At 48.8% G+C, this 422,639-nt stretch overlaps 145 protein-coding genes across 145 annotated transcripts; 65 read left to right on the forward strand and 80 right to left on the reverse strand.

Moving 5' to 3' along the window:
• Nucleotides 1–420: 420 nt before the first annotated feature.
• Nucleotides 421–615, forward strand: GT037_010004 (zinc finger protein; the record flags this gene model as incomplete). Its single annotated transcript, XM_038935051.1, has 1 exon — nucleotides 421–615. A coding segment is annotated over one exon (195 nt), but the record flags the coding sequence as incomplete, so codon positions are not given.
• Nucleotides 616–6,119: 5,504 nt separating this feature from the next.
• Nucleotides 6,120–15,147, forward strand: GT037_010005 (uncharacterized protein; the record flags this gene model as incomplete). Its single annotated transcript, XM_038935052.1, has 9 exons — nucleotides 6,120–6,448; nucleotides 6,513–7,106; nucleotides 7,163–7,200; nucleotides 7,280–12,313; nucleotides 12,365–12,701; nucleotides 13,683–14,200; nucleotides 14,253–14,335; nucleotides 14,483–15,010; nucleotides 15,076–15,147. The coding sequence occupies 9 exons, from the start codon at nucleotides 6,120–6,122 to the stop codon at nucleotides 15,145–15,147; spliced, it is 7,533 nt and encodes a 2,510-aa protein (XP_038782143.1).
• A 1,027-nt stretch (nucleotides 15,148–16,174) lies between these two features.
• Nucleotides 16,175–17,602, reverse strand: GT037_010006 (uncharacterized protein; the record flags this gene model as incomplete). Its single annotated transcript, XM_038935053.1, has 2 exons — nucleotides 16,175–17,125; nucleotides 17,300–17,602. 2 exons carry the CDS (start codon nucleotides 17,600–17,602, stop codon nucleotides 16,175–16,177), a joined length of 1,254 nt encoding a protein of 417 aa, XP_038782144.1.
• A 479-nt stretch (nucleotides 17,603–18,081) lies between these two features.
• GT037_010007 (uncharacterized protein) lies at nucleotides 18,082–18,267 on the forward strand (the record flags this gene model as incomplete). Its single annotated transcript, XM_038935054.1, has 1 exon — nucleotides 18,082–18,267. The coding sequence occupies one exon, from the start codon at nucleotides 18,082–18,084 to the stop codon at nucleotides 18,265–18,267; it is 186 nt and encodes a 61-aa protein (XP_038782145.1).
• Nucleotides 18,268–20,530: 2,263 nt separating this feature from the next.
• Nucleotides 20,531–20,962, forward strand: GT037_010008 (uncharacterized protein; the record flags this gene model as incomplete). The annotated part of the gene is made up of 1 exon (XM_038935055.1): nucleotides 20,531–20,962. One exon carries the CDS (start codon nucleotides 20,531–20,533, stop codon nucleotides 20,960–20,962), a length of 432 nt encoding a protein of 143 aa, XP_038782146.1.
• Nucleotides 20,963–22,857: 1,895 nt separating this feature from the next.
• GT037_010009 (uncharacterized protein) lies at nucleotides 22,858–23,894 on the forward strand (the record flags this gene model as incomplete). The annotated part of the gene is made up of 2 exons (XM_038935056.1): nucleotides 22,858–23,232; nucleotides 23,289–23,894. 2 exons carry the CDS (start codon nucleotides 22,858–22,860, stop codon nucleotides 23,892–23,894), a joined length of 981 nt encoding a protein of 326 aa, XP_038782147.1.
• Nucleotides 23,895–24,079: 185 nt separating this feature from the next.
• On the reverse strand, nucleotides 24,080–28,730 carry GT037_010010 (uncharacterized protein; the record flags this gene model as incomplete). Its single annotated transcript, XM_038935057.1, has 7 exons — nucleotides 24,080–25,514; nucleotides 26,141–26,437; nucleotides 27,159–27,514; nucleotides 27,576–27,967; nucleotides 28,018–28,209; nucleotides 28,284–28,545; nucleotides 28,596–28,730. Coding segments are annotated over 7 exons (3,069 nt in total), but the record flags the coding sequence as incomplete, so codon positions are not given.
• Nucleotides 28,731–29,098: 368 nt separating this feature from the next.
• Nucleotides 29,099–29,302, forward strand: GT037_010011 (uncharacterized protein; the record flags this gene model as incomplete). Its single annotated transcript, XM_038935058.1, has 1 exon — nucleotides 29,099–29,302. The coding sequence occupies one exon, from the start codon at nucleotides 29,099–29,101 to the stop codon at nucleotides 29,300–29,302; it is 204 nt and encodes a 67-aa protein (XP_038782149.1).
• A 413-nt stretch (nucleotides 29,303–29,715) lies between these two features.
• GT037_010012 (uncharacterized protein) lies at nucleotides 29,716–29,978 on the forward strand (the record flags this gene model as incomplete). The annotated part of the gene is made up of 2 exons (XM_038935059.1): nucleotides 29,716–29,791; nucleotides 29,830–29,978. Coding segments are annotated over 2 exons (225 nt in total), but the record flags the coding sequence as incomplete, so codon positions are not given.
• Nucleotides 29,979–30,379: 401 nt separating this feature from the next.
• On the reverse strand, nucleotides 30,380–30,592 carry GT037_010013 (uncharacterized protein; the record flags this gene model as incomplete). The annotated part of the gene is made up of 1 exon (XM_038935060.1): nucleotides 30,380–30,592. A coding segment is annotated over one exon (213 nt), but the record flags the coding sequence as incomplete, so codon positions are not given.
• Nucleotides 30,593–33,379: 2,787 nt separating this feature from the next.
• GT037_010014 (uncharacterized protein) lies at nucleotides 33,380–33,831 on the forward strand (the record flags this gene model as incomplete). The annotated part of the gene is made up of 5 exons (XM_038935061.1): nucleotides 33,380–33,487; nucleotides 33,537–33,551; nucleotides 33,606–33,701; nucleotides 33,758–33,769; nucleotides 33,826–33,831. The coding sequence occupies 5 exons, from the start codon at nucleotides 33,380–33,382 to the stop codon at nucleotides 33,829–33,831; spliced, it is 237 nt and encodes a 78-aa protein (XP_038782152.1).
• A 46-nt stretch (nucleotides 33,832–33,877) lies between these two features.
• Nucleotides 33,878–36,110, reverse strand: GT037_010015 (uncharacterized protein; the record flags this gene model as incomplete). Its single annotated transcript, XM_038935062.1, has 3 exons — nucleotides 33,878–34,900; nucleotides 34,958–35,682; nucleotides 35,735–36,110. The coding sequence occupies 3 exons, from the start codon at nucleotides 36,108–36,110 to the stop codon at nucleotides 33,878–33,880; spliced, it is 2,124 nt and encodes a 707-aa protein (XP_038782153.1).
• Nucleotides 36,111–37,919: 1,809 nt separating this feature from the next.
• GT037_010016 (uncharacterized protein) lies at nucleotides 37,920–39,450 on the forward strand (the record flags this gene model as incomplete). Its single annotated transcript, XM_038935063.1, has 2 exons — nucleotides 37,920–38,182; nucleotides 38,232–39,450. The coding sequence occupies 2 exons, from the start codon at nucleotides 37,920–37,922 to the stop codon at nucleotides 39,448–39,450; spliced, it is 1,482 nt and encodes a 493-aa protein (XP_038782154.1).
• Nucleotides 39,451–40,773: 1,323 nt separating this feature from the next.
• GT037_010017 (uncharacterized protein) lies at nucleotides 40,774–41,976 on the reverse strand (the record flags this gene model as incomplete). Its single annotated transcript, XM_038935064.1, has 2 exons — nucleotides 40,774–41,549; nucleotides 41,604–41,976. The coding sequence occupies 2 exons, from the start codon at nucleotides 41,974–41,976 to the stop codon at nucleotides 40,774–40,776; spliced, it is 1,149 nt and encodes a 382-aa protein (XP_038782155.1).
• A 2,019-nt stretch (nucleotides 41,977–43,995) lies between these two features.
• Nucleotides 43,996–44,382, reverse strand: GT037_010018 (uncharacterized protein; the record flags this gene model as incomplete). The annotated part of the gene is made up of 2 exons (XM_038935065.1): nucleotides 43,996–44,059; nucleotides 44,114–44,382. Coding segments are annotated over 2 exons (270 nt in total). The 3' UTR covers nucleotides 43,996–44,058.
• Nucleotides 44,383–46,442: 2,060 nt separating this feature from the next.
• On the reverse strand, nucleotides 46,443–46,766 carry GT037_010019 (uncharacterized protein; the record flags this gene model as incomplete). Its single annotated transcript, XM_038935066.1, has 1 exon — nucleotides 46,443–46,766. The coding sequence occupies one exon, from the start codon at nucleotides 46,764–46,766 to the stop codon at nucleotides 46,443–46,445; it is 324 nt and encodes a 107-aa protein (XP_038782157.1).
• A 933-nt stretch (nucleotides 46,767–47,699) lies between these two features.
• Nucleotides 47,700–48,271, forward strand: GT037_010020 (uncharacterized protein; the record flags this gene model as incomplete). Its single annotated transcript, XM_038935067.1, has 2 exons — nucleotides 47,700–47,854; nucleotides 47,917–48,271. 2 exons carry the CDS (start codon nucleotides 47,700–47,702, stop codon nucleotides 48,269–48,271), a joined length of 510 nt encoding a protein of 169 aa, XP_038782158.1.
• A 1,118-nt stretch (nucleotides 48,272–49,389) lies between these two features.
• GT037_010021 (uncharacterized protein) lies at nucleotides 49,390–50,391 on the reverse strand (the record flags this gene model as incomplete). Its single annotated transcript, XM_038935068.1, has 1 exon — nucleotides 49,390–50,391. The coding sequence occupies one exon, from the start codon at nucleotides 50,389–50,391 to the stop codon at nucleotides 49,390–49,392; it is 1,002 nt and encodes a 333-aa protein (XP_038782159.1).
• A 1,498-nt stretch (nucleotides 50,392–51,889) lies between these two features.
• GT037_010022 (uncharacterized protein) lies at nucleotides 51,890–52,842 on the forward strand (the record flags this gene model as incomplete). The annotated part of the gene is made up of 2 exons (XM_038935069.1): nucleotides 51,890–52,251; nucleotides 52,302–52,842. The coding sequence occupies 2 exons, from the start codon at nucleotides 51,890–51,892 to the stop codon at nucleotides 52,840–52,842; spliced, it is 903 nt and encodes a 300-aa protein (XP_038782160.1).
• Nucleotides 52,843–53,373: 531 nt separating this feature from the next.
• On the forward strand, nucleotides 53,374–55,286 carry GT037_010023 (uncharacterized protein; the record flags this gene model as incomplete). The annotated part of the gene is made up of 9 exons (XM_038935070.1): nucleotides 53,374–53,415; nucleotides 53,471–53,563; nucleotides 53,611–53,680; nucleotides 53,732–54,127; nucleotides 54,178–54,349; nucleotides 54,410–54,520; nucleotides 54,575–54,839; nucleotides 54,893–55,053; nucleotides 55,115–55,286. The coding sequence occupies 9 exons, from the start codon at nucleotides 53,374–53,376 to the stop codon at nucleotides 55,284–55,286; spliced, it is 1,482 nt and encodes a 493-aa protein (XP_038782161.1).
• Nucleotides 55,287–56,254: 968 nt separating this feature from the next.
• On the reverse strand, nucleotides 56,255–56,828 carry GT037_010024 (uncharacterized protein; the record flags this gene model as incomplete). The annotated part of the gene is made up of 2 exons (XM_038935071.1): nucleotides 56,255–56,301; nucleotides 56,390–56,828. Coding segments are annotated over 2 exons (486 nt in total), but the record flags the coding sequence as incomplete, so codon positions are not given.
• Nucleotides 56,829–58,376: 1,548 nt separating this feature from the next.
• GT037_010025 (gibberellin 20-oxidase) lies at nucleotides 58,377–59,600 on the forward strand (the record flags this gene model as incomplete). The annotated part of the gene is made up of 4 exons (XM_038935072.1): nucleotides 58,377–58,663; nucleotides 58,735–58,801; nucleotides 58,853–59,421; nucleotides 59,471–59,600. The coding sequence occupies 4 exons, from the start codon at nucleotides 58,377–58,379 to the stop codon at nucleotides 59,598–59,600; spliced, it is 1,053 nt and encodes a 350-aa protein (XP_038782163.1).
• Nucleotides 59,601–59,674: 74 nt separating this feature from the next.
• On the reverse strand, nucleotides 59,675–61,296 carry GT037_010026 (uncharacterized protein; the record flags this gene model as incomplete). The annotated part of the gene is made up of 6 exons (XM_038935073.1): nucleotides 59,675–59,840; nucleotides 59,901–60,061; nucleotides 60,131–60,401; nucleotides 60,447–60,557; nucleotides 60,609–60,789; nucleotides 60,849–61,296. 6 exons carry the CDS (start codon nucleotides 61,294–61,296, stop codon nucleotides 59,675–59,677), a joined length of 1,338 nt encoding a protein of 445 aa, XP_038782164.1.
• A 521-nt stretch (nucleotides 61,297–61,817) lies between these two features.
• Nucleotides 61,818–64,285, forward strand: GT037_010027 (uncharacterized protein; the record flags this gene model as incomplete). Its single annotated transcript, XM_038935074.1, has 6 exons — nucleotides 61,818–61,935; nucleotides 61,991–62,421; nucleotides 62,486–62,641; nucleotides 63,174–63,462; nucleotides 63,523–63,805; nucleotides 63,865–64,285. Coding segments are annotated over 6 exons (1,698 nt in total), but the record flags the coding sequence as incomplete, so codon positions are not given.
• A 288-nt stretch (nucleotides 64,286–64,573) lies between these two features.
• Nucleotides 64,574–66,483, reverse strand: GT037_010028 (o-acetylhomoserine-lyase; the record flags this gene model as incomplete). Its single annotated transcript, XM_038935075.1, has 6 exons — nucleotides 64,574–64,816; nucleotides 64,880–64,973; nucleotides 65,022–65,166; nucleotides 65,228–66,008; nucleotides 66,062–66,145; nucleotides 66,208–66,483. 6 exons carry the CDS (start codon nucleotides 66,481–66,483, stop codon nucleotides 64,574–64,576), a joined length of 1,623 nt encoding a protein of 540 aa, XP_038782166.1.
• A 278-nt stretch (nucleotides 66,484–66,761) lies between these two features.
• Nucleotides 66,762–68,472, forward strand: GT037_010029 (cytochrome p450; the record flags this gene model as incomplete). The annotated part of the gene is made up of 4 exons (XM_038935076.1): nucleotides 66,762–67,022; nucleotides 67,080–67,205; nucleotides 67,265–67,418; nucleotides 67,475–68,472. 4 exons carry the CDS (start codon nucleotides 66,762–66,764, stop codon nucleotides 68,470–68,472), a joined length of 1,539 nt encoding a protein of 512 aa, XP_038782167.1.
• A 941-nt stretch (nucleotides 68,473–69,413) lies between these two features.
• GT037_010030 (uncharacterized protein) lies at nucleotides 69,414–69,793 on the reverse strand (the record flags this gene model as incomplete). Its single annotated transcript, XM_038935077.1, has 2 exons — nucleotides 69,414–69,595; nucleotides 69,646–69,793. The coding sequence occupies 2 exons, from the start codon at nucleotides 69,791–69,793 to the stop codon at nucleotides 69,414–69,416; spliced, it is 330 nt and encodes a 109-aa protein (XP_038782168.1).
• A 2,835-nt stretch (nucleotides 69,794–72,628) lies between these two features.
• Nucleotides 72,629–75,375, forward strand: GT037_010031 (uncharacterized protein; the record flags this gene model as incomplete). The annotated part of the gene is made up of 3 exons (XM_038935078.1): nucleotides 72,629–72,790; nucleotides 72,848–74,639; nucleotides 74,696–75,375. The coding sequence occupies 3 exons, from the start codon at nucleotides 72,629–72,631 to the stop codon at nucleotides 75,373–75,375; spliced, it is 2,634 nt and encodes an 877-aa protein (XP_038782169.1).
• Nucleotides 75,376–75,782: 407 nt separating this feature from the next.
• GT037_010032 (uncharacterized protein) lies at nucleotides 75,783–77,439 on the reverse strand (the record flags this gene model as incomplete). The annotated part of the gene is made up of 3 exons (XM_038935079.1): nucleotides 75,783–75,954; nucleotides 76,005–76,606; nucleotides 76,678–77,439. 3 exons carry the CDS (start codon nucleotides 77,437–77,439, stop codon nucleotides 75,783–75,785), a joined length of 1,536 nt encoding a protein of 511 aa, XP_038782170.1.
• Nucleotides 77,440–78,191: 752 nt separating this feature from the next.
• GT037_010033 (uncharacterized protein) lies at nucleotides 78,192–79,711 on the forward strand (the record flags this gene model as incomplete). Its single annotated transcript, XM_038935080.1, has 9 exons — nucleotides 78,192–78,344; nucleotides 78,391–78,440; nucleotides 78,488–78,589; nucleotides 78,637–78,666; nucleotides 78,729–78,795; nucleotides 78,848–78,888; nucleotides 78,938–79,147; nucleotides 79,208–79,544; nucleotides 79,610–79,711. 9 exons carry the CDS (start codon nucleotides 78,192–78,194, stop codon nucleotides 79,709–79,711), a joined length of 1,092 nt encoding a protein of 363 aa, XP_038782171.1.
• Nucleotides 79,712–80,510: 799 nt separating this feature from the next.
• On the forward strand, nucleotides 80,511–81,340 carry GT037_010034 (uncharacterized protein; the record flags this gene model as incomplete). The annotated part of the gene is made up of 2 exons (XM_038935081.1): nucleotides 80,511–80,816; nucleotides 80,864–81,340. The coding sequence occupies 2 exons, from the start codon at nucleotides 80,511–80,513 to the stop codon at nucleotides 81,338–81,340; spliced, it is 783 nt and encodes a 260-aa protein (XP_038782172.1).
• Nucleotides 81,341–81,342: 2 nt separating this feature from the next.
• GT037_010035 (glucooligosaccharide oxidase) lies at nucleotides 81,343–86,130 on the reverse strand (the record flags this gene model as incomplete). Its single annotated transcript, XM_038935082.1, has 11 exons — nucleotides 81,343–81,376; nucleotides 81,424–81,510; nucleotides 81,686–81,951; nucleotides 82,003–82,727; nucleotides 82,850–83,011; nucleotides 83,069–83,319; nucleotides 83,626–83,707; nucleotides 84,451–84,583; nucleotides 84,647–85,003; nucleotides 85,053–85,691; nucleotides 85,744–86,130. 11 exons carry the CDS (start codon nucleotides 86,128–86,130, stop codon nucleotides 81,343–81,345), a joined length of 3,123 nt encoding a protein of 1,040 aa, XP_038782173.1.
• Nucleotides 86,131–87,025: 895 nt separating this feature from the next.
• On the reverse strand, nucleotides 87,026–88,231 carry GT037_010036 (uncharacterized protein; the record flags this gene model as incomplete). Its single annotated transcript, XM_038935083.1, has 1 exon — nucleotides 87,026–88,231. One exon carries the CDS (start codon nucleotides 88,229–88,231, stop codon nucleotides 87,026–87,028), a length of 1,206 nt encoding a protein of 401 aa, XP_038782174.1.
• Nucleotides 88,232–90,238: 2,007 nt separating this feature from the next.
• On the forward strand, nucleotides 90,239–91,635 carry GT037_010037 (uncharacterized protein; the record flags this gene model as incomplete). Its single annotated transcript, XM_038935084.1, has 2 exons — nucleotides 90,239–90,279; nucleotides 90,330–91,635. 2 exons carry the CDS (start codon nucleotides 90,239–90,241, stop codon nucleotides 91,633–91,635), a joined length of 1,347 nt encoding a protein of 448 aa, XP_038782175.1.
• Nucleotides 91,636–91,776: 141 nt separating this feature from the next.
• Nucleotides 91,777–92,742, reverse strand: GT037_010038 (uncharacterized protein; the record flags this gene model as incomplete). The annotated part of the gene is made up of 1 exon (XM_038935085.1): nucleotides 91,777–92,742. One exon carries the CDS (start codon nucleotides 92,740–92,742, stop codon nucleotides 91,777–91,779), a length of 966 nt encoding a protein of 321 aa, XP_038782176.1.
• A 4,557-nt stretch (nucleotides 92,743–97,299) lies between these two features.
• On the reverse strand, nucleotides 97,300–98,513 carry GT037_010039 (uncharacterized protein; the record flags this gene model as incomplete). The annotated part of the gene is made up of 2 exons (XM_038935086.1): nucleotides 97,300–98,286; nucleotides 98,334–98,513. Coding segments are annotated over 2 exons (1,167 nt in total), but the record flags the coding sequence as incomplete, so codon positions are not given.
• A 1,198-nt stretch (nucleotides 98,514–99,711) lies between these two features.
• On the forward strand, nucleotides 99,712–100,572 carry GT037_010040 (uncharacterized protein; the record flags this gene model as incomplete). The annotated part of the gene is made up of 1 exon (XM_038935087.1): nucleotides 99,712–100,572. One exon carries the CDS (start codon nucleotides 99,712–99,714, stop codon nucleotides 100,570–100,572), a length of 861 nt encoding a protein of 286 aa, XP_038782178.1.
• A 1,818-nt stretch (nucleotides 100,573–102,390) lies between these two features.
• GT037_010041 (uncharacterized protein) lies at nucleotides 102,391–104,697 on the reverse strand (the record flags this gene model as incomplete). Its single annotated transcript, XM_038935088.1, has 1 exon — nucleotides 102,391–104,697. The coding sequence occupies one exon, from the start codon at nucleotides 104,695–104,697 to the stop codon at nucleotides 102,391–102,393; it is 2,307 nt and encodes a 768-aa protein (XP_038782179.1).
• Nucleotides 104,698–105,367: 670 nt separating this feature from the next.
• On the forward strand, nucleotides 105,368–105,952 carry GT037_010042 (glyoxalase bleomycin resistance protein dihydroxybiphenyl dioxygenase; the record flags this gene model as incomplete). Its single annotated transcript, XM_038935089.1, has 1 exon — nucleotides 105,368–105,952. One exon carries the CDS (start codon nucleotides 105,368–105,370, stop codon nucleotides 105,950–105,952), a length of 585 nt encoding a protein of 194 aa, XP_038782180.1.
• Nucleotides 105,953–106,572: 620 nt separating this feature from the next.
• On the reverse strand, nucleotides 106,573–114,799 carry GT037_010043 (alpha-l-rhamnosidase protein; the record flags this gene model as incomplete). Its single annotated transcript, XM_038935090.1, has 4 exons — nucleotides 106,573–108,720; nucleotides 108,782–111,046; nucleotides 111,763–113,666; nucleotides 113,725–114,799. The coding sequence occupies 4 exons, from the start codon at nucleotides 114,797–114,799 to the stop codon at nucleotides 106,573–106,575; spliced, it is 7,392 nt and encodes a 2,463-aa protein (XP_038782181.1).
• A 2,359-nt stretch (nucleotides 114,800–117,158) lies between these two features.
• On the reverse strand, nucleotides 117,159–117,699 carry GT037_010044 (uncharacterized protein; the record flags this gene model as incomplete). The annotated part of the gene is made up of 2 exons (XM_038935091.1): nucleotides 117,159–117,441; nucleotides 117,488–117,699. 2 exons carry the CDS (start codon nucleotides 117,697–117,699, stop codon nucleotides 117,159–117,161), a joined length of 495 nt encoding a protein of 164 aa, XP_038782182.1.
• Nucleotides 117,700–118,143: 444 nt separating this feature from the next.
• On the reverse strand, nucleotides 118,144–118,635 carry GT037_010045 (uncharacterized protein; the record flags this gene model as incomplete). The annotated part of the gene is made up of 1 exon (XM_038935092.1): nucleotides 118,144–118,635. One exon carries the CDS (start codon nucleotides 118,633–118,635, stop codon nucleotides 118,144–118,146), a length of 492 nt encoding a protein of 163 aa, XP_038782183.1.
• A 1,357-nt stretch (nucleotides 118,636–119,992) lies between these two features.
• On the reverse strand, nucleotides 119,993–121,841 carry GT037_010046 (uncharacterized protein; the record flags this gene model as incomplete). The annotated part of the gene is made up of 3 exons (XM_038935093.1): nucleotides 119,993–120,918; nucleotides 121,687–121,746; nucleotides 121,835–121,841. The coding sequence occupies 3 exons, from the start codon at nucleotides 121,839–121,841 to the stop codon at nucleotides 119,993–119,995; spliced, it is 993 nt and encodes a 330-aa protein (XP_038782184.1).
• Nucleotides 121,842–121,995: 154 nt separating this feature from the next.
• On the forward strand, nucleotides 121,996–122,550 carry GT037_010047 (uncharacterized protein; the record flags this gene model as incomplete). The annotated part of the gene is made up of 1 exon (XM_038935094.1): nucleotides 121,996–122,550. The coding sequence occupies one exon, from the start codon at nucleotides 121,996–121,998 to the stop codon at nucleotides 122,548–122,550; it is 555 nt and encodes a 184-aa protein (XP_038782185.1).
• Nucleotides 122,551–123,454: 904 nt separating this feature from the next.
• On the reverse strand, nucleotides 123,455–124,972 carry GT037_010048 (mfs transporter; the record flags this gene model as incomplete). The annotated part of the gene is made up of 1 exon (XM_038935095.1): nucleotides 123,455–124,972. One exon carries the CDS (start codon nucleotides 124,970–124,972, stop codon nucleotides 123,455–123,457), a length of 1,518 nt encoding a protein of 505 aa, XP_038782186.1.
• A 733-nt stretch (nucleotides 124,973–125,705) lies between these two features.
• GT037_010049 (peptide transporter-like protein ptr2) lies at nucleotides 125,706–127,496 on the reverse strand (the record flags this gene model as incomplete). The annotated part of the gene is made up of 1 exon (XM_038935096.1): nucleotides 125,706–127,496. The coding sequence occupies one exon, from the start codon at nucleotides 127,494–127,496 to the stop codon at nucleotides 125,706–125,708; it is 1,791 nt and encodes a 596-aa protein (XP_038782187.1).
• Nucleotides 127,497–128,156: 660 nt separating this feature from the next.
• On the forward strand, nucleotides 128,157–130,838 carry GT037_010050 (dna repair helicase; the record flags this gene model as incomplete). Its single annotated transcript, XM_038935097.1, has 2 exons — nucleotides 128,157–129,179; nucleotides 129,231–130,838. The coding sequence occupies 2 exons, from the start codon at nucleotides 128,157–128,159 to the stop codon at nucleotides 130,836–130,838; spliced, it is 2,631 nt and encodes an 876-aa protein (XP_038782188.1).
• Nucleotides 130,839–130,959: 121 nt separating this feature from the next.
• Nucleotides 130,960–132,089, reverse strand: GT037_010051 (uncharacterized protein; the record flags this gene model as incomplete). The annotated part of the gene is made up of 3 exons (XM_038935098.1): nucleotides 130,960–131,285; nucleotides 131,342–131,777; nucleotides 131,853–132,089. The coding sequence occupies 3 exons, from the start codon at nucleotides 132,087–132,089 to the stop codon at nucleotides 130,960–130,962; spliced, it is 999 nt and encodes a 332-aa protein (XP_038782189.1).
• A 688-nt stretch (nucleotides 132,090–132,777) lies between these two features.
• On the forward strand, nucleotides 132,778–134,251 carry GT037_010052 (uncharacterized protein; the record flags this gene model as incomplete). The annotated part of the gene is made up of 2 exons (XM_038935099.1): nucleotides 132,778–133,130; nucleotides 133,195–134,251. 2 exons carry the CDS (start codon nucleotides 132,778–132,780, stop codon nucleotides 134,249–134,251), a joined length of 1,410 nt encoding a protein of 469 aa, XP_038782190.1.
• A 281-nt stretch (nucleotides 134,252–134,532) lies between these two features.
• On the reverse strand, nucleotides 134,533–134,919 carry GT037_010053 (uncharacterized protein; the record flags this gene model as incomplete). The annotated part of the gene is made up of 1 exon (XM_038935100.1): nucleotides 134,533–134,919. The coding sequence occupies one exon, from the start codon at nucleotides 134,917–134,919 to the stop codon at nucleotides 134,533–134,535; it is 387 nt and encodes a 128-aa protein (XP_038782191.1).
• Nucleotides 134,920–135,579: 660 nt separating this feature from the next.
• Nucleotides 135,580–135,928, forward strand: GT037_010054 (uncharacterized protein; the record flags this gene model as incomplete). The annotated part of the gene is made up of 2 exons (XM_038935101.1): nucleotides 135,580–135,595; nucleotides 135,642–135,928. 2 exons carry the CDS (start codon nucleotides 135,580–135,582, stop codon nucleotides 135,926–135,928), a joined length of 303 nt encoding a protein of 100 aa, XP_038782192.1.
• Nucleotides 135,929–136,936: 1,008 nt separating this feature from the next.
• GT037_010055 (uncharacterized protein) lies at nucleotides 136,937–137,939 on the reverse strand (the record flags this gene model as incomplete). Its single annotated transcript, XM_038935102.1, has 2 exons — nucleotides 136,937–137,617; nucleotides 137,673–137,939. 2 exons carry the CDS (start codon nucleotides 137,937–137,939, stop codon nucleotides 136,937–136,939), a joined length of 948 nt encoding a protein of 315 aa, XP_038782193.1.
• Nucleotides 137,940–140,834: 2,895 nt separating this feature from the next.
• On the reverse strand, nucleotides 140,835–141,763 carry GT037_010056 (uncharacterized protein; the record flags this gene model as incomplete). Its single annotated transcript, XM_038935103.1, has 2 exons — nucleotides 140,835–140,879; nucleotides 141,098–141,763. 2 exons carry the CDS (start codon nucleotides 141,761–141,763, stop codon nucleotides 140,835–140,837), a joined length of 711 nt encoding a protein of 236 aa, XP_038782194.1.
• Nucleotides 141,764–142,819: 1,056 nt separating this feature from the next.
• On the forward strand, nucleotides 142,820–143,692 carry GT037_010057 (uncharacterized protein; the record flags this gene model as incomplete). Its single annotated transcript, XM_038935104.1, has 2 exons — nucleotides 142,820–142,835; nucleotides 143,325–143,692. 2 exons carry the CDS (start codon nucleotides 142,820–142,822, stop codon nucleotides 143,690–143,692), a joined length of 384 nt encoding a protein of 127 aa, XP_038782195.1.
• Nucleotides 143,693–143,981: 289 nt separating this feature from the next.
• On the forward strand, nucleotides 143,982–145,205 carry GT037_010058 (uncharacterized protein; the record flags this gene model as incomplete). Its single annotated transcript, XM_038935105.1, has 2 exons — nucleotides 143,982–144,794; nucleotides 144,849–145,205. The coding sequence occupies 2 exons, from the start codon at nucleotides 143,982–143,984 to the stop codon at nucleotides 145,203–145,205; spliced, it is 1,170 nt and encodes a 389-aa protein (XP_038782196.1).
• A 2,213-nt stretch (nucleotides 145,206–147,418) lies between these two features.
• On the reverse strand, nucleotides 147,419–151,330 carry GT037_010059 (kinase-like protein; the record flags this gene model as incomplete). The annotated part of the gene is made up of 1 exon (XM_038935106.1): nucleotides 147,419–151,330. The coding sequence occupies one exon, from the start codon at nucleotides 151,328–151,330 to the stop codon at nucleotides 147,419–147,421; it is 3,912 nt and encodes a 1,303-aa protein (XP_038782197.1).
• Nucleotides 151,331–152,088: 758 nt separating this feature from the next.
• GT037_010060 (l-amino acid oxidase) lies at nucleotides 152,089–154,219 on the reverse strand (the record flags this gene model as incomplete). Its single annotated transcript, XM_038935107.1, has 2 exons — nucleotides 152,089–153,588; nucleotides 153,644–154,219. The coding sequence occupies 2 exons, from the start codon at nucleotides 154,217–154,219 to the stop codon at nucleotides 152,089–152,091; spliced, it is 2,076 nt and encodes a 691-aa protein (XP_038782198.1).
• An 811-nt stretch (nucleotides 154,220–155,030) lies between these two features.
• On the reverse strand, nucleotides 155,031–159,610 carry GT037_010061 (anion exchange family protein; the record flags this gene model as incomplete). Its single annotated transcript, XM_038935108.1, has 5 exons — nucleotides 155,031–156,923; nucleotides 158,289–158,813; nucleotides 158,864–159,302; nucleotides 159,369–159,439; nucleotides 159,497–159,610. The coding sequence occupies 5 exons, from the start codon at nucleotides 159,608–159,610 to the stop codon at nucleotides 155,031–155,033; spliced, it is 3,042 nt and encodes a 1,013-aa protein (XP_038782199.1).
• A 786-nt stretch (nucleotides 159,611–160,396) lies between these two features.
• GT037_010062 (peroxisomal multifunctional beta-oxidation protein) lies at nucleotides 160,397–162,328 on the reverse strand (the record flags this gene model as incomplete). Its single annotated transcript, XM_038935109.1, has 5 exons — nucleotides 160,397–161,207; nucleotides 161,263–161,635; nucleotides 161,691–161,799; nucleotides 161,853–162,080; nucleotides 162,155–162,328. The coding sequence occupies 5 exons, from the start codon at nucleotides 162,326–162,328 to the stop codon at nucleotides 160,397–160,399; spliced, it is 1,695 nt and encodes a 564-aa protein (XP_038782200.1).
• A 596-nt stretch (nucleotides 162,329–162,924) lies between these two features.
• Nucleotides 162,925–164,025, reverse strand: GT037_010063 (uncharacterized protein; the record flags this gene model as incomplete). Its single annotated transcript, XM_038935110.1, has 1 exon — nucleotides 162,925–164,025. One exon carries the CDS (start codon nucleotides 164,023–164,025, stop codon nucleotides 162,925–162,927), a length of 1,101 nt encoding a protein of 366 aa, XP_038782201.1.
• A 462-nt stretch (nucleotides 164,026–164,487) lies between these two features.
• Nucleotides 164,488–165,981, forward strand: GT037_010064 (uncharacterized protein; the record flags this gene model as incomplete). Its single annotated transcript, XM_038935111.1, has 4 exons — nucleotides 164,488–164,641; nucleotides 164,696–165,364; nucleotides 165,421–165,831; nucleotides 165,890–165,981. The coding sequence occupies 4 exons, from the start codon at nucleotides 164,488–164,490 to the stop codon at nucleotides 165,979–165,981; spliced, it is 1,326 nt and encodes a 441-aa protein (XP_038782202.1).
• A 566-nt stretch (nucleotides 165,982–166,547) lies between these two features.
• GT037_010065 (uncharacterized protein) lies at nucleotides 166,548–167,633 on the forward strand (the record flags this gene model as incomplete). Its single annotated transcript, XM_038935112.1, has 1 exon — nucleotides 166,548–167,633. The coding sequence occupies one exon, from the start codon at nucleotides 166,548–166,550 to the stop codon at nucleotides 167,631–167,633; it is 1,086 nt and encodes a 361-aa protein (XP_038782203.1).
• Nucleotides 167,634–171,460: 3,827 nt separating this feature from the next.
• GT037_010066 (uncharacterized protein) lies at nucleotides 171,461–171,793 on the forward strand (the record flags this gene model as incomplete). Its single annotated transcript, XM_038935113.1, has 1 exon — nucleotides 171,461–171,793. One exon carries the CDS (start codon nucleotides 171,461–171,463, stop codon nucleotides 171,791–171,793), a length of 333 nt encoding a protein of 110 aa, XP_038782204.1.
• Nucleotides 171,794–172,628: 835 nt separating this feature from the next.
• GT037_010067 (uncharacterized protein) lies at nucleotides 172,629–174,624 on the forward strand (the record flags this gene model as incomplete). The annotated part of the gene is made up of 3 exons (XM_038935114.1): nucleotides 172,629–173,194; nucleotides 173,259–173,854; nucleotides 173,906–174,624. 3 exons carry the CDS (start codon nucleotides 172,629–172,631, stop codon nucleotides 174,622–174,624), a joined length of 1,881 nt encoding a protein of 626 aa, XP_038782205.1.
• A 79-nt stretch (nucleotides 174,625–174,703) lies between these two features.
• On the reverse strand, nucleotides 174,704–176,858 carry GT037_010068 (iron-sulfur clusters transporter mitochondrial precursor; the record flags this gene model as incomplete). Its single annotated transcript, XM_038935115.1, has 2 exons — nucleotides 174,704–176,316; nucleotides 176,372–176,858. The coding sequence occupies 2 exons, from the start codon at nucleotides 176,856–176,858 to the stop codon at nucleotides 174,704–174,706; spliced, it is 2,100 nt and encodes a 699-aa protein (XP_038782206.1).
• A 244-nt stretch (nucleotides 176,859–177,102) lies between these two features.
• On the forward strand, nucleotides 177,103–178,441 carry GT037_010069 (mitochondrial protein fmp26 protein; the record flags this gene model as incomplete). The annotated part of the gene is made up of 4 exons (XM_038935116.1): nucleotides 177,103–177,280; nucleotides 177,348–177,828; nucleotides 177,880–178,096; nucleotides 178,154–178,441. 4 exons carry the CDS (start codon nucleotides 177,103–177,105, stop codon nucleotides 178,439–178,441), a joined length of 1,164 nt encoding a protein of 387 aa, XP_038782207.1.
• Nucleotides 178,442–178,530: 89 nt separating this feature from the next.
• Nucleotides 178,531–178,983, reverse strand: GT037_010070 (uncharacterized protein; the record flags this gene model as incomplete). The annotated part of the gene is made up of 1 exon (XM_038935117.1): nucleotides 178,531–178,983. The coding sequence occupies one exon, from the start codon at nucleotides 178,981–178,983 to the stop codon at nucleotides 178,531–178,533; it is 453 nt and encodes a 150-aa protein (XP_038782208.1).
• An 802-nt stretch (nucleotides 178,984–179,785) lies between these two features.
• Nucleotides 179,786–180,635, reverse strand: GT037_010071 (uncharacterized protein; the record flags this gene model as incomplete). The annotated part of the gene is made up of 3 exons (XM_038935118.1): nucleotides 179,786–180,089; nucleotides 180,172–180,226; nucleotides 180,281–180,635. The coding sequence occupies 3 exons, from the start codon at nucleotides 180,633–180,635 to the stop codon at nucleotides 179,786–179,788; spliced, it is 714 nt and encodes a 237-aa protein (XP_038782209.1).
• Nucleotides 180,636–181,126: 491 nt separating this feature from the next.
• GT037_010072 (uncharacterized protein) lies at nucleotides 181,127–181,783 on the forward strand (the record flags this gene model as incomplete). The annotated part of the gene is made up of 3 exons (XM_038935119.1): nucleotides 181,127–181,186; nucleotides 181,257–181,320; nucleotides 181,395–181,783. The coding sequence occupies 3 exons, from the start codon at nucleotides 181,127–181,129 to the stop codon at nucleotides 181,781–181,783; spliced, it is 513 nt and encodes a 170-aa protein (XP_038782210.1).
• A 560-nt stretch (nucleotides 181,784–182,343) lies between these two features.
• On the forward strand, nucleotides 182,344–182,724 carry GT037_010073 (uncharacterized protein; the record flags this gene model as incomplete). The annotated part of the gene is made up of 1 exon (XM_038935120.1): nucleotides 182,344–182,724. One exon carries the CDS (start codon nucleotides 182,344–182,346, stop codon nucleotides 182,722–182,724), a length of 381 nt encoding a protein of 126 aa, XP_038782211.1.
• A 657-nt stretch (nucleotides 182,725–183,381) lies between these two features.
• Nucleotides 183,382–184,818, reverse strand: GT037_010074 (uncharacterized protein; the record flags this gene model as incomplete). Its single annotated transcript, XM_038935121.1, has 1 exon — nucleotides 183,382–184,818. One exon carries the CDS (start codon nucleotides 184,816–184,818, stop codon nucleotides 183,382–183,384), a length of 1,437 nt encoding a protein of 478 aa, XP_038782212.1.
• A 1,881-nt stretch (nucleotides 184,819–186,699) lies between these two features.
• Nucleotides 186,700–187,502, reverse strand: GT037_010075 (gtpase nras precursor; the record flags this gene model as incomplete). The annotated part of the gene is made up of 2 exons (XM_038935122.1): nucleotides 186,700–187,362; nucleotides 187,425–187,502. 2 exons carry the CDS (start codon nucleotides 187,500–187,502, stop codon nucleotides 186,700–186,702), a joined length of 741 nt encoding a protein of 246 aa, XP_038782213.1.
• A 2,513-nt stretch (nucleotides 187,503–190,015) lies between these two features.
• On the reverse strand, nucleotides 190,016–192,166 carry GT037_010076 (acetyl-synthetase-like protein; the record flags this gene model as incomplete). Its single annotated transcript, XM_038935123.1, has 2 exons — nucleotides 190,016–190,461; nucleotides 190,513–192,166. The coding sequence occupies 2 exons, from the start codon at nucleotides 192,164–192,166 to the stop codon at nucleotides 190,016–190,018; spliced, it is 2,100 nt and encodes a 699-aa protein (XP_038782214.1).
• A 700-nt stretch (nucleotides 192,167–192,866) lies between these two features.
• On the forward strand, nucleotides 192,867–193,763 carry GT037_010077 (haloacid dehalogenase; the record flags this gene model as incomplete). Its single annotated transcript, XM_038935124.1, has 1 exon — nucleotides 192,867–193,763. The coding sequence occupies one exon, from the start codon at nucleotides 192,867–192,869 to the stop codon at nucleotides 193,761–193,763; it is 897 nt and encodes a 298-aa protein (XP_038782215.1).
• A 447-nt stretch (nucleotides 193,764–194,210) lies between these two features.
• GT037_010078 (exonuclease v) lies at nucleotides 194,211–196,997 on the reverse strand (the record flags this gene model as incomplete). Its single annotated transcript, XM_038935125.1, has 4 exons — nucleotides 194,211–195,466; nucleotides 195,532–195,939; nucleotides 196,361–196,595; nucleotides 196,656–196,997. 4 exons carry the CDS (start codon nucleotides 196,995–196,997, stop codon nucleotides 194,211–194,213), a joined length of 2,241 nt encoding a protein of 746 aa, XP_038782216.1.
• Nucleotides 196,998–197,497: 500 nt separating this feature from the next.
• On the reverse strand, nucleotides 197,498–197,970 carry GT037_010079 (histone H3; the record flags this gene model as incomplete). The annotated part of the gene is made up of 2 exons (XM_038935126.1): nucleotides 197,498–197,849; nucleotides 197,912–197,970. 2 exons carry the CDS (start codon nucleotides 197,968–197,970, stop codon nucleotides 197,498–197,500), a joined length of 411 nt encoding a protein of 136 aa, XP_038782217.1.
• Nucleotides 197,971–198,501: 531 nt separating this feature from the next.
• GT037_010080 (histone h4) lies at nucleotides 198,502–198,862 on the forward strand (the record flags this gene model as incomplete). The annotated part of the gene is made up of 2 exons (XM_038935127.1): nucleotides 198,502–198,649; nucleotides 198,699–198,862. 2 exons carry the CDS (start codon nucleotides 198,502–198,504, stop codon nucleotides 198,860–198,862), a joined length of 312 nt encoding a protein of 103 aa, XP_038782218.1.
• A 1,418-nt stretch (nucleotides 198,863–200,280) lies between these two features.
• GT037_010081 (glycoside hydrolase family 43 protein) lies at nucleotides 200,281–201,442 on the reverse strand (the record flags this gene model as incomplete). The annotated part of the gene is made up of 2 exons (XM_038935128.1): nucleotides 200,281–201,256; nucleotides 201,312–201,442. 2 exons carry the CDS (start codon nucleotides 201,440–201,442, stop codon nucleotides 200,281–200,283), a joined length of 1,107 nt encoding a protein of 368 aa, XP_038782219.1.
• A 530-nt stretch (nucleotides 201,443–201,972) lies between these two features.
• On the forward strand, nucleotides 201,973–203,743 carry GT037_010082 (uncharacterized protein; the record flags this gene model as incomplete). The annotated part of the gene is made up of 2 exons (XM_038935129.1): nucleotides 201,973–202,109; nucleotides 202,165–203,743. The coding sequence occupies 2 exons, from the start codon at nucleotides 201,973–201,975 to the stop codon at nucleotides 203,741–203,743; spliced, it is 1,716 nt and encodes a 571-aa protein (XP_038782220.1).
• Nucleotides 203,744–204,092: 349 nt separating this feature from the next.
• Nucleotides 204,093–208,774, reverse strand: GT037_010083 (udp-glucose:sterol glycosyltransferase; the record flags this gene model as incomplete). The annotated part of the gene is made up of 4 exons (XM_038935130.1): nucleotides 204,093–204,392; nucleotides 204,475–206,747; nucleotides 206,812–207,301; nucleotides 207,434–208,774. The coding sequence occupies 4 exons, from the start codon at nucleotides 208,772–208,774 to the stop codon at nucleotides 204,093–204,095; spliced, it is 4,404 nt and encodes a 1,467-aa protein (XP_038782221.1).
• Nucleotides 208,775–209,548: 774 nt separating this feature from the next.
• Nucleotides 209,549–210,853, reverse strand: GT037_010084 (vacuolar protease a precursor; the record flags this gene model as incomplete). Its single annotated transcript, XM_038935131.1, has 3 exons — nucleotides 209,549–210,489; nucleotides 210,537–210,708; nucleotides 210,761–210,853. 3 exons carry the CDS (start codon nucleotides 210,851–210,853, stop codon nucleotides 209,549–209,551), a joined length of 1,206 nt encoding a protein of 401 aa, XP_038782222.1.
• Nucleotides 210,854–211,431: 578 nt separating this feature from the next.
• GT037_010085 (uncharacterized protein) lies at nucleotides 211,432–212,453 on the reverse strand (the record flags this gene model as incomplete). The annotated part of the gene is made up of 4 exons (XM_038935132.1): nucleotides 211,432–211,609; nucleotides 211,660–212,006; nucleotides 212,069–212,305; nucleotides 212,355–212,453. The coding sequence occupies 4 exons, from the start codon at nucleotides 212,451–212,453 to the stop codon at nucleotides 211,432–211,434; spliced, it is 861 nt and encodes a 286-aa protein (XP_038782223.1).
• A 401-nt stretch (nucleotides 212,454–212,854) lies between these two features.
• On the forward strand, nucleotides 212,855–214,056 carry GT037_010086 (uncharacterized protein; the record flags this gene model as incomplete). Its single annotated transcript, XM_038935133.1, has 2 exons — nucleotides 212,855–213,421; nucleotides 213,514–214,056. The coding sequence occupies 2 exons, from the start codon at nucleotides 212,855–212,857 to the stop codon at nucleotides 214,054–214,056; spliced, it is 1,110 nt and encodes a 369-aa protein (XP_038782224.1).
• Nucleotides 214,057–214,882: 826 nt separating this feature from the next.
• Nucleotides 214,883–220,687, reverse strand: GT037_010087 (p-loop containing nucleoside triphosphate hydrolase protein; the record flags this gene model as incomplete). Its single annotated transcript, XM_038935134.1, has 2 exons — nucleotides 214,883–217,608; nucleotides 218,380–220,687. The coding sequence occupies 2 exons, from the start codon at nucleotides 220,685–220,687 to the stop codon at nucleotides 214,883–214,885; spliced, it is 5,034 nt and encodes a 1,677-aa protein (XP_038782225.1).
• A 397-nt stretch (nucleotides 220,688–221,084) lies between these two features.
• Nucleotides 221,085–221,824, forward strand: GT037_010088 (ribosomal protein l11; the record flags this gene model as incomplete). The annotated part of the gene is made up of 2 exons (XM_038935135.1): nucleotides 221,085–221,213; nucleotides 221,420–221,824. 2 exons carry the CDS (start codon nucleotides 221,085–221,087, stop codon nucleotides 221,822–221,824), a joined length of 534 nt encoding a protein of 177 aa, XP_038782226.1.
• A 454-nt stretch (nucleotides 221,825–222,278) lies between these two features.
• Nucleotides 222,279–227,493, reverse strand: GT037_010089 (uncharacterized protein; the record flags this gene model as incomplete). The annotated part of the gene is made up of 5 exons (XM_038935136.1): nucleotides 222,279–223,437; nucleotides 223,491–224,311; nucleotides 224,360–224,604; nucleotides 225,813–227,232; nucleotides 227,431–227,493. 5 exons carry the CDS (start codon nucleotides 227,491–227,493, stop codon nucleotides 222,279–222,281), a joined length of 3,708 nt encoding a protein of 1,235 aa, XP_038782227.1.
• A 1,856-nt stretch (nucleotides 227,494–229,349) lies between these two features.
• GT037_010090 (uncharacterized protein) lies at nucleotides 229,350–231,906 on the reverse strand (the record flags this gene model as incomplete). The annotated part of the gene is made up of 3 exons (XM_038935137.1): nucleotides 229,350–230,184; nucleotides 230,233–231,600; nucleotides 231,656–231,906. 3 exons carry the CDS (start codon nucleotides 231,904–231,906, stop codon nucleotides 229,350–229,352), a joined length of 2,454 nt encoding a protein of 817 aa, XP_038782228.1.
• A 989-nt stretch (nucleotides 231,907–232,895) lies between these two features.
• GT037_010091 (uncharacterized protein) lies at nucleotides 232,896–236,613 on the reverse strand (the record flags this gene model as incomplete). Its single annotated transcript, XM_038935138.1, has 3 exons — nucleotides 232,896–233,803; nucleotides 233,964–234,205; nucleotides 236,378–236,613. The coding sequence occupies 3 exons, from the start codon at nucleotides 236,611–236,613 to the stop codon at nucleotides 232,896–232,898; spliced, it is 1,386 nt and encodes a 461-aa protein (XP_038782229.1).
• Nucleotides 236,614–239,175: 2,562 nt separating this feature from the next.
• Nucleotides 239,176–240,316, reverse strand: GT037_010092 (uncharacterized protein; the record flags this gene model as incomplete). Its single annotated transcript, XM_038935139.1, has 3 exons — nucleotides 239,176–239,451; nucleotides 239,516–240,140; nucleotides 240,192–240,316. 3 exons carry the CDS (start codon nucleotides 240,314–240,316, stop codon nucleotides 239,176–239,178), a joined length of 1,026 nt encoding a protein of 341 aa, XP_038782230.1.
• A 603-nt stretch (nucleotides 240,317–240,919) lies between these two features.
• Nucleotides 240,920–241,471, forward strand: GT037_010093 (uncharacterized protein; the record flags this gene model as incomplete). Its single annotated transcript, XM_038935140.1, has 1 exon — nucleotides 240,920–241,471. The coding sequence occupies one exon, from the start codon at nucleotides 240,920–240,922 to the stop codon at nucleotides 241,469–241,471; it is 552 nt and encodes a 183-aa protein (XP_038782231.1).
• Nucleotides 241,472–242,862: 1,391 nt separating this feature from the next.
• Nucleotides 242,863–244,825, forward strand: GT037_010094 (multicopper oxidase; the record flags this gene model as incomplete). Its single annotated transcript, XM_038935141.1, has 2 exons — nucleotides 242,863–244,479; nucleotides 244,592–244,825. 2 exons carry the CDS (start codon nucleotides 242,863–242,865, stop codon nucleotides 244,823–244,825), a joined length of 1,851 nt encoding a protein of 616 aa, XP_038782232.1.
• Nucleotides 244,826–245,726: 901 nt separating this feature from the next.
• GT037_010095 (plasma membrane ammonium transporter) lies at nucleotides 245,727–246,738 on the forward strand (the record flags this gene model as incomplete). Its single annotated transcript, XM_038935142.1, has 4 exons — nucleotides 245,727–245,935; nucleotides 245,987–246,061; nucleotides 246,126–246,522; nucleotides 246,568–246,738. The coding sequence occupies 4 exons, from the start codon at nucleotides 245,727–245,729 to the stop codon at nucleotides 246,736–246,738; spliced, it is 852 nt and encodes a 283-aa protein (XP_038782233.1).
• A 299-nt stretch (nucleotides 246,739–247,037) lies between these two features.
• Nucleotides 247,038–248,212, reverse strand: GT037_010096 (uncharacterized protein; the record flags this gene model as incomplete). The annotated part of the gene is made up of 2 exons (XM_038935143.1): nucleotides 247,038–248,151; nucleotides 248,205–248,212. 2 exons carry the CDS (start codon nucleotides 248,210–248,212, stop codon nucleotides 247,038–247,040), a joined length of 1,122 nt encoding a protein of 373 aa, XP_038782234.1.
• A 570-nt stretch (nucleotides 248,213–248,782) lies between these two features.
• GT037_010097 (pre-mrna-splicing factor prp1) lies at nucleotides 248,783–252,911 on the forward strand (the record flags this gene model as incomplete). Its single annotated transcript, XM_038935144.1, has 4 exons — nucleotides 248,783–249,366; nucleotides 249,414–249,524; nucleotides 249,890–250,375; nucleotides 250,484–252,911. The coding sequence occupies 4 exons, from the start codon at nucleotides 248,783–248,785 to the stop codon at nucleotides 252,909–252,911; spliced, it is 3,609 nt and encodes a 1,202-aa protein (XP_038782235.1).
• Nucleotides 252,912–253,456: 545 nt separating this feature from the next.
• On the reverse strand, nucleotides 253,457–257,739 carry GT037_010098 (uncharacterized protein; the record flags this gene model as incomplete). Its single annotated transcript, XM_038935145.1, has 4 exons — nucleotides 253,457–254,149; nucleotides 254,201–255,552; nucleotides 255,605–255,612; nucleotides 256,088–257,739. The coding sequence occupies 4 exons, from the start codon at nucleotides 257,737–257,739 to the stop codon at nucleotides 253,457–253,459; spliced, it is 3,705 nt and encodes a 1,234-aa protein (XP_038782236.1).
• A 624-nt stretch (nucleotides 257,740–258,363) lies between these two features.
• Nucleotides 258,364–263,418, forward strand: GT037_010099 (mfs general substrate transporter; the record flags this gene model as incomplete). Its single annotated transcript, XM_038935146.1, has 10 exons — nucleotides 258,364–258,510; nucleotides 258,560–258,750; nucleotides 258,802–259,161; nucleotides 259,226–259,716; nucleotides 259,769–260,146; nucleotides 260,556–262,314; nucleotides 262,417–262,534; nucleotides 262,846–262,868; nucleotides 263,275–263,356; nucleotides 263,407–263,418. The coding sequence occupies 10 exons, from the start codon at nucleotides 258,364–258,366 to the stop codon at nucleotides 263,416–263,418; spliced, it is 3,561 nt and encodes a 1,186-aa protein (XP_038782237.1).
• Nucleotides 263,419–264,654: 1,236 nt separating this feature from the next.
• On the reverse strand, nucleotides 264,655–266,688 carry GT037_010100 (uncharacterized protein; the record flags this gene model as incomplete). The annotated part of the gene is made up of 4 exons (XM_038935147.1): nucleotides 264,655–265,376; nucleotides 265,433–265,762; nucleotides 265,821–266,161; nucleotides 266,252–266,688. The coding sequence occupies 4 exons, from the start codon at nucleotides 266,686–266,688 to the stop codon at nucleotides 264,655–264,657; spliced, it is 1,830 nt and encodes a 609-aa protein (XP_038782238.1).
• Nucleotides 266,689–268,695: 2,007 nt separating this feature from the next.
• GT037_010101 (uncharacterized protein) lies at nucleotides 268,696–269,784 on the reverse strand (the record flags this gene model as incomplete). Its single annotated transcript, XM_038935148.1, has 3 exons — nucleotides 268,696–269,094; nucleotides 269,148–269,560; nucleotides 269,640–269,784. The coding sequence occupies 3 exons, from the start codon at nucleotides 269,782–269,784 to the stop codon at nucleotides 268,696–268,698; spliced, it is 957 nt and encodes a 318-aa protein (XP_038782239.1).
• Nucleotides 269,785–271,134: 1,350 nt separating this feature from the next.
• Nucleotides 271,135–272,084, forward strand: GT037_010102 (uncharacterized protein; the record flags this gene model as incomplete). The annotated part of the gene is made up of 2 exons (XM_038935149.1): nucleotides 271,135–271,639; nucleotides 271,732–272,084. 2 exons carry the CDS (start codon nucleotides 271,135–271,137, stop codon nucleotides 272,082–272,084), a joined length of 858 nt encoding a protein of 285 aa, XP_038782240.1.
• A 29,813-nt stretch (nucleotides 272,085–301,897) lies between these two features.
• On the forward strand, nucleotides 301,898–302,494 carry GT037_010103 (uncharacterized protein; the record flags this gene model as incomplete). The annotated part of the gene is made up of 2 exons (XM_038935150.1): nucleotides 301,898–302,177; nucleotides 302,241–302,494. 2 exons carry the CDS (start codon nucleotides 301,898–301,900, stop codon nucleotides 302,492–302,494), a joined length of 534 nt encoding a protein of 177 aa, XP_038782241.1.
• Nucleotides 302,495–302,935: 441 nt separating this feature from the next.
• Nucleotides 302,936–306,515, reverse strand: GT037_010104 (uncharacterized protein; the record flags this gene model as incomplete). Its single annotated transcript, XM_038935151.1, has 8 exons — nucleotides 302,936–303,360; nucleotides 303,420–303,645; nucleotides 303,695–303,771; nucleotides 304,734–305,402; nucleotides 305,453–305,739; nucleotides 305,790–305,860; nucleotides 305,988–306,322; nucleotides 306,398–306,515. The coding sequence occupies 8 exons, from the start codon at nucleotides 306,513–306,515 to the stop codon at nucleotides 302,936–302,938; spliced, it is 2,208 nt and encodes a 735-aa protein (XP_038782242.1).
• A 1,789-nt stretch (nucleotides 306,516–308,304) lies between these two features.
• On the forward strand, nucleotides 308,305–309,322 carry GT037_010105 (uncharacterized protein; the record flags this gene model as incomplete). The annotated part of the gene is made up of 2 exons (XM_038935152.1): nucleotides 308,305–308,378; nucleotides 308,437–309,322. The coding sequence occupies 2 exons, from the start codon at nucleotides 308,305–308,307 to the stop codon at nucleotides 309,320–309,322; spliced, it is 960 nt and encodes a 319-aa protein (XP_038782243.1).
• Nucleotides 309,323–309,600: 278 nt separating this feature from the next.
• On the reverse strand, nucleotides 309,601–310,122 carry GT037_010106 (uncharacterized protein; the record flags this gene model as incomplete). Its single annotated transcript, XM_038935153.1, has 1 exon — nucleotides 309,601–310,122. One exon carries the CDS (start codon nucleotides 310,120–310,122, stop codon nucleotides 309,601–309,603), a length of 522 nt encoding a protein of 173 aa, XP_038782244.1.
• A 51-nt stretch (nucleotides 310,123–310,173) lies between these two features.
• Nucleotides 310,174–314,934, reverse strand: GT037_010107 (uncharacterized protein; the record flags this gene model as incomplete). Its single annotated transcript, XM_038935154.1, has 6 exons — nucleotides 310,174–310,264; nucleotides 311,429–311,604; nucleotides 313,015–314,501; nucleotides 314,552–314,729; nucleotides 314,782–314,870; nucleotides 314,919–314,934. The coding sequence occupies 6 exons, from the start codon at nucleotides 314,932–314,934 to the stop codon at nucleotides 310,174–310,176; spliced, it is 2,037 nt and encodes a 678-aa protein (XP_038782245.1).
• A 745-nt stretch (nucleotides 314,935–315,679) lies between these two features.
• On the forward strand, nucleotides 315,680–317,374 carry GT037_010108 (alpha beta-hydrolase; the record flags this gene model as incomplete). The annotated part of the gene is made up of 3 exons (XM_038935155.1): nucleotides 315,680–315,949; nucleotides 316,491–317,061; nucleotides 317,154–317,374. 3 exons carry the CDS (start codon nucleotides 315,680–315,682, stop codon nucleotides 317,372–317,374), a joined length of 1,062 nt encoding a protein of 353 aa, XP_038782246.1.
• Nucleotides 317,375–317,382: 8 nt separating this feature from the next.
• GT037_010109 (uncharacterized protein) lies at nucleotides 317,383–317,985 on the reverse strand (the record flags this gene model as incomplete). The annotated part of the gene is made up of 1 exon (XM_038935156.1): nucleotides 317,383–317,985. The coding sequence occupies one exon, from the start codon at nucleotides 317,983–317,985 to the stop codon at nucleotides 317,383–317,385; it is 603 nt and encodes a 200-aa protein (XP_038782247.1).
• A 245-nt stretch (nucleotides 317,986–318,230) lies between these two features.
• Nucleotides 318,231–319,621, reverse strand: GT037_010110 (grf zinc finger domain containing protein; the record flags this gene model as incomplete). Its single annotated transcript, XM_038935157.1, has 2 exons — nucleotides 318,231–318,995; nucleotides 319,043–319,621. The coding sequence occupies 2 exons, from the start codon at nucleotides 319,619–319,621 to the stop codon at nucleotides 318,231–318,233; spliced, it is 1,344 nt and encodes a 447-aa protein (XP_038782248.1).
• Nucleotides 319,622–319,654: 33 nt separating this feature from the next.
• Nucleotides 319,655–321,048, forward strand: GT037_010111 (peroxisomal targeting signal 2 receptor; the record flags this gene model as incomplete). Its single annotated transcript, XM_038935158.1, has 2 exons — nucleotides 319,655–320,079; nucleotides 320,148–321,048. Coding segments are annotated over 2 exons (1,326 nt in total), but the record flags the coding sequence as incomplete, so codon positions are not given.
• A 377-nt stretch (nucleotides 321,049–321,425) lies between these two features.
• Nucleotides 321,426–322,863, reverse strand: GT037_010112 (transcriptional co-activator protein; the record flags this gene model as incomplete). The annotated part of the gene is made up of 2 exons (XM_038935159.1): nucleotides 321,426–322,156; nucleotides 322,224–322,863. The coding sequence occupies 2 exons, from the start codon at nucleotides 322,861–322,863 to the stop codon at nucleotides 321,426–321,428; spliced, it is 1,371 nt and encodes a 456-aa protein (XP_038782250.1).
• A 550-nt stretch (nucleotides 322,864–323,413) lies between these two features.
• On the reverse strand, nucleotides 323,414–331,727 carry GT037_010113 (translational activator; the record flags this gene model as incomplete). The annotated part of the gene is made up of 6 exons (XM_038935160.1): nucleotides 323,414–324,192; nucleotides 324,243–328,415; nucleotides 328,465–328,659; nucleotides 328,712–329,390; nucleotides 329,444–331,533; nucleotides 331,595–331,727. The coding sequence occupies 6 exons, from the start codon at nucleotides 331,725–331,727 to the stop codon at nucleotides 323,414–323,416; spliced, it is 8,049 nt and encodes a 2,682-aa protein (XP_038782251.1).
• A 347-nt stretch (nucleotides 331,728–332,074) lies between these two features.
• GT037_010114 (atp-dependent rna helicase a) lies at nucleotides 332,075–336,537 on the forward strand (the record flags this gene model as incomplete). Its single annotated transcript, XM_038935161.1, has 2 exons — nucleotides 332,075–333,504; nucleotides 333,549–336,537. The coding sequence occupies 2 exons, from the start codon at nucleotides 332,075–332,077 to the stop codon at nucleotides 336,535–336,537; spliced, it is 4,419 nt and encodes a 1,472-aa protein (XP_038782252.1).
• Nucleotides 336,538–336,784: 247 nt separating this feature from the next.
• Nucleotides 336,785–342,354, reverse strand: GT037_010115 (uncharacterized protein; the record flags this gene model as incomplete). The annotated part of the gene is made up of 10 exons (XM_038935162.1): nucleotides 336,785–337,962; nucleotides 338,012–338,207; nucleotides 338,253–338,386; nucleotides 338,441–338,747; nucleotides 338,820–339,525; nucleotides 339,572–339,679; nucleotides 340,102–340,444; nucleotides 341,280–341,804; nucleotides 341,862–342,032; nucleotides 342,081–342,354. The coding sequence occupies 10 exons, from the start codon at nucleotides 342,352–342,354 to the stop codon at nucleotides 336,785–336,787; spliced, it is 3,942 nt and encodes a 1,313-aa protein (XP_038782253.1).
• Nucleotides 342,355–343,481: 1,127 nt separating this feature from the next.
• On the forward strand, nucleotides 343,482–343,999 carry GT037_010116 (uncharacterized protein; the record flags this gene model as incomplete). Its single annotated transcript, XM_038935163.1, has 2 exons — nucleotides 343,482–343,699; nucleotides 343,765–343,999. 2 exons carry the CDS (start codon nucleotides 343,482–343,484, stop codon nucleotides 343,997–343,999), a joined length of 453 nt encoding a protein of 150 aa, XP_038782254.1.
• An 891-nt stretch (nucleotides 344,000–344,890) lies between these two features.
• GT037_010117 (uncharacterized protein) lies at nucleotides 344,891–346,687 on the forward strand (the record flags this gene model as incomplete). Its single annotated transcript, XM_038935164.1, has 1 exon — nucleotides 344,891–346,687. One exon carries the CDS (start codon nucleotides 344,891–344,893, stop codon nucleotides 346,685–346,687), a length of 1,797 nt encoding a protein of 598 aa, XP_038782255.1.
• Nucleotides 346,688–346,872: 185 nt separating this feature from the next.
• Nucleotides 346,873–350,396, reverse strand: GT037_010118 (frequency clock protein; the record flags this gene model as incomplete). The annotated part of the gene is made up of 5 exons (XM_038935165.1): nucleotides 346,873–346,948; nucleotides 347,000–347,495; nucleotides 347,551–348,471; nucleotides 348,544–348,716; nucleotides 349,714–350,396. The coding sequence occupies 5 exons, from the start codon at nucleotides 350,394–350,396 to the stop codon at nucleotides 346,873–346,875; spliced, it is 2,349 nt and encodes a 782-aa protein (XP_038782256.1).
• A 670-nt stretch (nucleotides 350,397–351,066) lies between these two features.
• On the reverse strand, nucleotides 351,067–351,724 carry GT037_010119 (uncharacterized protein; the record flags this gene model as incomplete). The annotated part of the gene is made up of 2 exons (XM_038935166.1): nucleotides 351,067–351,194; nucleotides 351,325–351,724. 2 exons carry the CDS (start codon nucleotides 351,722–351,724, stop codon nucleotides 351,067–351,069), a joined length of 528 nt encoding a protein of 175 aa, XP_038782257.1.
• A 1,672-nt stretch (nucleotides 351,725–353,396) lies between these two features.
• Nucleotides 353,397–355,925, reverse strand: GT037_010120 (rho gtpase activation protein; the record flags this gene model as incomplete). Its single annotated transcript, XM_038935167.1, has 5 exons — nucleotides 353,397–354,302; nucleotides 354,351–355,196; nucleotides 355,244–355,492; nucleotides 355,538–355,671; nucleotides 355,721–355,925. The coding sequence occupies 5 exons, from the start codon at nucleotides 355,923–355,925 to the stop codon at nucleotides 353,397–353,399; spliced, it is 2,340 nt and encodes a 779-aa protein (XP_038782258.1).
• A 2,544-nt stretch (nucleotides 355,926–358,469) lies between these two features.
• Nucleotides 358,470–362,135, reverse strand: GT037_010121 (uncharacterized protein; the record flags this gene model as incomplete). Its single annotated transcript, XM_038935168.1, has 3 exons — nucleotides 358,470–358,915; nucleotides 359,003–360,965; nucleotides 362,043–362,135. 3 exons carry the CDS (start codon nucleotides 362,133–362,135, stop codon nucleotides 358,470–358,472), a joined length of 2,502 nt encoding a protein of 833 aa, XP_038782259.1.
• A 168-nt stretch (nucleotides 362,136–362,303) lies between these two features.
• Nucleotides 362,304–363,249, forward strand: GT037_010122 (uncharacterized protein; the record flags this gene model as incomplete). The annotated part of the gene is made up of 2 exons (XM_038935169.1): nucleotides 362,304–362,798; nucleotides 362,851–363,249. 2 exons carry the CDS (start codon nucleotides 362,304–362,306, stop codon nucleotides 363,247–363,249), a joined length of 894 nt encoding a protein of 297 aa, XP_038782260.1.
• Nucleotides 363,250–363,344: 95 nt separating this feature from the next.
• Nucleotides 363,345–365,105, reverse strand: GT037_010123 (sorting nexin-41; the record flags this gene model as incomplete). Its single annotated transcript, XM_038935170.1, has 3 exons — nucleotides 363,345–363,510; nucleotides 364,580–364,692; nucleotides 364,749–365,105. 3 exons carry the CDS (start codon nucleotides 365,103–365,105, stop codon nucleotides 363,345–363,347), a joined length of 636 nt encoding a protein of 211 aa, XP_038782261.1.
• A 1,342-nt stretch (nucleotides 365,106–366,447) lies between these two features.
• GT037_010124 (uncharacterized protein) lies at nucleotides 366,448–367,041 on the forward strand (the record flags this gene model as incomplete). The annotated part of the gene is made up of 1 exon (XM_038935171.1): nucleotides 366,448–367,041. One exon carries the CDS (start codon nucleotides 366,448–366,450, stop codon nucleotides 367,039–367,041), a length of 594 nt encoding a protein of 197 aa, XP_038782262.1.
• Nucleotides 367,042–367,159: 118 nt separating this feature from the next.
• On the forward strand, nucleotides 367,160–367,399 carry GT037_010125 (uncharacterized protein; the record flags this gene model as incomplete). Its single annotated transcript, XM_038935172.1, has 1 exon — nucleotides 367,160–367,399. A coding segment is annotated over one exon (240 nt), but the record flags the coding sequence as incomplete, so codon positions are not given.
• Nucleotides 367,400–368,049: 650 nt separating this feature from the next.
• GT037_010126 (uncharacterized protein) lies at nucleotides 368,050–369,030 on the reverse strand (the record flags this gene model as incomplete). The annotated part of the gene is made up of 3 exons (XM_038935173.1): nucleotides 368,050–368,630; nucleotides 368,696–368,908; nucleotides 369,018–369,030. The coding sequence occupies 3 exons, from the start codon at nucleotides 369,028–369,030 to the stop codon at nucleotides 368,050–368,052; spliced, it is 807 nt and encodes a 268-aa protein (XP_038782264.1).
• Nucleotides 369,031–369,337: 307 nt separating this feature from the next.
• On the reverse strand, nucleotides 369,338–370,080 carry GT037_010127 (bli-3 protein; the record flags this gene model as incomplete). Its single annotated transcript, XM_038935174.1, has 3 exons — nucleotides 369,338–369,504; nucleotides 369,568–369,817; nucleotides 369,883–370,080. The coding sequence occupies 3 exons, from the start codon at nucleotides 370,078–370,080 to the stop codon at nucleotides 369,338–369,340; spliced, it is 615 nt and encodes a 204-aa protein (XP_038782265.1).
• Nucleotides 370,081–370,805: 725 nt separating this feature from the next.
• GT037_010128 (uncharacterized protein) lies at nucleotides 370,806–372,556 on the reverse strand (the record flags this gene model as incomplete). The annotated part of the gene is made up of 3 exons (XM_038935175.1): nucleotides 370,806–371,104; nucleotides 371,129–372,281; nucleotides 372,389–372,556. The coding sequence occupies 3 exons, from the start codon at nucleotides 372,554–372,556 to the stop codon at nucleotides 370,806–370,808; spliced, it is 1,620 nt and encodes a 539-aa protein (XP_038782266.1).
• Nucleotides 372,557–372,830: 274 nt separating this feature from the next.
• Nucleotides 372,831–375,563, forward strand: GT037_010129 (uncharacterized protein; the record flags this gene model as incomplete). The annotated part of the gene is made up of 3 exons (XM_038935176.1): nucleotides 372,831–373,605; nucleotides 374,186–374,981; nucleotides 375,284–375,563. The coding sequence occupies 3 exons, from the start codon at nucleotides 372,831–372,833 to the stop codon at nucleotides 375,561–375,563; spliced, it is 1,851 nt and encodes a 616-aa protein (XP_038782267.1).
• A 2,658-nt stretch (nucleotides 375,564–378,221) lies between these two features.
• GT037_010130 (uncharacterized protein) lies at nucleotides 378,222–379,695 on the reverse strand (the record flags this gene model as incomplete). The annotated part of the gene is made up of 2 exons (XM_038935177.1): nucleotides 378,222–379,540; nucleotides 379,656–379,695. 2 exons carry the CDS (start codon nucleotides 379,693–379,695, stop codon nucleotides 378,222–378,224), a joined length of 1,359 nt encoding a protein of 452 aa, XP_038782268.1.
• A 1,698-nt stretch (nucleotides 379,696–381,393) lies between these two features.
• GT037_010131 (frequency clock protein) lies at nucleotides 381,394–384,474 on the reverse strand (the record flags this gene model as incomplete). Its single annotated transcript, XM_038935178.1, has 2 exons — nucleotides 381,394–384,116; nucleotides 384,174–384,474. The coding sequence occupies 2 exons, from the start codon at nucleotides 384,472–384,474 to the stop codon at nucleotides 381,394–381,396; spliced, it is 3,024 nt and encodes a 1,007-aa protein (XP_038782269.1).
• Nucleotides 384,475–385,917: 1,443 nt separating this feature from the next.
• On the reverse strand, nucleotides 385,918–386,751 carry GT037_010132 (ubiquinone biosynthesis protein mitochondrial precursor; the record flags this gene model as incomplete). Its single annotated transcript, XM_038935179.1, has 2 exons — nucleotides 385,918–386,250; nucleotides 386,302–386,751. 2 exons carry the CDS (start codon nucleotides 386,749–386,751, stop codon nucleotides 385,918–385,920), a joined length of 783 nt encoding a protein of 260 aa, XP_038782270.1.
• Nucleotides 386,752–387,362: 611 nt separating this feature from the next.
• GT037_010133 (wd repeat-containing protein) lies at nucleotides 387,363–388,990 on the forward strand (the record flags this gene model as incomplete). The annotated part of the gene is made up of 2 exons (XM_038935180.1): nucleotides 387,363–388,711; nucleotides 388,771–388,990. 2 exons carry the CDS (start codon nucleotides 387,363–387,365, stop codon nucleotides 388,988–388,990), a joined length of 1,569 nt encoding a protein of 522 aa, XP_038782271.1.
• A 2,410-nt stretch (nucleotides 388,991–391,400) lies between these two features.
• GT037_010134 (uncharacterized protein) lies at nucleotides 391,401–392,054 on the forward strand (the record flags this gene model as incomplete). Its single annotated transcript, XM_038935181.1, has 1 exon — nucleotides 391,401–392,054. One exon carries the CDS (start codon nucleotides 391,401–391,403, stop codon nucleotides 392,052–392,054), a length of 654 nt encoding a protein of 217 aa, XP_038782272.1.
• Nucleotides 392,055–392,193: 139 nt separating this feature from the next.
• On the reverse strand, nucleotides 392,194–392,544 carry GT037_010135 (uncharacterized protein; the record flags this gene model as incomplete). Its single annotated transcript, XM_038935182.1, has 1 exon — nucleotides 392,194–392,544. One exon carries the CDS (start codon nucleotides 392,542–392,544, stop codon nucleotides 392,194–392,196), a length of 351 nt encoding a protein of 116 aa, XP_038782273.1.
• An 840-nt stretch (nucleotides 392,545–393,384) lies between these two features.
• On the forward strand, nucleotides 393,385–395,651 carry GT037_010136 (arginase; the record flags this gene model as incomplete). The annotated part of the gene is made up of 4 exons (XM_038935183.1): nucleotides 393,385–393,471; nucleotides 393,537–394,038; nucleotides 394,097–394,478; nucleotides 395,300–395,651. 4 exons carry the CDS (start codon nucleotides 393,385–393,387, stop codon nucleotides 395,649–395,651), a joined length of 1,323 nt encoding a protein of 440 aa, XP_038782274.1.
• A 1,227-nt stretch (nucleotides 395,652–396,878) lies between these two features.
• Nucleotides 396,879–397,694, forward strand: GT037_010137 (uncharacterized protein; the record flags this gene model as incomplete). Its single annotated transcript, XM_038935184.1, has 1 exon — nucleotides 396,879–397,694. One exon carries the CDS (start codon nucleotides 396,879–396,881, stop codon nucleotides 397,692–397,694), a length of 816 nt encoding a protein of 271 aa, XP_038782275.1.
• A 507-nt stretch (nucleotides 397,695–398,201) lies between these two features.
• Nucleotides 398,202–399,840, forward strand: GT037_010138 (uncharacterized protein; the record flags this gene model as incomplete). The annotated part of the gene is made up of 2 exons (XM_038935185.1): nucleotides 398,202–398,472; nucleotides 398,537–399,840. The coding sequence occupies 2 exons, from the start codon at nucleotides 398,202–398,204 to the stop codon at nucleotides 399,838–399,840; spliced, it is 1,575 nt and encodes a 524-aa protein (XP_038782276.1).
• A 305-nt stretch (nucleotides 399,841–400,145) lies between these two features.
• On the reverse strand, nucleotides 400,146–400,607 carry GT037_010139 (uncharacterized protein; the record flags this gene model as incomplete). The annotated part of the gene is made up of 1 exon (XM_038935186.1): nucleotides 400,146–400,607. The coding sequence occupies one exon, from the start codon at nucleotides 400,605–400,607 to the stop codon at nucleotides 400,146–400,148; it is 462 nt and encodes a 153-aa protein (XP_038782277.1).
• Nucleotides 400,608–400,927: 320 nt separating this feature from the next.
• GT037_010140 (amidase signature enzyme) lies at nucleotides 400,928–403,111 on the reverse strand (the record flags this gene model as incomplete). Its single annotated transcript, XM_038935187.1, has 1 exon — nucleotides 400,928–403,111. The coding sequence occupies one exon, from the start codon at nucleotides 403,109–403,111 to the stop codon at nucleotides 400,928–400,930; it is 2,184 nt and encodes a 727-aa protein (XP_038782278.1).
• Nucleotides 403,112–403,711: 600 nt separating this feature from the next.
• Nucleotides 403,712–405,499, forward strand: GT037_010141 (uncharacterized protein; the record flags this gene model as incomplete). Its single annotated transcript, XM_038935188.1, has 4 exons — nucleotides 403,712–403,802; nucleotides 403,863–404,282; nucleotides 404,335–404,491; nucleotides 404,545–405,499. The coding sequence occupies 4 exons, from the start codon at nucleotides 403,712–403,714 to the stop codon at nucleotides 405,497–405,499; spliced, it is 1,623 nt and encodes a 540-aa protein (XP_038782279.1).
• Nucleotides 405,500–405,939: 440 nt separating this feature from the next.
• GT037_010142 (nitrogen regulatory protein otam) lies at nucleotides 405,940–408,069 on the forward strand (the record flags this gene model as incomplete). The annotated part of the gene is made up of 1 exon (XM_038935189.1): nucleotides 405,940–408,069. The coding sequence occupies one exon, from the start codon at nucleotides 405,940–405,942 to the stop codon at nucleotides 408,067–408,069; it is 2,130 nt and encodes a 709-aa protein (XP_038782280.1).
• Nucleotides 408,070–408,985: 916 nt separating this feature from the next.
• GT037_010143 (uncharacterized protein) lies at nucleotides 408,986–411,109 on the reverse strand (the record flags this gene model as incomplete). The annotated part of the gene is made up of 3 exons (XM_038935190.1): nucleotides 408,986–410,640; nucleotides 410,839–410,961; nucleotides 411,004–411,109. The coding sequence occupies 3 exons, from the start codon at nucleotides 411,107–411,109 to the stop codon at nucleotides 408,986–408,988; spliced, it is 1,884 nt and encodes a 627-aa protein (XP_038782281.1).
• A 1,809-nt stretch (nucleotides 411,110–412,918) lies between these two features.
• On the reverse strand, nucleotides 412,919–413,493 carry GT037_010144 (uncharacterized protein; the record flags this gene model as incomplete). Its single annotated transcript, XM_038935191.1, has 2 exons — nucleotides 412,919–413,407; nucleotides 413,461–413,493. 2 exons carry the CDS (start codon nucleotides 413,491–413,493, stop codon nucleotides 412,919–412,921), a joined length of 522 nt encoding a protein of 173 aa, XP_038782282.1.
• Nucleotides 413,494–415,225: 1,732 nt separating this feature from the next.
• GT037_010145 (uncharacterized protein) lies at nucleotides 415,226–415,834 on the reverse strand (the record flags this gene model as incomplete). The annotated part of the gene is made up of 1 exon (XM_038935192.1): nucleotides 415,226–415,834. The coding sequence occupies one exon, from the start codon at nucleotides 415,832–415,834 to the stop codon at nucleotides 415,226–415,228; it is 609 nt and encodes a 202-aa protein (XP_038782283.1).
• Nucleotides 415,835–417,520: 1,686 nt separating this feature from the next.
• On the forward strand, nucleotides 417,521–418,228 carry GT037_010146 (uncharacterized protein; the record flags this gene model as incomplete). The annotated part of the gene is made up of 1 exon (XM_038935193.1): nucleotides 417,521–418,228. One exon carries the CDS (start codon nucleotides 417,521–417,523, stop codon nucleotides 418,226–418,228), a length of 708 nt encoding a protein of 235 aa, XP_038782284.1.
• Nucleotides 418,229–420,071: 1,843 nt separating this feature from the next.
• On the reverse strand, nucleotides 420,072–421,079 carry GT037_010147 (uncharacterized protein; the record flags this gene model as incomplete). The annotated part of the gene is made up of 2 exons (XM_038935194.1): nucleotides 420,072–420,814; nucleotides 420,866–421,079. 2 exons carry the CDS (start codon nucleotides 421,077–421,079, stop codon nucleotides 420,072–420,074), a joined length of 957 nt encoding a protein of 318 aa, XP_038782285.1.
• Nucleotides 421,080–421,774: 695 nt separating this feature from the next.
• On the forward strand, nucleotides 421,775–422,017 carry GT037_010148 (uncharacterized protein; the record flags this gene model as incomplete). The annotated part of the gene is made up of 1 exon (XM_038935195.1): nucleotides 421,775–422,017. A coding segment is annotated over one exon (243 nt), but the record flags the coding sequence as incomplete, so codon positions are not given.
• Nucleotides 422,018–422,639: the final 622 nt, after the last annotated feature.

A 422,639-nucleotide genomic window follows, 5' to 3' on the forward strand; every position in this document is an offset into this window, starting at 1 on the left:
AACCCTAACCCTAACCCTAACCCTAACCCTAACCCTAACCCTAACCCTAACCCTAACCCTAACCCTAACCCTAACCCTAACCCTAACCCAAATATTAGAATTAGCTGTTAGATTTTGCTATTAAATAGTAGAATTCGCTATTAGATTTTACTATTAGATATTAGAATTAGCTGTTAGAATTAGCTGTTAGATTTTACTATTAAATCTTACTAGCAGATTTTGCTATTAGATGTTAGAATTAGCTGTTAGATTTTACTGTTAGATTCTGCTGTTAGATTCTGCTATTAGATTTTGCTGTTAGATATTAGAATTAGCTATTAAATATTAGAATTAGCTGTCGGAATTGGCTGTCAGATTTCTGACGCATAGGCTAATTTTTCGAGGATTTGACAGCAAAATCCGCGATCCTAATAGGTATAGCATTTGAGCTCGCCGGCCCATAGTGAAAAGCTGTATCACTGCCCGAATAGTGACTGCACTGGTCAGTTCGTCCGTTTAGCATCGCTATTCAATCATCTCGAAAGTGAGAGCTGCAACTTTGTGCGATTCGAAAGGGTCCAGAAGCATGTCCACGATTTTATCACGGGACGCCAGAAGCTCATCGGCTTTGGGTAACTGTATAGTCCTGTGTTTGAGGGGAATCTACATAAGGTTCAGCGTTGGATCAGTACGTCGAAAGCATCGGTACATGAGCAGCATCTGGTACTTCGTAAAATTAGTCTGAGCTTACACATCATGGCTGTCCGTAATTGTTTGTTTCTCTGCAAACTACTCGTTCTTAGTCGACTTATCCTTACCGACTGCTTACAATGTCGGAATTAGGTTACTGATGTTATGGGTTGTGCCGCCGTACATCACTGATCAAGCTAGCCAGCACACACTAGGGTGTAAACTCGGCGGCTGCATTATGGCTTGACAGCAAGTGTGCAATCCCAACTGCGTATATATCCAAGCAAAGAGCTTACGGATGTGAGATCTGATGACCAATGCACTGCGTTAGCCGAACGGTTCTATCCCATCTCTGTGTTGGAGACAGCCTGCGTCGTACATCATGGCGATGCAGAGTAGACTGGTATAATAGAGAGAAACGAATCCGGTGAACCTGTGCGCTAGCCGAAAGAGGTCATTTCCAAATGTACATGTTGTAATGGTCGCATTAGGACTAGTGCGATGAAGCGGCCATGTGACACAGGAGACGCGCTTACATTTTTCGTCACCCTACAGCAGAATGTAAGCACTGTAGAAATGCAGTGCAGATGAGCGAGCTTTGTTGCTCAACTTTGTGTCTTCCGAACGCTGAAGTACCTTGCCAAGAAGTCCGCACTTAAGTGTGCCAGAGGCAACTTCTACTGCGTCCGGTCGCCTCCTCTTTGACGTATGCGCCCAGGCGTCTGCAGCTTCAGAGCGCAACCTACCGCTACTCAGCCCTTATCGCCTCTGACGAAGCGGTGTCAGCCAGTTTGCTCTTACCATTTGAGAAAAGAAGCAGATCGCAAACCATCAAAGTGTGAACAAGCAATCTTCAGTAAGTGTTATAGCATAAGATGCGCCAGCACGTTGCAAATTCATTTGTTGCGAAGAGACGATTACATTGTGACGAAATTCTTAGATTGCAAGCCGTGTATCGACATTCAAGTGAGATTGTGCCAAACCAACATAATCTAACTTCTAGAGATATCGTTGCTTGATGTTGTTCTACTTTTTACTAGTACCCGCCTAGTTTGCATTCTTAGCACCATCACTCTAAGCACGCGTCGCGAAACCGCCAGAAGACATGTCCTTCCCACCGAGAGCCTTAAACCCAGATTAGCATTCAGCGCTAGTCAGAAATCTCACTTGCGGTACTAACCTAAGATGACTAAATCCTAGAAGCACCAGATAAAGTCATTGGGGTAGACTTAGAACCGCTGTTGTCAAAAGCGCCACCAGTATTGAGGTCAGAGGGCGGCATTTTGATGTAAAACATGTCTCAGGTTGCACAGGGTTCTAGGGATTAGCGATGACCAGTCCACTGTTGATATGGTCGTGGCATTTATATGTTCGGTTACAGTCGTAGAACCAGTTGTAGTTAGCTGCTGTGCATCGAACTCAACCCCGCCATGACGAATGCTGTAGCTCCAATTCTTCGTTACCACACTTGATACCCCGCAAATATGGTCTCCGATATATCCTGCGGTCGATCATGCGAACGAATTTGAGCAATACACTTCCAGTCTGTCAAGCCTGTGTTTTCCGTTTAGAGACGGGAACGTATAGCCCACCAAGTGTACAAATTGCATTACCACTGGTGGCGCTGTCATGCTCTAATAAGAGTCTGCCACATTGTCCCCATCCTAGTCGACGTCTTCAACTTACCGTTACAGAACAATGTGTAACGAGCTGCATGCGAATGCGTATTGAGCCTCGATAGTGTGCGCCCGTATGTTTGAAGATGATCGACAGTCCAGCGTAGGCGAGCCGATAGACATAACCTATTCGTTTGCCGCTAGTGACCCACGATGGCGCCACAACGTGAGAGTCCCACGACTGTCTACTAGTGATGCTTAGCAGCCCGGACCGACACGTTCTTCGATCGCGTTGTTATATTTATGATTGTGGGATGATCGTATTTGTGGATAGTTGTCGACGGGCGACTTGGCTTCTCATTGTAGAGAAATACCGGTAGGCGTGATGTTCCCATACTGTATCACCCACCGGTACGCACACAGCCTTGGCAGAACATCGCGTATTTCCTCTTTGCTTATTGCTTCGAAGGATCTTGTCCAAGTCTCTTTTACTCATCGAAGACAAAATTTTCCAGTCGCGTATGAGGAAGCAATGCAATGTGATTGTGTCTTGTTTCAATGTAAATGTCAGTAGTGGGATGAACAAACACGATGCAATAGTAGCACGTGCGAATACTGAGACTTTGCATCACACCATACCCTCAAATCGAGATCTCTTGTGTATCGCCGTACAGTCAAGATGGCCTCAATGTGCGACTGATCTTCGCCATCGAACTTCAACAGTAGTTTCGATGAAGTGTCCATGGCAACGCAAGCTAGGGGTTGCGAACGTTCCTTTCCGCAAGTCACTGCAAAGGGAATAGCGTGTTGGCTACTTGACCTGTCAAGTTACAGATGACAGCTTCAGGCTGCACTACTGGTTGATTCTCCTTTTCGCGTCAGCATCGGCTAGCAAACCCCTTCAACCGTTTGATGTCCTTGTGCCATCATCATTGTATATGTCGATAGTTTCCGAACAAAAAGGATCTCCTCGGGAAAAAAAGTTAATGCGAAGACTGGAAATGCTATAGTGATGATTTTTAATGCGGTGTGGTGCGTCAAATCGAGAGTGTAGTGCGTTGGTGGGGAAATTATGCTTGATGTTGGCACGCAACCCAGGCCAAGCACTGTGCGGGGTCGTTTTCACTTGTCGCAAGCCGCCGTGGGTCCACAGTCCACAATGAAGAATCTGCCAATGAGCCTCACTTCCAGCGCCGAATCTGGGACTGTTATTTTGTTCGCAAAGTCAGGGTCCTCGTCCAATTCTCGTTTATGTTTGACGTCCCCGATGACGCTACTTTTCACATGTGAACACTTGACGCTGTGCTTTCACTCTACAAGCTTTTGTCTTACGAATAAAGCACTTGGAAGCCAGCTGTGCTGGCGACAGCCTTGATGACTGTTGTGATCGAATTGGATCGACATGTTCAAGAGAAAGGGAACCCGCTAGCGACAGCAGTACCCTGCAGCCGCTCCCCTCTAGGCTCGCTTCGTTGTGCGGATCACGTCAAGTGCCGCGCGATCTTTCGCTGGTAGCCGCCGGTACGTAAGGCCGCACGGGCACGCGTCGACATTTCCCGTGACAATGGGAAACCACTAGCGTCTACTTCAAAGCATCACAGCACAACAGAACAGCACCAAGGTGTCAATATGCCAAAGCGCGCGCTCTGAGAACAGCACTGCTCCTATTGATGAGTTGATGAACTGATAAGATTGACTTCAACACTGACTTTGACATCTTTCGCCCGCCTAAGTGCCATACACACTCCACTCCGTCCCGCAGTTTGTCGCTTTCAATGCGTGCTAACTCAACAGTGAAGACTATCATATTCTATTCAAGTTGATTGGAAGTTATCTGCAGCGACAGAATCCAGTCACACGATATCCTGCACTTCAGTATTTTGTCTCTGTGACTCACTCTGTGTGCACAAGAACTCCGTTGTGGAACTGTAATGGCGTAAAAAGGAGAACTCGGAAGTAATCTGGGTCTTCGCACGGGTGTTCCAAGGTAGGTATCATCATAAGATATGTATCGCTTGTCTGTCTACTTCGTCGCTTGCATGCGTCGTGCAGGGCTGTGGGTTTGACAGACGCAAAATTATGGATTCCGTCGCAACAAGGGCAGGAAAATGGAATGACTCAACCATATCAACTGAGTATGTGTGTCGTCTGGATGCTGCTCCGCCTCGGTTTCCGAAATATGGGTAAGTCGGTCCATGACGGCAGGTGTTTCTCCTGTCAGATATATGCGGCGCACTGAGTAGAAGGCCGGCCGCCAGATGTGTACTCAAATAGAGACGTCATGATTCGATCGTCAAACAACGGTTGACTTCAGCACGCTAAAACGCCTTGCAACGGCGGCAACGAACAAGTCACGCAACTCATCGTGTTCTAACGAATGCGCTACATCAGCACACGTTGATCAAAATCATCAGAATTGGGTACAGAGAAAGCGGAAAGCAATGCATCAGCTTTGTCAGGGTATATTCCAAGAGCGACGGTGGAGTGCAAACGCAAAGCCGAGCGATCGGACGTGTGGATGGGAAGCAGGTAGATATGTCTTTGTCATCATCATAGCATCAAAGTCCCATACTAGTCGTCAGGACTATCCGATAATCTTGACATCTCAGCGGATTGTTATACGTGTGTCTCAAGGCACAAATTACACACACAAGCTACATGTTCACATACTTCACTTAGTCGTGTGCTGTTGGGAAAGCAAACTTGTCAATAGATGTACACGGGTATCAGAGCATGTGAGCTATGTTCGGCGAATGACACGGTCTTCCGTACAGATCAAAGGATGCTTTGATCGTAGTGTGAGCAGTGAACACTGCATGCTATCAGGCACAGTGTTTGGGTTGGCTTCCAGCATGGCAGGGTCCAGCGAACAAATCAGCACATCATCGAATCGCGTGTCATTGTGGGTAAGATATCAAGAGCAAGTAGAACTTAAGTTGAGTTGTCCCTCATTGTCGTGGGTGATATTTTTTCAAACTGAGGAGGAAGCTAGCTTGCCTTTGAAGATCATCCTGATCACCATTCGTTGGCGATCGTTGGCTATCTCTCTACGCCTGTGCTTCGGCACGCAGAGTCATGAGGAATTATTAATGAATACCGATATGGAAGATCGTCATACTGCTTTTTTCATGCTGGGCCAGGGAGCATACCATGCGTCTTGTCGAACGGATGCAAGCTTCGCGCCAGATCTGACGGATATCAACATGACGTAAGAGCGCCGATGCAGAGATAGCAATAGCCCACTGTCCCGCAATCACAGTGTCATCTTCTTGACTTGACCGACAAGATCCGCCTTCGCTACCAGATACGTTGATCAGGAAGCCGTAAGTAGGCCCCACGCTCACGCCGAAAGCTGTTTGACGTTGTTTATCGTGATCAAAATGGAGACCAAACTCGTTACGTACCAACTTATCGTGCTGCAAACTTTGTTTTGAGCTACTGAGGCCCCTCTGCATTGTCACTTGCATGCTTGCCTTAACCATTGGCCATTGTCGGCGGGGTAATGGCTATTACGACAACAACGATGCATGCTCATCGCAACACCCAGAAGAGTCACGAATATCACTCATTGTGGCACAACAAGCGGACATCTACTTTTCATCGACTCGATCAAAGGGTTTGACTCTATTGGGCTGCATGGCTTGGCGTGTCGCCGTCTTGCTTACTTTGTATACGCCACGATCACGTAGCAGCGCTAAACCTGCAGTTACTTCCGACTTGGCTTATGTGCTCAACGTATCTAGCTGCTCGTAGGGACTTTCTGTGAAAGTTCCCCCTGCTGTCGACTGAGTTTTGAGTCTTTCGTCTTGGATTCTGAAATTCCCATCTTTCGCCATGTCTGTGTTGAAGGAAGTATTCAACCACCTCGTCCTGCCACCACAGCTTCCTGGCAAACAGGATGCCAACATCGAAAGCACCGGTGATGACATCGTCGTCCGACTCGTTCATGCTACGAATACGCTGAGCCGACTCGCTGGCCACGAACAAACATTTCCCTGGCACGCCATTCGTCAGTATCTTCATCGCTATCAATTTCTTCATATACACGGTCGGCTCGAGAAGCTGTCGCTGACCTCGAAGCTTTGCAACTTTGACCAGGAGCAACCGCTTCTTTTGCATGTCGCAGAACAGAACGCCGCGCTGATCGTTCGTTATCATGCCAGGTATGCCAGCCGCCTATGGTCCCCAATGTGGCATGAAATCTGCAGCTGATCTGCTTTGCAACAGTGCCCAAATCGAAGCTGTTGTGTTCGAAGCTTTCGAGATATCGCCCCCATCTGCCGAGGTCCTGGCTAGCGAAGGCGCCCTTATCTGCGATTTCCCGGACTGCTCGGCGCAGATACCACTCCTTGAGTTTCAGAAGCCGTCGTTCCAGCACGCGCTAGCTAACTTTCTGGAAAAGGGCAGCATAGAGCCCTTGAGATGCTTCCAGGCGTTCGTAACAAAGTCGCAAACTCCGATCGTCGAACCGCGAGATACAGGAAGTCCAAGGCTCATAACGCACCTTCTCATACCCTTGCTCGAGTCCATCGGGTCCTCAGTAGACGAAAATGTTCCTCGCTTGAGGAAACAGGTTCGCGACGATGCCGTTATTAGAGCCGCAGAACTGCCGTGGCGGAGGTTGCCTCTCTGGATAGCAATACGTGTAGGTATCCAGAGACAGCTGCAGCTCTTGCTAAGAAGCGAGGTTGGAAGAGTCTACTACAAGTTCTTGATCATCACTGTGCTTGTCGAGTTTCTGCGCGACTGCCCTGGGGAGCTAGCACCTGAGCTGACGATGATGCTGCAAGCCAAAGTCTGTCGTCGCCTCGCAAAACTTGAGTAACAAAAGAACAAGACATTGGAAGTGCATAGCAAGCTGTCTGACACTACTGCAGCTTTCTTCGAGGAGAGCATCAAGGAAGTCACCCAACTTGTGAGTCTCGCTTGGGAGAAGTTCAAGCGAGACACGACACGACCCGTTCCCCTGCTTCCGGCGCGCGCTGATGGATAAGCCCAATTCCTGTCTCTTCCCAACAGCGAGCCGTACCTCCAGAGTGTTCTGCATTCATATCGCGCGCAGAAGAGAACCTTGCCATCATTGCAGCTTCCATCATTACACGGCACTACGATTGAGCAGGTTGAGCTTTTTACAGACAAGTACCACCAATTGGCTGAATTAGAGGGCAGGATCGAAAGAAAGGAAGAGCCTCAATTGACTGAAGATCTCACTCCCGATTCGTCTTGCGAGAGGCTAGCCCATGCAATACTCGGTCTCGTGGACAGTGTTGGAGCAGCGTACGAGTCCGACCCCGAGCAAATGTCTATCTTCATTTTGAGTCTCTTTAGACTTTGGGTGAGGCTAGACAGGTACATGGCCAAGATCTGCCCTATGATCCGTGACTACCACCCAGCGTTTACTCCTGCACTTTTGGATGCGCTGCATCTGCCAACTGCTGCAGAAATGCGGCGGCTTCGTAATATTCAGCGCTATCTTCGCAGCAGGTGCGAGGAATGCAAGCATCAGACGACAATATTCTCTGTACCTGAGAGGGAAAGCTTTGTGGTGCGATACGTCTCGACCTCTAGATCAATGCAGCGACTGCACCGACGGATAGAATTAGCGTCCGAGGCGTCACGTCAGGCGAAGACGTCAGAGTTGGAGAAATGGTGGTCTGATTTCGACGAACATTCTTTGGGGATCTCTGGAGGTACATGCATCTGCACATTCAAGCAAGATGGGACGCGGGACGTAAGGGATTGCACCAAATGCTGGCACTGGCGAGTTCGAAACCGCATGCAGATCTATGCGCATGAGGACTTCCTCCCAAGCGATCCGATCAAAGCATCAGCAGTCGTCTTTGAGTTGGACATACCAAAGTCTCTCGCCGCGTATCGGAGTGCAACATGGAGAATCATCGTGTTGGCTTATCCGGCCAAACCGCAGTCTGGATCGCCGACTAAACTCTTGAGAGATTACGACCCCCTCGCTTCATATGCATCAAAACACTCCACCAACATCACTATTGCGTCAACATCTAAGTCATTCCGTGGCACGCACTACAGGGTCAGTAAGAAGAGGATGAAGGCATCCGAGTCCGATGTACTCTACCCCAATGGGCTGAACTTTTCCTACTTTGACACCGCTTCGAACACCTGGCTCAAGGACTTCGATAAACCATTGACTTTCCAACATGAGTGCGGAGTACATGTGCCGCCTGGACTTCGCAGCTCCGTGTTACCGAGCTCGCCGCACCCTCCCACAGTGGCAACTGGGCCATCGTCCTACGAAATCGTCGCATCAGAGACAAAATGTCCGTCTAGCCTGTCCGTGCACGAGTTCACGGCTTGTCAGCGACTACTCTCAGGCAATCATCGACGATGGTTGACACTGTTGGTCGAACTAGGCGCATCAAATGTGAACTTCAGCAACGAGAGCACTATGCATATGTTCAATCACCTGGCTACTCAAGCTGGGCCGGCGAAGATTAGCGACGATACACTCGGCGCCATTCACGTGGTATTCAAGGACAGATCGTTCTGTGAATGTCTAGCCGCACAAGTCGAGAAGCGCCTCAGCGACATCGCGTCAAATTGGCGCGAGGTTCACTGCATGGAGGTCATGATCACGCTGGGTCTGCGCCTGTACGACTTGACAGCCCCCATGTTGCGAGCTGATGATCTCTTGGCGCAGGCGCGTCGCATCACCTTGACTTGGATCGCCCGTCTACGAACCGATGTCAGAAATGCCAAAGAAACCTCCGTCGCCGAAACAGCCGCAAGGTACGCTTTCTGGGCTGCGTTGCTCTGCCGCAGGACATTTTCTAACATCAGAAAGTCTGACGCTGCCATGTCAGAGGACGATCTGTCAACGTTTGTTCAAGCGTCATTGGCTCTTCAGGAAAATCTCCTCGTGGATGTGGCCAAGCTACCACCAGCGCTGAAGAGGATGTTGATCCGAGACACCAAGATGACTCACAGAATCAAATCACGTTTGCTGCAATCCATAAGAGCCCACCCCCGAAGTATCGGCACGGCTATCAACGCATCGTGGTCGGAACCGGGAGGTTCAGCTGAGAAATCCTTCCGTAATTGGCAGCAGGTCTCAGCGATACATGATAAGTGGGTAGTGAGTTGGATGCAGACTTCGATGAAGGATCAAGCAAACACGCAAGTAGTTCACTACAACTTCATGGAGGGTCACTTACTGGTCGATGGGAAGCCTCTGGGACGTCTTCCACGCGACCTGCGAGAGTCAGATGAGGTAAGGGAGCTCTTTGGCGACAGGAATCTTCTCACCTTTCCGTCTGCTGCGTTCGGCATGTCGTATGTTCTCGCATCGCGGATACACAACCACGAAATACATTTTGGATCTCGCAACGGGCGCGTCGTCGTCCGCGCTTGGACTCGAGACGAGCTGCTGGAATATATTCCTTCTCGCCATTTCGCTGGGCTCGAGACTGCTGACCTTCCGGCTGCCCTCGTCTCCAGTTGTGCGCACTGGCTGAATCTGAAGACGAGATGTCTTGAGATCCGGCGCAAGCCTGTTCTGTGGAAGACGAGGAAGAGTGACTGGAGGATCGATCTTATCAAACGGCAAGCTTATCGAAACGACCGAACGTTATTGATCGATCCCAATTCTCCCCTCTTTAAGCAAGTTGCAACCCTCTTTCGCCACTTTGAAGACCCGCACAAGATTACCGTTTTCCAGCCTGCCAATTCCAGGGGGAGACTCTCCGTCGAGCTCCGCCACTTGGCACTCTCGTTCTTCGTAAACCGGAAAGGACTTCTCCAGTGTCGAGAATTGGACGAGGAGATAGATCCCGACCAAGATGTCGGCACGTTTTACGGCCTTGAAAGCAAAATCGTACTGCGAGATGTCGTGAACAGCAGGCGCCGTAGCGTGATCATGCCTCTTGGGCCAATATCGTCTATACGTCGTGGTATGCATGTGGTCGTTCGAGCGGCTGGTGGCACTGATTTCGCAAAGTTTGGGATCGATGACGTGCTTGGACGATTGTCCTGTCCTCTCGAGCCGCGGTTGTTGTATGCAAAAGCCCAATTTCATGCATATACATCGTTTGTCATACCAGATCGGTTGACTGGCCGTACTGGCACTGAGGAAGCATTGTACATGCTTCGGTCGGGTCAATGCCAACCATGGGAACCGCTGGGAGGTGCAGCGGTCGCCACTCTCCAAACAATCGCAGACCTAAGCCCAAAGCGAGAATACTATCCGCAACACAAGCAGGCACTGCAAGCGGTTTCCTGGAACACAAGGCTGACCATGACCATTCAACATGATGCATACGAAGGACTTGTCCAGAACATACTCGATAAGTCGGATTGTCTGCGGCTCTTTGTTCAGAATGCAGCGGAGGGTAGCATCAGCGTATACGACCCGTCTCACCTTCGGAAACGGGGTCTTACGCGACGCCGCCTCTATGAGCGCCTTTTCGACGGCACGAATCGAACAGCAGCTTGTGATCGGATGTACGAATCGCGTGGCCAAGAACCTGATTCGGAGCAAGCACGTAATGTTTATCATATTGCGAGCCTCTTCCGGAAGCGACCCTTCCGCATTGACACACGTAGAGAGCTTTCTGCGATACTGCAGGATTGGCAGCTTATCGGCGGCTTCCATGAGGGACGTCAAGCCGACGCTGCGAGTCTGAGCGACCTGGTAGATATGAGTATCGACGAGCAATGGGGGAGACTTGTGAACCTCTGTCGCCACTCCAAACTCGACGAGCCCTATAATCTGATGTTCCGCCTCAGTGTCATGTCGCTCAATCCCAGAACTGATCCGGACGTCATGAAGATCCTGGCAGCGTTTGCATCCCTGCCGAAGTTGAGGAACTCAATTCCCCCATCTTGCCCCTCATTCAGCCAGTTCAAGTTCAACGAATTGCCTGACATACGGTCCATCTTTCGTGTGATCTCTGTTGACCTCCCAGAGAAGCATCAGAAAATGCAGAACAAGGCCGAAGCAAGGCACCGCAAGGCATGTGAAGCTGAGGGGAAACGATTAGCGCAACACTTTCTCAACCAGTGGCCAGATAGGAAGGTTTCCCTGAACAGATTCGATTCGGACCTTCTCGATGTAGGGCTCGCAATGGAACGTGTCGTGCCGGAATGGGAGCGCCTGCATTCGAACCTACTCCTCTCAGCGTATGTCAGTGATGTGCAAGATGTTTTGAAGGATTATGAGGGAGGTAGTGGTACGTCACGTCCTAAGGCTTGGAGATGGGACCAAGAGCCATTCCCTGGGACCTCTTACGATCCTGTCGTGCCGTCGATCTCGAAAGATCTTCTTAGCAGACCGCTGGCAGCATCTTTCGGACATCAGGCATGCGAGCTGCTACTGCCCAAAAACAGCAAACTTGCTTCTCATATAGAGGGGAGCGCAAAACCCCGGATGCCAGCCAAGGAGATCGTTGAGCTACGGCAGATCCTTTCCGATTTGGCACAGTCATCCAACCCTCTCCGCCAACACTATAGGCTAGATCTGAAGATGAGTCTTGACGCCCTCGAAAGAACCAGTAATCAGACTCAAGTTCCCCATGCTACCCCGAATATCTCAGATAACGCGAGGCGCACTCAGGAACTCCATGCGATAGTAGCCACTCATTTGTCTCGGATTCGCGAGGCTCTTGCCAGAGATGACAACTGCTCCTCGTGGCTACGGCTTGGAAACCTCTGGCCTTGCACGACGTCCATCGCACTTTTGGAGCAGCTGCGCTCAAGCTCGTGTTGCAAGTTTGGGAACTTCGTACAAGAGACGATTGTGGCACACGGTATTCTCATCACGAAACTGCAGCGGCTGACACGAATCCACAACGCGCTGTGTCACGATAAAGGCAAGGATCTCCAAGCAGAACTCGGAAACTCTGGCCATGAGAACTGGAGCGCCCTGGAATGGCCGGACTGGCTTCTCCTAGAGATTGATAGCGACATTCTGATCCGGCGGGAGCAGGTCGACGTTGCACACGCGATAATTGCATCTGAATCGGGGAAGAACACAGTACTGCAACTGAACATGGGTAAAGGTAGGTCAAGCATATCGTAGACACAGTACGCTCTCTGATAGTCATCGCTAGGTAAGACATCGTGTATTGTTCCGATGGCTCTAGCGGCGATAGGAGACGGCAAGCAGCTTTCGCGTCTCATCGTACCCAAGCCATTGCTTTTGCCGACTGCGCAGATGATCCAGTCACGACTGGGCGGCTTGGTGGGTCGCGAAATACGACATATTCCCTTCTCTCGTAAGACCAACATCAACCCGCAGATACTTCAGCTATACAGGAACCTCCATCAGGAAATGTTGGACAGTCGGGGTGTTGTGTTGATTGCGCCTGAACACCTTCTCTCGTACAAGCTTAGTGGCCTCCAACATCTTGCTAACTCCAACCTGGAGACTGCACGCGAGGTACTTGAGTATCATACATATTTAAGCTCGATTGCTCGAGATATCTTAGACGAATCGGATGTTTCATTGGCGGTAAAGACCCAACTCATCTACCCAAGCGGCAAGCAGACAACCGTGGATGGACACCCGCACCGCTAGAAAGTAGCGCAATCCATGTTGTCGCTCGTGAAAGATCATCTTCCCAAGCTTAAGCAAGACTTTCCGCGCAATATTGAAGTCTTAAAGCGGGGTCAGGGCTATCCGATGATTTACATACTCCACGCGGATGTCGAAGAGGATCTGCATAGGCGCATAGTCGATGACATCTGTACCGGAAGAACTTCATTTCTTCGCTTCACGGGCTGTGCTTCGGATGGCTGTAGCCCAGAAATACGTAGAGTGCTCCTAGGGAAGACATTGGACATGATGTTGTTGGAGCGCGTGGCTAGACAGTTCACTGACGAGACTATCGCTCGCAAAACCTTGTTGCTTATCCGGGGCCTGCTGCACCATCGGATACTACTTCTTTGTCTCAGAAAGCGCTAGAACGTACAGTATGGGCTGCACCCTACGCGAGACCCGATGGCGGTGCCCTTTAAAGCAAAGGGAATTCCTTCTGAGCAGGCGGAGTTTAGACACCCTAATGCGGCGATCCTCCTTACCTGCTTAGCTTTCTATTACACTGGTCTCAGCCTGGTCCAGTTTCGCGAAGCTCTTCGCCATATCCTTGCGTCACATAACCCTGCTAGCGAGTACGACAGGTAGACCAGCAGCTGCGATTCGCTTCCAGAGGCTTTGCATCATTAGAACGTGATCAACTCCGATAACCAGGATCAGATAGAGGAACTCTGGAAACATCTTCGAACGAACACCATCGCGCTCGATCACTACATGAACCACTTTGTGTTCCCTGCTCACGCCAAACAATTCGACACCAAGTTACAGGCTTCTAGATAGGATCTCCCCTTGTTCCCGCGAACAGACTCCGACAAGACGCTAACACGTGCCAGGACCACTAGCTTCAGCGGCACTAGCGACAACAAAACGATGCTGCCGCTCACCATCCAGCAAAGCGATCTGCCAAGTCTGCATCAAACTAACGCCGAGGTGCTCACCTACCTATTGCAAGAACGAAATCGTGGATACCACACCGTTGCTCATGGAGGAAGGCGGCTATCAGAAACAGAGTTCCTTGGCCAACTGAGAGACAAGAAGATTCGAGTTCTCATCGACGCTGGTGCCTACATACTCGAGATGAGCAACGAAGATCTAGTCAAGACGTGGATGGACATAGATACGCAGCCACAGGCAGCTGTATACTTTGGCACTGATAATCGAGCCTGGGTGCGATATCGTGGCACCAAGGCGCGAGTGCCCTTGCTAGCAACCCCACTTGTCGACCATCTAGACGATTGTCTCGTGTACCTGGATAAAGCGCACACACGGGGCATAGATCTAAAACTGCCTAAAAATACTCGCGGCGCGCTAACGCTTACTCTTGGGCAGACCAAGGATCATACTGTGCAAGGTAAGTAACAACATTTAATCTACAAGGTATCCAATGCTGACGTTACATGCAGCTGCTATGCGCCTTCGGCAGCTTGCGACCACTCAGTCTGTTTGCTTCTTCGCCTTCCCAGAGACTCACCAGTCCATACTCGACGTCTGTAGAAGGAGCAGGGACCACAAAGTTGACTCTTCTAATGTCGTTCGTTGGTTATTAGAACAGACATGTCGTACGAACGAACAACTCCAGAATCTCTACATCTCTCAGGGTACTAACTTTTGCAATCGCGTAAATACAGAGTAGGAGAATGCAGCTTTTCTTTTCAATGCTCAAGACAGGAGTGCATTTGTTAAAGTGCTCCGGCATCCTAAGCAACAAACACTTAAGCAGCTATACAGGAGCCGTACGGAGAATGTCCACAGCACGTTACCTCCTACCACCACGTTTCCCCAGCTCAAAGCTTTCAGGAACAAACTCAATCAGCTACGTCTAAGTATGTCACAGGCGGCAGACAACCTCCACTCCTCCGCGCTAGAAGAGATAGAGCAGGAACGCAAGGTGGAGTTCCAAGTTAAAGAAGTGCGCGAGGTGCAGAAAGCCGTGCACTACGAGGCTCATACGTTTCCTAGACTCTATTCAGCCATTTCTAACTTTATAAGCACTAGTCGTCTGTGTAGAAACGTAGGATACAAAAGCGTGTTGAATGCTGTTTCACGCACGTCTACCAGCAACAGATCTAGCATCAGAGGAACAGAATCTAGCTTATTCGTTTCGGCCGAGTTTATAAGGACAATCAAAACAAAGGAACGTAGCTTAATTAACAATTTTCTAGTAAGTTCATCGTCTTTCGCGTTCTATTAGCATACTAACAGTTTAGCTAGCGTCTAGTTAAATAGATCCTTTACAACCCCATTACCTCTAACACACTCATCATCATCGCCGAGGAAGCAGAGGCTGTAATTCCTTAACTTCGTACTCAATCGTTCCCTTACAAAGTCTACCTCCTTACGTATTCCGCACCTGTTACAAAGAAAATGCTCCTGTTTAGCGGTCTACAGTATTACACTGCGCCAGCACTTCTACGCGAACACACTATCCCGCCAAGCCTTATTATTAAACTCAGCCTCTTTGCGGGTCGACTGTATATAGGGTATAAAGAATGTGTTTCGCTAGTTAAGTACATCAACAATGTCAGCGCGAGTAGTCGATCTAATATAACAATAACAGAAAAGACTAAATTTATCCTAGAGTAGACGTCTCTTCGTCGTAAGGGTCAGGATGTTATGCACACTCCGCTTAGCTACGTGTGCCAGGGTCGCCTGTTAGGTATCGAACATGCGTTCTTCGTGACCCGCCATGCTGCTGATAGCGGTGTGATGAAACCGTACCACACCAGTGAAGCTGTCACCGAGGCACCAGACGATGATGAGGACGAAGGCGAGTATGAGGGGGAAAGGCAGTATGATGGGCAAGAGGGCTAGCCATATGTTCGCTTGAGCTGAATCTACTTCTGTAGGACACCAAACCAAAGCGCTAGCACTGTTATGATTACCCATGCCGAGCGTGATCCATACGTCCATATACATTCTCCGCCACGGTAACAAGGACTAAGAACTGCCCTGTTCTAGGGAGTCTACTACACAAGACGTATGCTTTTTCTAACAAAGTAAATTGGCGCTAGACCTGCATATAAGGCGCGCCTCGTTCAAGAGAAGGAGAATAAGAACTACTCTTCTTTCTGCCTTCGTCTATTATATTAATATGCTAGCTACCTCTGAGTATGCTTAGTAAAGGAAAGCGAGTACTATTGTATACAGTTACGCCTTTGACAATATTCCTAGAAGTCAAGTGCATCGAACGTGTTTTGCAACTTTAGATAGATTAAGCATGATCTAATCTTCTACATAGCATCTCTCTCATACTACTCTCTAACTTAAACTTCTGGCATGTATTGTAAATTATCTGCATACACCTTTTCTCAATTTGAACAGGCGCTTATGCACCGTTGCCGTTGTACAGAAACAGGTTGGGGCTACCGCGAAGGGTGCCAGTAATTTTGTTCGCGACACCGAGCGCCTTAATGCGGTTAGTGATCGTAGCAGGGGTGGATAAGCCCTCAAGAGCCTGGAGGTAGACAACAACACCAGCGACGTGGGGCGCAGCCATGGAGGTACCAGACAGCGAGGCGGTAGCGGTGTTGCTTCCGATGTATGAGGACAAGATACCGACACCGGGGGCGAAGATGTCAACACCGGCACCGTAGTTGGTGAAGGTACCAGGGCGGAACGAGCTGTCTGCTGCAGAAACGGTGATGGCGTTGGGAGCGTTGGCGGGGGATTGGCTAGAGACGGGGAGCGGGTTGCCGAACTCGTCGCCGTTGCCGGCAGCGACGACGGAAAGGACTCCTTGAGTGTAGGCGGCCTGAATGGCGTTGGTCCAGGTGGTGGAGGCTCCGCCGCCGAGGGACAGGTTGACAACAGAGCGAGCGGTGCGGCTCTTGGATGTGATGTCGTTGACCGCCCAGTTGAAGCCAGAGAGAATGTTGGACGTGGTACCAGTTCGGCCCTCGAAGACCTTGACGGAGATCAGGTTGGTACGCTTGGCGACACCGTAGGTTGAACCACCGATGGTGCCGGCAACGTGGGTGCCGTGGCCCAGGGTATCGGTATGAGCGCTACTGAAGACGTTGTAGCCGAGGGTGGCACGGCCACCGAACTGCTGGTGGGCAACGATGATACCGGAGTCGACGACGTAGGCGTAGGTGTCCTGTCCAGCGGTGGTGTCGTAGATGTACTGGGTAGAGGAGCCGGATCGGTGGCTGATGGCACCAAGACCCCAGGGGGCGCTTGACTGGGTAGTCAAGGCCTTCTTCTCGAGCACATTCTCGTGAACCTCCTCGACATCATACCAAAGGTATGCGATTGTGTCGGGCTCGACAAGAGCAACCTGTGGTAGGTCAGTACAGGCGAAGATATATGACGGTTTCTTGATAGCGATTCGTGAAGAACAGAAGTGGGCGACGAAGGAAGGTTAAGCGACTCCAATTCATTGAAGCAATGCTGATGCGGGAACAGTGCCGATGTGCCCATCAGAACTTCAGTGATCCAGAATGCTACTCACTTCAGGGCTGGCCTTGATCTCAGCAATGGTAGCCTCGTCGAACTCGCCAGAGTACGCCTTCCAGTCCTTGATGCCGAACTCCTTCTCAATACCGGCGGTGTCGCGCTTGGCGAAGCTGCGCTTGTGGACATCGGCGGCCCAGTTCAAGTGGGCTTCGGCGGCAGCAGCGTCGACACCAGGCTTGAGAGTGACGATAAACTTCCCGGGGATGATGTCATCCTTCTTGGTGATGGGAGCAGGAGCCGCAAGGACACTGGGGAGCAGGGCTCCGAAGAATACAGCGAGGTTGCGAACGTTGACCATGTTGAAGTCTGCAATGCGTGAGTGTGAAGCTCCAGGATCGTCAGTGAAAAACTTTCTCAGGACAAGACTGAGTGTAGGCTGGCAGAAGAAGGAGATGAGGAACTCAAGGCTGATGCTTGATAGCCTCTATAGAGCGATATTCACTTCATCTTATATACACGACCACAGAGGTATCCAATCGACCGAATAGTCACAATTCTCCGGTCCTATGATGCCATTAGGACTATAGCCATGGTAGAGTAGCAGGGACTATCTTGATGGAGAAGGTCGAAGGACATCACCATTCCTGAGCACAGTATGGCGTGCTATTCACCAACTTACGAATGCCATAGCGCAAACTCCAAGACTGTAGGTGGTCTTCGCACTATGGCTACGCGGTTACTAGCACGCTTTGATGTAGAGTGTGGTGGTTACGAAGACATCCAGCCCAATACCTGCCGTATCCGGCCTGAAGTCAATATTCGATCAACAAGGATATAATGGTGCCAAGCCAAAGTACCGGGACAAGAGCACGAAAAGGAAAGGCAGCGGATCGTTGGTGCGTTCAAGACCGTTGCGCGTTAAAGTGTCGAAAAACTTTCGGGAAGATAACCATGATAGGACATTGGGTATGCAACGGATTGTGTGCTAGAAAGAATAAACGTAAGAGTAGAACTTTTATCTGAATCAGGGGTTACCTGCTCAGTGTTCAGAATGGAGCTTCGGCGGGATCCTAAGTAAAAAAAGTGATATGTAGACGTCCGAGCCATTTACTCTACCATTCGACGCACATGTGGTGAATGCAGCCTCTTACCTCAAGAGAGGTCGGGACGAGGTCGTGATAGACGATTCTCTGGCGGTTCGCGTCACCTGCCTACATTGTTGCCCTAGACTCCCCTCTGACACGTACGATAGACCTGCATTAACAGAAGCTTGTTCTCGTATTCCATAGGCACATTTCCACAGCCTCTAGTCATGTTGTTGATCCTTGAACTATTGTTGCGCTCAAATAGCCTGGATGGTGACGATATCTCGGATGGTGTATAGAAGCAGCAGTGTCATTACTGATTGCACAAATGCTGAGCAGGCTATGCCACTCGGCGTGCCAGTCACGACGGCGGAGCTCTGGAGAAATGTTGAACGAAGGATGGAAATGAGGGCGCGAGACTCTTGGCAATTTGCTTGGCTGCAGGAGCTCCTGCTTCGTTGCGCAAAGCGCGATTGGCGAGCACGACAGCAACGCGCCGGCGAATAGAAAAGAGAATCTGGCGTGCGACTTGCCGGCCCGTACCGATCACGCGCAACGAACACCGAAACTGCTAAGGCTTGAGCTTAGATAGAAAAGGCAGCTTGATCGTGCAAGGTTCCACTCGCGCAAATAGTAATCACGTCTTATCGGCAGATAAAACGAATTTTGGAAACCCACCAGAGATAGACCAGGGTACAATGCAAGAGTAGAGCCAGGTACGAGCTCTAAGCGCTTAAAATCTATCCGAGAGGACGACCGCAATCTGAAATGCAGCACGTGAATTTCCGTAGGGGCGATGAAAAGCGATAAGAAACGACTGAACACCAAATATAGAACACAACTCTCCTCAAGGTTTGCGGAACACGTCTGGGACGAGCATAATTACTCATGCAATATAGCAATCGCCGGCCGGTTGCCGCCCTGCCCTTGCGTGTACGTCGTCAACTATGTCGCGTCGTTCTTCAACCAACAGTTAGCACCATTTTCAATGTTATACGTGACTGGCAGGTCGTCCCCAATGGCTATGCCCTTGCATAGTGCTAAGCCATGCACAGCATCCCACGTGCTACACGCATCAATACATTGCTACAGCGAGTATTCGCTTATGCTAGTAATATCGCCATCCTTGATGTTCCTATCCTCAGTGCAGGTGTTTCTCTTGCTGTCCCAGGCGACTGATAACGGAGGACAGCTCGTGTCGATGCGGACGACGGAGGCTGCGGTCGAAGGAATGTATACTGATGGAGTGGAGCCGCTGGCCGGAGCGGTTTTTGTGAGTGTCACTGCATTTGTGCGCGTCGCTGATATCGTGGGCGTTGCCGGGGCGTGGGTGAAGGTACAAGTCGGATCTATTCAGGTTGCGGCCCGTTGGGTTACCGCGCGGGAAGGGAGGTGCGGACAGGGATCTTTCAGCAAGCTCGCCGCACAACAACTATCTCATCTGCCCAAGGCAGGGCTCACCCCCATCCATATCTGAGCATCTGCGTTGCGTGCCTCAACGACAAATGTTACTCAATCACTGTCGCTTCAGCCACCTCAGATCCTAGAACAAGACCGTATGTCCCTAGTACGAAAAGGAAACGAACACACCTGCAGGCGCGAATATGACCTGTCGTGCAGCCTGCCTGACGCAGTGTTGGAGCCAAAGATCGCTCTAGCAGTAACGGCCATTCTCCATACCAACTCGGCCTATAATGTCGACTCTGAATTGACTATTAACGCATTCCCAGGTCTTGCGATCCTGTCCGCACCGTCATCTGCGTGCTGCAGCTTCGCTAGGAGTAGACAATCATCTCCATATACACAATCGATGTTGCTTGGTGATGACGAATCTCAGCCGCAGCTTACACGACGAGAGTGCAACGGGTTCTGTGGCAGTCCGTTAATAGTCGCTCACGTCAGCATGGAATTGCATCTAGCTAATGGCTGGTAGCAGATGGTTTCTGAGAATCTCCTTCAGCTCAGTGCGGCTGCTCGTATTCCAGAGCCTCTGATCCAACCAACAGCATCAGATTCGATGAGATGAACCTTGTCGACGCACGAGGGGCATCTTAATCATGTTCGTGGCTGGAAGCCAGGAGCTGATCTGTGTGATAAGATGCCCAGCTACAAGTCGCAGAACAGGGTCCTTTTCTATCTCTCTCCCTCATCGAATCTCCCTTCTCCTGTTCCCAATCAGAAGTTAACCAGGAACCGAAACAATGGTAAACAACGTTGACGACCTACTCACCAAAACCGAACCTGAACTTACTGTCCTCTTCGCTAACGCCGAAGCTGGACCCATACCCAACGGTGACGCACAAGGCACCGCGATCATCGCACCCGGCACCACTTTCACGCCCGAGATCGCCAAGTTCATTAACTTCTTCGCCTGGCAGGGCAAGATCTTCGATGCGGAGAAGATGGCACTCGTGAACAAGATAACCGTCTTTGGCCTCGACGCTATCCTCGCCCATATAAGTCGCGAACCGAGCTGGATTGACGGCAAGGAATGTATCGTACTGGACTATTCGAAGACATCGGTGATTGCGCATTGGGTACGAGATGAGATTCGACTGATTTCTCCCGGATTGTATCTTGGAAGGGTGTTTTGGAAGGAGCAGCATCTGATCTTCTTCGCGTTACAGTTTTGATCGTTGATGCGACGTAATGATGTCGTCGCAAAGAGCTGGTAGCGGAGAGCGCGTTTTGTTCCGAAACACCGTTTCATGGAGTTCTGTGACTTCGTCACTGTGCAAAGCTGCAGCGTAGGAGGGCCAGGAAACAGAGGGCGTGTGGCGCATGAGTGACCGCCACTGTAACGAACAAGAGTGATGTGAAGATAGACACATGATCTTTGGTACACCTACCAACTAGCAGTGCAGTTCCCACTGAGAACTCCATGAAAGATGACCAGGCTGCAAGAATCCCCGTGTAGCGCCGAATCACAATGATTTCAGCATCTTCCGTGCGACGGATTGCATTCGATCAACAACGTGGGCGCGGAGCATGCCATGATGAGCGCCGAACACCTGGGGGAACCCGTGCTAAGCGAACCGAAGACGATAGCTTGCTCGGCCGGTCCGGCTCCCGCTCCTGCAGACCCTCTCGTCGCATGTACACACCAGAGATTTAGTTCGCGTACACAATTACTACCAATAGTATCCTCATCCATGCTTCAGAACGCCTAGTCGCGCGGCCTCGATGATAAGGTCACGTTTAATTGCTTCAATGAGGTCGCGACCACGATGGCGGCCCACTCACTCCCGACCGTCCCCGAACTTCGCCCTACCAACGGCATCTCCATGATGGCGAGACCATGTGAGGCTGCGACGTTCCCTTAGACTGCGCGGTCTCGTACAAGTTGAGAGCGGGTATCGCCGGCGTAGCGCGATGAAGCTTTGAGTACTAGAACAAGAAAAGTGTATTAGAATGCTACTACGGGTACGTCGCGCGCGCGCGTTGTCTCTATGGAACAGAACGACTCGATCTAATATTGTAGCTCATGAACATCTCAAGAATCTTGAGTCAAACCGCACGCGCTACCGTCCCGTCCGCTGCCTCTGCCGCCGTCAACACGTTCAAAGCACACGCGTACGATTGAACCTATCCGTGCCAGATTCCCGCCCATATACCCGCGACGATGACGTCTCTGAAGCTTTTTTGGGCACTCTAGATACCTCACAAAAGGCTGCCAGGTGATCGTAAGCCCTGACAGGCGGAGAGCCGGAGCGAAAACTGGACTTTTCATAATGCGATGATCTGCGCTGAATGACTACAACTTGGACCGAGGCTTTTCAGTCACGTTCACGTACATGATCGCACGATCCGGTAGGACACCAGCCTGCCTTTCAACGATGGCAATTATAGGTCAAAAAGTCATAGATGACGGACGACTACAGGGTGAGATACCACGCCATTGTCGCAGGTCATGGCGGGGAATGAAATGGCGCGAGGTCTACATCCAGCACTTCCGGCACTTTCAATGGATGGAACACTCTTTGGTTTGCGCATCAAGTCTCGTCCTCGGCAGCCTCCGGCTTCGCTGTCGCACTCGGGCCAACCTATGTGAACTTGCTCAAGTCCTGGAATGGCCGCCTAGTCTGATATCGTGAGGACGCGTCGGCCCAGCATCTGTCCGACTAGACCGTGTCAACTGATCCGATCATCTACGAGCGTCTCAAGGCAACCCGACATAGCGATGCTTCATTGATCAAGAGCCAAAGAGGTGCGAGCCCACCAATCAGCACTGCGGATCTCTGCCGAGCTCGGTATTTTATATGATCCTTCTGGTATGGCGTTATGTTCATATCTCCGGGCCTTTTGGAGCGAGCTTCCCTCCACGGTCATAGTACGTTATTCCGATTGGTAGATTCGGACTCCATAGGTTGCCATTTCTCTCACGATATTGGCGTCGTCATAAGACATGCTTCCGTAAACAACATCGCCGCAGAGATGGCATCTCACATTCACGTACAAATACAAGTCTGCCTTCGCTGTTCTCAAGTGCAATATCGAATTCCAAAAGCCACTCAAGCCATTACCAAGAATGACTTCAACGGAACCTCATCCCGCTATCGGAGCGCTCGATCAGCTCCAACCTAGCAAATCACACGCCTTCGACCCTTCTGCCGATATCCCCTCACTCAATGGGAAAGTTATTCTGATCACGGGTGCGAACAGCGGCATCGGAAAACAGACTGCCATCGAATTGGCTAAGCACAATCCCGCGCAGATCTGGATCGCCGCTCGAAATGAACAGTCAGGCCTCGAAGCTGTGCAAGACGTCAAGAAAACGGGGTCCAGCGTTGACGTGAGATTTGTGTCCCTGGAATTGACGTCCTTTGAGTCGATCAAGGCGGCGGCCAAGATTGTACTTGCAGAAGCAGCTCAGCTGGATCTTCTGATCTTGAACGCGGGAATCGTGAGTGTCCAACTTTATTTCATCTCGACGATGGAACTGAACTGATATGCTCCTAGATGGGAGGACCTCCAGGCGTTACGGTGGAGGGATACGAGCTAGCATTCGGCACCAACCACGTCGGTCACGCATTGCTATTTGACATGCTGGTTCCACTCCTCACCAAGTCCGCTGAGACGTCCGCGACCAAGCCTCGAGTAGTTTCCGTCAGCTCGCGTGGCCATGCCTTCGAAGTCCCACCGGGAGGCATCGCATTCTCAACCCTGAAATCAACCCAGTCGGATCTCTCAGGGGTGACGCGTTACACGCAGTCGAAGCTCGCCAATGTGGTGTACGCACGAGAGATTGCACGGCATCACCCCTCGATCATCTCTGTGGCTATCCATCCAGAGGACGTAGCTACGCAGTTGTTCGACAAGGGTGTGCAGGGCGGTGGACCAGAGATTGAGTACCTCGCGCGAGAAGTGGCGCCGAGAGTGGGCGTAAGCTTGGAGGAAGGCGTCAAGAATGGGCTTTGGGCCATGACTTCTGACGATGTGCAGAGCGGCAGGTACTACGAACCTGTTGGCGTACTGGGCAAGGGCAGCGCTTTGTCTAGGGATAGGAAGCTTGGAGAGAAGCTGTGGAAATGGACGCAGGAAGAGCTTGAGAATCAGACCGTTTGAGCACAGTATCTCTCCATGCTAGAGTAGACATTGTCCTCACGCTGCAACTTAAGTGCGTGCGTTTGTGTCGACTATCTGGAGAAAATCATATCATGATAGAATGTTATCACTTCGCCATCATCGGTCCATTGCTGACAACGAAGGCTAACTGTATCAGTTAACGTATCCCAAGAACTTATCCGTACGTCATGAATCAGTTTCGAAGACGATTGAGGGAAAGTCTCAACGCCAGCGAAAGTCTGAGTGTCGGTGACATCAAAGCCGTCTTTCAGGAAGCGGGCTGTGAAAGCATCTTGCTCTAATGTCACAATTTCTGCGGCAATCTTGGACATCAACAGGCAACTCCAGCCGCCCTGGCTGAAGGGGATGGTGTTGAGTAGTCTGATGGCTTGTAATCGAATGCGACGGTCGCGGCATTTGAGAGCTGTAAAGAACAACGGAGTAGCTAAGTTGTCGCCAAAACTATTGCTCTCGGTTGCAGACAGTGAAGGCAACAAGTGCCAGATTTCCACCGAATGCTCCAGTATGGCGAGGAACTTTGCAGTATGGTCCTCATACCCAGATTCTGAGGTGCAGCCTATGTGACCCCACATGATGAGTGCCATTTCGTAATGATTGAGCAGTATCGTGTGTCCAACTTGGCGGTCGCGATCTTTCTTCCTCACGCAGAAGTTTGTAGACTTGTACGTTTTCAGCCAGTCCTGGAGTAAGCCCAGCGCCTGATTGTGGATGTCGACCCTCTTCAGTCGATCCTCACGCTCCGCTGCGGTCATTCGGAGGAAACGCCGCGAGATGAGCAGGATAGCGTGAACTAGTTTGTTCAGCGAGTGCCGAGCTTCTTCAATCGATTTGAAGGTGCGTGACGGCACATCTTCAACAGAAGACTGCACGAGGATGTCAATGCCGGGTGAGCTAGTCCCGAGGAATTGCGATTCTAGATGGAGCGATGCGAATCCTTGCATGATCTTGACCTGGTCGATATCCACACTTGTGCTTCTCTTCAGCAAAGTCAATCCATGCATGTTGACACATAGACTTTGGTGAACATCCTTCAACAGCCGCAATCCGCTCTGTAGATGCATCTCGGCCTGCTCAATCCTGCCTCTTACCTGCTCTAGCAAAGTGTACAGCAGACAGGAGACTAATGCGAGACCAGACATCGTCTTTCCACCAAGCCCAATCGCGGACTGGAGGTGTCGCAACGACTCATTGTAATGCCTCATGACAAGAAGCTCACATTTCAGCTGCGTGTAATCCGATGCCAAAACGGCGTTCTTATGCGCTGAGCTCAGCGCAATGGCCGCATGCGCGATGACAGGCTCGTTCAGCAGCGTAGGCATAACCAGCGCCGTCCAGAACCCCTCTGCCAGCCGACCACTCAAGTCGTGCACAAGGCGATGGTGAAACCAGTCCAGATATTCCTGGTCTTCATTGCGCAATTCGAGCTTCGCGGCCGGGAAGTGATGGTGCAGCGACGGGGTACACCTCTTTTTGCTACCATAGCGCTCTGCGTACCCGTTTCCTCCTCCACCCCAGATGCCGTAGCCCTCACATGTGCGACCTGTGGAGAAGCATCGCTTGCATACTGGCTTGAGCTCGTCGCATTTGACTTTCCGGGTTCTGAGGTTCGGTCAGATCTCTCTCATGATTTGCAAAGGCCCTATACCTGCAGGTACCACACCCTGAGCGTACTTTTCTGCGACTTGTCATATTCATCGCGTAGATAAAGTCCAAAGGGCCGACTGTAAAATACAAAAGGATGCAACATACAGAAAAGCGAGGAAACGACAGTATGTTGCTTGTACCGAGACCTGTAAGACGGTCCATCGGCACCTTCGTCATTGGTCAGCTCGCATCTCCTGGGCTTTGATTCGCCGATGCATGTAAGCGTACGAGAGCACCGTCCTCATGTTTGTACGCGCCACAAGAATGTAAAATGTGTCTTTCAGTCTGCTGGAGGCCTGATTTGCATAGAGACCATCATTTGTTCGCGCTGACGAAATCCGTAAACCTCTTTGAGTTTTGTTTCGCTGGAGCCAGGCTTCGTCGGGATAACCGTAATGCCGTGTTTCTCGGAGTAAACCGACGGATTCAGAATACTCCGACAACCACCAATCATATTCCGACAGCTTATCGCAGAGCCTCAATTCGGACCCTGAACCTGTAATCGCTGTAATCTCAAACAGTATAAGATACCCGCGCCCTCATTCCGCATGCGCTATTCAAGTACTGAGGTGCGCACTCACTTTGGATTTCCCCGGTCGTTCCAGAGGGGAGTTGCGAAGTCGGTGTGCGAGACCCACTTCTCCGCTGCTTTATCCTGCGGGAAAGTTGCGGAGAGAGGTTGTAGGGCTGTAGGGCGTGGAGGTGTAACCAGATAAGAAGCCCGTTGCACCCGGAGGCGGAGCATAAGTACTGGGCTCCTACGCATCTGGGATATACTAAGGGTAAGTTGCATTGCTTTCTCCGTGTGTCTCCGTGTACTGTGATTCAGTCTGCTTTCATTACCGTGCAAATTACTAGCCTTTGCGTCGTTACCCATTCTCGCATGCATCAGTTTCCTATAAGTCTTATTTTTTTTTTCCTTACGTCTTCTTCTTCTATTCAGTCTACTGGAGTATGTCGTCAGTTTTGCATCTCTTTTCCTTGACAATCGATGTCTCTATCAAACACAACAACAGCTTTTCTTGACGCCCAAAACGCACCGACCATAACCTGATGCAACCTACTCGTCGATATACAGCCAGACTAGGTAGATTACGACTCAATCTCAACCTGCGACAGCTTGGGTAGATCGTCCGGAAAACTGCTGTTGTTACAGCTACACCAATGCCGATTGATCGACATGAATGCCGACTGCGCCGCGAAAGCGAATATGGCACCTGTCAAAGCCTCGCAGGACGCGCCCAGCAACGAGGTCAGTATGGGCCAGCAGGCACGACATACACCTCGCATTCACCCAGTCTCACGTTCTCCCTCAAGGCAAGAAAGAGCCGTGAAGCTGTCGCCAACCCAATCAGTCGTTCGACATGGCCGTCTCCGCTAAAGCTTCATCACTACTACACTCAAGGATGCAAAATACAACAAATATTTGAACATTGTAAGACATTCGCATTGAAATCATGCATATGCATCGCTAAAAGAACAAGACCAGAGCACCATCAAATCAAGCCTCTTCCTCCAACAGCCACTCTTTAGTGACCACCGCTCGAGTTGGAGTTATCCGCGCACGACCAAGGGCTGGTGCCACCATCCTTGTTGTACGAGTCAATGATGCCGACGATCGAACCATACGTACCACCAATGAGGAGGAACGTGCCGGCGACGATGACGAAGATGGACCATGCGACCATGCCCTTCCACTTCCAGTCGCGGTTGGACCGGTGCCAGTTGTCGTACAGCCACATGCAGCCCATGGGTTGGAAGCTCATGAGGGTGCCCAAAAGTGCGCCCACGAGCGAGACGAGGCCACCGAAGACGGGAATCGCAGACGCAATGATATAAGCAGTCAGGGAGACGGCGCCGGTGAAGCCGAACCAGGTGATCCAGTGCTTAGCGGTGGGGTGGTTGAGATGCTTTGTTCCACGCAGAGTACGGATGAAGAAGTACTTGGCGACGAGCTGTGAGAAATCAGTACATTGTCCGTAAAGAGCGAAGGAGAAGAGAGATGGTGTAACTCACATGAGTGACCAGGATGACGGACGCAAGAAGACCGGGAAGCGCGAGTCCGTAGCAAATCTTCTTCATCAAGACACCGGCGGATCCCAGCGCAGGCGATGCGACGTACGATCCGCAGTAGTAGTACACGACGACACCGATGGCGATGTAGATGGAGGTCATGACGAATTGGCACAGCGACAGGGCCTTGAAGTAGTCCTTGTGGTCTTTCATCTCGGACACGACGTTGAAGTAAGCAGGAATACCGCAGAACGCGAAGACGATACTGGATAGAGCAGCCGCGGCCTCAGCGAAGGTGGGCGACTTGAAGAGCTCAAAGTCAGATTGCCAGGGGCCGAATTGAGGCGCCGCAGAAGGGCGATCCTGGATGCCGACTGAGATGGTAAGGGTAATGACTGTAGTGGTCAGAGCACATTCTTTGGTGCGGAAATACAGGAATACTCACTGGCTGACATGATACCAGCAAGACCAACCCACGCAATCCAAGAGAGCTTTCCCAGTGTCTTGATCGAAGCAAGTGCGAAGCCCACAAAGCAGGCCACAGCCACAAAGACAGCAGTACACGTGCCATGCTCAGACAACGAGTTCAATCCGATGGAGATACCCAGCATACCGGAGCCAGCGACGCACGTCCACACTGTTGTTTGTCAGTCCACATGCTCGACTCTGGGGTGTTCTGGAGAACCATGTTTCCATAAGGTAAGGACCCACACAAAGCGAACGCCAAACCGAGCACCTCGCGGCCGGCGCGCCCAAACAGCTTCTGCCCCACATCCTCGATACCGTACGTTTCAGGATGACGCATCTTGAATGTGCCGACCATGTAGCCAGACCACAGTGTGATCAATCCGATGGCAAGCAGCGAAATGATGCCTGGGATGAGACCTAGGGCATCGAACGCAGCGGGAATGGATAGCACACCGAGACCGATCTGTGTCTTCATCATGATGATGGATGAACCCCACCAGCTGACCTGCTGGGCGTCAATATGCGTTAGGTAAGAATGGCAACATGGAGACATACGCTGCGGTAGTTTGGTCCTCCCTCGACAACCTCACCGAAGACGGCATCAGTCTGGCCTTGCGCGTTGGTTTCCTCTGCCTTGAGTTGGCTGCCGTACTCAATGTCGTCGCCCATCTTGTCGTTGGAGAAGCCCATGTCGTTTTGATGTTCCGATCCGGGGTATCAATAGGAAATGGCACGCGAGGATGAGTATTGCCTCGAAGGACGACAGTACGCGTTATATGCAGAAATCGTCGGGCCGACCGACATCGGCAGGCACAGACCCAGGAAACGATGTGGAGGTCGCCCACGGCGCGCTCATTGTTTCCCCAGGTGCGTAGCGGTCCCTCCGTCGCCGTGGTGGACACTGGTGGTTGATGCTTTTGCGCGGGCGAATGAGCGTGGAGCCGCTAAAAACCGAGACAGGCTGGCTTGGAGCCGCATCGAGCCGCAAAATTTTGGTGCAGGTACAGCGAGGTTTCGCCGGACCAGGCCCAAGACGGTTAGCCAACTCCATTTTTCACATGGTCGGATGTCGCCAGTGTCAAGCGCCCGTGGATTGCAAGTCGAGTGCGTTCGAGAGCACTCTGGGGGAGCATAGGAGCATGTCGCCATGCACCATGTGGCGTGGGCAAGCTTCAACACAAGGCCGCTTCACCACAGCTGCGTGTAACGATAAGCACGAGAGCCAGGACCGGAACAGGGACCAAGCAAGTCGGACCAAGTGAAATAGACGCTTATCTTTTGTGGATTTCTGGGCATACGTTGTGGGACGAGGGTCCGTTCAGCTCCGTTCAACAATGCTTTCTGAGATAGCGAATTAACATGACTACGTCATCCTTGTTATATTTTCAAATGAATTGTGTCAATATTGATGGTATGAGTGGGTGCGCATATAGATAGCAGAGATGGGATGCGCATATATAGGAGGTTGTAGTCGCGTGAGGATGGCGCATGAAGTGATGGTTACAGTAAACCACTTTCAAGTCGCATCAAGTCGCAATGGTATACAAGTCGGCTTCAGAAGGTTGTAGTTCGAAATCAGGGTCTTGAGCGCCTCCATGCGACACGGTATTGCTGTATTGTTGTATTCTGGCTTCAAGATCGTAACTAATTCAAACATCGTCGTGTGGTGATGCAGTACATGATATGGTATGCCGCAATGCCGTTAGTCGTTGTACGGTGGTATACAGCACTAGGAAGTGATTGCGATGGGCGTACAAGACGCGGAGAAATTCACGGAACATGACCATAGGCGTCCGAGCGTATATGCTCGACACGAGAGCTTCGGAGGAAGGATCCCGGAGAGATGCAAGTGGGACATGGATACTCTCCACACGCAATTGCCTCATGAATCGAAGGACGGACAGCTACGCAGTGAACTCCGGGGAGCACGGCTTCTAGAAGGATGGTAAGGCATGACGAAAGCGCGGTTGACGCCTGGGCCGACCCAGTGCTGCGGACGCAACCTGGGGCAGATTTACTGTTATGTAAAGAATCGGAGGATGCGGAGCATCAATCTGGGGACAGGTATTGTCGTTAGGTAAAAGGTGCAAGGTATGCATGGTAGCGCAGAGCCTCAATCTGGGGCAGGTGTTGTCGTTAGGTAAGACGTGTGGTAGCGTGCGAAGCCCCTGTGGGTCGCCCCGACATGGCGAGGGTCCCCAAGGAGCCACTACTGCTCGGCTCTACGTAGCACCTGTCTCCAATGCTCTCACGCATCTTGCCCTTCTGGTTCTCCATCGCGCGCTCCTTGAGCCGGTCGTTGGTCTTACTGACCCCAACGTATTGTACCTGATAGCCCTTCAACCCCAGGGTCGCACGACTCCTACGCGAAGATTGGCGTCGACTTGTACGGAATGTGCAAAGCGGAGACTAGTCTGGGGTCCACGCTTGCGAATGTCGCTGCTGGAAGATCGGGGAAGCTTTGTGGAGTCGAGCAGAATACGGGGCGAGGATGTGGGTTGGGTCGTCTTTGGAGAGGAGGGGCAGTGTGGAGGCGGCTGTGGGCGCTGTGTCTTTCGATGCCAGATGGGTCGCTAATGAGGAGACCGCCGGAGGCCGGGAAGATGTTGGTGCGTCGCTTGCACAAAGTATCGCGGCGCCGTGGTTATGGCTCTGGGCCGGGGTTCTCGTCGTCGCTTGTGTCGTCACCTGAGGGGAGGACGTTGTCTTCACCGTCCAAAGGCCGTCGTCGAGATCGTTTCAGAAGCCGCGCATGCGCCATGATGGGTAAAGGATCCTGTCTTCGTCGCTGATTATGGGAATCGTGTGTGTGCGTACGATGTGCTGTTCAGCGGCCGCGACTGTATGGGGGTCGAGTCGGGAGCGGGGTGACGAAGTTGTCTGCCTTGCGACGCGCACGCTGGATCAGGGTAAGACGACGTTGTAGGTGCGAGCTTCGGTGCCCAGGCCAACCTAGCAGATTGACATCAAGCGCGTGTTCCCGTTTCCAGCAGATGCTGGTGGAATGAACTCGATCCTGGTAGGCTTCCAGCTCACGGCCTGACGCGCGAGCATGTGGGCGTGTGTGCATCACACGTGATCTGCGCTAGTGAGTAACCCGCGCGAGCAACATCAACATTCCCCACGTACCTGGGAATAAATTCATGGGCGCTGTAGAGAGGCGTCGCATGCAGTCGTAGGACGCAACCAAGGATATCCGGGCTGTGCTGGACATAGCAAGTGTCACGCCCACGCAAAGAAGGCCGACACTCCGGGTCGGAGGCCTAAAGAGCAGTAACAACACAGTCGGATCGGATGCATCACTATGTCTGATCGAACGACATGTGAGGAGTTTACAGTTTTCCACCCCTGCAAGCCTTCCACATTCATCATGTGTCTTTGGCTTCATGGGGAACAATGAGGGCATAGCGCTGATCAGGTCTCTAAACGATTGCGGCTATCCTAAGTGCAAGTAGGCTGAGTCTAGATGGCAGTGTGCGACTTGGTCTACTGATATGGGGCCCTTCCACACCTTGTACGAGAGTACGAGTACGTTTGATTGAATCGGTAGGCATCGCAGCGCCGCAGCTGCAGATGTATGAAGGCCATAGCTGTCGTCACTATGATCTTCCTGCTACCTACATTTTCGCCACTCTCTTCGCTATGCCTTTGCTGGAATGGAACGATCTAAAGGTCGCGCAGCCTGGTCATGAACTCTATCGGGATTTCTCTCTACTGGCTACCGCGATAGTGCGTTCAGTGTGGCATACAATGTCATCTGAGCGGAGTGCGTTCGCTGAAGCATGGTAGTTGATAAGGGTGAACAGCGAGCAGACGCGACAGAAGCAGGAACATAAGAACCTATCTACGGAATGGGTCCCAGTTTGATTAGACTTGCCGCGGCGCACACGTATGACTCCGAGACGCGTGGCGTACACAGCTGTGACACAGATGACAGCACTCGTCTGCGGCCGCTTTAATGAACATAATCCTGGGCAGCTCCGAACACACAACCTAACGCGAAAGCACGTGAACACGTGTTCATCACCCGAGAGCCCTACGAACAGCGGAAATGTACTTATCTAGTCGCTGAAGACTCAAGCAAGTCGTAAAACCTGAGAGCTATCTCAGTGTGTGGAACGCATCGCGCTCGATTCATGTCTCGCTGATGCGACGTAATTCATGCGTACTTCGGTATACATCGTAAGTAGCAACTCGCAAGATAAGACGTATTACGATGTTCGTTGCCAAGACTCAAAACGCCGACGTCCGTCTTGGAGTTGTCTAGCTACACCGAAGAAGCCGACATTCCACCATCGCACTGCGGACTGCAGGAAACTGGACATGACTTCAGGTTCTGCGGCGCCAGACGACTTCGCTGTCTCCGACCTAGCCACACTGTCTACCCATGCTGTGCGTGCCAGTCTCTTCGAAACATGTCTTGGGAACATCGTAGCCCCCCTTCCTGGAAGATGACGACGCCTCGCTCGCAGACGATCAGAGCACGCTCGCCGAACGATATGATATGACCTCGCTCACCTCCAAGGCCAGCCTGAACTCGCCCGCGAACCAGTTCATCGCTGAATTTTTGTACTCTCGCGTCGACATGAGATACTCAGTATCAAGCCGCCCGTCATCGCCTCAAGCTCGAGCAACACTCCGTCGCATCCATACCCATACCCTCACTACTTCTCAAAGTCCTACCAAGCTCCCGAGCACGTGCTCGATTATAATTGCTACATGAGGCTCGCGCGCATGTGGGAGGTTCGGCGGTACCTGCCGCGCGTTTCCCGAAGTAAGCCCTTAGTCATGCACTTAGTTGCCCACCCGATCTTGCTGAGCCTCAAGACCTTATGCGTCCCATGGTATCTATCGCGGCGGCCAACGCCCTCTATTTGTTAGAACCCAGGCCGATTCACACATATCGTCGCAACATTTGTGTTCACACATGTAATAGAGAGAAGGTCTTTGGGAACATATGTACGGGTCACTGCCACGCGAGAATGCGATAAGAAATCGGATAGGGGGGCTTTGAGGCTACTCCGACTCCACAAGAGGATGATCTAGGATCATGTCAGTAGCGCATACATTGCGACGCCGCAAGAGCTCACCGCTGTTGTGTTCTTCCATCAAGATAAATTCACGTACGTTGCACCTTTGACTTCGATTAGTATGCAATATAAATCCCGGTCGGCCAGAATCGCTAGCAAGTGACCGCTTCATACTTGTGAAAAGAACCTGTCCGTGCGCATCATCGAGCGTTGTGTATATATATGCGTTGATCTCATCGTAGTGTAAGTACCTCGACGATATACCATTGAAGACTCAAGTACAAACCGCAGCGTCCTTACTAACTAACCATGAAACTCGTTACCTCGATTCTCCTAGCCTTTGCCGTTTCTGCCCAGGCTTCCTGGTGCAATGATGGATGGGGTTTGCCCGCAAACACTGGATGTCCCGACTCCTATGTAAGTAATATGATGACTAGCAGGAAAGCGTCTTACTGACTGCTCGTAGCCCCACTCCTTCTGCGTAGGCTTATAGGTTATCGAAAAGAAAAAGATTCAAGTCCTAACACCCAGACAGTGCGGAGACGGTGACGATGCTAGATTTCCTCGGGAAAGAACTTGCGCACAGCCTATAAGGAATGGACTTTATGTCCAGGACAGTTGCAGCGGCGGTGTAAGTCTCAAGTGCAGCTATCGCAAGAAATGAATGACTAACAGCTATGTGATTAGTTTATCAAATGTGTTCGTATTCCAACACTTGATTTATCTCTGGATCTCTGATATACTAACATGTCTAGTGTTAACTGCACTACGCCTGTTAAGAAAACTACGTCTGCCTTCTGCAACTACCTACAGCAGGGTGATGATTGTTGGACTTGGGTAGTGAGATGCGGTTAGCGACTTATCGCGGTTGAGGTTGAACGGTTCCGGACTCTCGGGCTCGCAATCCTTGCTCGTCGATTCGATGACTCTGTACACCGAAAGTGCTCCCACTCTTCTGTAAATCGATTCAGCGACGTTCACCGGTATGATCGCAATGCCAGTGTGCGGAGTAACCATGACCACTTCACAAGATTCGCACACGTCAATATCGAAGTACACACTCCCATCTGCGAGCCTGTCGTCTGTCATGCGAACCTTACACGCTCTGCTTTCACTTGATTGCTGCGGCGCTATGTCAAATACAGCAGCGACCGGTGCTCTTATCCTTGCAAATCCTTTCGTTAACTCCCCAAGCCGGTTGACTCCCTTGGGCGTGACGTCGCAGTCTAGCAGTTCTGCACACAACCCCACGCCAGGATCATTTTCGAGAAGTGTGTATATCACGACTCCCTCGACGGATGCGAAGGACCAGGTTGGAGCCCTCCAAGGTATAGCTCTCTGTGGTGGCTTTGGGAACAAGACGTACATATCCCATTCGGGTTGTTGCAAGCGCCATAGCAAACCCTGCAAGAACCAGTTCTTCCATATGCCAGCGACACAGATATCTCCAGTGAGCTCTTCCAGTGCCGAGATGACGCCAGAGAGTGCGGGCAGCTTGTCGGATTGGAAAGACATGTTCCGGGATGTGTATTCCTCAATCAAGACGAACCATGCCCTTCGTTCTAGATCAGAAGCCATAACGTCATGGTGACGATGACTCCGTCTCGTCGACTCAATGTGCGGTACGTTCTCCAAGTTCTCGACCAAGCTCTTGAGTCCATGGGCAATGCTTTCCAAAAAGATCTCTCTACGGACTGAATCTTGGAATCCATCTTCGGTATTACTCATCTCCGAGCATTCCCATGTCATCTTGTAGCTAGCGAACTGTATCGTGCGGGACGCTAGTATACGTTCTTGCAGGACCCAGACTCGGCTCAGAAGAGGTTCTTCCTATGTTGCGTCAGCTTCCTGGAGTGCGGGGCGAGCGACTCATAGTTGTGGACGTACTTTTCGCATAGTGATTGACTCATCGACTATCGATTCCATAGCCCCCGGTGACATGGTCAAGTCGTCGTAGTAAAAATACAAGTCAAACGACCCTTCGTCATCTGCGAAGGAGACGACGCGACGTTCTCTAGCCTTACGCGCATGCAAAAAGCCCTCGCCGCAGTGACTCGCACGCGTAGCAGCAAGAGTCAAGTACGCATTACTGTATACACCAGCCATTCGAGAAGCCTCTCTCTCCCAGTCAGCTTTATCGTCTTGAACGATGCACAGACAGTCTGCCCAAAGATAGCGAATGCCTAGATATCTAGTGAGAAATATCGCGTCTCGAAGAGTTTCAGGAAGTTGCATGTATTTGATGCCTCCGTCTTTTGTATGCTTTTTCAGGTTCGTAGAGGTCGTAGTATATGGCAGGGCTTTACCCCAGCAATAGCTCAATGCGATGTATTGGCCTTGACTATCTGGACCATTCTCCACAAGCTTGAGTGTTGCATCCGTAAGCAGGGCACGTGGATCACCTGCGACACCCTCGAAGTCATTTCCTTCCGGTAGTGAATGGAGGTCCAAGAGGCGTGTGGGCAACTGAGCATCGCTATTTGTTGATCGTTGGCATTTTGGATGGTGGTTGTTGCAATCTTCGACCCATGTTGCCATCTTGCCAAGCACGTAGGGGTGCAATGAGTCCTCGATGATCTCGTGCCTGTCAAAGCACTCTGCTACGGAGCTATCTGGAAACCACGTATCAACTGCAGCTCACGTGCCTAGATCAAATGACCGTACCTGGAGTTGTGTTGTACCAGAAGTTTCCACTTAGACGCACTTCTGGCTTTGTGTTTCCCAGGTACACAGTTACGTGTGGGAGTGCTCGGGCCTGTAGCCATAGGCTTCTTATGTCGCCGTCCTTGTAGTTGTTATGATAATGGTAGCTGCTGCTCAGATGGCTGGAGATGACTTGGCAGAAAGCGCAGTTCCTGGCCCCATCCTGTAATCCGGCAAGGCTCTCATGCCATCTAACAAATGGATACTCGTCTTCTCTGTTGGTCACAGCCCATGGCAGTCGAAACCACTGGAACTTGTCGTGTACGGATGTATCGCCCTGAAGAAGCCTCAAGATATTGCGAATCGGCAAGGACTGACATGTATCACAGAAAGTCATCTTTGCCTCGAGAATCGTGCGAGATGCTGTGATGAGCGAGGTACGAACAAGCTTGACCAGGGCACGCAGAGGGATGTGCCCCACCTAACATATCAACACGACTGATAGGCGAAAGTCAGCTTTATCCTACAAGCTAAGGCGAAAGATGCATCGCAACCAGTCATTTTCATGAACTCGATCCGTCGCAAAAGCGCTGCAGAATGAACAACAAGGTGATGGCATGCACCTTGAGGCATAAAGGCAGTGATTTCACGAACCAAGCGCACTCGCGAACAACGCTTGGTTGACATTGCGGTTGCCAGTCATGGCGTGAATCTCAGTGTTGGTGGGAGGTGCGGGTGCGGGTGCGGGGCAAAGGACCCGCGACCCGCGCTGTAAAGATCACCACCTGCGGTTGATACTACGCGCATCAAAAGCCGTCGCGATGGTGGACCTCGCAGCTTGCTCCGTCGCGACAGTCCAGCATGCGATACAACACGAATCCATTGTACGAAGCTCGCACCACACTTCGATAGCCTCCCAGCGTCGCTACCTGTCTTTGAAGACTCTGGGCCGCTCCACGCCGCGCTCGCCATTTCACGACGAAGGCCGCCGCCACTCACGGTTACCGCAAACCGAACAATACACAGGGAGGATGTACAACCAAAAAGTCTAGGTACAGCTATGGGGAGAGTCAGGCGTCCCGACAACACGGGTCCGGTACGGTCGCCTTGCGCGTCGCGCGACGTTCATGGACCATAACCATGTCGGTTTGGTCGAGCGCCAAGTCAGCCATCTTTGCCATTGGAGACTCGCATTTATTGAGGTATCGAATGCTGAATCTTATATTCCGCTCCTGCGAGCGACTTGCACGAAGCCAGTCTGCCCCTGCCAGCCGCAGTTTTGTGGTCGCCAATGTCTACAAGCTTTCGTCACAACAATACCAGGCGGGATGCAGCCGAGCATGACGTACACCGTCGACCATGAGCATACTATAATGAACCTCGAGCCTGTGCTCCGCACCGGTATCTGCACCTCTCAATCTCTGTATATATGTTCTGTAAACGTGCTGGTCCTTCGCAGGCAGTACCGGCGATCGTGTCATGAGGGGGACATGGCCGGCGAACAAACTAATTCAGGGGCACAGCTGAAAGCCTCGAAGTTTTGAAGCCGCACAATGCACACGCTATATTGGCGCAAGCCCATCGAGCCGCCTCGAGCACCAGCCTATCGCCCAGTACGAATGGGTGCTTGAAGCTCAAAGCTGATCATCGCTTCGGGCTAGACCGCAAGGGCTTAACCCCATCGAGAGGACACTATCGATAATTGCCGGTACACGTGTGCGTCGGCGTCCGCCATGCAAGCCACAAATACTGTACGAGGCTGATGGGAAATGACTTCTTCTAGCCAAGTCAGAATCATGTGCATACCGTAGCTTCGATTTGGCCTGCGCTTTCAACACGCTTTGACTACATGCTGTCATTCCTCAGCGCAGGCATCGTTGTCCTAGTCGTCTATGTCAGTGTAGTCGCTCTGCCGTCGCTGTCCCCGCGTTTCCAGACCAACATTTTTGCATTGTTAGCCTCATCTCAGCTGGACAAAATGCGCTTTCAACCGCCATGGCGTACGCATCATGAATTTAGCAATGCTCGTTGCCAGTGCCTACAACCTAGACCAGCAACCACCTCTCGGGCATGGCGAGGCTATCTCGCATCCATGCCAGCACAAAGAGAGGGAAGAAGGTATATAAGTTCCACCAGCACCGGACGGAAGAGAATGTGTACAGCCTGTCCTTTGTATCTCTAAACATCCGGGGTTCTCAAAACCAGAATGCGTTACTCGATAGCCGCCTCCGGCCTTCTTGGCCTTGCCGCCGCCCTTCCTCAAAGAATAAACATTGACGCTGCCTTGGCTGTTCCTACGCCATCGATTCTGGGTCCCAACATTGAGGCTACGAAGCCTGCGGAGACGACTTACAACCCTGTTGCTGCTGCTTCTGCTGTTGCCGCTGTCGTTGAGAGCGAGGGTGTTATCGAGAAGCGTGATAGTCTCACGGTGGGGAAGCGTGATGCTTGTGATACACAACCTCTTGGGTAAGAAACTTATGAAAACATGGACGGCATTCATCTGACTTTTCCAAAGCAATGGCCCTACTATCTCACCTGACACTGCCGCGGCATTCTCCTCGGCTGCTGAGTTGAGTGAGATCGCTCAAAATGCCGGAACTCCGTCTGGTTACCAGCAGTCTTTCGTAGACAAGAGCGGAAGCTCCCAGCAGATCGGCTACTTGACCTACAAGACTTTCCCGACTTACGACGTCCAGGGCTGCGCTGATGCCTGCGACAGCGAGAAGTACTGCCTTGGCTTCAACATCTACTTTGAACGCGACCCGTCGCTCGAGCCTGGACCCAATTGCCCCAACCCCCCTTCCACCACCAATATCAAGTGCTCTCTCTATGGATATCCTGTCGCGGCCAAGGCGGCCACCAATACGGGTCAGTGGCGTCAAGACTTTCAAGTCGTGATCGCTGGTAGCAACGGCTATTCCAAAACCAACAAAGGTCTGCCAAGCGTGAAGGACTTCAAGGCCCCGACAAGTCTACCAGCCGCCATCAATGCACCGCTTGACAATGGTTATGATACCTACAATGGCATGCGACTTTTCAACGATAATCCATTCGACCCTTCGCTATGTGCTGCTGCATGCGAAGCCCAAACGGAATACGATATGGCACATCCCGACTCCGATGGCACTTACAAGCCTTGCAACTTCTTCACTACCTATATCCTCACTCAGAACGGCGTCCCTCTCGGCACTTACTGCGCCTTCTACACACGCTCCTGGGACCCTAGCTACGCCGTCAACACTGGCTACTACGCTGGCGACGATGAGTACAAGGTAATCAACGCTGGCTCGTACGAAATCACTAGTCCCAACCTTTCGCCTTCGCCCTCTCCATCGCCTTCGCCCTCTCCATCACCGTCGCCTTCTCCGTCGCCATCGCCTTCCCCATCGCCATCTGCTGTCGATATCACCCCAACCCCAACCCCGACTCCCACGCCTACGCCGACTCCCACTCCTACCCCCGCTCCGACGCCGTTGAATACTTGCGGAGGCATCAGCCCCAGAAAAAGTGCCACGATACCTCAACGAACCATCATCATGGGCAGCGGCGCCAACTTCGAGCGTTCTCTCTGCAACAGCTTCTGTCGCAGCCTGGGTACCTGCCGTAGCTACGGACTCTCCGGTCCAAAATGCGAATTGTATCCTCTTCCTGTCGCGCAGGTGGCAAGGCTTAGCGATGCTGATGGCGCGGCAACAAGTGTTTCGTATACGTTTTATGATATTGGGTGTGCGTAAAGCGATGGGGAGAATTATCATCCGTTTTGGCCTCGAATGCTATAGCGTAGCCTCGCGTGATTTAGATTCTATCATCGGATTTTCTTCTGCATAGCTCTTTTGCACATGAGCTACCTTCGAGCGATCATATTGTCTTCTTTCAGATTCTACCTTCAACGCGTGTTTTGCCTCTCCGCATTGGCGTAGGCTCTACATTTCCGCTTTTAGCTCCTTGGCCTCTTCATCTCTTCCATATCTGTTCTCTTACGTTTCTTACCTCGTCTTTGTTATTACATTACTTATGTAACACACTTAATTCAATGGGTATCACAAAACTGTCCAACGTAATGATTTCCTCATTTCGTCCAAGCAAGCGAATAGGGAAGAATGAACATTTGAAGTGCTCCAACGTCTTCTTCTTTGTAATTAATGTCGCTGATAACTATCAAGGGATAGGAATACAGATCTCGTTATAGACAAGCTCAGTAGTCGTTATACAGGGATCTTAGTTCGTGCTGAAGAGCTTTGAGATTCAAGGGTGTTGTAAGCGCCTCAACACTACTGTACAGCAGCGTCTGTCGCCGTAGAGCTAAAAGCCCGATTGGGGTGAAACAACGCCCGCACTACCTATCACTTAGCGTCTGGAAGCGCAGCATATTCGCTATACCCTGAACCTCCTTTTGTGCCTACTTGCGGTCCACGTCGTACTCATACAGAGTGAGCCGCACTGTTAAAAAGATGAGAAGGAGGCTGCCTATCATGTATTTGCAAACCGTCACTGATCTGCGTTTTGTTGTAGTTTAGTGGCTTACGTTATTGAGGGCGATTCCAATGGCAGTAAAAAGGGGCTTGAGAATGTCATCACGGTCACGAAAGCAATAGCGATCGCTTCGCACTAGGTATGCCTTCTGTGCTAAAAGTGACACAAGCTTGGCGCCACAAGCTATGTGAATCCTGTTCGATGGAGCTAGAGTCAAGCGCCAGTCTCAAAAGCCGACACGAGCAATCGTATCGTTCTCGGTGCAGGAGCAGCCGAGACAAGGCAGGAAGGCTGCTGGAACTTCACTTCGCTGGAAGCAAGGCAGATGGCGCTATGACTCACTGACGACCGCAAGCACTTTGCAAAATCTTTCGACTGAGCGCGAGACTGTCTCGACAGGAACCGTGCCGCAGTGGCGCGTTTTGTTTGACAGTGAGCAGCTTACGCTTCTCATGGTGGATCTAACGATAGGGCATCGTGCTCGGTATTGCTACTTGCAGATCATGAGAAGATCGAATAGCATAAACCGTACACCAAATACTCAACTCCTTTCCAATTCATTCCCATCTGTCGTACCTTCACTTCTATAGAGGCAGAGACATCGCTCTCCGCTTTTGTGTCGGCTTACCAGCCATGTCCTTTGTATCGTGCAGGCATTTATGACTACACCACCTCTTATCCATCATACTCAACCTGTCCCAAGCCTTGACTACTACCTCGTCAGCGTGTGCCTTGACATCTACTTCTGCCTCGTCTTTCCCCTCGACTAGACGCTCCTTGAACTCCACCAACTTCTCGTTACAATCTTCATTGAAGGCGGCGATATGATCCTCCTTGAGCATAGCAAAATCAAGCCTCGTGTCATCAAGGTGTTCCTCAAATTCAACGCTAGCTGAGTTATGAAGTTCGGAGACTTGCTCGTAGGCTTCATCGAGGGCATCAGTCAAGAATTTTTGAAGGTGGGTCTTGGTAGCAGTGCTTATAACAGTTCGGATGACTGCCGCCGGCGTGGGTTTCTTGTTTAAAGTTCGACGGTGTTGTGCGAGCGTGTCCGCGCTCTGGCTGGACCGTGGTGTCGGCGATAAAGAAGGCGACGGTGAGGGGTCAGCAAGCATGCCTGGAAGAAAGTCTTGCAGAATGCTGGGAAGTTGTTCGCGCAGCATGTCCGGAAGCACTTTCTGGACAGCGGATGTGACAATGTCTTGGAAAATATCCACTTGCACGGTGGCGGTGGACGAAGGTGTGGACTTTGAGCTAGGTGACGATGGGGAAGAGGCGTGTTCTGTTGGCGACGGCACGCATGTGGGATGTTGGAGGAGGCGCTTCGGTGGAGGAGAGTCGGGTGTCAAGCTAGTGCGAGCTAGACGATGCGCGTCAGCAATATGTTGGTGCTGTATCCGACTAGAAGACTTACTATGTCTTGAGCGCTTGTTTGACACTTGCGCATACGAAGGCGGGGCGTCATATATCGCGTCTTCGAAAGGAGGGGCTCCAGCTACCGCGTCCTCAATTGAAGGTACAGCTTTGGACGTCCAGTCTCCAGTGGGACGATGAGGTCCAGATTTGGCACCCTGAATAGAGCTGAAAATTGACCAGTCTGCCTGCCGATACAAACGGGCGAATTGCGGAATGACCGGAACTCCAGTGAGTTGCCGGGAGGCCTCGACAGCACTTCGAAGCCTGGCGAGGTTTTTCTTCCCAAGCCAATTCGTGTCGAACACAATGCGCACATCTGTCGCCCTGGCCAATGTTGAGAGCTTGTGGAAACTAGTTTCAAGGCTGGACATCCCATTGCCAAAACTGTGAGGGCACCATACAGAACAGGGTGTTTTGAGTGTCAGCGACAGCGTTCGCAGCCGGGGTTGCCCATGCCGTGCGATGTCGTGCAACGACCCATCTGGGAGGGAAATATCAACATCTCCAAGTGAGGTCTTGCCAGGCATCAGATTGTCACCTTCATAGCGAAGGGTAAAGAGTTGCTTGTCGTCAAAGCCATGAATTGAATAAGAATGTTCGAGCGACACCACGAAGTGCGCGTCCGAATGCAGGATCTTTAGAGAGCACGGCCACAGCACAGATACATCATTTGCAGAATATGCCAATGCGGCCACGCCTTCCTTGCGAACGAGACTAAGGACCATTGTTCATTAGTTCCCTCTACAGTAGACGTTTACTTAACACTACATGACCCTTTTGCAACGAAGCAGGCGATATGCAGCGGCAAAAGAAACCCTCCCACCCGGGCTTTCGCGTCGGTCGCAAAGAGCAGCCCTAACTCTGTCGCAGCAACACCCGCCAGATCGTGGACCACTAAGCCCGCCTTTCCCGCACTGCCTGTGCCTTGCTTGAGTATCGCCCCGAAGATACGCGCATCGAAAACGCGTAGATCGCGAATTCGACCCGACGTGTCAGAGGCCTTGCTGTGAGGATGGCGTACTGGAGCTAGGCGCCAGGCAGTAAGAGAAGGGCGGTTCAGCGGCTGACGGCCGGCGGCTGGAGGCGATCGCGTGCGCGTGCGCGTATGCGTACAAGATGGTGGAATTTGTGTGACAGGTAGAGATACGAGCGGAGGTCGAAGTTGTGGAGATGGAGACGGATGGATGGAGATAGAGGTGGAAGGGAGGAGGTTGGTGTTCAGCGCTGGGTGGGCCGGCCTTCTAGCCCCGGTTTACGCGGCCTGGGCGCTTGGCGTTGCGCTATGCCTTGTACATCATGCTTCGCGAAATGGTGCGCATCTCGAACAACACGAGTAAAGCACGATCTAAGATTGCGAGCCGCATTACGATTCGTTCAGAGAGCAAAGAGCTTCTCTTCATATCTGCAACAAGAGAGTATCTCAGATCAGAGGAACTACAAGCTGTGCTAACAAGCCTAACCAGTATGACAAGAACGTTCGGGCGCGAATATCTCCTCAAAGGGTATCGCGTTACTTTATCGCGACTGAATGGAACTCGGCATAGGAGATAAGCGAGCTCGCAGCAGTTATTTAGAACACCAGCGTACTACCACAATCCTAAGCATACGCCTTATGTAGAGAAATGACCTTCAACACCCACACCGAAAACGATCTTCGGATTCCGCCACAAGAACACATCGATATTGATTGAAGTCGCGTTGATTGTTGTTGCGGCAATCGTGAGCGGGAGCGTTGGGCGCAGTATAGCGATTGAAAACTCAGTGTCAAAGAACGAGCAAGCCGCACAGCGATCTGCGCCAGCAACGCCCACGATATCAGCGATGCCTACAAATGCAGTAACACTCACAAACTCTATTCTAGCTAGTAGCTTTATCTTAGTAGTATGCATTCTTTTAACTGCGGCCTCTATTATCTGTATCAGCATAAGCTGTCCACTATCATTAGTTGTATAGGATAGTAAGAGATAACCCTAATCGTTAAAAAAAGGATTATAAGTGTAAATACATAGATAGAAGGTAGCTAAGGCGGGTACAGTACAGCATTACCACATTGTGACTTGTTCACACATCAGGATAGGTATGCCCGCGTTGTTCGGCCATTTGTCCTTATACGTGCGGTGCAACTTTCAAAATCTTGATTCTATGTTCCTCGAGCTGTTGTAACACAGACACACCTTGTGTCCTAAGTTGATGCACAGCTTCGTTTCAAACGCGCTACTGGAGAAACAATGCACAGTACAATCACGACCAAGATGTATGGCAAGACATTTCGGACCGGGACTGTATTTGTTTAAACACGGTGTTGAACTGTGTCATCTACAGAGGTAACAAACACAAGTCCATCGCCTTAACTACCACTTCCATTCATGTCGCCTTTCCAATCTCCGCTGTCAAAGATGTTGGCGCTGTGCCACAAGCGCAGTGCCCGCTTTAGTAGTCGCTACATCAAGGCTTCTGTTAGCTAACGGTTCTTTAGGTGTAAAGGAGTTCCGTTAGGTGCAAACTTACCAGCCAATACCCCTGTTGTTCTGGGGCTTGCATGCGATACCGGCAGGGCAGTACCAGTTGCAAGGTCCTCCGCTGATGTTGACCTGGCACCATCCCCAGCAGAGGTGCTTGTCGGCGCGTTCAGCCAGCTTGGTGGTAAAGGACATCTCAGTGTCAAAGGTTGCGGGATCGTAGGTCACGGAATCGATGGGCTCCGCCTCAACGGGCGCGGCGAGAGTGAAGCTCACAGAGCTAATGAGGAGAAGAAGGGCGGTCTTGGAGTACATCATGATGGATGAGAGAGTGGTGATAGCAAGATGGATAAATTGAAGTTGGAAGTGGTGGAGTAGATGTTGGCAAGTAGATCAAAGACTGTTGCGTTTGTGGATGAGGATGTCTCTGTTTGCGCTGGCATCCACCCATATTTATACACAAAGACCGGTACATTCATCAGATCTCAAGATGACAGAGTATGGCATCTTTCACGTAAGAGGCTTTGGTCATGGCCGGTGATCAAGACGAGTCTCTGTCTGTGATGCTCCTCAAGCTGCATAAGGAGATCCTTTTCGCGAGCGCGAGGCTGCATTCCTTGCTACGTTGCTGCCATCCTCGTATACGGCAATGCATGTGAGTCGACCTGTGATCGCTGTGATACTGCAGACGGGACAGCGAGACAACCTATCGATTGCTCCTGATCCAATTCGGCATCCCCGAGATCGACGATCACGACTAGTATACACAGGTCACAGGTTTGGTCACAGTATAGGCAGCCCATTGGCAGTGTTGGTGGCTTTCTGAATTTCTTGTTATTGGCGACGCGCTGTTTCTTTGGTGTTGAAAAATATATTGAGGCTGTTGGTCGGTTGCCGATTGTGCAGCCTCGCGGACACCGCGGGATGTAGTAGGCGGGCGCAGCCGCTAGCGTACGTCGTGGTCTTTTGGCCGTTGCTTAGTGGGCCAGTCGACTCAGCCGGATCAAGGCACACTACGTTGGTGAAGGAGACCAATCAAAGACAACGGCGTGCTACAATAAATCGGCACTGTAATAATATCGCTCACGCAGCTACAGCGATGATGGTTCAGATCGTCGGAAACAGGAATCCATCGTTGTTCACCTCGTATTTAGCCGAAAAGTTAAGCTAATACTCAACCCGCCTTGGTTCACATGACCTTGAGAGGTTCGAATTCTTTCCATTCACCTAGAGTGATGCCGTCAGCTCTGCTCAGTTCCCTTTAAAATGATGTGTAACGCAATTATGCATTTCAGACCTCTTCAAAATCGTTCGGTAGTTACAGGGATACGACTCTCCTGAAGCTTAGGCAGAGCTTGGCGATCTTTCCATAGCCACGGGACGTGATCCAAGATCCCGTTGCCAGGCTAGTTTGATTAGGGTGCCACTTACGGCAAGATGCATGTTGCTGCTAGATTGTAGGATTATTGTAGGATTCCTACGGAACTTGCCGTATGCTCTCGACTTCCACCGGCAATAACAACAGTGATATCAGCCAATGCAGTGTGTCGGGAGAACACTGAATTAGCGGGGGGGTAAAGAACACCGGCAGTAACATCGAGACGCTGTAGGAGCCATGTCCTGCTTCGTCTCGCCCTCGACTCTCTAGGTGTTTGTTCGGATACTTGCACTGTAGGCAGATTCTCGAAGTTTACAAGCCAGTCCAACATATATGTATTCCTGCACCAAGGATCCTGCACATTCGTGCTGTTGTGTCTTGAGTGACACTACCTTCAGGCAATGGCAACAGTGCCAGCACAGTCACATGCTATGTATCCAGGGCTATGCGGGCACATCGAAGACGATGCTGCTCTGTGGTATCATCAGTAAGCGGCAAAGGCTGATACAAACATAGAACTGCTTATTGTCTGGACATCTACGACTAAGGGTGCTTTCAGAGCGAGCGTTCTTAACCCATCAGCTAAGTCTCAGTAGGGATGGTTGATTTTTCGGTTTCTGCAGCAGTAGCAGTGCTTGATCATAAACCGCTTTTTGTTGGTGTCTATCGAGATAGATAAGCTACACCCTTTTAATCATCTCCATCACCCCGATCACCTCCATACGATCCATATCCATGCCCTACTCCGGTACTATGCCAGTGTGATCACTACAGTTATTGCACCAGAAGCGCTCGGTAGCTCATAGGCAGGACTATTATGTAACACTACAAATTGCAACCACATTTCCTCCCCTTCGAGAATGGCATGTTGCAAAGTCCAGCACACGTGTTAATTCTTTCCCATTTGCCATTGACGCAGTGTAGCTACAGATCAATCAGCCAGGTTATCAATTGCATGACAGGTATAAAGTGGCAGTTGAATTGTTACATGGAGCACAAATCAAAGATATCGGGAAGGGTGACTTACAGTATGCTTCAAATTGTTGCTGCATCCGTACCAGCCTTCGTTCGAGCAGGATTCACCTCGATTGCGGCTGTTGCCGACCTCGCAGGGGTATTTGGCAGCAAAAGCAGTTGGAAGCAGAGCGCCGCCAAGCATCAATGTGGCCATGACTGTCGTGAAGAACTGCATCTTGGGAAAAGGGAGGAAGCTCGACGGCAGTTGGTATTGAGAGGTTTGATGTGAACGAGGATTTGTGTAGGTATCGTATATGTGAGAGAGTATGGGCTGTCGGACGATGAAGAAACCGAGGAGCAGCTCCATGGCTCTTATATAGATCACTTAGATGCTCTGACCACGAACAGCTGAGTTCCGTGTTGGACAGCCTAGAGGCTTGGACCTGCACACAGCCTTCTTGCGCTCCTTCGCGCGACAGGAATGAAGCAGCTAGTCTTGACCGAGCGGCGTATGTTTTGCTGTCCCAAACTACCTCTGGGCCGTTCTGATGCATGCAGTCGCTGGATGCCTTGATTAATCTCGAGAGGGTTCGGATTGTCCCCCAGAGTGGGGCATACGATGGGAATTTGCAGGACGTTCAAGTTCTTTCAGGCTAGGTAGAGGCCGACAGTAAGTCGTTGTAACGATGCGAAAGGCTCGTACAATGACCTCATGTCTTCTGAGCACTCCTGCAGTCTCAATGGTGAGGTATGCGGAAACACTCTGTAGTGTATAGTTTACAGACAAGTGATAGACATGGACCGTTTCTAGAAGTCTGATTGCTAGACCCACTACATAGACTCGTAGCAAAGGATCGTGAAGCTTCCCATAGTACCTTCTGCATTAGCTTGTCAGTTCTGCGATCTGCGGACTGGAACGGCACGAGCGGCAGGTTATGGGCTCGATCGATCCCATCCAATTGAAGACGATTACGTCTAACCGCCTCGATCCTTAGCTACATCCTTCGACGTTATGCGAACTTGTGCCAAGGCGAGGCTACCGAGGCGTCCAAGGCGGGCAGCCCAGACATAGCGGTGAGTTCTTCGCATTCGCTACGAAAAGATTACAATGACAACTTCATACAGGGTACAACTGGCAATGAACCCCCTTCTGGTATGGTATGAGTAGTGTGCGTAGCGCTCAAGCCCCCTGCAGGAGGTGCAGTTGCAGCTCATGTTGGCTGTTGGTACAATTGTTGCCAAGGGGCGGCATTCGCATTCGTATTCTCCTCGTACATTGCTAAGCTTTTGTTCTTTTCACATGATTCTCCGTCAAGCCATCAATATCCGGCCAGACTTACGCGCTATCGTCAAGGAGTACATTCGATGGATGCCGACAAATATCATGGTGGCGCCCGATGCAATCATGCAGGACGACAAGTACATTGGACTCAAGATACCAGCTGAAGCGACTGTGTAATCAGTGTCCGATATGTCTATCCTGTTACCCTACTCTTCCAGATCTGATCGATGTAAAGAGGGACTTCATATGATTCTGCTATAAACCCCAACCCAGGAATAATCGACACATCACTATTTGAACACGAACTCCGCTCGGAGTTCGCATGTGCAACTGCACGCGACCCATCGCAGCGAGGCACTTACATCTTCGGTGCTGGGCGTCGCGTGTGTGAGGGCGTGCACATCGCAGCGCGCTCACTATTCCTCACTCTCACACGTCTGCTGCGGACGTTCGACTTCAAGGTACCTGAATCAAGAAACCTGCCAGATGTGGATGATCTGGTAGGTGACTCGACGGTGCAACCCGCCCTATCTGAAGTCAGAACCGTTAGGAGGGGCAAGGAGAAGAAGAGTCTAGTGCAGGAGACGTAAAAAAATGCAGAGGATATACTAATGGATGAGAAATCACAGTTGAGGGATGTACCCAAGGTCATGGCGCTTAGCACGTGAATGCCTGACGTGGAGGAGAGCAAAGGGTAATGTAGCTTCGTGTGCGTGGGGGTCTCATTCCACTGTTTTCCTCAGATGATACTAAAAAGCCAATCGAGTAAATTTCCTGCGCAACTGTTGTAAATGATCGACTCTGTGCTCATTCCATGATAATCAACTTCTTCATAACGTTTCCGACTGGCCAATCTTTCATTTCGAAGTCAACACGCCCTAGACGCGTAGCGATGTTATCACTACAAGTCATACTTAGAGTAACTACCCCAGTGGAGTGACCTTTACCGATGATAACATATTCGCGTTCCTTTCGGGTTGAGTCGGCCACAGTTGGGGCCCAAAAGATGAGCTGATTTTCGTTCAGCGTGACGTCACTGGGTAAATCATCAATGCGGACCGTCCAGTCCGAATCGTCGCGCCAGATGACATACGCTTGCCTGACATCCGATCTCCATAGCGATGTTGTTCCAGGGGTACAGATCTGTTCTAGTTGACCACTTCGCCATCAATATACTGCTAACAGAGTGTGTCGTATCTCAAAGTAGTCGTCCAGATCGATTACGCCCCGCCAGCTCAGCCATGACCAGCTCGGTATCGACAAGCCACAACCCCTCCTCCGATCTGGAATATTCCTCGACGGTATTCCTTGCATTGCCCATGCCAGGAACTGGCAGAATCTAGAGTATGGAATACCCCGGAAGAATTCGTCGTCAATCGCTGCCATGATACCGGCAAAGGCGTTCACGATGTCGGTCTCGAAAGTCAGGTTACGTCTTGTGTATTCTTGAACGAAATACCCGTAGTTATATATGTCAAGCCTGAGCTGCTGCTGAGGAAGAATGTCACCCCGCTTGCAATTGAGATTCAGATGTTCAAGATCGAGCTGTTCAAACCATTCGGTACACCTGCACAGCCACTCCACATGAGTTTCGAGGAAAATCAGACATCGTGCAGATAAGATCATTTCTTGGTATGTCCATGCTCGAGTTGCCCAAATGGTTCCCTGGGCAGACCGCTGACCATGGAATAGATACGACTCTACTATCTTATAGCATCTCATAGCCTGGTCGAAACGAATCAAGTCCAGGTAGTCCATGGTTGGCATCCTCGCCTGCTGCGGCGATGATTGTAAGCATAGCGTTGCCATATACCGACGTCATTGCAGGTATCTGACTTGCTTTGTCTTCTGGATCATTCGAGACGATGCAGAGGCTGTCGACCCATAGATATCTCTTTCCCATCTTCTTCGTCAACGTGACAGCATCTGATATGGTTTTTGGTAGAGTTGGAATCCCGTGAGGCTGACAGTATCCTTCAATGTTTTCTGTTGTCAAGACGAATCTCTTCGGCCCTCCGCCCCAAACATAGCTTAGATCAAGATACTCTATTTCTGCCCTTTCTCGACCGGTGATACTAACCAAACACATGTTCAGAACATCGATCAGTCGCAAAGGCATTGTGGCATTACCTGGCTTTCGACAGCATTGTAGGTGACTGGTGGTACAAATCTGGAGCCATGAATTGAATAGCGCAATATCGCATCGTGCAGGACGATATCTAGCCAGTAAAGTTGGCTCGCTGAGAGAAATCGAAATTGGCGCAGCTAGGAAAGCCACGCGGTTCTCCATTTTGACTTTGAACGAGCAAAAAAAGTCCATGCGATCTATCTCCCAGCCTTCGCCATCTTCGAATTCGTATGGCAAGTTTTGATCTCTATCCTCTATGGTTCCGAAGGCTGACTGACATAGAAAGACCTCGCAGGGGCCCACGTCACCCAAGACAGCTGGCAGGTTCGAGATTTCTCGTTCGTAAGACTCCTTGAACATTGTGGCGACCAGGTGGCAGAGAGAACACACTTTTTGCCGTATGACTATCGCTTGCAGTGGACCAAGGTCAAGTTCGTGCAGATATCCAAATACACCATCAGGAAAGTCTTCATCGGTCAGCGTTCCATCTGGTTCGCGAAAGCAGAACTTGATAGTCCTGTTCTCTCCACCGTAGCAACCAGAGGCATCAGGAAATTCCAGATAAGCGCGTGGCAGGAACATTGATGGGTAGATTTGTTGGCAGTTGTTGCATAATTTTGGCATTGAGGATATGGTCGATGTCGTTATCTTGATATGCTGTTCTCCAACAGCTTAGTGAGCAAACGATTAGACACTCGGAAAGATACTGATAGATGTAGTAGGTATGTTGAGCGGGGGGCAAAGGTAGGTCGGAGGCCGCATGAAACTCGGGTAAAGCTGCATGATGACTGCGTAGAGGGGGCGGTGCAGCAGCCACCAAAGTCCTCCCAAATGCAGGCGTGCTCACGAGAATACGCAGGGCGGCTCAACATGTGACCTCTGCCTCATGAGTTATCGAGTTGCGCGAAAACTATTACTAGCGCGTTGTACTGGTGTAGAGAATGTTTCAGGCTTTATGCGCCGGTCGAACATGCCACTTGAAGAAGAACATGCGGCTCTACAGCCTCGTTGTCGAAGACGGACCTGCACCTGCGCTTACTCATTATCGTAAGGCCGGACGCAATGATCTACCTTCTCTCGCTTCACCGTAAGCATATGTAAGATGTATGTAGCAAGGGAACGATGTCAAAGTAGACTCAATAGCCATGTGGAAGCTGTGACAGGGTCGACGAAATCGAGATCCTGCTCCATGAACCGTGCAGGCACCACTTCCGAAGCGTTCTATTGGCCAGAGTGGCTGCTGGAACGCAAAGGCAATGGCCAAATGCTGATTTCAATATCGCATCCACGTGAATATGCTGAGAGCTAGTTAAGAGTGACAGGAGATGCGCGTTTGCGATTGCTGCTCATGCGATATGTAAGCCGAGCGGGCGAGGCTTTGTTGAGTGCAAGTGCTGTAGTACGGCGGGGAAGTCGCGGGCGGTTGCGGCCGGTCCGAAGTGGGCTTAGAATCTTGGTGCCGAACGCGTCCACTACCCACCCGTGCACCTTCGCCTCATCCCCACACCTGACTTTCATCATCATAACACCATGTCGTCGTTGGGCAAGGCCTATCATGAATAAATGTTCTAGACCTAGAGACAATGGCTCGATCATGTTTGCCCTGATATCTCCAGGTGGAACGAAGCAGACTACTTCGTCACAGATTTCGCTAGCGATCATCATGTCTCTTTCTTTACTCACATAATAGTATCGGCCAACTAGTTATCTTGATATGATAGACTTACAGACAACAATTTAGGGTTCTCTGACGATTCAATACGGCTCTAACCTACTATGGTATCCTATATCCGATCAAGCTCACAACAGATTAGACTTTGCCCGCTACCACAAAGCCATCGCCGCTGCTGTTCCAACCACATACACATTCGTACCCGTCATCGTGAGCTCGAACCTAAGCCACGTCAACGCGAACAGGGTGTAGCATGCACGGATCGGGCGTTTCGCGGTGATATTCGGCATTATTCGTTCCTACATGTCCGAGATGGACATTCGGAAAAAGACCTAATTGGGACATGTAGAATTGTTGGCTACATCTAAAAGAAACGTCGACCAGCTTCAGCACATGAACATGCTGAACATGGCGACTACAACGATTGCAGAACAACAGCTGGAAACTCCGAGCGATACCTGGACTACCTCTCAGCAATCCATGGGAGGTGTCTTGCCTCGGAATGTCCATACCACTTTTAATTATTACAAAGACCCTGGAGACGGTACCGAACATGCCCCAAGCCTCGCCGGGAAAAGAGCTACATTCAATCAACCTTCCGTCGACCTCGAGCATGTGGTGACAGACATTACAGGCAGTGTGGGTAATTATACCCTAGACAGTCACGGTTTTCAGCTATTTGCACATGCAAGTGAAGAGAGAGATTTCCTTGACGATGAGCGAATCAAAGCAATTTACTACCCTGAAGTCGAGAAATTGGTTCATGCTATGTAAAGTTACCCTCCAGATTGAAGTTTCGAGGCTCACGTCAAGCTGTTAGAACTGGGGCCTCGCGTGTCCACATTTTCGATCACACGATCCGTCGACCAAATCCCAATGCTCTCGATCCAGACGATGAACGTCGACCAGTGAAACGAGCACACATTGATCAGTCCGAGAGCGCTGCATTCAACCACATCAAGCGCCACCTCGGTGAAGATGCTGAACGCCTGTCGCGAAGCCGATTTCAAATTCTGAATATCTGGCGTCCTATCAGGACCATTTACCGGGATCCATTTGCTGTCTGCAGCTCCCACTCAGTTCGAGACGAGGATATCCTACCAGTCAAATTAGTGTATCCTGATTGGGTTGGCGAGCCGTGCACGATCCTACCAAATCGAAATCATGCCTGGTACTACAAGTATGCGCAAACACCAGACGAAGTCATGATATTCAAGTGTTATGAATGGAAAAAAGATGGTAGAGCCAGGAGAGTACCACACAGCGCGTTTGTGGATGAAGAGATGGCTAATATGGAGCCACGCCAGAGCATCGAGGTTAGGGCGCTTGTATTTTACGAAGATGACTCGGAACGGGAATAGTAATTCACTAGACTATTTCACAAATCGCATGATATTCTATCAACTCGTGTTAGCCAGTGATGAGTTGATGGCGTGTTCAGTACACCAGTTTTGAGCTGGCAAGATAACCCTCGTTCTTGGTAGCGTACTTTCGCGCGTGACCATGGTCGTCGCGCAACGCTCACCGGGCTTGATATGAGCCACTCAGAGCTTATTGAAGCGCCATACATGGATTGCATCCCTATTGGCAACGTGAACGGCATGTGACTTCAGCGCTAGTTTCTAGCCCCGCTTTCAAACCGGCGCCCGATTAGGCGGGATTTTAGCGCAAAGATTGTTTACCGCACAGGTCCTAGGTCTAAGGGACATACGATCGGTCGTATTCCTATTTTGTACAACATCCGAAGAAGGGATATGGCCCTCTCAGCCCCGTAATCAATGCTTCTGAGAGACCTTTCTAGGCTGGCCTAGTGATATGTGGTTGTGTATTAAGGCTGGGTAATATAGCAATTCGCCATCGTTATCTAGGACTATCACTACCTTGTTGTGGCAATGGAACAGACTTGTGCAGTATCAAGCGCCATTGTCATCTTGGTACAGCAAATCTCTTCTATTCTTCTAATCCTATGCATGCTAACATGCTCGAAAGTTTATAGGGTATATCGTCTCCCAGCTTGTATACAACATTTTCTTCCATCCACTAGCCACATTTCCTGGCCCATTCCTTGCTCGATCAACACTGGTAAGCGTAGCAGTCAGTCTCAAAGCCCACTTGATTGACCTCACTAGCTATGGCGCATGTACCACTCCATGCGCGGTCACTTCCACCTCGTCGTTCAAAAGCAACATGAGCGATACGGTCAGTCTTTTCAAAAACTGCATCATATTGGCTGGGATTAATCTTCATCAGGTAGCGTATTTCGCGTCTCACCCAACGAACTGTCCTTCTCATCCTTCCGGTCGTGGAAGGACATATACGGCCACGCCACTTCCGGGAAACCAATCTTGATCAAGAGCGAGTTTTATGATATGTACGGTGCCGCGTTTGAATCACTCTGCATCGGTAGCGAACGTGATCCCACAAATCATTCGCGAATGAAAAAGTCTTTGTCCGCAGCGTTCTCGACGAAAGCACTAGCGGAACAAGAAAACATCATACAGCGCTGTGTTGATCAGTTTGTATCGCGGATTGAAACAGATGGAGCAAGTAAACAAGGGATAGATATGACGAAATGGTTTGAGATGATCTCTTTTGACATCTTGGGCGAGATGGCATTTGGGGAGAGTTTTGGGTGTGTCGAGAACGGTATGGAGCTTATCCCCACACTACGTTTGAACGAGTCTAACTCAACCAAGGAAGGAGCAGCGCATGGTCAGATATGATTGTTCAGCATCTTTTCTATATTACAGTCCTAGATAATCTCCGAAGGATACCATTGTGCGCAGCGCTAGGCAAGATATTGTTGCCACGGATGACGGTCGAAGTGCGTGATCGTCATGCAAAATATAGCAGAGAAAAGGTAGCGAGGTGAGTGCTCAGATCTCTGTCGGGACGCGTAATGAGCAAAGTATCTAACGGGATATATAGGAGACTGAATAGTGAAAGTGATCGCCATGACTTTCTGACAAACATTTCGGAAAAAGTCAAGGCTGGCGAATTGTCTCAAGAGGAGATGACGGCACATGCATCTACTTTGATGTAAGTGAAGTCATTGTAAAAGCGTTTTCGAATCACTTCTGAAGCGGGTCTCAGAATTGCAGGAGGTGAGACCATTGCCACCTTCTTCGCAGGAGTAACGTACTTTCTACTCAAGAACCCCGAAGCCTATCAAAAACTTCGAGATGAAATCAGGACGAATTTTACATCTCTCGAGAGCATCACTGCTACATTGGCAATGCAACTTCCTTACCTACAAGCCGTGATCTCAGAAGGACTACGAGTCTATCAACCGGGGTCACAGGGCTTCCCAAGGCTTTCTCCAGGGGCGATAATTGATGGTCATTGGGTTCCGAAAGGGGTGAGTTAACTGTTCTGAGATGCTATACCAGATAGCTAATCAAGGAGTGGTAGACGGAAGTATATACAAGCGCATGGACAGTTCTACACGACGAGAAGAACTTTCACGAACCATACACATTCAAACCCGAAAGATGGCTAGATCCTGGCTGTTCGGATAATTTGAGTGCAAGCCAGCCCTTTTCTCTCGGTCCCAGAGCTTGTCTCGGGAAGAAGTAAGTTTGATAGTACCGAGTTCAAAAACGGTCACGGTGCTGTCAAGCTAACAAGGTTTAGCTTTGCATATTTTGAGATGAGTTTGATCCTAGCGAAGATGCACTTCCAATGCGATTTGGAGCTTGTTGATCCTACATTAGATTGGTTAGAAGACAGCTATTTGCATGTTATGTGGTGGAAGCCAGCACTATACATCAGGTTTAAGACGGCAAAGCTGGAATATAGAGTATAGTTCGTGGCCAACGCACCTAACGGCTTCTTTTACAAAGGTCATCGTAGTTGGATGTACAGTGTCGTGTCTTATTAGCAGTTTCCAGCCCACAGCATCTTCGAGCGCACACGCAAGGACTGTACTTGTACTAGAACGCTCATGAATCAAGTATAGGGGCACATAGTGTAAGCAGTACCTCACTCTGGAAGTGGTGAGCTTTCCGAATATTGATCGTATGTAGAGACTTGTCTCTAGTAGTCTCATTCGATATGCAGAATGCCAACCGTCTCGCTTAAGGCTCTATGTAATTCCTGGACCCTCACAACCACAGGCCTCAATTTGGCTTGGTGCTTGTTCCCCTGCGTTGCTTGCGATTTGTCACTCAGAATCTTCGTCAATGCTGCCAATCGCTTGATCTGCAAGATGATCAAAAAGCCGAAGATATCGCATCTCTCTTGCATGGTATCTATTCGATATCCATCTAACAGAAACACATCTTGGTTGTGAGTTTGAGCTTCGTTTCTTCTCGATGAATCCTTCCAAGTCGAGGACGCAGAAAGCAGAGTATCCTCCCAACTTCTTGAGATGTCTTCTAGTATTCCCATCCATTTCTCAAGAAGCAGAATGGAAAAGGTTGTGGCTCTTGAGTCATACCAGCAATTCCTACACTGGAATTTCGATCCGCATTGCGCACAGGTGTTTTTCACAAAATATAACGATTGCTCTGCAGTACTGAGATCGTGCACCCTGTGCTGATTCTGAGCTTGCTCCAGTGCCCCAAGGATAAGATCTATGCATCTACATGGGGTAGATTCTTGGACGTTCAAATTGGGCTTCGTAGTAGCGCTCTTACGACCTCGGTCGCATGGTTGCATCGCTGGGATTGACCCAGGAGATCTTTCTCTCGATGCAGAGAGGACGTGATCTCTACCCTTGGCAGTTTGCGGCGTAGTTTCCACTGGGAAAAGACATCGAGCGGTGACACTGACTGCCTGCTCGCCGAATGTGACAGAACTGACGTTCCAATCTGTTTCATCTGTCTGCAGTCAGTATCGCCTTGATTACTGCTTAAATGCATGACAGAATGACCTAGTGAATACGAAGTAGGATGAGATGGACCTTACCTGCAAATGTCCCAGTGTTCATGCCATCGTCACACTCGGTAGCTCGAGTTCCGGGAGAGTCACTTGGGGACAAAGTGTCATCAGAGAATGAGTCCGCAGTTACATCCAAAGTATCAAGGTCAAGGATTGGATAACCCGAATCGTAGGTTGATATATCTGATATGATTGAGTCCAGGAAGGTGAGATCGGAAGACGTAGGAGGCGTTATAACGGTTACTGTGTTCGAAGGCACGTGAGATCGTACTCTGTAGCCTTCTTGGCCCACTCGATCACCTTCCTGTATCCCCGTATCGGAATCAGGAGGGGTAATTGCGATAGTGTTGCTAGACTTGTCATGCTCCGACGCTGTCTTTGACGTAAAATCCCTCTGGGAAATGATTTCACCGTGATTTTTAGGTACGCCCTCCTGTCTTTGCGGACTGACTTTATCACTCGTCTTTGCTGCGGCAATTGATCGACATAGGGAAACCCTTCTAGTTTTCTGCCGTTGCGCCTGAGGAGAAGCAGAATATGTGCAAGTGACATTGAGATCTCGGCACCGATCACACCCAAATCTGTGGGCGGAGCATTTTAACTGGACCGCCAAAATCAATTATAAGTCATGTCCCCATCGTATTGCCTGTAATTGACAAATCATAGAATTCTCTGGGTCGGCTTACCTTCTTTGCACGACATCTATCGCAAGCAAAGTGGTGGAGTTGACTACCAGACACGGGTGGTAAGCTCGTGTTCGATATGCAAACGATTCCGCCATCTCGTGCTTCTTTTCGGAAAGTGGCAAACATGACCTAGTGACTACGTAGAAGGAATGGTCAAGGGTTTTTCGGGGTGCCCATTTATTTTATGTCATGCGAGTGAAATCGATATTCCAGCAAGGCCATCTTTACATCGCTCATCTCTTGTAAGATGCACGGAGGTTCTGGAAGTTGATAACACACCGCTTTTGATCAGCGGTGTGTTAGCGCAACGCCATCTTGTAAGATCTAAAAAGAGCATTCAGGCGGCTTTGGTCTTGGTATACAGACTAGGGACCCAGACCCTGCTAACCGGGTAGCTAAGGCCCGTGCGGACGGCGCTCGGCGCTACCTTAATTTCCTCACCGGCTCTGTATTCTGCTTCTGTTTCTCTACGCAACGTCTTGTGACCCATTAAATATCGTAAATAGTTACAATTGTCGCTTCTAGTAAGTACTTAAGACGTGCTCGAAGCATCTAGCGACACATATTGTCAACCTATTGCCAATGGTCACTTATGTGTGTTCAATCCCGGGGCTCATGGTGGAATCGGACCGCTGTCACAAACGGGCCTTCCACTGCGTCAGATTTACCTTTCCTATCTTGTGACTACTTCGAGCAATCCTCCATGCATCATCATCCGGCGAAGGGAGATAGCCGTACGTGCTTATGGATAGTATGGGCTCGCTCAGTGCAGTATGCATGTAGCAACATCCTAAGCGGGTACAAACACAGAAAATCGAAAAAGGAAGTTCAATGCTTTTGTCAAGCACGGGTACAAAACGAGAATGCCAGATTTACCCTGGTAACTATGATCAAGCAAATCGTTGCAATAAGCCTCATTTGTGCTAATATCTTCGAAGTCATCTCGCGATGATATGCTTCCGAATACCTGTTGAACCTACTGTCAGACCCCATATTCAACATACTACGTAAACCAAGCTTAAATGCAACTGTACTGGAGAGATCATAAACGTACACTAGCGTTGAAGCCGACGGTAGTAAACTTAAAATGGAATGAGGCGAAGCGGAGGTCTAGACCTCTTTGTAGATCGATGGAAGTTACCGAAATCATACCGGACGAGTCCAATCTCGTGTCGGCGAAATGCTGATCTAGGTAGACGTTTGTAGCGGTCGAATTGCGGCTATGTCAAAAATGGAATTCTTCCGGCTGATGGAGCTTAACAGTAAAGAAGCTCGTGAGCGCAATCGTGGAGTGATCATATCAACGAAGTCGCGAACAAACGACAGATATGGCCAGCCCCGATGTACTGAGCGACGCCACCAAGAAAGATGTGGCGCTTGATGTCATATCCCTACAGTCATTAATAAACGGAGACTCAAGCACGGAAGCCATGTTGTTGAAAGCATGCACTGATTTAGGATTCTTCTATCTTGATTGCGTGGACGGGTGCTCCGGTGAAATCTTGGAGGATGTTCAGGCAATGTATTCCCTGGCTAAGAATTTCTATGACCTGCCACAAGGGGCGAAGTCTGAGTGGCTGGTGGATAGAGATCATGACGAGCATTTGGTCATGGGGTAAGACTAGAGGACTGCGAAGCCCCTGTACAGATGTTCGAGGAGCTGACGTGATGTTTTTGATCAATTAGGTATAAGCCTGCAGGTCACGGGAATGGCCCTATCGAAGGTGTCAAGGACGGTTTCGAGGGGCTAATGGTAATGCCGCGAGAACTGTTGCAGCTTTACATGCTGACGTGAACATCGTAGCTTTTTGAGCATCCCATCTCCAAGATAGATGATCCTGCATCATTTCCAGGTCCTGAGGTCATTGCTCACCAGCTCAATCCACTCAAAAAGGCGATTGCGACCTTCCGTGGTATCAGCGTCTTACTTTTGGAAAAAATCTCTGCAGCGTTAGACTTGGACCCGTCAAAAGCTTTCCAGGGATATCATCGCGAAGGCGCTGTCTGTCCAACAGCTCTTGGACTGCTGAAGTACACGATTGCTGAGGAAGAGCCCAAGAAGATCGGCCAAATTGCCCACACAGATGCCGGTAGCCTTTCAATTGTGTTCACAGAGGTTGCCGGTCTCCAGGTTCTGAAACCAGAGGAAGATGACTGGTTTTACATTGCTCCAAAGCCTGGACACGCTGTTGTGAATGTTGGCGATGCGCTCCGTTTCATATCGGGTGGAGTTCTGGAGTCCAGTCTCCATCGAATTATTCCCCACAAAGACGAAAGATTTCGGCACAAGTACTCAATCGTGTACTTACTGAGACCGGAGATGGATGCAGAGTTCATTGATGGTGAAGGGCGAATGTGGAAAGGCTTAGAATGGTAAGCTGTGCCACTGTTGTACGGATCCAGATTCTGACACGAGATGTAGGACAAACAAAAAGCATGCTGTGTTTCGTGCTCCAGCAGCAGAACAAGCTCAGGGAACTTATCTTACCGGTAGGGATGGGTATGTTGGATACTGGGATCCGGAGAAGGATCAGGAAGATGTGATATCTTAGAAACCTTTTCTATTGGCGAAATATGATTCTGAGATACACCATACAGTACAAAATCTTCGTGAATCCATCGCTATCTAACTCTTGTCGGCACGGGATCTGATTGCAACCCTCATCTCTGGTTTCTGCCATAGTGTATGCATCTCAGATTGGGCATGCCAGTCTAACTGAGGGTCCAGCAACTTCAAATCATACTTGAAGTATAACTTTGCCAGGATTGTTCTGAGTTCCAGCCAAGCAAGACTAGCAATAAGGTTTTAGTGATCGAAAGCAACATGAAGAGTCAGAAAGCTAGCGACGTACCTTCTTCCCAAGCAACTTCGTGTGCCCAGCGAAAATGGCTGGCTTGCTCCCAGAGTATCCTCTCCATCTTTCGTCAACCATCGTTCTGGGTCAAACTTCCACGGATTGAGAAAGTTCTGGGACGACATCGAAGCCGCGAATGGGTTTGTAGAGACGATGGTCTGCGGCACCTTATAGTTAGCAAGAATGCTTAAGAAAATAGCTGCATCTACTACTTCAAGCTCACTTACACCCTCTGGAATGAAATGTCCGTCAACTACATCACCTCCTTGAGGAACAACTCTTGGGAGAGGAAAAGGCAGTGGCGGATATACTCTCATCCCTTCAAGTATGACTGCATTCAAGTATAGCAGGCTTGTTGTCGATGTTCCATTGATCTCCTGGTAAAAGTTGAAAGCCTCACGGACTTCTGTCTGCAACCTCAATCCTATCTCTGGAAACTTTAATAAATGATAGGTTATACAAGCCAAAGCTGTTGCAGTCGTCTCGCTTCCTGCAATACTATTCCTCGTTAGTCTCAATAGACTAAATGGGGATAAGACTTACACAAAGTCTGAGGCATGTGCTGCTAACTGAACATCTGAAATGCCGTCATTGTCGCGACCTTGCAGCATTTTAGTCAAAAAGTCTTTTCGCGTGCTGCTTTGTTCGATCCTCCTGACATGCATAAGCCATGAGACGTGATCAACTTGACTCTGAAACCCTTACCTTCTAATCAGGTCCATTGCATATTGCTCGTGCTTCCGAGTGTCCTTGATGAGCTGCTTTAGCAGTCCCGAGAAGGCTTTCTGGGCAAAGTATCCAAGCCAAGGAAATCGCTTAAAAGTGTCGGCTAATGCACCCAATCTCAGGCTTTTCACAATGATGGATACCCAGAAATGCTCAGATCCTAGAAGCATTTTGGTCAGACACTGTACGATGTCTCAGGGCATTGAGAGGAGAGCTTACCAGAACTGATACCACCGAAAGACTCACCAAATGCTAAGCTTCCAATGATATCGAAAGTGGCAAGATTGAACCACATGACGATATCTACACCGTCGATCGAGGAGCCTTTCTCCCCAATTCGGGTGATAAAATGGTCGATGTTGTCGCTAATGAGACTCTCTTGCTCCCTCAAATATTGGTCTGAGAAGACGTCACGCAGGTAGCTTCTCATTTTGTCATGCTTATGTGGATCACGCTCGCTGACAATGGAATGAGCTTCTGCGGCAAAATTCCCGCCATCATAGAAGTCGCTCTTGATGAATGGCTTATGGCCAACCCGTTTTGCATAAATGTCTTTCCATGACTTGTACGTATTGAAAGACAGCTCGTTTGGGGCGACTCTCACAACTGGGCCGTGTTTTTGGTGGAGCTTATGAATCTCGTATGGTTGTCGTCCGCCCAGAAACATGCGACAATGTGAGAACTACAACTGGTTACACGTGTACTCTGAACACAGCGTGGTTGAAGTACGTTACTAAATTTGGCCGTCCATGGGCCTGGAAATCGGGACAGTGGATGCCTTCGAATCTGGGAAAGCTTCACAAAGAACGCAAAGATACACGTCTAATCACGCATTAGCAATTCGCCTTGCTAGACGTGCCAGACGAAATCTCACTATGGCGATAAGTGAACTGATCTTCAATACGGAGAGGCAAGCATCATTGCAGACATCGAACGATAGAGAGGGCCACGGATTGGTAGATATTGCCGTTGCGTTCATAGTGGAGCAAGGATTATGAAGCGGTCTGGATAGATTTTCTGTCGGAAATGTTGGTGTTAAGTGCTAGAGGATTCGTGTGCAGTTCCAAAAAAGGTAAGACTCCGAGACCAATCGGCCACCTCGCAGGGCTTATGTCAACAATCGGTGTAACAGCGGCAAGATCTATATACGAAACTATAAAGAATAAACAATCAGTTATGAATAGCTAGATTATCATTATTTGCAATAAGATTGTAACCGGAATAACAGAGTGGAAATCAATGACGTCGCTGAAAATCGAAGAAGGAGACATACCGCAGCTTGAGGGAACAGTCGCTATCATCTCAGGTGGGTAATCCCCAGTGACCTTCATAGATGAGTAATTTCTGAGGCTGTTAGGAAGGCGCTTCGAGTGGAATTGGCCTCGCTACGGCAAAACTGCTGGCAACGAAGGGCGCGACAGTCTACAACCTTGATATCGACAAACCGGAAGAGACAACTCCTAGAGTTACATACATAAGATGTGACATATCTAGTTGGGCAGATCTACTTGCTGCATTCGCGACTACAGGACCACCACACATTGCTGTCGCTAATGCAGGCATCGATGAAGATGGGACATATATGACCGATTCTTATGACGATCATGGCAATTTACTCGAACCGTCGTACAAAGTCATTGACGTCAATCTTCGAGGAACCCTCAACTTCACCAAGATATCTCTCCATTTGATGAAAAAGAATGCAATTGCTGGTAGCATTGTCATCACTTCGAGTGCAACTGCCTATCTACCCGAACAGACGTTGCCAGTATACAGTGGAACAAAAGCAGCTGTAAGTAAAGAGAGCATTTGCAAACCCAAAGAAGACATTGAACGCTGAGACATCGGCCCTGTAGTTAATCAACTACATGCGCGCTATGCGATCGCTCCTTCGCGATTCCAACATCACGATCAATGCTGTTGTTCCGGCAGCGACTATTACAAAATTACTACCAATGGACCTAGCCGGCCCGATACTAGCTGCAGGACTACCCGTTAGCACAGCAGAGTTTGTAGCATTAGCAGTCGCATACTCTGCTGTTGCGCAAGAGCCACGTAAAGTGCAAGGTTATGGGAAGGATGAATGTGAATGGATACAGCGATCTGGAAGGTGGAATGGAAGGACAATTCTCACTTTGGGAAACTCTTTTACTGAGCTTGAAGAGAATTTGAGTGACTGTCGAGGTCTTTGGTTCGGACATGAAAATCTGGAGAAGACAAAGATGCAGCAGGCCGCTACAGATTTTCGCGACGTGCTACGGGGATGATTTTAAGTTGGAATTCTTAGTTCAAGGTAGAGCTTTCTGACACCCAAACAATTAAAGTTACCTGACACCGATCAACACATACTCAATAAAGAAATGTGGCGCGTCGATGTACTTTTCTGGGACTTCTTAACACGGCAACGCGCCTCGCAACACTTCCTATTCAGGCTAGCGCATCCCCAAATGAAGGCCCCGATCTCTTCAATACTTATACACCACTTTCATTGCTGTTCGATGCCTGCCTAATTGTAATAGTACAGCCTTATTCTTTTCTCTTTAGCCGAAGATGACCATACATGGCGCCACGATCCCGTCGTCCACCGCGGACTTTGTCAGAAACGAGGTCCCGCAGACAATCTTCCGAGCCCAAATCCACAGAAACGAGCAAGAAGTGACGGCCGAAGTTAATGACTATTTCCTGAAACACTGGCCGTTTGAGAATGAAAAAGCAAGGATGAAGTTCATTGCTGTGGGATTTTCGCGTGTGACATGCTACTACTTTCCGCTGGCATTGGACGATAGGATAGCTCTTGCCTGTCGCTTGATCACCCTGCTGTTCCTTATCGATGGTATGCAGACCTCTATCTTGCACCACGACGTTGCTCAATCAGGAACACTGATATATAGAGTGAATGCAGACCAGCTCGAGTTCATGTCATTAGAAGAAGGGTCCGCGTACAACGAACGTCTGATCGCCATTTCACAAGGAACAACGCGACCAGACCATAGTGTTCCTGTGGAATGGATTACATATGACTTGTGGAACGACATGCGCGCCTGCGATACTGAGCTAGCGGATGATATGAAAGAGCCGGTCTTCACATTCATGAGAGCGCAGGTTGACACGAAGCGCCTATGTGTAAAAGCCTTGGGAGAATATCTGGAATATAGAGAGAGAGACGTGGGTCAAGGGTAAGTCAGTGTTTGCCAATTCAAGGCCTCATTGTCTCGAGCATTACTAATGTTCGCAGGTTGCTCTCTGGTCTGATTCGATTCACAATGAGATTGAGACTTGACCAACAAGATTTGTATTCCATCAAGGAAATAGAAACAAACTGCTCAAAACACATCTCCGTTGTGAACGATATCTACAGTTGGGACAAGGAGCTGAAAGCATCCAAAGTCGGGCATAAAGAAGGTGCTGTGCTCTGCTCCGCCGTTTCTGTGTTGTCGGCAGAGATGGCGCTGAGCATACCGTCAACGAAGAGAATCCTGTGGGTCATGTGCCGGGAATGGGAATTGCAACACAAGCAACTTGTTGTGAACAGGCTGGCCTCTGGTCAATCTTGTAGCTATGACTTGCAGATGTTTATGAAGGGTCTAGAATTTCAAATGAGTGGGAATGAAGTGTGGAGCTCGACGACTTCGAGGTACCATCCTGTACAGATGTAGTCTTTATTAGATTTTGAGCATTTGATAGTACACAATACCATAGAACAATTGACTACTTATTATGCATGTCTCCTACGGTGCCTAACCAATTTCCTAGTTTAAAGCCAGATAGCCATCTAGTGAGAGGATGCAGTCAAGCGTGAGCCCTGAATCGTTACATCACATTACAACAACGGCGCATGACAACAAGCATAGAACCTTGCAGCTTTATTTCAAAAAGCGTCGAACGAAGTACATAGCAAAAACAAATGAGTCTGGCGTTGTGTGATACACATGCTCTGTTCACTATCAACTCTCAACAGCCTGTTGCCGCCCAGGTGGATGATTCGTCTTCGAAACCAGGACATCCGTATCGTTATAATCAGCCAAATCACCAATCAGGACTTCGTCCTTTGCATGAGTTTCCAATTTCTGGATCAACTTCTCATCAAAGGCATTGAGAAGATCTTCAGGGAGTTTTGCCAAAGCTTGATCGAGATCGTCAATGATGTCTTGGACATCTTCAATGCCGACCGAAAAACGAATGAAAGCCTATCAAGAATGTATGGATCAGTTGGTGTCTTTACTGTAGCATATCAAGGAACAGAAACTTACGGGAGTGATTCCAGCTTCGCGTCTATCTTTCTCTGACATGATCACATGGGTCGAATTCCATGGATGGGTTGCCAGCGTTTTAGCATCGCCGACACTGTGTTGTATCAGCGCAGAACCTGGGATCCGACTATCTAGAACTTACTTGGTTTGATGCGAAACGACCTTGACGTAATTCATGAGCATTTTGCTCGCCACTTCACCACCCTTGGGCCCAAACGCCAGTACGCCACCAAAGCCGTTCTTCAGATATCGCTTTGCGTTCTCATGATAGATGTTTCCTTCCAAGCCTAAATAAGATGTAAGTCGATTGTCGTGCCGCGATTAGTCAAAAGTCGGACAATGGCTTACCAGGATAGTTCACCCAAGCAATTCTAGGATGCGCCTGCAAGAACCTTGCAACCTGCATCGTGTTTCTCGCATGTCTCTCGCACCTTATACTCAACGTTTCCATGCCTATCAACAACTGCTGCGCCGATGCTGGGGCCAGCATGGATCCCACCTCCATCAAAATATCGATTCGCATTGCCATGGCGAAACAAATATTGCCAAAAGATTTCCAGTAGGAGAAACTCATCGGCCCGTCTTTGTTTGAGAGGCGAGGAAAGCGATGAATGGCTTTGCCCCAGTCGAATGTACCGCAATCAATGATCACGCCTCCTAATGTGGTTCCATGACCGCCCATCCACTTGGTTGCGGAATGGACAATGACATTCGCGCCGAAGTCGATTGGTCGACACCAAGTTCCGCATGCGCCAAAGGTGTTATCCACTACAAAGGGAACATTGTTCTCATGCGCAAGATCTCCCAAGTCCTGGAGGTCAGGAATGCTACATCGTGGGTTTCCAATGGTTTCGACGAAGATCATCTTCGTCTTGTCGTCGATGTACTGTTCGAACTCTTCTCTTGTCTCGCGCTTCGCCCATTTGACTGTGATGCCGAGTCGTGGTAGCAACGTCTTGAATAGGCTGTAGGTTCCTCCATACAAGTTGATCGAAGCAATAATATTGTCGCCTGCTCCTGCGAGACAAATGATCGTGTTGAAGATTGCTGCTTGACCTGAGGATGTGGCGATGGCCGCTGTGCCACCTTCGAGAGCGGCTGCGCGCTTTTCGAAGACTGCAACTGTTGGCTGTGTGCTAGATTTAGTGTCTGTTTCTACTCTGAATTCATGTCGGCGCTTACGTTGGAGATTCGACTGTAGAAATATCCACCCTCTTCGGTTGAGCAAATTCTCTTAGCATGATTGCTATCAGTGAAAACGAAGGACTTGCATTCGTGTCAGCCTTTCGTATTTCTCAGGGGACCAGAAACCTAAACGCCATACATACCACGCTATTATAAATGGGTACTGCGCGAGCATGCGTCTCCTTATCGGGCCGATGTCCTCCATGAATCTGAAGGGTATCGTATCTCAGGCCGTCGTCAAACTTATCAATCTTGTACGGCTGCAAAGGGTCATGGTTCTCCGGCAGCTGAGACAAGATCATACCGTTTGGGTCGGGTGTCTTGTGGCTGTTGGTTGTACCATTGGTCGATGAGCTATCTGTACGGCTCGTTCCGTTCGTGGCACCAACATTGTTCTCGTCTTCAACAAATGGTGCCATTTTCCATGTAGAAGCAAATGATAGTGAACAAAAGGTCTTGACGAGATGAAAGGGATGCGACAGGTATCACAATAGATGGTGCTGCTAAAGAGGCCAAGACAAAACTAGACCCGGAGTCCTTCCTTATTTGGTAAAAGGGCTGGCTTTAGTCTACTTATGGTATCACCCCGAGCCAACCACTGAGACTCCACAACAAGTACCTGTCAATCACGACTCGAATCGTGATCATACAACACAAAACTACGCCCTCAGATTGACAGAAAAGTCGGCCAAGAATAATGCATTTCGCAACATACGCTGCAAGCCTTCAAGCCAGCATCAAGCTTCACTTGCTTCAACACCACTTAAGTCATGTATTCGCATACTGTTGTTCTCTCATCATATTTGTCTACATTCTGAGAGAATTCTTCAAAGGACCAAGGCAAAAGTTGATCGCAGGCATTCCTGTCGTAGGAGGCAATGATGTCAAAAGTATCCAACTCAACCGTGAGAGATTTCGAACGGAAGCGAAGGAAATGCTATTAGAAGGCTACAAGGAGGTACAAGTGATTTGATAGTCACCATTATGTCGCACCACATTCTAACATCAGTCTTAGACCGGTGGAGGTTTTTTCTACGTCCCGAGCCCACTTGGTGAACGACTCATGATTCCATCGAAATATCTCGAGGAGCTAAAGTCCGCACCAATTAATCACGTAGATTTCGTCGCTACGTTCATCGAAGTACGAGAATCTTTGCATTATCCCTTGCTATGATGCCTGAGACTAAATCTATCCGATAGATGTTTGAAGGCAGATACACCACCATGGGAAGCCGCTCAACTCTTCACCCACGGGTTGTTAAGGCGCAATTGAACCACCATCTCGCGGACGTCATGCCTGCCGTCCAACAGGAAATCTTTGAGTCAGTGAAGGATAACTTTCCTTTGTGTGACGGTAAGTGTACCCATCCGCTGTTTCAACGAACGCTCAAAAAATGACATATGCACCAGACTGGACGCCAATATCTGTCGTCTTAACTCTAACCCAAATCGTTGCGCGCGTCTCCTCTGCCATGTTCGGCGGGACTACACTTTCGCACAACAAGCCTTGGGTTGCCGCAAGCATCGCCTTCGCCATTGACGGCTTCATCGGGGCGCAGAAACTGAAAAAGTACCCCGTGTTTATGAAACCCCTAGTTGCACCTTTTATCCCAGAGCTTAGAAATATAGCCAAGCATTACAAAGCCGCTGAAGAGGCTGCAATACCTCTGATAGAGAGCAGGAGGAAGAGGCAAGACGAAGCGATGGATTTACTATATTGGATGGATGAACAAGCCAAGGGTGAAGAGAAGGATTTGAAGTTCCTTGCGGGAATACTGTTGAAAGTTTCCTTTGCAGCTATCCACACATCTGCTGCAGCTCCAGCACAACTGCTCTTCGATCTATGCGAAAGACCATACATTATCCACGAACTGCGCAAGGAAATCACCAGTGTAATGGACAAAGATGGAATGATATCAAAGGCAGGGTTCCTGAAAATGGTCAAGATGGATAGTTGGATGAAGGAAGCCCAACGCTTCAATCCGCTTCTGCTCATCACTTTTGAACGCGTAGTTCATAGGCCGTTTACACTGTCCTCGGGTCTCATCATTCCCGCACACACTACAATCGGCATCCCGACACAAGCTATCACCATGGACCCAGCTCTCTATCCTGATCCGGAGACATATGATCCATGGCGCTTCTCCAAGCTACGAGAAGAGAGTGTGGAAAACGAGGGCAAGGCACAATATGTAGCGTCGAATCCTGCGAGTATGAGCTTTGGATATGGAAGGCATGCGTGTCCTGGGAGATTCTTTGCAACGCAGGAGATCAAGGCGATCATGGCGCACATCATCATGAGCTACGATGTTAGATTTTCAGAGGGGCAGAAGAGGCCGGATAGTCTTTGTGTTGAGACGCAGTATTTGCCGAGTCCGGAGGCAACAGTAGAGTTTAGGAAAAGGTGAAAACAGATGATTAGTAGTAAGAAGTTATACAACAGAGTTGGAGTTTAAGATGAAGAAAATAGAATTAATTAGATTCTAATATTCCCTGTAAAAGGGATACTTGGATACCCCCTAGAGGAGATGCCTTGGCCTTTTGTACGTTTTCTGCTGAATTTGAAGATTTCTGGACCCTCGTTGGCTGCCTGCTATTAGGACGTTGAATTACCTTGGCCTATGTTCCTACTCTCTTGTGTATCTGGAAGCTATGTACCTGACCAAGGCGAATGCGCGACACGTTGTTACTAGATCGCTCCTCAAGACCACAATCTTTGCGTGTAGTCTTTGTATAGGCTGCATTCATGATGCTGCATTTTTCGCTATTGGTCCTTCTCATGTCATCCTTGCTGATTTTATCTGCTTTCTTCACGCTCCGTACGGATGACCGTGGTATAGATCAGCGCCATGATCGAAGAGCGACTTGGAGACGTCGACCTACCCGTTTGACGGCCTTGAACCCAAATGTGTTCTGTCACTGGTCAATGCTTGGACAAGAGTCGTTTGAGGTCGGTAGAACGTACTAACGCCATGTCGATCGGTTAAATACCTGAAGTGTAGACTTGCATTAAGCTGCGTAAGGTAGAACAAGACTAGAATGGATTGCTGAACCGCTATTTTTTGATACGAAAGCCAAGTAGGGAAATCCCTATGGCAGCGCAGGGTCACAAAGAATGAGAAAGTAAACGCGAATATAGTACTAGAGATAAGGTGAATGGCAAGAGGTAGAGAGGGCCCGCGCAAGATACAATCATGATGTACCGAGTATAATGAACACTGATTGTCTCAACGTTCGCTACTACGATGATCACACCACATTTCGTTGAAGCTTGATCCGTCAAGCAACAAGTCCGCCACCGATGCTGTGCCTCCTACGCGCCAATCTCATCTCTCCATCTCGCCAGCATTCAGTCGCAGTAGTATCCAAAGCTGTGATACTGCTCGAACCCATTCCCATTCCAAAAGCAGTTCGCGCTATCAGTAGGAATTCGGAGCTTGCTGCCATCATTCGGCGACTGGTTGGCGCCCGTGTAAAGCGTAAGGTGACATCCCGCAGATGTTTGCAGGATCTGAATAGCGCCGCGGGGTCCTTGCAAGTTTGTCAGTAAATGTAGTCACACTTTTGGCGTTACGTCTCACCTGGAAAATTTCCCTTCACTGTTGCGGGGTTGAGGTCGTAGTTCTCCTCGAATCCTTGGCAGTTGACGTGGTCGAATGCGTTGAAGCGAATTCGGCCGTTTGCAGCTACGAGGGGGAGCAGGGGAAGGAGGGCGTAGAAGAGCTGCATTGTGCTTGTTGGTAGTAGCTTGGAGCGCGCGTATCTTGAAGGTGATAGTTGGCAGGAAGTAGAAGTGGATTCGGAAAATTTGATACAACTCGACGCGTGGTTTTTGTGAGGGAGAGAGACAGACTTTTATATCGGTGCTGTGTTTACGTGTACGTACCCCGGTAGCTACACCAGCATTCTACCTACATTTCATAGTATGCATTAGCAATGCGACATCAGTTAACGTTTACCACATCTGGTAAAGCAAGGAGCTGGAAATATTGTACTACTCAAGAACCGATGTTGGGTCTTACTGGAAAGACCACAAGACACCAATTACAAGCGAACCTGATAGATTAAATATCAGCATGAGCATCTATTACTCATACCCCGTGTTGTACAGGGCACACGGGAGGAAGCATGGTATGTCCAGATATAGTCCGCGGGTAAGCAATGCGGGATCAGTAAGCCGGCCCGCCCCACAAGACCTAACGCGATGCGACGAAGGATAAAAAGCAGGATGCAGTAAAAGAATCGCATGTGTTCTCGTATATGCAATGGGGAGGTCAGCCTCTAGCGCGCTTTTTCTGGCGCACGAGTGGAGTTCTAGGACCTTCCTTAGAAGCGACGGCCTACACTCACTCGATCACAAAAGCTTGTGCAACAGGAACCCTCACAGCATCTACTTAGCAACCCGGTCTTCGAGCGGCGATTGCGCTGTGAAGCCCATCTAGTTCTGTCTGGGATTATGTCCTTCGCACGGAACCCCTTCCGCCCGCGAAGATGTAACGTCGTCACCGTATACTTCGCCCGACTGGAGCAGGTACTCGCTTGCTCGGTGGTGCATCCCTTACCTCCACTGGCTGCCTGACTGCAACTTCGCTCATGCCAACCCATCCAGCTTATGTCCTCCATGAGCCGTCGCAAAGGTGAACCAGCTGAGCAGAGACCTGTGGGCGTCGAAGCAATCGAACCAATGGGGGAAGCCGAAGGGGTATTGCTGTAGGTGTCGCGGTGAGCCATGAAGAATGCTAGACTCGTATTGCTACTGAGGTCAAGACTTCTGCCAACGCAAGGGTGGATCATGGCCCATTCGCATTCCATGGGCATCGTCCTGGCGCGAATCCCTATACACTGGGATACACTATCGCATCCGTTCCTCGAATTGTATAACCAGACTGCACCCAGACACAACTTTCATCAGCTTGTCTTGTCTGATCGTTGTTGCTTAGACGCGTTGTAGGGCCGTTGGTATGTCGGTGGGGCGTGGGCGCGGTTCATGCGCGTGTCGAAAGGGGCGGGGTGGAGGACGATAGGATGCATAGCTATTCCAGTCGGATAAATGTCCCTATAGAGGTTGGAGGATCAGTATGAAGCGCGCAGCAGGTGTTGAAGCTTGAGGAATACTCACCTCAACGGGCCGAGAATACGTGCAACATCTCGTGCCTGACCGATCACCACTACTCACTCAACAACTGACTGACATTGCCTTCATATGGAGACTCTGCTATTAGCTCTGTGCATAGCGAAACGGTGAAAAGTGCGACGGTGCGTGGCGCTCGCGTGGCTGTCTCGTGGTTCAACGCGTCGCGGGACGCGTCGCGCAATGATGATGATGACGTCGGAACTGACGCGGGCACCGCACTCGCAGTTCGGTGCTAAGCTCGTGATGCCGAATCGATAGCAATGCCATACATGGCGTCTACGATGGAGTGTGTTAGCTGAGATACAGCAACTAGAACACAGAGTACTTACATAAGCTTCGCCATGCAGCCTTGCTGGATTCTCTGCTTCAATAACATCGTCCGAGTGGCTGCACCAAGGGCTCCGACTAGTTGGTTCGGCCCAGAGGCCTGGACCAATGGCTTTGTGGGCTTGTTCAACTGGTTGAAAAGGTCTTGGCATAGTGGGGCGGTTGGCGGAGTGCATAAGATCTCATGATTTTGTTTGTCGCATACGACACGACGAGGTAGCGGATCTGCTGTTCACAAATGGGGAACGATGAAAAAAGCGGGGCTTCGCTACCCTGCTGTCAGGAATGGCTTGATACCATAGCCGAAGCGAGCCACGAATTGGTTTCAACAACGAATTGCTGGAGGTATCCCCTCCAGCAGCTGTTCACGTCAACTCCAATGGGCGGCACGCGCCCATTGGGGAGATCTCATGATCGACTCGCTTAGCTTGAATCTTGTCTGTAGATCCTAGCAACATATCGTCAATGACAGATGCTTCATTTCAACTCAACTGAACTCGCTCGCAACCAGCTTGTTGGGTGGTTATATTCGTACGTGACACTACGTCATAGCATCGTCGTGCGACTCTAGCCGGTCGCCTTACGGAACATCTGCTCTCATGAAAGCAACCGGTTGTTTCCGGGATGGGATCAGCTGAAGTTGATCCAGTTGGGGGACCCCCGGGTGTTCTTCCGCCAGCACTGCGACCACATGGTCCAGCAGCTCCAACGCCTTCTTCAGCTATCCGTCTGCTTGAACTTCAGCTAACGCATGGCTGCCTCGATGCGGTCTTCCTAATGGACGAGAACTTGTCGTGAGTGAGGCAGTGGCTGCACGTAATTATTTTTCTTTTATTGATATGGGTGGGGTTCAGATCAATTGGTCGGCCTTCTCGGTCGCCGTACTCGGTGAGACCTACCTAGTCGCTGAGTGATATTCAGCTCGGACTGGTGAAGGCGGAAAGGGCGAGATTCGTGATCCTTTCCTATGAGCAAGAAAGCCACGTAAGGTGTCACTTGAGTATATATAGTATATCCTCGTCCATCATCGCCGTCTGTCCGCGTTGAAATTTCAAAGCTCAAGTTTTTTTTTGAAAGAGTTGAGAGACGTAGTTCTCACAACTATGGCTCGAGTAACCTTTGGCGGTAGAGATGCCACGGGCTTTCCACTCTATTTCAACCCTAATATCTTTTTCACATCTGACCCATCTGATCCTACTCCTGCTATTCCAACTCGAGATGTGCCTGTCTACATCTTTGCCTCGGTAACTAACATTGGGAAAGAGGTAAGTGCTTGATGAATGTGTTACACCATGGCCAAATACACTTCTGACGCCAGACAGACCACCAACGGGGCTTCCGTCAAATTCTGGATCTGCAGTCCCTCCACAGTCCCTGTAACTGAAACTCCGGCCCCATTTGCAGTCAGTAACGTCTCCCTTAGCCCTGGAGAAACGAAAGAGGTGCTCTGTGTTCGACCCTGGATTCCTGAATGGACCAACAACGGTCATGTTTGCATCGTTTGCGAGGTTTCGGACCTATATGATCCTGCGCCTGCGCATCCTCCTACGAGATGGGATGTGAATGATCGTCACGTGGCACAGCATAATGTGAACGTACGATTCAACGAAGCTAGGAGGTTCGGTATTCTGAGCTCCATGTCTGCCTTCGCTTTGCCGACGAAGGCGAACATCAAGGTTTCGATTCGTCAAGCCCCGAAGGACACGTTCAAGCCTGCGATGGCGAAGTTTGGACTGAAGGGAAGAAAGAACGTGAGTGATTCGACGCAGGCAGGTCTACTGGACCGTTTCGAGCCTGGAGATACACTGCCCAAGGAAGCCCCCCACGATGTGGAGTGGAAAGACTCCAAACCTGGACTACAAAGACCTTTCCATGCCTTCCTCAAATTGCCAGAAGATCACGGGGAAAATAGTGCAGCAATCTACTTTGTCGAACAGCATGACGACAAAGGAAAGCTCGTCGGAGGTGTAGCGGTCATCCTCCTCGGTGGCAAGCAGCCTGATGTTCCACGAATTCAACCAGCAGTTCCTGCAATCCCCGTTGCTATGCCTTATCGCCCCTACGCCACGGATCCAGGAAGCGGCATCATGTTACCAGATGGGCTATTCGTTTCAATCCTCGGCCAGCAGTATATTAATGTCGAGACTCGAAACAACGGTGGTGCCATACTCGACGGTCTTTCACTCTATATCGAGGGAGTCGCAGATCCGGCTATATCGGCGCCCATTCGAATCACATCTCCTCTTGGAGGTCGTGCTCTTGGCGGAGCATCCTTCAAGTCAATCTTCTCTGCTGATTTCACTAATGCAACGCCAGGAGCAACCAGAGTTTCCTTCATTGTACAGCAGAGATCAGGTACAACTACTACCAGCGTTCGAGTTCTGAAAAAGATCTTCGTCGTCGGTGTTGGGCTTGACAAAGCGACCAAGACGTGGCAGATCAAAGTACCTGAAGGGACGTTGCACTACCATGCGAGAACGGTAATTGCACCCAAGGATTTCGACAAGATGGGCTCCACAAGTCCAGGGTGCAAGTGTCCGGACTCTGGTGAAGACAAGGAAATCACCCCGATTCCAATTTTCCCTCTCTCAGGCACACTGTTTTGGGTCCCTTCCACACCTTATGCTGGCACTCACGGACCCCTTCCTTTCGAAGATCCTGTTAACAAAGTCCTAGCAGGTATCGTTGCTGGCATTATAACCTTGATTACTCTCATTGCGTGGCTCAAGAAATTGTTTGATGACGATGACGACGAAGGTGGTGCTGATGGATCATCGGGTGGCGGTGGAGGGGACAGCACGATCGGTGGAGGAGTCAGCGGCACGTTTGACGAAACCACGGGTGAGATCACTTGCTGCACAGGCGTTCAAGTCATTACTGATAACAAATTCCTGGGAGCTATCACAACGCTTGCGATCGCAGCTTGGGTTTTTACCTTTATGCAGGATGGGAAGGACTTGCATGAGTATGGGAGGGATAACACGACGCCAGCCGTGGGAGAGCTGACGATTGGGGAGTTGGTGGAGTTCGATATCGTTCCCACTGATAAGGCGTCTCCTGGGGTAGCTTGGGGTGGAGATATCAAATGGAAATATGAGAGGGCCTTGAACAGCGGTAGGTTGCCCAGTCCGCGACACGTGGACATATCACAAGCTAACGACCGTTGAAAGGCCGCACTTTAACCTACGGCACGACAACCCACTCCGAAAACACTCATCTCCTCAAATCCTACCGCGTCAGCATTGATGGGAAAATCTCGCCAGACAAGCATTATATACACATGCGCAAGAAACCTCTCGTTATAGGGGCTCAATTCGTCAGGCTCGACGGGAGTCTCTTCAAGGGGTCGGACCTCTACGTATTTGCTTGGTTGTGGTCCAACCGCGGGCAGAAAATCAGCGTTGAGTTGAGAGATGACGGATACGGCCAACTAGCAGGATTTGATGAGGACGGCGCCTCCTTATCTGCTGAAGAAGGAAGAGACATTCTCGAGAGAGTCGCTCCGGGCGGTATGCTGCTTAGAAGCAAGGCAACTAAAACCGTTAGGGATTGGGAGAGGGGAGTCATTCCAGTTGACAAGATCGGAGGACTGCGTGCTATTGCCGATGAAGAGGCAATTCCAAACACAGGATCATACGTCGCCGTCGCCAATTCCGTGGAACAGTACTCGGGCCCGACGACATGGTATGTTTTTGTTCTTGCTCAGGACGTCAATACTGTGGCTGAAGGGATGGAGCCAAGAGAGGCTGCGAAGACTGTTGGGGGATTTCTGTTGACTACTGGATATAAGTTAAAGTGGGATGGGAGTCCATGCGAGATGGACTATGATGCTGTCGTTGAGGTTTTTTGAGGTTCTAGCAGAATTCTTACGCAATCTGTGCGCATGAAGTTTATACCTTCGAGGAACACCATACAAAGGTTGAAGCAAGAACAGTCTGAATGAAGATGTGGTCAATCTCAGAGGCATTACTGTGAGATGGCACTGCAGTTCCTAAAGACGCTCAAGACGCTGCAGTTATCATCGCTAGAGAGGGTCTGTGGAATTCATAACGGTCCAACATTCCAGGAATATCTCGCGTCTCAAGCTACGACCTCTCTTGCACTTACGGGCTTCCAACTAGCTTCACCATGGGATGTACTATCACAATCGTACTAAGATGGCACACAACCATGTCTCGCTCTGAGAACCCATATAGCTTATACACCAACTAGCAGGCATCAAATTATCTTCATTCTGTAAGTCCTGTCCCCGTGTCTCTATTCCTTCAAATCCTGCTCAATGATATGAAGCATGACAGCATCCATCGGCCGATGACTAGCAAAAAAATCATCATACAACAGATCGTATTCACTCAATTCATTCCCTTTCAAGTGCTTGAACCTTCGGAAGATGGACCCCAAGGTCACGTACATTTCACAAAGAGCAAGCCTATAGCAATCAGCATTGTTCTCACAGGATCAGTTGCAGCGAAAACTTACGGCATCCCAACACACATCCTGCTCCCCTTTCCAAACGGAACAAACGCCTTCCACATCTTTTGCTTGTCGCTGGTTAGCGCCCATCGCTCAGGAATAAACTCATGTGCATTGGGAAAGTAGTCTTCGTTCCGATGCAGGACCCAAGAGGACATGGAAACAGTGAAGCCGGCGGGAATCATGTAGCCCTCGAAGTTGGCGCCGCCTTCTGGGACGATGCGCGGGAGGCGGGAGATGACTCCGAAGGAGAGGCGGAGGGATTCGTTCACGACGCCAGACAGATAGGGCAGGCGTTCCAAAACGGCAAGTTCCATCTTGGCGCCTGGATCTGGAAATGCGGTTTCTAGTTCTGCCGTGAGCTTCGCGTAGATCTTGGGATTCTTGATCACTTCGTAGACTCCTGTCGTCAACCCATTGCCCGTTGTATCTGCTGCTGCTGCCAAGATACCGTAGGTTTCGTATTTGATCTGATCTGGAGTTGGTGGAACCCAGCCTTCTTCGGGGTTTGGCGTCAACATTTCGTAGAAAATTGTTTTGCTGGTGTCTTTGCTGACTCGGCCGGAGTCGATATCGGCTTTGGTGACGAGGATTTGTTGTTTGGCTTGCTATAATCCCTGTCAGATGATGGATCTTCAGGAGAGATTCGGGGGGAGTGTGGCTTGAGGAAAAGACATACTTCTTGCAGGTCTAGGATGTGCGCAAGAGGCGGGCTCATTTTTCTCAACATCCATTGGGGAAGGCGGTTCATGATGCTCAGCTCCGGCCATTGCTGGAAAACCCATAGCGCAGGGCCAATGCCTCTGACGAGCTCGAAGAAATGGGTGCCTAGATCCGGGGCGTCGAGAAGAGCATAGGACTTGTTGAACATATACTGAGTGATTACATCAACTGACAAAGCGCGGCATCCATGATGGATATCCAGCATTTCCCCAGCCTTTGAATTCCTCGTGATCAGATCACATAGCTTGTCGGCCTTTTCTTTCACGATGTTCTGCAATTCCAGCACCGCGGCCCGCGAAAAGAATTTGTTCAGCGGTCCGCGACGGAGACGATGCAGCTCGTTAGGGCAGGAGGTGAAGGAAGCATATTCCATGCCGAATGCATCATAGTATCTTGGGTCCTTTGAGTATTTCGACCCTACATAGTATATCGCCTCGTAGTTCTCAGGGTTGCTCAAGGAAACTTCGTTGGGGGTGATGCGCACAATAGGACCGTACTTCTCGTGCAGGAGGCCGACCTGCTTGTAGAAGCGACTACCATCTTTGAAGCTATAGTAAGTCTGGTAGAGGAAGGTGAGAGCTGCGAGCTTGGGGCCTGGGATTTGCGCGAGGGGGTGGAAGAAGAGGCGGTAGACGACGATGTAAGCGACGAAGGAAGTGATGAGCCCTGCGGCGTAGATCCCTGTCTCAGGGCCGAGTCCAAGCTCCAGCCCCACCATGGTGATGGACCTCGGGATACTATATGATTGCTTGGGGAACAAGTGCCCGACGCAGTTCCACGGCGCTGGGTCAGCAAACGCGTTTTGGTTGGTGTGTATATGTACAATGGGGGCACGAACACACCCTTTGTAGCTGCCATGTTGCACAAAGCGGCGGAATGACCGGGCGCGGCTTTCCAATCTCTAGGATGCAGCTAAGTCTTATCGCCATGTTGAACGCGGCTCACTCAACCAATCACCGTCAAGCTCGATCACTACTCCGTGTTGAGGTCACAGCTCAGCCCACCACACGTACCAACGCATACTCCTCAGGTCGCCAGGCCGTTCGCGGCAACGACCTCTTTAACCTCGGTTATCTTGATCATCAGCATTGATTCCAAAGTCCAGAAAACAGGAGTACAATTGCCTTAATCTATTATCATACCCTATATACATTTAGCGCTAGAGCCTCAAATGTTGGAAGTGTCAAAATATGGGGGGCCGCGCCGAGCCGTGCTACCGATTTTTGGACATGCCGAAGCAGGTTTCTCCACCATGGCGGGGTAGGCAAGGATAGATGCGGTAAGCTGGTTCACTAGCTCAGCTGTCATGACATCTTCCGCACTCCCCGTCTTTAGCATTCTGGTGGATGTAACTCCACTGCAGCACGAGTAAATCTTTGGTATACGATCGAAGGACGCTGGAAATCGCGATACTGCGGTCCACCATCTCTGGGAACCTGCCGAGGATTTGTATATCCTTCTGATAAAGATATGAGTCTCAACGCCACAGAAGGGCCGTCTCCGACAGCAGAGAGTCCCCCAACGCCGCCTGCAAATATTACCCCGGTAACTGCCGTGGAAGGGATCCCTGCTGCGGCTGAAGAAACTGCCGAGACGGTCTCGGTGGAAGCGACCATCTCTATCGTGAGTATTCATCTGTCAGAAGTGGTCAAGCTTACCAGTGATCAAGGACCCATTGGAAGAAGATACTGATACAGACTCCGCGTATGGAGACGATAAGTAAGGCTAAACACCTTGCGTAATGGACAAGACGTTGATTATCGTAGTGGGAGCACTACGTCCTCGATCGCAAGTAGTATTCGGAGGTACCGTAATTTGCATGGACGGACGTATCATAACTTCAACACGGAAAGCTCCTCGGAGTACTGGTGAGTCAAGTCTGCAATGGACAATACAAGCGACTGAGTCTTATCAGGGGCCCAAATGATGACAAGATGAATGAGCAGTTGGATATTGGGCATGCGCCTTCCCTTCTCCGGAATAAGAAAATGGCTAACGAGCTCGTAGACATCATATGCTAACGCTCATGCTGGACGGGAAGCTCTTCCTTGCACCAATCGGTCCAACTCCACAGGTTAATCTGCGCCGTCAGACAATAGAGGCACGAAAGCTGATAAGTCATTCAGAAAGTATTGGACGTCGGAACAGGAACTGGAATTTGGGCTATGTATCTAGTGTGCTCTCCGCATCGATCAACAGCTACTGACAGTAATCAGTGACTTCGGAGACCAATTCCCATCAGCAGAGGTGATCGGTGTAGATATCTCACCTACACAGCCGACTTTTACCCCTCCAAATGTCAAGTTTGAGCTCGATGACGTTCAGCTTGAGTGGACCTACCAACCAAACAGTTTCGATTACATCCACGTGCGCTGCATGCTTGGTGCAATTCAAGACTGGGCACATCTCTACCGCGAGATCTACAAGTAGGTTTTGCCCTCAAATGAACCACAAACTACCCCTGTGCTCAAGGAAATTGAATCTAGATGCACCAAGCCCGGGGGATATATCGAACATCTCGAAATCTCAATCATGTTCAAATCTGAAGACGGTACGGTGACAGAAGACCACTTTATGGCGCAATGGTCCAAGATACTCCTTGGTGCTGCCGAGAAGATTGGCAAAACCTTTGCCATCTACGACTTCAACCGGGAGATGATCACGCAGGCAGGCTTCGTCGACGTTGTGGAGAAGAAGTTCAAGGTCCCTGTTGGCACATGGCCGAGAGATCCGAAGATGAAGGAGTTGGGCCAGTGGAATCTGCTCTTTTGTCTTGAGGGGCTGGAGAGCTGGAGTTTGTATCTACTGAGTATGATTTTGAAGGTACGTGATGTCCGGAATCTTGGGAGGAAGATGTTATAATGGGACGGTTGACTAACGAAAAGTAGTGGTCGTACGAGGAGATCCAGGTGCATATTGCGACGATGCGCAACCACCTTTTGAATCGGAGGAATCACGCTTATTATGATATGCACGTTCTGTCCTTGTAGCTCTTCCCCTATGCTGCGGACCCGCTAACGTGGAGCAGTAATGTTGTCTATGGACGCAAACCGGGGGAGCCTTAAGATACAATTGACGATTGAAGGCAGATCGTTTTTCATGAACAGTGGCGAGGTGTCGCGCAAAGTGAGCCAGTTGGTGTTTGGGTGTTTGGCGATTGTTGCGCGACTCCGATTCGTTTCCTAGCTACGTTATCGCTTGTGATCATTCAGCATTTTGTAGGCTAGCAATGACAAAGACAAGTGGGCAACCTCCCTGCCCAAAGTGTGATCGCGTTGGAAATAGAAAATAGTATACGTGCTAGCCGAGTAGCAGTCATATCGGCTCCAGCTTTTGGTACAACACGGCATGAGAGGAATTTGCTATCCAGATAAGTGCGACCTCAAAACTAGCTACATCCCTTGCTGAAGATAACCCATCGACACACATGTCGAATCTTTTCTGTAAGGAGATCCTATAAGTACGATAAAGGTCTAGTTTACTACTATTAATATAATAGAATCGCGACTGTCTGCTTGTTCCTGATCCTAGCGGTTAACGACTGGTTACCCGAACCTTGTGAAAAGGGGCGTAGCCAAACATGCATATTCATCGGCGCTACGCTGTTGAGTTTGAAAAACGAGGTTTCGGAGACCTATAATCAATTTCGGATGGATATGCGAGTGATGTAGTGTTTATTAAGTGTGAGGTGGCGCCACTGTGACATAAAGACATCACTACGTGTCCTTCGTTACGACCTCCCGCACATTCGAAAGAAGATATGGCGGTACTTCCTCCCAGAAAGATTACATGGCAGCGTATCGCAAGCCCAGATGCATTCCAATCGCTTTTGCAACCTTTGATGGGTTGCCAAATGATCCCGCATCCCTTTACCTCTCCAACACTTCTCACGACCTGATCATTTACGTTGCGCCAACGCGCGTCGTCAATTTGATCAACATCTCTTACTTAAGCAACGCGCTCTCAAGAAAAGAGAAGGAGGCATCTGCAATGAAAAGCTTCCTCGAGACCGGTACCGCATCCTTAGTATTCTTCGACGCGCGCAAGACAGCGAAGATTCTGTTCGAGGAATGCGACATCAGGCTATCCAACCCAGTTTGTTCAATCTACCGTGACATCAAGACATATGCTAACATCTCTAGCCCGGTACGGAACGAGCCCGCATTCATGAAGTACAGATGATAGAGCTCGCAGTGCGTGAGGGTGACTATGGTCGGGAATGGCTAGCGAGCCTTGACAAGTGTATCGCCCGGCACTCAGGTCTCGATGTTACTGCGCTTATGCCAGACGATTCGATTGGCGTCAATCAGTTCGACAGCAGAATCTTGCATCTACCAGTGTTGTGGAAGAGATACCATGACCAGTTACGTGCAAGCCGTTACGGATTTGGCGGAGGGGGCTTTTGGGTAGCTAAAATCCGGACGGATACCCGACTGCGACTGGCCGTGTCATGTGGTGAAACCCACTATGGGTATAGCGCCGACGGTGCTAAAAGCGGTTGGTACAGGGAACGTGTAGAAGAGGAGACTGATGCCTGGAACGATGATCTTATGGACGACATACGCCATGGCGGCGAGATACTGGGCGACGATCATTGGGCAAATTTTAATCTGTTGTGAGCTTAGCCGTATACAGGATGATATGGCAGGATAGAGCTGAATTCAGTCGTCAGAGAACCTCAATCTACTGTCTACAAACTTACAGGGCTCTTCGAACATCGACAGAAATCACGCGGAACAACGCCGAGGAGACATTGGAGGTAGCCCAGGGGAAAACCAGTGCGAGAGTCCTGCTCCGTATGTGCAAGCAAGATAACAGTGCTCAAGGATTTATTTGAATGGTTTGAAGCTAAGTCTAGTTGCACTACTATCGCGCTACAGATGACGGAAATGGTGTGCATCCGAAGCAAGTTCGGTGCTCGTGTTGATCCCCCGTGACTTGCGGCCTTATATGCTCACTTCTACAAAACAGCGTTTCCGATCGCCTGAGGATTCCAAAAGACAGCCCCTGGATCGACGTCACCCTTGATCTTGACGAGCTTACCATAGGTCGCAGGGCCATAGTAGAGGTCCGCAGCCTCCGCAGGTGTCAGTGCTGGATCGAGGTAGTTCGGATAGGCTAGGAAGTCGCCGTCGGGTTGCGCGTCAGTGAGTGCTGCGTTGAGGCCGTCAACAAAAGTCGTGATTTCTGGCGAGAACGGCGGTAAGCGATCTGCGCTGGAGCCGATATTCTCGAAACATGTTAGCCTCAGTGTCCATACTGAAAGGCGCGCTGTACTTACCTGGAATACCCACAGAGAGTCTCGATGAGAGTAGGCGGCAGAATCGGCCGCAGGCGTATTGATCTGGCTGTCCTTGCCACCATAGAGCGAGATGAAGGTGTTCCAAGGAAAGGCTGCGGTGAACCCCTTGTCGATTATGTACCGGAAATAGCTCGCCAGAGCCACTTTGCTCAATGGCTTGGCCTCCCTTGTCACGACAGACTTGGTGTAGAAGGTCTGGTGATTGTTGTAGCCGGTCAGTGGCTCGCGGAGCGGCTCGCCCTCAGCTATGTTCTCCAGTGCCGTTAGCCAGCCGTACTCCTGGACAGTAGTGTTATCAGGCGTTGGCATTCCGCTAAGCATTGCTGGAAAGACCGTTTGGGTAAAGTGATCTAGATCCCCAAAGTACCATCCGCGGACACTGAACTCGCCAAAAATGCTTGTATAAACCTCGAGTGTAAGATTGCGATTGACGTATGGCGAGGTGGTGACGAAGGTCTGAAGCTTAAAAACGATATCTGCCGCCGCATCGGCTGTCTTCAGAGCTGTCGAGAAGTTGGACGCGTAGCTCACGACTTGAGCCGGCGCCGGCTGCGTCTGGAGATGGAACGTTGTGATGATACCGATGCTGTCTGCAGCACCTCGCAGGGCGTAGTACAAGTCGGGATAGCTTGCTGGCGTGACATGCACAAGACGACCGTCTGCCAAGACGACATCCATGGCTACGATTGTGTCAAGTGCGAGGCCTGTTCGAGCTATTAGTCAGCGATGATGTTACGAGGTCAAGTGTAGCCGACGTTGATTTGCAGTGTGCGCCCAAAATAACGACCGGCTGGGGAGGAAGGGCCAACAAATGCAACATACGTACCCCAACGACGAGATGAATAGCCAAAACCCCCATGGGTGTAATGTCCGCCGATTCCCACGCCTGGGAAAGTTCCGTGTGGGAGCGCTCTTTGGCCCTGGTTGTATATACCCAAGCCAAGATTGCCAAGACGAGCACCTCCTCCGACGGTCACAATGCCAGTCGCTTGGTGATTGTTAGCAATGCTGTGGCAGTGGACATAAAAGAAATATGAGAACTCACAGTTATCGAGAGAAATGGTGTTGAAGTTCCGCAAGTCTACCACCAGACTGCCATTCTTTCCGCCGAGCGAGAAGCTGCCGTACGAATGACCCCCCGATCTTGCCTGCACTTTCACACCGGCTGCTGCAGCACACACAACAATATCAGAAACCTGCTGAGGAGTGGTCGGTAGAGTGACAGCAGTGGGAATGTATTTGAGACGGAGATTGTACGGATCGATCAGCGAGGCCCAGTCAGAAGAGGAGTTCAAGCTAAGCGGGACGCTCTTGCTTGCGAGACAAGCTTGCAGGCTTTGATTTGAGGCAGATATATAGCCATCATGAGTGCTAGAAATTGCTAGCACGGAGGTGACAAGAGCTGAGAAAGTGGTGATAGACAAGATCATGCTTGACAAAAAGATACGGTCCCGACGGTTGTTAAGATACCTGGAAAGATTCTCGCCCAGAGTGCTTATTCACGCTCTATATATGCTAGCTAAAAAAAACCACCTCGGAGCTTTTCGATGTGCTATAACCCTCAACATGCTGCGCATTACGTGTCGCCAACGGTATACGAACCTGGACGCGAAGCGCAGACTGGTGTTAGTGCTGATTGTCCTCATTGAGCTGTGACATAGCTGCGCCGGGAAGACCGACTCCCCTGGTACGGTAATAATTTCGGATCTCTGCTGTTCAGCTATACTGCAACATGCTGGGAATAGAAGAAGGGGCTAACGGCGCGCTGAGGTTCTCGAAGTCCGAGGGAAGCGAGGGGACAACGCTCTCGATCGATCTGCAGGGTTAGGGTATCCGTCCGCGACATTCACTGCGCTGTTTGTGCTCCCCACTGGCTTGCGCCATGTTGAACGCACGAAAGCAAGAACAGAGGAAATCCTCATACATCCCGAGCAGATCTGTAGATGTTCTCCTGGGCATTCGGGCATGCTCACATTGCGCCGATGAGTTTCGCGCCTGGACCGTGCTGCTCGGAAGTCCAAGCTATCCGAGTGCGACACACTACGGCAACTCTGTCCTGCAGGAAACCAGGTATGCCAGCAACGATCTGGAGACTATCGAGCCAAATCTCTCTCGGATCCACTGTGTATCCGCAGTCATGTTCAACGAACGCGGCAGCATGCGTAGGAGGACTGCATGCAGCTTGACTCGGCGCAACTTGAGCACTAGTTCCGACAGATCTCGGTCTTAGAGAGACACAGCGTCCTTGAGACATGGCTTTTCGTCTCGTCCGAGGACGGAACTTCGCGGTGTGTATAAGGACGTGCAGGTATATATTTAACGACTGTGCAGGAATGCAGCCGGGCAGCTACCCCTATATTGCTGCGTAGTTGGCAGCATCTTCCATCGTCACTCGGGTTTCTCCATCATAGATTCGCAACGCCTCACGTGCTTCTCCAGCCTCATCTAATAGCAGATTCTTGATCGCGTCTGAGCGTGGAATAAAGCGCACTTGGAAAGGCTCCGGTCGCATATTCTCGCTGTTGGTGTAGGCGAATATGTCCAATTTGACTTCGTTGTGCTAGCGCAACGCGTAAGCTGCACAGAAGTCGAAGTTCGGGTGCGTATCTCTGACAATACTTACATGCTCGTCAAGACCTGGCAGGATATTAAAGGCCCACATCATTCGCGCGAGGGAGTAGAGAAGGCCTTGTTCGGCAAGCGGCTGGCCGCTACACTGTCTACGTCCCCAACCGAAAGGATTCATACCATACTTGTTCGGGTACGGTTGTTTCGCACTGCCTTCGCCCTCGAGGAATCTCTCTGGTATGAACCTGTCTGGATCGGGAAAGTCGCGTGGATGTCTGTGGATAGCCCACATGTTACCAGTAAAGTTAGTGCCAGCTGGGAAATGGTAGCCTTGGTAATCAAAGTTGACAGTATTAGCATGAGGAATGCCAGCTAATATAGTGACAGTTCTCCATCGAAGCGCCTCTTTGACCTGTCTAGTGTTAGGCATGGAATCGAAATATGTTTCGCCTGCATCATACCACGGCAGTCATGTATGGAAGCGCGTTCGAGTCGATGTCCTCCCAGCTTGGAGAGCGATCAGTTCCAATAACTGCATCAAACTCAGCGTGAACTTTTTTTTGCACTTCTGGAAAGCGTGCCATTGCCAAGATGCACGACATCATGGTGCTGCTGGTTGTATCTACTCCACCACCAATCAGGTTGCCCATGAGGCTTGCAACCTCCACATCCGTAATATCGCTGCCTTGCTGAGAGGCCATGACGTGCTTGCCAAAGTTGTGTTCTTCTGCCTCGGCGCCTTCTTGTGTGAGTAAGTAAAAGTAGCGTGACAAAACGCTAGCACCCAGTCGCATCTGACTTGGCAACGCGTATAACCAAGCAGGCAAGTGCATCAGGAACGGAACAGCTTCCATGAGATAGATGCCAGGGACGACGAAGTTGACGGCTTCCATGAGTTTGAGAGCTTGTTGAGCGACATAGTCGTTCTTGCGGTCGACACGCCGACCCCAGCCTACAATTGAGGTAACGGATACAGAGTACCGCTCGATGGAGAGCTCGAAATCTTGTGGCTCAAGGAGGAAGTCGCGGACTAGGATAGCAGACTCGTGCGCTTGGAAAGTACGATATTTACGTACGGCTTGAGAGCCAACAGCCATGTGCTATGCTATCAGCTCGCGATACTGCGGATGTAAACAAGCCGAAGTGACATACCATGAGCTTTCGATGTTTCCTCCATCGATCACCATATACTAAAGTAGTTTGATTTGTATTAGTAGCGTTGATCGCATCGCCCATAGCGATCAATCTCGGTCTGCTCGAGAAGATATCTGACCTCTTCTCCAGCAAATCGCTCGCGACCCAGGCATCGCTCAATACAATGCGCGGATGCCGTCCGATCCAGAGTGTGATCATAGGTGAGTTGTAGTACTGAGCCCATTTCTCCCACGAAATCCATGGCTTGTGCGAAGGTGTTTGGAAGTGGTTTCCAAAGATAGGTAATGGAAACGGTCCTGGAGGGAGGTATCGGCGCCGCCATAGCATATAGACATAGTCTATGGTCAAAGCAAAGAACGCGAGAACAGCAATAACCTGAAGCATGGTTCTCAATCAGAAACTAATTGCCTGTTGTGCGCGTATTATGTCAACAAAAGTTTCGAATGAATGTGACTTTCAACTGAGAAAGGCAGACGACGCAGTTGGTCGACCCGGCCATGAGTTGCGCAGGGGAGCTGGACACTATCCCAACGAGACCAACAGCCTTGCAGTATCTATGCATAATCTCCAACGCAGGTTGGGAAATCTTGTCTCCATGTAAGGGTGCGGGGTAGCGAGTTTATGGACGTGCGGGGTTGTGGGTACCTAGGTATGTGGAGTCGGACCGACTGGCTTGGAGATAGGCTGTTGGGATACCCAGTGCTCCCCCAACAATAAACATCATTATGCATTCTTCGCATCACGATCGCTGAAAGTTACTTTGTCTGCCTCCTACAGCTCTTCGAGCAATTTCCTTCATACTAAGGTTAACAGTACTCACAGCGAGGATCCAGGGATACTCAGGTAGGTGCACTCTCAGTCATTCGTTGTCGTGCCTCCACGTCGGTCACATCTCGAGCAAAGGCAATATTGTGACAGTTCAAAACAAGAGAACTTTCTATCAATTACTGCTACGTCTACCAGTTCTAAAAAGACCAGATTCACTGCCCTGACGATACATCGTACATTGTCTTTAGCAAAAACTATCGTGTCGTAGCCGAGAGCAAGCGTTATCTCGGGGCGACTTGTTCTAAAAGGCTTGAGCAAGACATTCTCTTGCAGTAAGCTCTGGCCCAACAGATTCGTGTGCGCATCCGTCATTGGTCATATTTCCACGCCGGTGATGATTTAGGTCAGTATGATGGACAATTGCAAAACTTCTCAGCTCGTCCAAAAGAATAAAAAATACGCCGTTGAAGGCCTGAGTATTGCACTAATCGACTGACCTCATCAAGCGTGCTTATGCCCAGCTTCCAAACACTCCAGAGAGACCAGGATCTTTCAACTCGTACATAAACCAGCCGGCGACAGGTTGCAGTGAGTCCAGCCCAGTATCTTCGCCCACTGTTGGTGCTACATCTACAAACTCTGAACGCCCAAGCATCCCTTTCGTCACCCAGGCCTTGTGGCCTTGGCTGGTGTCCAGCTTTTCTCCGCTGCTAGATGCCGCCATACCGACTAGCCCGGCAACCATTCTGGTCTTGTACTCCCGCGCACCATCATCGACCACAACCGGTACAGACATATGAGCGCTAGGTATGTCTTTTATGTCAACCCGATGATACAACGTACCATCAAGGTCACAAGCATCCCTGGTTGCGCGGTGCAGCATTCTACCCTCGCCGTTCCAGAAGCAAAAGGCTGTGATCCATCCCGAGAGATAGGACGGACCTGAGCTATTGCTCTCTTTGTCTGCAATCTTCGTCCAGAAATCTACAACTCTATGATTATCAGGATCCTCAAATGTAGCAATGAAGTAATCGAGTATGGGAGATAGTAGAGCGGCAAATTGTCTGGGTTCCTGGCCGAATTCAGGTAGCTTGTTGAGGCGTTGGCGTAAGTCAACCCAGTCAGCCTTCTCCCCCAAAAGAGTAACAGAAGGGATGCCACATGTCAAACCCATGCGATAACTGAAGTACTTTTGCATCGCACCCATCATGATGATGGCAGCGGTCTCGGTATCTATTCGAGTGGTAGTGGTAAAGCTTGGCATGATCCAATCACGTAGCCCTGGATCAACAAGGTATTGGTCCATTGCTTTGGTAAGCCATATCGCCAGTTTCCCGGCATCAAAAGTTTCGATACTACCAGAGTCAATCACAACAAGTTCTTCTTTACCTGCATGGCTGACGAAGGACGATCGAAGTTCCTGAGCGTGAGCATTGATGTAGAAGGTTATCTGGGTCAGGATGGTGAACCAAACATCTTCAGGTCGGATCTTGAGGTGATGGTGGTGGCTGTAGGCTTCGTACGCCGCCATGACAAGGCCATTGGATGAAGGGATGATGTTCAGACGATTGAAGTCAGTGGTTGGAGGCCGAATCATTCGCTTGCACCGTGCGGCCTCTTTAGGGCAAGACGCCTTGAACAGTACCTCAGCAGAGTTCACGGCTTTGGGAATCAGCCTTCGTGCCGGGTGGCTAGCAGGGCGCACGGTGACTGGCATTGCAATGGCCTCCAAATCAACAAAAAAAGTGGTCGTAAGGGAAGTGTGGTGGTAGCTCGGTACTCTGAGTTCACTGGAAGAGACAGTAGTGATGAAATCAAGATACAAGAAATATGGTACCATCGTAGTCAATATAAATACCCTAGAAAGGCAGCAGCCTCTTCAAGGCAGCCTGCTGGTCGAGGTGGCTGCCTTGCCTCAGGCTATTATGATCGGTGCGGCACTAACAGCCCCTGGATTCTTCTCAGAATTTTAATTGGCGGAAACGGACCAGCTACAGGGGCCAAAAGAATATAAGGCGTCCCATTAGCTTGGCAAAGCTGACTTTAGCTCTTCCACGTTGACTACCGATACCAGAAACAAATCGTAGATCAGGTTGTGAATAAGGCTGAAGTACATAGCCTTCGTCGCCGTGTGGAAATTCTCAGTATCCGCGTATAACGTCGAGGCAGCGAACTACGGTTCCCATGTTTGAGGCTGCAGGTGTCTATCGGGGACCGCGCGCGCCTCACAGCCGACAGTGCTAAAGCTGTTGCGCCAGATGAACGTACACATACGCACATACTGCGGAGGTTGTGTTCGTCTTCATTTAGGCATATTTGTCTAACGCGATGCGCGACTGAACAGAACAGTGCAACTCAATTGTGAGTGGGTGTATTCGTGTGCGAAAGCGAGGCTGGATGGAATGAGTTCGTGTCGGGGAGGGGCAGAGGCAGCTACATACGGTAGAACGGGTCAGTTGTTGACAGTGACATCGCTGATCAGCGTTTCCATTACGCTTATATACAAGTTTCTACTATACAACAAGCTCTTGCTATACAACGAGTTTCTGCTATACAACGAGCTGCTGCGCAGATTTGACGGTCGCATACACATGGAGAGCGCTGCAGCTGTGATTGGGGATATCCCGGATGGTTCCCAAAGCGAAGGCAGCGGCAGAACAGTTTCTGCAGGTATCATGGCAGCCAACAGTCATGTGGCAGCAGCAGCAGGACTTTGAGAATAGTCCTTCGTCGCATCGTGTGAGGTTAGACAATCTTGACAGTTATGACAAGGGATGCGCTCTTCTTCAGTGTTCGCTTGCAGCATTTCGCGACCCTGATCTCAATCGCTTGGCGGCGTTGTATATCCTTCGCGTAACTGCCCATTCGGGATCAACGTGTTTCACATAGAATACGGTACTCTCGATGTGATCCTGTACGGCATGATAGCTGACATTACACAGCCTGCAAGTTTCCAGCTTCTATAACTCCTTCAATCCATGCCATCTTCTAAACATACGTCGCGCCCCGGTTTGCATTAAATCGTTTTGCGATCTCTCCCTTAGTGTACCAAGTCAAACCCACTGCATCGCTATGTGTAACACTGATCCATAGTCAAAGGTGTGCTAGCACACCCCTCGAAAGCGATGATGATGGACAACCGCAAATCTCGATGAGTCAGGACTTCCTCAAATATTGGAAGCTGCAGTTTGTTGCCTCAATCAAGTCATGGAGATCCCCTGAGGAGTGTCGCAAGACTGCGATGCATCAGAGTCGTTGCTTAGCTACTGGCCATGCTTTACTACATCTAATTCCCCTGAGCAGCGCAGTTGCGGTATTGGTACTCAACTGGAGTGAATATTTTGTCGGGCCCTCCTTCACACTGTCTACTACGCTACAATTTATCGCCAAATTACAAGAACTTCTAATGCAGGCATCACTTGCCGAGATCGCCTTAAGCATCGTTCGTTCACAGATGATGGAAGGATATCTGCCCCTAGGTGCCCTGTCAGCATCCACACAGGCAATGCATCTATCTTACCTCTGGTCAATCGATCTGCTGGCTACAGTAACATATCAGTCCTTCCGCGGGCGGCGTAAAGCGCTGTTCGTTTGTCTGGTTCCTTTATCAGTCCTTTTGACAGCTCTGGTTGGGCCGTCGAGCGCTGTTCTAATGATTCCAAGGGCGGAAGTGTCAAGCAGGCCAATTTTTATACATTGGAAATCCGCGAACGATGAAAAGACTATGTTTCCGTCTCGACTAGAGAAAACGCAGGACCTGACATTGTAAGCGAGACACACCGCGGCGCATTATGACCTTCGTTGACAAGGTATAGCAACTTGGATCGGTTCAACACAACTTACGGCTTTGCGGAAGAGCTTCAGACAGAGTTTACTAACACCCAAGTCTATTACAATAGAAACGAAACGATGGTACAGTTGACTTCACGAGCTTTGCACTATATCACGACCGAGAACGAGATATCAAGCCGCTATGGCGATTTCCTGGTTAGCTCCGCAAGCGCTACGATCCCAACTCAGCTCAGTGCACAGGTCCTGTATCAAATTCCTCTTGACATGAGCGGTGGTGCTTGGGACTATGGACACGATTACACAAGATCTGTCAAGTTACCACGTGTTACAGTCACAGCGCATTGCTTGACTGCAGACAACACACGGCACACGACAGTGGACACGCTAGTTACCTACGCTCTCGACGGCGGTACTTCTATTGGCATAGTTTCTGATCTCAAGGCCCTACTTCAGCACCTCCTCGACCACGGTGGCTCTCAAGATACACCGGTCAACGCCATACCGCCTATCTGGATTGCTTCGCCCGAACCTGGCTCCTCTTCATTTACTGGCAGTTTTTTTCAGAGCAACTGCGAAGGCCTCGAGCAATTCACGATTTCGGATCTACTGCTCAACAAATTCAATGAATCTGTGCTGTTGTCAAGTTCTTGTTTGTCTAGAAAGACCTGTACAGTAGCGGCTTTCTGGGAGCCGTCCCAACACGAGCTTGCTACCGACAGCGGCTCATGGGTGGTTCATACGGGCTCGCTTTCGAGCATGAGCAATGGCTTACCCGAGAATACACGGCCAATTTATGCAGATCCCAACAGCATCACTGGCCTAAGCACCCCTACATTTGGTGCCATGTTATCTAAAACTTTACGAGGTGACAGCACCAGGCTAGCCGCCGCGCTAGCTACCGTCTTCGCCGAGGTCCCTTGGAAAGAGCAAATAAAGAGCGCGTCCCGGGAAAAGCAGTATACGGTGATCAAAATTGCCTTGACGCGTTTTGGCTACGGATACGAGACATCTTCCGTATCTGCACGCTTGTCGCTAACAGTCATCATGGCGTACTGCATATTTGCCGTCGGATACATAACATACATGCTCAGTAGCGGCCACACATCTACAGCATGGAGTTCGGCAACCGAGATTATCGTTCTTGCAATGCAGTCCAAGCGCAGTGAGCATCTGCGCCATGTTTCGGCTGGCGTCAACTGTTTAGCAACATATCAGGAGCCTGTTGGGATACGAGTCAGTGGTCGCGATCATTTAGAGCTAGTGTTCGAGCATGATCAAAGTAATCAGTCGCGAAGTCTAAGAAGGGCTAGGCTGAACAGGGCGTATTAATTCGCAAATGCCCTGAACGATGTAGCCAAGGATATTGAACACAATGTTCAGGCTAAAACAACGATGAGCCAAGAACTACCATCGTACTGTTCTGTGAGTCGATTTGCATTGTAATCCAGCTAGATCGTATCTGTTTATCCCCTAACTAAGATGACTCTGAACGAAATGCATGATAAGCTTTCGAGCCTGCTCTCCTTCCCAGTGCGGAAGCAACGGATAGACATGAATCATGTGAGCTTGCTCGACATAAACAAATCGCTCGAGCTGGACGCTCCCAGAGACACACTGATCGCTGCCATGGCCCTGAAACCGAGCATTCAGTCGTCTCGCGTCGGAGTTCAAAATGTCGTCTGTGCCAGAGAGAAGGAGAAGCGGCGGAAGTCGCGCAATATCGACATGTAGCGGACTGACTAGAGGATCTGAGGTAGTTGTGCCAGCTGACCACAGCGGCGTGATGACTTGCAGGCCACCGATGCCGAGCCACGGATCCACGCTGTCTAGCTTCTGAGCCTCTGGATGGCAGAAAGTCACGTCGAGGACAGGTGAAATCAACACAACAGATTGGACCTTGTTCGCGTAATCTGGCGCAACGTCGGACATGTGGTGCATGGTAGCCAACGCCAACGCCCCTCCCGCTGAATCACCGGTTAAATTGACAATATCTTGCTTGATCTGGCGGCAGATGTTCACCAAACCAGGAACCACCTGTTTTGCTGTAGCGGCCGGTCTTGGTATCAGGGGGTATATGGGTACGAAAACGTCCAGTCCAGTTTCACGTGCGACCTGAAAGACGAACTTCCAGTGATTCGGGTCGATCTCGCGATAGAATGCTCCTCCATGGATGTAAAGCATGGCGCGTCGTGGTTCCGATGGATCGTCCTTCCCTAGGATGCGCCGTAATGATACCCGGTACAGTGGCCAGTCATCGACATCGACCCGATTCACGTCGATATCGTGCCCGTGATCTGCAGGTGGGCAGAAGCTTTGAGGGTTGATATAGACATCGTGTATGTTTTTGCGCATGCTCTGTGCATCTCCAAAGATCTGTTTAGAACGTCGTATGTACTTGATGTAAAGTCGAACTGCTAGGGCAGACCAGGAGGCCATGATGAATATGAAAGAGAAGGAAACGTGACGGTGTCGTGATTCCTAGATGTGTAGTCCCACCTTCCCGAGATAGATATATGTACGATTCTTTCAACGACATTGGAGGAATACCGGGATTCATGCTTAAGTATCCGCGTATGCGTGGTCTAAAGACGGCTAGGAAGACTAGTTTCGTCGATCAACACTCGGTTTCACGTGTCAAAGTGGCATTTCAGCCAATTACGTGATGCCTCGGTTTGGCTCATCGTTGGATTCGGGATACAAGCTAAAGTAAGGCTAAAGTAGCGGACGATCAGACTTATGGGATCGACGCGTAGAATTGGTAGCAGCTCAGCCTACGGTATTAGTCCTGAGCACATGAATGCTTGTTGTGTCGGTTACATTGGGAATTTCGGCTGATATGCGATACAAGGACTGACTTTGCACGCCGTTGTCGTCTCAGGTCACAACGTCATGCGACTATCTGGGAATGGTCATCTACTACAAAGCAGTATGGTGTACTTCGGTCAAGGTCCATAGATACTACATGGTTCTTGCCCATAATGCTCGCGTTGGATTATCGCCATGTGGCGTCTAGTATAGGCAGTGTGTATAGCACGACGTGCACCTCGATTACATACTATAGTGGGCGAACAAGCATCTGGTGCCAAAGCGAAGGATAGTGGTGATGCAGAAAACGATGCTGGAGGTCAGGTTGGTCGCAACATATCTGCCCCGGCTGCACTGACCTTACTGGACCGCGTATTGAGCACGTGATAGCGCGTCATGCTCAGCGCGTCATAGCCCGCATCTCAGACTACTACAAGCAATACTGCGAGAGCCTTGCGTCAACGACACTTGGCGACGAAAAAGAGTGCAAACAGAAATGTTGGCAGAGCGCATGATTGTTAGTGTTGGCTAAGGTCATTGTCCTCGAGAGCGATGTGCGCCTGTGCCACTTGTCAAAATACACGCCAAGCAAAACTCCTCGCGGTTCGTTCACGCGGTGCAGAGCCGCACCATCTGCAATATCACTGCCAATCGCCAATGTGCCGCCCTCTCTCGTCCATCTCGCGAGAAGCTTCTCGACAACTCATTGCGCATCAGCCCTCTGGCGACTCCTCCCGAAGCTCCACCAACGAAGCTCGACCTGATTGCTGAAGCGCAGCCCGTGCAAGTCGAGGCACGACGTTTTGGGGCAAGGTGGTGACGAATGGATGTCAAGGCGCAGGCTAAGGGGGTTGAAACTGGTAGCAGCGAGCTAGAGCATCATCCGAAGCTCTTCATCATCCACCAGGGCGACTGACGCGGTTGTCTGGGCAGAACAGAGATGCGGATGCTCCAGCGAGTGATGCAAGTCCACTAACACTACATCCACATCTCCCGGCCCGACTTCCGAGTAGAGTTCTTGCTGGAAGTAACAAAGCCTGATGCGCTTCAGGAGTCAAGCACGGTATCCGTTGTTGGTCTGCTTCAACCACGCGGGAAGCCATCTTGTGGTTCCCGGTCCGCCTCCAATCCGGCTTCGACGACCGGACCATCCTTCTTCATATACACGTTCACGTCTCCTACCTCCTCGACGAAGACACCACCCATGACAGGAGGAGCGACGGGCCCGGATCATACAAGTAGAGACGGGAAGAAACTCGCCTTGGGTTATCGGGTTAGAGAGCAAGTGGCATGCATACAGACGATCAGATGTATAAGGCGATGGCAACAGTCTCTTTACGCTAGGTAGGTGCGGTAGGAGCTAAAGAGCCAGAGGTTGTCAGTCGCGAACGGAGACACCACGGATGCTCGAGCATGCGGTCGTCATGTCCAGCCAGTACCCCATTGGAGTACCTGGCTTGCTTGGTACCTGAGGAGGGAAGATGGTCTTTGGTTGGACGTCTTCGCTATTCGTTGACCTCATCTTGGACCTCACGTCGATGTGCAGTGCCGTTAATCTCTGCTATAGAACGACAACACGAGCACAACTGTGAAAGTGTGAACGGGATAGCATCCTGCGTCTTTCACTATGTGAGGGGTAAGGGAGCGGTCTGGTGGCACTGAGCCCGAGACACTCAAAATGTCATTCACGTAGTACTGCTGCTGGATGTTCCGGTTCGCGACATTGTGAGGTGAAGGCAAACGCCTCTAGAGCCGACTTCTACGTGGCTGACCATTTTATCTCGAGCGTTCTACTCTCACTCTTTGTACCCTTTGCAACCGCGATACCTCCGTCACGCACGACGGCTAAAACGTTTACCGCATCCATTCAATTGTCACTTGGGCCTCTGTTACCCTTTCACCTCTTCGCCACGTACGTATGTCGCCCAACATCCACCCCACCACCTATTCACCAAAGCAGGTAACTTCATGGATTGAAGACAACACTGTCGCCAACTGTAATCCCGCGTTCACGAAGCCAACTGCGACTACCGACATGAAAGAGTGGACAAGACTTCGCTGGTTCGGCTTCGTCACCAAGCTCATGGTTCTGAAGCAGTCGGTCAAGATATGTTTACAGAAGGTCGGGCGTCCTTTACCGAGAAGCAAATCCTGAGGCCTGCATCGGGGAGGGTAACGAATCATTCAGGGCCGTTGCAGGTACCTGAAATGACATGATTGACGCCAAAAACATGGAGATGAATGTAAGAGCACTGCTAACCTTGATGATTGGGTGACTACTAAGACGTGACAGGGCTGCGACATTGCTACCTAGGCGCGCATTTTTGAGAGTGTGGAATCCAGGCGACTGGTGATCCAGACACAGTTTGAGCGACTACGACCCTTAACCTCAGCCCTGAAGAAGAGTATGATAGCTTACCAGGGTTAGGTGTAACCCTGTGGGCTTGACTTTGATCAGGAAGACGTATGATTAGTATATCGATAGAGTGACCTGTTTGTACCTGGTTCTGACAATCTCATGGCATGCGACGGAAAAATGTGAGGACGAAAGCGAAACTATGTTCCAGTGCGCAGACTGCAGTTGGGAAAGAGCGCATTAAATTGAGAAGTATCGGCGATGTGCCGGGGTGTCAAGAATCGCTGCCCTGCACGTCGTCGACAGGATCTGATGTTGCCCGGATCACACCATCAGTATTGACACCAGATGTTAGTGCCACTAATGAAGGTATACTTTGAGGATGCTTCGCAATGCGCCGCCCACATTGTGTCTCCACTTACATCAACGCAAGGTGCCTGAACACCCATTACCCAGTCGGTACACTAGATAAGAGCAGTCAAGCTCAAGCGGGCGCATACCAGGCAGATTCAAGAAACTATGTGGACGCGTCAGCGATTGCTTATAGACGATGTTTCGTTTCATAAAAGCTGCATGCACCTTATTTTATACACAGATATGCATTGCGCTTAGGGTCCTGCGCAGCTAACCGCTAGTAACGCTGTTGCGAATACAGAGACAGAACTCTGCGAGCTGTTTAATACAATAATAGAACTAAGAGGTAATAGAGTACAATGCGCTAAGATGTAGGTATTTAGAGGTTCGCGTAAGTGACATGCTGCTTGGCGAAGTGTGCATCGATTAGTAGAGAACGTAGTAGCGTAGCGTGGTTCAGTTTTTAGGTTTACCGCGAAGCTCGTGAGAGCCAATGTAGCTGTTCAGGCGGCGCAGTTAGCCCCAGCTTGCCCCCCAAACTCCCGCTGGCTTACCGCAACCTCGTTGCTTTCTTCTTGGCCTCGCTGTCGCACTTTGCTTGTGGTCCTTACCTCCTCGTCTCCGCCCTCAACATCACCTTGCGTACGCGCTCTGTGCTCTACCTATCCCTCCGTGTGTTAGCTTATCCCGCCCTACGCTCGTCTCTAATATCATAGCTCCGTTAGACTCGTTGTCATTTCGTCATCTCGTCACTTGTAACCCGTCAAGCCCCTGTCGCCCCAGTTTTCTTCGTCATGCAATCGTAATCGGGCATATCTAAGCGGTAGATAAAGAGGGACACCTCTGGAGACCACCAGTGGTATACAAAGGAACAATTAATAGAGGTGCACAGGCTGCTTTCGCGTTATCTCTTCTTCTAGGTTCCTGCTAAGCTACACATCTACCTTACAGTGTCGAATTTTGGCCTAAAGCGAGCGCCGTGTTTAGAAGAAAAAGAGCAGCCTAACAAGATGTCAAAGACAGGCCGCAGATCACAACTGCTCACAACAGCACGATCACCCATAGTGGCATGCCGAACCCGAATCATGCGGACAATTCCAATGCAAGAACTGCAGAACAGATGCGTATTGTACTTGTCCATAGTGAAGAATACTGTTAGCAATCCGAGGGTCTGGAATAGCAAGCGTCCCGTTACACCGTGCGTCTCGGTATGTATGGATCGACATTAATGACGGGTCTTTGATCTCCATACCACATCCAGATTACATCACGCTTTCACAACAGGGATAAAAGATAAAAGACGTGCAACACTTAGCAGATATTGCAGAAGACACTTTTGCAGCTTTGAAATCATTGTTCGCCTATCAGACGCAGCACGAGTCTACGTGCTGCCTTTCCTTTATGCTACTACAACATCAATTTCCGGCTGGCAAAGAAAGACTCAAAGAGTACCGTTGCATATGGCTGAGGCGCCTCGCTTAGCTCGTGCTTTTTGACTCTTTGAGAAACGGAGACGCTCGAAGAGCATCGGCTTGGATCTTCCAAAGTGGCGTGGCAAGATCGATAAGCTCTGGTCCGAACTCTGCCAGCATCTCGCGAACTCGATCTTCAGATGCGCGGGGACAAGTCGGGAGCGCTTCACCTGATTGACACATTGCATTCTCCCATTGTTCCTTCCATTTAACAACAGCAGACTGCATTTCTTCACTCCGCGTATCCACCTTCCTCGCCACCATATAGAAGGAAGAAGTGATTGCATGCTTCGTTTTCGACTTGAAAAGGCGCACGCTTGAGCACTTTGTGAACGTGCGGATGATCTCGGCAGTATCGAATGATTCTGGCTTATGCATAACTAAGACCAGTGAACCTTGGTTGCGTAAACGCTGAAGTGCGAAGACCAACTGGCTCGTGGCTAATCGTAGCCTCTTGTGCGGCTCATGATGTTCAGCACCAGCACACGCACGTCGAGTCGTTGCGCCCGTCGCGCCACAGAACACAAGGTCGAACATCTCGTCCCCGAACAGTCTTTTTGAAGAAAACGTTGCGGTGTTCGGGTGTCGAGTCGGTATGAATGTTGCCGGCCGTCCCAGTCCCATCTCGTTTACTAGCATCGTGACATCGGCGAATTCTATACGAATCTTCAGGTTGTTCCTCCATCTTGGAAGCATGATTCGCAGACCTCCCATGTCTGATGGCAACGTGATGCCCCGTATCCTGGCGTCACGATGTTTACGTAGCACAGTCTGAGTGAACCCACCCGGGGCCATACCGATATCCAGGACTCTTGGGGACTGACCTCCATCAGCTGCTGCGAATGTAATGACTGATGTGTTCTCATCCATCTCCTGTCCGATCTCACATGTCATCTTGAAGAAGCCTCGCAGTTGCTTCTGTGTCTTATTGGCGTTGTCAGATTGTGCACGACGAGCCTGGAAAAACTGATCGCCCTCAGAGGTATTCCAGCCCTAACGGGATTTTAGTAAAGGCCTTGATGTATTTTACTCCTAAATACCTTCAATCGGAGATCAGTCAGTTCTTTGAAAATCTGACTGTTTTCTGCTAGATACTGTGCGATGATCGCCGACACCGTGGTCTCCTCAGGGGGCAAAGTGCTGCGCATCATCGTCTCTAGGTCTAGGTTCATAGCTGGAGTGTTGCTGAATCGAAGATTGGAAAGCCAAATGGGAAATGTCTAGCTATCGAGGCAAGAGGATTGTTATCGAAGGACAACAAAGGGATGGAAGCGCCTACTTTTCCAGCAATCACACAGTACGTGCGGTGTTGCGCTTCCAACAGGGTTGCCGTAAGGGCCCCGGCTTCATGTGAGGGGGTTCACGTTCAGCTGCGGGGTATGCAGGAGGCTGTACAACGTCAGGATCTCATCCCAAGAGTCCGTGTACAGCGAATGCATGAAGAACATGTCCCTGACCGTAAATAACCTGAGACTAATCAAATAAGCCTGATGCGACTGAAATCGATGCCAGTGCTCTACAAAGGGGAATTGTTAACGGCGAGGAATCCTCTGTGCATATGACGACGAAAAACAGATGAACCTGCAAGTTTTCGCGATAACAAAGGTTGTTGAGTGCCATACTGTATGATCCCTGCGCAGTGGTATGTTTCTCAGAATCCTAGCGGCTAGCGGTTGGCTATCAGGGTGCTACGAAAGGCAAACCAATAGACCATGCATATCTATCAGCCTGTCAGCATGACGAATATCGAGTATGTTTCGCATTGTGCTGCCCCCGTCATGACTGCGTTTCGAAGTTGTTGCCTTACTACGCAACCCTTCGCGGGAATCGGGTCATGTCGCGAAAGTATCACGCTATCATGCCTGATCGCCCATACATATAGCGCTCTCCTCGTCCGAGTCGCTCGTTTTCACGCTCACTTCACAGCTGATATGTCAGCTGAGTCGATTGACGAATAGTCATGTCATTATGTGAGGAGATTTACCTCAAGATCTTCTCTTATCTAACACAGCACCATCTACGTCCAGTGCTGCAATTTACGCGAGATCAAATGGCAGTGCCCTTTGAAGCAAAAGGCATTCCTTCTGAGCAGACAGTTCGGACACCCTGACGCGGGGATCCTGCTCACCTGAATGGCTTTCTACTACGCTTACACAGATCAGCGACGACGATCTTGGTCTGTGCCAAGAATTCACCGTCTGGCATTGGATGTGCCAAGCCTTACAGCCTCGTCAATGTTGCCCTATCGCCTTCTGGGATTGGACCATGAGTGGTGGGTGTCAGTCACGGCTCACCGGTCGGTCACAGTAAGGGGCCAAGATGAGATGTTGGCCACATATATAGCCTGCCTACCAGTCGCTATGGATGACTCTTCCTGCCTCTTTCGTTTCTCCTACTTGCGTATCTCAACGTCTCACAATGCCCCGCTACGACATGAACAGTGGAAGGGTCGACGCTCGAGATCCTCACTGGCTCGCATATCGTGTGGCAGATGCACTTGCAAGTCACACTACGAACATCATATCGAACTTCGAGCACGATGCCGGCGGCTGGGAGGGTTGGCTCCAAGTCGAACTCATGTCTGCCTTCACGGCACTGTGTGACTCGGCAGCGACATGGGCGCGGCGGTCCTCTCTGTTCGAAAGCGTTGAGACCGAGTTCTTACGCGAGGAAGCATACAAGCCAGCGAGCGACGATGATCGCTTGCCCGAACCTTTCCGCAACTTCGTGCCGGTGGACAACTCTTTCATCACCCTCGACGGATCGACCTATCGACAGTGGAAGAAGGTCTCTGAGCCCAAAGCGAAAGTGCAGCGAGCGGACTTTGTGATCCGAGTGGAGGTCGATGGGGAGCTGTCCGAGTCACACTATGTGGAATTGAAGTGCAGGAGCTCCAAAGAGTCCAGCTCAGAATTTGTGAGCCGAGTCAAGGAAGATATCAAGAAAGTCCGACAAACAGACTGGGCCGCATGGCGCACGACTGAGAGCGCACTTTCTGTATGGATTGTGGCGGTCTCCATAGGCAGCACTGACGAAGTCGATCAACGTATGAACGAGGCCGCAAGGGAGGCAGGCTTTCAATGGAATGTGATTCCGCTCGCGAATTTTGCGGATGGTGCAGGCGAGATGAAGATATGGGCTCATGGAGAGCGATATAGGGGCTTTGATACCGAGTTGTTGTTCGGCTATGCGAGCCAACACTCGCTCCAAAAGTATGCGGAGTTTGGCGAAGTAGAGAGACCGGAGCCGTCTTATGATCCAGAGGAGCATTACATGTAGGAAAGGAAGAGGTTACTAATGCTCTGTTGAGGCTTTCAACAGCGTTCGTCTGCTTCTGCACAACTCGGTATCTATCTCAAAGCATGATCTTCTTGGATATTTTGGTTTGTTTGAGGCATGAAAGAAGGTAGCGGAAGTTCTCGTAATGGCGCGGTGCATGGAAGCTGTTGTCGCGCCATGTAGTAGTATTGGGGATGGAATCGCCTCAGGTCGGCCGTACAGGGAATGCACTCGCACATGATCTTCGACTTGAATTTCCCCACATCATTACCAAAGCTTGTTGCAAATTCTCGTAGATGATGCCCCACCAAACAGGATAGTTCTAAATACAAGTAACAATTTCATGAGACGCCCAAAGCCGCTGTATCTTGCGTTTGTAATTTGTACAAGGTGTGGTGTACATTCTCTTTAACTCGGGCAAATAAGACTGCATGCGATCGTTGCCCATCGAGTAGTATCGATAGGTGTGTATGGTGATCATTCATATTCTTGGTAGTACGTTTGAATCTACTTCGACCAATGCCTAGGATAGATGGCGTCTTAGCTACGTCCGCACCACGATGAGCACGTTCATCAACCCGACCTCCAACCACCATCCACAAACCTCAAAGACACCTCCATGTCCTTCGTTCGACGTTCCATGCCTGTGGAATCATCTTGCTCAACAACTACCTCCGTCGTGCAACAAACTCCACATAGGCAATTGTGGCCACGACAAATTTGATTCGAAAAACACCTTCTGTTGTTGGCCACATCATATCACTCCTTCCCCAAAAAGAAGGTTTCCCGGCCATTTCAGATTGGCAAGTGACTGAGTCGTTCATTAAGCAGAAGATGGAAGACGAAGAGCAAGCACAAAGGGATTTGGTATGGCACATGGCGCCAGGCCCGCGAGGTGGAGCGCCAGGATCGGGCGGGTTGTATAGGACTACGATAAGAAAAGACTCCAGGGCAAATTATGAAACGGGTCATAATTGTGCGGTGTTCCGGAGGTCTTGAGTTAGCCAGGATATAGAAGATGCTAGATAACTAAGGGACGTATCGGGTCGTTGTAGAGCTCATACGCGAAAAACGCCAGCCGCATTCTGTAACCATCGGGCTTTTGCTTAGAATCTTCGGCAATTCCGGGCTGGCTACGTCCCAACCAATACACGCATTTCACAAGCCACGAGATTGTTACCTCGTCTGTCTTGTACATCATCGTCTCAAGCTTCATATCACCTCTTGGCGACTAATTAGTGCTCGTATTGAGGCTGCCCTTGACGTCACACAATGTTAGTGTAGCGGGTTTAAGTATTGGTGCGAACTTTGATCAGGAAGCGCGAGGATAATTCGTCAAGCGAACAGCATAGGTACACGTTTGAGTGTTCCTTCGAGTGACCGCCACAGAGGTGAGCACTCGAAAGACAACCACTATCGTCGAGAAGAAGTGTAACGGGATAACAAAGATCGGATATCTACGAAAGCACGTTATTGCTGACCACAAGCTCGTCGGCAGGAACGATCCAGAGCTGGGTGTGTATTTTGTGGTCGGGAAAATCGGCAGATTGTAATTACAAGAAGGCGCACGTCTCGCTCCATAATCTAGACTTTGTCCTTTCTATCTCCGAGAGCGCGAAACTCAAGCCCAATCAACGAACGACTCGCCACAGTACCCCAGTCGCTTCTCACCAACATGACGGATGAGGAGAGTTTTCGTAGAGACGGTATCTGCTTTCGCTTGACCTTCGAGGGTTTTTCGCAGCATTGTATTTCCTAGTATTCTTGCAGTCTCTAGACCGTTTAGTATTAACTCATGATCTAACTTTCTTGAAGCTGTCATTCTATCTCAAATGTAGAGACTCGTTGGTCTCCATGGCTTCGAAAGTTGGTCATGTCTGCGTCGACTACAAACATTCCAGCTCGTCGCCAGGTTCGACCATTCTCACATGACTCCAATACCATCAAGAAAGAGGTGAGGAGCAGGCGACCGACAAATACGAACTGCCATCTTGAGGTCTCTTCGAAGACCTCTGCTAATTCTGCATCGGTTTGGTCGCTACTAGACCACCACAGTCTTGCACCACGCCCAGCTATGCTCCATGGGCGTGACTTTCTTGCAGCCCTACGAGAATGGGGTGATGAACCATGATAGGCATCGGGCGCTAGTGAGACTACTTTCGCCGTGATTACCAATATAGCGTGATTCCTATCTTCGTCCATTTCCTCCAAAGCCAACAACTTATTAGTTGTCGTTCGGAAACGCAAGTCATGCAGTCCACCGACAAATCTAGTTTTGGTTCCACTGCAAGATTCATAAATGATCTTTCCCTCCCAGCCTGCCCAAGTCCATGAGGGGAACAGGTTCCGACGGCGAGCCTTAGTCCGATGCATCCACGTTAGCGAATGGACGAAAAGATCCAAGCTTTCCTTGCAGTCTGAAGGATATGCCAAACCCCAGACGTGATTGATAGCATATTTCTCCTGCGAGAACTGTCTAATGACGCCCTGGAAAGCATTGAGTGAATCTTCGTCGAAGCTAAGCTTTCTGCTGGTATAGTCTTCCACATTGGATAAGTATCGACCAAAGCTTTCGTTCAAGCTCTCCTCATCGCGGACAAGCTTCCCGGGGTTTTGATGCTTGCTATTCCCGAATATCCCAGCGCGGACGGATTCAATAGTCTTGGATCTGTTCTTGGCATGTAGCTTGTCCAGCGCACAGTGATTGCTCTCGAAGCAGTTCATGGTGTTACATTGAAAGTACACTTGATCTTCAGTAAAGACAAGTCTGCGGCGGCTCAGCAGAGCTTCTTGAAACGTCCAGCCACGGGTAGACCAATGAGATAGTGAAATTACTTCATGGGGGTCGATTGGGTTCCAGAATAGTGTCGCGCCGTCAAGCTTAGCGACAAATTGGTGTCGGCGGCCTCTAGCACCGACGCCTGGAAGACCATACGATTCATCTTGGCCAGCAGCGCCAATTATGGTGAGTTCTGAATTCTTGTAAATCGCATCCATCTGTTGTATCTGATCGTGTTTGAGCTTAGCGGCATCTTGGTCTATACAGAATTTGTCGATCCAGAGATATCGATATCCCAGAGTCTTGGTAACCTGAATTGAGTCTCTTATCACTGGTGATAATCGCTGCGGCAGACTCTTTCTTCCTCTAATAGTCTCGACAGGCCCACATGCATCCTTTGACTTGCCCCAAACGTAGCTCAAGCTGACATAAGGTGTGTTCACGTTGTGATCCTCGATCTGTAATGTAGTGCAATCGATGACTTTGACGCCATGTACGGGCAACGGTTCGAAACGGCAGAGTAGTCGATGGTTTTGTGTGCAGTAATTGAGCCATGACATTACGAGGTTGGAATCGAACGAGGGTGAAAAAAGTTGCGGATCGAATAAGTCAGGAACATCGAAGCTACCAAGCATGACCAAAGCACGTTGGAAATTGTGCTGATCCGGGTAGGCTCTAACACCCAGATCTCTCCCCAATGGTACTAAGCAGAGGCACACAGCAACCTTGTTTGACTCGCGGAATACCCTCAAGAGGTGAGACGGGTAGTACCGCGTGACTAAAATCGCATCACCGATATCCTTTACTTCAGTTTCTCCCGTGCTGGAACTTGTCTCAGGAGTTATGCGAGACGCAGCAAGTGCCCGACATAGCGAGCAGGCATTTTGTTGTCGTCGGTATCGAAAGCCGACACTCGCCCGTAGCCGCGAAGTCGCCCGTAGTTCCGAGGCTTCCTCCCATACCCAAGGAGCAGTGTATTGCGCCGAGACAAAGTAAGAATTTGAACCTTGAATTTCTCTGATCAGAGTATCTAGATTAAGGCTGCGGCATTCGTCGCAAATATCGTTGCTTTGTAACGATAAGCTACGCTCTTGTACTAGATTTGACGTACCGCTCGGATGAAAATTTCTTTCAGGACTTCTCTCATCATCGTATTGCTCGTCTGTGCTGTTGTACTTCTGTGCTAGGTTGTGGAACCAGCGCTTGATCCTGGGTTCCTTCCTGCTGGCCTTCATGTGCCGCACATCTGAAAAAATATGATGGTTGTCGTTCCAATCCTGGTTCTCTTCGCGTGCGTGGTTCGTGGAGTTCTGGTCGGGAAAAGGGACAATGTTGATATTGGACATTGCAGATGTAGGCAGGGGTGAAGAGAATGCAAGGCGTCATGGGCAGGATCGTAATTCGTGTGCGAAGTACAGACAGTGGTGAGTTCATGTAGTGGAGGCTCGAGAGGAAAAAGGCTGGACTGTTCTTTCGGTTCGTGGTTAAACCAAACTGCATGCCAGGCTGATCAAGTTCTGTGGAAAGCGGGGAGCGGAGGTCGGATCGCATCGACTGTCTCATCCGCGCGTGCTCATTGGTCAGCCGGAAGCAATTGCTTCCGAGAGGCACAGTGACGACGCAACCCTCCTAGCGATGATCCCACCTCCTACGGACGTGGATAATGAGCGCTTGACTCTGCTGGATGCCTCGTTCATAGGTACGGTACCGATTATTGGTCTATTCTCGTCTTGTAACACTGGCAAAGAGATGCAATGGTAATCACCTACTTACTCAGCTGATGCCTTTGTGCTTCGCGCGAACAGAAGCAGAGTCGGTTGCTTACGCATAAAACCACGGAATATACACCGCGACCGTATATGTCACCTGACTAGCTTTAGTAGGGTTCCCTTCTATATAAGAGTCCTGACCTCCACGTCAAATATCTCAATCAAACACAGCTTATACACGATTCACATCACGATATCCCATCACAGTCTGCCTCTACCTCGCATCCTTTGATTCAATTTCATCATCATGGCCATCAACTTTGACGAGTCCGTTTCTGTTGTCAAATCACCCAGCAAGCTCGCACATGTCGTCCTCCGCACCAATAACTTCCAAAACATGGTGCGTTATTACACCGACTTTCTAGGCGCACGCGTACAGTACGAGAACGAGTTTCTGGCGTTCCTCACCTATGACGACGAGCATCATCGCATCGCCCTTGTTCAGGCTCCCGGCACACAGAACCGAGTCAAGGGTACTTGCGGCCTCGAGCACATTGCCTTTACCTTTGGCTCATTATCTGACCTTCTACTGTCTTATCGGCAACGCAAATCGAAGGGCATCATGCCGCTGTGGCCTGTTAACCACGGACCCACTACGTCGATTTACTACCGCGACCCTGACGGCAACGAGCTTGAGACGCAGGTCGACAACTTCAAAGATGCAGACGAGGCTACTGAATTTATGAAATCCAAAGCTTTCGCCGATAACCCTATAGGTGTGGACTTTGATCCAGAGGAGTTTATCACGCGCTTGCAAAATGGAGAGAAAGAAGAGGTCTTGATGAAGCGTCCGGAAAGCGGGCCGCGTGGTTTGCCAGATCACATGCTATAGATCAACTACGACCATCCCTTTGTACCTTTCTTGTCATGCCTTTCACTCATTACGCGACTATCCGAGATTGGGCCATAAGCTAGAACCGATATTTCGTTTGATGATAATTATCCTACTTCCCTATGACCATCGTGTTTCTCCGCCTCCCAATTTTTCCAATCTCCAACTCTACTCCATTGCCATCCTTCAGCCAAGCATGAATTTTCCTCAAAGCAGCAATGCCGCTCGGTGTACCAGTTATCATACGATAGCTTTACGCCGCTCATCCCACCCTTATCCGCACCTCACATCTACCCACACATCGTTGAACGTGGTGACGACCGGTCCGCTCCATGCGACTACCCCGCGCAATTCACTACACTTCGGGCGGTGCACCAAACGAACCCTTGTTCGAAGGCTCGACTTATTTGGCGATGGGCTGCCACCAATATCAGTCCCCACTACACCGCCGCTGATATCCGAGCAGAACACTATGGATAAGCACAAATATGACGGTGAAGAGTGCTTTGTGCCGCTCACGAGTGCGATGGGGATATATCTGGACGCCAGCAGGTTAGCAGAGTCGTGTCGCAATGAGATATCGCAAGACATACATTCCGGTTCTTGGAATGGCTAAGATGCTATTCGAGGTACTCTGGAGATATTGTGAAAATCCATACCCTCTTGACGTTTGCCATACCGACTGAGTTTTCGGAAAAAACCGAGAATCCCGTCCGGTACTCTGGTGGTAACCACAGAACGTCAATCGAGTTGTAAGTAATCCATTCCCTATCTAGGTTCAGCCCTACACCATTGAATGCTGGGGAATGAGTAATTGAGCCAGCCGAATTTCCTTCCAAGTCCGAAGATTCAGGTATCGCGATACGGCCATAGTCAGTCAGAAGGAACCGCCCACTCTGATCGAATGACACATCTCTGGATAGTACGGCAGTTTTGATAGTATGTAGACACCTGCCGCTACTTATGTCCCAGACTCGGATAGTGCCATTACCCCACGCAGACACTAGCCGTATCGCATCCTTAGAGAAGGTGACAGAGTAATGACCAAAAGGCAGTGAGTACCGTAGCTCCTCATCTGTCTCATCTGTCTCAACCAATGTTTGGACACAGTCACCGCTTCTCGTGTCGAGAATCCTGACGATCTTGTCATCCACGAGCACGGCTAGTTGTGTTGAGTCGCTGGAGAACGCGAGTGAACGGATATGTGCAGCACTGTCATCGCACAAAGCTGGAAGGCTAATGTCATGAATAACGTCCCAAAGCTGGATTGGCCATTTGCCTGTTGTCCTGGTGCCTTTTGTGCGGGCCAGTATCCTTAGATCAGGTGACAGAGCGATTACCGTACCAGACCCTCCCCACTCATATACATGGAGACACTGGCCACTAACCACGTCCCATATTCTGTAGGTATTGTCCCGCGATAATGATCCAACGCGTGCTGGGTGATGGAAGCAGTCCACCCTAATGACACTCTCGCTGTGTCCATGAAGTGTTTGCAAACATCTGCCGTGAAGGTCCCAAATCTTGACAGTCGAGTCGAACGCTCCGGACGCCAAATAATTTGAGTCATTGGACCAAGTCAATGAGTTAATCCAGTCTTGATGGTCATCAAGCCTCTGAGAGACATCTTCGCCAAAGATGTCCCAAATCTTTGTTGTACCTCCGAAAGACATGGAAACGATTCTTCGGGAATCGGATAAGAAGGCTACGAAAATGATTTCATCGTCACTGTTGTCGACTAATGTATGCGGGTTTGAGGTGTCGCTGAGATCCCAGATTCTGATATTTGATAGGCCTGATGGTGTTGCTACTCTCTTCGAATCGTAGGATATGGCCACCGTCTTTTCCCGATCCCAGCCGGGTGGATCTCCAGATTGAAGTATATGTAGTACGTCGCCACTGTCGATGCTGAAAACGATTACCGTGCCATCAGACAATCCCACTGCCAGTAAGGCCGAATCGGAAACCCAAGCGGATGCCACAAAAGTCGAATCGGAGTCTTCGTTACGCGGTGGTAACTCAAATGACTGAATGTGTCTTTTGCTGGTTGCATCCCATATCTTAAGATTTGTCTCGAAGTTGACAAATAAGAATCTTCCCGAAGGAGAGAATGTAGAATTCAACTTGGATCTGCCGTCGCGATGAGGGCTCATGAGAATTGATAACTCTCTGGCCTCAGCCGTATCGAAGATCCTGGCCGAGTCTCCCACGGTAGCTTTTGCAAATACGCGAAGCTCCGTATCGTTGCAAAATGGAACTATTCGGTGCAACGGTCCCTGGTCATACTCCTGGGTGGATAAGCAAGTGCCGGTAGCGACTTCCCAAACCTCAATCATCTCGTGAACGCCCAGAACGGCAACCAACTTTGATGATTCATCGAAGTATCTTACCCGCTCTATATGGGAGTCCGTCTCGTAACTCTTCAGTTCCAGGAGATAGGTGTTGCTGTCTGCGTCCCATGTCTTGATCATACCGTCTTCTAGCCCTAATACCAGCTGATTAAGATCTTGTGAGTATGCCACCACGCTACAGCTGTCCTCGAACGTGTGCAGACAAGAGCCCCATGTTTCACTTATGTCTGGCTCGATCGTGACCCAATTTGATTCTTCGTGTTGGAACGCTGTTCTGATCAAGCTTCCTCTTGGGCTGAAGAGAAGAGCCGAGTGGTACGTCTGAAGTGGGTAAGTCTCTATGACGTCTTTGCTGTGAACAAAAAACCGATGTGCGTCTTTCACAAGGTCGACAAGGTCTTGCGCGTCTAAGGTCTTCTCTTTATGTCAGCTTCTCTATCGAATACGATCAAAAACTCGATAAGTGATTATTCCATACCTCTGCTAGGGAAAATAGAGCTTTCATCGCAAGTACACCTTTCGTTGTACTCTCGCACAAACTCAAACCTTCCAGCCAGTACAGATATCTCTCTTTCATGAATAGCATAATCTCATCGGTAAACAGCGTACTGCCGGCATGGCTGAGCTGGATCGTCGACTGCGAGTTGCAGAGATGATCGATCCAGTATATGCACGAATAACGTAATGATGCTAGTGGGTCCGGGCTTGGTGGTTGAGCAGTATAGATGGAAATACCCGGTGCCTTTAGCTTGTACATATCCCTGTGTAACTGACTAGATAGAACTGCCAGTGACCTCCGGAAGATTCTTTGATGGGAAATGCCGATGCCGTATGGGAATATCTTATCCTTTGCATCTACGAGGAGAAAATCTTGGGCAGATTGGTGAACAAAGTACACCGTATCGTCCTTTATGGTGAGAAAAGATCCACATAGTTTGACAATCTCCCGCACCGTCTCCAGTTCATCAGCGAATCCCTCTAGGGGTTCAATAACCGTAATCAATTCCTGAATTACGATAGGTCGAAACAGAATGGCGGTAGTGGCCAGCACACAAAGACAGATTTCAGCGTCATCTGACTCGCCTATACCATTCAACATCCGCTTGTAAAAAGGTTCTAGCCCAGGTGGGATAGACTTGAGCTTCTTCATCACATGCCGCTTTGCTGTACCCTTGAGATGTTGACATACTAATGCTACCCACAAGAATGTGTCGTTCGCATTCACGCTCAGAAACTCTGACATAGCGATCCGGGTTTGGTCGTCATATGTTTCCTCTTTTGTCAGTTGGGACACCTTCATGTCGATGAACGTCTTGACAGCTGCCGAGACGGACCGCGCGTTAAGCTCGAGGCTGAGAAGCACTTTGTCAGCAGCTGGTTCCAGGCATCTCTCTATCTCGGGCCAATTGCGGCTGGAAGCAATCCATTTGAGACGAGGAGAAGAAGACGACTGCACAGCAATGAAGCGAAGCAGCTTCGACCGATCAGTAGTGCACTCATCAAGCGCATCGATGAGCAAGTAACCCGTGCGCAGACCAGGATCCCGAAGCACGTCTACCCAGATCTCCGTCAACGCAACCCAGGCATTTTGATCCTCGAATAGTCGGATTCCTGCGAGATCATACCTCTTGAATACGTGCGACGAAAGTGATGGTTGCTGCGATATGAGCATGTACAACAGCCCTCGAAGCACGGCTGTAGCGTTGTTGAGATGGGAGATTGTCGCTTGACAAAAGAAGAATGACAGCAAAGTTGTTGTCGGCATCGAGCTGCGTAGCTCGTCGATGACGCCACAGAGCAGCATCGTTTTGCCTTTGCCAGGGTCGCCCTTTACCCATAGAAGTTGGGCTTGCGGATCTCTTTGCCATTGCTGATAAGTATCGTTGTTGAGCACCCAGCGGTATGAGTCTACCAACAACCCGCCCTTGGTCTCCTCGATTCGCTTTTTGTCGTCTCTGGGATCGCCGTGGCGCAAGTCACGCAAACAGTTCCTCAACTTCTGGATCTCTTTATTAAGTCGCCTAAATGCTTCCTCTTCTCCTTCCCCATACAAAGGCGCGATATCGACATCACAAATGCCTGACAGCGAGTACGCCATATCCTCTTTCAACTTAGTTTTCCGGTCACCTCTCCAACGCAAGCGCTCGCTAATGTCGAACTGCGAAAGAGTACCCTCCTGGAGTACGTCCTGTGGTATACCCGTTGTCCTGCTGATCAGCGGTCCGAGTGACGTCTTATCTCCAATTCTTTCCCATTCCTGAGAGAATAGCTCAACCACACTCGGGGCCAGGAGCTCCTGCAGGGTCCAGCCACGCGTGAACCATCGACTTGACCTCAGCGAACGCTCCCAATCAGTTTCACCAAGCATGCCATCAAGTTTCTTCTCCTTCGTTGATACGTCTGAGAGGTATACGTAACACTTCGCCGCGTCTTGATACCAGCGAAACATGGACCGAATAGCTGAGGAGATCTCGGCCTTGTTCGACTTGTCGATACAGCAAGTATCGACCCAGAAATATCGTAATCCATCCCGTCGTGTTTGTTCTCCACAGAGATGAATCTTATTGTATCCAAGTTTGTCCTTGCCATTCCCATTCATGAGATCTGCGAAAGACACCTCTTCTTCGTCGTCTCCCCAAGTGTGTGAAAGTATAGTATAGGCTGGCTGCTCGTAGTCGTCGAACGCAGTGAGAACGAGCTCCCCATCATGATCGTGATGCAGAAGGCGCATTGGTTCGTGGTGCTGTTGATCGGTTTAGCGCGCACGAGCCGAGGCTGCGGTGTTTCACCGTTGCGCACGCTGTTGCTCGCCCGACGTTTGCTTGCGGCTGACGATGAGGATCGGGGTAGAACTGGCACGCGGCGCATGCGTCGCAAAATGAAGATGAGAGAAGGATGGAGATGGTGCTAAAGGGAGAGGAAAGAAATCAAACATCAAACTGTACGAAGATCAGGCTGAGAGCAGCCTTGGTGATGTGCTGTGCAGTCAGCTGCATGTCGCAGCGCATCAAGCCGCCTCCCCGACTGCATCGCCTCCGGGCTGCCAGGTCATTTCGATATTGACATCGACATTTCACGCGCCATTTCACAAGCTGCTGAGTCACTTCAGGATCATTGCGATTTCGCATGAACCTGGGCGCGCCTTCATCCGTGTGAGGGGTGCTTGCGATCTTTGATATTGGTCACCGCGGGCGACGGCTCCGCGGGTGGGGCGAGAAAGCCACCAATCGCAGTTGGCGTGTGATCATCCTTGTGGATCTGCATCACCAGAAGCGTTCAGACCATAATATCATGGACATTCAGATTGGATTACCTAGTCGCCCCACGCTAGACCTCTAGTCTACTATGAAATGTATGTGTGCCAGAAGGCACTGTGAACACCGTAGAGTTATTACCAACACCCTTAGATGCAGCACGCTGCGAAACTTCCACAACAGTGCAGCCAGCCGGCAGACGAACCTCCGCCACCACATTTGCAGGCACTGTGACCGTCAGAGTAAAAGCTCCATCAGTCGTCCTATTCCAAGCACTCCGTGCCTCTCCCCAGATAGTCTGGTAGGTACCTTCTGCCCACTGAACATCGCCAACGAGCTTTGGCTGGAAAACAAGTCCCTCGCCCCATGACTTGCTGACCGTCGTAAGAGCACCGGGTTGTATTCCAGCGATACCAGCGTGGAGCCATTCTTCAATCTGAGCAAGGATCATATGGTTCTTGGAATCCTCACGTGTCCAACGCTCAGGCATGGTCGAGAGACCTTGTGGATTCTCCGTGGTAGATGCCAAGAAGTAGCCGTAGCTAGGCTGATCGGTTTGCTGCAGCGTTTCCCATAGTATGTCATCGCGGCCTCCGGCGGAGAGGGCCCTTACTATTGGCCCCATACCAATCGTTCCACCGCTCAGATGTGGTCCAAGTCCATCCTGCGAAGGATATTCATATGTGAGTTCAACCAGCGCGTCTAGAACTTGCTGTCGATGTTCTTCAGGTACAAGACCAGCATCTAAAGCGAGAGCTTGCGCAGCCTGCGTAGCGTTCACAGTAGAGTTGTTTCCAAGGCTGGTGTAACGACCGGTGGCAGTGTTGTAGAAGGCAGCGTTGAAAGCGTCTCGAATCTCCAAGGCCAGACGCTCATACTGTACAGCATCATCTACATGCCCAGTAAGATTGGCCATGCGTGCCATGGCGTTGATCGTTAGGTAGTACCCCCAGGTACCAGTGATGCGACCTGACGTCCTTGAGTCGTCTTCAACCCAATCGGCAAGCGCAGCATCGACAATGTTATTCCGCACCTTTTCGCGCTGCAAATATCGTACAAAGTCGGTCATCTGCTTGTAGTACATGTTCATGACTGTTGTATCGCCATATAGATCGTACAAGTAGGAAGGTACGAGCACGATGGCATTACCCCAATTGATCTCGTCTCCAAATCGTCCAGAGTAGCCCCAGTCATATACAGGTGCTTTCAAGGCCACATTACCTGCCATGGAGGTGTTTGCGATAGACTGCGCTTCTACCAGATGTCGCATGTTTGTACGCAGGAAGGCGTTGATGTGAACATTCCGATAAATAGCACCCATGGGCATGGTGTAATCGGCTGGGTACGAGAGCTTCTCCCGACCGGGACAATCAGTGAATACTGATATGACATTGCTCGCGATGGAGTAACGCGACATATTGTGGAGCCGATCGAGAAGCGAGCTGGACGAACGGAAAGTGCCAGCAACTGGTACATCAGCTTGCACACGGGCGCCTGTTATGAGTTCGGCACTTGGACGAAATCCGTCAGGCAGGCCGGTCACTTGCACCCATTGCATAGCGAAGTAATTGAAGTCTGGGTGCCAGGTTTCGCCTCCAGCACGACCAGAAGTGGTGTAGGTGTTGAAGACGTCAGTGCCTCGGTTTCCGATACCCAAGGACTCCTGGTTGATAGTGCCATTCGCATTGAGAGACTCAGCAGCCACCATTCTGATGATGATGCCTGCTGGCATTTGCGGAAGCCTAAGTACAGGAAAACCCGCGATGTTTTGGCCAAGATCAAAAACCCAAGTTCCGTTGAAAGGGTTTGATATCGATACAGGCTCGAGATATTCCATGACCCTGACTGGTTCGGCTGCACGAGCGACGAGTCTTGTTGCCAGGTTGGGTGGAGGTGCGATGCCAGCTGAGATCCATTGAGACGAGTTTTGCTGAGACCCGGGACGATCCCAGTCATCTATTATCTTGCGAGCGTCGAAATCGGAGCCAGAGTACCAAGCGTCGGTAACCAATGGACCGAGCGTAGTACGCCAGGACCTATCGGTCACGATGAGGTCTTCGCTGCCATCATCATAAGTGATCTCAAGACGACCTATAAGGCGCGGAGTTACTATAATTAAGTTAGTCAACCCATCGAACACCACTTATGTATTCAGATTAAGGCATACCTGCGGCGCCAGCAGACGGATCACTAGCTGCAACATTGTTGCCCGAACCGGTGACTCTTGCACCCACAGCATGTTCAAGCTCTAGAGGCGGCGAAAAGCTGATAGTCTGTTGAGTAGTATTGATGGCGGTTATGACACGCGACTCAAGCCTGTCACCGCCTCCACCCGCGTCGATATTGATACTGCCTTGCACATGATATCCAGTTGCGTTGTTCAAGCGCACACTGGTGCTTCCTATCGTAGTAGCATCGAGCAGGATTCCGTCGCCCTTAAGCTGGCTCTGCCACCAGGCGTAGGGCGCATTCCGACCAACAGCTGCATTCGTGATGTTCCGACGAACGTAGGCTGGTCCATTGCCCAGTTTTACCCCAATAGCGTTCGCGCCGGTTTGGAGCAGTGGTCTGATATCGTATGTGCGATATTCGCTGGAAAGTTGATAGTTCGAGTAGCCTGGTGCTAGCACTTCGTTGGTGACGGCCTTGCCATTCACAGAGGCAAGATGCATCCCCACCCCTGATAGATATAGACGAGCGCCGACAATGCCTTTGCCGCTGGGTACATCGAAGCGGCGGGTGAATAGCGGGAGGGGTTGGCTTGGGTCACGGTCAGGATACTCAATCCAACGAGCTCCACCCCAGTCTGACTTGTTGAGCAGCCCTACGGACCAAGATGAAGCCTCCGACCAGGCTGAAGGTTGACCGAGGGCGTCCCAGACACGCACACGCCAGAAGAGTGTATCACGCGAACCAAGCTCACAGTCCATATGCACCAACTGACTTGAGCCACTCTGCTTCCCAGAGCCCCATCGTAGCTGGTCCGTACTCAGATCATGTTCGGATGTGGCGACTTGAACTTCGTACGCAGTCTGTCGGTCGCCTGGGCAGACAACTTCGGTGCATTGGGTTGTTTGAACAGTCTGCCAGCTAAGAGTTGGACGGCGGCTCTCAAGATCCAAGGGCTGGTCGTAACGTCCATCCACGCTGAGCCGAACGACTTTGACGGTCGATTTCTGCGCCGCGACAAGATTTGGTAATAGCGTGAAGACGGCGGCGGCCAAGACAGATATTATTTGCATAATGAGTTCTTGGATTTAGACCTGACACCCTTGGCTCTGGCGACTTACTATATCCAACAGAAACAGTCTGGCAGTACGCTTTATACATCTTCAACGCGAACGCGGTCGATGCGGAGGGAGTTTTCCTCGGATATTGATGTCGCGAGCATGCGAACGGTTCGGGCAGATGGCGAGCGACGCCGACCTTTTGTTCGAGCTTTTGCGCCATGGCGGGTGGCGATTGTCAGCAACTTGCATTAACCCCAGATTTTACCCCACAGATTCTTTGTATGGATCATCCTTGGCATGCGAATTATGCATCACACCGCGCAATTCCAAGAGCCACGACTCCAGTTTCGGCAGATCAAGTGAAATTGAGGGGAAAGGGGCAGATAACTCCCGCGGTTCTGCCGGCGCAGATCCGCACAGCGTCTTATCACTGGAGCTTGGCGATGGGGTGTGACTAGAGGCGTCTGAAATTCGATGCATCGATGTCCGCGATGCAATCGGCAACATTCTCAATTGGTATTGCGAGCCATGGTACTGATCATACCTATAGCCGCACTTTGCCCGTCTGACGATCCTTGAGGACCGCATCGCCGCGCGCAACTTGTTGTGCAGTATTCCCGTCATCACATTTTGGCGCGAGGACGCATTGTCGATAATTGCCATGAGTTGCTTCCATGTGCCATCCCTAATCCAGCAATGTGTCGACGAAAGGCGAGCGGCTTACGACTGGCGCTGTGACATTCGATCGTACGTAGTCTAGTGAGGGGTGTAGTCCAGCGCAGGTACTAGGAGCCAGTCTCAGGCTATTTTGCCCAAGTTTTGATCAAGGAGATCAGACATATAGCGTCGTCGTGCATACTCACCGTGCACCATGATGTGACGACGCATAATTGCTGCCTATAGTATATTAGTAAGTTCTATCAATGATAGCTATCGAGCACATCACTTGCCCAGCGATTACAGCCGTGATATGTTCGGACGAGGCGACGCGCTTTTTGGTAAGTGCATCTGGTTGTGATCCATCGCTCAGCACTTGCAAGCTTCCATCGATGAGCAGCGACCAATGCAAGCGTGCTGCTGTTCTCGACAGTGAAGTATATCGGCCTAATCTAGTCCAAAACCAGGAGTCTGGATGAGGCTACAAGATTGCAAAACTAAAGGCCTGTATGCAGATCACGGTTGATGTTGGACGACAGTCCGTGAAAGATGCGGCTGGAAGAAACGCTCTGTCGATGGGGCTCCGATTCGTGCGCCGTTTGGTTCTTAGTACTCTAGTCGCTACATTAGCTAGGCAGAGGCAGGTTGGATACTACCTCCCCTGTGCCGATTCGTAAGACGGATGGCGATATCGAGACACTGAGGAGCTGCAGAGCGCTGTGACCGTCGAGCAGCGCTGTCATCACGATGATCGCGAGTGACGTCACACCTCTCATCAGACCAACTGCGCGTCTTGAAAATTATACTTCAGCATTGGTCATGAAATTCAGTGGCGGCGGATTGATGGCATTATGAGTGGATGAAGGTGTGTTCTTCGCCAGTAGCTTTGTGTCCCTCCCATCTCAGTCCCAACCAACTCAATCGTTCTGCCACCGTGTACCAGCAAGGATATAGACTGGCGATGAAGTCATCATGAACGTATTTCGAGAGTCCCACATGATAGACGTTGCTGTGCGAGCGATGCTTTGATAGAACCGAAAGTCAGAGGTATGCAATGTGTCGAAGGCTCAACCAGACAGGACTGTGCCCGAAGCCAGGAGGGCTTGGCAGGATGCGGGGCTTTCAATGTCAGCCAATAAGATCGCTAGTGCTTCCCAAAGCGCGATGCAAAGAATTGCAACCCCGTCCATCTTTCAGATACGAAGAACAAGGCACTTTTCGGTTCATGTTGATAGTAGAGTCATTCGCACCCCCATAGATGACCGTCACGTCTTTCGGCAGCTAAGTCAAGCCCAGCTTTGACGATGAACGAAGAAGTATCTGTCACACGAATCCTCGCCTCTCTGGTCGTTTCGGGTGTGTGACATGGAGTTGATCGAGATCAACGCGAGTTCCAAGCGCGTCGTGATACTCATAGTCACGTTCCGAGTGAAAGCGAAGCGTAATTGAGCTCGACCAGCGAAGTCCTATCCGAGTATCGTAATCGCATATATACAGCCCGAACGCGACCCGTTTGTCTATCCATGAAAGCGCAGCGCCTGCAATGTTCATCGAGATTGCTGCACGCGTTCGTACATGTGATACATTAGATACACTGGACAATCGATTGGTGGGTTTGTTTGTGTGTCCGCATGCCTGTGTACCTAGGCATATCTCGTCCAGATAAGTATCAGCAATTTGACTATCGACAGGAAAAGGAACGAGTGGCACATGATCAGACCAGCGTAACCGTATATCTGCCCGTTTGATCTGGAACACCGCACACGCTGTCTGGTAGCTTGCCATGTACGAACTGCTTACGGACGAGGTCGCGTACATGGGCGCGGAGGTTGACAAATCGGTCAACGGAAAGCTTGTCGAACATGTAAGGGGATGGCTCGAACTTGACATAGCCCAGGCGACGAAATTGGCATGACTGGCCGAACTCCTCGAGAACCAGGCATTCATAGCTCAGGCCGTCTAGTACAGTGAAATCATGTGATGGCACTCTCGAGACTCTATATGGTATGTTAGCTCAGCAGCAAAAGAGGCGCAGTATCTTACGGTCCGCGACCTTCAATACGCGCGACTGACTTGTCGCACTCTGGATCTCGAGCTCGTCCCAACATCAAGTACACCGTTCTGTTGACAAGCTGATCACCATCGTCATCTGTGCAAATCTCAAAATGCTCTTCCTCGCGCAACGTCGACCCATCGAGATCTATGGAATAACCATAATCAGATCCACCAGTGTATGGGGGGATCATCCGGCGCATGTATCTTCTGTCAAGATGTGTGTAGTCCTCTCTATGTATAGTGCATTGGCAGAGAAACACTTGTAATGCTACCTTGCCAGAAGATACTGGCCCAAATGCAGTCTGAACAGGCGTAGTCGAGGCATGCACGACTTCGGCAGTGGTCAAATCATCATCTTCTCTTTGACCCCAAATCCATCCAGAACAGATCCATGTTTCTGCGCACATGGAGAGCCATGACCAAGATGGCAAATCCGATAATCTCGTATGGTGAGACGCCCAGCAGGGCCCATTTCGTTTCCACATTAAGTCGTGTTCAAGTTGAGGACGCCATATTCCGCATAGATAGTCGCCTTCGGAAAGTCCCAAGAGGCGGCAAAAGATACCAGCCAAACCAGCAATGGCGATTATGCGGTCAGACGTGAACGTCAAAGTCCCACTTGAGTATGCAATCACAAGCTGATATCAGGCGTCGTATAGCACCCGTGCTTTATCTTGCTCCGGTAGATCGTGTCTTAACGACGACTTGAGAATGATGCTATCTGAATCCGGAATAATGTTGAATAGAGTTGGCAAACTTTCTGTAGTACAAAGTTCCATACATTCCCAGTGCACTTCCTCTGCTGCAAAATGAAGTACCCTTGGTGCCAAAAACATCTCTTGAACTGTCCACGCTCGTTTCGAAAGTGGGCTGGATTGGATATCCCGGAACCATCTATCGGTATAGAATACGGATGCGCAGCGCTGTGAGTCTCCTTTCCAGTGGGGCACGATGAAAGACTGACAGGCTATCGGATTACGCCATCGAAAAAGGCCCCCAGCGCCATCACAGGATGCATCTGCAGAGATGTTAAGATAAGAATTGAGATAAATCTCAGTCATCCGAACGGCTTCGTGATTCCAGTCTTCTTCGTCGTCTTGGATGATACAGAGGGCGTCAATCCAGATGTAGTACATCCCGAGCTTCAGCGAAGTGACTATCGCATCTTGGAAAGTCGAGGTTAGATGTTTCCACGGAATCCCCAGTGTGTAATCATCGACCAGGTCAGTCGTCAACCTGGCTTGGAGTGTTTGTCCCCAACAGTGACTTAGGGTTACATATGGAAGGTTTTCGACATTGATGCCAGCAGTGTGCAAGAGTTTGACCATCGGCTGACCATCGCCGTTTGAAAGCTGCAGAAGTCTCGTTGGTCTGGTGTCAATGTTCTGCTGACGCAAGATCGATCCCTTATTACACCATTCATGAGATTCGCAAGAACGTACCCAACTAGCTATCTGCCCAAAGGTCTGGGCCGAGGCTGTTGAGAGACTTGATACCTCATGTGCGTGTAATGCTCTGTGGTCTATGACGAGTGATCAGCGATGATGAGAAGACAAATTGACGATATCTCACCCGCATCATTCTGTATCCACATTGAAAGGATGGTAGCATTATATCCATCCTTCAGCCACTGGGATCGCGCTGCTGCTGCTATGGAATCTGTTCCTGGCCATAGCACATGGAACATGAGTGTTTCACCCTCGTTTGCCAGGAACGTCGCAAGTAACATGATTTGCATCGACTCCATGTCGGATAGATTCTTGGCATCCAACCGGCTTAGAGCAATTTCACAGAGCTTACAACAGCGTGTGGCACATCGTCGGAGCGATGAGATATCGTGCCACCACACATCATTCAGGTTGTCAACTCTTCGAGACGTTAGGACCAGATTCGGATCTTCGTCTTGCTTCTTTTCGCGGCATAAGTTTCGCTCGTGGGCCACGCGCACGACATGGCTGTCAAATAAGTAGCGACAGCGGTTGCAAAGGATACCGTCCCAAGAGATAGTGTTATCACACGATTCCATGGCTCTGCAGCCTCTCCGGAGGAGTGCTCGGGTGACAACAAGAATGCTGTATATATACTGAAGATAGGAGAGATACTGTGAATGCAAGATGGAAGGCCAGCAAGAAGATCATGAGCGGGGTAAGGCGTCCACGTTGTGATAATGCGCTAACCTCAATCGGCTCCTTACGCGCGCATTTACCACGCACATGCAGTTCATCAGGGCCCTGAGCAAAGCTCTAATGCGCGATAAGACGTGCCTATTGTCGGCTTATAGATGATAAAGAAGCCGTTCAAGTGGTGGAGCGTATATTTCTGTTATTACTCCTGTACGCACTTCGGGTCGGAGAATGGAAATCGTACTTGACATGGTCCATATTAATCCTACCAAGTCATGCTTCTATTAACCCGCAAGGCTGATCCGGCCCACTCTACTTCTCATACAATCGTACAACCCTAACCACACTAGTCACCATCAACTCATTCATCCTACAAGATGTCCTCTTCGATGTTGTCGGCAATGACCAAAAAGCTAGAAATTTCCCCGTTTGTTCTCTTCCACTGATCTCTGAACGGCCAATGACCCGACTTTGGCAACGTGACGAGCCTAACTCCGAATTGAAACCAGCCTTGCAGCCCATCAATAGTCTTAGGACTGAAGTAATCATCCTCCTCGCCCCAGAGTACCATGGTGGGAACGCGCTGGGTCCAGGTCTCCTTTGTTATATTCAAGGCAGTAGTGAGGTCCTGACCGTACGTGGGGCCAGGGTAGTTGTTCTTATAGAAGTTGAGCATGCCGTGAATAGGCGAGCGATCGAGATAGTCTGCAATCTTGCGGCGGTAGACGGGATCGCGAATGGTTTTAACAATAGTGGGGATGTTTTTCGGCTGACCGGGGACGTAGCTGTAGTATGGGATTGTGTAGCGGGCGTACTCCTGTGCTTCGGCATCATAGGAAAGTAGAGGTAGGAAGGTGGGCATTATCGGCGCGTTTATGATAATCAGCGCTTTGACTCTGTCAGGGAAAGCCTGTGTGAATCCTTGCACCAAGCCGCCTCCAAAGTCATGGCCGATTAGGTACACGCTTGTGACATTTTCCTGGTTGAGGATAGCGAGCATGTCGGTCGCATAGGCTGTTCCAGTGTAGTCGGATATATCTGGTGGGATATCGCTTGGAGGAAAGCCGCGAAGGGTGGGAGTGATAATGTTGTAGTGGCGGGAAAAGACCGGGATCTGGTAGTCATTCCAGGTTGTTTCCTGGTCGGGAAAGCCGTGTTGAAAGAGAATGTATGGTGCGGACAGACCTCTATGAGCGTACTTTCGGTAGTGGATGGTAACACCAGCGTTATTGATGTATTTCTGCTCCCCAAGGGGTGGCTGATCGGCTGCGGCAGGAGGTTGCGAAGACACTGCGACTCATTGTGATCAGATTTGTCCCGGGGCCAGAGATTCAGCGGACGAACTTACTCGGAACGTTGCAGCTACTATGCTTCTGTCTGTGCAAAGAGGTCAAGTTGATTCAATGTGATGGAGTGGCTTAGTTGATGATGAAGATGAACGGCATGATCGATGGTTCTTATATCGACATTATTCGGCCGCGTTGGCGATGGATTCATCCATCCTGAACTAAGACATTGAACTGAATGAGTCGCACAGGGATGTTGCTTTCGCCCAGAAGTCGGATGATTCATAACAACAATCAGCTGCAGTACTGTCTAGCTTGCAGGCGATAACAGTGTGCTGATCAATTTGGTAATGCACGGTTCGTTGGAACGAATGTTTTAGAAGTACCGAAACCAAAAGAGAAACCAAGCTCTACTGGGACTGTATGTCAGAAGTTTGAATGTATCGACGTGCATCATCCATAATCTTCGAGAAGATAGACCGACTAGATGCGGTGAGTGATTCTTTACACAAGATCAACGCTAGCACGATGATCTTCAACATCTGCCTAAACAAACCAATAGATAGAGGACGGACCATTTCTCCGAGATGACTAAAGTTCACCCGTAAGGGCGGAGATATCTTTGATCGGCCCTTTGGATAACCCGAAACGAACTCGCTAACGCCATTGACTTAGGTAAAGCGGAGGACGGCAATGGACCCTTGTTACGCGCGTAACACACGGTACCACGGCGACCCACATGAGCTACAGCGGAACAAAACCACAGCGATCTAATCACCCCATCCTGAAACGCACATGTCAATAACCATATTGATATCAATCAGGCCTCCTTGTACGTCTAAAGTGTTCGTTAGTATCAAGCAAAGATTGAACGCGCATCAACATCAGAAAGAGCGGCTTCCGCTTCGCACGTATCTACAGCTCACCTGACATTTGATCGTTTGTAATCACGAATCAGAGTTATAATACGCAGGTTATTATCAATCTGACTCCATGTTCGTGCCAAATCGCGTACTATTAAAGCTCACGTCCCACACGCTCTCCTTCTCATATCGCATCATCTCTCACAAGACTACTTACAACTACCATGTCTGTACCAATCACTCCCACTCTTGCCATCCCCCCAGTCAAGCCCCGTGGCTCCTCGGACGTTACAGCTGAAGAACGCAGTTCAGCAATCGATTTCGTCAACCGGAACAATTTCATCATGGAGCAATTCCAAGTCGAAGAGATTCTTTCTCAAGCGGCAGAAGGCGTCGTCCTGAGACACTGGCACGGAACAGTCACTGGCGTCGACGAAATGCGAGCGTTCTTCAACACCACATATCCCTACATCATCCCGGGCGTCAGTCGCCATGCGACCAATCACATTGTCGACCGCGACGAAGAGACAGGTGGTGTGACTGTGCGTTATCATGAACAATGTATAAGATATGCCTGGCCGTCAGTTTTTGAGACGCAGCTCAAAGGAAAAGAAGGATCTTTTATCGAATCAGACGGGGAATTGCCCCAGATCTGGATCTATAACATGCATTATGATCGTCTGGTGATGTCGGAGACGGGATGGAAACTAAGGGAGAGAGTACTTGGTCCGGCTGTTGTAAACCCTCGGATGGATCCTAAGAACGCGCCAAAGCCGTAGCCACAATCGATAGACCCGTTATCCCAAATGATTTGACTCTGTTGCTTCTAGGCACTAGATATCTATCCCATAGCCCATGGCTCTGACATACATGCGTGATTCCAGATTGGTCTGGACAATTCTGTCAGCCAATCAGCTTTGCGGAAGCTTGGCTAGCATGCTATCGGCGTTGTGGATGGCCCCGGCACGAGCCGCACTAGACCAGGTGATATGGTTACGGACGTAACGATATCAACGTTGATGCCGTTCAATGTTGCAGCGGTTGAACTTTAGTGGGCGAACATGCTGGAAATTCGCGCCGATCTGAATCGGAGGCAAGGACTTTGACGCGTGCGCATGTTCCAATACATCAACAAGCCAATCGTCCACCTTCAACCTTCCTCAGCTACAGCGACTCGCTACACTGTACAAAACTCCTCGTGACACGGCGAGCTGATTGCCGCTACCTTGCGCATTGGACATGCCTCCTCAGCCTCCGGGACCACTTCTTCCCAGGTTCAAGAGTTTAAGAAGCTGGATTGTTAGATCTAGCCACTCGGACTCTTTTTAATCTTTTCGCACAAGTACTTGTCTACTTGCGTGGGCTTCTACTGCGACTTTGCACCAACCCTGACCCAACAACAGTAGGTCGCATAAGTATCTTCTTGCTTACCATTCATGGCCGCGGTACGGAGACAATATCGGAATAACATCTGCATGTAGCGTCAGTATAACAACCTTCACCGATGGCTGCCAGAATTGCGACCGTATCCTCGGAGAACCTCCAACCTTGAACTTCGCCACACTAAAGCGCCATATCCGCAGCGATAGCAACATCACCGCAATTCAAGGCACGCAATGACCACAGCTTCGAAATTAGACAATATTTCTATCAATCGTCTACCTACTACCAAGAGAAGTGATCCTACGACTTTGACGCATTCGGCTCTTCGCTTTTAGCAGGAGTAGGCGCAAACTTCGACCGTTCCCTAATCGGCCCACCATACTTGTAAAAAACAAACGGAATAGGCGCAAGCAGACAAGCCACGCCAGCAATGAGCGATCCGCCACCGCCCACACCAAGAGCATCAAACATGTACTGTGTGAAGAGAGGCGCAGCAGCCCCTGCAGCCGAGCGCACAACCGTGTTGGCTGCCAACGCGCTCGCAGCATACATGAGGTACGTGTCTGTGAGATAATTGAGATACGCGACGAAGATGAGCAGGATGGACGTGGAGAGGAAAACACCAGCGAGGGTAGGAACGATCCAGTGCACGCTGTTATATTCGCCAGACCAGGCGAACCAGAACATGGTAACGGGAAACATGACGCCGCCAAGCATAGCCACGGGGAGACGGTCTTCCGGAACGCCCTTGTGGCCCAATTGCGCCTTCTTCTTATCCCTGGCTGTGTTTGCAAAGATGATGGCACCGCCGATGACAGCACCAATGGCAGTCCCAAGGAGCGGCAACTCGCCAACGCCCGAGTTCCAGCCTCTTCGTTGTTGGAAGACGATGGGGTAGATGGTGAAGAGCATGTACAGCAGGGCGTATACGACCGCGAGGTAGACGGCGACGGCGAACGAAATCGGATCGACGAGGATTTTCCAAGGTCGAGTAAGAGAAACACGGAACATGCCTGCAAGGGTCCTGTCTGTAGTCTCTACTGGAGCCTTGACATCTTCATACCCAGAAATCTTCAACGCTCTTATGCGCTTGGCTTTATTGCGCAGCACAATCGTAGGCAATGTCTCAGGAATCGTAAACATCAGCAGCTCGGTGACGCCGCCCAACCAGAGAAGCACGTAGAAGCACCATCGCCAATCCTTCTTCAATTCCAAAAAGCCCGATATAACAGGTCCAAGTGCTGGACCGACAAAGGTCATCATGGAGAAGGCAGCCATCGCATTTCCGCGTTCGAGAGGTCCCCAGATATCTGCCAACACGCCTGGCGCATTGGAGAGAGGAGCACTTGCAAACGTACCCGTCAAGAAGCGGCCTACCAAAAGCCCACCAAAGTTCGGCGTGAAGGCGCAGAGGAAGTTGAAAGCCAGATACAGAGTAAATGTGACGTAGAAGATGTACCTGCGACCGAAGAATTCCGAAAGCGGAGCAAAAACTAGGGGACCGGCACAGTAACCCAGAAGGAATAGAGTGATGACGAGACCGGCAGCCTCGGTGGAGACATGCAGGTCAGTCGAGAGAGACTCCAACGTGCCAGATGGACTGGAGGACGCGAACGTGGCGTTCACAACCAGGATGACCGAGACCACGGTAATGTACCATCTTCGTGCAGTCGACCAGTTCTTGGGGTTCTCGATGTCATTGGGGCCAAACTCAAGAAGGCCTTCGTCATTGAGGTGGATTTCTTCGGAGGCCTCGATGTCGCTCGTCTTGTATGGCTTCGCCGTCGGTCGCGACAAGAAACGTTCAAGCTTCTCCATTGTGGGGACGTTGCCGAGGATGGGGAAAGGGAGTACGAACAGGATCAAGCCGTTTCCGCGACTTGGTCTTGCGTCTCCATACAAGTATTGAAGCTACACCGCTGAGCTAATGATGAAATGGCTTCGGCCGAGCTTGGTTTGTAAGAGCTTGTCGTCCCGAAAAGCAAATCGCGTGCGGAAAGCCGCGAGCGCGACACTAGCACGAACTCACAACGTCATCAAATGTAGGAAGGGGGGTATGACGTAAGGTCTGCGATTGAGCCGGCATGATGCAGAGCTGTAATTTATAAGATATGTACAGCGATATCATGAGCAAATGTACACGAGTAACGATCGAACATAATGTTCGGAATTCGCGGCGCCACGCGACAAGCAATGTGCAGTGTGGAGGATCGGCGTGGTTAATCGATCCCGGGAATAACGGAGCACGACTTCGGCACCCCTTCGATGAGTTGCGGCGCCTCAAATCTTAACCATGCTTGTCCTTTGTCTCCACACACAGCCGAGAGGAATTGCATGGCTTCCATCGACCTTTTCGGCTTACGCACCCTGGTCGGACTCCGTAGCTGGCAGTATAATCGAGATGCTTGCTGAGCACCCCAATGAGCCTACATCGTTTGAGCGATAGCCAAAGATTATGCACGATGAAGCGAACTTCAGCGCTCTGCACCGTTCAGGTACCTCACCGTCCGGAGACGACTCGAGGACAAATCCACTCCTTCGCTGTTATGATTCATGCGCGTTGTGAGCCGCGAACAATGTCAGCATCTTCGCTATAATACCCGTCGTCGTCGGCGCCCGCGTTCCCGGTCAACTCATACTCTCCAGCATCCTCCAACTTCGCAACGGGACTGTCATCAACGTCCTTGAACATGCGATAGAACACTATGCCAGCCATAGCGGCAATAGTTGCTAGGCCAAAGTACAGCCACTGCAAATGCGGATCTTTTGCCAGCGGAGCAATCAAGATACCCAATGCGCTTCCACCGGCGCTCGTGAGCAAGAAGAGACTCATGATGAAGCTCTTCATGTTCTCCGGTGCTTTTGCATATGCTAGCTCCAATCCGGTGATGCTTGCGAGGATCTCACTCAGAGCGATCAAAACATACGCTGGGGCTTGCCAGGCGACGTGAACTTCGTTTGGTTGGAACCTTCCCTCGCTGATCTTTCCCGCGTTGCAATTCGATGGACTAAAGTAACAAGGTGGTGCTGCGTAGATCTTGGATTGGAGAGCGCCAGCATACAACATTGCAAGCGCAGCCATCAGAAAGCCGAGGGAGATGCGCGTAATCGGCATCAACGCAATGTGTAGCCTTGTGCGGACGAATGGGTAGATGAGGCGGTCCATGATCGGAATGAGCACAATGATGGTGACTGGGTCAATATTGGGAAGGATGTCGTTCGGTAGGCCATGCAACTCCATCTGACCAGCCTGTGAAACGAAATTGTTCAGCATTTGCGAGTACGAGAGCCAATAGATCGGGAAGAACAAGAAGACTTTACACGCTACCAACGCAGTCTTCAACTCGTCAATGAACTTATCATCCCACGTCACTTTCGATCTACTTCGGCCGTGACCCTGAGCGGAGGCTTTCGCTTTGTTGAGGTCTCCACCGTTTCTTGCGGCGATATACAAGGCGCGGAAGCAATTAGCAATCACACCGCCCTGTGGTGGTTTGATGATGTACTGCTTCCTTCCCCGGACCAGTATAACATACCCCACGCAGAACATGACCAGTGGTAAGAAATAGGCACTCCAAAAGCCAACGTGTAGCTCAAGCATCGTTGTTGCTATGGCGGATATGGAACCAACGTTGATGCACATGTAAAAGATCATGTATATCCTCTGCACTGTGATCTCTGGATCAACAATAACCCGCTTGCCGCTCGTCAAAGTTTTGACAAAGGGTTTGTTGGATCGTACTTGCTCCGCGATCAGTGGCGATACGTTGCTCTTGATGCCGCCGGTACCAAGACCGATGACCAGCATGGCGACAACGAGTCCGGGGTATGCAGCTCCACCTCTAACGGCCCACGGTAAGCTGGTAACGAAGAGAATGCCGATGCCGACCATGTACACTAAGCTGAACCACTTGATCGTAGCATACTTGCCAAGGTACTGGTCTGCAACAACAGCTCCGAACAAAGGTGTGAGGTAACACCAAAATTGGAAGAAGTTTGTCATCGCCGTCGCACCACTCTGTTTCAGACCGAGAGCGCCAGGTAGACCGTTGGGATCATCGTAGTCATTTGCGATGTAATTCTGGAATGGCCCAGAAAGTCCGTAGTAAGCGAAGCGCTCGCAGAGCTCGACAATCGCTACTAGAAAAGCGCCATGTGGGAGTGTGTCTGCGACACGCGGAAGAAAGAGCATGTCTTCTGCTGTTGGTATGGAACCAATGTGAATGGGAGCTTCGAACGGTACATCTTCTGTGGGGGTAGGGTCGACACCTGCAGCCTCGGTCTGTGCGACAGTCGTGTATGCGCCCAATTCTTCATGGTCCTGTCGCCGAGATGAAAACATCGTAGATTAGATTATTTGTTTGAGATATCAGTGGTGATGGTTGCCGTCGCCTGCTGGCTTATCCTGCTCGCGCCCAGCTGGTACCAGCCTGATGCAGCAATCGAGACCTTTTGCTGCCAGCTTTTGCCCGCGCGTCGCTCACAACATGGTCAACATGTAGGGAGATTGTGTTCTTGCGGACATTGCTAGAGAGGCGGTAGGTTTGAAGTGATAGATGGCATTGGAGATAAAGCCACGCGTTCGGGAAGGTGAGACGGTGCTCGCGTCCGATCTAGGCCTGATTGGTCGCTGAATAGCCCCCACCTTGCACCGCCAGATTTCCCAACCCTCGTTGAAGGGCAGCAACACGCAAGACTTGGACGTGACTTGTGAGTTTGTACGAGCAGCGTGAATAGCCTTCAAATTGCGGCTCTCTATGCCGCATTCTGCGACAGTGGAATGGATTTGGAAAATATGCTTTGTCGACTGGACTGGACATTGAAAACATGTCAACTTATAACTTACGGCACCGGTACATAGGAGGCGATGATTTGCCTTGCAGTAGTATTCAAGATGCGTTCGTGGTGCTTGTGGCGCTAGATACACCACGTGAACACCCGTTCCCATCCACGCGACGCGTCCCAATGTCGCGTCAGCCCACTTGTTCGACACCACGGCACAATGCACAACACCAATGAGCAGCGAGACTTCCACCACCCATACACACCATACGATATCCAAAATGAACTCATGGGTGCTGTCTATACATGCCTGGAAGAAGGCAAAGTCGGTATCTTCGAATCGCCGACAGGAACCGGCAAAACGCTGAGCCTCATCTGCGGCTCGCTGACGTGGCTGCGCGATCACAAAAGACGGACATTTGAGGAAGGATTTACAGTCGATGCGGCAAATAGCGAGGAGCCGTCGTGGATAATCGAACACGCCCAGAAGCAGCGGAAGCAGGAAGCGCTGAGGCGCAAGCAAGATTTGGATGACCGCATTGCGAAGATCAAGGCGAAGGAGAAGCGCGCCAAAGAGCGTTACGAGAGCGGCGAGCCGAAATACAAAAGGCAGAGGATCGCTGTGGCTGAGGATGAAAACGACGGCGATGCACAATTCGCGCTCGACGACTACGAAAGCGATGAAGAGTCGCACAAGCGGGCGAGGGCAGGCGGGTTTGATGAGTCTGGGCTGTCCGCGGAAACCCAAGCATTAATGGCATCACTCGGTTACAGCACTGATGCATCGAAAGACGACGACGGAGAAGCGCCTGACGAGACGAAGATCTTCTTCTGCTCTCGGACGCACTCACAGTTGACGCAGTTCTCCAGCGAGCTAGGTCGCGTCAAGATGCCGCCCGCCATCGCTCCGGACGAAGAGAGAAACGACAGCGAGGTAGACACACTTGTAGAAGACGTAAAGCACCTCACTCTCGGATCAAGGAAGAATCTCTGCATCAACAGCAAAGTCAATAAGCTCGGAAGTGCCACGGCGATCAACGAACGATGCCTCGAACTACAGCAAAACACCAAGACCGAGAGCCGCTGTCCACACATGCCGACTAAGGAGAGCGAGCCGTTGGTCAATGAGTTCCGGGACCATGCGCTTGCGAAGATTAGAGATATCGAGGACTTGGGCGTCCTAGGGAAGAAGCTGGGTGTGTGTCCCTATTATGCTTCGAGACCAGCGACCAAGTACTGCGAGGTGAGTCGACTATCCCGGTTCTACGATAGACTCGTGGACTGACAACAACAGATTGTAACACTACCGTATCCCCTCCTCCTCCAGCGCACTGCTCGCGAAGCCCTCGGTCTCTCCCTCAAAAATCACATCGTCATCATCGATGAAGCACACAACCTGATGGACGCCATCGCTGGCATCTACTCCGTATCCGTGACACTAGAACAGGTGCAACAAGCGCGCGCCCAACTGACAGCCTACCTCCACAAGTTCCGGAACAAGCTCAAGGGAAAGAATCGCGTCTATGTTGCTCAGACAGTCCGCATACTGGACTCCATCATTGCGTACTTGCAGTCAATCGATGGAAACGCGAAGGCGGTGGACGGCCTGGTAGACATGGCTGCGATCATGTCAGGGAAGGGTGTCGATCAAATCAATATCTACAAGCTCAATACATATCTCCAGGAAAGCAGGCTCGCACGCAAAGTCGACGGCTATACCGTCTTCGCTGAGCAAGCCGAGAACGCGAGCGTGCAGACGTCGACAACCAAGTCAATCAAGAGTGGACCCAGAAACACTGTACCAGTCCTGATGCACGTACAGTCCTTCCTCCTCTCTTTGATGAACCCATCCAGCGAAGGCCGCTTCTTCTACTCCAAGGAAGAAGCTTCAGGAACAACGCTCCGATACATGCTCCTCGACCCAACATACCACTTCAAAGACATTGTCGAAGAAGCGAGAGCAATCGTACTAGCCGGCGGCACCATGTCTCCCATGAGCGACTACGAGCAACACCTTCTCTCCTACCTCGCTCCCTCCAAGATCACAACGCTATCCTGCGGGCACGTCATACCGCCATCGAACCTCCTCGCCTTACCCATTATCCGCGGCACAAGCGGTGCAGACTTTGACTTTACCTTTGAGAATCGCAACAAAGAAGCCACGATGCTGGACCTCGGAAATGCCATTTTAACATTCGCACAGCACATTCCCGACGGCGTCGTCGTCTTCTTCCCCAGCTACACTTTCCTCGACGCATGCGTCGCAGCATGGAAGCGCATCAAGCCATGGTCATCACCGTCCTCAACATCACGTACCTTCTGGGACGCATTCACCGCAACAAAACCCACTTTCCTCGAGCAACGCAGCAACAGCAACAGCCAACAGCAACCTTGTTCCACCCAGCAACAGCCGCCACCACAGTCCACCAAAGAAGCAGCCGTAGCCTCCGTCCTTACAGCATACAGCACCGCCATCGCCTCTCCTTCGAACCACCGCCGTGGCGCCCTCCTCTTCGCCGTCATCGGCGGCACACTCTCCGAAGGCATAAACTTCAGCGACGCACTCGGCCGGGGCGTCGTCGTCGTCGGCCTTCCCTTTCCCAATCCCCATTCTGCAGAGTGGAAGAGCAAAATGCAGTATATACAGGCCAAAAGTGGTGGTGGCAAGGCGGCTGCGCGCGAGTTTTACGAGAATGCTTGTATGAGGGCGGTGAATCAGTGTGTGGGGAGGGCGATTAGACATAAAGGGGATTATGCGAGTATATTGATGTTGGATAGGCGGTATGGGAGTAAGCGGATTCAGGATAAGCTGCCCAAGTGGATAAGGGGGAGTTTGACTGGGGGGTTGAGCGTTGGGGATGTTGGGGCGAGGTTGGATGGCTTCTTTGCGACTAAGAAGTAGAGAGAGAAAGAGTAACACTTATCAAAAGAAACCTTTGTGAGCTACTGAAGCTCATCCAAGTTCATTCAATTGTGGGTGTCAAGCATTTACGCACACCACCGGCTTGCATCGTTCACACGCCTCACGTATCCTCGCTCACACTTCGACTCTGCTCCCTCGCCACGAAGGCGTTGGGATCAACGGGATAGGCCTTCAAGTCCACTTTGTGCGTATCTGCCCACGCCCGCACCCTGGCCTTATTGATGACAGCATCGGCACCGCCCTTCTTCTTCTGCTCCAGCACATCCATCGTCTGCAGCGTTGCGATGATATCCTCGGGTACAATGTACGTCTTCTCGCGCAAATCCTGTACCGTGACAGTCTTCTTCGACGGGCAAGTAAGGATCGTGCGCGCAAGGGTCTGCGACCAGTAATGGATGTACGCAATGCGACCGAGGTCCGACAGCGCTGGGGCAAGGAATATTAGCATGATATTTCAACGTGGCACGGATAGATGTACATACGTTTCTCAGGTCCGCCCAGCCTGTCCTCCCGCCTACTCATCTCATAGCTCGCTCCCATTAATATCTGTCCGAGCCCCTGCTTCTGCCACGGCGGAAATACCAATATGCACGCTAGATTATTGTTATCCCAGCTCATCTTCTCCTTGCTGAAGAAGCCGACGACCTGCCCTTGGCCGCCAACTCGACTCGCCTCTGCATCGTCGCCGAAACTGGTATTCGGAATCTCCGGTGTGGGGTTATGTGCGACGAGGAGGTAGTATAGAAAAGTTGTGACATCGTAGAAGACGGATTTGGTATCGAGGAAAAGCTTGGCGAAGAGCGAGAGGTTCTGCGCGTAGAGCTTGTGCTTTTCGCCGTCAATCTCGTAGAGCGAGTAGTTGTCTTTTGTGTAGACGTTGACGCCGGGCGGGGGTGTGTTGCGGAGGGGACATGCTTTCTATTGCTCGGCAGGTCAGCTGTCCGCCACGCCCAGTCAGCGCAGAGGGAGATAGGAATAGGGAAAAAAGCGTACCAAGTGTCCAATGAAGCCCAACAGCTCCTTGCTATACTTGAAGCACCATTGGCATACATACAGCCGCTCGACGCGTCGCCCCACGAGCTCTTCCGGGTAGAAGGACGGGTACCAGGGCTGGATGAGCAGCGAGCCGAAGACGACTTCGAGCACGTTGGGCCCGGAGAGAGGCTTCTGCGAGGGCTTCAAGGCGGGCGTCGAGGGCGTCGAGGTCATGGAGGCTACATCGGGGGCCATTGGGTTGGTGACGACGACGCGCGCAGAGGGGCGCAGAGCTTGTGGGGTTGCGAGCGGAGAGCCTGGACGGAGCTTCTCGCATGGGGATTAGCGCGACGCGAGGACACGTGCGTGGACCGAGGTCTGGGACGAGTGGGTTTGGATGACTGGGTAGCCTCGAAAGACAAGAGTACATGCCCCCCGCAAAGCGAGCATCGTAGTCGGTCCACGGCTACAGTTACCGGCACACATGTCCAGTCTTGGGATTAGTCAACCCAAGAAGGAGGGTGTGTCTCTAGGATTGCTAGAGGCCTGCTTTGTGGTGCAACGGTCATTGGTTCGAGATTACTGAACACCTTGTCGTACGGTCGGATATGCTCCCCATTCATCAGAGCTTGCGAGCATATAATACTAATCTACGCCCTGCCTCTCAGCTGATGCCTGAGCTAACCGGGTCCGCGGGACGCGCCAAGGTTTCAATACGTCGACCTTGTCAGCAAACGTAGACACGACGACCAACAAAGAGTTAGGATTCGATCGTTTGCAGGTATCACCCACAGGATACTGGATAAAATGACACGTCCAGGATCATTACAGGGTAACTTGGCGAGTGGAGAATGACCATAAATACAACGCGCATTCTCTCCCAGGAGTTTCTTTATCCATTCTCATCACACAACCCAAACGAGACAGCTTCCTACCCGGCAACATGAGTACCACGATAAATCCCGATTACCTCGTGATTGGCGCTGGAGCCATGGGCATGGCCTTTGTCGACACCCTGATCACAGACACCAACGCCACAGTAGCGATAGTGGACCGCTACGCTCGACCGGGAGGCCACTGGACGATTGTGTACCCTCACGTTACCCTCCACCAGCCATCAGCCTTCTACGGCGTCAACTCTCAGGAATTTCCGGGCGAGAAGAACATTGACAAGATTGGCTGGAACAAGGGCATGTCCGAGCTGGCAACAGGAGACGGAGTCTGTTCCTATTTCAGCAGAGTCATGCAGCAGACGTTTCTTCCAACTGGACGGGTCGAGTATTATCCTTTGCATGAGTACGTATGATCCCTGTTCGAGATGCATGTAAGACGGATGCTGACTTGGTACACCGATCTTTAGGTACGTGAGCGAGGGCAGATTCCAATCTGTCATCACGAACAAGGCCGTTCAGGTCGGCCCAGAGACGCGTATTGTGGATGCCACATTCATGAAAGTCGAGGTGCCAGCCATGAGGCCACCGCCCTACGAGGTAGCAGAAGACGTGCATGTGATTGCACCAAACGGGTTGGTATCTCTTTCCCGACCGTACGGCCGCTACACCGTAGTGGGGGCCGGAAAGACGGGCATCGACGCCTGTCTCTGGCTACTTTCAAAAGGAATCGATGCCAAAGACATCTCCTGGATCATGCCCCGTGACTCCTGGTGCATAAACCGTAGTACTCTCCAACCCTCATGGTCCCCCGCAAACGATTCCCAGATTTTCGAGGCAGAAGGCGAAGCCATTGTGAATGCCACCTCGCTAGAAGATTTGTTCTACCGGCTCGAGGCCAGCGGGAAGATGATGCGGATTGACAAGAACGTCTGGCCCACCATGTACAAGTGTGCAACCCTTTCCGTCCCTGAACTCGAGCAGATTCAAAGAATCGGAAACATTGTACGTCAAGGACGCGTCGTCCGCCTTACCGCAAACGAGGTCACGCTCGAAGGAGGCAAGTACACACCCGTGCCGGATACACTGTACATCGACTGCAGCGCCAGCGGCCTAGCAAGACTCAAGCCCGTACCCGTCTTCAACGGCAGACACATCACGCTGCAAGCAGTCCGCTTCTGCCAACAAGTCTTCAGCGCCGCCTTCATCGGCCACGTCGAAGCCACGTATGACAACGACGAGGTCAAGAACACGCTCTGCACTGTCGTGCCCCACCCAGACGAAACGCAAGACTTCCTCGGCATGACTCTTGAGACGTATCTCAATGCAGCGAAATGGCATGCAGAGCCCAAAACGCGCGCTTGGCTCGCGCACGCCCGTTTGGACCTGGTGAATGCACAAAAGTCGCCGGATCCGGATGAGGCTGCAAAGGCTGCGGCGAAGAAACCGGCGTATATACAGGCCGTTTGTCAAAACCTCGGACGTCTTCTTGATGTTGAAGCGACGAGGACGAAGAGCAAGATTTAGGGACGAGTATGATTGTATGTGGTTGGTAGGTTGTCAGGCAAAGCGATGATGATTTGACGTCGACGGTGAAACAGCAAAAGCAGAACAAAATAATTGACTCAGGGTGCGACTGGTATGAGAATTACCAGCCTTCAAAAACAAGGAATGGCAATGGTTGTGGCACATGTCTCCATCTGTTTTACTCACACTCTGTTCTTCCTGATCTCTACGATCTTTCTTCTCTCTAGGCAACATGCTTCATCCAGGCCGACTCTGCAGTCTTTCGATACACAACATACCATTCAATCCTCCAAGAGCAACTGTCCTCCCCCTACTTCGCCGTATGGTGTACCGTCCGGTCTGACTCGACCACCTTTGTGATACTGGAAGTATCCTTCAGCCACCCAATAGTAGTGGTCTTGACGATGGTCATCCCATTCCCATTGTACCAGCTGTTCAGAATGTCCCTGTGCGGTTGTAAGCTCTGGCGCGGCCAGATCATGTTCCTTCATGTCCTCCTCGAGTCTCGCAAGAGCACTGTCCAAAGCATTAGTCCCTTCCGAAGCAATGCCTTCCAGCAAAGATGTGATCCTCGTTTTGATTCTTAAATGATATCCGTATTTTTCATCCCGGGGTAGGCCGCTCGATAATATTTTGCCTTGGTGAGGCCGTCTACGATTTTGCTGCATCGAGCATCATGCGTGGTAAAGCCATGTCACAGGGCGCTGCAAAGCCACATGTCCTGATTGGACATATTTGTAGCCTGGTCCTCCGTTCTCTCGATCAGAGTTGCGTATGTCTATGATCTAGGGGTCATGTCGCACGGAGGCAAGATGAAGCAGGCGTTTTTCAACAAGCATCACCACGATGCGTAAACTAGAAGGATGCGTACTCGAAAGGTATTCATACTGGATACACGATGTTTTCTTGATTAGCTTCAAGTCATGTAGTGACCATCAGTTGTATTGAGGCTGAAGGTGTAAACGTCCGAAAATGTTACATCGGTCATCACACTAATACCGAATGGAACACGGAAGCTGCTGTCGTACTTGTGTCATCGAATCAAGCCCTACCACTTTCCTTCTCCAGCCAAGAGTCGGTGCTGCAGTCATCTTGCTACTCCCCTATTCATAACATGAAACTGTGCAGCATTTTGACACAGCGCAATGCCGTCATGTAATCAGCCAGTGCGTACGCGAGCCTCGTGACCACGTACTCGAGCTTCCCGTGCCTATTCATCACATCTGCTGGGAACATCTCTCAGACGCGTCGTGTGGTCGACTAGCCTGCGCATGTCTCAGTCCGATCCGTTCGGCCCTTATTCTTTCGATCCGGACAAATCTAGCCGCATGCTAGTCGCAAATAGTGGGTGATACTTTTGTACGATCGACCTTGTTTTGATTTGACATAGTCTTTAGTCATAATAGCAATCATACAGGTCAGTTGCTGAGCTCCTGGCATCCCGTAGGCCTCAGCAGCGCGGCATTATTCCACCATGTTCTTGCAAACTCTCTCAACTTTCTCGTCCAGAACCGCAACGGCCGTTTTCCCTCGCGGAATGATCATGCAGATCTCACTCGCCGTCAAAGAGCATTTCGTTGTACGATCGAGATGATGAAGGATTCATTGGAACATAAGAGCGATGGAATGATCCGAGCTGTTGTCTCTACGTCGAGTCGTCTTGTACGAAATGAATAAGTCATTCAAGCGACGATGGGTCACTTATATCCCTTCGGCGTTTTTAGGCTGTTTTGGAGACGGGAACTGGGACAGTCATTGAAATGCATTTTCCGAGATCATCGCACTTAGATGCGGTTATGACACAGTTGTCAACGAAAGCCTCAGGATTACTATAACATAGTATTGCTTGAATCGTTCTGGCGCTCTTTGGTGCATTTTAATCCCCAGACTTTCGAACAGCGTCGACGTCATAGGATACTTCGCTCAGGATGTTCCTCCAGTTGTCCCTGTGCCAAGCAAGTGAGAAGATGCCTCAAAGTCTTCTTAGCACCTACCACAACTATCCGGCGCCATATCTCTGTTATGGAAACAAAACCTGACAGGAGGTGTAAATGGGATCTCAACCTTGACGACATTGTTCACTTCATTTCACTAGACCAAGCGTTTGCTGTGAATCAGAAGAAGCCAGCTTTCACAAGCGGGATGTAGATGGACCCAACTGCGTACAGACTGCTGACTATACGACCATTGAGGAATGGCGGCCAGCGCGAACATTTGATGGGAGAAAAGTGTCGACTAGGAACTCTCCTATCCCTTGCCTCATTTTGGAGGGCCTTCGGTCAGAATCCAGTTTGGACATCAGCCATATCTCGCAAGCTTTTTTTTTTCCTTCTGGGAAGCAACCAAGTCGATTCGGGTCAGCTGGGTTTCTTGCTTCTCTGAAGATTGCATTTCGCCGCTACTGAGATGGGAAATCATGGAAAGCGAAGCCATCTCGTCACGATGCTATTTGCTCTACTAGAAAGCATGAGCCTTAAGAAGTGGGATGAGATAATGCGGATCGTGCAAGGGGTGCTATGGGCAGAGGACGATTTCGTGGGGAGTGACCGCCTAATCTGCGATCAAGTCATGCGGGCTATGAATCACAGTTCTATGGCATATAGTTTATCAGAAGCTGGGCCTGCTCTTATTGAGTAACACTAGTATGATACTGCACATCAGCGTTGCCGTACTCCTCTAATCATATCATGCAATAGCCATGTTCTTGATCGTCGTCTCGAATTTCTCCGGTTCCCTACCAAGCAAACGACGCAAATGATCAGTGACCACAGCCCCTTCTCCACGCCTCAGAGCATCGTACGCAGTGGCCCAATGCTTCTTCATATCTCCAGCCAGGTATTTCGAAGCCCCATCAACAGAATTCTGAGACGCCCATTCATCAATGGAGCATTGCTGAATCTTGACGTCTTTTCCAAGAACCCGGCTGATCGACTTTACGCTTTCCGCTATTGAGAGTTCCTGCGGGCCAGACAACAGGAGTGTTTTGTTGATATGCGAGAAAGTTGCAGGACTTTTGATATAATCGGCGAGCAAGTGTGCAGTACCTTCGCCAAGCTCCTCGCGCTTAACCCATGATATCCCAGGGCCTTCTCCGTCGTGCGGGATCTTCAACTCTTTAGGAGGGTTCTTCAAATCGAGGAAAGCAAGGTACAAGCCGTACGATTCAGTGTATAAGCCCTGACGCACTATGGTGTATGTGAAAGACGGACGTTCCGCAGCAAGCTGGGCGAGATACCTCTCAGTATCGAGATGGGCTTGCATGACAAAGGCAAGAGAGTCGGAAGTGTTGCCGGCGAAACCAAGGGAGGAGTAGAAGATGTGTTCTACGCCAGAACGAATGGCTGCATCAATGGCATACTTTTGAACCTATGAGACACACTTAGCAAGGCACTTTATTTTCTTCATAACTATCATTACTTACCTTGGTGCGGTACTCATGTTCGATACTCGCGTAAGAGATAAGATTGAGGTAACGCGCTCCATCGAAAGCATGGTCAAGAGACTCCAGCTTGTCGTAGTCCCCGTATCTGCTGATTGCTCCTGCTTTTGTATACGTCTCGGGAATCTTGGTTGGGCTTCTTGCCACGAGGATAACATTCTTCGCGTCTACAATATCGAGAAGGTGCCGGTACGTGCTGCCGCCAATGCCGCCCGAGGCAGGAAAGATGGCGATTGAGTCGCTGTGCATAGTGCTAGTTGGCGAGTGTGATCGTGTGAAGGGGGTGGATGTCGAGTGTAGGGCGTAGATGGAGCAAGCCAAGTTGTACCTTCTTATACGCAGCTCGGCGTTCTACTTTTACATCTTTCTCTGCATATTGCCTATGAATTTCTGAGCAGAGCCGAACGAGATTATCAATCAATTCTGTCACGAGGAAAGATCTTTTGTTGAAAAGCGCATTTGTCATCTGAGGCTACAGGCCGAAATCTCAAACAGGATCCAAGCAGCACTACAGACATCTAAGATTTTGAACGTATCAGGCACAATCTACATGGTATTAGTGCTATCTGCGGGGCTCAACATGCCCAGAAACACTGCTAACTTGGAGCGTGTTTCAGAAAAAGATTTCGGCAAGCTGATTAAGCACCCGCACCTATATCTTGAGGCTATGGTGTAATGAGCCTGCTTTCATAGTACGCCAAGAATCAATGTGTACATGTCTGTGCACGACATCCGAAGCTTCGATCTCATTCTATTCCGAACAGTGCAACAAGGTTCGATTGCATAAGCGAACAACGGATACAAGAAGACTCAGGGATCGTCGCGTTGACAGCTAGCTGGCTAGCTTTGATGACGTAGTCGCCGTAGCCCAATCGTCGCTTAGAACCAGCACCTTCGGACCCACCGTACACGCTAGCAGTACAGGATTTACTATGAGTTAACAGCTTTTCGGCGCACGGTTCTAATATCATAATTTATAATTGCACGTTCCTCTTAGGCGAGCATGGCCGCTTATCTAGCATCTCTATTCCTTCTTTCCATAGGTGCTTGTTTTGAGAACGACTTTTCGATGCGATTTAGGCTTAGAGACGATGCGTTAGCAGAAGATTCTTCTTATTATACCGCAGACTCGCCTAGCCAGAAGATAGATTCGTGTCGAGTTACAAGGAGAAAACCACTTGGAATTTGCACGCGCAGGGTATCCAGCCTAAAGGATTTGCAAGGTCAAGTGAAGTTAAGAAAAGGCAAAGAACTAGTATACCTTGCCTTACTACCCTTCAAGTATACGTTCTAGTCTATCCTATCTATTTGCTTTCTCTAAATGCTGTCTAAACTGTGATATTTTCCAATCATAGACCTACAGGGAAAGCATATAGTCATCTCAAAATAGAAGAAGATATTATTGCTGCCGCCTGTAGAGACACACAGTCGTTAAGATTATATAATTAATACCAGACGAGTTGCTAGGGCCGTTTTAGCACTGACAACTTAGCGGGGCTGCAACGGATTGTTGCGATGGTGGTTTCCTTCATATATCCAGGATGCTTCGAAGACCGTGATTACGATGATGCAGTAGGCGCGAGTAGCCCATCGTCTGCAAGCCATGGCAGTACTGTGGACATCTGTATGTTTGGAAGTTTACAAACCATGCGTATCTATATCGCTGAGAGTAAGCAACCTTGTGGTATATTCTTGTCTTGAACTAACAAGCGCGCTCGTACATGGACGTTTCTGTGAAACGGCAACTGCAATGTCGTTCAAGGTTGAACATAGTCACGTAATGGTGCAAAGCCGCTTCATGTGCAACGAAGGTGCGTACAGCTGCCAAGTTCGCGTGAGTCTGTAAAAGCCCATAGCATTAGCGTTGAGTATCGAAAAGGCGGTCGAAAGCCAGGGTCCGCCAACGAAGTGGGAATTTGCCTGACTAGATCCACTCCTTCAGACGACAGATTCGTCGTAGCGGATACAAGAGCGCACTCTAGTCTTGTCTTCACTCTCGAGATGTGTCAATGCAATGCTCAGACCTTCGCTTTCGAATCATTATCTAATAAGATTGATTGTACAGAGCATGCGAAATCCAATCATCAGCCGTCTACTTACAGCGATCAGGCTATCAGGTTGCTCCGTAAACACTCTGGTGTTTGCGTAAGCATAGACATCCTCACTCTAAAACTACCAATTACCATATACAGTAATTGATGTGAAACATCCATCCTTCAACGCGCCACTGATACGAAATCCCATTTGTTATTCCATGGACATGACGTTTGATGTCTTCTTGCGGAATAGAGATGAACGGCATACAGCACACGATATAGTACCTTGAATCAAGATGATCCACAGAGTCTAGGTAACTCATTCCAGGGCAAAAGATCGTCACCAGTAAACTAGTCGCCCATTGGTTCACATTGGCAATACCAAGTCCCACAGGACGAACCGAAGTGCTCCCTGCTTGCTGCCCAAAAGTGACACCAGTCCTTTTCCCAAATTCTGTACTCGCAAGCTGCAATACCTTGACAGCCGTTCCTCCACGGTATGCTGATTTCGTCAATCAGGGATGGTATCACTGAGTTGGCTCTGACTGCGAAAATACTTTCGTCCCCGTAGCGATCATCTCAGGGGTGTGTAAGGAGGATACGTAGGCACGTGCACAAACATCACTGGCAGACACACCTTACAAGTCGAATTGGAAGATTGGTAGGATCTTGGCTCATTGATCACTGATTGGGAATGATACTGCGCTGCATGAGGATCTTGTGCCATGCATGGTTTGTCGTGCAGTGTCGACAGGAGGATCGCTTGGTCCAAGAGCAAAGACAACCAAACACGCTCAGTCCTGGAGATATTGCCAAGATAGAGCGATGCGAAGACTTGCCATTAGCGAATAGGCAGGCACGATTGCCTCGGGGTCTATATCTCTGTTTATCACTAGTGATGTGAGAAGGCATAGCGTTGCACACTTTGCGTGCCGCTGACCTCCACTACTACTTAAGTTAGACAAAAGTCCCCCCCTTCGCCGCACAATCCGACAATCCATCTAGCGATAAGTCACAACTCTAATAGCTCCAACCTAACGACCGACTGCACTTCGAAAACGCTTGCTACTCAATCTACCGCCGACCGTATACATCCTTCCTACTACTTCTAGAGCCCAAGCTTTCCCTTGGTGGAGAGGGCGTGAGCGGCTTTCTAGAAGAGGGTGGTCGAGGCTGGCTCCGTAAATTGGTGGGTTGAGCAATCCCATAACCCTTGTTACCCCCACACCGAGCGCGAGTGTGGAGGCGACTACCGCAGCCACTGCATACATGAGGGTAGCGACAACCGCTCAGATCCCAGCAGTTCCCCTCATTCCAAAAGTAACAAGGTCTGATTCGTCTTCCAGTCTTCGTAGCGGAATCGAAACGGACCCGTTTGTCACGGGGGGCGGGAGGTGGCGATTCAGAAGCGTTCCTGCGGCGAGGTATGGACGGTGGGTTTATCGTGGATGGTACGTTATCATGGATCTTGTCGTGAGAAATGGTATTTCTGGTATCCGAACGGGAGCATATGACTGTGCGCTGTGCAGAGATGCCTCGAACATCTTGAAGTCCCGATTCCTGTACGCTCGGAATTTGCTTGCGCTTCTGGTAATCGGCCAACGAGATGTGCGTACGCTTTAGATCATCGGACAACGAGATGCGTTTGGGTTCACTGTCTCCGGTCTCTTGCCTTTCGTCTTTGTCTCTTTCTTCTTCCAGCACTTTCTCCTTGCCTTTGCCTTTGTACACACTTTCGTCGTGATCTTTAGCTGCTGTCGCTTGGTCCTTCTCCTTGCCCTTGTGCTCAATCTCCAACTCGACTTCTGCCTCTTCCTCTATCTCGCCGTCCTCCTTCTCTCCACCCACTTCACGACCTTCCCCCTCTTCAGCGGCGTCGCCATCTCCATCCCCATTCCCAGGTGCTGCTAGGCCTTTCTTGCTTTGGTTGATACACGGAGATTCCGGCGGAACAACTATCTCTCCGGGGTGTACGGCGTCACTTGACGAGGATGCGGCGCTGTGCGCTTCCATCTTACGCTCCGTCGATACCGCCATACTTGCAGGCTGGGTTGGCCGAGCCCATTGCGCCTTGCCGCAGGCAGTGTAGAAATATGTTGAATCATTCTCATCTCTAGCACGGTACCAGCCCTGAGGAAGAATGACTTATGATGCTGGCAAGAGCGAGGGTCGTGATTCGCGAAAGGAGGATGACAATAGCGATATTGGATAGGAAGAACCGAAGGCGATGATCTCTGCGCCACACCCTGGGAGACTAGTCGCGTCTCCCAAGGACGATGTGCCATCTTCACTATGATGTGAAGATGATGCTGGAGGAGCTTGACTTGAAATTTGACTTGAGGGTTTATTCCTACGCTCCTCCGCCCTTCGCGCCGCTCTTGCGTTGTTCTTGGTTGACGCCTTAGAGCACGGTCGTTGTGGCGGCATGATGGTCTTTGCGACATGTGTCGGAGGTCCCATTCGATTAGCTCTTTCCGGTGACGGGCGCAAAGAAACACGAGCTGTGAGATCGTCGGAACGTTCCAAAGCCATGGGCGCTACTTCTGGAGATGAGGAACGGCCGCGATCGTGGAGTAGTGGTGGGGTTAACGGAGAAGATTTGAGGATGCCGGATACTACATGTGGAAAGAGCTGGTCAGTATTGGCAGGTGCGAGCGAAATAACATTCACTCATCTCGGGGCTGCTCAGATGGTGAGAGGTGACGAGCATCATGTCGACCCTCGCCAGTTGTGCACCACTTATGGTTACAATGCATCACGCATTCTTGTAATAGCGGCGAAGTCTATGAAGTCGGTCGAGGTTGGGCTGACTTACAAATCCTGTCTTGGAACATTTTCGATGTATGAGGTCCCATACCGGGGGTATTGAGAGAGGCTCAGAAGTCACATTGACTGATGTTTAACATGGCAACGGTGAGCCTTCGAAGCTGAAGAGAAGAGATGCGTATTTGATAGCCTACGTACTCTTCAACTTGTTCTCCGGGCGAGAGTCTGGATTGAAGCCGTATATCCATGGAGCGCGTGTTTGTTTGCGTTGGTGCATTGACCTTCATGCGATGAGCCGACGTGGCTGCAGTATCGTCCCGTTCGTCAATGCTGCATCGCAAAAGTGAGTCGGCGCAACTATGGAAAGGCGTACTGCGGCCAAAAATAGGCTCGATCCGTTGTTCATGGTTTTCATGGGTGGATCAAGAAGGGAGTCAAAAATGTTGAGTGGTCAAGCTCAATCACGATGCGCCACGTCGTTTTATTGTGCTTACAATGCGAAGTGGGAATATTCTTGCACTACGAGCATGGTTCATGCGAGGGACGCCGGAGTGAGTGTCGTCGTAAGCCTGCCTGATAGAACCCACGCTGGACATCTCGTAGATAGCGCAAGCTCAGTCGTGGTGTCTGTTTTGAGAGCATCAAAGATCGTGTGCTCCCAAACTCACAATAGTTGGATTCAGGTACATCACACATGAAAAAAGGACTGCTAGTTACCGTCATGCGCTCGAGCCAAAGGCACTGCATATGCGTGCGTTACGAGTGACCACAGGGGTGCTTGGAAAAGCGACCACGCATCTTCAAAGTGGCAACGATACTAACATAGCTGAAGACACACCGGATGCAGCGGACCTTCAAGCAGAGCCCTTCGAATCTCTCGAGATAAACCTCGCGGCTGCAAGAGTATATGCTGTTAATGGCAATGCGCCGCTCGTTTTTGCCTCAGTGGGTAGCGCAAGGTTCCTTGATGCACAGGGTCTTGACCTCTCGGTTGTCGAAGCAAAGACGTCGACGGAGGAACAACCGCTGCTATACCACTCTTTCAACACCTCTAGGCTTGCTGAGACCGTACCTTACACAATCGATGGCGAGCAGAGCTGGGGTGTTCTGCAGCAGATCTATGTTAGCTTTCCAAACTACATCCCGAAAGTTGTCGGCACTTTCGTGCAAAGACGTATCAATCCCACCTCGGATCTGTAGTCATCTGATCACGAGTGTGTACTATGATTATAAAAAATACAGCCTTGCAATCTGTCTAAACGTTACCATGAAGTATGTTTAGTTGAGGGCGATCACCTATCACCGTTCACCCTTCGATGCTCACAACACTACTATCCTCATCACGCAACTTACCAGGGGTAGCGTTATTCCGCTCAAGATTGAATTGAAAGCTTACCACTTATTTCTCACATCAAACTCTGCCTGTGAGGTTGATCTCTCACAATATACTACGGCACACCACGATCAATCATCGAAGTCAGACAATACCATGCCTCCCTCAACCAGGGCCTCCACAGAAGACCCGCAACCACTCATTTGGCTTCTTCAATCATTCACATTCGGCAAAGAACAAAAGATTACTGGACCTACGAGCCTGTTCTTGGATCGTGCGAACGCAGAGTTCGGGTTCATCCGGTATAGTGCCCACAATGTCGCGGCGATTCTACGTTTTCCTGACACAGATGAACCCATGTACTTCCAAGCCGAGAGCGTGCGCGCAGCAGCTTGGAGGGAGAAGTGCAAGAAGGTCTGTCTCCTCTTCCAGCATCTGCAGCTTGACCTAGAGTTTGCTTCGCCAGATCTCGCTCGCTCGTTTCTGGACATGTTGGGAGACATTATGATGGCAATAGGCAATCAATTCTACACCTATGAAGTTCCGCCAAAAGTTGCATTTATGAAGGCCGACTTCGACATGGAACAGCAGGGCTTCATCAGCCGCGCTACGGAGCCTTGGATCGCGCTTCAAAAAGAGTCATCCGAGTGGCCTCGTCTCCGCAAAACGGGTGAGTGGTCAGACTTCACCATTTCCGCAGGAGGCAGCCAGTTTCCGGTTCATCGCGTCAAGATTTGCAAAGAATCGAACTACTTCAAAGCGGTATGCAGCGGTGGATTTCGAGAAACCGCACAGCAATCTGTCGTCCTACCCGAATCAGCGCAAGTCATATCGTCTTTGCTCGACGAGATGTATGGCGTCTACAGTCCCACGACCGGCTCAATCTTCACGAACTTCATACCCCGTAAGGCGATTGAAAAAGAGCATATGTTGAACCAACTTCTTGATCTCTTCGTTGCTGCGGACAAAGTGTGTCATACCATATGCTTTCTCTTCTAGCTGCGACGCTAACTGATTGAGCAGTACAACCTCGAAGCTATCAAGCGCAAGGCTGCAGAAGCCATCATCGACCGGCTCCCTTTCGTCAACGATGCGCTCATGATCGTCGACCTCGCCACTTGCGTCTACCATGAGAGATGTCCGGAGAACGATCGCGGTTTACGTAAAGCCATCATTGCGTGTGTTCGGACGAGGATGCCTACTATACTAGGAGACGAGAGCGCGTGGAAGGAATTCTCAGAGAACAAAGATGTACTGAGAGCGTCTCATTTGCATACGTGTGAGATGGACGGTGCTGACGGCAGTAATGGAAATGTAGTTGGGATTGGGGCTGGGATGACGACGCCGCCCGCTTCGCCGAATACGATAGCTGGGCGGTAAAGGTGGATGTGGCGTAAGAGATCTCGCGTGTGGTCAGATTGCATTGGCACAATAGGGTTGAGGCAAGCCGACGTGAGAGTTTACTTTGAGAAGGCCTGATTCATGCCGCATGTAGTGGTAATAACCAGGTTGTCTTGATCTGTCGAATATTTTGATGAGGGCGCAGCATGCTGATGACAATACCTTCGACCTTGAGCATACTCCTGTATGTCGATACAATCTGGTGCTTCACATTCGTGATTCGCGCAATGCTCGCGGAAACCGTCTCGGACGAAGTATTGTCTCCAACTGCGAAAGACTCCAGGGTCGAACCAGTCCCAATGACCGTACTCTTTCCGTGTGTTTGGACAACTCAGATGAATGCAAGTATTGTTGTGGTCGGGACAGAACCTGTCGTTGATGTTTTTGATGGCCGAGCACCCCGACTTAGTACATCGAGCGTGGTTGTGGCATAGATCAGAAGATTCGCGGTGGGGATGAGGACAACCTTGAGCGGCGCAACGATGGTGTAAACACAGGGTGAGCATTTGGTCAGATGTCTCCCCCCTGTTATGCGTAGGCCACAAACAACCGGACGCATTACATGTGTGCGTGATGCAGTAGTAACGACCTTGAGAATAGTCTGCCCCGAACTCGTTACAAGTAGTTGTTGTGATCCTGCAAGTATGATACGCGCAGGCTGTTCGCCCGTCAGACATAGGCTGCGAGCAGCCTGGATTTTGGCAGCCATGGGCTCGGCAATACGGGGTTCCTGCTGCGAAGTTTGATTGCTCTGGACAGTCGAGAATGCGACAGGAATACCAATGATTGGCACAGAACGGTGAGGTTTGTTGATCGCTGTCGGGATGGTGCCGCGGTGTACTACAGCCAGTTTTTAGGCAATTCATAGCTTGTCAGGACCAAAGACAGTGTTCCAAGTTCGAGTATAATTATTGAACCACAAGTACGACGTAGACGTAAGAGTAAACCAAAGGACGGAAGTAGAAGTATAAGTAAACGAAGCTGCTGGAACATTAGGCAGCTATGCATTTGGAGGCTTGATCGCTAAGGTGATATCACCAGCTTCGCGAGTGGGGTGTTGGCCAGCTGTCCAATACGGCGATGTGGGCAACGGTGGCGGCTAGGCGTTTTCATAGTGATAGGAGTTTCATGCTACCAAGAAAGCCTCTACCGTTTATAATGGAGGGTCCGGTCGTGCCTTTAGAGGTCAAGTGTCGGTGCTAGCTTGGGATGTGCTGACCGGTTTTAAGACAGCCTGATCCAATATGCATACGTGACTACATAATTCCCTCTCTTGAGCTACCGCATTGTAGTATCTTTGTGCTAGGTCGTACTTGCTCACCGTTTCTAGGGAAGATATTGAAGCACACTTATCGCAGTGGTAAGCCGACACTGTTGTGAAGTCATGCCTTACAGGCGATCGCTGGTTCGTCGGATTGTTGCGCTCCAATCCCGAACCCCTGCGGAGTGGGCCTCGTCGTCATCATAAGACCTAGGTCTTCCTAAACGTCCTTCGGTATTGGATCGGCACCGAATAGAAGCTTTGTATCGTCTCCTGAGCGTAGCACGTGTGATCCTCGTACTATTGTTGGGGACGCACATACCATGGTACAACCAAGAGATGCACAAGTTTAACGCTAGTCGCAAAGCGTATGACTTTTCTGGCAGCTTGTTGTGCAGCTATCACCTATTATTGTAGAAGTATGACACTGATGCAGTATTCGCTAAACTAATAAAGGGACGGAAAATCAACACAGCTTTCGCACGATCACCTGTGACCTGTATAAAAACGACGCTTCAAGCCGGCAGCGATTCGTTCCTTCACTCTCTTCCAATGAGCCGCGATATGGATAGCCTTATGCTTATCTCAAAACGGTAGTGCCCACCGCTTTCCCCAAGCCGACTTTCTTCCAGTCGTCTTTACGCGTGAATTGTCTCCCACCAACCTCGGTGCTAGATTGCTATCGTCTGCGCTGCTCCGATTTCCTTTTGGCCTTGTTTTGTTCTGTTTCGGAACTCTTTTGAATCCGAAACCACCCTCTTAGACCTGAATCATCTTATCGCGCTTCTTGTGGAGAGGCTTCACTTCCCGCGCATGAACGCTTTCTTGATCTGGCCCACGTCCGTCGGTTGCATGATCCGATTGATACTCATGATCGTTGGTTCGCTGGATGCGATTTGGAAGCATCTTCAGGCGCATATCTGGGAGGGCTTTAGAGACCAGGAGACATTGGCGGCGTGGTGCGGAAATGGTCGTAGGGCATGTAGCCCGGAGGAGGAGTCGGATACTGTGGTGCGTACATGCCGTTGGATGTCGCAGTGCGTATGTGGTGATTGTTTGGGAGCGTATACTCTGGTGATGGTGTAGGTTTATCCCGCGTACGCTTGTACAGTGGGTTGTCGTTTGGTGTTGTTCTGTGTGGATGTGGAGTTGGACGTGAAGGTTGTGCGACCATACTGGCATCAGAATTATCTTCGCTCTGAGTCCCTTCGCTCTGGATCTCCCGCTCGACCCGGAAAGGTATTGAACGTTTCCGTTGGATCTTTGGTTTCTGTGATTTCTGTGGCAGTGCCGTTCGAGATAGAGGAGAAGCTGGCACCGCTCCATACCGGTTAGTTCCTGAACCTAATGGAGCCTGCTCTTGCCGCCAAGGAGAGTTCCTGCGTTGTGGAACGTAAGCAAACGGGTTAACTGACGGATAGGGCTGCCTGACGATCTCTTCGTCCTGTGACTCATACCCGCACGTTGCTGCCGTACTAAACGCTGATTCTGTGTGGGTGTCGTTATGGGTATCGTTCTGAGTATCTGGCGAGTTATCTTCGTCGATATAGTCCCAACTATCATCGCTATCAGCATCACTACTACTTTCAGCATCACTGCTGCTCTTGGCACTATTAACACCTGCCGCTTGTGGAAGCGGATAATGTCCTCGTTTGATAGTAATAGAGCTGTTTTCTTCCTGCCGTTGTGAAGGTATCGCCCCTCTGCTCGCAGGCCCTGATGGTAGTAAAGAACTGTTAGCCTCTCCGAACTCGACGATAAACCCATTATCTCCGACCTTCTTAGCTGAGACCCAAGGATCTCTCAATGTGCGCCTTGGTTTATTAGAAGTTCCTCCCTGTTTTGATGAAGTGGTAGCTCGCCTCGGTCTAGATGAAGCTGACTCTGGCTCGTAGATCGGGACATATTCGGGAGTTCCACGTGGTGGCTGATAATCTTGCCATAGTCTCCGCGGGTCAGATGCTGCGTACAATCCAGCGGCGGATGGCGTCGGTTTGGATGCTGGTGAGATATCAGCTCGCCTCGGCCTCGATGAACGGGGCCCTGGATCATATATAGGAACATATTCAGGTGTTCTACGTTGCGCTTCGATGTTCTTGTGGGAGCGAAGGGGATACCGAATTTCCGCTTCGAGGGATCCGTTGTATTGGACTGACTCGTACATGGGGTCAAGAGGGGTTCTACTTTGCCTGGAATGGTAGTAAGGCAATTGACGTGGGTCTGCCACTGATCGGGTTCCTCCAGTCTTGTCTTCGCTGAGTGACTCTTGGGTTTTCGACCACCTACGTCTCGCTTTGGGCTTTTCATGTTGGGCAGTTGATGTCGTCGCTCCATGGCCTACAACAAATGCAGCATCAGGACACCATGAACAATATTGCTCACCCCGACATCCTAGTCTGTCGACTTGTGCTCTGCAATACCAGTGAACTTCATGAGAACATGACAGCACATTTTCCCTCTCTAACAAGTCCCACTCACGTTCACCCAATGGTCTCTTGCAGATAACACACATGTGTAATCTTGCCCAAAAGGTCGTTGCTTCGGGTAACGACCACAAGCTCCTCTTGAGAAGCGAAGACGGTCGGTCGAGCATGCTGCGCTCGACTGCTTTTAATAGACTTCTCACTTGTATGTACTCCAACGGGATGGTGCGTAGAGGAGATGGACCAGCTCTGAAGATAGGCCATAGGTGATTAGGCTTGCATATATATTGATACTTGGTAGTCTGGTGGATCTTTCCGTCAAATCTGCATACGTGTTCAAGAAGAAGACTTGCGTATGCGCGTCCTTCCTCGCAGAGACGACGGTTGCCAAGATAGATGCCAAGTGGGTTGTAACAATCAGAACAGTCGCGAGCGTGCCGGTCAAAGTCCCACGCAGCCTTTCTTTCTGGCTCAGACATGGGAAATACCGTCGCAGAACAGTTGATTATAATTTTCGCCTCCATTCGCTTGATGGCAACTGGTGAGGAGACTTTTGAATCAACGTCGTGTTCATCGATCGACCGAGCCGAGTTTCGCAAACACAAGATCTGATTGTTAGTTGCTTGGGTCGATTCGAATTGCATACCAGGTAGTGAAACGGAATCGCGAGAAAGGCTTTGATATGGTGGAGCGCTCGCGTAGCTCTCGTCTCCACTCGAAGGGGAACTCTTGGCCGATGATGGTGCTCCGTCGTTGCTCAAATTGATCTCACCGTCACTGATGCTAGGACCAAAGCCTGAAAGCAAACATGGAGTTTGAACGGGCATGTTAATCTTGCCGTTTGCTTGGTCAGATGAGCTACTCGCTTCATTGGCTGCTTCGCAAGCTAGTTCCTTAGCCCCACGTTCAAAGTTCTTGCTCGTGGATGGTAAGCCTTCAGGTTCAGAGCACAACCCAGGTGGACAAGGAGAATCATTAAACCCCTCTGAAGCGTTCGATGCTACGAGATTGGTAAACATATCGCCGACGACTGCTTGATTCGGTTTGAGTTCTGTACAGCTGGACGTGTTTTGAGAACGTGGCAGCGGTGCTATCGAACTCTCAAGATCCTCATCTGACAAACGGCTGTCCTCTGATATCTCGTCTTCCAGTTCAAGGCAGCACAGTCCCTTGAAAGTATGTTGTGTAGACGACTCGAAGCTCGCTTCTCCGATACGATTGTCAAGGGTATGGATGTTCCAGCGCGCTACCGGCTTCTCTTGTAACATGTTCAAGATCCAGTCTACAGGGAGAAGATCACTTGACGGTCCAGGCAGTTGTTGAAGTAATGCAATCCAACTGGCAATAGCTTCGAGGTTGGAGTGATATCCCTCTACCTTTGTGCCTTGGGTCATCATATGGGCCCGCAAGTCCTTGATGGTGCGATGTTTCAGCACAGTCCACATCTCTAGGAAAACACAACCGAAAGACCATATATCAGACGCTGTGTTGCGCTCGATATACGCCATTACCTCAGGAGCACAGTAGCGAGGAGTCGTGGGTGAAGCCGTTTCTGTAACACTGTTGTCACGACCCGACCAATCGAGTGAGGTTCCAAAGTCCGTGAAATAGACCTGGTCATTTTTGATCAAAATATTTGAGGGCTTGATGTCCTTATGACGGATGCGATTGTCGTGGAGGTAAGATAGCGCGGATGTCAAGCAGCCGAAGAAAGGTCGCAAGAAGGACCGGGCTCTCTCTTCGAGGTCTGGTCTCTCCATGAAAGACTGTAGGTTGGTGTCAGCTACAGGAAGCATGATGAGAGCCACGAATCTCTTGTCTGTATAACTTCCAACCAACTCGACAAGATGCTTATGACACAGCCGCTTGAGGTTTGAAAGCTCCTTCGTAAAGTCCCTCAGAACCTGTTTGTTTTGCTTGAATGTTCTTCCTCTTGGCATCAGTTTCCTTGCGTACTCCTGGTGGCTTATAGTGCTAACAACACGATCGACGTATCCATAGCCACCCTTGCCCAGCTCCCCAACTTTCTTGAGAGGCACTTCTGTCGGATCGCTAAAGTGTCCATGACGTGCGCGTCGCTCAAGCCTGAGCGCTTCAGTGTTGTAGACGAGGTGTTGTAGCTCGAGGAATCGCAGTCGTGCCGAATGATCGCAAAGCGCTTCCGGCAATGTATTCTTCGTGAAAGGGAAATAGACGTCTGTGATATCGCTGTCAATGAAAGAATCAATCGTATCTAGCTGCCCAATCTTTCGGAGAATGCTATACAATCTTGGAACGCGGCTCCAGCGTTCGCGTGCACAGCGTGTCAACACGTCTGCGACCTCGCGAATATCGTTCTCAGTGAAGGGCGTCAATGTCTTCTCGGCGTTGGCTGGAAACCATCTCCGTAAGAGGTCCTCCTCGAAGCCTTGCTGCGCCATTTGGCGGATTCATCCGGTGAGCGGTTACTACGCGGGCGAGGTTCGTAAATTGGAGCGTCGCGAAGAGACTCAAAGGCGTTCCAGCGCACATGAACTGCGTATCCCGTCCAGGAGAACAATGGAGGGCGGGATATTCTGGCAATCGTGGTAGGATGAGTGGCAAGACAGGCCAGCGCCCATGTGAGAAGGATGGGAGGGGCAGTCAGCACCGCCCCCAAGCGTGCAGCTCTACTCATGCAGCTACCTGCATCCATCCTCCATCAACAGAGTTGTAGCGACATGCGCCACTATACCCGACTTGACCAACTCCATAGCGCAAACCACTGACCGTTTCCATACAAATCAAACATCCGATAACCGTCCGACCTCTCGATCGTGCTTTGTTAGGAAGGTTGCCGCGCACAACAGACCAAAAGCTGTCGGCATTGCAACTTCCGTAATTCAGTACGTTGTCGCAATCGTCATATCGCATTCATCATACTGCGTAGCGTTGAAAGGAACAAAGAAACAATGTAAGCTGGTGAAATTCAAAAGTGATTGCAGTCCAAGGTCTGTTGTGGGTGGTTAGGCAAGGTGGTGTCTCTCAGTACGAGGGAGCTCTCAACGCCACTTCCCCGTGCCCCCATGCCTTAGTCTGTATTTGGTATAGCGCAGATGCTTCTCAGAAAATATGAGCTCTTTCGTATTAGCACAAAAAATACCAGCTCAAAAAAACATACATACGTAAACTTCATATCGCATAAACCATCTACATACTTCTAAACAGTAATAAACCTCGCCATCCAAGTCTCCGTAATCTGCTTCGCCTCCTCCACAAGCCCCATATCAAGCAAGACCTGCACAGTCCCCCTCGTCGCACTCTCCAACGCACTAAAAATCCACGTATGCGTAAACGTCGCCGCCTCCCCAATAAAAACAGTATTGTACTCTGTCTGGTAAAAAGCCGGAAGATACAAATGCTGCTGTCCAAAAATCTGCATGGTAAAAGCCCCAGCCTGATGCTCATCCTGCTCCCAACACTGTCGCGCATAGTTGCCCGTCCAATTCTCCTCAATCACGTCTTGGCCGTGCATTTCGATAAAGGCGCGTTTGATGTAGGCCATGTGCTCGGCTTCGGGCATGGCACAGGCGACGGTCGCTTCGTAGTCGGAGAGGTAGGAGGCGAGCATGGTGCCGGGGCCTGTGGCGTTGATTTGCCAGGACGGGTAGCAGATTTGTCCGAGTTGGGGTTGGTACAGACGTGTGCACCCGCCGATGATGGGCTGCGGGAGGTGCTCCCAGAAACGTGTTTTGAACTGCACGGCGACTTTGCAGGCGTTGGCGAAGAGGGTGCGGTCGATGGCGCGTTTGAGGAGGCTGGAGTAGCGGGGGAGATGCCAGAATTTCATGAGGTTCAGGGGTACGCTGTTGAGAACGTAGTCGAAGTTTTCAATGTTGTCTGGTGTTGAAAAGGCGTCGGCTCCGGTTGGCTTCCAGGATACGGACATTGTTTTGTTGTTGTCGTTCCAGTGGAGGCCGTTGATCTTGGTACCGTATTGGACTTTGTCCTTGACTAGTGGCTCGAAGGCTGCGGGCATTCTGGAGAGACCGCCTTTGATGGTTACCCATTTGGTGGCAAGGAAGTAGACGGTCTCGTACTCCCACATAGGCCAGTAGATGTGGGATTGACCGACCTCATCGGTGGTGTTGAGATCGAACTTCAGCTTGTTGCGGAGGTAGGCAACTTCGGAGTAGTCGAACATGCCGTCGTCTTTGGCCTGCTTGTATGCTTTGAAGATGTTGGTGGCGTACATCTTGACGCGCTCCTTGTCCAGACCCTTGAACCCGTCAAGGGCAGCAATAGCCTCCTCGGCAGCAGTGGCATTGCCATATGTTGTTGGGTTCTTATATGCGGGATCATTTGCGATCTCAGTCCTGCCCGGAATGGTTCCATCGGGACGACGGAAGGGACTATCAGCGGGAGTGTTTGGAGAAGTTTGGATCCATTCGATAAAGTCAACAAGAAGGTCCTTGTTACCACCATTACGTTCATTGAGAGCTTCGGCCAGCTGGAAGATCATGCGCTGGTCGTTGAAAGGAAACGTCTCGTTGGTCTCGGAATCAGTGATCTCGTACGGGAAACGCATGGGTCCAAGCTCATGATATTGGCCTTCATCCGGAGAAGTGCCGTTGAGATAGACTGTACGAATGCGGCCACCGATACGCTGAGATGACTCGAGGATTTTCCAGTTGTGTATGCCAACAGAGTCTAGTAACAGCTGTTGATAGTTTCATTAGCGTACTGTGAATATTCCTCATATTTTGGGTACCCACAGATGTCATGAGCCCAGATATTCCTCCTCCGAGGATACCGAAGGATTTACTTTTAGCTGAGGCTACAAATACCTCATCTGGCTGCTTCTGCTGCAAGTATGCAACGCCGTCGAACCAGTTACTGTCGACTCCTGCGACATCGACAAAGGACTTTTTCTCGCTGCGGCGAGTGCGACGCTTGCTGACAACAAGCTCTTCTGACTTTCCGATGAGCTCTCCATCAAGGAACGCATGAAGACATCCGCCATCCATTTCGGCTGGGGTTAACCAGACAAACTTGTTCGGCCGCCTCTTCTCGTGTTCTTCATGGCGTTTAGCCAAAGGATGAGCGCCAACATGTGTTCGGCCGATATGTTGCTTTGTAGATGCGATGGAAGCGCCTGCATCACATGCTGCGTATGTGATTGTGAGCTCACCATCGACATCTCCGACATAGTCAACGACAATATTCTGGGCGCTTCCGGGCGTAGCTCCAGTTAAAGGAGCAAAGGTAACTGATGGGTGGCTCAAAGGCTTGGACTCGGAGAGCGAAGCAATGCTTACCAGAAGTGGCAGCAATTTGGTAAAGGGCGGCATGTTGATTGCTGATGTAGGATCAAGCCGCTGGTCAACAACATCTTGCAGTGGTATCTCTCTACGCCTTCTTATGGATCTTCCAGAAGAACTCCTTGGCAAGCCAAGAACCGCTGGTATCTACCTTGATGTCCTCGATATCCACTGTTGAATATCCATCAGTCACCCCGCGATGTTATCGTGCACCGCCTTATGTTTTTCGCCAGGTAAGCTCACCGAAGAGCCGCCGGCAAACCTCCGGGTCATGTTCGCTATACCATTAGCTCAGTGCCTCTGGTAAAGAGAATGACCGGTATTCCTGGATACTTGGGAGCATCTTCATGAATACTGAGCCCCCACTTACGAAGATCTCTGATGGGTTATCGCCTGAAGTTTCGTGTCTCGATCCACCCACGTAGTTCGGTATCCGTATGCTCGGAGTCGGCATATCTGAGTCCGATCCATGATTGGAGCGGGCGATATCCTTGAGTCTTGGCCGATGGAAGTAGACAAGTGTAGGTGATCGTGACGGTCCGTCGGCTGGGCGCTACCATGCCAAGAGCAAAATGGTAAGATGCCAAGTACACCCGAGTACAATCAGGTAGTTTTCCCGCTCCGAACGACGGGTCCATCAACCCAACCATCACCGACGGCATAGATACTGTGATATTCTGCTGTCATCATTTACAAGGTGCCAAGACAGTATCGCGGAATATATAAACTTTCAACGTTAGTGTACTAAGTCTCTGCTTTTTATTTTTTACAACGCCGCACAGGCCTATAGCTTCAGTCGCTACTTTCGCCTTTTGCAAGTCTCTCAAACGACTGCGTTTGATCAATCCGTCCTCTGAAAACTGTTTCTTTCTCTACTGGGTCCTCCGATGACGCCCATCTTCTCTTCGTCAGTACTGCGCCTTTCGCCTCTTTCAGCCTCTTCGCTCTCTTGCAATACCTGGTTGTTTGGGTTTGGTTCTACAACCTGACCGTGATTACCACCCACCGACTCCATAGTGAACGGACTCGCAGTCGGCGCATCAAGAATTCCCAACTCCTCCTGCGTAAAGAAGTTGGGCATTAAGAATGTTCGCATCGGGATATATAACAAGATAAAGACGGGGAAACCAATGGCGGCAATAGTTTGAGTGATCGCGAACGTGGCACCAAAGCCGATGAGTTCGAGGCCAACGAAAGCCCAGATCACCCATCGGCGCTTGATCTGTTTCAACGGGTCGGATCGTGATGTAAGGTGCTTGTCCTTCGCGAGAAAGACGAGCTTCGCCGTAATGCCATTTGCTTCCAGTGCCTGAATTCCCATAACGAAGAACAAGCCTGCTAATACAGCTTGCGGGATAAGATGCAGAACAATGAGAAGAGGTCCGCTCATGGTACCTAGCGTCAGAAGTCCTTGCGCAAGGTTCGATACTCGCTGCTCTACCACGTGGTCGACAACACGCTTGGCATGTCCTTTGTTCTCTTCGTCATCCGAGTCGGACACAGTGCGTGTGACGCAAAGCGACGTGGTATGGAATGGCGCCTGCGGGATGAGGCCGTTAGGGAACGGGATGCCTAGTAGCCCGGCAACTCCAGTTGTTATGCCCAAGAGAAAGATATCCCAGTGAAAGCCTGCCGGTTTGCGTAGCGGAAATTCCGTGCCTTGCGCAATTAAACTGGAAACGTTATGGTCAAACCAGAAAAGAATGGTCAACAGTATGGCGAACGGAATAGCGAGAAAGACATCACCAACGCTTATGTCCCAAAAGTGTATGAACCATCCGCGATCCGTGGTTGGAAAGAAGGCTTTCGACGTAGGTAGCTTGAGCAATTCAATGCCAGCCATCTTGCCAATGTGCACGAAACCAGTGAAGAAGATGACTGTGAGTGGGGTGCCATAGTCTTCGACAAACTTTCGAACGTGCCGCTGAAGCAGCGATGATTGCCCAACGATACCACAAATGTACGCGACCGCGGTGACCAGCAAAGCAATCACGATTGAGAGATATGCCGACGCGTCATTGACAGCCCATTGCCTCGTCAAGACCTGTATCCCCTTTTGCAGATATATGAATGCGACGTAGAAGCCGAAGATGTCGCAGGAAAAGCGCGTGACGTATCGTAAGCCGTTACAGGAATTCGTGAATGCGAGGATCCAATGAAAGACCAAAGACCATATGCCAATCCAGCACATAAATGCGAAATAGTTGGTTCCCCGTGGGGTAATGATATCGTATACGGTGTAGTTGAAGACGGTGATTGGTCCTGTGACTCCCACGATGACCAGCGGCTGCGCTGCTGCGAGTGAGAAAACGACAGAGGCTAGCGCTGAGGCAAGAAGAACCTCATTAACACCAAAACTCTCATTCGTCTTTTCAAACATGTCCAGCGAGAAAGCGAGCGCGGGGAGGATGTTCGCAAAGTACATGTAGACTGTCGCAGGCACCACACGATAGTCCCACGCGTCTTTCCAGTCGCTCCAATAGAACGGTGCTCGTCGCCGCACATCGTTTATCATGCCACTGAAAAGGCGTGTCTTCCACCAAGCAATCTTGCTTGAGGCTACAGTTCCGCGTGATTGGCGCGTGTTCTCCCGATGGAGATGGTGGTTCGACGTGGCATGGCGCTTCGAAGGGCGAAGCATACGCGACTTCCACGACCTGTTCGCGTAATTCGAAGACATTGGTTCGTCCATGGCGAGGCCGTGGTCCTGGGTGGGTACGCTACGGGTATTTTGCTGCAGGCGGAATTACAACGGAGATGTCGTCATGACCGGACAATCTCTGCAGATATGGGCGTTTTCCTGGCGATTGAAGCACGAAGATCAAAGGTCGTCCCAGGGAGTATGTATTTCTGCGAGGCCATGCGAACAGACCAAGAGATTTGCCGCCATGACAGAAGGTCGGCGAGCTTGTATATGTATGGTAAGTGGAGGAAATCATCTTCACACCGCCGTCACCGGCTTTGCGGCGGCAATAATCTTAGCGCGGACAGGCTTGGCAGGTGCCTGATGTCACCAACACTACAATCTAAGCATGCACCGGCTCTGCATAGCCGATACGACCCTTTCATCTCAACAGCTGACTTCGATCGGAAAGTGACTACGAATCGTACATCTCCATCTCGTTTTTCGGTGTTCTCGCCTGAACGCCTTGTTGGCACCGATTGGTCAAGCCGTATCAGCTCCGAGGACGCGGAGGTCTCTCATCGACACCATGATACGGCGTATACGGTGCGACCAAGAGCACGCGCTGGTTGACCAACGACAGTTATTATCGCGCTCGATATCGCCACCGTCAAGCCTCGTAATTCTCTCCAATGCTACATTACTTTGCAAGGACTACTCCAAACGCCTCAATCATGTAATCATCCTACACCGAACTACAGTCGAATAGGCCTTCAGGCTCCAATCATCTCACAAATCCACACCTTATACCAATCCTTACGGAGTCCACTTCGACGCTTAGGCTGATACGCAGCAGTCAGCGTGGCAGCAAGACTGCAATCTAAGCATTCCTTTTCGATGATGAATTCTGTCTCTGTACTGGCCACCAAGAACCACTGTTGCAGAAGGCTGGCCTTAAAGACTGCTACCTCCACCTCTCCGGTTTGACACCGAATCAAGTTTTTGCTTTGTACTTTTTCAACAGCGTTGCTAGCGGTAGTCGTAGGGTCGTTGAAACTGGATTGCAATGCTCGAATCTAGTCTTCCAGATAGATGATCGAATCGCGGATGCAGACATGATCCGATATACCCTACCATCCTTCTGGGACGGATCCTTGAGCTCGAATCGAACCTTTAGCACTGTCGCTGTCTCGCGTACGACTACGTAAATGTCATGGGAATTCAGACACTATGGCAATCTAGATGCGACGGCAATGTCTAATGCTTGCTCTAAGTATCTAGAACTATAACTATTTTCTTTTCTATATGTTTAATGAGCGTATAAAGTTTATTTTCTGTTGACTTCCACAAGCTACTCGGAAGCACAAAGTTAACACCTCTGTAAGAATGCGCTAGAGGTGACGTGATAGATCACCCCACTGTCTCTATATCCTCGCTATTCTCCCTTCATCTGCCGTATCTATCGATTTATCCAACTATCAGTCTAGTGAGTTGCTCGACATGACCCTGCACCTTAACTTGTCGACCATTCCAGTATCCAGACCCTTCTCCGTAAGACTCTGAGATGGTTGTAAACGTATCTCGCTGCTCAGGCAATACTGGCGAGATCTCTGCCTCGCGCACCCATTTCTTAAAAGTGAATGTGGCGTTCTTAGCTGGGAGATCTAAGACAAAGTGGTTGAAATAGCGTCTTCCAGACTCGGTACTTGTAATATCCGAAGCTATGCTGTTCGATCCAACAGGAACGTTCTCGTGAAGACCATTAGGGTGCCAAATCGATGCGAAAGCGATTTCAGAGGTTCCCGTCGCATAATCTGGTTCCATACTCCAGGAGATTAGCACCTCGCCAGTCTCGAGATAAAGCCAGAGGATATAATAGCCCTGACCAACAAAGAAGTCGCCCCACTGTCGTTCGAATAGAGCATAGGACTCCTTAAAGTCAATCTCTTCAACCTGCCCATCTACAGAGATTGTTCCGTTGATACGAGTCGTAGGGTTGGACTTTCACAGATGTCAGCATTCCTCTTCGTTCACTCATCCACTCGACGTACCCAGTACCAAGACCATCCTGGAATAGCTGAAGAATAGTCGGCGATTTCACCCGTGCTGTTTGTCACATTAACCGTCCGAGCAGAGAATTCTGAAGTCCTGCTGAACAGCTGAATACCTCCATTGCCACCGTAGTAGAAGTTATCACCTGTTGGGTACATATTCATGTCGAGTTTGATACCAGATAATTCCATGTTGAACGCTGTTCCTGTCCAGCCGTCTCCACCTTGAGGAGCTCTTATAGATTGATTGGCTGCACGCCAATCTAGGACATTGGCTGCAGAGCCGGGCTGCAAGAGAGAAGACCCGCGTCCGGTTCTGTCTTGCAGATCGTTGAAGGAGAGGAAAGCACCGAGCTGGTCAGATCCGATCATACCAGAGTTGGTGGTAAGATGGTACTTGTTTCCGTTCGTTGTCGTCACCCAGACAAGCAGAAAGATACTGCCGTATAACATGAGTAGCCGTTCATGAATATAGCATGCAAGAGCGGGGGTAGATATCGCTTACTTGTTGATGTTGGTCGGCCTGTCAGTCGTGTACGAAAGGGTCTTGCGCACATCGTATCGATTGAACTTGGTCTTGAGAGTTGTTAGCAATGCGTCTTTTTGTATTTCGAGAATAAAGAGGCAACATACACCATCATTCTCGATAGTTGTAGGTGGATAATCTGGTGGAGCCCAAGGGTAAGGTTCCGATAGGGCCAAAGAGATTGGCAGAGAACAAAGCGTCAGGAGAGTCCAGTATATCATGTCTTTCGGTGATGTTTAGTTGTATCTGCTGTATGACTGATAGACTTCGACCCCGTTCATGGTCTGTCTTTTATAGACCACTCTGTAGAGTAACACCGGATCGAAGCGGAAATATTGTGGCTGCTCACTGTCAAAGCAGGCTTGGCAATGCGCGTCTATGTCGCAAAAAGAGTGCAGAGGATATCTTGGAAGGGTCGGGATGATGCAGTTACCAAAAGCTTGTTCGTCTCTTCCAGCGAGTCAGGCCTACTTACGTGTGCAAACAGTACTCGGAGGGTCGGAAATGTTACCAAGATCCCAAATCGCGACTCAGTTTTGTTTCACAAACCAATTACACAGCCTTGCGATTCCGGTGTAATGTGCCATGGGTCGCAGCGGCCGTATAGACCGTATAGACCGTATAGACCGTATCGACCGTGTTCACTCCTGACTTCCTCCGTATATTCTACATTGCCGAAGTTTTTTCTTGTGCACTAACAGGAATTGCGTGCTGGATTTCGTCCGTAGTCTCCCAAGTTATTCAGACCTGTGACAATTTGCGAAAATACACGTACGTCTGTTTCACATGTAGCCACAGAAAATTGCACTCTAATTGAATCCAAGTTAAGCTCAAATCTTTACCCAGGTGGTCATCGTGGTGGCACGCATACGACATATGCACAATATAGCACAAAGCAAACCAATATCGAATAGAAAACATTGAAGGCCGATATGTTTCTCGTATATATTCTTAAGCCACCAGAAGGGGAATTTAACGCTCTCAATTCGTCTTTGCTTGGATTAAAGTTATTGTTGTGAACTGATGTGTGCCATGATTTTTGCAGACCCTTCGTCATGGTCGACCGGACAATCTGTACGATTATCATCGAAACAAACAACCTGCCCCCACATCTTCAGAAGCGCTTCTGGCGTAGCATGAGATCCTAGTGGAAATTGGAAGCCGCCAGACCGTTGCCAAACGGTCTTGCAAGCTCCAGTTTCATTGATCTCATACACCTGAGCGCAATTCTTGCTGTGGCTGCCATTGGTATCGCAGCTAAGGATCCTCGTGATGCAAGCCAAGATATCACCGTTCGTGTGCGGGCTTCTGACGGCATTCGGGATAACTACACCAACTCTGATGTTGTTCTCAGCACCCTCACAAGCAAGACTGCGTGAAAGTCCTAATAGCGCCCACCTAGCCATAGTGTGTGACAGCTGATCCAATCTTGGTAACACATCACTAGGATGCGTGATGGTAACAATTTTGCCACTCTTCTGCGCATGAAAGTGTGGCCATAGAACCTTCGCAATGTCTTTTAGGCATTGGACATGTTTTAAAGCAGAGTTCAAGTTTGTATCCGCCATTGGATCAGAACCTGGAACAGAACCTAGATCATCTGAGAGAGTGGCGTCATTGATGAGGATGTCAACGCAGCCGTAAGCGTCTAGAGCAGCTTTGACGATGCTTTTTCCGTCCAAAAGGCTGCTCTGAACTCCTATAGCACAGCCACCGAGTCGTTCAATCTCTCTCACGACAGGGATCGGATCGAACAGATCATGAACAACAACTTTGACGCCAAGAGAAGCATAGTAAAGACAGCATTGGCGACCGGTTCTGCTGTCATGTCAGTGGAATCTTCTTGACTAGTCATAAAGATTTGAGTACCCACCTTGTAGCTCCATTGACAACGATTGCGACCTTCCCCTGCAGGTTGACTTGGTCGGTCTTTGACCCAAACGGTCGCACTCCAATGGAAGGTGAATCAGTTCTCGCAACGTTGTTCACTGCGGGTCGGATTTGTGCAAAATGGCCGCCACCCGCCTCAAACAAAGCGCCTGTGACCTCTACGTTGGTCGAGTGCACAAGTACAGCGACCAGAGGCACAATGAGATCCATTTGGAGAGCTTCTAACAGGTTTGGTGGCAGAAAAGGTTCAAGCATCTTGCTTGCCGCAAGAGGAGCGATGGTGTTGACAAGTATGTTGTGCTTGAAACCCTCGTTCGCGAGCGTCTGTGACATGCCAATCTGGGCAGCTTTTGTAGCTAATGTTCATTGTTAGTTATGAAGAGTCTTTGAGTGGCTTTTCAGAGGACTTACCGGCATAGCCGGCCTGATGAGGTATACCAAAGAGGCCCGCAATCGAAGAGGTATTGATGATTCGACCGTATCTCTGCCTGATCATATGGGGCCAGACCGCTCTAGCACACTCGAATACAAGTTAGTGGATGTAGATACGCACTCATAGGGAGCGAAGAATACCTTGAATGATCCATTGAGATTAACGTTCATAACCGCTTCCCAATCTGCCTGGGTCGTTGACTCAAGGCTTCCAACTCTTACAATACCCGCATTATTGATCAAAACATCGACTCGATCGAACGCTCGGAGCGTAGCATCTATGATGTTGTGACCATCTTCGACGCTATCGTAGTTGGCAAGCGCTTTGCCACCGAGCTTTCTGATCTCGTCAACAACCACGTCTGCAGCCTATGGATTCAACCCTGAGTCAGCCACTATTCGATGTCCAGGATAGAACTAACTAAGCTTTTGGGTTGATATACCTTCTCGCATCTCCCAGAAGGTGTCGTGAGCACACCAACGTCGTTGACAATCACGGTAGCGCCCCGTGAAGCGAAAAAATGGGCGTATGCTCGCCCTAAGCCATTTCCTGCTCCTGTGATTACAATTACCTGAGCATCGTAACGCAGTTCTTGTAAAGTTGTTGTATTGTCCATGTTCTGCAACTTGCCGGATGTCGGACGGGATAGTGAATGCAATGTTTTAGTCTTGAATAAAGAGCATGTGCTGCCTGCAGTGCCTCTTATTTAAGAACATCTTCTTATATAAGAAGAGCAAGGTTTATCCAGGTAGCTACTCCTCAACCTTACTACGATTCGTGACATGTAGCGATGACAAGGGATGAGTCTATCAGAATTAGGATATCTCGCATCTGAGACTACGAATGTCGTGCACGAGTGGAGTTGGCCCGCCTCATCGTGACGAAGAATGACTCATTCCTTGGCGTTTGACAGAAGCACCGAGATTGTTCCGACTAGGATGCCAATGGAGATGGTTTGGAAATTTAGACATGTCAAGCGTAAATCTTTCAGAGGCATACGTGTCAAGCGCAGATAGTTGACAAATTCTAGTTTCATTAAGGGCGGTTCTTATCTCGACCAAAGTCAAGCTAAGCCTAGACAACGGACTTAGGGACAATCAAGACATTAGCGATTTTGTATCCCTAATTCAAGGTGGCACAAGCCTTAGCGTAATATAAGACACGCTTAATTAGAAAATAAAACCGCTAGTGCCTTGATTGTTCCTAAATCTGCTAGACAAAACTAGCAAGAGCCGCTCTCTCTTCGCCTTCGTCCCGTTCCCCTCTTACGACCACACTATGTCTTCTAACAATATAGGAGTGAGATGTGACTCCAGTAACGATCCCCATGGTATTGAATACCGACGGGGTATGCCAGCTGCGTAGCTTGTTTCGCACTTCCTCTGTCCCAATACCCAATTGTACCAGTATCTCCATGACCGCTGCGTACAGGATATTGATATTTCCATCCTCTATCTTCACTGCAATGCCGATTCCGCCGGTGGACATACCTAGTCGTTTTGTATACTCTGACTCCCTAATACCTATTCCGTAACACCCATCAGCGCCCAACTTGCCAATCAACAAATCTCCGTACGCGCTCATCAACTCCGTGCAGAATCTTCCCTCGCCAGCGACCATCTCAGGGTGTGTATACATGGCCTCAAAGACACGTTTCATATACCGCGTCCGAGAATCCTGCGCGTTGCCGACAGCATCCGCAAAACGCGCATATAGGGTCGCCATTCCGGTTAATGGCATTGCCGGGGCTGGCAGATTGCAGCCATCGACGGCCCACTCAATATCATTCGTATTCAACCCTGAGATCTCCTCAACTACTTCTTTTACCGCCCTTTGCATCGGATGCCCGGGAAGATGATAGTCAGCAAATCCTGCACCTAGTGCTTTCGCTCCGCCTAGCATTCCTGCATGTTTGCCTGAACAGTTGTTGCACACCGCTCCGGGCGTAAAGCCACGTTTGATCCAGTTGTTGTTCACAGCTTCGCTTAGTGCTGGGTGCCCCCCACAGCGCATGTCGGCTTCTCTTGCACCAACGGCAGCTAAGATATCTGAAGCCTGTGATATGTGTCGCGCCTCTGAGCTGTGGGATGCACTCATGAGGGCAATTTCAGCAGCAGAGAAACTGAAGGTTTCAACACAGGATTCGAGCACGGCGACGGTCTGGGCGGGCTTGCATGTCGAGCGGAGCAACGTTGGTCGGTAGGGATTTCCGACTGAGTACAACAGGGAGCCGGAAGAGTGTACTATGGCTGCGTGAACGAGGTGCGTGGACTCGATAACATTGCCGCGAACTGTCCGGACATGGTCGCACATGATGGTGTAAGGTCGGACGCAATGGTGAAAACGAATGGCCTTGTGAGTAGAAGTGCCTGGAAGTGCTTAGTGTACATATATAGTTCGATCTCCACCATGACTTGTTAGAAGGTTCTAGGGCTCTATTTCATAAGCACAAACATAATAAGCTCCGTCTTTCCCCGTTGTTACTAATACTACAGTAAAGAGCTTCGGAAAAGTCAGGGCGTAGAGGCGGCAAGTGGAGGCATTGACGCTATAACAGGCGAAATAAGGCTCTGTGCGGTCGGCTATCTCACCGGTACGTTCGATTGGACAGACGCGATTGAACCAGTGAGTTCTTCCTTGTTTGCTTCTTTGACGATCTCCATTGCGTGTGACGCATTCTATTTCTAGAGAACATTGTTAGTTTCTGTCCACATCTATCCGCCCCATTTCCTAACTTAACCATTTTTCTCTTCCTAACAACCTGTTCTTTTCATTATGGCTACATCTACTCAGATTCTGTTGAGCCCACAAACAGCAGGTGTTTTCCACACCTCAGGGCTAAGCCCCGCTTCTGCGCAAGCAGTCAGCGAGGTTCTACAGCACGACATGGAGAACCATCATATCTATCTGAACAACATCGAGTTCCACAGTGAGTGGGAAAACTTGTGATATGCCGGTGACCGTATGGGACTGACATGAGCAGATCACATTGTCCATTTTATGCTCACCGTCTGGGCGTTGGGGGCCTCGCCCGAAACAATTCGCGCCCAATATCACCGCGAACACATACGTCAGCGACAAGCGATGCAGAGCCAGCCGGAAAAGGTTCAAGCATTCAAGAATAAACAAGTCATGCTCGAACACATGTACCGAGAGGAAAACTATGCAAGCTTTCTGGTCTTTTTCCAAGGAGAGATTGGAGAAAGGGGAATCAATGCTGTACTGAACGAGTATCTGTTCCAGGGCGATGAGCTTGCCGAATCACTTCTTTCAAGGATGTTCTCCGGTCTTGTTCATCCTATCATTCATCTAGGCTTTGGCATTGAGTTTGACCAGCCAGCTATAGTCGCTCAAGCTCTCGCTCAAGCTTCCGTGCACCAGGACTACCTAGGCCGTGCGTTCTTCTCTCCTGCGGCGAAGAAAGCGGCTACCAGCCAAGCGCCGACAGGATCCGATAGTACCCTCGTCGATATAATGGAGTCCATGGGTGCTGACGATACCATTAGAAACGGCGCGAAATATGGGGACACTGATGTGTTCACTGAGGGGCTTCTCAAAAGAGTACCAAATGAACTCATCGACTATTGTAGTCGTTGGACTGTCGCAGAAGACCAAGTCGACGACAAATACATCGAGATGATCAATACAGCTAGTAAGATGAAACCGTACATGGAAGTGTTGCAGTCCGTATTCGTCTAACTATATTAGTCTACTGGACTGCTACCGCGCAAAACCCCCACAAACAACTCAAATTCGACTTCTTCTTCATTCACGCTGTTAATCTTTGCATCGTTATGAAGTCAATTCTCGATCTCCCAATTCTCTCGGCGGCTAACAGGGCCCGTCTGCTTGAGATGAAAGGTCGAGTCGATCTGCTAATATGGGCTTCTCGCAAAATGCCCACACCTCAGGACACGGATGTCCATACCTACCCTATCCGATTAGGCTGGCCGGAAGTGTTCGAAAGATCATACAATCATCCTACAGACGATGGGCATCTAGCCAAGTTCGTGCGCACACTGGCGTATGCGCAGGAGTTGTGCGTGCCATACGAAGGAGAAGCGAAGCAGAGAGGCCTTAAAGTTACCGGTGATATGTGGCTTAAAATTGGAAATATGGGTAAGACCTACCTTCACTTATCACCGTGCTATCAAGTTATCGTTGACATCTATATTAGCTGTCGATACGGCGGGAAAGAAATTCGAGGACATATGGGTGCGCGGAGCGGGCTTCGACGAGCCGTGGGACAAGTTTGACCGTAGAAACTAGCGAGAAGGATCTTAACATTGTATCATCCCCAGGACAGGATCCTTCCAACAAGGGTGCTCATTAGGGATGATCTTGTTTTAATCACATATTCCTTCGATCGTCTTGTAAATCTTCAGTGAAGTTGGATTCAATCTGAGACTAAATTGTCAACCAAAAAAGTTAGCGTGAATTGAGACTGTAACGTAAAGTCGACCGCACGACTGGGGAGACTTCCACAAGAATGATTGCGGTAACCAAACTTGGCGTGTTCGCGGAAACCCCTATATCCGGGCGCCGAGCGGCTCCTGCACCACCGGCGCTCGGAAGGAAGGATCGGTGTTTATATAAGAGCGAAGCATACTCGTTTTCCTACATCTCAACGTGATACAGCAGCAACTCATCTCCTAATCGACTAAATCCTACATTACTTCCAGCCATGGCAGAGAACACAGATTCCATGCCACTGACAGTGAAACTGAAGCTTTTAGTTTACATACCAATCACGAGTAAGTTTCAGATCCTACAAGTCAGCCCTCGACTGACCATCGAACTACGAAGTCCTTGCTGCTATCAAATACGTCATCACAATGACATTCTCAGCTGGGCCTCGTCGCTCACTCAGACGGACAATTGTAGCAGGACTCAGCCGCGCAAGCGCTCTAATAATAGGCCGCCTCACTTCCAAGTACACTGATACGCAACCCTCTACCGGAGACGCAATCCGAAAATACTGCGAAGCCAACAAGATCGCACTACGCTCTGTCAAAGTCCCGATACTTGGTAGAAACAGCAAAGATATGGGAACAGCACCTCCTCCTCCGCCGCCCGCAATACTACACATGTTGTCAACAACGACCCCGGGGCACCGCGTTGTTCTTTACTTCCACGGCGGCGGCTATACTCAACCAGCGTTCGAGCCCTCGCATATTCCATTCGCTCTCAAGCTGGCAGCGGCTGCTAATGCCTCTACGCTGGGTGTTCTTGAATATGGGCTTGCACCTAAACTACGTTACCCAGGACAACTTGTGCAAGGTATCGAATCGCTCAGATATTTACTAAGCTCTTCGACTGCTGGTGGCGCAGGAATGGCCGCTTCCAGCATTGTTGTCATTGGCGACTCGGCAGGCGCGAATCTCGTTGCAGGTGTTCTTGCTCACATGCACTGTACGAGCCCATATGCCGATCCTCTCAACCTGACGGATAGGATTGGTGCAGCGGTTCTGATAAGTCCCTGGGTCAGTAACGGATTCAATAGCGACAGCTACGTGGCCAACGCTAAGAAGGATACCATCGACGTAAAGGGTATGATAGCAGCGAGGGAGAAATGGAGTCCAAAAACCGAAGAAGTTTGGGCAGATATGTTGGAAGGGAAAATACCAGGCAGTGAGGATCAAGCCAGTTTTTGGACTAATGTTTTCAGCGGTCACGCAAGAGCTGTAGAGAAAGCGGTCGTGACTGTTGGCGAAGATGAGATATTCCTGGACGACATTAGTGCTTTTGCTAAGATGGCTGGAGCGAAGTTAAAATCTTCAGATCTTGGAGAGGATGCAACAGCGACATTGGTCAGATGTCCTGGGGAAACTCACTGCGGGGCGATGCTTGATGCGCTTATAGGGTTGCAGAAGGAGCACTCTATGTTGTCAGAGGTTATGATGTGGCTAGAAGGTTTATAAGACAGGCGTGATACATCGGCGATAATTGATGACTGCTATAGGATGGGCAACATGCGAGCTCCCTACAGCATGCGCGTGAAGTTGAGGACGGATACCTAAAACTGCTTCAGCGAGCGTAGGATGCAGAACACAGAACATGAGACACAGAGCTATACTACATAGAACATTGAGAATTGAGGCGTCGATGAATGATTTGTGCATCACTAGCGACACCGACGATACTAGAACCTCCCTAGAATCGAGGGAGACCATGATACCACAAGTAAGTCGGAAGATTCAAAAGACTTCCACCACCACCCCATCTCCTCCCTCCGCCTCCCACATCCAAACAAAGAAAGGAGTAGAGGTAGATAAGAAGTCTGTGTCGTTATCCAAGCGCGCTGACGTATGTCGAACAAAAGGCACAGAGACCTTGATGTGGCAAAACTCTAGCGGTACCCCTGTATGTGAGTGCTGCTGTGTCAGCGACACGAACAAAGGCCCCCTTCAATCTTCTTGCCATCTTATCACTTAACAAAACTCACACATATACAATCTACTACTCGTAACTTCCCAGATCACACAGCTTTCAAGAACGAATTGAACCCTCCTTGTTTGTATAGGTACCGCATTCTTCTAATATCTTATGTATCTGTGTTTCTCTGAAGCTCTTATCTACAGGTTCCCTCTAGACCCGATTATATTGCTGCTGTCCTACTTGTTGCCCATCTTCCCCCGTGCGAGCGGCGGGAGCGCTTTATATGGCTTCTATCCTCCCATACTACCACTCACAGGCGTATAAGACCTCTGACCCAGACAAGTCGGCGTCGCATTCGTGAACGAACCTTGGTTCGTTGATCTCGAGGCTGGGCAGCCGGCTTGTAGCGTCACTGGTGCTGCTGTCGGCGCGTACTCTTCGTATTATGGCGATGAATTGTTGTTGTAGGTATTGTTGTAAGGGTTTGCGGAGGGTGGGAACTGGTGGCGGTTGTCGACGTGTTCGTCGTAGTGGTCTCGCTGGTCATAGGTTTCTAGGACTTGTCAACCGTAAGGCCCCGGGTCTTGTTGATTGTATTGATACAGTTAGTCTCGCGAGTTGTCGTACGCTTGGGGCTGGCCTGGCGAGCGGTGGCCGTATGGTTGTCTTCATTGCTGCTGCTGCTGCTGCTGCTGGCCGTAGCCTTCACCTACGCCGTAAACGGGCGATTGGTTCTGAGCTGGCGATCTTCTGCGTCACTCGCCCTTCTGTGCATATGGTTGATCGTATCTACTCTGCTTGTTTAACAGGGCTCCTTCGCTTACGAAAGAGTCGTTTTGATAGCCGCTTTAAGGGTAAGAAAGCGCGGGCTGCAGAGCTCGCTGCCGAAAAGGATCTTAAAAAGCAGCAATGCGACGCTGCAACTGCAGAAAGATCTCGCGATAGACCTACTTCTAACAAGCGCAAAGCCTTACGCAGCTCTGCAAAAAAACAAATCCGACAAAGCATCGTTGTGTTGCGGGTGCAGCAAGTCAGGTGGACGCTGCACCTGACGCTCCTCCTCCGCCCACCCAGAGGACGCGTACACGGTTAATACAGCCACGCAAGAATTAGCTGAGTAGCTAGGAAGTTTTGCGTATATCTATATATCAATACACCAAGCAATCTTGCGATAATAGCTTTTGTGGGTGACTACAGCCTCGTTTCTGGAATCGCAGCTTTACGTTGTGGTGGCTCGGATGCCGACATGGCTCGAATGCTGCGCGCTTACTGTACAGTAGCGGTTGGGGTGGAGTGGCATGATGAGGAATGTACGGAACAGTTACTTTCCGTACCCGAAAATCTTCCACATGGCATAGATGTCATCCTACAATTCTCCCTGACCGGCCGTTGATTGATAATTCCGTCCCGTGTCGGAATCTTGTCTTCGCCCGAACGCCTTGTTGTGCACCGATTCGTCAAACCATGCTACTTTGGGGGACGCATAGACCCTTCATCAACGCCACGATACGGTGTATACGGTGCGACTAAAAGCACGCGCTGGTTGACTAACGACAGTGGTCGCTCTAGATAGCAGCAGATAACGCTGTTTTGGAAGAAGTCTCTGGATCTCGGTACCTGCTACAAAAAGCTGATAACCTTACGAAACGGCGCAAAACTCGAAACAGTTTTGTACTAGCGACAGTCTGGATGGTACTACCTTTTGTGATATGATGAACGGAATCACCGGGCGCTCTGAATATCAAGTATGAGAACAGTATCCAGAGCTGTTTACAGTGTAGGACATCAGCAGTGGACCTCTTATCATTCTGCACTCAACAGAATATCGTTCATTCCTGGATAGCGATCCTCTATTTTGCTACGTACAGGCATCGCGCCACGAGGTGGCAGTGCTGGAGGCGTGACCCAGCTCACGCCGCCCTTTCAGCAATCAGATGCTGCCGCTTCTCAGCCTGATCACAAGCCAGCCCTGTCAACAGCGGAATCCTCCTAGGCAACTCTGTACCGACAGGTCTTTTTGACACCCAAGTCATTTGTGCATGCTTCGCTGCTAGGGTAGAGATTCTTTGAATTACTACGACATCGTTTTGTCGTCTCATGAAGAAGCAAGAGAGTACCGCTGACTACACACCAGAAACCCAGCCTGATCGGTTTCTGATCGGCTGTCCCACCCTTGACTCCACCATTTGAAATCCTCCTCCACACTCTCTACGCACCCGCCACTGGAATAAGACTCAATATGCCATATCACAACAACTGCCGTCTCTGTCGCAACACGCGCCGCTTGCCGACACGCTGTACTCGCTGCAATGGCACGGGTAGACGAAGCGCACAGTGCCAGCGATGCCGCGGCACTGGCACACTACGCGCACCAGATGGCATACACGCAGTGCATTGTCGAGTTTGTAGGGGATCGGGCAGTGTGATTGGGATATGCGCAAAATGTACGGGCCGGGGACAGAGCACCAAGCCATGCACTTGTTTGGGTACAGCCTGAATCTGCATGTGAAATCTATAGAGGCGGCGGTGCTGTAACTGCTATTGTAATACTTGAACGGAGAACGTTACTTACGCGAGATATCGTTGTTCTTTACAAACGCCTCCCAGCTAGTCAGCTTGTCATCAGGAGGCTGTGGCTCTTCTCCAATGCTTCAACGTTGAAGTATTCAGGTTAGGCATTGAGCAAGTGGGTCTCTAACATCTCTGATGCCCTGTCTGGAGGCATGCGCTTCTACGAGCCTTGAAACAATACTACATACAGCGCTTCGAGCTACTCTATAGACCCCGGTATGACTGTTCGAGAAATGCAAACACAAGCGAATACGTCACTTCTTGAGGCAAAATGCGCATAGTCGTAAATAGAAACCAGACCACGCATAGGCAAGGGGGCAACTACAGTAACCTTGCGATGACCAGCGCGAGGCTGGCGCAAGAACAATTCCGACGAACATGCGCTGATTCACTGCTCTACTTCAGTGGGGTGATCAACACCAATGAAAGTACTGGATGCACCCAAATGTGCGACGACTGTGCCTCAACTACGCGCCCGGGATGTGCGATGTTCGTCGGCGATCCCTCAAAACTACACCTCTTATCCATTCTCCTTCTAAACACCTTAACCCACACACATCGCAAACGATCCACAAAACCAGCCTTCAACAACATGGCGCACAATCGGGCAGCAGCTCCTTCCATTGTTGGGTCTGAAACGTGAGATATTTGCACACCTTCCGCATCTTCCGAGAATACTACACAGATCGCTTTAGGTATCGAGATGCCACAATCCTCCATCCCATAGCCTGGGCGAACCTTCATCATTCGATCTCGTAGGACTGGGCTAGTTGTTACGTTCTTAGACGGCGAGGTCGTGATGGACAAACCAGGAGGCCTTGGTACTTTTAAGTGGCGATGCGTCGAGGAGAAAGGATGGATGGGGTTCAAGGACCCAGCTTCTGCGCAATACCTTGGTTATCATGAATATGGACTTCTGTTTTGTAGAAGCCCTCATCATCGAAACAACGAATACCTATGCCCCCGAATGCGCCCAGAAGGTGGATTCGTTCTGCTGGTACGTCACGATGACCATCTTCGTCTCTTGGGTGTATTCGCAAACGAATCGGAAAGTGAAATTAGACGGAAGTTTAGAATCATGGACTGGAGCTCTGAGGAGATTGTGTGGGATTTTATTGAGGTACAACATTAGGAATGATGATAGTTACTGAGGCCGACAATTTGAAGGAAACGTACGCTATGCTGGAGAATATTGCGTCAGTACAGCTACCCCTTTGTTGATGATGAAGCAGTCTCATGTTGCTGGGAGCAGGCCAAGGTTCCTCGGCGTATGTGAGTTGTGCCATCCTCGCAAGGACAAAGAATGCCAGTTGACCGGACGAAGGATGGTTGAGGGGATGCGGCGCCTGATCGCAAAGTTTCGGGATAGTTACAATGTTCATGTTACTACAGTTGAGGCAAAACGTAAATGCGAGTCCAAGTACGTCACTAGGAATGTTGGAATGAAGTTCCACCTCACCCTGCAGCTTCCGTCAGAACTTAACCCCGCTCTCCACTAACAACAAAGGCTAGCTAATCAGCACAAACCTCAGCTCTCTTCATGGGCTTGCTCTTATCACATGACGTCCTGCAAGAAGAAGCGATGGCATATTAGCCTACAGTTGGCAGATGCATCGCTCAGCCACGGTTGTAGCCAACCAACCATGTCGCTCAGCAAGCACACGAAACGCGACTTGCAGAATTTATTGACTTGTGTGCGTACCGATGGACAGTCTTCACCGGTTTGTGCGGCTTGGCCACCCCGCCACTGCGTAGGATTGCTTCAGCCACAATAAGGCAACTGCCTAGTCTTGTTTCCAATAGGTCGACGCATTCTCTTATAAAACAGACGAAGCCTGTGCTTCGCTACACCTCTTGTCACTTCTTTTGCTCTCTTTGAGAAATGGTTTTGCTGAGCTAATACGATGATCACTAATAATTCTGAAGCGAGCGGTCGTGTGCATTGCATGATTCGCTATTACAAGAGCATGTCACTCGGGCCGATTCGGCTGCCTCGGCTGCCTGGCTTCAACTACGAACCTCTTCCTGCCAGGTGTATTCGGATACTGGAACTCCAACCCGGTGAGCGTACCGACCCATTCCAAGGCAGTTTCACTATCATATCGATCGATGGCGAAGACAAGTACGATGCTCTCTCATACATGTGGGGTGATGCGTCGCCCGTAGATCACATCGTTGTCGATGGCGCAGCTATACCGGTGGCCTGGAACCTCGCAAGGGCGTTAGAATACCTGCGCGATCAGCAGGGTTCAGAGGTTCGTAGGATCTGGATAGATGCAGTATGTGTCAACCAAGAAGATGAGAAAGAACGTGGGCATCAAGTTGCTATGATGCGTTTAGTATACAGCAAAGCGGACTGTGTTCGGGTCTGGATCAACGCACCCGACCTAGAAGAAGAGAGTGAAGCGGTGGCGGCGCTCAAAAGCTTCGAGCTACGCACAGAAGAATCGAAGTTTCGTCTAGGCGACGACATACAATTCTGGGAGCCTCTAAAGCCAATATTCAAGAACAAATACTGGAATCGACTCTGGATGTAAGTCATAATCAACTCACTCAAAGGCATGCTGTAGCTTATTCTATACGCATCGAACTATCAGACAACAGGAGGTCATGAACGCGCAGCGACTAATTCTGCATTGCATGAATGTCACCGTTCTTGGTACCAGCTTTTGGCAATTCCGAGGAGCTGTAGAGAAACTGGGCAAGGCAGCCGCCGCGAAGGCAGACATTCAAACAGGGATGCAGCTAGAAAGAACACTTGAAATTGGAAATCTCGCCGATAGGGGTTCCCTTATCGATTTACTTGATCAAACCTACTCCATGAAGTCATCCAGGATTCATGATCGACTTTATGCAATCATGCATTTAGCTAATGACTTCCAGAAAAACGACATAGGGGTCGACTATAACAAAACAGTTAATCGGGTTATGCTTGAAGCGGCTGATCACCACATCAGACTGCATCGTAATCTTCGTTTTCTGGATCAAAGCTTTCGGTCAGACTTTGACGAAACCAGATATTCGGAACACAACTCAGAATGCTCATTTCCCACTTGGCTCCCACGCAAATGGATAGGTTATGACCAAGATGGGATCGGCATATGGTCCTCGCAGAAGGATCTTGGACCCGAAATCGCCGTCGGTGAACAGCTAGGCGATGATGAAGATAGTCCCGGCAAGATCTTCTCGAACGGTAAATACGCGCACAATGAAAGATCAGTAAAATTTCTGACCAAATTTGCAGATGAGGAGTTGTTCACAACTTGTGCGCCAGACTCTGTTGATATGACTCATGTGCGATTACGTATCCGCGGAATGAAGGTTGGTGATGTTCGAACAGTATTTTTGTTGCCACTTCAAAGTGATATGGACGGAATGACCGTGGCGCAATTCTGGTCATCCAGTCTTGGTCAGCACATTGGGTCATACTTCTGCCTCGAGGAGCGACAGATATCACTTGGGATGGTCCGCGCCCTGGCTCGTCAGTGGCCAAGGAAGGAGTTCAATTACGAAGACGCCGTACTTGGGTTAAAGTGGTTCTACGACTGTAGTACGAGGCCAGATCTTGCAGATCGCCATATCGGTATTCTCGGATCCTTCATCAACTCCTTGCTAGCACCACTACGTGATCATCCCAACCGCGATGCCGCGGTCGCTGCAATATCCCTCATCGTCGCAGAACTCACCCGCCGAAAGGGCATCCTGACCGACAAAGACCAATTTGGCCTCGTTCCCGAATGCAACATAAGAGCTGGGGACGAGATATGGATGTTACTCGGATATTCCCTACCATGTGTATTAAGAAAACAACCCGACGGAACGTATGAGTACATCTGCAATGTACGTATTCACGTTCTTATGGATGGCATCGTAGGCCACACGGACATTCGACGCTTCTCAACAAAGGCGACCCCTGGCGAACAAATCGGCGAGTGGACGATTGAGGATATCGAGCTCATCTAAAGAGGCTACGCAGATCTGTGAAGCGTAGAAAGATTTCAACTGCAGTTCTACCACCAGCCTTCTAAACCACTACAACCACCTACTTCCTCTCCCCATCCTCCCCCTTCTCCTCACCCTCTCCCCCACCCTCCCCCTCCTTCTCAACAAACATCGTCTCCTGCGCACTCCAAAGCTCACTATACAACCCCCCACAATCAATCAAATCCTGATGCGTCCCACTCTCCGCGACACCCCCCTCCCTCAGCACAATAACAACATCGCTATCATAAATCGTGCGCAACCGATGCGCCACAAAGACACTCGTGCGCCTCTTCTCCCTCACAAGCGAATTAATATGTGCCAGCAAAGCCTGCTCGGTATGTGTATCCAGCGCACTCGTCGCCTCATCAAAGAACAAAAACGGCGGATCCTTCAGCACCAGCCTCGCAATCGCCAATCTCTGCTTCTCACCCCCCGAAATCATCATCCCCCGCTCCCCAACCATGGTCTGGTATCCATCCGGAAACCGCGCAATACTCTCATCGATACGCGCGCGTCTCGCCGCCTCGATGACTTGTTCCTGCGTCGCGCTCAAGTTACCGTAGTGGATATTATGTTGAATCGTATTATTAAACAGCGGCGTATCCTGCGGTACAACACCAATCGCCCTACGCAGACTATCGAGGCTCACATCGCGGATATCCTGACCATCGATCAAGATACGTCCTTCCTGCGCATCGTAGTAGCGGAACAAGAGGCGGAGGATAGTTGATTTTCCGCAGCCGCTAGGCCCAACGATGGCGACCTTCTTGCCCGCAGGAATAGTAAGGTTGAGGTTCTTGAGAATGGGTCTGTCCGGGCGGTATCCAAACGTTACGTTTTCGAATTTGATTTCCCCGGTTTTGAGGGCGAGGGGCTTGGCATCGGGCTTGTCCTTGACGGCTACGTTGACTTTTTGGAGGTTGAACAAGGTCTCCATGTCTAGGAGACTCTGGCGGAGTTCGCGGTACATGGAGCCGAGGAAGTTGAGGGGCACGGAGAGCTGGAAGACGAGCTGGTTGACCATGACGAGGTCACCGACTGTGAGTTGGCCCGTGGCAACGCCGTTGGCGGCGAGGTACATCATAGCAGTGAGAGCGGAAGAGAAGATGATGTTCTGGCCCGAGTTGAGGAAGGCGAGGGAAGTGGCCACCTTGATGGACGCTTTTTCGTAGTCTTTGAGCGCTTTGTCGTAGCGCCCGACTTCGTATTTTTCGTTGTTGAAGTATTTTACGGCCTCGTAGTTGATCATGGAGTCGACGGCGACGGTGGCGGCTTTGTTGTCGGCGGCGTTTGCTTGCTTGCGGAATTTGGTGCGCCATGATGTGGTCATGATGGTGAAGACGGAGTAGGCGGTCATGGTTGTGCCGGTGATGAGAGCAAATTGCCAGCCGTACTGATAGGTCAGGATACCGCATACCAATGAGATCTCCAGTGCCGTGGGAAAGATGTGAAAGACCATGGCAGTCAGCAAGAAGCTGATGCCCTTGGTTCCGCGATCAATGGCCCGTGTCAAGCCTCCGGTTTGTCGTGACAGATGAAAGCTCAAGTCTAGCCGGAGCAAATGCTCATAGACACTGCAAGCGACCTTGCGTATCGCCTTCTGGGCCACACTGGCGAAAACAGCATTGCGGAGTTCTTGGGATACAGTGGCGCCAATACGAGTCATTCCGTCTGGAGGGAGTCTCAGCCAGGGTGGAAGAAAGATGCATTGTTGGGTCTAGCTTACATGCAATGATCATAGAGCCTGCCACTGTCGTCGCCGTGCCGCCAACAGCTGCAAAGTCTATGTTCATGGCGTCTACAATGCTCTTGAAGTAGAAGGGAACTTGGACGTTCAGCAGCTTTGCGCCTACAAGCAAGCCCACGCTGAGGCCGACCCTAAACCTGGTGCCTAGATTGTCCTTTGGCCACAGGTATGCTGACATCTCCTTCATAATAGCCCAGTCGGCCTTGCGCTGCTCCTTGTTGGTCAGGACCTGCTCTTGGAGCAAGGGATCCGTCTTTGCGACTTTGGCAGCAGCGGGGTCGGCGGCAGGTTTGGTAGCTTCGACGGCTGGCTTTGCGCTTGGGTTTGGCCGCTGGCCGTGAGCATCTTTTCTGTGTAGCGGGGAGGAGGTGAAGACGCGGATGCCGTGGTGTAGAGGATGCGGGCGCAAACTGCATGCCCGAAGACCCGGCCGACTGGCGGCGCGGGCAAGTGGTTGGATTAACATGGCGAAGCTCACATGTTAGGAGCCCAACCGCTGCCACAGGACGGAGAGAAGCTTTATATGCTTGGAGTTGGAGATGACAAGAGGTGTTTGCGTGAGTACCTTGAGACATGTCGCCATGCATCCCACGTTGCCTTAGCGCGTTTTCCCCGGCAGGGCTGAAGCGAGTCTTGCATCATCGCTGCTCCGAGCTTGTCCTCAAGGAACACCTCCCACAGCCAACACGCGCCAATTGACCGGCACAGCCATGTTACGACCGGCTGCCTCGCCCTGGAGAAACCTCTCGCGCACATCGGCGGCTGCCATACGGCGGACGCCCATTGCGGCGCGATGCATCAACATATCTGCCACCAACTCGTCGACGGAGCCCGCGCTGCAGCAGGCAGTCAGTGTCGAGGGCACAGCGACGCCCATGCATACTCCAGGTGAGAGAGAAGCCGAGGAATAACAGACAAAAACATGCAAAAAAGACATTGACTCACCACACGTCAGACGCCCGTTTCGAAGTCATAGGCACTCCCTTCTCGCTCCTCTCAGTCTCCCTCTCCGCATCGCAGACGCTCTACACCCGCCGCGGAACACTCGTCGGCCTCAGCGGAAAGTCTGAGAACACACTGTCAACCCTCTCCTTCCTCGAGCCCCTGCAGAGAGCCCCCGTCGGCATCCCATTCCTCTACCAGAAAGTGTCTTCCACGAGCCCCGTCACCGCGCTCGTCTCCACAAAGTCGCCCATATCGAGCATCGTCTCGGTCAACATGGACGGAAGAGACGACTGGATCATCAGCCAGAGGCAGGCATTGCTTGCGTGGACTGGCCATACTCTGAAGTTGAAACCACAGTACAACGTCAAGCTAGGCCTCGCACACTGGGGAAACACATACATCACCGGCAGAGGACTGCTGGCGCTTGCAGGAAGCGGGCAAATCTACCAGGTCCAAGTCAAGGCTGGTGAGAGCTATGTTGCGCATCCCAGGTACGTCGAGACGGCAAGCACACTTGGATGTCTGCACTAACAACCACACAGCAACGTCGTAGCATACACAGCCTCCAACACACCACCAATCCCCTTCCGATTCAAGTCATCAAACCTCCGCTTCCAGGTCCCAGACCTCGGCTTCGGCTCCATGGTTCAAAACACTAAATTCTTCCGCACCATGAGCAAGACAGCCACATGGCGCGCGCTAGCAACTACATACTACACCCTCAAGACATGGCTGCGGAGAACAGTCTGGGGCGACAGAGTAAGTTTCATTATTCCAACACCCGCCCGCCCACAAAACGCTAACAACTGCGCACAGTTATTCCTCCGCTTCGAAGGCCCTACCACCATGCTGGTCCAATCCCGCGCCTCGCGAATCAGCGACGTCCTCACCCTGAGAAACGTCGACGAGATTGCAGATAGCCCACCAGGCGCTGTTGAAGATGCTGCTACGCGCAAGATTAAAGAGGAGATCAAGTCGATAGGAGAGGGCACAAAGGCACCCATACCCAATACTGATGCTTCGGGAACTATAAGGTATGCTACTGTCAAAGATGGCAAGGCCGAGTTTGAGACGCCAAAGGTAGTAGAGGCGCCGAAAGTATAGGATTAGCAAATCTGTTTACCATGTGTAACCATTGTTATGACATGTTTTTTTTTTGGCAACATGCGACTAAAAAAACTTCTCAACATTTACTATCTAGCGTCTGGTGTATGCGACCGCGAGACGCTCGCGCTAGAAAATCCCCATTTGTCCTGGACTTTGGATGTCCCCATGCCCAGCATCGAGCCGTACCAGACATGCTTCTGGTGTTCTGCTGCATGAGGAACCGGCCAAGGATGCGCTGTCAGCTTCTCGCTTTCCTGTTTGTTCTCGCCAGCATGAACGTCTTGTCCCGCGGTTGTTATTGGGCGTTGGTCGTCGTCGTCGTCGTGTGGTGGGACAGGAAGAGGGGGTTGAAGCAGCGGCGGGTCTTGGTCCACCATCTGCGGCACGACGTTGGTGGTGAGAATGGTTGGCTCTGTTGTTGATGTGCAGATAGTTTGGCTTGCGGTGACGAGAGGTGAAGCCTTGTCGGAGCGTGGGCGCGGCTCTGCTAGTAGAGGTAGAAAGGTATGTTTTGTGCTTGACATGTGTGGGAGAGACATGGTTTACTTGATGCTTTGGGTAACAGAGAATGGATTCTGTTGTATATGTCATCAATCACCGGCTTTGGAGGTCTTTATACACGCGCTTTGGTTCGAGCGAGACATGGACATGTGTGATGATGGAGGTGTGCAGCAGATATCAGGTCATCTCGTGATTATGGCGACGTCGTTGCGTTGCGGGCTGACGCAGCAATAAGCTTTCTGAATGGACAATGCAGGGTCTGGTAGGTAATTGGGGCTGTTAGAGTTTGGCGATCCTTGGATTCTCTCACACCACGTTCGTCGGACGTCGTTCGAGAACTAGTCCTTGGTTGTATGCAGGGATTTACTTTGGTAGCGTGTGTGTGCATGCAGGACGAGTGCTTTTGAAAAGCGGGGAAACCTTGTCAGCTAGTCTTCCGAGCCGCGACCTGCTTCAAGTGCGGAGGTCCTTGTCCCAACGTGCCTGCTGGTGGTGGTACGATCTTCTGTTGGTGCGTTCTTCACAAGCGAGCTGGAGTTGGCGGGTAAGAGCGAGTGGCTATGTAGGGTTTGCCAAGGCATTACTGATATTCTACGTTCAACTTCTTAAGCGGTGATGTACATGTTGTCAACAGACTTGTGTGAAACAACAAGTATACACAAAGTTTCGATTCTTGCTAAAATAGTATCTCAGTTTCACTCGTCACAGCATCATGGTATGAGAAGTCCTTTTCAGGTACCAGTTGATAAGCAGCCCGATGATTGAATCCCAAAGATTGTATACGTACACGACCAGACGAACTACATCTGACATAGGCTAGATGTGGTTTGCGTTCCACACTCACCCTTCAAAAGGAATAGAAACAGGCTCTTCAGCCGCCAACCGCTTGACCAACTCGGGGTCTCTAATGTGAAACAGATTGGTCCAGTTCATTTCCCGAGGAGCCTCTTCTGCCCGAAGTCGAAGCTTCGCAGGTGGATCCACGAGCGAGCCATCATCTGCATTGACGCAGACAATCTGTTCATCTTGAGGGATGTCGATATCCCATTGGCAGTATATGCCATCATCCTGGAAGAAACGGAAGCCCGGAAACTCTTTACCGTTACAACCAGTAGCTGGCGTTGCACCTTGGTCGCAATACGCACTGCGTGGTGTTAGCTTGACTACCGTGCAGGGTCAGTGGTTCTACTTGCATTCCGTTGGTGTTGGTAAGAGCCAGGCGAAACTGTTCGCCGTTTCCGTTGAGTGGGCGATACAACTGGCGGAGAACACCACCTTGCGCTGCCAGTACATTAGCACAGTCTCATATAATCTGAACCTCTGCGTTATACTCACAGCGTTGCTCGGCGCCACTGGCACAGATAAGAGTCGCGCCATCACCACCCTCGGCCATGCTTGCAAAGGGGAATTCGTCAGTCTCCATACCCGGTCCTCCATCTACAAGACCTAGACAAGGGCGCTCGCGACTTGACGGATCAGGGGTGACTCCAGAGTCGATGCGTTTCTGGTCGGCATCACCGTTGGGATCGTAGTTGAAGAGATCGTTGCCGGGCTGAACGCAGGTTTGGTAATAACAAATGTTCGTGCAGATGGTCGGCTGTCTGGCGCAATTGTAATTACGCGTAGTCTGGCCGAGAGTACTTGCAACCAAGGTGGAGATGACAAAGATGGGGCCGGCAAGAGAATTCATTCTGCTTATTTTGATAAGTAGCGTAGGATGGTGGAAAGGAGAATTGTCAATCGAGGTTTGTTCACTCAAAGTTATCAGTACATTATTTAGATACCAAAAGGCCTTTTATGTTCGAAGGATCTTGAGTAGGTTGCCGTGGGCGTATCTCGACATAGCTTACATGTTGCTAAGCGTGGGTAATGCTAGGCTACCCATGGATTTGCAAATGTTGCAAGTTCATAGCCCCAAGGTAACACTTACGGAGTTCCAGATTACGCCCTCTCCGCACACTGCTGGATTGATCAAGGTGCCTGTCAGCCGGGGACCATGGCATGCTGGATCAGTGGCACAGAACGTAAGCGAGATACGTCATACTGTCAGCTACCTAGGTACTGTGTAGATCTAACACCAGGGAATATATAATATGGCCCAAGCCCCAACACCGTCGTACGGCATCCAATCTGACACATACTCGACCCACGGCTAAAAGCACAACTTTTGAGAGTGCGAAGATGTCGGAGAAACTCAAGGATGCTATTCCCATCTTCTGTAACACCAGTATCCCGAGACAGGTAAGCTGATGTGTTCTCATGGATGAGCATAACAGGTGTTGAAGGCATTGCGACGCTAACCAGTCACCAGATACTGGAAGAATTCGTCACGCTGAGCCATGGTGTGCCGGATGTAGAGGATGTCGAAGGCCTGGGTATGCAGAACGGAAGAGTCGTCCTTGGGCCATAGACCTGCAACCACGGAACTCTTGACTAACAAATGACATAGCTGTTCTCGTCGATACACAAGACGTATCTCAAATCACCAGCTACATCTCCGCACCCATTTCTGAGGACCTCTCAACGCCGTTCCTAGACTGGAGCGCGGAAGACATTATCAGATGGGCAGCGCAGCACCTGGATCGCCAGAGAGACGGTATCGTCCCCTACGAGCTCGTCATCTTGGATCAGCAGACGTTGAAGGACAAGACCTGCCTCTTGGTAACAACAAAAGATGGTGAACTCTCACGTAATCCCGGGAATCCTGCACGTATCATGGTCAGGTCGGACTTTAAATCTGCGTTGGCCACGCTCAATGTCAAGGTTCAGTTTTGTGGCGGTGACGGCCATTTTGAGACAACGGCATCGGATGGTGTTATCCGACATTATGACGATTAATTCGGCGTGGTTTCGGTCAGCGATAGCATGGTGCGCCTTATTGGGGTCCGTACACAGGCTGGGTACTCTGTCTACTATAAGTTAGGTGGTTATAGTTCAGCATATGCTTGTTCAACTCTGATTTGGGTCCAAGAGACTTGTCACATCCTAGTGTATCCGTCATCTTATACCGGAAAATCAGGACCAGGCGTAATCTGATGCAAGAACACTGAGCTGTAAGATCATCGGCTTCAGTTCTAAGACACCGGGGGAATAGCCTTCCTTGCATGTGGAGGTAGGTCGGCAGATATCAAAATGTCTTACTACAAGTTATGCTACGTTTTGGATGATCCCACGCATCCATCATTAGGTATATAACATACCTCCCACATCTTTCAGGCGACTTCACTTGTTAAAATTCAACATACCCAAGACGAAGCGGTAAGCTAAGATTATCCCGCCCTCATAAGTATGTAGATGACAGCCTCCGAGTACCATTGACTTTTCTGACCGTCTCTCCAGACCAAATTTCTCCTACAAATCTTCGAGTATCCCTAGGTTTTTAAGAAAAGGCTGCCAAGATGCTCACACCGTCAACTCCCATCCTCCTCTCACTCCTCGCCATCTCCTCCGTGGTCACTGCCTCACCTCTAACTGCACGCCAAGACTCGGGAGTAGAGTGGTCCTTCAGCGTCTACCAAAGCACCTCGCGATGCACCGGTGCGACCGACACCTACAACGGCACCTCCTCTCAAGGATGCACCAAAGGCATCCGAAACGGCTCATTTGGGTCCTACATAAGAGGCAACATCAGCTCGGGGTGCTCAGTCTATCTGTACCGCGACGACAGTTGCAGTCTCGAACGAATTGTCGATGTGCTGAGCTCTGATATCGAGTCTGACTGTTCGCAGACGGTAATCGAGCACGCGAATGTTCCGAGTTTTGACGTTGTTTGTGAGTAGAGCGATACATGGTTTCAGCTGTCTTGGATGAGTGAGGGGACAGGTGGATAGGGTTCTGTAGGAAGTTTTTGACAGCGAGAAATGAAGAAGTCGTGACCATCTGCTTGAACACCGGTTCCTTTCACTGTGTTGATTCTCATTTTAAGACATGCTCCAGAATAATACACTCTCTCCATGAGGAGATTGCTTTCCTTGGATCTCCTTGTTTGCCGAATGAATGCGGTAAGAAGTGTTTGAGGTAGGTCGCACTCCCTCAATCTCCTACTTGTCTTCACTGAAAGGTTGGGGTGGCTTTCTCGGCTAACCGGCGTATGACGTAGAAGTACCCGCGTCGTTCACGACAGTGTAGAAGAAGACAACAACCTTGGGCCAGACCCTACGATGACATGAAAACTATGACAGAACGTAAAAATTGTAGGTCGAGACGTCTGTTCGTATAGAATCGTTACCATCAAGTCCAGCAACATTGCAAAGCTAGAGCAGGTTACCAAGTCCAAGCTTCTTAACGAAAAAGGCAACCCTATTACTCCACTGCCTCTATATGGCGAAATGTTTGTCCGGGGAAATTTAATCCCGGATGTTACAGGGGAAAAGGATATGGCGAGGCATGAAGGTATGTCGAGTACGAAAAAGTGTCCCAAACGGGTTCCCTCAAAGTCAACCAATATATCTAGCAAACCTCTTCCACTCCTCGTCCCGCAAAAGGCACTGCAGGTCTTCCTCTCGCAGACACATCGCAACAGCTACACTCCCCTCCCGACTCCTAGGCATCAAATACATAAGCGACTCCACAGGCACAAAGCCCGGCCGTCTAACAGCAGTTGGAGAGCCCAACCTCAACCCAAAGTCCCACTCATAAGCGGGTACTTTTGTCCACGAGCTAAGCGCAATGTCAACGCTCGTATCGAGGGTAGCTGTAAAACTCGTTTTCGTCGCGTTGTCTGGCGATTGGGATAAAAAGGTGATCAGAGAGCGAGTCCGGTATGCAACATCTGACGCTAAGGGATCGACTGCCTGCCTCATCTTGGCGGCGATATGACCCAGCGGAGTGGAAAGTAAGGACTCCTGAGGATAGCTAGTGTATGCCATGTTTTGCAGTACGCCAGGGTAGTCAGGATGTATGTCCAGATAGCGTCTAGCATCAACAGCCCGTGCAAATGTCACCGAGGCATCCGGACGCAGACGGGACTGCCTTGTGCGCAGAACAGAGAGGAAGATGAAAGCGGAGAGAGCATCGTCGGTCGATATGAAGCTGGTGAAATCTTGAGGAAGAGAGGTAGTCGCAAGCCCCTTCAACGACTCCAATGACTCGGCTGAGAAGTCGAAATACGTCCAAGCACACTTGCTAGGTGGTTCTGGACTCTTCCGCTCGACAGGGTTATCCACTTCCTTGTCAACAGTGGGAGGTAAAAGAGGGAACAGCTGATTCTGCAGCTCAGGCCCAGGCGTCCAGCCTTCATCTTCAATGAGCGGGACAATACCTACTCTCGTCATATTACCAATCCCAAGCTCATTTTCAGTAAAATGCTCGCTCCGACACGCCTGGGACAGCCAGCCCAAGACAGCCGCCTGGCCCATCATGTCGCACACATTGTGTTGCATATTAACACAAAGCACCAGCCCACCACGTACATAATTAATCTGCACAAGCATCACTGGAGCAGGCTCATCAGAAGCCCCGGAACCTTTCTTCGGGTCGAATCCCATAGCAGCCAAAGTAGGACACGGCGCCCAAACATGCTCACCCAACACACTCATCGGGAATCCCTTTTGGTGCATCAGATCAAAACTGGGTATCTCGGCATCTCCAGTGTAATCTCGTACGACTAGCTGCGGCACCGGTTCGTACGGCCGAATCTTGTAATGGGGCGCAGCCTCAGTATCAGGGTTTATGTTTACGACTTGACCAGCAACCCAAGGGAAGTTCGCTGCTAGCTCTGCCAATCCAGCAGTCATGGTCGAGGTAACCTGGTGATGTGACGGTTGCCCCTCTTCTGACTCCGACAGCGGAAACATGAAGGCTAGTTGGGTATAAAGCTTGAACAGCGCGGGCTGGGCACCCATCAGGTCGATATCCATATCCAGGGGACTCATGCTCGCAATACGCGATTGGTCCGGTATTGGGAACCTTCAAACCACATGTTAGTTGATTTCCGTGGTTGATTGGGAATAACAGCTGTACAAGTGACATTCTCGGCTTACGTGGTTAAGGCTGGTATGGTAGCGTGTGCTGCTTTCTCAAGACCCCGCAGCGCTTTGCACAGGTTTAAGAGAGAGAAAAAAAGGGACCAGACCCTCTCAAACTTCTGAAACCAGCAACGACGCGTCAAAGCCTGACGACGAAATGACCGCAGTCTCTCCTGTCAAGTTGTTGCCTCAAGCCTGAGTTGCGCAAGATGGTATCATCCCGAGTATGAGCGCTGGCAGTGGCCGACTTGTATAGTCTACTTGTACTCGACCTGACGGAGTGCACATTGGCACAAACGGCGTTAAACTCATAATGACTCATCTCGATGTTATAAGACCATTGCTCAAATCATCCAAAAGAAGATCAAGGCAAGCTCATCTTTTGAAGCCAACAAAACATAGCGACAGTCAAGCTTCTGAACTCCATTTAACAAGCACAACATCTGCCTCTCGGTAAGCATCAGGAAGAATCGCCCGATTATCAGTCGTAACTGCCAGTGCACATTGGGGTGATGGAACGTCGCTAGCCTTGCCGTCTCGGGGGACTTGCAGGGTCTCTTTGATGACCCGCAGTATGCAATGCTGCCCAACTTGACAGGTTGAATGCCAGAAAAGAATGCCCCGACCTCTCCTTTTCCCACCACCAACAGCGTAATGAGCAGAAACCAGCTTTTGATTGCATGCAGGCAGGCTCACGGCGGGTGGCGAATTTTTTTTTTCGTCATGCATATTCTTGGTTGTGTACCTGGAGCTACTGCCCAGCCCGCTTGCGTTCGCCGCGCGTGTACTTTATGTTGCTGGGATGTCTGTCGCCAATACTTTATGCCAATGGATGTTTGCAATTGAACCGTTGTCCCGCTTGCCGCAACGCACGCCCGCACGCACGCAACAGCAGGGGCATGCAAGAAAGAAGGAATAGCCTCTCCGTATTTCACAAAGTCTCCGTCTGCCGCAAATAGTCCAGCTGCGCGTGTGTCATCTTTAATTCATCTGTCGGTTTCGAGGAAGTAGAGCGATTGGCTAGTGAGCCGGCACATTAATTGCAAATACTCCAATCCCCGCTTGCCGCTCGCGTGGAAGAGCACTTTCGGGGGTTCCAGATGTCCTCATTGCCGGAGTCGGGTCGGTTTCTTTGTGGGGAAGGATTTCCTGTGGTGAGGTACCGGAACATCGGGGACTGACTATCCGGGACTAAATGATGAAGATCACTCATGTGAAGGAGAGAGAAGACGAACAAGGCGGGGGGAGGCAAGCTGACTACCAAAAAAAAAAAGATAAGACGTTGAATTCGAAAGGTATCTCGGGAGGGCGTTATAGAAGAATGTAGTACCCAAACTGAACCCATGACTTTTCCGTCCTTATTCCAGGTTTTGAGATTTCCGAATGCCATGCGCTAACAATAAACACATGCTACCACGGTACCGTCTTCCAGATTGTCAAGATATTGTTGCCTCTTTTGCAACCAAACCGCCAGCCCTAGCCCACTAATCAAACCAGCCGTACAGTGTCATGCAAGATCTCAGTGCTGCGCAGATCTCGGTCGTTAAGGAAATAAAAATAGGCTAATGTTCGTAGTACTCCAGATACTCCATGGGTCTCATGCAAAACCAAAGTGAGACCATCGATGCAAACGCCGCTCATATGCCGACGCCTTGTTGAGTGCTTTCTATCAGTGATGTAGGCCAACGACAACGCGATGTGTCGTAGCCTGTTGTTGTGCAGTAAATCCAAATATGTATATCGGAAAGCGTATCGGTCGTTGGACCGAAGGGGTATCAAGCTTGAAGCTCATAGAATCACGCACTTCGGTTTGTCTTTGCCGCGTTTATTGCCTCCAGTCATGCCAGCACCTCGTGTACGACGGTCGCCAGCTCCTCTTGTGCGGTCCTTCTCGTGGTAGCCGGTACGTGCTCGAGTTTCTTTCCTGTCTGTAGGGGAACGTCCACTGCCTTGTCGTTGCCGTCGGAGCTGTCGAACGACGTCAAAGAAGGCCTTCTCGACGTTGACGCAGTTTTTGGCGGATGCCTCGACGAAGTCGCAGCCAAGTTCCTTTGCGAGTGCTTGTCCCTCTTGGGTCGAGACTTCGCGTTCGGTGACACGGTCGCATTTGTTTCCAACCAGCATCACAGGGGCTTGGCCGAACATGGGTGCGGATGCGCTGATGGGCGAGCCGGGGTAGGTGGGCGAACCAGCCATGGCCGTCTCCTTGACGCGCTGTATTTGGCTGTGGAAACGCTGTATGCGAGCAAAGGAAGAACGTGATGAGATGCTGTAAACGAGTACGAAGCCCTCGCCGTCGCGTATCCATTGGTCCCGTAGGGCAATGTACTCTTCTTGGCCAGCCGTGTCGAGGACTTCGAGCATGCAGGACTGGCCGTCAATCTGCACCTGCTTGCGGTACGAGTCTTCGATGGTGGGGTCGTAGGTTTCAACAAAGTGGTTCAAGCACAACTAGCGGCGGTCAGCCATGTCAACAGATCAGGGATAGGGGAGCAAGTTGGGGGAAGGGCTACCTGTATGGTCAGGGCAGTTTTTCCTACACCGCCGTCGCCCAGCACCACCAGCTTGTACAGCGTCATCTTCCCCGCCATGGTGTTGGTAGTAGATTGGAGTCGGCCTCGTCAATGCAGGTCGTGTCTAGTGCGCGGATGCGGCGGACAGGGCACAGATCAAGGGCGGCGTGCTGGTGCAAGTAGAGCTCGCCACGTAGTCGCAGAGAGTCGCGTCGTGTTCTGCAGTAGATTTGCAGCTGACCAGCGGGTTCGCAGCTGAAGATGGGAGCAGTAGTGTCGGTCCAGAAGGGGGTGGGACGAAGAAGGGGGGAGGCGCGGCCAGAATCAGCGTCGATGTCGTGGTTCCTGACGACGGTCCACACTCGCACAGCAGCAACAGGTGCGCGTGTCGACGGTGAGCTGCAGACGCTTCAGAATCGATCGGGGGGGTGGCGTTGGTGGTGAGGGCAATGGTTGCACACGCAGACGTCGAGGCGGAAGCGTGGCCTGTGCAGCAGGGCCGACGCAGAAACGGCGGCAGGAGTGAGCGGGGAGGTGGTGCGGCTGATGGCAAGGAGAGAGAGAGAGAGAGAGGCCGGGCGTGGTCCGAGGGTGGTCGAGTCGAGATGATGATGGAGAGAAAGTTGGGCGAGGTAAGGTGTGGCAGGCTTGCTTGGTCAGGGCTCTCGCTCCAGTGGCTCGTGTCCCCACGTGAAGATGGTCGACTTGGATTTGGCAATGCACAGATGCGGCAAGGGAACTAGAAAGGTGCAAGAGTCTGAGACCGGGGCATCACCTATCAATCAGCATCTACTATCGAGGCTCCGTTGCATGGACGCGGGCGACGTGGGATGAGCAAGCAGCGGCGTGGACGGGGGCAACGATAGCGGCGTGATGGATGAGGGAGGTCAAAAGAAACGCGCGATTAGTCGACATGGGCGGCCGGGGTTTTTACGCTGCGTCGAGGTTGGCACCTTGGGCCTTGGGCGACGGCGCTGCAGCACTGGGGGCTGCCAGACACCAGGATTCGCCTAGTCCTGTCCAGGCCATCCAGACGAGAAACAGCCAAGCGACGCACCGCCAGAAGCACAAAAGACCGCCTCGCCGACCCGGGCCCATGGCTGGCTGCTGTGTATACATATAACCCGACGACGCCGTGGCCCCCGCCCTTCCCAAGTCCTGGAAGCCTGGTCTCTCTGCTGTGTGCGGCCGTCACTTTGTGCCATGTCGCCTGCAAGTCAATGATGCACAACGGCCAGAAGAGCTGCCGTCGTCTCAGTGCGCGCAAGCGCAGGCGGCAGGCCCTAGGACTATACTAGGGCTGCTAACGGGGACCCCCTTGGGGGTGTCATTGGGGGGAGAGGGAGCGCGCAGGCCACTACACATGCACCCTCGACTCTGTAGGAACAAGAAAGACGCCGAGCCATCGATAGCCCACTCTTTAGCAGCAACAACCCCCATCGCTGCAACACTCCAGCCACACAAAGGGACACATAGAGCATGGACCGTGTTGCAACAACATGTAAAGCATGTTTGGACATTGCAGGGCGAGCTATGGGATGGATGGGCAGTTTTGCGCCAGGGTTTCAGTCCTGGTCAGTCCTGGCCTTGAAGGGATGGTGCTTCGGGGAACAGGACCCCAAGCCGCAACAGCGTGTAGCCGATAGTCGCTTGGCTTACTGCTACTGCTTGTTGATATTCTGGCCGAGCCGACGGGATCACTGCACCAACAGACGTCGTCTCCGGCACGTCTCTGGCAAATACGAGCCACCTCCGCGACCGACAGGCGGCGCGGCCTGCTATCTCGTGTAAGACGCCAACGCCTTGCTGCCGTTACCGTATCGATTGGTGACCATGCAACAACTATTCTGCCGGTAAGAAAGCTTGCCGACGCGGCGTGAGGCACAACCTGAGATGACAGGACGAGCCAACGCGACGGTGACGAGGCTCACTCGCCGACCAGATGATGCGACTCAAGGAATGCCTGGATATATGCGCTGATGAAGTGTCAAGCTCCCAGATGGGCGGGAAGGTCGCAGCTCAGCACAGAGCTCCAAGTATGTCAGCCCCGGGAAGTTGCAGGAGCGCAGTCCGGCGGTTGGGCCATCGCCCGCAGCACCATGCGCGCACGTGTTCGGGGTGGGGCCAACAACACGCTGCCGTGACAGAAACGGTATCCTTTTCCCCTGCTTTTCAGCTGGACGTCGCCAGTTGTTTGTTGGTTTGGCCATGATGCGAGATTAACCGCTGGGGCGTTTGGCGTCGAGCGTTGAACGGCCGCTTCGTGTAACACGATTTTCGGGGGACGGGCCGCTGCTCGCCGGTTCCGACTCCACTCATTCATCCGGTAACGAGCCAGCAAATACGAAGTGGCTGCTATGCAAACGGCTTGTACTGATATTGGGGAGAATGCTAATATGCGCCCAGCTGGTGAGAGATGGTGTAGCCTACATGGCTAGGATCCCTAGAAGACTTATAAAAGAGCGAAAGCGCAACAATGATAGATGGTTACTCAACGTGTACATTCAAAGACGCTATAACAGCTAATCGCTAACACGGTTCACATTACCTCTACAACACCAATTCCTTGCTAACAGTCCACATCCCATCTCCTACAACTTCGCCCTTGCCTCCGTGGCCTTGTGCAGATCCTTCCCCTTGACCTTGAAATACTCTCTAACCTTCTCCCTCGCAACATCAACAGCCTGCCTGTCTTCAATCGTACTCGGAACACTGACTTCCTTGTCAAACTCTCCATGCGTAGCGTTCTCCAACAGCTCACGCAGCACTCTCCTCAGCGTCTTGCCGCTCCTAGTCTTAGGTATCATCCCTTTGCCTTGTATGATGCCACCGAGACTTGCAATTGCACCAATCTGCTCACGTACTAGGCGTTGAACTTCGGCGAGGAGTTTGTCGTCTGCCACAGCGGACTCGGAATGTGCGTGAGCGGATAGTGTGATGAAGGCGAAGGGAAGGTGACCTTTCAAAGCGTCGGGGATGCCGACTACAGCTGCTTCGGCGATGGAGGTGTGGGTCGTGATAGCTTGCTCGATGGCGCCTAGTACTTGTCAGTCTATTCCCACAGCCCATCAAGTGAGACGTGATATACCTGTACTGAAGCGGTGTGCCGCAACATTAATCACATCGTCTGCCCTCGCCATGATTGAAATGTATCCCTCCTCATCAATCATACCAGCATCGCCAGTGTCAATCCACTTCCCATCGAACCTCTTCATATAGCCCTTGTAGAAACGTTCTTCGTCTTCCCAGAGCGTAGTAAAAGCCGTTGGAGCAAGTGGTATCGCCATGATGATATTGCCCATCTCGCCTCTCTTCACCTCTTTGCCTGTGTCATCCACAATACGTACATCAAACCCGGGCATAGCCTTTCCAGCTGAGCCAGGCTTAATCGGAAGCGGCGCAGGTCTTTCCTGCGAAGAAAACTCCAGCCCAGCAGAGGCGCTGAGTGCGATGCCCGAGATGGGTGAGCCAGATTCGGAAGACCACCAGTTGTCTACGACCATGGCACCTGGAGCGCAGTGCTTTGTTAGCAGTTTCTGGTACATCTGGATGATGCTCGGTTCACTCCTTTCTCCTGCCAGGAAAAGCGCCCTAAGTGTCTTCAGGGCACCCCTTTGCCCTCTTTCCTCGAAAAATTCATTGTCGCCGTCGTCCCTGCGGATTGCGCGTAGAGCTGTGGGAGCGGTGAACATGGTCGTCACTTTGTAGTCTTCGATGACGCGCCAGAAGGTACTCGCATCGGGGGTTCCGACGGGTTTGCCCTCGAATAAAACAGTAGTAGCACCAGCTAGCAGTGGAGCGTAGACAATGTAAGAGTGCCCAACAACCCAACCGATATCGCTTGCCGTGAACATAACGTCGCCCGGACCATGGACTCCGAACAGGTACTTGATGGAAAAGTTCAGTCCAACAGCGTGACCCCCTGCTGAGCGAACAACACCCTTTGGTAGCCCGGTAGTACCCGATGTGTAAATGATGTACAGTCCGTCGCCGCTTTGAACAGGCACAGCATCTGCCTTCAAACCTCTATTCTTCGCGCTCTTGACCAGTCGTTGCCAGTTTCTCTGGCCCTCCTCTTTGACTATCGGATCCCATCTTAGCTGCTCTCTCTGCCAGACAATCGTCTTGAATGGCTTGAAGCTACTCTTGTGAACGGCGCCTTCAATCATCGATTTGTACTCGGTGGGCTTCTTGGCTCCTTCAATCCCGCAAGAAGCCGTCATGATCGCGACAGGGCGACTTGCCTCGATTCGCTGGGCCAGCGCCGCCGGCGAGAAGCCACCAAACACAACCGCATGTATAGCTCCAAGCCTGGCGATAGCGAGCATAGCAAACAGCGCAGCTGGTATCATCGGCATGTAAATCAAGACGACATCGCCTTTCTTGACTCCCTCTTCCCTCAACACACCTGCCAGTGTCTCTACTTCTTGTAAAAGCTGCTGATATGTGTACTGCTCTTTCTGACCGGTCACTGGACTATCCCAGCAAATCGCGACCCTCTCGCCGTTACCGTTTGCCACATGGCGGTCCACACAGTTGTATGTTGTTGAAATCTCACCATCGGCAAACCATTCCCAGTGCTCATGTGACACATTGCTCTTCTTTAAGTGCTTTGTGCTCCTTTGGAACGCTGTAGACGGCTTCTTATGCCAGTATAGGTTGTTCGCTTGGCGCTGCCAGAACTGCTCAGGGTTGTTGATGGAGGCCGCGTAGACCTGATCCTGGATGTGCTCTTGAGGCATCTTGTTAATCCGGATGGATGATGTTAATTGACTATGTGATGAAAGCACTTTGCTAGATGCAGTGGCGAAGCTAGCACACGCGCGTGGGCGACAAGCTGAAAGACAAGCAAATAGCGGTACGCTGAACTTGGGGATGGTGAATGCAGTGAAGCACGAGTTGCTCTTCGCGAAGAGCATATGGGCGTCATGAGCATTGATCTTTTAGACTTTGCCGATCGGTCCAAGGGGACCGATGATGCTGACCTCGGAAGGAGATGGCTCGGACTACCCCATGCCCTGGAGCTCCCCGCAAAGCGCTAGCGGGGTGCTAACACCTGGGCACGGCTGGGGACGGCATCCCGCCTGGTCGGATGCTGACTGTGAGCGCATCGACTTACGCATGATCTCAAGTGAGTTCTAACTTCTCCTTATTGTAGGTCCCTTCATATGTGACATTCGTGCAGGTTGTGGTAGAGAGCTTGGTGTGAATAATGTCGAGATGCGGAGGTGGCTGGGAGGCTAGACATTAAGCTTTGACGCACGACTGCTTCGTGAAGACTCAACTTTGAAGCTACTCAGATCGCGTGGCTAGATAGATGCATCCTAACTTCGTCCTATTCGATATGAAAAACCGTGAGTGGGTTCCAGACGCCCTCGACTCTGTGAGGTGTATTACGGACATTCTTACTCCGTGTATATTCCCGATGACGTACATAACCCCATGCCTTCAACCATCAGCCAAGTAGACTTCAGCCCGCAAAAACTACTACCTCTAGCCTCTACACAGCAGTTTTTCAGCATAACCATGTCTCTGTCCCCTCCACCACGCGCACTATTCTTCGATGTATTCGGTACCTGCGTCAACTGGCGCGCGACCGTCACTAGTGCGCTTTCCCTCGCAGCCCACAAGTCGCTCAACTCAGCAACCGCATCATTGGCATCTAAACTACGTTTGCGAGCATCGGAAATGACAGATGAACACTGGGGGAAGTTCGCCCAGCAATGGCGAAACACTTACAAGATATTCACAAAACAACTAGCCGCTGACCCTTCAATCCCGTGGAAATCGGTCGACGACCACCACTTGAGCGCATTGAAGCAGCTTATCACGGAATGGGAGCTTGATGGCCTGTGGAATGACGAGGAGATTCTTGCTCTGAGCTTAGTCTGGCACCAATTAGTCCCCTGGGAAGATTCTGCCGCCGGCGTTGAGTTACTCAACAAACGATTTGCAACAGCTATGCTTTCGAATGGGAATGTGAGTCTTCTTACAGATCTCCGTGCGTATAGTGGGATACCTTTTATACACATCTTCTCGGCTGAGATGTTCGGCACTTACAAACCTGCGCCGGAAGTATATCTTGGAGCGGCGGAGAAACTTGGTTTGGAACCTAAGGAGTGTGCTATGGTAGCTGCGCATCTACCTGACCTCAAAGCTGCACATGGCAATGGGCTAAAGACTGTTTACGTGGAGAGGGATGGGGAGGAGGATTGGACTGAAGAGGAGATCAAGGAGGCGAGGGAGGCGGGCTGGGTAGATCTGTGGATTGGATTGGAAGAGGGGAGTAGGGGTTTTGTTAGTGTAGCGGAAAAGTTAGGGATCGCTGATGGAATGTAAGGTGGAGGCTTTGTGGTCGTGTTGAGCTTTTCTCAGTCACATATAGTGTAAGCAACGAGACGTCTACTGAGATATAGTTGGCCGAACTATGTTACATAACCGTCTTCAGATCTCTAGCAAGAGGTAAACACTTCCTAAATTGCAACTGCATCGCACACCAAAGCACTTATCCCACAGCCATTGCTGAGAATCAGCCAGGTGATAGTCAGATCTAAATGCGACATGTTCTTTTCATTCTCAGTCCATACCATCAAAGAAGACCTCCGGCATCCTCTTCTCCACCTCTCCCAATCACCCAGACATGCACAAGGATAGCCTCCAAGTTTATGCAGGACAAGAATTTGCTATATCATCAAGCAATGTCGGTATTCATAAACATCGTCACTACGTTACCATACCATCACAATACCAACACACACACACCCGCCCTACCAAAACCCATCCTCCTCAGACAACAGCTTTCGCCTTCCCCTCCCTCCTAAGCCTACTCTTCTCCACAGCCTCCTCAACCTTCGTCTTCCTCCACGTACACGACTCAGCAAAATCGCATATCCGACATTTAAACGCCTCCTCAATCTCCACTCCCTTGGCCTCCCTCGCACCTTTCCACCAAGCCATCTCACTCCCAACATACGCATCAATAACTTCCGGCTCGTACACCGTAAGCCGACTACCAAGTACATCTCCCGTCTTTGCGTACCGAAACTCCGCCCGTAGTATCGGGCTCAAGCTTCCCCTTGGAAACGTTTCTTGCATCTCTGTGACGAGCAGACTCCATAGTGAGAGAAGATTTGGGTAATTCGTCGCTTCGGACTCCGGGTTCCCATGCGGACCTATAGAAGAGATTTCACCCAGGAAGGTTTGCGTGAAAGGCGCAAGTGGGTCGAGACTGTAGCGCTGCAGGACAGTCTCCGCATCCACGGTGTTTAAAGAGAGGGATTCGAGGAGTTTGCGGTAGAGCATGAGCTGCATCCATGTAGGGCGTAGACTCGCACCGGTTGGGAGAGATTTCGCGGAGCGAGTCTTTACATCTGCAATGTAGATTTGGCGATCTGAGGGATTTGGTGCGGAGGGCAATGGGTCGGATGAAGACGGTTTCCCAGAGGCTTTGGCAAAAGCGTCTGAGATGCTGGGCTGATTCGGTGGCAAAGGAACAATACCACCATCCTTCTCTGCCCTCGCCCTCTCAACCTCTTGTTCGAATTCCGCGTCGGGACAAACATAGCTGATCTCATCGATCACCCCGTTAACAACCTGTCCCTCAATCACACCCCAGACTTCCAGTTCTCTCGTCAAGCCCATCTCTCTCAAACACCTCAGCCCGGAAATCGCATTCCACATCCTCAGCCCAAATCCATCTTCTTTGCTTTCAACCTGCACCGGCACCGTTGTGTGGACTTGGTCTTCGAGCGTTTGGTGGATCTTGCTACCAGTCTTCATAGCCTGTGTTCGTGGCTTCCGTCCGAATTTGCTGAGCGTGTAGAAATACTGTAATTCGCACCAAGCGGGGGAGACGAGATCGGTCACCGAGAGACATTTCTTGGGTTTCGTTCGGAAACGCTCGAGGGGCGGACGGGTGTCGGTTTCAGCGGCTTGGACGGCTTGAGTTGGAGCGAGTGGAGCGGCGGCAGTGGCTTGCGATGCGCTGCGCTTAGGTTGGAATTGCAAAGGTGAAGGTGGAGTGGCTGGTTGTTCGTGAGGAACTAGGCGCTGTTAGTTGTCAGTTCATACGACATTGTCTCCTATTATGGATTCTTGGTCGACGTACCACTCCACGCCCGTCGCGATCTCTCGTCGTACTCGACTTCCAGCGCCTTCCGCTCTCGCACGGGCGAACTCTGTATGTCCCTCTGTGTATCCGCGTCGACACTTCTCTTGCCCTTGGTAACGCGCAGCACCGTGGGTCTGCGTACCTGCACGAAGCCGTCCACATCCTGTTCTTCATCTTCTCGTTCGCCCTCCTCGAACTCAATGCTAGGTAGCACTGCGCTCTTTTGGGTTTGCGCCGCGTTTCTTATCGTGTCGAAAGCGTCTGCAAGTATGGTGTCGTCGTCAATGTCGATATCGGAGCCGTAGTCACTCAGCGTCGCGATAGACTGGATGTCGATATCGGAACCATATTCGCTCGCGTAATTCGACGTCAGCTGTGTGGTTGGTGCCGCCATGATGCCATGATCTGGCCGCGACGTGCTGGTCGTGCGTGTGTGGCGACCCTTTGACGCGCTGAGCGTGCTGGCGCGTTTTCGCGTGTACTCGTGAGGTCATCGGCGGGCAGGCCAATCGAGGGGTGATTAAACACCAAAACGCGAAGAATGGAAAAACGTGTGTACAGGAAATAAAAATATAAAAAGGCAATCTAGTATCTCCACTCTTCTCATTGTTACTAGAAGTATGCGTGATTGCCTACGTTATCGTCCCAAACTCATCGAGCACATTGCACCCAGCATATGGACAGCAGCATCCATTCAATACGCCGCACCTGCACCACACACAACAACATAAATAATAGACAAGTACTCTCATACATCGCCGTAGTTTCTCTATCTCCCATCAACCCTGCATAGCCTCAGCAACACCCGCCTGCTCAAACCTCCCACCTAACACAGCATCAAGGCCCTGCCTGAAATCCGGCATATCATCCGCCCTCTGATCGACCCTCGCCCACTTCACCATCCCCTCTCCGTCTATCGCAAAATTACCCGCCGTCTGCCACCTGCTGCCGCTCTCTGTAGCTCGCACGCTGATGCCCTCTTGTTTGAGTTTCGTCGTCCCGGGTATGCTACCGAGAACGTGCCACAAGGACGATATGCCCAAGCCCCATGCGCCATATGCCTAAAGTGCAACGGGTCAGTGTACCGTCTTGTATAGCTTCTTTGTATGGCCACAATGTACCTCGCGTTCAGCATCAACAATGACGTAGAGGTTGGGTTGGGTGTTCTTCGCAGGCTCAGGTAGTGCCGCCAACCACCTCTCTGTCGCTCCTGGCTCGCTATGGCTCACAGCCACCCAGTCGACATCTCTGTGCGCCGCTGCCATGTCTCTCATATTCAAAAACGTCTTTTCCGCAAAAGGGCAGCCGCAGTGTCTGAGGAAACTGATAATGGTCGGCTTGCCATCTTTTGCAGGTATGTTTAGCTTTGGTGTTGGAGGTGCCTTTTGGCCGACAGTGGGCGTTTCTGCTGTTTGCACGCTGGGTGGCGACAGCCATGAGTTGAGTTCGGTTTGCCAGGTCATGGTGGATTAGTGGTTTGTATTAGATCGAGTAGATGGAGATGCGCGACTGCGCAACGTAATGCAAAGGACATGATAGTAGTCTTTGATGTTAGTGTCGCTCATGAAGGGACCGGTCGTGATGGTCGCATTGCTAGCTGCGATAGGCGTCATACTGCGGGATGGAGACCGGATCGCGACTATTGGCGTAGGCGAATATTCGTCGTATCAAAACACCAGGAAATGGATGTGAGATAAACATGAGAGTCAAAGCAAGACATCACCATCAGTGGAAGCAATGTGAAGTAGAAATCTGTTGATTTCGAGATAATATCGCCAGTGACCATCACTGATTAACCTGGATATACTACATGCTCAGCACCGCTCGTGTGCACTCATAAACCGAGTTGAAGACCGTGAACCATGAAACCCTATAAACGCCTTGATATCCTAACCACTAAAGACCCAATCCAATCACTGACCCGAAGAAGTTGTCATGTCGTGTCGATGTGTTGTTGAGAAGCTTAACCACGCTCACCACGGAGGCGGCGGGCGAGCTGGATGTCCTTGCTCTGGATGGTGACACGCTTGGCGTGGATGGCGCAGAGGTTGGTGTCCTCGAAGAGGGAGACGAGATAGGCCTCAACGGACTCCTGGAGAGCACCGATGGCAGAGGACTGGAAGCGGAGATCGGACTTGAAGTCCTGGGCAATCTCACGGACAAGACGCTGGAAGGGCAGCTTGCGGATGAGGAGCTCAGTCGACTTCTGGTAGCGACGGATCTCACGGAGAGCGACGGTTCCGGGCTTGTAGCGGTGGGGCTTCTTGACACCACCGGTAGATGGCGCACTCTTACGAGCTGCCTTGGATGCGAGCCTTGAAGTGATGTTAGTATGTTGCGATGCGATGAGAAAGGCAGAGCTGAGGGTTAGACTAACTGCTTGCGGGGGGCTTTGCCACCAGTGGACTTGCGGGCGGTCTGCTTAGTGCGGGCCATGTTGTTGGTAGATGGAGAAGTAGTTGTGGTGGGTGATGGAGATGGTTGTTGTTGTGATGGTGAGTGGAGTTGAGTGGATGAGAGATGGAGGAGGGTGGGCGGGCGCAGCTTATATGGTAAATGGGGGGGCGGGCGGCTGCCTGGAAAATCAATCTTTGTTGCGCGCAGTTACGAACACCAAAGTCAACTGCTAACTAGCGACCAGGTAATGCGCGCGCAGCTGGAACTTCAAAACCGCAAAGTCCACAAGTCGCGCGCGCATTCGCCATTGGCTCGCTTACGCACGCGTCCCGATTGGGAAGGGGCACGGTCGTTGATCTGGAAAGCGCGCCCGTGCGTCGGTTTGATCTAGCGGTGGCAGGACGTGTGATCCGGCGCGCTTCTGGGACGCGCCCCGCTGCCTCATAAACACGACCGCCGCCCACTCCATCTTTCTCATCATCCAAGCACATTACCAGCCTCACCAACTCTACAACTCTCTCACTCAACCAACTTTACCTCTTCCCAAAACAACTCCCTCCATCCATCAATATGACTGGTCGCGGCAAAGGTGGCAAGGGTCTCGGAAAGGGTGGTGCCAAGCGCCACCGCAAGATTCTTCGTGACAACATCCAGGGTATCACAAAGCCCGCTATCCGTCGTCTCGCACGTCGTGGTGGTGTCAAGCGTATCTCAGCCAGTATGTCTCCTCGCTCTGCCTTCTCCACTCGCCCTCTAACAAACCCTAGTGATCTACGAGGAGACCCGCGGTGTTCTCAAGACCTTCCTCGAGGGTGTCATTCGTGACGCCGTCACATACACTGAGCACGCCAAGCGCAAGACCGTCACCTCCCTCGACGTTGTCTACGCTCTCAAGCGTCAAGGACGTACTCTGTACGGTTTCGGTGGTTAAGCGCGCTTCTTGCTTTTCATCACGGTTTTCATGTTACGACTTGTTCAGTCTACGGTCGGCTCCTTTCGGTGCTTGGTGGGAATGGTCATAGCCTTTGTATAGTACAGTGAGGCTCGGAGTTCACGGGTTATATCAGTCAGGGTTCTGATTTGCATGGAATGATACCATAATAACTTCATCTATTGTCTTTTGCAACGTGATGTCCCTTCTGCTGCATCATCGCGACGCGTCTGAGTTCTGTGTCTGAACGCGGTGGTCATGGCGGTCATGGCTCCACTTGGTATGATGTGCTGTTCCGCCTTTTGTCGTGCTAGTGTCCAACGTCAATCAGACCGACTTTCATCTCCTTCACAATGAGCATGTCGTTTCTGTAGCTCGCTGTTGCTGCTGCCTAGCTGGAGACGACGTGACTCATCGCTGTTTGCCACTTGAGTGAACTCGGCATTGTGAAAGATGGCAGTTTGGCGCATGACGTCATGCCTTTGCTGTGTCTGACGGCTGCTTAACGCGATGTTCTATTGCTGGGAAATATGTAGTCTTTCGCGTTTAATGAATACACGTGAATATGATATCGATTCCGTCGTGTGGTGCATTAGCAATGCGCGTTGTGTGCTGTTGATCTGAAAGTATGCGTGCTTTGGCTGCACCGGAACGACACTTCCGCAGACCTACACACTCCAAACAACTCCAACGACGTCTGATTGATCTAAAATTCATGCGATATACTCTCATGATATATGACACTTGGTATCTCGAGTTTTGGGGAAATTGAACCTGATGTGGTGGTGTTGGAATTTTTTGAACTTGTTACGTGTTGAGTCCTAATTTGGAAAAATATGTATAGAGATTGTCGACGATATTCACCACATGGCAACCACAGCACGAAATAGGATCTGATAAAATCGCATAATCACGTCGGAATATGTACAGAGATATCAGAAGTTTCTACAGATGCGTTCGTCACGTCGATTCAAGCGATGTGGTGGGTTGCGCATCGCGTCCGGAAAGTACAGCTGGTGGGTGGGAAGACGCGTCGGAAGAGCAACGCGAAATCACGCAAGTCGCAGCATTCGAACAAGTCACATTAAGGAAATACAAAGGTCTAGAACGATGGATTATAGTAAGGCCTTCTTCATGTACTGCGCAAAGGACATATTGCACTGCGCGTGGTCGTCAAAGCTCATCATAATCATTATCATTAAGATGGCGTTACGGTTCCAAGGACATCCAAGTACCTATGCTCTGTATACAAGATAAACATCATGCGAAAGATTATTCATGAGCCTGATCAGCACTACATCCGGTCGCTCCTGCCCAAAAGCTGCAAGACGCGCAGGTTGGGCAGTATCGAAGCGCGCGCCCACCCTAACAGCATGCCTCTTATTCCTGCAGACCCGTTCGCCATATCTCGCATCTATCTACTGCCCACTAGGCACCTCATACGGCCCGTATCCCGGCTTAGGGAAATCCGGACTCCCATCTTCTTTCCAGCCAAACTTCTGCGCCCGAATCGTACGCGCGCTCCACCCATTCGTCGGATCCTCCATACCATGATACACAATCCAGTCCTCAGTGCCGTCCGGAGAAGTAGTAAACGACGCGTGTCCAACACCATACGCCTTTTCACTAGGGTTCTGGTAGAAGACAGGGTAAGGATGTTTGCGCCAGTCACTAGGGTTCATCGGGTCGTCGCCTACAAGCTCCAGCTGGCCGAGACAGTAGTTACGGTTATCAGACCGCGCAGCGCTGTAGATGAGGAAGGTTTGGTTGGTGACTGGATTGATCAACTGCTGGGGCCCTTCGTTTGAAGAGAGCCGATCATTAGAGGCCCGTCCAAAAGGTGTTTTCTCCCACGCGTACTCCGGCACGGAAATGATTTGGCGCTCGGAAAAAGGTGACACGGTGGTTAATGGGTCAGACAGCTTGGTGATGCAGAGGTTCGCGGGCCAGCCGTCGTATTTGCGGTACCAGCATGAGTAGATGTGGTACAATTGGCCGGCGTGTTGGAAGTATGTCCCGTCAATCGCAAACTGGTCGTAAGTTTCGAGTTGGCCGCGGTAGCTGTACTCAGGCGTCCAGGGATCATCAGCTTCGCCCACGGCAACAAACATGCGGTGGTTTACGGCGGGGCAGTTGTATTCACACCACATTTCCGTCTCTGGGGGTGGAGAATCGAAGTTGGGGTCCGCGGTGAAGATTACCCACCAGGCATTGTCGATCTGGTGGATTTCTGGGGCCCAGAGGTCGGTGGAATAGGGCTGATTGGGCGAAGGTTGGAAGATGGTCTTGGACTCTGCGGTTGACCAGTCGGTGAGGGATTTGCTGCGCCAGAGAGTTATGTTGACGTTGTTGGTGTAGGTCATGTAGTAGTAGTCTTCGTGGCGAAACATCCAGCTAGATAGTGTTAGGAGACAAAGGCCCGTGTAGTTACCTGGAGGACTTGACTCACGGGTCTGCTCCAGTGGGCACGATCGGGTTCATAAATGTTGATGAGTTAGTCATGTTGCCGAAAGATGGCGGCGGGCTGTACTGGGAGACGCCCACGGCAGCGAGAGCCGCCGCGATGAGAAGCTTGAACATATTGCCGTCTGAATTGCACAGTGTGTTGGAGAAGATTGGATGCAAGTGAGGGAGATGAATGTATTTATCAGGCGGTTCAAGTACTTGTGCGGGGGGAGACGCGGGGTGGTGGGTACCTAGCCCGGGCGAGTGAAAGAACAAGTCCAAGGTAGCGATCTGGCGTGACTATCACACAGGGAACCGAATACCTAGGTAGTATTCTTCTACAGTAGTCTTCTGATCATGCACAAGGACGATCGCGGTGCAGCCTCACAGCCTCTCCACTAGGGCGGAAGCAGTACGGTGATAAAGTCTACCTAGGAGGACAAGTCCACCCGTCCATCATCGTGCCCGTGGTGACGCAATACCTCTGGTAACAGACGAGGCTGGTGTTGTGCGCTTGCGTCCAAGGTTCCCCGCGTTTGGTCCAGCCACACTGCTCTAGCGCACTTTGTCGCGCGGTGCAGACGCGAACCCAAAGACGCCTGCGAAAGGCTTGGCACGTCTTTTGCGAATTCCGACTTGGTACCAAACTCTCCACTCGGCGCACAATGAACAACTCGCAATTCCGACGACTGCTCGTCGAAACACCAAAGCCTCAAGATGGCGACAAGGGCAAATCGCCCGCGGCTGCAACGCCGAGGGCAGTGCTGGGCGCACGCAAGCACTCCAGCATACCAATGACACCGTAAGTCTCCTCCACATTGTCTCGCGCACGAGGACTGATGCTAACAGTCGCGCAGCCGCCAGGTAGGCAAGGGGTCAGTCCAGTCAGACTTTGCGCGCCAACTCGCCGAACGCAACGCGAAGAACAACCCGCAGAAGAAGGCGAGAAACATAGTACCAAAAGGGACGAAGCTCGCTGCAGGCTACACCGACCGCACCAAGGCATACACCGATGAGGAAGACAACGAGATTGCGAAACGCGTCAAGAACCTCGAAGAGTCTATGAAGAAGGGCGAGATTGACCGTGAGACGTTTGAGAATCTTGTGCAAGAGATTACAGGCGGTGATGTTGGGACCACACACTTGGTCAAGGGCCTGGACAGGAAGCTTCTCGAGCGAGTAAGGCGGGGCGAGGATGTTCTGGGTGGCCAAGACAAGAAGGAGGAAGAGGTGGAAGACGAGCAGGCAGAAGAGGCACCAGAAGTCGAGGACGCGTTCGATGAGCTGGCAGAAGCAGATGTCGGGCCCATTACGCGCGAGAAGGTCGAGAAGAGAGGCGAGAAGATGACATCACCACGGCCTGTTGCTGGCGTCAAGAGGAGCCGAAACGACATCCTGAAGGACCTCAAGAGACAGCGAGAAGAAGCTGCTGCTGCTGCGGCGGCTGAGCACGAGAAAAGGTTTCCTACCTTGGGGCCAGGCTTCCGCAAGATAAATGCACAAGGCGAGACACACCGTATCGAGACAGACGAAAAGGGCCGCGAGGTATTAATCATCACGGGTCCAGACGGCAAGGAGAAACGCAAGGTCAAGAAGCAGAAGGTTGAGGAGCCAGCGCCTGAAGTACGTCATGATCTAGATGACGCGAGCAAACCGATCAACATGCACAACCTCCCTGCGCCGAAGAAGGAAGAGTCGGAAGACGAAGATATATTCCAAGGCGTAGGATCTAATTACAATCCGCTCGCCAACTTTGACGACTCAGAAGACGACGACGAAAATGAACAAGAAGAAGAGAGAGAAACAAAGCCGCAGCCGTCTGCTGTACCCAAGCTCGATACTACAACTGCAGAGTCACGCTCAGAAGGCGAGGTGTCTTCTCCCGAAACAACAGAAGAAGACGCGCCAGCGAAACCCAAAGAGAGCGCGCCCGCTGCACCCACAAAACGAGACTACTTCGCATCCACAGCCCGCAGCACCTCGAGCACAAAAGAACCATCTGACCTCTCCGCCGCCGACGCCACCGTCCGCGCCGCCCTCGCCAAAGTCCGCAACCTCGACGACAACTCCGCACTACTACAAAACCTTGGCTCTGCCGATCCCAACGATCCCGCCTCCAAAGAAGCGCGTCTCAAGAAACGTGCTGCGGAGCTTGCCGCGTCGGACCGCGACATGGAAGACATGGACATGGGCTTCGGAGCATCGCGGTTCGACGATGCCGAGGAAATGGAGAGGGAGGGCGAGAAGGTCAAGTTTAGTCAGTGGAAGGGACTGGGCGCTGAAGGCGACGATGATGAGGATGAGGGTGGTGGTAAGGGAAAGAAGGAGAAGAGGAAGAGGGGAGGGAAGAAGCGAAAGGGAGATAAGAATAATGCGGACGATGTTCTTAATGTCATGGAGAGGCAGAAGGAGAAGAAGACCAAGACGCTTGGTTGAGAGAGAGAGAGAGAGAGAGAGTGAAAGGTAAGAAATGGATCTGTAGCACCGGGTGCTGTATCGTTTCTTCACACGTGAGTTCTACACGCAGAGTGCAAGTAAAGCCATATCATCATTGATTACATTAAAGAATCCATCTACCCATCATGCTAAACATGTACATAAGCATTCGTAACCGCGTGGTATCTTTGCAATCTAATTAACGTCTAGTCCGTCAAACTTCTCTTTAAAGAAAGAAAAAAAAGAAAACGCCTAATACTCCATGCTCATACTCCAAAACGTTGATAAAGAAAAAAAAAAGAGGCGTTCAATCCCTCTAACATGGCAAAATTACTCCCTCTTCACAGACTCAATCACTCGTCCTCCTCATCCCACCCCCACCCTTGAGAACCATACTACCCAGCACCAACGACCCGCCTCCAGTACGCGATGCATCCTGCTGTATACCTCCCATAGCAGCCTGCTCAGCCATATGCTTAGCAACAGCATCCATCTCCTCGCCTTCTTCTACAAGCGTCCAATCAGCCTCGATCTCTTCATCCGTCGCATCGCCCTCATCACCGGGCTGCTTGGCCTGTTTCTTGATGAGCGTCTTCGCACGATCGAGTTCGCGGTAGATTGTTTGAATGGCAGTTTGTGTACCATTATCCTATTGTCCATGTGTTAGTAATTGAACAAAAGTGAAGAAAGAGGGTGGGTGACATGGAAGTGGGAAGAAAAAAAAAACATACCTTCCTAATCTTCTGTCCCAAAACCTTAGCCTTGACAATCATCCTCTGAGAATTCGTAACCTCCCACAGCGCGCGACTAAAAACACTTGTATTGACCTTCTTGAGCCAAACCCCCACCCCCATATCCTCGACCCTCTGTGCAAAGAAGAACTGGTCCCCGAAAAAAGGTTTGATAATGGTAGGAATACCGGCTCGCAGACTGGCACCCGTAGTACCAGACCCTCCATGATGCACCGCTGCATCCATTTGTCGAAACAGCCAATCGTGCGGCGCAGATTGAATCTGGAAAATCTCAACGGGAAGCGGAATCTCGGGTTTCGAAGCATCCTTGGTAGTAGGGTCCATGAGGCGATCGGACCAGCCTTTGCTGAGGACGCAGCGGACATCTGCTTTGAGCACCGAATCCACAACCGTCTTGGTAAGCGCAGCCGGATCGTCAATAACAATGGATCCAAAGCCCACGTAGACCAACTTCTTGCCGTCTCTCCTCGCCTTCTCGATAAACGCCATCAGCTCTTTCGGCGGCTCATACATTTCACTCTCGTCCAAAAACCAGTATCCAGTAACCCTGACCCAATCCGGCCAGTCCAGTGGCGGCGGCACAACGTGCGGACTGAAGTTGTAAAGAAAAGGACGCAGATTGGCCTGCATCTTGTGCTGATTCGTGGCCTGCAGTCCCAACTCTCTCCTTCGCCACTTATTCACCTGATTGGCTATGGCAGTCCAAAACACCTTGTCGAAAACCGTGTACGTGTAATTGTTATACGTCCCACCCATCTTCTTCTCTGTAACAGTAAAGGCATGTGGGTACGCACGTGTCTGCGTCCACGGCATGGTGAAGGCGCGGAAATACGGTATTTCAAGCGCTTCGGCAATGTGAATGCCCGCCATGGTGCTGGGGGACTCGATGAGGACGTCGGCGCCTTGGCACGCGCGCCAGGAGGAGCTGCAGACGTCGTCGAGCCAGCCGCGAAATTTGGCATTGGCTTCCTTCATGAAGCCGTAGGTGAACATGCCGTGTTCAACGCAGATGCGCATCAGCTCTGCAGGATTGCCGTCGACAACTGCAAAGTCGATACCGTGTTTACGGACCCAGGGTTCGAATTCGGCGTGCGTTGCGATGCGTGGTTTGTGACCCTCCTTGAGGAGTTCTTTGCATAGCGCGATGTAGGGCTGGACGTCGCCGCGGGATCCAATGGTGAGGCAGACGATGGTCAGGGGCTCCGAGGGCTTGAAGTCGACGAAGGAGGCGAGCGGGTCGTCGAAAATGAGGGGAATGCGGTCGTGGTCTGCAGCGCGGACGATATCCGACATGTTAGCTGGCTTGTCCGTATCGGTATGTTCGCGAGCTTGTTGTAGCAAATCGTGTTCTGCCTTTGCAGCTTCGTCATCACTATCCACGCCCGAAGACGACGAATCCTCCTCTTGGAGGTACTTTGTGTTCTCCAGAACGCGGAGCACCATGATTGCACACTCATCGCGGTACTCAGCCTTTGAAAACTCAAAGAAGAGCTCTTCGTGGCCCTTGATGGCGACGGTGAGACCATGGTAGCCTAGTCGAAATCCCTTCTCCTTGTTGACATTCTCAATATCCCGCATGGGAAGAATGATCTTAGTCTTGGATATTGGCATCAAGCTGCGGAAACAAAAATATCTCCCACTGATGTAGATTTTGCCATAGTTTGGCACAAGACGCTGGAGTGACGCGAAGAATGATGACTGGAGGACTTCAGTCTCGGGGAAGGCGAAGTGATCCCGAAAGTTCTCCGCAGCCTTCGCGGCATCTTCGTCGTCCTCGAATCCGTGGATTTGGTCGCCAGTTTCTAATCCCTCGGCTGTGTTGTAATGCTTTCGCCCACCTGCAAGCATGCCGGACACCTTTTCGTAATAACCCATAGACTCGCCGCCGGTGAGCAGGTTGCTAATCTTCTTTGAGCGCGTTCTGAGAAAGCCCGCCAAGCCCGAAGCCTTCTGAAGCGGGTAGGAAGCGAGATCTTGTAGAGCGGATGATGAACCTGATAGGCGCGGTTGCGCGCTGTTGTCAGTATCATCTTCGAACTCAGGCGCGCCAGTCGGTGTTTGGGGTCGCTTTGAACGATTGGCAGATTTTGGCTGAGTTGATCGCGCCGTGTCCTGTGAGTGTCTGGCGTGTGTGTCGAGTTTGTGAAGAGGCGTATTGACAGGTCCACGGAAAACGTCGGAGCGGTCTAGAATTTGAGAAGCGGAGGCGCCGCTCTCGTCCATGGATTGGATGGCGACAGACGACTCGGTACCTGTAGAGGTAAAGATACAAAGTCAGTGTATGTCTCATATGGATTTCGTCCAGCCAGAGCTTACCTGGGTCAAAGGCTGATTCCGAGTCCGCTGCCCCGGGCGACTGACGCGACTGACTTCCACCACCCTCCCCACTGCCTCCCCCACTCACTATCCCCGGCGTCCTGTCTCCCTGGCGACCTCTATTACTAAAGCTCCGTCGCACCTCATGACTAGGCCGTCGGACTTCCTGGCTCGTTCGTCGAAAGCCGCGACCCGCGTCCATACTACGTCGCACATCCCAGCTCTTTCTATTCGCATCATTGCTAGACCTCGCAGACACATCGCTTATACTGGTCCGTCCCGCATGAGGTGCCGGCAAAGGTGAAAGCGTAGCCCGAACGTTCTCGTGAATGTGTGGTGTCTCGGTGCTAATAGTCGGTGTTGCTACCGGTGTAGACGCTTCGCCGTCACCACCCTGTTGCTGCAGAGCCTGGTGGTGCTCGTTATCGTTGATCATGATGCGCAGAACATTCAGCGCATCCTGGCCTTTGTTGAAAAAGGAGAAGAAATACTGTCATAATTAGCATGAATGTCGTTCATACGAAGCAACCCGTTTCTATTGTGTTGTAGGGTCCCACAAGATGTCGGACGGACCTTACAACTCAACATAAATAGGCTCCTCTTGTCTGTCAGCTCAACATACCTCATCAATAGCAAACGTCTCATCGTTGTCCACGACCCTCACTCGTACCGTCTGTGCCAAATCCAACATCTTGCTCTCCTCAATCTCAATCACATTGCCAATCGGCAAGCAAATCTTCACACTACCCCCCTCATTATGCGTCCTGAAGATGACTTTTTGGATAGCACGCGTCCATTCCTTGGCACTAGCTGCGGAATCCGCTTTGAACAGGTAGCGCCGCTCATCCGTTGTGATGGCGAAGCTGGTCTCTTCTTCCCCTTTCTTAGTATTGGCGGAGGAGGGATCAGTGACCTCGGCAGAAATTGCGTACTGCAAATTGATCCGGTTCCGGGGATAGTACAATTCGGCGGGGTTGGTGTAGTAACCCAGGACATCCCCCTTCAATACGAACCAATACCGATTAAACTTGCTCCGGCCGCGCTTCGACAGATAGCCCGTCTTGCTGACATCGTGATGTTTCTTAGGGATATAGGCGTAGAAGCATATATGCTTCTGCGTGATGTACATGTACCCCTGCAGCAAGATGCTCTGAAGCAGCCAGCATGCGTATTCGGAAATGACTTCTTCCACTTCTTCGAATTCAAATATCTGCTGTATCCTCTGCGCCAGCGTGACGGGTGTTTTGCTCTTAGCTAGCCCGGCGCTGCTTCCATGTCTGCTCTTGCGACCAGAGGCCTGCGCTTTGTCTACCGCCATGTCCTCGCCGGCGCCGATGTCTTTCTTGTCTTTGTCCTTGGTCCTGGTCTTGGTCGGCATCGCGCTCGACGGCGGTGGACTGGCAAGGTCGTCGGGCGACGGCTTCGGCGGCAAGAACTGGCTGCTTGACATCTGGTTCTGGTCGCTGCGGTTCGACGTCCGCCCTTGCGCTTGTCCCTCTTTCCTGCTCGACAACTTCAACTTGGGCAAGTTGCGCAGGTATTTATTCTCAGAAAGCGTCCGTCTATGCTTTCCCTTGTCCATGTTATCATCTGCATCTTGCTCCGCAGTATGGAAGTCGTTTGCGGAACTCAGTCGACTCAATCGTGCTGCGCCGTCGAGGTTCCTGTATGTTTTCCGCTTCCCACCTCCATCATCGCTGTCCCCCGAGTCAACCTCAGCCATCGTACCCAGGTCTGTTTGTGATTGTTGGCCTGCACGTGCTATCATGGAGAAGAGCGACTGGTTCATCGACATGGTGTTGTTGCGCTTCGGCGCCGTAACGTCTTCTTGTGCATCGTCTCCATCTCGAAAGCGCTCTGGCACGTCGAGCGACATACCGCGTGCTTCTCGCGCCGAGTTTCTTCGCTTGCGGCTCAGACGGCGACTTGTCCTGTCACGGCCTCTGTCTTGTGAGGTTGCCATGGTTGGGCGAGGGGGTGGTGGAGTGCGCGGGCGCTCAACAGTTTATTGGTGAGGTGAGGTTGCGGGCGTCTGTGTTGGCGGATGTACCGCGGCCAAGGCGAGGCAGATTTACACAAAGGTTGGAGTGAGTCCAGACGTGTATTGCGTGTTTCTTGCTGCAAGGCAGTTGACAGGTTCTGTTAACAGTCACATATTGGGGGCGTTCGCGTTTGCCGGAATGACTTGTACGTCTGCGAGCTATGCACGCTCGTCAGCCACGAGATCCACGCTCCGGGGTACCTGCTAGCGTGACACGATAAGGTTACCCACGCACACCTCTAGGCAACAACAGTGACCGGTAGCAGTGGAGTGCAGTGAATTGCGTATGAATTCTAATGTCCTTCTCCAAGCCGTTATCATCCCACATGCTTCTAGGATGCCTGAGCTGCAAGCCATCCGTATCCGTCGCGGCCGTCCCGAAGACGTCATTGGTTGAGCTTATCGATAGGTGCACGTGTAAACGCCTGGGGACCGACCGTAGCCGTCCGTCTAGCGCAGACTATAATAGCTTACGCGTTGACAGCTGGGGGCGCGACAATCAGCCAGGTCCGTGGACTCGACATGTATTCACCACATCACGATGCACGACAGTTTTACTTTATTCTTCGCATTTGCTGTTGTGCTACTGTAGAACCGATACCCAAGTCATTATACCCAACTACAATTTGATCCAAACGCCGTCATAACCATGACGTTCCTAAAGCTGTATCGTATCCACACTCTACAACCACTGTCTTACTTGGATTTGGCAAGTCCGACAGCAGAGTTACCGAGGTCGTATACCGAGTACCACTTCCTGAGGAAAGCATCACCGAGGATAGCAAGAGGTCCTACGGGCTCGGGGAAGTCCATACCCATGAGGGCAGAGATGCAGGATCCCTGAACCTCGAGGATGTAGTCGAAAGCGCTGATGGTGAAGTTGTGGCCGGTAAGAGTGAAGGTGAGGTCGGGCAGACTGTCACGCTTGTCGCACTCAACCGAGTACTGGCCGTTAAAGCCCTTCTTGGCACCAATCTCCTTGTTCAAGAGCTCAGCGAGGGTGGAAGGAAGGGCGATCAGAGATGTACCGGTGTCAAGAATGACACCAGTGTTGTCCAATTCAGCCGTCTCCTTGCCGAAGGTGATGGCATCGAGATCAACCTCCCAGTAGGCCTTGCGCCTGAGGGGAAGCTTGACCATCTTGCCAGTGTAGTGGCTCTCGTCGATGCCACCAAAGGTAGCCTCGGACTCTTGGCCCTCATTGGTGTCGCCAAGGTAGAAGGCGAAGACAGGCTCGTCCAAGAGACCCTGTTCAAGCATGTTGTAAAAGGGAGGGACTATGCCCTTGACACTGATAGTGTCGTAGCCAAGACCCATGATGCCGTCGAACCTACCAAAGGCGAAGGCAAGACCGGGCTCGGACGTCGCCTCAGCGAAGTCCTGGTGCTTGACCTTGAGGTCGCCAATCTGGAAGACGTCCTGAGAGACAAAGCCACTGAGCGAGCCGGATCCGTAGCGGATCTCGAAGTCGGTGCCGTTCTTCTTGTATGTCGACGACGCTGAAGAGTCGTACTTGGTGTGAAGGTAGCAGGCAATCGAGTTGCAGCTCTGCGAGGGGACCCAGAGGTTGGAGCTTCCAGTGTCGAGAACGACCTTGAAGGTCTGGGGAGGAGTGCCGAGCGAGATCTCGGAGAAGTCTGCGTCTGTTAGTCGCCACTCGGGACTGGTAGCTTTTGACACGTACACTGCGCGTTCAAGAAGTTGCTGACGGGCACGGGGTGGGTTCCGTCGGCAATATAGGGTGCCTTCAACGCCGCCTCCATGTGAGACTGAGACTGCGACTTGAGGTCGGTCATGTGCTGTTGAGAGTACTTCTGCTTGAGGCCAGCCATTTGGGTCTCGATGTTGGCAAATTCCTACTTGTCGTTAGATTGCGACCTTGCGCATTTGATTGCGATGATGGCTTACCAGCTGCTCAGACAGAGAGACCTTCTTGAGCGGCGTCTTGTAGACGGCCGCAGAGGCCGAGGTGGCTGCTGCGAGAAGCACCGCCGTCTTCATGATGGCGGACGGTTAATGGATTCGGATGGGTGTAGAGAGGGGAAAGGTTGGATGGATGGACGATGGATGGGGGAGTGGGAGAGATGGAGTGAGTGAGTGAATGTCAGGTGTGTTGGGGACGGAGCTCAAGCTGGAGCTATCTATGGGGCTGGGGAAGGCGCGGCGGGCGAATGACGAATGTGATCAGTGCTGCCTGGCCGCCGTGCGACTAGCGTGACACGTTCCCTGTTCGAGGTCCGTTGGCGCAGGTACCGGATCCGCCGTCACTGTGGGAACCGAGGTCGACCAGCAAGGCAAGACACGACAATATGGTACTGCACCAGCTGACCGAGTCGATTGGGCAATAGACTGACAGTTGACAATTCGCGCCTTTTGCTTTGTCCACACATCGTGGCAACATGCAAATCTTGCAACCATCGCGCGAAACCTTCCCGTGATCACGCGCGTCAAGCTTCAATGACCTCAGCACTCCGATCATCTGGGGACCTGAGCAACAACCTACTAGCTCAAACATTGATGCTATACAGTCTTCCAGTCGGTGAGTTCCGAACAGCTAGATAAGACTATGCGGTGTACTATCATACACCCGCGTCAGGCTCGTCCGTGTACTGCGGCGCTTGCGCCAGGTTCGCCTCCTGCTCCCTCCTCGCCCTCTCCAAGTCCGCCGCCCACAACGCCGAGCTGGCTGGCGCCGTCATGAGAAAGAACATGCTGAGCGGCGGCACGTATTGTAGAACCAAATACACAGTGCCATACCTATTTATGTTAGCCTTGTTCTGATCAACCCATCGAGACGTTTGACCTACCAAGTATACTGCCATCTCCTCTTCCTAATCGCAGCATTCCTCTGCTTCTTGTCGTATCCCAAAAGCTGAAAGTACCGCCAGTGCTGGAACGGGCCTGCGCGATATCCCGTCAACAAAAGAAATACCGGCACTCCGACATAGGGTATAAAGTTCACAGGCAGCAGGATCACAAACTCAGCGATCTGGCGGAACGAAAAGGGCGTATAGACAGATGAGCGTATGGGCTTGCCGAGGCGGCGTACGGGGTCGTTGAGGGAATCTTCGCTGACGGGGCGGTGTTTGCGAACGAGGTCTTCGTAGCCTTTGTAGATGAGGACGGCGTCGAAGACGTCGACTTGGGACTCGTCCTAAGGGCATGAATGTTAGTGCCTGTAGGATATGCGTGTTAGATAGGAGAGCGTGTACGAACCACCAAGAAGGACTCGAAGAGTAATGCGACGACCGCGGCCCCTTCTCCCAAGACGAGGAATACGGCGTTGACCCAGGCACTACCTGCTGTATGGAACAGCTTGAGGAAAAGAACCTGTGGCAGCAATGTCCACACAAAGAGGTCGGTAAGCACGAAGATGCTGAGAAGGACTGCGGGGAGTAACCGCGCCTTGAGCAGAGGGTATAGAAACGGGTGCGCGAGGAAGAAGACGATGCCCTGTTGCCTATTAGCATATGCGCAAGCCCAGCAGAATTCCTTCGAATACCTTGACGAGGTACGTGGACGCTATGACATTATCCACTGTTGGTCGAACCACAACTCTTGGTATGTTCCCCAGCGCTGCATGCACTCCTTGCTGTGACATTGTCGTGGTTTGTCGTCGCAGGTGCTGGAGTATGCTGCGAAACACATGCGCAAAGGCAGCTGCGTAAAGAGCCGCGGGGATGACGTACGCGGGCCGGACCCTGAACAGCTACTTGGTCCCACACCCCCACGATTAACCCTAACCAAGTTGACCAACTTGAGCGTTTCCCGTCGGAAGAGACGCGCATATTATTCGTGATGGCTTGCAGTAATGTACAGAACTTACACCATGTAGACGTCCAACCAGCAATCAGGCTGGGCACGCCCTGCGAACGATTGATGGACTATACATGAAAGGGCTTCTCCAGACAGGTTGGATGGAAGTAATCTTCCAGCCAATATCATTTCAAATATATGCTTGAACACTAAACTCACCATCTCATATTCTTTTCCTCTGCCACCATGTTCCACAACCCATCGGCAGCCTCTTGGGAGTACCCTGGACCCTCTGCAAACCCAGCAGTTGAGCCTTTCCACCGCACCCTCCCAGATTACTCCGTCACTCCCCTCATCCCCTTACCAGACCTAGCCAAACAACTCGGCCTGCGTCATGTCCTCGTAAAAGACGAATCCAACCGTCTCGGTCTTCCAGCTTTCAAGATCCTAGGCGCGTCGTGGGCCATCCACAAGGCTATCGCATCAAAATGCCACCTCCCACTGTCTGCTACCCTGGATGAACTTGGCACTGCAGCAAGAGAAGCGGGTATCGAACTAGTTGCGTGTACAGAAGGGAACTGGGGTAGAGCTGTTTCGCGAATGGCAAAGTATCTGGAGATCAAAGCCGTCGTCTTCGTTCCTGGTTTCATGGACGAAGCGACGCAAGAGAAGATCAGGAGCGAAGGCGCAGAAGTGAGAGTGGTAGACGGAGACTACGACGAATCCATTGCAAAAGCTAGAGAAGAAGCGGAAGGCAAGGGTGCCATGTTAGTCATGGATGTATCTTGGGAAGGATACGAAGAGATACCCCAGGTGCGTGATTACCCAGCTAGCTACGCAACCCACATCACCATGTACCAAAATTTACATGGTTTCGATCAGAACTGCAGACTAACGGGAAGCAGTGGGTAGTAGAAGGCTACACAACCATGCTCACCGAAACAGACGCCCAGCTCAAAGCCATGCACATCCCCTCTGTAACCCACGCCATAGCCGCCTGCGGAGTAGGTTCCTGGGCGCAAGCCGTAACCATGCACTACAAGGCCCCCTCCAACTCCCCACCCGCCTCCGTCATCACAGTCGAGCCCTCCACAGCAGCTAGTCTTCTCGCTTCCCTCTCCGCCGGAAAAATCACACCCATTCGAACTGGCCATACGATATGCAACGGGATGAACTGTGGGACCACATCCACGACGGCATGGGAAGTGCTGAGAAAAGGGGTGGATTTGAGTGTTATGGTAGAGGATATCCATGTTCACAATGATTTGTTGGAGTTGCATGAAACTGGGATCAGGAATGGGCCGTGTGGAGCTGCGACATTGACGGCGTTGAAGAAAATTTGTGGGGATGGGGAGACGAAAAGAGTGCTGGACTTAGGGGAGGAGAGTGTGGTGGTGCTGTTTAGTACGGAGGGGGAGAGGGAGTATGAAGTTCCACTAGGTGTTTGAAAGCGTGTGTTTCAGCGATGGAATAAAGTGTAGTATATATATGGTGGTCAGATTAGGGAGAGTTTTATCATGAAGAGTGATGAATGTAGGATACAGCACAATACCTAGATAGCGACATAGGCAACGGAATATGTGTAATTGTGTGAGACATGTACTGAATCCGCTTTGTTAGTACTGTCGACATGTAGATAATGTCTGCAGTTTCCTGCTATCTTGGTACGCTCTGGCAACTATCAACAGAGCCAAGAAGTGGGAATAGACTCCGATTCATTCGTTTGAAGAATATGGTGTGCGTCGTCATGACGCTTCTCAGGACTCTCTGCACAGGCTGGCGGTATACGATGGGCGTGTATGGCCTTGATCATACGTGCCAATGTAACAGCCTCGAGCCCTTCACAACGCTGAAATTTCGAGCAAAGCTAGCACGAAATACGTGAGTATACACGCCAATGCGATACACCTTGAAATTCAGACTTTTTTTAGGGCTCGACGTTTTCCATTATATCATACTACGCAAAGACTCGAAAACGCCTGATGAAGATAAAACATGAGATCGGGTATCATATCGAACATTGTGACCTTTTTTTTTCCCTTCCAAAACGCCCAACCCTGACTCCTACAAGACGTGAGCTCTGTAAGAACTGCTACAGTATCATTATACCTAACACACACCAAGGGTAGTAGACGTCAGTCTGCCCCAAAACTTATACATGTCGGCCGACGACATAACCTCAGGATTCCTCAACTCCGAGAACAAGGAGAGAGAGAGAGAGAGAGAGAGAGAGAGAGAGAGAGAGAGAGAGAGAGCAAATTCCGCTACCATAACCTACTTCTGGCCCATGGGCATCCCACTCTTGATCGTCGTGTTGTGACCAGCGCTGGTCTTCGACCTCTCCTGCAACGCCTTTGGCATCTTCTTGTTGTCGCCGAGCTTGGAGATTGAGCTCTCGGTGTGCATGTGAGGTGCTACCTCGACCAGCCAATCTGGCTCGATAGGTGCACAGGTCATCATCCACTCTTTTGAGGTTGCCTGCAGAGAAGCGAATATGCACCACTTCGGTCGGCTTTCGTTGAGGGGAGAGGAGGGGTGAATATGGACGGTCAAACCGCTGTTTGCTAGGACACGGTAGGTCTGCCCATCTCTCTGCAGCCTCGCTGCATTTGTGAAGAACGCGGCGGTAAGGCACTTTCGAATGGCGATATGATCGGTACCACATGATGACTCCGGCACCTCGACGCGGTCGGCCAGTCGCTCCAATTGGTCACGAACGTCTCGCACACGTGTAAGAACCCTTCCTTGAAGATAGTTCTCACGTGCCCACCCTGGGTCGTAACCACTTTCAACGAATTCGTTCCAGATGTTGAGATACGTTATGAAGTCACCCCCTTCTAACGATGTGAACCTTTTGCGCGCAGCGTCAGCCGCAACCTTCTTGTCTTTGGGTCGGAGGAACAGGGTCGCAGATTCTCCCGTCATACTGACGATCGAGAGGATTTCCTCTCTACAACCGTACTTTTCGGACTCAATGATAGCCTTCGATAGCTTGATATCCAAAGGTAACTCCGCCATTCTTCGGCCTAATCGAGTTAAAGCTCCTGTGGAGTCCAAAGCTCCCAGGGCGTACAAGTTCTCAAGAGACTTGATCATCGACGTGCTCGAAGGGCTGTCCAGGAACTCAAACTCAAGCAAGTTAGTTATCCCGAGTTGCTTGAGGCTTAACACTACCTCATCGAGGTTTGTACGTTGGATCTCAGGTATGTTCTCAGGCTGTAACTCGTTGTAGTAGGCGGCTCGAGTATACAATCGATAGCACCAGCCAGATGACGTACGACCCGCTCTTCCTTTTCTCTGGTCTGCGTTGGCACGCGAAATTGGTGTTATGACAAGTGATGACAATCCTCGAACACTGTCCCAAGTATTTTCTTTGCTGTAGCCTGTGTCGACAACATGCCTCACGCCTTCGAAGGTCACACTGGTCTCAGCGATGTTGGTAGCTAGAATAACCTTGCGTCCATTGGGAGGGGCTGGCTCGAACGCCTTTTGTTGCAAATCCTGCGGGAGAGCAGAGTAGATAGGGCATACGACGAGCTCTCTAATCCTTGATCCAAGCTTTTTCTTCGTTTCCTCTATGCTCTCCATAGCCGCTTGAATCTCTTCCTCACCTGTCAAGAAGACTAAAATGTCCCCTTTTGGCTCTGCAGAAATATGTACCTGCATCACAGTCGTGATGCTTGCTGCAAGGTAATTTGCTTCTGGCGCTTTAGAATACAAAACCTCCACAGGAAAGGTTCGACCAGGAATTGAGAAGATAGGACAGTTGTGGAAGTACTGTGAGAAGTGCGCAGCGTTGATAGTAGCACTAAGGATGAGGAGTTTGAAGTCTGGTCGAGCATGGCAAACTTCCCTGCAGAGAACCAGTAGCAAGTCGGATTGTAGGGACCGTTCGTGGGCCTCGTCAATCATGATGCAAGAGTAGTTCGAGAGTAGCGGATCGGACTTCGCCTCCTGTAGCAACACACCGTCTGTGGCGAATTTGATCTTTGTCTTCGGCCCAGTCTTGTCCTCGAAACGAATGCTGTAACCCACTTCGTTCCCAAGCTTACAGCCAAACTCTTCTGCTACACGCTTGGCAACACTCATAGCCGCAACTCGTCGTGGTTGTGTGACAGCAATCATACCGCTCGAATCAAGAGCAGAATGGACGTATTGCGGGATTTGAGTCGACTTTCCGGATCCAGTTTCACCGACGACAACGATAACCTGATGTTGATCCACAGCGGCGAGTAGTTCGTCCCGGAACTTATAGACTGGCAAACTTCGTCGAACCTCCTCAATACTAGAAGCCCTTTTCTCTGCTTCATCTAGCTGGCGCTGCAACATCTGCTTGTCCACATCCACACGAGTCGAGGCGTCCACCTGAAACTGTACTTCGTTGGATGTGTCGAAGACATACTCATAGTCCTCCTCTTGAACACGATCCGTCGCCTTGGGCTTAGGCTGACTCTTGATCTTCTTCATCTGCTCCTCTTCCCATAGTTGAACCTCGCTCTTCTCATAAACCTTGTCTTTGTGTCGTTTGGTAAGGGCCTCATGCTTATTCGAATAGTCCGCATCGGGCAGTATGTAGCCTTCTCCCGAATCATCGATAGCATTACGCGCCTCTGCCAACTCCAGAGTTTTCCTGTTATTTCTAAACTCCTGACGTTCCCTTGCCGATAATTTATCCCCCAATCTCTCCTCCTCTTCTGCTTCCTCTGCAACCTGGCGGCGAAGTAGGGCGAGTTGTTGCGCTTCTCGTTCAGCAAGGTATTTCTGGCGCGACGCAAGCCTCAGCGCGCTGATGTCTTGGTCGCCGGTCTTGCGGCGTTTCGAATCCATGCTGTGTGGTGCGCGCGAGGGTTCGGAAGGTATCGTGTCGAGATTATTGGGGTGTGCGAAGTTTGTGGTGTGGAGGTCGTGACGGACGGTGGAGCTGTCTACGAAATGTTGAAGCTCAGACCAAGTGGCGCTAGTGTGCTCGGAATGGTTCATTTGGGACCACCTTTTGGAACCTGAGCTAAGAAGTATTCGCACACGAGAATTCTCAGACTTCCAGCTGCCGAAACCCTTGTAGGTCTCGCGCTCGATAGCGTTCGGATGGATTCTTCATATTTTTGACCTTGGTTTGCGGCAAGATGATGATGACGGCGGAGCTGTTTTTAGTGTTGATATGGGTGCACGTGTGACGGACTGGTAAAGGTAGGTGAGCATGTAACGGAACGGTACCAGTGGTAGTCTAGTTGCTCCGAGTTTTGCGCATGGTGGGAATATGGTACGTATCGGTGTGATAGTCATCTCATATCCTGGAAGTATGACTAACATGGCGGCTCTCATTCTGCCTTGCTTTCGTAACAATGGACCAAACATCTCGGTTGGATGCGAGCAGTGTCTATTTGTTGATACACTGTAGGCTGAGATGATATATCAGCACTCATTCTATAGGTACCAGAGAAAAGCACCATGGTAGCGAACGATAAGACGGCCATGGTACCAAACAGCACCTTCCGCACAAGATGTCAGACCCTTCCAAGCTTAACATAAAGATGTCATATTCATTATCATCAAACACGAAGCAACAACGCCTCTCGCGATGCCACGCTTCCCGAACGCTTAAAAAAAACATTCAGACAAAATGCAAACAACGTCCACCACTCAGTGACTGATATACTGAAACACAGCACTAACATCCTTCAAATCGTTCGCCGTCTCCTGCCTAAGCAACAAATCCTGAATCTTACCCAACGGCCCCGTCTCCCCATCATTAACAAAATGATTCCACGTACTCGTATCACCGTACAACATAGCCGGCGCCTTGATGACCTGCTTTCCATCTTCCTTCCTACACCTCTTGCACTTGAAAGTATCGTGCGTGTCGCTCGTAGTGTTGTCGCGATACTGGAAAAGTTCGCGAAGGGAGTCGAGAGAGAAGTGGCGCTCAACATCCTCCGCAGAATCGACAACACAATTCGATAAAGCCTGTTTATGGGATTGGCGCTGGAAGACTTTTTCTTCAATGGTGCCTGTGGTGATGAAGCGGTATACGAAACAATCCTTCTTTTGGCCGTCACGCCATACACGCGCGAGTGCTTGTTGATCAGCAGCTGGGTTCCAATCTGGGTCGAAGAGGACAAGGCGATTGGCGCCGATGAGATTGAGACCGCATCCACCGGCTTTTGAGGAGAGGAGGAAGACGAATTCGGGGGACTCGGGGTCGTTGAATTTGTCGACGAGCTTTTGCCGTTTAGACACATTCATTGTGCCGTCAAGGCGAAAACAGCCATAACCGCGGGACCGACAGAGCATGGCGAAGATGTCAAGGGTTTGCGTGTAGTTGGAAATCAGCACGATCTTGTCGTTTGTCTCCGCGCGGATGCGAGCCAGCATACGATCCAGGACAGCCATCTTTCCAGAGTACCAGACCTTGACTTCGCGATCTCTGCCTCTCGCATCCTTTTGCACGAAGTCGTCGGGTAGCTTGTCTTCGCAGCCGGGCAAGTCTTCGGGAAGGTTGAGAAGATCGGGGTGGTTGCAGAGTTTCTTGAGCATGCCGATGACCTTGAGTGGCTGTGAACCCTTGCCACGGAGGAGACTCTGGACGTCGGGTGACTTGATGAAGTGGTTGTATAGATCCTTCTGGAAAGGCGCGAGGTTGCAGAATACGACATGCTCATACTTGACTGGCAGGTATTTGGAGAGGATGTCGTTGGTTCGCCGAATGATGAACTTATTGACCAAGCCAAGAAGCTCATTGAGCCGTTCAGTGCCCTTCTTAACATCCTCGTCTGTACCGTTGGCATCGCGACCTTTCAGAATGGGAATTTCGTATTGCTTGCGGAACTCCATACGTGTGCCGAGGTAGTTGGGGTTGGCAAAGTTGAGTAGCGCGAAGTACTCTGATAGATCGTTCTGAATGGGTGTACCCGATAGGATGACTCGCCTCTGCACGTTCAAGTTGTTGAGCGCAGTAAACGTCAAACTGTCACCGTTCTTCAGTCGATGCCCTTCATCACAAAGCATCAAACCGATAGGTGTTTGTCCAAACTCGTCGGCGTAGAGGCGCAGGGTTTCGTATGATACAATGAGGACAGGTCTGACAACTGCGCGTCCTGATGCGATCGACCATTGTCGTATTTGCTGGATAAGCTCCTCTTTCGACGCCTTGCCGTCAATGGCGAAGGGGGTGACAGCGTCCTTTCCAAGCCATTTGACAAGCTCGTTCGCCCAATTCCTCACTAAACTCGACGGACAAGCGATGACGCACTTTTGTATCGTCGACTTGCCAGCATCGGGTGACTGTTTCAGCAGCGTCCACATGAGAGCGATACACTGTAGCGTCTTTCCGAGACCCATCTCGTCTGCCATGATACATCCGTTCGCCTTGGGGTCGATCATACCTGTTGTGGCGCGGTACAGGAACTTTACACCTTCGACTTGATGCGGTCGAAGAACTTTAGCAAGTCTTGGATCTATAACGACTGGTACGCGTGGCCGTTCATTGTCCACCTTCTTCTTCAAACCCAGTATCTCTGCCAAACTCTTGTGCACTAACGGAGCCTCCATCTCCTGCTTCTCTGTCTGGCTCAATTTTGGCTCCGCTTCTTCCTTCTCTACCGGCTTATCGTCGACTGTCGGGTCGTAGAGTACAATCGCAAACTCTCCGCTGGGGTCGTGCAGCGGTCGCGCAACAAAGACGGTTCCTGTTCGCATACCAAGCAGTGGCGCTGGTCGATTCGGATTATAGGCGCCCACATCCTTGTTGACCAGAGGTACGATGAACTTGGTCCTGAATGCGGTATCTTTGTCTTTTGGCTTGAAGACAGGAAATCGGTTTGCATCTCGAGTGGCGAGAGCTAATCGGTCTTCATTCGAATATGGCTTGTCGCTCTCCCCATCTTCACCGCCAGCACCAGAGTAATCGACCTTCCTCCTCTTCCGTGCAGGTTTCGTAGAAACACTGGATACTGTTGCTGATCCGGGACACCGAAAGGGTTTGATGAGACGTTCGGTTGACTGCGGAGTGCCACCATATAGACGCGCCGCAGGCTTCGCAGGGGTGGCCTCGCCGGCTGCGAGGGTTCTCGGACGATGCATAAAGAATTGGCACTTCTGATGTGTCGTCCGAAGTTTTGTTGCCTAGGTTCGGTCGATATGGTGGAAGTTGGGAGGAGAGCGAGTGTAGTGTGGGAATGCTGATCAGTGCTCGCAGGTGGCGGAATTGCGACGCGTCGACTATTAGCCTCATCACGTCGTCACGTGAAATCGCAGGCAGCATCATCATTCTGCCAACATCCGAAAATCCATGTTGACTGGAAAATAGCATCTCCGTTACTAAAATATACGTTCCTTACCCTCCAGATACGTTTGACGCGTCAATTCTTCCTCTGGATTTCAAGTTGAAAACCCTGTGACCGACACCTCCGAGCCCTCTCCGCAAATTCCCCAGCATAGCGCACCCACCCCATCACCAAACCAAACCCCCACTCGCAACATGGCGCGAAAAGCAATAGCAAAAGACCAAATCGTCAAACTGATTGTAGGCGCAGGGCAAGCGTCGCCCTCGCCGCCTGTCGGTCCAGCGCTAGGAAGCAAAGGTGTAAAGAGCATGGATTTCTGCAAAGTACGTTCATCATCTCCAACTGTCGCATGCCCTATGCAGCATGCCTATACCTACAATCTCTGTCTTGTTATTAGTACAAGGTTCTTATGATAAGAATTACTAATTCTCTATGACGCCTCATCCTTGCCTACATGCCATTTCCAATAGCTCACCCTCCATAACCCACCACACCTACACAACATGCATGTCCTAACAGCCCACCCCAGGAGTTCAACGCCCGCACCGCTCACTACACAGTCGGCACCCCGATTCCCGCACGCATAACAGTCCGCCCAGACCGCTCCTTCCACTTTCAATTGCGCACACCACCCACCGCAACCCTGCTCCTCTCCGCTGCCGGCGTCGCGCCCCAAAAGAACAAGATCCGGGGTGCTGGTAACGTGCCCGGACCCATGAACAACCACGATGGGCAGAAGGGCAAGACATCGACGAGTAGTCCCACTGCAGGGAATGCGGTCAAGGGCACAGTGGGCACCGTGTCTCTGAAGCATGTCTATGAGATTGCGAAGATCAAGCATAGCGAGACTAGGCTGAGTGGGCTGAGTTTGGAGGGCGTGGCGAGGAGCGTTGTGGGTCAGGCGGGGAGTATAGGAGTGGTTGTTGTGCCGTAGAATGGGGGTGTAGGGTGCGGATTAATGGATCCGAGGATGTGCTGTGCCGTGGAGAATACCTGCTATCATGAGAAGAAACATTATGAAAAAGGGCAAGAAGTGCAAGAACACATAGGATATCATGAAGGATTGTATGCAATAGGCATTATGCGACGTGGCTTGGGGATGCCGTGCGATTGGAGTATGTGCACACGTCTTGTGGAGGAAGAGCTTGTACAACTACTCTATACCTGTTGAAGACTCATGATGCATAATCAGTTCTGACATTACGTCAATTCGGATGATGTGACTTGCAATTATCTTGTGCAATTGATCGACTGCAATACTAAATGCATACGCTCCCATGCCTAACCCCAATCACGATAACCCACTAATGACCCTCCCAACAAGTATCTTACATAGATTCAGTGCTCTGCGCTGCGACTCCTTCCAACTCTGCTCATACGCCAGTCTGTTACGAAAACCCATAAACGCCCCCTTGTTCCTGAAACCTCAACTGATGGTCCCTCAAGTCCGCCCATAGTCTCAACTCACTCTCTTCGTCCAACGCGCCTCCACCATTCGGCTCACTCCCCTCCGGACTCACCCTCTCCAATTTACTCAATATATCGAGGAACTTGTAAAGGTAGTCTTGGTGCTGCAGTGCAACGCTGCCACGCCGCTCTTTGGGGACTTCCAAGAGGGTACTGGCAATACTGCGTATCTTCTGAGTCTGCGCAGGGAAGAACCGTAAGCTTGCGATCGGACTGATTGTGTTTCTGCGAAAGAAGTCGTGGGTTGACATGGAGAGAATGAACTCATTGTCGTCTGAAGGTTGATACAGGAAATCTGAATTCTGCAAGTAAACGTATAGACTTACAAAGGAGTCGCCGTTTGGCTCCATGTTGACCATGTCAATGCTGCCCAGTACTACCAGGAGGTCTTTGACCACTTGTTCGCGTTCTTCTGACATTGCTTTTTCGAGGACTTCCGCGTCGGTGGTAGTTCCGGATACAAACCTGTCGATTCCTGCCGCGAGAGCGTTGGTGCTGGGTTGTGCAGGAGCCTGGCCTACCGATCTTTCGTACTTGTCTAGTTGGAGAAAGTACTTTTCCACGAGGTGTGAGCGAGTAGACAGGTGGCTGGCGTATATATTTGCTTTCTGAATTTCGTAGCGTCGCATGTCGTGGCTATCTGTCTTTCGATAACTGTCCAAGGTGGGATCTCGCATTCCGGAGTACTCTGGCATGGGTGGGTAGTAGGGTTTTTGTTGTTCGAGACCGCTGTCTTTGCTGGATTTTGGTTGCACTTTGAGGACTTCGGGGAGGCTCTCTAGAATCTGCCGGCAGCGCTGCAAGCTCTGTGCGAAGATTTGTTGTTGTCGGTCCCAGTCGAATATCTCGTCTATGCCGAATGCCATCTCCGCCGTTGCTAGCGATGAGTAGGAGAGGTATATGCGCACGTTGACGTTGAAACCAGTGATCATGGAGACGACTCCTTCGCGCTGTGGTTGAATCTCGTTTGGGAAGATGTGTACGTCGTCGACTTCGCGGGGCAGTGGTGGGAGGGGCTCGGTAGGTGTCGCGGGCGGAATCATCAACTCCCCGAACGAAGCGCCTAGTTGTTGTATGGTTCTGGCCAAAGTCAGCATTGTCGACCCTGAAGAAGAAGTGTTATGAGAACCTACCGCACGCCCACGAACACCGTCCAGAACACACGTCGGCCAATCTCCTCGGTGATATAGTCTACTTTGAACTCTCTCGAGCCATCGTAGTTGGGTCCATTCGAGCCCCACGCATGCGGCATGCCACCAAGATAGGTATAACCCTGAGCCTCGTGTTTATGGAGACCCAATGACCGTATGATAGTTAGGCACTCAGCCAAATAAAGTCGTAGTTGCCGCCACTGGAATACGTAGGCTCCAGTCAAGCCTAGGAAGTAGCTGGTACACGCGTCGTATACATTCAAAGACGGCCGATCAAGATAGCCCGGCCCGCGCGCCCGCGCACACACATCTCTACACTTGTCGACCAAGGAGAGATGGTTTGGGTATTCGCGTCGCGTCTGTGTATTGAGGTGCAGGCGTGGTTTTCGAGGGAAGGAAGCGACCAGGACCGCGATCATGGACGCCAGCAGCGCCAGGAACGAGGAATTCGACAAGTCCTCCCTCTGGCCCCACGCTTCGCGAAACGACGGCTCGTGAGGAAAGGGACATAGTGGGTGTATGTATGTGAAGAAATCGTCGATGAGGGCGTTGAGTGTAGGGAGGGCGCATATCTCTTCGGCAGAGAGCTGGGTCGGATGCGACGACTGCAGCTGGGCCAGCGCATGGGCGGCATTGGTGGGAGACTGCGGATTCGACGAGCCAGAGTCTACATCGCCAATCCTTCGCTTCTTGATCGCTTCGGCATGTCTGTTAGGCGGACCGCGTCGTCGGCTCGGGCGCTCAAAAGTACACGGGATTTCTAGAGCTAGGCAAGCTCTACACGGCGGCCCCGATTCATCGCACTACCGAGGTCAGTGTTGCCGACTACAGTGCTAGAACAAAGCAGTTACCTTGACCTTGCGTATGCTGCATGAATCGCAGGCTTTGCGCAGGCGGTTCGGCTTTGATTGTTGGGGCAGCGGAGGATTCAGGACATGATTCGCTTGGAGAGCCTGCTGCGCCTGGAGCACCTCGTTGATATTCTCGAGCTTCGGGTAGGCGGCTTCTTGCGGGTAACCGATGCGCGGTGGTGCCTGACCGTCCAGAACCTGCCCGTTGGGATACAAGGGCGTGTAATTATGCGGGTCCTGGCCGTCTGGTGGTGCAGCATACTGCGACGCATGCGGAGAAGAAGTCATGGCGTAGCCGCAGTTCTACCGCGACGAGGGAAGGACGTTGGCTGATGTCCCGTTAGCTTCCGGATAAAGAAACGTCTGCAAGGTAGGGTCCAGATGTATTTCATCCGACGAGGCGCATTCCTGCCTGACAGCCAGTGACAGATCTCAGAGTTTCTCGAGTCTAGAGGGCTTACTTGCATATAAGTTTCGCGGTCCGATCACACGCGGCAATTACCGATGCGATCAGATACAGGGCCGGGGGAGATGATCTGAGCCTGGGTAGACGCGTACACGGGTTTCGGTAGCAAGAGAAGGATAACAATTGGCCTGTTAACACTCCAGAGTCGAGTTGACGTTGCTGGACATTGTGTGTGCTCAGTGACATGAAAGTTTGGCAGTTGTTTCAAGCTACAGATGATGTTAGGCAGGAGCGATCCGCCATGGCATCCGCAAGGACGAAAACATTTTCGCCCGTCACTCCGCTCAACGTAGTACTTATTCCTACTTGGATGGAGACGCGGTGCTAGACATTGTCGCGTCCCGATTTATATGTCCATCAATGACGCATCTCGTATGATCTTCTAGCGACGTCGATCTTGTCCAAAGGAGTATACTCCGAGCGGGAACCCGTGTTCCTGGTCTGCTTGAGTCGCATGGGTCTGACAGGCCATGTCGTGGACGTATTCTTCATACCAATTTGGTCGCAAAACTTCATGTTGCAAAGAATGTATTGTAGATGCCAACGCCCGCTGAACTCTTCAAATTGGTATAAAAGCTGATCGCGACCTGTTCAGCCCATTCCAGCCCTCGGTCAATATCACTACGACATACCCCTGTAGGTTGAGAACCGAAGCGCAAGCTGCCAACCAATACCTGCTGATACCTCTTCCATGCCCTACCACTCCAACCGTACCTGTCAGAGATCACTATCATCGCTCCCTGGCTCGCTTCTACTCGGTGGCCTCGAACTCCTACTCAGCGAGAAATCCAAGATATCAGACTTTGATCCTGCATCGATGAATTTGCGCAAACACCATCCGATTTGTACCGCCGTTGAAGTCTCATTGCCTAGGGGATCGATTTGGCGGCCTTTGACAAAGACTACATGAGTGAGATAGGTTAGCAAGAGTCATGTTATGAGGTTGGGGGAAAGGGGAGCGAGGAGAGAAAACAGGTGGATACGTACTGATCTGGTTTTCACTATCCTCCCGATCATAAACCTTATCACTTGACCCAAACGCAATAATGCCCAACTTACTACTCCTGCTCTTCTCCTTCGCATTACTTGCGCTTCTCTCAAACCCCTGCTGTGCCAAACCAGCAAGCAAATGTTCGTAAATCTTGCGTGGCAGCTTAGTTGATGAAGGACTGTTGGTAGGCCAGGTAGTGATGTTCAAAGTTGCTAATTGTGGTAGATCACCCAAACAGTTCTCAAAGTTGACAAAGCTATCGTTTTTACTGCGGATGACGCTGACGCTGGGGAAGGCGACGGAAATTTGTTCGAGGAGAGTGCATTCTTTGCAAATGGAAGAAAACGAGGCGTAGTCGTAGATGAGTTCTTCGTCGCACATGTCTGGGCCGGTGCTCGCGTGGACGTTGAGGCTCTTTAGTGTCTTGCTGTGGCGCACGATACCTGCGGCGGCCGGTAGCGCTTTGACGTACGTGAGGTCGAGGGTGAGGGTCTTGATGCCTGAGACGAGGCAAAGGAATCCGTCGATAGCCCCTAGACCGTCATTCTCGGCGTTATCGTCATGTTTGAACTCGAGGGTTTCTAGCTTATCAGGGAGCTTTGTGCTCTTGCTGAGTTCGGCGAAGAGAGCGTCAGCACCGGAGCAGCCAAAGATGCGGATGCTCTTGATGGACTGGAAGTCAATCAACTTGCAGTACGTCTCTGCTGCGTAGCGCAAATGTAGCTTCTGTAGCGTGATCTCGTTAAGTGCAATTGGAGTGCACTTCGCGAACGGCTGCATGTGGCTGAACATGGTCGAGGTTATGAGTCCAGGCTCATTGACAGTATCATTTAATTCGCGCGTCGTGACAGTCGGATCCATCTCATCGAAGCTCGCATGCAGCGTAATCTTCTCCAGTTTGCGACCAGCCACATTCTTCAGCAAGAAGTGACAAAAGTCTAGCACCTCCCGTGAATCCGGGTACAATCCAAGCTTGCGTACTTCCTTGAAGCACCCCTCAATGTTCGGCAGCTTCTGGAGTTCGGGAAGAACATTGCGGTCGAGCGAGATGCTCTCTAGCCATCGCATGCGTTTCTGTTTCCTGTACAGTAACACCAGGTTGTCACCCGAAAACGGAGACCACGGATGCCACGAAAACTTCTCTAGCTGGTTCTCCGGAAGCAGTTCCAAGATCATGCGGATAGCAAAGTTGGCTTGTTGCTGCTGATTGCATTTATCTAGGACGTCCGCGAGGTAGAGGTCCAGTTTCCGGACATGTTGTAGGCCAATGTTCTTAGGGTTGAGGAAGGCTGCGAGGCGGGTATCGTGGGATGAACCAACATCGAGGGTCACTTCGTAGTAGAGTTGACGAACGGCGATCTCGTGGAGTTGCTTGCAGGTGAGGCAGACGTTCTTGAGGTCGGTTGGGCGGTTGATCTGGAGATTATAGTGTCAGCTGTGCTTCTCTTGCAGCCATGAACCTCGCCCCGGAGATCAATTCAGGACACGTTCGAGTCGTCCGAATGCGCCAAAACACCCATTCAAGAGGTATGCCAGAAGGTCCTCATGCTCATCTACCCCACGGCGCGACCCCTCCCCCAGCCTCGCGAACCGCCCATCAACCCAAACACTTACATGCTGGACAATCAACGTCTTGATATCGACCGAAAGGTCCATGAAGGCCAGTCGCGGTGCCATGCTGTAAACTCCCCTCCGAATCTGGCCTTCTCGTGATATCGCAAGGAGTACTCCGTAGTATGTTCGTGTTGTTGCCTTTATCGATACGTGCGACGGTCCACGTAATCACAATGGCCGTGTTCGCAGCTCTTCCGGATTATTATTCTTCCTTTCTGCTGCCTAATTGCCAACAAAACACACAGCTGCAGTAGTTCCCAAGATGACCGGCAGGCTGACCGGTAGAAGTGGAGTAACGAAGCGTGAACAGCTGGCGGGCAACAAAAAGAAAGTAAGCAAGCCGTTCAGCCTCACTTGTGTCCCGCCAAAGGGGACCCACACATCGTATTAACTCCGCGCAAGCAAGGGTCCACGCGGGACGAAAAAGGGCGCTAATGCAGCCGATAAACTGGGGTAAGCGCCGCCTGAGCTCCAGTGGCGAACCCTACAAGACTATGAAGACGCTCATTATGGATTGTTTACAAAGCGAACTAAAGTACCCCCTATAGGATACACTGTTGCTACGTCTGAGCTCCTGTAAGTGGAACATTGAGTGAATACCTTCTAGGTTAGTTTTCGGGTTCAACCCATAAGAAACGAGCTCCCTCGTACATCTAAACTCAGAAGATTTCGTTATTCCTGCCTTTCATAACATTTATATGAACACCCTACTTCCTCACCCTCTAGCGCCGCAAATTACTCTGTACTCCAGCAATAGCCCAGCGCAGTCAGGTTTGTCACATCTCCCATAGTTGTCTCACCTCCCACTGCACCACACCCAAGACCATCACCCCCTATCATCCAGCTCCATAACCCGTCCCAGCCGCTCCCCCCGCCATTCCATACCCCATTCCACCAGCAGTCCTTCCCGTCTTAGCCATCTCTCTCCCTGCCGCCGCCGCATCGTATTTCCCGTTTTCATCGAGGAAATCAGGCGGCCTGGCTGTGGTCCTGGTATTCTCATTCTTGTTATGAGCTTCTAGGGCAGAAGGGTTCTTGGGGGTAAGTGATGACATGGAGAGGCAGGAACCCATTTTCAGGACCGACTTGGCGAGCTAAGTAGTGTGGTAGTGTCGTGTTGATGATGCACCTGGCGTTCAATTGAAGTTGTCGTGGTTGGTGTAGTTGGTTTACGAAGTAAATGGTCAAAGTTGGAATCAGTTGTTGCAACGATTATGAGGACTTCATCTCTTTTAGACGAGGCACATGCTTTCTTACTGTTAGTCCTTGGGAATAAAGGAAAAGATAGAAGCTTATGTAGCATAGTACGCTTGTAGTCCTCAGTGGTGGTGATGTTGAAGCGATTTACCCGGTAAATCAATCCCGTGGCTGAGCAAGGCGAACATGAGGTCACGAGCACATGGGCAGTGCACACTTGCTATATGTCGATCTCACCATTCTTGAGCAACGAACACACTCACGTCCATCAAGTTGTTAATAACAATGGCTCATCGTTTCCGTATACCGTCTTGATCCTCTGCACTACCAACTGAGGTCCTGCTCAGCCACCGATGTCGCCACCACCACCACCACCACCATCTTTGCCTGAAGAAAAGGTCGGGTAGTCTGTAAGAGTTGCGTCCATTTGGCTACCTGTCGCCAGCACAGCCAGGTAATAGCGCTCAATCACACTGCTGATCCTGAATGCCTAAATAGCCTCATACAATACATCACGCAAACAATACTGAAAAAGGGTATCAAACCTTCCATTTCATAGGAGCTTCGCTCCCTTGTGATAATCTGATCTTGACCCAAACCATGTCCCACGCCTTCAAAAGGCAGAATGTTCCCAAGAATGCCAGTCATGTTGTGAAAAAACGCCAGACAGCCAAACACCTCGCTATGCATGCCTCATACAAAGTCCTTCGGTAACAGAAGTCCTACTCCTCGTCACTGTCCCCAAAACCAGCCAATAGCTCCGCTTCAAGACCATCATCATAGTCGTCTTGGAGATCTGGCGCCGCACCATCCATGCCTTCGACCCCATTTATCTTCTCCTCCGCATCGTTTGCCTCATCTCCCATATCCTCCTCCGGCCCCGTCGTCTCCGGACTAGGCAACCCGGATGACTTGCTCTCTGCAAGAACGACGTTGGTCAGGCTAGTCACCCTCTCCATCGTCCTCTTCTTCCGCCGTTGCAGCCGCGACGTCGTGCTGTTGACACTGCTATCGCTCCTATCGCTTTCCCCATCATTTTCGGCTTCACTTCCTTCCGTCGAATTGGTGCTAGTGCGTTTCCGCTTCTTCTTTCCGCCATTCTGTCTCGACTCGGTTCCTGTAGAGGCAGTGCTATTTTCTGACCGAACGCTATCAGTATCTGATTCGCTGGCCTCTGAATCCGTCGCGTTCATGAAATCAGCCAATTCATCGTCTAGTTGCGCCCAGTCGTCATTTGACATTTCGACAATCGGTGAGTGTGGTACATCGTCTGGTGCTTCGTCACCCGTACCATCAATACTCTCGTCTTCGAGGTCAGCGACGGGTGACCCTGCTGCTTCTGTCTCGATGATATAAGGCGTCTCGTCTACATGCTCCCATCGGGTACAGCACTGGAACATCCATTCCGGATTGACAATCTTTATGTGGGGATACCGGGCTGCGCGCTTTACTTTTGTGGTCTTGCGGTCAGGATTGGCGATGACGTGTGTGGTACGGCGGGTTACGTTCAACGTTACTTCAGCGCCGAAGGAGGAGATCCAGAGGGCGAAATCGGATCTGAGATGGGTCAGCTCTGCTCAAGGGGATTTGAAGTAGGGAACTTACGTTAGGACGTCTACACCAAGCGGTATGATCCCAGAGAAGACGACCACGGCACCGTCGAGCACCTCGTTCTTGATCCGAGGCATTATCTCGGCAACGTCGGGGATGAAGTCTTCCATAGAGCGTTTCTTGGGGCTCTTTTCGCCTTTCAATGCGGCGACGCGACCATCTGCAGGCGCCTTTCCTCTGGCTTTCCTGTATTCGTCGTAAAATGTGCGGTGAACAAGGTTGAGGTTCTGTTCAATGACATCAAGTCCTCTGTCGTCATTGTTGAGGATACTATGTCGTGCCTTTGGATGCTCAATCTGCCGGGAGTCCTCGATGAGCGACTCAGTATCGTCGGCCTCTTCATCCTCTTTATCTTGCATTAGCTGTTGCTGCAACAGAGGCCGCTCGGTTTGTTGCGCAATGATGAGCTTTTCTTGCTCCTTGGCCTGCTCCTCCAGGTCTTCGGTTGCAGCCAAGGATATAAGTTGCTGTCCCAGCTCATTCAGGTCACCATTCGCAGCGTCGATCGGGGTTGTTTCCAGCGGTTTGCCTGCCACAGACACAATGTTCGTAGGCGCAGCTTCAGCCGTAGCCTTTTTGGGCGTCGGGGGTGATTTGTCTTTTGCGAATGTAACCAGCTCCTGCTGCTTAGGCAGGAAGCTCGCGTTGATGTCGCCAGCGCCGGGGAAGAAGTTGAATACGGGTACGCGGACGAGGTGGGGGCTGTATTGCCAGACGTCTGCTCTGTCGTCAATGATGACACACATTGCTGTGTTCTGGTAGAAGAGCCGCGTCAGGCTCTTCAGCTTGTCGGTGTAGTTTTCGTCGCGACTGAGGATGCGGTCGCCAAAGTATTTGCGCTCGGGATCGATGATCTTTGCGACAGCTTGCGCATAGGCTCGGGTGGCCATGGTATAGACGTGCATCTCATAGAGCTTTGAGACGCGATCGAAGAAGTCCTTGAGACCTGGGCGCATCTTGACATAGTACCAGTTTGCGGCCACATTGGAAACATTGTCATCGGCCAATTGGAAACCCTCGACATCTTTGACGGCATCGTGGTTTGGGTTCTCCGGGTCGTTCTTCCAGTCGGCAATGGTGCGCTCGCAGGTAGTGTGGATGACGGTCTGGTCCAAGTCAACAATCAAGGTCAGCTTTCGCGCGCTCAAGAGTCGCTTCTTCGCGTCTTCCTCCGCAGCTACCGCCTCTTTGTGGCTGACGAGGAGCGCAGTGTTGTCGTGCGCCATGTTCACCGTCGCGCGTCCTGTGCCGAGCTCCTTGGTGAGATAGTCAACTTGCGTCATGTCTTTGCCGCAGTCGACGCAGAGGCCACCGAATTGTGTTTCGTGAGTGCAGGGCTCTTCAATTTCAAGAAGTGGTGTTCTGGAGGGTTGTCAGCATGTCGCGCCTGCAGCAGGCGCGCGGTGGATGGGCCTACCCATGTCTCTCAATGATAGTGCCCGGCTTGATGAACCATCGCGTGATCTTTCCCTCGGTGCTCGCAGCAAATGTCTGCCTAAACTTCTTCATGACCGTCTTCTCGCCTCCCCACTTGTCGCCCTCGGTGACGCGACTGTCATAGCTGTAGTTGAACAGCTTCCCAGACCGCTGGACATCTTCATCGCGCTTCTTGAGGAGATCGACGACGGTGACGGGATAGTTCAAATCTCGGGGTGAAAGGACCTTCATTCCGAGTGGAGGCAGCCCATGCGACTGGCGACGTGGTGGTGTTGATGGCGGGCGCGTTGTGCTTGGAATTGGCGCATTCGGGACTTCCGCGGCGATGCAAGGGAACGAGCTCGAGCTAGGCGCCTGCAATGACGTGGGCAATCTTTGGCGGTACGCGCTGAATTGGGGTTGGAGGTGATATTGCTATCGTGGGTGGTTGTGTCGCGCGACTGGGGTTGACGTAGGCGTCGCGGCTCGTTTACCATATTTTGGAGCGAGGGGCGGCTACCTTTATACCTTTCAGCCACCAAAACTAGCGTGCACCGCCAGTACCTCAAACATGGCAGCAACAAAGAGCCCCATGAAGGATACCGCGTCTGTCACGAAGACCTGTTACGAATGCATCCGAGGTTGCCTAATATTGGCATCGTTATAATGCTTTTTTACAATGACTTTACGTGGTAGCTGAGTAGTAGCCTAGACGCGTCGAGCCCCTCGGAGAGTACTGCCAAGACATGACTGTTGCGAACATCAGGCTGCGATAGAGCACAACCTCCATGTCGCATACAACTGATCTTGATTGCTCTGTGGTCTCGTCATTGCGAGGGAGCTCGCTTCTTCTGTTACGCACCGAACTAGAACATACCTTCAAGGCATACGTAATGTATCACGTTAGAAATCCAACGGGACGTCGACAGTGTATAGCTTTAGAGTGAGAAAGAGTGCTCAGGGTACGGGTCACAGGAAACAGGCTTCTTCGTAATGTACTCCTGCTGCTCATACTGGTGCATGCTCTCGAGCTTCAAGTGACTACATAGTCCTAGCACTGCCGAGGCCCGTCACATGACTCTACCAAGACTGGCTAGTGCCATGGTATGTGGGCCTCATCCAATCTTAGCTTAGCTTGGGGGACTCAAATCTACTGCATGTGTACATTCGCTCTAGGGGCACAGCTTCCACAATGAACACCAGCGACAACACATCCTATCACTGTTGGTAGTCCTCCCGAATTAATTCCCCTTGGACAATTCTTTGACCCAATCAAACAATTGCTTCAACACTCGATCCTGCACCTCTTTCACCCCAGCATTCACTTTCCCATTCTTAGTGCTTAAATCAGTCACATGACCACCGCCAGGGACGATCTCGACAGGAACCTGCTTGGTGCTCTGCAGCGGACCTCCAGGCCTCCCTTTCGCCGAAACGCTGATTTCTCGCCATGGGTCGTACTCGCCATTCACATAGATGAGTCGGCTTGTATTAGTGAAATTCCGACCTCCCGAGTACGCATTAACTTGCTCTGCGGTTCTCCCTGCTGCGATGCCGTACGTTTCTCCATTCGGTCCGGGAGGGAAGTATAGTCCGCATTGGCGAACCCAGTAGTCTGTTGTTATGAGGCGGGAAGTGAGCGACGGACGTCCTGGGGGAGCGCCAACTTTCCAGTTTCCAAAAGGTTCATTGCAAGTCATCCAGACCCACTGACGGCTCATGGAATTGCCCAGTTTCGTATCAGTGAAGAGCGGGGAGCTCGCGTTGTAGGTGTCGAAGCAGCCAGTATTGTCCGTGGTGTTGAAATCAGGGTACTCATATGAGGCGCAGTGATTCGGGAGTCTGGTCTCTTTCCACCATTTCGCGTATCCTTCGAGCGCTTTGTCGAGACCAACACCAGCTTCGGACGGAAGGTTGCTGGGGGTAGCGTTCACGGCGTTTTCAATGTAGTCGGAAAAAGTGAAAAAGCCCGTGTTGTAGGAAAACTGATTACCCAGCCAGAGATAAGGCCCATGCGCCAGAGCAGCCATGAAGTCGTCATTATGAGCGACGTCTTGCATGCTAAACTTAGCCTTGAGTGCGTATTGCTCGTCCCGAGAGCCAGTGTTCAGGATGCTATCCATGTGGTCGATAACAAGAGATGTCTTTACTACAGTTCTTCGGCATGCCCTCTTCTGTAGGGAGGAAGTAGGCCGAATAGTCGTCAACAGCTTGAACTGATGCACTTGAGGCGTAGTAGGCGCATATAGTGCCTGGATCGAGGTTTGCAATCCATGCTAACAGTGCACCAAAGTAGCTACCGCCTATACCTATCCATGGAACATCTTTAGCGTTGCTGCTAGCGTTCTCATGGGTAGCAAAAGGCAGTTGAACCTCACGTGCGAAATGTGTTACATCCTTCATGCTGTTCTCGAAAGTAAGGTACTTCAGATTTTCGGTGCTGAGGTTAGAAAAAGGTGTGCTAGTACCCCAGTACCGGTGTTCGAGAAGAATGGCAGCTGCTCCAATCTGCTCAGCCAGAACTCCCGGCGAGCCACTTTTGGTTAAAAAGCTGTAGTACATAGAAGCATTAACTTCTCCAAGGGAAAAGAAGATCACTGGCGACCCGGGGCCTCTCCAGTACGTGGTGTCGTAGTTGAAAATTGATCAAAAGTCCCGAGACTAGGGTTATTGTGATCTATCAATTGTTTGAAAGTGCTGTTCTTGTGGTAATGCGTTTTCGGCGGCTCGCTGTCTGTCATGGAATGGGCACAGCCCTAGCCTTGACAAGACGTTAACAATTGTATTCCAGGCTGTATCAGTGGAAAAGAAAAGCTCACCTCCATAAGGACCGCAGTCATACCAGTCCTCGCCATGGTATTTGTCGACATAGCTGATGTTGTCATGTTGCTTCCGAGCTCGAGTAAAGATATAAAAGGTTGCCAATCTCAACAGGCTCTTCATATTCTCTCAGGGCTAGGTAATCAAGGTACGGGGAACAAGCACGATGTCGTCAAGAGAAGAATGCTGTGCAAATCTTCTTACATACGTTCTAGCTTAAAACCGCTTATCGAAAGCCCCATGATGACTGCACATGTCCGTATCTCTATGGTGTACATCTCACCACGTTGCGGAGTAATCAACCATGTACTCCGGATGTTGTCAGCCCCTGTACCCCATCGTCGCCCTCTACCGCTTCCGCCCAACGCCGCTCGGCCCGTCTCCAAGACGATCTTTGTTTGTCATGCGGATCCGATAATTGTTTTCAACATCCCGCTCAACTCTGCTTACCAGGTAAAGAACAAAGAAAACGGCCCGTTGCTCTAACGTGGGCTTCCTATTCAGTTCTAATGATCCTGAGAAGGGGGTCGATGTGAATCGTTAGAGCCAACAACCTCGGTTACCTAGGTACACTGTTAGGCTTACGTCAGGAGTGGTTACACAGCATTCGGTGATGAGCAATCGATGATCTGCGTAGAAGTTACTAGATATGGTGTTTTCCGTAAGCAGTCGTAGGATCGCAACATCATTTATCCATCCCGAAGTCTAATCGATAAGTGACTACAGCCAATGCCTGTTCCGACGTACACGTCGCTCGAACCCTCTCCTCAAAAAGACCACTTACATATCATTCCGCTCGCATAACACGTGCCTTCTTTTACCCACTACTCTCGCATACTCTAATAACAGTCGTAACCAGTATAACTCCATGTCTGCCTTACGGAGGACTCTGCGGCTCCAGATGGCTGCGCCTACATCAATTGCTTCAGCGTGCCTCTCGTGATTCTCACAACCGTCTGCTCGACAACATCCGCCGATAAAGAAGCAGAGTTTGTGCCAAAGATCAGGAAGACTGCCAAAATCAAACGGAACAAAATGTTTGTACGGTACAAGCCACGATCGATGTCATTCCTCGAAAATAGTGCCCTTCAACACCACGGAGCCCGTCATGAGCAATGCGCGGAAACGAGCTGTGACTGACGTTATACAGCGAATATCATCCATGAGAACAAAAGGACTTACCACTATACGCGTTACCATCAATATCTGGCAAGTACTTGTACGTGGCCATATCAGCCATAGATGTATGCGCTGCAGTTCGAAAGTGGTGATCGAGGTAGCTGCAGGCATCTCCTACGTCCCAACCTTGCTCCGCACACCGCAGCTGTGTGAAGGCACAGTCCAAATGCTCGTTGATCCATCTAGAGTGCCGCGGCTCGAGTGTTGCTAGGTTCCCTAGAGAAGCATTCGTCCAGTCGATTTGACCACTGCTGATAGCCTCAAGAAAAGTGGAATTCATTAGCACTACAAAACGATGGTGATGAGATCTCATCCAGATCAAGGAATTATGCCTACCCCCGGTGTTAGAGCCCCGCCAGATGGCCTTGTTGTGCTTCTCTGATCACGCTACACCCACGGATGAGTTGATCAAGTGTTTGAGTAGGCTGAAAGTGGGTTCCTCCACCCGCTTCCATAAGTCAGGGACTGCTATTTCAGTACTCACGTGTCGTATGTGCGTTGAGGAGAAAATGGGTGAAAGGGTAGATGATGCCGATACCATGTGAGGCGCCAACATCGTGCCGTGGCTACCGGCCAACTCTGGTTGAGCGCACACATCTTGAACGGCAGAATCCGCAGGTGATACGTGATCGGACGATGCGTTTTGTGGGGGGCAGACGATGCCGTGGAAAAGGTATGGAGGAATATCTGCGCGTAGTCCAAACGTCAACCGGAGAAGCTTCACACATGGCCATACTGCAGCTTACCTCGATTCCATCCGTTCACGACATCTTTCTCTCCAGCATGAAGAGCCCTGTTAACGCCCTCGTGAACATGGATCTGGGCGCCTGCTGAGCGTGATACTAATAGGCTATGCTGGCGTGCCTGCTGTCGGGCTTGTGTACTTGCTCGGTAGCTTGACAATGGTTGGCCGAGCCGCGTCCTGGTACTTACGTACGTATTCAACTCGTCGCCACTCATCTTTTCTCACGCTTGCGATCAACGATCGTCCACGTCGCTTCTCATAAGAAAATCCCCGCCTGCTTGATGAGTTCTGCGGAGGTACGTCCTAATTGAGCGTGGCCAAGCTAGATGCTCTGAGAACGTTCCGCTATCGGGGACGGGACGATGCCGCATGCATTTCGTGAGCGCTAATCGCTCTTTGACCAAAGCTTCAGCTAACGTAAATACACTTCAGAAGGGTACACCAGCTTCGCACGTCTCTCCTCCAAGCTAGAGTTGAGCATGAACATTTCACCACAATGTCTGATATGTCCCTCGTCTGATGCTGTCGTAGGCATCACAATGCCTGTGAACTGCTACCGGAACTGCTTTCTCCATGCAAAGACGCAGTGCGCAACATGCTGTTTGTAGGTGAGCCATATGGCTTCTACACCACGACCGCCTTCACGTCTGGGCTACGGACACCGAGGGTATATTGACAGGGTGCAAAGACGTGGCCTCAGCTCTATTCGAGACGGGTGTTGTGAACTACAAGGATCAAAGGAATTCTTTCCATGCAGCATCCGCATACAACAATCATGCGAGCCCAGACGCGATATACGATGAACTAAAGGACAATATAACATACAGAGAGAGCCGAATAACTCCTATGTTTATTAAGAAGGCATACAAGTCTATCCTACCGCGGTTACCAGAAGACTCAGTAACAATGCGAGAGCGCTTTCTCTCAGAGACTAGGTTTGACGAAGACAAAGCGTTGCTTTTGGTATGAGGCCGGGGCTTGAAATGAGACACAGAGTCAGTTGGTCGGATGCTTCGACGATGCAACGAGATGTTGGCAAAGAAAGAGGAAGTCCAGCATCACTGCGATATTCTAAACGTTCTGTATTTATATCCCACATGTACTAATTGCACCCACCTCACTGTAGAAGGAAGGGCGTCATTGTCAAATGTCTGGAAGCTATGCTTTGCGGACGACGCTACTGTTACAGATCAGACGTCGTCGCTAGCGCATTTTAACCAGAACGAACTCTCTTTGTGAAGCCTGCTATCCTGTGACCATCTCTCTGTTACCTCCTCCCTTAAACCGATTCACTCTATAAGAGCATACGCGTCTTCAACTTTTGCCTAGTATTTGGGGTGTTCTGACAGGAATCAGTCGTGTCCTCGACGAGTAGACGATACTAGGTCTATCATTACTCAGCGGAGTACCGTCCGCTCTGCAGTCCACCGTGTTAATGAGAAAAACCAAACTTCCTCTTTAAGAGTACTTCTTCCTACTACAAAAGAGCATAATAAGAGTATATAGGTATAGATTAAAAACTTAGAAGACTACAATACTGTTAACCTTCATAAGTTTTTTAATTAGAAGATAATGTAGGCTGCAAGGTAAAGCTTATCATATCTATACCTGTTTAATTTTTCTCTCGTATACGGCAAGTTCACCATGGAGATGGTGCTGGAAACATGAGATCGAGCAGAGGCCCGTAGTGGACACAATTGTCTTTGATATGCACAACGGGCTTCCTCATCTCTCCTGTTGAGCATTGGTAGATGTAGTGGTACTCCACGTCTCGAGGCCACCTTACTGGGTTAGTTCTTGTAATTTTGCGACATTTTGCGGACACGTTATGCAGTTCTTTTTCTTTTACATTTTCCGATTTTTGTTAACTCTCCGGAACAACCGATAGTGCTATTGTGAATTGTAGCGGAATAGGAACATAGCTTGCTGATTCGTTTTCGTTCACCGTAAGTGCGCATATGCGCGATCGTATCCTCTTTGTTGTAGAATAGCTTCGAAGTTCTGATACAACACCAAGGTCGAGTTGGGCCATCTTTGTGCGCTTTTCTCCCGTGAGATATTGCCTCATCTGGTCCAGCTGCGAGATGTGCGTGGAACATCTGTGACAGCTGAAGTCTGTGTCCGGAGTGCCCGCATACTAGTGTTCTCGCAAAGGTATTCCTAGGACCTATATTCTGGCCGCCGGGTTGGGATTGGATGCCGTATCTGTAAAACTTGAGATATTCTGCAGGTCTCGGCCGGGGTGGTGAGTCTCTTTTTCGTTTCGCCATGCTAACACGTAGAGTAGAAGAGAAGGATAACTTTAAAGAGTAACGCCTTGAGGTGAGTGAGTACCAAGGTATAGCGGGAAGGCGCGATGTATCACCTTGTTGCCGTCTTGAAGAAGGCACAACCGGACCACACACTCACGGTAGGCCAAGCTTGCATTGACATGTCGTATCTGCAGTTCGTTTCTTCAGATCGATTGTGGCAGAGGAAGCACCATAGCAGGCTTAAGCATACACTAAATGAATTCGTATCTGACCCTTCGGCCTCATCCTCCTTCTCTCATATCTTGAACCCGTCATCGGGTATCTGCTCTACGGCAGCGTTCGCATTTGGAAGATCGTCGCCCAAGTCGCTCTCGCTTTCGCTACCGCTCGAGATTGTAATGGTGTTGTCTTGCGCCTTCTACGTAGCCGGATCGCCATGGAACATTCGCATAAACCACTGCAAGAACCTGAAAGCTCAAGAGACCGTTGGGCTGATTGAACCCCTTGTTTTCATAGTGCGAGGTTTCAGTCCAATTTAGCGTGTACCCACGCGCCGCGCAGTAGTAGATTATCCATCTCTTGGGCGACGGTCTCGTTCGAGATCTTGAGCTTTAGATAATGCTGGCTAGTCCGTCGTTCGTCCTCCACCCAGACATTAGTGCCATTCGGATATAGATAGTTGTACCCATTGTTGTTGCCGTACTCGAACCATCTGCCTAGACCCCTGCCTGCATAGACCATGGTCAAAAAGTCCCACGAGTATTCCGATTTGTTATAGGATCCGTACCATTCCCAGGCTGACTACAGTTGTGGAGATGCGAAGTCAGTGTATGTCTCACATGTATTTCGTACAGTCATAACTCACCTTGACCGGATCATTCGGGGGCCCACACACGGTGAAACGTGCGCCTGACGAAACCTCAACGCCCACTTCTGCACCAAGGAATGTCATGGGAACACATTCGGGCCAAGTGTTGACAACATGCGGCGCATTCTGGATAGCAAAGTTGTACTCTTCATCGAGAGATGGCTCTGGTGAGTATCCACCTCCCATAACCACAAGCTCCTTCACTTTTGCTTTCACGAGCTCGTAGCCGCCTAGAGAGGAATATGCATCGCCCGTGCTGTTGAGGAGACCAGACAGCGATCCCATGAACCCAATTGACACGATGGTCACACTGCTGTTCTTCGCCTCCGCCAACGTCTTGCGATATAGCTCTACTGGATCCCAGGTCTTGTTGACCTGTCCGAAGGGCACTGAACCGCCGGAAAACTCAGCAGCTACTTTGCTCGCGTACTCGTTTCCAAATGGTTCGGGAGAGGTTATGTTTGTGAAAGGCCTAGGCAGTCCAATCGGTACGGTGTTGTAGCCATAATGATTTACAATTGCGGACGCAGCAAAAGCTGTGTATGTCGAGTTGACGTTCACGTTCACGGCGAGGAGGTTCGTGTTTGGCAATGTACATGCGAGGAGTAACGCGGCGGTGTCGCTATTGCGGCGTTAGCTAGGTTCCAGGGCTTCATGTGCTACTATTACTCACTCGATCGCCTCGAAAAGATCGGCATCCACAATTAGGTTCTTGGTTTCTGGTTCCGTTGCCGTCTCAACTAGTGTAAAGGCCGACACAATCGCCAGTCCATATGTCAGAGCAAATCGAAAGAACATTGCGTCGCGATTTTCTAATCAGACGATTCCACTGTAGATGAAAGCAGGAGCAATGAAGACCGTCCAGTCAAGCAATGATCGTGAGATGCTGATGTGTGTCGATATAAGATAGATGCAATCCGCTCCCACGATCCACAGGAATGATGTGCTCAGCGTGCTAGATCACTACAGCAAGGCGCTCCGCCATCGGATCTTCATACAAAGAAGCTACGGCGATAAACGGCAATCGATCCCCATTTTGCACTGTGATGAGTGGAGCGAATGATACGCGGAGCTTGTGGTGCACAACATGGGCGCGCGATAAGAGCCCGTGTGAGGATTGTCTTCTTTATCGATCTCGGTCGTATTTCGGAAGTGCGTGCCAGCCCAGCGGGAAGAGACGCTTCCTCTCCAGCTTCATCATCGCCTCGCCATGGATATCCAATGTCGCGGAGCTAGGGTGGTGGGCTATCACAGAGGGTGGGAGTCAATGACGGTGGTGCCCAGAAGCCGGAGGCGATCGCTGAGCGGCAGGACGCGCTTACTTCCTTCACAAGAGAGGCTGTGCGTATCACCCACGAATCACCCCATACTACGACACGACCAACGCAAACATTTGCAAACATGTACAAGCTCGCGTTAACCTGCTTCGCATTGTCGCTTATTGGAGTATCTGCATCTTATCACGAACGCATCGGCGCACAAGACGTCATCGCCAAGCTTGGACTGAAGCCAAATCCTGAAAAGGGCTATTACCGACAAACGTTTGAAGACACTGGAAGCATCGGCAATCGCTCGTACTCAACTGCCATCTACCATCTTCTCGAGGGTCAGGCTGGCCCATCCTACTGGCACCGCGTCACCGATGCCGTCGAAATTTGGCACTACTATGCTGGCGCGCCCATGAGGCTGGAGCTGTCGTGGAATAACGGGACAGCAACCCAACAGCAGACTTTAGGCAGCGACATTTTCAGCAATCAAACTCCACAGGTCATCATAGATAAAGGACAGTGGCAGCGGGCGACTAGTCTCGGATATTGGACGTTGGTGGGCACGACAGTTGCGCCCGGCTTCTCGGAAAATGGATATGAGTTGCCAGCGCCAGGATTCCAGCCAGACGATGGCCATCAAACAAAGAAATTCCACAAAGTCACACGAGAAACCTACCAGGGCTAGAAAGCCTCCAGATTTTTTGCTCTTCTTGCACTGAGAATAGTGCTAGACGTCAAATCTTACGGATCTGTCACGATGCCTGTCGGCGTGCTCTGCGGACTTCGCTTCACCGGTTCAACTGAGACTTCCAATAGCTGGCTCGGATATCTGAAGCCACTATATGCTCTTGTCAGACTATTGAAGTGCTACTACCGTTGCCATATCTGAACGCGAGAACACGATCTGGAAAGGCAACCTGACACGCTTCACAACGCCCGATGGCCAAAACAATCTTGTTGGGCATACTATCTCACAAGAACACGAAGACGTCTCTCCAAATGTCTGTTGCAGATTCCAGTATCAGGGCGGCTGCGATTATCGATGGCACCCCAAACCACGGCGTCCCTCCACTCATAGCAGCCCAACCGTCGCGCGGCAGTCGGGTGGATCACGTAGATGTAAAGTATCAACCTTGCAGTCGATTTATAATAGCGCCAAGCGAACTGCTAGTCGTTCGTAATCAGGCAGCTTCGCCCTCTCATTCTTGCATCTCACCGTCAGCTGAAGCACCTCGATCAGCTTGGATGCCTAAAAATTCTGTATTCCAACTGCTCCAGCAAAGCACATGAGCTTGATCACGTACCCATTCACAGCTCTATCAGTTCACATGGTATGGCTTGACCCGATATCTGCTTTCTGACAACCTTCGTCGTGTGCGCGGTCTTTGCGCGATCTGTGCGGCTCCGCCACACGTCAGACATGATGGGTGCGCCTTTCAATGATGTAAGCCGACTCTCTGGCGAATACACTGCGCGCTACTTGAGGCTGCATAGGTTTCGACCCAAATTGAGATGGGCGGAGTGGCTGCGAAACTCGTGTAAGCCACCTCGCGAACTTCGGACCTGACTTCGCCGAGGCCGTCACCATTCGAAGAGACACTCCCGCTCACGAGGTTGTCTGAGCTGTTCTTTCCTGGAGTCAGACTCGCGACTCGGAGGTCTGGATTGAGCGGTCAAACTCCGTGCTGACTGTATTCATGTAGGATTGGGTGGTCATGCATCTTCATCGCCCTCTGCCCATATCCGTTTTCAAGCGTCAAATTTCTATGAATACGATCTCCGAGCATCAAATCTCCGTTCGCCTTATCCTAAGCCATACTAACATCCTGGTAGTTAGAGAGTCAGAGAGGAACTTCATTGTATTGCGCCATGGCGCCTCCAAAACCTATCGAACGCAGAATGGCCATCTGAGCTGAAGATGCAAGCCACGGACTGTAAGAGCAGATATAAGTACGAGTTTGCTGCTTCATGATTCTCTGGTAGCATATCGAGCAGTCATTTACGCATTATACTATCTTCTCTTTCCTCCAGTCTTCACATCTCCACATTCGTTGATATCCAGCTTATTCAGCAAGGATGAAGTCCTTCTCCATCCTTGGTGCTGCCCTCTTTGGGCTTTTTACTCCAGTCGCCATTGCAGCAGCGATCCCTGCTGAGCTCGCCGAACTTGCCCCATTTACGCCAATACGAGACAGTCTTGATGAACGTCAGTCCCCAGCTTCATGTGTCAATGTTGGCAACACTGCTACTACCAGGCATTGTTGGGCTCCAGGGTTCACTTCCTCCACGGACATGTACACGTCCTGGCCTAATACTGGTGTGGTTCGCTCATACAACCTACGCATCGAGAACACGACTTGCAACCCTGATGGCGCAGGTTCTAGAGTTTGCATGTTGATCAATGGAAGGTACCCTGGTCCCACGATTGTTGCCAACTGGGGCGACACGATCAGAGTAACTGTCCGCAACCTCCTCCAGGCTAATGGTACTTCTATTCACTGGCACGGCTTTCGCATGCTCAACAAGAACATCCAGGACGGTGTTAATGGAATCACCGAGTGTGCATTGGCACCTAACGACGTTAAGACTTATGAGTTCCAAGCGACTGAGTACGGCACGACATGGTACCATTCCCATTTCTCACATCAGTATGGAGACGGAGTCGTTGGAACAGTCATCGTGAATGGCCCTGCTACTGCGAATTACGACGAAGACCTTGGGGTCATGCCAATCACTGACTGGTATTACCAGACCGCGTTTCAAGCAGCCTCCATCGCATTTCAGAATGGCCAAGCTGGGCTGGGCCCACCAGTCGGTGACAACATCTTGATTAACGGGACAGCTAAGAACGCAGCAGGAGGGGGCGCATGGAACAATGTGACGATGCAAGCAGGCAAACGCTATCGTCTTCGACTTGTCAATACCGCGGTTGATACCAACATGGTTGTAAACCTCGATGGCCATCCTTTCCAGGTCATCGCAACGGATTTTGTTCCCATAAATCCCTACAACACTAGTCACCTACAAATTGGTATCGGCCAACGATACGATGTGATCATCACTGCCAATCAAACAGCTGGAAACTACTGGTTCCGTGCTGTCGCAGATGGACTTTGTCAATCGCGGAACTCTCGCGAGGGACGAGCTGTCTTCACGTACCAAGGCCAGACTGTCGCTGATCCTACCTCAAACGCCACAGCTATCCCTTTCACGGAATGTGTGGATCCGGTCACTAGCCCGAAGATCGCAAAGAATGTCCCCAGCACAACCTTTGCGGCCCAAGCCAAGAGCCTTCCTGTTGCTTTCGGTCCGGTGGCAGCCAACGGCAATACAGTACTCTGGACTATCAATGGCACATCGATGATCATCGATCCTGGAAAACCGACTATCAAATACGTCGCGGAAGCCAACAACAGTTTCCCTCAATCATACAACGTCGTGGAGGTACCATCGACTTCCCAGAATACCTGGACTTTTTGGGTTGTGCAACAAGCCGTTGGTGCACCGCCTCTTGCTCACCCTATCCATCTTCATGGTCACGACAGCTACGTTCTCGGTGCAGGCGATGGACAATTCAACGTAAGCACCCACTTCAGTCAGCTACGTTTCACCAATCCTCCGCGTCGCGATGTCACTCAGCTCAAAAAGAACGGTTGGCTTGTTCTTGCGTATCCAACGGATAATCCAGGTGCTGTAAGTAACCATACCCTGTTTCAGTCCTTGAAGAATACTTCTAGGCATCTTACCATGAACGGACCTTCCACCCGTCGCGCTTTTTCGGCAAATGCTGACTGTTTTTCTCTAGTGGCTGATGCACTGCCACATCGCCTTCCACGTGGGCATGGGTCTCAGCGTCCAGTTCCTTGAGCGCAAGCAGTCTATCAATCTACCTGCTGCCGGCTCCGAGTGGTACGGCAACTGCAACAAATGGGCTAGCTACAAGGCTGGCACGACAGACGTTTGGCCTCAAGACGACTCTGGTCTTAAGAAGCGATGGCCTCCTCTCATTGAGGGCGGCTCAACATTCAGATTGGACTAGATTTTTCGTTCGTACACCCTCGTTCACAAAAGATATCGATGGTCAGCAGTGTCGGATGCAACCTACAAGGGCGATGCAACCGTTTCAACTTTTCGCGTCGTATGCTTGGAGATGTTTCCCCTTTCTTGGTTCGCGCGTTATCTTCTAACTCTCCCTAACCCAGTTTTGTGTTTACATCTTCTTTCTGATACATACCTTGTTGTGTTGGCTTAGTTCGTATTCTGATTTGGGAACTGCATGTACATACATCTGACACTACTCATACCTTCAATGTATATATTCCAGCATCAAATCATTTGCAAATTGCAGTTCGATCCTTACCCCATGTCCAGCCACCATTGGTATTCCGGCTATCGCACGGTGGCTTAGGTCTTGCTGACCTCTCCTAAGACCTGGGGCACGCACGGCACGGGAGTACACCCAGCACTGACCAATCACCATGCATCCAGGAATTGCCGGCCAGCTCAACGAGGAAGCGAGCGGGGAAGCTCGACCTCCACCACAGCGTCGAGCATGCTGACCAGTATCATTCATTTGAACAGCAGTCTTTGGCGATGGTGGCTTCTCGGCGCCATTTGATATATATCCAGCCAGTCACAAGGAGTGGCTGAGCTCCATCGGCTTTACTTGACGAATGGAATGTCGCGACTCTAGCATACGGAGTCCGAGACGAGCATACTGTCAAGCATGTCGTGATGTGGGTTGTTGAACTCCAAGACACGGGCGTTCTGTGGATATGTACCCCACCACGCTTGTGCATGTGGAGAAGAGACTTGAGTGACAGGGTGCTCTTGGAGCTGATAAGTGCAGAGCACCCTGAACTCGTGCCACAAGGCTACGGTCGCCATCTGACATTAGGACTTTGGTTTGCCAGCAATACCGAGAGCCCATTGCAGCAGTTATGGCGACGACTACGACAGCGCATCCAGCGCCTGCCATGAGCAGTACAGATTCTGATCGGATTGACAAGGAGCCGCGACTTACTCACACATCGACGAACATCTCCCTCAGTCCGGAGCTATTCGAGAAGTTGTACCTCGCGCCCAAGACACCAAGTGCGAACGATCACGTCGGCCGATATGCTAACGCGACACCATTGGGCTTTTTGGGGTAAGATGATTATCTGCATGTACGAGAGACACAGTACTGAGTACTTAGCAGATTCGTCATCTCAACCTTCACCTTTTCTATGGTTTTGATGGGTTGGGGCGGCGCTTCTGGTCTCCAGGCTGTCGTGTAAGTATTTATTCCCTTCACAGTGTGCACTTCCCATCACGAAACTGTATTAAGCCATTCTTAGTGGTATTTTCTTCTTCACTGGCCCAGTGCTTCTTACCCTGGCAACAATATTCCTCTGGATCCAAGCGCAATTCTTTCCGATGATGGTTTGTGGTCTCTTCTCGGTCTTCTGGTTGTCCTTTGGAATGTTGCAATTACCTACGCTTGGTCTTGCAGCAGCCTACTCGTCCGATGGCGATGCAGCAGCAGGGGCTGTGAGCAAAGAGATGAATGCTGTCATCGCATTGTATCTTCTTGTTTGGGGCTTCGCATTGGGTACATTCTGGCTGTTTACGATCAGAATCAACGTAGTGTTTGCTGGCATTTTCGGGTTCGTGACAATCGGTGCCTGGGTGTTGAGCGGAGCTTACTGGGCGTTGAGCAACGGAGAGTTTGACAAGGCGCTAAGGTTGCAGAAGGTAAGCTGATGAAATGTTTTCCAGAACGTTGCTGATGTTTAGCAGGCTGGTGGGGCGCTTCTATTCATAGTAGGCTTACTGGGATGGTACATGCTCTTCGTTATCATGGCGGCAGAGATGCGATGGTCTGTTTGCCCACCTGTTGGAGATCTGAGTAAATACTGGGCCAAGACAGATGTTGAGATTGGTGCAAACGCAAGTGAAAAGAAGGACTAGACGTCAGCTTAGCACCCTGTCTAAGGTACATTACACATCTGTTGCTATACACATGAGCCCTTGGGTATAATGTAAAAAAACATTTTTGGTTCCCAATACACACTCTTTAGTTCGCCATCTTCGCGTGAAGCGACTGCATGTCTGCGACCAGCCCGACGAATCCTAGAGGGAGTAACCGACAGGTTCACTGTCAGACATACGGTCACAAACAAAGCAGGGTAGAGCATGAGCAAACGGAACATTGGTCGCATGGATGGTCCATTTGGACGTAAGACTATTGGTACCCGATGTCTTCGCTCTCATATGAAAGCCGTCTCAAAATCTTCGGTCCGCTGGTGACGATGGGCGTGACGATCACCAGCGCGCTCCCTACTCTTGCTTTGAGCTCGTCGCTCGCCGCTGCGATGCGAAGACCGATGCTCGTGCCTGTCACGGCTGTGCGTGGAAGTCTTTGGCTCACGCTTGTCACGGCTATGGCTAGGACTTGTGTGGCGATGCTTGTGGCGCGATGACGCACTGTCCTTCTTGGGAGTGCCATGCTCATTGTCTTCCGCGTCTCGCCTCTTCCTCTTAAGATGTCTACTCCGCCTATCCTCGCGTTCCTGAGCCGATCGTAGCTCCATCAATTCGCGACTGCGCTCCTCAGCCCATTGTTTTCTGTCCTGCTTGGACTTCTTCAACTGTGCCTGTGCCTTCTGCATGAAGGCAAAAGGGTCGTTTGTCGATATGCGGGCTTGCTCTCTTTCTTTACGGCGCGGGTCTTCATTTCCCCAAACGTCCTTGTTCACGAAGCCTTCGTAGATTGACAGTTCCTTCTTGTCTCCAGCGCTCTGCTTGGGCGAATGTACGGCAGCGTACCAGGGTCGACTGACGCCGTCCCTTCCTGCCGCACTGGAGAAGCGCATGGTGAACTGAGACTCGATGGCCTTTTCCTTGTTGCGCTTCTCCTGTTCCGCTTCTGCGTTTCTCTCGCGCTTGAGGGCGTCTTTCATGTCTACCGGAAACAAGTCAATGTGGCCGGCATGGTCTTGCAACGGGGCATCACTCGCAGTGCTCCGTAACTTCAGGACTCTGGCGTCCTTGTCGTCATGCTCAGGTCGCGCCGTGAGGGACTTGGCCATGCGTATGTCCAGATCGGTGTCATCCTCCCCAGCGAGCTTCCTCCTTTTCCTGATATGTCCGCGTTCATCTGCGTGTCCTGGGCGCCTAGATTCTGACGTCTTGCCGGCTTGTCTTTCTGGCAAAGGTGGGGGCGTTCGACCTCGGAGGATGGCAGCACGTCGTTCGGCATCGAGCTCTTGCATGCGCTGCTCATCGGCGGCTTCGCGTGCGGCAGCAGCAGCCTCGTCGGCCTTGACGCGCGCTATGTTGTCGGAATTGTATACGTTCCATGACTTCTTGCCGAGCAGGTGTCTACAGTCGTTAGTGACTCCAAGGGTTAGACCTAGGAGAGGAGAGCCACTCACAGAGGCATGATGAGAAGATGTGCCAGGCGGACGAGACCAGAGCGTCTTGTTTGTTGTCATGCGCCATCGGGACGGCCGCCTTCTTAACTCTCACCCCAGCGAGGTCGGGCGCGGAGGCAAGCAGTGGCACCCGTCGACGCGAACGGGAGCGACCTTGCATTAGCGTCGAGCGGGGCCCTATCCAGTTCTCTCCCCACAGTGCCATTGGCATAACCCAAAGAGACAACCCGAGTTCCTGGCTAGATGCATCGCCGTCAATAGTGCCCCTCTGATCTTGCTTCTCCGTGGTAACCGTCGTATCGATTCCCTTGTTGCTTCTTTCCTAGCGTGCATCTGGCCACAAGACGAGCCCTGCCAGCCACGCTGCGGCAATCGTCTAGACCTCTGCATAAGCTCTCAAGACGCGGTCCCGACCTACATAACACAACGTCTGTGACCATGTACGACCTGCAAGCCAAAGTCTGCTAAAGACCTTGTCCCTCACTTTGACCTATCTCTGTGTGTTGCTTTTTTGCATCGACTTTCTTCCACGGCACTCCACCTCCGAAGCGGAGAATTGTTACGAAAAGCACTTCAACATGCCCACCTGGCTCGTTCACGGTTTTCGATGGCCGCGCGCACAGATTCGCATTCACATTATTCTGCAGAACCTCGACGATGCCGCTCCAGAATGGCTCATGGCCCCCGCTACTACGGCCTGTATGATGCAAAACTTCAAGGAGCAATGGCCAGAACAGATAGCCCAGCTGCCTGATCTACGCTTCATCGAGCAATACGATCCCGAAGATCTCACCGTCAAGGATCAGCCGTACGCATATGTGTGCGATATTGTGCACGAGATCAAGCTGGGCGTAGACGTGGAAGAGATGAGGGGGGCTGGGCTGGGAGATGACCAGTGGGCAGCCATTGCAGAATTGCGAGACAAGGTTGCACCAGGAGAAAAATTAGGTTGGTTCGTAGTGGTCAACGGAGATGTCGAGAGGTGGGCACCGCCACTGGAGGAAGACGACGATATAACCCCAGACGCCAGCGCCGTCAGTGCGTCAAGTCACAGGAGTAGCATGGCACAATCCGACACCGCACGCACCAAAGAACCGGAGCGGCCGTCCTCGAGTAGGAGTTTCAAGAAGTGGTTCGGAGGGAAGTTGAGGAAAACGAAGAGGTACGATTGATGACAACACGGATCCAGCATGTGCTAACTTGATGAAGCGGAAGGAATTTGAGAGGTGATACCACGCCAGAAGAGCCAGTTCCTCCATTGCCACCAATCTCACCCCGATATGCTCTTCAATCTTCGCACGGGAAGGCATCTGCGCAGAAGTAAGGACGAAACGGACAGGGATGACATCAGGTACACATACATATATGGCCCGAGTGAAGTCAGCCGCAACATGTCAGCTGTCGAATAGGTCTTTTAGGTAGCCAAGTATCCGCGGCAAGATAACATACGTGAAGTTGTGGATAGCCATTGCCTGCATGAATTCATGTGCCCGTCGCAAACCGACCTTTTGGGTTAGTGCATTTCATACCTCGTTGCACGTGACACGCGATTGCCTAGCTCAAATTATTATCCAAGTCGCGACTGCCCTACCACGCCGCCTCGGTATTAACACCACCCACCACTCTACCGTATTTCACGCCCAACTTTTCCATCGCGGCCGCAATCCAAGTCTGCATACATCCAGCGAAGATACTGGTGCATCGCGTTTAGGTCAATTGTTCCAAAAGCCTGCGCAGCTTGCGGCGCGCTCCAGCCCGAGGCTACGACCAATACCTTCCGTCGTCAACCCCGGAACTACCGCCAAGATGAGTCGACGCGACTTTCTCTCCATGCCTGCGCCCGAGAACTATGTGGCTGGTCTCGGTAGAGGAGCTACGGGCTTTACAACCCGAAGCGATCTGGGTCCCGCCCGTGAGGGTCCATCCGAGGAGCAGATGAAAGAGATGCTAGCAAAGCGCGCAGCTTCGCTAGGTCAGGCAGCCCCCTCGGCCTACGGTGTCACTGAAAAGAAGGAGGAAGAGAGGGACGAAGAGGAGGACCGGTTTCAAGATCCCGATAATGAAGTTGGCCTTTTCTCAAGCGGCATGAACTACGACAAGGACGATGACGAGGCAGACCGCATATACCAAGAAGTCGACGAGAAGATGGACAAGCGCCGTAGAGCAAGAAGGTTAGTCCCCCTGTTTTCCTTTACCTTATGCCCCTCCCCTCTATCTTTGTTATTGAAGTATTCATCGTGTTTTTTTCCACGAACAGATACCGATTGTGTCCGCCCTAGGGAAGCTCGCGAGCAACAAGAACGAGACGAGTACGAACGAAACAACCCCAAGATCCAGCTCCAGTTTGCCGATCTGAAGCGAGCCCTCGGCGGCGTCTCTGAGGAAGAATGGGCAGCGCTGCCTGAGGTTGGAGATATGACCGGCAAAGCCAAGCGCGCTCGTGAAGCTCGACTGGCGAATTCGAGGTCATACGCCGTTCCGGATAGTGTTTTGGCCGCAGCATCCAAGAGTGGCGAGCTCGATACCACGATATCGTCAGGCGACGCAGACGGCATGACAACGAACCTTGCCAGTATTGGAGCTGCGCAGCTATCTGCCTTGACGGTACGACTGGACTCAGCAGCAAGTGCGCCTGGCACGCAAACCACAACAACTTCTGGTACCTCGACGTCCGTGGACCCCAAGGGATACATGACTGCGTTGAGCAAAAAGGAAGCTATGGGCGAGGAAGTTCCAGTTGAGGACATCAACCGCGCGCGTGTGCTGTTAGAATCGGCCGTCAAAACCAACGTCCACAACGGCCCCGGATACGTTGCGCTAGCCCGACTTGAAGAGGTTGCTGGAAAGATTCACACGGCCAAAAAGGTCATTGCACGTGGATGCGAACTATGTCCTCGGTCTGTAGTCGTCTGGGAGGAAGCGATCAGGCTGAACCGCGACAACATTCACAATGCGAAGATCATTGCCGCCAATGGTATCAAGCAGAACACAAAGGCGGTAAAACTATGGCAAGCTGCCATCGATCTGGAACAAACACCAGCGTCTAGGAAAAAGGTTACACGTCAGGCTCTAGACCACAACCCCCAGAGTGTTGAGTTGTGGAAGACCCTGATCAACGACACGGAAGAGTTGGACGCTGTCCGCTTACTGTTCGCCAAAGCTACAGAAACTGTTCCTCTCTCAGAGGAGTTGTGGATCTCATTCGCCAGAGTTTCAAAACCAGAAGACGCGCAGCAGATCCTCAACAAGGCTCGCAAAGCCATCCCCACCAGTTGGGCGATTTGGATTCATGCTTGCAGACTGCAAGAAGAGCTGGGCAAGGTTGACATGTTGGACATGATCATGACTAGAGCAGTCAAGTCCCTGATCAAGGAGAACGCTATGATCAAACGCGAAGAGTGGATCACTCAAGCTGAGATTTGTGAGGAGCAAGGCGACACTGGCACAGCTGCTGCGATCATCAAGGCGACTGTGGGCTGGGGTCTTGACGAAGATGACGAGCGTCGGGACGTTTGGCTAGAAGATGCCAGGAGTGTGTTGAACAGAAACAAGCCGGAAACAGCTAGGGCAATCCTCGGATTTGCTGTCGCCGTCTTCCCGTATAGTACAACAGTCTGGCACGCGTCCACTGACCTCGAAAAGCATCACGGTACAACAGACACCCTACTAAGTGTTCTGGAGCGTGCCGTGAACGCCTGCCCAAACTCGGAGTCCTTGTGGCTTCAATACGCTCGAGAAATGTGGCAGTCAGGGAACCCTGAAGGTGCTCGCCAGGTCCTGGGAAGAAGTTTCGAGGCTCTGCCAGGCAACGAAATGCTGTACACCCGCGCTGTTGATTTTGAAGTTGACGCCGGCAACTACGAGCAGGCCCGTAGCTTCCTCCAGGTAGCACGTGAATCAGCTGCCACCGACCGCATCTACATGAAGTCGGCCGTGCTAGAACGACAACTGGATAACTATGAGACAGCGATCGACATCTGTAACCAGGGTCTGCAGAACTGGCCCGGCAGCTGGAAGTTACATGCTATCAAAGGCCAAGTCTACGAGCAGCTTTCAAAGCTGCCAGAAGCTCATGAGGCATTCAACATCGGTACACGCGCGGCACCGAAAGCTCCAGTCCTGTATATTCTTCTTTCACGACTCCAGGTGAAGCAAGGAGCAATTGTAAAGGCTAGGTCCACCCTGGACCGTGGTCGACAGCAGAACCCCAAGAGCGAAGAGATCCTTCTGGAGCAAGTCCGTCTCGAGCGCCGCCAGAACAACACGAACGCTGCCCAACAGCTGATGGCCGGCGCTCTACAGCAATGTCCCAACTCAGGGCTTTTGTGGGCAGAGAAGATCATGCATCTCGAGGGCCGCACACAACGTAAACCGCGTGCACTCGAAGCCATCAAGAAGGTGGAAAAGGACCCTCTACTATTCGTCGTCGTCGCACGGATCTTCTGGTCGGAGCGACGTCTCGACAAAGCCGCGACGTGGTTCGTCAAGGCTGTCACCCTTGACAGCGATTACGGTGATGCTTGGGTGTGGTACTACAAGTTCCTCGAACAGCATGGCACTGAGGAGAAGAAGGAGGATACGCTTTCAAAGGCTGCCATGGCTGAGCCCAAGCATGGTGAAATATGGCAGTCTGTCGCCAAGGATCCTAAGAATGCGAGGAAGAGTGTAGAGGAGATTTTGAAGATTGCTGCGGCGAAGGCGGAGTAGAGTGCTGCTGTAAATCGGTGTCTGTATTGATAAGGTCGAAGCATAATCGAAACATTTTCCGGCCTTAGTAGCGGGTCTGGCTCACAGCTGCGGTCTACACGGATTGATGTTAGTTCGGCATATTCGAGGATGATAGGTTCCTGTTTCTGGCATTTATTAAATTTATCCAAGTAAGTTGTGTTTTCCAGATCTGAGCCGTGAACCGCTTTTGGGATCTCTAGATTTAAGAGGGATCCCCCACCATCATAGCTTTCTAACTTAGCCTGCAGACTGAATTGAAAAACTGTAAGGTAGAATTGTCAATGGGCTGCAAGTTATTGCTGTCGCCACTCACTGACTCAATTTCATCCGCCTGACCTGCACACGGCATAACCACGTATAAAACTCAGTACGTCTCTATTCATATATACACGACGCACGAATATCCGCGTTAAATACTACTACTGTGGTCTTTTGAAACCGACAAGCTGATTATCATGGCAGAGAATCTGTTTGTCCAATGTGAATGCTCACATGTGGTGTGGCAGGCCATAACACGGCTTACATTACCACCCATTAGCCCCAAGATCAAATGACGAAGTGAACATGCTGCCGTCCTCGAAAGCAATGACACGATCCATGTCTATAAAATCCTGATCAAGCATGGGGTCGGTGTTGAACTCCGGACTCAGCAGGGATAACCCCAGGTCGTCCAATGGCAGAGTCACCCCGACATTTGGCCATGTGCGAAAAGATTGCGACGGCTCACTCCCACGACAATCATCCATATCCTTGGTGTAGTCCATGATGTTTAGTCGAAAGTTTTCATCTTCTGCGCAGCGCTCATGTAATCTCCTTAGCCGACGGTGATACTGGCTGAACAGGTTCTCCTCGCAATGTAATCGACCGGAAAAGGCGATCCATCGCCTTGACATTTCCTCAAGGCTGTGTAAGATGGACCAGAACTCGGCCGCCAGGATCTTCTCACGTGCGTACCGCCAATGAGCTAGAAGCACTCTGGCAGCAACGAACAGGCAGAAAGCATACTGGCATCCAACCGGTGATGTAGGCGACGACTTTGTGAGGTATTTCTCTGTAATGGTTGCAATCTCAGTACCAGCAGTGTAGCAAGCCTCTGCGCTGCAAGTGCTAGGTAATCGGTTTCGAAAGCTCCACTGTGGAGGTGGATAAGCGATGAGCTGATGAAGCAGTATCATCGAAGTGTTATGTGTGACGTGAGCTGTAGTTAAATTCGGGTCCTAACAGATGTTACTTGATGTCTGTAATGCATCAATCGTTCGAATGCTTACCATCAACGGAACCTGTCTTGTTAAGTTAGGATTGGCCTTCCATTTCTGAGGTAGCAGCATCTTCCAATGCACCAAGCGAAGATCTAGCTCTTTAAATCGAGTGAGCCAAGAGCTGATCTCGCCTTGGTTTCGGATACTGACTTTTTGTTGGAGAAAATAGCTCACTACACGACTCATAGACTCGGTCGCTTCGATGTTGTACGCAAAAGCACCGACCGTGGACATATCTGCCGCTCCGTTTTGACCCATGTCGATTGATGGTGTCCCTCTCATCTGGCCATGGGCTGCAGTCTCAGTGGCAGATGACTCATCGATCAGAGATGTAGGCTGTGAGATGAAGCCGATCGGGTTGCCGATGCGACCTTTTGACTTGTCCCAAATGCCGAAGTAAGGCGTCAAGACAGCATTCTGCTTGCGCCACAGGTGACCGTCACAGGGCAGTCTCCGAAAGACATCATCAGAGGTTAGACTCGTACTCCAGCCCATAGTTACCGAGCAGAATCGATCAAGGAGGAAAACATTCCAAAAGACTCTCCGCCGTTCTTCCTCTTCTGTCCAATCGTCGGTATTCTCTAGGCATGCGTATGCTTGGCAAAAAGGGTGAAGCTCACTATCCTCTTGCTCCTGTGCCAAGCCCATGTATTCAACGGTACGCGTCATTGATCCGATGATAGCCCAGGCTTTTGATGCTTGTCCGTTCCCAATATCATCGAAAGCCAGTATAGTCAGCGCTTGGAGGCTCTCAAGTGATAGAGTCTCCATAGCTGTGCAGACAACCCACCTGCGCGCTTGTTCAACGTGACCCCCTTGCGAGCCAGATACAAATTTGGAGGCGGCTAGAATCATAGCTTGGATGACCACTGAGAGCTTTCTGCGCTGCTGCTCTATGCTGAAGCGTTGAAGAAACCTGGCCTGATGGATCATCGGGATCCAAGGATGAACACGGGAAAAGTATGCTGCAACGATAGCTTCCAGCATTTCAGCCTGGGGCAGAGGAGGCACTTCATCTGAGTCCAACGTATGGAGAATAATATTGTCTTTGTCTGCTAGGCGTCTCCTCTTGTTGCTCTCCTCGTTTGTTGCCGGCGTGGCAACTCCTCCATTCGATAAGCCATCAGTCAGCTTGGGCAGTTCCTTGGCCAACAGAGCCAAGATGCTGCAAGCTGCCGACTTGCTTGAACTCTGACGTATATGTCCAGTTTCATGTGGTGAGCTGTGTTTGTACTGTTCAAAACGAGATTCTTGCGCGTTGAAGCGCTGTTCTAACTCGTCAATCCTTCTATGCAGATTGTCAATAGCTCCTGACTTTAAGCCCGGCTTGATACGTTTCGATTCGTATTCGCATTCTTCTCCTGCTGGATTTTAGCAGATGAAATCTGGCTGCGTAACCATGTAATGCCTTACCTGTCTTTCTACAATGTAGGCAACTGGGCCTGTCTCTCGAACAGCGCAGTTTCGCTTTCCGGCACGAATTGCAAGCTAGGCCATACGGCGTGCCAGAGGCTTGCTTCAGCTCACAGTCAGGCTGCTCATTTGACCTGTCCTTAGAAGTTTCATCTGACATGGCATGCGTTTACTGAGAGCTAGGACTAACTACAACCTTATGTAGATGATCCATCCGAACACCGGTGGAGATGCCCCGAACCACCGAGAGGGCAGCCAGGTTCTCCGCATTGGCGCGACCCAATCAGTATATAGTCTAGCGCCTTAAGATATACAGTGACACTAATGATGAACCGAGCTAGTACCCATCAGACGTTCTCCATCCCTTAAGTGATCCCAGTCTTCTACACCAGAGATGTCTTGATCCAGACATGACAATGCACATTTGCCTATTTGCGCTGGCCGAAGTCTCACCTGGCTTATACTAGGCCCATTCGTAACAACCTATTTCCAAATTCGACCAGATAGTAGTCTCCATAAACTAGGCCATGATTGGCGTAACGATTACGCGCATTCGCATTGTTGTTCGCAGTTCCAAACTTCAACATCCCATCGTAACGACGTTCTGGCGACATCTCCTCCGCACGAATCTGATGATATGAACCACTGACAAGCCGAGCCTTCTCTGGTGCCAGCGCAAAGCTGAGTGTGTCTTGAACTATGCGCAACGCTGTATTCCGAAATCTCAGTGACAACTGAGTCTGCCCGATACCCGCTAATGCTTGCGATAGCAATAGCATTCCGTTAGCGGCGATGGTGCCTGCAGAAGAGTCGCGCAACGGTTCATTTTCGTTCTCGATTGGTGCATCAAAGTCCCACAAAGGCACGTAACGCGCGCAGGATACACAGACAGGTGATGTCTCCAGACGATACACGAAATATTCTGCGAGTCCACAGGCTGCCTCTAGAAACCTGGAATCTCTTGTCCACATGTACGTCTCAGCATATCCGAGTATACCCCATGCCTGGCCACGACTCCACGTCGAATCGTGCTCGTATCCTTGTGCCGTCATTCGTTGCTTCAGTTCTCCTGTTCTTGGATCAATGTTTGCGACGTGGCAAGTCGAATACCATTGACCTCTGTAGGCGTCTTTCGATGCGGATAGCATAAACTCGGGTCGCAAATGGCTGTGCAAAAGTGTGGCAGCGTGGGTAGTGGCAATTTCCGCAAGTTTGGAGTCTTGCGCATGATGTGCCGCATAATACAGCAGATCGAGATTGCACATGCTGTCGATGATAACGATCATGTTCTGATCTTGGTCGATGATCTCTATATTCTTCTTCTTCAGCAAGTCCCAGCTTCGGATAGCACCAGCTGTAGGAACATATCGCGTCGCCAGACTATGCGCAGCCTTGACGATAGAATCCAGACTCTGCTGGTTTCCGAACAGTTCCCAGTCAGCGCGGAGTGCTGGCATGACAATGAAACCGATATCATGGGTATCGGTTCGCTCGTCCATACCTCGAACGGGCTCGACCCAGGTGCGACATAAGACAGTGAGTTGATTTCGAAGATGTTTCAGATCAACCGAACTAGAGAGATGCATACGCTGAGGGTACTTGATGAGCCTCTCCAACATGTTGTACATAGTCCCGGGGAAGAAGCCACAAGTCCAAAAGTCAGCTTCACGTAAGCTATAACTACCATCGTGGTTGTCCTGCTGTGGGACAATCTCTGGAAATGCGGTAGGAAGGAAGGGCAAAGCAGCCTGTGCGGTCCGAAGGACTTTGGCCATGATGTTTTCAGTGAACAGCTCCGGTACGAGATCGGCTATCGCAGTGCTTGAGGCGAAGTGATGGGTTGCGCAGTCCAAGTTCCCGCTTTCTGATGGCGGTGCACTGCTGCTGGGTGTCGTCGTGTCATGCTCAGATGAGTCTTCCTCAATGCTGCTTCCTAAGGACCGTACGCTCGCTGCTGGGATAGCTTCCTCCGTGAGAGCGGAGCCAAGATTCTCGGAAACATCGTATTGAGTTCGTTCTGGTGCTGGCTTAAGTACCAAGAGATCGTCTTCTGGCTTCACGTCTCCCGCTGGTTTGGAAGGCGCTTGCGATGAATCGTCTTGTGGTTCGACGAGGTTCGTCACGAGTGGATCCATGTGATCGGTTTAACGTAGCGTGATTTCTTCGTTGCTGGCACTCCAAAGTCAGGGAGGATGCTGAATTCTCGCAATAGGGATGGCGTTTGCTACGCGCGGTCGTCTGTAACGGGAGAGAATCGAATTGAAGTTAGAACGATCATCCCATGAAAGGGATGCGGCTGCTATGTACATAGCCATGGCGGAATTCAGGTGATGTGGTTTCGGGGTATGGGAACGCGAACTGCCAATGCTCCGAGATGTGTGTCTTGTGTGAGATGGAACGATTCTAATGTTCGCGATAGCCCGAAGCCCGCTGCCAAGGATGCGAAACGACGCCAACAACAGCCCCACACGCTCGTGATTGGGTTTCCACCGAATGCGTACTGCGGCCCTTACCCCATGGGAAAGCGCCACAACCCGCGGGGTATGCAGCAGCAAGGAACTTTGACCGACACGACTGGTAAAGGATAGGAAATCAGAATGGCGAGGACTTGGTATCCGCTCAGTGTTCATGGCAGAGCTCATAATACTTAAACTCGGGTGGAGAATACTTTGTTGTGAAGAACCTCCAACCAAGCAGCACTTCTGGCGCTTGCATCATACCACCGCACCAAAGTTCTTTCTTGAAGACAGAGTACGACAATGCAGCCTTCTCAAGATGATATCAAGGTCATGACGCCCGACGGCGAACGCAACGTCGTCATGGTCAATGGCAAAGAAGTTGTCGTAAGCTCCGCCACCGAGAAGCCCAACCGCTCTTTCTGGGTTGCTTGGATGTACATCTTCGATGTGAGTTTTGTAGGCGTACATGGTTATGGCACTTACTCATAGTGGATAGTGGTATCCGAGTCATTACTCTCCCGAAGAAAAACGACTAGTACGCAAGCTCGACTGCGTCTTGCTTACTTTGTGCTGCCTTTGCTTCTACATAAAGTGGCTGGATCAAAACGCACTCAATACTGCGTATTGGTCTGGCATGCGGGAAGAGTTGGCGATAAAGGGCAATGAGTATTCGCTCTTCGGAACTTTGTGAGCATCACCAAAAAGCCTTACCATGAAACAATGTCTCATATCTCCCAGCTACAATATCGGTTACATGATCTTCGAAATACCGAGCATGATGATCATCTCACGTCCAAAGCTGGCTCGGTATTACGTCCCGACAATGGAATGCGCCTGGTCTATCTTGACTTTCACGCAGTCCCGCTTGAGTAGCGTACCGCAGATTTACGGGCTTCGCTTCCTTCTTGGTGTCCTAGAAACTCCTGCTTCGACTGGCTCGATCTATCTTCTCACATCCTGGTACCGCGCTGATGAGGTGTTCAAGCGTGCCGGCGTTTGGTATGTTTCAAGTAATGCTGGCGCTATGTTCAGCGGCTATCTACAAGCCGCTGCCCACAAGAACCTCGACGGAATCCATGGGATGTCGGGATGGCGCTGGTAAGTTATGGCTGAACGCAATGCATGCGAAACATACACTGACTTCATATGTTCACATCTGTAGGTTGTTTATTATCGATGGATCCATCTCTTTGCCCATTGGTCTCGCCGGCTTCTTCCTATACCCTGGACTTCCCACTAGTCCAAAGGTTTGGTGGCTGACAGAAGACGAGAGAAAACTCGCCGTCGCGCGCATGCAGAGCCAGGGTACAAAGCAGAGCGGCAAGATCGGCAAACGTATGCTCAAACGCGTATTTACTCACTGGCACTTCTATGTCGCGGTCTTGACATACGTCTTCTTCCAATGTACGAGCTACGTTGGTGGTCAGATGCAAGCTTGGCTCAAGAAGGAAGCCGATCTGAACGGTACCTACACCATCGAAGAGATCAACCTCATCCCCACCGGAGTTCAAGGCCTGGCCATCGTTTGTGGCATTTTAATCACTAGTTTGGTGATGATTTATCCGATGTGGATCGTTTTTTCCGTAGTCACGGCAATTTTGCTTTTCGCAAACGTGTGCTTGCGAGTGTGGTACATCCCACTTGGCCTTCATTGTGAGTAACGTCATTTCCAACGCGTACGAAGATCCAGCTAACATCCCTGCAGTTACTTGCTATTACCTGCTTGGCCTGACGTCTTGCGTCACCCCCATCCTGTTTCCGTGGGTAAATATGATAATGAAGGATGACAACGAAGCACGAAGTTTCACCACTGGTGCAATGATGACCATCGGCTGGGCCTTCTTCTCCTTCTATCCGATTACTGTATTTCCCATCCTGGAAGCGCCGCAATGGACTAAGGGCTATACTGTCAACATCGTATTCATCATTTGCTACTGGATTCTCTTTATGGTTGGACAATACCTCTGGCGCCGTGAAGAGAAGACTAAGAAGTTTGACATCAACAGGCAAGAGGACGAAGATGTTCTTAATAAACCAGAAGCAGTTCACATCGAGGTTGCAGATGACAAGACCATGAAGGAAGGTAGACCTTGAGTTCCGGAGGATATCAACATTCACACTATTATGGATATATGGATCATCGGAATGATCATGTTTGTCTCGGGGTTAAAATTTCGGTTGATACATTCTGAACGGCTTGGCGATCTCGGGCTATCTTCGCGATATGTCTGTCCGAAGCGAGGAGCTGCTGGATGATAAAGCACCTCGACGCCTCTTAGAAAGAAATCATGAAATTCTGTTCCTGTGATCATTAAATGCCCGCAACCTGGCCCTACGCAGTCATTGCAACAATATGCCGCCTCTTCCTGGCTTCTCTGATAATCAATTTCGCACGAGAGACGACTTCATACGTGCAGCTTCCGCACTCATCAGCCCTTTAGGCCAATACAGGTCACCCGGTCACGCACGAATAAGAATCGCGACATGCACAGGTGCTGGATTCAGCGAGACGGCAGCTCAGCTAGAGGGCTTCGCGCGGCCGCTTTGGGCTGTTGCCATCCTATTCCAGCTCAAGCAACAAGGCAACCAGAGCACGAGCGATCCCTTAGAAGGTGCATTAGAACCCTGGGTGACTGGCATCCGAGCTGGAACCGACCCGCAGAGTCCGGAATACTGGGGCGATTTATCTGACTTTGACCAGCGCATGGTGGAGATGGAGTCCATCGCTTTTGCCCTGCTTGCAAATCCCACTGTGTTCTCTTTCGACAGTGAGCCAACCACTCAAGCCAATCTCATTTCATGGCTTCGGCAGATCAATGAGCATAAGATGCCTGAAACAAATTGGCTGTGGTTTCGGGTATTGGTTAATATTGCGCTAGTGAAGACGCTTAATGTCCCCTTGCTTGAGGTGCAAGCGCACATCGATAAGAGCTTGGAAAAGCTGGACACATTCGATATCGGCGAGGGGTGGTCTTCGGATGGTCTCTGGTGCGAACAAAGAAAACAAGCCGATTACTACAGCGGGAGCTTTGCGATACAGTTTGCGCAACTCCTCTACATTCGTTTTGCCCCGGAATACGATCCAGCTCGTACTTTCAAGTACATAGAGCAAGCGCGTGAGTTTGGGAAGGAATATTGGAGGTACTTCGACCCCCAAGGTGCAGCAATCCCGTTTGGGCGAAGTCTAACGTATCGCTTCGCGTTCGCTGCCTTCTGGGCAGCCGTCGTATTCGCTGGCGTTGAGCTACCAGCTCCAATTGAGGAGATGGGATCGGTGAAAGGCCTGTTGCTCAGGCACTTGCGGTGGTGGGCGAAACAGCCACACATTTTCAACACTGATGGGACGCCTAATATCGGATTTGCGTATCCGAACATGTACCTTGCTGAAGATTACAACTCGCCGCAATCAGTGTATTGGTGTCTGAAAAGCTTCTTGGTTCTCGGCCTGAATGACACGGATGCATTCTGGCAGGCAGAAGAACTTGGTCATCCAAGGATTAGGGAAGAAATTATGCGACTCGACAATGAAGTTGGAGATGTCAAAGTTCTCTGGCCTCCACGCCAAATACTGTGCAACACCCAAGAGCACACATTTTTGCTTTCTTCGGAGCAGTCGACCACTAAACGGTTCAAGGCTCGCGAAGCCAAGTATGGTAAACTTGCTTACTCTTCTGCTTTTGGCTTCAGCGTACCATGCGGTCCGTCACTAGAGCAGGTAGCACCAGATTCGACGTTGCTAGTTTCACTGGGGCTCGAGGAAGACGACTGGAAGGTAAGGTGGAGCCCTTACGATGTCGAAACTGGAGAGGTGTACATGAAAGAGTGCGGCGAGACGGTACCGATCATGATGAGTCGCTGGAAGCCATGGATAAGGCTTGATGTGGTCATCGAAACACTTCTCATGCCGCCCATGCGAAGATGGCCCGGGTGGAGTGTGAGGGTGCACCACGTGAAGTGCACGACGCACCTCTCGATGAGGGAAAGGCTGCAAATCGTGGAAGGGGGCTTCGCAGCAAGTGCGCAAGCGGCCGATAGTGTTTCTATTTTCGAAGAGCCGTGTGCACCCTTGCCTACTAGAGCCGAGCACATTGAGAAGACGTTCGGGTGGTGGAGTAACCGTGATAGCGCTTTCATACTCTCAGAGTCTGGCGCGAGCGGTATTGTCAATTTGACGGATCCTAGTTTGCGCGACGCATCAGCGAACGTGCTTGTTTCCAGTAGGGCGACTGTTATTCGTGCAGACCCTAACACGTAAGTCTTGCTTCTCTTTCAGGTGGACCCAGGTGATACGGAGGCCTCCCCGCAGCAGATGCATTGAGTCGTATCGCGATAGCTGACTCCACATCCGCACAGGAATCTCATCGCGCAACGCACCCTTATACCAATTGTGCAACACGAAGTGAGCGCAGAAGGAGAACACTTTCAGTCTGATTTTGTCACAGGTGTATTCGCGATTGACGCGGCGGCGAATGTAAGCGTGCAAGATGTGTGGCGGATGTGGCAAGACCGACCCTCTCGTGAGGTTGTCCAATGGTGCGAACCGAAGTGGAAAGACTATAGAGGCGTCCGACAAACTACCTAGGTAGTATTCGACTTTTGAAAAATGTGCATGTAAGCGACGTTTGCGTCCAGATAGAAAGAAATGAAGTTGAGAGATCGATCGCCCAGGGACGAGGAGGAGTGTGTGACATTTCCTTAATCATGTAAGCGCTTCCAGAGAACGTTCTATAGACGGAAACGCAGTAGCAAAAACCTTTCAGGATCATTGCCTCAACTGTACAGATAAACTGGGGTACCAAGTCTATGTAAGCAAAGTTAGCTCGTCAAGTATCATGTCTCAAGGTAGCTACAAAGTTGTGATCTTGAGTCGTAGAGTTGGTAAGAGTCCTCTATCTGGCCACCAAGGTATTAATTATGTTAGGATGCCGTAGACAGCGAGACTACGCACGTTGAATGGAGAAAGGTCAACCATTACAGCTATGCTTCACTCGTAGCAGCTCTTAGTGGAATCGATAGCTTACTGTCTTTTGTAGCAACCGCTTACAAGAAGGCGGCTTTCGAGTTGAAAACAGTACTGATTCAAGCAGCTATCGAAGCGGGCGTATGAAGATTTGCCACGAAGATTTGCCCCGTCTGAATGGTCGTCGTGAGTTTTGCTCTATATCAAGCTGAGATCTTACAATACCTAAGTACTAACATACCATCGCGAAGGCGCTCAGAAAGTGGCATTGCTCACTACGCATACAAGGATGAAACGCCCAAGTACTTCGAAGCCATAAAAAAAGAGAAAGATGTAGGCAGCTAATATGGGTGTTTGTGACGTGTGGAAAGCTGACGATATAGCAAATTGAGTAATCCCTCTTCCAACCCGGCTTCTTCACTGGATACTTTGCAGTACCAAACGCAACAGGCGGGCACCTTCAGAGCTTCAAGATGCTTGCTGACTTTGAGTATCGCCGGGCCATCATAGTGAAGGGATCGGAGGGTTCACCACTCACACTCACGACGGTCGGAGATATGGCTAAGGTCGTGGCTCTTGCACTGGATTACAAGGGCAGGTCTCCCACAACTGGAGGTATGCGGGGAACACAGACAACAATCTCCGGATTTTTGAGCCTTGCCGAAGGCATTCGAGGTAAATCGCTACTGAGCCTTTTGTTGGTAATGCTAAAAGACCATCAGGTCCCTGCCAGATTGAATGACTGGTCCCAGAAGACGTGAATAAGGGGGAGCTGAAGGCGTCATGGTATCCCATTATTGGACATGAAGCCCTTCCAGATCAGTACAAGGAGCTCTTCTCGAAAAATGTAACGATGGAGTATGTCAAATCTCTGGCCGCTGGTGGTTGGTCTACCAGCCAAGAATGGAATAGTTTGCTGCCTGATCACAAATTTATCTCGGCAGAGGAATATTTGAGCAAAGTTTTGAAAGCCACTTGAAATCATATAAATACAGTTCGCTTCTCTGCACAATGATTCGGGTGATTGAGACGTGACTGGGGCTAGCCCCAAAACTCTGTAGGAATTACGATTCTGAGACGCCATCAAGATGTCTTCTGATACCACACCTATTATCTTCCCCGTCTATGGTATCAGTCCGCAAAGCTTTTCTGTCATCACAAACCTCTTTCCTAACATCATTGCAAGGTCCTCGCAAGCGGTGTCGCTTCCGCTCGCGCAATAAAACTTGCTACCCTCCTCATCGTCTCTTTCATATAGGGCACATTCACAAATAAGAGTATGCTGGGGGTTAGCTATTCCGGATGTGATGATGCTTGCGATTACATCGCTACCTTGAATAGTGACGAGAAAGTAGAAAGGCAATAAGCTGTGCGCTAATGTAAGCTCGCTTCAGAGAGCGGCCTGGGCATCAAGCGGTAACGCATGGTATACCCTCGCGAAAAGCACACTGAGCAATAGGCATTTTCTCTGCTGTCAGAACCAACTTATCTCGTTTAAGTTTCTGGGGTACAGCACCACATACAAAGGTACAGGGAAATATGCGTCAAAGGTAGCATGCGCTGGTCATACTTAGATATTCTCGAAGAACTAGTCATAAGCGGCCATCCGCTCAAAGTATTCTTGAACAGAGTTAGAAGCCCTGATCAGGTTGAAACCCATGATTTTGCATCGACCCCGGCGCCTCCAGTGGTCCATCTAGAGCCTTCGCCTCCCACGAATCAACACCATACTCCTTATCCAAGCCCCCTATGAACTTCTTCGCTGTGTCGCCTACCAGGCACGACCGCTCAATATTCTGCATACCACCAATCCTGGACTCCGGGATCCGCACGCTGCCTTTCACCCACTCGTAGCTCACGCCATCCGCGCTCTCCTTCTGTTTGCGCTCGAAACCCTTGAGGGGTACGGGCTGATAATCATTGCCTAGTTGCCGCATTCTGTACCACACAGCGGGATGGATCTCCTCTTCCGTTTCTCCTGTCACGCCTCGAGGAGCGTTCTTGTCGCGGTATTCGCCAGGTGTACGGTACTTTGAGCCGGCTTTCTTCATATTTTCGAATTCGTCGACGAAAGGTCCCGTCGCCCAGTCTTGCAGAGCTTCGGTCGCGAGCACTTTGAAACGCGTCTTATTGCCGTCGTTCCACGGGTCATTTTTGTCTTTGGCAAGCATGTTGTTGACCTTTTTGACCAGCCAGTTGTTTTTGTACTTAGCGTGATCGTCAAGGTGACTCTGGATGAAGGGTTGCAAAAGGAGGAAGCGATCTTGGTTCCAGAGGTTCATGGCGTTCAATTCGAAGGCGAGATGCTCTTTGAGTTGTTCGACCATCCAAGCGAGCGTGATCGTGGAGATTTCTATGTGGCAGTTGATGAGTCCCCTGATATAATAGAAGGTACTTGGTTCAACTCACGCTCAAAGTCACTTAGTTTGTCTTTGAAGAGATCATTACTTCCCCCACCAATATTGATGTGGTGGCCAGGGAACCAGACTTGCTTAAGCTTTGAATTGCTGCCTTTGAGCTCTTCGTGCATCTCAGCGTCAACGAGGTTCTCCCAAGCTGTCTGAATCTCGAATTCAGGAGTGCCATCCGTGTCGCGAAGCTGGTTTAGTTTCTCTTTCAGCTCAAATACTGGCTTATGAGTTCTTGCTGTGCCGTCACCTGGATAGAGATGCCACATTGTGGTATCGAAGGGCTTCCTGTGCTCGTCCAGGGCCATCGCATGGTACGCGTGTTTGATGTCTGCGAACTGAAATCAGTATACTCAATCTCTGCAAGTCAATGTATGTATAGAACTTACAAGGGCTGAGCGCGACATTGTGGAAGCCGAACTCCTCGGCGGGAATTTTGTGAGCCAGGAAATTAATAGTATACCTGAACAAGCCTTCTACGTCCGGGACACCGAGAGAGCCAACGGTATCGAAGACACCAACGGCTTCAACCCACCGAGTTGACTCTGGTGCTGCACCATGAGGTCGTTTCTTCCAAAGGTATGGCGATTGTCTAAATCCTTCGGGAAGGTCTTTCTGAGCTGTGTCGAAGAGGCGCGCGCCGCTGACCCACTCGCGCCATGCCTTTGACTTCCTGAACATGTTACTGTCCTTGTACTGCTGATAGGTGCGGTACAGTTCCGGAAAGTCCCTACACCCAATGGTAAGTCGGTGAGCACTCTCTTGTACGACGAAACATGAGGGACAGAGAGTAAAAAACCCAAATGAGCGATGAACGTACTGCATATCTCTCGGCTTCACAATACCAATGTCTGTGACTAACCCAGCAACAGCACGCGCCGTATAGGCGCCACGTGAGAAGCCGAAGCAGAAAATCTGATCACCGGGATTGTAGTTCAATACAATGAAGTTGTACGCCTCAATGACATTGCCCACAAAGCCAGAGCCCGTCATGCCTTCTCGAGCGGCTTCCATGAAGCTTGCACCAGTACCAATGCCGGCATCGTAGTAAACAAGCTGCTGCCATTGCTCACCCTTGGTATCTTTGCCAACCTTAAGGAGGTATCGTGCGATCCGGGTTATATTTGACGGAACATTGTCGACGTTGGTAACGGACGATTGCCATGTGCCATCGCAGCAAATGACAATGCGTTTTGGAGCAGGTTTCAAGGTCGTGTCTTGGAAGCCATTCGGCCTGAAATCTTGATCAAAACTCATGCTGTAAACAAGATCTAGGTGAGGAATGTCGAAATCTACGAATTGTTTCCTCGACCTATTACTTATACTTCTGAGAGCTGCATTCACCTAGGCCCTTCGCTCACTTTATCTGAAATGGGAATCTGTGGCGCTCGTAAAGAGATACAGTAGCATCTTCTCACCGCTTTGATGCTAGCCAATTAGCGACGCCTCTATCGAACGCTAGACCATTTGAATGGTTCAGCCAGCCATACAAAGGCAGATGACAGCGGTATTGGGCCAGAGCAAATAGGCTGATGCATTGTTTTTCAGCTGAGCTTTGATGCGCCCTGCAAGGGACGATTCTAGACGGGCCGCCGATCTACGGCTGCAGTGCGGCAGTGCCCGTGCACTACGGGGTGGGTGCGCGTAACGAACTAGTTCACGTAGCGAGCCGCGTTAGCAAGTAGAAAGCTATGTGTCTAAGGTTCGTACGTTAGTAAGAAAGAAAAGAAGAATATAACGTAACGTATAATTAATTAAGTAGAAAGAGAACTTAATAAAAAGTATACTAAGTAAAACTCTTAAGCTTTATTATATAGTAAATTTTATACTTATTTAGAGTCTAAAAGCTATAAAAGTTAATAAACTTACTAGTAGTAAGATATAGATAGAACGCTACTTAGTTATAGTATAGTATACTAAAGTAGAAGTATATTTTTAGAAACTCTTTTAAGCTTCTTATATATACTAATATAAATATAATATTATATTCTTTTTAAATAAAAGCTTTTTATTAAATTTATTTACTTTTTTAAAGTAGCTCTTTAAGCTTATATAATACTTATAGCTTTTACTATAATTAATAAAGCTTTTTTAAAGTAAAGATATAGCTATATATAGTAAACTTAAGTATCTAAAAATCTACTTATACTAAAAATAATATATAAATAGTAAAAGTTATATATATAAATACTAGTATACTTCTATCTTATAAGTAGATATTTATACTAGTTATAATAAAGCTACTACCTTTTAATTATAAAAAGTATAAAATATATTAATATTTATAAGTTATATATATTTTATAAAAAAAATATACTTTTTAAGCTTTAGTAGTAGAGATTAGAGCTCTTTTATAGTATAATATACTATAGTATAATATTATTAAATAAAATTTTATTATAGTATTAATAGAAAGTTAAAAAGCTAAAATTAAATACTCTTATAAAAAGTATAGTAGTATACTAAGTAATAAGTATTTTCTCTACTATTAGAATTCTAGCTATACCTTATATTAGATAATAGTAAGGGTTTATAGACTTTAAACGCGTAAGTAGTTATATTAGAATATTATAACTATAACTACTAATATCTTAAGAAGGAATAGAGGCTAAAGCCTTTAGTGCGTCGTTACGTAGCTACAGTAATATCTAGGCCCTTGGCTGTTATGTAACTTTTCTAGTAGTCTGTAAGAATAATAAAACTCTCTTTTTATTTTCGTATAAGAGATAACTAGAGCATTGAGTGATCTGCAAAAATCTGCGCAATTTGTGGGCGGTGCCTCTTCTCATGGCAAGCTCATTCGGAGGACATACTGCGAAGTATCTGATCAGGCAACATCGTGACGGTGGACGAGCCAAGTGGCATGTGTTTGCATACAAGCATAAGCTTTTCCTCATCACGGGCAAAAACCAATCTCGTAACCCGGATATATGCAAGCTAAGCAGCCTCCACGTCAGTGGCTCTTACCGCACTTTCTTCCACCTCCATCATACTCCGTCTCGCAAGATATACTCACGCTGATTATCTAGTGCAGTCTGGTAAGAAAAGTAGAGACAAGGCAATAATAGTGCACGAAAGATTTATAATTAAGGTTTTGTATTACTGATATAGGGTGGTGGTATCTCCTGCATAATGTTGTGTCATGCAGAAGTGTTCACTACCATCTACGGCTGCGCCGGTGTTGAACCGACTGAAGCCATCTTATGTACCAACTGTACTAGAAAGATGAAGTCCAACAGCCTGATCCGTACCGTGCATGTTCGCTTAACCAGTGCACTGGTAGTCGAAGTTCATGCGCGAAGCCTCCGTGTCCTTAGGAACCCAAATAGTAACCCGACGTCCGTCTGACTCGAGAGTACCTTCATACTGGTCGAAGAAGGGGCGCCAGTAGACCTGACCGGTTCTACCGCCGCAGTCAATGTTGATAGTAACAGAGGTGCTGCTGGTCTGGGATGTCGAATAGCCAGCAGAAACGCCAATCTCGGCGCTGACTGCATCCCATGCACTTGCACCTAGGCTAGCACTTGCCGAGATGGAAAACGTCTGTGTCTTCGACTCGGAGACGGTGTATGAGCCACCTCCGGGGACTTGGGCTACGAAGACCGCGCTTCCTGGCTTGTATACGTTGTAGGACGTGATGACGTCTGAGAACCTGTCCGCTTGCTGCATAGTATACTTAGCTTTTGGAGAACCCGTAAGGGAGCTGTTGTACATACCCGGTTCTTCAATCCGTTGGCTTCAGACACCGCGGCGGGGCTATCGATCTCCGCCATCAGAGTTTGAAGCTCAGCCTTGTTCTCTTCGACAGTGATCTCTTTGTAGCTGGTTGCTGTGGCTGTAGACATGAGGCGCCAATTTGTGTTCAGCCTAATGGCGACCTCAGTCCAATCTGCGGGTGGAGCTGGCGACTGGTAACCGCCCGTGGACTCGTCGCAGCCGTCTTCAATGGCTCGGGCCCTGGATCCCCAGCTGGAAGCAGAATCACAGACTTCGTAATTCTCATTGTTGCAGAATGAGATACGGCAGTTTCCCTGTGTCCAGATACGGCATTCTCTTGGGATGACACAGACACTCATATCCGGGTTGCTGCCCTCGCCGAAATAGGCGTTGCCATTCATGATATTGCGACCTATTTATCGGAGAAGAAAACTTCAGTCTTGCTTGACAATGGTAAAGAGGTTGGAAGCAAGAGATGTCGGAGAACTCACAGTCACCCCAGTTGGGCATCAGTCTTTTTTCGCAAAAGATGCCACCGGTTTGAGTCCCGTCCCAGTCCTCTTGACGAGGAACAAGAGGGGAGGAAGCTCCCATAGCCGCAAGCATCGGTAAGAGAGTGAAAACGTAGTGCATCATGTCGATGATGGAATTTGGAGCTCGAGGATGAACCAGGTGATCTGAGAAGATGATGTTTGGCTGTGATGATGGAAACGAGAGCAGAAGCACACCTCTTTATACGTCTTTGCTCTCCCTTTTCCTCATGGTTTCCGTGTATCCAGCGTCATGGTTGGCCTTACTATGCACGATATCTACTATCGAACATGGGATATGGTATGCCTTGAACGAGAACCGCAGTTCTGAGCTCTACCGGTTGGTCCCCTCGCACACTGTTGTTGATGTGCATACCTCTGGGGGCCAGAAGTTATGCGCTACCGAGAGTATACGATACTTGGCTGCTGTCATCCAGTGTCTTAGAATGATTCTCTAAGATTAGTAGAGCTCCTTGCCAGGCAAAAGCATCCGAGTCTCCCGGTGCTGATAGAGTTGGAGGAGTGGAGAAGGGGCTGAAATGACGATCTCAGGTGTTAGGATCGCAGAACGATATCACGGTCCCAGTGACGTCTCGTGGTGCCTTGCTCTTCTAGGACTTCAATGCCTTCCATGTGTACGTCTTGCGAACTTGTGAGAGAAAACAGACGTAACCACTCTAATGCTTCACATCATTTCATGTGGTCTCAGAAAGGTCTTGACAAGACTCAGACAACTTCCTGTTTCAGCTTCACCACACGCTCGTCGAGACAACAGGCGATAGGGACATGCATCGGCTAACACGGCGCGGGAGTAAAATCCTCACGTTTCTCTTCCTAATGCTTTTTCTGGTCGAATGGTTCGTGAAGGAAACGGCATGTCCGACGTACGTGCGTAGGCAAGGTTTCGAGCCTCGAGGCGAAGAAGAGGTACCAAGACGACCGCCAAGCGCCAAGCATTCCGATCACCCCACTGCAACCACGACTGTACATTCCTTCTGAGTTGTTTCCCCACAGTATCTTGCTGAATGTAACATGATGACATGCGATTGTAGTCAATACGATGCAACCTGTTCCCGTTAGTTTGACAGTATTTACGCCCTGCAGGTGCGACGGAGGCGAATTACTACTGCATCTGCTCTAGCCCATACTGACTTGGATATCGGAGTATGAAAACTATCCGATTATCCGTCTTGACAGACAAGGCAACCTCTCACCTATCCCCAAAGCATTCTCAACAGCTATTCTGGCGGGGGGCCTGTCTGCGGTGCGAGCCGCACACCCGTCATTGCAGGTACCTTGATGTCCTCCGCGCTTGGCAAACTCCGCTGAAGGATTACTACGTCATGGCAGACCCACTGTGAGGCTGACTTATACAACAGTGTAGAGGCAGCTTGAACCTACATCAGAATACACTTGGTGCTTGACACTCGCACCCATTCCGGTCATGCTGAACATGATGGCCAATCTTGTCCTGCTACTTGCAGCGCTCCTTCTCACCTCGTGTTACGCGCAAAGCCTGAACGACACATCTTTGGAAGGCTGCCAGGGTCCCATCACCACTATCGCCAGGGGCAGCCAGTACTTCAACTCGACTGGGACCGTCCGCCTAGCCTCAAACCCCACACACGATGATGACTGGTATGTCAGCGTCACTATAACCGATAGACGCAATCCCCGTCAGATCTATGGCCCTAGCATGCCCTGGCAAGAGAGAGAAGCATTTCTTAGTGTTCCTGATTCTCTCGTTGGAAGTCAGGAAGGCAATCAGTCGGAGTACTGCGTCTACGAACTCCCGGGACAAGACGCCTCCTCGCAAGAAGAAGCTGGGAACTGCAGCGGCGTGCTGAGCGACGACTGCATTGACGCCTTGATGAAGAACACGCCGATCATGTCAGATGGCCAATGTCATAAGCCAGAGAATGTCGAAGACGCCTGTGGGATGGTTGCGTCGCAGCCAGTAGGTCAGTTTACCCCAATCTTACTTAGCAGCGACAGCATCTTTATGACCTTCTGGCCTGTTCATGCGTCGAACTTGTACTGATGTCGTGGAAAGGTACACCATCAAACTTCAACAGTACCGAGTGTAGTTTGTCCGGAATGCCGCATATCGATCTACCGGATAATTACCGCACCTACTACGCCCACCATGTGCCTGTATCAGAAGGCGGAGGTGGTTACGAGAATTTTGACCTTTATGATAGGCATGTTCGCGAAGCAGTGCCCATGGTATTCACCATCAAGTCTCCAGGTGGCACCATCGCCCACAAGGCCATTTGTGTAGTACCCAACAAGGTCGTAGAGGGAAGCCGTGTTCCAGAATCTGCTGCTACTCAACTAGCCTCCGGAAACTCACTGGCAGCAACATTGGTTGTCATGGCACTTGTATCTGTTTTCTCCATAGCCTGATAGAGGTTTGTGTTTCCGTGTCGTTTAATTGCGACTCACAATCTAGACATTCACACCCGGTGACTTGTACAATTAGCGCTGTCGTAGTAGTGCCCACAGAAATGTCATCTTAGCTAAGCATTTAGCATTAATCGAAAGTATGATGGGGTGACTTGTAATGTGTAAACGCGACGAAGCTTGGAATGACATGTTCACATGAGACGTGCGAGATTACGGCTAGGGTGGTACCTCAAGAAAAGGCAAAATGATAGACCTTCCGTTGCATCCCAAATACTAGACATAGCGACTGAAGATGGGACCCGCGTCTCGCTACACCCGATGGTAGTCTGTATATTAGAAGGAATACGCGATAACGATCGTCAAATCAGCAGAAGCAAAAGCTAAGATTATGTTATAAGAGTTTAAGCTAGAAGACACTTAAAAAGTATTAAAAATATTATAATAGAAGTTAATAGAAGTACTAATACTATTATAATTTAATTTAACTAAGCTAGTAATAATACTAACTAATACAACTAACTTTACTATAGTATTTATTTTTATTAAACTTAGGAATATTAATATTTTAAAAGATAAAACTAAAAAATAGTACTTTTCTAGAGTAAGAGCTTTACTAGCTTATTACTATAGTAGTATACTAATATTATATAAAGTTAAGCTATACTTCTTTTAACTTAGTCTATAGTAAAGTAAAGTAAACTAATATAGTAGTTTATAGAGTATTGTTATATAGAGTTAAGCTATACTTCTCTAGGCTTAGTCTGTACTAAGGCGAGGTAAATTTAAGCAGTAGTCTGTAAAGTATTATATAGAAGATTAAGTAGAAAAGAGTTATTATTATTAACTAAAAGGTAATAATACTAATTCTATAATTAATAGAATAACTAGTTAATAATCTATATAAGAGATAAACTATTTAAGTTAACTATAATAAGTATAATAATAAAATTTATTTATTTTATATACTTATTAAAATCTATTTCTACTATTTTAGCTATTTTAAGTATAAAAGATATTTATAATAGCTTTACTATTTTAAGTAGTTCTACTATTCTAAATAGTTAGCTTTAGTAAGATATTAGTTTTATAATTAGTACTTTATATTAATTATTACTTTTTAACGTAGACGTTAGTTAGCGCTCTTTACTAATTCCTTTATTAAGAGTAGAGTTCTTTTTATTACTTATAATATTATCTTCTCTTTTAGGCGTATTATCTTAATACTCTAGATTATTATTTTCTTATACTATATTTTAGTAAGTAGGTTATATATAAGGCTTTTATAAGTCTATTATATTATAACTATTTTTTTTTTACTTTACCTTCTTAACTATATCTAAGGTTCTATCTTTTTACTATTCTTATCTTTAGAGTTTAACTTTTAAATATTACGCCTATACTAATTATATAAAAAAGTAAAGTTTAGAAATAATTTTTTATTATAAACGCTATAAAGAGAAAAACTTTTATTACTTTATAAATACTATAATAAGTTACTATACTAGCTATATTTTAGTAAAGACTAAATATAGTCTATTTATATTTAAAGAAGAGTAAAAAAAAGTTTAGTAGAAAAAATAAAAGAAACGTCTTAAAGTTACGTATTTAAAAGCTTAGCTAGTCTAGAGTAAACTTAAGCTTCTAAAGGCTAAAGCGTAAAAGTAGTTATTTACTAATTAAGATCTTACTATTTTAAATTTTTAGAATTATATAAAAAAGTAAGCTAAAGAGAATTCTACTCTAAGTATAAACTTTCTAGTAACTAAACTATTACTACTTAGATTATTAACTAACTTAGGCTAGTTATAAGCTAACGCTTCTTTTAATCTTTTTTTAATTATTTTTTTTCTTTTAAGAACTTAGTCTTTACTTTTTTAAATATTTCTAGTAGTACTTAAGTATCTATAACTTATAGTTTATTAAATTTTCTTTTAGTTTTTAAGTATTCTAGCTTTTTAGCTATTTTTACTACTTAACTAAGTATTTCTACTAATAACTAATTTTTTATAGATTCTTAATTTCTTTAACTTTATACTTATTATCTTTAAGCTCTATATTTATTACTAGCTTAGTCTTTAGAAGTACTAGTTCTAGAAGTTTCTTATAAAAGATAGAGTAGATATATATATCTAGTAGTAGTTAGAGTTTATAGTTTACTATACTTATTTCTTCTAGAATTTTAAAAGGTCTTACTTAGAAGTTATCTAGTTTCTTATATAGTTATTTAGTTTTTAAGTTCTATTATAATAAAAAAACTTTATCTTCTCTCTTAAAAGTTAGTCTTTTAATTTTTTACTTATTTACTACTTTAGCTAATATAAGGTTCTTATAAGTAATATTTTTTCTTAATTCTTTATATAGCTCTTATATTAAGTAAGCTTTATTATTTATATTTACTATAATACTTTCTATATTCTTTAGATCTTAATAAGTAGTTAGCTTATATCTATAGGTTGCGTAGTATAATAAGTACTTTATTATTACTAACTTAGTACTGTTATAAGCTAATTATACTATTAATAAGAGTTTAACCTAGTTATCTTATAGCTTATTAGCGTATATCTTTAGATACTATTTTAGTATCTAGTTTATTCTTTCTATCTAGCTGTCTATTTTAGGGTAAAAGCTAGTTAATAGCTTCTTTTTTATACTTAATTTTACTAGAAATATATTTTAATATTTAGATATAAATAGCTTATTATAATTAGTAATAAATTCTTTAAGTATTCTATACTTTAATATTAAAGCTTTACTAACCTTATATATATATTTTTCTATAGTAATAGTCTCTTCTATAGATATAAATTTTACTTCTTTTATATATTAGTATATAATAATAAGAATTATATTATATAATCTTCTAAATTCTAGTTCTAATAATTTTAAGAGCTTTACTATAAAGTCTATTATTACGCTACTCTATAGTCTTATTAGTAGCTATAAGAGTTATAATAGGCTATAAAGTTTATATCTCTTTAGCTTATTTTAATAATATACTAAATAGTTACTTAAAATATTCTATACCTTTACTTATAGGTATAGTATTATAAATACTTTAGCTAGTTATCTAACTATTTCTTTAATTACTATATACCTAAACTTTAGAAATTTATATAGTTCTTAGATAAGACTTAATTTTATATATAAAAGTATATATATTTAATTCTCTTAAATTATATTTTAGTATTTTTACTTATTCTATAATAGTTTATTAAAGCTACTTTCTTTAGGCTTAAACTTCTAGCTAGCTACCTTCTACTACTATTATTATTATAGTAATTCTACTTACTTCGCTACTTTAGCTACTCTAGCTAGTTTTAGCTAGTTATATTATAATATACTATTAAGTACTTTCTTAAATATAGCTTTATATAGTTCTTTATAACCTTCTTTACGTAAGTTAGACTTTTTATTTAGTATATCTACTACTTTATTAAGCGTTTTAGCTTAATAAGTAATTTTAAAGTTAAACTAAGCTAATATCTTAGCCTATTAAGTTTACTATTTATTAAGTTTTTTAGTTATTATAAATATTACTAAGTTCTAATAATTAGAAAAAACTCTAATTTAGTATAGTAGTCTTAATAAGTAAACTTCCTATTATTTAAAAGTATTAACTATTTCTATTAGTTCCTTATTATAAATATTATAATTAAGTTCTACTCTAGAGAACTTTCTTAAATAGTAAAATACTAGTCTTTATTTCTTATCTAGGTATTACTATAATAATATAGCTCTTAGTGCGTAATCTAATATATTAGTCTTAATTTATATTTCTTATTTTAGGTTATATATTTTTAGTATAAGTACTTTAAGAAATATCTACTTAATTTAATTAAAAGCTTTCTAATATTTCTTATTCTATCTAAATCTTATCTTCTTTTTTATAATCTCTAAGAGAGGTATTATAATCTTTAAGTAATCTTTAATAAACTTCTAATAGTAGTTAGTAAATTTTAAAAAAAATTATATATCTTTAACTATTTTAGGTATTAGCTACTCTTATATAATTAAGATCTTTTTTAAGTTTATCTTAACTTTTTTTATAGATACTATAAAGCCTAAGAATTCTATCTCTTTAATATAGAATTTGCACTTCTTTAGCTATAAGTATAACTTATATTTTTTAAGCTTTCTAAGTACTTTCTTAATATACTTAATATATTCTTTAAGTGTTCTACTAGAGTATACTAGTATATTATCTAAGTACGCTGTAATAAAGATTCTAAAATATTTATAGAGTGCGTTATTAATAACTAATTAAAAAGTTACTAGCGCGTTTATTAACTTAAATAGTATAACTATAAATTTAAATAGCTTATATTTTATTTTAAACGCTATTATTTACTTATAACTTTTTTTAATCTTAATTTAGTAAAATCTTTCTTAAATATTAAACTTTATAAACTACTTAGTTCTTTAGAGCTAATCTATAAGCTCTATAATAAGTAGTAAGAGATATTAGTTCTTTTATATTATACTATTTAGCTTTCTAAAGTTAATATATAATTACTACTTTTTATTTACTTTTTTTATTAATAGAATAAGTAAAGCTATTAAGCCTAATCTTAGTTAGATAAATTTCTTTTTTAAATTCTTCTAGATATAATTCTTTAGCTTAGTATTATACTTAGACGCTATTAAGTATATTAGTTCTAAGCTAAGCTTTACTTTTTTTTCTAAGATAATTTTATAATTCTATTCTTAATAGTCTACTAAGTCTATAGCTTTATTTTTCTTAAAGAGTTCTTTAAACTTATTAGTCTAATACTCTCTTAGTATTTTTAGTAGTAAGAGTTCTTTTTTTATAGTTATAACTTATTTTATTTATATAACTCTTACTTTTTAAAAGTTTTTTTTATAGATTCTTCTAATCTTATAAAGTAAGATCTTACTAAACCTTCTATTTTAGATTAAGCTCTAGTTTATTAGGCTTACTCTATATACTCTAGTAACTTTATATATAGATTCTCTTCTAAGTATTATTCTTAGTTACTAATTAATAGTAGGGTTATAGGCGTTTAGCTAATTATAACTAATTAGTATATCTAGTTCTTCTAGATCTATAATATTAATCTTTATTTAGCACTCTATACTTACTATCTTTAGCTTAGTTAGTTTAGTTTCTAACCTTATTATACTATTTCTATATTCTATAGACTTTTTATTAGCTAGTACTACTAGTACTAAATTATTCTTAATTCTATAAAGTATTCTATATTTTTCTACTACTTAGGGTAAGATAATTATTTATATAGCTTTACTATTTATAAGCGCCTTAATTTCTTAACTTTATATAGATATAGTTATAAGTAACTACTTCTCTTAACTAATAGTATTTTATACTTTCTTTAGAGTTATTATAAGTGCGCCTTTACTAGTAAGACTCTATCTCTAGTAGCGTTCTAGCTTTTTAACTACTTCTTTCTTTTATACTTTAGAAAGTAGCCTATATTATTTTTAGAACTATAGTATATTAAATACTTATTATTAAAATAAAAGGTCTAATAGAGATTTATATATAGTATCTCTTTCTAATAAATTACTTTTCTTATTCTTACTTTTTTAGCTTAATAAATTAAGTAATCTATAACCTTATAGATATTTAATAATAGAGTATAATAGTAGTAATTATCTACTTAGCGTGCTTCCTTAAATTACTTTTAATAAAATTTATATCTATTTCTATATTATATCTATAAGAGTTTATTATAAATATCTTTATCTCTTAGGTTATAGATATAGTAATTATCTACTTAATATTTATTTTCTTTTAGACTAAAGTAATAGCACTAATTCTAGTCTATCTTATATTTTTCTTTATCTTTTTTATAGAATATATACTTAATCTTATAGTTATACTAATATAGTTTCTTATATTCTTTAGTATTTTTCTCTTTAGAGGTATTTTAGTCTAAAACTTTAGCTTCTTTATTATTAAAGTAAAGTTATTAGCTTATAGCTTTTTAGCTAATTTTCTTAGCGTCTTTACTAATAATTATAATTTATCTCTAAAATATATAGTTATTAGTATAGTATATAGTATCTCTATAAATCTAATACTACTAATTAGCTAGTTATACTTTTATAACTCTACTTTTAATTTTCTAGTCTATAGTTTTTAGTTCTACTAAAACTATAATCTTAGGTTATAATACTATTATAAACTCTTCTTTAGTTTCTAAGCACGCTTCTTTATATAAGTCTATATTACTTAGGTTATTATCTAGCTCTATCTAAGTTAAGTAAAGCGTACTCTACCTAATTATTCTAATCTTAATAGCTGCTTATTTTACTTATTCTTCTTTATAGTCTTAAGTAGAGTATCTAACTTTACTATAATATAGATATACTTTATTATTATAACGCTTTTAGCGTTCTTCTTTAGAGAGACTATTTTATCTCTATCTTTTAGACTTCTTATTCTTAGCCTTATCTTATATCTTACTAGTTATAATAGCGTCTCTATCTTTATTATATTTGCTATATTACTTCTTTATATTAGCTAAGTTAAGTCTAAAGTATTTCTTTTAGTTATTTTATTCTTAGAGCTTATTATTAATACGTATTACTAACTCTATTAAAGTATATAGTAACTTAGACCTATTATAGTATATAAGGCTGTCTTTAATATTTTTTTTAAGGCCTACTTTAAATATAGTTTAAAGTACTATATTATCTTAATTAATTTATACTTATAGTTACTTAAACTCTATAGTATATACTAATACTAACGTAGTTTATCTTAAGTAAGTAATCTTCTTCTTTACTTAGTTTTTAGCGTCTACTTCTTTAAAGATACGTCTTATTTTATTCTTAAATTCTATCTAACTAGTAAATAAAGCTTATATTTTAGCCTTAGTTCTTCTATACTCTACGTCTAGTAGGTAATTATTTATATAGAGTTATATCTAGTTAAAGGCCCTATTCTTTATATATATACTAGCTATAAAAATCTTTTCTTAATTATTAGGTATTTTATTATCTTTATAGTATAAGTTAATATTAGTAAAAAAGACTTATAATTTATCTCTTTCTCCTCTATACTTCTTAAGTAATACTATTTTAATTTTTCTAGTAGCTATAGGTTATTTATTAGAGATTATCTTTAGTTACTCTATAAGCTAATTAATTATTACTTATATCTTAGTAATTTACTAAGCTTACGCGTTTATATATTACCTAAGATTCTAAAGCTTAGTAATATTAAGATTCTCTTTCTTATTATTAGATACCTTAAGTATCTTATTATTCTCTAGAGTAGAGCGTACTAGCGTTAAAAGTCTTTAGCCCTAAGCTATATTACTTTAAGCATTTCCCTAATAAGCTATTACTAAATCTTAATTAAGTAATCTATTAGTTAAAATATATACTAATTTTTAAGGTAGTTAAAGTATTATATAAGATTAGGCTATACTTCTCTAAGCTTAGTCTATACTAAAGTAAGGTAGGTTTAAGTAGTAGTCTATAAAGTATTATATAAAAGATTAGGTAGAAAAGAGTTATTATTATTAACTAAAAAGTAATAATACTAATTCTATAATTAATAGAATAACTAGTTAATAATCTACGTAAGAGATAAACTATTTAAGTTAACTATAATAAGTATAATAATAAAATCTATCTATTCTATATACTTATTAAAATCTATCTCTACTATTCTAGCTATTTTAAGTATAAGAGATATTTATAATAGCTTTACTATCTTAAGTAGTTCTACTATTCTAAATAGTTAGCTTTAGTAAGATATTAGTTACGTAATTAGTACTTTACGTTAATTATTACCTTCTAACGTAGACGTTAGTTAGCGCTCCTCGCTAATTTCTTTATTAAGGGTAGAGTTCCTTTTATTACTTATAACAAGTATTATATAGAAACAATTTAGTAGAAAAAGGTTACTAATACTAACTAAGAAGTAGATAATACTAGTTTTATAAGTAATAAAATTACTAAATTATAATCTATATAAAAAATAAACTATTTAAGTTAACTATAAATAGTATATAAATTAGATTTATTTATATTATATACTTATTAAAATTATTTCTTACTTTTATAAGTTTTGCTTACTACTTCTTAGGCCTTATAGATAGAGCTAATAGTATTTCTATATTATATAGTATTATATAGTATTATATTAATATATTGTTATACAGTATTATATTAATATATTATTATATAGTATTATAGTACTATTAGAGAAATCTTAAGTAGCTAAGTATAGCCTATACGTCTCTTTTTACTAATACTAAAACACTAATTATTTATACTTATATAATACATTACCTTATATATTAGTAGTATAGACTTATTATAATATTTATTTCTAACACTACTTAGAGATTAAGTAATATTAGAAATACTACAGGTATTACTTTGTAATAAAAGTATATACTAGTACTATTATATCTAAAATTACTATTATAATTACTATTTATTATTGCTTTATCACTACTAATTTCTTTATAGAAGAATAATAACAATACTAAGTATAGCGTTAAGAGCTTAGGCCTTCTATATTATACTACTAAAATTATATATAATACTATATTACTTTATTACTAGTATAGCTATATCTATATCTATATTAATATCGTAAGTACTAGCTATCTCTTTTAGCTAACATGCCTTACTAAATAACTAAACTACACTAATAAATATTACTAAATCTACTCTTCTACTATCTACTTAGTTATATCTAACTTACTTATATTTATTTACTATTTCTAAAGTCTTCTTAATTTATCTATATATACGTAATTAGTTAATTTAATTAGTTCTTTTAAGAAGAGGAGAAGTAACTTAAAAATAAAAAAAAGCTATAATAATAATTATAGACTTTCGTAATTTAATTCTAAAGAGCTAAGAGATATACATATATATATATATATATATATATAGTTAGCTATAGAAATATAATATCTCTTACTTAAAAGAAATAAGTTCTTTTACTTTCCTTATTAAAAAATTATATTATTATATAGTAGTTTAAACTTTTTATTAATTAATATTTTAAAGTATAATACTAAGTTTAATTACTAGTATTAAGTATATATAGATCTAGTATATAGTAAATATAAACTTAAGGCTTATTCTAAACTTCTAAGTAAATAGCTACTTAATAAAGCTCTAGTATAAGCTAGTAGATATCTTCTTCTTTAATATACTAAAAGTAATAGATATTAGTTAGATAATTAGTTTTTTAGATAGCAGCTTACATAGGTTATAATAGTTAGATAAAATTGTAGATATAATTATAAATAATATTATAAATTTAATAATAAATATAGTTTGAGATATAATAGTAAATATGATACTAATATCTAGCGCTAAGAGTTATATAGGTATAGCTAAGTTATATTCTTTTAGGAATTTACTTAGTAAGTTTTGAGTTTTAAAGTTTTATAAGCTCTTAATAAGTATACTATAGTTTATACCTCTAATATAACCTAATACTAATTATATTATACTACTATAGTCTAATAAGAACTCTTCTCTTAATATTAATAAGTATACTAGAATTTACCTAAAAGTCTTATAGAGTCTTCGTCTAGACAGCTACAATAATAACTAATAATAAGATAATAAATATTAACACTCTACTACTTAAATATAAGATTACATATATATTATCTTATATTATGCTAATTATCTTTAAAATACTGTGTCCTATACTATTAGCTTAGGTACAATAGGTAGCTATACTATAAGTAATATAGCTAATTAAAATTAGTTAACAGTCTTTCTAAGTGTTTCCTACTTTATACTAGAATATTTCTTTATAATTAGAATCTAAATATAACTTTTGATATAAAATAGTACTATAAGATTTTAAAAGATATAATATAGTAGTTAAGTATAAATTACTATAACTATGTTCTACTAAAACAGAAAATAAAAAACTACTTTATAGTATTAATTTACTATTAATTATAAGTATAGAGTAAAGTGCTTAAGATAGCTAATATATTACAGTATTATAATAAAATATCAGTATACTTACAAAGGTAGCAGCCTCTAGACCTATAATAAAAGAAGAAAATATTACTATTACTAATATTAATATTATTACTGTTAGAACTACTAGTAAAAGATTCTAGACTGCTATACTTGTATTTAAACATTATTATTACTATTAAAGCATTAATCTCCTAATTTCTTTAGATATCCTATTAGTAATTATACTATTATTACGCTTCTATTAATACTGTTTTTGGGTTTTCTACTATTTAGCTCTAATAGCATTATTATTACTAAGACTCTATAATTAATCTCTTATCGTTCTATATTATAGTTAGAAGCTAGTAATTATATTTACATATCTTTCTGTTACAGGGTTTTATATATTAGCATTACTAAGCTATTTTCTCTATAACTTATAATCTATAATTAATAGAAACTTTAATGTAGTAATATTTTCTTTTCTAGTAGGATTTAAGTATAGTAATCTAGATAGAAGCTCTTAATATTATTTTTAACTCTATTGATAGCGTAAGCGCTATATTTAGAAGACTTTATCTAAGTATAAGATAGAGGATTTTTGGAAAAAGTCTTAAACCTATACTAATTAGTTAAATTATATATAGTATACTAAATATTATATAGTCAAATAATTATATCTAACCTAAGCTCTCTTTATGCTCTAGAGACAGGGTATACATTATTTCTACATTATATACAATTACGCTGTTATATTACTAGATTATTATTATACTAGGTTAGGCTTATATTTCCCTAGGCTTAGTCTATATTAAGGTAAAGTAGACTTAAGTAGTAGTCTACAAGATATTATAAAGAAATAATTAAGCAGAAAAGAGATACTAATATTAACAAGTAGGTAAATAATACTAATTCTATAAATAGTAGAATAAATAGCTTATATTTTATATAAGAGATAAGCTATTTAGGCTTACTTTAATAAGTATAATAATAAGATCTACCTATCTTCTATACTTATTATAATCTATCTCTATTATTATAGATTTAACTTACTATTACTAGTAGCTGTCTCTACCTCTAAAAGCTGCCTTTATACATAGGTCCTGCTACTACTAACAGCACTAGCTTAGTGTAATAGCACGTTACGTAACCTTAGCTCTACCTTAGGTTAGTAACCTATTATTCTTATTATTTTAATAGTCTCTCTTCTTGCGACCTGCATAATAAAAGGAAATAACTCCTTATTACCTTGTAATAATTATTGTATATTATAATAATTAAGAAACTCTTATTAGCTACTCCTTAACTTAGTATACTTAACTATTCTTTTTTATTAGCGCTTATAGACTAACATCTTATACTTATACTTAAAGTTCCTTATTAGAGTAATACAATATACGTTTTATTAAAGCTATTACTAAAATTACTTAAAGACTTTATAGTATTAATATATATACTTATTTAGATAGTTTCTAACTATAACTATAGTTTTAGAACCTTTATAGTTTTAGAGAGCTACTATAGAGCTCTTAGCTCTAAATATTTAAAATAAAGGTTAACGTAAGGCGAAGAGGATGTTTTAAAACTTTACAACATTATTAGATAAGTTAATTATTAGTACTTCTATTATAGAGAGATGTTAACAACTATAGTTAATACCAGGCAACTAGGGTTCTAAATTATAGATAATATTTTCTATAGTTTAAACTTTAGAATTAAGAAGCTTATATTACTTACTATTAAATATAGTTACTTCTAGTAAGATTAGACTTCTTTGCTAGTATAAAGCTTTATAGTAAGTACTTAGTGCTAAGTAGAAAGCTTTTTAGTAGCTCGCTAAAACTATCTAAATTCTTTAGCTTTACTTATTATTAATAAAACTTCTAAGATTATATATGTTTAGCTGTCTATAATATAGCTAAGTCTTAATAAGTATACATTAAGTATAAGATCAAAGAGTAGAACTTAAGAGTATTATGCGAACGTGTTTTTACTAGTACGTTAAATAGTTTATTATCTAAACTAAGACTATAATATCTAGTAGACTAAGCTTTTATATAAAAATTAGATCTTAATTCTCTATTAAGTAAGATAGTAAAGAGATTAGATTTTAGAATTTATTATTACCTATATTACTAGCTATATAGAGATAGTTATAAGAAGATTTACTTATTTCTTAATAGTTTAATTTTAAAGTATAGTTACTTCTCTAGGGTTTAGAGACAGAGCTTATAGTATTTATATCTTAGGTACATTAATATTATTACGTTATTAATAACTTATTAATTTACCCTGCTAGGAATAAAACGCAGGTATAATAGTATTAACTTATCCTAGATTATATTACAGGAGAAGTATACTTGTACATCTTTACTTAGCTTAAATTAATATAGCTAGATAAATCTATATCTAGAAACTTTATAAATTATAAATAAAACTATATTTCTTAGATAGTTTTTAAAAGCTACTATAAAGCTCTTAGCTTTAAGTAGTCACTCTAAAGCTTAATACTAAAGGAACAGTATAGGTTTATTAGAGAATGTTATAATTAATTACAAGTAACTTAAGTTAAGAGTATTGAACTTAAATTTTGAATATATTTTAATATACACTTAAATAATATTATATTATATTTTTAATTCTACTATTATCTTTAGTATACTTTAAGTTAATGTCTTTTAATTATATACTTAAAGTACTTATATAAAACTATATTAAAGAGATAGAGCGCTTAGTTATTCAAACAACAGACAGAATAATAATAAAATATAGATATAATACTATTTTAGTATACTATATTATATTATAGTTTAAGTATGTTTCTAAATAGATACTCAGCTTTACTAAATATAGCTATATATATATTTATTTAGAGGTTTTATAATTATAACCGCAGCTATAGATTATAACTCTACAGAGCTATTAAAGAGCTTAATAATAATAAAAAAAGAAGACTTTAACCTTAAAATACTTTATATTAATAAGTTAAAGCTTACTTATTTAACTATTAGTAATGTTAAAACTATATCTAATTATAATTAATTATAGTTTTAGATACTAAGCTTTTAATTTTAAAAATATATCTTAATAAGATCTTTAATATTTTACTTTTAGCTCTTATACTTTAAAAGTTAAAAACTTATTATAGTAAGACTTATTTTTAAACAAAGTAAATTCTTATATAAAATAGAATTATTCTTATTAAGCGTCTACTTATAAGAGATTTATTAATACTAATAACTTTTACTATAAATATAGATAAAGGTAGAAATAATTCTAGAAATCCCTTAGTTATTACTACTATAGAAAGCTTTAGGAGTAACTAAGAGTACTAATTCTAGAATTATATATACTCTTTTAGTTCTTTCTAAGTTTATACTAATAGTAAGTTTAATAGGAAATTTAGGAACTATAAACTTCTTTTTAATCTGTTTTTATTAGTACTTCTATTAATATAGCTAGTAAAGATATAAGTATAGTAGATAAGTCGTTTACTTGTAAATAGAAATATTAATTATAGTAGCTATATAACGTATGCTTAAGTTATATAATACTAACTAATAAATAGTGCAAAAACCTAAAGCTAATAAGTAACTAAAATTTTATAGCTAGCTAGATAATCTTATAAGGACTATCTAAGTGCTGTTATAAGTATATATAATAGAGTACTAGATAAATAGTTTTATAACTTAGCTAGCTTAGAATAGTATATAGAAGAGGGTAAGCGCGTAACTAATATATCTACTCTAGATAATAGAACTGCTACTAAGCTATAAGTACTAGTAGCTACTTAGTAGTAGTAGTAATTATAATTATAATAGTACTAGTGCTATATACATTTATAACAAGCTTAAAGCTACAATATATATTATACTTAAGTTCTAAGCTATATTAGTAAGAAATATTATAATAGATATATTCTGTTAAAGTTTAGTATAGTAGCTTACTAAGTAGGAGTAAAAGTTAATATTTAAGCAGTTATTAAAAGGGACGTTTAAGTACGCTAGATTTAGGCTTAGGTACTTAAAGCGTTTTAAATTATACTCTAGTATAATATAAAAACGTAATAACATAATAATACGTAGTATAGAAATACTATAGGCTCTATGTCTAAAGTATGAAAAGAAATACTTATATCTATAATAGTACTTATACTTTTTTATGTAGTAATTACTATTATAGACATACTACTACTACTACTACTACTACTACTACTACTACTACTACTACTACTACTTAATCCCTAAGTAGTACTAGTTATAAATATAATAATAATTATATACTTTTAAAGTCTAAAGTAGCTTACCAAGTAGAAGTAGATTGTAAGTTTTTTAACACTAGTAAAAAGAGATATAAAAGTTACGCTTAGCTACCTAAAATTTCATTACTATAGTATTATATATTAAAGTAATAACGTATTAACACGTAATATACAACTACTGTAGGCTCTGTGCTAAGAACCTAAGAAAAAATACTACTTTTCTATTAGAGTCCTATTATATATTAGCTTTATAGATACTTTTAGTTTATACTTATAAAATATAATTAATAAGTACTATAAATTAGTTCCTAATTATAAAACATAGTACTAAAAATAGACTAAACCTTTAATTTTTATTATTCTTATAAAGCGTTTAGAGACTTTTACTCTTATAAGTAGACTTCTATTCTATTATAATTCTATAATATATTATACTAGTGCAGAAAGTAATTAGTTAGTTTAGAGGAGTATATCCTTTAAGCTAAATACGCATCTGCAGAACATATCTAGATATTACTAATAATAAACACAATAGTTATTATTACTAATACACTTTATGTAATCTTTACTTCTAGACTTTAACTTATATACTAGTAGCTACTCTAAGATACTACTATACTTATTTAGCTTTTAAATACTACAGTATAACACCTATACTTCTTTCTTCTTCTTAGCTACGTAGTAAGAATACTTCTTTATTCTTATAATAGTGTCTTTATACACTCTAAAACCAATACAATATTAGCTATACTAAGTATATTCCTTAATAGTAATAACATATAAAAGATTAATAGTAGAAAACTTGTTCTTTTATAGTCTTTTAGTAGAACGTAGTTAGAGTATAATAACCTTAACATCTATACTATGTTTTTTCTAAATCTTTAAGTACTGTATTATATTCTAAGCTAGTAGCGCGTAAACACTATACGCAAAGAAGTCCTTTTAATAGTACTTATAATATTATATAAACGTTAACCTGTTAGAAAGATTAACTTACTTTAATTAGCTATATTATATATACTATAGTTATCTATTGTACCTAAGCTAGTAGAACTAAAGCTTTATATAGAGTAGCTTGCTTAACTTTAAAATAAAATACTAAACGCTAAAGCTCAAAGCACTAAGAGTTAAGTTTAATCTATTATCTCTCTTATATAAGAGTAGTATATTATGTTAGGATTTTGTTCCAAAAAAGAGTATCTTACTATATTACATAATAAGCTACTTTTATATAGGCTGTAGAACTAGAGCAGAGGGTATATTCTATTATATATTACTAGGTTATTACGTAATTCTCTAATACTCTAGTATAAGTTCTGTAAGTAGGTAAGCTTATCTTTAATATTTCCCTTACTACTACTATAATACAAAAAGAAATTAGGTAAGTAGGGTAATTACTATATATTCTCTTATATATAGGATATAGCATATAAAAGTAGATAAGCCTATAATAGAGATTTTTTTCTTTATTATTTATTATAAGTCTCTAAGCTAATACTCTTATAAATATATTACTATTTAGCTATTTTTCTATAGTATCTTAGCTATAGTTAGTACTTTGCTTTATACCTATAATTAATAGAATATTAATACTATAAAGTATCTTTATAAATAATATAATTATATAAAATTGCTTAATTAAGCTAGTAATAAGTCTTTAAATAGATAGTAAACTGTTATTATCTCTAAACTTATAATGTAATAAGACTTAAGTTTACTAATTAAACTAATCATTTATGAAGATAGAAAAAGAAGATTACTATCTATTTATAAAGATTATCTTTAGATAACCTAAGAGTTAGTTCTTAGAGATAAGTAAGTGTAAAAGACAGAGTTAGTGTACTAGTATAATTAGCAGATTAATATAATATTATAAGAAGTTATATAAGAATAAAGTAAAATTCTTATATTAGATACTAGAGTCTTGTATAAAGTTAAGCATACTAAGCTCTAAGAGTTTAGTATCTTAGCTATATACTAATAAGTATAGATATTACTTAGTATTACTTAGTTATGCTAAGACTACTAAGCACTAAGCAGCTCTACAGTGTAACTAGTGTTACTTAGTAGTAGTTCTTCTACCTAGCACTAAGCAGTTATATAACTAGTTACGTAGTACTTACTACTATTAATTTAGCGTTTTAAACTTAAAAATATAGTAAGTCTCTAATTCCTAAGTTCTCGCGGTTCTAGTTATAACACTATTCTTATATATTTATATATCTAGAACTTATAGTAAAGTACATACTATTACTAAGTCTAGTAAACAATTCTAGAGTAGTATTATATTTATAAAACTAGAATAATGTTTATATAAACTAAGCTGTTTTTGATTTAATACATATAAACAGTAGCTATAGTATAATTATAACACGGTGGTAACTTAGAAGGTAGTATAGTACTATAAGATTAAGAGATATAATACAAAGTTTAAGTTTTTATAACTATAACTATATTCTACTAGAAGAGAAAGAGAAACTACTCTATAGTATTACTTTATTATAAGTTACAAGTCTATAGTAAAGTACATAGTATAGCTAATATATTATAGAATTATAATAGAATAGTAATATAATTATAAAGGTAGAAGCCCCTAAATACTTAAAAGGAAAATCTTATTTTAAGAGTATTATGTTGTAGACTTAAAATATAAAATATAGATTAAGATTATTAAGTAAGTATATATTATAGAATAAGTAAAAGTAATATTATTTCTACTAAGTTTAAAAGTACTTTATAGTTTTAACTTATTATATACTATAAGTACAGAGTAAGGTGCTTACTATAGCTAATATATTATAGAACTATAATAGAATAGTAAAGTACTTTAGAGAGTATTAGCTTTTTAACTCTAAATAAAAAAGAAAAAATGTTAATACTAAATATAAATCTAAGTATAGTAGCTTACTATTTTTTTTGTTAATAAAAGATAAAGAGACAATTTTATTATTTTGACTTCATAATTTAAAATAATAATATTACTCTTCTAAGTCTTACTTAAGTACTAGACTATTAATTAATATTCGTTTATAAGTTTATTACTTATAGAACTAGATCTACTTTTAAATTATTAAGAAAAATCTAAGAATAAAGATTACATAATCATATATAAACTCTTAGAGCAGCTAAGCTTATATACCTTAACAGGTTTGCAAGGATTACTTAGTATAGTAGTTTAAATATAGCTATTAAAATTCAGATTATAGAAGTATTTAATTTCTAAAACAAAACATAGCTTATAGGTTAACTAGATATTCTAAACTTAATTATAATAATCTTTATATACTCTTTTAGCTAATAGTATAGATTTACTAACAATAAACTTAATATTACTGTAATTCCTAATTTTTTATTTCATAATCTTATTAGGAGACTTATCTCTATCTACTAAGATATATTATTAATTGCTAAATATCTTAAATTACAGCTTTAAAATCTACTTATTCATATATATAGATCTTTATTCTAAGTACTACTATATAAAGCCTAGATTCCCTTTAATTATAGTTTTAGGAGTTAAAGCCTAAACCCTATTATTATAAATAGGTATACTATTAATTCATATAGATAACGTGCTAGTAAGAACACAGAGATACAACGCTGTTAAGTTATACTATATTATATTATAGTAGAAGTGTACCTATAGATACTTACTTAACTTTACTATATATAGCTATAGTAATACTTATTAAGAACTTTAATAAATTATAACTAAAGCTTTAAATCCTATATAGCTCTAGAAAGGTACTAGAGAGCTAAATATTAGAAAGAAGAGTATTATCAAACCTTATAATATAATTAGATAGAGTAATAATTATTAGTCTTATTAGAGAGAGATATTAATAACTATACATAATAGTAGATAACTAGAGTTTAAAACTAGAATATTTAAATCTTAGAGAATATTTAGACTAGAACTTAGATAGTCTTTTTCTAACTTCTAAATTCTAATATTTAAAGCTTTTTATTATACTCAAGCTTACTATCTTTAATATAGAGTAAGTTATAGTATGTAATAAAACTAAACATATTAAGTATCTAGTCTTAAGAGATCAAGTAAGAACTATAAATATAATATAACTATAGAAGAAGCTAAGAATTTATATAGTAATTACTTAGTTATTACTAATCTAGATAGCTCTAAGAGTAACTAGAAGTACTAGTTCTTACGTTGTATACGCTATTTTAGTTTTCTATGTAAACTTATTAACAAACGGATTAACGAAAAGCTTAGAAACTATTAATTTATTATAAATCTTCTTCTTATTCGTACCCTTATTAAGATAGCTAGTAAGGATATAAGTATACTTAATAGATTACTTACTCTTAAACAGAACTATTAGGTATAGTAGTTATATAATAGATACCTAAGTTATATTATACTATTAAACAAGTAGTATAAATCCTTTAAGTTAATTATTAACTAAAAACTCAAGAGCAGACTGAATTATTATACTAAGGTTATTTAACTGCTATTGTAGGTGTAGGCATTAGATTAGTATATAAGAAGATAGCAGATACTTAATCTAATAATAAGATAGCTTATTTACTTACATAAAAGAGCGTAGGCGCGTAACTAATATAATTACCTTAGATAATAGACCTGCTAAGCTATAGGTATTTATAGCTGCTTAGTAGCAACAGTAGTTATAACTATATTTACACTAGTACTTACGTTTCTATCAAAGTAGTAGATATAATATATATAATAATCCTACTTAAATACTAGCTAGTGTGAGCGAAAGCTATATTAGTAATAATATTCTATTATAGTATAAACATAGTAGCTTACTAAGTAGAAGTAAAAAGTTAGTGTTTTAGTTTCAATAGAAAGAGACGTCTAAGTACGCTAGGTTTTAGGTCTAGCTATATAAACTTTCTTTAATAACACTATAATCTTATATAATAACGCGATAGCGTAATAATACGTAATATAGAAACGATTTAGGCCCTGTCCTTAAGGCCTAGGGAGAAGAAGTATACTATAATTTAACTATAATATAATTATAATTATTTGCTATAAATAGCGAGTTTAGCTTTACTAGACTTATTTCAATTTCAAAGTCTATAAATATCGGATACTTAGGAGATTTTCTTAGATTATTTACTAAGTTTGTAAAAGTATTATTATAAATTAAGTTTTTGCTATTATTAAGTAGCTTAACTCTACTTAAAGAAGAGTTTATTTATATATAGTTAGCCCTAGCATAAAGAATAAAGTTTTTAGCCACTCTTATAGCACTCGTTTTTAATTAAGTATCTCGCATCTTTTCCCCTTATTAGTATACTGCTATTGTATTAGAATTTTATAGTATTTTAGCTCTTTTAGGTATCCTACTCTATACTTATAATCTATAATAAATCTTTACTCTACGATACTTCTTTTTCCTCTTTAGTAGAGTATAGTTATAGTAATTAAAGTTAAAGCTCTATATTATTTCTTTTAGATATTATTGTACTATATTACGTTATAGAATACTAGCTCGTTACAATTGTACTACAGCCGCTATAAGTAGATATAGAGATAGTAGGTACTTAATAGATACTATAAAATAGTACTTACAATATTATTAGTATAATAACATAGACGTTAACTCCTTAAAAAAGCTTTAACTTAGGTAAGTCCTACTACATTACGTATAGTTATTTACTTATCCTACGTATCTTAATACTACAAGGCTCTTTATTATATTATTTATATCTTGTAGTACTTTATTATATAATAAGTAACTTGCGCGTATTATCTATACCTAAACTTGTACTTAGAATAGTATCCTATTAGGCTCTAATAATAGAGTATGTACTATCTCTATATTATATATTATCGCGTTATTATAATATATCTACGATTATAGTATAGAAATACTAAGAAGCTTAAACTAACTTCTTAGGGCCTTAAGATAGAGCTTATATTACTTCTATATTATATATAATTATAATTTTTTATAATATTATAGTATTGTTAAGGAGATTTTAAGTAGCTAAGCTTAAGCCTAGTATACTTATACGTCTCTGTTTATTAACGCTAATATACTAACTTTCTACTTCTACTTGTTTAGCTACTGTAGTTATAGTTTAAGACAATATACTTACTGTTATATATATTTACAACACTACTAAGAGATTAAGTAGTATTATATATATTTTAGCTAAGAATTTGTTATAAAGTATAGATTAGTACTATTATTATTATAATTATAATTACTAAAATGATTGCTATTTCTACTAAGTAGCTATAAATACTTATAGATTAGTTGTTTTATTATTTAAGGTAACTATATTAGTTACGCGTATACGCTCTGCTATATTATAATCTAAGTAATCTAAGTTATAATATTAATTATGTACTATAGAATTAGTATTTATAACTACTTCTTATCTTACAGAATCTAGTTCTTAGATAATTATATAGATAAAGTTTAGCTAGCTATAAAGTAGACTATTAATAAGAATATTCTTAAATACATTATTCTATTTATAAGTTAGTACTTTATAAGGTATAACTTTTTAGTATAACTCTATACTCTTATATTCTAGATATAAGTTAGAGCATTTTCTTCTAAACCTATTTCTATTATAGTGAGTATAAGAGTAGTACTACTAAAGAGAAGTTTAACTCTAAAGAGTTTTTTACTAAATTAACATTAAAGCTCTACTAAGCTCTATTTTAATAAGCTTACTAGCTCTTTATAAGCTTATAGTAGTTTATTAGAATTATTTCTAGAGAAGTATATTCTAAAACTAATTTTATTCTAACTATATTCATAAGTAGCTAGTATATAATAAGGTAATAAAGAAATTACTTCGTTTTAATATAAGTTGTATAAGGAAAGACTGTTAGGCGGATATAATAAATAGATAGAGATCTAGAGTAGGGTCTAGACTACGTTATAGAAATAGTAGACTACTAAGACCTAGCTTCTAGGAGGCTAGTAAGAAGTAGACAGCTATAGCCTTTTAGCTCTTCCTCTTAGAAAAGGAAATAAAATAGATGAAAATAAATAGTGATAGATATAGAATATAGATAGATTTTATTATTATATCTACTATAGTTTACTTTAATAGTTAATCTCTTTTGTAAATTATATCTAGTTACTCTATTATTTACTAAATCTATATAATCTTCTTTTTAGTTAATATTAATTATACTTTTCTACTTATCTATTTTAAGATAATATGTAATAAGCTACTACGTTAGTCTTCTTTGCCTTATTATAGACTAAGCTTAGAAGAGTAAAGCTTTACTTTATATAATGTAGTTGCGTAAGTCTATTATTGTTATTATTATAAAGAAGACATTAGGACCCTCTATAACTAAGCGCTCTATACAAATAATATATTTATATGTGATAGTTTAAGGTATATTACTATCTCTATTTACTTAAGGTAATTTAAGAATAATACTATAGTATAGGAGTAAACAGAAGAGTATCTTAGTATATATTAAAATACTTTTTTAGATTTATATTCTATAGTCTAGATCTCTACTTACTTACTTTCTGCTATAGTTCCTAATATCTATCTATAATAGAGCTAATAATAATTAATTTATTTAAATATATTATATGCTTTCAAAATACTATCTTATTCTCTAATTGTAAGCTTTATAGGAGATACTTATAGCAAAGAGCTCTTATTAGCTTACTTAGACCTTTTAAGATTTAAAGTCTTATTATAATTATAAAACTTCTATATAAGTATATATATAGCTATTTATAGTTAAGCTAAGTAAGTATATAAAGATACACTACTCTTATAATATAATATAGTATAACTTAAGAGTGTTATATATAAGTCTTATTACTCGAACGTTTTTTGTTTTAAGAAATATAACGTAAAGTACTTAATATAAAGCTTAGTAGTTAGACACTAAGCTTTAATTATAACTTTCTTACTTAAGAATTTAGAACCCTCTACTTCTATAGATAATGTCTTATTATAATAAAAATCCTTTTAATAGTAGCTATATTAAAGAGTTTACCTTATACTTATATACTTTAATATATTAATTCTATATATAGGTTATTATATAACAAGGAAGTAAAGCTACTATAGATAAATAAAAAACTCAAAAAGCTCGGCCTTGCACTTTACTAATATAAAAGCTTAATATAATTAGCTTACACTAAAGCAACCTATAAAATAATCTAAATAATAACTTACTAGAAAGATATCTCTAGTAGCTATCTATAATAACTCTAATAGGCGTTAAGGCGCCTGTTAAAGAATCTAAATTATAACTAAAGTTATAATCTAGTATACTTAGGTAGTAAGTAGTATTACTATACTATAAGCTTAGCTAAGTACGAAATACTAGGTTTAGAGCGTACATTCTATACTCTATACTATATTACTAAAACCTTATATAAGTACTCTTTCTTATCTTATTCTAGCTACTAACTCTAAAGCTTTCCTGCTAATATCCGCTTATATTAACGTTGCTAACAAAGCTATAGCTCTTAAGGCAGCTCCTTTAGCTCTAAATATAATCTAGCTTAGAGGTGCAATACTGTAATAAAAAGGTTAGCAAGATACATATACTCTACTTTAATCTAGATACCTTAAAGCAATTTTATAAATATAAAGTAGAATTTACTCTTAGTAGTTTAAGCTAAAGCTTTAGATAAGCTCTACTATATTCTATAGTATATTAAATATTTTAAGCTACTAGCGGGTTATCTTAATAAATATAAAAGATATATAAGTAAGTAATATCTTATAATACCTACGCTACTAATAGATTTAATAGATGTAAAATAGAGCTTAAGTTTTAATCGCTGTGCATACGTTCTACTAAAAGAAAGGAAAGAACTGCTTTGTAGCATTAATTTATACTAGACTATAAGTCTAGAGTGAAGTGCTTAATATAGCTAGAATATTATAGAATTATAATAGAATAGTAATATACTTATAAAAAGCATAAGCTTTTAGACTCTTAATAATAATAAAAAAAAAAGTAAGTAATAGCTATTAAGATGTTATTATATAAAGAAGAGCTAGTAACAATAAATAAGCTAATAGTATAGTGTAGCGTGATAATATATTATGTATATTCAAATAATAGGTAGCAAGATAGTTATATAGAATATAAGAAGGAAATGTTATTATATTACTGTTATATAGAGATAAGCTATAGTATCTTAATATATTCTTAAGAAAACTATAGCTAAAGAGATTAGAATATTCTTATTAACTTAATTACTTAATATTAGAATTTAATATTTCTAGATTATCTCTAATCCAAACTATATAACTAAGAATTAATAATAATTTAATGTACTTTTCTACTAATTCTACTTATAACTATATTAGAAGATAATAAGAATAAGAACTATTAATTTAATTAACGTGCTAGTAATAAGACACAGGCACAACGCTATTAAGTTATACTATATTATATTGCAGTTAAAGTATATTTCTAAATACTTACTTAGCTTTACTATATATAGCTATATATATTTTTATTTAGAACTTTTATTAATTGCTACTAAAGCTATAAATCTTATATAGTTTTAGAGAGCTACTATAGAGCTCTTAGCTCTAAATAGTTATTATAAAGCTTAACGTTAAAAGAAGAGTATAGTTTTATTAGAGAGAACTATAGTTAATAGTAAGTAACTAGAGTTTTAAACTATAGAATCTAAATCTTAAAAAAAATATTTAGATATAAACTTAAATATTCTTTTCTTAACTTCTATATCTTAATATCTTAAGCCTTATTATTATACTTAAGCTTACTATCTTTAATATATTACTATAAACTATTATATATAGCTGTATTATAGGTATAGAGTACCTAGTTATAGAGAGTTTTATAGTTCTTTTTAAAATAATAATAATATCTATAAATACTACGCTAATAGTAAATTATTAATATAGTAAAGATTAAGTTATCTTTAAAATATCCTATTTTAAGAGTAACTTTAATTACTAGATATAAGCTTATATATAGCTAGTTAGTTTATCTAACTTAAGTATAGAAAAGGTTAAGAGTAGGTTTAATAAAAAACTATTTAGAATTAAACTTCTTCTTATTAGTATTATTCTTATACTAGCTAAGAAAGATATAAGTTTATAAGATAAAGCCTTTACTTATACTTAGAATATAAGGTTATAGTAGTTATATAATATAGTTATAGCTAAGAGTATAAGAACTAATAAGTAGAATAAATACCTTTAAGATATTTATAAGAGTTAATTTAAAGGCTAGCTAAACTTTATCTATATTATTATCTATAAACTAGAATAGGTATAATATAGTAGATAATTAATTTAGTAACTTAGATAGCTTAGAAGGTAATAATAAAGAAATTCTAGGCGCGTAACTAATATAGTTACCTTAGATAATAGAACTGCTACTAAGCTATAAGTATTTGTAGCTGCTTAGTAGTAATTATAATTATAATAGCACTAGTACTTACTCTTATAATAAAGTAGTTGCTATAATACGCTTAAACATACTACTACTTAGTCTCTAGGTAGTGTTAGCAATAGCTATAATAATAAGTACATCCTATTATAGTGTAACTGTATAGCACCTTATTATATAGGAGTAAAAAGTTAGTATTTTAACACTAGCTTTAGGCTTAGCTGCTTAAAATTTTCTTAATACTACTATAATATTATGCGATAACGCGATAACGCGATAACGCGATAACACGTAATATAGAAACACTATAAGCTCTGTCCCTAAGGCCTAGGGGGGACTACTATTAGAATTATATATAATATAATATTACTTAATTACTAATATATCTAGATTTATATTATTAGTAGCACAGCTATCTCTTCTACTCTTTAACTTAACTATACTAGCTTATAACTACTTTTATTTTTATATCTATATCTTTTTTTTTAACTATTAATTAATTAGATTTAACTTACCTATATTTATAAGGCCTTTTTAAGCAACATACGCACGTAACTAGTTAGCTAATTTAATTAGTTACTTAATTATAAAGATTATAAACGCAAATCTAGAAAAAACTTATAATAGTAGAGTAGCTTTAGTATAGATTATAAAAGACGTACTAAGATCATTTCTATATAAATATAGAATACTAAAATTATAAGCTATTATTCTTAGCTATAGAAGTAATTTTATATAGCTAATAAGAGTTAGTTAATACTTTTTCTAAGAGGCTAATATCTATATAATACTATAAATAAAGTTATAGCTACTAGTTTACGTATAATTATAACGCGCTAGTAATTTCTAATATAATATAGTACTATAAGATCTTAAAGATAAAATATAAGGCTTAGGTTTAAACTACTATAACTACTTTCTACTAACAAAGAAAATAAAACTATATTATAGTATTAGTCTCTAATAGACTATAAGTATAGATGGAAGTACCTTTTATAGCTAATATATTATTTAATAAAAATAAAATTATAGTATGCTTATCAAGGTAGAACCCTCTAGACGCTGCAAAAATTTAGATAGTATTTTTAGGAGATTAAATCTTTTATAAGTATTAATAATAAGTATTAAACTCTATAAAATAATAGCTTAGTAACTTTTTTAGTACACTACTATATTTATACTACTTAGTATCTAATAAGATATAATTGTTTTATAGCTATAGCTAGCAGTAATAATAAAGAAGCTTATAGGCTAAGAGTTTTAATAGAATTATAAGTATTAAGCTTTTCTTTCTTATATCTAGAGTATAGTAAATATAGATATAAAGTATTTTCTTAGTATCCTATATTTCTTAGTATATAAAGTATTAGTAAAGTATTATTACTATATTAGATCTAGTATCAGAGTAGAAATTACTTAAGATAATAGCAGTTTCTAAAAAAGTAGACCTAAGTATAATAACTAATTTTTTTTTTATTTAGCGTCTAAAAGCTTCTACTTTTGTAAGTATACTGCTATCCTGTTATAACTCTATAATCTTAGCTGTATTAAGTAATCTACTATATACTTATAAGCTATAATAAATTAATACTATAAAGTGTTTTTTTTCTTCTAGTAGAATATAGTTACAGCTATTTAAACTTAAGCTCTATATTATATCTTTTAAATCTATTAGTAGCGTAGATATTATAATTATAAAACGTTATTTTAGTATATAGTAAGAAATACCTAAAAAAAACTATTAACCTACTCTAATTAGCTATATTACGTATAGTTTAGTTGCCTATCTTATTTAGGCTAATACTATAGAACTAGGTAGTTTAAAAATAATATTTACGTAATTCTATAGTTAAGTAGTAGAGAGTCTTTATATTTCTTAACCTATTATTAGTTACTATTATAGCTATCTAGAAAAGGACTTTAGAAGGCCTTTGAGTAACTCTTAGCTTTAAGAAGAAAGAGCTTATTAGTTTATAGTTATAATATTATTATTATTAGATTATATTAAAAAGATAGACTATAGCACTTAGAGAGACCTTAGAAGACCTTATAATATAAAAGTTAATAAGTAGACTCTTAAAAGTATATAACTTACTTATTCCTCTAGTAATATAACTCTAAATATTATAACTATATCTATAATTATGTCTATAAATATGTCTATAAATATATCTGTAAATATATCTATAAATATACTTATAACTATCTCTTCTATCTACTTCTAAGTTAAGCTTTTTAAGTAAACTACTTTCTATAGTAAGTTCTATAAAGACGCTATCTATAATATAGTACTAGAAACTTACTACTAGTTTATAAAGAATAGGATATAGACTACTTTTTAAGTTTATATTAATCTAATTCTAAAGCTATAGAGAAACGCGCTGCTAGTAATTACTACTAGTATTACTTATTATAAGCTTACTTATAGTTTACTATAAGCTAAGTCTAATAAAGAAGGCTATAGTTTATTACTTAAAGAGATAGTAGATAGTTATATTCTATAGAAAGATTTATTACGTCTCTATATAATAAAGTTGTAGGCTAACAACTTATAGCTATAAAAGATAGCGTATCTTATAGACGCCTATATAGCTAAGATTAATAGTACCTAGTTTTAGGCTTTTATAAACCTATAGAAGTAAGTTAAGAATTTTATTAATTACTTATAAATAAAGCTTTACTATTATAAGCGCTTTTTATCTTTACTCTTATTCTTCTCTTAAATAAACTAATTAAGTTAACTAATTACGCGCGTATATATAGATTAAAAAAGCTTTAAGAATAGCTTATATAGATAAGTTAGATATAACTAAGTAGATAGTAGATAAATAGAGACAGAAAGATAGAAAAGTATTAATAGATATTAGTATAGTTAAGTTATCTAGTAGGGCTTATTAGGCAGAAGAGATAGCTAGTACTTATAATATTAATATAGATATAGCTATAGCTATATTAGTAATAAAGTAATATAGTGTTGTATATAATTTAAATAGTGTAATATAATAGGCCTAAGCTCTAAACGCTATGCTTAGTATTGTTATTATTCTCCTACAAAGAAATTAATAGTAATAGAGCTGTAATAGTAAGTATAATAAATAATAACTATAAATATCACTAGATAAAGCTAATAGATTATACATAGATCTAATTATAATATCTACTATTATAAACTCTAAATATATAAGTATTCTCTATTTACTTAAGTATTAGCTTATTAAGTCCTATATTATATAGGTTCTTAAGCTTCTTTTAGATACTATAGTTTATCTCTCTAATCTAAGTTAGTAATAATAATATTATTATACTATAGTTTAGTAAGATCTTTTATTTAGTAGATTTTCTTAAATTTACTTTATAATCTCTTATAATCTCTTTCTAGATAGCTATAACTATAACTAATAATATATTATAAATATTAAGACTCCTAGATACCTAACTATAGAAGAGTTTAATTACTATCTTAAGTTCTTTACGTAATATAGTATTAGGTTAAGTAAGATAAATAGAAGGAATTAATAATATATAGCTAATTAAAGTAGGCTAATATTATTTTAGGTATTTATACTTTATACTCTAATAGTATTTCTTAATTATTAGACTTACGCTATAAATAAATATAAGAAATATAATATAGAGCCTAAGTTTTAATTACTATACTTACATTATTCTAAAAGAGTAAATAAAGATATTTTTATAGTCTTAGTCTATTATAAGATATAAGTAGAGTATAGAGTACTTAACTTAGCTGATGTATAATAGAATCTCTATAGAATAGAACTATATTTTAAGAGTATTAGTATTTAGTCTCTTAATAGAAAGAATATATATATATATATTTATATATATATATTATATTAGATATACTTAGTAAATCTTTTAAATATATCTACTAGAAATTAGTATAACGCTATTATATATTAAATAAAAGAGATTATTTATAAAATCTACTAATATTTGTCTTATTAAGTTATTCTTAACTTCTTTAAGTAAGCTTTCTTTAAGCTATTTATTATTACTATTTAGTATACTAAGCTTAGCTAGAACTAAATACTACTTAAGTAGCTTTTCTTAATATACTAAGAAACTCTTTAATTAGCTTACTTATACTAATATATAAACTATTCTTTATAATATTATATTTTATTATAATAACTTTACTACTTAAATAAAGACTAGTTAGAAAAACTTAATAAAATATTTTAAGATAGCTCTTATTATATATATCTTTTAACTTTTATAAAATTTCTTATATACTTTTTTTATACTTATAAATATTTTTCTCTAATATTTTTAATTATCTCCTTTCTTATTATTCTATTACTTTTCTGTTAGATAGCTATAATAAACTAGCTAATTTTACGCTAATTTATATAGCTCAAAAAAGAGATATATAAGTAACTATAAAAGAAGTAAATAGTAAAGAAATCTAAATTATTTTTAAACTTATATACTAAGTTTTTTTTTTAGGTATATTAATCTAAAAGAAAATAAAGTAGATTCTTATTATAAAGTTAATAGTAATATCTTTATAATACTATAATATAGTAGTATCTAGATATAGAAAATCTAATATTAAAGGTCTAAGCTTTAGTCGCTTAGAGTTAAGTATTCTACTTAGTACTTTTCTTATTATTATCCTTATTAAAAGAGATTAGTAGTACTTAAGCTTTAATTTTTAAGTAGAACTATATACTAAGCTTTTAAGCGTACCTTTATAAATAATATACTTAATATTTATTTTCTAGTGTACAAGTATATATACTATAGATGCTAATTCTAATATAAGTAGTCCTAAGCATTTCCCTAACTGTTGGGGTAACTGTGTAGGTCGAAGTCTACCTTCGCTCGATCCTTCGGCGCTGTGTTTGTAAGCTCGCTCTTGTAGATAGCCAAGACACGACAAGACCGCGAAAGGATTGGTCACGACACGCTAAGTCCGGCAAGTAGAAGCAGCATGGCAGATACAATATCTGGTCAGTGTTAACACCGCGCAAAGTAAAATAAATCATCCTGATACGCACAGTGTTCGTCAACATTAATCATTTCCGTACCTACTTTGACAATCTTCAGCTGTTCAGAACCGCTTCAAGATAGCCTACCATGTCATCATCGGATACCGAACCCGTCCTGGTAGTTGAAAGCACAGGCAACATCGGCGTAGCAGCCGTGAAAGGCGCTCTCAACTCAAACGCAACGTTCTAGCTATTGTCCGAAACCAAGCTTCCGCCGACAAGCTCATCAGACATGTCGGATCATCGCAGGGAATCACCTTCGCAGAAACCGACATCTCGTCCGACATGGGTGTTCAAAGAGTCGTCGAAAAGGTGCGAGAAGGGCAACTACCAGCCTTCCAGCACGTGTACTCTTGCGGTCAGTCTCGATCGACTCATTTCCATCCTTACATGTCCACTAATCAATCCCTCTCCCCTTTCAGTCGGCGGCGAATACGTTTCCACTCCCCTTACGGAAATCACGACGGAACAACTACGCTACAACTTCAACATTGCCTTTGAGATGAATTTCTGTAAGCCGCAGTCCTCCCAATGACAAGAGGAATGGTGGACCTCTGTTTAGCAATCACTTGCAGTCGCCTACCGCGCCACTATTCCCTATCTCCTTGCTCAGAAGCATCCCACCAGCACGTGGACTCTCTGTAATGGCGCGCAGGGCGAAACCGCTTTCTTTCCAGTACCAGGCATGACGCAAGGCGCCCTGTTTACCATGAGCACGGCCGCAGCCCGCGAAAACGAGAAGACGAATGTACGGTTCAACGAAGTGTATCTTTGCTTTCGGGTCGAGGTAGATGAGCAGGCGGAGAAGCATGGGGTTACGTGCGCATAGGAGTTTGCAAATGTGTACGAGAATCTTTTGGGCGATGAGGAGGTGAGGGGGGCGAGGGTCACCGTGCGGGAGGTGGTCGATATTGGAAGGTTGGTGTGACAGAGGAAGGTTTGAGCTGGATAGACAGAGGACTTGCGGTTGCAGGATGATGGATATGGGCAGAGTGTAGGTGATCTGCTAGCGTAGGCACGGGTGGGAAGTCTACGTAGCGAATAAAGATCGACTATAACGTGATTTCTCTTACATCAATTACGGGCTTAGAGTTCTGACGGCATGTAACATAGAGAGTGAGATTCTATTCACCGACACTGATGTCTGGTAGAAGGTCAGACAACAGGCATATCTACCACTACTGTCCAGATGGAGAGATCGAATGTAGGAGCAATCCTCCTCATACCTCGTATCGCTCAACTGATTGCTAGACAAATCTTTATCGTAGTTCTACCTCAGCTCTGCTGCGCACTCGAACACTTTAGGTCCTGGAATATCGTACGGCAGTTGGTTGTAGATGCTGTATACGAGACCAGCATCCTTACTGTCATATGCGCCTGGGAAGCTTACCAGGTCCGCTGTCGGCACTGTCGCGCCATCGCCAGTAACCTCTAGCTGGTGACATCCTGGATAGAACTGCGCTCCCCCTTCGCTATACGCGCTGTGCAGCGCAATGATTTCATGACGCACAAGGTAGAAGCCTGGCCTCAGGCATGCTGGAATCGTGTAGTTGACACCGGCATTTGGTGCGTTGATGAGCGATGTCATACCCCATTGGTTCTTAAGCCAATCTGGGTCGGTGGAATGCAAGCCATCCTCGGCGATCTTGAACCAAGTTGGGGCCAAAGAAGAAGAGGGAACGTAGTCGTTGCAGCCTTGAGTAACCGTCAGTGTAAGTCGCTCTTTGCGTCGTCGATCGACAAGACATGCTCACCAGTGTCAGGGCATCTCGCCATGTACGTTATCACCGGACCCTGATGACTCTCTGGCCACGCTGTCCAGCGTAGATTAACAGTCGACCCAGCTGCCGCGGGAGCGTGCAAAGGAGCGGGGCGTGATCCGACAACTCCGCCAGTCGTATTGCCACCACATTCAAGGTCTATGAGCTTCACATTTTCGATAGGGAAGTTGCCTTGGATCTCGCGAGAGATGCGAGGTGGCTGTTCATCATCAGCAGGTTGTTTACTCATGATGTCAAGAAAGACCGACAGCAGGGTTCATGTAAGGATCCTGATAAGGCTTTGGATATCGGTCAGCGACTATGATGTCTTCTCTAGGATGGCGGACTGATTACGTGATAGAACTGAAGTTGATGTTAGTGGCAATAGCTCCCCTTTGTGACACATCCAGCTACATACATCATACTCCTTCCCTCCGATTGTTGCATTCTGCACGAAGCCATGGCCAACTACAAGAGTTGGGATAGAAAGGAAAAACAAGTACTGCCTCATGATGCAAGATTTCATTGCACGACAATGCGAGTGCTCTCATACTTCGTGCAGTACTTATGCGCAGGTCACAATCGTGCATGAACGCAATCAACCGAGCTTTGCATCCGTAGACTGTGCTTTACGATTGGTGGCGTAATATACACGGAACTCCTACTGTGATCGCGTTTCCAGCAGATAGTGCTGCTGTTTAATCAGAATGCTGTTCAAATTGATTTCTGGGAGTTTAGCCGTCCGGTGTACAGCCAATTTACCGGCGTAAGTCAACATCAGCCGCCGTAGCGATCATCAAGCTTTATCCACTGCATACTGTCATCAACACAGTTAATCGATGGATGGAAGTCCACTGGCATAAAAAGGTCTGCATGCCATAGGTGGAGTAATTCAATACCGATGCGAGTCGAGGGAACTTTTGTTGCTTGGCTTACACTTTACAAAGAGACGATCATATCGCTGATCGGAAAGCTATACGATAGTATCGGCCGACTACTATCCGAATGGCATTAGCAACCGTGATCAAAACGTTCAAGACTCGCTCCAACGCACCCAGATCGTGTTTGACCTGCGAAGCAACAGTGCTGCCCTTGCGCTGACCAAGCCTAGACCTGGTATTATCAGCTTAGTAACCTTCTCTTGTTGTTGAGATCTCGTCTGCTATCTTCTCCGCAAACATGTATACTGAAGCCTGCCAATGCTCAGGCAGACTCAAAAAAAAATGGAGATATGAGCTACTCTTAGCCGTTGTACACCGAGCACATTTGCCTGGGTATCCACCACAGCTCCTCTTCCTGGTGTCTTACCACTCGAGCATGTAGAGCTTGCATGCCATATGGGTTGAGCGTATTGCTCGATGAAGTTCAAGATGTCCGCAGTTGTAGTGATGTTAAGACCGGGCGCGATCTCTGGACCGGCAATTATCCCAACAAGTGCAGGACTGTCCCAAGCTTCCCTCACTCGCTTCAATGCAGCGACCATGACTTCTTCATCTGCTGGATCATTAAGCCAGCCCAAGTCGATGATGGATTGATCCACAATCGATGCGCTACGAATCGAGACATTACCTCGCGAGCATGGTGTAAGAGGTGTGTCGCTGATCGCGTCGATGGCGGAGAAGTCGGGATCCCCGCTAGGGAAGCCTGACGCGATATATTCTGTCTCTCGCCAATCAGGCGGAAACCCTGATAGGGCTGCCTCCGTTCGAGACCAAAAGTTCGCACGATAGTCCAGCGGTAATTTCTCAAAAGAGAGATAACCACCAGCCGAGCTGTATGGACCCGAAACATTTGATGAATACTTCCGGAGAGCTATTGCCTGTCGGATGGCCGTACTGAGGTATGCTCCCGTACTTGGGACGGTGATACTGCGAAGCACACTGAAGAAGATCTGATCGCAAAGATTCTGGCCTACACCGGGGAGATCGGCTACGACCGGTATAGCGTGTTCTGAGAGAGTTGCTGCAAAACCAACACCTGCACTAATCAGCACATAAACAATCGAAAGGTCATAGAGTTTCTCTCACCGGATAGCATAAGGAGCTGCGGAGAGTGAAACACACCAGCCGGAAGAACAGCCTCTTTCCTTGCTAATATCACGTACTCGTCTCTTTCTGATAGCAGTGCGACACCGATGGCGTTCTTGTCCTTGTCAAATGTCACTCTGCTGGCTTGGGAATGCAGATAAATGGTCAGTTGCAATATACTTTTGACTTCCTTTTCGTCAAGATAGCTGCTTTTAGAAGTACCCTTTGTCACATGTTTTGGGTCGAGGGTCGTGGGCACCCAAGCTCCACCGTTCAAGCTACCGCTGCTGAAACCATCAGCCCTCAGCTTCTGCCCGACTGCTTGCAATGCTCTTACGAGCCAACTCTAGGCTGGATCAACCCTATTAGTCCACGATACTTGAAGAGCGCCTTGAAGAGCGTTGTCGACTACTGAGTCGTTGTATCGCACAGTCACATTCGGCGCATTACGTTTTGCGAGGTCAGGGGGTGTGACAGTGGCAGACTTCTCGAAGTACGGCAAGACCTTGTCGTGTGTATAACTTTGGTCACCTACCAAATTTGCCCAGCGCTGGTATGAACCAGCGGTGCCCCTATGATAAGCCATTGTGTTGATCGCCGAACTTCCTCCAAGCGTTTTGCCCTGTGCACAGTGTATGCGACGATTACCAGCGGCGGATTGCGCAGTCGACAACGAGTCCCAGTCTATGAGCGACTGGGGAGGATATGCTTCGTTTGTGCCAAGCACAGGCATGACGAGGCCATAATATGGAACCACAGATTGATTACCATTGTCCTGCTCATATCGGCCACCAGCTTCCAGAACGGCTACTGATGCAAATTCGGACAGGCGAGAAGCTATCACCAGGCCAGCCGTACCGCCACCGACAACTGCAAAATTTTGCGTTTGTTAGCTAGTGATCGTTGAGCAACATAGTGAGAAGTTGTAGAATGTGACTAGCATACCAACATAATCATAAGTAGCATTTGCAGAAACACCTTCAAATATCTTCCGCTTCTGCGCAAATGTTCCAATAACGAGGCTACAGAAAGCTCTCCCTATGAACGGCAGTCGCTTCGCCATAGCTCCTTCATACAAAACGAGGAAGAAGTAAACACAGCAAGGCAAGGCGAGACAGAGATTGAAGGGGAGAGTACGGTCAGCGCCCACCAACATGGGCCGATTGCGATGCTGGGGAGAACGTACCCCACCGACGGCGCGTACGATGCATAACACACAAACACAAGCTACCTGACCCTATTGAAAGATCATCAAGACCTCGATAGTTCAGATTGGCGCTGTAGTTGGTTTGTATGGCGCAAGCTCCTGAGGATGAGCGGCGAGAACCGTGAGCGGACTGTGATCTTGTAGAAGCGCATTTGCCGCAATCAATTCCTGCCCGCAAGTCACACAATTCGTAAACGGGGCGGAATAGAAGAGGTTAGAATAGGGTAGGGATTGGATGCTTGTCACTGTAGGTGGATACAATCGATTGGCCAATGGAAGGATGGCTGGTTGGGATCTAGAATTAGCTTGTTGCTCACCTTGAACCGACCTTCGCAGCCTGTTATTTTCACCTCTTTTACGATTTCAGTGGCGCTCCATTTCTCAAGGTCTGGTTTACCATCGATGACGTGATCCTGCCTTGTCCTTGAGATTCAAAAGTCACCGAAAGAACTTTCTTTTAGGGAAAACTTTTTCGGCCGCCTCTAAACGCTATTTGGCCGCCCCCAAAAGATCAGATGAGATGGAAGCAATCCGCTACCTAGAAAGATTAGATAGAAGCAATCCTTTACTAAGAACTTGCCTAATTAGGCGATAATATTTTAATATTCTCACTACGTTTTAGTGGCTTAGAAACCTTCCATCTCGTCTAGTTTCCTTTCATCTCATCTGATCTTTTGGGGGCGGCCGAGTAGCGTTTAGGGGCGGCCGAAAAAGTTTCCCCTTCTTTTATAGTCGCTTTGCTGGTACATTGCGTGGGATCCGGCATATGTCGGGGCTGATTCTGCCCTCAGCTCGTCGAATCAGTTCTGGCTCACACCTTTTTGGAAACCAAATGGCTTGTTTCCAAGGCATGCAGTTCATCGTCAACGATGTGTAGGTAGGGATGCACTCGGATTTACTCGGATGGCGAGTGCGAAAGGTCATAGTATGAGTACAATTGGTGATGGTAGGAAGCCGTTGGCATTGTGCAGTACACGATGTTTGGAACACCGCCGACTGTGGTAGTGCTAGCGGATGATGAGGGGTTGCCTTCAATCTAAGGTCCTTGGCAATGGAAGCGGGACACATCTGGGGATCACCCCCGAAAGTTGGTCGTCGCGCAAAGCTTGGCTCTCAGAACAACAATCCGGGGCCACCCTTATGTGTCTACGTAGATATCCCAGATCTTGACTCAAGAACGAAAGATTAAGAATATGCTAAGTAGAAGTTTTGCCTTCCTTCTATACATCCTTGTTGAAGTTGCGCCGCTCGAGGAGAGGTATATGCGGCGTTTAGGTCTAACTGCTACCTGACGGGCTGTGTCTTGAGACGATAAGATGCTATCGTGTGCGCTGACATGCAGCTACGCGATGCCGCTCGGCTCCTACGCGCTTCACTCGTCCGTAGCGATTTTCGTGCATGTATGTCACATGTATATGGCGTCGCTGAGGAAGAAGTCCTGGGGTTTCCGGCCGATTCGTCCGCTCGTTGCAGCTGCGCCTTGTTGGCATACGCCCTGCATCAACATCTTCATCATACGGGCAATGCTTCTACGGCTACGGCCGTACATAGGACATAGGACAAACTCCTTGCCGTGTCTAACTTTATAGCATTTAAGACTCATATTCTCCGTCAACACAGTCTTTCATTCAACATCTTCTCGAACATGACGTTCCACCCTAAATCCCTACCAAATCTCAAAGGCAAAGTCTTCATCGTGACAGGAGGAAACTCAGGCATGTAAGTCTCCCCCGTGGATGTCGCGACAATCGCGTTTGTCTAATCCGCTTAAAAACAGTGGCTACTATACCGTCGCACATCTGGCAGAACATGGCGCGCATGTGTACATGTGTGCTCGGAACTCGAAAAAGGGTACAGAAGCCATAAGCGAAATCAAGAAGATGCATCCCGCAGCTCATGTCGACCTTCTACAAATGGACCTTAAGGATCTTAAGAGCGTTGTTGCGGCAGCGCAACGCTTTCTCACACTCGAGACAGCGCTGCACGGTCTTGTCAACAATGCAGGCATCATGGCGACACCATTCGAGCTCACAAAAGACGGCTACGAGGCGCAATGGCAGACAAACTATCTGGCGCACTGGGTGTTCACACACCACCTCAAGCAGATGATGTTGGACACCTCCAAGACTCTGCCCCCCGGAAGCGTGCGCATCGTCAACATCACCTCATCAGGGCACTTGAGCGCCCCAAATGGTGGCATCAACTTCGAAGACCTGACACTGAAGGATGCTACTCCGATGATCCGTTATGGGCAAAGCAAGCTCGCCAATATCCTGCACACTAAGTACCTGCATAAGGCGTACGGTGCAGGTTCCCCCAGTGCCCACAACAACGATGGTGAAATCTGGACGTCTTGTGTACATCCAGGCCTGGTAGAAACAAATATCGCAGACGGAGTGGATAAGGCAGGCTTCTTTATGACTAGTTTTATATCTGTCTTACGGATGACTGGCATGTTTTGGTCGGCAGACAAAGGCTCGTACAACAGCTTGTTCTGCGCTGCAAGTGAAGACATGAAAGCGGATCAGAGTGGTGCGTATCTAGACATCTTTAACCGCTTTGGCGAACCATGGTGGGAGAGTGGTCCAGCAAAAGACGTAGAGCTTGCGGATAAATTGGAACAGCACACTCAGCAGATGATGGAAGCGAACAAAGGACTCTAAACCAGTATATTTGGACTGCTTTACCTAATGTAATTCTTTAGTTGTTGAGTTGATTTCAAAACATATAAGACACTGCCAACCTTCGAGATGCCGCTTGGATGTGGCAATCAGAATCAAAGTAAAGGAAATCAAGCAAACCAAGCCATGAGCCCAGATACAAAACAACAGTAGTACAATCCCAGACACTAAACCCCTTCACAATACTTCAACAAGCGGTGTCAGAAGGTGCAGCCATCAAAATCAATCAAAACGAGGTATAGATGACTGGTAATACAACTTTACGATGTGTCGCTCCTTCGCCTTACCTTCAATGATCTGGCTCCTGTGTTGTCCTCATGACCCCTTCCTTCAGCATATTCATCACTCTCATAGACCTGTTTTCGCTTGTTACTCTCTTTTTGATGCACTGCTTTATAGTGCTCATTTCGTTTGTCCTTCCTCCCTTTGAAACCTCGTCCCTTCTTGCCCCCTTCTGGATTCCTTGAGCGTGGACACCCAGGCTCTTGACAGAAGTATTCAACACAGCGACCTGCATGCGTGTTGTCATAGTGACGTTTGAAGTCAGCATGTCGGTTGAATGTCATGTCTTCCCCATTATTGAGACAGGTTTCCTTAAGACACTTGAACTTCCCTGCCAGGGTTACTTGACCAATAATTGGATCAGTTCTATTAGATGGTGGGTCGGATTTGTGGCGCCGACGTCGATTAGCATGTGGTGGGCTGGTTGGTGAAGATGGTGTCGGAGAAAGTGAGCTTTGAGGTGAGAGAATATCCCTGACGACGTGCTGAGGCGATATCATACGACTGATTATGATGAGTACATGGATAAATCTGCAGTCTCCTGGTCCAACTTACAGTTGGTTCTGATATGGGACGTGTGTACCGAATGGTTCTTCTGGAGCACGGGAACTAGACCCAAATGTGGTCAAAAGGTTCGAGCTTCTGAGACATAGATGTTAGAACAAACTCTGATGAAACTATGACCATACGACCAAGAAAGCAGGATTTCCTCGCCGGTAGGAACAACAGATAAAGACAGTCTAATTGGGTGGAGTATGGATCCACTATGTGCGTTGACCATGGAGGCGATTGACGATTGTTTTGGATACCCCGGGCTTGTATCAACGTCAATGAAGGATGGACCAGATGTTTTGTCATGAGTATCCTGTCTTGTGACTAAGTGTTAAGTAGTAAGACAGCTGAAGTTGGTGGCTGGCTGACAGGTCGTCATCTCATGATTGATCAGCCACATCTCGTGCCGGCCAAGGGTTTGGACAGAGACTTCTGATGATCGAGCCTTCCATTAGATCTTCCGCGCTTACTGAGCTTTGCTGTGTACTCATTTGACAAGAACTGTGCAGCGGAGCCTTGGGCTATGGAAAGATGGCAGAATGAACTAAATAAAAACTGGACGGACTGTACCTTTAGTATGATTTAGTCGATGGATTTATTTGCGCGTCATGGTGGCATAATCCTGTCCAGTCCGGGAGGGCTGAGCATATGGACTTGGAGCAGATGCGTAAGGAAGCGATGTGCAATCTTGCCAGGACTGGGTAGATCCTCTCGCATTACACCTGGGTCTCGAAGAACCGACGTTGGTGTCCTGAGTTGGCGATCCTGAAGGTGTACAATATGACCGGAAACCCCGATGATTGTCGTAACCACTTGCTGAACTGGTCTGACGGCCGAGTATCTAAAATCGCCCATGGTCTGGAGACGAGCGGCTGAGAGGTGCTTCCAAGCAGAGTGTTTGCGTTCGTGGAGGATGGTGCCGCTTCTGAACTGATGGAGCAGATTAACCCGACGATCATGCAACGATCCTTGGGCTTGTTCGATTCACGGGGAGTTCACATAGTCGTTAGACTAATGAAATAGAACTCCGACAGATTCGAATGCAATTCGGCCGTTGGAAAAAATTGAGACGTAATCATGGCTCAGATTTCAAGCTCCTGAGTTTATGTATAAAGTTCCCATGCGTGGATGTGTTTCCGTACGACGACCATGGGATCCAGAATCCAGGAAGTGGACATCACCAGGGTTCTGATTGATTACAAGAGAATCCTGTGGCTTATCGATCACACGTTGGATAGGTTAAAGAGGACTTACTCGTTGTCGTAACCAATCTGACCAAAAGCTCTATCTTCGTCCTCATCTCCAAGCATATTTTCGCCAGGGGTGGCGTTGATCGTGAAGTCAAATGGACTTATCGCAGTGGTTGAAAAATGATCGTAATTCATATTTGGCGAAAGCTCGGATGACCGCCTTGTGTGGAAGCGGCCGGCCTGAGGGTGAGATTGTAACGGGTAAGGCTGGAGCGTCGTACGCTGGCCCGCTGACGTGCTCGAGATGGAGCGAGACATTTCCGACCCATTCGTGACGAAAGTGCTACCAAATGATCCGCGTGACGATCGCTGTAGGCTGTGAGGGTGTGGCTGCTGACCTGAAGATGTGGAAGAGTATTGAGATGCAGAGCGGGACATTCCGTTATTGACCGGATGCTGTGAATAAATATTGGGGCTGTGTAGATTTTGGTGTAGGTTTGCGTAAGGCTGAGGCTCAGCCTGGTGCTGTGAGATCGAATGCCGTGGGGTGTTTAGCGATGAGCATGAGAAGAATGAATCATGTCGTTGATGTATCGCGGGCGAAAGCACTTGCTGGCTATCTTGTCGTTGCAAGGACAGTTCAGCAGCGTTCGGATCGCTGAGGTCGATGTAGACTCCTTGACCGTTCATCAGGTCGCGCAGGTTTTCTACCCCGCTGAGGTATGTGTTGTTGGCCATGTGGATTCGGCCGGCAACTATGATAAGTCGATGAGACGACACTAAAGACTAGTGCACGGTTTGGAAGGTAATAGTCGCAGGTACTGTGCTGGGCTTGGATGGAAGAGCGCGAAACCTTCATGGAGACTTGGGAGACCAAGCTGCCATATACAAAGTAGTGAAGCTTGCTAGGGCGAGCGCCCTAATCATATTCCTTTTTGAAGGACCTCTGCAGCAGGCTTGCATAACATTAGCTTTGATGTGGCTGTTCGCGCTGAGGCATACCAGGACTTTTAGGCAAACAAGGCAGCGCGGCTTACGCATGTGTTGTCGTTAAGAGGGCTGCATTTAGAGCAAGACGGTAACCAATAGCCACCTCGCTATACCATGTCATACTCTCCGCAACATACGGGACTTATCTGCGAAGTGAGGTTCTTGAGCTTAGGAAGTTGCAGTCGTTTACAGTGAAGGCTGTGCATGGCAATCTTTCCCCAGTCGAAGGCATAACAAATGAGACAAAGAGTATCCGGTCAGAATAAGACAAGCTGATCTTGAGTGAGATAGTAAAGATGCCACGTTGTTGATGTTGTGCATGTATCATGACGCAGGTCCGATATGGGTTGTGATTTGGTGAGGCATACCTCGAAAAGTGAGAGAGCCGCATCATCACATGCAAGCGGAAAACGGCAGGAGCATCCGACGTGCGCCTCCATGCGCCCCCGTTCGCCTCACCTTTCCTCGACGTCCTTCAAAAGCTAGCCGTTACACTCTAATCCGGTCTCGCCATCGGCTTTCAGTTTAGTTTTCACGATTCGCCATCCAGACCATGATCGATCATTGCATTTCTTTTGCTCAGCTTCTCACTACGTTGGTGGCGTTTCACGCCTTCACACTCCAGACCTTGATACTAGCATCACCGCCCGCCGAAATCACCTTGTTCGCCTTTTCCCACGCAACACCGTTGACCCCATCTTTGTGCGCATTGAGAGCCTTGATACGCTTACCAGGGTCTTCAGTGCTCCAGACCATGACATTCGTATCCAGACTACCACTTGCGGCATAGTTCTCACTCTCATCCCAGGCCAGACAAGTGATGCGAGCGGTATGTGCACTCCATCTGTCTGTAATGATTTTCCAGTCTGCATCTGCCTCGTATGCGTAGATCTTGCCGTTGCCAGCACCTACTGCTAGTTTCTTTCCTGAAGCGGAAAAGGCAAGTGCAGAGATGGGTGCTGTCGCGCGGCGGAGCACTGTCTCTGTGTCTTTGAGCTCGGTGCCCGAGAGTGTGTATATGTGTACAAGCTTATCGTCTCCGCCAACAGCGACAGTAGAGCCATGGGCCGCGATTGAGGTTGGCGAATATTTGACTGATAGCGAGCCAACCTTTTCGCCCTTGGAGTATATTGCTATCGCATCAGCCGATGGGATCAGTACAGTGCTCGATGTTGCAGCAACGCCCTTAGGTTGGAACTTGAGATCATGGGCCTCCCCAGTGAAGATCTTGTCTGGGACTGACATGGAACGCAACGTGTCATCCCAGCCAACACTGTACAGCTCCGTCTCAGTCTTACTATCAGAAGTTGTGATGCCGGCGACGTAGCTGGAGTGTGCTGCGCCTTCGACCTTGTCGGCCAATCCGGTGGTAGTGTCCCATGCTAAGACGCGGCCCTCGTAGCTTCCTGTGGTGAAAGTGGATCCAGCAATGGCTGCTGCTGTGATGTTCTTCGCATGGCCGCGAACGACGCGCGTAGGCTTTGGGTTGCCGTCGACGAGGTAGTTCAAGTTTCCCTCGAGGTCTACGCTGACGATCAAACCGTCGCTACGGCCTGTGGGCCATACCACACCGACTTGCTGGTCGGGTATACTAGCGACGCCTTCTTCGCCCATCCTCCAGGTCTGAATGTTCTTGCCCGCTTCAGGGTCCCATATACGGACGGTTTGATCCGCGCTGGCTGTAACAAACTTGCTCGAGTCCTTGGACCATGAGATGCCGAAGATGCTGCCGGTGTGTATTCCTTCGCCAATTTGTCCCTTGGCCTCTCCAGTCTTGCCATCGTATAGCCATATGCGCTTGTCAGCGCCAACACTAGCGAAGACAGAGCCGTCAGGTGAGAAGGCGGTGCCGAAGACGAAGCGGTTGTGCTGCCCTCTGAGACTGGTGTTGAACTTGAAAGGAGCGCCGTGGTAGAAGACCAGACTGGTGTCGTCGGAACCCGTGGCGGCGCGAAGCGGTCGTTGCTGGCGGATGGAGACGCAGTTGATCTGTGAAGAGTGTCCCGAGATCTCACCCACGCTGTTGCCGCTGTCTGCTGTGATGCAGTGTCCGAAACGCTCTTTGCCATCGCCGACTGCTATGATACGCTGCGAGTCGCCGTCCCATGCCAAGTCATTGATGCGGCCAGCGATGATGTGGTAGTCACCTGCATGGTCATCAGTTCTCACCCTTGATCAACCGCTTTTGTCCGCCCACCTTTTGTAGCCCCTTCACCTGCACAGTCCCACACCTTCACAGTACCCGACACATCTCCACTGGCAATATAGAAGCCCGAAGGGGAGAAACGGGCGACGGTCGTCTGTGTTGTGTGTTGCGTGTATTGTTTACTAACAGCCGGATCGTCGATGGAGCGAAGGAAGACGGATTTGCCCGACTACAATGCTTCAATTAACTCAAGAACAGCTGCCGTTTGTTGACAGACTCACGGCATAGGCGATACGTTCGCCCTTGGGGTCCGAGGACAGAGGTGTTGCTTGTCCACGCGTCGTGGAAGGGGACGCTGCCCAGATGGCCTCTATTTACGCTTAGTTGCTGCTATAGGAAGCCATCTTGGAACTCATACCGGATACTAGAGACATAATGCGCGCAAAACAAAAGGGTCAGTAGGCGGAATAGGGTATGGGCGATGCACAATGGAGGTGGTGCCTGCCTGGTAGCTTTGGCGGTGGCCTCTGCTTCGTCACCGCCTACGTTTCAGCGACAAGCCACGAGTCGCGGGGCATGTGGGGGTGGCTCTAACATGACAGCTCAATCCTAGGGTGACTACTTCGCAGCTTTCACTGTTATGAAGACTCGGTCCCACGCATCACCAAATGTGAATCATCTGAGTATCGTCTTCTTCTCTACATGCTTCCAATCAAAGCTGCCTGTCGTCATCAGAGCTAGGTTCAAAGGAGGGTGCTGCTGGGGCTGCATCACTAGCCAGAAGTCTGTAACAAGAGGACCCCAGGATTATATGCATAGGTCTGGACTTCACCGCCGCCTGCATATAGACATTTGGTGGTAAAATAACGAGGTTGGTAAGTTGAGATACAACCTTGGAACAACCTGGTAGATCTTGGCGCACGTCATTTCCGACGCGTCCCATCTACGTCGTATTAGTTTAGGAATCAATAAATCTACAACTCTGTGATACTCCAAATTCCGGTACATCAATTGGTCCTTCCGCACCTGTCCGCCTCTTTCGCTTGTTACTATCGTGTCGTTCGCTATTAAACGTCATCATACCGGGAACCCGGCAGCCGGAAACCACGAGCCTCAACAACTTCGGCGTATCATCAACATCATCATCAAAGAAGAGCAGGAATACCAAACATCATCACTATGTGTATTATGAAGACTTACGAAACACGCGGCCGTGGCGTCGTCGACCCGCCACCACGACGAGGAAACTTTACCTCCCATCCACCAGCTGGCGTCATGCGTCTACCACGCGACTGGCAGCGAACATCTGTCGAGAGCTTCAGCGATAATGGCCGCTACGTCGAGTACAGGTTTGTGGTTCATTACGTCAAAAGCGCCAACGTCTCATGCTCATACCCTCTAGACGATCCCGATCCCGACCCCGTGCAATTGAGTACATCGAAGAGCCTCGTACGCGCGCGAGGAGTCGCGCGAGGAGTGTGTCCCGGCGACGCGTTAGCGATGTTGAGATTGTCAGGCCAGGAAGAACGAGCTATGTTGATCCACGTGGAAGTTACGTGGACGAGAGGGTTACGAGGCGAAGTGTCAGCCGTGTCAGGCATTGATCGTATTCGATAATCGCACACAAAACTGAGAGTATACGTATGTATGGTGCATGATTAGAGCGAGGATCTGAGTTGAGTGCTGACTCAGTAGTGCGAGGACTAACTTTGTACAAACGGGATACATTGGACATTTGGTAATTACGAATGACATGATGTTATGATTTTAAATACAAGCCGCCCTTCTGACATATATCCCATCTATCATGCGTAGTGCAAAGTACCAGAAGCTCTCATCCGGAGATAGAGGCTAGCTTGCGTCTTAGGGTACCATGATCCTTGTCGCTTTGTGGGGCAACGCTCATCAGACTCATACCTCAGCATCACCTTGAATCGTTGCATAAATAGAACGATTTCTTCGTCCTGCAATCAAATAAAGAACTTTGAAGTATCATTTCCGTAATCTTGACCACTGCCTCAACGCCATGGCATCGCACCCCATGCAACGATGCTGCGTCGTCGGCGTAAAGCACGAGGGGAAACCTCAGGGAGTGATCAAACAAATCGATAGTATCCGCACATATTTCGCCTACCCAGAGGATAAGAACCCAGAACAAGCGATAGTTCTCATGACCGACGTCCTCGGCATGGACTTCCCCAATACCCAGCTCATCGCCGACCAATTCGCACAAAACGGCTATCTAACACTCATACCCGACGTTTTCAACGGCCATCAAGTGTCCTTTCCCATCGACCCATCTTTTGACCTGCAAGAGTATGTTGAAACCACGATGCCAAAACCGGAGACCGTTGATCCAATGTATGAGCGCGTAATCGAATATTTGAGGAATGAGTTGAGAATCAAGAGGTTAGGAGGCGTGGGATATTGCTTTGGGGGCAAATATGTGTGTAGATGGTTGAAGGAAGGCGGCCTAGACGCAGGTTTTATAGCTCATCCGAGTTTCGTCACTTCAGTCGAAATCCGCAACATCAAAGGACCGCTAAGCATCGCTGCTGCAGGTACGTTTTTTTCCTCGAAACAAATTTCGCCATTACTAAAAGAGAAGAAGAGAAAGAATAACAAGAACGACGCGTGCTAACATTGACCCCAGAAACCGATGACATCTTCCCCGCTTCAAAACGCCGCGAGACAGAAGACGTTCTCAAAGAACATACCGTCCCATACCAGCTGTTTCTCTACTCGGATGTCGAGCACGGGTTTGCGACAAAGGGCGATTTGTCGCATGAAAAGGCGAGATTTGCAAAAGAACAAGCGTTTCTGCAGGCGGTGTACTGGTTAGGCGAGTACGTAAAGAAGAGGCCAGGAGTGTAAACGATAAATCAGAGTTGTATAGAAACAGCGAGGCGATCGAGACCAGGAAAGGCGTTGGAGGTATTAGGGATAGTGTCCACCATGACCACATCGCCAGAAGATGTGTGATGAATAGGATCATCGATGGAATTACCGACAATGCGAAGTTTCAGAGATTCTTCTGATCCCTTCTCTTCTAGCACTATGTCTCTCTCTGTGCGCGAGGTTGCATGCTCCAGGCCCTTATCGGTCTTGTCACATCGCCACATCTGCATATCGTCCTCGCTCAATGAGAAGATCCGTTCCGGATATGCAGTCTTGTACGTCTTGAACAAGGAGGATGCCATCAATACAGCATCCGTATGGGCGTCCGGGTGAACATCGCGTGGTCGAAGGCAGTCAACTACCGTATCGATAGTAGTCAGCGCCGCCCCAATCGCCCAGGCACAGAAGCTGATGGCGAAGTATACGACGAGAAACAAAGCCACAAGGAGACAGCCCCATAGATAGCCTGTGAGAAGACTGTCTAGTATCTCATTGGCTGGCGGAGAGGTTGATAGTGGTGTGTGGTCTCCGGTTCGATCGATCTGTGGTCGGAGCATGGTGGCTTGGTAGAGGAAGAGAGGTGGCATATTTGGTTGGTATGGCGGTAGAATAGGTCCGAATAAAGTTCCGATTTGTTGTCGAGTATAGTTTACCAGCGGTATTGATACTTGTGCTCAAAAGTACTCGTTGCACCACCTTGGTTAGAGTCTGCAAACGTTGCAAGGGGACTACGAGACGATTTGCAGATTACGTCTGCGTTTGACTCACTGGAAGTTGCGCCTAACGATCACCGAGAGGGCGCCACTCATCTCCAGAGGGATGTGTAGGCTCATCACTCTTTCCTACCATGTTCAACACCAGCCTTTCCTTCTTCCCCACTCCTTCGTTCCTCCTTCTTCATCTTTCCAGCCCATGGCGGCTCCCCATCCTCATCAAACTCTGCCCATTGGAAAAACCCGCAGCTCTCCCTTCCCGGCACGTAACCTGCATGACACATCCACATGTACCTGCCTCTACTCTCCTTCTTCCTTGTCGCGCACCTCAACACAGTCGGAACATCACACTTGCACTTTGGTGTATACCTCGGATGCAAACTGTCCTTGTAAAAGCGATACGTGATATTCAGCCGTTTATTCTTTGCAAGTGGGTGAGGATCGATAGCTTGAGCCGGAGCTATGGAGTGTTTCCATTCCTCCTGCATCTCTGCGTGCATAACCAGGAGCGAATTATGCGGCAGATGGATGCTAATCTGGCCCTGCGCATCGGCCAGTGAGCCGTCTTGTTTGGGGTGCACAGAGTCGTCTTCGGCGAGGATCTTGCGAACGCGGAATTCACGCGCTACTCCCAGGCTCAGACTGCCAATGATGGCTCTTGGGCCAAGGTAGGTCAATTGATCCGCGTGGTAGCCGACGCTTTCTTGAGGTCCATCGTAGCAGTTCACAAAGGCTGTGTTGGCCTTCCATGGGTGAGGAGATTGGTATTTGAGTTTCTTGCCGGAGGGGTAGAAGTCGCGAATCCTGCGTTGGATTTCGCGGTTGACGGCCTCTTCCACCTGAGGACATGCGTTTAGCATTTCTGATGTACTTTGCCGGACATCCTGGGCGATGTTAACATTATGATGCTGACTCTTCTGGGCTTTCTCACCTCGAGCTCGCCACCATTGTAAATGTACTCCGTCTTCTGTTTTTCTGCCTCTTCTAGGCTGTTGACGTAGAAGGAATACGTGTGAGGGCTCAACACGACTCTTTCGAACAGCTTGAACTTATACCTATTATACGAGGACGCTTCTTCCAACAATTGAGACAGCAATGCTTCCGCTTGCTTTGCCGGTAGGAAGTTATGGATGATGGAGCAAGGCGTGTGTGCTTCAACATCCTCTGGGCTGTATAAGAACAGTGTCTTCCCTTTCTTCACCAGTGGCCTTTTGGTGGATGTCCCGTTGGCCGGAGTAATGCGATACGAGCTCAACGATGATTGATAACCGACTGTAGATGATACAGGCCGCTTCCTCGGCTGCGATAACGACTCCGAGGCTTGTTCCACATGTCCATCAGCGGCGAGCAATGCTTCAAGCAGGGTGCTTTCGTCGAGTTTGGGGTGTAGAGATGCCAGTAGAGCCAGCTTAAAGTCGGTAGAGTCTTCTTCTTGCTGCATGCTTATATTCTCTACCGACTTTGGGGGTTGTTCAGCCCACTTCCTCTTTCGCGATACGAACGCGTCCATGTCGATTGCAGTTGATCACGAAGGCACTCATAGTGTCGTGATCATTCGCTAACGCATGCGGAGCTCCTGTCGGTGGCGACCAGTACAGCCAGACGCGTTGTCACGGGACAGCCCGAGTCCCGATGCAGCCCCGCCATATCCAAAGCGCCAGGCCTCGGTCTCATCCACATCGTCATCTGCAACCATGCAGCAGCACAACACCAGCATTTCATCCCAGCGCGACATGACGCGCCGACCCCTACATATACTTCACGCGCCATAGTCTGCTACTATTATCCTCGTGGATTCTTCGTCATGCTCGAGTTTCGAACACAGGGCTTCAACGGCTACTCGGTCAAATACAGCCCATTCTTCGATTCCCGCATCGCAGTCGCAACCTCTGCCAACTTCGGGCTCGTCGGAAATGGACGACTGTACATACTAGGTCTTACAGCAAATGGCATAGTAGCCGAGAAGTGGTGCGTGGGACTCTTAGCACCCAGCTACTTTTCCCACATCTTTCACATGCTAACATGCCCAACCTTAGGTTCGACACCCAAGATTCCCTCTTCGACAGCACCTGGTCCGAATCCCACGAGAACCAGCTCCTGACCGCCTGCGGCGACGGCTCCGTGAAGCTCTTCGACATCAATGTGCCCACGTACCCCATCGCCTCATGGCAAGAGCACGCCCGCGAAGTCTTCGCCGTGCACTGGAACCTCGTGGCCAAAGACACATTCCTCTCCTCCTCCTGGGACGGCTGCATCAAGATCTGGAACCCCAACTCAGACGCGAGTATCACGACGCTACCAACACATTCCTGCACCTACTCCGCATCTTTCAGTCCGCACAACGCCAGTGTATTGAGTAGTGTGTCGTCAGACAGCCATCTCCGTGTCTTCGATTTGCGCACACCAGCGAGTGCGTCCAACCACCTCACCATGAACGTCCCGATACACCAACCGCCCAAAGCGCGCATGGGCCAAGCAGCCAGTATTGGAATTGCGCCCGCAGAGGCCTTGACACACGACTGGAATAAATACCGCGATACCATTGTTGCAACAGCTGGCGTGGACCGCGTGATACGTACTTTTGACATTAGAATGCCGCAGGCTGGACCCGTTGCTGTTCTCCCAGGGCACGAATATGCGGTAAGGAAGTTGAGCTGGAGTCCGCATTTATCTGATATTCTACTATCTGCGAGTTACGATATGACGTGTCGGGTGTGGACGGATGGCAGTGCCATGGGCGTAGGGTCTGTGAAGCAGGAGAATATGCTGGAGGATCCGATGTTTTATGGCGGAGGGAGGGAGATGGGGAGGATGGGGAGGCATACAGAGTTTGTGACGGGTGTGGATTGGTGTCTGTTCGGGGCGGAAGGGTGGTGTGCCAGTACGGGTTGGGATGAAAGGGTTCTGGTGTGGGATGCGAGGGCTGTTATGCAATGAGACGACCAAACCCTATGCGCAACATGAGAGACGTTTGTGGGATATAGACTGTTCTTCATTCGACTACGTAGGCGAAACAATAGTACTCGGCGATATACACACTGCGAGCTATGCTACCGAAAACAAAGATCCCCAATAAGAAACAAATAGATAGGGTATCGTCCCATGATCGCGCCTTATCAACCCCTCAACACCGTTGCCATGCAGGAAAATAGCCCCAAACAATCTCGAAACGCCCACCAATGCTCAAGCGGTGCAAGCAATCTCTCCTCCTCAACAAGTCTAGTAACGCCTCAATGCATCAGCCACGTCCTTCTACAAATATTTTGTCCCTCATCTTCTCCACCTTCATTCCGTGACTGTACCTCTGGCCCATGCTAAAGATCTCCAAGGTTCAAAACATCATCGAGCGCATCGTTCATCTCGGCCATGTCCTGCACACTACCACCTTGCCAATGCATACCCACTTCGTCATCGATCTGCATGGGGTCCCCGAAATCGATCGTCCATGTCTCACCGTTAAGATCAAGTTTCCCTGCATTGCCGATACCATTGATGCCATTTGCGGTGCCGGTACCGTTGATACCAACGCCATTTGTCAGCACTGGTTTCCGGGGCGGATTGTAAATGTCCTCGATGCCTTCGGTGTCGAGAAAGCGCGAGTTCATAACTGAACCTGCGATGAAGGGTGTTTGTCCTAGATACGAGTCTCCCAAGGCAAGCGCTAGACGCAAGTCTTCCATGCATAATAACTTTCTCTTCCGTCGCTCTTCGGCTTCGACGGGTAGCTCGCCTGCCGTGCCCCTTGCCAATTCACCCCGTTCGACGAGGCGTTCTTCTCTGGCAAGCTTCTTCTTGAATTCGCCCGTTCGGACGTACCCGGGGCCGTTGTTGGCGACCTTTCCGAGTAAATTTGCTAGCGCTTCTTTGATGTAGGTTTCGGTTGCGATGTTGAGGTAGTCAGGACAATCAGATGTGTGACCCTGGGGCAGGCCAAACTCGTAGCATATAGGTAAGAGCCGGTAGGAAATGGTTGTTGCCGTAGGGAATTCGTGGGTTTCGACAGACAGGGCTGAAGTGTAGCGTTTGCGAATTTCGAGTTCCCAGTCTATTCGTCATGTTAGTTTGCCTCAGTCTCTGCTGTGGAGAGGATAGAAATGAAGGTATACACGTACTGGTCTTTCCAAACCCACCCCCTTGATTACTGCTTGGACCAACATCCAACTGCTTCGCCCGTCTCGCATCAACATACTCCTGCGCAGGCCCATTGGCACCGCTGCCCGCGCCCTCCAGCCCCGTACCCAGCGGGCTTTCTCCAGCCGGTATGCCCTTGAGCCTCTTTCTTTCCCTACGGCTCAACTGCATGATCTCATGCTTGAGCCTCTTCTCGCTCTCATCCCCCGTCCCCTTGACCGTCCCGCTTGTCGGCTTATCACTACTCGACACCCAGCTCGCGATGCCTGCTTCGGGCGGATCGCGCCATATGTTGGCGTAGATGGCTGTGAAGAGGGCATTGTGGGCATGTTCGAGGGCGGGCGTGGTCAGGATCTTGCCGAGCTTGTGGGACAGCTCTTCTTGATTGAGGTTGCCGAGGAGGAAAAAGGAGAGAGTCTTCTTGTACGTGGTCCAGTCGACATCGCTTATCGAGCCCTTGACTGCCGAGTATAGGGGCTCGACGTCTATGCGGGGGGCGCGCGGCGCGTTGGGCTTCTTGGTGAGGTCGGTGTTGAGGGATGTGAGGTTGGGCAGGGTGCTCGAGGAGAGTGTCGGCGTGGTCGAGACATTCATGTCATTGGGCCGTATCGTGCCTGCCATGATGGCCGTGGATGCGCGCCGTCGTGGCGCTCAATGCGTGGGAATGGTTGCGCGTTGCGAGATGGTCGCGCAGCTGGACGGGTGCGCGTGCGGATTGCGGAGACGGCCACAAGCGGCGAGAGAGCGACGGTGGGGCGTGGACGACTCGACAAAGGCGTCAGGAGAGTCGCGCGAGGGTTTGCAAGTGTTCCCCGATGACGGGCAGATGCAGGAGGCGTTGTGCGGGGCCTACGCTGATGGACTGGCATACAGGCGTGGAGAGCGTGAGGTCAGAGCTCGGGGGTCTTGCGGAGTTGCTGCTGGGGGCAGGCTAACGAGTCCCATGAAACCTCCAGCCTTTGCACTTCTCACACATCACTCCAAGGTTACAGTCAGCTTGTTAAACTTTGAATCCATTCGCTATGCAGTTGCACAATAACATGTAACCGCCTCTTATACACTACCGTCCAAATGCCAGTGCAGTCGCTTTTGTACCACAAACACCATCCTGTTTACCATACGGCTTCACCAGTTTTCATCAAGCACATCCCCCGTCTACCACAGAACATCCCTAGTTTTCACCAAACACATCCCCCAACTCCACCTTGCCCACACTCCAGATCTCCCTCTCGTCCTCCATCTCATCACTCGACAAGCCCAAACCACCCGCTCCACCCTCAGCTTCTTTCCTCTCCCTAGCCTGCCCAGCCAGCCTCATAGCCACCCTCTTGAAGTAGTCTCCCATGCTGCGTTGTTGACCGGCCGACAGCGTCTTCCCAGGTCCAGCCATGTACTTATCAAACACAGCAGCTTCCTCGTCCACAACCGAGAAAATGGCCAGGAACGCTGCCTCGGCAGATAACTTGACTGGAATAACAGGGTCACGAACTGATGCGAAGACCACCGGGATGAGTAAGGGAATATGCGGACGGACAAGCTCGTTGTGCTCACGCGCAACTGTGCGCAGCACCACGAGTGCCAATCGCCTTGTATCCACAGGATGTCCAGGCTCAACCACCGGCGCCAAAGCCTCAAATATAGGCTTGGTGTGGTCGAAGCTCTTGTTGCTCTTTTCCGAGAGCAGGTATTTACCAGCAGCGAGAATAGAGTTGTCCGAGATGAACGGCTGTGTGTGACTGATTCCTTGGCAGATTACGGATACGGTGTCGTCTGCAAAGGATTCTGTCAAGGCTTCTGGGGCATCTAGCAGGATGGCGTTGAGTGCCAGAACAGAAGCTTTGTTGTAGTGAGTAGTAAGTACTCTGGCCTTGAGCAGGCTGGATGCGATTTCCTCGGGGAGACAGCTGATAAGAGCGCCCAGAAGTCGGGCGTTTGTAATTGCCATTGCATCTGTATTGTGTCAGTAACTGTACAAAGGGTCAAGTCTCTACTGGACTTACCATTGGAGTCGTCGCTCTCGTTGTCGATGAGACCTAGGATGGCATTCCTGCTTGCTTCGCTCATGTTCTTGCCTGCCTTGCTCACCACCTCGAACAGAGCCTTCAACATAGCCGTCCTGACATTTTCGTCGGCTGTCTTGGATCCAGTCACCAACTCAGCGATAAGCGGATCAACCCTCGGTGTAAGCTCGATCAAGGTACCAAGAGCCTTTGCCGCACGCGCTCGCAAGATATCCGAAGAAGTATCCGCAAGCGACTTGGCGAACGTGCGTTGAAGTTGGGGCAAGAAAGGCTTGAGGAAGGTTGGAATCTTCTCAAGCAAGTTGTTGAGTGTGAGCAGGATAGCTGCCTTGACTTCGACAGAACGCTCGGTAACCACACGAATGAGAGGTCCGGTAATCTGAGTGACAAATGGCTGCAGTGACTTTGCGCTGGTGCGATCGATGACATCGGAAATGGCCAGAGCACCTTGGACTCGCTGATCTACTGAACCATTCATGAGACCCTGCAAGAAGATAGGCAGGATAGCGTTGATGCCCTTGGGAAGCGAGAATCCAGGGAGATCGGCACCAGCAACACCAACTTGGTTGAGTGTCTGGCGAGTCGATATAACAAGCGACTCCATTTCTTCCTTCCGCAGACGCTTGCTCGTAAGAGTGCTGAGCGCAGTCCATGCAGCCTTGACAACCTCTGTATCGCTGTCGCCAAAGGAGATGAGGAGTGCGCGGATGAGGTCGGGGTAGTATCTTGAAAAGTCGACGTCGGCTTCTGCGAAGAACTTGGCCAGGTGCATGTCGGCACGCGCACGTCTCCGCTCGTCATCATGTTTCGACAAGGCCAACATGACGCTCATGGCAGTGTTAAGACCGTCAAACTCATCTACAGACAGCAGTACCTTGTCGAAAGCTGTCTCGAGCTCTGACCTGAGCTCCTCGTCCTTGGACGCGATGACGTTGTCCATGATGGTGTTGAGGATGTTCGGCAGTCTTCGTGTCATAGCGGAGCTTGCGACCTCAGCCAACGACGCAATAGCGCGGGCATTGAAGGCAGACATAGGCGAAGTAAGCAGCGTAGGTAGAAGGTTTGGTAAGATAATGTTGGACCGCGCTTGATCTGTGAGGAGGGTGAGAAGCGCGGAGAGCGCGTTCTGCGCATCGTCATCCGAACGCAGGAGGTTGAGTAGGTAAGGCAGAACTTGGTCGACAGCCGTCTTGCCGAAGATCTGTTGCAGAGCATCGAAGGCTTCGGCAGCTGCTTCCCGCACGTCCGCGTTGGGATCCACCAAAGCAGTTCGAACAACCTGGATAAGAGTCTTCTCGTAGTCTTCCAGCTGCTCTGGCGAGGCGGCTGCGATGAGCTCGCGAAGGGCGATACAAATACCCTGCTTGGCGTCTGTATCGGTGGTGTGTAGACCTTCTTCGAGCGTAGGCAGTAGAGTGGCGAGTACACCATCTCCTGCCTTTCGAATGAGCTCTCCAAGCGCGTTTCCGGCAATGACCTTCTGCTCCATGTTTGAGCTTGCCAAACGACGGATGAGAAGTTGAGTGAGTGTAGGGATAAGCTCGCGTAGAGTACGTGGGCTGGCCACCAATGCCTTCCAGACGTTGATAGATGCTGTCCGCACCAAACCGGACGTGTCGCACCTGCAAATGTACAGTGCAGACAAGACCTTGTTGCGCTTCTCTTCTCCGAGAACTTCGAGCAAAGATTGTCCGGCCTCCTTGGCGCCCTCTTCGACTTCCTCCTCTTCCACCTTGCCACTGATACCAGTGAGGTTGAAAAGTAGGTCTCCAACAAGCTCGACGGAGCTGAGACGAATCCTGTAGCTGTCGTCTGCAAGACCTCTCTCCAGCTCAGGTAGCAGCAAGTCGATAGCTTTGGTAGCAAAGTTCTTGACCAAGAGACGACCAGCGCGCAGGGCAGTCTCTCGAATCGATTCCACATCGTCTGCAAGACCGCCAAGGATGGGAGGAATGATCTTGCTGAGGTAGTTGGCGAAACTGTTTCCGAAGCAGACCGGCAAGAAGATGAACAAGGACATGAAGCCTTCGCGGACAGAAGCCCTGTTGCTGGCCACGTTCTGCAAGATACTGGGCAGTGTCTCCTCCAGGCGTCCAGTTCCGAGACCGGCGAGGACCTCTGAGAGAGCTTGGGCAGAACCAAGTCGGTCTCCAGCACCGGTGTCGGACTTGAGTGTAGACATAAGACTTGGAATGAGATCTGGAAGGGCATCCTCTCCAAGCTTCTCTACTAGGGATCCGAGTGCCTTCGAAGCAGTAGCACGCGTAGCCGGTACAGGGTCCACAATCGCGACCCTCAGTCCAGCGACCAAGATGGGCAGATGAGATGTGAGGTCCTTCCTTTCCGAAAGGTATGCTAGACTGCCAATGATTTGTGAGGACTTTCGCTTGGTTCCAGATCGATCGCCCAGACCTCGTTCCAGAATACGAACCACGAGAGCAAGAGAAGGCGCGTCGAGGAAATGTGCGAACTGAATCTTGATGAGAGCATCGAGGGCATCGTCTGTGTATTTTGTTGGGTCGCTGAGAGCCTTCAAGATGATGTTGACCACGCTCTTGATCTCGGGGTTGTTAATGACTTCACCAAATCGCTGCAAGCTTCGGTTGGCTGAAGCTCGTACTTCCTTGTGACTGTCTGTCAATACGACGGTAAGGGGCGGGATGATTTCTGGCAAGCTCAGGGCTAGTTGGTTGGGGTCTAGGTAGGCCATGGCTCCTAGAGAGTCGCAAGCACCCTTCTTACTACGCCACTGATCTTCGTCGAGACCTTCCAAGAGTATCGGCAGAACCTGTCTGACACCAAAGGAACTAAGCGTGGAGAAGCAGGTCTTGGCAGCATCCAAGCAGGCTTCGCGAACGTCTGTACTGGTATCGCCAAAGCCCACGAGCAGTTGCGGTACTAATTGGATAACGTAGGGCTCGAACAGGCGACCGAGGATCAGAGAGAAAAGCTCATATGCCAGATACACTCCCTGCCTTTGGTTGGGATCTTTCTTGTTCTCGCTAGCTCCTTTGAGCGTAGACATGATGCGATGTTCTTTGAGCAGACCCAAACCCTTACCGCGTACAATACCCGCAAGACCATAAGCAGCACCGCGACGCGAGGCGTATTTCTTCGACGTGAGAAGTTGATCCATCATTTGGTTGATGTAGTTCGAAACCTCTTGTTCTGAGGTTCGTACTAGAGGTGGCAAACATTGAGCAACGGCGTATTGCACAGTTTCCGAAGGTGTACTGAGAGTCGCCAGCAGTCTTTGCACGACCTTTGGGACTCGCTCGTCGCCGGCAGCCAAGTGACGACCCAATGCACCATACAGGATAATGACTGCTTCGTTGACTTGATCGTACATCTCTGACTTGCGATCAGGAGCTTCGAGAGCGTTCTCGAAAAGCTCCATGAGAGGTTCGACCTTGGTTTGGGCTTTGACGGTGATCACCGAGGTTGCTGCTTCAATCAATTCTTCTCTCACAGCTGGGCTTCTGTCTCCCAAGGGGCCCTCGTAGATCAAGAAGTTCAAGAAATCCACAAGATCGTCAGGCTTGAAACCTGGTGTCATTTCCTTGAAGGTAAGCGCAATACCATCTCTGCTCTCCCAGGGGTCGCGTAGATCAACCTTTCGCGGCATGCCATATTCGTCACGCTCTGGAACGCGTGGCTTCGCCTTTTCTGCGTATGTCTCCCGAAGCCTACGTAGAATGTCGTCAAATGTGTCAGGATACTTGGTGATAACCTCGCCAATAGCTCGTGCAGTCGCCCTCCTGAGCGGTTTGTCGAGAGAGTCCAGGTAGGGGAGCAGCTGGACACCAGCATCTGCTTTAAGCTCCAGGTCGTTTTCTTCCCAGATTGTCCGGGCAAGCTCGGCATTCTCAGGCTCGTCATCGTGGCATGCGATGAAAATCTCCTCACTGAACTTCAAATCGTTCATGTCCAGTTCAGCATCGATGGCTTGCAAGATCGCAGTTCGGACACCAGTCTCGGGTGCGATGGTACCGCGCAGCAGGGCGCTCAGTTCATCGTTGTCAATGTTGGGGGCTAGGCCGCTAGCCAGGTTGGTAATGCAGTCCTTGATGATCTTGTAGTGCTGCTGGTACTTCTGCAACGACCATACCAGAATCTCCAACAAGGCTTTTCGTGGCAGACGTGGGTCAGTGCCTATCGGATATTAGCAAAACGATCTCTCTGTGTGCCTTCAGGAGCTTACAGGAGTTGGTGTGGAAGGTCAACACTTCGATGGCTAGGATGAGTTGCTCATCGGCTTCCTCAGCTGCAGATTTACCTATGCCACCCTTCTCTAAAACAAGGAACAATAGAGGGAAACAATATGCCAGAGACACTGCATCAAGAGGCCTTTGCTCGCTCAAGAAGCGAAGACGGTATAGGACACGCGTTACCAGATCTAGCATGGTTAGGATGATTTTACTGTCAATCCGCAATCGATATGGACTTACCACCCAGGTCTTCATCTTCGTACTCGCTAGCAAGCTGTATGGACCCAATTGTTCGTAGTACTGCTACGCCGACAAATGGTCGCATCATGCCCAGACGGCTGGATATCCGCTCGGAACAGGATATCAAAGCGGTCGCAGGAATATCTCCCAGCAGAAGACCAGCGCCAGCGCGAATAGCTTGAATCAAGAGATCCACGGCCGGTCCCATCCATTGCTCTGCCTCGGTAGGAGGTCCAGTAGCAAGACTGCGGATGATGCCCACACCTCGCCTCATCCTGTGCTCTGTGGCCGCCACTTCTTTCCTTATGGCAGCCTCTTTCGCCAGCTGAGCGTTAACCTTGGCCTGGTCATCCGTGCTGAGTTTCTTAGCTTGGCCCTTCTTCTGTGCAAGCTGAGCTCGTAGCTCCTCCTCCCACTTTAGCGTATCGTAGTCTTTTGTGTTCTTGTCGATGACTACAGGAGCCTTTTTCGACAGAACGTCAATGTAGGGAGTTCCCTCTGGTGTGCGGAAGATGGCAGCTTCGGTTGGTCCTACAGATTCCATCTGCTTCGGGTCAAGATCTTGGCTGAACTGTTTGACCACGGCTGGCAAGGCAGCTTCTGGAGCCACGAAAGCCATGTCGGTATAAGCACTGTAAGCCGCTGCGTTGATAGTGGGCAACGTCTCATTGTCCTTGTTCTGTATTGCGCGTTAGCAACAAACTGTTAGGCAGAGTGGAACGAAAGTCGTACCTCAGTTGCTTCGTTGATAGTGTTCACAAACTCTTGCAGATTATCTCGCACAAGCTGACCTGGATCTACACCCATACGAAGACACTGGTCGATCCAAGAAACCCTTGGGATAATTTCTTTCCTTGCTAATACGACAAGGTTCATGGCCTGCTTTTGAAGGCTTACATCGTCCACGCTTGCATTGTGATGCTTTACTGTCTCTGGAGAGAGGCATATGCAGCCCAATATGGCCCCAAGTTCAACAGAGCTTGCCTTGGATGCGAATGCCGCACTATCCTTGTCTTCTTTTTCACTGGACCTGTACCATGACCATAAACCTTCTACGATGATGTTGCTGATCTTATCTGGAGAGGTCTGGAGATATGATTGCGTTAGGGCTTGTTTAGCAGCGGATTTGGCTTTAGCAGAGACGCTGGGAGCAACAATCAGGAAGATGAATGCCTGCGCCCATGCATCTGCGACTTCTTTTGAAGCTTGAGTGACCTCGGGGGCAAGTGCTTTTAGGGCGCGAAGCGCAATCGAGACATCCTCTTCGGAAGACAGCTTCGAATATACTTTAGGGTTGAGATGAATGGAAGGCTTTGGTTGCGTGGCCAGCGATTGGGAGATGACATCGGATTTCTTATGGATAGATCCAAGCTTCTCGTCCTTCATGTTCTGTACCCTATCGATGAGAAGGGCGGTCGCATAGTGTCCTACCGCGACCAATCCACTTTGCGTTGCAGGCAAGGGGTTCGCGTTGACTTCCTGCCAGATCTCAATGAGTTTTGGTAGGGTGGTTTGGCAGAATGCAAGTACGTCTGGTTGGGATTGTTGCTCGTCGGAAAGACCCCACCAGATATCCGCAGCACGAATAGCCCAGAGGCGCTTGACGGGCACACGCTTATCACCCATACCTTTGATAAATGCATCCGAGACAGTTTTGTCGAGGGATACTCCATTAGCTAAGCCAAAGTTCAAGTGGGTTGTCATTGCGGACACTTCGGCTACGACAGCTGGCTCGCTTGGCTCCTTCAAAGCGACTGGAGCGATACCTGCTGGTATCTTCTTTGACAAGGATATCGATTCAGGTAGTGCTGAAAGCATCTGAGCATGCAGAACTTTCTGGTCGACACCGGATACTTTGCCTTGTTTCAATGGGGTAAGCACTTCATCTGCCACCTTGTCAATTTTGGCATCATCTTTTGATCGCGAAGCCAAGGCTTTGAAAGTTCGCAAGGCGCCTGCTCGGATTGCGGCATTGCTCGATTTGACATTTGAAAGCAGCGGCTTCAGCATGTTTCCCAGCAGGATGTCAGAGAGGTCCATGGTTTCCGGAAGGGCCAGGAACATGGGTGAGACAATATCGTTAAGCACCACTTCCGGCGCTCTCAGCAAGGCCTTTTCGATGGGTGGTATGACATCCTTGCGCAGCTCTTCCAGTGTAGGGAAGCTGTCAAAGAAGTCGTGCAGCGCATTGGAAATGTGATCAGGCAGCTGGCTCCTTGATCCCACAATCTCCCTCGTATAATATGTGTAGTAGTCTTGTTTGTGGGCTTCGAGGAGCGGCTTAACGGTCTCGAGACGGGACGAGACGCCGGCAATGACGCCAAGGAAGACAGCGTTTCCAGCCGTGGGCGCGCTGCCCTTTGCTGTGAGGGTCGTGATGAGTTTGGAATGAGCGTCCTTGCCAATGGCCTCGGAGCGGAATATGGCGCGCAGGGCGCGGCGCGTCGAAACGAGGGCCGCTATTGAGATGCGGCCAGCTCGCCGGTCGCCGCCAGCACCCACACACGTCTCTAGCACACGCGCATTCGCCAGAGCCACATCCAGTCCATGCTTGGCCCACCGCTCAGGCGATTTTGCAAATTGCAGCAGCAACACCGAACACCAGTCGTTCAGCACAAATGCGTTGGCGTGTGCGATTGCCTTTTTGGAACATTCGTTTGTCAGAAACTTGACAATCGGAGGCAGCACCTTGTCGCCATGTGGCCCGTTGACCAGCGACTTAAGGACGCCTTCGACCGCTCGTCGTGATTCGCGGTCGTCGTACAGCGGGTATGTTTCAAAGAGTAGTTCGAGGAGCGCCTGGAGGTCGGCTGTGACGAGCGCTATGTGGAAGGTCTCTGGTCAGCTGATATCGCCCTCTGCGTAGTCGTCAAAGGCACTCACAGTCGTCCGCCACCTGGTGTTGCAGTCCCGAGAGCTCGTTGACTCGGCGCTTGGTGGAGCTTGTGATGAGCTTCGGCCGCAGCTCGTCGCGGCTTATGGCCCGCGACTCAGCGTCCCCATTCACAGCAGCCATGTCGTCCAGTCCACATGTGAAAGCGGATTGCGGGGTGTTATGGCGGGGTGCTTGCCGGCGAAAGTATCGCGAAGTTGCCAAGAGTTCTCGTTTATTTGCTAGGGCGATGACATCGGAGAGTGGAGCACCATTCATCACCCAACCCAACCCCCACTGGCACTTCCGCCCTCGACAACCACTTGACTGCCTCTCCTGGAACACTGCGCCCTTATGCGTCCCACCAGCTACGACCATCCACCCAACCTTGATCTCGCCCGGGATCAAGCTCCGATATACTCCATACGGAAGCCCGCCTGAGACCCCTGCACTCACATTACAACCACTCAACCAAACTCCGAGTTTTAGCCATGGCGAAGAAAAAGAAGCCCGCCGGCAACCCCGCTCGTGGCTTCGCGACCACGTCGGTTGCGAGCAAGCCCAAGCCAGAAAAGATTGCTGCAGACGCCCCAGCCAAGCAAGTCGTTCAGGCACCGGATAAGAAAAGCGCGACTGCACCAGAGCCTACGCATGCGCCGACCACGTCCCAGACGGCTGAAGCGCCCAAGCCAGACGTCGCACCCACTCCCGAGGAACTCGAGGCCCAGCTAGAGCGTGATGAACTCCAACTGCTTGTTGAGAAGCACGCACCAAAGGTCCGCCGTGAATCTAGTCGATATGTCTCTAAATTCCAGACGGACCGTAGGCTCCTCCGCAGCCAGTCGCACGCCATGACGGTCCACGATTGGCTTCCCAGTGAGATCTTGGATAGCATTATTCTCCTAGCCCAGGCAGAGTCGAACGACTCGAACAGGAGGCAGGGACAGCAGTCCCTTCTCAAGACCCTGACTGAAGAGGATGCCATGTCCAAGCTTTGGACCCTTGATCTTACCCTGCGCGAGCTAGGTTTCTCTCAGGATCACATCCAGCCCGTCTTGAGATGGCTTTGTGCCAATGCTGCAAGCATTGATGCGTCTTCTGGTATCTGGGGTCTTCAAGAAGCGCTGGAGTGGCTTGCTTTGGACCAATGCGAGGACCACTCTTTCTCATATGAAGAATCGCAACCCAGACGGTCAGGACTCGAGTCCCTTAATATTTCTCGACCTCCGACACCGCCGCCTCAGCCGTCCACCAACGGAAACACCGTTTCTGGAGCCTCACCTTCCGCACCCGTAAAAGCCCCAGCACCGGAAGAGTTTAGTCAATCGGATGTCTACGTCAGTGACCTCGATAGCGACCTTGAATCCGACGAACTTATTCCCGGGTATCTGAAGATCAAGGGCAAGCTGTTTGAAATTGATCCACAGCTCGTCGATGCGTCCACACGGAAGCCAAAGGGATCTAAATCTAAGAAATCCGCGCCTGTGCCTACGCAGACTCCAGCTGTTCGAAAACTGCTCTCCCAGTTGCAGCAAATTACGTCTGATCCTCTCTTTGACGAATACCAAGCTGAAGCGCAGTGGCCTGCAAAGCGTAATCAAATTGCACAGAGTCAAGCTGAGAAGAGACAACAAAATGGCTCACAGTCTAGTAATACTCGAGTGCAAGATAATGACACTACTCTAGATCTTCCAGTATCTGCAAAAGTTGAAGCCAATCCCGCACCAGCAGCGTCTCCAACTGAGCGCGATCATGAAGAGGACGCTGACCTACTAGGAGGCATGTTTGCAGTACCCGATGCAACGTCCGCTCCCGAGGCTACGCCCAACGGCACAGATTCCGACAATATAGCACTACGTGACTTTGGCAAAATGAGTGGAGTGTCTCCTCGCAAAGTGCTTGAAGAGGCCATGAGATCCAGGTTGGTTTTCTCACTACCCTGCAGACATGGACTAACAACCGCAGGGATGCTGGAGCGCGACTATCTTACAAAATGGTCTCACCCACAACGTATACTTGTCGGCACTCGGTGACCATCACCTGGTCGAAGGAACAAGACATCGAGTACGACATCGATATCGTTGGGGTTCTTTGTACTCCGTACCGGAAGCAAATCATCCTCGAGGCGACTGAAATTGCTGCTGTATCGGTTGAGCAGAGTGAAAGCTTCATCTCTGTCGCTGCACTCTTCTCAATCTCTGCTGCTCTACCGAAAGAAGAGAAGGTTTACATCCGGCTTCCGTCTAACTGGAGAGACGTCTACAAGGAGTTCTTAGAGCGCCGCAAGACGCGCTTGGACGCGGAAGATCGTGATGCTATCAAACACTACCGTTCGATCATCGAGGATCAGATCGAGAACGAAGAGTCAGATGGTGTTGTGCTTACAAATCGCTTTAAGATGCGCGCTCAGGCAGCTACAAGCTCGAGCGCATCGAACTCTGGCTATAGCACACCGGTGCGACATCACGACGGTCTGAGAGAGTTGTGGGTTGCAAAAGCTTCAACTTCATCATACCAGCGTATGCTTGTTGGACGAATGAACCTCCCAGTCTTTAATTTCAGGGACTCTATTTTGTCAACAATCGACAAAAATCAGGTTACAATCATCTGCGGTGAGACTGGCTGTGGAAAGAGTACACAAATTCCGGCTTTCGTCCTCGAGCACGAGCTCTCGCAAGGCAGGTCATGCAAGGTCTATTGTACGGAGCCAAGACGTATATCCGCAATTTCGCTTGCGCAACGTGTGAGCGAGGAACTTGGCGAAGGACCCAAGGACCTTGGATCAATGCGCTCACTTGTAGGATATGCAATTCGCCTTGAATCAAAGACTTCTTCACAGACTCGCTTGATATACGCGACTGTTGGTGTGGTATTGCGAATGCTAGAATCATCTGGAGGTCTACAAGAGGTCACACATCTGGTCATCGATGAAGTCCACGAAAGATCCATCGACACAGATTTCCTTCTTGTTATCCTTCGGTCACTCATGGAACGCCGACCTGAACTCAAGGTCATATTAATGAGCGCTACGGTAGATGCCGCAAAGTTCTCAAGGTATCTTAACGACGCGCCAATCCTCACAGTACCAGGTCGGACCTTCCCAGTTCAGACTCGATACCTGGAGGATGCGGTTGAGTTGACCAATTATACTGGAGCATCTGATGTAACCAAAAACACCGCCACAAGCGATGAGGACGAGGGTGACGATATCACGAGCGATAAATCCGGTATCCCCAGCAAACTACCAGGTTACAGTCCGGCCACACGTAGTGTGCTCTCTGCGTACGACGAGTACGCCATTGATTACGATCTGATCACTCGTCTGGTTGAGACAGTCGCGTATGATTCGCAGTTGAGCCGCTTCAGCAGTGCCATCTTGGTATTCCTTCCAGGTATCGCTGAGATCCGCCAGCTCAATGACATATTGGTCAGCCATCCCTCATTCAAGGCCGATTGGTATGTGTATCCGCTACACTCCACCATCTCAAGCGAAGACCAACAGGCCGCGTTCCTTGTTCCACCTCCGGGCGTACGCAAGATTGTGCTTGCTACGAACATCGCTGAAACCGGAGTCACAATTCCGGACATCACCTGCGTCATTGACACAGGTAAACACAAGGAGATGAGGTTTGACGAACGCAGACAGCTATCACGCTTGACACAATCATTCATATCTAGAGCCAATGCGAAGCAGCGACGCGGTCGTGCTGGCCGTGTACAGGAAGGTCTATGCTTCCATCTCTTCACAAAATATCGCCACGATAACCTTATGGCGGAACAGCAAACGCCTGAGATGCTGAGGCTATCGCTCCAAGATTTGGTCATGCGCGTGAAGATCTGCAAGCTGGGTGATATCGAGGCTACCCTTGCTCAAGCACTCGATCCACCCACTTCAAGGAACATTCGCCGTGCTATTGATGCACTTGTAGAGGTCGATGCGTTGACGCCGAGCGAAGAGCTGACACCTCTTGGTCGTCAAATCGCAAAGCTCCCATTGGATGCACACTTGGGCAAGCTTGTACTTCTTGCAAGCACATTTGGTTGTGTTGACGTTGCTATCACCATTGCTGCCATTGTGTCTTCCAAGTCACCTTTCTTGACACCGTTTGGAGCAAAGCAACGAGCTGACATCGCCCGCCTCGCGTTCAAGAAGGGCGACTCCGACCTCCTTACCACATACAACGCCTATAAAGCCTGGAAAGCAGTCTGTACCACCCCGGGACGGTCTGAAATGCAATTCTGCCACAGAAACTTCCTGAGCCCGCAAAATCTTGGGAACATCGAGGACCTCAAAGCCCAACTCTTCTCCTCACTAGTCGACGCAGGCTTCATCCAACTCACGCCCGACGAGCGCCACGCTTCGAACCGCTACCGCAACACATCCCGCCACCGTGTCTTCGTCGACATACCACCCCAATACGACATCCATACGGACAACGACGTCCTGGTAAACTCCGTCATCGCAACGGCCTTCTACCCCAAGATCCTGACCCGCGAAGGAAAAGGCTGGCGTAACATTTCCAACAACCAAACCGTTTCCTTGGGCCCAACTTCCGTTAACAAGGGCAGCCAAACCGCACACTTCCTTTCGTACTACAACATCATGCAATCCAGCAACAAGTTCTACAACGCGCACTCTACCTCCATTGCATACCCGCTTCCCATGGTCCTCATGGTCGCTGCGGACAACGCCATGGATTTTAAACTACACGCCGGTGTCATCAGTCTGCCTGGCAACGTCCTCCGTTTTGCAGTGAGGGAATGGAGGGCAGCTGTTGCGCTCAAGGTGTTGAGACGCCGCGTCAAGGAGATTTTGGCAAATAGCTGGAAGAACCCGAGTCGGCAGCTGAGTGATCGGGAGAAGGAGTGGTTGGGCTTGTTTTATAAGATGTTTGAGGAGAGGTTTGAGAAGGATGAGAGGATTCGGGAGAGGGGTGGGGGGAAGGCGAAGTAAGTTGATGAATAAATGGATGGATGGATGGAGATGGAGGCTAGGTTGGTGTGGCTGTGTTATAGTAGGATGTAATAGCATGACTTGCTATGAAGACATCATCATTCTCAATAAGTTCAGTCATTTATTTCGCCCAAACCGTATTCTCCGAATCTGAACCCTTGAATACACACCGACGTACTCTAGATCTAAGCAAAACTCCTAAACCCAATATGCAGCAACTCAGAAAGCTCACACTTGCCTGAAAGCCTCAACGAAACCTCCTTCGTCCGAACGTCGACGCATTCGATACTTCACTATGATCCTCCTCACCGAACACCACCGAGGACATTGGACGGAGCGAGAACCACCTGCGCCTTTCACGCGGTGGTGTATTTTCCCGATCATAAACCTCAGATAAGGGAGACGTTGTTTGCACGCTTGGCGCAGTCTCCGTCATAGAAAGACCTGGAGACGGTGTGAGGGGAGGTCGCTCCAGGGCAATGGGAAGACTGAGAGAAGATAACGGATGTTCCATGGACATTTGTTGTCGTTGTATTGCTGCATAGCTGGGATGCGATGGTCCTTGGTAGGAAGTTTGCCTGTGGCCGTGGTTGGGTGCTGGTCGTGTTCTGTCGATATTGTTTAGAGTCGGCGCGTTGCTGTCACTTGCAGCTCTTTGAGTAGGTGATCTTGCAATGTTTGAAGGTGTAGTGATTCCGGTACGTGTGTTGGTACTGCTGCGACCGAGTGCTTCCAGTTCGGGGTACCGTTGTCTGGTCCTACTATATGCTGATTGACTTGGAAAGTCAGCAGATGAGCCGGACCGTCTACTTGATCGCAAAGTCGGATGATCGCTCACCAGTCTAGTAGCTGGTTCACGAGTAGCGTCGCTCGACGGTTGGGAATTTTGATTGTTTCGTTTGGTGCGACCCTCAGTAACCTGTGCAGAACCAGTCTTCGTCGTACCATGCAAACCCATGGTTTGCTGAGAGTCATTCGTTTGAGTGGTTCCATCCCAGGGAGAAGAATTGGTTTCGGTACGAGCCATGTTATCGCTGCAGTGCTGCTGCAATGGCCTGTTGAGTGCAGGTGTATCGTTGCTAGGTAATTCTACTGGAATACTTCTACGAGGGATACCTTGACCACGCTGGGTAAGGTCTTGAGGCATAAGATGGCCCCTTGTTCGCTCTGGTATCGACTCGTGCGGCTGCTGCTCTCGATTAGCATACTGATTGTTCGAGGTATATGTCGACCGCTGCCTCGATTTTCTACCGGTCAGTACCTGCTCAGCGTCTGCTAGCGTACTTTGTTCTGGAATACTTCTGGAAGAAGCTGAGGGTAATCTCAGTGAAGCGCTCAACTCCGATATGCCATCCGAAGTGGGTAGCTCATGAGGTTCACGAAGCGAATCTCTCCTTGCATTCGATGGAGTCGTGGTATCAGAACCTTGATAACGTCAGCATCTTCTCATAGTCAGTTTCTTGCTACTGCCTACTTTTAGGTTCATTGTCTCTCATGACAGCTCGAGGAAATCCACTTATGTGGTACTTGGCAGGGGCCAGGTCGCGGCTTCGAATGTGCAGTGAGATATCGATTTGTGAGTCCTTTCTCTTCGCCCTTATGTTGCAGATGGGCAACCGAAACGACAGCAATTGCCGCATTTCAGATATAGTCTCCAATGACAGAGGAATCTAAAACGCTTAGCGTAGCAACGGTGCTATGATTGGAAAGCTTACCTGAGTGAAAGGACTATCTAGATCAGACTGAATCTCAAAGTAAGACTGAAAAGTACCTGTCTGGCGCTTTGCGAAGAACTCTCCCAGGCCTGTGAGTAAGGGCGAGTCGTTCTCGAACCTACAACGGATATGACCTTCATGGCCAAGTCAGCTGCAACCTCTTTGCTTCACTTGTGATGATCGCCTACCTAAACAAGAGACGGTCCCATCATTAATTGATATCGGGCTATCAAGTAATTCGAAGTAGAACGTACTAGCCACAAGTAAATGTGTGACCCTTGCAATCTGAGCACGGCTTGCGGATGTTTTCAGTGCCCTCCGAGTATCCCGAATCAACTCTCCAATCTTTTTGACTTCGTCCAGTTTCGGCGGCTGACGCTCGATGTCTGGGTTGATACGAACGTATCGCAATGCATCATCTCTTGTTGGGGCCATGTCGGAGCAAAACTTATCCCACGCCTGCTCGGCGTCCAGAATGTTATCCATGAGGTTTCGCTACTGATTTGTCAAAAGAGTGCTCCCGAAAGTCTTAAGCAAACGATTATCCCAAGCATCGAATAAACATACCATTTGAGTGATGATTTGAGGCATCATATGGAACGTTGGTCGTCGAGTCCTATCCTCGTCTGTCGTTGTCACATCAGGCTGCTCGACTCGCGGGTCTGCCTTGTTTTGACTTGTACCTATCGATAAGAAGAGATCCGGCGCTCGATCAGCAACATCAGGCCATATCAGCTTCCTCTCATGGTTCATGAGCCGAACGGGATTGTTATGATAAATCGCACCGTCGAGATATGTCCGATGGGTATCAGCGTGTTCAAATGACTTGAAAAAGGTCGGCGCGGCTGATGTGGCAGCCGCAGCATCAGCGATGGAAAGGCCAATCTCTAACCGGTCAGGTCGTAGAAATTCGTACTCCGCTGGTCGTAGTGAGCTTTTTCCATCCTCTTTTCGGCTGTAATTTGCAATGATGATCGCTTTAGATCCGGTTTTATCTGTGGCTGTCACAGCGACCTTGGTATTTACATAAGAACTTCGTTCTCCATAATTTCCGAAGAGATGATCTTCTCCGAAGTTGTGTATCAGCGTCTCTCTGAAGGGACCTGTCGAATACTTTGAAGTGAGCTTCAAAGTTATCAGGTGTCTCAGGAAAGGAATGCTGTGCAAAGTCCGCGGTGTGAACGCAGTACCACACAATGATCTGAACTTATCAGAGCAACGCCTTAGGCTCCAGTTTTTGGCGACCATTGCTAGCGCAATGATACCACCGGTGCTTCAAGATGTGAGTATTGTGGTGCCCAAGAATAATTAAAACTTACCTTGTTCCCATGATTAGGTCGAAGAACGCCTGGATAGGAATTTGGTCTCCGATTTGGTTTTGTATGGCGCGAAGTACTTCCAGCTCAACGATACCACGCACACCACCTCTTTTTAGATGTTAGTGTTTAGCATATTGGGAGGTTAGAATAGTAAGAAAGAACTACAAAAACTATTGGCAAGCAGATCTGTGCTCCAACTGCACAGAACTTTCAGTACGAAAAGCTTCCGGATTTAGCTGGAAATGACTCACCCGTCGAGGCATAGTAGACGAATCCCTGCATGCTCAGGCTTGAACCTGAGGAGACATGGTACTTCCCATTGTGTTTCCTTAGGGTGTAGGGGGCAGCATTTTAGATTGACCAGACATCGTGTATCAGTAGCATTCTGCGAATGCTGTCCATGAGCCCGCACGCACTGTGTGCAAAGCACATGTCCACACCGAAGGACGTGCTCAGGTGATTGCATGAGACAGCAGAAACATGTAGCATGACTGAGAATCCCACTTGCGGAACCCAAAGTATCAAAAAACCTGATAGTGGTGTCATGGTGAATCTCCATCATGTAAGCCTCTCTGGAATATCCTGGTGCTCGTCGTGAAGCGTTTCCTAATTCGCGATCAATGTCGCGCATCTGCGATCGAATACTATCTTCCCAAACCGGAAGATAACTTTCTGGTTGGAAACAGGACTCGAAGTCGCCGGGTATCACTTTGCCTTTAGCGTTTTGGTGCCCTTTTGGATCGTGGTTGACGCCAACGTTGACGCATTGATATGAGCCGTTGGAGAATTCGCAAGTGAGATGCTGACTCCAGAAGGTCTCTACTGAAAACTTGCAGTAGTTCATATAGTAAACGAAGTGATCCAAAGCAGAACCTATGACATGTCAGAGAGTTCAATAGTGAAGGTTTGGGGAACGTTCAAGATGCCCAGAACCCAAGGCCTCTTGGTATGACTCGAGGTGCAGAGGAATGTTGTGTCAAGATAATGTCTGACACCACGTACCTTTGCGATTGCGAACGCAATCAAGAGAGATGCTGGTAGCTACAAGTCTAGACATCCGATCAAAGATGGAAGTAGCCTTGTGTATCTTTCTAAAAGCACTTTTGGAAAGCACTGATCTCTTGTTATGAGCTTGTATAGCAAGCGCGAGTTGAAGCATATGCCCCCCAAAGTCATTGGGTATTGGGTTATTGATTAGAGCCATGGCAATGAAGTCAAATGGCATGGTGAGCGTACGCGAAAAGTGGCTGAATACTGCCTGGAAATGCATGTCCAGCTCAAGGGATTTGAAGAGCATGTTCGCTCGTTTCCGGGAACCGAACGACTTTGCGCACGAAGAATGGATCACCTGGTAAAAGCGATTGACTTGGTTGTGTAACAGCTGATATCTGCCTTCACGTGGTATGCGTACGACCTGGAATGTGGAATAGTAGCAGTGTATCAGATCAAGGATGGATCTTATGCGTCGTCCTCTTTCCCTCCAACTTTCGGCTAGGCCGATGAAGAAGGGATGTCCATGCCTGGGGCTTATGCAGTGTTGATTGGCCGCTAGCAAGCTTTCCGTTGCCGATACACTTTCCCATTCATTCGGATCGGCACTTGGTTCACATCTGTTAAGTGCAATGATGGCATGTGGAAGTGTCGGTTGATTTACGGATGTCTCCAAGGACGCCTCAGCCCATTGCAATAAGGGTTGCAGGGTTGCTACCTCGAATGTTCTTGTAAAAGCGTAAGTGAGGAGATTCCTGGAGGAGATGTTGCACGTACTTGGAATTTGCGCCGTGCATAACAAAGACTACTACGTCCGAGAGAGTGTAAAGGATACGTGGGTATAACTCTTTCACGATATAACTTCTTTTTTCCCTTTCCGTATCGGCAGTTGCCCATGCCAATGATCGCTTACGACCTGGAGTCAGCCGTGCGGAGACTGAATCAGGGTTTGACCGCGACTTGCGGTTCTCTCGTGCACCTATTGGTGGGCTCTCACCGCCCTCTAGGCCTTCACAATCTGCATACAGCAAGGGCGTTCGTGTATCGATGCTTCTGGAGTCTGCATATAGATGTACATCGGCGGATGTTGGAGTGTGCTCGATAGGATCATTGTTGGGCCTTTCATTTCCAGCTTGCGCCTCTAGCCGTCTCAAACCAACGACAGGAGAAGGATATCCTTCCGCTAGGACACCAGCTGCTTGTAGTTGAATGAGCATGTTGATCAGAGTACTTTTCCCGGCATCTGATGCGTAGTTAGTGTCATCGAGACGTTCAGAATATCAACTGACGGAATGATTACTGGTTTGTCCAATGAAAGACACAATTTGCGGGTATTTCTCTTTGCCGCTTCTGAGCGGACTGCCCAATAGTTCGGAGTACACATCGTAATCGAGGAATTGTTGACGATTTGACTGATCACCTGTTCTCTGGAAACTGTCGTGACGCTCTGGATCATCGTCTCTTTTTACACCTTCGATGATGTCAGTGTTGACCTACGCACCCAATGGATCAATCATACCGAACCAGGTAGTAGCCAGATCACGCTCGTGGAGTTCTTCCACTTTCTCTTTGCTGTGCTTGGGCTCCAATATGCTCATAAGTTTGGTGTACACATAATACTTGACTTTCTCATGCGGTCCATCTCTGCCTTCCCTGCCATCGCGATGCGCCAGAAATTGCTCCCAGCACGGCTCGCAGAACTCACTCGCGCAGTCCACACAGTACCAAATAGAAGCATTACCCCTCGTACAACCTTGCATGCGAGCATCGCAATCGTCGAATGGTCGTGACATACCAGTGGAAAGATCCTGAATAATTGCTATCGGGCTGAGGATGCGGCAGAGTTGCGGGGAAGTCGTTGAGGCAATGATCTCTATGCTAATACTCAGCCTCATGCAGGCGCTCTGCTGAGCTGCATGCGCATCCAATCGATATCATCGCGATAAGTGCATGCTAGCAAAGCCACTCTCGCGTGTCTGCTCAACGCCAAACGAATTGGAGTATATACCGTCAGCCACTCGACTGTTCATCACGGCAAATCCGTAACTTGGGCTGACCGGTCGCAATCGTGAAGCGAACGCCGATTGCGCCGCGAAATCGCGTCGCATTTACCGCCATATCATGTTGAGAGCAGTGGTTCTAGGCGCCAGCCTCGGATGCCACAGCGTCAAATGTGTTCGGAATGGATGATGTTGAACGGATACCTAAGTAGAGTTGGGCGGTAATAGGCGATAGCGCACAGACCGATCATCCGCCAGGAACGATCGTCAGTTCTCCTGTGGCTATTCTTTCGCCATGCGTATCAGCAGATCGATCCAGACTTCTAGATAATCAGGCTGCATGCTATGAAATCTAGCAAACGTTATGAATGATGTACCACGACGTGCATTTCGCGGTCTTTGTTGCACCACGGCCCTCATGAGGAAGATAGAACACTTATTAGCAAAGATAGCTTTCTTACCTCTAGAACGTTACGACAGCAATCAAAAATGAACAAAAGCTTATAAAAGTACTCTTCTATAGAGATTCGATAGGCCAGCACCCTTTAAAAAATTCTTTGTTTCTACCTAGGTAGATGCGACTAACTTACGTGGCGACGAAAGAGTTACATGGATAACAGCCTGAAATATTAGTCCGCCGCTTTATAGTTTATACGCGTGTGATTTTCTCGAGAACTTGTCCGGTAAGTCTGCTGTAACGAAGATTGAGAATGTTGGTGTCAATGTGACAACAAGTCCGAGATGAAACTTGGGCGGGGGTCGCGCCAGCTAATCACGCCCCAGACCGCCAGACCGCCGAACGAGGTTGGAAGGTTTTGTTTTTATCTAATTTTCTTACAGCCACAAACACATCTCGTCTCTTTTACTAATTCATTGATAAATACTCGAGCCGAGTAACAAACACAACACAGAAACACATCATGCCACCCATGGCGAGCTCTATACACCCCGACTTCCGGGACGATGTCACTGTAGCGCAAGCTCGTGCGGCGGACGAGAAAACGGAACGCCTATTCTTCGAACAACAGGTTGCGAAAAGAGCTGGAGATATGGATCGCTATTTGCAGCTTGCCCAAGAGATGTTACAAACTCGACTAGGCGTTTACAAACCTGACTCGATGCCAGTTGGCGATGCCTGGTAGGAAGAGCCAAGGTGCAAACCCCATGCGAGATATCCGCTGACTTTGTACACTTAAATTCCAGGTGCTTGATCGGGTCAGCCTATCGAAGAGAGTCTAAACTACAAGAGGCAATAGAAGCTACTGAGAAGAGCATCGAAATACACGCTGCAGGAGATAATGAAGACAACTTTGTACTAGCCAGAGAACAATTTTGTTTGATCTTGGAGGACATGGAAAAGCTCTCCGATGCTAAGGAAATTCGATTACGAGGCGCAAGTACAGGGAGGATGGTTTGTTCAAGCCCACAGGTATGCTGAGCGAAATGTGACCTGAAGCGATGTTCCTAACGTGCTCGGCGCAGTGTCACTTTCAATCATACGACTTTCGCCTGCTGAATCAAGGCATTCGTCTATTCAACTTGACTGAATTGCACGGATGCGGTGGGTGCAGATCAGCGTTCTACTGCTCCCAGACATGTCAAAAACAAGAGTGGAAGAGACATAAATCTCCATGTAAGAAACATGTGGCTAGTAAAACTGGGACATGATTGGTTACATCATCCTGTACGTGCTCTCTGTTTGAGTATCATACAAGCTTACCGAATAGAACTTGTTTGCTACCATGTCCTTTAGCATCCGCCTGCGCAAAGCCAATACGAATCGGACTACTCTCTTAAATGTATGTAGAAGTGGAGGCGGCAGGCAGCTAAAAGTCACACTTGTGCGACTTACTAAGACGAAATCTTGTTGTGTCTCATGGAATGCGCCGAATATTTTCAATACGTCAGAAACAACCCTCTATTGTGGCTACGTTGGTGGTATGCGACTTGTGCAGGGCGGGGTATTTTAGCGCTTGTATGTGCTTCAGAACAATGTACCCCACCGACCTAAGTTGCGTCCCGGTTAGTTGCGATGCGCTTCGACGCCACCAGTTACAATTACGCCACCTGCTGCGCATGACAGATGGTGTCCAATCTGTGACATCCACGTATCTGTTTTTCAGCCTTATCATGGTTGCCTAGAATCCGATCGCAATGGATGCAAGGACTCTCGTTCCTCTGATATCGCGATTACCTCTCCTCGTGTGACATCCAGACGATGGGCTCCGATAGCCTTTGCACTCGTATGTGTATGCGCATGGTCTCTCAGCCTACCGACTATTCTCTCTAGTCCGCTTTCCACTGAGCAACGGCTCAGCTACCCTCCGTAATGAGTGAGCATTCTCTGCAAGAGGAGTCGCAAGCCCTTATACCTCATAACCCACACCATCCGGCTTACTCAAGCATCGAATCCGAGAATGGGGAGATCCGATTGTTAGAACTACTGCCTGGAAAGTACGACGATTCTCTCTCAATGCGCCTGCTACCGAAGAAGTCAAACGAAGACATCGAATACGAAGCTCTCTCATATGCGTGGGGAACGACCGATAGCCCGCACGAAGCTCTTCTTGACGGTACCCCAATTATTATGAGGATAAGCCTTGATCTTGGCCTCAGACGCCTCCGGTATGCTGAGAAGTCCCGCATCCTATGGGTCGACGCCTTGTGTATCAACCAGAACGATGTTCAGGAGCGATCGCATCAGGTTCAACAAATGGCGAAAATATACAGTTCAGCGATGAAGGTACTGATATGGCTTGGCGAATGGCCATCATCCCACCGGTGCCAGGACCAAGAGCGCTGCGAAACGGCCTTTGCTGAACTCTTCGCTGAGACGCGTCGAATCAACACGTTGCACGATCCTACACTTTCGAATCCACAACGTTCCTCCATGGTGTTCAGTTTTCTAGAGCGAAGTGAGATGATATTTGGTTTAAGCCATTTCAAAGATCATGCTACGAACATTACTTCTCAACCCTGGTTCAATCGTTTATGGATCATTCAGGAGTTCATTCTGGCCCAAACAGATCCGGTCGTACACATAGGATGTCACGTTGTTATGTGGGCAGACTTCTTCAGCGCTATGGAAGAGACTTTTGCACAATACGAAGATTCCCATATGCCTTTCTATGGACATCTCTATCCGAGTAGAATGAGAAGTTTGAACGAATTGAGATATGGTGACGAGCAAAACCGCAATCTCTCCTGGTTGCTATCTTACTCCTGGGGTTCCGTTGCTAATGACAGCCGAGATCAGGTCTATGGGCTACTTGGAATCTGTGATTTCCAAGTAGCCGATCCGATTATACCAGACTACTCGAAGAGTTTCGAACAAGTCCTTGCTAGCGTTACTGTGGTTGAGATATTAGAAAGCTCCCCAGAATGCTATCTTGACTTGCGGGACAATAACTTCGTGCCTGATGTAGCATTCGATGAAAACTTTTCAATACCCTCATGGTCGTTGGACATAGACTATTTTCATCATCCTGTAAAGGATGAACAAAAACCCAAACGTCTACCTCGAAAAGAGCGGAAGCGGCGAAACGGCTTGCTGCGTCTGTCAGAGGATGGACTTACTCTTTTCACGCAAGGTCGTTATATTGGTACAATCTCCGCTGTTTTTTCTTGCGGAGGTATCAGGAGCGAGACGAACTATGAGACGACTTGTCGAGCCTCTGAGCTGTACAACTTTTATCACAGGGTCCTGAACCCGATCGGTATTGAACCTCAACGTCTTTATGAGCTACTACGACGCGATCGCCATGTCTTCGCCTATATGGATGATTTCACCAGTGCTTTGCTGGGACCCGAGAACGATTTCAATCTCGTGGTTGGTTCCTTGAACATTGCACATACAGCAATTATCACTGAGCGTCCTTTGACTCTTATATTCACGCAGGAAGGAGACCTTGCAATACCATGGTACTATGACCAGATCGGGATACAAGCCGGAGATATCATTGTCAACCTGTTTGGATATAACGTACCTTTTATCCTGAGACCTTCTAGAGGTGCTCGGGAGTATGCTATAATTAATGTCGCTCAGTTTGAAGTTGAGTGGAAGGATCGTCCTCGTAATTGGATCCAGTTCGAGGGTGAAGGCGGAGAAGAGTATGCACTCGTCTGAAATATCTTGTATGGAGAGGAATGTGATCCATATTATCAAATTCGCAAGATTATGTGCGAGAAAGCCCACATGTCTTCGTGACAAAGACTTCAATCACATTACCTATACTCTTTTTCTGTAATAATGGCAAAGCATCCGGCCTCGACTTTGGACTCACCAATTCACCTCCCTCCACACCCATTCCCCTAAAACCTACTAACATCCCTCCCAAACACCCAATTAACCGCCCAATAAACCGGCACAAGAACCTTATTCCTCCAACTAACCGTCCTCGTCAAATACGCCCCCCGCCAAATAATCCACGCCACATACCCCTGCAATCTTCCACCCCACTTGCCTCCTCCCTGGAACAAGGCATTCCAATTACCAATATATGCCAGCGTACCGAGATCTTTGTATGTAAATCCCTTGGACTCTGAACGCGAGGACGGGGATAAATCGCCCTTGTTTAGCCGTTTGGCGAGCCAAAAGGCCTTTTGAGATGCGACTTGTGCGGTGGCGGGGTAGGTCGTGTCTTGAATGATGCCGCAGTCGCCGAGGGCGAAGACGGAGGGATGTATTGCTTCGGTTGTTGTGGAGCTGCTATGTTCGGATGAGAATGAGGAAGAGGAAGGGATTAGCTTAACGCGGAGGTGATCGTCGGTGATGATAGAGCCGGATTTCGGGTCTTTCTTGACTATCCATTTTACGTCTTTGTTGAGTGCGGAAGAGGAGGAGGAGGATGAGGATGGGAGATGTAGGTCGGTGGGTGCCTCGCGGACGGAGGAAAGTGCGTGGTCGACGAAGGGATTCTGCATGAGTCCTGTACCTGTTGGTGGAAGTCAATACTTGTGTATCTAGGTGATGAGAGTCGTAAGACATACTCCAGACGCACATGCCTACACCAATCTCACCCTCCTCCTTGACCTTGAGCGTATACAAATGGTAATTGTCGATATCATCCGACATACCCCTCTCAGCCGGCGCTCCCGGCCTCAGCTCCTCCACATGGTGACTCGTCTTGATATCAATACCTCTACGCTTAAACTTCTGCATCGCATACCCCGCGAGTTTCTTGTCAAACATCGGCAGAACCTTCTCCGCAACATCGTAAACAGTAATCTTATGGTACTGAATGAGTTCCGGGTACAACTTCTTCATATCTTCATTAATCAAGTCGTGCAGCTCGGCACTGAACTCGATTCCCGTAGGCCCACCCCCCACAACAGCAAAGTTGAGCAACTGCTTCTTCATCTCAACAGAAGTGGTAGGTAGCGCCGCGCCTTCAAAGCATGCTAAGATGCGATTCCGGATCCTACGCGCATCGCCCACGTCCTTGAGGAAGAAAGCGTGTTCCTTGACACCTGGGGTACCAAATGTCTGGCTATAACATCCTACCGTCACAATCAACTTGTCATACTGAACATCGAACAATTTCCCCACTTTAGCCTCCTTCTTCCTCTCCACCTCCCTCTCTTCCTTGGTCTCGCCTGCGTGCCGATCTGTAGTCAACGCAACACCTTGCTTTGGATCATCAACCGCCTCTTCAATTGTAATCGTCCTATTCTTGAAATCCACATCGTCGGCCCATCCTTGGAAGAATTCGACTTTTGTTCGTCGGCTGCGCACGGGTTCGAGGGCAGTGCGGAATTCCAAGGTGCCGACTGCGGTAGAGGCCAGGAGGGGCGTGAAGGCGAAGTAGGAACGGGGAGATACAACGAGGGTTTGGAATTTCGAGGCGTCGAGAGAGCGGGCGACTGTGAAGCCTGCCCATCCGGATCCTAGGATGACTACGCGCTCGCGGTCTAGAAGGGAGGGTTGTTAGGGTCACGAATACAATTATCTCGCGGGAGGAAGGTAACAATTGAAAAACGTACTGCCTCTCCCTTCATCCAACTTGTCAATCGTTATTCCCCTTCTCTGTTCCAAGCTCTTTCCATACCTTCCGTTTATCAAAGCACTCGTTCGAGACAGCGATCCCAGGCGCGAGCTGGCCGCAAGCTCCCTAACACCACCCGGCAACACAGACATGCGAGCCAGCGAAAACATGCTTCAATGCTTCACAGTCTCAGCTGATTCCTTATATCGCAGCAGTCCCGAAAGATCATTGAACTGACAGGAACCACACTTTTTTTTTTAGTTATTTATCAACAACCCGGGTGCTTGCGGGACGACACGACGGAAAGTCGGCGTTGACGCCATGACGTATAGCTTTTGCAAGCTTGACGCGCCGAGCGCTGCCGAACTAGTTCCCACGTGTGATTGCCGTTGCGATTGAAGATTCATTGCGCGGAGGATGAGATGGGTTTATTTGGTCATACGAATACAGGTCAAGAAATGTTTGCGGACTGGCATGGTATATCTAGGTAGTTACATGGCAGGGTTGAGAACGCGGTTCGGTAAGCGCGGGAGGAAAAGGGCCGTAAGATGGCGTCCGTGTCACGATGCGTCGCAGTCGATAATGCGTATGGGACGTAGGAGGTGGAAAGTAGGAGCTCGGAGAGGGTAAATGCTGTGCCCGGGTGGAAGGAAATCTAATGTTAGTTGAGAAACGCTCAGGCGACACAGACATCGTACGATCAGCCATTCGCCAACAAAATCACCTTGATGTCACCTATCCATGATTTCTCTATCGCATTGAGCGCTGTCGTCACCTTCCTCTTGACCTGGGATATGGCCTTTCAATAGATATAATCCACAGTTGGTGAGAGAACCGTCTAGGACAAGACGGTCCTTTCGAAATTATGTTTTCGTGAATAGGTAGCAATACACATAGCTATAGTACCCACTCTCAAAAACCTATCTTACATACAACACGTACTGTATCTACGAGAAGCACAAACGAGCTACTATCTCGTCAATGCTTTACAAGCAATATCAATGCTAGTGGGTATCCTATATCCCCTCCGGCCCCGCTAGAAAAACGCCTTTACACCCATATGCACTCAACGCCTTCAATACTCAAATCCCAAAAAAAGAAGAATGCCCTTCACTTCTTGCTCTTCCCACCCCCCAAGTACCCCACCACGTCCCCCGCCCTCTCCAACCTCGCCCTCGTCTCGGGTAACCCCTTGTTCAACTTGTGCAACGCCAACACCGCCTTCTCCCAATTCCTCTCCACCTCTTCCTGCCTCTCCAACGCATCCACACCAGCCAATACTCCATCACCATTATCATCACCTCCTTGCCGCTCATGCGCCGCTTGCTGCATCTCCCTCCACGTTTTACTCTCCGCCTCGAAGCTCCTGATCCACTCTTCGGCCGCAACCTTGGGCGTCGTCCGCCGCTGCTGACTGATCTTTGCAATCAGCGCATCGCGTCTAGCCACCGTAGAGGAAAGCTGCGTTCGTAGTTTATCGTCAAAGGCTTCGTATTCGACGGTTTCTACTAGTGACTCGGCCCCTCTGCCATTGTTCAATCCACCACTCCCCCCATCGATATCCATCCTGTCCCTGTCCCCATTTGCTACCCCGTCTTCTGAATCGCTCTGGACAACGTCGATGCCGTTGATACTGATGTTTTGCCGCATTCCTTGTAACACTTGCGCAACAAAAATCTCGACCAAGTCTTCTACGCTCCGTCGTAGTTCATCCGGCGCGTTTGCGGTCTCATCTGTAGAGGGGACTGGGGGCAGGTGGAGATCGAGTTTCTGTCGCGCGGCGGTGCGGATCTGGTTGGTGAGATAGGTGAGATCGCTTGGGGACTGGAGTTCGATTTTGCGGTGTTCCATTGCGGGGGTGGGTGAGTGATTGTTGGGTTCTTGGTGTTTGCAGCGTGCGCGCTGTGCGGGTGGGGTTCTTTTTCCTTTTTGTTGGAGAGATTGTGGATTTCTTGTATTTGATGGATGGTATGCGCAAGTTGCTGAGAGGCGGATATGCGAGCTTCTTGGTTGTGGTGGGGTGTGTATCTCGTGTGGTGCAATGGCCGTCGTCGTGAGTTGGGTCAGGTTTGTTTTGGCTGTTTGTTTGTGAACGCGGAACGTGGACCGCGCGCGACGCTTGATCGCCTTATCAGCCCGCCTTATCGGGGCCGAGGCTGTGGGGTCGCTGCACCACCTCGAAGCATGCGCTGATAGCACAACAGTCTTGCACGGTTGAATACATGGCCTGATGTGCCATGATAGCTATGTAGCTTGTGTATTGTTCCATCAGGGCTGCAGAAACAAAAAGAGCACAAAAGCTTCTTGAGCAGCATATAGACACCTCCCGAACACCTGATCCCATCCAATCCAGTCTCCAGCATGCAGCCATCCAAACCACACGCCCATGACCATGTACCAAAACGCCTATCCCAACCCATATAAACATGAATCCAGTGTCGCATCATCCGTTGAAATGCCAAAGCATATGCACATCCATTGTCCAACCACAGCCTCCCCATGCATCCGTGCTTGTATACATCTATAGCCGAGTATCAGAAGGAAACATATTCCTGACCTCCTCATCTGTCAGAATGATATCCTGCACCGGATCCTGTCGGCGTTCGAGGTCGTCGAAGTGGTAATCGATGTACGAAGGGAGGAACATCTCTGTCAACATTGTCAACACACACCGTTATAGAGCCAACACGCACGTCCCCCAACTGGCCATCCTCTGTAGCCAGAACAGCGAAAGGAGGGAACAGTAGGGATAGCAACAAGAGCATAGAATGAGACATACCTTGATTCCAATCAAATCCTTGACTAGCCTTGACACAAGTGATCAGCCTCAATCCCCCTTCACCCTCTTCATCCCCACCGACATTGACAACGGTATGTTCTTGTCGGGAAAACGTTTCGCTCATCAGAGACTCTCTGCGACGCATGCTACTTGCACTGGTCTGTGTAGAAGAGCCCGATGGCAATGATGACGACGACGAAGGCGTGGAAGAACCATAACTACGCGGGCTACCCCCGCTACCGTACGAGAAGCGGTTCGGCGAAGGTGTGAAGTTGTAATTGTAGTTGTTAGGCGTCGAGGGCCCTGTGGAAGCCGCGAATGACGACGAAGACGACGAGTTCCGATGGTCGTGGGCAGGGCCTTTGCCCTTGCGCTTTGGTATCGCGATGGAGGATGACATGTTGTCGTTGCTGCTGCTACAGCGTCGATTGATGGACAGATAGATAGATAGTGATAGTGAAACCGAGATAAGACAAAACAGCCCAAGTCCAGCAAAGCAGCAGAATAAAACACCAACCGTCCGTTCAATATCACCAGTTAAATCACAAAATCATACAACAAGTGAGAGAGAGAGAGGGAAGTGAGCAAGTCCGAAACGGAGAAACACAGTCATAGCCCATGATCATCGGACAACCGCTGTCCGCTCCGTTGTCATAGATCCACCACCCCCGTTCACGGCGTAGCCTCGTCTGACTCCTCTCTGTCCCCTCTCCACACGTCCCCCTCGGACTGCGGCGATCGACAGGCGGAAGCAAGGTGTGTCACTGTGATTGGCTGTTTGGCGCTTGCTTTCCGTCAACACCGCCTCACTTATAGTACACATGGCGTGCGCACGTGTAACAGGCACCCGCCTCTGCTAGTTGCATTCGCGGGCTATGTGTTGCGTGCGCGGGCGCACATCTTGCATGATGCATGCATTCGATAGCCGTAGCGTCATGTATAGCTGTTATCTCTTATCTCCATGGCAGCTAGATATATTCGAGCTTGCTAGGAACTGATGATAGTAGTAGAGCCGACGACTTCCGATGCACATGATTTATTGGTGGTGGGGATCAATCAGGTCATCTGGGTACTATAATAGTATGTGACGTAGCAATAGCGTGTCGAGAGACCGAGGGACCGAAGGCACGTTATCACCCAGTTCCTGAATCGACCTGCATGTACACCGGAACAACGCACGCCATGGCATGCATCGTCCGCTGAGCTGTCCATCAAGGTAGAGAACAGAGTAATGTGTCAACATCACTTTGAAAACATTCGCAAATTATTAGAATGAAGGAGCCATGCTCATTTCCATTGCAATAGAGAGATCCATAGTTCAGAGTATTTCGGATCAACCGCAACTAAAAAGGCATTGCTATGTTCCATAAAACACCATCGCGCTCGCGTTCGCATACGCATTCCCATATATCATACAAATGTCAAAAAACTTCTGGATATCGTTCCTTTGCTCGCAGGAGAAAAACTCAAACTCATAAAGAGTTCCCTCAAAAATGGAAAACAGGATGGCGAGGCTCGGTTCCTGCCGACAAACTCGTATTAGTGAGAGACGTGAAGAAAGGGGACAAGTAAAAAGCAGTCGCATAACTTCCATAAACAGAACAAACGCTAGCAAACAACTCAACTGGCTTTGACAGCAAAAGGAAAAGACAGCAAAAGCAAACCACCACAAACAGGGGGTAGAGCATTGCGAGGGAAAACGGAAATTAAAAACTTCCGCCATATCCATGTCCATAGACAGCAACTCCTGCTGTGTACTAGCTCCAGCAAACCAATCCAGACCTATCCGTCACACCAGGGGTATCCTCAAAGAAGTTGAGAGAAAGAGCGCGCCAATATACGCCTATACTCCGGCGCCGAGATGCTTATGGACGGATTCGTAGAAAAAGATGTCCTGTTGTGTAGTAATAAGAAAGATGGTATGTTGGGTTGAATAAATGAGAGTCGGATCAGTGTCTGTGTGGCGTTTGTAGTCCTCAGATAGCAGGAAAGACGTAGTAATAATCGGGGGTATCGTATCTTCTTCGTGACTTGTCCGTCAGATCGCGCGCAGGAAGTATCAGGAAACGGCCCTACCACCCCTTCTTCCTCGCGAACCGCTTGTTGAGAAGGACAAGGACCTTCGAAACGTTGAACTGGACGTATTCCAAATCAAGATCTTCCTGGTTGTCCTTTTGCATCTCAAGCAAATCGTCTAGCTTGAGGTCCAGTTCTAGAAGCCCGCGGTTCCGTCCCTTGTAATGCAGGGATATGACAAAAGTACCAGGTAAGGGGCTCGTGAAGTTGAAGTATATGTTCGCACGCCGATTCTCGGGTACGTTGCTTTTCTGGATCACGCCTTCGCGCTCAAGCTGCTGATGAGTGAATTTGTAAGGGCCGAGGACCTGGTGTTTTTGCTGTTTCCTTGTCTTGCCTTCGGATTGACTGCGCACGTTGTGGAGATAGGATTTGTATGTGTCAAGTTGGCTGACAAGGAAGCCGTTGTGGTCGCGGATTGTGCGGAAGACTTCCTCTAGCTTGCGTGTCTCCTCAATGACCTTTTCTTTCATGGAACCCAAGTGCACCAGCTCTTGTTCGACTTCATCTCGCAGTAGAGAGAAACCGTCTTCCTTGTCAATGACACCAAGATCTTGCAATTGAGAGAGCAACTCCATGCTGCGAATGCCCTTCTTGACCATGACAGAGTCATTCTTTGTTGTGGCGGCTGCTTCGGCGATGCGATCGAGTCGGAGTGGTCGTCGTGTGATGGAGGTGTTGGAAGGGAGCGAGCGGAGGATCATGACGAACGTCGACTTGGCCTCCATGAAGAAGATCTCCTCTTGCGTAATGTCGAGTGCTGCTGTGAGGTCATCGAGGGGTGTTTCCCATTTGCTGAATAGTGGGAGGTTAATGGCCCTATTTTCTTTGCGCGGAAGCTGTGCTGGCGCGGTGCCAAGTTCCTGTAGAATGACACCAAGATGCGAACTGTCTTCTTTGGCCTGGTAATGTCAGCACGGAAACGTGTGGGAGTCCTTCAATCCACTCACAAGCTCAGCGGCATGTCGCTCTAACAGCGAGTGTGTCGCATACACTTCATTCAGCGTGATAGAAAGCTCCAGGTCTTTCTTGGACAAAGCAACGTAGTTGTCCATTTCGAGGGTATCGTAAAAGTCTTGTACTTCGCAGAGATCCAACAGAAACTTGTTGATCCTCTCCTTGTTTTGGTGGATGAAAGGCTGCAACTTGACCATGTACGGCTCCTTCGCATACGATGGCTTGTTGGCGAGATTCTGCAGCATCTTGGCAATATATGTTAGTGTCCGCTTGGGGTTCTCCGCGGGTAGCACATCGATCAGCATATATGACCTTGGTGTGACAATGGCGGGGTTGATGAAGCGCAGGAAGAAGAAGCCTCCGATGAGGGTGCATATAGTCTGATCTTGGGCATCAGGGTACTTTCGTCTCGTCAAACTTCGAATCTGCTTGCAAATCCATCGGATGCCGTAGGGTGTTTCCTCGAGGCCTTTGATGATGGTCGTGAGGAAGTTGTTGGCAATCTCCATGAGCATGTTGACGCGTGGTGTGATGATGTTCTGTACAGTCTCATTCTCGGCCGCCTGCTCTGCGGTGACGCCTTTGGGCAGGTTTGGGGGAAGTTTTCCCTGGATCTCAAGCTCAGTAACCATCTTCTCGTACACCTTGAGCGGGTTGATCTCAAGGTCGAGATCCTTGAGCTCGATGAGGGAGTTGATGCTGTCCTGCAAGACAACCTTGAGGTAACTCTGACCGGGTCCTCGCCGGGTATATGTAGTCATCATGCGAGAGACTGGAGTGTTGGCGCGCAGAAGCGAGCTGTAGTCTGGGGTACTGTCGAATTGATACGTAAGTACTGACTGTAGTGGGGTTAGCATAATTCTTGGGCATTGAGATGACAGCATACCTGGAACATGGTCAAGAGCAAGTGTTCTTCGCGACTCTCGTATTGGTTTCCGTAGATTGTGAACATGACAGTTTGTAGCAAGGCATCAATCTCAGCCATGGAGACGAGTCGGCAAAGATGGGCAATGTGACGTGGTTCGGACTGGAGGAGGAACAGCAGGTTGCCGTATTTCTGCGTCTTCTCGTCGTTGGGAAAGAAGCCTTCCTGGAGTTCGAGGCCGTCTGCAAGGTGGTCGGCGACTTCATTTTGCTGCAATGGTCAGTACAGCGTGGTAGATAAGACTGGTCAACGCACCTCCTCCAAAGCCATGCGGTTCTGAATCAGCAGGGCTATCCGCGAGTCGAGATAGCGCACATCCTTTTCCAGGACGAAGTTCTTCTTGGACTGCGATGAGATCTTGGCCTTGAGTTCGCGGAGTATCTTCTGAGCTGCCAACAATTAGCCTACTAGGCGCATTACACACGCGTCGTCGCATACCTCTAGCCAGGTCATCCTCAATCTCGAGCTCCTTGTCCTTGGCAGACATGGACAGATACAGGGCGGTAACGGAGTAGCGCTTCGACTGGCGCACCGAGCGCGAGCCATCGTGGGACGACATTGTGTTCTGGCGCGATACGGGGACAAAAGAGGACGAGGACGACGTCGAAGCCCGCGAGGGAGCGTGCAGCATGGAGACTGCCATGTTTGGGGGTCAGGTGTCGCGAAGAGGGCGACGGGCAGGAGGCGGTGACTTTGTTTGTGCGCGCGGTCGCGACAGGCAGGCACTGCGGAATTGCAGCGGTCGGGGCCGTCCAGCGAGAAGAGATGGGCGCGGGTTTGGTGGTTAGGAAACTAGGCGGTGTCTCGGTGGCCGGAGAGGGCGATGGCAGCTGCGAGTTGGTGAATGGTCGAGAGGGGGCCGCGGGGGAGAGCTCAGACGGTGAGTGGACAATGGGCAAGCTGCGACATTCCCGACTGACGGCTCACGTTACTTGTCAGGTTGGGAGTCTTGTGATTAGTGGTGACTTGAGTGACTTGGGACTTTGTTCTTGGGCTGGAGGGACGAAGGGGCGCGTGTGTGGAGTAGTCTTGTCTACAGATTCACGGGTGTTTCAGTCCGTCGTGGAAGAGTGGGCCGGGCGTGGAGGCTGCGAGCTGCACCAAGGTGGGACGTCAAACGAGGCAGGGGCAAACGGGCACCCACAACAACACAATCGACTACCTCGATGCGTGCATGCAGACGATGGGAGCGAGACGATACCCTGCAACTCACTACCTCCAGCTATCCATACCAACAGGGTCTGCAACCCCGTCTGAAACTCTGGTCAGCTGCCCGTTCGCCTCCCCCTGAAAAAACCCCGATCCTCTCGCGCCTCATGTGCTTGAAGCAGAACGTGGCCCGCGCCCAAGCGACCGCTGGTTCCTGGCTAAGGCCGACTAGCCAACGTCAAGCCCGACACCAGAGCAACAACACTATTTGACTTTCCGGCCCGCTATCGCAGCAAGAAAAACATGTAAAACTATCGTGCATCTACCGGAGCCCTGAGCTGCCAAGCGCAGAAGGAAGACGCGCCGGTGCCTTGTTTGGCTTGTACCACGGTAGATGAATGGCGGCGGGCTGGCACCAAAGATGTGGAGGTGGGCCTGTAAACAGACTTGGGTCTCCGTTATCAAGTACCTCATCACTGATTCGGTTTTCCATATCCGTCGTCGACGATCATTGCACTGCATTTCCCATCATCGTCATCTTCGCTCGTCGGTCCGATGATCCTACCCATCTCTCCGTCCTGCTCCATCAAGTAGAAACAACCACGACTATCGCAATGTTGCCAAAACGCAGCTGATAATCCTCGTCCGCGCGCACGCCCGCTAGCGATCGGCAATTTATCGACTATCAAATACCGCGCCCAGGTGTGATTACCATACCAATACACACTTGCGCCACAGGATCGTCTCGCACGGAATAATTGCCAAAAAAGAAGAAAAAGCTTCTGCTTCGGTATGCACATACATTGTACATATACGAGCGTGAACGAATATGCGACTAGCATCAATAGATACAATCACCTTGCAGGGCCCCGAGTCGCTTGCAAATCCCATCACGCCATACAAGGCCCCGCTCCGCTTCCTTCCAAGCAGGAACTGGAGATTGAACAGAGTGATCCTGCAAGCGATTTTAGCGATTCATGTGCTGTGCCTTGGATAGAGTGAACTCTGGTAGCCGCCCACACGCACCCGGCCCGTCTGCAGGATGGAAGACAACACATCCGAGCCTCGTTTATTACCATCACCATAAAGAAAGCAAAAGCCGAGCCGGGAAGGGGATGAATACCAGTTGAGAGGTTATCAATACATCTAGTCGCTGCACCCCCTTCATCCTTAATTCCCAAAGCAGATGATCCCCATCATTATGCGCCGCGCCGTGCCGAACGAATAGAGTAAACGCGAACGCCTGCGAACCTATATAGTAGTACACACATTACATACATACATATATATATACATATACATATGCATACACGATCTTGGCTGCAAGCAAACCAAACAAAGTACCGCAAGAAACCAGGGCAAACGGCAACTCCACACTCTGCTCGCGATCTCTTCGGTCAGACTTTTTCGTGTGTGCGGGTTGGCCTGCTTCGGACTCTGACACCCTGATGCGCCTTGCGCAGTTTGGCGGCGCAATGATCGCCGTCAGTTTTCGGGGCGCACGGGCTTCCAGGCACAAACTGCTCCTCCATCCTCTTTGCGCAGGCCTGCATAGCGCGGCCTGCATGCATGTGTTTGTCCTTGTCTTTTTCTTTTGCGAGTCATGGACCCTTCTTTTCCCTTGCCATTCCACACAAGTTCAGAACCGAGCCAAGAACCGTCAGCGCACCAGCGCCGCGAGGAGCACGTTTACCCCGAAATAGCTGGTTCGTCTTGCGTTAGCTCAAATCTTCATCCAAGCGCACCGCCTCAGGAAACGGTTCGGTCGAGCAAGTAGGGTCTCCACCGGATAATACATGTGGGTTGAATAGAGAGAAAAAAAGACGTTTTTGGAACCCATTTATTTCCGCGCCGAGCGAGGAAGCTTTCACATGGGGCTGCAAATCTCCGTCATGAGAGGTGAGGTGAGGCATCTACCCATGCCGTCTGTTGTGGCCCCCACGCGCTCCTTCCCTTGTCCGCTTGGAGCTTGGGTTCAATGACAGACGTCACGACAATGCATTGGGCTGGAATCCTAACAGAAAGGAAGGAAGGAAACTTACACGGCAGCAGCTACGCTCCAATTACGCAAAGACAGCAATCTCATGAGCTGAGGCGTCTCCCTGACAATCTTCCCCTCCATGCCAACGGCCAGCCCGATAACAATGATCCGTCCGAGCACACTAGGCACTATCGCAAACGCCACGAGGGGTAGTATGAGGAGTAGTGGGAAGGTAATTGCTGGTGGCGCTGACTGAGGGGCCTCTTGCCCGGCTGCCGGCATTGCCGTACTAGTAGCAGCAGCAGTAGCAGTAGTAGCAGGCGTAGACACTGCTGACTTACGGGGACCAATAGTGACCAAGTCCTCATCTTGCTCTAAGAAGCTTGATTCCGTCTCATCGACCGGATCGTGCTCGTCCATCCACTCGCGGTAGTCCTGGATAGCCTGCGCAGGAGCCTGCTCGAGACTTTTCGATACCTTGCTAAAGGATAATAATGCTTTGTCTATAGGTACCCGAGTCAGCGGGAACGACACTTGATCGGTGGCAGCGACGATCGCATGCCACCCATTCTAATCAAGCCACAACTTACTATACTGCTCTAGCTTCTGGTAAATCCTTCCCAAGAGTTCGGTCCTCTTGAAGTGCATCTCACCCCCGAACCGCGCGTCACCCCGCCTGGAAGCAGGATACGCATACCCGTCCTCATCTCTCGGTGTGATCTGGGCAATGCATTCATCTAGGTTCCGTAGTTCTTCTTCTAGTTCACTAGTCTCGTCTTGCAAATGCAACAAAACTCGATGATTCAAATGCTCAAACTTTCTATACATGGGCACGAGACCCTTTTTCCCATTACGGCTATGAGAGCCACTCGACGAACGTGACTCTGTCGATCTGCTGAGCTCGTTGGCTAGCAGTTCGTAGCCCACTACCGTTGGCCTGGTTTGGCTACTGGAAGACGGCGCGTGTTGTTGATATAGCGGCGGTTGTCCGGCGTGTGGGGAAAAGGGCGGGGGCATGTGCTGCATTATATTCATGCCGTCAGGGGGTCGTATCGACAGGGGATGCGCGTGCGCCATTTCTGGGGATTGGTGAGGCGCGTACCCAATGGCTAGTGGAGCTGGGAACGAGGCCATGGGTGCCCATCCAGGTGGTGAGCTGACTGCTGCATTCACTGCCGCGGGAGATGTACCCGAGTAGCCTTGCTGGCTGTACATTGGGATGGGTGGGTAGTTGTAGGCGGGTTGCTCCGCGCCATATTGATAGTCTTGATATGGCTGTGGAGCTTGGAGGATATGGTTTGCTAGTTCGCGCTCTTGCTGTTTAAGACGACTGGCGTGCGGATCGCTTTGACGAGAGGATGTCGACGGAGCTCGACGAGGAATGGTTTTTGTCACATGTTGGTTGGGTACCTGGTTCTTTTGGTTCACTTCTTCCTCGCTTTCTGAACGACTGCCACTCTCGTCGCTGCCTTCTTCTTGGTTGGTTTCAGCTTCTTCTCCAGGGCCATGCACGAAACTACTAGCGTACAACGGCTTTTTAAACTTGCGGAAACCCTGGTTGGGTAGATGTGATGATGTCTTAAAAGACCTTCGTGTTGAGGCTGGTGAGGTCATGGGGGAATCGATGGTGTGTTGTGAGTCTGCTGCTACAGACGACCGTCCATCATCGTGCTGAATGTCGCCTGATGATGACGAGGACGACGACGAGGCAATGGTTGATGGAGGCATGGCTTGAAGATCTGTGGGCGTAGGCGTAAAGTTCTCGCCTGTGTCGTCGCTGGACTGGAGATATTGGAACACTGCTGGTTGAGTAGAACTCATACTGTTCAAGGCAGGACTTTCCATAGTCGTTGACGCAGACGGACTATGGCTTTGATCAGGCTCTAGATACTGGGCGACTTGGTCATAACCGCTGTACGGCCTCTGCAATACTGTCGAGTTGCTGTCACCTGAGACATCTGATTGTTGCGTCACACTCGAGACAAGAGAGGGATCTGACAAATTGGCCATGTTCCCAGCATGCCGCTGCAAAGAGCTTCTCTTATCACGTGTGTGCGAGCGTTTCACGGCGTTGTCGCCAGTATGCCGGCGACGGAGGACCTTCGCATCGGCTGAGGAGCTGACAACGGAGCTTCCTCGACGTCTTGTTCGTGTGCTTACTTTGCTCTTGCTCTCTTTTATCTGGCCGAGCCTGGGCATGTAGCCGATAGTGCTTCCGTCCTCATCCAGCTCTTCCTGTTTGCCTTGTGATGTCGATCCCGTATCGGTATGGTGCGAGTCGCGTCTCAGGAGCTTCTTCAAAGTGTTGCGAGGCGGTTTATTCCGCTGTTCGCTCTCGTCATGGTCGTCTCCACGGGGCGGTGAGGCTGAAGGCGGGGTGCCTTTCGAGCCCGAACTGGTGCGAGATGGACGACGTCTGGTGTAGGGTGCACTAGTAGCAGAACTTTTGCCTATGTCATTGAGGCTTTCGTAGTGGTATTTGGGATCGCCTGGTGTAGGACTTCGCTGGCGTGAGGGTGAATCAGAGCCCTCAAAGGGTGAGGTGTGGTCCGACTATGCATGAGAGTATCTACGTCAGTTCCAAAAGCAATCTGGTAGTTCAGGGTAGAGAGGCAAAGAGCGTGTTTATGTTATCTACCCACCATGCTACGTAGAGTTTACAGGGTACAGATGCTGTCAGCAGAGGCGGTGCTTGCGTCAATGGATTTGATATTGGCGGCGATGGCCTGGCGCGGGGATGGTGATGGTGTGAGGGAAGTGAATATAGACAGTGACGCGATGTGCGATTCCTTGCATGCTGAAGCGATTACAAGCACACGTTGTGCAACGAGAGAGGCTGGAAAGGGCAACGCAAGCAAACGGTGGATGTCGTGGTACGCCTCAAGGCCTGGTGATTGTCACGGCTGGAGTGCGCCATCATCATGGCAATGCAGTATACAGAGGACGAAGAGAACGCATGTTGAACTGAAAGAAGCAACGACGAGGAAATTCAGCCAGTCAGTCACCGCCTTGTGTATGCGGTTAACGTTGGCTGTTGACCGGGAGTGGACCGGAAGTGCCGCGCTGCTACCCAATGACGTTGCGATAAGCCCGTCAAGCGACGATACCCCACAATGTGGGTCCTATCGTCGCTCGCCCTCCCTCCCTCCACGCCTCCACCGTCCGCTGAATCCGTCGATCCGCGTCGCAGTCATGCACTCGAGGCAAACTTCTGTCCAGTGGTGAACCATCTTGTTATTGCTTCGTGGAAGGACCGCGAGGATGCATCCTCCGCCGTTCACTCGCTGCTCAATCACTGCCACGTCAACAAGCTACTGCAACAACGACCAGGATCGTCGAGGTGAGCAATTCCGGTTCACTCCACTCAAAGTCCACTCCACGAGTTTCGCAACTCAGCCGTTCCCCGGGCTGGGGATCCTGGCAGATGGCAGGCTCTAGATTTCAAACCTAAATATCTCCACGCCAAGTTTCGAATACCTAAGGCGAGCAGATTCTCAGACAGGTCAGGCGTGCATGACGTCTTCAGTGTTTCGGTAGCATGCAAATCTTACAACAACGTAGCAGACTTCTCCAGTTGGAATCACTGCAATCTGAGGACTCTGTCTAGTACTTTCAACGAATGTCGCATACGAGGTCGGGGTGGGTGATGGCAACATCAGCCTTGCTTCGCCACATGCGGGCAACGTCTTCAGCCTCGCATGCAAAGTGGGAACTGAACACCATCTCTACCTGTCTGCCTTGATCCCCCACGCTGGGACGATGCAAGTAGCCTTGAGGCGCAGTGTTGCCTAGTCGTCGTTTGCATAAGTTGCTGTGCTGTGGCATGACAGACGATCAAGTCCTCTTGTCCTTGATCATCCTCAATGGTCTCCATTAATATCAATCCATGTCATGTCGCCATTGCCAGCAGACCTTCCTTCAGTACCGGAGAGAGCTCTCACCAAGGACCACATAGGCGAGATTTCGACAAAGACGACTAGATATAAAAACCGCCGATATAGGGGGAAGGCGCACGACTGCTTGCCAAAGCCACAAGAGTCGCCAGAGCCGCAAGAGCCACCTGAGCCGTCTGAGCCGCCTGGGACGTCTGAGCTGTGTGAGCTGCCTAAGCTGCCTGAAGATAGTATTTTCATTCAGGACCGGAACCAGAAGGTAGCTGAAAAGAGGCCTGATGCAAACTGCGTATTCTTACTTTGGGGTTCTGGAAACTCTGGTAACTCCGAAAACTCTGGAAAATTCACGGCCTGGGCTGTGGATGTTCCAATTACCGATGCTGAAAGTGAACATGAGATCTTCGCTTTGTTAGCTAAACAGTATGCTACACGGCTTGGCTTCTTGCGAAGATGTCTTTCTTTCCAAAAGTTCAGTAGGCTCAGGCCCGTTACTGTATGTTCCAACCATTTTGTAGCGTACCTATTCGTACTAAACCGAAGTATAGTTCCGATTCATCAGCCGCTCTTCAAAAAGATTCTTAGCCCTCGCTGAACCTTGGGACCTGGACAAACACCGCAAGATCTTTTCTAAACGACAAGAAGAAGCGATGGAGGTTATTCGACCTATAACAGACTTCGATTCCGATGATCCAGGCCACTGTTATCGCGACAACAGCTCGGGAGAATATGAACATTGCAACTATGCTTGCCCTTTCAACACATCAGAAGATGATGATGATGTCCCAAAGTGTCCGTTCGAGGAATGGGAATTCTGCAACGATCAGCTAAAGTGGATCGAATATGAGCCTTCCCTTTCTTCCTACTTTCGCGATCCAGCTGGTGCCCGTTCTCAAAACATACTCATCGGCTTCTATGGACATCGCTTCATCCACGAATATAGGTAAGGCTTGGGTACGCACGATACAGAACTCGGCTAACGTCAACACCATTAAGAAACATATTTTTGCCTCCTGCTCCACCCCAACCGCAGCAACGTCGACTACAGAATAGAGATATAAAACTCAATGGATTGTACGTTGAAACTAAGCTGGATCGTATCAGATGTGTGTCCGTATTCCTGGGTATTCTCCTTTGTGTGATCGCTGGCGGAAGGCTTGTCTGGGGTACCTGGGAGATAGTGTTTGGCGCTGGAAGCTTCTTCGTCGCTTTGCCGATGTTAGTATTGACACTACTGAGTCATTATGAAATGTGACAATTTACGGTAAGTTTGATAACAAAAGCGTCCATTGCAATGATAAGACTAAGAAATTATGCAAGTAAAGAGTACCCGCGCCCGACCGCGACCCTGTATCGATTGGCGTAAAATGCAAGAAACTAATGACAGTAAGGTACCCCATCCGATACTCACTCGAGCAACGTAAATCTGCCTCTTTCTTCATCTTCCCCTGGTGACCGCATTGCAAACGAATCCGGTAGAACTGACTTGGATGGATAATTCGAATGCGCCTCATTCGCTTTCTTTGGCCCTTCCCATACGTTATACCCGAATTCTATCAGAAAGGGCGCCCTGAAAATGGACATAAGTCAACTTATGGATCTCAGGAAGTTTGCACGTTCGAAACTGACCATGTTGAAAGCGCGAGCATCTGTCCAAATGTCCATTCGTTATCTTTGTTATTGTCTCCGGCGCGAGATCGTATGTCGAGAGTCAGTTTTACGAACCAACCGATGAGATACCACATGGCGCATAAACCCACCCCAATGATTCCCCACCGTATCACAGCAGAGAGCCGTCCGAGTAGTTGAGGTCGATTTCGAGCCATAGAAACCAGGTAGTCGACAACGTACGTAGTAACACCTAGGCACAGACAACCAGCCGCTGTCCAGCAGAAGATTGCCACTCCATTGAATGACTGCCCTTTCAAACATGGATCTTGATAAAATCCTCCGTAATCCTCCCAGTCCGATTCGGACCCTTCGTATATGTAAGAACGTAAACTGAGTGAGGCCAGAACGATAGCCATGACGTCTATAATCAACAACACCAATACTCGTCCTTTGTATCTTTGAAGTATCTCCGATGCCGCAAGGTGTAGTACTAATACTGCGAGGACTGAGTATAGAGGAATCACCAGCAGAAGTATCCTTGTGGAACCTTGGTATGCCTCAGTTTTCGAGATTGAACATACGGAGGCGATCAACAAAGCAAGTGAGAAAATCGCTGATGTTGAAAGAAACTCGCGAGTTGAGTCGAGCACTGCGCATAAGATCCACCTGAGTGGGGGCCACATCCGTGGTTGATTCAGTTGTTGGTTGAGGTTGACTGTAAGGATTCCGCAAAGGTATACTGTGATCAGAATAGCTTGTATGATGTATGTGGCCAGCATCTACACGAATTAGCATATCTTTTTGTTGACGTGAGCATCCCCAGCATTGTACTCACACCGACTCCGGCAATGTCAGGGCTACCCTCCCAGCCAAGAGCTTCGCACAACCGGTTGTCGCATTTCTCCCAGGCAAAATTTCCCACCTGCAAATGGAGATAGCTGCCGTTGACAGACCAGTCCCAGAATTCTTGATTCATAGGTGGTTTTTCCAGTGAACCATTTCTGACAGCTTCGAATCCCTGCATAATCGCTTTATAAACGGTTTCTTGAGAACGATATGCGACCCAATACATGGCCTGCCCTGTCAGGTTATATTGCAAGTAATTCCAAATCTCCATGATGCTGTTGCAGTTGTCGTCCCAGTACTGATAAGGATCGAGCTGTTGGAAGTCGTATTGTGTGGAGTTACTCATGACGGGTAATCGTTAGCCAGTAGGTCAGCTCGTAAGCTTGCGCAAAGGAGAAGATGATGGTATGCGAGTAACGGCCTTGGGGGAATTTCCAGTAGATCTAATCACGATATAAAGACGGGTGTGTTTCTTTCGATCGTGGAATTCATAGGTCTCCGCCGAACTCTTATAACCCTCCCACAGGGCTGAGTCCGTACGCCACCTTCTAACTATAGTAGGCGTGTATCGATACGCACCAGCTGAGCAGCCATCTAGACTCTTTCGTTCGCAGTGAAATACTGGTTCTACGAATCGTCTCATCGATTCGAGTGCTCGTGCGCCTTTATCGTGGTTTGAAACTTCCTATCGTCTACTGAAGATCTGCTTATAAGGACCACGATAAAGCCACTATGTTGCTGAGTGCAGGTGGGGAGAAGGGCAGAGTGGCAGTTTACTGTACGGTGTGTAGATGGAATATTCTGCGTGATTTGGAGGCGGAGGTGCGGCTGACTATAATATTGCTTTTGAAGCAGGCTGTTAGCAGTGGCGTTTTGTGGAACGCTTCCGATTTGCCTTCGCGTTGCATGTCAATTCAGTCTCGAGGTGGTAATATCAAGATAAGACTTACAAGGTAGTGGTATGATCTTCAAAGCTTCTGGGCATTAGAAATGCAAATAGTCACATATTTCTGTAGATCGAGTTCTTCATTGTAGACATTTCGAATGTACAGTGCTGCCACTATGAGTACGTACCTAGGTACTGAACCTGGGAAGCGATCTAGAGCTTTTTTTTCTGTCGTTCGCATAAGGCCATCTTTCAACTGCAAATTATGGACGTCGTCTCATGTTCAGCTGGTAGGGAAGGTGACCACTGTGACGCTTCGGATCGAGGGATTGGTGTTCACCTGACGCTCTTAGCGCCCACCTAGGCGGGCTTGCTGCATCCAACCCAATAATCCTGAATCGTCCTTCCACCTCCATCTTCCGCAAGTGCATGTTGAATGTCAAGATTGACCACGATCACAACTGAGTTTTCTAATCCTATCATTTCTCAAAACACAATATGTTTGAATTGCAGGGCTCGTATATTGCATCTACGAGCGTTGCAAGCATCGCGTCGTGTTCTGCCAAACTCATCTTGTAACAATCTCGAGGTCTGGTAGCGGCCAATATCCGTATTAATAGGCGACCCCAATATGTGACTCTCTAGCCAATCCCCATCGAACAAAGTGGTAAGAAAATGGTCTTTCCACGAGGCTCGCCACACGGTAAATTCAATTTCACACAAACCCAATCCCAACCTTTTCTGCTTCAGTCCTCCAAGACTCTCGTATTCCATCTTCACGATTCCAATCTTACCCATCATCATGGCTACCCATACCGACGCTCCACCTCCCTACACTCCTGGATCACCAGAATTCATTGAGATTACAGCCACGACCATCGAGCAAATGGAATCTGCGAATAGAGCTCTCGAAATCATCGCATACTCTCTTCTAGTCAACCTCGAAATCATCATATACTCTCTTCTAGTCAACCTCAAAATTATCGCATACCCTCTCCTAGTCGACCTTAAAAGTATCGCATACTATCTTGCAGTCGACATACCGAAGCTTGTCAAAGCAATCTCCTTCGAATGGCCAACCTACAACAGTTTTCGTGCCTCGTGCCTCCAGAAGAAAGAATGCGCCCTCCTATTGCACCTCTCACAAACACACACCAAATATTTTCCCAACAAACGTTCACCTCAACAACACGAGCAGACATGTCACAATATGCCTACACGCACGAGAGAGCAGCAACATGAACTAGACATTCTGAACATGAAGAACCAACACGAACTAAACATTCTGGACAAGAAGAGAGAGTTGATAATACTGGTGATGAAGTGGCAGACCATCCACCTACTTGTTATATGCATTAGTGGAATCATCTGCTTCCTAGCTGTGTGCCTCACATAGATTACACGCACCGTCAAATCGCCACGTCAACGCTAGAAGACAACCGTATGCTCCTTATCGAAGCCGTCGAGCCCAGCAGAACACTCAACATCGATCCAGGCTTCACCCTCCACCTCATAGCCGCCTACGCAGACCGGCACACCAAAAACCTGGAGGCAGAAACGCAAGCGCAATCTCCATCGCTGACCTCGTAAAGTACTCGTACGTCTCCGACACTGGCTCGCATACCCGGTTGTACCTCAACGTCATTTCTCAACTTGTTCTGCAATTGTCGCCTAATCATGTGGTAGAGAAGGTACTTGGATTGGCACTGGAAAAGTATGGCGGGGGACTCTGCAGTACTATATCAGATAGCTAACATGAAGTGCTGAAACGCAACCCTCACATCCCAACCGCATTATGTCATATCTTAACGTTTTCCTCTCAACGCAACTCAGAACTCGCAGTGAAGCTTCCCAACAGCCACCTAAAGGTGACTGGAGTCAGCATAAATCCGTTCCTCTAGAGGTGTCTGACATACCATGCATGTCACTTGCAATCATTGCAAGCGTATGGCGTCTCGATGGTCGATACGGTAACCGTGCCGTCACACTTGCCTCTGAGCGTGCCACTGCAAGTAGACTTGGATCCTTCCTTAGTACACCCACAGCCGTTGTATTTTGTATCGGTCCTTGAACACATAGCTTTGTTCGGGTTTTGTAAAGATTGAGAGTGAGGAGTTACTTGTTTGAAAATGCCAATCGCAAACCAGGCTGCTCCGCTGATTTGTACGTATATTCTTTCTTGGCGGTGATTTGTCATGTCGTGAGACATCCTGTCTATGCTGTGTAACCCCAGCTTATCTCTTGCTTGCATAAGAACATCTGACCGGCGAATGCTGTGACAACTACAGCTGACGTGTTCACCTACTTGCCTCAAGCCTCCTCATATGATCCCATGCGTAATCCAAAGCGATACACTCCTGCAGCCTCGCCCCATCATCCATGCCGGCATATTACAATACCATACTCATCCCACAATCCGTCCCCTCAACCCACTCCTCCCCAGAACCTCGCTCTCCTCCAACCCATCAACACTAACCTCACTCTCTTTACTCCCCACCTTCTCAACCTCCATCTTCGCCACCCCTTTCCCCCCTACTCCTACACTACCCCACCCCCAATTCTCCTCCACCCACGTCACAGGCCAAAGTACCACCGTGCCCGCGACACAGAATATCGTCGCCCAGACCTGCCATAACCAGATCAACATCCACGCGCCCGGTGCAACGAAGCGGATCCACTGGTCGACTTGGTACAGGTCGTCTTGCTTGGAGATGTGGTAGAGGGGTTTTGACGAGGTGTTGGACGGCGACGTTGAGTTCTGCGAGGTCACGTCTGCGAGTAGAGAGTGATTTGGTTTGGTTTCGGAAGCGGATGTGGACGAAGAAGCGGCGATGGAAGCATACGAGGGCGGAGAGGCCGACCGACGGAGGTACAAGACGGTGGTAAGTCGCACTGGCGCGTAGTAAAACGGTATCAACCAGATGCGGAAGATTTGGAAGATTGTGACATAGAGTATGAGGTTCTTCTCATCGAACGCTGTTTCCCCTTCTCGTTAGCCATCTTGTCCTGTACACATGCAAATAGCCAAGTAGAGGGGCGTTGAGACGTACCAACACTTTGCACCGTGCAATCGATCCTCGGACTCATAATCTTGTACCATCGATATGTCCGTTCAACCAGCCATCTCGAGTTTGGCCTGCTCCATGTACGGCAAAACGGGTGGGAGAAGGCGGCATCGGGCGTAAAGTATTTCTCGATCGTTGCGCGCTGCAGCGACGGTGGAGATTGCGTGAGGAGGTGAATTACTGCGGGGATTTCCTTGACTGGAATGCGGGAGAGTTGTTAGCAAGGAAGAAAAGTACGCGCCGTCAAGCCGGACTACTACCGGGAAGCACATTGGACAACGCCAGGGTAATGGAGGGTGCGACAAACCTGGGTCTTCCATCTTGGAAGGCGATAACGGGGCTGTGAAGGTGCGGCGCGAGGTTTGTAGAACAGAGAGCTACGCCGGGTGTGGATGTCGCGGATGGAGGTTTGAGACGCGACCTCGGAATGTCGCGCGGAGGTGACGTCATGCAGATCACAGCTTCATAGCTCCACAGCCTCACTCCATGATGTTTGACCCAGGTCCGGGCATTGGGGCAGGTAGCTTGGTAATTACTTTGATTCTTTACTTCTTGATGATCATTATGCTATCTTGCCGCTCTTGCAGCATCGTGGAATCGTGAATCGAACAGCTTCCAAGGTTGCATCTACTGCGACCTGTACTGCTGAATCTCCGCCTCGTCGAGATGCCTTAGCTTGTTTACGCTTGGTGCCTCCCCAGTCGCAATGCCCTTTGCCAACTCAACCAATCCGCCAATCTGTGTTCGCTTGGATACAGCGTATTGTGCGGTGCTGGCCTTGACGCGGATGATGCCTAACGATTGGCGTACAAATCAGTTCATGTTTCACAATTAATCTGCATAGAGTGCTTTCTTACCGATACGGGGGTCCTCGGGTCCACCGTCGTGTTTGCCATCACCAAGGTCGCCGATCCACGCCTTGAGCGCGGGGGAGTAGTGCTTACGCACGACCTCGCGGTCAGTCTCAATAGAGGCATGACCAGAAATGGATGCCCATTCGCCAGAGCTGTTGATGAAGCCAATGTTGACAGACTTGTGTTCCTTGAGGTCATCTGTCTTGCCAGACTCGGTGTTGGTGTGGAAGAGGAGGTCGAAGCCGTGGCCCTCCTGTGTAGCATACATTAGCGCCTCTTCAATGCCTATGATGAGCCATTAGTGGTTGGAAAACATACCTTGGCAGCCAGAGCCATAGCTCTTGAGGCCAGGAGGTCGCTGTCAGCAGCCTGTGTGGTCAACAGGCAGAACTTGGTCTTGTCGACGAAGTTGAGTAGGTCCTCGCACTTCTCCTTGAGGGAGGGCTCCTCAAGGTTCTTCTGCGTGTAGGGATCGGCCGTCTTGGAGCCGGTATCCGCGTTGCTAAAGCCAGACATGTTGAAGTTTGTTGTAGAGAATACGCGTTGAGGTGTGGTGTGCTTGTGTGATAGCTGCGGAGATGGCGTCAGCTTCGGTACGCAGTACAATGTCCGAGAACTCTTTCGCGCTGTTCTTAAGATGCACTGAGAAAGAAATCGTGACTGAAGCATACCTTCTTGTAGGTGATTTGGTGGTAGGCAGGTAATTCGTGTATCAGAGAAGGAGAGGATATGGCGCGACTTTGTATTGATATTGAGTTTGCCCTGATGATGTCATTCGCAGTGGTGCGCGCGTTGGAACCACATTCATCCACCCCACTATGTGGGGTAGCTTCATTTGGTGTCACCCGGCTCTAGTTTTACGGGTGGTCTAGCATGTAGCTCAGGGTCTTGCGTCATGTCATGCTTGTTCAAGCTAGGAATCAAGTTCTAGATGGCTGAGTAGTACATTCACTGTGTTGGACAACAGCCCGGGCGCAACGTTAAAAATAAGATGGTGACATTATCCCTCTAGATCTGCTGCGCGTCTAAAAGAGAAACGTCCTTCATACCCCACTCCGTGACCCCGTCCAATGCCATGCCATGCTGGTATCCCGTGAACAGTAGCGGAGAATATACCGATTCCAAGCTAGAAATGAAGATGTGGGCTAGATCCTAGAGTATGCAAAAGCAAATGTCTCGGATATAACATCCAAGTTCCGAGAGGCTAACACCTCTAGTGACAAATTGTGACATTGCGCGCTCTATGCGTCGGCAGCTGTCTCCTTGTCCTCAATTGACGCCTTCTTGAGGTCGTCAGCAGCTGTCTCCTTGTCCTCAATTGACGCCTTCTTGAGGTCGTCAGCAGCGTCTGCCGCGGCGTCCTTCTCCTGGTCGTGCTCAGCCTCGGCGGAAGCGCTGCCGTTGACAGCTTGGTTCTTCTGCGCAGGCTTGCGGGCAGCATCTGTGCTGCCGTTCGCGGCGTCTTCTTCGGCCTCCTCTGCCTCGAGGCGGTCAATCTCCTTTTGTGCCTTGGCAATGTTCTGTAGATAGTTAGCAGAGTCTTAGCAGCCAGATATATGATGACTTGCCTCCTTGGTCTTGCGGTCCTGGTCCTCTTTCCAGTGCTTGAGCTTAGCCTGGAGCTTCTCGACGGTGGCAGGGACTTCCTCCTGGTTTGAAGGAGGGTCGACACCGACCTTGGCCAACTCCTCGATGATACCGATGTTGAGGTTGAACTTGCCGGGAGCAGCAGCAGCGCCGCCCTTCTTTCCCTTCTTGCCCTTCTTTCCGCCGGTACCGGCGAAGTAGCTTTCCTCCTCAGTGTCCTTCTTCGATATACGGGTTCCCTTGAGGCCCGAGTCATCAACGGTGCGCTGGGCGGAAGCGGCGAACTTGCTAGCGGCGGTGGTCTCCTTGGGTGGAAGCGCGGAGGGGTCGAAGTGGCGGATCAGGCCCTCGCAGGCAATGATCTCGTCGCCGTACGCAGGTGCGCTGGCTTCCTCGAGACGCTTGGCGGCCGTCTCCTTACGCTTGCTGGCGACGTACTGAATCTGCTCCAGACGTCTCTTCTCGTTGCGAATCTTACGGGCCTGGAACTCGTAGTCCTTGAACGCGCGCAGCTGCTGGAAGTAGTTGTCCTTGAGCTCCTTGCGGGCCTGGTACTTCTCCTGCTGCACTGCGCGCGCCTTGTCTGTCTCCTCACGAAGTGACCTCAGGTTCTTGAAGGCCTCGTCCTGCTCAGCCTTCAGGCCATCCAGCTCGGTCTGGAGCTTGGTGTACTTGTCGCTGAGAGCCTTGTTCTCGGGGTCGTCCAGGAGCTTCTTCTGCTCAGCGATCTGGGCCTTGATGTCGTCAATCTTCTTTTGTTGACTGTCGAAGCCGGAGAAGTTCTTCTTGGCCTTGTTAAGTGCGCTGATCTCGGCCAGGGCCTTCTTCTCGTCTACTAGCTTCATCATGCCAGTGTCGACCTGCTTCTGCAGACGGGCAATCTCCTGGTCAACATCCTCGGCCGACTTGTAGTTGGACTTGCCCTTGGCAGTCTTGAGCTCGTTGAGCTGCTGCTTAAGCTGCTCGTCGAGCTTCTTGATCTTCTCGAAGATGGCGTTGCGTCCGGACTTGTTACCCTGCTGAGACTGGCGGATGGCGTTAAGTTCCGTCTTGAGCTCCTGCTGGCGCTTTGCGTTGGGCGAGTCCTTGTTGTTAGGCTTGGCTAGGTCGAGCTTGGCTTTGCAGGCGTTCTGTCCATCGTCAGCAATTTTCCTGTGTGATGTGGTAGTGTGCGATGCAGTCACCCGCCGGCTCATGGCCGTGCGACTGCGCGCATTACACCAAGACATGCACTCACCAGCTTCTCCTGGGCGGCGGTGTGCTCCTTCTCCAACTTGGCGAGCTCCTCCTTGTACTTGTCCTCGTCGGGCTTGTCAGGCTTGACAATCTGCTGCTTTTCCTTGGGGGCAGCAGTGCCGTTGGTGGAAGTGGCCTGGGCGGCGGGTGGTGTTGCGACGTCGGCCATGGTTGCTGTGCAGTCAATTGGGCTGACGAGTTGACTGAGAAATACAGCGGTGGGGGAAGATCTGCGAGACCTAAGTAGACCGCCGAAAAGTGAGGGTGGAGGGCTAAGGGCGGTGGGAGGACAACTATTAAATTCGAGGGTCTCGAGTGAACCACGGGCGACATCCTGGCAACTTTTCCCGAACTTTAGCGGGCGGGCTAGTGCCGCCCGCAGTCTCCATCAATCGACTGGAACATTCACTCGGGCCTCGAACACGCACCCACCAAACCACATGATGGCTGAGCAATCGCGGGGCAAGATCCCCATTCTGCTGCTCAAGACAAAATCAATACCCAAGGATACGTATGAGGAGCTTTTCCTTACCCTCGACGACGGCCGTTATGCACCCGTCTTCGTGCCCGTTTTGGAGCACAGGTTCAAGCGAGACGCCCTGCATGATGTGCGCCAACATGTCACCAACCGCGGCTTCGTGCCAAAGTCGCAGCAGGACCTCGGGACATATGGTGCGCTGATATTCACCTCGCAACGCGCAGTCGAAGCCTTCAGTGAGGTTGTCGAGGAAATCCGCAAGGAGGGGTCCCTCGACATTGACGATCTGCTTCCACAGAGCCTGCCGTTGTATGTAGTAGGTCCAGCTACAGCCCGCGGTCTGCGATCGCTGCATCTCAAGTGTCCGATCTTGGGTGAGGAGACTGGCAATGGCGAGGCCTTGGCTGGCTTCATCTTGAAGCACTACAACGCCCTCCATCCAGATGTCATGAATCCACCTATACTCTTCATGGTGGGCGATAAAAGGAGGGATATAATACCAAAGACTCTCCAGTCAGAAGAGCTGGATCCAAAGCAGAGGGCGAAAGTAGATGAGGTTGTTATATACGAGACTGGGGAGATGCAGTCTTTCATGGACGACTTCTCCACCATCTGGCGGAGAAATGCCGATCAAGGCTCGACACGGCAGTGGGTCGTGGTGTTCTCTCCCAGCGGTTGTCAAGCAATGCTTGAGAGCCTGGGGCTTCTGGATACGGAGACTGGAAAAGCCAAAGCTAGGTGTACGGCTGCTGATCAGAGAGACATCCTGATAGCTACCATCGGCCCGACTACGCGCGATTACCTAAGACAGGAGTTTGGATTCACACCCGATGTGTGCGCAGACAAGCCAAGTCCCGAGGGCATCGCAGAAGGCATTGGAGCCTTTCTCAAGAGACACGAATAAGAAGCAGCAGCCGTGGTTCTCCTAGTGGCTTTGTATAGGTCGACAGGATTACGCACGGCTCTCGATATAGGTAAGAGGGCGTTGTATATAAGGTCCTTATGGTGGGAAGTTTGCTAGATCACGCACGCGGGTGCGCATCGCAATTCCACGCGCTCTCAATTTGTTTCACACTATCGATCGTGGCTTCAGTGTGATGGCTCAAGGTTGCACGTGCCTTCCTGACGCGTCGATGAACTAATTACTGCCATTGACGTCACCATTCACGCGACGCGCCTGCCACACACTTTGAGTGCACGCAAACACCCGCCCTCTGCATCATTACTTCACTCATCTATATCCTTCCCTTTTTACAAAATTTCACCAATCCGTCTCAGTTCATCCCAATTCATCCCAATTCACACCAAACCCTGTTTCAGCGATGATGGCAGGAACACGCTCTTCCGCACGCAAGACCGACAACAACTCCAGTCCTGCAAAAGGCAATGATGTAGCAGCTGGCACCAAGCGCAAGCCAGAAGTTGAGCCGTCACCCAAGCGCGGTCGCAAAGCGTCGAAGAAGCAGGCGACTATCGAGGAGACAATGGACGCAAGCAAGTTGTCAGATAGCGACACGAAAGACGCTTCCGACGACGCCGAGGACACACAGCAAGAAGAGCAATCGGAAGAACAGGCCCAAGCGGCAGCTGCTGAAGACCTTGTCGACGCAAGTGACGCGAAAGCATTGGCCACTGGTGACGAGAAGCCTTCGACGACTGAAGAAAACACTGAAGAGGACACTGAAGCAGCACCCAAGGCCGACGAGATCACAAACGGAGGGACCACACAAGAGGATACCCCAGAGCAAGATGACAGCGCTTCCAAGGAGCCCACCGCAGACGGCGAAGGCGCAATCGAGTCGTCCTCCCAGCGCGCCAAGCAAATGCCATCCAACATCCTCGAAAAGGGTGTCATTTACTTCTTCACCCGTAACCGCGTCGGCATCGAAGAATCAGAAAGCGTTGGTGACCTCCAACGCACCTTCTTCGTCCTACGCCCCATGCCTTCTGGAGCCAAACTAGGTGACGGTGCACTAGCCGACTCTAACAACATACGGCTCTTTGCGCTCCCCAAGAAGGTCTTTCCCAAGTCACACAACGACCGCTTTATGGCGTTTGTCGAGAAGGCGAACACGTCCATCAAGGAACTGAAGGAGACTTTCTTCGGCGCAGACGAGTACGAGACGAAGACGCAGGGAAGTCGGCGCACAGAGCCTGTTGCGCCTGTTGCGGAGGGCGTATATGCGATTACACGCACTGAAGACTGCACATGTCATCTCGTCTATTCTACCACCATACCTTCTGAGCTTGGCGAGGTGCAGGAAGACCTTGGTATCAAAGATCAGGGCAGCTTCATCATGAGCGTCAAGAATCCTGAACGCAGTGGCCCGGCTTCTGCTCAGCTGGACCAGAAACCTGACTTTCCTAAAGAGCAAGTGACTCTTTTATCACTAAACGTTCTTGGCTGACAATAAGCAGGTTTATCGACGAATTCCGTGGATTGGCATGGGTCGAGGTCAAGCCCAAGTACCTGGACTACGAGTACTGCCAGATTCTGCTTATCGGCGAGAAGATGGAGGCGGGTGTTGAGCCGACGACGAAGGACCAGAAGCATGACAAGGAGACCCCGCAAGAGGAGATTGAGAAGTTGGAACATGAGGATGAGCTAAGAGTTGAGCATCTCCATGGTGATGACTCCGTCTATGATGATCTCAAGATTAGCAAGAAGGAATATCCTCAGGTTGCTACTACTTGGTGAGCTCAATCTTGAGCTTAACTTGCGAGACATCAGAAAACGTCTTTTTTTACCTACTGTACGAGGTGTGGGCTGCGGGCGTTCGATGGCGCAGGGTATATGATGGGATGGATTTCTTGGAACTGGGGAGTTGGATGGTGATAGTTAAAAGAACGGATCCAGGATTCGGCTTCGTTCACAGACGTGGTAACATCGAATCGTACTGTGCCTTTGCAAATTGCGTCACACCCGTCGTTGAACCCGCTCACATGCGAAGCTTCTTTTACATTCGAACCTAACATTTCGACATTAAGCAAAAGCTATGTATAGCTCGAACGGTATCTTCATTCTCCACCAAAGCGCGCTTTATATTTGAGGTCGGCGGAAACGTTACAGTAGTGTTCAGCCTTCCACTTATACCTTGGCTCTCCGCCCTCCAACTCCCTCAGACGGTACACTCTCCCATCCTGAAAGGTTTCGGGCGGCACTACTGGTGCAGTATTGAACATCTTCCAACATGTATCCTCGCCCGCCATGATGATAATTCCTGCACAGTGTTTGTCGTCCCTGCTTTGACGGAAGACCGTACTCCACTCTAGCGTGTCTAGAACCGACTGGTAGGAAGGATTATTCAGAACTTCTATTCGCTGTTCTAGCCAATTCATGTCGATAGATTCTAAGATCCTTTGTTGAGAACTATCTCTAGTGGAAGAACAGTTCTCAAGATCGCGGTGGTAACCCCTCATTCTCTCCGCAATGCCACTAAAAGAAGTTGTCCGATCGAGAAGGCGGTCGTCGAAACGAATGTGAAATTGTGTCTGAGTTATTTCCTGGACATCCGAACGCGGATTCAGGATACTCAGCGCCATGTGCACGAAGCGCATGCGAGGAGGACAGTAGATGGTGATGCTAGGGTAACGAAAATGAGGTGGAACCACGATAGCTTACATCATTCGGGAAGCGGTGATTGCGTTTGCGGTCGTGGTCTGAGGAATTTTGTAAACGGGGTAGAAAATCTTGTCTGTCTTTGGCATCCATGCTATCAATGCACTTGTGCTGCATAGCACAAGTACCTGCGTGTCTGTCTTCTCATACGGGGTGTCTGCCCAAGTAAGCATAAAATCCGCGTCATGACTGTGGCAGAGATGCATGTACCGAAAGTTTTCAGTCTAAGACGACTAGAACTATTAGGACTGCTCTGTCTCGTATGAGGTGGCGGGTATTGGGAAACCGCGAGTTGTGATGATTCATACGCAATCCCGTCAATATCTGACAACGTTTGACCATGATCCTGACCTGGAGATATACCTTCTGCGACTTCTCGGTGAGGACAAACCTGCATCCACTTTTGTATATCTTCTCGCCCCTCAGTTGTTAGCCGATTCTGATTGATGAAGTAGGTGCTCGCAGAGCTGGCAGAACTCCTCCAGTCTGTATCGGAACACGTCTGCTCAATAACTGTCAACATCTTGAGATCCGACATTGATTGAGTCTCTTCCCGGATAAGCTGTCCCTTGAGAATTGTTGATCTGGAAGATATCGTGATCTCACCAAGCCCATCCAGCAAATCCTTCAAATCTTGAATCAAGGCAGCAAACTTCTTTGAATCTCGAATGGCCCAACGAGTCTTCTCCACAAGTCCTACTTTTCTAATATGCTCGGAGAATCCCGTATGAAATTGGACCAGTGGTGAGCTCTCAAAAGACAGCGAGCAAACCGCGCTGCCCTGAACTATTGCTTTTGAACTATTTTGCGTTGAGGATGTTTTCTCTAGACCATACTTCGACTTAAGATTCTGCGTTTCATCGAATAGTCTCTGAACGTTTGAGAGTATTCTCTCGACCAGTTTCCGCGTTTCCAGGTCGTCCAGAAGAGGATCTCTGTCCTGATCCGGCCTGAGTATACCCACTGCTTCGCCCCAGACCATCAATCGCCGCTTCTCTATACTGAGTTTCACAACCATAATCTCATAGTCCATGCTAGTCTTCCGGCCTATTTCGATGAGGTCGAAACATTGTATACACAGAGAGAAAAGGCCAGCCAGGGAAACTGCACCAAGAGTAAGGCTCACGGGCTCCATCAGAAACTGAGGCTACGATGAACGTAAAATGTTTTGAGCTAGGTTTGGCTGAAGTCCTCCTGATGAGCACAAGTAGGACTTTAGGCAATGAAGGTGTAGTAGCGAGACAATAAAGAGTTGCGCAACAATAGATAGAAGTTCAGCTGAGAAAAGGCCAGCCTTTATGAAAGCCTTGGCAAGAAGCCTTAGTTAGTAATTGCAAGACGTGACACGATCTATTCTAAATTTAGCAGCTGACACTTAACGCAGCATCGTGCGGGGTAAGATGCATTCATCACGCCACTAGATAAGCTTTGTCTCCTTTAGGGCTCTCTGAAATGAATTAACGTTTTAGAGTAGGGTTTTAATCTCCCCTATTGTGTCGCTTAGCCTCGTTCATAAGCTTAGTAGCATAAAGCAACATACTATCTCCTATTTATTTGACTAGGTGATCGATAAATCTAACTTCACTCCATTTACTGTCCTTCTATCATAGCTCCAACAAATCTATGACTACGACTGACAAGCACCAAAATGTTCAACCACAAGTGTGACACCAACGTTAAACCAGTTTCATGCCATGGATGGCGGAGACGAAAGAACTCGTATAGATCCAATAAATTCTATATCAGGGTAAACCACTCATCGTCCTCGTCTGATCCTCCGTCCCAAAACTCGCCGTTCATGACTTCAGGCACAAAAGCTTGACCAATGAAATTGAAACCTCCTGCACAAGGCCTTACAACACATGGTGACGCCATGCCGTGAAGTACAACCAACAAATCCCCAGCCTTGGCATTGTAATTACTGATGCCCATGCATGATTTCACTGTTGTCCGAAAGATCAACTTCCATATCAATGGCGCCAAACGTTCAATGGCTTGTTGCATCTGTGGTGTAATCCTGATTTGGTTGTTGTCGTTATCAGGATGGATAAAAACCGTGCGCAAGGCTACCATATCCCTTCTGGTGCAACTGATGAGGGCAGAGATAAGTTCGGCAAATTGGTCAGGAAGTGTAGTGCGACCCAAGTGCGCACGTGTGAGAAGACAGACAAGGTCCGAGACAGCTACAAATTGGTGCGCAGAATCCGCGCCGTCGTTGTGGGTCATGCTTCGTTGCAAGGCGACTTCGTACCAGGAGCCAATACATTCAATGAAACTGTCAAATATTTGACCCGAGTTGAAATCTGCGCCTCCGAGTAGTGTAGTGGTAGCATCGGCTTGCCAAGGTTCGCTGACAGCTGTGATGTAATCAATTTTTCTTCCCTTTACTTTGAGTCGTCTTCCATTTGGTATGAGAATCCAGTCGCATTCAGTCGTTCCTGAACACTGTTTGTTCCTGAAAGGCACTGGGTCTATTTTCGGCGGCTTTGACGGACTATAGTCTGTAAAACGCCTTGAGAAGTCCGGAACCCAAGAAGGCAACCCAAATTCTTCGCTTGCTGGACCTATGGCCATGAGTATAACTTCGAGGTCTTTCGACTGCCGGAAACAAGCGATCGTAACCTCGGTATATATTTGAGCGACAGATTTTGTGTAGTCTGGAATTGGCCAATCCAACTCCATCCTTTTAGCATATCCGTACATCGCATGGATCTTATCCTCTGGTTGCGTGACATCCAAGTTCGCTACAATAGTTAAGAGGTACTGATGGGGAAGCTTCGAGTCTTCTCCCTTTTCTTTTAGCCGAAGAAGACGGATACACGCATTATGACCTTCGAGATACGATCTCCAGTGAAGTGCTAGTGAGTCAGATTTCGAATATGGGACACGTGTAAAATCCGTTGCAAAGGCCAGGTTTTCGAAAGCTATCAGACGTTCGCCACAATAAAATACCACTTTCCGTGCTAAAACAACCTCCTGGAAGACCCAAACTCTGCGAAACCAGGGTAAGCGCAATATAGGGTGGAGTTTGCCATATGGGAATTCTTGAGAGATTTCTAATCGACGTTAGCGACTTCACTGTAGCGAGCCACGAGGGACTGCTAGTGTGTTTCTGAGGATAGCTCATGCAACCCGCCGTTCTTCCAATCAGGTCAGATGTGGACAACTTACGAAGGACCTCATCGGCAACCTTCTCGTACTGCCTCCTCATCTTCTCTTCCCCACTCCGATTGCCCTCGCTCCAAATACTGCTAAAGAAGCGGCACCTAGTTTATTCACCGCTTTGGCCGCTACTTCAGTTCTCTCATCTCCTTCACCTAGATGGACATTGACCTGTATCGCTTTGTTGTAAATTTCGTCCATGAAAGCGACCTGAGTGTTTCTTTCTTGGGTCGCCTGTGTATCGCCTTTGGACCGTCATTGATATAACTCATTCATAGGTCATGCATGTACATACGTGCTTGGTTTATACAGATAGAATCCACCCATATCACTCTTTCGAGCTTGCCTTTGAGCATTCGTCGTAGTGCAGCTGCGCACGATCGCGTGATCTTTAACACTCGTCCATCAATTAAGATATAGTCACAGAGCGTAGAGTCTCCCCAAGTATAGGAAAGAGCGAAATACTCCGGCACATTATCAAGAGAGGTTTCTACGAGGGTGCCACTTAGCACCGTATCCTTCCAATCTCCTGAGCCCTGAAACTTGATGCGCTTCAGATGTAGGATTCTGAAATTACGTGGGTGGTTCAGAGGCGTATAGATAAAATTGGCTTGAGAACTATACGGCGTAGAAGATGGATATGAAGAAGGTGGTTGATGAACCGAGTGTTTGGACTGAGAATGACCCATAGCTTACGGGGGAGATAGCGAAAATTTGAACGGGAAAAAGGAACGAATTGTATCAGACATATACCCAGCGATGGACTGCATAAGCTTAAACGGCGACTTGGTTTCGGTCTCGGCAGTTGCACGTGTGGTGACAGTAGAAGAAGTAAGAGTAAGGTAAGGTGGTACGGAATCGAAACGTATGGTAACCCAGAAATGCGGAGGAAATACGTCCTATAAGACAGCCAACGACAAGCAGGGAGCCATGACACCTGCAGGTCATTTGAAGAATCAGCCGTACGCATATTTCAAGTTCTAGAGCGCATGGGCTGAAGAAGCTGAGGTTTCAGCCTGAGGCAGGCTGTTTGGGGTGGTCACTAATCCCCTTTCGGCTTAAAAGCGGGGCTGTGTAGAGAGCAAATCATTCTCTCCCTTGCTAAGCCTCCACACCCCCACATGTGCAGCAACTGTAGCTTGGTCTCGTACCCAGACGTTCTTTCTTCCGCAGCGCCATCACGTGCCTCGTCTTGGCCACGTTGCTACCTAACTACCGGCAGTCATGTTCATGGAATCGTAGACTAAGAGCTCCACATACCGCGAGTTGGTGCGAAACTGGACGCAATCTTATAGCTTCTGTATCAGATAGACGTTCTTCCGTTCAATACAGCGAAGATCAAGATAGGTCTCCGATTGCGTAGTAAAACTCGCCCATCTGTCATCACAGTTCTAGTTGTATGGAGAGCATCCACTCACTACGACACAAAAACTCATGTTATGTAGACACTTGTCATTGATAAGTGCTACTAATACTCTGTACATATATACATATATCAACCAAAGTATGTCGTTGAAAAAAAAACTATAACCTGCTGGAATAAAAGAAAAGGGGTATCAAAATGGCGAAATCATCCATGATATGGAGAATAAAGACCCAATGTGAAAAAGGATCCTTATGATTGACCGCCCGCCCAATCCGAACTCCTTTCATCTCTTATGTGGAACTTTTTCAGCCCAAAACGTGAACGCTCAAATCTTTTACTGTTCTTCTCCTTACACTCCGAGATGAATGACAACTTCACCTTTTACTCTTCCATTCTCCTCGTCTTGGGACTCTTCTTGGGCGGCTGATTATTAAAGCCCTCACTTGTCCTCGCCCTCTTCAAGTTTCCCGGGGGATGATGTTGTCCTTGCCCTTGTCCTCCAGTTCCACCCATGCTGCTTTGACTCGCAGCACTACTACCAGCCATGCTCGGCTTCTTTGCAAGTTGGTTAGCATTGGTGCTAGCCTCGCGGTTTCCGCTGCCACCAACGCCACCAATAGGTGAGTTGAATCCACTTCCACCCCCAGCCGTTGCCGCGCTACTCCCTGCGGGGATCTCCTCGGCAAGACGATCCGCAAGCGCAGCGTCGTACTCCCTCTCGCTCGCCCTTACAGCCGTAGGATCTTGCTTTCTTGCTGTCGCCAACAAGTCCACGGACCCATCGTCGCTCTCTTCGTATTCTGATTCGCTGTCCTCTGATTCATCAGGGTCAATGTTCAAAATCTGCATAGCCGTCGCGGGCCCCCCAGAATCGCTGTCGCTGTCGGGCTCCGAAGACGCATCGGATGCAAAATCGCTGTCTACGTCGCCGGAGGAGCAGGAGTCGAAGGGCAGGAACGATGCGGGTGGGAGCGTGGACGACGGTAGGTTTTTTCGGGATGCGGAAAGAATCCTCTCTTCAATTACCCTGTGCGGACTCGATCGCGGAGATTCGACTTCGGGGGATTTAGAGTGGAGGCGGGAGTTGAGTGCATCCTGGATAGCCTTGGGGTACAAGTGTGACATCCTCCGTGCAGCGCCATGCGATGGCGCGGTAGGAACCTGTGATCTTCTCACATGAATAGAGAAGTTGTCTTCTGGCTGCACACCGCCTAGACCAGAGGCCTCGAAATCCATGAGTTCAGGGGAAGTGTTCCCACTGTCGTCCCTCAAAGCCTCAGGCGAAAAGCCTAGGTCGTCGACACTTTGAATGGTGCGTGAACCAGCCATGGAGTCAACGTCCATGGGCGTAGTGTCCAGAGGGCCTCGGGGCTCGGATAGATCCATGGGTGTCGTGGCCTGTGGGGATGTGGTCTGTTTGGCGCCAAGAGGCTGGGTTGTGATGGGTTGGTAATTACCAGGCATAGTGAGGAAAGCACCGTTACGGTCTCCGCTCAGATCCGTGCAAAACTTGGCCTTGGTGTAGAAGATCATAGGACCGTCGTCACGTCTCCTCGGCCTCGAACTAGAGCTCTGCATAATCGAACTACTAAAGCCCGAAGAGTTTCCGGCAGGATGTGGCTGAGAAGAATAATTGGCTGAAGATTCCGCGTCGAAGGCGTAGTAGTCGTCCTCGTTCTCCGAGTCGTCCTTGTGGAAGAAGAGAGGTTTGTAGGCAAACTTGTTCTGCTCCTTCTCGCGCCGCATCCGAGCCTGTCGTTTTGCTTTCTCGAATTCGTCAAGCTTATCGCTGCTGGTGCCGCTGGTGCCCGTCTTCATGCGCTTGAACGGCGAAAGGGAGCCTGTCTCGTTTGGTGAGGCACCGCTCCAATGCTCCGACGAGCTGCCGCCGCTGTGCTTGGTGACGTCAAGACCGCCCGTCCATCGAATCTTGCGTCCATCACGAGACATTTCGAGATGACTACTGTATTCGTGCAGGGCATCCTTGACAAATTCGGGGGTGACGTTGAGAGTGTGCAGTTGTGCCATGTTGATGAGCAGGTTAAGGTATATCCACCCATGGCCAAGAGGTGCTTCTCCAGACTCCATGTCTGGTGGGGAGAATCCAAGATGGCGGATGTAGTTCATGTTCTCGGCAGGCACCTGAGCACGGTAAGGATCCAAGTCGAGCGGCCGCGTAGGTCGTTGATTGGGGGATGAGCCTGAGCCGGCAAAGTCGTGTTCCTCAATGTGTAGACTGGGGCGGAATCCCTGGATAACTTGTTCCTGGGGCGTATCGTTCTCTTCGGTAGCAGCAACGGCACTGCGATCATTCCTGATGCGTGCCTCGCGCTGACCCTCGGGCTTGGAGTTTTGTCCGGTTGCTTCGAGCTGCTCACGGTCCGCGGTAGCTGCCGACTGAGCTACCTCCTGCTGCTGCATCTGCTGGGGGTGAGAGCCGGCTGCCGATCGCTTGCCAGCGAAGATTTGCTCCAAACGACGTACGACCATCTTCTTCTTGGACTTGTCCGTCATTGGGACGCTCCTGGTGTTTGGCAACAGGCCCATGGGAATGTCATGAAGGTACGACTGGATCGTTTGTTGTTGGCGGCTGTATGCGGACTTGGTCATCTTGCGACGGTCGTTGTCTTGGTTGGTTGCCGACGAGTTCTGGCCAGAGGTGGAGAGGGAGGCATAGCCCGACTCGGCGAAGCGCGAGGTCGAAGACGCCGTGTTGTGTGTCTGGAGGACTGGGGTGTATCCGGAGATGTCGGCGTACTCATTGCCAGTGCCTTCGTCGAGCTCGGAAGCGAACTTGCGCAGAGTCTCCTCGAGCTCCTTCTTCTTGTGGTCTGGCAGCCCGTGGAACCTAACCTCGAACAGCTTCTCTTCTTGCAGGTGGGCGTCGTAGAGCTTCTCGTACTTGCGCAGCTTCTGCTTGAGTTTCTTGTTCGCAACCGTCAGGTCGTCGATTACGCTTCGAAAGTCTTCAGTGCTGCTGCCGTCGGTGCCCATCTGGCCCAGGCCGGGGCGGTATGGGATAGCAGGGTGTGCGTGGGCATACTGCAAGTTCTCGGGCGGTGTCTCTGACGAGGACGAGTTTTGGAGGAAGAAAGGCGGCTCATCTGCGGAGGCATGGGTTAGGCACAGCTCGACAGCGAGGTGCGTGGATCAAGACTCACTGTCGACAAACGAAGACTTGCCGTGGCTGGCCGTGTTGTTCGTCTTCTCAAACCACTGGCCGGCGTCGCTGCTCTCGCCAGAACTGGCCTTGTTGGAGAGCAGCTGTGGCGAGACGCTCGATGGCGGATTGGCCTTGTCGCTGGCCAGGTTGGGCGAGCTCTGTGTTGTAGTCGAGGCTTTGACTTTCCGCTTCGACGAGGCCGGCGGGCTGTGGCGGAGTGAGACGGACTGGTGGGCTGGTGGGCGGCGTGGATGGGACTGCATAGCGGCAGGAATGGTTCCAGGACGCTCGTTCATCATGGCTGGGTCAGACGGGTAGGATGCTCTCCATGTGTGCTAGATGGTGAGAGCAAGCGCTGCGGGTGTACTGGGCAGGGTTGAGTAGCGGTGTTGGGTGAAGAGACAGATGTCGACTCTCTTGTCGGGTGAGGTCCAGGCCATGATGAGCATATGCATCTTGATGTGGACGCCCGTTTCGATGCTCTCGATTTCCACGATGCCAAGAAACGGCCTGGGGATCGAGGGTACCTGGGAGAGAGGCAGCATGTGGCGCTCCCGGGGCTAGAAGCAAGCGACTACCGCCCGCGCAATCGCCGATGCATCCACTCTCCTAACCCAGAAGCTGTCAACTGAGACCCTTACATCGCTGATTCATCTCCCAATCGCTGATGGCCATGGCCTGATGCTGACACCTGTATACATGGCCTGGTCAAGCATCTCGACGCCTCTGCCTCATGGCCTCATGCAATCGCTGCACGTCCATACGACGGGTACCAGACCCGCATCTGGCACTCCTCACACAACAATACAAGAGACCCCAAGTCCCGTTCGTGGCAAATCAACAAAACCACCACGCGAGCCCTTGACACCTTGACATCTTGACACCTTGACCCTCCGCACTGAACCTCAACAGCCACACACACCTCCATCGAGATCGCACAAACTAGCTCGGCCTGTTCTGACGCGCCCTGCCTCGTGTCCCCTCTAAAAATGAGGTCACTTTTGCAACGCCTGGAAAGCGCACATCGGTTCCCTGGACCCTGATCTGACCTTTGTTGTTCGGCTTCTGAGCCTCGCTTGTTTGATTGGTGTCTCTGCCGGTGCACTTGAATCGAATGCGCCGTGCTCAATCGCTGTCGGCATCGCCCATCGACGGGCTTATCAGACATCAAGGGTCCAGCTGCACCACTCGCCAATCCCTCTACGCATACGTTGCAAAAGCGTCTCGTCACGCCTAGGTACATCTAGATCCCCAGCCGTTTGCGGTGTTGGCCGAGGTACTGACCATGACTGCTGCCCGTATCCCAGAGTGCGCCGCGAATTTTTTGCTCTCACAGGTGGGGTGATGCCACTTTCTATCCAAGATCACCGATTGAGCTCGGATCGCAGATTACTTGTTACAGTGACCCCAACCCAGGGCCGCTCCGGAAACACCTTCCGATCAAATCACCGAATTGAAACCCAAATATCGTTTCGTAAGTCATCAGGTGTACCACAGCATCACCGACACTAGTTACAGACTTAGCGTTCCCATAGCAAGACGATTTTGGAGGATATAGCAAAGTTGGAGGGCATGTTCGTACACCAAATGCAACATCTGACATCTCATCGAGATCGATTGTGCCATGACGTCGTCGCTAGTGTAGCGAGGGGAAAAAAAGTAGAAACACATAATATAGAAAGTAGGCTCGGTCAAGCGCGCCGAGCAAACGGGTCAAACACCCGTCGATTGCATCTGCAAAATCAGATGCGCGTGCCCTTACTCCTCAGTACGTTGACGGCAGAATGACCCGTGTAATTGAGCCATTCGCCCAGTCCACCCATGAACCCACCAACCTTGATGAGATCTTGTAATCTATTGTCTAGAAACTGTTCCGTCTCGGCAAAGTTGGCCGACTTGTCCTGCGTCATGTATATCTCAGTCGAAGAGTAGATGGCAGAGAGAGTCGCGCGCTTGGTGTACCAGCTGCTATCCACGCTCTGGTCGCCAGATAGGAACCAGATCTCGTCCGCGAGTCTTGCAAGTTCGGCCAAGGATGCCGGGACGTATGTGGGTTGGGCCATAATTGCAAGTGCCTATCAAGTATCAGCCGGCTGACCTTGATTCTCTTCTACTCATCCTCCTACCTCCTGCCATCGATGTATGACGGGTTCATTCGCTCGCAGTCGCGCCAACGTCAAGGTCCTGACTTTGGCGCCGACGCCCATCTTCTTTCCTTGCTCTCCTTGTTCTGGGAACTGAACATTGTTTTGTAGAGCCAGCCGCTGAGTGACGAGATGGTAATTGATCAGATCGAAAACACCTCTGGGAAGCAAATTGGTAGAAACATCGAGATATCCCGCATCTCTTGCACCGAGCTTGAGCGCATCTATAGTAAACCCATGATTTGGTACGTGCGCGTATGCGGAAGAAAGTATCGCAGATTCGGCGGGAGGAAACGGCGGCGGTTGAGCGTAGTCATACGAATGGTATGGGCACCGCTGTGCTGAGGCGGCTGCTGGACGAACACATGTTGTTCGAAATGAGGCGGCTCGGAAAGTCCCGAGCAGCCCGTTGGCTAGTCGTGCGGGTGGCATGTTTGAGGTGCAATTGAAGTTGTTCGGATCATCCGATGCGGACGAGTGCTCTCTTCTCCGCAAATCTGCCAAGACTGAAATCGATCAGATCTCCACGCTAACCTCTCTGACGTCGGTAGTCGATTGATTACAACGTCGAGTTTCAACATCGATCTGCATCTGGACGTGTGTAGGGATAGACCTCGACGGCAAAGATATTGCTCCACGTGGAAACTAGTTACTGTTCCTGAATCTAGAAGATTAGCGAGCTGTGTGACTACTTACAAGGCAACTTCTCGATTTACACGTCATCACGTGACATACGCGTCGAGCGCGTCTGCCCGCGTACGCTAGTGGCAACACCTAGAAATCCCATCTAGCATCTGCCTGACGGTCCACAAATCCCCTGACATTGCGTACAGACTTCACCATCCGATCTCCAGGAACCCATCGGTTACCCCGCAAATCTTGGAGGCGACATCCAGCGACCGAAAACGCGATTCCCGCAACCCCACGAATCGCACGCGCATCGCGCCTTACGCGTTCCACCGCACTTCTCGGTCGATCGTTTCGCCACAGGCTGGAAAGCAGCCCTTTGCCCTTATCCAAACAAGAATTGTATACGATTTACAATGGCGCGCGGAAAGAATGTCGAAATCAGTGAGTATGAGCGGAAACGGCAGGAGAATATCGCAAAGACGCAGGCGCTGCTGCGCAACCTGGAGATGGAGGCAGCAGAAGCCGGCCTAGGTCCTGCCAGCAAAGCCAAAACCTCTGTACCTTCGAGACCAAAAGTGAAGAAACCCGCGCCGAAGAAGATCAAGCAAGAAGAAGTTGCGCCCCGTAGAACATCTTCCCGATTAAAAGGCATAGTGGCAGACAGTGAGGTCGCAAAACGGAAAGCAGAGGATGAATACGTCGCATTGCAAGCTGCAGATCGTGCAAAGCGACAACGCGTTAGTGATGCGTTCAATTTCAGCGACATAGTCGTCGCAGGCAAGGACTGGGATAAGAGTGGAAACTTCCTCTCAGTCGGCCCTGCGGATCCATATGCGCGGACATTCGACTACAATGACGTGAAGGAGACTACGGACAAGGAGCTGCGTGCCCTCAGAGAACGCATGAGTGGTCTGACATTATGGGAAGACTTTGAGCCGAATGAGATAAAGATTACACCGGAGCGTATATACTCTATGGGTCTCCACCCTACAACAGACAAGCCCCTAGTCTTTGCTGGCGACAAGCTAGGCAACCTAGGTATCTGTGATGCGAGCCAAAAGGTGGCAGAAGTCAAAGTGGAAGACGACGAAGATGCGGAGAGGGAGGGACCCACCATCACCACGTTAAAACCACACACAAGAACCATTCACACCTTCCAATTCAGTCCCCACGATGCGAATGCGCTTTATACGGCCTCTTACGATTCCAGTGTGCGGAAACTAGACCTCGCCAAGGGTGTGGCGGTGGAAGTATACGCGCCGTCTGATAAGGACGAAGAGGCGCCCTTGTCTGGACTCGAAATATCAAAAGACGATGCGAACACGCTCTACTTTTCCACACTAGACGGCCAATTTGGCATATACGATATGCGCACGCCCAAGGAAAAGGCAGCGGGCTTGCAAATCTTCCAGTTGAGCGACAAGAAGATTGGAGGTTTCACGCTGCACCCCCTGCACCCTCACCTCATTGCCACGGCGTCTCTAGACCGCACGCTCAAGATCTGGGACCTGAGGAAGATTAGTGGCAAAGGGGAGAATCGGTCGCCGGCGCTTGTCGGAGAGCACACGAGCAAGTTGTCCGTGTCGCATGCTGCGTGGAATTCTGCGGGGCAGGTAGCTACCGCTTCTTATGACGATACGATCAAGATCCATGACTTTGGTAACTGTGCAGACTGGAAGGTTGGGGTGGAGATGGGGGAAAAGGAGATGGAACCGAGTGTTGTTGTACCGCATAACAACCAGACTGGACGATGGGTTACCATGTAAGTTGCCCAGCCACCCTTTGAAGAGTACTTTTTTTTTTGCTAATAAGAACTGCTAGATTACGAGCCCAGTGGCAGCAGTCGCCTCAAGACAACGTCCAGCGCTTCTGCATTGGCAATATGAACCGTTTCGTTGATATTTACACGGCGAAAGGACAGCAGTTGGCTCAACTGGGGGGCGAGGGTATCACGGCGGTGCCGGCTGTTGCAAAGTTTCACCCTACTATTGATTGGGTGGCTGCTGGTACTGCGAGCGGAAAGCTGTGTCTGTGGATGTGAAAGAAGACGGAGAGGAGTAGAAATGCGAAAAAGGGAACAGAAGGGAAGACGAGACTTGCGTTTTGGTTTGCAAGAGTGAGTGCTGGTTATTTTTGGGTTCATGTTTCGTCGTTTTTGATACCCTGGAGGTCTTTGTAGTTGCACCTGCTAGTCTCGTTGCATCTCCTTTTGTTCTTTACGCTTGAGCCATGATAGCTCTATCACGGTAGTTTCGATTGGGGTACTTGGGATGCTCTTCTGGATGTTGGGTTAAAGGTAACTTGCCGGGCCGCGCGTCTAGGGTCGTTGTCTCAAGTAGTCATCTTCATACTTGATTGCCTCAGGGATGGTGAATGCAAATAATGCACCTGCAGCTCCACTATCCTCACCACGCTTTACCAAACCCCTCCATATAGATAAGAGAGTATATCGACTTCAGGTTCGTGGTGATAAGTCGTGCAATGGCTCATGATCACGTTCTTATTCGTTGCTTGATCTTCCTCGTGGTAGTGAGCTTACAAGTCTCCCGCAGTCTTTGCTATTGCGCGCTTACTAGACTTCTTCGATGCTTGGAAATATCCTTGTGAACTGTGTCTCGTTGCGGAGAAAAGTAAAGACCCTTAACCCAGACTGCCTAGATGCTTCTGTTCTCTGGTCGTTAGAGTTGTACTTTGATCTGCGGAATGGTTGTAACGGCTTGGGCGTCTTTTGCTGGAACGTCCGATGTGCGCATTCCATAACTTGACGTCCACAAGATGTTTCCTAGTTGCACGCTGCCTATTTTCTTGGGTCGTCTCCACATTAGTTGTGTTACTCCACTCTCTGTTCTCGTCCGACGCTACGGTCTGCGAACGTACTCCGAGTAAATGCCTCTCATGCATGAGTCGTAATAGCTTAGTGAGTTATTGCATCATCGGAATATCGATTTTGTGCGATACCTGCATGTATGTGATCTATTGTTTTTGAAATACCGTGGTATCTGTACTGCAGTGCTATTTTTTCGGCCGAATTGAGCAGTATCTCCATAGTATCGACCGGGGTCGGAGGGTCGGCCCATGCAAAACTCAAAGTACGGTAGCCGCGTGCCTGCCATGAGCAGTCTTCTGTCTGCTGCTGTGAGAGATGTCAGGTACCATCTCCACATGTCAGGTACTGCAACTCGACCTGAATTCTCCGGAGAAGCTATAAGCTTAATGACGCTCCGTCATTGTAACACAAAGCCATCATCAAGCTGCTACTGGAACGTAACCCTACCTACCGCTTTCCCTTTTCGCGCCTTCTGTTCATGCGACTCCTAAATAACCGGTCGTATCGACTAACGTTTACCCCAAAGGAAGCTGCTGGAGGCAATACGAGATTTGGTGGATCTCGTATCTCCGGATGCGGCGATGGGGACGGTAGTGTAGGAGCACTAAGGTAGCGGGAGTGGCACCAACAGCGGGGATCGTGCAATCCTACGGCAAAACGAGGCTGGCGGAGGTCCTCCTGCTGTGACGAGCGTTCGCCTTGTGAACTAGGTACTTGCTTGGTACTGTGCCACAATGTTGTTACCATGGTACTTGTTCATCGGTGTCGTATAGACTGTAGCCGCCGCCACGCGGAGAGCCTCCGTCGTGCATCACGTGTGTGGTGCGAATACGATGGTAGAAGCAGCTATTCAGTTCGTCTTCACCAAACGCGCAAGCAAACGAGTGCTATGACTATCGGTACCGGAGTGCGGAGTTATTCTAATGCCACCGCCTCAAGTTGTGCATACCGCCGCCCGTTATCGCTTAAGCAAGCAAGATGCAAGTGGCTGATGGAGGGGAAACCTGCACCCGACATGGAACGACCGTATTCAGTCACACAACCAGCCATAACTCCCCTAACCTTGCATCCTGTGACATTGAGACACGAGGTGATGACCGACAACGAGAAGATGCATATACTACGGAATACGGTAACGGTACGTCAGGGTCAGAATATGACGTTCCCTTGTCGGACAAGCTTTGAATCGCTCGAATGCGTGTTGATGCAACGCTGCCGGCTAGTCCGGTCCCTCTCGCGTCACTGTTTCCAGCGATATTGATTGGGTTGATCATCGCCTGAAACATGCTTAGGGCGGGCTTTAAACGGGCGGGACATTACTGCGAAAGGTATGGTTAACGGAACTGCAGGGACTGTGCAGCGCTGCATCTGCAGCTTGCATACGAGGAATGACGGTGGGGAAACATAGTCGTGTTACTTTACTTAGCAGATTAGTAGGAATTTGGAAGACGGGCAGAACAAACCCCTCACCATCCGTGTTGTATAAAGGAGTCTGCAAACGGCGCTCACAAAGGGACATCACTCTCAGCAAACTCCCAAAAGCAATTACTACTACTACTAGAAAACTCCCTTTTCAACCAAAACACTCGGTTCCTCAACTCCGCTCCCCCAAACAACCACCAAGATGAAGTACACAGTCGTCCTCTCTGCCCTCGCTGCCAGCGCCATGGCATGGGAGCACAAGTCCTCTGCCTGCCCCAAGCCCGAGCACACGACGACCGTCACCGTCGGCCAACCCTCTGCGACACCCACCCCACCCGCCAACGACAACGGCTACTTTGGCGTCATCTCGTCACGCTCTGCCTCGCCCATCCACCTTCTCTCCCTCACTGCACGCGGCAACAAGTTCTACCTCGGCGGCGGACCCCCCAGCTCCTACTGCCCGGTTGAGTCGGTCGGCGCGGCCAACTGCCCACCGGGCAACACCACCGTCCTCGCTGGCGGTGACCAGACCCTCTCTCTCGGTGTCGTGGTCCCCGGTGGCCAGCAGGTCTATGTTGCGCCTGACGGTGCGCTGAGCTACACCACTGCACACAGCGCGTACATCCCCGAGGGCAGCGAACAAACAGGCTTCAGCCGCACTGCTCCCGCAAACGGCAATGCGTTTGGGTACCTCAACTTTGACACTGGCTTTGTTGCTTGCCCGGCTGCCAATGTCACAGCGGACGGATACCAGGTCTTTGGCCAGGTTGCCTCGGGTGCCACATTTGGTGACGACTGCTTAGGCTTCAGCGCACTCACCGTTGCGGTTGATCAGCCTGGTGCGTGGCAGTACTAGACTCGTCGTAATGTCTATTTGATGTAATGGGATGGGATAATGAACAATCATGCGATGGACGGATATGTTTATGGTGTATATACGACGCTCCTTAATGACTTTAATATAATAGTAATGCTTTGGTAAACTCTTCGTTTGCTCATATCGTGCTCTCCAACACCGCTCTGATGCGATTGACTTCTTGCTCAGCCGTGCCTTTGACGCCCACCTGAACAGCCACGGTCTTGTCCCTGCTCTTCATCCCCTTTACGACTTCAACGTCAGACTTTGCGACTCGAAGCGCATCAGCAATAACTTCCCTCACTGCCTTGTTTGCCTCGCCGTCTTTTGGTTGAGCCGCAACGCATATGTCGATGCGCTCATTCGATACCGCTGCGATGCCCTCGCGCTCTGCACTGACCCCAGGCTTGACATGACACAGCAATTGGACAGTGCCTGTGCAGTCCCTCGCGGACTTTTTAGCCGCGAGACGGATCGCGGGAACGGACATGGACGGCGTCGGGATTAAGACGAGATGGAGCGCATGTGACTGCGATGACGGGTGTGTAAGAATGGTCAGCTGGCTTCGCGTCTAGGTAGGTGACGCGGCTGAACGTGCTGCCCAAAGCCGATTGCAGCCGACCAATCGCGCCCCCGAGTGGCTTGTCCAAACACCTGCCAACTGTAATGCCTGCGAGAACAGAACGCACACTGCATACCTATTCACAGTCTCCAGACACAGAAACATTTCTCCAGTTCTAGGGAATCCGAAAATGCCACGTTGCTACCGATGACCCCGTCCGACCTACCTAAAGCGACATGGCGGCAAGTTGCGGTAGTGGGGGCTTTCTTACGGTACCAGTCCCCTAAGATAAAGACTACTTCCCCTAAGTGATAAATTTGACGAGAGCCTCATCGATGTTTCCCTTAAGTACAGGTGTACACGATGGAACGAAAATTCAGCGACACACAATTACCTAAGAGCTTGCGCGCTCCAGAGATAAAAGCCAGACCGCCTGCACCCATTCTGTAGTTTTGTATTTCCATAATTTTTCCTCGATTCGATACCAGACCGAATTGAGTTGAGCGTGTATATTGTACGCATTGCGATATAAGCACCTTTTCTGCACTGCTAGCTAAGCTTGTTACTTTGATAATCGCTATAGAGGTTAATCACAAAAGGTAAGACATGACAGCAGTTGCTTTTTATGACGTGGTTCGCCATGTGGTGGTTGGTTATCTGGAAGTCGCACTTCTGCGACCAACGACGCACAAACAAAGCCCTTTCTCTGCACCACCTCGTGCCACAAACCCGCTTGCGAATAACAACACTAACGCCATTCACAGCACAATGACTTCCGCACCCACAATACAGCCCAAGTTCCTGCCAAACAGGCATGACCTAGGCATCGTCGCAGTCGGCTTCAGCGGCGGCCAGGTAAGCCAGCCCTCCCACCGCACCCATCTTACCTAGACCAAACAACCAACAATGCATCCCACCAGCCCAAAGCCGGCGTCGACGCCGCCCCCATGGCCCTCATTGAAAACGGCCTCATCAAGCAACTGGAAGAAGACCTGGAATTCAAAGTCACCTACGACGGCCAAGTGCACAACTACACGGAGCTGCAACCCTCAGACGACCCAGACTACCGCGGCATGAAGCGACCAAAGTTCGCCTCGGCAGTCACAAAGCAAGTCAGCGATCAAGTCTACGCTCATGCCTCGTCGGGAAAATTGGTGCTGACGCTCGGTGGTGATCACTCGATTGCCATCGGCACCGTTTCTGGTACCGCCAAGGCTGTGAGGGAAAGACTGGGCAAGGATATCGCAGTCATTTGGGTCGACGCACATGCCGATATTAACACGCCTGAGACGAGCGATTCAGGCAACATTCATGGTATGCCCGTGTCGTTCTTGACGGGACTGGCGACGGAGGAGCGGGAAGATGTGTTTGGCTGGATTAAGGAGGAGCATAGGTTGAGCACGAAGAAACTGGTTTACATTGGTGAGTTTCTTGTCCCTGGCATGGAGTGCATGTGAGATGAGAGACTGACACCTTGCAGGTCTTCGGGATATTGATCGGGGGGAGAAGAAGATTCTGAGGGACCATGGCATCAAGGCCTTTTCCATGCACGATATCGATAGGCATGGTATCGGCAAAGTCATGGATATGGCATTGGGTTGGATTGGCAGCGACACGCCCATCCATCTCTCGTTTGATGTCGACGCTCTCGACCCCATGTGGGCGCCTAGCACCGGTACTCCTGTCCGCGGCGGTCTGACTCTCCGCGAGGGTGACTTCATCGCCGAGTGTGTTGCCGAGACTGGTCAGCTCATCGCGTTGGATCTCGTCGAGGTCAACCCCAGTCTTGACGCTGAGGGTGCTGGAGACACGGTCCGCGCGGGTGTTTCGATTGTTCGTTGCGCGCTTGGTGATACGCTTTTGTAAGCTTGTTTCGACTTGTGGAGTTTTGTAGGCTTTTGATTAGGGAGATAGACATAGATGGTACTCGTAGATGATTAATTACGCAAGTTCACATCGCATTTGCATCAAACGTTGGCAGGTAGATGTAGACGCTGGCATGGCAACTACTAATATATCCACGAGAGCATTCGCGGATTTGATAGACGTGCAGGGTAACTACATCTACATTGGTGATGTTGATAGTTCTCTTTGTGGCTTATTGTCGCAGTCTGTCCTGCTTGCTTGCGGAATGTACTTGTCAGTGTGGGAGTGCATGTGTCAGTGATAAACAATAGTGAGGCATCTACTATGACAGCTACGGAAACAATCGAAGGTCTGATAGGTATGCAGGGCAACCACTTCTATGTTGAACAAGCCAGTAGAAGACCTTACTACCTGTTGCCGTAGTCACTCCTGCTAATATCTAGGTGTTCGGATTAATTCCGAACCCAGCAGGTAAGAGCTCTAGATCACACTTCCTGTAAAATGCAATTGCAGGTAAGTAACGAAGCAGCTGCGCAGCAGTGGCTGCCAGCTCTAGAGATGTGATATAATGATTTCTGCCCGTGGTGTTCTCTCTTCTTTTCTTCAGCTAAAGGCGACGGAACAAAGGTATGTTAACGTTTCTCTCCCTTCACTACCCATGCCCTATCAAGCAAGATACACTACATCAAAACGTTAATTCTGCTTCAAAATGCTAATTTGTACAATTTTGTTGTAGCTAGTTCCAACTTAAGATGTCTGCTTGCATTTGCAACTGCGGTTCGGGGCTATTGGCCACTATAGGAACCAATGTTCTCAGTAGTGGCATTTTCTTGTGCCTGTGCCTTTTAGGCACATATGTCTTCGGCTGGTGGTTTGGCCTAAGTTGGCCTTGGGAGAAGGCTAAGAGAAAGGCCTTGGTGGATGACCTCGAGGCTGCCAACCTCAAGTTGGTGCGGAGGAGGCGGGACTCGGTGGAGGGGGCGTTGGGGCAGGAGGTGGTGATGGCGGCCATTGCCGAAGAGCGGCATCAAGGGGATGCCGCCCGGCTAATGAAGAAGATCTCTGATCTTCGAAAAGAGTTGGAAGAGGCGAAAGCCATGGGCTTCGTCCCGGCATCCGGGCTTGGGGCCGCTGGCCCATCGACCGTCCGAAAGCGCAATCCGTCCTAAGTATATTTTCCCTTCATCGCATGTATCACCTATCTTTTGTATCCCTTATATCTTTTACCATTTCCCTTTCATAACATGTAACATCTTCTTTCTGTATCCCTTACATCTCTTACTATTGTCATTCTTATGGGCCTTGTCCCCCACCTCCCCGCGGTTAGGCCTGGGGCCACTCCCAAGGATGAAAGGGAGTGGTGCAAACGGGGGCTATTCTTACTCACCATCTACGATACATCTAAGAGCGCAGATCGTCTCAACTCGTACCTCACTTCTTCCGGTCTGGCGGAGACATTCAGAATACGCGATCAGCAAGCCTATCCGCGAAGCTGTTGTACCCTTCAGCAGCAACTGAACCACCTTTCTCGGCCTTCGCCATCCACCATGTCAACTCCCAAGGCTACAAGCCTTCCGGGAAATCTCCTCCTCACAGGCGTTGTCGGTTCCAGCCATGGCCTGTCTTTGAACACTCAACGCTTCTCAGCGACCATGTCGTCTCGAAATAGCAGACTTCCAAACCTGTACCAGCAGCGAAAGCACATCAAATGAGCTGTGGTAGAATGCAATGTAGCTTCATACCTGGTCAAAGCCTTCACTACCTCACTCCCGCGACCACCGCAACCACAGCCACAGCGCTCTTCTGATGGCTCACACGCAACCCAAACTGTTCGTACAGCCAACACTCCCAGCGCCTTTGTATCACAGCCACAACAACCTCCAGATGTTTCACTGGCTCGCATGCAAGTCGCACTATCCATACCAACAGTCGGTACCGAGCCTTGATATCCAAATGCTTCCGGTGTTGACGCTACTGGCTGCTGTCTGGCACACACTCGTTGCAAAGCCTTCACACTTACTCTAGTCAACGCATCAGAAACCAAGACTTCATTCCAAAAACCCTGGCACGAGATCAGTGCTCATCTCTGGATCATGTATGTAATCACTAAATAGAACAGGTAGCATAGATAGTATAGATAGTATACGTAGCTCGTACCATTAAAAAAGACCAACAAGTTTCTCATCCAGTCACTTCTCGCTTACTTTTATTTGATTGAACCCGTGCATGTCCTTTACCTTGGTACAAAGCCCCTCTTTGCTGACCCAAGCGACCGTAAACCGTGGTTTTACTAGTGCGCTCTCATTAGCTGTATAAAATCTTCCTCACGTTCTCTCAATCTCCATGTATCTCCTACTTTCTCCAAATCTCTGCAGCTGTACTGGAATATTGCCATCATGCCAACATTCAGTCTAGGCCGTCTTGGTCGCTTCCAAATATCTCGTCTTCCTCCTCCAAACACCTCGTCGCCAACAAAGCAGCATGATTTACCTTCCAGTCCTCCACCAGAGTATACCAAAATTGCCGAAATTGAAACCAAGTTCCACGCTCCATCGAAAGCTCAGCCACCAGAATGCAATATAGAGCAGGTACGTCGATTCCTTATCGAGATCGTTGCGATTACCCTTGGCGCCAACTTCGACGAGCTGAACGCAGCTCTCTACGACATTCCTGCACCAACCGGCACGAACACAATCCTTTGCGACGACGAGCGCGCAAATCTCCTCTCCCAGTCTAGCATCGTCCGCAAGGTCCATAGGCGCTTCGTAGACAATGAAAAGACGAGGATAGATCGAAAGGACGAAGATAAAATCCTCGCAACTATCACCAAACCTGTGGAGAGCTTTTCAGACAACTTTACAATACCCTCGTACTCTTTGGACATGATAGGATGGTACGGCGAAGAAGTGCGATCGCCGTCTGGTATACCCTGGGCGTCTACCATCCCTGGATTTTGGGATACAACACCCCCGTGGCCGTATACATCTTATGACAAACGGCCATTCGAATCCAGTATGAGGGCATTCTTTGTCATCTTCAAGTCTGTATCGCCTAACGACAGGGTGCACGGCATACTATGGGAAGCATGGGACGATTCACGGAGACGTTATGGCTTGGGTGATTTGGGCGATCCGATTATATGTTGGCCGCTGAGGGGGGGATATGAGGACATGTGGAAATCGCTTCAGAAGATGACGCCGTCGGAGCTTTGATGGGCCGTGAAAAGGTCCGTAGATATCGTATCTTCCACTGGCAACATACTTCCCACCAATGACATAAGGAACAATCATGAGTTTTTCATGTTTACAAATACGTCTCTCCATTCATCTGTGACTGCCGAGTTCCGAAGGAGTGTTTGAGTTATGGAGTGCAATCGCAGTGGATCGATCCCGGGAGGCGATCAACCGCGCTAGTGCAGCCCCTAAGCACAGCCCCATGCACCAACAGCCACAATGACATCATGCTAGCTGTACCTGCAGCAACCAACACCATCAATTTCGCTGTAAACCTGCTGTTAGCCCGAGACGAAACACGACAAGCGCGGTTTGCACATCGCCATCTTCCAAGGTTTCTCCGCCGCCTTCTCCTCTTTTTCTTGTGCATTTCCTTCCACTCTTCCCTTTCAGTCTGTCGCTTCGACTTGTAATTTCCCTACACGCGACTTGCACGCGAGGGCCCCTTTAGACCTCGATCCTTGTCATCACAACAACACCAACAAGATGGTGCATCAACGCGCATCTCAGCGAGCTCTGCTACTCAGCGCGACACTTGGTCTCGCTGGTGCAGTCGCCGTGCCAGAGCCGACAGCTGTTCCCGCCAAGGTCGAAGTTCGGGCGCCCGTTGTGACTCCCGCGGCCATCCGGTTCGATGGGCGACACAGCTATGTGCAGAAGAGGGATATCCTCGACGACATCAAGAGTGGCGTAGAGAACTATGCAAACTCGATAGGCAGCGTTCTGGGAACAGACCTGCCCAGCTTCTTCACAGAGGGTAAGCAAATGCATCCAAGGCAAGCCTCGCGCTAGCAAGGCTTGTGCTGACACTTCGTCACTAGGCATCCCCGGCTGGTTCGAGGACCTGCCTACCGGCAGCCAAGTCCTCTCAAGTCTCGGCATTAACGACGACGATTTGGCTGCGAAGCCCACCGAAGTCCTCAACATTCCTCCCTATGCCAACTGGACCGACCAGGGCTGGAACGTTCGCTTCCACGGCAATGTCTACAAGTTCCCGGACATCTCGCAGAGCAAGGTCGACGACTTGGCCAACGTCTTCCTGATCGACACCAGTGTTGACCAGCTGCCTGACAACCAGAAGGCCCAGGCACGCAACCTCACGCGATCCATCTTCGTCGTCCAGCAAGGCGGTGAGAATGTCTCCATGTCGCTCGAGCCCGCGCCCATGCAGGGTGGTGATGGTGAGCCCGGAGGCGGCAACTCTGTCGAGGCACCTGGTGGCGTCCAAAACCTCACCCTCCCCTACGAGACGACCGTAGAAGGCGACTTTGACGTCTTCGTACCCATCCAGTCCAACGGCCTCCTCCCCGGCAATGAGACCAACAACGTCCAGCGCCTGAACGTCTACACCAACGGCACCATGAGCGGCAATGCCACTGCCTTCCTTGTGCCATCTGAGGGTATCACCTTCATCTCCGACATTGACGACATCCTGCGTGTAACCAAGATCTACGACCCCAAGGAAGGCCTTTTAAACTCCTTTGCCCGTCCCTTCACCCCCTGGATGAACATGCCCGAGATCTACGCAAACTGGTCGCAGACCCTCCCCAACAACACGCACTTCCACTACCTGACCACCACCCCCGAGCAGGCCACCCGTCTCTACATGGACTTCATCTACAAGACCTACCCTGGTGGCTCTTTCGACACGCGCCCGCTCAACTTCTCAGACGTATCCGCTACCCTCTCCATTCGCATGTTCCTCCTCCAGAAAGTCTTTGCCACCTTCCCTCAGCGCAAATTCGTCCTCGTGGCCGACACTTCAAACAGCGACGTCATGAAGGACTATCCCCAGCTCGCTCACGACTTCCCGAACCAAGTTCAATGTATCTTCCTCCGCAATACCTCTGCCACCGACGACACTATGTGGTTCCCGTACAACACTGAGGGCTTCAAGGGCCTGAACAACAGGAGCTACATGTTCTTCCGTGAGCCAAATGATTTGGCTGGACTGGATATCGTTAACGGACAGTGTCTGAATGAGACGATTCAGCAAAATGTTACTTTCTCGAGGCAGGCGGAGATTTTGGGAATTCATGGCGATAGTGCGGGTGGCAAGTTGAACAGTGGGGCTACGATTGGCTTCGTGGTTGCGCTTTTCGCTGCTGTTGCGTTGTCATTGTAGGGGGAGAAATGGATATGGTTAGGTTGAGATGAATGCATACGAGATACGTTGTTTGCTTGTTTCCTCTTCTTTTTTCCTCATTAATATTGAGTTTTGGCATAGCGGCATTATCTGCTTTTTTGATTTTGAGTCTTCTTGTTCATAGTCAATTTTTATCATGGGTACAATTATCAGATTGTCACGATTGAATTTCACGTTCCATGTGTATGTATGGGCATGTGCTACTGCGCAGGTGAAGAACAAGGACGACCACAATGATGATAAATCTATGGACTCTTGATACGAGCGTTGTGCTTAACACTGTCTTAGTTCTGACACCGCTTACCCTTCTTATCCTCACCATGCCTGCTACCGTGAAACCAACACACCCTATTCTTCACGTCGTCGTTCCGGTGGTTAAGTTTTCGTCGGCTACCATATTTGCATAGTGGCACATTGTTCTTTTTGGTGGCTGCCATCATGGAGTTGACAGTCTTAGTTCCTTTCTCCTTCTCTGTCTGTGTGACTGGTTCTGGTTTGTGGTGATCTCTATGAAAGCCAGAATGTTGAGTCAGTGCAAACTTATCGGTGCGTAAGACATCCGGTAAGCCATCGCTTCGAGAGGCAGAGTAGGGACGCTTTAGGGATGGGAGTGAACGAGAGTGTGAGATTTCGGAATCATCTGAGCTGCATGATTCAGATATAGAGTTGCGCTGAGGGAAGACTAGGTGCTGATTTGGATCGTCAGCCACCATAGCTGAGTCGCGACGTTCAGTATTGTGATCCATGGTTGTAGTTGAGCAGTGGGAGTTATAGCTGTGATTATACGCCTGGGTAGGCTGGGCACTGACGTTGGATGATGGGTTCAATTACTTCTTCGAATGGAGGACTGCAAGGGCTACCTATGTATGTATGGTCTCGCAAACGAAGCTTAAAGACATTGGGTCGACAAACAAGTGACCATGGGTGATATATTGCAATGGATATCTCTAGACGACTCAAGATGTTTTGAGTTCATCCCCGAATGTCTTGAGACACTCCATCAGATACGATGTTGATATCCCATACGCACAGCCATAAGTCCTGAACGAACAACCAGATAGCCATCTCAAACACTAATACTCTCCTCAAACCTTCTAGCAATCTCTAGCATCTCAGCATCAAGTCTCGAGCCACTCAAAAATGTTACGCTGAATGGCAACACACCACCGTCCTCCTCCTTCCCACTCAGTTCCTTAACAGGATATGTCCCCGCCGGTACAGCCACACCACACAAATCCAGCACATTCCCGCAATGTGTAAACTCGCCCAAGATACTATTCTTCTTGATCGGATCTGCGAGCACCTCGTCTATCTTCCAGTGCGTAGGCGTCGTTGGTACAACCACTACATCAACGCCAGAAGCGGAGTATGCGAAAACCTTCTCTGCTTGGCGGGTATAGAGAGCTTGCGCTTGTAGGTCGCGGTATACATCTACGGCCGAGCTCTTCCGCGCAACAACAGCGTCCATGAGCTGAGCGGTTACAGGATGTAGTGCTGAGCGGTTCTTCTTAAGAAAGTCATCTGGGAGAGAGGCTAGGCGTTCAGAAACGAAAGTGCCGTCGTAGAGGAGTTGACCCGCCTTTTGGAAGGGCAACCAGTCGATTGGTGTGAGGACGCCACCGATTGCTTGTAGTTTCGATACCGTCTCGTTGAACATGCGCCGGGCTGGTGTTGAGCAGATGGCGAGTGCTTCGGGTGGTGGGATGCCGAATTTGAATGTGTGCGATTGGGGACCGATACTGTTTACGTGGCGTTCGAATGTTATCTCGGGTTTCGCGTAGGGGTCGAGCGGGTCGTGGCCTTCGAGGATTTGCCAGAGAATTCGCGCGTCGGATATGGTTTTGGTGGAGAGTGCGATGCAGTCTAGTGACAGACATGCCGGTGTGATGCCTCGGAAGGAGATTGTTCCTCGTGTGGGCTTGTATCCGACGATGCCGTTGAAACCAGCAGGTACTCTGCCTGAACCGGCTGTATCCGTTGCTAGGGAGAATGAGACGAGGTTGGCTCCTACTGATACAGTGCTGCCGCTGCTTGAACCGCCGCTGATGTAGTCTTCGTGGTAGACTGAATGAGTGATACCGTATGGACTGCGACAGCCTACAAGTCCGGTAGCGAGTTGATCTAAGTTGGCCTTTCCGATAAACAAAGCACCTGCGGCGATGACCTTCTCGTACACAGGAGCAGACGATGAAGGTACATGAGCAAGTGGCGGACATGCAGTTGTGGTAGGAAGACCGGCGATATCGATACTATCTTTAACACTGAACGGAACGCCAAATAGAGGTGGAAGAGCGTTTCGATCAGGAAAAGTCGATATCAACTGTCTTGCGGCGTCTAGAGTCACTACGCGTGGCGGCAGGTGTATCCATACTGCGGGATCTATCTTCTTGTACGCTTCGATCTTGTCGTAGACCGCGTCAACGACTGTTAGGGGCGAAAGACCGTTCTTGTACGCTCGCTGAAGAGCGGGTATCGTGAGATCGCCGTCGAATATCGGCGGTGTTTGAGGAGGCGTTGAATCGGCTTCGACACTCTTGCTTGATACTGGTGCGAGGGCATCTAGTAAAGGGTCCAGGCTACCAATGTATCCGAACAGGCCTTGCGACCAATGTATCATATCCAAAGTCGACTTCTTGAAGCAAGCGTCATTGTATCCGCTGGTGGCCTCTTCAATACCACAGCATTCGAAGCCTCGATCGTTCGCTTCCCGGATGGTAGTAGCAAAGCAGCATTCCGTAGTGACACCAGAGACAATGAGGTGTGTGATGGCTCTCGCCTTGAGTTGATGCAGAATGGTTGTATTCCAAAACGAGCCTTTGCCTGGTTTATCGATGATAACCTCTCCAGGCAACGGCTTCAGCTCTTCGATAATATCATGTCCGTATTCTCCACGGGTAAGTAGGCGACCAAGCTCTCCCTTGTCACCTATGACTAGTTTGTGTTGGGTGTTGCCTGGTGCAGCTTCTTGTCTGATCAACTTTGATGATGGGCAGTCGGAAAGGTCTGGTTTATGGCCCTCGCGAGTGTGGAACACAGTCAGACCGGCGCTCCGGCACGCTTCCAACAATTTCTTAGTTGGAGCAATCGAAGCTTGAACAGCCTCTAGGTTTCCTCCTTGGATTTCGCCGAAACCTTTGGTGAGCAGGAAATCGCGCTGCATGTCGATTATGAGCAACGCAGTATGTTCCAAAGGGAAGGAAAACGCGTATGGCTTCGCGTCAAAGGAGATCATCGTGGTATTGAGGGGCATGTTTGCTGTCGTTCGCAATAGCGTAAGGCTACAAAGACGCGATGGTTGAAAGGCTGTGCGTATGCTAAACGTGCCAGATCTCTTCGAGCTCAAGTAGGAAAGAAAGATATACAGAGACCTAGGAGAGAAGACCGGCACTCCATACCGGCGTCCGACATCGAACTCATCAGATGAACGTGGGGAGTCCAAGACTGGCCGCGAACGGAACAACGGAATATGCAACGAGCCTACGGCCCGAGTTTGGGCGACGGCTATCGAAAAGGCACTAGAAAAAAAACAGCCTAGCGTGCCTCACCGATAAGAAGCCTCCGCTCTGCCCAGCGGCTGACACTTATTGATGCCTGTCTACATATCAAGATTGGAGTACTGCCCTCCTTGATAGTTATGCCAAACCTTTCCCGTCTCCGCATTCACCCCGCCGCGCCAACGGCGAATACCTCCGAGATAGGAACTGATATGGTTATCAAGCTGGGGGCGATCATGGTACAGCCATGTAGCTGTCGCGATTCAGTAATCGAGACTGTGGAGCTTCATAAAGGCCGAATGTAGCTCTGTTCAAATGAAACCCAGTGTATTCGTTGTATTGTCTTACTTCTGACCATGTCTGTGCTTAAAGCAAGGCTTGCACCTCATCTTCACCTCAGGGTACCCTTTGAGAGCGGTAAATATGGGTCGCGCTGGTCAAACAAAGGTATGTAGTTGATGGCACATGTATATATCTGAGCCAGGCTAATCCTCAGGTGAACAATAGATCTTGATCCGGTTCCTCCTCAACAGCGTACCTGGGGTGGGCTTGACTACTGGGCGTACTGGTGCTCGGATATGCTCGCCCCTCCTTTGGCGTCCACCGTCAGCAGTGTCATGGCGCTGGGTTTCACGGCTAGAGAAACGATACCCATCGTCTTCTTTGGGTTCGCCATTTGCAGTGTGGTCATAACGCTCACTGGGAAGATGGGCGCCACGTACGCTGTATCATTCCCCGTTGTCATCCGAAGTGTCTTTGGCATGTATGGCTCGTTTCCAGCGATCTGCATTCGAGCCTTCGTTGCGATGATGTGGGCTGCTATTCTCACAGTGCAGGCAAGCAACTTCCTGCAACGTTGCCTTGAGGCGATTTGGCCAAGCTTTATCACTTTTCCGAATCATTTGCCTGAGAGCGCTGGTATAGACTGTATGTCTCATCAATCTCTATATATCCATGCATGTTGCTAACAGTCCCGTAGCGGCTGGTTTGCTTTGCTTGTTCTTATACTGGTTTCTCCAGACCGCACTTGCCCTCATGCCGATCTCAAAGTTGCGCGTTCTCTTTTGGATCAAGGGCATCGTCGTGCCGCCAACGTTCTTCGCATTGTTCCTTTGGGCCGTGATTGTGACCAAGGGGTAAGTGTTTCTGAGCATAATGCACCTTTAGATAGCGCTGACTTTATATCCAGTGGTGGTCCCCTCATCAAGGGAAAAGTGGAGATTACCTCAACTTACATGAACACGACCTACTCAGTCCTCACTGGACTCAATGCCGTCGTTGGACTCTTCTCGTCCCTAGCCGTCAACATGCCAGACTTCGGCAGGTTCTCCAAGAACCAACTCGCGGGTTACCACCAGTTCCTCGCTTTACCCATCATTGGAACATTAGGAGCGCTGACACCCATCTTCGTCACTGATGCTCATTCCTATATATGGGGCGACTTTGAGTGGTATATGCCAGACGTCATCGCCAAATTCGACTCCAGAGCTGCGAAATTCTTTGTATCTGCCAGCTTCCTCCTTGCCACCATTGGAAATCAAATCGCAGCAGATACGTATCCGTTCGCGAACGATGTTGCTGGTATGCTACCAAAATACGTCAACATCTTCCGGGCTACCATCATCATCTCCGTCTTTTGCATTGTATCCACTCCATGGAATATCATTAAGAATGCGTCTGGCTTGCTCTCGTTCCTGAGTGGCTACTCATGTCTCATGGGTCCTCTCGCAGGTACTATGGTCAGCGACTATTACCTCGTGAAGAAGGGCAAGCTCGATGTGGATCAGCTATATACCGATCGTGGCATTTATTGGTACAACCACGGTTGGAACTGGAGAGCATATGTGTCATTTGTTGTAGGATTTGCTCCCCTTCTCCCTGGCTTTGCGAAGAGTATCGACAATACTCTAGATATCGGTGGCGCATGGAAGGTATACACATTCGCGTGGATCTTTGGGTTCTGCCTTTCGCTAGTAACGCACTACATCATCTGCATGTATATTTCGCCAGCAACAGGGTCGTTGGTAGAAAGTGCGGTGTATCCGCCGCAAAAGGAGGCGATTGCGCCAATCCTGGAAGGTGAAGAACCATTGAATGAGGAGACACTTGTGTCCAAGGAGAAGGGAGTAGCTGATATGGCTTAAGTAATGTCGTGTTAGAAGTTTCAATAAAGACCAATTCATATCTGCTACTACCTTTCCGTGTATGACGTTGTGGATGAGTAGCGAAGATCTGGTGTTCTCTTAGCGATGCCGCTGATTAATTTCCGCTTGGTCAGTGCTCTTTCGCGTTAGACCTCGGCTGCCTCCTGTTCAGCTTGACTCTTCACCCTCCCTGCCGGCACCTCAGCGCCCATCGCATCCACATCATAGGTGACTTCCCAGTGGAGCTAGCAGCTACGTCCAACATGCATCAAGCCAGGGCCGTAGTGTGATGCACTGGATCCATGGAGAGAACACCCTGGCCAGCCACTTTACGAAGTAGTCACGCGGACGCGTCTCCTGGACCGCGACTCCAATAACAACGACTTGGCGTCGTCCGTCTGTTGCCGAGACGGACGAACACTGCATGCTGAGATGCAAGCATGAACTTCATGCCTGTTGAGAACTCGCCGCCAAACCACTTCCCACGTGTAACCAACGCCCAGACTACCAAGTCCAAATCGCGCCGCCCATGTGATCCGTGCCGTCGACGAAAGTCACGGTGCGAAATATCAGAAAGCGGGCCACCATGTGTTCTTTGTCAGTTCCATGATCAGGAATGCACCTTCAACGAAAATCCGCAACCGCGGAAACGGCGCGCTGTCGCTATCAACGAGGGTTCTGAGCCTGTTGGGACCATTCGCGGCCAGCTACCTCTTGCAAACGATCATGGAATTAGCACTGCAGCTTCTACATCTCCTCAAGAGATTGCAGCCAGGATCCGACAGGATCCGCCAATCGATGACTATGCAAATCTACGCGGGCCTTCGCTCCTAAAGAAAACGCTCGGCCTGCAGACTAATAGGCACAGTCGTTTTGTCGGTTCTACTTCCGAGTACGAACGTCTGTTGTTGGCACTCGAGCCACTTCAATCGATTGCTGGCGTTGATTCTTTGGTTGGCCATCCAATATTAAGAAAAGTTGATGATACCGACCCAACAATATTCGTCTTATCACCTGATGCCGGCACACTCAACAGTCATAATGACATTCCAGATCTTGATGCTATCGAGATGGCTGTAGCACCACATGGCTCCGCGTTGATACGTCTCTTCTTTAGAATCGTACATCCCAGCTTCCCAATCTTGCACAAGAAAGTGTTCTTAGAGAAGTATGAGCGAACCCACCGAGAGTTCTCACCCCCGCTTCTGGCAGCAGTATATCTCCTGGCTCTGAACTGGTGGTCGTATTCTAGTGAGTTGGCATTGCAACTCAAACCGAATGTTTCGCATCTGGAAGGATTAGCAATGAAGTCGTTCAGCAACATTGTCCATAGGCCTAAACTTTCGACTATACAGGCGGGCTTGTTGCTCCTCCAGCGGCCAGAGGGTAACAGTTGGGCGCTGACATGCCAGCTCGTCGGTCTCGGGCAGGACATGGGTCTCCAACTCGACTGTACGAACTGGCACATACCGGACTGGGAGCGTGGTCTGCGCAAGCGTCTGGCCTGGGCCATATTTATGCAGGACAAATGGGGTTCTCTTATACACGGTCGCCCCTCACACGTCACGCCAACAGACTGGGATGTGCAGCCCCTGACTGAAGACGACTTTCCAGAGAACGCCGCCGATGAGGATGACGAAGACGGAAGTACCGAGGTGGAAAAAGGACGAATCATGTTTTGTTACATGGTAGAACTCACACAAATTCTGGCACAGATCCTATCGACTTTCTACACTCTGAAGGCTGAGCGCGACTTCGCCAGCCGTACCCAGGAAGGCGTTAGATCGCTACTTGAAGCAGCCAAGCCTTTACAGCTTACACTACGTCAATGGTACGCCGACATGCCGTCTGCGCTCAAGATGCAGGACATAGCTCCAAGGAAGCTCTCTAGCGTCGGTTACCTCCACCTTGGCTACTACGCAGTTGAAATGACCTTGCATCGACGTATCATTCGCTCATTGTCTCCATCAGACGGTCCGGAAATCCGCGCTATATGCCGCCAGGCTGCACAAAGCCGACTCACATCTGCTTTCGCCTTCGTTCAATCGCTCCGACCAGAACATCTCCAATCCTTTTGGTACTCATCATCCACATACAACTTCGTACTCATCGGCTCTTTCATCTCGCTTCTGTGGGTGACATCTCCCGATAGAGAAGAAGCAGTGAAATATCGAGCTCATCTGGATGAATATAGATGGATCATACGTCTCTCTAGCAAATCGGCCGACTTCCTTGAGAGAGCGCTGATATCATTAGATCTAACTTCAAGTACGCTGATGAAGGCCGTTCCTGATGACAATGTTCCGTCTTCCGCCGCGAACGGTCATCAGAGCAGAATAGGCAATGAAACACGTTACGGTGCTGATGCGGGTCGCTCCCAAAACTCTAGATCCGTACCGAATGGCTCGGATTCGCCTGTCACATATCTCGGTCAAGGAATAAGCGAAACACTACTAGGGGGTGATGGATTGGCTGAACATTCGTGGTTTAGTGCAGTAGATGAGAGTAACTTCGATGGCGGTTACAGTACTCATGGCGTCGCTCTGCCTGGGCAGCCGGACATGACATAAGGCGCGATCATGCAGTATCGTTGACGTTATGACTTCTCAATAGTTGTCACAAATCTCGATGCTGAGCCTAGCATTACGCAAACTCATATTGCCGTTCCTATTTCGTCCATGTCAACTGCGCTTTTGGTTGGTCTTGGCTCTGCACCCTGCAAGTCAGCACATACGAGGCCAAACGACAAGGATTGTATGGATGAAAGCCACGATCCAATGCGGCGAAGAATAGTCGTACAAGTCCTTTTGCACTATTCCACCACATTTCAGCAAGTATTTACCCAGGCAAGTCCTGAATTATGTATCTTCGCCAAATCGCAATCAGAAGCTCCAATCTTACACACAAGCGAAAAGCGATAAAGGACGAGAGCTAGCCTTTGCCACTTGGTCGTTGCAAAGATGGAGAAACGAGCGGCGGCATCATGCTTGATGAAATTAGAACTACAGCGCATTCCATAATGCTGCCTAAAAGCACCTCTCTCTGCGTCGCTTCGAGTGAAATGGATGCTTTCTATAGGTGCAAGTAGACATCACCCCGACCATGGGCGCTCACGGAACGATCTTCGTGAGATTGGAGATGTCTGCTAAGGAGATATTCTATCCCTGCATTGAAGGCACCTTGTCTTCACATATGTAGGAGTACACTCATTCAGATGTGCATGTTGGCAAGTCTTGAAGCAAAATTCTTGTTCTCCACTACATTGAGAAATTTTAAAAGAAACAGCCCTTTGCTTGCGTATAAGATTCAGTACACATATACAACCTTTTCTCGAATGATGGAAAGTTACAAGAAGAGCTCGCGACCTTTTTCATTTGCGAAACCGTCTACATCTTGAAAGGATTGAGCTTTTGATGACTACGGATTATCTGTCGCAAATCCGAATGGCACGAAGTACCAGTGATGGAGCGAGTGATATACCACCAGCTAGCCTAGTATTATGTTCTCGTCGTACCAAGCAATAGAGTCCCACTCTTCTTTGCGTATCTTAGCGACACCGAGCCTCTCAAATACAAATGGGCGATTACCTACTGGTTTGATACAAAGTGCCTTCACTTGGGATGATGAGCCGCGGTACCCATTACAACAGATACCAATGAAATACAAAGGACCAAGTATATCCAACGACCACTTTGGAGGGTCAAGGTCAAAAGTCATCGTGCCTACATAATTGTTTTCTTTCTTTTCCAAACGGCTCAAGCACACAAGCCAGTGCCCCCGTTCCTCGTGTTTCTTTGTATGCCGTGATACTCTAAATCGCCCTCTCTGTGCTTTGATATAAAGGTATGGGTGTAGACAATCTGGGTCGACACGTTCCTGAGATGCTCCGTTACTGCATCTTTTCATGGTCATCTCGTGCATCTGTAGACAAGTACTACACTGCGCTTGGATCACTGTGGGTATGTCGAGATTTGTAGAGTTGGTCCATTCTTCCAATGAGAAATGCCTCTCCAAGTCCGGCTTGTCACCATGTTGCCAAGCCATCCATGACCAGCTCGGGATTGTAGGTGACCCATCCTGACGTAGGGGCAGATTTCTCCTCCGTAACTTGGGTTTGTGCGATGTCCATAGGAGTGATGTTGTAAGGGCATGTATTGGGTGCCCATAGAGCAATTCTGTATTAAGCGCATACCAACTTTTATCCGGTCTCGTGAAGTAACTGATGACTCCTGAATACGCTCTGATAACATCTGTATCCCTCGAAAGTGCGCGAGGTGCAAACTCATTCACTACCTTTGCGTATATTTTCCATCGATCGAAGTCAAGAGACTGCTTCTCAGACCCAGTTTCTGACAGACGAGGAGAAACTGAACTTTCGCAGAAAGATCGCAAAAGTGTGTTCGCTTCACTCAAGACTTGAACAATCATTTCTGGTGCTTCAACAGTACGCGGAGTCGTCGTGAAAATTGCGCCTTCTTCGAAAGTCGTTTCTGCGCATTTTAGAGATATACGATCACTGATAACTAGCGCTCGTCGAGAGAAAAACCCCTCTTGTAGTGTCCAGCCACGAGAAAACCATGGGAATTCATTTTCGTGAGTACTATGAGCCATGCTGCCGAGCACGTAGTTTGGGTAGCGGATCACTTTCCCCGGCAATGTTCGGGTAGACGGACTAGTTTCGTAGCCGGTAATACCACCATCCGCGTTGTTCTTGTTAGCTACTACAATGGTCAGATGCGCATTATGGTAGATAGTGTGCATCTGATTCAGGTAGAGATTGATTTGGGGATCGTCTTGTAGGATACAAAGACAATCTACCCAGAGGTAACGAATATCCAGATCTGCAGTCAGACGCATTGCATTCCTGATCGTAAGTGGAATTGTGACAGTATGCGATTGATGCGACAGGCTTCGCGGTTTTTGGAGCGCCTCAATATTTCCAGAAGTCAATTTGGTAGAGCTGACATTACCCCAAACATAACTGAGAGCTGCGTAGCGCAACTGCGGTGGGGGCATGAATGTGATACATTCCTCAACCACATCGATAAGATAAAGTGATATAGTCGTTTGTTTGTCGGGATCATGTTGGCAGAATATATGTCCGCGCTCGCATGTCTGCAACCGGGATTTGATCGTTTCGACTGGAAAACTAACACCCTTCGTTGTGTCGCGATGTTCTTCTCGAAGCCGCGAGGAATACATGGAGCGCTGGAGTAGGTAGATATTCGATAGTGTTGGCGGGATGTACTTGGAATCGTGAGACATGGAAGAGGGCGTATCAACATATCGTATGCTAAGCTCCTGTCTCCGCGATTTTCTCGTTGCATTCGTGGAATTAGAGCAGTCCAGTTCGGATGCTTCCTTTTCGTACAAGTTGAGGATGTCTCTGCATGATGGACATGTCGTGCTTGACTTGATCGAGCTTGATTGAGCTTTCAGTGACAGGAATAGAGCTTTGAACCCTTCTGAGGGTAAACGATGATATCCTGGCCTCCGAACCGTTAGGGATTCCAATTCTGAGGTCTCAACGTCATGGATGGATTGATCCACACGTAGGCACTCTTTACAGTACAATGCTTCATCCGTGTTCAATGATCCTAGGGACTGCATTGGTGTAGTTCTGACACTCGCGTCCTGTCCACGGTAGTTTGGGACCCGCGAGGCAAGATTGTATCATAGGCCTAGGCCTCCAAATGTAGTTTTTGGCGACAACTGTGGTGTTCTCAGTCGCTCTGCGAGCAATGATGAAGTGCACCAACAGTGAATAGAGGGACAATGATCAAACATTGATCGAAGACTGTGAAGGTGTATGTTATAATGTGCTCTGGGAAGTACGAAGGTTTAGTTCGGACTGAAAAGACATCGAAAGGCTGAGAGTAAGGTACTGAACGCTGCGCCCCACTAAGGGCGTTTTCTTAAAAAGTAAGTTGCGAAACGTTAGCCTACCAGTTCACGCAATGGCTAGCCTCAGCGTGCTACGATGGAGCACGTGTAGCACCATGGTGATGTGGTACTTCACAGTACTGAGGCATGACGTAGCTCCGCGAAAAGGTAATTGTGAACGATTAGCAATGGTCAAGAGACTGGGTGTTGCTGTGGAAGAGCCGCTGGTGTAAGCTCAGTGTTACCACTAACGAGCGAGGTCTAGCTTTGATGCTAGTAGCGTGTATAACTCTCTTGTTCGACGAGGCCTGTCCGACACTGTATAACGTAGAAAGCACGCGTAATCATGTCATTAGTATGTAAAACCCACGTACTAATCATAATACCGTTTTCCTTCGGCTGAGGCCCTACCTGCGCGATTCCACCAAGTTCTTCGAATACGCATCCAGCTCGAGAACGTTCTTCCATGCCATATCGAAGCACACCACATCACACCACCACACCACCAAACCACGCCTAGACCCTGCCAACCCTAGCCTCTTCTCTCAGCCCCCCTCAAAACGGCCAACTAAAGCAAACAGCCCCGCATCCGAACCACACCCATACATCTCCCTTCCTTAATGAGGGGTAGAGGCCAAGTAATCTTGCGCAAGCCTGCTACTGCGCTGTCGATCCCATACTGCATGTATACGGACCGATAATGCAGACTCTAGCCCTAGAGTGAGATCGAACCGCTCATGTTCGCTGCTTGAATTTCTGTTGAGGAGTATGAGCGGCTTCGAACCAGAATACGGCAGGTTGCTGGGCGTCAGGATGGGTTTTGGAGGGTGTGTCGCGTGTGGTGCTGCTTATTGAGGGGAAGCGTGGTGTGACGTCAGCGGTGCCCATCGAAAGAAACGAGCATGCTTGATGGATGGCATGCACGTTATCGCTGTCCATCCATCAGCTGAAGTGGTTAAGATAACAGAAACAAGGGGCGACCCCGCTGGGAAATGCAGTTTGATATCATCCTAACTGTCGAGCATAACGATCACGCGTCAGCGTTCCGTGTGGAGAGAACTCACAAAAAAGCACGCTGCACGAGGAGATGCAGGGACCGCGCACCAGTCCGCCGCGAACACTTCCAATTGGATAGGACATCCTGTATCGGCGAATTCTCCGGTACGCTTGCAAAGGGTTATTTTGGGGTGACCTAAAACAAATTACACAAGAAGCATCGCGGGAACCGCAATAATTATGGCGTAAAAGCACGGGACAGCATGACAGCATGGAGAATAGTGATGATGACAAATATAGTGATCGTGAATTCGTAAACTAACTATACAGAGTGTGATTCGGGAACCTAGCAGTTCCATCGAACTGATGCTATGCACCGAAGGGGGTATCTGTGTCTGATTTGAGCACTTCATTTCAGAACCATTGCGCCATTGCCAGCCAGAAAGCAAACGCCCATCGCAAGTACAAGATTTGAGAACGATCGTAATCATCGTAAGCCTCACGTCATCGCTTCATACAGACGTGCGTCAAGGCGGGAGTTTACGCCCAAGTCTTGGAAGTGTTGAGACCAAGCTCGAGATGCTGTGCGATGGCGTCTGCAAAGTCGCCGCCAGCGTTTGACGAGTGACGGCGACGTTCACGACGTATTTGGTGTTCGGCTTCCATGAGGCGGCCCTGGACCCAGGCACGCTGCTTCTCGTCGTTGCGGATACATTCTGTATTCATAAGTTCGGTGAGGGTAGCGACGATTTGTTGGTTGATCTCCGCGAGCTTGTGGGATTCTTCAGTGTGCATGTCGTCGATGCTGTTGCGCGGGGTTCCGCCAGTCCTTGAGCTGACGGTAACAGGTTCACTGGCTGCGGGGAACGGCGTGGAGTACTTTGTTGGTGAGGTAGGCGATGACGAAAGAGATTGAAACTCCGGGGAAGTGGCAGCCATAGGTGCGTTGAAAGGAATTTCCATAGCCATGCGGCGCTGGAGAGCTTCTTTCTGGGCTGAGAGAAGCATGTACTTTTGCATCGACTCGTTCTACATGAGCATGTTAGTATATGTTAGGGGGGATGTACTTCGGAGAAACTCACTCTACATAATGTGGGTCTCGACATGGGTGCCATGGTGTGGTCTGGTGTGGTGTTGTTTGGTGCTCGTGTCGTTGGACGGGGAGGGATATTTGATTCCTGTTGATGTGGGGTTGTCGGGGTCTTGATAGAAATACCAGTTGACAATGCCAAGTGCGTAAGGTGCTAAGAGATCGGCGGAGCCCCAGAAGTGTGGGTACGTGAAAGTTCTTGGTGGTGGAACCAAGTGGAGAATTGCTGATTGATAAGGTGATGGTATCGTGAGAAACCGATGATGGCTGAGATGCGGTTACGACGGATGACGGTGACAGAATATTCCAGAGTGTTGCGGTCGAGTATGGTATGCCCACTCTGTCTGGGGAATGTCTGGCAACTTAACCAGTTTGCGATGGGGCCACGCATTCACATCCCGGAATAGGCCATGACGTGCGAGTAGCATACCTGCTCCGAAACACAGCGTGGCTGAATCCGTCTTTCCGCGGTCAGTGTGTCCAGACACCTTTGGGTAACGGGGCCGTTTCGCAAAGCCCTGTCGGGATAGCCAGGGGTTGTGCAGACATCCTGTTATGATTGGCGGAGCTGGCCCCCTTGCCGATCTTCATGTCGCTCTGAAAGGTAAACTAAGCGACATAACGTCACTGGTAACAACCTGAAATGAGGGCCATGGTGCAGGATCGCGATCCAGTAGCAAGATCGTACACAACTGGCCTTGAATAATGTGATAGCACAGGGTACCTGCGTTTTCGTGAATAATCAGGCCTGCAAACTCTGCCTTCCACTTGTGGGTAGCAATGGTCACTAGACCCAAGGCGGGATATTTTCTCATGCGAATTTTCAACCCTCCATCAGAATCCCATCATGATGCGAAAATACCATGCGTGACACAAAATGACGTTCTGCTGAAACAAAAATGACTCCTGAAAATAGGTGCGAAAACTTCCTGGAGCGGCGCAGAGGTCTCCTCCGACGTCACATCGGCATGGTGCTAACATTGGTCGACTATGCTGCAGCCCAGGGCGCAATCCCAATGCCCAACATTGTCACAGATGTGGCTCTCCTGGAGATATCCCAAAAGAAAACTAGGCGCTGCGTTTGATTGCTCGTAGTCTCTCGATCCGCATGGCTAGAGGCTAAAAGCCAGACTTAGCACAAGACAAAAAATCAGGTTTGACGCCACATTAGTGGCTCAGTCCCACGTGTATCCGGGTTTCGGCTTGGTGTGACGTCCCTGTGCAAGCCTCAAATCAAAGGCATGGGCATAACAGGGCTGTTCGAAATATGATCGTCGCATATAGCGTATCAGGTTCACGGAAAGCACCACGACAAGGCTTCTAGAACAGACCCTTGATCCTTCGCGCCACAGAAGAGCGTTGCGCTCAAGTGCCACGTCGGCATGCGTACTCTAAGGCTTACGGTGCTCGTGTCCAGTATAGCCTAATCATTGAAAGCGGAAACAAGACCATGGCTTATCGTCGTCCGGACGTGCCGCGACTGTACATTCTGCCATTCAGGTATTTGCGGGTCCTCAAGTAAGCGTCATGGTCCGACTATGGATTTCACATGATACGTATACGGCGCAATTGTTCGGGATGGTTCGGTCTCAGATGATCAAAGGCCTAAACGCGCTGATCATGTAACGTCGTTGATCGAACTCCCGTTGTACGACAAGAAACTTTCCGAAAAGCAAACGTGTACCAGTGTCCGTCTGAGGCAGATCAAAGTGATGAGACTCATGGCGATATTTGGAGAAAGCAGCTGCACAGGCATGTCATTCTTCAGTCGATTGTCGATCTGACCAGAATCCTTTGCCATAGCTGACGAGGATCTCCTGTCCACGCCCGATGCCCTTCGCTCTCTTTCCACTTTTGCCAGCGCTCAGCACGAAGACACCGACTCTCCTCTCCACCTTCCCGTTCCCGATGTCCACAAATATATCGCGGAATTCGGCGCTCGGTGCGGGGCAGACACCCCGGTAGTCGTTGATGAATCGCGCTTCGTTACCCATCTTCGACGCATCTACGCCGATGCTCAGTTCGCGGTCGAGTGATAGGTCGTAGTCGGATGCTTCGTCAGTGTCAGTCTGGTCGTGCACATAGCCCAAGTATGGCAGGATGAACGAGTCTGGTGGTAGATGCTGGTTAGCATATAGCGCATGCTGTCCATGCGCAGGGTGCGTAGAGTCTGTCACTGATGTGATCTTGACATTTGAGTATGGTCCTTTGGGCTTATAAACCTGTGTATCGGGCGCTAGATTGGACTTTGGCAGTATCAGTGCGCTGAGCTTGTCACCACCAAGCTTCTTCGAGTAGGAAGGTGCGTGGAGATAGATGGTTTGCCCATCCCATCCCTTTGGCACTGCACCTGATGGTTTCGGCATTCTACTGTCGAAAATGCTAGAATATGCACCGCTTGCTCCTACAGTCCACGCAGTCGATGCAACCAGAGTGGGATTAAGGATCTGAGCTTAGCAAGTAAGCAAATCTTTGGCACCCCGCAAGAGAGGAACACAGGTCCGGAAAATATTGCGGTACAGATATCGAATTGCGCGGCGATGTCCTCAAATCGTGGAGTCCTGGAGTTGGTGGTGAAGTCAGAGTCAATCTTGCGTTATCGAGGGGCTCTCGCGTAGCCGGCGTCACTCCGGCACGACGGGCTAGAAGCGACAAGAACACCCATTTCCCTCACCGTAGCTTCCTCACTAATTTTACACTACGCCTCACCGTTTACCGACTCAAACATCCTCTAGCGATCACCCGGAAATAACAGCCATTTGTGGAATATGATAATGCGAACAAGTTGGGACTCCTTGGTGTTGTGCGGCACGTCATTTGCTCTCGAGTAAAACACTCATGCCCAAGTAGGTGCCGCGCCTAATGCGTAACCTGAGACTACTATTGTGGCGCTCACTTAAGTTCATGCGCCTCTCCTTGGGAATACTGGAGGCGAGATTGCGCTGTTACCATTTCGTCAACGAGTGTGTACCTACGCGGTGGATGGCTCTCGTAAGACGAATCCGGGTGTGACAAGAGCTGAGAAAGAGCTGGAAACTGATCAGCCTCCAAAACATCACAGAAACTTCGGCAGTAACTTTCCGCGACATCTTCGATGGCTGCCAATCCGCGCAACACTGGACGGGCTGTCGGCCCTTCGCTAGATCTAGTCCCAGGTCTAGATGCAAGGACAATGCAGGAACCCGCACGTCCCCGCTCCATCGTTGACCAACGATCTCGACACCAGCAGACCGCTCCAATTTGGCCCTTCTCCTATCAGCACTGGAAGCTATTTTTGCTCGGGCGCGGGGATTGCTCCAGATGTTGTCACGATTAGCCATCTCCACTGTGATCGATATTTCGATGCTGACTAGCAAGGAGCCCCTAATCATCGCTTTGTTCAGGTGTTCATTGTGACGGTCACAGTCAGTGGCTCTACACCTATCCCAATGCAAATTACACTCTGACGTGGTCGCGCGACCTTTCCTATGTTCCGAGCTGATATGCAGGTGCGGATCACAGACCGGAGATAGGTATCTACCGGGCGATTGAACATGTTCTGCGTGCACAAGTCCAACACTTGAAGCGAAAGCGGTTAGGACGACGGGCGATGTGTTGAGGCGGCAAGGCCCCCTTGGCAGGGGAAATTGTCAAGCTCATTTCGTTTCTGCGCGTCGTCTACCATTTCATTGGTCCATTCGACATCCATCAATAAACAGCTCACAACGGCCCATGTCGAAGCTTTCCACAGGTTCCCCTATCCCGTACTATCGCCAGGCACAGTCCACCAAACGGCGCCACCGGCACGCCAGAGCTTTCGCGATTCTGCCAAACGAGCGAAACTATGCCAAAGCGCCCCTGTTCATAGACGCTGGCTTTCTTGGTAAGGCCAGCTCGTGTATAGTTCTATATAATGTCTTCGCCAGCTGCTCCTCAGTTGATTCTCTACCACACACTCATTACACTCACTAATACACGGTTATCACCGATCACACTCGTTTTCAACGACCTCCAACGCCTTATAACTTAATACCTTCCGTATTTTAATACCACCCCCCAAACCAACAATCAAGATGCGTTCCTTCGCCGTCATTGCTGGCTTCGCCGCCGTTGCCCTTGCTGCTCCCCAGTACGAGGCTTACCCTGCTGCCCCTGCCTCTTCCTCGGCTGCCGCTGAGTACCCGGCCTACCCCGCCGAGACTTCTTCGGCCCCTGCCTACGAGGCTGCCTCCTCTGCTGCTGAGTACCCAGCCTACCCCGCTGAGACCTCCGCTGGATACGAGGCCTCCAAGCCTGCCTACGAGGCCAGCTCTGCTGCCCCCGTCTACAGCGCCTCCAAGCCCGCTTACACCACCACCGAGGTTGTCCACGCCACCAGCTACGTCTGCCCTGAGCCCACCACCATCACCTACGGTGCCTCCACCTACACCATCTCCAGCAGCACCACCCTCAGCATCCCTGAGTACACTGCTACCTACGTCCACACCCCTACCCCCGAGATCCCGGCTGTCCCCATGCCCACTGTCTCCTCTGAGAAGCCTTCCGTTCCTGAGGCTTCCCACACTGCCCCTGGATACTCGGCTGCTCCCCCCGCTCCCATGTACCCCAGCTCCAACGGCACCGTTCCCCACGTCCCTGCCGGAACTGGCGCTCCCTACCCCACTGGCACTGGTGCCATGCCCACCTCCACCAAGCCTGCCACCCCTGAATTCACTGGTGCCGCTGGCAAGGCCACCGTTGGCTTCTTCGCCATCGCTGGTGCCGTCGCTGCTTTCTTGTAAGCGGTTTGCTCTTGAGTGATTTGTCGAGATATGGTTCTCCATGTCTCTGCTAGTCTGTTCTCGAGTTTTGGAAAGAGGAGGAAATAAAACATGGCTTCACGGGTTACGACTTCAACTCTGCATCACGATTCAGTCTAGGATTGGGAGCGCGGTGTTGGCGGTACGGACTCTTGCTTCCTTGCGCAATAACAGTCGCAGCAGCATTTCGATGGTTAATATACTCGGTATTGTAATACGCCTTGGTTGGAATGCTTACTGGCCCTATGGAGGGAGTCGTGTGGTCCCGGTGGTCTTCTTGTTCCTAGATTCTTTGCCCTTTCTTGAGAAGAGTCGGCTACTTAATGACATGATTTCCACCTCTACTTCACGATCTGACTATTCAATGTCTGATACCCTTGTTTGTACATATTTTGGCATGAATGGAGTTAAATCAACACTTTCTACACTCGACTTCTCTACTTTCCACCGTGCAGCTCTGGCTATCACTCCATGCAGAAACCATCCATGCCATGTCGTTAAGCCCATGTTTCTTGCTTTTCCATTACCCTGATGATGATCGTTCGTGAACAGGCGTTGGGTGCCCCTGAGACCCTGACCCAGGAAATTGCACTGGCCGCCTTACCCTGCAGCCACGGCATCTGGCCCAACCCATTCGTCCGCTTCTGGCGACACTTTCATCCGGCGAACGCCAAAACGCGTCACCCTTCTCCCAGCCATAATAAACAATCGGCAGCTCGGCCCTGGCGTCTTTTGTTTTACGTACATTCCCTCATTTATAGATGCTGGGTGGGTGCACCAATATTGCTTCTGTCTTGGGAAGAGAGGTCTGACGTACAGCTCACGTGATTCACGCTAATACGTTTTCGTACGCGACGCGACTCAAGCTACGTGACAGGAACGATCGCGATTATCTAGGATAACCCTCCTTCACGACAAGGGCGTGCTGGAGTCTGCAAAACTGCCAGCTTACTTAGGCAGGTCAATATTGCACAAGCGCATTTGCGCGCGCCTCCCCTTGTCAGCCTAGGTCCTACCAATGAAGTCGGACTCTTGTCCTCTAATCATCATGGCCTCACCTGAGCAATCTGTTCGATATTCTCTTTCTCGAGCAGACCGTACTTAGGTACTCTTAGCGCGCGCATACCGCAAATGCCGACCTCCAGATGCTCATCCAGATCGTCAACTTCTTTACCAATGTCTGCCACGATTGAGATGTTTAGTGTCTAATCGAACTTTACCTCCGCTTGTAACAGAATCTTGATTGAAGATGTCCTAGACGGCGAGATCATAGCTAGGGTATCGTGAACGACGAGATCCTTGATGATGAGCAAGAACTTCACGAAGCTTAGCTTAACGCCCCGGATTCGAAGACAGACGAGGAACCTAGGCAGCTTCTAGAAGGTCAGGGCCTGCACGGCGATAGTGAGGGAATCGCTTTGTTGGAGCGTCTGGTAGGAAATGACGACTCCGTTGAAGACTAGCCTGCCGACTCGCCACTTGGTCTAGACCCAGGAAACTTCACAGTCTCCGACCAGTAAGGAACTTGATGAATTTGGAAACGGCGCTTGCGGATGCTTCGAGGCCTCAATATTGTACATACCGTGTGTGTGTGACAACGTTGTTCAGGCAACGTCTTTTCTTTGCAAATCATTCAGGCATATCCGGTGGTAGTCTTTGTCTCATGTCATGGGCTGTTGAGACATTTGATATTGATTTACATGTTTTAGAAAAATCTCCCGTCAGCCTCTGGATGCATGCAGGCTATTACTTCTCTACCAGGTAAAGCCTTTGCGAGAAAAAGCACTTCCCCGTATCAGGTATTGTTGAATGTTTTCGTAAATATCTACCATTTCCTCTCCTCGATAGGCACTTCTCCCGTTTCCTGCCAGTAACTTATCGCATCATCGTAGGCTTTACGGTAAGTCTTCCGTCGCTCCTCCATTGACGGACGGTTCGGGTGGCTCTCATCGAACTCCTTCTCTAACCTGCGGAACTCTGCATTTGGTGGGAAGATGTGGTCTCCTTCCGCTGGCTGAATATAAAATACTCGCAGGTCTTTATCAACACGATTATCCTCACTGAAGCGTATCATGGCGTCCAGATCTCGGCACTGACGGTTATAAGTGAGCTCAGGATCCGCCGTAGGCTGCCCTGCGACCCAAATGTAATTCATGACATCGTACTCGACGTGGCACGTCAGATGATCTAGCAAAGCGTGGAGACAGTGCTTCGTGTGGATCCAATCCATCGTGCCGTTTGGATAACCATAATGCTCACGATAGACCCGTTTTCGGATGTGGTCTAGGCAGTGGATGTTATGCGTATGTGCGAATCGGGTGATGAACGTGTTTTCGCCATAGCCGAAGTCTTTGGGGACGCTGATATAGCGATCTGGATCTTTCTCAAGGATGCGCATGTCGTCCTCTGTTATCAGGAATGGATATCCCGTGGTCAGCGCATGCCATGCTGCATCGACTTCTGGGCTAGGCGATTGCTGCCAGATGACGCCATTACTGTCTGCAAAGAGGGGAATGTAGGTGTGATTGAAGTGAGTGCTTCGGTCAATGTTCTTCAGGAAAGATGGCTCTAATGGCATGCTGTGTTAGCTATGATTCTAACGACAGGAACATGACGTACCAGATAGAGCTTGTTCTATTTGTGAATATTGGAATATTAGGCCAAAAACGAAGAACACGGCAGCCACCACAGCGTACTTTAAGAAGGAGCAAAGCAGCTGGAGAGTTAGGACAGGTTTGTTGCGAACTCCACCGTTTGGAACCCCTGATGGCAACAGATCCTCTGACTCCTCAGCGTCTTCGTTTTGAGGTAGCTTACGCCACGAGTGATCCATGGTGTTTAGCACACAATGGCTCAGTAGGAGAAACTTGTTACGTCCGATACCTTTTGCATAGGTACAAAGTCATCGAAAGCCCGTCAAACTTGCTGCACGCTGTTGGGATCAACTACGACGATGAGTTCCATACCAAGACGCTTACGAACTATCTCATCGCAGGACGGAATCTTCGGAACATCGTCACTGAGGGGTAGACGTATGTGTCATTACAAAGCTGCGTGCGTTTAGGGCAGAATAAGCTATTCCACGAGGTGCGTACGGCCTTGTTCCGGTACATCTGCGGGCCGGCCCTGTCGGGCGCTATCACTGTAGACCTTTGATATCGGAAGCTTAATGGAAAGACTGCGCGCTTTTCGGTCAAGTTCTGCTGCTCGATCAAGATAATGTCAGCTGAAGTCAGCCAAAAGACGTTCCACCGAAGATAAGAGTCTCCACCTTGCAGCCAAACAATGATACTATGCACTCTTCGATTACACACGCGTACATTTCTGCTTTACAAACCATACCATTCCTCGCTGCTCAATTCAATGAGTTAGGAAAAGAGGTGTGAGGCCGTATCAATCGAACGAAGAGCCAAGGTAGGTACTCCACGACAAATCTACCCTAGACCCCACCTTACACCATACATTACATCTCACGCATATGCGAAACCGATGTTTCGCCGCGTCTTCGCTTTTCTCGAATCATCGAGCATGGGTGTAGAAGCCAGACCCGCAGAGGAGCGAGTCGGGCTTACTTCACTTTCCACAAAATACAACAACGACGATCTCAAGCCGCGAAGGAATCTCATCTTACGAGTAGCTATTGCCGTTCTTGTTACCATTATGGCTGTTTATGGAGCTTACGCGGCCGAATCCCAAACTCTCGCAACACTAATACGAGATGATGCCTCATGCGTGTGCGGCGTTACAACTGCCGAAGGAATGTTGCAGAACTGTAAGTTCGATGAGATCGAGCTGTGCTGGTTGAGGCCGGAATGTATCGATTCCGAGCTCACTCATGAGTTCACCACAGCTTCTCGTTCCGACCCGGGGGGTGTTTGGCTATACCAAACGGAGCTGGATGGCAAACAGCGCCTGATCAACGGAACCGAGCCATCGATGCTTATTGAGCCCGGGAGAGCTTGTTTAACATATCTAGATCGCTTTGTCTGTCTGGCAGGAAGAACCTCAGGGATGCTTTGTCTGTAGCTATGTTGAGAAATGATGATGAGAAGTCAGCTGAGTTTAACAGCCTGTCAACTCTCTCTGTGTGCATCACACACATTGGCGAGCTAAGCTCTCGGGGGCGGATGCAATCGTAATATAAGCGACAGCTTAGCTCGTTATCAACTCGTTCATCAGCCTCGCTGAGGCTAATGGGTGTACTTTCCTGTGGGCGTGCTTGGAACGAGTCTAATCGAATGAGGGCAAAGGGATATGTCGGTTCCATTCCATCTTTGAAAGCTACCTCTTTGCCTAACTCGCGAAGGCGGTTAGCTAGAAGTCGCAGCGATGTGTATCTCTCCTTTCCTGTGGAGTCGAACTTTAACAGCCCTAGTTTCGAATCAGGGTAGTC

This window comes from Alternaria burnsii, assembly GCF_013036055.1.
Source record: "Alternaria burnsii strain CBS107.38 chromosome Unknown 121, whole genome shotgun sequence".
NCBI lineage: Eukaryota > Fungi > Ascomycota > Dothideomycetes > Pleosporales > Pleosporaceae > Alternaria > Alternaria burnsii.